Raw genomic sequence first — 576,716 nt, 5'->3', positions numbered from 1 at the left:
GCAAGTCCATAAACCACCACTTGTGCACGCACAAAGTTTTTGGGAATTGTCCTTAGAACCAGCAATGCTGTTATCCAGTCCCTTGCTGAATTAGTAACACACGTGCAAACACTAACAGTCCCTACTTCTCACATATTGTCCATATACTATGACCAACAGAATGTGTGCAGTGAAATGAATGCTTACAAGTTAATAATATGATGAACTGGTGTCAATTACAATTATATAACATAAGAATACAATTACAAAGATACAAAATACATCATTAAAAACATAACAATACAGATAATATTTGTAGTAATAGGGGCTTTACAAAAGAATAGAAATAAACATATACATCAGTGTTACAGGAATGATGACATGAGTACATACATAAAAGATCAGAATAACTTTTGAAACGTCAACTTCACACATGAGCACTAAAACAAAGCAGAATAAATAAAGTCTAAGCATCTTTACAAAGAAAATAACAGAGTATTAGAAAAATTCTACAACATAGCTCTCATCAGCTAAACACATAAAGACAGGAAAAACACAAATACACACGGGTACCCAAACACATAGTGGGATAACACCAAAAGGAAAGGACAACACACAATTACATATTGGGAAAAAACAGCAAAGAGGAAAGGACAGGGTTTGTTTTACTGCAGTATTTTGCTTGGAGATCTCCCTTCATTCCATAGATCGTTCGTCTTATTTCAACCTTTGCTTCCACCAAAAAAATCCTATCTAAGCATGCTTTCTGTATTTATATGTTCACATATTGCTTACCCCATCATTTATTTACAAGAAAATCCTACCTATACCTCGTTCCTGTATTCTATTCATATTTCTTTCAAAATAATTATTTCTGATTGTACAATACTCATTGGGGCCCAAATCTTTCTTCGCAATGCATTCTTTACCTATTCTCCATAGTCAGTTTCTTATATAGTCTACCCCCTCTTAAGCTAACTTAAATCTACTGAGCTCAGATATATATACCAAGGGACGAGGCAATGCAGCAAAAAAAAAATAATTAACACAAACATCAATGACAAAAAATAGAAATGGCAAAGCAAGCAGCATAAATTAGCAAAGCAAGTGCAATATTACAACTAATATAAGGCAATGCAGGAAACAAGAAAAACTAGCTTAGAAGAGTAACACAAAGTCAAATTCAGTAACACTACGCCTGGCAAACAGCAGCAACTTATACCTAAACATGACATAGCTCAAGCAGAAAAAATATTACAGTAAAAACAACAATGCAGACAAGGGAAAAGCATATTCACATCTTAATGTCTATGTAATTAAAGTGGTGCACCATAACAACTTATTGTAAAAAAAATATTACCATGTACTTGAAAAGAAAATTATGTGTTACTGTTATTAGTTCCTTCTTATTGTTCTTTCCTTTCCAAGTGCTCCTTTTTTAAAGAATGTGGATCATAAAATAATTATTTAATAGATCTGTTGACAGAAAGAGTTCACATTAGCAAATGCATTTCATTTTATAAAAGCAATGCTGCAACACAGCTGGAAACCAGATATCAAATGAAATAAGCAATTACGCAAACCAAAGCATAAAAATATCATTCAATAGTCATGTGGCATTTCGTTTCATAAGTTAATGGCTCTCAACTCTCGTAGAAAGACACTTGTCAAAATCAGGTGAGCAGATGTACGAATATTTCCCATCAATTCATAAGCATTTCAATAATTAGCACAAAGTGCGAGTAATCATATGTTTTTAAGTAACGAGGGTGTCGCATTAGCGATGAAAGGCACATCCTAATGGCTTATTCTCCAGGTGTTTGACACAGCTGTGTGCCCACAACGCATTACAAAAATCATATGTTTTTAAGTGACGAGGGTGTCGCATTAGCGATGCCCTCTACAAAGGAATGTCATTAACAGTTATATAGGCCTCTCTTTGTCCTTCTCTTCCACCTGTGCCTCTGGCACACCCTAATGGCTTTCTTTTCTACCTGAGCGTCTGAAAAGGCTTGTTCTCCAGGTGTCTGACACACCTGGGTGCCCACGTCACATTATGTGCAGGTGGTCACTTAACTTTCTTACGGAAATATTTACGACAGTAGTTTCCGCTACAGTGACAGTCTCATATAAAAACATTTCACAGGTCAAGAATTTTATTGACATAAACATACCTCAACAGCATAATACACATCGTCGTCGTAAAAATAACATCATAACACCTCAGTCAAATGTCAAAAACGTCGTAGCTTCCTCCAATGATTTCAAAACCTAAAGAAAATTCTATGCTCATTTCAGTAGTGTCATCTACCTCAAACGTACTTTAAAAATCATGATCTCATACCAAATACATCATTCAAAGCTCTCATAGTATCACAATGGTACCAAAAAAATATGAACAGTTCACAAAGTACAGACAAAGTACAATTTCTTAAGTGTGAAGTAATCCAACTCTGTAATTGCGTAAACATGTGTCACTGACGTAGTAAAAGGATGTTTGTTTCTCTGTTAAATGATCAGATAGCTGTGTAATTTATGTGTTAGAGAAATATGGTACCGATGTGTTAAATTGTATAAGCAAATACCATATTAGCTAGGGCTCCTTGTGCTTGCCAAACACATGGTACACAAAGTAGGCGTGTACCCCCCTGAGGTTTATTGTAATTATACCCTCAGGTGTTACAGATTACAGCAATGGAATGAAATGTATCACGAAAAACTTTCTTTGTAATTCAAAACTCTTTAAAAATAAATGTTTTAAGTACAAAATTAATCACTCAAATACGTGTCCTGTAGCGCTAAATATGCGTCTTGCTGTAAGATAATCTCTGGGAAGTGTCGTAGTTATTGTCCTCCGAAAGCTAAGTTCTGCAGAAGTCAATGTACTTACCTCATGATACACAAAAGTGAAATGCTTTGCGTATAGATTTCTTAGTTATTACGCTTATTGCCGTGATGAGGAAAGTACTGTGCTGTAACGTATTGTTGTCCTACGGAAAAGGCTGTCTCCTTGTAGCAATAGCACAAAAGTCACCACTAAAACATGTCTCACTTTATAGAAGAATTCAGAAAAAACTGTGCAGATATAAAACAGATACACCGCAAAAGCGACATTGTAAATTGTCACTCATTAGTAACATCGTGATATAATCGTGTAGCTGTCACATAAACTAACCACTGTGTCATCTGGCATTTCACATAAAGCACCTCAAATCCAGAATCCACTCGTAAGCAAACCAAAATGTTGCGTGTTAACAGTTTCTCAGTGTGACAAATTGTACAAGTAGCGTGAAGTGAAAATTGCAAAGACTAAGTTAAAAAGCAGATTATCTGTCAATAAATGGTTTTACATGAGAAATGTGGTGTAAACCTTTACTCTTCCTAGTACGCAGAGTTTCAACTTCAACGCAATTATCATGTGGCATACGTCGGATTCTGTAAGGTCCATTGTAAACTAGAAAGAATTTGTGACTCAAGTGTTTCTTCTTATGTGACAATGAATGAGCTTTAATGAGAACTTTCTGACCAATATATAATTTCTTTGCATTTGCTTTACCGTGTAGTTTTCTCCTTTACTCTGCTGCAGATTTTATATTTTTAAGAGCCAAATCAATTATGTCTTTGTGTCGCAGTTTACGTGTATTCGGGAAAGGTACAAGCTCTCTGATTCTGTTCGGAGGTTCTACATTCTTCAGTACAAGAGTAGGTGGTAAAGCAGTGGAATCATGAGGCATTTCATTCAGCACATTTTGAAATAAGTGTAAATATCTGTCCCAATGCTGATGCTTTCTGTGACAATAAAGTCTGCAAAGCTTATTGATTTCTTTCATAATCCGTTCAGACGGGTTACAATGTGGTGAATACAATGAAATAAAAACAGGTTTGATTTTATGATTCCGAAGCATGCGTGACCAAACAGCAGATCTGAATTGCGGTCCGTTATCTGAAATGACTTTACTAACGTGTCCAACTTCACGTAAGAAATTTTTAACAAAGGCGTTGGATACAGACCGTCCAGTGGCTTTACGTAACGGAGTGAAAGAAACAAATTTTGAAGTAAGTTCAACAGCGACTAGAACGTACGAAAATCCATTCGATGTTCTGACAAGGGGTCCCAAGAGATCAACAGCAGCAAATTCTTTTAATTTAGAAGGAATAATAGGAAATAACGGAGCACGATGTGAGATAGTAGATGGTTTCGCCTTTTGACAAAGTTTACAAATAGACAAGACTCTTCGAATTCTCTTTTCCATATTGTTAAAATAACAAGTCGTTCGAAGAATATGATAACATTTTCGTGGGCCAAAATGTGCGTAGCTGAAATGAATGTACCAAATGAGCTTATTAACAAAATCGTCTGGAATGCAAAGTACCCATAGCTTGTCATCAACAGCGCAGCGTTTGAAGAGTATGTTGTTTCTAACCAGGTAATAATGCCGAATCTGAGTGTGTGTCTTTTCATGCCATTTACTTTTGATATCTTTCCAAATCGGATCTTTATCTTGTTCATGAGCAATGTCCTTTAAAGATGTGGTGATGAAGTTTTCAAAGGCGACTTTCTGAATGTAAAGAATACTGAAATTTTTCTCGAGGTTGCCTTCTGTGTTACTTTTCTCGAGCCCAGCCGGTGCGCGTGACAGCGCGTCCGCAACAATGTTCTCCTTGCCGGGAATGTAGACTATTGTGAAGCGGAATTCTTGCAGAAACAATGCCCAACGTTTTAACCTATCATGATTTAATTTTGAAGACATAAGAAATTGTAATGCACGATGATCACTGTATACTTTTACGTGCTTACCAGAAAGAAAGAAACGGAATTTGTTAAATGCCCAAACGATAGCTAAAGCTTCTAATTCAGTAACGGAATAATTTTTTTCAGATTTTGTTAGCACTCGGCTAGCAAAAGCAATGGTTTTCTGAACAGTAATGTCATCTTCTATGGCTTCTTGAAATAAATGGGCACCAAGACCAACTTTGGAAGAATCAGTGCTAAGGCAGAAATCTTGTGACAGATCTGGATGAGCTAGTATTGGCGCGTGAAGTAACGCTTCTTTCAAAGAATTGAATTCCAACTGTGCTTGTTCGTCCCAGTTCCAAATAGTATTTTTTCCAGTGAGAGAACAAAGTTTTGGTGTAACTAGAATTTGCATATTCAGAAAACGACGGTAAAAATTTACGAGACCTAGAAAACTGCGGACTTGTTTTTTTGTGGATGGAACTGGAATGGCTCTGATTGCTTCTAACTTTTCTGGATCCGGCTGAATGCCTTCAGAAGAAATAATATGTCCCAAAAACTTCACCTTTGACCTACCGAATTCTGACTTTTCCAAGTTAACTGTAATTCCAGATTCTGCAAAAATACGTAACAAACTGTTGAGGATGCGGTTATGTTGTTCCCATGAAGCTTCTGCTATTAGAATATCGTCCACATATAAAGTGATGTGACGTTTTAAGAACTCAGGTAATATGGAATTTAACCCACGAATGAATGCTGCCGAAGAAATGTTCAAACCAAAAGGAAGTTTCCGAAACTGATAACAAACGCCGAAACAAAGGAAAGCTGTGTATTTTCTGCATTCTGGATGAAGTTCGATCTGATAAAAGCTGGATCTGAGATCAATGGAAGACAACACTTTTACACCATTAAAATTTTGAAGAAGTTCTTCCATCGTCTGCGGCCTGTCTGTTTCAGGAATAATGATAGTATTGATTTGTCTCGAATCTAAAACAAGCCTGATCGATCCATTTTTCTTCTCAACAACATGTAATGGATTGTTGTATGAGCTTACTGCAGGCTCAATAATGCCCTCGTCAAGCATAGATTGTATTTCTGTTCTAACACGGTCCCTATAATGTGCCGGAACTACGTATGGTCTAACACAAAATTTAGTATGCTCACGAACACGAAATTGGTATTGAAATCCCTTGATTGTTCCTGTTTTGTGAGTAAAAACTGTGGAATGTGCTTGTAAAATCTCAAAAAGGTCCTGCCTATCAGTGTCATTACAATTCTCAATTGTTTGAATTTTATTCTGAATTAACTCATTAATTTCAAATATGCCGTCGATATCATCCCTTTCAGTACTTGCAGAGTGATTGTTGGTGTCTAGTTCCGTAGAAAATTCCGAACTGTTGTCTAACAGAACGTAAAGCCGATTAATTTCCTCATCATGGTTTGAGAGCCAGTCTTCAAATTTCAAAGCTATTGACTTACCTTCTTTCTCTAAACTTATTTCAGCATAGTGAAAGCTTAAGATTGCTTTGTATTCATTCAAAAAGTCTACTCCCAGTATAATTTCCGTCGACAATAATGGAACAATAAGAAAGTTCATAGAGAAGCTGTGGCTTTGGCAAAAGAATTCTAAATTGGTTTGTTGGCGTACATCTACACTTTTTCCAAAGATTGCACCTTGTAATTTAATCTTACGTAACGGAAGTGTGGGGCAATCGTTCGATTTGTTGCATTTGCTAAAAGCTGTTTCACTAATTACTGAAATGGGACTGCCAGAGTCAAGTACTGCCGTAAATTTTACGTCATTTACAGTAATGTGAATCACAGGATATGCAATGGTGTTACGTGTTACGTCGTGTTCCTGGAGTAAGATGTCCCTAATGTCTTCCATTTTTACGTAATTACTAGCTACGGCAGCTGCGTCATCAGTTTCATAAGTACGTCTTGTGGCTGCCAGTGGTGTGAGTCATCGCCTATTGTCTCTTTGTTGGCGCGCGTCGTTATTGGGATTTGGAGACCTAATTTCTACAAATTCATCGTGACGAGAGTGCTCTGCTCTGTTTAAATCTCGCCAGTTCTGATGCAATTCAGGTCTGTCGTTACGATCATATCGTCTGTCGTCATGTCGGTAGTTTCCATAGTTTCTTTCTTGTCGGTCACATGGTGGAGAATTTCTCCTTGAATCGTAACTACGCGCTGGACCGTTGCGTCTAAAGTTATTCTGTCTCCCTTGATAATAGTTATTTTGGTTCCCATATTGTCTGTTTCTCTGATTGTCTCTGTGATAGTCATTACCGCGGAAAGGTGATCTTTCCCTGTAACTATTACTCTGCCAGTGGTTATCATATGGGTGGTGTCTGTTTTGGTCACGATTTACGTTGTAAGAATAGGTTTGTCGTGGCCATTTATTGTTTCTGTCGTCACGGAATTGAGACGGATGTGACCTGTAGTGATTGTTTTCCTGTTTTCGCATTCCGCGACTGTCTGTGTCAATTTCCAGTTCTTGTAACAGTCCCTGAAAAGCTTCAATGTCATCTTTGCAACGTCCTGCTAAAATAATATGTCTCAAATGTTCAGGCAGTTTGATTAAGCAAATGCGGATGAGTTCTGAGGGGCTGTATGGGTTTGACAGGTATTGATTCTTGTGCAACATGTCTTCAAAATATTTGACAAGACTGGAAAATTCAGATTGTTCAAAGTGTTTCATCATCATGATGCTATGTTTTACGCGGTCTTGTGTGGCTTGAGACCAATATGCTGAGAGGAAGGCATGATAAAAATCTCCTTCACTGTGACAATCGTGAATGACCGATCGCATTCTTACAGCTGGTTCATTCTCCAAATAGCCACACATAAATTCTAATCTGTGTTCTAATGACCAGTTGGGAGGAAAACAATGAGAGAATTGATGGAGCCATGCTTGTGGATGAATGTCGTTGCCAGAATTCTTAAATGTTTTGAATTTACGTGTAGTAATGAACAGCTTATAATCAAAATCATCGTGTCGGCGAGTAGCATATCGGTCATTGTTACGTCGTGTCGGCGGTTCCATCTCAAAATTCGGTGCACCTTGCCAGTTCCTTTCATAATTACCGAAATGCTCTGTGTTATTATTTTGTGGCTTTTCCGTATTTATATGTCCCTCTTCCCTTATTGGGGCGCGAGTGTCCTCTGAAATACGTAATTCTTGTATTACCTGTGTCAGCTGATCTTGTACTTCCCGCATTTCTCTTTTGTATTGCGTATTAATTTGATTCTGATTTTGTTTGAATTTTCTTATTTGTTCATACTCTTCTGTGTCCGTGAAGGCTACGGGTCTTGTGTCATTCAGATCATCATCTACCTTTGTAGATAAGTTAGTGACCTGATCCGAAAGTTCAGCTACTTTCTCCGATAGTGAACACATTTCCTCAGTGTGTTTTTCTGAACCAAGTTTCAGAGTGTCCATTTGTGTTGCAATCGAATCTACTGTGTTCTTTAAGTTGTCCTGAGTTTTTGCCAGTTGCGTAACCGAATCGGTAGATGCAACTGAGTCAATTTTAGCCCACAAGGTCTCATGATTTTCATGAACAATGGTTTGCAGCTCTTTTATGGCTGCTTCGTGATTCTGTAATGCATTTTCATGCCGCGAAAAAATAGGCTGAAAATGCTCACAAATTTGTGTTTTTACGTCATTACAGACTTTTTGACATTTCGATTCAATGTTATGTAATTCAGTAGTTAAATCTTCACGTGTTTGTTCAAGTGTGGTGTCTAACTTCCGAAGATTTTGTTCCATTGTGTCTAACTTTTGCTGTGTTTGTCTCTGGTGTTGTTCCATTGTGTCTAACTTTTGAAGATTTTGTTCCACTGTGTCTAACTTTTTAAGATTTTGTTCCATTGTGTCTAACTTTTGAAGATTTTGTCCCATCTGTCTCTGATTTTGTTCCATTTGTTGCATTAATTGCAATAATAATGTATTAGTGTCTGGAATCTGTTTCTCTATGCTTTTTGACAGTGCGTTTTCACCGGCCGCATTCACATTTTGACAAGCAGAAACTGTGTCTTGACTCATTTGAGAAAACGGTGAGGACGCAAAACCTGAATCTACAGTATTTGCAAAATTGTGTCCTATCATTTCGGATTCCTGAGGCGAGCTGTTGCCGACCGATCGATCGATAATGCTTCCCTGTTCACTACCTGTTTGACTGTCTACGCCATTGTTTGACGCCCGCTCCATTTCCCTATGCACAGTTACCAAATTACTACTTTGAACATTAGTTAACTCATTACACAGTGGCGCTAACACATTGCTTTCGTCTTCACTGTCGTTTCTCAGTTTACTTTGGAGCCGAGTGTTACGTTTTTCACACGCCATTATTGTGACAATATTTCACACGATAACACAGAAAAGCACAATTTGAATAGCAAAAATAAGAGAACACATTAACATAGCACTGAAAATAATATCTAGTTAATTACAAGCGCAGCTGCGAAATACTTGTTGCAAATCTACATGCATGCCACAACTGTTTTACATTACAACAATGAAAGACTGCAACTACAAAGGAGATTCTCTCTACAATTACGCGCTAGCAATAAACAAAAGCTACACTAAATACACAAACTACAAGAAAAAATCAGAAGATTCCAGTGAGGTATCCTAGGCTAAGGGTCGACATATGAAACGTCCCCTTAGAACAATTGTACATGTGAAACGTCCACTTAGAACAATTATACAAGACTGTGCTTAACCTGGCACACAATAATTTTTAGCGCAACGCAATCTGACTTTCAATAACCCCTACAAAACAATGGCCCTGACTAACTTTAACCTATACCTTTTACAAATCACTTACCTCACAAAAATCTTCGCTGCTCGAACTACTGCAATACAGCGAGTGCCACTACTGCCAGCTAAATAAAAGATTCAAACTACTGGAGGCACTAACTACTGATAGGGATAGTTAGCAAATGAAAGATATTATTAGAGAACAAACAATGTATTTACCTTAATATTCATAATTGACATCCAGTCTTACAGATTATCAAAACTCGGCCATCTCTCTCCCCACGTCCACCACTGCTGGCGGCTCACCTCCAACTGCCCAGCGCTACGCGCTGTTCGCATCCAGCTATAGCAGTTCATGACAACAATGGCAGACAACAATTCAAACTTTTCATATAGAGAGTGCTACGTAACGTTGCCAATAAAAAAACATAAACAGCAAACTTACATAAAGAAAACATAAACAGCCTACTTACATAAAAACATAAACAGCAAACTTACACTTATTACCAGTTACCCTATGCAGTATTAATTCTACTCCTGCTCTACCACTATCCAACCCAAAATCTGTGTCCTTCAAACATCCATCTCTAATGACCATCGCATCTCGAAGGCGATATACTTTCATCCTTTGTATTCTTACCTTTAGATTTTCTAGTACCCCACGCTGCCTTGGCGTTCTGTTATTACACGTATGCACCCTAATTTTCGCTTCTGTCTGACAGCTGTTGTGAAGTATTCCCTGCCGGAGATACAAAAGGGGGATTATTTACCTCCGCAAAAGCTAACACAGCAGAAAGCCATCATGACAGGTTACGTGAGAACTATGTGTACTAAAGGAAGATATTGTGGCGGTTTCCTGATGCCTTCCAGATCGCAGTAATCCAGCGGTTAAATTCGATCCATTTATGACGACAGGTAGCATCACAGTTTGAGTGCCAGTCTCCTTTATTTCCGCCAACTGTGATGACTGGAAGAAATGCAGCGTTCTCTGTATGCGAATCTCATTAGAGAACGCTGAAAAATCCGCCCTGTGAGCAGTATTGGTGACCGCCTGGACCCATGCGCCTCACATTGCATTGTACTCTTCAGCGTATCTCTGACGAGAGGACCTTGGACGCATTACCAGCCGGGTCAGTTGGAATAAATAAAAATAATAGGGAGGCCTTTCTTCTTCATCATACCCTCTTCACCATGGCTAGTAACAGAGCCAGCACAGGTCTCAGTTTGGATATGGTTAATGAGCTCAGACATATGTCTCGCCTTTATGATGTTGTTGTTGTTGTCTTCAGTCCTGAGAATGGTTTGATGCAGCTCTCCATGCTACTCTAGCCTGTGCAAGCTTCTTCATCCCCCAGTACCTACTGCAACCTACATCCTTCTGAATCTGCTTAGTGTATTCATCTCTTGGTCTCCCTCTACGATTTTTACCCTCCACGCTGCCCTCCAATGCTAAATTTGTGATCCCTTGATGCCTCAGAACATGTCCTACCAACCGGTCCCTGCTTCTTGTCAAGTTGTGCCACAAACTCCTCTTCTCCCCAATTCTAATTCTATTCAATACCTCCTCATTATTTATGTGATCTACCCATCTAATCTTCAGCACTCTTCTGTAGCACTACATATCAAAAGCTTCCATTCTCTTCTTTTCCAAACTATTTATCGTCCATGTTTCACTTCCATACATGGCTACACTCCATACAAATACTTTCAGAAACGACTTCCTGACACTTAAATCTATACTCGATGTTAACAAATTTCTCTTCTTCAGAAACGCTTTCCTTGCCATTGCCAGTCTACATTTTATATCCTCTCTACTTCGACCATCATCAGTTATTTTGCTCCCCAAATAGCAAAACTCCTTTACTACTTTAATTGTCTCATTTCCTAATCTAATTCCCTCAGCGTCACCCGTCTTAATTCGACTACATTCCATTATCCTCGCTTTGCTTTTGTTGATGTTCATCTTATATCCTACTTTCAAGACACTGTCCATTCCGTTCAACTGCTCTTCCAAGTCCTTTGCTGTCTCTGACAGAATTACAATGTCATCGGCGAACCTCAACGTTTTTACTTCTTCTCCATGGACTTTAATACCTACTCCGAATTTTTCTTTTGTTTCCTTTACTGCTTGCTCAATATACAGATTGAATAACATGGGGGAGAGGCTACAACCCTGTTTCACTCCCTTCCCAACCGCTGCTTCCCTTTCATGCCCCTCGACTCTTATAACTGCCACCTGGTTTCTGTACAAATTGTAAATAGCCTTTCGCTCCCTGTATTTTACCCCTGCCACCTTTAGAATTTGAAAGAGAGTATTCCAGTCAGCATTGTCAAAAGCTTTCTCTAAGTCTACAACTGCTAGAAACTTAGGTTTGCCTTTCCTTAATCTATTTTCTAATATAAGTCGTAGGGTCAGTATTGCCTCACGTGATCCAACATTTCTGTGGAATCCAAACTGATCTACACCGAGGTCGGCTTCTACTAGTTTTTCCATTCGTCTGTAAAGAATTCGCGTTAGTATTTTGCAGCTGCGACTTATTAAACTGATAGTTTGGTAATTTTCACATCTGTCAACACCTGCTTTCTTTGGGATTGGAATTATTATATTCTTCTTGAAGTCTGAGGGTATTTCGCCTGTATCATACATCTTGCTCACGAGCTGGTAGAGTTTTGTCAGGACTGGCACTCCCAAGGCCGTCAGTAGTTCCAATGGGATGTTGTCTACTCCCGGGGCCTTGTTTCGACTCAGGTCTTTCAGTGCTCTGTCAAACTCTTCACGCAGTATCGTATCTCCCATTTCATCTTCATCTACATCCTCTTCCATTTCCATAATATTGTCCTCAAGTACATCGCCCTTGTATAGACCCTCTATATACTCCTTCCACCTTTCTGCTTTCCCTTCTTTGCTTAGAACTTTGTTTCCATCTGAGCTCTTGATATTCATACAAGTGGCTCTCTTTTCTCCAAAGGTCTCTTTAATTTTCCTGCAGGCAGTATCTATCTTACCCCTAGTGAGATAAGCCTCTACATCCTTACATTTGTCCTCTAGCCATCCCTGCTTAGCCATTTTGCACTTCCTGTCGATCTCATTTTTGAGGCGTTTGTACTCCCTTTTGCCTGCGTCATTTCCTGCGTTTTTATATTTCCTCGTTTCATTAATTAAATTCAATATTTCTTCTGTTACCCAAGGATTTCTACTAGCCCTCGTCTTTTTACCTACTTGATCCTCTGCTGCCTTCACTACTTCATCCCTCAGAGCTACCCATTGTCCTTCTACTGTATTTCTTTCCCCCATTCCTGTCAATTGTTCCCTTATGCTCTCCCTGAAACTCTGTACAACCTCTTGTTTAGTCAGTTTAGCCAGGTCTCACCTCCTTAAATTCCCACCTTTTGCAGTTTCATCAGTTTTAATCTACAGTTCATAACCAATAGATTATGGTCAGAGTCCACATCTGCCCCTGGATATGTCTTACAATTTAAAACCTGGTTCCTAAATCTCTCTCTTACCATTATATAATCTATCTGATACTTTCTAGTATCTCCAGGATTCTTCCATGTATACAACCTTCTTATATGATTCTTGAACCAAGTGTTAGCTATGATGAAGTTATGCTCTGTGCAAAATTCTACCAGACGGCTTCCTCTTTCATTTCTCTCCCCCAATCCATATTCACCCGCTATGTTTCCTTCTGTCCCTTTTCCTACTCTCAAATTCCACTCACCTATGACTATTAAATTTTCGTGTCCCTTCACTACCTCAATAATTTCTTATATCTCATCATACATTTCATCAATTTCTTCATCATGTGCAGAGCTAGTTGGCATATAAACTTGTACTACTGTAGTAGGCATTGGCTTCATGTCTATCTTGGCCACAATAATGCGTTCACTATGCTGTTGGTAGTAGCTTACCCGCACTCCAATTTTTTTTATTCATTATTAAACCTACTCCTGCATTACCCCTATTTGATTTTGTATTTATAACCCTGTATTCACCTGACCAAAAGTCTTGTTCCTCCTGCCACCGAACTTCACTAATTCCCACTATATCTAACTTTAACTTATCCATTTCCCTTTTTAAATTTTCTAACCTACCTTCCCGATTAAGGGATCTGACATTCCACGCTCCGATCCGTAGAACGCCAGTTTTCTTTCTCCTGATAACGACGTCCTCTTGAGTAGTCCCCGCCCGGAGATCCGAATGGGGGACTATTTTACCTCCGGAATATTTTACCCAAGAGGACGCCATCATCATTTAATCATACAGTAGAGCTGCATGTCCTCGGGAAAAATTACGGCTGTAGTTTCCCCTTGCTTTCAGCCGTTCACACTACCAGCACAGCAAGGCCGTTTTGGTTAGTGTTGCAAGGCCAGATCAGTCAATCATCCAGACTGTTGCCCCTGCAACTACTGAAAAGGCTGCTGCCCCTCTTCAGGAACCACACGTTTGTCTGGCCTCTCAACAGATACGCCTCCGTTGCGGTTGCACCTACGGTACGGCCATCTGTATCGCTGAGGCACGCAAGCCTCCCCACCAACGGCAAGGTCCATGGTTCATAATGTGTAATTATTGTTTGTTAGTCATGGTTTTTATTACAAATCTATAAATCTTGGCATTTGTGTCTGGCTTCCAGCTTAATAAATTATAGCGCCTATTTTAACTAACAATCGTTTTACATTATTTTATTATGCTAAACAAATTCTTTATTAATTAAAGTAACAAGACTAGAATAAGGAATTATCATCAATTCGAGATTACCATAAGTTAAGGGTTCCAAGCCTTAGTGAAAAGATATCTAAATCCATATCTACAAAAGGTACGGCCCCTCGAGAGATGTTCACATGTTTGTGGGATGCAGCTGGATTTTGTTCCCATTCGTCAACCTGACAACTTGCAATCACGTCATTGTAGGATAGTGCTTAACGAAGAGAGGGGTTGGAAGGGAGTGAGACAACTACACACACACACACACACACACACATATATATATATTAATTTCCTTCAAGATATTTAAAGCAGCCCCTGTATACGGTTTTTAGTGGTTTCTCTAAGGCATTACGTGAGAGTATGCAGCCTCAACAAGACAACAGTGTCGGCCAAATGGGGTTGTGTCGGCCAAACGGGGTTGTACTCCAATGATTTCGCTGTAGATTCCTCTTCGTCAACTATTCTCTGGTACCGGTTTGTATATTACCATTTCTTACGCTAGTTAGCAGCAGTTTGACGCTACAGACGCACAGTATTTCGAATTACTCTGGAGTGAGTCTGTTAGTTCGTAGCACAGTGAGCAGTGCACGTGATAGAATGTGTTTGGTGTTTGATCTCAATGTTCATTGTTGACACACGTATCATCTCTGTGGCGCAATTTGCAGCATAACGAGAACAGTCCAGAGGGCGGGTCCTGGAATGTTACATAAGTCCTTAGAGTAAGTAAGCATGGTGATCTAGGAGTTCACTTGTCGTTTTCCTGTCTGTGGGAAGGTCCACTGAAAATTAGCACTTCACAATTTACGTTTCCTTTCAATTTTAATTTTGTAGCTAATTGCTTTTCATGTCGCCACTGAATTCCGCCACACACCGTTGGGTGGCTTGCGGAGTATAAATGTAGATGTAGATGTAGAAGTCGGTTAACATAAATGTGCGTCAAACGATGCCTTTCCCTGTCTGATTTTTCACATACACTTGACGATTTTCGCGGCGCAAAATAGTCATGAATTTCACGCCTACATATTTCGTCCAAAATGTACGACGACACGCTACAGAACGCATAGGTTTTTCCCGTTCTTTGTGGGAATCTCGTGTGACGTCAACAATGTTCAAATGGCTCTGAGCACTATGGGACTCAACATCGTAGGTCATAAGTCCCCTAGAACTTAGAACTACTTAAACCTAACTAACCTAAGGACATCACACACACCCATGCCCGAGGCAGGATTCGAACCTGCGACCGTAGCAGTCCCGCGATTCCGGACTGCAGCGCCAGAACCGCTAGACCACCGCGGCCGGCCGTCAACAATGTGGTGTGATCAGCCTGTTTACGAAGTGTATGTTTGGAACAGTGTGTTGTTGAGTATCCATGACCGCGATAGATGTCGACGTTTAAAAAATAAACGCTGGCGTTCATATTTTGTGTTTATTTGAATGTGACCAATTGTCTCAGGAACATCAGCATTTTTACAACTTCAGAACAATTCGCAGTGTCATTAAGGTAACGCATTCTGTTATCCTGTTATATTCGTGCTTCTGGAAATACTGTTTTGAAGTTATTTAACTACACGAGAAGCGAACAAACAGCAACAGAGATTTAGATTCACTAAGAAATTTCCCTCGTGCATTTTTCAGTTTGAGGAAGAATTATACAAACGCTTTACTTTCAGATATGAACTTAGTAATTTATATTTCAGTATAAATAATCGTTTTTCAAATAAAACGTTATTTCCAGGCTAATCTCTCTAGAAGTTTCATTACGAATAACCGCTGGAGACACATGCTATCAGATTTTATAAGCAGATATTTTTCAGTGACATGTGGTTGTTCGAGAAGTGAGACAACGTATGGACCCAATAGCACTTATGCGTTTCATTTCGTACATTAAGTTTTGAAGAATACACTTACGTGATCATTCTGCAGCACTACACTAGCGTACTTCATCTTTTGTTATGGCAGAGATGGAGAATCAGCTCGACAATTTTCTAGACAATCGTAGAAAATCGCGTAAATGAACTGGTCATTAGGTCGGTACACGGTAGAATTATACCTAATCTACCACCAGAAGAGAAGGACTTACGTTTTATTTTGAACGCCACATCGGTACTAACTACTGAGCAAGACGGCACTGTAATTAGCACACTAAAATCGTATTTTGAAAGAGCGCAGTTCTGATCCCAACACCACTACCTAGGTTAGTTTTCGAATTCCAAAATTTGCATCATTTAATTCAAGCACACAGGAGAATCTTTCACTGGATTAGCTGACTGCCGATTCAATGCGTTTTATTTATGTTTTCCTTTTTGAGTTACTACTCCTTCTAAAATGCCTCGATGTCAGTGGTATCGTAGTTTGAAATAAAGCAGAAGTCAAAACCATCCTTTATCTATTGTAGCTTGTGAGAAAACCAATTTTTATTGAATTCCGTGTCAAACAGGCAGATTATGTTGACAAGAACTATTTGCCAACAGTCATTTCATAGAAATTTTTGTCGGTGTTGGTAACTCTGGATATTGTCTGTTACATAACGCTGCAGTTGAGTAGCACCAAAAATATATGACCATATGTTCATCATTTGGATTTGCTTCTCAGGCATTTGCTGTGTTTGCAGTTAAAATTATTGGATATAAGTCAGTCTGCCATACAAAACACTGTTTTTTACATGCGACGCAAACTTGTTTCAGCATCTATGTGTCATCATCAGTGGGTTCATTTTATTCAAGTCTGTGTGATTTGAATATATTTGAAGACATAAATAATCTTCGAATGTTAAGCCTATAGACAGTTTCCGTTTGTTTTATCATTACCTTAATGTTACATTACACAGTCATGCAGGACCATTTGTGCATTACCAAGCTTGTCATCTACAACCAAAGGATGTTAATGTGAATTTGGTTGGCGAGTTAACACATCTCCCTCAGTTTAAACGTAATTTTGTTCTGTTGTGTACATAGTTCCGCGTAGTCAGCGCGTACACAACTTTCCCACTAGAGCGTGCCCCGCTAAGCACAACAGTGCAGGCGCAGCGCTCGTCCATCTCCGCACTATGAGATGGCGCTGCCTTAGAGACAGACCAAATTCTGCTTCCGCCGATCCGCGTATTAATATGTAACGCAGCCAATGAGATTGCTGCTAACGTAGAACCTTTTCTCCTCGCGGATCACACTCGCGCAGTGATACCCGAACGCTCGGGGTATTATAATGAGTGTACAGACCTCCGATTAGTCAGTCTGCATTTGTCTGCACCAGTCTGTACCAGGCTGCATTAGTCTGTACCAGTCTATTGTCAAGTTTCAGTCTGTGCCTAATAAGATTATCATATTCCTGTATATAGCCATGAAGATAAATGAATAGTCACTTTGTCAAGTATCAGAGATATGTGAGAATAAGATTAACGTACCAAGACCAAAGGAACTTCAGATTGTCAGTTGTAAATAGCATCCAGAATCAAATTAAGTAAGGTTTATGATTTTTATTATTTTAATAAATGTGTGCGAAAATTAATCAAGTTCTGTTTAAAGTTGGTCACTGTCAATCTGCTACTCTGAGCATGCAAGTGGCATTTCTATCGTCTGACCTAACAGCGGAAGATAAACACGCCACGATAAGACCACGAGACATATTGCTGACACTCGCCTACTTAACTAGAGCGACAAGTCAAATAATCTGATGGTGTGTGTACCGAAGGTCTTACAGTACGCACACCACATGTTCTGTCAAGATATTTCGTGCTGATGGGAAAAAAAATCACAAAACCAAGCAGGAGTTGTGTTAGGCGTGTTTCTACATCTGAAAGATGACGTCTATTCCAATTTCGCGGCAATCGTATAGGAATGGCGCTAGTAGGGCTACCAGGAGAATAAAAACCGGGTTTGCTTTAAATGCAGGCAGTAAGGGTCGTGAACGTTGGTTAACGTTGAGACTGGGCGTGATGTACAGACGTTAGTCAAGAATGCCTTTAAGGCGACAAAGACGCCATTGTCATAACATCAATGAATTTGAACAAGGTTGCTAATAGGGCTGTGAGAACGTGCAATTTCCTTGTGCGTTACAGCAGAAAGACTTGGTAAGAATGTACATGATTGCTGGCAGCAATGGGCAGGAGAATGTACGGTCGCAAGAACACCGGATTCGGGTGGCCACGTGGCACTACCGGGACCATCGTGTTCGGTGTATAGCCCTGGCGCATCGTACTGCATCTGCAGCAGCAGTCTGAGCAGCAGATGGCACCACAGCGATACAACGAACTGTTACAAATCGACTGCTTCAAGGACAGCTACGGTCCAAGCGCCACGTAGCATGCATCCCACTGACGCCAAAAGACTGCAGTCGTGTCAAGCGAGAGCTCAGCGGAGGGCACGTTGGAGGTCTATTGAGTTTTCTGATGAAAGCTGATTCTGCCTCGCTGCCAGTGATGGCCACGTATTGGTTCGAAGGAGGCGTGTTGAGGGCCTGCAACCATCCTGTCTGCATGCGAGGCATTCTGGTCTTACACCTTGTAACGGAACCTATTAAAGGCTTTACTTTACCGAAGTATGCGATACCCTCCAAATTCAACCAGTTTAAGGAGTATTTACGATTATAGAATAGTTATTGTGTATGTTAACAATGATTGCATAACATGTCTCCATAAACAGTCAACCCATTAAATTATACTGAATAACTGAACCACACAAAAGTTAATATCACTTGATCACTGATACAGCAAATGTCATCATGTAAAAACACTAAGTTCATCTTAAATAATAATATGAAGTACGAAAAATGGTAGCCAACTTACGTATTTTGGATTTCCTTAAATAAAAATCACCCAGTGAAACCTATTTGTTCACTAGGACCGTTTTCACTCAGTATTCACGTAAACACTCCTATTTTAGACGAAAACCAATGTAATTCTAAATAATTCATGTTATTTACTTATTTATGCAAATTAGAGAAGTCAATTGACCAACTTCTAAAAAACGGCCTTTTTGTAACGAAGAATTATTCTGTCAAGTCAACAAATCTGTCTGTCATTTTAATAACCTGTTAAATTATGTCACTCGATATAAAGTAATAACTTTTCTGCACAAATTACGATAACAGATGTACATGTGACTTATAAACTATATCTCTTTTTAGTGGTTCTTTGACAAGGTTATAAATACAAGCAGCAAGCAGGGTCGAGAGCAGAGTCTGAATGTCACTTTGGTAAAGTGTATGTGTGTTATTGTTCGAGGTGGATAAACATTGCAAAGAACATATAAAAGAAGTGCTACTTTGTGTAGTGTCATTGTCCTTGGTGGACAGTGTAATTAAGATGGCCACCAGAGTAATAAATATTTGAAGTTTAAATATTTGTTGGTTTCGCTCATTATTTATCATCAAAAGCACATCAAAAACACGGGACCTCATCTTTTTACCCCTAGACAACCAGATTTAGAGCCAGCATTAGCATCGAGACACAGCAGCGATCCAGCAAGCAGCAGCGATTACCACAATGTATTTTAATGGCGCCAACCTAACATCAAGTGCTAACAAGCTCCGTAAATGGGAGTGAAATAGTGCGATTATAGCAATATCTACGACTAGGCGACCATTATAACCTGGAGGAGTAGTCTGAGGTGCAATTTCGTATGACAGCACGAGCACTCTCGTAGTTATCCTACGCACCCTGACTGCAAATTTGTACGTCAGTCTGATGATTCGACCTGTTGTGCTGCCATTCATGAATAGCAATCCAGGGGGTGGTTTCCAATTGGATAATGCTCGTCCACATACCGCTGCTGTAATCCAACATGCACTATAGAGTGTCGACTTGTGCCCTGGCATGCTGCCCCATCAGACCTGACTCCAGACGAGTACATATGGGACATCCTCGAAAGACAACTCCAGCGTCATCCACAAATAGATTAACCGTCTCCGTATTGACTGACCACGTGTAACAGACATGGAACTTCATCCCAAAAACTGACATCCGGCACCTGTGCAACACAATGCATGCACGTTTGCATGCTTGCATTCATTATTCCGGTGGTTACATCTGTTACTCATGGCTTAACTCGTGTTTGCTATGTTAATCATTTAAACATATCACCTAGACAAATATATTCCCGACATTGCGTTACACTACATTATATATATTTTGGCGTGGCAATTTTTTTTCCGTCAGTGTGTGTAGACTGCAAAGTAATGTTCGTTAGTGATCGATTCTCGCATGACAAAGTGCCAACAACGCCTCTGCTGCATATCGCAGTAACTTTTGGAGAATAAAGTGGTTTCACTACACAAGTGGGAATTTTCGGAGCCCCAAAATCGGCAGTTTTACGTATTCAGGTAGAAGTGCGCTTCGTCTATGAACCAGGTGCGGCCGACATCAAATCCTTCCTTGAAACTTCTTGGCAGATTAAAACTGTGTGCCCGACCGATACTCGAACTCGGGACTTTTGCCTTTCGCGGGCAAGTGCTCTACCATCTGAGCTATCGAAGCACGACTCACGCCCGGACCTCACAGCTTTACTTCTGCCAGTATCTCGTCTCCTACCTTCCAAACTTTACACCGGCCGGCCGGTGTGACCGAGCGGTTCTAGGCGCTACAGTCTGGAACCGCGCGACCGCTACGGTCGCAGATTCGAATCCTGCCTCGGGCATGGATGTGTGTGATGTCCTTAGTTAGGTTGAAGTAGCTCTACGTTCTAAGGGACTGACCTCCAAACCTTACAGAAGCTCTCCTAGCTATATCAAGCTCCCTAAAGATATAGCTAATAAACGAGCATGCATTAATGTCCAAAATAGAAAAAATCAGGCTTGAAACTTCCTGGCAGATTAAAACTGTGTGCCGGACCGAGACTCGGTCCCGAGTTCGAGTCTCGGTCCGGCAAACAGTTTTAACCTGTCAGGAAGTTTCATATCAGCGCACACTCCGCTGCAGAGAGAAAATCTAATTCTGGAAACATCCCCCAGGCTGCGGCTAAGCCATGTCTCCGCAGCATCCTTTCTTTCAGGAGTGCTAGTTCTGTAAGGTTCGCAGGAGAGCTTCTGTAAAAGTTTGGAAGGTAGGAGACGAGATACTGGCAGAAGTAAAGCTGTGAGGACCGGGCCTGAGTCGTGCTTCGGAAGCTCAGATGGTAGAGCACTTGCCTGCGAAAGGCAAAGGTCCCGAGTTCGAGTATCGGTCGGGCACACAGTTTTAATCTGCCAGGAAGTTTCATAACAGCGCACACTCCGCTGCAGAGTGCAAATCTCATTTTGAAATCCTTCCTTATCAACTACTGTGAGAACCTGGTTCGCAAATTCAGAACTCTATCACACATTTCGAACAGGTATGGACTGGTGGCTTTGAGTTTTGAACGGAAACATGTCCCATTATGGAACAGGGGAAAATGTCACGGTGTTCTGCGCGTGCTGGAACGATTCAAACCAGTCTTCGGACGGATTTCCTTGGATTTTGCTGAATAATTGCAGAAAGCTTGGCGACATTTCCAGAAGTAAATAAACTTTGCTAACGGTCGACGTACGCCGCTAGATCGCCAGCCACGTTGCGTGTCCCTTGGAGTTTGGCGAAGAGCCCGCAAGTGGTTTTCGCATCGGGTCCTTTTGGAACATAAAATCGCGTCTGAAAACTGCGCCTTCTTGCCTTAGGACAGTGTTGTAACCTGTGGTGCTCTAGTGTCAGAAAAACACGTTGTTCAATGGAATACATGACTTCAACCTCTTCCTTCGGTACGTTAAATTACTTCCACATTTCAAAGGCGGAACTGTTCGCTCTCAGATGCGACGCATTATTCATACGCTCTGCGTTATGTGATTGCAGCGCGACCTGTTGGCAGCTTCTCTAACTATTTCGAAACTTCTGTATAAAACTTATACAGGTTTCACAGTAAACGTACCGTTTGCTGCACTCTTCTATACATCTTAGTTTTCTAGATATTTAATTTTGAAATTAGCGGCTGCTAAACTATGTGTCGTACAATGACATAACTTTGCAGGTACATGTAGAGACTGTCTGTAAAATGTGCTGCGAATACAGATGTTAGCAAAGAAGTAATAAAGCGTCAAGCCTGATTCTGAAGTTTGTCTGCGTCGACAGCAAAAATGTAGTACGCGATAACCGTTTTCCATCATTTTGTGGGGGGCGTCAGTGCGAAAAAGTTTCGTAACGATTTGAAATTATGTGTAAAGTTAGCTGGAAGTCATTAAGTGCGCTCACCCTCAATTATTGGATGAATTAAGTCCATGTATCTGCGCGCCGTCGGTTGTGCTGCCTCAAAACAATTTGTAACTGAAATATGTGCTTACTGTGTTAAACTTTTAACATAACATTGTATCTATTAATCAGTACCTTATGACAGCATTTTGTATTTTAATTTGGTTAGTAAAAATGGAGAATGTATAAAAAATATCAAGATTTTCTTTTACCCAGGATGCCGTTCGATAGGCACCCTTCTACTGCAACCTGGTTCTAGGGTAGCGGTTTACTAATACAGTATACTGTATAAGGTGGTCAGAAACAGCCTGAAAAGCTTGTGAGGGTATTGGAGGGTACGTTGTACAGACAAATAACTGTTACGAAAAAAATCTGATACGTTGCCCCATTTCCGAGTTAATTAACATTGAAGTTAGCCGATCAGATAGTTGCGCGCGCAAATTCAAACGGTCCGCCAGATGCTATTAGTGTCAGTTGTTCACATAGCGTAGGTGATGACGCACGAGACTGCTCAGCCTCTAGCTCGAGATCGTTCCTTATTATTTTTCCCACGTCCAATTTTTGTATCGGTGTCTTGTTCGGTCATAGGAAACCAAACAAAGGCTACCGTTCCATATCCAATTTTTGTATCGCTCTCTTGTTCAGTTTTAGAAAACAAACGAAGGGCAAGTTTGGCGACAACGTCTCTGCCGTGCCGCATGAATTTGCGCGCGCAACGGCGTGGTTCGCTAATTTCAACGCTAATTAACGGGCGCAACGTATCGATTTTTTTTAAGCATGGCGTGCCCTGCAACAGCCCTACAAGCTTTTCAGACTGTTTCTGACCACCCCATAGATATACAGATTGTAGGTCTCCCTACTTTACCTACTGCACATTTAAACACGTAGTACACTTTATGTCAGTTTAACATCTGTGGAAATTATAAATTTGTGGCAAGATCTTATGGGACCAAACTGCTTAGGTCATCGGTTCCTAAGCTTATACGCTACTTAATCTAACTTAAACTACCTTACACTATGGACAACACACACACCCATCCCTTAGGGAGGACTCGAACCACCGACGGCGGGAGCCGCGCAACATCTGTGTGTGCCCCCTTCATGACACTGACATTTAATGGGTCAGCTGTGTAGATACTGCTTCTGGCACAATGAGCGTTAACTTGCAGACACACAAAGTAGTCTCTCCCGAAGACCTCTCCGCTTTTGCTTCCGAAATGTGTAGGTCTCGTTCCACGCTACTCTAAAGCCATCACCGACCGAGGTGGCGCAGTGGCTAGACACTGGACTCGCATTCGGGAGGACGACGGTTCAATCCCGCGTCCGGCCATCCCGATTTAGGTTTTCCGTGATTTCCTTAAATCACTCCAGGCAAATGCCGGGATGGTTCCTCTGAAAGGGCACGGCCGACTTCCTTCCCTAATTCGATGAGACCGATGAGCACGCTGTCTGGTCTTCTTCCCCAAAAACAACCAAGCAATCTAAAGCCACCGGCACACGGATCGTGCATCCGAATGTTGAGCGTTGAGCGTGCCGAGTTTCTGACGTCATAGCGTAGAATAGCACGTTCGGGAGTCTTTCCGAACGTGCAGAGCAATATCTGGCATGTCAGATTTTCTGAGCGTGCGTCTGAGCGTTGACCAATGAGATGGCACAACGCCACCTACGTCACACGCACGCCGTCTCCCTTCAGTACAGAGTTGTGAGGCGCCATATTGGCATTCATTTCAAGCCTATATGTATATATGCCGTTTCTGAGAACTAGCAAATTGAGAATCACTGGAAAGCCCGTTGTTAACTGTGTGATTCGTTGCAATAAAATAATGAGAAACATCATATTCGTGGCTAAAGAATTATTGTAACTTGCGTATTATGAGAGTAGGCTATTTGAAGGCAGCGACACACCGAAGATCCACCCAAAACGCATTGTTCTTGGCACAACTTATTATAATTAAATTTCAATTAGTAACATATTTACGATTAAGTTTTTTACCAAGGTGTAGTGTGTTGTTGGTGTAGCGTAATGAGTAGCGCCACTGTCCTGCATAGAGTTTGTTGGGGTGGTGGTTTGCGTCTTGCCACTCCAAAATCTTTTTCCTAACATTCGCTTTTTTATTAGGTTCTGATACTTTATTATTAGTTTAAAGGCAGTATATACTATAATATTTGATGTTATGTAAATATAACTTCACCTTTTTTTGAGGGGTCACTTTGTTCGATTGGCTTAATCTATAGGACAGCTTGCGCTACTTGTATAAAGATATTTTGCTTCTTTTTCTTTTACGTTTCGTAATTCACATGTTGCAAAGATCCTGCTACTGGGTAGGAACAGTGATCAAGTAAGACTGACCTTGGGGTTTTAGTAAAATGTGGGAATGATGAAATAATGTTCATCTTATGAGGACAAGTATTCCAAAATTTTACCGCACTGTTTGCAATGGAACTTTTATAAGCCTCTGTCCTTATTGATTGGACATGGTACTTTCTTTTCGTGGACGATGGACGAAATGTGCGTTTTAAAAGACCTAAAGTGGGAAATTTACGCGCGCCCGTTGAGTAAACAGTGTGATTTACGAACTAGAAACACCCCTCAACTGCCGCTGGAGTGCGTTGCGATCGCGTATACCACGTTGGGGCACGCGTACCGTATGCACAAGTCGCATCGTTCCTGAGCGCTCATCAGCACGTTGAACTTGGCACGCTCAACGTTAACGTTCGACAACACGGTCCGTGTGCCGACGGCTTAACGTCGCGCCCAACATTTGGAACCTGACTGCCCACTAGAAGGAAACAGTCTATTACACTCTTTCTCGCAAAATTCATGTCAGAATATAAAGCAAACTTCCACAGGTATATTTTTGGACTTACCCTCCATTATGCCAGTAAGCGTAGATAAGGCTAAACCTCCAGTTTGGCGTACGCGTTTCATGACGCTCGGTTTCTGTTTGTACTTCGCAATATGGCGGGAACGTGAACAAAGCTCTCACACCACAAGAAATATCTGACACTCTATCGTGTACCGTGTTTTAGTAAAATATTTAAGACGTCCATATATGCCCAACTACACAATCTTAGATGCTGTGGGTAATCAAATATTTGTCTCTCTCGAGTATACTCGTGTGGTGAGTCGCTGTTGTGAGTTGAGCAGTCTCGAGGAGCGTTGCAGATGCTTACGCAGCGGACGGTCGGCCCAAAGGTCAGAGGCCGCTGCTGTTTGTCTGGGCGCAGGGCGCTGTGTGCTCACGCAGAGGCCAAAGTGCTGCGTAGCGGTTCCAGTGGCCGCGCTGTCGACCCGGTGAAATGGCTCTGCGGTGCCAGGCATGGACATCAGTCGCATAACGTGCAATTTAAAAGTTTCAGTTTGAGGGTGTTGCCACAGTGTGTATGCAACGTAGCGTGATCTCTATGCGGGTATACAGGGTGTTACAAAAAGGTACGGCCAAACTTTCAGGAAACATTCCTCACACACAAATAAAGAAAAGATGTTATGTTGACATGTGTCCGGAAACGATTAATTTCCATGTTAGAGCTCATTTTAGTTTCGCCAGTATGTACAGTACTTCCCCGATTCACCACCAGTTGGCCCAATTGAAGGAAGGTAATGTTGACTCTTGTGCTTGTGTTGACACGCGACTCATTGCTCTACAGTACTAGCATCAAGCACATCAGTACATAGCATCAACAGGTTAGTGTTCATCACGAACGTGGTTTTGCAGTCAGTGCAATGTTTACAAATGCGGAGTTGGCAGATGCCCATTTGATGTACGGATTAGCACGGGGCAATAGCCGTGGCGCGGTACGTTTGTATCGAGACAGATTTCCAGAACGAAGGTGTCCCGACAGAAAGACGTTCGAAGCAATTGATCGGCGTCTTAGGGAGCACGGAACATTCCAGCCTATGACTCGCGACTGGGGAAGACCTAGAACGACGAGGACACCTGCAATGGACGACGCAATTCTTCGTGCAGTTGACGATAACCCTAATGTAAGCGTGAGAGAAGTTGCTGCTGTACAAGGTAACGTTGACCACGTCGCTGTATGGAGAGTGCTACGGGAGAACCAGTTGTTTCCGTACCATGTACAGCGTGTGCAGGCACTATCAGCAGCTGATTGGCCTCCACGGGTACACTTCTGCGAATGGTTCATCCAACAATGTGTCAATCCTCATTTCAGTGCAAATGTTCTCTTTACGGATGAGGCTTCATTCCAACGTGATCAAATTGTAAATTTTCACAATCAACATGTGTGAGCTGACGAGAATCCGCACGGAATTGTGCAATCACGTCATCAACACAGATTTTCTGTGAACGTTTGGGCAGGCATCGTTGGTGATGTCTTGATTGGGCCCCATGTTCTTTCACCTACGCTCAATGAAGCACGTTATCATGATTTCATACGGGATACTCTACCTGTGCTGCTAGAACATGTGCCTTTACAAGTACGACACAACATGTGGTTCCTGCACGATGGAGCTCCTGCACATTTCAGTCGAAGTGTTCGTACGCTTCTCAACAATAGATTCGGTGACCGATGGATTGGTAGAGGCTGACCAATTCCATGGCCTCCACTCTCTCCTGACCTCAACCCTCTTGACTTTCACTTATGGGGGCATTTGAAAGCTCGTGACTACGCATCCCCGGTACTAAATGTAGAAACTCTTCGTGCTCGTATTGTGGACGGCTGTGATACAATACGCTATTCTCCAGGGCTGCATCAGCGCATCAGGGATTCCATGCGACGGAGGGTGGATGCATGTATTCTCGCTAACGGAGGACATTTTGAACATTTCCTGTAACAACGTGTTTGAAGTCACGCTGGTACGTCCTGTTGTTGTGTATTTCCATTCCATGATTAATGTGATTTGAAGAGAAGTAATAAAATGAGCTCTAACATGGAAAGTAAGCGTTTCCGGACACATGTCCACATAAAATATTATCTTTCTTTGTGTGTGAGGAAAGTTTCCTGAAAGTTTGGCCGTACCTTTTTGTAACACCCTGTATAAGCATCGACATGTAGGCAAGGGAACAGTGTGGCATTCGTGTCTTTTTCGACGCGCGTACGGTAAACGAGAAAACGTGAACTATCGCGACGTTAGTACCAAATGCGTTGAAACAGGTCTACCGTCTTCTTGTCTGCCGAAGGACAAATAACGGTACCCCTCGGACACTGAAGAATGTGTATGGGACAGCACGTCCGTCAAAATCAATGTTGGTCGGCAGGCGATGTTTGAAGTGACCGCTGTCTAAGTAGAAATCTACAGCTATCAGTTATTGAATGCTGGCCCCTATTGTGATCGGACCAGAGGTGGGAATCTTCCTACACGTCGATCAGCGTGCCTGAAGATAGTGTAATATATCGCCGAAACTGGTATATCGATAAAAACTACAATTTGAAAATTTAGATGGCTGAAAGGTGTTTGGTTTGAAATTCTCAATTCTGAGGAAAGGTGCGCCAAGTTCCGTGCTGGTCGCGACTCGATACAAGACGCCGGTCCATCTGGGAGGCTAGGCATCTCAGATGTGAGACATTCGAGCAACCGCCCTATAGTCCATCTCTCCCCATGCGATTGTCACACCTTCGGTCCCTTAAAAAAGGGTGGGAGACTCCCGTCGGACGAGGACGTGCACCGGGAAGTTATGGATTTCTTTATGCAGGAGGACTTGGTGTTTGACCACACGTTTATCTTCAACCTGAAGCACCAGTAGGATTGATTCAATGCTCACGGCGATTTTATCTACTTGGCAGACCGATTCCAGACTCTACGGTCTTCGAACAAAAACTTTTTGATTGCCCCTTAAACAAAGAAGCTGTCTCTCTTTCTCTATTAAACTAAGAGAATTTGTAGAAATTACGAAAGATTAAACTTTGTCGACCAAATACTGATCTACAGAATCTTCCCGTGTCCCGGACCAAGAATCGAACGTAGAGCGCCGGCCGGTGTGGCCGTGCGGTTCTAGGCGCTTCAGTCTGGAACGGCGTGACCGCTACGGTCGCAGGTTCGAATCCTGCCTCGGGCATGGATGTGTGTGATGTCCTTAGGTTAGTTAGGTTTAAGCAGTTCTAAGTTCTAGGGGACTGATGACCCCAGATGTTAAGTCCCATAGTGCTCAGAGCCATTTTTTTAACGTAGAGTCCCCGTCTTTCGCGGTTAAGTACTCTACCGACTGAATTATCCATGCACAACTCATGACACACCCTGTAAGCTTCATTTCCGTCAGCACCTCTTTCCTACCTTCACGTAGATTCTGTATACCTCCAGCGACTAGCACTTTCGAAGACAGGATATTACAGAGAACTGATCTAACGTCTTTCACCATTTGTCACAGCTTAAGTGTTTCGTCACAGTTCTGACACCGAAGACACGATAAGTTTTCCATACAAAATATTAGCCACCACCTTAACCTTCTGACTCCCAGCAATAAAAAAATTATTTAACTGTATCATTTTTCACGAAATTGGCCCTTATCATCATAGTAAGCAATAAATACAAGAATAAATTGGCAAAAAGTAGACACTCAATTATTTTAAGTAGGTAGTTTCACTTTGGAATATAATGTTGAAAATTTTTCACAAAATTAATCTTTGTTGTCATAGTAAGCAATCAGTAGAAGAAGAAACTGGCGAAAAGTCAACAATCACTTGTTTAACATTTGTGGTTTCACTTTGTAACAACTGGGACATACAGATTTCAAAGACCCATCATTTCTTGAGACATATTTCAAAGCAATTCATAGACACAATCCAACGTCTCGAAACTTCCATGAACTCATGCCTAAAACAAATTATAGTTCAAAATAACATCCAAAATGGGCCTAACGGGCTCTGAGCACTATGGGACTTAACATCTATGGTCATCAGTCCCCTAGAACTTAGAACTACTTAAACCTAAGGAAATCACACAACACCCAGTCATCACGTGGCAGCGAAAATTCCTGAGCCCGCCGGAAATCGAAACCGGGAACCCGGGCGTGGGAAGCGAGAACGCTACCGCACGACCACGAGTTGGGCCTAACGTTTAATAAATTTATGTCAAAAGTATATACTGCTTTCAGGTAGAAACCACTGGTACACAGAGGATTAAAAGAGTGTAACAGTAGCTTTGGAGGGGAGCAGATGTGGTACCAGGCAGACATGCACCTGTGACGTAATTCGTAAGGGTGTGTACGTGCCAGTCGGTTGCATTAATCAGTTCAGTATTATGGGTCGACGTGGAAACGTAGCAGAACTGCAGAAAGCTGTTATCGTGTTTGTACGTAGCCATGATCATTCCTGAATGAAACTGCCCAATTTCTATCGACGCAGATTACCCAGTGTGCCAGCAATAAATGTAGTACCACTCAAAGCCACGTAATACGGCGTAAGAATAGTGGTCGTAAAGATATTATAACCGGCAAGGGCCGGAGATAACTAACCCACCTAGCCGAGAGCGTTAAAACGCCGCTTTCCCTGCGGGAAGGCCAGACTGTTCCGAATCGAATCCGCGTCGCGGATTGACGACAAAGGTAGGTGAGCCGACCAGTCTGTATGTGGTTTTTAAGCGGCTTCGTAAGTCCAAGTAGGAGACGACTGATACCCACGTCATGCCTCAGAAACACGCTATGCAAACTCTTACAACAGCGTTCTCACACTGATGTGTGCCTCTGTTTAATGGGAATCCTGGGACTGCAGTCCATTTTCTTTGACATTCTGGTATTATGGCGGTCGACGATTTCAGCTGGTGGACTGTCACCTAGAAACAATGTGCTAATGGATGTTCTCCTCTAAATGTTATTCGATTTTATCGGCGCATTCTCCACCATTTCTTATTACCTTTACCGCATACGCCTTTTTGTGGATTATCTATTCCGTGAGAATCACTATGAACGCTGGGTCTTCCCGTAACATGGAAAGTAAGATCATGACTTGACTCCAATTTGCACCTGAAGATGAAGCTGTAACATCTGTGAAACCGATAGTGTCTAAAAATAAAAGAATTTCACAGCTGAAGCGGTTTTATTACTCAACATGATTGATCGTGGCTGTGGTTACCCAGACTACGAAATTTTTTCCATGTAACTTTGCCGACACGGTAGTAAAACGGGAATAGGCAAGAAAGGAAAAAGCCTTGTCAGTTACAGTTCCGAATCCGACGGAAAGTGTTGCTGTCAGTAAAGCAGGTCCATCGTTTCCGTGCTAATGTTGCGAAGGCAACTGGATGCAATGGGAATTTGGAGTCGACATCTTGCAAAGGGCCCTTGCTCAGAGCTACACGCAGAGCTGGATATCTTAAGTGGGCATACAACGCAGAAACTGGCCAGGACTATGAGCGTTTAGTGTGATCAGACGAATAAAGATTTTGCCTCTTTCCAAATGATACATACGTCGAGCATTTAATCCGTGCTTTGTGGAGCTTATAATTCCGCTCGGAAGTGGTTCTATGATGTTATTAGAAGTCTTTTGCGTACAGAGATTCGTACCCACTCATTCACGTAACCGCTAACATGAACCTGGATGTTTAGTTGAACATTCTTGGCAACCAAGCGTTGCCCTTTCTTTTCCTTCTTGATGGTGAGTATGCTGTGGACTCTCCTATCTTTCAGGGTGATAACATTATTCACAAATATGTACCCATACGTTCCTGATTTAACGGACACTCAAATACACTATCGCACAACAACTGCACGCTAAATCATATGATCCGGGAACATGGGAACAGTGCATGGGAATATGAGGGTCAACGTTCCAGTCAACCACTTCTCACTACCACAAGAGAGGATAGACCTATTGTGCACCAAGCGCATCATAAATTCTTCATAACTGCGCCTGCCACCCGAGGACAAGTGATGACCTCCCTGTAACATTCTGTGTCATCAGGTATCATTGATGGGAAGCTAGCAGCAGCCGTACTAGGATGTTCTGTCCCTTGCGGTCGCTTCCTTTTATTTATTTATTTTTATTTATTTATTTTTATTTGTTTATTGATTTATTTAATCTGGCAAGATTAGGGCCATCAGGCCCTCTCTTACATCTAACCAGACATTCTACTTATTTTACATTCATATGTTTTAGTAGGCATGTCAAACTACATATAGTACAAAAAGTGAAATAAACAATTACAAAGGCACACCTGGAAAAATACTTACATATAGAGTTTATATTCGTAGATCATAAGTACTGATATTATTAGACATTATTGAAGAGACAAATTTTAGATAGGAGTGCTAGCAGCAGGGAGTATGAGGGAGACTGATGGTGAAGGGAGAGAAGAATAGAGACATGATGAAACATAATTAAGGAAATATAAAGGAAAAGAAGATTGCGTGGCTAATAGAGATAGATGAAGAGAAAGGCATCTCAGGAGCAAGATAGGAGACGCTAGCTTTGCTATTTGACAGATGAGAGGACTGGCCTTTTACATTAATTTTGTGGATAACGTTGTGAGGATGATAATAGGAAATGCTTCAACTTCTTCTTAAAAGCAGCAGGGGATTGAATTTTGCGCAAGGTAAGGGGCAGTTTGTTCCAGAGGCGGACAGCGGCAACTGAGAAGGAGTTTGCAAAAGTTTTTGTTTTGTGAGGGGGCACAGTTAGAACACCAAATAAGAGTGACCTCGTGTTTCGATTATGATGGCATGACAGGTTTTTAATCTCTGAAGCAAGGTACTGGGGTGCTTGCGCGACGAGGAGTCGGTGAAGTAGACATAGAGTGTGGTAGTCACGCAATTTGTCCGGCCGCAGCCACCCTAGCTCGGAGTATGAAGCACTAACGTGATCATATCGGCGAATGTTGCAGGTGTAACGCACACAGGCATTCATGGTTAGTTCCAGCCGTCTTTTGTTTTCACTACTCATGCCTCGTTGAATTACATCACAATAGTGGAGGTTCGGTAGAACGAGTGCTTGCACGAGCTGGCGTTTCAAGTCCTGTGGAAATATGTTCCGAAACTTTTTGAGAGCATAGAGACAAGCAGACGTCTTCCGGCACACTGCGACTGTATTCTCCGCCCAGTAGAGATGCTCATCCAAAGTTACACCCAAGTTCTTAACTGTTTTCCGATATGGTATTGGAGTACCGTCGAGCAGAATAGGAGGTAGCCGTTCGCGGAAATCTGAACTTATTAATTTCTGATAGGCTATTAAGATTACTTGCGTCTTTTTTGCATTTATTTTAAGCTGCATGTTTTTCGCCCATGTTACTACTGAAGACAGATCATAATTCATCTGAGCGATTGCAGTATTTGCATATTCAGGTCTGACGCTTAGGTAGAGCTGGTGGTCGTCGGTGTAGAAATGATATTCACAGGAGGACAGAACCGATGAAATATCGTTGACATATGACATATAAAAAAACAAAAGTGTTCCTAAGACTGATCCTTGTGGCACTCCCGAGGAGACATGTTTGCAGGGAGATTTTTCATTTACGCAGACAACACATTGCTGTCTGTCTTTTAAGTAGCTTTCAAACCATCTCATTGCACTATCTGAGAAATTAAGCTGTTGCATTTTTCTGAGCAATATGTCAAAGTTAACAGTGTCAAAAGCTTTGCTGAAGTCCAGTAGCGTCAATATTGTTGCCTTTCGGTTGTCGATGGCATATTTCAGGTCATCAGTTACTTTATTAGAGCAGTGTTTGTGCTGTGATGTTTATGGAAACCGGATTGAAATTTGTCATATAGGCTGAATTCATGCAGGTGTTCAGTGATTTGATCATGAAAAATATATTCAAGTGCTTTGGAAACAGTAGGCAGTATGCTAATTGGTCGGTAATCACTAGGTAGTTGCCGGTTTTCGATCTTAGGGATGGGTCGAATTATGCTTCTTTTCCATGCAGTGGGGAAAAATTAAATATGTCAGTTAAGACAGGTACTAAGATATCGGCAACATTCTTAATCATGGTTATACCGATACTGTCATTGCCTATTGCATCAGAAGAGATTCTCATTATTGCTTTTCTTGTCGTATTTATTGTTACATGTTTTAGATGGAAGGTATCGTTGTTAGTTATCCTGTTTGGGGATTCTTGTGGACGGTAATTATCAGCCGTGTGGGTATTCAGAGGTGCAGAGAAGAATTCATTTAATTCGTTAGCTGACACGTGAAAAGTAGTTTCCGATTTTGCCTTTCCGACCCCCAAGCTACGGAGATCCTTCCATAGAGTCGTGGGCGTCAGATCGCTGCATATAAGGGAGCGAGCGTACCTGATTTTGGCATTGCGAATGCATTGTTTCACTCTGTTCCGTAGCTTTCTATAGCACCTTTAGCACCAGTTTGGAATGATGCTGTGTCAGGGAAGCATGGGCTGCTTATGGATTTCGCTGCGTTGTGTTCTGTGATCAGTCGCCACAGATGATGATCGTCGGCGAATATGATGGCCGCGCCACACGTCGATGGTCGCGTCCGGCTTGCATGAGGGCTGATCCCTGGCAATTGGGGACGCGGGTACGACACAGACTCCCTGGCGGCCGAGCGCGTGCTGTCGTTTTCTTGGAGTAGAGCCGGTGAGCGGGAAGGAAGTAGTGTGGCAAGCAAGCAGTTGGGTGTGTCCGCTCTATGATACGTGGGCCGTTCTGGTGAGTCCTGACTTGGTCTCTGCGCTGGAGCGTCGGATACGAGGGGCGTGTCTTAGCGGTAGTTGGAAAACAGCGAGGAGCAGAATAGCCGAAAGACGATAGCTGGCAACAGGCAGACCGTTGCAGGCAGAGGGCCGCATTTTGCTGTTGCCTTCCAGCTCCAGGGACGATATTGGCCAGGAACTTTTAGCTGGAAGCAACACTCCCCAGAGTCTTCGTTTAAACGACCAACTGAGCAGCTTCTGGAACGTTACGTTTTCATCTGACGTACTTCCTAGTGTGGTTTTCATGTCACACAATCCTCCGTGTGCGTTTCTGTCGCTGTGTTTGTCTAAGTGCGAGCTTGCTAGTGGATGGTGTTAGTCAACTGAGCTTTTCTGGCGGCAAGGTGTTGTCATTCCGGCTGTGACGTGTCGTCGCCTTCTGCTGAACAGTCTAACGTGGGGAAAATCCTCCTAATGTGTTTGTTGGTTATTCATTTACTGCTCCCCCCCCCCCCCCCCACTCATGATGCATATGTGTATTAACGTTTTGCTACGTTACAAATTTAATGTTTCTTATTGGCTGTCTTAGCACTTAGTAAATAATCTTCGTATATGAGAAGCGTTCTGTTGGTCATGGAACAGTAACTGCACTTTCTGTAGTACGTTTTGGGAATTCTCATGGTTGCTGAACTCTTGCTCAAGAGTTGGAGTATGAACATTCTACTTAGTATACATAGTGGCTTTTCTTCCAGAACTTAAAAAAAAAAAAGGCTCTGAGCAAAAAAATGGTTAAAATGGCTCTGAGCACTATGGGACTTAACATCTATGGTCATCAGTCCCCTAGAACTTAGAACTACTTAAACCTAACTAACCTAAGGACGTCACACAACACCCAGTCATCACGAGACAAAAAAAAATCCTTGACCCCGGCGGGAATCCAACCCGGGAACCCCGGCGCGGGAAGCGAGAACGCTACCGCACGACCACGAGCTGCGGACGGCTCTGAGCACTATGGGAGTTAACAACTGATGTCATCAGTCCCCTAGAACTTAGAACTACTTAAATCTAACTAAGCTAAGGACATCACACACATCCATGACCGAGGCAGGATTGGAACCTGCGATCACAGTGCTTCCAGAACTGTCGAGAGAAAAAGAAAATTCTTTGCTTAGCCCGTGAGTCACTGACGTCGGCATATTGGTATGATTATAGGTATCTGCTCTCTGCTTTAAAATTTCTGCTTAGTGTCTTTTAGAAGCAGCTGATTTTGGTGTCGGCCAGGCTATTATGAGGCGTGCCTGTTCCTGCTGACGTCACGTTTATGCTCTTCGGCTACGGAGTCGATCTGGTTTTGAGAAGTCTCTTATGCTTTGTTAATGTGTTTTGGTGTTTATTGTTTAATTCAGGGTATTTAAAGTACTTCCTGCTCTGTTGAAACTTGACTAAATGTATTGCTGTTTGAAAAACGATATAAGATTAGACACATTAATTGTGCTGCAGTTTTCCAACTTAATATTTCACATATGATTTAAAGCTATATCACTGTTCAGTTTAAAATTTAAAATTTAACTGATCAATCTTAAACAAGATTTTTTTTGTTCGTTAAGTAGTCACTACTCAATTTGAAGTCTAATTGGCTGTTCCTGTAATCTTAAAGAAAATTACAGCGTTGCTTTTTGCCAGCGTTTGTTTTACAGTTGGCTTTTAAACCAGTAAATGCTATTCAGTCGTGTAGTGCGTAACGAATGATATTCAGTCCCCCCACTCGTCTAGTCCTTCCACGTCCTATCCTATAAGCGCGCAGGCATCACGCAGTGCTACTACTGGCGTCTTGGTGTAGAAGTCATTGAGTATGACTTCAGATCGTGGCTGGTAGTGACTGAGGGAATTCTGATGGCACAACGATACGTCATAGACATCCTGCTTCCTCGCTTTTACCTCTGATGCGACTGTATAGAGGTGTTATTTTCAACATAACAATGCTCGTCCACAGATGCACGCACCTATATGAACTGTCTGTGTGAATTTGAGTGCGCCAGCAAGATCACCAGATCTGTCTGCGAGCGGGCACGTGTGGAACCAGGTTGGATGTCAGCTCTGTCCCGGTGCCAATATCCAGGATATGAAGGACAAGTTACAACAGCTGTGCGTCAGTTGCACTCAGTCGAGGATACAATGGTTTTATGACACACTTCCCAACCGAATCAGTGCATGCATGCAAGACAGAGGGGGTGCAACGTCTTACTGCGAGGGCGTGCTGGAAAATAATGCCTCTGATTTTTTTATGTGAAAACTCTCAGAGATATTTAAATAAACGTTATTAACATTCTACATCTTTATTCTTCGCGTCTACGTATTTCTTTCTCTACATAGTCGCTCTGCGACGAACACATTTCTCGCAACGAAGAGACCAGTTTCTTGATAAAGTCCTTTAGAACGTCTGACTTCGTTGACGGAGCCAGAACCTCACCTCTGATTGCACCGCTTCACAACTTTCAATGTGAAGTCCTCAAAGGTCTTCCTTAAGTTCTGGAAACAGATGAAAGTAGGGTGGTGCCAAATCCGGAATGTATGGAGGACGATCGATGACAGTGAACCCAGGGAGTCGGATGGTTGCAGATGTTGCAACGCTGCCGTGTGGTTTGACATTGTCATACTAAAGTAGAGGGTGCTCCTTGTGTGGAACAACTCTTCGAATTAGAAGTTCGATTACAGAACGCTGTTTATCGCACACCGACATAGTTACGTCACACATCCACCATGTTATACGCTACATACAACTCGGAGCCTTCTAGCGACAGAGAGCTGCAAATATGTAGAGTCGAAGGATAAAGATGTAGAATGTTAATAACGTTTGTTGTATTTAAAACGCTGTAAGAGTTTTCACACACAAAAAAATCGGAGGACGTATTAGGTGGGCTCATACTGTCGAGTTCTTCGAAAATCTGACTTTATTCTGTAATCACCGAAATGCCACCTCAATATCCCTCAAGCTGTAAAGATTCACTTCGTTACCTCTACCCCTTCTGGGTGCTTTTCGTTAGGCAATGTATTCGGATGAATGGACTGATAAAGCTCTGACTCAGTGAAACTGCAGCCGTAGGATACTACGTTTTCGTGCTTCGTCAGGTGCGCGATTTTACGTTTTTCAACGCTGAACGCGTGTTGCAATTATCTGTACCACTTTGAAATCTTATGAAGATCAGACATTTGTGCAGCATTTTTCAGATAGTATTGCACTGCAGATAACTACTTCATCTGCAAAAATTCTGTTAGTCTATCGGCTGCATCACCAGGTCATCACAGGAAGCGTTGTACCATACTGGAAGCCATGACAATCGAGCTTGTTGTATACGTTTCGGAAATAAAAACCTAATAAACCGAAATACAGACAGTAGACTGACATTTGTTCGCAAAATATATACCTTTTTTATATTTTAGCTTATTTTATAATCATCGTTAGCACTGTAATACGACAATCGTTCGTAATGTAAAGTCATTTCATTATATTGTTGTTGCTGTGGTCTTCAATCCGAAGACTGTTTCGATGCAGCTCCCCACGTTAGTCTGTCCTATGCAAGCTCACTCATCGCTCTATAATTACTGCAGCCTACATCCATTTGAACCTGCTTACTGTGCTCAACCCCGGGTCCCCTCTCTACAAATTCTGATCCGCACATTGCCCTCCATTACCAAATTAACAACTCCGTTATGTATCCTATCAATCGCCCCTTCTTTTGTGCCATAAATTTCTCGTTTTCGCAATTCTGTCAGTAGCACTCCATTAATTAATCGGTTTACCCATCTAATCTTCAGCATTCTTCAATAGCACCACATTTCAAAAGCTTCTACTCTATTCTTGTCGCCGGCCGTAGTGACCGCGCGGTTCTAGGCGCTACAGTCTTGAACCGCGCGACCGCTACGGTCGCAGGTTCGAATCCTGCCTCGGGCATGGATGTGTGTGATGTCCTTAGGTTAGTTAGGTTTAAGTAGTTCTAAGTTCTAGGGGACTGATGACCTCGGAAGTTAAGTCCCACAGTGCTCAGAGCCATTTGAACCTTTTTTTTTGTGATCCTTTCTTCGCGTTTCCACTTCACATTCACGTCACTAACAGTCGACTTGGGCAGCTTTAGAATAACTGAAATGTCCCGATGGATTTGGTACTCAGCTGAAATACTGTGACTAGTCCAGGTTCGAATCAGTGAGCTATCCTGTCCGACCCCTTCTACTGTTACGGCTTCTGTACCTACAACACAAAACTCACTGTCTCATTTTATTCTGGCAAGTTAGCCTCTCCTGACATCTGCTTGTCAGGTCCCAATTATTTATTTAACCTGAACCCATTACGGCTATCAGGCCCTCTCTTACATCGGAACAGGGTTTCACAAGTATATCAAGCTTTTTACATCACAATTACCATGGAAATAATAATTTTAGTATGACAAATAGTGTTAAAATGATTTGCGTGTCTGTTAAGACAATGTGAGTAAATAAAACTGTGAACCAACAAGTTAATACTGGCGGTTCTTCTACTACCGATGCTGCTGCCACTAGTAATAGAAACAGTAATAACAATAATAATAATACTGACAAGAACAACTGTGGTCATATTTAGTGCCTCGTTTGAAGAGCATTTAGAGCATATCCGTAAGGTACTATCCAGGCTCAGGAATGCGGCGCTGACTGTGAAACGCTCAAAGGTAACTTTGGCTAAGCGCCAGATGTCATTTTTGGGTCACTTGGTGTCCGGGGACGGAATCAGCATTTATCAGGAATGCACTAAGGCGCTGAGGAATTTTCCGCAGCCACAAAATAAAAAGGAGGTTGCCAGATTTGTAGGGATGGCTAATTATTTCCGCAGATTTGCCCAAACTTTGCGCAACTTGCAGCTCTGTTAAATTTGTCACGCACAAATAATGAGAAATTCGTTTAGGATGGAAATTTGCAGGCAGCCTTTGAAGGAATTAAGACTGCGATTGCCAACCCATCGGTTTTAGCTGTACCTAACTTTAAGAATAGATTTGTGGTCCAATACTTGTGCTTGCAATGTGTAGTGGCAGTTCTTTTACTGGAAGGTCAAGATATAAGGCGTCCGTTAGCAGTTGCTTCCCGACATCTGGAGGGGCCTGAGCTCAATTACTTGGTGTATGAGTGCGAAACGTTAGCTGTGTTATTTACCCTGGGGAACTTTCAGTTCTATCTAACATCGTGAATTTCACCTAGAGACGGATAATCAGGCACTTAGTCCTAGAGCGACAGGGCGTGTTGCAAGATGGACGGTCCGCGTTTCGGCTTTGGCACGTTAAGGGATCTGAAAATCAGGTTGCTGACGCCCTTAGCAGGATGTTCCAACAGCACGAGCTTGATGAGGAAACGCCGGACAGTCACCTAGCATGTACTATCCTCACCGAATAACCCCAATTGTTTAATAATTTCAAAAAAAGATCAAGACCGAGTTGGGGGGGGGGGGGGCAAATACTAGATGGACAGGAATCCAGTGACTATTTTCTGAAGAACTGCATTCTGTGTAACTGCAGGGTAGGTTTGGGGAAGCTAGAATTTGTCTCCCACAAACCTTAGTTATTCCGGTCTTCCGGTACTTTCATGATTCTTCAGTAGTAGGGCATTTAGATCTTTATAGAACTTTAGAGAAGGTCAGGGAGCAGCTGACGTGGACGACACTTTATAAAGACATTAGAGGTACAGTCAAAGAATGCCGAGATTCTAATAAGGGAAAACCAAGTAACTTCCTGGCGAGGGGATTGCTGCAGTCGGAATGGGAAGAGCATCCGTTGGACAAATTGTTTGTTGATGTGTGGGCCCGCTTCTCCGGACGAAAAAAGGCGACTCGCATATTCTCGTAGTGGTGGACGCATTCTCCAGGTTCGTTTGGTTGATGCCTAGCCAGGGTGTGACTGCTCTTATCAACATCTCTCATCTTACTAATATATTTAGGAGGTTCTGGCCACCGTGGGCGTTGGTTACGAATAACGCTCCTGGGTTTCTAGCTAGGTCGTTTAGACAGTTCTGTTTTGGCAATGGGATAAAACATGTTACCACCACAACTTATTATCCTCAGGGTTCCTTTGCCAAAAGGATTAACCGCAACTTGAAGTCAGCGTTGATTGTCTACCACCATAAGACGCCCAAGAACTGGGATACAACCTCGCCCTGGTTAAACTTAGCGATTAACTCCGCGTGGCATGAAGCGTCCCAGGCCACCCCAGCTAGCCTAATGCTCGCATATCCCATGACTTCCCCACTCTCCAATTTATGGGAGATTAATGATTTTTTACCTCCATCTATCACTCCGGAGGTTCTTAGGGAGAAATGTGGGCGAGCTTGGGCAAATATTAGAAAGGCTCACGAAGGTCAGGCCTGTCGCCATAATAGAAACAAGCGCCCCTTTCAAGGGAATATAGGGAATCTTGTCTACACCAGGGACGTTCCTGAGCGGGCTTCCCGGTATAAACGCTTAGGGAAACTTGCCCCTCATTTTCTAGGTCGATATTCCATTGTCAAAATTTTAACCCCGGTCAATCTTTTGATCATGAACCTGTGAAAGGAGAAGCTCTTACGGGTTCATCTCAGTCAGATCAAACATTAGAATGGAGTGAGGCGGTTCTTAGCCCTAGGGGAGGCTTGTTCAGGTTTGAGAGGAGAAGGTTGAGCCGTGGTGCCATTGAGTTAGTAGACTGTTTTGTCTGGTCTGGTGCCACTGGCTCAAGGGTAGTGTCGACTATCCCTCTTATGGCGCCATTGCCAATATCTGTGAGGAACAGTTGGTTCAAAAATGGTTCAAATGGCTCTGAGCACTATGGGATTTAACAGCTGTGGTCATCAGTCCCCTAGAACTTAGAACTACTTAAACCTAACTAACCTAAGGACATCACACACATCCATGCCCGAGGCAGGATTCGAACCTGCGACCGTAGTAGTCGCGCGGTTCCGGACTGCGCGCCTAGAACCGCGAGACCACCGCGGCCGGCAGGAACAGTTGGTGTCTGTGGATTATGTCCTTAGAAGGTCTATGCTTGCCGAGATCCCGTCGGTTGGTTGGCAACACTCGTGTCGGACTACTGCTCGTGGCCTGGCTGCCCTCTCCTACCTGGCTTTCATCGGCACCACTCAGTAACCGCTGTGACGCACCTTGGATCCGTGGAATTCCTTGCTGATAAAGGGGAGTAACATTCTGTAATGCTCGCGGGGATTTGTTTCATTGTCTACTTGACTTTCTGGTTTGTACCCGACACTTAGAATTTCACTCGGTCGGCTCTTTGGTCGTAAATATAGGCCGTAGTACTGTACTAAGACATAGTTGTTTGAAGATTTGTCCAGCTATTATATTGCCTTTCCTTTCTGATTTATACCCAATCATTAAATTCTAATGAATCAGCTCCTGGTCGTAAATACAGCCGGAACAATTGTACTAAGGCACAGGTTGCCGTTAAACAAAACAGGGCCTTGTGGCTAGATTTAGATGTTAACCGGTTCAATTCTTTGAGTGTAATCGCATTTCTCAGTCATTAGTTATAACCTGAACAAGCTGTTGTACTACGCTGTGCGTTGCTGTGTTTGAGAAACCGGGTCATTACTGGAGTATTTTAGCTGGATCTTGTGGTTCCGCCGATTGAGCTCTCTTGTAATAAGTGTTCACAAGTAATGTTTTAAGACGTTCCTTCAGAGCGGTCTTAATAACTGACAATCAGTTTAATTTTGAAAATATTAACAGCAAGCTGTCACCAGGGCTTTAGTCAAAATAAGATTTTCAAAAGAGACGGGTAGGGGTCCATTCGCACCTTGGTTGCAGATTGAAATTAAGAGCTTGGTTGCTTTGATGTAAGCCTTATCATTGTCATGTTGTTTCCTAATCTGTTTAACCTTTAACCACAGGTGCGCATCTTAACCCCGAACCTTTCGACATACAGCTTTCAAATTAAAAGTTACGTCATCTGTTCTGAGTAATTGAATCACTCTTGTCATCAATGGTGCTTATATAGTTTTCACGTACTGCATAAGGGCATTTAATAAGAGAGACTGTGTCTAACGCGATAGTAAACACCACTGATTCACCCGATAACGGGCGGGCTGCAGGTCTGACCGTCTTCTAATCATTATCATATTATTTGCTGTTTTGATCTCTTTTGCAAAAGCTTATTTATCTTACGGTTTAAGGTCAGAAAAATGTTTGCAGATTTCTTCATTTTTGTAAAAAAACAAATTTATGATTATTCGTTCTGGAAATCTTTCTCGATACAAACGTACCGCGCCACGTCTGTTGCCCCGTGCTAATCCATACATCAAATGGGCATCTGCCAACTCCGCATTTGTAAACATTGCACTGACTGCAAAATCACGTTCGTGATGAACACTAACCTGTTGATGCTACATACTGATGTGCTTGATGCTAGTACTAGAGAGCAACGAGTTGGATGTCAACACAAGCACCGAAGTCAACATTACCTTCCTTCAATTGGGCCAACTGACGGTGAATCGAGGAAGTACAGTACATACTGACGAAACTAAAATGAGCTCTAACATGGAAATTAAGCGTTTCCGGACACATGTCCACATAACATCTTTTCTTTATTTGTGTGTGAGGAATGTTTCCTGAAAGTTTGGCCGTACCTTTTTGTAACACCCTGTATATTGTTAAATAAACAGGTTGGTGAAAAGGCTATATTGGTGGGTCCTCCCTTCCACGTTTTCCAGTAAGCATCACGTATCAACAACAATAATGATAGTGGCACAGTGATAGGTGTACGAAATAGATGTTTCCTGATATAGTGGGTTCTGTAGAAGAGACTGCAACAGCTAAGAATCCTGGAAAATGAGGAAGATTTGGTTGGAAAGAAGAATGGACAAGGGTTATGAGTGCGTGCAGGGACAATGGTAATCATCATTGTTGCATTAGCAGGTAATTATGTCATTAACTGCCATGTAAAGCTGGAGAAGTCATTCAGTTCTCTAGTATAATGCGAGAGGCTACAAAAGTCGGGTTCCTCCTACTACTGAATACTTCGAGAAAATGGCTGAACGATGGAGTGGGACAGAAAGAATTTTTCCGTGATGGAAATGGCCGTTTTTGCTATGCTTTTCAGACAAAAGCCTTAAGAACGAGGGGAGGTGTGGGGGGGAACGTAGGTTGATAAGACTCTAGAGAAGACAGAGGGTGTGGAAATCTTTCCGTATAGTGAAATATGATCGAAGAATTGAATACCACAGATACAACGAACACCGGCATTCATAACGAGTTCCAGGCACCTGAGTTTTCCTGAGAAAGACTTTGCAGGGTACTAACGATGTAATCAATAACTATAAGTATACGTGTTTTTACTTCTTTTTAGATCAAGAGGGAAGAGCTGTTTATATTTTTGTAGGAAATGGAGAGATGCTGATGCCTTCTTGCACACTGCAGTTACGTGCTCAATCCAGTTTAGATTTTCATCTGTTATTATTTCCAGACTCTTTGTTGAGAGAGAGAAGTCGATATTTGTCCCGTTTATGATTAAAGATGGTAGAGATTCCCGATATTCGAGCTAATGAGGCCAGAAGGACCAATCGCTTGGGGATTGAGTGGGTTGAGCTGTAATCCTATATCCAATGCCCATTTTGGTAGAGCACAAAGGTAAATATTGAGATTCTGGATGTCTCTTTTCAGGTTTATTGGTTTTCTCACTTAGGGCGACTGGAGGTCATCAGCGTACATGCGGTATTTGCAGTAGGACAAAACTGATGTCACTTCATTGACAAGCAATGAAAAGAGAATAGAACCCGGCGGGACACCTGATATGACCTGCCTCCATTGTAACCTTATGGTGCCAGACATGACGCATTGCTGGCAAGATGTCAGATAAGAGAGAAATCATTGCACTGCACTTGGCGAGAAATTTAGGCTGCTAATTTTGGCAAGTAAAATGTCGAAGCCGACAGTGTCAAAGGCTTTGCTGAAGTGTAACAAGCACTTGATAATCGCCTCTTGTACATCAATGGCAAGTTTCAGATCATCTGTTGAAACGTCCCCTTTGAACAATTTTACATGTGAAACGTCCACTTAGAACAATTATACAAGCCTGTGCTTAACCTGACACACAATATTATTTAGCGCAACGCAATCTGACTTTCAATAACCCCTACAAAACAATGGCCCTGACTAACTTTAACCTATACCTTTTACAAATCACTTACCTCACAAAAATCTTCGCTACTCAAGCTACTGCAAAACAGCGAGCGCCACTACTGCCAGCTAAATAAAAGATTCAAACCACTGAAGGTACTAACTACTGATAGGGATAGTTAGCAAATGAAAGATATTAAAAGAGAACAAACAATGTATTTACCTTAATATTCATAATTGACATTCAGTCTTACAGATTATCAAAACTCCGCCATCTCTCTCCCCACGTCCACCACTGCTGGCGGCTCACCTCCAACTGCCCAGCGCTACGCGCTGTTCGCATCCAGCTATAGCAGTTCATGACAATAATGGCAGACAACAATGCAAACTAGCCTACACGACTGTGCTTAACCTGACACACAATAATTTTAGCGCAACGCAATCTGACTATCAAAAATCCCTGCAAAAGAATGGCCCTGAGTAACATTACACTATACCTTTCACAAATAACTTACCTCACAAAAATCTTCATTACTGGAACTACTGCAATACAGCGAGCGCCACTACTGCCAGCTAAATAAAAGATTCAAACTACAGAAGGCACTAACTACTGATAGGGATAGTTAGCAAATGAAAGATTTTAATAGAGAACAAACACTGTATTTACCTTAATATTCATAATTGACATCCAGTATTACAAAACTCCGCCATCTCTCTCCCCACGTCCACCACTGCTGGCGGCTCACCTCCAAGTGCCCAACGCTACGCGCTGTTCACATCCAGCTGTAGCAGTTCATGACAACAATGGCAGACAACAATGCAAACTAGCCACATACTGCACACAGCACAGCCAGTGATTTTCATATAGAGCGCTACGTGGCATTACCCATATAAAAATCTAAACAGCCTACTTACATAGCCCCCATGCTCCCCACAAAAAATTTTACAAAATATTTTTGGGCAGTGGCCAATAAAGATTTGATAAAATTTTTCATAATTACAATAACAAAGATATCAAATGCACACACTTATTGATACAATGTTGGTCAACAGCTAAAATTTTTTCACAGTCAATAAAGACAGTCCCGATCATTCATCATAAGAGTAAACCTGCAGTTTGTTTGCTCAAAGTCTGAGCAGTAGAATACAATGCACACGGAAGTAGTGGATTTCCATGCAGTCTTGAAGAAGTAGTATTGTCCTTCCAACAGTAAGACAGTGCTGACTCTTGACATGCTGACAGGTAATGGGCCACAACAGAGCAAACCCACAGCAGAGTCAGTCGACGTTTCGAAGAATATAGGTAGGTAGGTCATCACAGAGTAGACCCACTGTAGTCCTGGTAGAGATTGTGGTATTGGTGGACCACCAGAGGTGCAGACCCACTGTTGTCCTTGTAGAAATTGTGGACAGGCCCACTGTAGTCCTGGTAGAGAGTATGGTATTGGTGGGCCACCAGAGGTGCAGACCCACTGTAGTCCTTGTAGAGATGGCCAGCAGCCATCTGTTGCGACTGTGCAGGTGCACAATCACCATTGAAGAGTCTTGCGGATAATAGAGCAAGTCCATAACCACCACTTGTGCACTCACAAAGTTTTTGGAATTGTCCTTAGAACCAGCAATGCTGTTATCCAGTCCCTTGCTGAATTATTAACACACGTACAAACACTAACAGTCCCTACTTCTCACATATTGTCCATATACTATGACCAACAGAAATGTGTGCAGTGAGATGGAACTTACAAGTTACTTAATTTGATGAACTGCTGTCAATTACAATTTTATAACATAAGAATACAATGACAAAGGTACAAAATACATAATTAAAAACATAACAATACAGATAACATTTGTAGTACCGGCTTTACAAAAGAATAGAAATAAACATATACATCAGTGTTACAGGAATGATGACATGAGTACAAAAATAAAAGATCAGAATCACTTTTGAAACGTCAACTTCACACATGAGCATTAAAACAAAACAGAATAAATAATGTCTAAGCATCTTTACAAAGAAAATAACAGAGTATTAGAAAAATTCTACAACATAGCTCTCATCAGCACATAAACACATCAACACATAAAGACAGGAAAAACACAAATACACAAGGGTACACAAACATATAGAGGGATGACACAAAAGGAAAGGACAGGGTTTGTTTTACTGCAGTATTTTGCATGGAGATCTCCCTTCGTTCATCATTATTCCCAAAAGTCCTATCTAAGCCTGCTTTCTGTATTCTGTTCACCTCCTCTGTCAAAAATAGTTTTTCTCCACTGTACAGTATCCTTTTTTTTTTTTTTTTTTTTTTTTTTTTTTTTTGCCATTTTTTTTTTTTTTTTTTTTTGGCCAAACCATTTTCTTATAGCTTCTTCATGCATTATGCATTTCGTCCAATTCATCATAGTTAGTTTCTTATATAGTCTACCCCCTCTTAAGCTAACTTAAATCTACTGAGCTCAGATATATATACCAAAGGACGAGGCAATGCAGCATGACAACAAATCAACACAAACAGAAATGACAAAAAATGCAAATTGGCAAAGCTAGCAGCATAAATTAGCAAAGCAAGTGCAATATTACAACTAATATAAGGCAATGCAGGAAACAAGAAAAACTAGCTTAGAAGAGTAACACAAAGTCAAATTCAGTAACACTATGCCTGGCAAACAGCAGCAACTTATACCTAGACATGACATAGCTCAAGCAGAAAAAATATTACAGTAAAAACAACAATGCAGACAGGGGAAATGCATATTCACATCTTAATGTCTATGTAATTAAAGTGGTGCACCATAACAACTGATTGTAAAAAAATACTACCATGTACTTGAAAAGAAAATTTTGTTTTACTGTTGCTAGTTCCTTCTTATTGTTCTTTCCTTTCCAAGTGCTCCTTTTTAAAGAATGTGGATCATAAAATAATTAATTAATAAATCTGTTGACAGAAAGAGTTCACATTAGCAAATGCATCTAAGTTTATTTTATAAAACTAATGCTGCAACACAGCTGGAAACCAGATATTAAATGAAATAAGCAACTATGAAAAGCAAAGCATAAAAATATCATTCAATAGTCATGTGACATTTCATAAGTCAGTAGCTCTCAACTCTCGTACAAAGACACTTGTCATAATCAGGTCTGCAGATGTAAAAATATTTCTTGTCATTTTATTAGGCATTTCAGTAAATATCATAAATTACGAGCTCCACAGTATGCTTTCAACAAGGAGATGTCAGTAGCGCGGACAATGGCCTTCCCTTTCTTTTTTTTTCTACCGGTGCTTCTGACGAGGCACTCACACTAATGGCTTGTTCTCCAGGTGTTTGACACAGCTGTGTCCCGACGACGCACGTGCAGGTGGTCAATTAACTTTCTTACGGAAATATTTACGACAGCAGTTTCCGCTACAGTGACAGTCTCATATAAAAATATTTCACAGGTCAAGAATGTGCGTTGCAAATGTGTAGAAACAAAATCCTATGAATATAACCGTGTCCAAAAAATTTTCGCCGGCATTGTGATACATTCACGCATTTACACACCTTTCATAATTCTTAAAGTACGATTCTTGGTTTCCAACATCCTTTTTCACAAGTTCGCATCCCTAACCACTATTCATTACTCCTTACCTTATTCGTCGACACTTCTTCAATATTGCATCATAACAGATAAGTAGCATAATCAAATAACTCATATAGCATCAGCCTATTAATCATAAACATACCTCAGCAGCATAATACTCATCGTCATCGTAATAATAACATCATAACACCTCAGTCAAATCTCAAAATCGTCGTAGCTTCCTCCAATAATTTCAAAACCTAACAAAATTCTCTGCTCATGTCAGAAGTGTCATCTGCCTCAAACGTACTTTAAAATCATGCTCCCTTACCAAATACATCATTCAAAGCTCTCATAGTATCACAATGGTACCAAAAAAAAATATGAACAGTGCAAAAAGTACAGACAAAATAAAATTTCTTAAGTGTGAAGTAATCAAACTCTGTAATTGCGTAAACATGTGTCACTGACGTAGTAAAAAAGATGTTTGTTTCTCTGTTAAATGATCAGATAGCTGTGTAATTTATGTGTTAGAGAAATATGGTACCGATGTGTTAAATTGTATAAGCAAATACCATATTAGCTAGGGCTCCTTGTGCTTGCCAGACACATGATACACAAAGTAGGCGTGTACCCCCCTGAGGTTTATTGTAATTATACCCTCAGGTGTTACAGATTACAGCAATGGAATGAAATGTATCACGAAAAACTTTCTTTGTAATTCAAAAATCTTTAAAAATAAATGTTTTAAGTACAAAATTAATCACTCAAATACGTGTCCAGTAGCGCTAAATATGCGTCTTGCTGTAAGATAATCTCTGGGAAGTGTCGTAGTTATTGTCCTCCGAAAGCTAAGTTCTGCAGAAGTCAATGTACTTACCTCATGATACACAAAGGTGAAATGCTTTGCGTATAGATAACTTAGTTATTACGCTTATTGCCGTGATGATGAAAGTATTGTGCTGTAACGTATTGTTGTCCTACGGAAAAGGCTGTCTCCTTGTAGCAATAGCACAAAAGTCACCACTAAAACATGTCTCACTTTATAGAAGAATTCAGAAAAAACTGTGCAGATATAAAACAGATACACCACAAAAGCAACATTGTAAATTGTCACTCATTAGTAACATCGTGATATAATCGTGTAGCTGTCACATAAACTAAGCACTGTGTCATCTGGCATTTCACATAAAGCACCTCAAATCCAGAATCCACTCTCAAGCAAACCAAAATGTTGCATGAAAATTTCATTAGCAGTACCAGATATGTTCTAAGTATGTGAGCCTTATATTCGTTACGTAATCGTGCAACTAACAAGGAGGAATGTATAAATAACAACACTGTGTCGTCTGTTCGCAATAACAATGCATTCGCAATTACTTGTCTAAGTTACCTATGTTCTTGATTGGATGGTTAGTTAGCTTTAAAACATAGTTGCATGTTAACAGTTTCTCAGTGTGACAAATTGTACAAGTGGTGTGAAGTGAAAATTGTAAAGACTAAGTTAAAAAGCAGATTATCTGTCAATAAATGGTTTTACATGAGAAATGTGGTGTAAACCTTTTGCTCTTCTCAGTACGCATAGTTTCAAATTGAATGCAATTATCATGCGGTATTCGTCCGTAAAGAATACGGGAATTTTGCTCAAGGTTAGCGTCAATGTCATTTTTCTCGGAGCCAGCCGGCGCACGCAGCTGCCTGCGGTGTGAGTCATTGTCTGTTTCTTTGTTGGCGCGCGCCGTTACTGGGATTAGGAGGCCTAACTTCCACAAATTCGCCTTGCCGAGAGGGCCCGGCTCTGTTTAAAGCTCGCCAGTTCTGATGGAATTCAGGTCTGTCGTTATGTCGGTAGTTGACATAGTTTCTTGTTTGTCGGTCATGTGGTGGAGAATTTCTCCCGGAATCGTAATTGCGTGGTGGACCGTTGCGTCTGGAGTTATTCTGTCTCCCCTGATAATAATTTTGGATCCCATATTGTCTGTTTCTATGGTTGTCTCTGTCATATTCATTACTACGGAAATGCGATCTTTTTCTGTAACTATTACTCTGCCAGTGGTCGTCATATGGGTGGTGTCTGTTTTGATCACGATTTGCGTTGTAAGAATAGCCTTGTCGTGTCCAGTTATCGTTTCTGTCGTCACGGAATTGTGACGGATGTGACCTGTAGTGATTGTTTTCCTGTTTTCGCATCCTGCGACTGTCTGTGTCAATTTCTAATTCTTGTAACAGTCCCTGAAAAGCTTCAATGTCGTCTTTGCAACGTCCTGCTAAAATAATATGTCGTAAATGTTCAGGCAGTTTGATTAAGCAAATGCGGATGAGTTCTGAGGGGCTGTATGGGTTTGACAGGTACTGATTCTTGTGCAACATGTCTTCAAAATATTTGACAAGACTGGAAAATTCAGATTGTTCAAAGTGTTTCATCATCATGATGCTATGTTTTACGCGATCTTGTGTAGCTTGTGACCAATATGCTGAGAGGAACGCATGGTAAAATTCTCCTTCACTGTGACAATCGTGAATGACAGATCGCATTCTTACAGCTGGTTCATTCTCCAAGTAGCCACACATAAATTCTAATCTGTGTTCTAATGACCAGTTGGGAGGAAAACAATGAGAGAATTGATGGAGCCACGCTTGTGGATGAATGTCGTTGGCAGAATTCTTGAATGTTTTGAATTTACGTGTAGTAATGAACAGCTTATAGTCAAAGTCATCGTGTCGGCGAGTAGCATATCGGTCATTGTTACGTCGTGCCGGCGGTTCCATCTCAAAATTCGGTGTACCTTGCCAATTTCTTTCATAATTACCGAAATGCCCTGTGTTATTATTTTGTGGCTTTTCCGTATTTCTAAGTTCCTCTTCCCGTGTTGGAGCGCGAGTGTCCTCTGAAATATGTAATTCTTGTATCACCTGTGTCAACTGATCTTGTACTTCCCGGATTTCTCTTTTGTACTGTGTATTGATTTGATTTTGATTTTGTCTGAATTTTCTAATTTGTTCATACTCTTCTGTGTCAGTGAAGGCTACGGGTCTTGTGTCATTCAGATCATCATCTACCTTTGTAGATAAGTTAGTGACCTGATCCGAAAGTTCAGCTACTTTCTCCGATAGTGAACACATTTCCTCAGCGTGTTTTTCTGAACCAAGTTTCAGAGTGTCCATTTGTGTTGAAATCGAATCTACTGTGTTCTTTAAATTTTCCTGAGTTTTTGCCAGTTGCGTAACCGAATCGGTAGATGCAACTGAGTCAATTTTAGCCCACAAGGTCTCATGATTTTCATGAACAATGGTTTGCAGCTCTTTTATGGCTGCTTCGTGATTCTGTAATGCATTTTCATGCCCCGAAAAAATAGGCTGAAAATGCTCACAAATTTGTGTTTTTACGTCATTACAGACCTTTTGACATTTCGATTCAATGTTATGTAACTCAGCAGTTAAATCTTCACGTGTTTGTTCGAGAGTTTGTTCCAATGAGTCTAACTTTTGAAGATTTTGTTCCATCGTGTCTAACTTTTTAAGATTTTGTTCCACTGCGTCTAACTGTTGCTGTGTTTGTCTCTGGTGTTGTTCCATTGTGTCTAACTTCTGAAGCTTTTCTCCCATTTGTTGCATTAATTGTAATAACAATGCATTGGTGTCTGAAACATTTTCCTCAGTGCTTTTCGGCAGTGAATTTGCACCGGCAACATTCACATTTTGACAAGCGGAAAATGTGTCTTGACTTACTTGAGAAAACGGTGAGGACGCAAAACCTGAATCTACAGTATTTGCAAAATTGTGTCCTATCATTTCGGATTCCTGAGGCGAGCTGTTGCCGACCGATCGATCGATAATGCTTCCCTGTTCACTACCTGTTTCACTGCCTACGCCATTGTTTGACGCCCGCTCCATTTCCCTATGCACAGTTACCAAATTACTACTTTGAACATTAGTAAATTCATTACTCGGCGGCGCTGATAAGCTACGCTCGTCGTCACTATTATTTCTCAATTTAGCTTGGAGCCTAGTGTTACGTTTTTCACACGCCATTATTGTCACAATATTTCACACGATAACACAGAAAAGCACAATTTGAATAGCAAAAATAAGAGAACACATTAACATAGCACTGAAAATAATATCTAGTTAATTGCAAGCGTAGCTGCGAAATACTTGGTGCAAATCTATATGCATGCCACAACTGTTTTACTGTACAACAATGAAAGACTGCAACTACCAAGGAGATTCTCTCTACAATTACGCGCTAAAGCTACACTAAATACACAAACTACAAGAAAAAATCAGAAGATTCCAGTGAGGTATCCTAGGCTAAGGGTCGACATATGAAACGTCCCCTTAGAACAATTTATACATGACTGTGCTTAACCTGACACACAATAATTTTAGCGCAACGCAATCTGACTATCAAAAATCCCTGCAAAAGAATGGCCCTGAGTAACATTACACTATACCTTTCACAAATAACTTACCTCACAAAAATCTTCATTACTGGAACTACTGCAATACAGCGAGCGCCACTACTGCCAGCTAAATAAAAGATTCAAACTACAGAAGGCACTAACTACTGATAGGGATAGTTAGCAAATGAAAGATTTTAATAGAGAACAAACACTGTATTTACCTTAATATTCATAATTGACATCCAGTATTACAAAACTCCGCCATCTCTCTCCCCACGTCCACCACTGCTGGCGGCTCACCTCCAAGTGCCCAACGCTACGCGCTGTTCACATCCAGCTGTAGCAGTTCATGACAACAATGGCAGACAACAATGCAAACTAGCCACATACTGCACACAGCACAGCCAGTGATTTTCATATAGAGCGCTACGTGGCATTACCCATATAAAAATCTAAACAGCCTACTTACATATTCATAATTGACATTCAGTCTTACAGATTATCAAAACTCCGCCATCTCTCTCCCCACGTCCACCACTGCTGGCGGCTCACCTCCAACTGCCCAGCGCTACGCGCTGTTCGCATCCAGCTATAGCAGTTCATGACAATAATGGCAGACAACAATGCAAACTAGCCACATACTGCACACAGCACAGCCAGTGATTTTCATACAGAGTGCTATGTAACGTTGCCAATAAAAAACATAAACAGCAAACTTACATAAAGAAAACATAAACAGCCTACTTACACTGTTACCTTCATTAAGGGGGAACGTTCATAAAATTTACCAAAAATATAGATGTTCAATTTACTTTTTACTTATTAGTAAAACACAAAACATGAAATAGCATCCGAAGTAACTTAAAAACAATTAAATATGTGATGTGACCTTCTTGTCACGACCACTCTTTGAAGCAACACTTCGACACTAGCTAGGTGAACAACGATTCACGAAATTATTTTCAACCAAACTTGCACGGGATAAATCTAGAAGATTCTGGACGGATCCAGAAGAGAATGGGCTCTAGGCTGAGGAATCTTGTCAGTTCTACGAAGGAAAAACAGACTGGAAGACGGAAAGAGCTTGGTGGACACAACAGACCCACAAAGAAGATGATAGACACTCTTCAAGTGTACTATAGCAAGGCTATCAGACAGAACTATCAGACATAATCTATCCATTGTACATGACATGAAAATTGCAGCATGGGCTACATATTTCAGCATGGTGCCAGCAGTTGAGCATCCCATTTATCATCTGCGTCACATTAGCTGGTGTAAATATCTACAGTCTCAGGGGGATAATATCCCCTAAATTTACAAGGAGAGGTTCCAATTGCATCCTGGATGTTATCAAGCCTACTTACAGGTTTCTGACCGCTCATGAACTCTTTAAAAGTGTGTTCACAGCGAAACTCAGAATCCAAATAAGCCTCTAAATGCACTAATATGGAAACGATGTCCTAAAATCGCATTTCCGTCTACTACTATTTCAGAATTGTAACGTCTGATGCAGTTCTTGTAGTTAATAATGGGAACGTTGGGAGGTTGTAGGTATTACAGAGAGGGGGCTTGAAGATAAGAAATTTCATTCAAGACATATTGAGAAAAATAGATTTAGGCGCATCCCTGCAGCTGAAAAGTCAGTTAAAAACCTGGTAAAGGACAGAAGACAGAAAACAAGAAATCATAAGACAAGCCTCGAAGGGAAAGAGGACCCTGAGTAGAACTCAGGCCTTCTGAAGATGTGACGTAAGAAATTACGACAGGTTGAACTTCAAACTGCTTTCCTGAAAATTGTTTTTTAAAGTATAGGTGCCTTTTTCTGAGAAACTATCAAGGCTAGAACTAGGAAATTTTATACACTTATTTCTATAAACCAAATAAATGTTGTCTCAAGAAATATTGTCTCACGATCAAATTTTGAAATTCTGTGTGTAAGTGAGGTATGGGGCAAAGTGCTTGGAATTTAGCATGAATTTTGTATTATACTTACAGAATTATAATAAAAAACAATTAAAATTCTTCTATTGGATGTACTAAAAAACCGAGAGAGAAGCTTAAACATGCAAAGAGATTAAACAGAGAATATTCGTAGAAATCTCTGGGAAAACATAAATTTTTTAAAATAAAATTTTTAAATTCCATAAAGTTATACATATATTCCCAGGAACTTAACAGTAAATGTGTTAATAGTGTGTATTTTTGATTAATATCTCCCCTCCCCCCATATGGCAGATGTTGTGCTGTGATGTTTACGCAAACTTGATTGGTATTAGTCTAGTCGGTTGTTTGTTAGCTGCTGGTGGACTACATATTCAAATCAAGATTTTCAGCACTGCTGCGCTTCAGCAACTGCGCACGCAACAGCTTCCGTGGATTAGAAATAAGTCAACCAGTTGCAAAATACAGGTTTATTAAACCTTGATCATGATTTCGACGATTTTAAAACCGTCTTCTTCAGAAGTCGTATCTGTTAAGGGGCTCCGGAAAGGCTCAAAATCATGAAAAGTTCAATTTTTACTTTTTTGCGTTTTTTGAATCTGCAAACTATTACCTTTTAATAGATATATAATTTATTCAATTCCGAAGACTACAACTATTTTTAAATTTTTTTTGAAATGTGTTCTACATGGGCGTGACCCACTGTGGCGCTGTGCGATATGTTAATTACCTTGGTGACGGTGATTCTAAAAGTTTCAAACATGTTCAAGGACTGAAGCCCTATGGTGATGATGTTGTAGTGCAGAAATTTGAGTGTATTGGACACGTACAGAAGCGAATGGGAACAAGACTTCGGCGACTGAAAGCTTCGTACAAAAAACAAAAAGTCAGTGATGTTAAAGGGTTGGATGGGAAGGGAAGGTTAACTGACAGTGTAATTGACAAAATACAGAACTATTATGGAATGGCTATTAGGCAAAATACACAAAGTGTCGACGAAATGAAGAAGGCTGTTTGGGCTCTTTTTTTTCATACTTCTTCAACCGATGAAAATCCCCAACACAGCTTGTGTCCCAAAGAAGGAGACAGTTGGTGTAAATATAACAAAGGATTGCTAACTGGTGAAGTGTACACTCATAAGCATAGTCTGCCTCATGCAATAATGGAGGTGATAAAACCTATTTTCAGAGACTTAGCAGCACCTGAACTGTTGAAAAAGTGTATTCACGGAAAAACTCAAAACCCCAATGAAAGTGTAAATAGTGTTATATGGTCGAGAATCCCCAAGACTGTATTTGTTGGAATAGAAACACTTCACTTTGGTGTGTATGATGCTGTTGCGACTTTCAATGATGGCAACATTGTAAGGTGCAAGGTATTTAGAAATATGGGAATGAAGATAGGTTCTAACATGGTACGAGCGATGCTTGCTTTAGACAAGGAACGCCTTCGGGCTGCAGACAGGGCTGTAAAGAGTCTAGAAATACAAGCAAGAGTTAACAGGAGGAGGAACAAGAGGAAGCTGGAGGAGGAGTTTGCAGAGGATGAAGATAATCCATCCTATGGACCTGGAATGCACTAAAAAGTTAATCCAATCTTTGTCGCTCGATTCTCAAAACTTTTATTTTCTCATACTAATTACATGTTTTCTAAGGATCTTCCAAAACATATTTGTTTCAAACTTTCAGTAAATGTTACACAGTACCTTCTGTATAATTTAACACAGCCTTTTTCCAAAAAACTGTATATTTTTGAATATATAAATAAAAAATTGCAAAAAAATGTGAATTTTCATTACAATCGAAAAAAAATCATCTTTAATAACTGAACTAAAATTTTGTAAAATCCCTGTGTTAAGTTGTAGCCCATATTCCAATAAATAATCTGTAAAAAGTTCAACTTCCTACCTCAAATACTTTGTGAGGAAAGATGTAATTTATAAGCGTTATTTTAACATTGCAAGTATAGGGCGTTCCGAAGCCCCTTAACAAGATTACACCATTGTGTGTGGAACGAAGATAGTTCAAATGGTTCAAATGGCTCTGAGCACTATGGGACTCAACTGCTGTGGTCATAAGTCCCCTAGAACTTAGAACTACTTAAACCTAACTAACCTAAGGACATCACACACATCCATGCCCGAGGCAGGATTCGAACCTGCGACCATAGCGGTCGTGCGGTTCCAGACTGTAGCGCCAAAAAAACCGCTCGGCCACTCCGGCCGGCTGAACGAAGATAGTAACGTTACAGTAAGCAAAGATACAGGAAATGTTTACATAACAATTTTAGTGAAGATACTCATTTAAAATCACATTATGAATATTCACTGAGGGAGTCGTTGATTCTTTGCCTAGTACATGCCATCCACTATTTCTGTTAGAGTAGCCAATCTTATCGGTTGGTGCTGGCCTCCACGTAGTGTTAGTTTTCCTCAAATTTCTATGTTCAGTTAGAGTACGTCTCCTGTTATTTTACAATGTACTTTGTCATCCAGTTAGCTGCTGTTCAACATTTCAGTAATGAACCTTGTTACACCGAACGCCCCTCTTTTTCTACTTTTACTGTGTTTTTATTCTGCCTATAACATCGTGATTTCTAGGTGTATACGCTGTTTAGTGACTCATCGTTTGTTATTTTACTGATTATTTCGAAACAACCGCTCCCCCACCCCCTCATAGTGTATTTGTTCATATATCATGCTTTATCAGTACGACCACTCCCCTCAGTATGATGCTTTACAAATGATGGTCTAACCCTCTACTTTCATACTTCCATCCCCCCCCCCCCCCTCAATCGTTTTCTTTTCCCAGTTCGCAATTGCTTTTCAAGGTACAGTTTCTCTGTCACAATATGTCCTTTCACGGTAGTCCAGCATGACAGTGGTCAACTGAATACATCTAGTGCTGGGCCTCTTAAACAGTGATAGCGTTCCTTAAAGCGGTTTTGCTTTGATACTCATCTTCGTTACCTTTACGTGTCATGCAGAAGCGCTTCGCGTGCGGTTTGCATATTTTGTGGATCTACTTTTGTGTAATGCATCTTAAGTGGTGATTAAGTGGATGGCAAGCACTAGACAGTCGACTCTCACATTGGCTATAGATAATGTGATTCTACATGGGTATGATTCACTAAATTATTTGTAAATATTGCCTGTAATTTTGCTTAATGTGATGTTACTAGCCTTGTTCCACACTCTATGTCGTAATATTGTGAACAGGAAAATCTTCTCAAGAAGGTTTTAAAACCGTCGGAACCATGGTCAAGGTTAAATAAAACTGTATTTTGCAACTGGTTGGCTGTAATTTCTAATCCATTGAAGAACACAAGAAGATTGGTAATCCGAGGGTGCTGTAAGAACGTCATTTTTACTTTTTGGTCGGATACTGCACTTTTCTCACTCCTGTCCCTGCCCGGAATACCGGCACTAAGGTTGAGCTTGTATACATCCTGGATTTCAGCACGAGCAGAGGACACGTGCTCTGTAAAGACGACCCCAGACTGTACCGCGAGGCTAGCACGTTGGGCCTGTATCTGGCACGTCCCAGGGGGCGAGTTAGTCCGCTGCGGGAACAATGAGTGGGGGTGGGGGTGGAGGTTGGCAGCACCTCTAAGGGCCGCCGCTTCCGGCGGATGTGGGCCTCGGCGTGCCGCCGCCGCGGCTGCGGGCAGCCCTCTGCATCTGCGCGCGCCCCATCGCGCCCGCAGCTGACCTAACCTACACAACAACCCTTAAACGAGCCGCACAATAGCGGCCACATTCCACTGACGCACTTAAAGCGCATTTCTGATCCGTCCAGCAAGCGGCGACTCTTGCATACAGGAGAGTACAAATGTCGCATACATATTTGTTAAACTGCACTAATATTTAGAAAAAGTAAGAAGAAACCAAGATTGCGAGAAGTGATGACAGTGACATTTATTCCACCTGTTATGAACATGATACTACACAAAAGGCTACACAAAAAGGTGGGAAATTAAGGAGATGGGACCTGGATAAACTGAAAGAACCAGAGGTTGTACAGAGTTTCAAGGAGAGCGTAAGGGAACAATTGACAGGAATGGGGGAAAGAAATACGGTAGAAGAAGAATGGGTAGCTTTGAGGGATGAAGTAGTGAAGGCAGCAGAGGATAAAGTAGGTAAAAAGACGGGGGCTGCTAGAAATCCTTGGGTAACAGAAGAAATATTGAACTTAATTGATGAAAGGAGAAAATATAAAAATGCAGTAAATGAAGCAGGCAAAAAGGAATACAAACGTCTCAAAAATGAGATCGACAGGAAATGCAAAATGGCTAAGCAGGGATGGCTAGAGGACAAATGTAAGGATGTAGAGGCTTATCTCACTAGGGGTAAGATAGATACTGCCTACAGGAAAATTAAAGAGACCTTTGGAGAAAAGAGAGCCACTTGTACGAATATCAAGAGCTCAGATGGAAACCCAGTTATAAGCAAAGAAGGGAAAGCAGAAAGGTGGAAGGAGTATATAGAGGGTCTATACTAGGGCGATGTACTTGAGGACAATATTATGGAAATGGAAGAGGATGTAGATGAAGATGAAATGGGAGATACGATACTGCGTGAAGAGTTTGACAGAGCACTGAAAGACCTGAGTCGAAACAAGGCCCCGGGAGTAGACAACATCCCATTGGAACTACTGACGGTCTTGGGAGAGCCAGTCCTTACAAAACTCTACCAGCTGGTGAGCAAGATGTATGAGACAGGCGAAATACCCTCAGACTTAAGGAAGAATATAATAATTCCAATCCCAAAGAAAGCAGGGGTTGACAGATGTGAAAATTACCGAACTATCAGTTTAATAAGTCACGGCTGCAAAATACTAACGCGAATTCTTTACAGACGAATGGAAAAACTAGTAGAAGCCTACCTCGGGGAAGAGCAGTTTGGATTCCGTAGAAATATTGGAACATCTGAGGCAATACTGACCCTACGTCTTATCTTAGAAGCTAGATTAAGGAAAGGCAAACCTACGTTTCTAGCATTCGTAGACTTGTTCAATGTTCACTCCCTTTCAAATTCTAAGGGTGGCAGGGGTAAAATACGGGGAGCGAAAGGCTATTTACAATTTGTACAGAAACCTGTTGGCAGTTAGAAGAGTCGAGGGGAATGAAAGGGAAGCAGTGGCTGGGAAGGGAGTGAGACAGGGTTGTAGCCTCTCCCCAATGTTATTCAATCTGTATATTGAGCAAGCAGTAAAGGAACCAAAAGAAAAATTCGGAGTAGGTATTAAAATCCATGAAGAAGAAATAAAAACTTTGAGGTTTGCCGATGACATTGTAATTCTGTCAGAGACAGCAAAGGACTTGGAAGAGCAGTTGAACGGAATGGGTAGTGTCTTGAAAGGAGGATATAAGATGAACATCAACAAAAGCAAAACGAGGATAATGGAATGTAGTCGAATTAAGTCGATTGATGCTAACGGAATTAGATTAGGAAATGAGACACTGAAAGTAGTAATGGACTTTTGCTATTTGGGAGCAAAATAACTGATGATGGTTGAAGTAGAGAGGATATAAAATGTAGACTGGCAATGGCAAGGAAAGCGTTTGTGAAGAAGAGAAATTTGTTAACATCGAGTTTAGATTTAAGTGTCAGGAAGTCGTTTCTGAAAGTATTTGTATGGAGTGTAGCCGTGTATGGAAGTGAAACATGGACGATAAATAGTTTTATAAAAGAAGAGAATAGAAGCTTTTGATATGTGGTGCTACAGAAGAATGCTGAAGATTAGATGTGTAGATCACATAACTAATGAGGAGGTATTGAATAGGATTGGGGAGAAGAGAAATTTGTGGCACAACTTGACTAGAAGAAGGGATCGGTTGGTAGGACATGTTCTGAGGCATCAAGGGATCACCAATTTAGTATTGGAGGGCAGCGTGGAGGGTAAAAATCGTAGAGGGAGACCAAGAGATGAATACACTAAGCAGATTCAGAAGGACGTAGGTTGCAGTAGTTACTGGGAGATGAAGAAGCTTGCACAGGATAGAGTAGCATAGAGAGTTCCATAAAACCAGTCTCAGGACTGAAGACCACAACAACAACAACTACACAAACGCTTAGCGTTACAGAGCTGTACATGCACAGTGACTGGAAATTCAGTTCGGAGTAGGGCCACCAGATGCTGCAGTGAGAGCCATTAGATGTCGTAGTATGCAATCAAAGAGCACTTGAATATGGTGCTGGGGAATCCTCTGCCACGCCATTGTACCCTACTGGCAATTAAAATTGCTACACCAAGAAGAAATGTAGCTGATAAACGGGTATTCATTGGAAAAATGTATTATACTAGAACTGACATGTGATAACATTTTCACGCAATTTGGGTGCAGAGATCCGGAGAAATCAGTACCCAGAACGACCTCCTCTGGCCGTAATAACGGCCTTGATACGCCTGGGCATTGAGTCAAACAGAGCTTGGATGGCGTGTACAGGTACATCTGCCCATGCAGCTTCAACACGATACCATAGTTTATCAAGAATAGTGTCTGGAGTATTGTGACGAGCCAGTTACTCGGTCACGATTGACAAAACTTTTTCAGTTGGTGAGAGATCTGGAGAATGTGCTGGCCAGGGCAGCAGTCGAACATTTTCTGTATCCGGAAAGGTCTGTACAGGACCTGCAACATGCGATCGTGCATTATCCTGCTGAAATGTAGGGTTTCGCTGGGATCGAATGAAGGGTAGAGCCACAGGTCGTAACACATCTGAAATGTAACGTCCACTGTTCAAAGTGCCTTCAGTGCGAACAAGAGGTAACCGAGACGTGTAACCAATGGCACCCCATACCATCACGCCGTGTGATACGCCAGTATAGCGATGATGAATACACGTTTCCAATGTGCGTTCACCGCGATGTCGCCAAACACGGATGCGACCATCATGATGCTGTAAACTGAACCTGGATTCATCCGAAAAAATGACGTTTTGCCATTCGTGCACCCAGGTTCGTCGCTGAGTACACCGTCGCAGGTTCGCAGGCGCTCCTGTCTGTGATGCAGCGTATAGGGTAACCGCAGCCATGGTCTCCGAGCTGATAGTCTATGCTGCTGCAAACGTCGTCGAACTGTTCGTGAAAATGGTTGTTGTCTTGCAAACGTCCCCATCTGTTGACTCAGGGATCGAGACGTGCTGCACGATCTGTTACAGCCATGCGGATAAGATGCCTGTCATCTCGACTGCTAGTGATACGAGGCCGTTGTGATCCAGTACGGCGTTCCGTATTACCGTCCTGAACCCGCCGATTCCATATTCTGCTAACAGTCATTGGATCTCGACCAACGCGAGCAGCAATGTCGCGATACGATAAACCGCAGTCGCGATAGGCTACAATCCGACCTTTATCAAAGTCGGAAACGTGATGGTACGCATTTCTCCTCCTTACACGAGGCATCACAACAACGTTTCACCAGGCAACGCCGGTCAACGGTTGTTAGTGTATGAGAAATCGGTTGGAAACTTTCCTCATTTGCATATCAGAGCATCTTCTTCCTGTCGGTTAAATTTCACGTCTGTAGCACGTCATCTTCGTGGTGTAGCAATTTTAATGGCCAGTAGTGTAGTTGTTGTGGCGTATCAAGACAGCCACGCCACTCGGAAGTAGCCGAAAGGCACGCGTTAAGCTCACGCAGATGGGCGTGAGGTCTGAAACAGGATACGTAATGAATGCTATAAAGAAAAGTACGTAGCTCCAGGAATACTTAACTTTAATCCATCATTTGTATACAGCATTCTTGATGATACAAGTGAGACTCTCTCCAGAAATGGTTAATGGCGCCTTGCTAGGTCGTAGCCATGGACTTAGCTGAAGGCTATTCTAACTGTCTCTCGGCAAATGAGAGAAAGGCTTCGTCAGTGTAGTCGCTAGCAAAGTCGTACGTACAACTGGGGCGAGTCCTAGTACGTCTCTCTAGACCTGCCGTGTGGTGGCGCTCGGTCTGCAATTACTGACAGTGGCGACACGCGGGTCCGACATGTACTAATGGACCGCGGCCGATTTAAAGCTACCACCTAGCAAGTGTGGTGTCTGGCGGTGGCACCACAGTAGTTTAGTTGCGTCCACAAAGCATCGACTCCGACTGCACTAGGACTTCAACGAACAAGTCGCCGACAGGTCATATCCCAGACATGTTCGATGGCCGACATGTCAGGCGAACATGCAGACCAGGGAAGCTGTGGTACCCTTCGTTCTGCGTAGGAAGCTTATATATTCCACGCCACATGCGACTGGGAGTTACCTTGCTGGAATACGGCGTGCGGAACGGCCTGCAGGCGGGGAAATGCTTCGGGCTATCAAACGTCCCTGATGTAGCAATAGCTCTTTAGATTGCCTTCAAGACGTTGGAAACTAGTGGCCCCAAACCACTGAGTGCGTTCATCACGGCGCTGGACATCTATGCAGCCATCACTGTAGGACAAGTGTAGGTGGGACTCGTCCGAAAACACGACATTTTGCCACTCAGCACACCAGTGTCGGCGTTCACGCGCCCACTGGAGTCTGCAGTTTCGGTGGGTTCTGGTCAGTGGAAACCAGTGCAATGGCATGCATACCACCAATCCAGCCTGTAATAGACGGTGGCGGATCGTCAACGCAGGCACGTCCCCACTCGAAAAAGTGGCTCTGAGCACTATGGGACTTAACATCTGAGGTCATCAGTGGCCTAGAACTTAGAACTACTTAAAACTAACTAACCTAATGACATCACACACATACAAGCCCAAGGTAGGTTTCGAACCTGCGACCGTAGCAGTCGCGCGTTCCGGACTGCAGCGCCTAGAAGCGTTCGGTCGCAACGGCCGGCTGTCCGCACTCGTACCAGTGCTTTAACATCGCTCCAGCACTGTGGACGAAGTGGTTCTGTTCGTTATCACCAAGTGGACAAGATAGAGGTCATCTCGATCTGTGGTGACATTGTGTAGTCCAGTACCCTTTCGGCGCTGTGTACGGCCCTCTTCTCTCCACAAACCTCACAGCCCTGTAAATGTGGCAATGTCACGGTCGACAGACTCTCCCGGAGACCAATCATTCTGCTCTGTTCGAATACAATCGCATGTCGATAGTCCACCATGTACTGCTCGCGAGGCATAGTGAGAATTGGTCACACGTTTCCGTTTCGTATTAAGGCTCGGCACGGACTGAGCGTTGCGTAGCACTGGCCTGTTTGGTCACAGAAAAGAGGACGCTCTTGAGCTATTGTGCACACCACCTCTGTACCATGTAACTCGCCTATTATGCCATATCGGCAGCATATTGGCGAGGCATTCGTCTTCATGGACGACAATTCGCGCCCCCATCGTGCGCATCTTGTGAATGACTTCCTTCAGGAAAAGACATCGCTCGGTCCGGCCGCGGTGGCCGAGCTGTTCTAGGCGCTTCAGTCCGGAACCGCGCGACTGCTACGGTCGCAGGTTCGAATCCTGCCTTGGGCATGGATGTGTGTGATTGTCTTAGGTTAGTTAGTTTTTAGTAGTTCTAAGTTCTAGGGGACTGATGACCTCAGAAGTTAAGTCCCATAGTGCTCAGAGCCATTTGAACCATTTGAACATCGATCGACTAGTGGCTAGCATGTTCTCCAGACATGAACCCTATCTAACATGCCTGAGGTAGATTGAAAACGGCTGTTTATGCACGACGTGACCCACCAACCAATCTGTGGGATCTACGCCGAATCACCGTTGAGGAGTAGGACCATCTGAACCCACAGTGCCTTGATGAACTTGTGGATTGTTCGTCACTACGAATACAGGCATGCAGCAATGCAAGAGGCCGTGCTACTGGGTATTAGAGGTATCAGTGTGCACAGCAATCTGGACCACCATCTGTGAAAGTCTCGCTGTATGGTGGTACAACATGCAATATGTGGTTTTCATGAGCAATAAAAAGGGCGGAAATGATGTTTATGTTGATCTCTATTCCAATTTTCTGTACAGGTTCTGGAACCGAGGTGATGCAAAACTTTTTTGATGTGTGTGTAATTCTTGTACGGGGGAGGACGTCGATGCCTGGTAGCGGCTGATAAATCCATCGTCGAAGTGCCTGTGTTGTTAGGAAAAACGATGTAATGCTCCTTCGGACATGTACCCACTGCGGCGAGTTTGGGCCTGCCCGTGAGTGGTGCACGGGCAGCCAGAGCGCTGGAGAGGACCCCTCGCGTCAAGCGCTAAGGCGGGTTCGAGTCCCTGTCAGGCCCAGATTTTAATTTTCATTTCCTTATACAGCTGATGGGCCGAAGGTACACTGCATCGTCCTCTTTAACAACACTGGCACTGATACATCCCGAAAGAAAACTTAGTCCGTCCGCCGTTTTCCTCTTTTCTCGAACAGTGCTTGAATAATACAAAAAATCACCGGTATTCTCCTATTGATTACAATTTTATAAAAATCTGCTCAAAAATCGTGTTCTACACGGGGAGCATATCATTATTTGGACATTGTTAATCTCTCCGTTTTCAACGGCTACAAGCAGATAGCACATTATGTAAACACGGTCAGCAGATCAGCTACTTTTTATTTTTATTGTAAACTTTGAACGAACTATTCTTACGTTTTTTAATTTACTACTATACCTCAGCATCCTCGCTCTTTAATTACTTCATACAGCTGACAGAGCGCCGGCCGGAGTGGCCGAGCGGTTCTAGGCGCTTCAGTCTGGAACCGCGAGGCCGCTACGGTCGCAGGTTCGAATCCTGTCTCGCGCATGGATGTGTGTGATGTCCTTAGGTTAGTTAGGTTTAAGTAGTTCTAAGTTCTAGGGCTGATGACCTCAGATGTTAAGTCCCATAGCGCTCAGAGCCATTTGAACCAAATGACAGAGTGTATGAAGTATTGAACTTCATTGCTACTTCGCTTCGTAAAAACTTTTCCAGACTAGAATCGGTGCCATTCCGCCACACACCGGACGTCCGGCGGCGACAGCGAGGAACTACCGCATAGCCCAGGTGGCGGCAACTCTTGCACGCCGCACGTACACCCGTACCCTAAGTCACGACACACAACACGGACATTATTGTCTGAGAAACGCTGTATCAGTTATTATGCCATGTGTTTGTTCCTCCTTTCAGTCGGCATTGTTATTAAAATAATACTGGTCGCTTTTCCCATTTTCTACAAGAACGCAATATTTCAACCAAATGCAAGTTTCACGAACAAAAATTATTTTCCTAAAAAAAGTTGTATTTAAAAACGATAAATTTTAGCGCTGCTGCTACGGCTAACTGATATTCCGATTTTTTAATGGATTATTACTAGAAACAAAAAAAACCTACCGTAACCGTGGCCAAACAAATGCCGAAAAATACGGTCATTCAGAACAAAAATGACGGTACCGGTTTCAGCCGGTCGGTTTTTCCCATCCCTAATGTGCAGTACAGGCTGCGCGTCCTAATTGAATTTCCCAATACAGAGGAAGCAACTGTTGGAAACATTTCCGAACTTTTGTGTGCAGTTTATGGGGGACTTGAGGTTGACAGAAGTACGGCTAGTTGTCCTGATTACTGAAAAGTGTTCGCACGACGGGTTCAGCGCTGTCTTACGGCAGAATACAAATCTCTCGGAACCGTGTTGGCTCTAAGCATTATGGGACTTAACATCTGAGATCATCAGTCCTCTAGACTTAGAACTAGTTAAACCTAACTAGCCTAAAGACATTACACACATCCATGCCCGAGGCAGGATTCGACATACGACCGTAGCAGCAGTGGGGTTCCGGATTGAAGCGCCTGGAACCGCTCGGCCACAGCGGCCGGCCACAAATCTCTCAGAAAATAAATAAATGAGAATACAATTTTTAAAAAATAAAAAGTAATTGCTTCTGAGTCGCTGCAACGTTTTCAAATCGAGGGGGAAGCCTTCTTGTCCCGGATTGTGACAGATGTTGAAATATGGATTCTCCATTTTGAGGACGAAATAATAAGACAATCGACCGAATGACGTCACCATCACTCTCAACAGAAGCAAAAATTCAAAGCAGCTGCTTCCGTCGGTAAGGCAATAACCACCGTATTCTGGGACTATGATGGTGTCATACTCATTGACGTGATGCCAAGAGGCAGCACCACTAGTTTTGATGCACATGTGAACAGATTAACCAAATTCAAGAAGCGCTTCCACAGACTTCGGCGGTAGTTTGATTCAATATGATAATGCTCGGACTCACGCAAGACCTCAGGACACATCACTAAAAGCGGCTGAACAGTGTTACCGCATCCACCCTACAGCCCTCTATCTCCCTCAGACTCTCACTTGTTTGGACCATGAAAGGATGCCATTCGTGAGAGATATTTTGAGAATCACGTAGAGATATGTCTCCGGAGCAGAACAAGGTGTGGGGCTACCGGCCCTTGTGTCTCGCTGGAAGAAGACTACAGAACGTGAAGGCGATTACGCAGGAAAACAGGGAGTCTAGAAGAAATATGCTTCTTCCTTGTGTGTGTGTTTCTTTGCATTCAGTTAATAATACTTGAAAAAAAGTGGTTTAGTATTTTATCCATCCTGAGCAACTTTAGTCGTATATAACAAAATAATAAGCAACTAGTTGCACACAGGAAATTAAAATTTCTTTACCGGTTTCGGGCATATAGAGACCTTCCTCAGAAGGTTATACCTGCCGCATTATTTGCAAGTGTCAACATTAAGATGCATACATCAAAACACCATGGTTCAAAAATTATATACACAGGAGCAATAAGTAATTCAATTAGAGTATTGTATTACTTATTGCTCCTGTTCTAAGCAAAGAAGGGAAAGCAGAAAGGAGGAAGGACTATATAGAGGGTCTATACAAGGACGATGTACTTGAGGACAATATTATGGAAATGGAAGAGGATGTAGATGAAGATGAAATGGGAGATACGATACTGCGTGAATTTGACAGAGCACTGAAAGACCTGAGTCGAAACAAGGGCCCGGGAGTAGACAACATTCCATTAGAACTACTGACGGTCAGTCCTGACAAAACTCTACCTTCTGGTGAGCCAGATGTACGAGACAGGCGAAATTCCCTCAGACTTCAAGAAGAATATAATAATTCCAATCCCACAGATAGCACGTGTTGACAGATGTGAAATTTAAAGAACTATCAGTTTAATAAGTCACGGCTGCAAAATACTAACGCGAATTCTTTACAGACGAATGGAAAAACTGGTAGAAGCCCACCTCGGGGAAGATGAGTTTGGATTCCGTAGAAATGTTGGAACACTTGAGGCAATGCTGACCTTACGGCTTATCCTAGAAGAAAGATTAAGGAAAGGCAAACCTACGTTTCTAGCATTCGTAGACTTAGAGAAAGCTTTTGACAATGATGACTGGAATACTCTCTTTCAAATTCTGAACGTGGCAGGGGTAAAATACAGGGAGCGATTGGCTATTTACAATTTGTACAGAAACCAGATGGCAGTTATAAGAGTCGAGGGACACGAAAGGGAAGCAGTGGCTGGGAAGGGAGTGAGACAGGGTTGTAGCCTCTCCCCGATGTTATTCAACCTGTATATTGAGCAAGCAGTGAAGGAAACAATAGAAAAATTCTGAGTAGGTATTAAAATCCATGGAGAAGAAGTAAAAACGCTGAGGTTTGCCGATGACATCGTAATTCTGTCAGAGACAGCAAAGGACTTGAAAGAGCAGTTGAACGGTATGGATAGTGTCTTGAAAGGAGGATATAAGATGAACATCAACAAAAGCAAAACGAGGATAATGGAATGTAGTCGTATTAAGTCGGTTGATGCTAACGGAATTAGATTAGGAAATGAGACACTTAAAGTAGTAATGGACTTTTGCTATATGGGGAGCAAAATAACTGATGATGGTTGAAGTAGAGAGGATATAAAATGTAGACTGGCAATGGCAAGGAAAGCGTTTCTGAAGAAGAGAAATTTGTTAACATCGAGTATAGATTTAAGTGTCAGGAAGTCTTTCTGAAAGTATTTGTATGGAGTGTAGCCATGTATGGAAGTGGAACATGGACGATAAATAGTTTGGACAAGAAGAGAATAGAAGCTTTCGAAATGTGGTGCTGCAGAAGAATGCTGAAGATTAGATGAGTAGATCACATAACTTACATGGGTAGATCAGATAACTAATGAGGAGGTATTGAGTAGAATTGGGGAGAAGAGGAGTTTGTGGCACAACTTGACAAGACGAAGGACCGGTTGGTAGGACGTGTTCTGAGGCATCAAGGGATCACAAATTTAGCATTGGAGGGCAGCGTGGAGGGTAAAAATCGTAGAGGGAGACCAAGAGATGAATACGCTAAGCAGATTCAAAAGGATGTAGGCTGCAGTAGGTACTGGGAGATGAAGAAGCTTGCACAGGATAGAGTAGCATAGAGAGTTGCATCAAACCAGTCTCAGGACTGAAGACCACAACAACAACAACAACTACAACATTACTCCTGTATATTTTTAAGACCGTGGCATTTTGGAGTGGACATTGTAGACAATTTGCGGAAATGATGTCACCCAGATCGCCCAACGTGAATCTTATCCAACATTTACGGGACAAAATCTGGAGGTTAGTTCAAGCACAAGACCCTGTACCAGCAACACTTACGCAGTTATGGACGGCTTTAGAGCCTCAAAATTTCTGCAGGGGACTTCCAACAATTCGTTGAGTCCATGCTACGTCAAGCTGCTGCAGTACGCAGGGCAAAACGAGCTCCGAGTCGATATTAGGAGGTATCTCATGATTTTTGTCCCTGAGTGTACAGGAATGGATATCCAGAATATAATACAAAATGTAAAAAGGTAAGTGAACTATCATACAAAGAGAGCAAACAGCTTGATAATCCAGAAAGCTCGCTTTCAGAACGTAAGATGTGCATATTTGAAAGAAACATCGTCGTAATATGAATGCTACTGAACGGTCATTTGTCACAAATGTATCGTCATCTACTGTAGAATAGGCATCACAAAAGTACAGATTCGTTTCAACATACAGACGTGACAAAAGTCTAAGAAACCTATAACCTAAAATTATAACTAGGTTCATAACTAAACGTGACTGGTGACTGGCACCGCAGTGTCACGAAAAAGTATATAATGTACAGTGTAGACTGTTAAGAGCGTGGTCGGCATTACACGCAGACGGTAAAAGAAATCGCCTTACCTCTTTTTGCAGCCTAAACTTTGTCCTTCATGCAATGTCCATAAGGTATTACTTTACTTCGAATTCTTGACTGAGATACACTAGAAGAGACATGAGAGCAGCTTACACATTGCATTTTGAGACTGTGTTTCTCTGTAGCCACCCCAAAGGTCCGGAAATGTCCAGTGGCGTCTAGATGTATGGGGATATCAAAGTTATTTGTACAGAAGCGGGTAACACGCTATAAATTCCTGAATGAAATTTTCACTCTACAGCGGACAGTGGGCTGATATGAAACTACCTGCCAGATTAAAACTGCGTGCCTAACCGCGATTCGAACTCGAGACTTTTGCCATTCGCGGGCAAGCGCTCTAACGACTGAGCTACCCAAGCAAGACTCAGGACTCGTCCTCACTGCTCGTAGAGCACTTGCCCGCGAAAGGCAAAAGTTCTGAGTTCGAGTCTCGGCCCAGCTCACAGTTTTAATCTGCCAGGAAGTTTCACGTCAGCGGATACTCCGCTGCAGAGAGAAAATTTCATTCCGGAAACATTTCCTAGGCTGTGACTAAGCATATCTGCGCAATATATCCTTTGATTCCAAGACAGATAGTTCTGCAAGGTTCGCAGCAGAGCTTCTGTGAAGTCTGGAAAGCAGGAGACGAGATACGGGCAGAATTGAAGCTCTGAGGAGGACTCGTGAGTCGTGCTAGGGTAGCTCAGCCTTTGGCGGCACGGTAGTTCAGCGCCTTCGGTCAGAGGGTTACCACTGCTCTGTAACAAAAAATCTGAGTAAATGGAACAACGATGAACTTGAATGGGTGTGATGGGACGTTTGCCCCGAACGAAAGCAACGAATAAAATGAGAAGAAAAACACGTTTGAGCACTTAGAAAAATTTCCATACCAGTCACAGTAAAAGATTACTTAGCCTTCAAAAGACGAGTTTAGGGCTTGTGCCCATCCTCAGGTGTTTATACATTCATGTTAACGTTTATATTGCTGGAGATCACTGTATAAATACAAAGAAAATTATTTGCTGGCGACTAAACAGATACAAGTTCAACAATTGTAAGTGGCAAGTGAAACCGGTCGTGTGACGAATAAATAATCTTTCGTTTTTTATTCCAATCTTTGATCACAATATCAGTTCTTTAGGCGATGACCTGTTTCAGTCCGTAATGACCATCCTCAGATTTTTTTACACCATGTCATAAAGTGATAAGGCCATAATGGCATCGTCAAAACATTGAAACTCAAACTGAGTTGCAATAATGACTGTGTGGACGATGTGGCCTATTCTACACCTTATTTTAGATCTATGTGACGATGCTGTGCTGATTATATTTATACGTTTTGACGATGCCATTATGACCTTATCACTTTAGGACATGGTGTGAAAAAGATGTGAGGATGGCCATTACGGACTGAAACCGGTCATCGTCTAAAGAATTGATATTGTGATCAAAGACTGGAATAAACAAACATTTGACAGACTTGGATCACTGTTTGTATACGCGACCATGTCGCCGTTGGTGGAATAATCTTTCATTGCGACTGGTAGCGGAAATTTTTCTACACCCTATAAAGGAACAGTCATCCACTATGGATAAAATTCAGTTAGAGCACTTGCTTGCGAAAGATGAAGGTCCCGAGTTCGAGTCTCGGTCCGGTGCACAATTTTAATATGCCAGAGAGTTTCGTTATGCTATAAATTGGTTAAAAACGTGGATGTCTTTGAAGAACATGGCTCAATAGGTAAAGTTACTCCTAACGTAGAAAGAATGATTATTAATCTTTTTACGGGAAACTCATTGATAACAACCGCGTCAAATGCGAGCAAAATTCACTTTGAAGCTGCTGCCAACGCAAATGCGACGCACCTGGATGTCACTTCCACGTGAATACGCGACAAACTTGTTTTTAAGTATGCCTCGGAGATGCAAAGCAATTATCGGCGCTGCGGGTGATTAGTCGTATTATTAATTTTAACTGCATTTATCCTTTGTTCATATGTGATGTACTTACATGTTTTAGTTTGTTGTCAAATATATTTTCCTACTGATTAACCTGACCACGATCTTACGTAATAGACTGCAATGTTAGATGAGACAAATCTAGAGATTGGTCGACAATATACTCTGGCGTGCCGAGCACCTAGATGCATTTTCACGGTGCCTAATGGCAGGGGCTCAAAGAACTGCTGGCGTCCTCACTTTCCTACTGTAGTAGGAGCGAGCGGCTCAGTGTATTGAATTAGTGGTGGCAGCCAGTAAATCTCTCTCTTCCCTATCTCCCTATTTTTCTATCTTCCTGATAAATGAGTTATTAAGTACAGTATGTCAGTTTCGTAATTAATGTTCGATGTATATAAAACTCGAACTAAGAAACCTAACAGACTTCATTTTATGCTTATGTACAACTTATTATTGTCCGTCACTAGTGTGCTGGTCAGATGTAAATGGCAGCAAATAAAATAAAAATAAATATGTATTTAACTCGCTGGTCAAATAAAACTGGTTAGAAGGCGTCATGGATTCATTGAGACTATCTTACTCGAATGAAATGGTTTATTTGTCACTGATTTCGCGTTTTGACCATATGATTATTATCAAGTGCCATCACAGTTTTTGTGCACGTTTGGAAACTACTAAGGGCAATATACACAGAGTAAGCATAATATACTGCGTAATGCCTCCCTTAAAAGGGCTGCAAATTCGAATGTCAAGGTGTGGCGTGACGAGCTCCTGACAGCAGAGCGCGTAAAACGCTCGTGTCAAGAGTCTTTCCAGACGTGCTGAGCTTCATCAAGCACGTTACGCATTCTACATGCATATTTGAACGTGAACTACTGAAATGGAAGAACAGCACCTACCTCAACATCAACACTTCATTATATTCACAATTTTCAATTGTATACAGGCTGTGTCACTGTTTCCACCAAGAATAACTCTGGAAGTATGATAGGAGCTGAAAAGTTTTTCGGACAAAGGTTGTATGGTTCAACGGGGGCCATAATATGACGCTGGTTTTTTGTTGCTACGTGGGGTCGCGTTAGGTATGAAGGTCAACTTCGTTTGTTTTTTTTAATGGGATGCTATAGTTTGGTACTTATTTTCTGATAGCTGCTATCGAGACAAATTCAATGATGTGTAACAGTAAGGTCTTTGAAGGTCAACGAAGGTTACAAAGGTGGCATGAACCCCCATTTACAGAAAGTGTTCGAAATGATGACCACTGGTCTCCATGCAGTGAGAACTTACAACTACTTAAACCTAACAAACCTAAGGACATCACACACATCCATGCCCGAGGCAGGATTCGAACCTGCGACCGTTGCGTTCGCGCGGTTCCAGACTGTAGCGCCTAGAACCGCTCGGCCACTCCCGCAAGCCGCATACAATTCTTACCAGTTAATTCTTGGTGGAGACTGATATGGTAAGGATGATATTTATGGCGATGCAGAACACCAACAACACTACCACCGAGCGAGGTGGCGCAGTGGTTAGACATTGGACTCGCATTCGGAAGGACGACGGTTCAATCCCGCGTCCGGCCATCCTGATTCAGGTTTTCCGTGATTTCCCTAAATCACTCCAGGCAAATGCCGGGCTGGTTCCTCTGAAAGGGCACGGCCGACTTCCTTCCCCATCCTTCCCTAATCCGATGGGACCGATGACCACGCTGTCTGGTCTCCTTCCCCAAACCAACCAACCAACCAACAACACTACTCTGGCTCATGCCAGATTCCCTTGCGATTTGACGTGAGCTAACTCGAGGATCTCGAACCACAGTGGCAAGAGTACGAATTTCCGTTTCCTCGTTAGTAACTTTCCTTTGCCAGATATGTTTCCGATGTGTTACAGATCCAGTTGTTCTCAATTTATCATACACATATTTAAATGAACGACGTGTAGGGTGAGTACGTTGAGGATATCTTTCTGCATATAAGTCTCTTAGCTCTCACTGAATTTCGTTGGCACTCTTCGTAAATGAGAAGGATATCGACTTGTTCTTCGAAGGAATACATCATTCACATTTCCTTGATTCGCCGATGCCAGTCTTACCGTCCCCATTAGTGTTGTATTGCAAAATACTCGAATGGTATTTACATGTCAATGGCACGTTAGATGGAAACGCCGTATTCGGCGAATATTTAATATTTGCGAGATATACGGGAGATAATTGTCAGAGCATGTGCTTCGATAAGTGCCGAAATGATAAGGAATACCGCTGAATCCATGATAAGAGGATTGCAGCACCAATGATCATCACTTCGAACACCTTCCGTAAATGGACGGTCATGCCACCTTTGTGACTTTCATTGACCTTCAAAGACCTTACTGTTACACATCATTGGATTCGTCTCGATAGCCACAATCAGAAAATAAGTACCTAACTACAACATCCCATTAAAAAAAAAAAAAGGTTGACCTCCATAGCCGCGCGGCATTAGCCGAACGGTCTTGGGCGCTGCAGTCATGGACTGTGCGGCTGATCCCGGTGGAGGTTCGAGTCCTCGCTCGGGCATGGGTGTGTGTGTTTGTCCTTAGGATAATTTAGGTTAACTAGCGTGTAAGCTTAGGGACTCATGACCTTAGCAGTTAAGTCCCATAAGATTTCACACACATTTGAACTGTTTTTTTTTTGACCTCCATATCTTTGACGCGACCCCACCTAGCAACAAAACACCAACGTCATATTATGGCCCCCGATGTCCCATGCAACATTTATCCCACAGACATTTCACCTCCTATCATGCTTTCGGAGATATTCTTGGTGTCAATAGCTCGCGACTCATCCTGTGTAATAATATTTTACGTTTTTTCTGTGTACACTTCATTATTACTATTACTATTATTATTATTATTCACTTTTGGGCACTATTGTGCCATATTATGTGTTACATGCGGCATCTTCAGAGTTTTTTTACCTTTACTTTGTGCCCAAATTATTTTCATTCTTCAGACCAGGTTACTGCGATCTTTTTGAGTTTTTCTGCCAGCCCAATGGTCCAGTGAATTTTCTGCCTAAATATTTTTTCTGCCTGGTATAGCATGTCCGATTTGGACTGGTGATGGTAATAGTACTTTACTACAGTTAATAACAATAGTTTTGAGTAATCTAACAAACGTTTCGCACTCAGAATTTTGGATATTGATTATGGTATGTTTCGGAGACGAATAGACAATTTTGTCTAAGTGCCCAAAAAAATAATTAATATCATGACCACGGTCAAAATTTAGTATATTGATAGCACGGGTCTTATACAGTTGTGAAGCATTGGTATAATGTGCAGCTCGCTTCTCGTTTCAGTACGGAGAGGGTATTATGGCTGCCTAGATGTTGGAAGACTTTTGTTTATTGATAGATGCACGTCGCTACAATGTCTAATGTATAATAAACATCGTCACTTTGACAAAGTGATGATCTAGTTTGCGCTTGTGAATTTTGAGGACTCGTCTGTAGTTCACGAGTGTAATTTGACACCGCCAGTTGCCGATAGAGCACGCTGCAGTCACGTATTGTCACCCAGTTAAATGTGACATGCCCTGTTGAGAAAGATAACTTTGCTGTTGCGGCGCTGTATTTAATCACAATAGGATAACATTCCCAGTTGCACAAGTGGAGTTAACGGCTTCGCAACAACTTCCTCATTTCTGTAGATTTGTTTCTGCAGCTCTTTGCATGATGGATTCCTCCCGATGAGCACAAGGGGTCGTTATGGAATTTCTCCGTGTAGAATTGAGCACGCTTCACAAATTTGTCGCAAGATGGAAGAGGCATATCGGGAATAATGTCTCGCACGATGCACAATATTCCTGTGGTGTGAGCGTTACGAGCAGGAATGAGTAGCCAAGAAGACTATCGAGCTCCTTCAAAAATTTCGATGGACCTAGAACATCCACCTTACAGCCTCGATGTCTCCCCATGTTACTCTCATAACTTCGACCCCTTAAAACAATCACTGAAACGCTAGAGGTTCACTTTTGACAAGGAAGTGCTTGGCACAGTGGAAAAGTGGATCCACTGACAGCACAGGAGTTTCTTTACTGATGTCATCCCTCCCTTCCCAGGTACTGTGATCGCTGTATCAATGTCAGTGGAAATTATCTATAGTTATACTCTTCCACATGATATGTAACTCTTTTTAATCATCTGACTGGTTTGATGTGGCCCGCCGTGAGCCCCGAGATCAATTTAATTAATTAGTCAGTAAATTTAATATCAATGATTTGCCACTTTCTGGGTGGTTGGAAGCGAGGAAAAGAGAATCACAGATTTAGAAAAAATATCTGAAGGGTGTGAAAATTGGCAGTTGACTCTAAATAACGTAAAGTGTGAGGTCATCCACACGAGTGCTAAAAGGAATCCTTTAAACTTCGGTTACATGATAAATCAGTCAAATCTAAAGGCCCTAAATTCAACTAAATACCTAGGAATTACAATTACGAACGACTTAAACTAGAAGGAACACACAGGGAAGGCTAACCAAAGACTGCGTTTTATTGCCGGTACACATAGGAAATGCAACAGATCTACAAAGGGGAGTGCAAAAATGGTTCAAATGGCTCTGAGCACTATGGGACTCAACTGCTGTGGTCCTAAGTCCCCTAGAACGTAGAACTACTTAAACCTAACTAACCTAAGGACAGCACACAACACCCAGCCATCACGAGGCAGAGAAAATCCCTGACCCCGCCGAGAATCGAACCCGGGCGTGGGATGCGAGAACGCTACCGCACGACCACGAGATGCGGGCTACAAAGGGGAGTGCCTACATTACGCTTGTCTGTCCTGTTTTAGAATGCTGCTGCGCGGTGTGGGGTGCTCACCAGACATGATTAACGAAGTACATTGAAAAAGTTCAAAAGAGAGCAGCACGTTTTGTATTACCGCGAAATATAAGAGAGAGTGTTGAGAGGCACCCACATGCCTTGCTCATACTGTGGCATCAAGCAGTCAGGCCTGCAAGATGAGTGGTCTGCCAAGCGAGTGGATTCATTCTTATTTATCGAGTAACATGAACTCTAGTACTCACAATTAAGTTACAAGTTATTCTCCTGTTTGAATATTACGCAACGGAAACAGAAACGCACATCTGACTATTAGTAATTTACACAACTCTGACTGTTCACTACGCACTGGCAATACCACATTTTCTTTCTTATTTAACGGCTTTTATCAACACGTGGCCATCGCACTGAATATGAATGGCGCACACATTATAAATTCTGGGTATCATGACAACATACTGTTCGAAGGAAAAGGCCACCAATCTTTTCCTTTTCACTATCTTATTTATTCCGATAAATTCTATAACCTAAACACACAAATTCTATAACCTACAACAATAACACATGAGAAATTCCGCCCAGTGGGCATGGCTTTACATTGGTGATTCTCTATCTTATGGTCTCGTAATTATTTAATTTGTACTAATACCTGCTGCTGAGCTAGTCAGTCCATAAACTTTGATCAATACAGGCAGTAAATAGTTAGCAATAAGTGCTTGAATCCACCAGTAGCTCTCGTATCTTACTCTACTGCTCATTTCTCTGTTGTTACACATTTAGACGACAAGAACTTGCATTTCGACTAGCCTTCGTTACACTTTAATGTGCAATATCACCACTGTGATAATGTAAATAAGTGGCTTCTGTCAACACACCAACAAGATCATTACTGTCCACGACATCATAATGCATCAGTTAATTTCGATATTTGTTGTGCAATGCAAACTCTTGTCCCCTGTGACAACCTTACTGACCAATGCAACAAGAGCCGCTACATTAGTATTACGCCACTGGCTAATAATTAAAGCATCATTGTACCAAATAGTCTAATAAACATGGTACGTGAACTTGATAACCCAGAACAAACAAAAAAAAAACACAAACTATTCTAAACACAAATGTTAATGAAATACAATTACACTTGCTGTCCCTTCAGAAATGAAACATATAAAAAAATTTACACAATTACAAGAACAAATACAATTATTCCCTATCTTGCGAGTCACACGGAATCATTTCATTCTGTGATTTTCTTGGGGCAAAGGGTTGCTGATAGTTTTCCTAGAAACACTGTTTCGGTGTCAGAGCTCTCCCATGGTCACCCGGACAAAAGTCTTTAAGTCACTCAAATCAGCATTTTGAACACGCACTGAACAGTAAAGTGTATCTCACATTAAACACAAATGTCAACCTCAGAGTACCATCCACACGAATCTGGTCGTCCAGAAATGGCCCTGCAACTACTATTATCCACGGTCCTGACCTTTCAGTTCATGGTGTAATTACGTCTTAAGTTACAACAAACAGCACTTATTCCCACACCAATTAAAGAAATGTCTCCTACTACAAATGTAAATGTCAATGTCCCACTTTAGTTTCTTGTGTTCATACAATAATTAGTCACCAAACGACAACTGTCCTCTTTAAGTATAACAAGCGTCCCACACGCAATTTACAAAGCACACTTAACAAGTCACTGCCAAAAGTTTATGGATCCCACCGTTCAGTGGTCAAGACAAAACAAAAAAATCGTCCTGTCTGCTAAAGACAAAATCTTTTCCACCACTCACAACGTGGAAACACTAGTCCTTTACTTTCCACCTTACTGAGACATACGAGCAGTCATCTTGTTTCACGGCTCCACAGTCCAGTACTAGTTAATACACTCCTGGAAACTGAAATAAGAACACCGTGAATTCATTGTCCCAGGAAGGGGAAACTTTATTGACACATTCCTGGGGTCAGATACATCACATGATCACACTGACAGAACCACAGGCACATAGACACAGGCAACAGAGCATGCACAATGTCGGCACTAGTACAGTGTATATCCACCTTTCGCAGCAATGCAGGCTGCTATTCTCCCATGGAGACGATCGTAGAGATGCTGGATGTAGTCCTGTGGAACGGCTTGCCATGCCATTTCCACCTGGCGCCTCAGTTGGACCAGCGTTCGTGCTGGACGTGCAGACCGCGTGAGACGACGCTTCATCCAGTCCCAAACATGCTCAATGGGGGACAGATCCGGAGATCTTGCTGGCCAGGGTAGTTGACTTACACCTTCTAGAGCACGTTGGGTGGCACGGGATACATGCGGACGTGCATTGTCCTGTTGGAACAGCAAGTTCCCTTGCCGGTCTAGGAATGGTAGAACGATGGGTTCGATGACGGTTTGGATGTACCGTGCACTATTCAGTGTCCCCTCGACGATCACCAGTGGTGTATGGCCAGTGTAGGAGATCGCTCCCCACACCATGATGCCGGGTGTTGGCCCTGTGTGCCTCGGTCGTATGCAGTCCTGATTGTGGCGCTCACCTGCACGACGCCAAACACGCATACGACCATCATTGGCACCAAGGCAGAAGCGACTCTCATCGCTGAAGACGACACGTCTCCATTCGTCCCTCCATTCACGCCTGTCGCGACACCACTGGAGGCGGGCTGCACGATGTTGGGGCGTGAGCGGAAGACGGCCTAACGGTGTGCGGGACCGTAGCCCAGCTTCATGGAGATGGTTGCGAATGGTCCTCGCCGATACCCCAGGAGCAACAGTGTCCCTAATTTGCTGGGAAGTGGCGGTGCGGTCCCCTACGGCACTGCGTAGGATCCTACAGTCTTGGCGTGCATCCGTGCATCGCTGCAGTCTGGTCCCAGGTCGACGGGCACGTGCACCTTCCGCTGACCACTGGCGACAACATCGATGTACTGTGGAGACCTCATGCCCCACGTGTTGAGCAATTCGGCGGTACGTCCACCCGGCCTCCCGCATGCCCACTATACACCCTCGCTCCAAGTCCGTCAACTGCACATACGGTTCACGTCCACGCTGTCGCAGCATGCTACCAGTGTTAAAGACTGCGATGGAGCTCCGTATGCCACGGCAAACTGGCTGACACTGACGGCAGCAGTGCACAAATGCTGCGCAGCTAGCGCCATTCGACGGCCAACACCGCGGTTCCTGGTGTGTCCGCTGCGCCGTGCGTGTGATCATTGCTTGTACAGCCCTCTCGCATTGTCCGGAGCAAGTATGGTGGGTCTGACACACCGGTGTCAATGTGTTCTTTTTTCCATTTCCAGGAGTGTAGTTGCTGTTAAAAACTGCCCGCTGGACTCTGCCCCGCGTCGTTCATTCTGCCGTCGCTCCGCCGCCGCGCGAGCCGTTGAGTAGAAAAAAAGCACCCGCTGTTGCCTCCGCGGGATACTTTCCCCAGTCATAAGGGTGGTGCAACTTATGAATGGCAGCCAGTGGTACGTGTGTGTCGTCCCAGGCCGTTGACCTGCTGTAGTGGGTGTGTGGAGTGTACCCCGACCGACAGTGGAGTGGGGAGCACAGCGGCTCTGTCACCTCTCCCATGGCGACGTCAGCTTGGCTTCCCGCTAGCGGTATGGGCGAGTTCTGCGTAGCACCTCAGCACTATGACACCCAGTCAGTCAGACCTTTCCATGCATCTCGCAACATTACAGACAAAAGGATATTCTTACAGCATTTAAATACTCATTGATTACACGTATGATCTATTAGATACATTGGTAATAAAAGAATCTTTGTTCTAAAAAACATAAAATCATACACCCCAGTTTTCTACACATACAACATCAACATTTATCCCTTTTCTATATACAGCCCACACTTGTGCTATTGATTGTACCTGTCGTCCCTCATACAAAACATGAAAGTGTCAAAAAAAAAAAAAGGAATAAGAAACAATCTATACAGCTCATAATTACAATATCAAATAGTAGACTACTCTAACATCCTATCACAGCGAAAATATTAGAAAGTGTTGATTCTAAAACTACAATATACAATCAACCTTTGTGCTTGTGTCAGACTGAAATTAATACCCCTTGAAAGTGTTGTAACAAAAAAATAAGAAATAATCTACACAGCTCACAATTACCTACCACATGATGTTAAATAGTAAACTACTTTAACATCCTAACACAATAAACATTTTAGAAACTGATGACTCTAAATCTACAACATACAATGCAGCTTTGTGCTTGTGACAGATTGAAATTAGTATCTCTTTATATATTTTACCTTTTATTATATATAACAACATTTCTACGACATTTATGTATCATCCACATGATCTCAGATCCTGACCTGCCATCGAGGTTCATCCCAATCAAACAATAAAGCACAATAATGTTTTAGTTATGGATCGGTAGCATCCCCTTTACAGGAGTGTGCGCATTGATCACACTACTCTACGACTCTCACTCAATTGACACCACATTTTCCTTCTCATTCAGTCCATTAATACACCAACAAAATAGGTCTAGAAGTCAGCTAACCTTAACACCACCACACTCACGTCAACATACCATACCTTTGCTCCCTTATACTCAACCACATAACACATGGAGTTGTTTCGGAGATAGCATTCCAGTCTCCGATTACATCCTTTCACTCTGGCATCTCTCTCCATTGGCTTACCTCTGCATTCACTTTACCGATTATTCATCCTGCTAAATATCACTTTAGAATTGCGACATTTCATCTAAGAACAAAAAATACACAAATTATTCATACTGCAAAATAACTGTACACATTCTTGGTACCTTTTTGATTAGTTATACTGGTACCAGGCTTCAACAAGAACAAAAAATACTATTTTTGCCATATTGCAAATGTTATGATAAGAATTAGATTTACACTTATATTACATCTTACGTCAGTATTCCACAACGTTGACCATCTGGATCTCATACTCCCTTTATGTCCCTTCACATTGTGCAGTTGTCCTCATCTCTTCTTTCGTATTTCGGCTCTCCGTCCTTCCATTACTCCATCATTTCCTGGTCTTCCTTCGCCATTTGCATCAATCTCGATTGAAGCATACACAGGCCTCTCTGTAACATACATCTAAGACATCTCCACATTGTTAATTCTACTCACCTTCATTTACCACTAATTCATCACGTCGAATCTCTCTTTATTAATCACACTGCTTCAAGTCGCTTCTCTCCTTAAATATCACCTTTATCCACTACTATTTATCATGTCTCTTCTCTATCTACCATCTTTATCCACTCATTAATCATCACGTCGTTTCTGCTTGATCCTTATTCATATGACAAAAAAAAAAATACGTACATACACCACTCTGTTGACTCCTGTTCATGACTCATTCGACCAGTCTATTCCGTCATACTTCCTGACATCCCGCCTGAAAATTCTTATGTTCGATTTGACCCTGCACAACGTTACACACCACAAATAAATACACTGACTATCTACCATAACTTGCCTACTTTCGCTTTATCCTTAACTTTTCCATAATTTGATGTTAGAAATGTGATGAAGTCAACGCGATCGTTTCCCCTTGATCGACTTAATCAGTACAGCATTTTCATGGACAATCCGCCTCACTCTGAATGGTCCACTGTACACAGTAAAGAATTCGCTACTTAGGAATCTGTGCTTACATGAAAATTAAATGTGTGCAGAGAATATACATGCTGGGAGAAAGGTACAGCACAAGTGGCCTCTTTCCCTAACACCAGATTCCGAACATTCATACGCAGCACTTCATTATAACTGTCACCACGACAATGACATACTATAGATCAGATGGCAGCTAATCTAAAAACTTTTGTCACAATGTTGACTTTTTACATTGCGTGTTAAGTTCCTGCAATAGTCAAATCGCACTAATTGAACTGGACTCATTGGCATTATTACATAACATTTTTAGCAACTGGTTTTTTTGAGGAAACAGTCCTTTTACTTTAGTGTTACAAATCAAAATTTGCAAATTTTGCTCTGAGAGACCAGCCTAACAGATTCCATTACTCGTATTTTATTCTATGATCTGAAATATGGTATTTGTATTCCCACATATCAGTAGAGTATGTCTGCTACGTAGACAATTTTCAGTGCCACCGGCATGTGTTTTAAGGCAAGATGCTAAGGGCTGATATGTTGGATTAGTTTCTGCTATCCATTAATCTATTATGGCAAGAAAGAAATGCCAGGATTGCATGCTCTCCTGTCATTCTGATAGTTTCTGCCGTTCCTATCCTCGACACTATCTGACCTATGAGTCGTGTCTCCGTTCACAATATTGCTCTCATTACCCAATTCTTGTAACAAGTGCTGAAATGACGAAGAATCGACTAAGCCTCTGCCTGGTATCAGTATATCTCTGCGCAATTTCACTGGCAACTTCGTTATACAGATCCAAATGAGCTCCACAGGTTCGTATGGCACATCCAAATACCTATTTCGTCTGAGCGTTTCCTGATAGAACGCCACTGGATCTCTTACACCACCTTCGTTACAGTTTGGCATCATCAATATGCTTTGCTTAACCTAGTCCTGCTTACTTTTCGACCAGAATTCATTTAAAAACTTGTCACAAGTATCTTGTAGCTACTACAGTCTTTAATAACTTCCTGCATTTTCGCTCTTGCCTCGTCTCTCAAATGATTACACACAAACTTCATTTTGGGGAGCGGTCCCCACGATGAAGGTAACGAATCTTGAAATTGAGACAGCCTTGGTCTATTCCCAGTTGGGTTTGCCACCTGTTCTATCCGACACAACCGTTCTTCTGACTCTCTGAATTCGAATTCCTCTTTCTGCCTATTTACCTTTTTTGAATTTATCTCACTCTCCGTCTGCAATCTACCTGGTGGTGTGTCACCTTCGCTACTGCACGCTAATTACAACTGTGCTAGTTCTTCCATATGTGTCCTACTTATTTCTAATTGCACCTCTTTAAGCTGTAATAGTGATTGTATCTCCTCCTGGTCGGCATAAACCTCTCACTGCGTACTGTCAGAACCTGTCCCGCCTCTTAAACTGATCTTTTCTCCATCTGCACTAATCGTATTCATCCTGACCACCACCTCCGCAACTTCATCCTTGTGTTCATTTAGCCGGGTGACTTGAGCTTCCACGCTGTCTAATACTTCTTGTTTATCTGCGAGTAAGTCCTCCACTACTTCTTTGATTCGCTCATCCGGCAACACGTCCCTAGGTTCTGTAATATCACTGTCTATCGCAATTATTCGTACCTCCAAATTATTGACTTTTTCTTTCACGGCGTCACATACTTGCTTCAACGCACCCAGATTCTTCTCCCCCTCATCTAACCGATTATTAACTGTGGACAGACCCTCATCGATAACTGAGTGTAGCTTCCTCATTGCCTCTTTATTTCCCTTATCCATTGCCTCCAATCTTTCCTTACTATCTTTATCCATCACTTCCAATCTTTCCTTATTAACTTTATCCATCGCTTCCAATCTTTCCATATACACTTCCAATCTTTCCGTATACGTTTCCTACCTTTCCTTATTCTCCCTATCTCGCTCCTTATTATCTCTATCCATCGCTTCCAATCTTTCCTTATTATCTCTATTCATCGCTTCCAATCTTTCCTTATTGTCTCTATCCATCCTCTATAAAAACTGCAGTAGCACATTGTCATTTGCTACTTTCGGTGCGCTCACCTCGTTCGCCTGAGAAACCGTAGCTTCGCTAAGGGCAGCTACACTTTCACTGCATACCTGACCTAGTCCCGGCTCGTCCGCGTCGGGAAAAGCCCCAGATTGTGGACAAAGCCCGCCGCCTAAAGGATCACCTAGCCGCAGTCCGCTGACCAATTCAGCCCTTCCAAGTGTTTGCCGTTCTCGCTTATTAACCCAAGGTCGACACCTACTTCCTGTTCCACTGCTACGTTCACCCCAGAATCACTCTCCTCCATGGTGACTACACTTTTCTACCGCGACCTAGTTACTACGGACATTACGCAAAAAAATTTTATACAACGATCCTCCAGCCTTGGACGATATAACAATTAATTACATAAAAAATAAAAGATCCTCACCAATCCAGAAAGAAGTCACAAACAAAAAATTTTACTTCTTATCGCTATCACAATATATGTAAAAATCTTAACAAATCCCATAAAAAAAATCTTAGCACCAAACACTAACAGCACAATCCCGGCAGGGTCGAAACTATGAGAGGCACCCACATGTCTTGCTCATACTGTGGCATCAAGCAGTCAGGCCTGCAAGATGAGTGGTCTGCCAAGCGAGTGGATTCATTCTTATTTATCGAGTAACATGAACTCTAGTACTCACAATTAAGTTACAAGTTATTCTCCTGTCTGAATATTATGCAACGGAAACGGAAACGCACGTATGACTATTAGTAATTTACACAACTCTGACTGTTCACTACGCACTGGCAATACCACATTTTCTTTCTTATTTAACGGCTTTTATCAACACGTGGCCATCGCACTGAATATGAATGGCGCACACATTATAAATTCTGAGTATCATGACAACATACTATTCGAAGGAAAAGGCCACCAATCTTTTTCTTTTCACTATCTTATTTATTCCGATAAATTCTATAACCTAAACACACAAATTCTATAACCTACAACAATAACACATGAGAAATTCCGCCCAGTGGGCATGGCTTTACATTGGTGATTCTCTATCTTATGGTCTCGTAATTATTTAACGCTACAGTGCACTTTCTGGATAGGATGGTGGGTCTTTTGCTATGTCTTACACTTCGACTCTCACACCCATCATCACGAAAATTTCCTCCACACCAAGTAGCACAAAAAGGAACATGCATAACACACTGCCTCTGAAACTATCTTGTTACTCTCCAATGCCAACTACACATACTTAAATTTCATGAAATATATCACACTGGCAACATACAATACAAAGAATAGTCACAACGTTATAATCACATCACTTTCAGCTTTCCAATTAGTATTTATCCCAGTTTCACACGACACTGCCCCACTTTGTAACTTTTCTTTCCTACTATGAACTCTGGAGGATATATGCACGTCTTCCTGTGCAGTGCAAGCCAAGTGGCATTGCTGGATAGACGGCTGACTCACCTTGCTTCTCTCTCAGAGTATTATAGTTTGAATCAAGGGTCACACAGAAACATAACACGCAAAGTAATATTAAGAACATATTCACCACACACGCAAGTCCTCAGCTGATACCATGGACAAGTACTTATCTTTATCCTTTGTCTCATACACAGATTGAGACTCATACAGTACTCACCATGTGGAAGTACTCGTCTCTAATTTCAAGTCCTGCACACGACATTTCTTAAATATTTCCAACTTATAGTACACACGCTAGTAATTCAGCTTAACTTAAGCACTCGGAAGAATTTCAACTTATTGCTACACTTGGTTTCATTGTGACCGTTGGTCACTTCTGAAGATTACTATGATCCCCTTAATATTACCTGCCTGACATTTAATTCTCCCCACAAAAGTTCCTGAAATTGAGAAATTATTATTCCAAACTACTCTTAAGTATTTCACATGCATACCATGTCTCCAGTCTTTTGTCTTTACGGAGCACACCTAAGACAGGTCTTACCAACACTAGATCCAGCGGCAGAGAGCTGAAACATGGCCGTTCTTCAGGTCCTCTCGCACCTCTGCTGAAGTGGGGGAGCATCTTGCTACCGTATTGGTCAGCCACATTTCAGGCACTCAAAGCTCCCGTAAATTTCATCTCTTTGGTCCTACCAAAGGTGACCAAAACATCGTCTCAAAGATGATCATATATTCACATTCACTATCTGCGGTTAGCAGACGACCATACATTTATTCGTTTCACAGATCTTACCAAACTGGATGTAGGGATTTATTTTGTGGGAGTGCACATGCGATCAATTAAATAAATAAATTGTCATTCTTTCCCACACTGGTATCGGCTTCACTGTATTAATTGAAATTGAGTTATTATTAGAAAAAATATGTTGTACTGACGAGAATAACGAAGAATGTTGACCCTGTTTTCAATGTCGGGCAGTACTGTACCCTTTCAGTGTCACTGAAATGATACAGGGTTTGGGCTGGACATAATTAAAACAAGGCGTTTTTCGATGCAATCACCGAATGCGAAAATATTTTGTTGACACCGACCTACATAGGGTGCAACGATCACCACGATAAAATAAGGGAAATCAGAGCTCGTTCGGAAACATATAATTGTTCATTTTTTCTGCACGCTATAAGAGATTGGAATAATAGACAATTGTGAAGGTGGTTCGATGAACCCTCAGCCAGGCACTTAAATGTGATTTGCAGACTATCCGTGTAGATGTAGACAATATTTGCTATGTCGAGCGCTAATTGGGCGTTTTTTCGTTGCTGCGAGATCTTTTAAAGAAATCTCATTAGCCCACCTGACCATCGTTATAAAACCAACAAAAATGCTGTATTTATAAAGTGATATATAGTATTAACCTCATATTTACAACTCCCCCTGCTGATTCCTTGAGAGACTTCATAGGTGACGAGGCATCTGGCTACCTTCCTACGCTCCGACCTGACGGCTGTTACCTACAGCCGCAGGGGAAAATCCCCGCGGTGTCCCTCGTGGCGCCCTCTGGTTTGTTGAATAGTGAACAAGGTTGAGTGGTGATGGAAGTGGACGAGTGTGTTCCGTGAAAAGGTTCAATACGGCGAACGTTTGCGCTGAACGATTATTCGCCCTATGTCAATTGATCGGTTGACTGCTTGGCTGTCATGGTAACAGTCTCTCTGGCCTCTGAGTGTCTGGTATGGCTGGCGATGCACGCGTAAGTGCAGGCACGGCTGGCGCGGGTGCGGGTCTCTAATCCTTACCCAACAAGCATGGCTGCGACTCCCTAGCACTAGGCAGGCGGTGCGCGCTTCGCTATCGTGAGTATGTGTAATTTGAAGGTATTTTTCGGCAGATATATTTAGTATAAGTTGGAAACTTTGTGGTCGAGGAGGGTGCTTGTGTTCTCAAACATTGCTGCATACAAGATTTCGGATATATTTAGAGTCAAGATTTATTTGTGGAGGAAATTTAATTACTTGAGATGCAGAATATTTGCATGTGACTGTCAAACGTTGAAAATACCATTTATTGTGAAGAAGAACTATCATAATGTGGTTATGAATGTTTTAAGCAATCTATTTGACTTCTGTAAATTGTTAAACAATTAATTTGATAGGGTACTGCAAATAGACTATTTCCTGCTATTTCTCTCTTTGTCCCCAGCATTAGCCAATAGGAACACTGTATTCTGAGGAGGGAAGAAAGGCTCCGTCTGTGTGCTTGGACGTACTGGAATGCCGCCATCTCATGCTCTGTTCAGGACAGCAACATCAAAGGAGGCCCCCATCTGGTCTGTGGTAAGTGATATTTAGTATTGTCATCTGTAGTTAGAACATTCGACGGTTTTCGACCTCCGTGACAGGGCCCACTCAATAGATGCATGCGCATGTGACCCAAAATGGTGGCAACTCTACTGGACATAATTCCATTCCTCTGTGCTTACAATTATTACATCATGAGAAATGGGGGCAGGGGGTGCAGATGTGAATTCTACAGAAGTGGGGAGCCCTGACTTCTGCAAGCTAATTAACTAAAATGTATGCAAACTGAATAGAACAATACTCTGTATTATTGACATTCATCTGAATTTTGTGTTGTGAGATCCTTCCTCTAGAGCATAGACAGTGCTTTTTCCCACAAATTCCCATGTGGGGGCAGGTGGCGGTATGGGGGTGGGAGGAAGTGGGGGGTGGGGTGGCTGTAGAACAACAAGTTAGTACACAAATGAATACAGACAGTGCGTCACATCCTTACTCTCTAGCGGCTCAGCATAGGAATCTTTTTCCCACTGATTTTCAGATGGGTTATAGTGGAGGGGAGAGGCTGAGTGGGGGAGGTGGGGTCTGGAGTATTTCCCAGGGGGGGGGGGAGGGGGCAATGCAACTCAGAACTGAACTGGGAAGTGGGAGACAAAAAAAGAACTGTCCCATTTCACAAAGGGTGGGGGAGAAGGAAGGGATGGGGGTGGGATCTTTCTCAGAAAGACAGATTATCCCCAGATGCTCATAAATCAACCGCCAGAGGTCATAAATTAATTAGCATAACAATAGTTTAAGAGGAGAAAGAAGGGTGTAATTTGACCCTGAATGTATACAAACTGCACAAACAAAATGCAAAGCCACACATTCCATGAAGCCTCGATCTTTGGAGGTTCATGACTGGCTCATTGACACTATGTAACATTTGATCTGGTTCATACTGCCTTTTTTGATTGTGTTAAATGTGCCTTTTTGTTAAGTTTCTGGGTCCACTACAATTAGAAAGGTTTGTTTTGCACTGTGGTTCTCAATTTCCATATAAGCATCACAATGACTACATATGTATGGCACTTCTTGCTAATGTGGAACTGGAGTATTAGGACATTGAGTGTTCAATCTCCTGCCAACTGATGACGGATTACCTAAATCGTTTGATCCCCTATGGAGATATGAGGGCATGCGATGTGAATGCCGATCCATTAAACACTGATTACATTTTATAGTGGTTTCTGTTCAGTGGAAATGGTAGTCAAACCTAACATTCAAATGTAATATTCCTTTCCATTACTTACCACATTCACATAACGTATAGTGGCAAGTGGGAACATGTTTTCTCTGCAGTAAAAGTGGCCACCTTAGATGTAATAGGGCATGGCAGACATATTCATTAATATCCTCATTTGAACAACGTCGAAAGTTGACTTTCTTTTTTGAGTCATCAGTCTTCAGACTGGTTTGATACAGCCTGCCATGAATCCTCGCCTCTGCCAGCCTCTTCATCTCAGAGTAGAACTTTAAACCCACATCCTCAATAATTTGCTGGATGTATTCCAATCTCTGTCTTCCTCTATAGCTTTTATTGGAAGTCATTCTCTGATGTCTTAGCAGATGTCCTATCACCCTGTCTCTTTTCCTTGTCAGTATTTTCCATGTATTCCTTTCTTCTAAGTTTCCGTGCAGAACCCCTTCATTCCTTACCTTATCAGTATTCCTAATTTTCAACATTCGTCTGTAGCACCACATCTCAAATGTTTCGATTCTCTTCTGTTCCGGTTTTGCCACAGTCTGTGTTTCACTACCATACAGTACTGTGTCCAAACTCACATTCTCAAAAATTTCTTCCTCAAATTAAGGCCTATGTTTGATATTAGTAGACTCCTCTTAGCCAGGAATGCCCTTTTTGCCAGTGCTAGTCTGCTTTTGATGCCCTCCTTGCTCTGTTCGTCATTCGTTATTTTGCTGCCTAGGTAGCAGAATTCCTTAACTTCATCTTCTTCTTGACCATCAATCCTCATGCTGATGTCAAGTTCGTCACTGTTCTCATTTCTCCTACTTCTCATTATTGTCTTCTTTCTTCGATCTACTCTTAATCCATATTCTGTACTCATTAGATTGTTCATTACATTCAGCATATCATGTAATTCTTCTACACCTTCACTCAGGATAGTATGTCATCAGCGATTCGCATCACTGATGTCCTTTCACCTTGAATTTTAACACCACACTCCTGAACCTTTCTTTTATTTCCGTCATTGCTTTTTCGATGTACAGATTATATCCCTACTTTACACCCTTTCTAATCCGAGAACTTCTTTCTTGGTCAGTCATTCTTATTATTCGCTCTTGGTCCTTGTACATATCGCATATTACCCGTCTCTCCCTATAGCTTACCCCTATTTTTCTCACAATTTCGAACATCTTGCACCTTTTTACATTATCGAGCGCTTTTTCCAGGTCGACAAATCCTATGAACGTGTCTTTGTTTTTCTTTAGTCTTGCTTCCATTAGCAACCTCAGCTTCAGAATTGCCTCTCTGGAGTCTTTACCTTTCCTAAAGCCAAACTAATCGTCATCTAACACATTCTCAATATTCTTTTCCGTTCTTTTGTATGTTATTCTTGTCAGAAAGTTCTATGCATAACCTGTTAAGTTGATTGTGTGATAACTTTCACGCTTGTCAGCTCTTGAAGTCTTTGGAATTGTGTGGATGATATTTTTCTGAAAGTCAGATGGTATGTCGCCAGACTCATACATTTCACACACACCAACGTGAGTAGTCGTTTTGTTGCCACTTCCTCCAATGATTTAAGAACTTCTGATGGAATTTCATCTATCCCTTCTACCTTGTTTGATATTAAGTCCTCCAAAGCTCTCTTCAATTCTGATTCTAATACCGGATCCCCTACCTCTTCTACATCAAATGTGTTTCTTCTTCTATCACATCAGACAAATCTTCCCCCTCGTAGAGGCCTTCAGTGTATTCTTTCTACCTGCTTTTAATAGCGGTATTGCCTCTGCATTCTTAATGTTACCATCCTTGCTTTTAATTTCACCGAATGTTGTTTTGACTTAAATATATGCGATTCAGTCCTTCCTAAAATCATTTCTTTTTTGATTGCTTCACATTTTTCATGCAGCTACTTCGTCTTCCCTTCCCCGCACTTTCTATTTATTTTATTCCTCAGCGGCTTGTATTTCTAAATTCCTGAATTTCAGTGAACATTTTCGCACTTTCTTCTTTCATGGGTCAACTGAAGTATTTCTTCTGTTACCCACGGTTTTTTCGCAGTTACCTTCTTTGTGTGTTTCTTCTTCCCAACTTCTGTGATTGCCCTTTTTATATATGTCCATTTCTCTTCAACTGTACTGCCTAATGAGCTATTCCTTATTGATGTAGCTATAGCCATAGAGAAGGACAAGCGTATCTTGTCATTTCTTGGTAGTTCTATATGTCATTTCTTTGCTTATTGATTCTTCCTGACTAATCTCTTAAACTTCAGTCTGTTCTTCATCAGAACTAAATTGCGAGTCTATATCTGCTCCTGGGTACGCCTTAAAATCCAGTATCTGATTTCGGAATCTCTGTCTGACCACGATGTAAGCTAACTATAATCTTCCTGTATCACTCGACCTTTACCAACTGTACCACCTCCTCTTGTGTTTCTTGAACAGAGTATTCGCTATTACTAGCTATTTGTTACGGAACTCAGTTAGTCTTTCTCCTCTCTCATTCCTTGTCCCAAGCCCATATTCTGCAGTAACCTTTTCTATAGCTGCATTCCAGTTCCAGTCCCCCATGACAATTAGAATTTCATCTCCATTCACGTAGTGCATTACCCTTTCAGTTTTTCTTCATATACTTCTTCTGTCTCTTCATCTTCAGGTTGCCACATCGCCATGTGTTCGTGAATTATCATTGTCGGTGTTGGTTTGCTTTTGATTCTGGTAAGAACAATCCTAATCACTGAACTCTCCACAGCAACACACTCTCTGCCCTACCTTTCTATTCATAACGAATCCTACTCCCGTTATACCATTTTCCGCTGCTGTTGATATTAGCCTATACTCATCTGAGTAGAAATACTTGTCTGTTTTCCATTTCACTTCACTGACCCCTACTATATCTCACTGAGACTGTGCATTTCCATTTTCAGATTTTCCAGCTTTCCTACCACATTCAAGATTCTGACATTCGACGCCCTGACTCGTAGAACGGTATCCTTTCATTGGTTATTCAGTCTTTTTCTCATGGTTACCTCCCCCTTGGCAGTCCCCTCCCGGAGATCCGAATGTGGGACTATTCCGCAATCTTTTTGCCAATGGAGAGATCGTCATGACACTTTTTCAATTACAGGATACAGCCCTCTTTGATAAGGCCGTTGCCGAAATGAGAGTGGCTTCTTATGCCGGAAGTCTTCGGCCGCTAATGCTGATTATTAATCAATTATTAAGCTGCGAAGGGTTTCGAGCCCAGAACCGAGGACGTTTTGATTGCTAATTAAAGACGCTACCCTTAGACCATGGGTCTTGACTCATTTATTAGTTGATGCCACGTCTTCTTCCCTCCAATGGAACAACAGAGGAGCACGGAGATCGCTGCCGAATTTCCGCCATTATCCTCGTAGCACGATCCTGAAATTTACGAAGCCACTATTCTCCGCAGTGCAACAGATGTCGCACGCAGAATGGCAAGGAGCCAGATAGGTCTACTCCTCACCCAAGCCTCCCTGAAGCGAGTTCGTCTGTTGATGTATCTTGTGGTGCTGAGTCCTGAATTCCTGTTGAGTCTGAGAGGGGAAAACAGCAGCTGAGGTCTCAAATGTTTCTCCTGATTTTCCTCCCGTGGTTGATGTAACTCCTCCGAAATCACCCGAAGTCGGCGAAATCGTTGCCCTTCTGGTGTTTCAGTGGTTCAACAGCAACAAATTGAGGAGCCCCTAAATTTACCTCTTCTATTGACGTCACCTACTGTTGTTACTCCCATGGAGATGATTTGTCAGCAGATCGGATCTTGTTGTTGTTGTCAAAGTATGTAGGCTTATCCTTTCTTTGAATGTCAGCCGGGTGAAATAGGAACTGCGGCTCACTTCATCGCGTCAGTTTATTTGGTTCCTGTGCAGATGTTGTGTTCCTGCAAGAAGATAAATTTATACGTTTTTGTCTGCACTGTTTCTAATGCTGTTCCCGAATGTTCCGCAGGGACTATCTTGTTTTCTTGGGAGGGCTGTCCCATGTAAGAGATTGAAGTTGTTGTAATGCTAGAGCAAGAGAATGTACTTTTCTTCACCTGATCTTGATTCTCACTGACTGATGGTCCTATATCGGACTTGCCGATTTTGCTAAGGACTATTGGTTTATTTGTTATAGAAAAGTTCTCAGATGATTTTGTTGGATGGTGTTTTTAACTGTGTGTTGCGTCCTGTAGCTGAGTCTGTCAATTTTAATTTCCGCCCCGAATTGCAAGATTTCGTTCGCTCCTTGAAACTCCACGAACTGTAATCATACGACTCTTGATAGGTTTACCTATTTTAGTGCTACTTCTAACAACAATCTTGACCGGTTTAATTTTTCTGACTGCATTTCGACTATCGATGTCATCCCTGCCAACTTCCAGACCACTGTGCAGTAACTCTTACTTTGATCTGGGAAGTGTGAGACCCATAGTTTCCGTTCGACTGCGCGATACGCCTCCATTTTGGAATGGTGAACTCAGCTGCCAAAGCTGGGGCTCCGACAAACGTTGATAAGATTCTGTACTGGTAGAACGAGGGAATTTTGGAGGACACAAGAATTTTACTACTCTCCCTTACGTAACCTTTGTGAAAGTTCTTAGTAGGTTCCCCTACAGCTTGCAGATGTCATGTGTGTAAAGGTTCACGATTGAAGCTGCATTTGATGGAAGGGCTAAGATTGCGATCCAAACAACGTTTCTTGGTAGCGGATCAAGTGACTTCTCTATATGACCTGATACGACATCAGACTCGTCGTCGACATGTGTGTATCACTTCTCTCAAGACCGAGAACGGCAATGCTGTGACGACACAGAAGGACGTATTGCACGCTCTACCTCAGTTCCATGTTGGGCTGTATGAGATACCCATTCCTGTCGATATGTCATCCGATTTGTTTGTTCGGGCTGTGGATCGTAGACTTACACCTACTCATAATGCTGTATTTTTAGATGCTTTTCAGTGTGACAATGTCTAGACCTTTATTGCCGGATCGCCTTCTCGTAAGTCGCTGGGGTTGGGTGGTCTGCCAAAGGAGTTTTTTGTGCGTTTATGGCTTTTGTTGAGTACTAATTTTACATTGCTTTTGAACGAAATGTTTAGAGGGAGGGGGGGGGGGAGGGGGGACGCAGGGTAGCTGTGCGGTCTAAAGCCCGTATTACACGATGTGCCTAAACCGTACACCTATGCACCAACGCCCCTAACGTGCATACCTGTAACTACAGACTGGTTCACTTGCGACCTAATACACCAACCACGTGGGATATACCTAGCGCGCATGCGCAACAGCAGACTGTACGCGTGAAAAGAAATTAGATGTCTTATGTCCTGATGTCTTGTAAAGTCGTCCTTTCTACCGCGCAACTCAAGGGCGACTGTATGATATACTGAAGCGTCATACGTTCAAATTATTTGTGAACTCAAGGTTCCTATTTATAAAGAAATTGTTTTCTACCATTATGTATTAAGTAATAGTTTTTCTCTAATGTAGGTTAGTACTGTTCCGAATTACAGACGCAACAATTTTATATTACGACACTGTATTAGACAGGTATATGTATATCGAAATTTACATTTATACAGCATATTGCACATGGAGGATCCACTTGTTTTTGGAGCTATTGCCCTGGCAGTGACAGGATGCACATGGCCTGTTTCAAGAAGCTGCTGTCTGTGACAGAAGATGGAAACAGAAAGTGTGACACAGTCATGAGGGTGGCTATCTCACCTTCTAGAGAGTAAGAGATATATGGTTATGTTTTGTGATCATAGCAACCTAGATCACTAATAAAATACCGGTGAACGCCCTGTTACGTTGCTGGCTGGTTGGAACATTACGTTAACTGGCGAATGGGGAATCTTTTAAGAGTCTGGCTTTTAGCCACAGAATAGCACAGCCCACCATTTCAAAAGTTGTTGTGGATGTATGCACTGCAATTTGCAACACATTAAATGACCAATACTTAGGTGACCTTGTGTTATTTTTCGAAGTTTGGACTATACTCTGAATTTTGCAGTTCTCGTCTGTCGCACTGGGGCAAGCTGCAAGGACTTTTTCCCTTTCACTGCCAGTTTCTCTTTTCTGGCATGTTGAAATCAAGCAAGAGGTGCAATTAAATCAAACCTGAACTTTCGTAAACTAAGGCATTACGATACAAATCGAAAATCACCGTATAACGTTATATGCATATTCCTCAGAAAGAAACGATTTCCGACTACCTTAATATGATACAGTGGGTCATACATACACCTTTCCTCACTGTATGCCTGATTTCAGACGCTTAATTCCTCTCTGCTCCATTTCATTTCTAGAATACGAAGCTATCAATAGAAAAATCCTTTCACAAACAGCTAGTATATAAGAGTCTACTACAAAAAAAGTTTCTTTTCTGCATTTGTGAAACCTGTTTACTGAAAAAAATGCAGAAGATCCCCAACGCGAAAAATCCCTAACACGAACGTCTGAAATTAGGCACTGGACGCCTAACGATAACCAAACAACAAGCAGAAATCACCCTCGTACACCCTTCTGCGCATGCGCGAATTATCGCTGCCTACTGCGCATGCGCGGATTGACGGCAGTTTAGAACTGCTCTCTATTCCTGTGTGCAGATAATGTGTCTGCTAATTTGCGTAGTTTCACCCGTTCTACCGCTAGATGGCTGTCGCGATAGACCAGTACCGTTCGCGGCGGATCGTCGTGTAATACCGGCTTAAGGCGGCTTGTCACGGTACGCGCGGCTCCTTCCGTCGAAGGTTCGAGTCCTCCCTGGGACATGGGTGTGTGTGTTGTCCTTAGCGTAAGTTAGTTTAAGTTAGACTAAGTAGTGTGTAAGCTTAGGGACCGATGACCTCAGCAGTTTGGTCCCATAAGATCTTACCACAAATTTCCAATTTTTAGAGGGGAGTTTGTACCCAACTCGGTTAAAGCTGGCGAAATTGTGTTAATTTCTAAAAGTTCTGGCCAGGCAGCTACTGATAAATTTTGCCTGATTACCTTATTAAATTTGGATTGTAAGATTGTGGCGAAGGCGGTGAGTAGCCGGTTGTCTGCAGTACTGGAGAAAGTTGTTGCTGATCATCAAAACTTTATTCCAGGTCGTACTATTCTGAACTGAATAGTTGAATGTCGTGATGTCATATCAGTGGCTGCTGATACTTTTCCCAATGTTCTGCCTTTTTTGAATATTGATAAGACGTTCGACCGGATCAACCTTGGCTTCCTGTTGACAGGTTCTGGAAGCTGTTGAGTTCACAATACGCGTGAGTGGGACCTCGTCTGTTTTGTTTAAGGGTACCAAAGCTTCGGCGGCTGCCATTGGCCAGCTGACACCTTCGATTAACAACCGTAGGCGTTTTCCTCAGGGAAGTCCACTTTTATTGTCGTTGTTTGTTCTATCGTTTGAGCCAATTCTTCGAAGGTTAGTTGTCAAGTTACAGGGATGGACACTCTTGGCCGACATGATTTCGGTGCACACATATGCTGACGATGTGATGTGGCCAATCCGTTCTCACGCTGAGACTCCGTTGCTCGAGGCTACAGTGTATACCTTTTGCCCTGTATCTGGTGCCTACATCAACAAAGACAAATGTTGGCTGATGAAATTATGGGGTTTTGATAAAGCGACCATTTAGAGGGCAACGGAGGTCGATGGACAAAAGTCTTTGTGAGTTATAACTGATCATTCTCCACTCCAAATGGCTACACTTAATTGGAAGTCGGCTACGGAGAAGATAAAAGGTGCAATACTGGACCATTAACGGCGTTCTCTTCATCTGCTTCAGAAAGTTCATATTCTGAACACCTACCTCCATCCCGCAGTTATAGCTAAGAAACTAAAACAGCTGTCTAGTCGTTTATCTGGATTTTTCGATTACTATATGAGGTGGCTGCACGTGTGTGTTTCCTCTGGGGTTTGGAACTTTCCGATATTCAGGGGAAAGCACCTGTGTTAATTGTTTGGAGCACCGTGTTGACTATCTCTCACTCAATCCACACATTCACATCTTGGTTAGCCAGGCAGTCTTGATCTGCCTGTCGATGTTGGTTGATTGAATTTCCATTTAAAACATGTCCGTGTATTTAATACTGCTGTTAGTTATCTGGGGGCTGACATTCTTCAGAGGCAGTATCTTACTACCACGTTTCTGTTAATGTGTGGGGGAGGGACTGACCGTACACGGTCTGTTGAACGGGCACCACCGCAAACGTATTAGAAGACAGTCTGGTTTCATTTTAGCCTTTCTGTTCTACCAATGGCGGTAGCGTCCTCGTACTCTCAACCTGTTGTCCACCTATGAGCATTGCGTATTGGACATAGTGTTAAAGATCAGTGCAGTTACTGTCCGACTAAAGACACGCTATAACTTAGATTTACCTGTCAAGATCATGAATCGAAGTGGCATTGGCTTAAAAAAAACTATTTGTGTTTCTAACTCCATTCACAGAGATTGCCTTTCCTGTTGGTATGCGGTTGAGCCCAGATTCCTCCTACTTTCCGAGGGCAAAGTCAAATACAATTCAACAAAATTTTTCTGGGTTTCTCACCGCATTGTCAATAAATATAAAACTACCGACGTTTCGATCCCTGTTGCAAGCGACCTTCTACAGGATGCTTTTGTTTACAAAGCCTGAAGAAGGTCGCTTGCAACAGGGACCGAAACGTTAGTTTTATATATATTAACAATGCGGTCACAAACCCAGAAAAATTTTATTGAATGAGACAATGTCCACGGAAGCCTACATTTATAATCAAACACAACCGTATGGCTGTTGGGTCATTATGTTCATTAGTTTGTAAGGGGAGAGGGCGTCTACCAGTACGTGGGCAATGCATATTTGAGGTGTTTGTGCCTGCCACAGTATCGCGACTTATTCGCCAAAATGTTGAACCTTACATTTCTTCATCGAGATATCAGATAACTCAGCCGGTCTTTGTGGTATTCTAGTCATAGCCCCATTTCATTATCGTAGCCCTGTTGGTCTTGTTTCTTAAAAAAGGAAAGTAGTTGCAAGCAACAACTGGAAAGGCACTAATTATTAACTCTAATTTTTTTTGTTCTCTTAAGAGTACAAAAAAGGTAAAGCATGTGGCTGGAGAGGGAAATAAGTGATAAATGTCGCGAATTATTGACACAAAGTTGCAAGTTTGAGTCCTCACATTCCTTTATTTTTTAAGCGTCATTTCCGCTGTCTAAGAATAAAGTAGCTGTATGGTCAGCACGGATGACTGTTATGTGGCAGACCAAGGTTCGATGCCAGATAAAACTGGAAGAGGGCAAAGCAACGTATCGAGGGTTCCCGAATTCCAGAAATTTCTCCAGTTAATGTGCCTATGTTGCGCTATCATACTGTTGCAGCAACATGTTCTTAGGATAGTCAAAGACGACTGAAGCTGAACTGGAAGAGTGCCAGCTCAAAGGTGCCTGTAACCGCAGTCCAAGGCATAGGAGGCAGTTTGTGGACTAGTCCACGTCAGTAGTCACAAGGGGCCCCTCTGTCTCTCCTCAGAGTCTGGATCCTGAGTGTAGTGTCCTCTCGACAGTAAGTTAAATCTTCGTCTCTCTCCAGTATAGCAAGCCTAAGTGGCCTGTAAGGTGGCAGGCAAATCCAACACCTTCCATGAAAACCCGGACATGATAGCAAACCTGGCAATATGTCACATAGCTCCGAATAAATCCTGACATTAAATTAACCAAAAGTAATAGATCAATGAGTGAGCAAAATGGAATACCACAGACTAACACAAGAATGCCTGAATGCATGTCATACCTTCCCACCATGAAACAGACGCAGTTCCGAGGGGAGAAACGAGAACAGAAGCCGAGAGCAGAGCCATGTAGGCTAGAAGGCCCTACGATAAGAGCAGGACAGCGGGACACCCACATCGCCAGCCGACCGCCAAAAGGTCCATCCCCCAGCCCATGTTAAAAGATAGAGCCCTCCAGAAGAACAGTATAGATCTTGCGATAACACTAAAAGGGCCATACCAACTGCAAATTTTAGCGTGAGACTATAAGCGTCTCTGTTACTTAGCAAACATTAAAAACATTGCCCCACCATGAAAAGTATAACATTTCTCATTGGATAGACAGAATTGTTGTAGGCGGAGCTTAAGGTTAACATTGAGACGCTGATTGGTAAACCAACTTCGGTAAACAGTAGTAAGGATAAGTTCGAGAGAGTTGCTACCGAGACGGCGAGGTGTGTGGAGCTGCACCGCCCGCTGCCCCTGACGCTGCCTAACCACCGACAAGGTAATGAATGCACGCGATGCCACATAAGAGTGCATAAGGCTTCACTCAGAACTGCAGAAGTCTCATCTGTTACATCCCCTTTTTACGTAATACTAATGTCGATCATCAATTAAACTTAGTGGTATTCACATTTGCTACTTGAAGTAAAAATCTGAAACGCGATGATTTTTCTGTACATAATTATTGAGAAGCCACATCAGCCACAGCGATTTACGAAAAGTTAAATAAGTAATTAAAGATAATTGAGGGGTCACTATAGACCATTTTTGATAGCTCTCTCTTTTATGAAACTTAATTTAAACCTAGATTATAGATGTGATATGGCATAGTTCATCCTTCGATCCTTATAGAACTTGCAAACCCATTCAGGGAATATTCGTTCACATTTTTTTGTTGAACGCAGTTGGTTTTTATCATCCTGTATTAAAATATTTCCTTTTATCAATAGTGCAATTTATAAACAATGTTTTGTGAGTAGAATAAAATTTCCAATGGTAAACTTAACTGCTTTTTCGACGTTATTTACCAGCTAACTAAAAATAGAAAGCCTTGAACCCCTTCCACTAAATTTAGTTAGTATTAAGATTCTTTTACAGGGAGTGAAGTGGAGCTGACGTTGAAATCATTAAGTATTTGATTATATCATCGCTAGTCTCACTGAACTCTTCTGTACTCTACATGTCATGTGTGGTCTGGCGTCTCCTTACCAGAAAAAAAAAAAAAAAACGCTCAGAGCGTCATTGCGTGAAAGTGGTAGGGAGACACGACTTAGAACAAACAGACACCATGCAGAATGTTAGAAGCCCACAACCACAACTCCCCCTCATTCTGACAGCTACTTTCCTTGCGTCTAAAGTTTTTTTGAGTTTACCGCCAACGCTGGCCAATGGTATATTTTTGTAATGGTTACTGCCTTTCATCCAGAAGCTCCCTAAAATTCTGCTGACATAACAGCCCCCGCGTTCTGAAATGTGGGACTCAGAACCTAAGTCACGGGCTGTCCACCAATGAGTGAAAGTGTTATTCCCGCTGGAACGTTTTCTCTACCGTGGTAAAACAAAAAGGAAAAAGTCATCCCATTTTTGGCATAAGCTTGGTGGGTCAGCAGCCACGCAATAACAGTTCACGATAAGTGATGGTTTCATACAATTTCTGAAGATATTATATGTGGTTGGAGCCTAGGCTTTCGCAAGCACAGATGCGGACAGCAGTTAAATGAAGTCCCTCACGTCACAGGTAAACTTTTTTCGCATCACCCTGTTGGCGCATGCTACCGCCAGCTAATTAAACTGGGGGGACAGTGGGGGTTGGAGGATGGGGGGCCTGCTTTTTGATATGGTTGTGGAGACTCTGTACTGTACACCGCCCCGTGGCTCCGGCGCGTTGGTGTCAGTACGCCCGTACGCGACCCGATGCACAATAGCTACATCGTTCTCTCTCTACTTGAGCGCAAGTGCATTGTCCGGGCTGAAAGGAAGCCGCCTAACACCCCCCCCCCCCCCCGCCCCCAACCGTCCCTCCTGCGTCACAGTCTCGCGTGTTATGCACGGCGATCTCCCTCAAACGCCTGCTAGCTTCAATGGCTCCAGCGGCCTCTTTGTTCTTCTCCACACATAGTTACTACATGATGCAGGAAATCGAACCAGAATGTAGGAAGCACAGAGAGTTAAGAGTCCAGCTGCAATCACTGCCATCACCCTTAAATTCCAGGGGACATCATACAGTGTAATTGTCATTAACATGATAATTCGTCTCATTCTCTCAAACAAGAATGAGATGTGGATAGCTGGAATAACTAGCCACCTCTCGCTACCTACAGCGGGTATCATAATAGCGTAAACGCATGTAGTTGAAAGTACACGATACTAGAAGCAGAAAGTCTTAGTAAACATGGGTTCTAAGTGGCCTACCTTAAGAGCTATGAGCATTTCTTCATATTCGCTACTTTGAAACACATCTCTTTTAATGAACAGGTGCACATAGCTTTTAAGGCATGCCTATTAGCTGCAGTCATGGACTGTGCGGCTGTCCCGGCGGAGGTTCGAGTCCTCCCTCGGGCATGGGTGTGTGTTTGTCCTTAGGATAATTTAGGTTAAGTAGTGTGTAAGCTTAGAGACTGATGACCTTAGCAGTTAAGTCCCAAAAGATTTCACACACATTTGAACATTTTTTATGCCTATTAAATCCCATGTCTACTGAGACTTTCTAGCTTCTAGTGTCATGTACTTTCAACAGTATCCGTTTACGCCACACACACGCCACACAACACACTTTGCGGACAATATCTACATATATCACTGAATCTATCTGTAAACTCATGTCACTATATGACACATAGTACAGTAGATTTGACTTCATAAGCATTGAGATGCCTGAATAACTGCTGGCTTTTACTTCAAATGGAGAGTAAATTACCCAGGCTATATTCATCAAGTGCTTCATAATGACAGCACTTGGCGACTTCCAGCAAACTTTTAGCATAATTTTAAACCTTTTCTAAACTATTTTTCGCTTACCTCCTTAACTTCAAATCTTTAACACATTAACTCATGTATAACCAGAAGCTGTTTTATACACAGAAGTTCGATTTTTTTAAAGACTCGAGAATTTAATAGTATTACAGCAATTGGAGACGCGTAAAAACACAAAAGACATCTTTGGATACGTAAAATTATATGGAAAGTGATTGTGGCTGTGTTTCTTCATGTACTTTATACATCTGACGATTCCCACCTCTTAAGGTGAGGTGTTTAGTTCTGTCTGCTACGAAGTTCTGAATACAGTCGTAAAGCTGGGACGGAAATCCGCAACTCGCATTTTGTTGAAAGAAGCAACGAGGAGCCTTATGTAAGTGAAGGAATACGGAACCAAAGTGGACATACGAGGTTAGGGAGTAAGCGTCTTGCCGAAGAGTAATAATTGGTGGCTACCAATTACCAGAGATCAGAGTCCCTGAACACATTGCATGAGATCTCAGTACGATTGGAACAACCTGTTTCCGTTACCACACCCGTTCGCGAATTGCACAAACTAAACACCCACGTGAGTGCTGCAATTTTTAGACTTCTGAGCGCCATCACGAAGGAGCTATCACGACTTAAATGATAATAACATAGCATACTCTGGTGATTGTTTCGATGAGACGTCTTTCGTTTAGGTTTCAGTAGCAGTGGCTTGGGAGTGGTGAGAGGAGGGAATGGATGGGGGAGGGGGGGGGGGGGGTTGAAGGAAGGAAGGTGCAGAGCTATGTGTTGTGGATGCCGAAGGAATATTTAGTGTTGTGTTGTTAACATGCTACTGTTATAAAGCGAATAAGGCACTGCAGTCGTGTGGGCACGTATTTCGCACCGTTCCGTTGTACTTGCAGTTCTGCTCCTAAGACGATCTAGGGCAAGGGTGTCCAACCCTGGGGCCGCATGCAGCATTTATTACACGATCGAAAAAAAGGGTTATGAGAAGTCATGATAAACTGAACCATAGTCCTAAACACGAGGTTAAATGCGGAGACACACTTCTCGATTTGATGCAAGAATTTGAAAATCGATTTCATAATTTTTGAAACAATAATGAAAATTTTTGTATTTACGCGTCACCTTTTACAAATAGTATAGATACCTTGCCAGAAGATTTCCAGATGGAGTGCATAGAGCTGCAGTCTGACATCCAGCTAAAAGAAAAATTGATCATGCGATGATGTGTTTCTGTTGCACTATCACAGATCATACCTACCCAGAGATAAACATCCCTTGTTTCATAATAACGCTTTATAATTGTGATCTTTTTTTGGAAGCACGTAAGTTTTGAATAGTTATTTTCAAGGATAAAACACACGAATAATGAAAACAGAACCAAAATTTCAGATGAACGCACCTTGAGAACACCATGTGAATTCCAACGACTTCGATCGAACCTGGTACTGATATACTAGTTTCTCAAATTCAGTGAAATATCACATTAATTCCATGATTTGTGATTACTTGTACATAAAATTATTAATGAAATTTCACATGCAAAATGTCAATTCCATCTTGCTTTTTTCTCAGCGGTTATTTTTAGTGTTACGAACACTATGTGCGTTCCAAAGATACTCGTCTTCTGAAAACGCAGCCCAGGTAAGCTAACAGGGTGGGCACTCCTGATCCAGGGCTAGGATAACATTAGCCTGCATGAAGTATACCGTCCTATGTTTCAGGATACCAAATCACGTGGCCATCTCGATATCGGTGCGATTTGAAGAGCGCCTGGATGATCTTTGACACTTCCCCTGACACGACCAATCACCAGAATCGGATCTTACTGGGCGTTTGGATCAGTTTCATGTCAAGGCTTATGGTAATATTAACCTCCCATTATCGTTGACGGATCAGAGTGTGCACTGCGTTAAAGTGGTTCAAAGCTCTTGGCATAGCGGTTGTCAAGGTGCTTGCGTTATTTTGATACACTTCTGTAAGTTCTTCCTGCTCTAACGAAAGGCGTCGCTGCACTCGCAGCGGCGGCTGGTTTGGTGCAAAGCCAGGACCGTCTGCCGAAAATACAGGATGAGCGGATGGGGAGAATGATTCACAGCTGTGACGCGTCTCGCGTCTGCCACTTGCTAGGCGACAATTTAGCCCCCTGACAGCCACTCTGTCCCTGCGGCTACTTGGCACACGACGCGCAATCGAGAGGTACACAGGGACGCATACACACAGGTGAATTTACTGTAGCACTCCCACAAAGAAAGAACACACTGGGGAACAGAAGGATCGGTCCTTGATATGTAAGGAACATTGTACCTACCTCTTCAAGAAACTTTTCCCAAGGCTGAACACGTCTGACAAACTAGCAAGGAGTAGATGTGGATCAGTTGCTGATAAGGTTCATGCCCAAGACGAGATTTTTCTTTGCACATTCTGCTGCTGTACATTGTGCTCTTGTGTTTGAAAGATAGTATTCACATAGTTACTACTGAGAACATCAAACTAAACGAAATGGCGAAAACCATCGGTGGCCCGATCAGGCCAAGCCCATTACGTTACTATCAGATGTTGCTCCTCGAGATCTTAGAAGAAAACCAAATCTTAAAGCATTTAATCTTTAATGCTAATATGTCCTTGTGTGATCAACTTTCTCTTTCGCTCTTTCTCTCTCTAATTTAGTCGATTCCGATCCCATTAACTAAAAAAAAACGTCAGTTTCTTCTGTTCTACACCATCTCCCGAAGACTTTCCATGTTGAAATTCATTACTTCGGTGATATCATCAGTCCATCTCATCATTTGTCACCTTGTGCTCCGTGTGCCTTGGAACTTCCACAGCAATATGGTCTTCCAGCATTATGGTCTTACGCAATTGTCTACTCGTGATGTGCCCAAAGTAGGTCCGATTTTATTCCGGTATCAAATCTTCCAAGAAGCGATGATGTTTTATTTGTTGTAATAGCTACCTATTCTTTCTCTTTGCGGTCCATGGAACTGTAAGGTGTTTCCTCCAACACTACAGTTCAAAGGAGTCTAATCTACGACATTCCAACCTTTCTCATGTTTCAGGTCTGACATCGTGCGTCACAGCCTTTATTATCAGAATTTTGTTGTTGAAGTTACGTCTCTACTTCTTAAAACATTGTCAAGGTTGGGCGTTGCCTTTCTATAAAGTAACAAGCTTGTCTTGATTTCGCGACTGGAGCCGAGATAATTGAAAATAGAAACTACCTCCTTTGTTTCTCCTCGTACATGTCGTGAAGTGATAGGCATAATTGCCTCAATTCTCGTTTTCTTGATAGCGAATACTACTCTAACTTTTTGAACTGTCATCTGGATGATATCATTTGCATATCTAAGGGTTTATGTATGTTAATCCGAGTTATTTTAATTCTAGTTTCTTCCTCATCTAATCCGGTCACTTCCCACATACAGTCTGAATACACAGGATGACAATATACAGCCTGCCTACACTCTTTCTTTTAATCTCGACCCTTTTACTTTGCTTCATATTGGGTTCTCACCGTGGCTTCTTGGTCAGAGTATGAACTCTTTATGAGGTAAATCAGATGATCTGGTACTCTAAAGTTTTTCAGTATTCCCTATAATTTATTGTGATCGACACAGTCATATACTTTAGAATAACCAATAAATCAGTGATATTCATCTTTCCGGAATTCTCTTGTCTTCTTCATTATCTAGCAGATGCTGGCAATTTGATCTCTGATCCCTCTTCCTTTATGAAATCCAGAGACAGCTCTGTGTCTATATACCAGTGAAGTCTGGTTTATAAGATTGTAAGCACGATTTTATTAGTATGTGAGGTACGTCCGATTCTTCAGTGATTTGAACACTTCTTAGGAATTCCCTTCTTTGAAATCAGAATGAATACTGAGCTATTACTGGCTTTTGGCTACTGTTGAGATCTCCACATTTACTGACACATTCAGTGAAATACATTGACAGCATTCCCTCCAGCAACTTCGAACAAGTCTGCTGGTATTCCATTCTGTCCAGTAGCTTTGTTTTTAACAATATTTTCTAGGACCCATTTCACCTATTTTCTAAAATATTTGGTCCTAGATCTAAGACTATATTACCTTCATCATCACCAATATGCAGTTCTTTCTTATACATATCTACCAGATATTCTGACGCTCTTTCCTTAATGTCTTCTGCTCTGTTACATGATTACTTTTTTTATCTTTTACCATTCCACTTTTTGCCTATAATTTTCATTTAACCCTCAATTACCAAACCTTCGTAAAATTTACGATTGCAGTTGGTTCCATTTCGCGGTTCCCGTCAATCTGGTATTGTCAGTATAGGATGTAAGGAACACGACAATATGTAATTATTTTGTATGTGACATACCACAGAGCACCGTATAATTTTAATTAACTGGCGCATAATAAATTATAATTTCCTTTGAATAAAGTATGAAGTAATGAAATTTATGGTGGTTTAGTAACAATGTAACATTCAACCTCCCTCCCCCCCCCCTCCCCGTTAGTGTTCCAGGGTTAATGTCTCTACACCGATGAGCCAAAACATTACGATCACCTACTTGATAGCTTGCTTGTCCGTCTTTGGAACGAAATACTTCCCTTATTCTGCATATCACGGATCCGACAGTTGTTGGTAGATTTGTGGAGGTATGTGGCATTAGATGTCTACGCACAAGGGCCGCTGATTTGCATGTGATGGAGCCGGAAGCGACCCAGATAGGTTACATAGGATTTACATCAAGCGAATTTCATGGCCGAGACATCAACGTGAGTTCACTGTACTGCTTCTAAAATCACTGTAGCACAGTTCTGGCTCCAAGACACGGACGGTTATGCTGCTCAAAGATGACACCGCCGTCGGGAAAGACATCCAGCATGAAGGGATGCAGGTGAGTCGCAGCTGTCAGCATGTCTTCGATTACTGCCACAGGTCCCATGCAAGTGCAGGAGAATGCCTCCCATAGCATAATACTGCTCCCAGCAGCCTGCCGCTGTATGTTTCGATCCGCCGCTCACCTCGATGACGGCGTTTGTGGAGCGACCATCGACCTAGCGTAGCAGAAATGTGATTTTGCCGAAGAGCCGACAGGTTTCCATTGATCGACCGTAGAATCACAATGGTCCCGTGTCCACTGCAATCGTACCTGACGATGTCGTTGGATCAACATGTTAACACGTAGTGTTGGTCTGCTGCGAAACTCCATGTACGACTATGTTCGATGAACAGTGTGCTCCGAAACGCATGTGCGTGCACCAGCATTGTGTTGTTTCGGCAGAGATGTATCATATTTTACAGAACAGAGAAGCCTCCGACCCCACGCTTCTTGAAGAATCGCAGACTTCCTTCCATTTAGCCCCTTGTGGTAGTTTCACTGTCCTTCTACCTCTTTCCGTAGATGCTCACGACAGTAGCACGTGAAATTCGAACAGCTACGCCGTTTTCGAGATACTCGTTCACAGGCTCTGCGTAATAACAATCAGAGCGCTTATCTCGATGGATTTTCCCATTTTCAGCCCATGTCTGTACTAGCGTGATCCCCCGTGCGTGGATGCTCCGCTTAAACACTTTCGTTACCACGTCACGTGCCGGCAACAGAAGCTGTTTATGAAACCATTCAAATTGGAGCTAGTGCAGAAGCTCAATGATGACGTCAAAGACAAGCGTTTTGGGTTCTGTTCGCAGTTGTAACAATTGAATGAGGATGGGGATGGCATTGTTGATAGCTTAATTTTTAGCGAGGTAGCCACTTTTCACACTAATGGGAAAACGAACAGGCATAATTGTCGAATCTGGGGTGCAAAGCATCCACACGAATGCATTGAATTTGAGCGTGATTCCCCAAAGGTAGATGTTTTTTGTGCCTTGTCACGTCGATAACTGTACGAGCCATTCTTCTTCGCCAAGAGCACGGTCACTGAATATTCTTACTTGGACATGTTGCAGCAATGGCTGCGGCTTGCAAAATGGCTCTGAGCACTATGGGACTCAACAGCTTAGGTCATAAGTCCCCTAGAACTTAGAACTACTTAAACCTAACTAACCTAAGGACATCACACACACCCATGCCCGAGGCAGGATTCGAACCTGCGACCGTAGCAGCCCCGCGGTTCCGGACTGCAGCGCCAGAACCGCACGGCCACCGCGGCCGGCCTGCGACTTGCAACGTCGCGGTGGGCAGTGGCTTTTAATTGTATTTTTTTTTTGTAAATATCTCTTGTCTTCCCCATTCTGTTTTTTTCTGCAACTCATCTTCGCTGCCCACTTAGGAATATGTTCTTGTCCCCTCTAGGAAGTTTCCGAAACTCTGCCTTTAATCCAAACAAAGCTGATTTATTGTCTTTTATTTTTGCTTTCCTTCCGTTCTTACACAACACATGTGCCACAATTCTCCTGAAATCGCATAAACTACATTCAGGTGACCTAAATATCGCAAAGGAGCTTCAGAACCATTAACTAATAGCGTGTACTCCTTAACGTCCCCTGATACGGGATCCAAAGGAAAAGGCTAAGTATTTTTCTTTGTGATGCTATCGAAGAATATTTAAAACATCCAGTGATCAGATGGTAAGAAATCGATAATGTTACCTCTTACATACATTTTAACGAACCCAACAATGCTTCGCAATTGTTAATACGTATGGGAACTTCCCCTCTCCCTGTACGTAGCTCTCCTCCCCACGTTCTCTCTCCACACCCTCCTGCTACCCCTCCCCCCTCCCTCTCTCTCTCTCTCTCTTTCTCTCTCTGTCTATATTCTCCTTCCACTCTCTGTCAATTTCCTCCTCCAATCCCCCTCTCTCCTCTCTGTCCATTTCTTCTCCCCCCCTCTCTCTGACCTTGAGCCTTGTTTATCATAACTGCAAATGTAACCTTGATCAGCAATTGAAATGGCTAAAAATGAATGGGTAAATAAGATGATATCATTGATATATGAGAGTGACTTTGTGGGGCGGCGGGTGGAATTTAATTGTTAATATATTATGTAGAATGTAAAGTAGAAAAGATGCATTTCCCGGCCGATACACCATATGTGGGGCGGTGGGTGGAATTAATTGTTATATAAATGTTCCTATTATTTATGCTGTTGTTTTGCCGTTCTCAATACTGGCTCTTTAACTACAATATTGGCAACCAGAAAGTGATTAGCAAAACGTGAAGCCTGTAATTAGAATTCCTAGTGCCCACTTCATCTGAGAAATACACTTATAGCTACAGCTTATAGTTCTGAGGGATTAGGGGATTGTCTGGGATTCATAATCAAAAACGATTCTCTAAAAATGTTCACTTTATTCTGAAAGTCACAGACCGAAAAGAATCCACACAATCCAACTACCAGAGCAGTTCAGAGTCTAATGTGCTGATGCAACTATAACTGTTCAAACCAAATGTTTAAGTGAATGCTCCATAATTTGATGATAATGTTCATCAAACGCCACGCTAAATAATGGTAGAATGTCTGTCCCGCGGCGGCACGTGAAAATACGACATACGCAAACTGAAGATAGATCATTAAAGTCATCCCAGAATTAACACTTCACTCGAAAACGATTTCATGGTTACGCGTATCCCGAGTAACTTATTACGGCATCCGAGGCTGTTTATAGCTATGATACCGACGCGACGCGACTCCCGGCACAGGTGGTGTTCTATTCAGCGTCTGGAGAGAACTGGGGCCTTTTTCTCTCGCGCCGCGTTCTTATATATAAAGCCGCGGTGCGGACAGCTAAGGGAGCGCCTGATCAATTCCGCTCTCCCGACTAGCTGCTGGGCTAGTAATGCACCACTTTAAGCTATTGAATAAATCATTGCTTCCTTTGCTGATGGCCGATGAAGCTCTCAATTTAAATGTGCATTCAGCACACAGGTAAGTAATTATAATAAAAGTCTGACGTGGCTAAGTCAAATATTTTGGGCGAGAGAATTAATTTAATTACACTACACGCAGTAGACGAGCTCTGAACTTGCCCTTTGGAGATACGCTATCGCTATAGTTTTATAGTTATTCAATTGAAAATTCTCACATCTTTATGATAATAGCGGATCTCCCTTCTACTTAAATTTAAACATCCAAGCCTTATTTATTCGCCTACTTAATCTATCTTAGTAGTATCAATGTCAGCACTGAGCAAACTTTTCATCTGCGAACAGTTAGGATTACAAAGTTAGCCTTACATACAACTTACCTGATTTCTGTTAAAACCGACTGGGAGGAAGAAAACAAAACAGCACATTGCTATGTGCGCAATATTGTGTAAAACTGTATTTAATGAGAAACAATATATGTGGGATAAACGATTTGTCCAATGGTTTAAGTGCCCTGCTATCGTAGTTAAAACTGTCTGTCAGAAACGTGGCGAAACCGCAAATTTTTACAGCACAGCATACCATTTTCTATCTTGCTGTCAGTTTGTTGTTCGCAAAATAAAACCCATGTCCATCTGAATGTTTATTAGTGTATCGTGCAAAACAGAGGCGCTTCCCATATTCTCTCCAAGAGATCTGCTACATCGTGTGGTAGAGGCGATACATACATCAGATCTTTAGTGCGTCCCCACAGAAAAATTCACACAGAGTGAGATCTGGTGATAGGGGAGACCATTTCATGAAACAGTTGTCCCTTCTGTAGCTCGGTCGATCCATCGATGTGGCAGCTCCGTGTTCAGGTACCCACGAACTTCACAATGAAAATGGGGTGGAGCCCCATCCTGCTGAAAGATGAACAGAGGGTCCAATTGCATCCGAGGCATCAGCCATTGCTGCAACATGCCCAAGTGAGAATATCCAGTACAGTTTTCGAGGTGACAAGGCACAAAGAAATTTACCTTTGGGAATCACACTCAAATTCGGTGCATTCGTGTGGATGCTTTGTACCCCAGATTCGACAATTATGCCGGCTCACTTTCCCATTAGTGTGAAAAGTGGCTTCGTCGCTAAAAATTAAGCGCTCAGCAATGCCATTCCCATTCTCATTCAATTGTTACAACTGCGAACAAAACTCAAAACGCTTGTCTTTGTCGTCGTCATTGAGCTTCTCCACTAGCTCCAATTTGAACGGTTTCATAAACAGCTTCTGTCGCAGGACTTTCCACACTGTCATTGGAGCCATTTCGAGTTAACCGGATGCACGACGCACCGATTTCTGTAGACACCTTATGAAGGTCTCTCGTACGCGCTCCACATTCACTTCACTCACAATGGGACGTCCGCTTCTCTTCGCCGGGCACAAGCAACCCGTCATAACGAATTTGTTGTGCCAGTGGTAAATGGCCTTCCTTGTTGGTGGCTTCTTACCGTAATTGGTTCTAAACATCGTTGAACAGCTGTAATACATTTGTTTTTATCGAACTCCAACACACAGAAAGCTCGTTCAGTACCTGAACTCGTCAAGTTTGCGACTAGCGCTGACTGTCGGCAAATTACCAAACTACGCTTTTGTGGTATACATGAAAAAAAAAAAAAACTTTCAGGGTTTCTCTTCAAAAGGGCATATGTATGATATGTGTACAATGTTTGGTTTTTGTGCAATAAATAATTGAAAGCGTTCCCAGACTTTACGTACACCCAGTGTATATTTGAAAATACGTAGCTTATGTCCGTTTGAATGTTTATTAGAGCACAGCGTAAAATTTGAAGTTAACTGATCAAGAATGTTTCTTGTAACAACGTTAGACACGACTAGTCTATTCAGGATTGTTGGTGCGAGTTTAACACCTCTCTCCCCGTTTCTAACATAGAATTTACCATTGCATCTTGTCTGTCCTGCCTCCATACTAACACATCGACGCCTGACATGGAACAGGCACCTCACCATCGCAGCAAACAAAGGCTGCGCTCTCATCTGTAGGTTATATCCCCTGCTGAAACGTGACGGATTAACCATTCAGTGCAGATTTCTCCTCTGGCACCAGCTCATACTTCTGATCATCTTGTATGACTCGGAGGTATGGTCTGTGGCGTCAGACACAGCACTAATCCGACAGATACGTCTCCAGGTTTTCCGTGTCATCTCAGGCACTGACAGATACGTCCCCAACACAGACATAAGAGAGTTGTAGGCCAATCCATCATTTACACACTTACTCAGGACAAACCCACAAAATTTTACGAAACACATAAACTTTGCCCCACTTTCTCATTCCAAATTTAGGACGCGAACCAGCAGAAGCTTCTCACAGACGACCAAAATCAACCTTACACTTCGCTTTAGGGGCCGATAACATAAACACAAAACACCAACACACAAGTTTACACACTGAAAACAAGCTCACAAGCCCAATCCCTCATCTTCACGGAATCCCCTAGCGCGTTCTGAAGTTACATGGGCACAGACCAGTGCGACTTCATACTTAACAATAATAACCACAGCCTCGTCATCTCCATACTGTAGATCTCCATTTCGCATTATTTCATCTACATCCCGTGTCCATTTTCTTGCTGCTCTACCACTCGTTCTGCTTCCAGGGAGGGGATCCACTGCCACACTCGTTTTGGCTATCTTGTACCATCCATCCTTTCTAGATTACCATATCAAAGTAGCATTTTTGTGATTTGTATCTATAACAGTCTTTTCAGCTTTCATTTTCATCCATATTTCCTCATTTCTTATGTGATCCAAACTTGATATTCCGTTCCTCCTCGTCCAGCAGTCCATTTCCACTGCAAGAAACCTCTGCTTATTTCTGTTATTAATTTCCCAGTTTTTTGACCCATATATTGCAATACTTTCCACAACTTTATGATATATGCTAAAGAAATACGTAAGAAAATTATGCAAGACCATTACCAGAAGAAGGGAAACATTAGCAGATCATCTGCTACGGCATAACGTGATGCTGATGAAGCATTACAGAGCGAAAACAGTAATGCCACTCAAAGATTACAATTTTGTAGAATAGTGTATTTGTCCGCGTAAGACAGCTATCGGTTTCATGTTCAGAACAGATACTCCTAAATTCGAAACACTGTAATTACTCCGAAACTAGTGATCGAAGTTTAAAAAGTGGAAATCCGTTGAATTCGTCTCCTTCAGAACCATAATACTGGTAGCAAAGATTTCTATAGTTTATTTGAAAAAGCGAAGTTGATACCGATATACGAGTAATATAGCTACAAAAAGAGACCAAACGTCTTTTCGCGAGCACGTTCTGACAATTCATCTGGACGAAAACAGAATTACGATGTCTTTAAGGAGTTCCGAAAATATAAGAGGTGAGCAACTTCGCTGAATTACCCTCTATATCCTACTGTTCGCTGACATAGCGATGATTTTTAGCGCGTGAAAATGCTCTTTCCGCAGACGCTATTTCTTTCCCTGCTAGTTGTTTCCTTACAAAATTGGTCACTATCTTAATGCATTTGCTTGATAGGCCTAAGCACAAAACTTAAACATCAAAAAAGATTATTCGTTGAAGGGGAAAATATTTAAAAACTAAAACCAATCATAGTTCTGTACATAGCGGTTACACTGCTATATTGTTTACACCCCATTAAAATGTTGAACATATTTCACGGATGCGAGGAAGCATGTATAGTTTTCTCGTAAGGGCTTCGGTAATGGCTATGGAAGGATCTCTAACCTGCAACAGTATACCAACAGTAATTGAAAAATTTTACCACTTAATTTTGTCGAAGGTGTTACCTTCGTCTCATGTAAATCCTCATGGTCTGTCGCTAATATACTTTAGAGACCATTAAGATTAAATTAATTTTTGCAGTTAATCTATATTTTCGCTGTTCATCACAAAAATATCAGAGCTCTTGATTTCAGTCCCACTCAGTCAAAGAAGTTTTGTGTGTCACTTTTTAATTCCTTCAGCTCTTACAATGCTTGTTAACGTGAAGTCTGCCGAGTAGCACGATAGTTCGGAGCCTACATTAAATTGTAGGTCGCACTATACCTGACAGGGTAAGTCTTTTCCCAGCTGAGAGGAAGGCAACGGTGTAACACCTCATGCCTAGTAAAACACTGAGGTGTACAAACTTACATTCTGGATAATGGTACCTTTTTTCATTCAAAATCATAGCGTAAGATTCATACACTTTCCTCGGTAGGCTAAGTTCTCTGTAATTAAATCAAATGTCATGATTCCCTCTACTTCTTTTTCTTTAAGTAAAGGGGCTACATTTAGCCTCCGTCGTGCTTGTTGCAGCAACTATCAAATAAACGCAGAACAGAAAACTCAGTAACCAACGCCCATTTTTGGATCATTCAGTGTCAGTCATGTGGTTGGTTTGATATGGTCCGTCACGACTTCCTCTCCTACGGCAACCTCATCGTCTTAGAGTAGCAGTTGTCGGACTCTAAGTTCTCAATTATTCGATGGATACATCCCAATCTCTGTCTTCCCCTATACAGGGTGGTCCATTGATAGTCAAACATCTCACGAAATAAACATCAAACGAAAAAACTACAAAGAACGAAACTCGTCTAGCTTGAAGGGGGAAACCAGATTGTGCTGTCATAGGTCAAACGGATATCAACTGCGTTTTTTTAAAAATAGGAACCCCCATTTTTATTACATATTCGTGTAGTACGTAAGGAAATGTGAATGTTTTAGCTGGACCACTTTTTTCGCTTTGTGATAGATGGCGCTGTAATAATCACAAACGTATAAGTACGTGGTATCACGTAACATTCCGCCAGTGCGGACGGTATTTTCTTCGTGATACATTACCCGTGTTAAAATGGACCGTTTACCAATTGCGGAAAAGGTCGATATCGTGGTGATGTATGGCTATTGTGATCAAAATGCCCAACGGGCGTGTGCTGTTATTGCTGCTCGGTATCCTGGACGACATCATCCAAGTATCCGGACCGTTCGCCGGATAGTTGCATAATTAAAGAAACAGGAAGTGTTCAGCTACATGTGAATCGTCAACCACGACCTGCAACATATGATGATGCCCAAGCAGGTGATTTAGCTGCTGTCGCGGCTAACCCGCACATCAATAGCAGACAAATTACGCGAGAGTCGGGAATCTCAAAAACGTCAGTGTTGAGAATGCTACATCAACATCGATTGCAGCCATACCATATTTCTATGCACCAGGAATTGCATGGCGACGACTTTGAACGTCGTGTACAGTTCTGCCACTGGGCACAAGGGAAATAACGAGACGATGACAGATTTTTTGCACGCGTTCTATTTAGGGACGAAGCGTCATTCACCAACAGCGGTAACGTAAATCGGCATAATATGCACTGTTGGGCAACGGAAGATCCACGATGGCTGCGACAAGTGGAACATCAGCGACCTTAGCGGGTAAATGTATGGTGCGGCATTATGGGAGGGCCGGTCGGGGTGGCCGAGCGGTTCTAGGCGCTACAGTCTGGAACCGCGTGACCGCTACGGTCGCAGGTTCGAATCCTGCCTCTGGCTTGGATGTGTGTTATGTCCTTAGGTTAGTTAGGTTTAAGTAGTTCTAAGTTCTAGGGGACTGATGACGACAGATGTTAAGTCCCATAGTGGTCAGAACCATTTGAATCATTTTGAACCATTATGGGAGGAAGGATAATTGGCCCCCATTTTGGCAATCTAAATGGTGCAATGTATGCTGATTTCCTACGTAATGTTCTACCGATGTTACTACCAGATGTTTCACTGCATGACAGAATGGCGATCTACTTCCAACATGTTGGATGTCCGGCACATAGCTCGCGTGCGGTTGAAGAGGTATTGAATAGCATATTTCATGACAGGTGGACTGGTCGTCGAAGCACCATACCATAGACCGCACGTTCACCGGATCTGACGTCCCCAGATTTCTTTCTGTGGGGAAAGTTGAAGGATATTTGCTATCGTGATCTACCGACAACGCCTGACAACATGAGTCTGTGCATTGTCAATGCATGTGCGAACATTACGGAAGGCGAACTGCTCGCTGTTGAGAGGAATGTCGTTACACGTATTTCCAAATACATTGCGGTTGACGGACATCATTTTGAGCATTTATTGCATTAATGTGGTATTTACAGGGAATCACGCTGTAACAGCATGCCTTCTCAGAAATGATAAGTTCACAAAGGTGCATGTATCACATAAATAAAATGTTCAAACGTACCTACGTTCTGTATTTTAATTTAAAAAAACCTACCTGTTACCTACTGTTCGTCTAAAATCGTGGGCCATATGTTTACGACTATTTCAGCGCCATCTATCACAAAGAGAAAAAAATGGTCTAACTAAAACATTCATATTTCTTTACGTACTACACGAATATGTAATAAAAACGTGGGTTCCTATTTAAAAAACCGCAGTTGATATCCGTTTGACATACGCAGCGCCATCTAGCGGGCCAATCATAGCGACATCTGGTTTCCCGCTTCAAGCTAGACAAGTTTCGTTCTTTGTAGTTTTTTCGTTTTACGCTTATTTCGTGAGATATTTGGCCCGGTCACGATTAGTGGACCACCCTGTATATTCTACTCTCTCGAGTGCCATGGATGTCTTAACACGTTTCCTGTCATCTAGTCCGCTCATCTCGGCAATGTTTTCCTCATGTTCCTTTCGTCGCTGATTCTGTGGAGAACGACATTTATTATCGGACCACCAAATATTCAACTCTTTCTATAGCAGCACCTCCCTCTTAAACGCATCAGTTCTCTATATTTCCCATCAGCAAATGGTTCACTTCCATAGAGTACCATTGTAACAGTTCCGCTATGTTTTGACGTAATATATATTTTTTAAAGGTACCAAATATGACAAAATACTTTTGAAGGGCAGAAAAGAAAGACATAGAGGAACGGGTATTACAGAATCTACTGCCACTGACGTACATTTCACGTAACGAGCACGAAGACGAGACAAATTAGGGTTCGGATGGAGGCTGCGGGAACTCTCGTCATCTTCAGAAACGGTCCCTGTAACTTCAAATGCTTGAAGGACTTTTTATTAACTGGTCTTAACCGTCGCAGTGCCAACGTACTTTCAGTAATCTGTATTACCAATGGGGAAAGGGTAGGGGGCACTTAATGCCAACCATAAAAAATAAAAAATAAGAACAAAATATATTAATTATTATTGTTGACATTATTATATTTTTGAAGATGTAACAATGTGTAAGTAAGTTCCCGAGCTTGAAAATATATTTTACCGCTGTCTTGGAAATAGCAAGGAACTTTCAATAATACGTGCTACTACAGCCGGGGGGCTTTTTCAAAATCGAAAAATCCTATGAACGTCTTCAGTCTTGCTTTCATTATCAAGCGCAACGTTCGAACTGCCTCTCTTGTGATTTTACCTTTACCGAAGCCAAATTACTCTTTATATAACAAATACTCACTTTCCTTTTCCGTTTTTCTGTATAGCAGTCTCGTCAGCAAATTGATTGCATGAGCTGCTAATCTGACTCGGCGATTGTTCTCGCGCTTATCTGCCCTTTCTCTCATGCATTCGTCTCACCAACTTCAACAATCGTTTAAATGCCACTTCCTCGATGATTTTAGAAATTCTGAAGGGATGTTATCTATTCTTCCGTCTTATTTGATAACAAGTCCTAAAGCTATGTTAAACTCTAACACTAGACTCCCATGTCTTCCAAATCGACTGCCATTTCTTCTTCTACCACGTCTCCACACACGTCCTCTCACGTAGAAACCTTCGATGTACTCTTGAACACCTCAAAGGTGTTCGTTCCCATCTAATAATATTGATGCCTTTGCTTTGAGTTTCACCGAACCTTCTTTAGACTGCTTACATCATGAAGTAGTCCTTCCGAAGACCATTTCCTTCTCGACTTCTTCACATGTCGCCTTGACGTCCCTACACTTCATACTGATTTCATTCCTTAGTGACTTCTAGCTTCTGAATAACTATAGAACATTTTTGTACTTGGTTGTCTCATCGATCAACTGATTTCTTCCGTTACTCAAGGCTTTTTATCAGTTAACCTCTTTGAACCTATGTTGATCTCTCCAATTCTGAGATTACTCTTCCTGGAGATGACAGTCATCGTCGCCTGGACTGTGTATTGTACACTGACGGAAAAAAATCACAGCACCAAAAATTAATTAACGTAAATGAAATTTCGGGAATACATTTATCAAGGTAACATATTTAAGTGATTAACACTGCACGATCACAGGTCAATGTAAGCGCGAGATAAACCATTGCAAATGGCCGGTTTAACCGCCAGAATGTTGAACACAAGCATCCAAACGGGCATTTATTGTGTTCTACTGACGCCGGATGTCAGTTTGTGGGATGGAGTTCCATGCCTGTTGCACCTGCTCTGTCAATACAGGGACGATTAATACTGTCGGTGGACGATGCTGAAACTGTCGTCCGATGATGTCGCATATGTGCTCGATTGGAGACATCTGCTGATCGAGCAGGCCGAGGCAGTATGTCGATACTGTGTAGAGTATGTTGGGTTACGACAGTGGTATCCTATTGGAAAACGCCCCCTGGAATGCTGTTCATGAATGGCAGCCGGACAGGTCGAATCATCAGATTGAAGTACAAGCGCACAGTCAAGGTGCGTGGGATAACCGAGAGTGCCTCTGCTGTATACGAAATCGCACCCCAGACCATACCTCCAGGTGTAGGTCCAGTGTGTCTAGCACGCAGACAGGGCCTCAACTGGCCTACTTCTAATCAACACACGGCGACCAGTGGCTCCGAGGCAGAACCATTTACAGAAACCTGCGCAACACAGAAGCCCTAATACCTCGGCTGTATGGATTACCCAAGATCCATAAGAAAAACATTCCACTAAGACCGATTGTTAGCGCTCCTGGCTCATCGACGTATAAACTGGCAAAACACTTGGCCTCTCTGCTCCAGCCACACGTGGAGAAGACCGACACATACATAAAGGACTCAGGACATTTCATTGAGAAGCTGAAGAAACTGAAATTTGCAGCAAACGACATCCTGGTCAGCTCTGATGTTGTTTCTTTGTTTACGAAAGCGCCACTCAGTGACGCTCTGGAGCACATCGGTTCCATTTTCCCGCATCACACAGCTCTTCCATGCATATCTCACCACGAGCTATTTCACATGGAATGGCGATTTCTACGAGCAGCTGGTAGGCGTCGCCATGAGTAGTGCTCTTAGTCCAGGGGTGGCCAACTTCTTCATGGAACAATTCGAAGCACAGGCACTGGACTTGGCGACTTGCAAAGCTAAGGTGTGGTATAGATACGTCGATGATACTTTCGTTGTGTGGAGCCATGGTGAAGAACTGCTCGCTGACTTCCTAAGACACTTGAACAGCCTCCATACAAACATTACATTTACCATCGGAATAGAAAAGGACAAAAAACTGCCATTTCTATATGTGCTGGTCACAAGGGATGGCGAAAACCTGGGACACATCGTGTATAGAAAACCGACACACACGGACCGATACCTGCACAAACTATCAAACCATCCTCCGAGCCAGAAAAGAGGCATGATTAATACGCTCATAACGAGAGCAGGACGAATATGTGAGCCGCAACACCTCAGACGCGAAATGCAACTCCTGGAAAGTGTTCTGAGGAGCAATGGGTACTCCACAAATCATATTAGAAGTGTAACAGAGCCAAACACTCGGCGAAGTAAGGAATCAGAAAAAGGTATGTCTGGTACGGCCTTTCTGCCATACATTCCCAGAGTGACGGACAGAATCGGCCGTATATTGCGCAAACATGGCTTAAAGACAATTTTCAAACCGACAAGGAAGATCAAAGAGTGTCTTAGTGCACATGCGGAAAAGTTTATGTCGGAATGACTGGACGATCAATCAACACCAGGATCAAAGAACATAAGCGACATTGCAGGCTGGGGCAGGTGGAGAAATCGGCCGTGGCAGAGCACGCACTGAGTGAGACCGACCACATAATAAAATTCGCTGACACGGAAGTTCTGGCTGTAGAGAAGCACTATCACACGTGCTTGTTTAAAGAAACTGTAGAAATCTAAAAACACGCGAACAGCTTCAACAAGAAAGAGGAAAGCCTTAAGGTAAACGAATCCTGGCTTCCCGTACTGCAGCGAACGACCGTCGCAGGTAGCAAGAGGAGAACCGCACCAGAAATGACCGGGGAGAAGCCCTCCGACGTTGGCGCGCCAGTTACATATAGTCTGCGGCCGCGAGCTCGGCTCCAGTTCACCACTGGCAATGGAGGGTGAAGCTCTGACAATGCCAGCCACTCGTGCTGGCGAAACGTCAGTAAAATCATTAGATGAATGTCGGCCGAAGAAGCCGAGACAGAAGCCAATAGGCACTTTGTCAACAAGTGGCCACGAAAGCCTTAACAATTTTTCGTTAGGAAACAACAGACCTCCACCCTGCCCTCCATGGAGCTCTCACTTGACACCTCGGAAGCCGCAAATCGGTCAGTGGAAAGCACGCTACGGGGCATCTCGCTCGGAACTGTCGTTGAAGTAACCAATATGCAGCAGTTCGTTGTGTTTCTGTGGTACCAACAGCTGCTCACATGGCTGCTGCAGATGCAGTACAATGCGCCAGACCCATAAGCCGAACGCGATGGTCTGCCCTCTCGGTAGTGTCACGTGGCCGTCCGGAGCCCGCTCTTTTTGCGACCGTACATTCTCGTGACCATACCTGCCAGCAGTCATTTACGGTAGCTCCATTGCTGCCGAGTCTTTCTGAAACATCGCAGAATGAACATCCAGCTCGTCGTGGCCCTATTTCACGACCACGTTCAGACTCAGTGAGGTCGCCTTAAAGGTATTCTTCACTAACATCAACTCACCACGTCCAATTTCAAGAGTAACCAACGCTCTCGACCGTTACAGCGTGTACTTAAATAAAACCAGATCTGCTTCCTCATAGCGGCGCTACTAACGCTGCTCCTTTGCGACTGGCGCGAAGTATGAATAGACCTCGTTTTTCAGACTTTCGTTTATGTCGCGCAACTCCTTGTTGGTGCTGCGACTTCTTTCCGTCAGTGTACTTAGTATCACAGCGTCTGCAGCCTAAGAGAACTTGAAACACATTTCACCATTCCTCAGTACTTCAGTATTCCACTTCTTTACACACTGATTCTTCCGGACGATTCTCTTAAACTAGTCTACTCTTCGTCCTCTTTAAATCGTGATCCGAGTGCGCCAACAATTACATATTTGATTTCGGAATCCCCTTCTCACCATGACGTGTTGCACTGGAATCTTCCCGTACGTGCAAGCCTTCTCCAAGTATACTTCTGTTACCAACGTACAGTAAAATACGAACGGCGGCAGCCGTGGTGTTAAACGCAGTGTAGGACGGGTCTACGGCCTGTGCCGCGGGAGGGCGTCGCCAGCTCGCAGGCGCCCGTTGTACGGCTTCGGACTCACGGCTGCTTAGGCCCGGGGCTTTTTCCCTAATCTCAATCGACGTACCTCGCAGTGCGGCCAGTGGCGAGTCAACGCCCTTTCACGTTACACTTTCAATGTTATGACATCCAATTTCGGCAGCAGAACTGCTGAAATTCTTTGTTAGTTTGACTATGGATAGCTGGTGAAGTTTTGATATACTTGTCATGTCGATTGTTAGAAAGAACATAGTGTTACCTCCATCAGAATGCGTCCCCGTTAATGGCAGAGAGTAGCCAGCCCGTCAGTGGAACTCTGTCAAGCTTGTCCTGTGACCCTCGCAGAATTGCCAAACAAAGCTGACCCCCCCCCCCCCCCCAACAACCCCCACTCGAGCCGTTTTTGCCACGTAAACTACCTTTCTTACTTTCCAGTACTGGTGAGCACTGTAGCACGCAACAAATTACATGTAAATAAATTTAAATTGTACAAACTTGTTGAAAAATTGTAAGTAAAATAAAACCAACGCCTCTTTATTTATGGCAGCTAGTGTACATTAGTTTTGGTATGGAGAATAGTGAAAAACAGATTCTATTCGCTCCTCACGAGTTACTAACAATGGATAAATTATAAATTTTGTTTTAATAATATTCACTTTAAATGCGAACATCTTAGTTTAGGCTATACCGTGACTTTTACTGATACCGAATGAAGCAAGAAGCTTACGGTTACCAGTCGCTGTTTATTTATATCGACATCGGCAATGCATTTCAAGGTTTTAAACCTCTATCATAAGGTTGGTTTAAAGTGTTAATACGACATGTGTGTGTTGTGTTAGTGGCCGGTCGGTACCGTTGGGCCTCCGTGGTCTGTTCGGGAGGAATTTAGTTTTTAGTGTGTTGTGTTACGACATTGGGGTAACATGTAGCACTGTCTGGTGGAGACACAACACACTATTTCAGAACATGGCTCTGTGGTGATCTTAGAATAAAAGTTTAACGTAAATGTAAATGTGAAAATGAAACAGCTCAAATAGAATACCTCCAGTGGTCACAGGCTCCTTTCTCTGTCGTAATACGCCATATATAAATTGTCACATGTTGTACACAAAGTTGGTGTTCAGAAATTTGGTGCAAATGGCTCTATGTACTATGGGACTTAACATCTGAGGTCATCAATCCCGTAGACTTAGAAGTACTTAAAACTAACCAACCTAAGGACAACACACACATCCATGCCCGATGCAGGATTCGAACCTGCTACCGTAGCAGCAGCGCGTTTCCAGACTCAAGCGCCTAGAATCGCTCGGGCACAGCGACCGTCTATTCAGAAACTAGTAGGTGCAAAGAATATATAGCAAAAACAGAAACAAAGAAGAACCTATAGCAAAATAACATTACTATTTCAGAGTAAATCTTTAAGTATCGTGGAGACCTTTGATTTTATTAATACATGTGTTCGAGCAAGTATTTCAAGTGGAGTAGGAATTCTTTTCTGTCAAGTTTATATAGCTTAAATTTCATACTCGTTTATATTATCAGGTGGCATGTTCAAAGAATTAAGTGTAAAAATTATGTTGCCACAAACAGCAAAATTATATATAATTAACAACTTTGGTTAGGATTCAGAGACAGAGGAGGAACAGAGTGCGAGAAGGACTAACAACAGTTTTTAAATGAAGGAGAGCAAAGTTTTGGGTTCGTTAAACCTGAATCTGTTACATGTTGTAACTGGGTAAATGAAATAACATATTGATACCAAATAAAGATATGCAGATAGACATAATCTTAATAATAAACACGGAGATATGTAACATCAGATACACATGCAAATAACTAAATTAATTCATGGTAAATATGAAGAGGATGGGAGAGAGAGAGAGAGAGAGAGAGAGAGAGAGAGAGAGAGAGAGAGAGAGAGAGAGACTCTGTGTGTGTGTGTGTGTGTTTACAATAATTTTACTTCTTCATACCTTCCCTTTGAGTGAAGCAAAGTCACTGATTGTGTCACTGAAGGCGAGTTGAGTAACTGTGCCGTACTCAGGTGACAACATAGTTAAATCTGATGCCTTGCTTTCATCCATACTTTACTACAACCAGCTTGCCGTCTTTAATTTGCTGGAACTACGTTCACAAGATGCTGCAGTTACTGGTATTGTCGTAAATATCGTTAAAGCTATTTCGGTATTTAAATAAGCACTTTTTAACACATACTCTGAAGAAAACATTTAAAATACGAAAATCAGAAACCGTCTCAGTACTTGTCGTCAGAGTTTTCACGAGGAACTGGAAAGAAGCTGTTTCGATAAATACTCGCTGTATCAATATCTCTGCTCTGTTTGGCACCAAACTCAGCTGCACATTTGTCAGTATAAGATACAGAGGGATATAAAATGTAGACTGGCAATGGCAAGGAAAGCGTTTCTGAAGAAGAGAAATTTGTTAACATCGAGTATAGATTTAAGTGTCAGGAAGTGGTTTCTGAAAGTATTTGTATGGAGTGTAGCCATGTATGGAAGTGAAACATGGATGATGAATAGTTTAGACGAGAAGAGAATAGAAGCTTTCGAAATGTTGTACTACAGAAGAATGCTGAAGATTAGATGGGTAGATGACATAAATAATGAGGAGGTATTGAACAGAATTGGAGAGAAGATAAATTTGTGGCACAACTTGACTAGAAGGGCGTATTCTGAGGCATCAAGGGATCACCAGTTTAGAATTGGAGGGCAGCGTGGAGGGTAAAAATCGTAGAGGGAGACCAAGATTCAGAAGGATCTAGGTTGCAGTAGGTACTGGGAGATGAAGAACCTTGCACAGGATAGAGTAGCATGGAGAGCTGCATCAAGCGAGCCTCTGGACTGAAGACCACAACAACAACAACAACAACAACAACAAGATACAGAGCGTCATTCGTGTTAGATTAACAGCAACATACATGAGTAAGACCTATATCTAATCGTTTTACAGCACCAAATGCCAGAGCAATGTAGCCAAAGATCAATGACAGAGCATATTCTTGGTTACACGAAAGTGTAACTTAGATGAACACAAAGTATAGCTGTATGTAGGCACCGTTAAGAACGCCCATATCAATAATCAACAACAGAAGGCTTAATCTGGAACTGTTTACATGATAGGTCATACCAAACGAAATGACGCGGCAGGAAACCCCAGAAAATTTTATTCTTTGTTAGCTGCTCAAAGTTTCTTTTCTTTTGCTCCCTCTATGCCTGCGCCCATCGCGGGGAAATCTCGCTACTCCGTCTGTGTGGTGCCGCTGCAACGAGATCCGGAGCTTATCTGAGTCGGTATACGCACTACCGCAGAATTTTGCTCTGATAAGAGAAGTGATATCCACTTTTCCACAATTGTCTTATTTGCACTGGCAGTCTGCAAGTCTCTGGTTCACATCGGCAGATGTTAAGACTTACAAAGCACTTTAACCCGATTGGTATGCCGCAGCTCAGGCGACAGACCTGTACTTCGTCTGAAATTTCGCCTTCTGCCGTCTGCACTCGTCTCCGAAGGTGTGCTGCGGATAGGCAGTCTTATCAGATTTACACTAGAAACTTGTCTTTTACATGTTTGTAACGAGAAACAAACCGACGCTTTCCGTCGATACTGGCAATCGGCTGAAAGACGTGATGAGCAATATCCGTTTGGGCTCACGCCAAACACACAATGCAAAAATTAAATTGCAAATATCTGCCGAAACACCAGAGAAAATACGGCTGACGACTCTAACGAGAGACACCCTGTTAGAAGAGAACTATCCTTACAGAGGAAGGTTATTTGAAGGGCTGTCATCTGTATTGCACAACGGAATTCCCAAAGAAACGTGTCTTTCACATATAAGCGTGGCTGATGGCCGTAATTAATCCACAATCAAAGAGTGACAGAGATTACTACCAACTGAAATGATAGCAAAAGGAATCAATTACTGCACATCTATTTCACAAGAATTTACACACAATGGGGAAGAACTAAACATAGCAAATATCTTCGTTCTAAAGTAACAAAACGCACATGACGCGTTAAACTGTCTCACTATAGAATTTCTTCTTGATCACAAACTAAAATACGTAATAGAATTATTCTTTTGCACACGCCGTATCTAGAACATAACCTTAATTTAAAATCTCTGATTGAAATGGTTATTACGAAATTAAGAGCCAGAGCGGCTAGTTAGTGCTACATTATTTTGTTTTAGTAAGCCTATTTTTCATTTTCACTTGTCGCTTCCGCACTTAGTTACTTTTCTCTGTCTTGTCTTTGTGGATGTAACGTATAAGTTATATATACAGCATGCTTATAAAACAATAAGTTAACATTAATCGTCTAACTTTGTTTAATTTCGTGGTACCAGATGAAATTCTTTACTTCTATTACCTGAATAATATTTTTGGATTATATATATTATTTATGACTTTCAGCGGCTTTCAAAGGGCTGGAGCCGGATTGTTCAATGACCAAATGATATGAACGTCATTTTTTGCTCTTTCGGTAATCATTCTCTTAGCAGAGAAATAATCCACCTTCTTCAATATCGAAGTCCGATTAATTTTTACATTTCTTCAGCCTAAGAATTTTATTACACTTTTACTGTACCAAGCAGGCAGTGGAGCTAGGAATGGGTGTCAAAAGGCAGACTAAGAGATTCAAACATTTATTAAAACTAAACACTAATTACACTTTTCTAAAGAACTAAGAAAAAAATGAAATTGAAGTCTTTCACAAGGACCTGGCGGATTTAAAAACATAAAATTAAAAAATATCCACAAGAACAAATTTACATGACAATAATTTCCTGTAAAATTTCAAAAACCTTAAGACAATCTTCTAAAGATACCCTTTTCTTTTTGAATCATAGGCTACTCATTTAAACAAACTTCATTAGTAATCCATAAATATTAAACAATAAATTTTAAGAGACCATTTACAAATCTCGAAAGAAAGTGAACATGCCGTGCGGGATTAGCTGAGCGGTCAGGGGCGCTGCAGTCATGGACTGTGCGACTGGTCCCGGCGGAGGTTCGAGTCCTCCCTCGGGCATGGGTGTGTGTGTTTGTCCTTAGGATAATTTAGGTTAACTAGTGTGTAAGCTTAGGGACTGATGACCTTAGCAGTTAAGTCCCATAAGATTTCACACACATTTTTAGAAAGCGAATATTCAGAACTTATGATACAATCGAATGCAATTACTCCGAACTTTGGTCAGCTCAGTCAAGCAGCCCCAGTCTTCTATGAGCCTGGTATTGTTAATAGCCGTAGCTCCACAGTCAGTGCAGACTAATATCGGGTCATTTCAAACTCAAACATTTACTGGACCTCCAACACCCATCCAACACCTCATTAAGTTAGACATTTCTTTGCACAATCTGACAGGAGTAGCAGGACAAACTGCCTCCTGCCCCAATCTCCATCGTTGCCAAACTTTTGTCCCTCATCCATCCCTCCCCCACCCACTGGTGTAGATGTGGCAGCATCACACTGATGACAGCACAGGTTTTCCTCCCTAATGGCAGTGGCAGGAAATTCAAATTATGGCAGGATAATGGAAATACGGATGTCCCCCCCCCCACACTTTCCCCATCACACCCCCAATCGTTTCCCTCCTCACCTTCCCCTCCCCTTCCCCTGGAAATTGCCAGGAAATGCTCAGCCACTTGTCAGCCTTAGTGGAAGTGTGATGGTTCAGTTGATGAGATGCTGGTGTCGAAAAGGAAGAAATTTAACAACTGAGTTACCTGTAAGTATTTAGTTGACTGTACCCATAACTTTCTACTTGGGGAGTGGAAGCAAATGATAATGGAGGAGCATCAGAATTAACCCCACCCCCTCTGGGAAATCCCCCACCTTTCCCCTCTCCACTCCCCTCCCCAATATCTCCTTCCCTCCCCCATCTGCAGATCGATGGGAAAAACACTCAGTGTTGCAGAGGAAGAATCTCCCAACATGAAATTAAAATCACTGTCAACAATAACAATAATACATTGATGCATATTCTTTATTTGATCAGCTTGCAGGAGACACAGCTCCCACGTTTGGGCAGAGTTCATGTGCGCCCATACTTCCCACTAAAACAGTGAGCACTGAGGAATGGTGCAACAGCAGCGTGACCTAGCCTGCATTCGACTTGTATACAACCGCGTGTTCTGTGTGGTCTTAGAACAGTGTCTACTTGCTATTGTTAACAGTAAACCTCTCGGTCATCAGAGGACTTCCATCTGTTGTGTGATGAAACGTGACACTACATTCCCTATCGCATCTTGGGTATAAAATCAAGACTTCAGTTTCATAAGTAAGATGATTCTAAGTTAGCGATAGGAGTTTGTCAGGCACTGCAATCCACGTGTATACATTTGCCTGTCAGATGTTCTGGTTACAGATTAGTGGTGGCATGACGTGTACTTTCACAAGTGAAACGCCGCTGCTATGCGTTTATCTGTTTCCTTCTAAGAGGTATTATCCGTTAATAACGATCATTTTATATAGGACTGAAGCAATCATAGTATAACTTCTGAACCATGATCGGATGTGAACAGTGGATGCTATAACACTCTGTGCATGTATCACACAGAACCGATATTTTAAGGAAGTAGTTTCTTCATTTTACGGTTGGTTACCAAAGTTTATCGTAGAGCAACTGGCAAGAAGGTTGTATCTAATGCACGGGAAATATATTTCTTACATTGGAATTTGAACAGCGTTACATTCCATATGACTAATAGGTCAGAAACTGGAGCGCTCTAACATTATAACCTCTTTTAAGTGCGGAGTGCTTTTGTTTATGTTCTCTCTTACCAGTACATTCCAGGTACTGATCCCAGATTATAGAACAATATTTCTGAGTTGACAGCGTGGTTGATTTGCGTAAAAATGCTTCGAACTCCATCCGCCTGCAGCTCCAACATGCACAACAACTGAAACGTCCCCTTAGAAAAATTTAAAAATGACAGTGCTGGAAAACCTCTTACGTTATTTGATACGGAGACAGCTGAGTAAAACTGAACGTACTCAGACATTTCTCTCTTAACTTATTCTGATCATCGCTAAACTGACACACAATATTTTTAGCGCAACGCAATCTGACTTTCAATAATCCCTACAAAAGAATGGCCCTGACTAGCAATAACCTATACCTTTCATGAATCACATTCCTCACAAAAATCTTCGTTACTCGAACTATTGCAATACAGCGAGCGCCAGTACTGCCAGCTAAATGAAAGATTCTAACTACTGAAGGCACTAAGTACTGATAGGCATAGTTAGCAAATGAAAGACTTTGATAGAGATGGCTCTGAGCACTATGGAACTCAACTGCTGAGGTCATTAGTCCCCTAGAGCTTAGAACTAGTTAAACCTAACTAACCTAAGGACATCACACACATCCATGCCCGAGGCAGGATTCGAACCTGCGACCGTAGCGGTCTCGCGGTTCCAGACGGCAGCGCCAGAACCGCGCGACCACTTCGGCCGGCTTTGATAGAGATCAAACAATGTATTTACCTTAATATTGTTCAAAAGTAATCATATATATATCTATCAATTCATGACATCCATATTTACAAATTTCCTTTTTTCTGGCAGACACAAGTCCAGATCGTCCGTTTTCAAAACTCTGGCATCTCTCTCTCCACATCCACCACTGCTGGCGGCTCACTTCCAGCTGCGCAACGCTACGCGCTGTTCACATCCAACTGCCCAACACTACAACAGCGAATATTCCATCAATGCCAACCAGCCACAGACTTCACACAGCACAGTCAGTGATTTTCATACAGAGCGTTACGTGGCGTTAGCAACATAATAACCTAAACAGCCTACTTACACAACTTGTTCTTCTTAACCGTCTGCTGTTATATCACAACACTTTCAGATCTGTTACTATGCACCGATAAGGGGCGTTAACCTCCTCAATATGGGCGCATCTGGAGAAATCCTGTGTACTTGGATGGGCAAGGACTCATCTAGCTCCACTCATTCACGAGATGCAGAATGTAACAGTCTACTTCTGGTCAGCTGCAGATTAAATCGGTAATGGTGCTGCAGGCGAGCTGGTCAAAGACAGTGCGAGGTGGTCTTTCAGTCTCTAATTTTACCCTAAGACTGCAAGAATGCTCTGTGACTCCCATCGTGCATAGAGCTAAATCATAAATTATGCACTATGCTCGAGGTGTTAGAAATATATAGAGTCCAGAATGAGATTTTCACTCTGCAGCGGAGTGTGCGCTGATATGAAACTTCCTGGCAGATTAAAACTGTGTGCCCGACCGAGACTCGAACTCGGGACCTTTGCCTTTCGCGGGCAATATATAGAGTGCTGCCTGGTTTTACTTTGGTGATGTATGTGTTTGAGAATTAACAATGCATGGACGTACTGCACAGTCCTCTATCTACATTTGCAATGATACTCGCAAAGTATTGAAGGGGTGGTTCAGCTATGATACTGAAATTAGGAAACATGCTGTCGCATCATTGGTCTGTGTTGAAATTGTTGTAAATTCGCTAAAATTAATCGCACTGTCACGTGTGATGCTTATTATTGCAGTACATTGATGGTGTCTTTTCCATCCGATCAATCCACTGGTACGCTGTTGGTTACCACATAATGATTTACTGACATCGCTTGTTTGAGATGGAGAAAGAATTTTGGTGGAGGCGCAACACCTTCTGGGGATGGCTAGCACCAAAACAGTGAACACATACATGACTGCAATATGAGGAATCAGTCGAAACAGAACACAGAGCCATCAGCTATTTCGTCACTGTGAAAGATGAGTTTAAATGTAGAGGTCGTCCATCACTTTCAGATCGCTTTGGAAATTCTCCACAAACTCTTCCAAGTTCCTTATGTTGTAACTGTCTTTTATTTAAAATCATCCAGTGTGGTTGGTGTTTTATGGTAGCAGTAGTAACAACATGACATACTGTGTGACATCTACTTTTCCACGAGAGACAGTGGATTAGAACATGTCACTGTCAGTTTAGAACCTGACACAGACCTAGAAGTCGGAAAAGGAAATGTATGGCAGTGTAAAAAGAGTGTTATAGCAGAAAAAAACAATCTTTCAAACAAAGACATAGGGAGGGTCTCTTCGACTTACAGTATAGTTTGTATGATACGGTCATCCTCCTACAGTACAGGCGATGCAATTTTACACTGGTCCATGCAATGCATCAGTGGCTGTATATTTAATAGGATCGTCACATGTGCTCGATACTGGCATATTTGTTTTGGATATATGGGAGGAGAGATATGCGGTAAATATCTTATTGAGTTCTCTATTGGATGAAGTTGGTGGAGCTTTTATAGTTCGTAATTTTCCTCTGTTGGATGGTACAGAATAACGAAACTAGCATGTTGTGGTGATAGACATAAATGGGCCCTGAGGGATGTGGATCTGCTTTGGACAGCAGTACTTGTATGTAGTTTGGGGGCGCACCACGATTCAGTAGTAAAAGCCTTGTCCTCCCCCCAGTTTCCATACTCTGTATTATACTACCTCGTGTTGCAGGAGCACGCTTCATTTGGCGCTGACCTTACACATCAAACACTGTTGGCAGAGCTGTGACAGCATTTTTCCATATCCACCAAATGGTCAAAACACGGTCCTGTCGCACTATCTCACGTCACTCTGTTTCTACACGGGTTGCAGAAGGTGGTAGATACAGCTCCCTCCCACATCTGCTCAATTCCTACTTAAATTGGAATGATCACATGCGCAAATCTGCGAAAATGGCGGCAGTTGCAAGAGGCATAGGGACTATCTAAAATTGTACTGTCTCAGATAGGTTCGAAAAAGGTGACTCGTTTCAGGATATGAGAGTGCCAGAAATATGATTCACTAGTGGCTGTAATCATTAAAGGACTTCTCCATAGGATCCAACACATGTATGTTGTTGAATGGAAAGACTTCATTCCAAATTATAGACTTCATTTCTACCGAAAGCGTAGCACTAGAGATCTGGAAAGCTAGTGAACATTTCTTACAATCTCAGTCAGCACACAATCTACTGTTTCTGATCCTTCTCAATCAACCATCGCATATAACCCAGTCGATATATCACTGAACATCTGATATGGAATCGAGACTGTGAGTAACAAATACTGTGAAACGTCCCCTTAGAACAATTATACACGACTGTGCTTAACCTGACACACAATATTATTTAGCGCAACGCAATCTGACTATCAAAGATCCCTGCAAAAGAATGGCCCTGAGTAACATTAAACTATACCTTTCACAAATAACTTACCTCACAAAAATCTCCGTTACTCGAACTACTACAATACGGCGAGCGCCACTACTGCCAGCTAAATAACAGATTCAAACTACGGAAGGCACTAACTACTGATAGGGATAGTTAGCAAATGAAAGATTTTTATAGAGAACAAACACTGTATTTACCTTAATAATCATAATATATATAGCAGTTCAATTTCAAAACTTCCGCCATCTTTCTCCTCACATTCACCACTGCTGGCGGCTCACCTCCAACTGCGCAACGCTACGCGCTGTTAACATCCAGCTGCCCTTCTACAATGGCAGACAACAATGCAAACTAGCCACAGACTGCACACAGCACAGCCAGTGATTTCATTTTCATACAGAGCGCTACGTGGCATTACCAATATAAAAACCTAAACAGCCTACTTACATAAAGAAAACATAAACAGCCTACTTACATAGCCCCCATGCTCCCCACAAAAAATTTTTACAAATGGTGTTGGGCACTGGCCAATACAGATTTGACAAAAATTTTTCACAATTACAGTAACAAAGATATAAAATGCACACACTTATTGATACAATGTTGGTCAAAAGCTAAAATTTTCTCACAGTCCATAAAGATAGTCCTGATCATTCATCATAATAGTAATTACAGTTTCTCATTAGTAAAAAAAATTGCACACAGAAATAGTGGATTTCCATGCAGTCTTGAAGAAGTAGTGTTTGAAACGTCCCCTTAGAACAATTTATACACGACTGTGCTTAACCTGACACACAATATTATTTAGCGCAACGCAATCTGACTATCAAAGATCCCTGCAAAAGAATGGCCCTGAGTAACATTAAACTATACCTTTCACAAATAACTTACCTCACAAAAATCTCCGTTACTCGAACTACTACAATACGGCGAGCGCCACTACTGCCAGCTAAATAACAGATTCAAACTACGGAAGGCACTAACTACTGATAGGGATAGTTAGCAAATGAAAGATTTTTATAGAGAACAAACACTGTATTTACCTTAATAATCATAATATATATAGCAGTTCAATTTCAAAACTTCCGCCATCTCTCTCCTCACATCCACCACTGCTGGCGGCTCACCTCCAACTGCGCAACGCTACGCGCTGTTAACATCCAGCTGCCCCTCTACAATGGCAGACAACAATGCAAACTAGCCACAGACTGCACACAGCACAGCCAGTGATTTCATTTTCATACAGAGCGCTACGTGGCATTACCAATATAAAAACCTAAACAGCCTACTTACATAAAGAAAACATAAACAGCCTACTTACAACTGGAGAAACATCTAGCCGTGGCGTGAGGGAGTTGCAAATATTTGATTCATACTACATTCCTTATCCGAATCACTTTCTTCATTTGGTAATTTTATTAAGAGGTTGCACTGTCAGCGATGTGTAACCGCACTGTTAGTCTGATAATATATACACTGGGGATAACCGTCTATATTCAGTGTTGCGGTATTTGTCTGGAAAAACCACTTCACTTAGAGGTAATTCCATATCTCGATTTATAAAGCCAGTATAGCTTTTAAAATTGATACTTGTATGTACCTGTAGAAACAAGACCGTTTGTGACAGTAACATACAACAGTAATTGCGATAGTTTTTTTTTTTTTTTTTTTTTTTTTTTTTGACGGCTACTGGTTTGTAAGACGATTACGCTTCTCTTTCTAAGACACAGAGGTACCACTCGCAAGAAAGGCTCATGAGACATGTTCACACATCGCTGATTTTCGGTCAGTATTATTTCGTATCGTCAGCAATCAGTTATTGGCGAAGTATTATACTTAGCAGCAGGAAATGGGTGATAGGTTTGCCTTGACAATCAGGCTTATAAAGTATGTGTTTGTGTTGCGACATGTGCAAAGGAAAGGACTAAGTCCAGTCATAAAGAAGGTATGGATTTGACGTGGAATACTATGATAGTAAAGGCAAGAGTATGTCAAGTCATAAGAATGCTACAGATATTTCTATTTCCAGAGCCACCGCCGTCAGCAGGGTGTATTTCCGATACTTCGCTCATTGCCAAATGTCATTCAACTGAGACCGCAATCGTAGCATTTAATTGTAAGTATAGCAATCAAATATGTATGTAGCCGATTTCATAGGATGATACTGTCTATGCATGCTTGGCGTGGCGGTTGTCTGTGGCGGGAATGATTCACGCTTTCCGCTAACAGCAGGAGCCGTCTGAATGGAGGGGCCTGTTGCGATGCAAGAATGTAGTTGACTTAACCATATCGTTCTCTAGATGGCTGAATAGAGGAGTAATACCTTGTTTGTGTTGGGCGGCTTTCGTGATCATGTGGAAATTTAAGAATATTCAATATGGACATGTGTTTGCGCTGGACCATTATTCCCTCCCATGTAAATTGTCTGATTGACTGCTTCTTCACATTTCTTGCCTTTATTTGGTTGAAAAAATATAGATTGTGGCGTGTGTTGACTACATCTAGCAGACAGTTGCAGGGCACATTTGGTGGTTCTCTAGGCATGAGAAACTCCTTAGTTGACTTTGTAAATTAAAAGGATGATTTGGAATCTGTTATATCACCGACATCAGTATTAGTGAGTGGAAATAACAGTTTCCGCTATTTTTTTGGAGTTCTCACATAAAGGTCTTCGCAGATGGGATAAGTTTCTAGTAACTCAGTGGCTCACAATGATTTCTTAGTCAGGGGAAAATTGTGTGATATGGATGGTGGCAGTTATGCATGGAATGCACTGACACAAACCCCAACTTGGCGGTTTGAATACACAAATTGTTTAAACAATATTCCATACACTACAATCGAACTCCCTCCCAATGACCGATCAACTGAGTCTTTTTCCCGCCAAGGAAGGGTCTATTCTAATAACTCAGGTCTGAAGGTGTACCTGTAGTAGCGAAGGGGGAGGGGGGGATTTCCTGAGGGATGGTTGTGGGTGGGGTTGGGGGAGCAATAGGTTATGTGCCTGTCAATCAAAAGGAAGGATCCATTTAGCAGAACAATAGGTTAAGTACCTGTCAATCAAAGGATTCCCCTGAGTGCATAGCTACCCCTAATATAGGCAACCTGCACTACCAAAATGTGCTAGAACGAACTTTGTTACACTATTTGCTTTATAGGCCATATAGTTTCGTTTGTACTAGTGCGTCTAATTCATCACACGAGGGCTGGGCGTCAAGTCTGGTCTGTTTCAAGTGTAACTACTGGATCTGAAGGAGCCAGATTCGGATTGGAAGACCCTTCAAGTGTTGTGGCCATAAGCTCTGCCTTCTCCGTTGCAGAGTAAGCTGGGCTGTCTGGTCCTTGTAGAGGGGGAATGTAATGTTTCTCCTTGGTGAAGTGTCTGGTTAGCTTCCATACGCCAGGAGGTGTGGTATCTAGCGCTGCGAGTTTCTGTCCCCATTGTTCGTTTCGAAATGTTTGTACTCGTATTTTGTTCCTTATTATACACTGGAGTCTGTTGACGTGCAGTTTATAGAACGGGCGGCTGGTACGCTTCAGTATCTCCTGAGGCGGTTCCTGATTGAGATAAGGACCAGGATTTCCTGGGGCAGGGCCGTCGAGTGTTATTTTGCTGTTGTATGTGGAATGGCGTCAGTCATTGCGTCTTGGACGGCAGTAGTAAGAGCCTCCACTGCGTCATCAATTTGTTGCGTGTTGTTAATTTCGTGGGTGTCCGGAATACGACTATCAAGAGTTTCCTTGACCAGTGTCCATTTCACGCGCTTGTAGTCCAGTATCCTGCGTGGTTCTGTGTCCTGCAGTGTTTCTTCCGTGTGTAGTATTAGAGGCGTGGAGTCTGAGTCCAGATCGTTTTCAGCCATAAGGTTGAGTGTGCATGTGATAGCCTTGATGAGGGCTATGTCTAGCACGTCTGGCCTGTGTCGGGCCTGTGTAGGCACGTACGTGGGAACGTCTGGCCCAAATGTAATGTAGTTTCGGCCTAGTGCGAGTTCGTATAGTTTTTGCCGTTGGAGCTACGTATTCGTGAGTTCCAGTCAGGGTGTTTTGTGTTCAGATCTCCGGTGGTGATTACCTGCGGTGCTATGCTGAGAGCTGTGCTGATATCGCGTGATACTACGATTCTAAGAGGGTTGTACAGCGATACAAGTGTGGTGTTGGGTCCGTTGACCTTGACCCCGACAGCCGTGGCCTCCAATCTCTCAAGCGCTGGGAGCTCTATGTTCGTGTGTTCTATGTCTTTGTGTATGATGATAGCTGTGCCGCCTCCCCTCCTGCCATCCGCTCGGTCGCTACGGCAAACGCAATAGCCTGGGATGTTTAGTTGCTTATGAGGTGTAAGCAGTGTTTCGTTCACTAGGGCGATTCAGATACCCTTTCGCTCCATGAACGCAAGCATTTCGGCCCTTTTGTTTGTGATCCTGTTGGCATTCCAAAACAGGTGTGAGCTGGTTTCTCAGGATGGGGGGGGGGGGAGGGGGGGATAATTTTAGGATTGTGGATGGGGCTGTAATCAGTTACTGTCGGTTGCACAACAAATACGTAAACTTTATTTAAAGAATTTAAAATTTTAAAACAATCTCTAAGAAAAACACACAAGTGATGGTATGATGGCTGAAGGCCTTATCAAAAAAAATTCCACAATTTTAGTGCCGAATGCCACCAACAAATAACCTCAAACAACAAACGGCTGAAGGCCTGAAGTAGATGTCAGGAAAAAAATTCCGAATAGCACCTTTTAAAAAAGTCCCTTGCTTTTAAAACCATTTTGCTTAAAAAAAAAACTTACTGGAACACAGCTGAAGGCCTTATCACCAAAAGAAGTGAAATTATTGCTTAGCTGAATTATAAAATTACAAATATTCTTAATACAAACATCACAATCTAAGGAAGCAGGACAAGCGGTTCTCAGCAAGTGTTCCAAGGGTCGGCCTGGGACGGTAACTGAAACATATGGTAAGATGAGGCAGGCAGCCAACAGCTGCACTCAAATAACAGGATGGCAACTCAAACTAGGGGCAGCTTAAGCGCCGACCGACCGACTAACCAATCTGCCTAACGTCCGATCACCGGTACAACGATGGAAAATTTTAGGCAAGTGTGAAGAGACAGACAGCACTACGTGTTCAGAAAACACCCAAGGCCGGAGGAAACACTAGAACCAAGATAGACCGCAAAAAAAAAAAAAAAAAAAAAAAAAAAAAAAAAAAAAAAAAAAAAAAAAAAAAATTGCGCAGTATAATACAAGAGGCTGGCGAACTACGCCCCGTGTTGGATAGTATCAACACGACGAGGAAATGTACACTGCCAGGAAAATACACTAAGCATCCTGGAAGGTAACTGGGGCGCTAGCGGCCGCAAGGCACAAAATACCGCTGGCTGCAGTTCACTAATAAGAATAAAAATGGTTCAAATGGCTCTGAGCACTATGGGACTTAACTGCTGAGGTCATCAGTCCCCTAGAACTTAGAACTACTTAAACCTAACTAACCTAAGGACATCACACACATCCATGCCCGAGGCAGGATTCGAACCTGCGACCGTAGCGGTCACGCGGTTCCAGACTGTAGCGCCTAGAACCGCTCGGCCACTCTGGCCGGCAATAAGAATAATACTACATTCAATGACGAGTAACAAATGGAGAAAGACGGCTGCAATATTTCACCATTTCTAAGTAGGCTGTTTAGGTTCTTATGTTGGTAACGCCACCGCCACGTAGCGCTCTGTATGAAAATCAGCCAACTGCCCAACACTACAATAGCAAATTCCAACAATGCCACCCAACCACAGACTGCACACAGCACAGCCAGTGATTTTCATACAGAGCGATACGTGGCGGTGGCGTTGCCAATATAAGAACCTAAACAGCCTACTTACAACTTCACTCGTTGCCGCCAGGCTCAGAGGCCCTGGGAGCAACAACCCGCCGACCAAAGGCGAGATCTCAGAATAGTCGAGGCTGCATTAGCAGTTAACTCTTCACTCAACTTAAACATCCAGGATTCAGTGCGCGACGAACTCGTCGCTCTCGCAGCTACCCCTCCTTGAGCCGGCAGTGGCCCTTGCGCTGCATTGACCTGCTCGCTCCTTCACTCCCAACCGATCTGATGTCCGTTCGCAACTCCTCACTAAATTCACTACACAAACAGCATTAAAATAACTGCTCATTCAAAACCGCAAGGACACAGGGATGAAGGAAAACAATTCCACCAACAACTCAAAATACTAAAACCAGTCACTGTGAAACAACACAGACGAATTATAAGTCGGCACAAACACAGAGAAGCCAGAAGCGGCCGGAAGACCAAATGCACGTCGTCTGCTGCGACGACCGACCGAACGGCCAACCAACGGTCGGCCCCACTCAAGTCAGGCACGGGAAAGATCTCAGTATCAATCGTCGACTGACAACTTATTGCCATGAGGGCACTTTAACGGACGGGCACACAAACACACACACACACAGACGAAAGTTGCACTACTCGAATATCACGGTCCATTCAACTAAAATTCGCTGAATCCGGTCCTTGACGTGGTCGTGCACACTCGCGACCACATCCTTCCGGCGGACAGTGCATGTGTGTTGCCAACAGTGGGGCGAGTACTGGCTGTCCTGGCCTCACTGCTGCTCCGTCCGAACTCAACTCGCTCGACACACGGCGACCCGGAAATACTAGAGGCCGCTCCAAAGATGGTACCACACAGTACGCGCTATCGATAAGAGCTGAGAGTGCCACTCACGGACAGACAAAAATGGTTCAAATGACTCTAAGCACTATGGGGCTTAACATCTGAGGTCATCAGTCCCCTGGACTTAGAACTACTTAAACCTAACTAAACTAAGGACATCACACACATCCATGCTCGATGCAGGATTCGAACCTGCGACCGTAGCAGCAGCTCGGTTCCGGACTGAAGTGCCTAAAACCGCTCGGCCACAGTGGCCGGCTCGTGCAGAGACAAAGCGAGCAATTGTAGTGCGCCAGTGAACACACCAAGAAACGAGACGCCACTATCGCTATTACAAGATGCCAAGCTATGAACGGCATCAACGCGAGCCACACGCGGCTCAACAGGATCTGTGACTTAGTGTTGGCGTCTGCGTTTCGGGGCTGGTGTGGCGTGTTATTCATGAATTGGTGTAAATAGTGGCGTGATAATGGCTTGTATGCTAGCCCAGCTGAGCGAGCCTGACATGAACTGCGTGAGGAGCTGTGACACACATCCCATAATCTTTATGACTACTTCGGTGCTCGTGAGTCCGGGGAGTGTTGACGTAATGTTGGACGTGTCAGCCTGTGGGTTGTTGGTTGTGTTGGCGGCCGCTGTCACTTGTGTTGGCGTCTGGTGTGGGCTGGCTTGTGTGTCAGCTGTTTGATTGACAGATGTGAACGCCTGGGTGGTCTCTGTGGTGAATGGGTATGTTGTATGGGTCGTTGTGTTGGTGTCCGAATTGTGTTCATGCTTATTGGTGTCCTGTTGTCTGTGTGCTTGTTGTCCAAGTATAATTTAAAACTTATGTGATGTCTGAGCGCATAAGTTGGCAAAACGTTACACTCACTGGTCTTTAAACTTTGGTACAGCTAACTCAAACATTATTCAGGAATGAACTTTAAACAAATTTAAATAATTGGTGTTAGCTGTTGCTATCGTAATTTTTCATTTAATCTATTGATTTTGGTGTTATATTAACATGCTAACAACTATAGGATGTTAATAGAACTCCAGAATTAATAAATTAAAAGAAAAATTGCTATAGTAAATTCGAAATAACGACAAAAAATTTTAACTTAAGACTTAAAGTTAATACATTCTCGAAAGTCTTGGAATTCCCGGCAGCATTATCTTGCTAGTATTGATACCGGTAACAGGCAAAAATCGTCGAGGTTATCGATTCCAGGAATGGATGAACAACCTGCACAGATTATTAAGTTGGCACGAAACTCTCAGAGCTGGAAACGTATTCGCACTGGGATATTTTTTTATTATTTTTTATAATGAGCCTGCTAATTTATCTCAGTTGTGCCTTAAGAGGGCCTGGTTTAAACATCTTTTGGCGTCAATTTTCTAGGAAGATAGTCGTTAAACGTCCCTTCGATAAGGTCATTAGAGACGGAGAATTAGCTCGCATCGAGAAAGAATGGGGAAGGAAATCGGCTGTATACTTCCCTGCGTTCGCTTTGAGCGAATTAAGGTGATCACGAAGAACCAAAAGCTGGATGGTTGTACACTAGAAGCGGCGTCGTCCGGAATACGAAAACGAGTTCAGTTTCTTACCAAGGGGCCACTTCCTCGATTGTTACTAGGTGACTGCTTTGGAGATGTCGTACACGTTTAGAGGTCTTGCGTACGGGCAGAGTAGAAAAGCTTGTGAAAGAGGTAGGTCTAAAAGGCGCAGGATATTCACTGAATGGAGCGCTGTTCAGCGGCAGATAAAGTGCAAGGGAAGCTCTCTGAGAAAAAAAAACTGATAAATCTCGTTCTTACTGGCAGTACTAATGGCCGTTATATGTTCCTGCCAAGTTCTTATCGCTGCAGTACTTCAGGTACAATGCAATCTCTGCAACGGAAGTCACACACGTACGTCATTGCCAACCAAAGTAATGTATCGCGAACTAGTTGAATTCAATGATTTGCATATCACTGTGTTCATGAACACAGTCTCCTTGTGCTTTTTGTTCCCCATGTAATTATTACAACAGTCTTTGAAATTGTGAGCCGGGGTAATATATTGGGAGCTAGTACAGAAATCAGATTGCTGTTACAAGAGTCGTTGTAAATGAAAGGGAAACAGCAGATGAGGTGAAAGTTGGATGAGTTAGCTGTATATACGATAACAAACTTTTATCTCTCTAACTCTGATCACGCTACTACTACTACTATTACTAGCACTACGTCAGACTACAGCAGACCAAATACTGAAAGGTGTCTGTTGATTCACAAACCCTTCATTCTTGCTTGTCGATTACAGGATTCTTTGGCGTGTTTTCCGACAGCTCGTTGGTCAATTTCGATATCCGTCTTCCACGTGGGATGTGTTTAGGTTTCACTGGCGATGTTTGCAGTGAGTACCTCGGCTAATGAACACCTAGGGCTTGATGGTGCCTTGTGAGCGCGCTGTATTTGAAGGGAGGAAAGATGGCAGTTGGATGGTGGCAGTTCTAAAGAGTGAGTTGTGTGGGAGCTGTTGTATTGTGGCAGTCAGCCTGTTGTCAGGTTGGGCTTGCCATGTAGTGAAGTATACTTTTTTTTCAAGATAGTAACATCAATTACTTTAGATGCTGAAATATTTGTTTTAAAATTAACATTTCTTGTAATGTAAAACTGGTACTTCCCGTGTTGTAAAAATTCTATCAGTAAATAACAGTGGGTGGGGCAGTATCATAACGAAATAATAAGCGGCCATATGCCAAGAAAAGAAAAAAACATATGGATGAGGGCGACGCCTACCAAGATGTCCCGTTAACCACTAAATATTTTACTTTTAGTTTTGATTATGGGGTTCAAATGAAACAGAAGACAACAGGCTGTCGTATCAATGAGCGTATTTGTCGTTCACAGATTGACTTTCGTGTATGAAGCAGTTCGTGCCTTATGGAACCTTGTTGTGTAACTAATTAAGGATAATAACAAGTTACACCTATAGCCATATAAGCAGTTTTAATATTGACATGCATACTGTGTGTGTGACCTGTAGATTAAAACTGAAGAAACTGCAAAAAGGTGGGAATTTAAGGAGATGGGACCTGGATAAACTGAAAGAACCAGAGGTTGTACAGAGTTTCAGGGAGAGCATAAGGGAACAATTGACAGGAATGGGGGAAAGAAATACAGTAGAAGAAGATTGGGTAGCTTTGAGGGATGAAGTAGTGAAGGCAGCAGAGGATCAAGTAGGTAAAAAGACGAGGGCTAGTAGAAATCCTTGGGTAACAGAAGAAATATTGAATTTAATTGATGAAAGGAGAAAATATAAAAATGCAGTAAATGAAGCAGGCAAAAAGGAATACAAACGTCTCAAAAATGAGATCGACAGGAAGTGCAAAATGGCTAATTAGGGATGGCTAGAGGACAAATGTAGGGATGTAGAGGCTTCTCTCACTAGGGGTAAGATAGATACTGCCTACAGGAAAATTAAAGAGACCTTTGGAGATAAGAGAACCACCTGTATGAACATCAAGAGCTCAGACGGAAACCCAGTTCTAAGCAAAGAAGGGAAAGCAGAAAGGTGGAAGGAGTATATAGAGGGTCTATACAAGGGCGATACACTTGAGGACAATATTATGGAAATGGAAGAGGATGTAGATGAAGATGAAATGGGAGATACGATACTGCGTGAAGAGTTTGACAGAGCACTGAAAGACCTGAGTCGAAACAAGGCCCCCGGAGTAGACAACATTCCATTGGAACTACTGACGGCCTTGGGAGAGCCAGTCCTGACAAAACTCTACCATCTGGTGAGCAGGATGTATGAAACAGGCGAAATACCCTCAGACTTCAAGAAGAATATAATAATTCCAATCCCAAAGAAAGCAGGTGTTGACAGATGTGAAAATTATCGAACAATCAGTTTAATAAGCCACAGCTGCAAAATACTAACACGAATTCTTTACAGACGAATGGAAAAACTAGTAGAAACTGATCTCGGGGAAGATCAGTTTGGATTCCGTAGAAATACTGGAACACGTGAAGCAATACTGACCTTACGACTTATCTTAGAGGAAAGATTAAGGAAAGGCAAATCTACATTTCTAGCATTTGTAGACTTAGAGAAAGCTTTTGACAATGTTGACTGGAATACTCTCTTTCAAATTCTAAAGGTGGCAGGGGTAAAATACAGGGAGCGAAAGGCTATTTACAATTTGTACAGAAACCAGATGGCAGTTATAAGAGTCGAGGGACATGAAAGGGAAGCAGTGGTTGGGAAGGGAGTAAGACAGGGTTGTAGCCTCTCCCCGATGTTATTCAATCTGTATATTGAGCAAGCAGTAAGGGAAACAAAAGAAAAATTCGGAGTAGGTATTAAAATCCAGGGAGAAGAAATAAAAACGTTGAGGTTCGCCGATGACATCGTAATTCTGTCAGAGACAGCAAAGGACTTGGAAGAGCAGTTGAACGGAATGGATGGTGTCTTGAAGGGAGGATATAAGATGAACATCAACAAAAGCAAAACGAGGATAATGGAATGTACTCGAATTAAGTCGGGTGATGTTGAGGGTATTAGATTAGGAAATGAGACACATAAAGTAGTAAAGGAGTTTTGCTATTTGGGGAGCAAAATAACTGATGATGGTCGAAGTAGAGAGGATATAAAATGTAGACTAGCAATGGCAAGGAAAGCGTTTCTGAAGAAGAGAAATTTGTTAACATCGAGTATAGATTTAAGTGTCAGGAAGTCATTTCTGAAAGTATTTGTATGGAGTGTAGCCATGTATGGAAGTGAAACATGGACGGTAAATAATTTGGACAAGAAGAGAATAGAAGCTTTCGAAATGTTGTGCTACAGAAGAATGCTGAAGATTAGATGGGTAGACCACATAACTAATGAGGAAGTATTGAATAGGATTGGGGAGAAGAGAAGTTTGTGGCACAACTTGACGAGAAGAAGGGATCGGTTGGTAGGACATGTTCTGAGGCATCAAGGGATCACCAATTTAGTATTGGAGGGCAGCGTGGAGGGTAAAAATCGTAGGGGGAGACCAAGAGATGAATACACTAAGCAGATTCAGAAGGATGTAGGTTGCAGTAGGTACTGGGAGATGAAGAAGCTTGCACAGGATAGAGTAGCATGGAGAGCTGCATCAAACCAGTCTCAGGACTGAAGACCACAACAACAACAACACTGTGTGTAAATATTTTCTGTACGATATTTTTGCAGTTTTAGGGGTGTGGTTTGAGAATGGGCGAGCCAGCCCAAAATCGGTAACCACTGCAGCAATAAATTGCATTTTAATGAAACTGAGAGAAACAAAAAAAAATTATCAAATTTTCCTCAGTATTAGAAACTGTGGAGCTACTATTCTAAAGCAGCATGCCACGAATCAGCAAACGTGTACTGATGTCGGTCAAACAGTGCTTGGATTTAGCCAGATGCTCATCATAGATAGAGATATCTACATTTAACATACGCCGTGCAATACTTGTTGGGACTAACGACATAACTGAAGCACGAAAATGTTTTGGCTCGAGACACGCTTGCGTAATTTTATTTTCCTCGACGAAGTTGGTCAGGGAATGTGACGTCAACAGCTGCGTGAGACTGGTCACTTGCCTGCCGAGCGTGGAACAGAAGAGACTCATTATGGCGCATCACAGAGGCTGTACTGCGAGCTGTGTGGCTGTGAACAAAAACCTTCATTATTCAGGTACATGTTTCGAAGAGACTTCGGTAAACCAATTACTTAATGGGAATGAGAGAACGCCGAATTTTCTGACGACATGAGCTTCTAATTGCATCTAATATATGAACGGAAATAAGGTGGTATTTCACTTGGATGTTTTGTTTCGAAAATTTAATATAAATAGCAGCAACCCTTTGTAGCTATTGTAACACTATTTTTTAGCATTCGCGATAACATCATTTCAGATCAAAATAGTTGCACAATCATCGGCTGTACACCGCCCCACAAAAGACGTGGTAGATAAAGTGATATAACATAGTCTCGGTGAATATGAGTGAAAGAGCGGCAATATGTCGCAAGAGGTCCGCCAGCCGAACACAGAAAGCTGGAGGTCAAGTGGTATGAGACCAGCGTGACTATGGCGCCAAAAGGCTGGTCCCTCAACACGAGGCAGTCGAAGGAACGGGAAAAGACAGTGTGTGTCAATTTAGCAAGTAGTTACAGTACACAATGGTGGCGTTCATCATTACACAATGGCCCAGAAACGACATATGGAGGACTTCACACAGGGAAGAATCATTGGGGAACTGCACGAAGGACGCAGGGTGAAGAGTGTAGTCCAGGAATCTGGTATCGATGACGATGATGTTTGGTTTGTGGGGCGCTCAACTGCGCAGTTATCAGCTCCCGTAGAAAATACCAATCTTCAACACAGTCTAATATAACACTTTCACGAATGATGATGAATGGTAAGGACGGCACAAACACCCAGACCTCAGGCAGAGAAAATCCCCAACCCGGCCAGGAATCGAACCCGGGACCCAGTGCTCCAGTAGCAGCAACGCTAGCCAGAAGACCACGAGCTGGACAGTGTGGTGTCGCTCACAGCATTGTTTCGCATGCCTGTGGAGCGTTCCAAATTATAGACACTGCTGCCGAAGGAGAGGAGGTGGTCAACCAAGGTCAAATACAGCAGAAGATGACCACCACAGTGCGAGAAGGCTAGGAGGGACCTTCGTTAAACAGTGGGCGCAGTTGTAACCGCACTTAACAAAGCTGCAAAACATGCAATCTCTCAGTGGCCGTGAAATCTCTCAGTGGCACGGTGCCTGCAGGGAGGTGGGTTCTTTGCCCGTTGACCAGTACTTTGGGTTCTGCTGACGACAGCACATTGGCGGCGCTGTTCATTAGATTGGAAAAAGTATAGTAATGGTGGAGCAGGGTGTCTACGAGGATACCTTCACAACGTAACCTGATACTCTGACTACATCTCTAGGGAAGCCCAGGTAGCAGAAGTCCTTAACTTCATCTACTTCGTGACTAACGATCCTGATATTAAGTTTCTCGCAGTTCTCATTTCTACTACTTCTCATTATCTTCGTCTTTCTTCGATTTACTGTCAATCCATACTCAGTACTCATTAGGCTGTTCATTCCATTCAGAAGACCATGTAATTCTTCTTCACTTTCACTCAGGATAGCAATGTCATCAGCGAATCGTATCATTTATATCCTTTCACCTTGAACTTTAATTCCACTCCACAACCTTACTTTTATTTCCAATATCGCTTGCTCGGTGTACAGATTGAACTGTAGGGGCGAAAGACAACATTCTTATCTTACACCCTTTTCAATACAAGCTCTTCTTTCTTGGTCGTCCACTCTTATTATTTCTTCATGGCTGTTGTACATATTGTATATGACCAGTCTCTCTCTACAGCTGACCTCTATTTTTCTAAGAATTCGAACATCTTACACCATTTTACATTGTCGAACGCTTCTCCAGGTCAACAAATCCTATGAACGTGTCTTGATTTTTCTTTAGTCTTGCTTCCATTATTAACCGTAACTGCCAAATTGCCTCTTTCATGCTTTTACCTTTCCTAAAGCCAAACTGATTGTCATCTAGCGCATAGTCAATTTTCTTTTTTCATTCTTCTGTATATTATTCCCGTCAGCAACTTGGATGCATGCGCTGTTAAGCGATGATTCTCGCACTTGTCAGCTCTTGCCGTCTTCAGAATTGTGTGGGTGATGTTTTTCCGAAAGTCAGATGGTATATCGCCTTACTCGAACATTCTACACACCAACGTGAATAGTCGTTTTGTTGCCACTTCCCCCAATGATTTTAGAAATTCTGATGGAATGTTGTCTATCCCTTCTGCCTTATTTGATCTTAAATCCTCCAAAGCTCTTTTAAATTCGGATTCTAATACTGGATCCCCTATCTCTTCTAAATCGACTCCTGTTTCTTCTTCTATCACTACAGACAAATCTTCCACCTCCTAGAGGCTTTCAATGTATTCTTTCCACCTATCCGCTCTATCGTCTCCATTTAACAGTGGAATTCCTGTTGCGCTCTTAATGTTATCACCCTTGCTTTTACTTTCATCGAAGGTTGTTTTGACTTTCCTGTATGCTGGGTCAGTCCTGTCGACAATCATTTCTTTTTCGATTTCTTCACATTTTTCATGCATTTCGTCTTAGCTTCCCTGCACTTCCTGTTTATTTAATTCCATAGCGACTTGTATTTCTGTATTCCTGAGTCTCCCGGAACATTTTTGTACTTCCTCCTTTCATCGATCAGTTGAAGTATTTCTTCTGTTACTCATGGTTTGTTCGCAGCTATCTTCTTTGTACCTATGTTTTCCTTCCCAACTTCTGTTATCTCCCTTTTCAGGGACGTCCATTTCCCTTCAACTGTACTGCCTACTGAGCTATTCCTTATTGCTGTATCCATATCCTTAGCGAACTTCAGCCGTATCTCGTCATTCCTTAGTACTTCCGTATGCCACTTCTTTGTGTATTTATTCTTTCTGACTAATGTCTGAAACTTCAGCCTACTCTTCACCACTACTATGTTGTGATCTGAGTTATATCTTCTTATGGGTACGCCTTACAATCCAGTATCTGATTTCGGAATCTGTGTCTGACCATGATGTAATTTAACTCAAATCTTCCGGTATCACCCAGCCTTTTCGAAGTATACCTCCTCCTCTTGTGATCCCTGAACAGAGTATTCGCTATTACTAGCTGAAGTTTATTACAGAACTCAATTAATTTCTCTCTCATTTCTTGTCTCAAGCCCATATTCTCTTGTAACCTTTTATTCTACTCCTTCCCCTACAACTGCATTCCATCCCCCATGACTATTAGATCTTCATCTCCCTTTAAATACTGTATTACCCTTTCAATATCCTCTTACACTTTCTTTATCTCTTGATCTTCAGCTTGCGACGTCGGCGCGTATACCTGAACTATCGTTGTCGTTGTTGGTCTGCTGTTGATTGTGATAAGAATGAGCCTATCACTGAACTGTTCACAATAACACACTCTCTGCCCTACCTTGCTATTCATAACCAATCCCACTCCCGTTATACTATTTTCTGCAGCTGTTGATATCACCCTATACTCATCTGACCAGAAATCCTTGTCTTCTTCCCATCTCTCTTCACTGACCACTGCTATATCTAGATTTAGCCTTTGCATCTCCCTATAGAGATTTTCTAGTTTCCCTGCTACGTTCAAGCTTCTGACATTCCACGCCCCGACTCGTAGAATGTTATTATTTCTCTGATTTCTCAGCGTACAACGAGCATATTTTAAGAAACACTTTATTTGGCATTTAATACATTTAGACAGCTTTCCGTAGGTCAGATACACAGTCATATTTTCTAGTATGGTCTTTAGCCAAGGAAGATGTAACAGTCCTATCACTGTTTCCAGTAACATTACTGCTTCCTGGTAGTTCTCCTGTTGCACACAGAAGTTGAGGTTAGATGTTATGTTTCACCTTCATTTTGTTAGAATTCCCAGCAAAGCCTTGCGTCATATACATATCCATAAAGTGATAATCGTCCACATAAAACTGACGCAATGGTCTGAACACTTGAACAATTAGAAAATGCCTTTTTAACATCGGCCAACTCTACATACACCATACTTTTTTAATTTTCCCTCGAAATTGTTTCCAGTGCTTCCCTGCTAAATTTCTGTCTGATTTGCCTATTGCCTATTTGCAGTTCCATTTTGACATCATGTTTCTAGGATATCCCTTATTTCCACTATTAAAGCACACATATACGGTGTCACCCCTCTCCTATATCTAGTTTAGAATAACGTCCTGCCACTAATTCCAATTACTTCCTCTGTACAATGCTTTCTTTCTGTGTATGGTTTCACCTCTCTCCCACATCTAGTGATTACAGTGAAGTCTTATAGATTATACCACAAATTTCGATTACTCTTTCGGCACATAGCACTTTTTCTATAAATCAGTGTAAGCAAGAACTTACAGGAATTAAGGAATTACAATTGGTATGTTTTAGATGGTTCATGTAGTAGCAGAACGAGATATTCATCCATGCATTACACCTTGTTATTGCATCAAGTCACCACTACTGTAGGGGAGAGTGCAATACAAGCTGCCTCTGTCATCCTATTCTTACATCACAAAGCACTTGTTAAAAGGCAGTGTGAGGAATAAAAAGGTGTCTTTTTATACCTTCAGAGGATGTCCACACAGACAAACAGTTCTACGTTTCAGCACTAAATTCGTGCTTCTTTAATGATGAGCAGTATATTTTTCGTAGGAAGTGTTAATGTCACAATGCAATCGTATTAAAAATTGAACTCTATAGATATATGTCTCTATACAAAACGTCAATATGTGGTGCCTCGTTTTAACAAAAAAAAAAACACTTCTTTTGAGTGTGTATATAATTACATAATATTTTAGCTAATGTGAGCATAGACTCTTGAATGCAACGAGAAAGTATACAGAATACACAGAACTCCTACATATCTTCTGTGCCAGAAGTATCAAAATAATACGCATGGTAAACACCCTCGAAATCATCATATATACGTCAACATACGACCATCTTCCTTTAGTACTTACTGTAAATGCAGATATCTTCCCATTTCGTATTCGCATTTTTTCTATATTTTCCCACATTTTACATATTGTTCCATATTTTCCTATATTTATCATATTATAGGTATTTTTCCAACGTTCCGTATGTAGACATACCAGAATATTTGTTCTCTTATTGCTTATCCTACCAGTTTCTTTAGCACCCAACCCTGATTCGGATTCCCCACAATCTAGAGAACATACAAAGTGTTCACTAGATTACTTTTTCTCTCCTTCCAAATGTCGACCCAGAAAAACTTCTGTCAACAAACTATCTTAACTGCCATGCTAACTCTTATACTTCCATGACCGCCTAACAATGTTGACACCCATTTGTATTTGTAGTATGTTTATAACGCAGAATGTTCTGAGGTGACAAGTCATAGGATACCTCCTAATATCGTGTTGCACCGCTTTTTACCCAACTAGTGCAGCATCTCGACGTGGCATGGACTCACCAAGTACAAAGTCGTTGGAATAGCCCTGCAGAAGTACTGAGCCATGCTTCCTCTATAGCCGTTCGTAGCTGTGAAAGTGTTACCAGTGCGTGATGTTGTGCACGAACTCACCTCTCGATTATGTCCCTCAGATGTCAGATGGGATTCGTATCAGGCGATCTGGTTGGCCAAAGCATTCACTCGAACTGACCACAATGTTCTTCAAACCAACTGGGAAGAATTGTAGCCCGATGACATGGCGTATTTTCGTCTACAATAATGCCTTCCTCGTTTGGGGACATGAAGTCCATGATTGGCTGCAAATGGTCTCCAGGTAGCCGAACACAAACATTTCCAGTCAACGATCGGCTCAGTAGGACCAGAGGACCAAATCTATTCCACGTAAACACGTCTCACATCATAATGGAGCCACCATTAGTTTGCACAGTGCCTTGTTGACAACTTGGATCCATAGCTTCGTGGGATTCGAGTGACACTCAAACCCTACTATCAGCTGTTACCATCTAAAATCGAGACCATCTGACCAGACCATCGTTTTACAGTCGTTTAGTGTCCAACTCATATGGTCGCGATCCCAGGAAAGGTGCTGTAGGAGTTGTCATGCTGTTAGCGAAGGCTGTCATAGCTCATTAACGACAGATTTCGCCGCACTGTCCAAACGAATGCCGGACATTTGCCACGCCGGACATTTGCCACACTTGCTCCTTCGCCAGCTTGAGTAGCGATCCCTCAGGTAAGGGACGTCCTTCCTCGTACTTCTTCTGCCCGCTTTCAAACCGCCGTCTCCACATCTTACGCGATACAACCAGTATGTAAGGGATCTTCTTCTTTGACATCTTGGCGAAATACAGAGCTTCTTTTCCGACATCGAAATATTTATAACTTTTGGGAAACGAAAGGAATACCGACGATTAAGACAGTATGGAATTAGTTCTGCCATGTACAAATATAGATCCCTCTGTCTGTACGGTAGCTTTCTTTCACGCTTACTTATAGCGATAGGAACAGTCCATCGCCATGGGAGCAACAAGAAAGGAACGATGTAATGAGAATGCGAATGTACGCTAATCATTTCTTTTTCAGCACTGCTTTTGTGCCTACTTTAATTACTACAACTGCATGCCCAAAAGACAATAACGAAAGAAGAAATGGGTATGCGAATGTTTGAAAAGAGGAACGACATACTCCATATTAATATTAATTTACTCTCTAAAATCCAGTATCCCTTGCAGCGAAACATTAGTTAATAAAGTGTAGCGGAACAATGTTCAAAACATGACTGAAAATACGTTCACTAAATAGAGATAAGAACATGTATGATTGACTTGTCATCCAAAGGCGACGTACAATTTTAAAATATTAGAAATAAGGAAATGAAGTAATACAGAAATCTATGCTTGTAACGTACGTTGTTGTTCTACATTGTTTAGCTCTGGTATTTACAGGGTCACAGAGAAAGCATCCTAGGTTTTGGAGGGAAAAGCTGTAGTTGTAATGATCTGCACTACAACAGAAACAAGAAGCACAACTTAAGGAAAAATAATGTCATGTGTGTTCCAGCTCACAAGCGACACTGAAGCAGACAGTTCCTGTGACTTAGTATGGGCAGAGGTTATATTCGACAACCGGAATGAATTAATAACTGGCTCCTTTTACCGACCCCCGGATGAAACAGTTGCTGAACACTTCAAAGAAAACTTGAGTCTCATCACAAATAGTTGGCAGTGACTTCAATCTACCTTCCGTATGTTGACAAAAATACATTTTCAGACCCCATTGTAGACAGAAAACAACTTACGTAATTGTTCTAAATGCTTTTTTAAAAATTATTTTGAACAATTAGTTCACGCAGCCATTCAAATTGTAAATGATCACGATAACACACTTGACCTCTTAGCCAAAAATAATCCTGAGCATCACGGGGATACTGGGATTACAGTCGTAACGAGGCTCAATTCCGTAACAAAGAAATTCACCAAAACTAAATGCGAAATATATCTATTCATAAAAGCAGCTAAAATTCGGTTGACGTCTTTCTAAGAGACAGTCTCCAATCCTTCCAAACTATGTAAGTGAAGACCGTATGTGGCTTAAGTTCAAAGAAAGAGTATCAACAGCACTCGAGAGATTTATACCAAATAAATTAATAAGAGACGGAACTGATCCTCCATGGTACACAAAACACGACAGGAAGCTGCTGCAGGAGCACCGAAAAAGGCCCGTATAATTTAGACGATCGCAAAATCTCCAAGATTAGCGAAGTTTTACTGAGGCTCGAAATTTTGTGCGGATTTCAATACGAGATGCATTTAATACTTTCCACAACGAAACTATCTCTAGAAATGTGGCGGAAAATCCAAAGAGATTCTGGTCCTACGTTAAGTAAACCAGCGGAAAGGCTCAGTAAGTACCTTTACTGCGTGACAGCGACGGTAATGTTACTGATGACAGTGCCACTAAAGTAGAGTTACTAAATGTAGTTTTTCGAAATTCCTTCACCAAAGAAGACGAAGTAAATATTCCAGAATTCGAAATGAGAACAGCTGCAAACATAATATAGAAGTAGATATCCCTGGTGCTGCAAAGCAACTCAAATTACGCTATCAAATAATTGATGTTGCAGAGGTGCCTGAACTGTCAGTGGCAGAGGAAATGATCAAATATCTTTTCAAAAAGTCTCTAACGAATAAGAAAAGTAGGTCTAATACATTTGTTTCTGATGTTCTTTAGTAACAATTAATTTTAAGTAGTAAGCTCTTTGCCTAGTTTCAGTTGCTTTTACTGGCCTGTTTAAAGATAATCAACAATTTAGTAAGGAATTTTAATTTTTAAAGGACTATATCTAAATGTACTCAAGTAGATTTACATCTACAATAAATGTTTGCTGCTAAACTTAAATAAAAAAATATTTGAGGTTCCAAAATTGTCAACCTTAGGATCAGATCAATTTTGGGATGTCAATTTTAGGTGCAATTCAAAGGTTCATTTCACATTTTCTTTTACAAAAGCGTATACTATCAGTTTAACAAACCATGATATTTTAGGTGATAGTTGCGACTCTGAAGCTTCAGAAAATAATTTTAGAACTCACAATTATTTAATAGTATGGCCATAATATTAGGTGGTAGAAAAAAGTTATCTTAACGTGACAACAATAGGAGCTCTTACTTAAATAGGAAATTGCTATTGAAAAAAGTTTGATGTAACTGTAAATTCTGGTTACAGGAGGATCGTTTGAGTGATGTTTAATGTTGGCTTCGTTAAGCTTAATTTCACTACTTCTTGATTACACGCTAGTGAACCGAGTTGGGACCAGCTAGTTACATCGTTAAGCCATTTAGAGATACTTCTGTGAGGCTTGAAACATCCTTTAATTTTTACAGTAAAGGCTGTTTCCTATCACACTTTGCAAAGACTTTGGACTGTCAAAATGATAAATGACCATTTACCATTTTGGCATGTTTAAAATCAGCGTAAACAGACTGAACTAATATACACTCTATTTACAATTACAACTTAATATTAGCGCCGATAATGCTGATTCATTGTTTTAATAATTTTAACTCAGTAATCTGTGAGGACTCAGTGGTCTTCATAGTTTTTTAATACATTATTTTTAACGTATTTTAGTCCATTTTCTGAATATGGGCAATGGCTTTCAAGCAAGGCCTAATGTTGCGAGTCTCTTCATAATTCTTTACGATTCTCTCTATCCTGTCGTCCAGCTTCCTCTTCTTACCTTCAAGATTCATTCCCAATTTCATGTACATGCAGTTTGTGAACTCTGCTTCATTTTTCAAGCACCCCACCAAATAGGTGATTCTAGGGTGAGGGTTTCTAATAATACTGTTTATTTCGTTGTGCCACCCTTCAACAGGATTCGTCGTTCGGTGCCTTTTTCCGTAGCAGTTCCACATTTCTATTGGGAATATCCTCATTCTCTAGCCAATTGTCCACAAAGTAGTCAAAAAGTTGAGAGAGCCTTCCGTTATCAGGAGCTTCTGCATGAATCTCAATCCATCCATTGCTTACGTCCTCCGGCTTTACAAATGCCAGCGCTGCATACATGCTGACGTAAAGTCTTAAATCCTCGTTCTGGCGGTACTCCTCAGTTAGACCGAGAACTTGAATTCTTCTCCATAAACTCTTCTTCATATAGAAATAGCATCCATTTATTTCAAATGTGGGAAAAACTTGACCAATGGCAGATATCGCAGCTGCCTCAAAATCGACATTCACTTCTTTAGGACACCACTCAGGGACTGCCTGTTTTATCAGACGAAACAGACGAACATATATGTCTTTCTTCTTATTAGGGAGCAGTGCAAATGCAGTAGGAAGAATGTTTGTTTCTTTAAACGGACCTCCTAAGTCTACGTGTATGGTGTAGATTTGTGCAAACTGCTTGCTGCAGCTCTTAAATGTTCCATCCATAAAAACATGGGAACATGTTCCTAAACTTTCTTTTCCTTTGCTTCCACTGAAAACCATTATTCTCTCCTATAATCTATCGTCTTCTAGAAGAAAACTACTGCATCTCCCATTTTTAATAGATCTTCATGAAGATCAATTTCATAAGAGTTCTTAGGCTCTTATTGGTTTCCTCGCGCTTGACTGTAACAAATTCATAACCTTTATTATGTAGATTTCCCATTTCATCCGCGTACATCTCAGATAACTGCAGTTTCTTCTCGAGACCTTCTCTTAGCCCTTTCCACTTGCTTTCTCACTTTCAGAGCCACATCGTCAGGTGGCCCACAGAGATGTTCTAATACGTTCAACACTTCTCCGTTCTTCGAAAGCAGATTTCCCTTGCAATGAACCGCTTTTCGGCGTAAGCACATCCATGTAACAACACCTTCTTTAGATTCCCTCTGTTTAAGATACTCGTAACCTTTGCATGAGCAGGAGGACTGCCCTTGTTCGTTGTAATAACTTCCATACTGATGGTCACGTTAGGAGTTTCGAAAGCAAACTGGGCGGGCGTTTGAGGAGGAGGAGGGGGAGACAAGGGGCCCAGCCCTTCGGAGCAGGTAAAATCGTGGCAAATGTCCGGCGTGGCAAATGTCCGCACACCGTCCAAACGGATACGTTCATAGTACGTCCCACATTGATTTCTGCGGTTATTTCACACAGTGCTGCTTTTGTGTTAGCTTTGACAAGTCTACGCATATTTATTTATTTAGCTTATGGCATGTAACACATCATATAAAAAAAAAGACATAAAAATCATAAGACACAGAAATAAAGAGTAGTCACAGTGTGTAACATATAGTTGTAGGTATAAAAGTATTTAAAATAGTGTATATAACAAACAAAAGTTCACAAACAAACATCCAGATTTGTGACATAGTCTATTGCACTTTCAGTCGCGGTCAGAAACTCATTGGGGTCTCCTGCAAAACGTCTCAGAGGGCAATCTTCCACGATGTAACGAATCGTCTGCCGGTCCGCACCGCAGTCACATCTCGGGGTGGTGATTTTACCCCACCTGTGGAGGCTGTCTGCACATCTGCCGTTATTTGTCCGAATTCGATTCAAGGTCGTCCAAGTTTTCCTTGGCAAATTGAATCCTGGTGGTTGGACATTGATACATGGCATATTCTGCAGGTTTTGGGGCACAGATTCTCTCCACCGCGTTTTCCAGAGGTTGCCATAATCCGGGTTGAGAGGATGCGTATTTTTTGCCTTTTTTTAAAGAGGGGTGTCTGGAGCGCAATCTGTTCATCTCCAGGGCGGGAACATTCTTATGGATTGGCAGTTTCTCGTTGTTCAGCACTTTTCCATACTCGCGTAAGAGAGCGTTCTCTCTGCACAGATCCGGTGGGAGAATGTTGCTCAGTATAGGTAGACAGTGTAGCGTTGGCTTTATTGTTCCTGATATCATCCTCATTGTGTAGTTTAGTTGAGCATCGATCAAGCCTGTATGTTTACTGTTTAGCCATACCGGTGCGGCATATTCTGCTGTTGTGTAGACAAGTCCCAGAGCCGAAGATCTCAGTACAGCCGCGGAAGAGCCCCACGTAGTCCCACATAGTTTCTGTATGATATTATTTCGAGTTTTAAGTTTTGCGGCTGTATTACGTAGGTGTTCCTTGAATGTTAGGGTTCTATCAAAGGTGACGCCTAGATATCTGGGGTAATTATTATGGTTTAGCAGCCTGTTTTCGAAATGAACGTTGAGCTTTCTTTTTGCTTGGGCATTGTCGAGGTGAAAGCATGTCACCTCCGTTTTTGTCGCGTTTGGCCGTAATCTCCACCTTCGGAAGTAATCTCCCAGCTTTGTTAGATCCGCAGTTAATGTGTTTTCCGTTGCCTCCATTGATCTGCCGCTTGCAGCTATTGCCCAGTCGTCGGCATATCCGAATTTTTGAGAAGTGGTTTCAGGTAAGTCAGATATGTAGAGGTTAAACATCAATGGCGCCAGAACGGAGCCTTGTGGTAAACCATTGTTGAGCTTCATTTGGTCACTTTTTAAGTCGCCCATTATGACTCTGAAACTTCTATCTGTGAGCATGTTATCAATGAGGTTGGCCAGCTTGTTACATGGTATGACCCGCAGCAACTTAAATATGAGGCCTTGTCGCCAAACGGTATCATAAGCGGCTGATAGGTCAATAAAGGCTACTGATGTTTTGAGTTTTTTTCTGAAAGCTCGCCTCTATGTGAGTTGCTAGGGAGAGGATCTGGTCGGTGCAACTGCGGTTGGGTCGAAAACCTGCCTGTTCAATCGGTACCACTTCAAGAATTTTTCCGCTTATTCTGTTGTAGATGATACGTTCCAGCAGCTTATAGACACAGTTCAGCAGAGCGATAGGGCGGTAGTTTTGGGGCATGTCGTTAGGTTTGCCTGGCTTTAGTATCGCTATAATCTTTGCTCGTTTAAGCTGGTGTGGGATATTACCCGATTCTAAAATATCTGTTAAGAAGTTTGCGAGCCATGTTCTAGTATATTTTCCACAGTGAAGTAGGAATTCCGGGTGGATGCCATCGAAGCCGGGAGCCTTGCCACTTTTGATTTTTGACACGGCTGTTGCGACTTCTTCCGCTGTGATAGGCTGGGAAAATTCGGAGGTAGGCGATGCCCTTCGTTTTAAGGATCTTAATTCACGTTTGACGGTCGTGGTGTGTGTTCTGTCCCTTGGTGCTCTTGAGGTTCTAACTATGTGTGCGGCCACATTGTTAGGGGTTATCGGGTGGGTGTCTTTTATTTTACATTTACTGCCTCCCAGGTTACGAAGTAGGGTCCATGCTTGCCTACTGGATTTAGTGAAATCTAGATTCTCCACGGTGTCCATCCATTTTTCCCGTCGAGCTGCGTCTAAGCTGTGCAACAGTTCGTCCGCGATTTCTTGGTCGTTGGTTTCGGTAAATTCCTGGTACAGGTCTTCGCATCTCTCATTCCAGCCTGGGATGTACTCTTTCCGGTAGCCTCTGGGTACATTCCTCTTAGCCGTGACGATGACTGCTCCCACAAATCTGTCATAGTTGTCCCTAGTCGGGGGTATCCAACCTAGACACTTGTCAAGGCTTTCTGCAAAGGTGGCCCAGTCTGCCTTCTGGAAATTCCATCGTGGGCGAGGAAAAGATTTTATGATTGGGATGTTAATTCCGACTTCTAAGATAAAAGGGCGATGCTGGCTATGTGGGAAATCAGACAGGACTTCACGAGTTGCGGCTAGCGGTTGGTTGTTTTTGTTTTTAGTGACAAAACATAAACCAGGGTTATAATCTCGTCTCCATGCTGCTGATCGAAATGTTCCGCGGTCCTTAGCGTCGAAAATCAGGTGGGTGTTAGTCTCCTCACTCCAGCTCATCAGGGATTCGCCGTTCTGGTCGTTTCGTGCGTACTTCCAGTTCTCATGGTGACTATTAAAGTCTCCTACGTAGATAGCAGGGCGGGGATATTCTTGGAGTACTTCTGGAGGCCATGGACAGCCGGGAGGCTTATAGATGTTAATTTTGACAGCAACTTCATATATGTTGTTGTCTGTAGATATCTTACACAGGGAAGCATTTTCTATCTTATTTCGTACGTAGGTTGCCACACCGTAATTGCGGTGATAGGTGGCTCCCAGTATCTCGAATCCAGGGATTTTTCCTCTAGAAGCCAGCTGATATATGTTTTCCGCATGAGTCTCTTGTATCGCGACTACGTCGATTTTGTTCTGAGTGAGAACTCTCTGGAGAAATTCACATTTGCTCCTACTTATGCCTTCAATGTTTAGGTGGCAGACTCGGAGGCACGGTCCGAGTGCTCTAGTCAATTCTTCATCGTTCACTTGGTCGGTATCACTCATGATGTGTTTACCAGGAGATCCAGCTCAAGATTATCTGGATTATCTGGTTGCCTTTAGTGCTAGTTCATTTAGCGTTACCCAGGGTGCACGTGTAGTATTCTACTACGGACGCGAACTAGCCTTACACCCCGTCTACGCATATAGAATTCCGTAACGATTTCCGAAACAGAAAGTTCCATACGTCTATCTCCAACCACCATACCGTTTTCAAAGTCTGTCAATTGCCATGGTGTGGTAATAAACACGTCGGACACCTTTTCACATGAATCACCCTGGTACAAATGACAGCTCCGCCAATGCACTCCTCGTTTATACCTTGTGTACGCGATACTACCGCCATATAGTATACCAGTACATATCGCTATCCCTAAGGCCTTTGTCACCTCAGTGTACTATCCACAAGGTGTCAAGGCTCCTGGTGTTCAGCATTTCCATGGCGCTCGCCCATGAGTCATACAGACGTGTGACCTTTCGTGCTGTCCATGTATGTATTCAATATCCCCTGTTAGTCTTGTTTGGTATGTGACCCACACACTTGAGGAATACTTTAAGAAGAGATGCGTACGGTTTTAGTAGGCAGCAAATTTTGTACTGCTGCCAGAATTTTTCCAGTACGCAGCCGATGAATAGCAGTGTACCACCTTGTTAACGTATGATTAGTGTATGCGATCATTCCACTTCATATCCATACATACTGTTAGGTATTTGTAGCAGCTGACTGTTGTGACTGATTGATACTGTAGTCATACGATACTACGTTAATTCGCTTTTTTAAAGTGGATGGATCTGCATTTCTGCTTCTTTATAGTAACTTGCCAGCCTTTGCATTATTTTGAAATCTTGTCAAGATCTGTTTCTAGATACATACAGTTATGGCTTTAGTCTCTGCCTCTTGACAAACAATCTCAAGTGGTGGGGAAGTTACGGCAACTGTTTCCTCCTCTGCAACTGGGATCCTTCTAATTAATTAACTTGCAATGGGTAAAACAACGACTAGCATTTCATCAGGCATTGACGTGTCAAGGAGACGTGTCAAGGAGATTTATTTCTGTCTAAGTGACAGTGAGGCTTGCTATTGGCGAATAGCAGTTTTAACGATCCGCAAATTCCAGTCACTCTTACGTCCATGGCAATTGGGTTTCTCCTTAGCCCACAGTTCAAGCCATTTCCAATATTCATGTACAGTTTGAAATGAAAATTAAAACTCCTGAATCTCTCTCTTTTGCATTTAACTCATTTACGCAACCAGATTCCAAGTCCCATTCCACCATCTTCGGGCTCTATGTAAAAACAACAAAGACAACATAGACAAGCTAACAAACGTACTATTAAAAGTTCGGTATAAAAAGTGAGAGAAAAAAAGGTCCGAACCAGATATAAAAACATTTTGTATTTACTACGCGAGATGTATATTTAAATTTTCGTTTTTGTGACTTTGCCTATGTCAGATTTTTTTATGATAGTTCACACTGCCCTCTGACTTGAGCCTTGCAACGACTGTTTGTCATACAGATGCACATTTCTTTGCTGTTCTAGCTTTCTGATTCCGTTGAATATATCTTTTCATATATTACCATGCTCTGCACATATTCCTGTGTACTTTCGTAGGCTTACTTCACGAATTTGGAATCTACTGTGTCACCTAACTACTCGCCCATTTATCCTTAGAGTACCCACTTGTTGATCTTATTTGGTTGTACCTGTCTCTCAAATTACCTTTTGCACAGGGGTAATTCGTTACAATGTTTATTAGTTTTGCATTTTAGTTTTTTGTTACGTATTAGATATCTGAGGCTGACATAACATTAATGTAACGTCGTACATGGTTTGGCTGTTGGCAAATATTTACTGTAGACTACCTTGGATATTATTGATCTCTGAATTTTTATATGTCGTTTTACCCCGATTTCAAGCAGGGACTGGACTCCGAAACGGTTGCCCAAATAAGTTAAATGCAAAAGCGACGGCTGCAGATGTTTTACTTTCCATTTCATACTGAACAGCCAAAGTCCCTGTCACCAACTACTACAAGGATGGATATAAAAATATTTGTAAGGTGTGGTTGACGACACACGTGTGTCTTAGAAGTATGTAGTTCTAGTGTTGTCTTTTCTTCGAGAAATGAGGCCGCTTTGGCCTACAGAGGAGATCTGTGACCTTGTAAGAAATTATAGAAACAAATGTCTTGGTCACATATTAGTCACATTCTAGTTTAAGCACCCATTCTCAGATCCAAGCTGTACAGCAGCGAAACGTAGACGAGCAAACAATCCACGCTTGCTTGTAGCCGCTCTACTCGTTACATCTGATAATGACTGCAAACTAGAGACCTATCATGAGCTTTAACAAACTAATGTATGACCAAGACAATGATTTCTATAGTGTGGTTTCTATTCCTACCACCATCTGCCGCCGTACTGCTACTGCCTCAGTAGTTAGACTGGATTCGTTATCTGCGTGTTACGTACTAAACGCGTCTGGTAATACAGCGACGTAATAAGAACGGACGGGAGGCAAAAGCAGGTAATTGGCTCGGAACAAGTTGAGTGAAGCTAACTGGAAGAGCAGGTTCTGGGTGGCAGCGTTAGCTCTAGAGACGCTGCGACTCGCTCAGAGCCCGGCTGCTGGACTTGCCGGGGAGCGGAGAGATGCTGGCTGTTATTGACGTCGCACCTGTGTGTGCGTGGCACAGCGCCGCGCGCCTATCTGGCCGGCGCATCTGGCGACGCCCTCGTGGAACCCCCGCCCTGCGCCGCTGCCAGTCCTCTACCGGCAGCGGCCGATTCGCTGCACCGCGATCGCCGGCGCCTACGTAAAGCTTCTTGGCGTGAAGACTGCAGAGGAAATTAGCACGTTCCGCAGTGGAGATTTCTTCATTTTATCATACGAAAAACGCCCTGGTAATCTAGCGAAGTTACGAGAAATGCTCAGAGCTTTAACAGTTTCTCAAAAAGACAACAGGCTGAAACTGTTTAGCTTCGCGACGGTGTAACCCCTCTAAGTGCATCTGGACTGTTCAGGGAACGGTCCATCTCGAAAATTACCTCGCTTCCACTCTGGAAATGCTTCCTACAAAACAGTTTCTTATCAGAAAAAGAGGAACTTGCTGGGTGACTTGTCGCATAGTGCGGGAGGCAAGGAGTGGGAAAATTTCGTAGCTCAAAGTAGCAGCAGCATGTTTGACTGTGTCCTGTTGAGTTGTGGAGCAAAAATACCCCCTTGGACAGCTATTCACGACGCCTCGTCTTGACAGCCACTCATAAAATCGGCCGGAGTTTTCGACCGATTATAGCACAGTACATTAATACATCTACATGGTTGCTCTGAAAATCACACTTAAGTGCCTGGCAGAGGATTCATCGAACCACCTTCACACTAATTCTGTATTACTCTATTCTCGAACAGCAAGCGGAAAAAACAACACCTATAACTTTCCTTTCGAGATCTGATTTCCGTTAGTTTATTATAACAATCTTTTCTCCCCATGTATGTCGAAGTCAACAAAATATTTTCGTATTCGGAGGAGAAAGTTGGTGATTGAAATTTCGTGAGAAGATACCACCACAACGAGAAACGGTTATAGTTTAATGATGTCCACCCCAAATCCTGTATCATGTTAGTGACAGTTGTAAGATGGCAAGAACTATGCCCCTTACATGAATTCATTAAAGATCTTCTAACTCATGGTGAGCGAACAGTAGGGCGAACAAAAATGACTGACAAAGCACAATGCATCTTATAGAGGGTATAGTATGGACGTATTGGAATAATTAATGTCGGGTGATGTAAAGTATTTCACACGACATGAAAACATTGTGGAAACGAGTCGATTTACTGGAGGCTAGTTTATCCCAGGGAAGTATGCAGAGCTGAATGTGGCCGGCTGAGAAGCAGCAAAGGGAAGTGACAATAGGCAGCTTAGGGCGGCTCAAGCTCTGAGAAAACGGTAACGGGGCATGGCCTCCAGCTGCCTTAAGATGAGTGACAGTGAGTGGGTGGTTGACCCCATGCTGGTGTACCGGGAAGCAGATGGAGAACTTGTACACCTGTTGATAAATGTCCGTCATACCGTTTTCAATGAAACATGCGAGAAAGCCGCAAAAAGCTACGGTGGAGCGGTCAACAGAGGCCAAAATATGCGTGTTCGTGACTATAGAAACTTCACACTGAATTCACAGTCTGCAGAGTCTGAAGTAAATCAGATGGAGAGCGACAGAATGTAATACGCCGACCTCCGGTGGGAACGTAGGACCAAGGAATTTGAAGTACTCTCCTGGGAGTCAGAATTCCAGAAAAATTGATGTTTTGTGCAGACGCTAACCTTGATGGAAGGCCTGGGAGGAGCTAAATAGCAGAAGTTGAGAGGAAGGGAAATTTTGTGGGAATTTGTTCACTGCCCAGAGCAGGCATTGGTCGGCACTGGGAAGCAACGCATAATTAACGCGACTTGCGCTGCAATTGGCGTAAGTGAATGGGATGATGGGATGAGAAGTTCCGCCTTATGTAATACACCTTATTTCTTTTGTTTCACCGATACATGTTTCAGCACTTTTGTGCTATCATCAGTGGGTTCTATTTATTTTTAACTTACATTATATTATTGTCCTCTTGTTTTGGTAGCTGTTATGCTACACAATATACAACATGTCATAGTTTTGGAGTTGTGGTAGGTTTTCCTGTTTTGTTGGTGAAGTAAATGGGCTTACTTCTTTGCCTGTGTTCGTGTGGCAATGCAGTTTATCGATTATTCAAAACATTTATTATTTTTTATAATAAAAACCTGACCTTCTATGAACTTTCTCGATGGCGTAAGTGATTTTGCTGGAGGGGAAACTGAGGTGGAGAGCGGACTGGGAGAAGTCTCTGTAGGGGTCTTCCATTCCCAGCTTGCCTAGAGTACGGACGTGGCGTTCTTTACTCAGCTTGCCTGAGAGAGAGTGAGCCTTTCTGCAGTTTAGGACTTAGCAAACGGAACGATTGAGCTTGGAGATAGGAAGTTTTTGTTCAGCTGTGTACTGAGCAAGATAGCTAGAAGTGAATAGACGAGCGCAGCCTTGCAGCACCACGAGGTCGCCCGACGTCCGCACAACGACGCCGCCCCGCCACGCTGAATTCGGTGATAATGCGACCGCTCCGGCCACTGATTAATTTGTTGGATCACGTCGGCAAAATTTCCAGAGGGTGTCAGGTGCCGTGTATTGTAGAATTCTTCTCGCACTTCGCATTACGCCTGGGTAAGTCGATAGGAATTACTTTTGACTTATCGCGCTTTACTCCACGCAAGCGCAATTTATTACCACTGTCTGTTAGGAGAGTCATTTAATGTGATGACTGAAGGTCGTGAGTAAAATAAATTTGTGCTAATCGACTGCATCTGTTTTCAATCAAGTAGTTGAAATACCAAGTCACTTTCTTAATTAATTTTATGTTCAACATTTTCATCTGGTGTTCAATAGATGAATATAACATCAATGTGCACCCGTTTTTAATTAAAATGGATCAATTCTGAATCAATTAATGTCAACACTGCCACCGCAGTTCAATCAGGAGTCACAGGGCCTTATTACTTTCTTTTCGTTATCTGATGTTGCGGCAGTTTTGCACTCTCTATTGATCTGCTAGTCAGTTACCTGGGGTGAACACACGCCAAAACCAGGTAGGTGACGGGTGGCATGTTACACAGTCTCTACCTTATTTTTTTATAATAAAAAACTGCCCTTCTGTGTCCACCCCAAATCCTGTATCATGCTCGCGACACTCTCTCCCTTATTTTTTTATAATAAAAACCTGACCTTCTATGAACTTTCTCGATGTACTCCGTTAATATTATCTTGTAGGGTCCCAAACAGTGCTGCAGTACTCCAAAAGAGGACGGACAAGCGTAGGCTAGGCAGTCTTTTTAGTACATCTGATGGTTCTTCTAAGTGTTCTGCCAATAAATTGTACTCTTTGGTTTAACTTCCCAACAACATTTTCTATGCCTTCATTCCAATTTAAGTTACTCGTAATTGTAAATCATAGATTTTTTGAAGTTTAATAGTTTCCTTTTAGTAATTATGGGCATAACGGCACACTTTTCGTTACTTGGGGCCAATTGGCAATTTTCGTACCATAAAAATGCCTTTTCAAAATCCTTTGCAATTTCTTTTGATTTCTGGCGACTTTACCAGACGATAAACGACTGGATCATCTGCGAACAACCTTAGACGGCTGCTCATATTGTCTCCTAAATCGTTTATATAGATAAGGAACAGCACAGGGCCTTTAACACCACCTTGGGGATCCCCCGAAATCACTACTGTTTTACTCGATGACTTTAGAAATCACTACTGTTTCAGTCGATGACTTTCCGTCTTTTGCTAAGAACTGTGACCTTTCTGAAAAGAAATCAATAATCCAGTCGCATAAATGAGACGTGATTCGACAAGCAAGCCATTTGATCCCAAGCCATTTGTGACGTACGGCGTCCTTCTGGACATCTAGAAATAAGGAATCAATTTGAAATCCCTTGTCGATAGCATTCAACAGTTCGTGTGAGTAGAGAGCTAATTGTGTTTCAGAAGAACTATGTTGTCTAAATCCTTGTTGACTATGTGTGAACAGACCGTTCTCTTCGAGGTAATTCATAATGGTAGAACGGAATATATGTTCCAGAATCGTGTTGCATATCGATGTTAACAATTTGAGGATTTAATTTAGTGGATTATTCCTATTGTCGTTCTTGAATATGGTGTGACCTGTGGAACGTTCCAGTCTTTCATCGAGCGTGCTGTTATGTATCTTTTCCAGGTATGTAGCTATTGCATCGGTATAATCTGAAAGGAACCTAATTGGTATACACTCTGCACTGGAACACTTGCTGTTATTAAATGATTTAATTGAATTTTCTCATTATGAGAATACTGAAGGGCGATCAGTTTTAATTGTTAAAATCATTCAAAAGCCAAGCTCGCACAAAATATTTTTTATTCAAGACAACCAATTTCAACAGTCTTAGCTCTCATCTTCATGTCTTAAACATTTTTTGTAGTAAAACATGACATCTTGTGGATGATAATACGCACGGTAAAATTAACGTGGTTTACTACATTATTTATTCTGTACAGAACTTACACTACGTGAATGCAATTAAGAACAAGTGGCGAGACTATGATTCTGTTTCCCCTAACAAACCGGAGCAACAATACTATATCCCTTCTTCGATGTGTAGCACTGTCTCAGGTGACGGCCCTGGCGCTGGCGTCAGCAGAGTAGCGATGTGTGGCGGGTGCAGTTCGTTATCGCGCGCACGAAATACGCAAAGTCGTGGGCAGGCGATCTGTCAGACGGATCGCAATTGTCTTGGGTATTAATAAACCGGTTTAGCTGTACTTAGTCCTTTATTATTGGATCACAATAAGAAAGGACTAAATACAGCTGAAGCAGTTTATTATTATCCAAGATGACTAAGCCGCGCGGTATTAGCCGAGCGTTCTCAAGCGCTGGAGTCATGGACTGTGCGGCTGGTCCCGGCGGAGTTTCGAGTCCTCCTTCGGGCGTGGGTGTGTGCGTGTTTGTCCTTAGGCTAATTTAGGTTAAGTAGTGTGTAAGCTTAGGGACTGATGACCTTAGCAGTTAAGTCCAATAAGATTTCACACACATTTTTTTTTCCAAGATGACTACTCATAGCTGTGGTCGCCCTACCTACAAGGTTATCTGCTGGATCTCAGTTACTCTCTAACGGAGCCCTGGAATCTCGGCAGATTCCAGCGTGTGACACTGCCTTTGCCGGTCACGCCATGGACCAATTTGACTCATTTGTACGGCAGTGCGCACAAGGCACCCAAAGCGGCAGACCTGATATGAATAAGACTGTGTTCGGCACAGAGAGTTGCCCGTGAGAATTTAAGTCCAAACTGTCGGTACAGCTAAGACTTCACACGCTCCACAGTGAAGACCAGCGCCAGTGCAAAGTCGTGCAGAGGACGAGTTTCCCAAGTGAATCCCACAAATAACAAGAGTCATGACCAGAATCTTCTCTCCCAATGGCAGTCTGAATCCAAAGCCCATTTCTCCCCTCGTCGCCTTTCAATCAAAACTCGGTAAACTCAAAAAGTACACCAACGCCACAGCCCCCACACGGGTTTGGTGCCAATAACAAGATTCCACGAGCACCACATCTCCCCTCTAGCTCGTCTACTTTACCTCCCAGCCAATCCTAACGAAAGTTAATAATATTATAATTGGAAGGAGAAACAGACTTTGTCGTATATTTTTGTTTTATTATCCGCAAAATCGATTTTTGGTCACTTAGTGACCATCCTCAGTGCTAGAAGTTAAAAATTTCACATAACGATCAGAGAGCATAAAACAGAAAATCACAACTACACCTGCGTATGAACATAACAGTTGGTAGGAACGTACCTGTAAGATACAATTAAAATTGTTAGGTTAAGCTTAGAGCGATCACACAAACTGAGGCCGCTGTTTACATGAACCTGTTCAGCAGACCTCGGTGTGCCAGGGCTTGGAACGCCCTCTATGTGACATGTGTCACGTGAAAACTTAATATTACTGGTTTTGAGAGATATGTTTTTAATTTCTCACAAGTGTGTTTCCTCATATGCATCTCATCTGTGTTGGTTACTGTGATTAGTGGACGCAAAGAGAGGGAGGAGGGGGGGGGGGAAGGGGAGACAGAGAGAAGTGAAATGGAGGGTTTGCATCATTGTGCTGAAATATGACTTATTTTTCTCAAATAGCTCTAGCCAGAGCTAGTAGCCTCACCTACGGTGGCATATGGTTCGTAATGGAAGATACTATTACCAGCCAGGACTGCATTCAGTACTATTTATTTTACGATGACCGGTTTCCAACAGTTAAGACTATCTTCTGATCTTCAGAAAACTTCTTGTTATAATTCCTGTTCCATTATGACTGTATCACGCGTGCCACATGGACATTATAGAAAGCTGCTAGTTAGTAATTCCTTGCGTTATCTGTCATTGGACGTAGTCATCTTTAGAAGCATTTGCGTCTCCAACTTGGCACGGTATTATAAATATTTGACATTGACATGTTTCCCCATTGTCACTAGTTTATTGAACATTTCTCGTCGTCAAGAAATATACACCCTGAACCTTAAAGCTGTTGTGACTTCATGTTATCTTCACAATCGCGCGCAGATCGCAAATGAAATTTAACAGGCATTTATGGAAATTGCTAAAGATTCAGAAGATTAGGTAACAATAATAGCCTAATGTGCGTGCTTGCTTTTTTCCTTTTTCATGATTCATGCCGCATTTTAAAAATCAAAGTGACCATCGTAACAACGGCGCCTTCTCCTGACAACTGCTTTTCACAAGCCACTTGCAGCTGTAAGTGGGAGACTGTTCTGCTGAAGAGGATGAAGAGGATGTCGGTGGTTATTAGTAAATGAATGAATATCCAGAAGTCGAAGATCATTACCACTCTTTTGCAAAGCATGAAATTGTTTCACGATGATGACGTCCACTTCAATCCTTTTTTTTTTCCTTCAACACATCCACAATTAGTGCATTAACTTAGCGGCTTCTAATGTCACAGTAAACATTTTTCTGATCATATTACAAATTACAGCGTGTTGGAATACTTGAGACCTCAAATACAAACAAACGAAATTGGTGATAAAAGGCAATAATTATGAGCCCGTCGAATGTTCTTTTGAAAATTTATGTTAATTTAAATTACATTTCAGATAATTACAATTTTCATCTCGGCATTCCACATGTAAATAATGTATTTCCTGATAATGCATGTTCCACTGAAAAGGTTGCGTGAGTAGAAATAATTACGAATCAGTGCAAAATCTTTTATTTACAACACGAGTTTTGCAAATCAATTAGAGATAAACTATCTCAATTTTTGTTTCAAGGTTTTGATGCATCCTTTGAACAACTATATTCCGGTAAGACTTTACAGTTATCGATAACAACATCATTTTAAAGTGAAGTATAGTAATAGTCAATTTTGACTATAGAGCTAAGACCACATGAAACTAGTCATTAGTGTAAAATGAATATATGTTACTATCGGTATTAGAAAGCTCGGTGTAGACGAATGTTGCAAGTAACAATATGTTTTGAGATCTGTATGAAGTTGCTATTAAAAGCAACAGCACAGAGACGTATTATTCTGAATTCATTAATATTAAAATTCCCAATTCTCTCGGTGGACTGCCAGTTGAGATACTGGCATGTAAATTCCAGCCTTCGTCGCCGATGAACAGCAATCACCATGGGTGTGTAAACAAGCTTCTGCTGTGGAGACTGTAATGGTTCTTTATTTGGGAAACCATTACCACCCGCCAACCCTACTTTTCGATACCATAGATTAATGAATATTTTTCTACGTAATGTCTCATATTTTTCACTCTATTAAAATTTGGTTTCATTTTTATATGTATGTACGTCGATATTATGAGATGTTGAAATCGATATAATATCTAGTGTGAATATCTTTGTACATATTGTTATCTTTGATGCTGGTTTGTGACTTATGGCGCGGAAGCGTACACAGTAGTCAAGTTTTTGTGTTGAATATGAACATTCTTGACATTGTGTTGGAAATGAAAAGATGAGTCTCAGTTGTGGACAATGAAAAATGTTGTGAGTTTTGTTAAGAGCAGTAAAGGCTGCGAAATTGTATGTTGAAGCAATGTTCTGAACATGCGAAAGTATAAATAGTTTAATAAATGTGAATTTTTGTGAAAAGTGAGTGTCAAGAATTATTTTCAAGTGATCATTGTTTAAAAAAGTATGAAGCACATTGCAATGAAAAACATAAATCATCAAATTAATCCTGAAAGATTGTCTTCGTAAGTTCATCAAGTCGGCGTAATTATCATCCGAGTGCCTTTCGCACCAACAGCGATAGTCATGCTACCTAGACAACATTTTTATTCAAATGGTTCAAATGGCTCTGAGCACTATGGGACTTAACACCTGAGGTCATCAGTCCCCTAGACTTAAACCTAACTAACCTAAGGACATCACACACATCCATGCCTGAGGCAGGATTCGAACCTGCGACCGTAGCGGTCACGCGGTTTCAGACTGAAAGTCCTAGAACGGCACGGCCACACCGGCCGGCCAACATTTTTAATTACGAGCCAAAGCCAGAGCGAGATCGTCGTTGGATTGCAAATACAAGATAAGTGATATTATTGTTAATTTTCTTCAGTGACTGTAATCAATTGATGTAGCAATACCTGCCACAATAAAGACCTTTTAATTGCGCAATAAAAAGATAATCCTTTGAGTGCGCGACGTGATAATTTTTGAACTAATTAACTGTTAGTGGAGGTATTGTTATAAGGCCCATATGCAGCAACTTTCCCTTAATTGTCATTGAGGAGACACTGTTGTCAGCCTCTTGGTTCATCTGGGTGCTAAGTGCTCAACAGCTGCACGTCTATTCGCCCGCACAATGCTCCGCAGACGTTGTTCAACCCTGTCGTCTAATGCCCCTCGTGCACCAAAAGTTACCCCAGCGCAGGTTTTGGATGGCGCCATTTTCTCATGCACGGTATATTTCAAGCATTTTAAGAAACTTAGCCTTTTCGGAGGTGGTTCCACTCACGGCCCGAAAGCCAATGCTCGTGACTTTTGTACATGAGATAAATCGCTCAGTTTCCGCATTACGACAACGATTGCTCTACGTTCTCTCGACACGATTTATATAGGCTCCACTGCTAGTGCTGGCAGCTGCTCCCTGTGAGTGGTCATTGCACACTGACGTCGAACATAGACGGTGGTCACGTTAATGTGACTGGACCGTGTATGTCCTCCTTGGTTCTTGTACACACTATATATTTCACGTCTTTCGCTAGATCCTACACCCATTTTTCTAAAAATTTCTAACATCTTGCATGATGTCACGTTGTTGACTGCTTTAACTAGGCTGACAAAGCCTATGACAATGCACTATTGCTTTTTAAGTCTTCTTTCTACTATTAAGCGCAACGTCAGAATTGTCTGTATGCTTTCCGGACACCAAACTGACCATCTAATAGTTCCTCAATTTTCTTTTCCATTCTCCTGGATATTATTCCTGTAAGCAACTTCGTTGCGAGAGCTGTGAACTGATTCCTTCAGTTGAATGACAGAGGTATGGCAGTTTCGTTGTCACTTCTCGTAATGATTTCAGAAATTCTGAAGGAATATTATCTATGCCTCCGCTTTATTTGCTTCCAAGTCTTCCAAAGCTCTGTTGAAATATGACTCGTTATTGTATCTACAACCTCAGAGAACTTAAAAGCTACATCGTATCTCAGTACTTCAGTATCCCACTTCTTTCCACGTTGATTTTTCCGTAAGATTTTCTCAAATTTTAGTCTTCTTTTCATCATTACTAAATTATTATGTGACTACTTAGCTGTTCCTTGGTACATTAAAATCCAGTATCTGATTCCTGTGTCTCTGTCACACCGTGATGTAATCCAGCTGGAATTTTTCCGTGTCCCCAGGGATTTTCCAGGTTACTTACTCCTCTTATGGTTTATGAAAAAAGTATTTGATGTTAATGGATGAAATTAATTTCTGAAATCAGTGTTTCTCCTCTCTCATTCATGTTACTCAGCCCATATTCTCCCGTTAACACCATCTTCTATTACTTCTCGTACTACAGCATTCCATTCGCCCACGAGTGCTACCATTTTCAACTCCCTTTACATAGTGTATTATCATTCTGAAATCCTTATATACTTTTTCTCCTGCGCAGCGGGGTCAGCACAGCTGTTTCAAGCGGCACCATCGTCAGCCGAGTGATGCATTATCTCAAGGTGTTTCTCATAAACGATTGCGCAGTGGACACTGTTTTTTGTTAATTTTACGGAACTGACAGATCGCTGTTCCCCAATAATCTTATCTAAAACTATGAAATATTTTTGTGGGTAATGGTTTTCTGGTGATTCTGGAGAGAACAATCCTATCACTGTACCCTTCACAGTAACTCACTCTGCATTTCCCTTTTCAGGTTCTCTAGTTCCAACATTCACATGTTTGACGTCACACGCTTCTACTCGTAGACTGTAGATGGTCATTCAATCTGTTCCTTATGGTCACCTCCCACTTGGCAGGCCCGTCCCGGAGATACGAATGGGAGACTAACCTGAAATTTTTTTCCAGCAGGTAGATCATCACGAAACTTCCTCAGTTACAGGGCACATTTCTGTGGATACACAATATGCATCTTTAGTGTAGTGGCTTCCATTGCCTTCTGCATTGTCATACCTGAGCCGTGCGTGGCTCGTGTTCCCGCCATCATGTATTTTACACTCTGTTTTTAACGTACTTCCACCTCACTACGTTAATCTAAATTTCTACTGTCGCTGAGATTCTGCTTTCCCTGACGGTGACCGGCGCTAGCAGCGCATATCGACTCTCATAGTATCTTTGCTCGACTGCTATTACTTCCCGTCTGTCGTAAGAGAGTTCGGGTTGCGAGTTCGTGTCGGTAGTTCGGGTTGCCAGTGAGTTGGAGCGCGTCTGGACGCAGTCCGGACCTGCCAGTCAGGGAGTTGCAATGCGGCACTACTGCAGTCGGGTTGGAGCAGCAGTGAGGTCTGCGTCGACATGGCTCTCCCGACCATTGCCGCCAAGCATCACTTGAGCCGGGCCACGGTCTTGCTGGATCGTCGGTCGGTCGTCCTACCGGACGACGCGTTTTGGTTCGCTGATCGTTCATGAGTCGGTTGTGTGTGTGTGCATCGACTCCTGATTTGTCTTCGTGCGTGCTTGATTACTGTTGGGTATCGTTCAGGTCTTTGTGCAAGTGTTTGTCAGGTTGTGTGTGTAGTTGGCGTTATTTCCACTGACGACCACTTTAGATGTTGTTGGCATTCTGAGAGGAGCCGGTCGGTTGCTGCGGATCAGGGAAGTTATCTCCGCACGGTACAGTCGGCTGGGTCCTCTGGCGGTCCCTGCGCAGTGTCGGAGCGTGTGTGGAGCTGCCCAATCGCTACGAGGTTCGTGGTTCACCGACCCAGGACGTCAAAGTTGAGTAGTGTTTTCAACTACCCAAGCCACGTCCACTCACGTTGTGTGGTTCGTTTAGGTGGTTCGCAGTTGGGGGGGAGGGGGGGGTTTCCTGTGAGCAACACCGAGTGTTTCTATTGCTGAAATTTAGCCACCATGCGTTGCAATTAACTGTATTGGTTGACTACAATTCAAGTGCACCAGCGGAATTTTCTGCCTTGTGGCCGTTAGTGTTTCGGTTACTTGCCCTGGTCACTAACGTAATTTCAGGCAGCGTCCTTTCCTCACCTGTTGTCGCTGTCCAACATGGCGTGTAATTTTGACAGCTAATACATACTACATTGTGGATTATCACGTTTGTAACCTTTCCTGTTTGAGTTCTCATGTACTGATTGATGGGAAGCAAGTCGTTGTGTCGGTCGGTCCGTGGCTGTCCCTTAGTTGGGTTCCGACGGATCAAGTGTAGTTGGGCTCACCATCTGTCTCGCCTAAGTAAACGAGGGCAGACGGACCTCCCTGTTTAACGCTTGTGGTTATTATTTATTTTTTTCCTAAACGACAGCTTCGGCGGAGAAGGAGACCTTCAAAACGACGTAACTGGCGGAAGAGGTTACGCAGAAAGTGGGTAGGAAGAGAACCAGAGATAAGGTGTCCATCGGCAGCAGAGTAAGACACATAATGTGAGGACGAAGGAGTAAAATTATGGCCGACGGTGGCATATAAAGGCCGAGTCAGAAGGATTACTGCGTGGGTAGACCGACCTCATAAGGTGAAGACAACCTGTCTAAGGAAAAAAAAAACCTGAAGTAAAAATACCTGGTCCTCCATGTCGGTGATGTACGATGGGCTGGTACCTCAACTACTTGCCGAGCGAGGTAGCGCAGTGGTTAGCACACTGGACTCGCATTCGGGAGGACGACGTTTCAAACCCGCGTCCGGCCATCCTGATTTGGGTTTTCCGTGATGTCCCTAAATCACTTCATGCAAATGCTGCGATGGTTCCTTTGAAAGGGCACGACCGACTTCCTTCCGTAATCCGATGGGACCGATGCTAGCTATTTGGTCCCCTCCCCCGAATCAACCAACCAATCAACTACGTAAAATACAAACACTCGTAAGCTCACAAACACCCGTAAGTTTCATAGAAGAAAGGCGGATAAATTTAATAGACACAGTCAGGGCAAGGAAAAGGGTAAACTACCTTTTAGAACACATACTCTGAAGGCTGCAGCATATAACAGGAGAGATCAACATGAAGAAGCTTGAATTCTAAAGGCAGTTAAAAACAAAAAGCGTAATAATGGCAGTGAAATTTAGAAAAAATTAAAAGGCAGAAAAATGTGGACAGAGGGCACGCTGATGTATAGTGATGTAGAACAGCAAAACACGGCAAGTTCTGTGGATATTAATGTTGGACTATTTGCACCAGAGGAAGGAAGGAAGGGAAGGAAATACAGAGGAATTCTATAATACACCGTAGGTTGCAATAGACCAAAAGAATAAATCCGATTATTTAATTCTGGCAGGAGTTTGAAATGCAGAAATAGAACTCAGAGAATTTCGTACCTATAACAAAGTAAAGATCACAAATACATTAAAAAACCAGAGGACTGGGATCACTAATAGATTACATAAGACTAAGTGGAAAAGCCAAGGGAACAGTACAAGATACACGAGTCTACAGGGGAAGTGACATGTGTACAGATCATTTTCAACTTGTTAGTAAAATGATTCAGTGGATAATGCAGGAGAGAAACGCTACAAAGGAGGAAGATGCGAAAGACAAGGAGAAGTTTAAGATAGAAATACTGCAGGATTTTATTATAAGAGATCTTTATGAAAGACGACTGGCTAATACATGTTAGAAATACGAACAGCAGGAGACATAGATACAGAATGTAACAACATCAAACAATGTATTATAACAACAACTACAAAAATATTCGGGAAAAGTAGAGTAAATAATAATGATAACAAAGCTTAAAGAAATGTAATACGGAAATAAAACAGTCTTTGAGAGAAAAACAAAAAGCCTATTTGAATGAAATACAAATTCGCTCAGAAGAATCAAGAGAAAAATGCAGACTACAATGAAAAACAACAACAGCAATAATAAGTGATAATCATACAGAAAGCTGTAATAGGTTTGTCACCCAAATAGAAAATGATGTGCATGGACATATGAACTTCCCTCATAAATTGTTGAGAAACTTGAGTGAGGCGGAGAAAAATACAGTGACGATGGATGTAAAAGAATTTGAGGATTGGGTGGAACACTATAAATATATTTGATGCTCTGATAATGAGGTGGTAGAAGAAAAGGAAATGATGTAAACAAAGAATTTACATCAATATCCATATAAGAGATAAAAGAAGCATCAGAAGAAATTGCTATGGAATTATTGAAATTATTGAAACTGAATCATCGATTTCCGCATTTGATAAATACCTGCTGGCTTGAAAACAGGATACTGAAGTAGTGGAGGGTAGCAAATATAGAATCAGTCTTGAAAAAAGGAGATAGATTCGGCATAAAAAATTACGGAGGGATAAGTATTGTGAACAATGTTATTACAATGACTGAAACGATTTAATAAATTCACTGTAGCTACGTTAATTGACATATTGTCACAAAACTCAACATTCGTATAGAAAACAATCAAAAATTTTTGTGCTATTGCTGCCGCAATTCAGATTTCTACCACGAGAGAGCAGCAGTGAGCAGTTAGGCAATATGGCAACAGGCGCCGAGAAAGTATATATTGTACATCTGGACATTCTGGAAAATTGGTACATGCCACAAATTGAGACCGATACCGTGGACTTCATCTACCAACAGGATTGTGCACCACCGCACTTCCGTCATGATGTTCGTGAATTCTTAAACGGAAAACTGAGTAACCGTTGGTGGGGCTGACGTTCAGTAATTTATGTCACGGCCTCCACGCTGTCCCAACTTAACGCAATGTGATTCTTTTTAAGTGGGGTATACGAAAGATTCAGTGTTTACGCCTTATCAGCTAAAAAATCTACGAGGACTGCGAGCTCTCAGCAACAGTTCTTTTGAACAGGTTGAAAGGGACATTCTATGCCGAATGTGAGAAGAATTTATCGACTTGACATCTGCAGAATCAGTAAGGGGCCTATGTAGAGCACTTGTGATGTGTTAAGAAAGCTTTTTGAGTTTTTACATGTGTGTGTGTGTGTGTGTGTGTGTGTGTGTGTGTGTGTGTGTGTATGTGTGTGTGTGTGCGCGCGCACGCAAACGCCTGCGACAATATGTCAAATAATATAGCTACAGTAGATGTGTGAAATCGCTTCAATCATTTATAATAATCTTGTATCTGCTTGGACACTTAATGATGGTTTGCAGTCCATAGCAGAGCACGAGTTATCTGAAGTTCAAAATGGGTTTAGGAAAGGAAGAGTGTAAACAGATAATATACACACAGTAAACAGAATATATTCGTCGATTTTGAAAAGGCGTTCGACTAAGTAGATAGGAAGACACTGTGGGAAATTTTACAAAGACGCAAAACTTCTTAGGTGAGCAATGAAGTGTCTATATGTGGACACAGAGATAGTTCTGCAAAGAGATCAGCAGGTATTAAATATAAATCAAAGAGTAAGACAAGGATGTGCCCATTTTCCGATACTGTTTAATATATATTTAGACAACGCCACTCGTATGTGGCAAAGTACGCTCCCAACACGAGGTATTAATCTAGGACAAAGCGAATTTATTAATACGCTGGTATCTGCTGACGACATGCTACCTGTAGATAAAACAGAAAAAGGATTGTAGATAGCTTTACGGAAGTTGCGCCTGTTCTCAACTCAACATAATCTGAATATCTCCATAAAAAACTAAGGTGATGGCTTTCACAGGAGGAAACGCCCGAAGAATCAGAATAACGATTAATAACCAGCTAGCTGAACAAGTCTCTAATTTTAGCTATCTGTTGATGACAAAAGAGACATAAATATTAATTTAAGTAAGTTCCGAATGATCTGTGGCACCATAAAAAGAACATTAAAAAACAAAACTTGGAATGACACACAGCTCAAGTTGTATGGTGCAATGGCTCTCCCTAAGCTGCGTTATAGAAGTGAGTCATGGGTAATCAGAGAGAGAGATGGAAGCCACATACAAAAAGCCAAAGTTTCTAAGGACTTTTAAAGGATATTCTAAAATAGACCGATTCAGAAAGTAAGATTAGAGATGAGTTATAACCTATATGATAAAGTACAACTTACATAAAAAAGTGAAAACACCATCCAGAATGTATGAACGAAAGAAGATTAACAAAAGCAGCATGTGGATATAAGCCAGTCAGAAGAAGTGTAGGGAGACCAAACAAAAGATGGGAATAAAACCTCTTTTTTTTTTGGTCATCAGTCTACTGACTGGTTTGATGCTGCCCGCCACGAATTCCTTTCCTGTGCTAACCTCTTCATCTCAGAATATCACTTGCAACCTACGTCCTCAATTATTTGCTTGACGTATTCCAATCTCTGTCTTCCTCTACAGTTTTTGCTCTCTACAACTCCATCTAGTACCATGGAAGTCATTCCCTCATGTCTTAGCAGATGTCCTATCATCCTGTCCCTTCTCCTTATCAGTGTTTTCCACATATTCCTTTCCTCTCCGATTCTGCGTAGAACGTCCTCATTCCTTACCTTATCAGTCCACCTAATTTTCAACATTCCTCTATACCACCACATCTCAAATGCTTCGATTGTCTTCTGTTCCGGTTTTCCCACAGTCCATGTTTCACTACCATACAATGCTGTACTCCAGACGTACATCCTCAGAAATTTCTTCCTCAAATTAAGGCCGGTATTTGATATTAGTAGACTTCTCTTGGGCAGAAATGCCTTTTTTGCCATAGCGAGTCTGTTTTTGATGTCCTCCTTGCTCCGTCCGTCATTGGTTATTTTACTGCCTAGATGGCAGAATTCCTTAACTTCATTGACTTCGTGACCATCAATCCTGATGTTAAGTTACTCGCTTTTCTCATTTCTACTACTTCTCATTACCTTCGTCTTTCTCCGATTTACTCTCAAACCATACTGTGTACTCATTAGGCTGTTAATTCCGTTCAGCAGATCATTTAATTCTTCTTCACTTTCACTCAGGATAGCAATGTCATCAGCGAATCGTATCATTGATATCCTTTCACCTTGTATTTTAATTCCACTCCTGAACCTTTCTTTTATTTCCATCATTGCTTCCTCGATGTACAGATTGAAGAGTAGGGGCGAAAGGCTACAGCCTTGTCTTACACCCTTCTTAATACGAGCACTTCGTTCTTGATCGTCCACTCTTATTATTCTCTCTTGGTTGTTGTACATATTGTATATGACTCGTCTCTCCCTATAGCTTACCTCTACTTTTTTCAGAATCTCGAACAGCTTGCACCATTTTATATTGTCGAACGCTTTTTCCAGGTCGACAAATCCTATGAAAGTGTCTTGATTTTTCTTTAGCCTTGCTTCCATTATTAGCCGTAACGTCAGAATTGCCTCTCTCGTCCCTTTACTTTTCCTAAAGCCAAACTGATCGTCACCTAGCGCATTCTCAATTTTCTTTTCCATTCTTCTGCATATTATTCTTGTAAGCAGCTTCGATGCATGAGCTGTTAAGCTGATTGTGCGATAATTCTCGCACTTGTCAGCTCTTGCCGTCTTTGGAAATGTGTGGATGATGCTTTTCCGAAAGTCAGATGGTATATCGCCAGACTCATATATTCTACACACCAACGTGAATAGTCGTTTTGTTGCCACTTCCCCCAATGATTTTAGAAATTCTGATGGAATGTTATCTATCCCTTCTGCCTTATTTGACCGTAAGTCCTCCAAAGCTCTTTTAAATTCCGATTCTAATACTGGATCCCCTATCTCTTCTAAATCTTCTAATCTTCTATCACATCAGACAAATCTTCACCCTCATAGAGGATTTCAATGTATTCTTTCCACCTATCTGCTCTCTCCTCTGCATTTAACAGTGGAATTCCCGTTGCACTCTTAATGTTACCACCGTTGCTTTTAATGTCACCAAAGGTTGTTTTGACTTTCCTGTATGCTGAGTCTGTCCTTCCGACAATCATATTTTTTTCGTTGTCTTCACATTTTTCCTGCAGCCATTTCGTCTTAGCTTCCCTGCACTTCCCATTTATTTCATTCCTCAGCGACTTGTATTTCTGTATTCCTGATTTTCCCGGGACATGTTTGTACTTCCTCCTTTCATCAATCAAGTGAAGTATTTCTTCTGTTATTCATGGTTTCTTCGCAGCTACCTTCTTTGTACCTATGTTTTCCTTCCCAACTTCTGTGATGGCCCTTTTTAGGGATGTCCATTCCTCTTCAACTGTACTACCTACTGCGCTATTCCTTATTGCTATATCTATAGCGTTAGAGAACTTCAAACGTATCTCGTCATTCCTTAGTACTTCCGTATCCCACTTCTTTGCGTATTGATTCTTCCTGACTAATGTCTTGAACTTCAGCCTACTCTTCATCACTACTATATTGTGATCTGTGTCTATATCTACTCCTGGGTACACCTTACAATCCAGTATCTGATTTCGGAATCTCTGTCTGACCATGATGTAATCTAATTGAAATCTTCCCGTATCTCCCGGCCTATTACTAGCTGAAACTTGTTACAGAACTCAATTAGTCTTTCTCCTCTTTCATTCCTTGTCCCAAGCCCATATTCTCCTGTAACCGTTTCTTCTACTCCTTCCCCTACAACTGCATTCCAGTCGCCCATGACTATTAGATTTTCGTCCCCCTTTAGATACTGCATTACCCTTTCAATATCCTCATACACTTTCTCTGTCTGTTCATCTTCAGCTTGCGACGTCGGCATGTATACCTGAACTATCGTTGTCGGTGCTGGTCTGCTGTCGATTCTGATTAGAACAACCTGGTCACTGAACTGTTCACAGTAACACACCCTCTGCCCTGCCTTCCTATTCATAACGAATCCTACACCTGTTATACCATTTTCTGCTGCTGTTGATATTACCCGATACTCATGTGACCAGAAATCCTTGTCTTCCTTCCACTTCACTTCACTGACCCCTACTATATCTAGATTGAGCCTTTGCATTTCCATTTTCAGATTTCTAGTTTCCCTACCACGTTTAAGCTTCTGACATCCCACGCCCCGACTCGTAGAACGTTATCCTTTCGTTGATTATTCCATCTTTTTCTCATGGTATCCTCCCCCTTGGCAGTCCCCTCCCGGAGATCCGAATGGGGGACTATTCCGGAATCTTTTGCCAATGGAGAGATCAACATGACACTTCTTCAATTACAGGACACATGTCCTGTGGATACACGTTACGTGTCTTTAATGCAGTGGTTTCCATTGCCTTCTGCATCCTCATGTCGTTGATCATTGCTGATTCTTCCGCCTTTAGGGGCAATTTCCCACCCCTAGGACAAGAGAGTGCCCTGAACCTCTATCCGCTCCTCCGCCCTCTTTGACAAGGCCGTTGGCAGAATGAGGCTGACTTCTTATGCTGGAAGTCTTCGGCCGCCAATGCTGATTATTTATCAAAATTTAGGCAGTGGCGGGGATCGAACCCGGGACCGAAGACGTTTTGATTATGAATCAAATAAGCTACCCGTAGACCACAGGTAAACCTATGAAGGTGGAATAGGTCACGAAGGTCTGATAATTGTTGGGAGGAAGTTGTTCTCCTTTGAGAGGCGCCCGCTTACAATTCCAAATAAAGATTGGCTGCATGGGAGGCGCCAATGCAGAAGGTTCTCTGAATCCAAATCCCAAGTAAAAGGCCAACGGTTTTTGGTGTGGTTCAAGAGCTCACTAGTGGAAGAAGGGTGTCGTGCGACCGCCTTCTTGAAGGATGAACAACTGCTTCTGATGGCTGGTCCGTGCGCCATCCAAGCCACTGTCACCGCAATAAGCACGTCTATTTTTCGAGCGTGGCAACATCCTGGCGCCACTGTTCATCTGGTTTCTCCCACACCCAACAACAGACTTCTTCACGTTCTTCTCATTATACGTTGTGCGCTAAAAGCCATTGCGAATATTGGCAGTTTCTACCAGAATTCTTCTATTTGTAAGAAACTTGCTCATGCATCGAAATTGTTGACAAGAATAATATGTAGAAGAATGGAAAATAAAACTCAGGATTTGTTAGATGAGGATCAATTAAAAAAGCTGTACGGAATGCAGAAAGACGAATAACGTACAATATGTACAAAAAACAAGAGAAAACAACAAGTATGAAAGACCAGGAACAAAATTCTCAGATTAGAAAAGCCGTTAGACAGGGAGGCAGTCTGTTGCCTCTACTGTTCAATCTGAACAGTGATGGAAATAAAAGAAAGAGGTAGGAGAGGGTTTCATCGGAAAATACAGGATTTGGCACGTCTTTCTTTCTGAAACTAACCAACACATACCATGAATTTTGTTTCTTGAAGAATGGGAAACTCAAATACTTTACTTTTCATTCCTTTTCATATCTGTTCAGTATGCCTTCCTTAAGATGCATGGCGTGGTATTAAAGTTGTTCCCACATTGCAGCGAGCTTGTATTGAGTTACAGCTTCCACAGCTGCTGTTATGTGATGTGATTGTTGTTAGCAATGGAGATACATAAACAAAATCTTTTATAAGCCCCTCACAACAAATAATCACATACAGTCACGTCAAGTGACCTTGGATGCCAGTAATGTAAGGCTGAATGATTTAGTCCAGTGCGACCGATCCACCGTTCAGTAATCCTTTGATTTAAAAATTCTCGCACTTCCAGATGCCAGTGTGGCGGTGCCCCATCCGGTTGGTAAATGTAGTCGTTCCAATCAGTCTGCAGCTGTGGGAAAAGAACGTTCTCAAGCGTATCGATGTATATGCTTCTTTTAACAGTGTTCTCGGCAAAAAAAAAAAAAAAAAAAAAAAAAAAAAAAAAAAAAAAAAAAAAAAATGGACCACACACCTTTTCCCGAGAAACTGCACAAAACATATTAAATTTTGAAGATTCCCACTCATGTTGTACAACTTCATGTGGTTGTTCCGTACCCCATATTCTCACTTTATGATGGGTCACCTTCCAATTTACATGGAATGTTGCCTCTTCCCTAAACACTAAGCGTGGAAGAAAACTGTCATCCTCCATCTCGCCAAGAACGAAATTTCAGAACTCCACACGTTCTTGCTTGTCACCTTCACGAAGAGCCTGCAGTAGCTGCATGTTGCTCGGTTTCATGTGTAAACGTTGACGCAACACACGCCAGACGGTCATCGTGGGCATGTTGAGCTGTCGAGCTGCACAGCGAACGTATTTCTGCGGACTCCTTGTGAAACTTTGGCGGATAAGTTCGTCATCCGTGTCATACACTCGGGAAGAGCCCGGCGATTTGCCTTTACACAAACAACCCGATCCTCGGCATTGTTCGTGCCATCGTCTAATGCTCTGTGCTGCAGGAGAATCCACACCATACCTAGTACGAAAGTCACACTGAACAGTTATTACTGACCCACACTGCGCAAAAAGTAGAACACAGAACGCTTTCTGTCGCCCCGATACCATTTTTACTAGGACTGAAGTGGGAGCATACTGCTGCCACCTGGCGGGAACCACGTAAAACTCGAGAGTTTGCTCTTCCCCACAGTACATTGTTCGCGCACATATCTCAAATATCATAATAGTGTTGAGTTTTTAAAAATCGGAGGATGCTTTTTGGTACATCCTATATATCGGTGATCAGATTCGCAGCTGACATTCATACCTTCAGTGAAAATGAAGAATTACAGGAACCGTTGAAAGGAGTGAATAGTAATTAGGACAGAATATGCACTGAGAGAAAATCGAAGACAGATGGAGGTTATAGAGAGTAGCAGAAATGAAATTAGCGACAAATGTAACATCGAAAATTGGTCACCATGAATTAGATGAAGTGAACGAATTCTCCTACCTTCGAAGCAAACAATAAGTCAGGGATGAAGCAATGCAGACATAAAAAGCAGATCAACGCAGATATAAGAGGTATTCCCGGCCAAAAGAAGTACACTAGCATGAAAACTTAGGCCTTAATCTAAAGACTAAATTTTTGAGGAGGTGAGTTTGGAGCACAGCATTCAATGGAAATGCATTACGCACTATGAAAAAACTAGAAAAGAAGGGAAACGAAGCGTCTGATATCTAATGGTACCGAATGATGCTGAAAAATAATTGAATAAAAACAAGGAGGTTCTCCGCAGAATCAACGAGGAAGGCAACAAATGGAGAACACTAACGAAAACAAGGGGTAGGCTGATAGGACGTGTATGAGTACGTCCATGGTGCTAGGTGGAGATTTGAAGGGTGAAAACTGTAGGGGAATGCAGATGTTCGGTGCAAATGCTACTTTAGGTTGAATAGGTTGATATAACAGAGAAAGTCGTGGCCGGCCACATCAAAAAAGTAAAAAAAAGAATCATTTGCATGACCGAACTAGATCAATAATCGATTACATCTCTGGAATCGACCCAGGGGCGCCACATACCGTCCAATCGATGATCTCTGATACAGAACATTTCTATTTCGATTAACGTGAGTTCTTGCTGTTTCAAATTAACAGAGTGAATGTAGTTGATTCAGTTACTAGTTGAGTACCCGGCTTTGCTCGCATATGTAGTTATTCTAATCTTCTAATAGTCCACCTTCTCCTTCCCCATCTGTCCACCTCCTCCTTCCTCATTTATCTATCCAACCTCTGCTCTCTCCACGTTATCACCCCTATGCCAGTAGGAGTTTACTGGTTCTTATTCCTACAATATTTCTTTCCAGACGATAAACGGTATGTGTACCAAGTGTGGCTGAAATCGATTCAAGGGGGAGATTATTACCCTTGGCTTTGCTTGTGTACGGACATGTCACACATATTTCACTTATTTCACATATATTTGTACACATAGTTCACTTGTGATTGTAGAGAATTTCGCACTGCAGTTTCGTTTTCACACATCTCACCACCTATGACATCATCTCCCTAACGTTATATCGTACAATGATATAATTTTGCAGGTACAGTCATTGGCATAAGGGAATACTGTCTGCAAATTGTGTCGCTAATATAGTTAGTAGTAGAGAAGTAATAAATTAGAACGTCATGCCTGATGCGGCAGTTTTACTGCATGAACAGAGAAAAAGAATGGTTGAAATGGCTCTGAGCACTATGGGACTTATCATCTGAGGTCATCAGTCCCCTAGACTTAGAAACTACTTAAACCTAACTAACCTAAGGACATCACAAACATCAGTGCCAGAGGCAGGATTCGAACCTGCGACCGTAGCAGGCGCGCGGTTCCAGACTAACAGAGAAAATATAGTGAGTGATAAACTTTTTTCTTTTCATCATTTTTTGGAATTTTTTTCAGCGGTAAAAAGTTTCGTAAGGTCTGAAATTATGTGTATAGTTCGTTGCAAGTGCTCTCATTATCAAATAATGGGTGAATATAGTCTGGCTATTTGCGCGTCGTGAGCTGCGATATTTCTTCGCCCTCACTCCTACCATTTTGAGAAGGAAGTGTTTCTTAACCCCATATTGCTTCTTTGCAAACAGTAGGTGATATACACTCCTGGAAATTGAAATAAGAACACCGTGAATTCATTGTCCCAGGAAGGGGAAGCTTTATTGACACATTCCTGGCGTCAGATACATCACATGATCACAGTGACAGAACCACAGGCACATAGACACAGGCAACAGAGCATGCACAATGTCGGCACTAGTACAGTGTATATCCACCTTTCGCAGCAATGCAGGCTGCTATTCTTCCATGGAGACGATCATAGAGATGCTGGATGTAGTCCTGTGGAACGGCTTGCCATGCCATTTCCACCTGGTGCCTCAGTTGGACCAGCGTTCGTGCTGGACGTGCAGACCGCGTGAGACGACACTTCATCCAGTCCCAAACATGCTCAATGGGGGACAGATCCGGAGATCTTGCTGGCCAGGGTAGTTGACTTACACCTTCTAGAGCACGTTGGGTGGCACGGGATACATGCGGACGTGCATTGTCCTGTTGGAACAGCAAGTTCCCTTGCCGGTCTAGGAATGGTAGAACGATGGGTTCGATGACGGTTTGGATGTACCGTGCACTATTCAGTGTCCCCTCGACGATCACCAGTGGTGTACGGCCAGTGTAGGAGATCGCTCCCCACACCATGATGCCGGGTGTTGGCCCTGTGTGCCTCGGTCGTATGCAGTCCTGATTGTGGCGCTCACCTGCACGGCGCCAAACACGCATACGACCATCATTGGCACCAAGGCAGAAGCGACTCTCATCGCTGAAGACGACACGTCTCCATTCGTCCCTCCATTCACGCCTGTCGCGACACCACTGGAGGCGGGCTGCACGATGTTGGGGCGTGAGCGGAAGACGGCCTAACGGTGTGCGGGACCGTAGCCCAGCTTCATGGAGACGGTTGCGAATGGTCCTCGCCGATACCCCAGGAGCAACAGTGTCCCTAATTTGCTGGGAAGTGGCGGTGCGGTCCCCTACGGCACTGCGTAGGATCCTACGGTCTTGGCGTGCATCCGTGCGTCGCTGCGGTCCGGTCCCAGGTCGACGGGCACGTGCACCTTCCGCCGACCACTGGCGACAACATCGATGTACTGTGGAGACCTCACGCCCCACGTGTTGAGCAATTCGGCGGTACGTCCACCCGGCCTCCCGCATGCCCACTATACGCCCTCGCTCAAAGTCCGTCAACTGCACATACGGTTGACGTCCACGCTGTCGCGGCATGCTACCAGTGTTAAAGACTGCGATGGAGCTCCGTATGCCACGGCAAACTGGCTGACACCGACGGCGGCGGTGCACAAATGCTGCGCAGCTAGCGCCATTCGACGGCCAACACCGCGGTTCCTGGTGTGTCCGCTGTGCCGTGCGTGTGATCATTGCTTGTACAGCCCTCTCGCAGTGTCCGGAGCAAGTATGGTGGGTCTGACACACCGGTGTCAATGTGTTCTTTTTTCCATTTCCAGGAGTGTATATATCAAGTTTGGTTGAAATCGATCTAGTGGTTTAGGAGGAGATGTGGAACATACATAAATACATTTTCATAATGCAGTTTGTGTGGAAATCAGTAAGACCAAACCTTCTCATTCAATACGGAAGAGAATGACGAACCATGTTTCATTTAGTGAATAAACATCAATAAGCAAAAAATTTTTATAACCTGCATTAATAACATGTTGGTCCAGCGATATGGCAGCGAATCTGCGTAGCATGGTTTAACAAGTTCTTTGTACGTTTCCGGAGGTTTGTGGCACGAGGTGTCTATGCATATCTCACGAATTCTCTTAAATTAGGAGGCTGAGGTTTGTGAGTGCGAAACTGGTGTCCGATAAACGTCCCAGATGTTTTTCATCGGTTTCAGATCGGCTAATTTGCCGACCACAACAGCAAAGGATTTCACTGTCATGCTCCTCAAACAAATGAAGCACGACTCTGGCCCTCTGACACGGACACTTGTCCTTGTGGAAGATACCATGTCTGTCGGGGAACACATCAGCATGAAAGGATACAAATGGTGCACAATATTGTTGGCGTTGTCCACAGCTGCCATGGTGTCATGATGCCTTACTATTACAGTCCAATGGAAGCGCTGGTGAATATCCCCATCTGCGTAATACAGTCACCACCGCTCTGGATCCGTGACGTGGTGAACGTTCCGAGGACCAGTTCGCTTACATACAGCGCTTTCGGACATGATCGCCGACTCGGTGTACCAAAACAATTTATGAAAATTATTCATCCTGGCAGATGAACTTTTTCGCTGATTCACGGTCCAAATTCTTTGAGCCCGTACCCACTGCAATCCATAGTAATAATCAATACGGAGCGAGGTGGCACAGTGGTTACCTCACTGGACTCACATTCGGGAGGACGACGGTTCAAACCCGCGTCCCGCCATCCTGATTTAGGTTTTCCATGATTTCCCTAAATCGCTTCAGGCGAATGGCGGAATGGTTTCATTGAAAGGGCACAGCCGATTTCCTTTCACATCCTTCCCTAATCCGATGGGACCGATGACCTCGCTTTTTGGTCCCCTCCCCCAAACCAACCAACCAACTAATAATTGATCTGTAAAACCGTCGAGTCTGTATGTCTTTGAACAAGCTAATCTCCAAATCTACCACATGAATTTTCGTTGGGTTTTTGCAGGTAACTTGAGTATAGTTTGGGGCTCTAGTTCATGAAAGTCGAATCACAAAACAGAATTTTATGATTTAAAGTTTAACTAAAACTTTGTCTGCCTCTCAGTCTGAACACGCTAATCTCCAAAACTGCCTGACAGATTTGTATGGGGTTTTCACTGGTAGAATCAGAGTAAGTAGGAGCACCGTACAGGCTATATTTCAACAAAATCGGATCTCGAAAATGATATACATTGCTACATATTATAAAATGTATGTATGTGTGTATGTATGTACGTTCCACATATCCCACAAAACCACTGGATCGACTTCAGCCAAACTTCATGCGCATGTTACTTACTGGCTGGAAAGAATCACTGTGGAGATAAGAAGCACCTAACTATCAAATGAGTAAGAGAGGAGAGGAAAAGAAGCGTTGACTACGAGGCGCAAATACCTAGATTTTATTCGTCTAGTATTTGAGAATGAGAGCGCTTAGTGACTTTCAACGAACTTTACATATAATTTCATACCTTTATGGAAATTTTTCTTGTTTTCTTCCCCCGGGGAATGATGCAAGGAAAAAAGTTTATTGCTTACTACGTTTTCGTTGTTCATGCAGAAATGTGCCTTACGTTTTAATTTATTACTTCTCTACTACTAACTGTTTTCGCGGCACATTTTGCGGAAAGTGCTTGTGTATACCACTGAATGTTCTTGAAAACTTCTCATTGTACGGCATATCGCGCTTTGGGACAGCTTAGGAGGGGGAGAGTGCAGAGCACATCCGAGCTATGTTTACCCAAACAGGCACGTGAAGCCAGCTGATGTTATTGCATGTGCAGTAGCTCTCTTTATCACCATCTCCCATCGTAACAATACAGATATGCTAGAGCAGCCGTGAGTATTAGCTAGTCGTGAACAACAATGTCATTGGATCAACACGGTAGTACGAGGGAATGATCTGCTGTGGAAACGAGTGTTGAACAATTTGTGCTGTACGTTGTGCTTCGAAACTTTCCTGCAACATCACTGTACTGTATCGTCAGATTTGCCACAAATCGGTGTCTACCCCACTTTGCAGAACAGGCAACCCTTCAACTTCTATGTTCGCTAATGGGGCATGGACTTCAAACACGTCGTCACCTACTCATTGTTTCAACGTAACCCAATCATGTTACAAAGACGTTTACGACAGTAGTTCGCGAACAGCCGGCCACCCTCACCGGTTGCGAGATACCTCTTGCGTTTTCTCAAACTCGCTTATGTCTGTGGCCCCCATTTGCGACCGGTATCGTCGCTAGGAGGATTATACGTTCGTCTTTCCTCCGCTTATAGGCGGTCCAGTCACACTGATGCGGTCACCGCCTATCTTCGAACTCAACGCGCAATAACCACTCACAGATATCAGATTACACCTCTAGAGGTAGAGGATATACAAAGCGATCTTTAGGAATCAGGAAAATAGTACAGTCATTGTCGCAATGCGGAAACGGAGCGATTTATCTCACGTCCAGAAGGGCATGATCATTAGTTTTGGGACCAATGGTGGAGGAAACATTTTCGAAACGGCTGTGTACACTGTTCACTTGCCGCCGTGGTTAAAGTATACCGTACATGACAATAGAACGCTATCCAAAACCAGCGCCGAGGCAATTGTGTTGCATCAAGGGCCGAAGCGGTGAACGATGGCTTCGGAGATGTGTACAGGAGAATAGACATGCAACAGTTGAGCAACTGATCTCCCAGCTGAACCAAGGGTCTACTAGCAGCGCCTCGTTAATGTCTGTTCAGCGAACGTTACTGGTTCATGTGTCCTTGCTGACCACTGTTCATCAGCGACGAAGGCTGGAATTTGTACGCCAGTACCGCAACTGGAGGACGTTATGGTCTGAGGAATGTTTCCGTGGCACTCCCGGAGTGATCTCGTCATTCTCGAAGGCACAATGGATCAACACAAGTATGTCAATCCATAGACGCATGTTTCTTCGGCGCGATTGCATCGACCAGCAGGACAGTTCAACGTATCGCAGTGCACGTGTGTGGTTCAAAGAGCATCAGGATGAGTTTACCGTACTCCCCTGGCCACCAAACTCCTCGCATTAAAACCCTATCGAGAATCTGTAAGACCACATCGATCAAGATGTTCGCGGAAAGATTCCTCAACCGAAAAACTTGGCACAGCAGGCCACGGCCCTAGGGTCGGTATGGCTCTATATCCCTGTCAGTTCCTTCTAGAACCTCAATGACTCTCTTCCTGCACTGTCGCAGAGATCCGCGCAGCAAAAGGTGGTCATTCAGAATTTTGACAAGTGGTCACACTAATGTTACCGGACAGTGCGTAATTTACTTACCGCGACACGGGCCCGCAACGGCAAGAGGCAGCATTTAACCTTGCGTCGGGAACTGAGGATACTGTTTGTATTCATCAAGGTATGAAATGGAGAAGCAGAATGCACATGTCATTCCCGTTTTCAAGAAGGGACGTCGAACAGATGTGCGAACCATAAAAGTATATCTCTAACGTCGATCAGTTGTAGAATTTTGGAACACGTATTATATTCGAGTATAATGACTTTTCTGGAGACTAGAAATCTACTCTGTAGGAATCAGCATGGGTGTCGAAAAAGACGATCGGGTGAAACCCAACTCGTGCTATTCGTCCACGAGACTCAGAGGGCCATAGACACGGGTTCCCAGGTAGATGCCGTGCTTCTTGACTTCCGCAAGACGTTTGATACAGTCCCCCACAGTCCTTTAATGAACAAGGTAAGAGCATATGGATTAGCAGACCATTTGTATGGTTGGATTGAAGAGTTTCTAGATAACAGAACGCAGCATGTCATTCTCAATGGAGAGAAGTCTTCCGAAGTAAGAGTGATTTCAGATGTGCCACAGGGGGGTGTCGTAGGACCGCTGCTATTCACATTATATATAAATGACTTGTGGATAACATCGGAAGTTCACTGAAACTTTTTGAGGATGATGCTTTGGTATATCGAGAGGTTGTAACAATGGAAAATTGTACTGAAACGCAGGAGGATCGGTAACGAATTGACGCATGGTGCAGGGAATGGCAACTGAATCTCAATGTAGACAAGTGTAATGTGCTGCGAATACATAGAAAGAAAGATCGTTTATCATTTAGCTACAATATGGCAGGTCAGCAACTGGAAGCGGTTAACTCCATAAATTATCTGGGAGTAGGCATTAGAAGTGATTTAAAATGGAATGTCTGTGTAAAATTAATCGTCGGTAAATCAGATGCCAGACTGAGATTCATTGGAAGAATCCTAAGGAAATGCAGTCCGAAAACAAAGGAAGTAGGTTACAGTACACTTTTTCGCCCACTCCTTGAATACTGCTCACCGGTGTGGGATCCGTACCAGGTAGGGTTGATAGAAGAGAAAGAGAAGATCCAACGGAGAGCAGCGCCCTTCGTTACAGAATCATTTAGTAATCGCGAAAGCGTTACGGAGATGACAGACAGTGGAAGTCTCTGCAAGAGAGACGCTCAGTAGCTCGTTACGGGCTTTTGTTGAAGTTTCGAGAACATACCTTCACCGAGGAGTCAAGCAGTATATTGCTCCCTCCAACGTATATCTAGCGAGGAGATCATGAGGATAAAATCAGAGAGATTAGAGCCCACACAGAGACATACCGACAATCTTTGTTTCCACGAACAATACGAGACTGGAATAGAAGGGAGAACCGATACAGTCAAGCTACCCTTTGCCACACACCGTCAGGTGGCTTGCGGAGTATGGATGTAGATGTAGATGTAGAGATTCCGTTGTCGGTCCAAGATGGCATGAAGCGAATCCTGCACTCTCGAGTGGCATTAATTTCTTAAACAGCAGGTCCCAGCTCCTCATTTGTTCTGATTTCCTCCTGCTCAGTGGGTGGGAGCTGGGCCGCTGCGACAGTGGTGCAGCCCTGTGGCAGCGGCAGTAGCGGCCACGCTACATATCGACCCGAGCCGCCGCCACCGCCGCCGCCGCCGCCACGGCGCGCACGTCACCGCCGGTCGCTATTGTCCCTCCCTCGCCCACTGCAGACGTCACGTAGCTGTCGCCGTCGCTGCCGAGCCCTTAGTTGTACCTGTCACAAGTGTCACTACGTCTGAGTGGGCGGTCACGCGAGCCAAGCGAGGGAGCTCTGTGCATCAATACTTTCGAGTCAAACATGTCCTGGAGTGTTCTGTCGAAAACGCCAGACGAGTGGACACGTGTTTTGATATGGGCACAATGCCCCACTCCATAGGAACGCATTTTCAATAGCACGTTACGTCGCAACAGTCTCCTGAAATTACCCGTTACATTGCATCTTTCTGTACTTCACTTGCTATTCTTACAGCCACTATTTTCGCTTACTAGCCGTTGCGGGTTTAGTACAAAGTAGAAGTTCACTACCTAGTATCGATTACGGCAGGCTCACACACCTAACTGGAAAGACTTTTCTGTCCTTCGTACACACTGTCATCTCTCTCCTTCGCGACTTCGCGATATGTGAGAGTTGTAAACATACACTACTGGCCATTAAAATTGCTACACCACGAAGATAACGTGCTACAGACGCGAAATTTAACTGACAGGAAGGAGATGCTGTGAAGGTTGGCGCCGGTGGCGACACCTACAACGTGCTGACATGAGGAAAGTTTCCAACCGATTCCTCATACACAAACAGCAGGTGACCGGCGTTGCCTGGTAAAACGTTGTTGTGATGCCTCGTGTAAGGAGGAGAAATGCGTACTATCACGTTTCCGACTTTGATAAAGCTCGGATTGAAGCATATCGCGATTGCGGTATATCGTATCGCGACAGCGTTAGCCTTGAAGCTGCATCACAGACAGGAGCGCCTGCGATGGTGTACTCAACGACGAACCTGGGTGCACGAATGGCGAAACGTAATTTTTTCCGAAGAATCCAGGTTCTGTTTACAGCATCATGATGCTCGCATCCGTGTTTGGCGACGTCGCAGTGAACGCACATTGGAAGCGTGTATTCGTCATCGCCATACTGGCGTATCACCTGGCGTGATGTTATGGGGTACTATTGGTTACACGTTTCGGTCACCTCTTGTTCGCATTGACGGCACTTTGAGAACAGTGGACGTTACATTTCAGATGTGTTACGACCCGTGACTCTACCCTTCATTCGATCCCTGCGAAATCCTACATTTCAGCAGGATAATGCACGTCTGCATGTTGCAGGTACTGTACGAGTCTTTCTGGATACAGAAAATGTTGGACTGCTGCCCTGGCCAGCACATTCTCCAGGTCTCTCACCAATTGCAAACGTCTGGTCTATGGTGGCCGAGCAGCTGGCTCGTCACAATACGCCAGTCACTACTCTTGATGAACTGTGGTATCGTGTTGAAGTTGCGTGAGTAGCTGTACCTGTACACGCCATCCAAGCTCTGTTTGACTCAATGCCCAGGCGTATCAAGGCCGTTATTACGGCCAGAGGTGGTTGTTCTGGGTACTGATTTCTCAGGATCTATCCACTCAAATTGCGTGAAAATGTAATCACATGTCAGTTCTAGTATAATATATTTGTCCAATGACTACCCGTTTATCATCTGCATTTATTCTTGGTGTAGCAATTTTAATGGCCAGTAGTGTAGTTGAAGGTGGAAGTGTTTTCATATCAGAAATTTTGTGTATCTGTGGCACCTGGCCGATGGAAAGTGAGCTAAGTATCGCTGTCCACTACACATACATAGTGCATTGTGTTGTGGAGGGTCTATAGTATTCTAGTACCAACTCCTCGACCTCCTACCCTCCACTTCCTCCTCCTCCTCCTCCTCCGTATTCCATTCACGGATGGAACGAAAGAGAAGGCTGTCGGTAATCCTCTGAGTTAATGTTTTTTCTCTAATTTTAACGTCTTGGTCAGAATACAAGATTTATGTTGGTGGAAATAGTATATTTCTTGATTCCTTTTCGGAAGTGTGCTGGTGTAACAAATCCCTCCACTACACCTTTCTCCTAACGCCTTCCACTATAATTCGTTGGGAATTTCTTTGCCCCTCTCAAGTTGTTTATTACTTATTATTGCTTACAATGTCGGCACCCAGTACCTTTTCCACTAATCCAACTTGTTAATGGTCCAAGGCAGAGAAGCGATTTATAAGCTGCCTTTCGTACACCAATTACAGCTCCTTGGAATTCTTCGAATAAGTATGAATCTGGTATCTGCCGTCCTTGTGGCTACATTTGGGTTGTCGCTCTGCCTCCAGTTACTGCGAACAGGGGTTCCTAGATTGCCTGATTCCACTGACCAACCAGCAGGAACACGGTGAGATGATATCTAATCGCTGTCTCCTCCCTATACACACTAGCATCTGCAAACAACCTGGTAAGGCTTACAAGTATTATCTGCCAGTTCATATACTGGCTTATTAAATAGTACATATAGGATTTCAGAAGGTGACTGGGTGAAAAGTACAAGACATACAGAAAATGTATGTATACCAGAAGATACAGGATCTCTCCAAGTTTTTAATTCATATTACAGGTGCTCAATATGGACCTGCTGGTGACGCAACCAAGTCATTATAGGTGCTAATAGGAATTGCTCGGGAGGGTGCCACAGCAGCCCGCTTAGGAAGTCTGTTAATTGGAGAAAATTCTCTGGTGAGGGCTTCCACAGTTGTAGAGTGCATCGTGATAAAGAACACCACTTCAGGTGTATGATAAATATTTATTTATGAACCAACTACACTCCTGGAAACGGAAAAAAGAACACATTGACACCGGTGTGTCAGACCCACCATACTTGCTCCGGACACTGCGAGAGGGCTGTTCAAGCAATGATCACACGCACGGCACAGCGGACACGCCAGGAACCGCAGTGTTGGCCGTCGAATGGCGCTAGCTGCGCAGCATTTGTGCACCGCCGCTGTCAGTGTCAGCCAGTTTGCCGTGGCATACGGAGCTCCATCGCAGTCTTTAACACTGGTAGCATGCCGCGACAGCGTGGACGTGAACCGTATGTGCAGTTGACGGACTTTGAGCGAGGGCGTATAGTGGGCATGCGGGAGGCCGGGTGAACGTACCGCCGAATTGCTCAACACGTGGGGCGTGAGGTCTCCACAGTATATCGATGTTGTCGCCAGTGGTCGGCGGAAGGTGCACGTGCCCGTCGACCTGGGACCGGACCGCAGCGACGCACGGATGCACGCCAAGACCGTAAGATCCTACGCAGTGCCGTAGGGGACCGCACCGCCACTTCCCAGCAAATTAGGGACACTGTTGCTCCTGGGGTATCGGCGAGGACCATTCGCAACCGTCTCCATGAAGCTGGGCTACGGTCCCGCACACCGTTAGGCCGTCTTCCGCTCACGCCCCAACATCGTGCATCCCGCCTCCAGTGGTGTCGCGACAGGCGTGAATGGAGGGACGAATGGAGACGTGTCGTCTTCAGCGATGAGAGTCGCTTCTGCCTTGGTGCCAATGATGGTCGTATGCGTGTTTGGCGCCGTGCAGGTGAGCGCCACAATCAGGACTGCATACGACCGAGGCACACAGGGCCAACACCCGGCATCATGGTGTGGGGAGCGATCTCCTACACTGGCCGTACACCACTGGTGATCGTCGAGGGGACACTGAATAGTGCACGGTACATCCAAACCGTCATCGAACCCATCGTTCTACCATTCCTAGATCGGCAAGGGAACTTGCTGTTCCAACAGGACAATGCACGTCCGCATGTATCCCGTGCCACCCAACGTGCTCTAGAAGGTGTAAGTCAACTACCCTGGCCAGCAAGATCTCCGGATCTGTCCCCCATTGAGCATGTTTGGGACTGGATGAAGCGTCGTCTCACGCGGTCTGCACGTCCAGCACGAACGCTGGTCCAACTGAGGCGCCAGGTGGAAATGGCATGGCAAGCCGTTCCACAGGACTACATCCAGCATCTCTACGATCGTCTCCATGGGAGAATAGCAGCCTGCATTGCTGCGAAAGGTGGATATACACTGTACTAGTGCCGACATTGTGCATGCTCTGTTGCCTGTGTCTATGTGCCTGTGGTTCTGTCAGTGTGATCATGTGATGTATCTGACCCCAGGAATGTGTCAATACAGTTTACCCTTCCTGGGACAATGAATTCACGGTGTTATTATTTCAATTTCCAGGAGTGTACTTTCAGCATTAGAGCCACATCTTCGCGATACATTTGTGTATGAACAAAAGCGAAACAGATAAAGATCCTGCTTCGGTAAAGTGTAGTTAAACTGTACACGAAGCTATGTAGGAAAATAATGTACTTACATTTATTTCATAACTTAGTTCAAGCGATAAGCAGTAGACGACCCAACATTACCTGTAGACGACACGACATTGTCTGATTATAACAAACTATTCAATCGCCTATAGGTCGGTAGCCTATTTTAACTTGACATCCGACCTCTGGAAGGCGGAACACTTTTATTACAGATGGACAGAGAATGTTGGCTCGTCCACGTTGCTTGAACTAAGTTATGAAATAAATGTGCGTACATTATTTTCCTATAAAGTTTAGTGTACAGTTCAACTATATTTTAACTGAAGCACGATATTTATAAGTTTTATTTATACACTGATGTATCTATGAAGGAATGGCTCTGACAGCATGAAACCAGTTGGTTCACAAACATTTATCACATACCTCAAGCGGTGTTTTTCATCATGTTATGTTCCATAGGTTGTCTCATCATCCGAGCTTGGTTGTGGTGGAGTGTTTTGCTCTCCCGCATTTGTGATAATCGACTTACACGCTAAATAGCTACCGCAGTGTTTTGTCACAAAGTTATTACACCTCTCTTCGGGTCGATTTTCTGTTACGTCAGAGGTCTCCAACTGAACATTCTTTGCAAGAACAACCGAACAACATATTATATATTCCCGCTTTCGTTTCCAAAGTTTTCCTGAACGTTCTGCTGCAGAAAATTTAATCCGTTTGATAGATAGTTTTGTTGATTGCAGCACTTTATTTATTTCATTACTTGTTTTGTTATAGGTTCCCTGTTACCGCAAATGAACTTAGAGAAAATCTGATTCCTCACTGACTTACGGTCTTTTTATCAGCAGCGGTATGAACACCAATTCATAAATACGAGGGCGTACTGGAAATTATTGCCTGAGAAGTTTTTATGCAAAAACTCTATTTATCCCCTAACGTCACATTACCCGAGAGTTTCCTACATCAAATCGTGCTGAAAGACTCATTTTGGAGAGATCTTTTTTAATGCGGTAGCTTCATTGTATTCTTAATGTTTTTGATGTTTTCATTTCCAAACTTCAAATGTTTAGTGTTTTGTGAGCTCAAATCGCCGGGTTTTTGAGTTCGCGGGGGGGGGGGGGGGGGGGCGGTGGTAATGTTTTCATAACGTCACGAATCTAGTGCTTAGACTGGCTGACATGAGCGACACGAAGAACCGCCAAGGTAATTTACAAACCGCATTTGTCGTTTTTATTCTTGTGTATTACTAAAACACGCATTTTAAGGAGTAAAGCGCATACAACCACACAGCTGCATTGTACATTGCTCTGTCAAAATTGTGTGTATACCCTTACCTGGATTTGCAGTTTTTGTTCTTGGTTCATGTTTACATGGGGTCTGGGGGCATCAAGTTCCTTCACTGTCATCGTAACCTCATGTTCCGAAATTTCACCTGATGAATTGCACATATTGTGTTGTTTTCGAACTCGTGGTATGCTGCTGTTATTCGCAAGAACATGAAACTCATTGAACTCATGCGTAATACACTCACAAAAAGAAATTTGCTGATAATGCACGTTACCCGGAGTCAGAGAACAAGGAAACTAAAGTAACGAGACATATTTCGCGCACGGGGTGTATTTCGCGAACTTTTTCTTCTAACCTTTGTGAAACTTTCGCTAGGTTCGTAATTCTTGTGGTACCACACTGCGTAAGTAGGCTGTTTAGGTTTTTATATTGGTAACGCCACGTAGCGCTCTGTATGAAAATCACTGGATGTGCTGTGTGCAGTCTGTGGCTGGTTTGCATTGTTTGCTGTTGTAGTGTTGGGCAGCTGGATGTTAACAGCGCGTAGCGTTGCGCAGTTGGAGGTGAGCCTCCAGCAGTGGTGTATGTAGGGAGAGAGATGGAGTTTTGAGAGCGGATGATCTGGACGTGTGTCCATCAGAGACAGTAAATTTGTAAGGCTGGATGTCATGAACATATATATATATATATATATATATATATATATATATATATATATAATGAGTTTTGAACACTATTAAGGTAAATACATTGATTGTTCTTTATCAAAATCTTTCATTTGTTAACTGTGCCTATCAGTAGTTAGTGCCTTCAGTAGTTTGAATCTTTTATTTAGCTGGTAGTAGTGGCGCTCGCTGTATTGCAGTAGTTCGAGTAACGAAGATTTTTGTGAGGAAAGTGATTTGTGAAAGGTATAGGTTAATGTTAGTCAGGGCCATTCTTTTGTAGGGATTATTGAAAGTCAGATTGCGTTGCGCTAAAAATATTGTGTGTCAGTTTAAGCACAGTGATTTATAATTTTTCTAAGGGAAGTTTCATATGTCGACCCTTAGCCGCGGATACCTCACTGGAATCTTCTGATTTTTTCTTGTAGTTTCTGTAATTAGTGTAGCTATTGTTTATTGCTAGCGCGTAATTATAGAGAGAATTTCCTTTGTAGTTGTAGTTTTTCATTGTTGTACAGTAAAACAGTTGTGGCATGTTTGTAGATTTGCACCAAGTATTTCGCAGCTGCGCTTGCAATTAACTAGATATTATTTTCAGTGATATGTTAATGTGTTTTCTTATTTTTGCTCTTCAAATTGTGCTTTTCTTGTTATCGTGTGAAATACGTGATAATTATGGCATGTAACGTAACACTAGGCTCCAAAGTAAACTGAGAATTGACAGTGAAGACGAAAGCAATGTGTTAGCGTCACCGTGTAATAAATTAACTAATGTTCAAAGTAGTAATATGGTAACTGTGCATAGGGAAATGGAGCGTGCTGCAAATAATGGTGTAGGTAGTGAAACAATTAGTGAACAAGGAAGCATTATCGATCGATCGGTCAGCAACAGCTCGCCTCAGGAATACGAAATGACAGGACACAATCTTGCAAATACTGTATTTGCGTTCACACCGTTTTCTCAAATAAGTCGAGACACATTTTCTGCTTTTCAAAATGCGAATATTGCCGGTTCAAATGCACTGCCGAATAGCACTGAGGAACAAGTTTCAGACACCAGTGCAGTGTTATTACAGTTAATGCAACAAATGGGACAAAGGCTACAAAAGTTAGACACAACGCTTGAACAAAATCAGAAACAAATGGGACAAAATCTTCAAACGTTAGACACAATGCAACAAAATCTTCAAAAGTTAGACACAATGGAACAAAATCTTCAAAAGTTAGACACAATGGAACAACACCAGAGACAAACACAGCAACAGTTAGATGCAATGAAACAAAATCTTCGAAAGTTAGACACCACGCTTGAACAAATAAACACGTGAAGATTTAACTACTGAGTTACATAAAGTCGAATCGAAATGTCAAAAAGTGTGTAATGACGTAAAAACACAAATTTGCGAGCATTTACAACCTATTTTTCGCGTCATGAAAATACATTACAGAATCACGAAGCAGCCATAAAGGAACTGCAAACTATTGTTCATCAAAATCACGACACCTTGCAAGCTAAAATTGACTCAGTTGCATCTACCAATTCGGTTACACAACTTGCAAAAACTCAGGAAAACTTGAAGGACACAGTAGATACGATTTTAACGCAAATGGACACTCTGAACCTTGGTTCAGAAAAACACCCTGAGGAAATAAGTACACTATCGGAGAAAGTAGCCGAACTTTCGGATCAGTTCTCTAACTTATCTTCAAAGGTAGATGATGATCTGAATGACACAAGACCTGTAGCCATTACTGACACAGAAAAGTATGAACAAATTAAGAAATTCAAACAAAATCAGATTCAAATTAATACGCAACACAAAAGAGAAATCCGGGAAGTACAAGGTCAGTTGGCACAAGTAATACAAAAATTACATACACTCCTGGAAATGGAAAAAAGAACACATTGACACCGGTGTGTCAGACCCACCATACTTGCTCCGGACACTGCGAGAGGGCTGTTCAAGCAATGATCACACGCACGGCACAGCGGACACGCCAGGAACCGCAGTGTTGGCCGTCGAATGGCGCTAGCTGCGCAGCATTTGTGCACCGCCGCCGTCAGTGTCAGCCAGTTTGCCGTGGCATACGGAGCTCCATCGCAGTCTTTAACACTGGTAGCATGCCACGACAGCGTGGACGTGAACCGTATGTGCAGTTGACGGACTTTGAGCGAGGGCGTATAGTGGGCATGCGGGAGGCCGGGTGAACGTACCGCCGAATTGCTCAACACGTGGGGCGTGAGGTCTCCACAGTACATCGATGTTGTCGCCAGTGGTCGGCGGAAGGTGCACGTGCCCGTCGACCTGGGACCGGACCGCAGCGACGCACGGATGCACGCCAAGACCGTAAGATCCTACGCAGTGCCGTAGGGGACCGCACCGCCACTTCCCAGCAAATTAGGGACACTGTTGCTCCTGGGGTATCGGCGAGGACCATTCGCAACCGTCTCCATGAAGCTGGGCTACGGTCCCGCACACCGTTAGGCCGTCTTCCGCTCACGCCCCAACATCGTGCATCCCGCCTCCAGTGGTGTCGCGACAGGCGTGAATGGAGGGACGAATGGAGACGTGTCGTCTTCAGCGATGAGAGTCGCTTCTGCCTTGGTGCCAATGATGGTCGTATGCGTGTTTGGCGCCGTGCAGGTGAGCGCCACAATCAGGACTGCATACGACCGAGGCACACAGGGCCAACACCCGGAATCATGGTGTGGGGAGCGATCTCCTACACTGGCCGTACACCACTGGTGATCGTCGAGGGGACACTGAATAGTGCACGGTACATCCAAACCGTCATCGAACTCATCGTTCTACCATTCCTAGACCGGCAAGGGAACTTGCTGTTCCAACAGGACAATGCACGTCCGCATGTATCCCGTGCCACCCAACGTGCTCTAGAAGGTGTAAGTCAACTACCCTGGCCAGCAAGATCTCCGGATCTGTCCCCCATTGAGCATGTTTGGGACTGGATGAAGCGTCGTCTCACGCGGTCTGCACGTCCAGCACGTACGCTGTTCCAACTGAGGCGCCAGGTGGAAATGGCATGGCAAGCCGTTCCACAGGACTACATCCAGCATCTCTACGATCGTCTCCATGGGAGAATAGCAGCCTGCATTGCTGCGAAAGGTGGATATACACTGTACTAGTGCCGACATTGTGCATGCTCTGTTGCCTGTGTCTATGTGCCTGTGGTTCTGTCAGTGTGATCATGTGATGTATCTGACTCCAGGAATGTGTCAATAAAGTTTCCCCTTCCTGGGACAATGAATTCACGGTGTTCTTATTTCAATTTCCAGGAGTGTATTTCAACACGGGAAGAGGGACTTAGAAATATGGAAAAGCCGCAAAATAATAACACAGGGCATTTCGGAAATTATGAAAGAAATTGGCAAGGTGCACGGAATTTTGAGATGGAACCGCCGACACGACGTAACAATGACCGATATGCGACTCGCCGACACGATGATTTTGACTATAAGCTGCTCATTACTACACGTAAATTCAAAACGTTTAAGAATTCTGCCAACGACATTCATCCACAAGCGTGGCTCCATCAGTTCTCTCATTGTTTTCCTCCCATCTGGTCATTAGAGCACAGACTAGAATTTATGTGTGGCTACTTAGAGAATGAACCAACTGAAAGAATGCGGTCGGTCATTCACGATTGTCACAGTGAAGGAGAATTTTATCATGCCTTCCTCTCAGAATATTGGTCTCATGCTACACAAGACCGAGTAAAACATAGCATCATAATGATGAAACATTTCGAACAAACTCTATTTTCCAGTCTTGTGAAATATTTTGAAGACATGTTGCATAAGAATCAGTACCTGTCAAACCCTTACAGCCCCTCAGAACTGATCCGCATTTGCTTAATCAAATTGCCTGAACATTTACGACATATTATTTTGGCAGGATGTTGCAAAGGCGACATTGAAGCTTTTCAGGGACTGTTACAAGAATTGGAAATTGACACTGACAATCGCGGGTCACGTAAACAGGAACACAACAATTACAGGTCACATCTGTCACAATTCTGCAATGAAAGAAATAATAATTAGACATGACAAGGCTATTCTTACAACGCAAATCGTGACCAAAACAGACACCACCCGTATGACAACCGTTGGCAGAGTAGTAATAGTTACAGAGAAAGATCGCATTTCCGTAGTAATGAAGATGACAGAGATAATCACAGAAACAGACAATATAGCAACCAGAACTGTTATTATCACGGGAGACAGGATAACTTCAGACGCAACTGTCCACCATGCAGTGATAATTCAGGGAGAAATTTTCCTCCACTTAACCGACAAGAAAGAAAGTACAGGAGCTACCGACATGACGACAGACGATATAATCATAACAACAGACCTGAATTTCATTAGAACTGGCGGGATTCAAACTGGACTGGGCCCTCTCGGCAAGGTGAATTTGTGGAAGTTAGGTCTCCTAATCCCAATAACGACGCACACCAACAAAGAGATAGCAGACAACGATTTGCATCGCAGGCAGCCATATGCGCTGGCTGGCTCAGAGAAAAATAACATAGACGCTAACCTTGAGAAAAATTTCAGCATTCCTTACCGACGTATACAACATGATAATTACTTGGAAGTTGAAACTCTGCGCACTAGAAAGGGTAAATGATTGCACCACATTTCACATGTAAAACCGTTTCTTGAGAGATAATCTGCTTTTTAACTTAGTATCTGCCACAAAATTTTCACTTTACATTACTAGTATCCTTTGTCAGACTTAGAAACTGTTACTATGCAACAATGTTTGAAGTTAACTATCCAGTCTAGAACCTAGGGAACATATTTAGACAGTATTTACGAGTGCATTGTTATAGTGATCCAACGACACAGTGTTATTGTGTGTGAACATTCTTGCTTGTTAGTTGCACAATTACGTAACGACTATAAGGCTCACATAGTTAGAACATATACCAGTACTGCTAATGAGATTTTAATGTAACATTTTGGTTTACTTGAAAATACATTCTGGATTTAAAGTACTTTCTGAGAGATACCAGATGATACAGTGGTTAGTTTATGTGACAGCTACACGATTATATCACGACGCTACTAATGAGTGACAATTTACATTGTTGCTTTTGCGCTGTATCTGTTTTATATCTGCACAGTTTTTCTGAATTCTTCTAGAAAGAAAAACATATTTTAGTAGTAACTTTTGTGGTATAGCTACAATGAGATAGCCTTTTCCGTAGTACAACAATACGTTACAGTACAGTACTTTCTTCATCACAGCAATAAGCGTAATAACTACGATATCTATACGCAAAGCATTTCACTTCTGTTTATGATGAGGTGAATACATTGACTTCTGCAGAACTTTGCTTACAGAGGGCGATAACTATGACGCTTCCACAGAATTATCTTACAGCAAGACGTACAGTTTAGCGCTACAGGACACGCATTTGAGTGATTAATTTTGTGCTTAAAACATTTATTTTTAAAGATTTTTGAATTACAAAGAAAGTTTTTCGTGATACAATTCATTACATTGCTGTAATCTGTAACACCTGAGGGTATGATTACATTAATTCTCAGGGGGGTACACGCTTACTTTGCGTACCATGTGTTTGGCGAGCACAAGCAGCCCTAGCTAATATGGTATTTGCTTATACAACTTTACACATCGGTACCATATTTCTCTAACACATAATTACACAGCTATCTGATGATTTAACTGGGAGAGACAAACATTTTTTTTACTACATCAGTGACAGATGTTTACGCAATTACACAGTTGGATAACTTCACACTTATGACATTATATTTTGTCTGCACTGTGTGAACTGTTCATAATTTTTTCGGAACCATTGTGATACTGTGAGAGCTTAGAATGATGTATGGGATCACGATTTTTAAAGTACGATTGAGGTAGATGATGCTATTGAAATGAGCAGAGAAGTTTTTTAGGTTTTGAAATTATTGCAGAAAGCTATGACGTTTTTGAGATTTGGCTGAGTTTTTATGATATTATTATGATGACAATGTGTATTATGCTGTTGAGGTATGTTTACGACCAATAAGATGATGCTACTGTATATGAGAAACGTGATTACGTGTTTATATGTATATGAATAATGAGTAGTGGTTAGGGATTCTGGTTTTTGAAAATAGGATGTTGGAAACCAAGAATCTTACTTTTAAGAGTTATGAAATATGTGTATATGCGTGAATGTGTCACAATGCCAGCGAAAATTTTTTGGACACTGTTATATTTTCAGGATTTTGTTTCTACACATTTGTAATGCAAATTCTCGACTTGTGCAATTTTTATCAAACTGTCACTGTAGCAGAAACTGATCTCCTAAATATTTCGGTAAGGAAGGTATGTCACCTTGACGTAATGCACTGTAAGCACCCAGCTGCGCGACAGTCACCTGGAAAAAAGCCATTACTGTGTGCCTTTCAGAGGCACAGGTGGAGAAAAAAAAAGAGGCCATTATCCTCGCTATTGACATTTCTTTGTAGAAAGCATCGCAAATACAACATGCCCAAACTGGAAAACATATGAATACACTGTGGAGCTCTTAATTTATGATATTTACTAAATTGCCTAATGAAATGATGAGAAACATTTTTACATCTATTGTCTTTCTAGTTGAGAGACTTTTTACTGCCTTTGGAGACGCCATTTGCCTAGTGAATGACGTTTCACGCATTGCTTTGTATATATTTGCTCATTTGGGACTGGACCCTCTCGGCAAGGTGAATTTGTGGAAGTTAGGTCTCCTAATCCCAATAACGACGCACACCAACAAAGAGATAGCAGACAACGATTTGAATCGCAGGCAGCCATATGCGCCGGCTGGCTCAGAGAAAAATAACATAGACGCTAACCTTGAGAAAAATTTCAGCATTCCTTACCGACGTATACAACATAATAATTACTTGGAAGTTGAAACTCTGCGCACTAGAAAGGGTAAATGATTGCACCACATTTCACATGTAAAACCGTTTCTTGAGAGATAATCTGCTTTTTAACTTAGTATCTGCCACAAAATTTTCACTTTACATTACTAGTATCCTTTGTCAGACTTAGAAACTGTTACTATGCAACAATGTTTGAAGTTAACTATCCAGTCTAGAACCTAGGGAACGTATTTAGACAGTATTTACGAGTGCATTGTTATAGTGATCCAACGACACAGTGTTATTGTGTGTGTACATTCTTGCTTGTTAGTTGCACGATTACGTAACGACTATAAGGCTCACATAGTTAGAACATATACCAGTACTGCTAATGAGATTTTAATGTAACATTTTGGTTTACTTGAAAATACATTCTGGATTTAAAGTACTTTCTGAGAGATACCAGATGATACAGTGGTTAGTTTATGTGACAGCTACACGATTATATCACGACGCTACTAATGAGTGACAATTTACATTGTTGCTTTTGCGCTGTATCTGTTTTATATCTGCACAGTTTTTCTGAATTCTTCTAGAAAGAAAAACATATTTTAGTAGTAACTTTTGTGGTATAGCTACAATGAGATAGCCTTTTCTGTAGTACAACAATACGTTACAGTACAGTAATTTGTTCATCACGGCAATAAGCGTAATAACTACGATATCTATACGCAAAGCATTTCACTTCTGTTTATGATGAGGTGAATACATTGACTTCTGTAGAACTTTGCTTACAGAGGGCGATAACTATGACGCTTCCACAGAATTATCTTACAGCAAGACGCACAGTTTAGCGCTACAGGACACGCATTTGAGTGATTAATTTTGTACTTAAAACATTTATTTTTAAAGATTTTTGAATTACAAAGAAAGTTTTTCGTGATACAATTCATTACATTGCTGTAATCTGTAACACCTGAGGGTATGATTACATTAATTCTCAGGGGGGTACACGCTTACTTTGCGTACCATGTGTTTGGCGAGCACAAGCAGCCCTAGCTAATATGGTATTTGCTTATACAACTTTACACATCAGTACCATATTTCTCTAACACATAATTACACAGCTATCTGATGATTTAACTGGGAGAGACAAACATTTTTTTTACTACATCAGTGACAGATGTTTACGCAATTACACAGTTGGATAACTTCACACTTATGACATTATATTTTGTCTGCACTGTGTGAACTGTTCATAATTTTTTCGGAACCATTGTGATACTGTGAGAGCTTAGAATGATGTATGGGATCACGATTTTTAAAGTACGATTGAGGTAGATGATGCTATTGAAATGAGCAGAGAAGTTTTTTAGGTTTTGAAATTATTGCAGAAAGCTATGACGTTTTTGAGATTTGGCTGAGTTTTTATGATATTATTATGATGACAATGTGTATTATGCTGTTGAGGTATGTTTACGACCAATAAGATGATGCTACTGTATATGAGAAACGTGATTACGTGTTTATATGTATATGAATAATGAGTAGTGGTTAGGGATTCTGGTTTTTGAAAATAGGATGTTGGAAACCAAGAATCTTACTTTTAAGAGTTATGAAATATGTGTATATGCGTGAATGTGTCACAATGCCAGCGAAAATTTTTTGGACACTGTTATATTTTCAGGATTTTGTTTCTACACATTTGTAATGCAAATTCTCGACTTGTGAAATTTTTATCAAACTGTCACTGTAGCGGAAATTGATCTCCTAAATATTTCGGTAAGGAAGGTATGTCACCTTGACGTAATGCACTGTAAGCACCCAGCTGCGCGACAGTCACCTGGAAAAAAGCCATTACTGTGTGCCTTTCAGAGGCACAGGTGGAGAAAAAAAAGAGGCCATTATCCTCGCTATTGACATTTCTTTGTAGAAAGCATCGCAAATACAACATGCCCAAACTGGAAAACATATGAATACACTGTGGAGCTCTGAATTTATGATATTTACTAAATTGCCTAATGAAATGATGAGAAACATTTTTACATCTATTGTCTTTCTAGTTGAGAGACTTTTTACTGCCTTTGGAGACGCCATTTGCCTAGTGAATGACGTTTCACGCATTGCTTTGTATATATTTGCTCATTTCGCTTAATATCTAGTTTCTAGCTGCACTGCAGCATTGGTTAAAATAAAATTTAACAGATGTACTAATATAGTTATTTTATGCCTACAGATCCAGTAAATGATAATTTTATGATCTACTTCCAAAAAAACGAGGGAGCACAAAAAGACATTTCCACTTCACAGGAGTTGCATACATAATTTTTGTCAATGACTTGGTAACTTGTCTGCCAGAGTAAGTTATTGTGATGCATCACTCTCGTGTTAAGATGTGACAAAGTTATTAGACATTTCCTATTTTTACTGTAATATTTTTTCTGCTTGAGCTTTGTCATGTTTAGGTATAAGTTATTGCATTTGCTGCTGCTGCTTGTCAGGCATAGTACTATTAAATTTCACTTTGTATTACTCTGTTAAGCCAGTTTTACTACTGATTTATTTTTCTTGTTTACTGCACATTGCCTTACAATAGTTGTAATATTGCAATTGCTTTGCTAATTTATATATATTGCTGCTTGCTTTGCCAATTTGCATTTTTTGTCATTGCTGTTTGTGTTAATTGTTTTTTACTGCTGCATTGCCTCATCCCTTAGTATATATATCTGAGCTCTGTAGATTTAAGTTAGCTTAAGACAGGGTAGGCTATATAAGAGAATGAGTTGCGATGAATTGGAAGAAATGCATTGAGAAGTTATACGAAAAAAGTACAGAAAGCAGGTATAGATAGGACTTTTTGGGAATACTGATGAATGAAGGAAGATCTCCAAGAAGTAAAGAAAGTTTTGTTTGGAAAATACTGCAGTAAAACAAACCCTGTGCTTTCCTTTTGTATTATTCTGCTATGTGTTTGTATACCCTTGTGTATTTGTGTTCTTCCTGTCTTTATGTGTTTATCTGATGAGAATTTTGTTGCAGAATTTTTCTAATACTATGTTATTTACTTTGTAAAGATGTTTAGACATTATTTATTCTGTTTTGTATTAATGCTCATGTGTGAAGTTGATGTTTCGAAAGTTATTCTGATCTTTTATGTATGTAGTTATGTCATAATTCCTGTAACACTGATGATCTGTTTATTTCTATTCTTTTGTAAAGCCTGTATTACTACAAATGTTATCTGTATTCTTATGTTCTTTAATGATGTATTTTGTACCTTTGTAATTGTATTCTTATGTTGTAAATTTATAATTTCACACCAGTTCTTAAAATTAAGTTTCATTTCACTGCACACGTTTTTGTTGGTCACAGTACAGGCAGAATATGCGAGAAAAAAAAGGAGTGATAGCATTTGCACGTGTGTTGATAATTCAGCAAGGGACTGGTTAACAGCATTGCTAGTTCTAAGGACAATTCCAAAATCTTTGTGAGTGACAAGTGGTGGTTTATGGACTTGCTATATTGTCCGCAAGAGTCGTCGATGGTGATTGTGCACCTGCACAGTCGCAACAGATGGCTGCTGGCCGTCTGTACAAGGACTACAATGGGTCTACATCTTTGATGGCCCACCAATACCATTATTTCTACAAGGACTGCAGTGGATCTGCACCTCTGGTGGCCCACCAATACAGTAATCTCTAACAGGACTACAGTGGTCTGCTCTGTGATGACCTACCTACCAATATTCTTCAAAACTTCGAATGACTATGCTGAGGGGGAAGGACAACACTACTTCTTCAAGACAGTATGGAAATCCACTACTTCCGTGTGCATTTTCTTTTACTGGTCAGACTTTGTGCATAAAATTGTAATTAATACTGTGATGACTGATCAGGACTGTCTTCATGGCCTGTGAGAAAATTTTAGCTTTTGACCAACATTGTATCAATAAGTGGGTGCATTTGATTTCTTTTTATTGTAATTATGAAAAATTTTTTCAAATCTGTATTGGCCACTGCCCAAAACAATTTATAAAATTATTTGTGGGGAGCATGGGGGCTATGTAAGTAGGCTGTTTAGGTTTTTATATTGGTAACGCCACGTAGCGCTCAGTATGAAAATCACTGGCTCTGCTGTGTGCAGTTTGTGGCTGGTTTGCATTGTTGTTTGCTATTGTAGTGTTGGGCAGCTGGATGTTAACAGCGCGTAGCGTTGTGCAGTTGGAGGTGAGCCGCCAGTAGTGGTGGATGTGGGGAGAGAGATGGGGGTTGGAAAGCGGATGATCTGGATGTGTGTCCATCAGAGACAGTAAATTTGTAAGACGGGATGTCATGAAGTGATATATATATATATTAACATTATGACTTTTGAACTATTAAGATAAATACATTGTTTGTACTTTATCAAAATCTTTCATTTGATAACTATGCCTATCAGTAGTTAGTGCCTTCAGTAGTTTGAATCTTTTATTTAGCTGGCAGTAGTGGCGCTCGCTGTATTGCAGTAGTTCGAGTAACGAAGATTTTTGTGTGGTAAGTGATTTGTGAAGGGTATGGGTTAATGTTAGTCAGGGCCATTCTTTTGTAGGGATTATTGAAAGTCAGATTGTGTTGCGCTAAAAATATTGTGTGTCAGTTTAAGCACAGTCATTCATAATTTTTCTAAGGGGATGTTTCAACTGTAGTAAACTCTGGCGAGACTTACAGCAAACTTATGCCAACGATGGGTAGAATAGCCAATGGTAGAAACAAAAAAACTCTATCAAAATAATACTTAACATCGATTAGTGAAGCACTTAAGCATAATAGAGGTATACAGAGACAGGAATTCGATATTTTCAGCAGCTCTATTCATTCCCTTTTGGAGGCCGGCCGCAGTGCCCGAGCGGTTCTGTGCACTTCAGTCCGGAACCGCGGGACTGCTACGGTCGCAGGTTCGAATCCTGCCTCGGGCATGGATGTGTGTGATGTCCTTAGGTTAGTTAGGTTTAAGCAGTTCTAAGTTCTAGAGGACTGGTGACCTCAGATGTTAAGTCCCATAGTGCTCAGAACCATTTGAACCATTTGAACCATTCCCTTTTGGTGTAAACAGTGACACGTGAAAATTGTGTGCAGGTTGGTAGGACATACTTAAACTGAAACACTGGAGCCTTTGGGAAGCCCATAAGAGCTGTACTCTGTGGAAGCTTCGGCCCAAACCTCCACTATATAGCGGTAAGCGGCATTTCAAGGCACAGCCGTAAGACTAGCTACTAACTGTTCGAAAAACATGGCTTGATATCACTTATAAACAATTCCAAAAATGTAGGCCTTCATTAATTAAGCCATGAGGGAAATATGCGAAATGCATGCTGATAATTTAAAATCTATAATACGTCACTGAGATTTTCTAAAAATGTATTTTGAGGCGGCTCCACCTCAGAACCTTTAATTACGAGCGGCGACTGGCCGATACTGTCACTGTGGAATGTTATGGTTTTCAGAAAATCTAAACCTGCCGTTTGTTGTCACCTGCTGATTCTTTATCTGAAGTTGACAGACCACACAGACCAAGCCGGCCCGTCACGACGGCTGCTACTATGCTCTGCAAGCGACTTTATGGCGTGTGGTGGAGGGTACTTGTGGCATGAATATCTCACCCCTTCCCCCCCTCCCCCCTCCCCCCCTGCCTCTCCTATTCCATTCACGAAAGGCGCGTATCAAAAGTTAATATCCGTAAATCTCAGTACACCGTCATATTTCTCTAATTCTCTTGTCGTGATCATTTCGAGAGTCGTATGTGGGAGCAAGTAATGTGTTGGCAGGCTCCTCTTCGAACGTGAAACCTTGAAGTTTCAACAGTAAACCTCTCCGGGATGCGCAACATCTCCCTTGAAATGTCTGTCACTGGAGTTTCTCGAGCATCTCCGTAACGCTCTTGAATCGAGTAAGGGATCTTATCTGTTAATCCTACTTCGATTGAGTCCTATAGTGATGAACAGTACTCAACAATCGGCTGAACGAATGTTTTGCAGGACCCTTGCTTCGTGGATGAATAACATTTCCTTAAGATTCTCCCAACTAATATTTATTTGACATTTGTTTTTCCTACTACTTGTTCTGTGTGGGGTATTTTAACAGTTGCGTACCAATTTGGAGGGGAGGGGGTGTCATCGGTGACCTCGACGAATTTTTTGGGTACAACTCCCTTTGTGTTCAGTATTTTATTTAATACGTACATGACATTTATTGTAATGATTATTGCTACAACTGATAAGAGCTTTTGATTTACATTTTTTGTTGAGTTATAGCGATTGGCATTACCGAATGTGTTGCAGTGCAACAGTCACCCTCAGTCAGCCGGTGAACAGTATGGCGAGGGGAGGCTCATATTTCCGTGGTACATTGGCAGAATGTATGAAAAGATGAAACTGACAGATGAAGAAATAAGAAATTTACTAGAGAACACAGACAATGAATTAAATCAAGAACTATCCGAAAGTTCGAGCAGTGAAATTGAAGATGTAGTCGTGGAACTTACAGAAGAAGTAGTTTCTGACAGTAGCGAGTCTGATGAAAATGAATAGAGTAAGTATTGATATTTGTTATTGTTTGTGGATATTATTGAGTATATCAGTATGTCTGCCTCGGTTGATGAGTGGTTAACGTATAAGAAGGCGACACAGGCCGGAGACACAAATTGATCATCTTGACAGAGAAATAGTGGTCCAGTCAGGTATGATATGGGAGACAGAGCCTTACATAAATTAAAGGCAGAGCTCTGCTGCTAACGGAATGAGAGCTCCAAACGAAACTAAGCCCTGGATAAAACCTGACACACCAGGTAAAGCTTTTATCATGTAATTTTATGATAACATTTTGGATAATATTGTGATGTATATTAACCAAAAGCTAGGCATTCTTTGGGAATCGCCTGAAGATATTTTCGTGCAAAAATTCGAAAGCTTTTCAGAGGAAAGAAATTGTGTCTGCAGTTGGAATTCTTTTAATTGTGGAGTCCGTAGACAGAACAAGGACAGTTTACGTGATATATTTAGTAAAGAAAATTTTCTGACGTACGAAGCTTCATTTTCGGAACACAGACTGAAGCTGCGTTTTAATGATGCTCTAACTCGGGCAGCTCGAAGACAGACCGACAAATTTACTTCTATCAGGCATATATATAAGTTTCCTGAGTATGATAATGCTATTGAGTCAGCTACGGTGGATGAAGAACTTGTCACCGTCCATGGGCGACGCCCATTCAGGCCATATGTTCCAAGGAAACCAGGAAAATACTTTATAGAAGTGAACCCGTTATATGATTCAGATATACAGAAATACTACTTGGCAGGGAAAACCTATGCTGGAAAGCAGGTGAATGAGAAGAACCATAACAGCGGCTCTGAAGTAAAAGGTTAGTTGAAATGCCTAACTTGAAACAGTCACGAAGAAACATTACCATGGACAGAAAGTTCACTACGTTCCGCTAACATTTGATCTTTAGAAAAAGAAAATAGCTATACTTGGTAGTATTCAGAGTGAAAAACGTGTTGTACCTAAAGAACTCCGCCCTGTTTCTCTAAAAAGAAAAGCTATATCTGGATAGTTCGGTTTGCGTTAGTGATGACCCCATTTAGTCAGTTACGTGCCTAAGAAAGGAAAGATTTTTGCATTGTTGTCAACCCAACATCAGCCGACCGCAGTCGCCGAGCGGTTCTATGCGCTTCAGTCTGGAATGGCGCGACCGCTACGGTCGCAGGTTCGAATCCTGCCTCGGGCATGGATGTGTGTGATGTCCTTAGGTTAGGTTTAAGTAGTTCTAACTTCTAGGGGATTGATGACCTCAGATGTTAAGTCCCATAGAGCTCAGAGCCATTTGAACCCAACATCACCACTTGATTGTGACGGGACAGAAGCCAGACGTCAACATATTCTACCAGTGTACAAAGTATGGAGTGGATGCACTCCATAAGTGTCTAAGAATTTACAGCTCGCGTCGATCAAAGCGGCGATGGCCAGTGGCCGTGTTTTTCAAATTGACTGGAATTGTAGCTTACAATTCGTTTGTTGTATTTCAAGATACACACAAGGAATTGGCAAAGAATCATCCTACAAAAAGTTCCGGAGGAAAACTAATTATGGAAGCTCTCTTGCTCGAGAACTTTGCGACCTCAGTATGAAAAAAATGCGCTCAAAATGCTGTAGACCTACACTCAGAATGCAAAACAGCATTTTTAACTTTTGGGTTTGAGCGTAATCAACATCAAGTTGGTGTCAGCAGAGGAAACATCATTACAGAGTCGCGAGGGAAAGTAAGACGTGCAGCTGTGCAATAAGTGCACTAAAGCTCGCACTTTTTGCAAGAAGTATACCTGTCCTGCACACACAAAGAAAGAAGAATTAGTTCGTATTGTGAAATATTCTCAGTGTCAATCTGAGGCAACCTAGTAACTGTGATATTAATATAAATAAATGTATAAACATTATTTGTAATTTATTTAAACTTCATTGGAAGGATTTTTTAAATAAAAAGTCCCATAAATCCTTGCCTAGTATTAATTATCAACATTTTAAACTTGTAGTCTACCAATTCTACCAATACTATGGATATACTTAAGTTAAACGGTTTATCCTAGAGTAGAGAAAGACAGAGTAATGGTAATGGTATCAATCGCTGACACTCGGCACCCCCCCCCCCCCCCCCCCCCCGCAACTTGTGCTGGCCAGAGCAACAAAGAGCACTGGTATGCAACAGCTAAGGTAGTTTCTTTCAATAACTGATTCACCTCGGTGGACAATGAATCCACCTCCTACAGTGTGGATGCACAACTATGTTCGACCTCCAGCAATCTCAAAGTAGCGAGCACGGAGGCCACAGACGGGGACTACGAGTGCTAGGTGTGAGTGTGCATCGGAGGAGGGGCGTACCCAGATAGTCCGCGCAACTGGGATAAACACGCTGTTCTAGTGGCGCAGTGATTAACGCAGCTGCTCAACGAGCGCTGGCACGGTAACTCAGCGTGTTCGGTCAGGAGGTCAGCTAGCATCTGTAATAATGAAAAAAAAAAAACTGAGTGAGTGGATCAGAGATGAACTTGAACGGGTATCATGGAACGTCCGCTCCGAACAAAAGCAACGAACAAAATGAGATCAACAAAAAAAAAGGTGTGGGTGGGTTCGAACCCTGCTCTACTACAGAATTTCATTCTTCGCCACGGATTCCACATAAATTCATGATGCAACTAACGTCAATAATTCGCCCTTCCTCCTTAAATTTACATAGTAAATCATTTCTTTATCTAGTAATTTGTAGCCTATGGAGGAAGCGAATGGTAATGGATCTCTTCGCCTACGTATGCACAGTACATAACATTTATTTACGTTCGGGCTCAAATGAAAGTCTGTACACCGGTTGTCGATCCTCTGTAGGTCTTACTGCTCCTCTGCAGTCTATACTTTAACAGCCAGACAACAAGGAGTTGAGATTGAGGTGATAAGATTTCTAGTTATCAAGTTTGTTCACATTTCAACCAGGAGATACGCCACCTGTTGTAATTTTTTTATTTATGCTAGGGACTGAAAACCCTTGAAGGCAAGATCCTCTATGAAACCTACTTTATTTGGATGCAGTACTAGTTTCGGCCAACAAACTAGCCATCTTCAGATCATAAGATATAAAACAGATTTTTTGTCATGTTAGCGACGTACAACGCGCTTGCAGAACTGTACATAATATTGTAGCAAGATTCAAGGATATATGCACAAACTGATTACAGAGTACATACCATAAAACATGCATCATTAGTGTTGGTACCATTACGGCTTCATACATCATTAAAATATTTCTTAAAATGGCAACATTCATGCTCGACATACGAGGTGCGACAATAAAGTAATGAGACTGATTTTCTTTACAAGATGTGGCAACCCTGCACGCTTGCGTAGGCACAATATCTTTGACTTTGCTCTATAAGCTGCTTCTAGTCCAAGCGACACATCGATGCAACTGCTCAGTCGTGAGTTGTGCTGTAATAAGTTAACACATGTTTGTGTCTCTCGGCACGGAAATGGAACCGTATAATATTTCGCAACGATATGCCATTTCTTTTTGCGTTAAATTGGGTGAAAACGCGATGACAACTTACGGTAAGCTTCAGAAGGCTTTTAGAGAGGAGGTTATGTCAAGAGGTCAAGTTTTTCGTTGGCATAAAATGTTTAGTGACGCAGAACGAAAGCTGAAGATAAAGACCGCAGTCGATGACCATCAACCCCACGGACGGATGTCAACTTGGCCAGGGTGCGTGAACACATACGATCTGATCGAAGATTATCCCTGAAAATGATTGCAGAAGAACTGAGCATCAATCGAGAAACGGTTCGTCTAATAATAACTGAAGATCTTGTTATGAGAAAGATTTGTGCAAAAATAGTCCCCAAAAATCTCACACCACAACAGCGAGAAACACGGAAAAATGTGGCAGCCGATCTGTTAGAGCAAACGGAAATCAATCCAGAATTGTTGAGCCGTGTTATCACCGGTGATGAAAATTGGTTTTTTCAGTGCGATGCAGAGACAAAAAGCCAAAGTTCGCAATGGTGCTCAAAGGGGTCACCCAGACCAAAAAAATCTCTCATGTCAAAGTCAAAAGTGAAATGCACGCCTCTGTGCTTCTTTGATTCCAAGGGAACTGTTCATAAAGAGTGGGTGCCTCCTAGACAAACAGTTAACCAGTATTACTAAAAGAAATTTTAGAAAGACTTCGTATAAGAGTTCTTCGTGTTCGTGCAAATTGCTGATAATTGGATTCTGCATCACGATAATGCGCCACCCCATACTGCTCCGTCAGTACAGCAATTTTTAACCTCAAAACAAATTTCAGTACTACCACAGCCACCTTATTCACCAGATATCGCTCTGTGCGACTTTTTTTCTGTTTCCAAGAGTCAAGACGACGGTCAAGGGACACAATTTTCAAACAACACAAGATGTCCAGAAAGCTGTGACGAGGGTCTTGGAGGATATTACAGAGGATTAGTTCCAGAAAAGTTACCAGAAATGGCAGAATTGTTGGAAAAAGTGCGTGCAATCAGAAGGAAACTACTTTGAAGGATACGACGCTAAACTTGACTAAAACGGTGAGCAACAATTTTTTTCACATCAGTCTCATTACTTTATTGTCGCACCTCGTAGTTAAAAACAGCTTTTCATTGGTCTTGACCTGTGTAATTGAACGATGGTTACAAAACTGAAACCGGACGCTTTGGCCAAGCGGTTCTAGGCACTACAGTCCGGACCCACTCAACTGCTACGGTCGCAGGTTCGAATCCTGCCTCGGGCATGGATGTGTGTGATGTCCTTAGGTTGGTTAGGTTTAAGTAGTTCTAAGTTCTAGGGGGCTGATGACCTCAGATGTTAAGTCCCATAGTGCTGAGAGCCATTTGAACCAACAAAACTGAAAATATAAATTAGTACAGAGAAGAAACAATGAAAATAAACGAACATTATTTGCATAAGGAACTATTCACTAAAATGACATGATGTAAGAGGTACGTTTTACTAAAGGCGTTATGCTCTTAAAATTAATAACTGACCCTGTCTGTATTTACATCATCTCGCAACAGACATCATACGTATTTTACTGTAACGTGATATACGCGATGGTTACAAAACTGAAACCGGCCGCTTTGGCCAAGCGGTTCTAGGCGCTACAGTCTGGACCCGCTCAACTGCTACGGTCGCAGGTTCGAATCCTGCCTCGGGCATGGATGTGTGTGATGTCCTTAGGTTGGTTAGGTTTAAGTAGTTCTAAGTTCTAGGAGGCTGATGACCTCAGATGTTAAGTCCCATAGTGCTGAGAGCCATTTGAACCAACAAAACTGAAAATATAAATTAGTACAGAGAAGAAACAATGAAAATAAACGAACATTATTTGCATAAGGAACTATTCACTAAAATGACATGATGTAAGAGGTACGTTTTACTAAAGGCGTTATGCTCTTAATATTAATAACTGACTCTGTCTGTATTTACATCATCTCGCAACAGACATCATCATACGTATTTTACTGTAACGTGATATACGCGATGGTTACAAAACTGAAACCGGCCGCTTTGGCCAAGCGGTTCTAGGCGCTACAGTCTGGACCCGCTCAACTGCTACGGTCGCAGGTTCGAATCCTGCCTCGGGCATGGATGTGTGTGATGTCCTTAGGTTGGTTAGGTTTAAGTAGTTCTAAGTTCTAGGGGGTTGATGACCTCAGATGTTAAGTCCCATAGTGCTGAGAGCCATTTCAACCAACAAAACTGAAAATATAAATTAGTACAGAGAAGAAACAATGAAAATAAACGAACATTATTTGCATAAGGAACTATTCACTAAAATGACGTGATGTAAGAGGTACGTTTTACTAAAGGCGTTATGCTCTTAATATTAATAACTGACTCTATCTGTATTTACATCATCTCGCAACAGACATCATCATACGTATTTTACTGTAACGTGATATACGCGAGTAGTATGGAAGCTGGTGCTCATTTCAGCGTTCAAGGAACACAACATTCGGCATACACTGAGGTGATGAAAGCCATGAGACAGTGACATACACACATACAGAGGCGGTAGTATCGTGTACAGAAGCTACAAAACGACGGTGCATTGGCGGAGCTGTCATTCGCGCTCATGTGACTAATGTGAAAAGATTTCCGACGGGATTACGGCCGCACGACGGGAATTAACAACTTTGAAAGCTGAGTAGTGGTTGGAGCTACACGCAAAAGACAGTCCATTTCGGAAATCGTTAGGGAATTCAATTTTCCGAGATCCACAGCGTCAAGAGTGTGCCGAGAATACCAAATTTCTGGCACTACATCTCACCACGGACAACGCAGATACGGGCGACCTTGATTTAACGACCGAGAGCAGCGTCGTTTGGGTAGACTTGTCAGTACTAACAGACAAGCAACACTGTGTGAAATAACAGCAGAAATCCTAGTGGGACGTACGGCGAACGTATCCGTTCGAGCAGTGCGGCGAAATTTGGCTACGGCTATGGCAGCAGACGACTGAAGCGAGTGCCTTTCGCCAGCAGCGTCTCTGCTGGCCTCGTGAGCATATCGGCTGGACCCCAGACGACTGGAAAACCGTAACTTGATCAGTCGAGTCCCGATTTCACTTGGCAAGAGATGGAGGGCTCGAGTATGCTGCAGAGCCCGCGAAGCCACAGACCAAAGCTGTCAACAAGGCACTGTGCCGACTGGTGGGGGCTCCATAATGACGAGGCTTTGTTTACATGCAAGCTACTGCGTCCTGTGGTCTAAATCGGCCGATCATTGCCTGGAAGTAGTTATGTTCGGCTACTTGGAGACCATTTGCAGCCATTCATGGACTGCATGTTCCCAAACAACGGTGGAATTTTTGTGGATGATAATGCGCCACGTCACTGGGCCAAAATTTTTTGCGATTGCCTTGACGAACACTCTGGACCTTTATAGCGAATGATAAGGCCACCCAGATCGCGCGACATTAATCTCATCGAACATTTATGGGTCATAGTGGAGAGGTCATTTCGTACACAAAATCCTTCACCAGCAACACTTTCGTGATTATGAGAGGCAGCATGGCTCAATATTTCTACGGAGGACTTCCAACAACTTTTTGAGTGCAAATTAGTACGCCGGGAAAAAGAAGATTCGACACGACATTGCGAGGTATTCCACGACTTTCACCTCAGCGTATAGTGTCAGCAGATTCCCATCATACTAGTTATTATCGTTAAAGTCCTATAAGACGAGCTGTGTCGATGTCAAAGCTGGGATGAAGCATCATGAGTCGTGTATGGGTAGTTCAGTTGTTTCGGTCAGAGGGTTAGCTGCCCTTTCTAATAATAATAATAATAATAATAATAATAATAATAATAAAGAAAACTGAATGAATGGATCGACGGTGAACTTGAACGGGTGTCGTAGGATGTCCTCGCCGAACAAACTCAACGAGCAATAACGAACAATCGGCCGTTGTAGCCGAGCGGTTCTAGGCGCTTCAGTCCGGAACCGCGCTGCTGCTACGGTCGCAGGTTCGAATCCTGCCTCGGGCATGGATGTGTTTGTTGTCCTTAGGTTAATTAGGTTTAAGTAGTTCTAAGTTCTAGGGGACTGATGACCTCAGATGTTAAGCTCCATAGCGCTCAAAGCCATTTGATCCATTTTAACCAATAACGAACAAAGTGAGGTTAAAAAAAGAGATGGTAGAGCACTTGCCTGCAGAAAGCAAAGGTCCCGAGTTTCCAGCACACGGGTTTAATCTGCGCTGGAGTTTCATATCAGTGCACACTCCGCTGCCGAATAAAAATTCATTCTGTATGTAAACTATTTAACTTTTCATATTTTATATCTTTTTCCTGAAAATGTTATTAGTACCAGCAGATTTTATGTAAGTTACATAACCAGCTGCTAAACACGTCAAATCCTAGTGGCCATCAGTCCCCGTATCCAGCTACACTTATATATATATGCCGAATGTTGCTTTATTGAACGTTGTAATTGGCATCAGCTGCCATACTATCCAGGTGTACCACGTTACAGTAACATATATACGACGGTGTCTCTTGCGAGATGACATAAATACGGATTGTGACAGTTAAAAAAGTTTAGAGCTCATAAATCCCTTGTTAAGACGATACCTTTTACATAATGTCATTTTAGTGGATAGATCCTTATGCAAATATTGTTCTCTTATTTTCCCTGTCTCTTCTCTATATTAATCTACTTTTTCAGTTTTGTGACCATCGTTCAATTACACTGCTCACCACCAATGAACAGCTGGTTTTAACTATGTCGTGTATAAATGTTGCCACTTTAAGAACGATTGTAATGACGTGGGAAGCCGTAATGGCACCAACACTAAATCAAGAATGTTTAATGGTATGTATTCTGTAATTAATTCGTGCATATACTTTTAAACCCTGCTACAACATTATGTGCAGTTCTATAAGCCACCCAAATAAAGAAGATTTCATAGAGGAGCTTGACTTCAAGGGTTTTCAATCCCTAACATAAATGAAAAAAAAGTTCTAGTTATGTGCAACCAAAGGCAAATCTCTCAAACATCTCACTCCAAACAAGGAAATAAAAACCCATTTTAAGTTGGTTTGTAGAACCATGTTCCCCATTAGAAAATATTAATACATGTTGTGCTATCTTCTTAATTTTCTTTAACTTTCTAATCTGCATTTTTAATTTCTTTGAAGCTAAAAACTCTTTTTACAAGATGAACGTTACGTTTTTTTTTGTAGAGACATGAAGCCAATGCAAACTACCTAATAGATGATGTATACTAAGTGGCTGATATTCATACATTAGTCGGAGTTACCATGTCTTATAGAAGTAACAGGTGAAAATATTTCCTATTTATTGTATATTTCCTATTTATTGTATATTTTACTGCCAGAGAAATCTTTGTTAGGTTCGAGTACCGTCGCTGTGTATAAGCGGGCTGCCTCATTAGATATAATCCGGGCGCATTGCCGAGCACCCGTGATTCGAGGAGTATTAACGTAAGCGTGCATATGTCTCCGTAGGCACGCAGATTTAACTCGTGACGCAGCGGCACCAACACACGCGTCATGGAGCTGTTTTTAGCTTTGAACCAGCAAGCGACCAACGTGTTACTCGAGGATGTGAGACTCAACAACAAGACCATCTTCTGTCATCAAACGTCTCAGGTAACTGAAAGTTACAGTGGAGGGTACCTACATAAGCTGGATCTCACTTCAAACAGACGTTCTGCAAGCAAAAAAAATAAATTTGCATTGAGCCAATAAATTATTTAGTACCTACTGACACGATACTCAATACAAGTTTCACATTATACCATGACTCACATCCAAGCTGCTTGAAGATCGAAGTAGCTTCAAGACCAAAGTAGCTTCTTGTTTATTCATGCAGCTCCTCAGCTAACCATATTGAAAACCCATTGACTACAGAAGACAGCCATAGGGATTCGAATCGAAGACTCCCTCATCACTAAGGAATGAAGGTTGTGCCACATCGCTTAGTCGATCAATCATGTGGAACGTATCATTTGCATAAGAACCGCTATTATTTAATTACGATTTACTTATTGTCTTTTGTAAACATATGCTGAAGTAGGAACGACCTTCCGTGACAAGTCCAAATATGGAAGTCCCACCTGGAACAGTCCGACTATGACTCACTATACAGACTGAATACCTTTCACAGATGCAAATAATACGAACACCTCCAACTTCGAAGGTATAGATCTGCCAAAGATAAATATTTTTATGCACGTTGTCCCAAGATTACAAAGCTTGTCAGCGACGCATGGGTTAAATTACGGACAATGACTGGCGTGCTTTTTGATGACTAGATCACGGATTCAAGTTGAAAATACATCTCTCTGCAGTCCACCCAGTTGTCTTGTTAGGTGCGGAATACTGGCCCGCAAAGAAAGAAACAAAGCAATTACTTGCTGTAATGGAAAAAAAAATGCCATGGAAGTTCATGATCATGTGACCAATGATGAAAATCACAGCCGAGACGGAGTGACGCCTATCGTTGAAAAGGCGAGGGAAAACCGTGTACAGTAGTACGGACAAGTGCTTCGAGAAATCTACAATATATATATATATATATATATATATATATATATATATATATATATATATATATATATATATATATATATATATAAATAAAAATAAAAAAATAAAATAAAAAATAAAAATTAAAAATTAAAAAAATACCAAAACGTGAGTCTTCCGGGCGGTTGGTGGTAAACGATCTATTGGGGAACCGTGGCAGTGCTTGTTAGATATTCTCCATATAGCTCTCACGATAGCGGGTCCCCAACATGATCTAGTGCAAGATTGCGGTGAGTAAAGACAGAGAGGGAAAAGGGCGGACGTCGCTACATTTCTGGACAAACACGGGGAAGAAGAAGATTGCTATTTATAAATACATAACTAATTACTGTAACTGATTACAGAACTCGTTTGTGGTAGATACGCATTGAGTTTAATGTCTGATAGCCAAAGTTGCAATCAAAAGACATAGTGAAGACTGTTCTTCATGGATTATATAATCCCAGAACGCAGCCTACAATCGACTCGCCCAGACATGGTACGCTTCCTTACTCTCTGTCAAGAAACGGTATCTTGTTTCCACTACAACTATTTATATTCTTCAGCCAAGAAACAACACATTTACATATCAACCACACTGCAGTCCAATTACTAACAGATGTCTTCACAATCAATCTCCTGTTCTGATATGTATTTATGCCAAACATTTAAAACAAATTACAAGTAGGTTATCAGTTGGCACTCTACTTAGAGTGAACACTGTTGGGGGGTATCACGTTACATTTCTGATGTGAGGTTACACAATTTGGCTGCTTATACTCAAGATCACCCCCTCCACCCGCGCCCAGCTAAGCACTGAAAATTGATCAAAGCCGTCCAGGGGAGCTCTTACACCGTCCCCACAACCCACAAACCTGCCCCATCGCCTACCCTCTCCCTCCTCTCCCCCTCTCCCTCGGCATGAGTTTCGAGCACCCCAGCCCCATCTTCACCTTTTTTAACTGGGGTACTTGAGTGGGTGGGTTTACTCTGGATATGTACAACATAAGGAGAGAGTCAGGGAGTACCTATTTGTTAATAGTAAATTAAACTTACTTTTCATAACTACGTTGGCTTCCACGGCAGGTCTGATGATGATCAAAATTCTTCTGGATGTTGTACAGTCTCACTATATGACACACTTTAACCTCCATAAGGAGGGTATTCCACTGAGGCCTATAGGGAATGGAACTGACTCACCTACGTATCACGTAATGAAACATCCAGCATTTAATTGTGCTCTTTTGTAGGACAAACAGACTCTTAGGCAGAGGATTCGTCCCCCTTTGTACAATTGATTAGCGAAGGGCAGATACAGTCAACTGACATTATGGCTAGCTTTGACGTCAAATCACTCTCCACTAACATACCTATTGAGGCCATTCGCATCCTACAGGAGCAGATCCCACCTGATATTTGTGATCTGACGTGCTTATTCCTGCCATCAACGAACTTCATCTGGCGGGAAAAAAATTACTAACAGTTAGATATAGTGGCAATGGGCTACCCCATCTTCCCAGTTGCTGCGGACATCTTCATGAAAGCTTTCGAGCAAATGTCCTTGCTTGTTCACCGTTACGTCCACGTTGTTGGCTACGGAATGTAGACGACACATTCGGCATCTGACTATACGGGGAAGCAGAGCTGAGGATCTTCCTTCACCATTTAAACAGCCTGCAGAGGAATATGCACTTCACCAACGAAACGGAAAACAACGGTGCTTTACCATTTTTGGTCGTGGAGCTACACAGAACTGCCGAAAGTACACTGGGACACAAAGTGTACCGGAAGCCAAACCCAGGCAAACCGGTAACTGCATGGTTACGATAAGAACATTATAAGAAAGGTAAGCAAAGCCATCTAGAATAAAAATTGAGAAGAAGGCAAGAAAGACAAGCTTCCACTAGTGCACTTACGTACGTGAAGGGCGTCACCGAACGATTAGTCAACGTCCTCTGCCATGAGGTTCGAAACCGATTTTTCTCAGCGGTCACTGGGTCCATGACATGATAGGTTCCACTAAGGATGCAGTGAACAACCTTAATTCTGGAGGAGCTATGTTGTGAATGCAGAGCTGCCTACATAGGTGAGACAGGAAGGCCAGCATGCACACGAGTAACAGAACATGAACGCTACTTGCGGTTAGCACGGCTCAATAAATCGGTGATTACGGAACACCGTCGTGACTGGACTACCTTTCGTTCTTCAGGAAGCCCTCTGCTGGCGAAAGAGTCGTGAACGCGTCAACGTAAAATATGAGAGGCGAATGCAATTGTTAAACAGTCTGACAACATCATGATGGAGGACGGCTACAAATTCTGGCAGTCTGGTATTCCAGCCCAAAGGGCCGCGAGCGGTCGCAGAGCGGAAGCCTCAATGCACACGGACGCGACGGCCGAAACCGTTACAGAGGAACTGTCAGTGCATTTCCGCGCACACCAGAAGCCAAGCACTGATTTGCAGACTGGCGCCAGTCACTAACAAGCCGGGAAGTCCACAAACAGCTTCTTTCCCACCCTCTCCTCTTTCGTCATGACTCAGCTATTATATTCTAGGGCCAAGACACCAATCATATGCAATACATAAAGGCACCTTTTCTTCCCCCATATCAGTCTTGCCCTGAGGAAGGCCCGTTGTAATACTGTCGGGACGTCGGTTTCACAGTTCATAATTACGGTATTTTATACAATGACGTGGGGAAGAATTTTAATCATCAAGTGATCTTCGCCATTTGAGACAAAAGCAGAAACGACACCCAGGCAGGCATGTATTACTGTTATTTTCCCATACACCTATATTTCAAAAATAGAAGTGGTTTTTCTGACATTTTTTACAATTTTTCGTATTCTTCCACAACTTTGTCTGTTTTATGCAATTACATAAATTCCGTACCACTTCACTCGACGTCACGTCAACATCGCGTCCCACTATGTCGCACCTCGACAACGTCAAGGTCATCATGTCACGATATCGCGTCAGTGTCATGTCGCGTCGCGATGTCGCATCGCAATATGTCACGTCGACGTCAGGACGCACTTAGCCAATCACAATGCAGTATGTGTCCAAAAGTATTCAATTATTTTTCGTTGCTGAGTCACCACTACGTTACTAGTGTCTGTCTGTGTGTGTATGTGTGTGTGTGTGTGTGTGAGAGAGAGAGAGAGAGAGAGAGAGAGAGAGAGAGAGATTGTCAGAATGAGTGTATGTCAGAATGAACACGTCCCCCCCCCCCCCTTAATGGTTAAATTAATGGCATCGTGATATATTCCGCAAAATTAATGACGTCATAGCAAATTCTATAAGAAGTGTAGTTTTACCGATTTCCAACTAATGTTGCTGTATGTGCGAGAAATAACACACTATGATAGATGAACCCTTGCTAAGCCAGCTCTACATTACTAGATTGTGTGACATCATGGTTAACGCGATAAAACAAGAGAGTTGTTAGGACAGTGATGTGATGGTAAAATTGTGAAGAAATTGTTAAATTCCGAAGTTTATCGATTTCCAGCTAAAGATACCGTGTGTGTAAGAATAATCACAGTGCTCCAAAAGAAGCACCTAGAGAGGGCTAATCACTATCTCAAAAGCACTATGATTTAGTCATGGCAGATAGGCCTAAGCAAAGAAAGGACAAGGTGGCGCTTGTTGATGTAGACCACACCTCAAACGTTGATCCGTAGAGTATACCCACGAACACTGCACCAACGAAACAATCGCCGAGGAAGTTGCATTATTATGTGTGTAATCGTCTCCGACCTGGTTGTTAGCGCAGAAGACACTGTTGCTATATCAATTGTTGGAGAGGGACCTCCCGCTCCGGATAATAACGGCAAACAGACATCAGCACATTGGTGGAAGAATGTGGACTGCATTGCAGATAAGCGTCAGGCCCACGATCCGACCTTCTCTTTCTGGACCAGTTAGAATCCTGTTATCAAAACTAGCTCTTATGAGTGGGCGGAATCAGTCTCGGTCAGCCAGAGCTCCCAGATGGAATAAACTACTGCATTAACTACGAGGGGTTCAATAAATAATGCAACACATTTTTTCTCGGCAAATTTAGGTGAAACAAATAGGAGATTTACTGTTTGTAATGGTGAAATATTCCACTTCAGCCCCTGTAGCTTCATGACATTCCGATAGGTGCCGGCTTTGTATGTAGCCTTTAGGATTTTATAGCCAAAAGATTGGGGAATAATATGGTATATTGTATCCAGGACAAAACCAATATGAGTTAAGAAAAAAATTGTTGCATTACTTATTGAACGCCACTCGTACATAATATTCATGTTCACATTTCGCTACAGTACCGGACACTCATGAATATTTTGTGGATGACGATTGTTGCTCTTCTTGAACGTTGTAGTGAGCTTCACGTTACAGCAACATATATGTATGATGATCGCTGTTAGGAGATGATAATGATTGTGCCAGTTACTAAGTTTTAACGACACAGTGCCTTTATTTTATGACCGTTGTTTAATGAAACTGGCTACGAACGATGAAAGGCTGTTTTTTGCTATGTCATGTACGGATGTTGTTATTTCAAGAAAAATTTTAACGATGTTTGAAGTCGTAATGCCACCAACACTAATCAAGAATGTTTTACGAGTTCAAGATCGTTAGATTGTTAGCCGAAACTAGAAACCCACCCAAATAAAGAAGGTTTAATGTGCGACTTTTACTGCATGGGTATTCAGTTCCTAACACAAATAAAAAAGGCATATATATTTCTCCCAACGAGAGACCATCTTGATGATATCGTCACTGTAGAATGTTTGCTTTGTTGACGGGACCACGTGACGGTACGTCACACAAGTGGACATTTGGAGAAAGGAAAAAGAAGTGAAACATAAATTATCTAAGGACTAAGTACGTCTGCGCGATGTATAACAAAATGTAAAGAACGTAATTTATTATTGTCAAACCCCCCAATATCGATGTAATTAACAAAACACAGTATCTTGGTATAATCTCTGTGTAACATAGGCCATGAAAATCAGACAATGCTTTGACTGAACGAGCTCTCCTGTTTTGTTTCGTCTAGCGGTAAGCCGCCATTGTAGTGCTGTTGATAATTAACGTAAGTTTTATCTGTATTTTTGTTATTAGAAAGTGTGTATTATTGACTTAGTTGCCACCTCTCATGGTCGCGACCATTAATTATAATTAACAAAGTTTTTACAGAACTTCGTAGTGCAGAGAGCTCATCTCCCCTAGCAGGATTTAGTTGGCCATTATGCTAACTGTATTATTTAATTAAAAATTCATGTCATAATATTAAATGTAAATGTGAGAGGTTTCTCTACCTTGATCTTACAATAGTCTCACAGTTTACAGAGTAAAAATAGATCTCGTTTATTAATATTTAGAATACTGAATGAGTTCAGTATGTTTCGAGTTTGGCCGCCTAACGGCAGATGACATTCTCTCCAGTTTTGCCTTGCAAATAATGAACAAGAAATATTAAAAATATTTTCATTCAATGGGCTCCACAATATCTTAGTTAATCTTTATGTAGTTCGGTACGTATATAACCAATAGCCCCTGAGACCCATATTAATAATTACAGTTAGCGTAAGAATACGCATATTTTCTTTTCTAAACAGCAGCGCTCACGCAAACTATTTATTAGAAGGAGGTGAGTCGCGCTTTGTGTTTAAAAAATGTTATATCGTACGTACTTCGGGGCAGCCGATGTCTGTACGAGTGTTATCGCGGTATAAGTTAATTAAAAGTCTCATGCTAGCCCACAATATTTAAAGCCACCCCACCCAAAATCATAAAATATAATAATAAAAATAAAAATATACAATTGTCCCGTGATAAGTGGCCACATACACACATATACACTTATACCGTGATAACCACTACCTCACTTCTGCTTGCACCACTTCATCACTGTCAAAGTGAAGTCCTCGAGAGTGCTCTTATAATTTTGGAAACACGAATATAGGATGGAGACAAGTCGGGACATTATGTAGGGTGGTCGATAACAGTGAATCCAAGGCACCGAATTGTTGCAGATATTGCAGCGTTCGTGTGTGGTCTCGCGTTGTCGTGCTGGAGGAGAGGATGTTCCATGTATGGACGAACTCTTCGAATTCGAAATTCGATTACGAGACGCTGTTCCTCAAGCACTGACATAGCTCGTTACAACCTCTATGTTACGCGCTACAAATCAGCGTCCTCTAGCGACAGAAGGCTGCAAATACGTAGACGTGAAGATAAAAGATGTGCTATGTTAGTAACGTTTGTTTTATTTGAAAAGCTTTATGAATTTTCACGTAAAAGATTCGGAGGTATTATTTTTCAGCACACCCCCCTACTTGTTGTTGTTGTGGTCTTCAGTCCTGAGACTGGTTTGATGCAGCTCTCCATGCTACTCTATCCTGTGCAAGCTTCTTCATCTCCCAGTACCTACTGCAACCTACATCTTTCTGAATCTCTTTAGTGTATTCATCTCTTGGCCTCCCCCTACGATTTTTACCCTCCACGCTGCCCTCCAATACTAAATTGGTGATCCCTTGATGCCTCAGAACATGTCCTACCAACCGATCCCTTCTTCTGGTCAAGTTGTGCCACAAACTTCTCTTCTCCCCAATCCTATTCAATACTTCCTCATTAGTTATGTGATCTACCATCTAATCTTCAGCATTCTTCTGTAGCACCACATTTCGAAAGCTTCTATTCTCTTCTTGTCTAAACTATTTATCGTCCATGTTTCACTTCCATACATGGCTACACTCCATACAAATACTTTCAGAAACGACTTCCTGACACTTAAATCTATACTCGATGTTAACAAATTTCTCTTCTTCAGAAACGCTTTCCTTGCCATTGCCAGTCTACATTTTATATCCTCTCTACTTCGACCATCATCAGTTATTTTGCTCCCCAAATAGCAAAACTCCTTTACTACTTTAAGTGTCTCATTTCCTAATCTAATTCCCTCAGCATCACCCGACTTAATTCGACTACATTCCATTATCCTCGTTTTGCTTTTGTTGATGTTCATCTTATATCCTCCTTTCAAGACACTGACCATTCCGTTCAACTGCTCTTCCAGGTCCTTTGCTGTCTCTGACAGAATTACAATGTCACCGGCAAACCTCAAGGTTTTTATTTCTTCTCCATGGATTTTAATACCTACTCCGAATTTTTCTTTTGTTTCCTTTACTGCTTGCTCAATATACAGATTGAATAACATCGGGGATAGGATACAATCCTGTCTCACTCCCTTCCCAATGACTGCTTCCCTTTCATACCCCTTGACTCTTATAACTGCCATCTGCTTTCTGTACATATTGTAAATAACCTTTCGCTACCTGTATTTTGCCCCTGCCACATTCAGAATTTGAAAGAGTGTATTCCAATCAACATTGTCAAAAGCTTTCTCTAAGTCTAGAAATGCTAGAAACGTAGGTTTGTCTTTCCTTAATGTTTCTTCTAAGATAAGTCGTAGGGTCAGTATTCCCTCACGTGTTCAAACATTTCTACGGAATCCAAACTGATCTTCCCCGAGGCTGGCTTCTATCAGTTTTTCCATTCGTCTGTAAAGAATTCGCATTAGTATTTTGCAGCTGTGACTTATTAAACTGATAGTTCGGTAATTTTCACATCTGTCAACACCTGCTTTCTTTGGGATTGGAATTATTATATTCTTCTTGAAGTCTGAGGGTATTTCGCCTGTCTCATACATCTTGCTCACCAGATGGTAGAGTTTTGTCAGGACTGGCTCTCCCAAGGCCGTCAGTAGTTCTGATGGAATGTTGTCTACTCCAGGGGCCTTGTTTCGACTCAGGTCTTTCAGTGCTCTGTCAAACTCTTCATGCAGTATCATATCTCCCATTTCATCTTCATCTACATCCTCTTTCATTTCCATAATATTGTCCTCAAGTACATCACCCTTGTATAGACCCTCTATATACTCCTTCCACCTTTCTGCTTTCCCTTCTTTACTCAGAACTGGGTTCCATCAAAGCTCTTGATATTCATGCAAGTGGTTCTCCTTTCTCCAAAGGTCTCTTTAATTTTCCTGTAGGCAGTATCTATCTTACCCCTAGTGAGATAAGCCTCTACATCCTTACATTTGTCCTCTAGCCATCCCTGCTTAGCCATTTTGAACTTCCTGTCGATCTAATTTTTGAGACGTTTGTATTCCTTTTTGCCTGCTTCATTAACTGCATTTTTATATTTCGTCCTTTCATCAAGTAAATTCAATATTTCTTCTGTTACCCATTTCTATGAGCCCTGGTCTTTTTACCTACTTGATCCTCTGCTGCCTTCACTACTTCATCCCTCAAAGCTACCCATTCCTCTTCTACTGTATTTCTTTCCCCCGTTCCTGTCAATTGTTCACTTATGCTCTCCCTAAAACTCTGTACAACCTCTGGTTTTTTCAGTTTATCCAGGTCCCATCTCCTTAAATTACCACCTTTTTGTAGTTTCTTCAGTTTTAATCTACAGTTCATAACCAATAGATTGTGGTCAGAATCCACATCTGCCCCTGGAAATGTCTTACAATTTAAAACCTGGTTCCTAAATCTCTGTCTTACCATTATATAATCTATCTGATACCATTTAGTATCTCCAGGGTTCTTCCATGTATACAACCTTCTTTCATGATTCTTAAGTTATGCTCTGTGCAAAATTCTACCAGGCGGCTTCCTCTTTCATTTCTTAGCCCCAATCCATATTCACCTACTACGTTTCCTTCTCTCCTTTTTCCTACACTCGAATTCCAGTCACCCATGACTATTAAATTTTCGTCTCCCTTCACTATCTGAATAATTTCTTTTATATCATCATACATTTCTTCAATTTCTTCGTCATCTGCAGAGCTAGTTGGCATATAAACTTGTACTACTGTAGTAGGCGTGGGCTTCGTGTGTGTCTTGGCCCCCCCTACTTAATGGGCCTTTTTACCTTGTGTTTTCTTCAAGGACAAGCAACAGCAGTTTCTTTGAGAGGAATTGTACACAGCCGCATAGGCAAAGATTTGTATGCGTAGATCCGAATCAGAACTGCACATCCAAGCCAGCTCTTAATGGGGAAGAGTGTATTGTTCACACTATTTTGTCCAACCCCTGAATTTATGTTCATCGTGAGTTAGATTCTGAGGCCTGTTTTCAAAGCATTAATGATTTGTGACGCAACTGCCACACAGTCTTCGTCTGTATGTTGCGTTCCAGCCGCACCCCACGACTAAGACGAACCTTTGTGAAACGATGGTTTCCCCAGCCAAATTGGGAGCCCTCCTCCTGATAACCGAAAACGGGACTGAAGTACTGGACATCGTTAAGCATGGAGGAGCCCTAACGTAATACATGCGTTGCGTTACATTAAGCGTATGGCCGCGGCCGTCCGTCGTCGTTAGCTTGACACGTAAACGAGAGTATACGACTCGTGCAACGAATGCTGATAGCCGCAAGAGGGTCGCCTCTCCAGACTTCGAGCGCGCATGCACTGACTAATGTCGACCGCTGCCAAGCGCTTAACGACTTGTCTGCGGCTGTCCAGCGGTCAAGCCAAACTCTGACGTCAGCGACTCTGAGAGGCGCCAGCTAGATGGATGGCAGCAATTTCAGTAGTACAGCTTTTATTTATCACTTTTCAATGTCTCGCTTTGATGGGAGATACACAAAAAAAAAAAAAGACCGTGATCCTGATAGCTCTCACTGTCAGCTTTATTATTATTATTATTATTGTATCCCACACATGCAAATGTCATTTCCTGGCAGTACCAGTGTGCCAGCCCTGTGGTTGTTGTGTACGCCAGGCCATGTTTCTGGGTTCCAGCGCAAGGTTCTACATTTTCTGCACAGAATGGGCTGGTCTTTCCCTGCTTCTAAGTCACTTGAGAATGGAGCCTGTAACCTCCACCTCACTTGTCTACCTTAATGACAGTGAAAAATTAAACCGCGCGTACCTAATGGAAATTTGGGAAAAGCAATCGTCACCGAAGTTAATTTGTCGGTATAGAGGGAGGAAAGGGTTACATCTAAATGAAAGGGAAAATGCAAATGAAACTGGTGGAAATTAATTTTGAAAAGGGGTAAAGTTAATGAAGAAAGTAAATGTGCGGCCGTTACGTTAACAATTAACCAGCGGTAATAAGATATTTGAGATTTGGGGGAAATTAAGGTCGCCAGTCCTAAGGACAATTACTATAGTAACTGAAAAAGAAAGGTTATTACACATATAATTATCACTAGCAGCGTGGCCACTGAAGGTTGACAGGTGTAGTGTGAAAACTGAAAGTTTGTCAGAAGTAACAAATTTCGCTACACTCTGACTTAATTTAGCAAAAGAATTAATAAAACCGGAAAATCGAACGTTAATTTAGTGACTGTAGTTAATAGTGAGCTTTCTTTCTGAACCACATCGAAATTCAGTAAAATACGGTTAGTCTTGGACTACCTCAACAATCATTTCAAAAGCTACTTGAATCTACACAATTTAGAAATAACAGATTTAACTTTGAACTTGAATTAAATGATTCTGAACAATTAACAATAGTAAAATTTAGTACGTACCAAGCTGAGCTGCAGTCACAGGTAAGCTAAAATACGGTAACAAAACTCGCACTCTTAATTTGTGCTTGTGTAATCGACATATTGTAGCCAACTATGAATACCTTAACTGAACTTTGAAATTAAATTAGTGAATTCGAATGATGCTGGCATTTGAATCTTAACGATGCTCGGGTTCATTCCGGAAAAGGAAGGGACCCTGCTTGGTAATGCAATTGGGACAATGAGCAACAAAGGTTCATGCTACGTTGCTGTAATTTAGTTATAAAAATGGAACAGTTTGAAAAGGTGAGGTCTGCCATGCAGTTCTAAAACTTTACGTGCTTCCAGTCTTCCTTGTTGGTTGATTGAAGGTTTGAAGCCGTCGATCGAGGAGGTGGCGACAGTCACTCATTGTCGGCCGTCGCTGTTGCAGAAGCTGGATGTTGGCGCGCCTTCTTCTCGACACGGTCACCAGGCGAAACGGGTTCTTGATGTGCGCCAGCTAATGCTTCCCGTCTGCGACACCGTGTCAGAAACTATCATAGCAAGTCGAGCGCAATTACATGCTGCCCAACCCCGAAAGCGCGGCAACTAGCGGGAGCGTCACACAACACACCTGCTCCACTGCACCACCCCAGCCAGACTCCCTCTGCCCGCGCTCCATGCGACAGAGTTAACACTACCAAAGATCCTAAACACTTTGGTTCTCCACACGACCTATCGATGTATTCGTTCGATAGCATAGTTTTCCCTAGGCCAGACCCAGCATATGGATACAAATAATATTCACAAAACAAACCAACATAAATGCATAAATATATATATATGTACAAACAGTAAAACAATTACAATATACAAAGACACAGAAACGTCATATCTTCAGGTAACAAAATAAGGAAAAAAATTTATAGTACTATAGATGGAAATAGGAGGATATGCGTTTACGGCGTTACACGTGCCCCACATTGTCTGAGGATGGTCGTGTAACCTTAGCAGACTCAGAAAATGTCCCAAAAAAGAAACAGCGGAAATGCATATGCTCAAAACATCAACAAAATTTAGCAATAGGCTAATTAACCATAAACCAATTTTTAGACCATAGTAATTGGGTGGAGACACTCCTAACCTTATTCCACTCTGTCATCTTACACAAAAGAAAACAGGTTGACAACATATTAAAATACATAGAAAACGTAGAAAATGGTTTAGCGATTCTAAAATCATCAAAATTCCTAACAGTATCAAGAAATGGAATGCTATTTACAGAATTAATCAGAGCGCATGGCCATAAAAACAGGTAGATCAAAATATGCAAATTAATAATTAATTACATAGAATACACATTTTTATATAACCTTTTCATAATTAATATTCTCGCCATGAGGTTCACTTAACGCTAAACAAGAAAATAATATACAGCAGATCGACAAAAACGTAAATATTGGCAGCAGAATTCTTTCACATCAGCTGTCCAGGAAGAAAAACATCTCCGCCTTCCGTACCCGCAAGTACAAAGAATGCCGACAGCGGCTCAAGAGCCGACAGCGACTCCGCCTCGCCAGTATTGTTGCACCCGCCTGTGCGGCACGCTTGATCTCACTCGCCCTTGTAACGGCACTTCCAGAACGCCCGTTTCACTGAATTCTTTCGGAAAAACTCACTCCCGAGTAATCTCAAGGAGTCCATCAATACTATCACAGTGGATAACTCAACACTGTCCATCATCACACGCAAGAACTAGCCTGAAACTTAAAACAGCGTCTAAGTACATCGGCAATGACTAGTAAATCACATATTTATGAAATCTTACAGCTAGTTACAAAATCATATTTACATTCCTTAATCTACTGTGACTCAGCTGAAAACTAAAAATAGTAGCTTGGATTTTTCAATTGATTATTAATCAATTCCTCTTAAATCATTTAGTCAAAATTAATTACTTATTAATTACAACTTCTTTAATGTCCTCTTGGTCAGGCAAAAGCATGGCAATCTAGCAAACCGTTTAAATCTTACACTCTATATTTACATACTGTACAAATTACCCATTCTGTGGTATTAATCAACCCTAGGTTGGTACAATTTCAAGTCTACAATGTTCCGTATACCTAATAGTTTTCCAGAGCTTGGATACTCTGAGCAATAAGCATTTGTGTGAGGTATACCAACGACTTTATATGGTCCATTATAAACAAACTTAAATTTAGAGATTTCATTGTCTATCTCGCTCGATTTCTCATGAGCTTTTACAAGTGCTAAGTCTCCGATTGCAAACTTAGTAAAACGCGCTTTAGTGTCATGACGACGTATGCGACCATCGGTTTTTAGCTTCATTACTTCTCGCAAACGATCTTTTTTCACACCAATACTAGTGTCAATCCGTGGAGGGAATTTGATTATCTCTTCCACTAAATTTTTACTTCTGTCATCCAACAGAATTTCCTCTGGAGAAAATCCCGACGATTCATGTCTCAAGGTGTTCATAATTCTCTCAAATACTGCTACATATTTGCCCCATGCCCTATGGTTGTGATGGCAATAGGTACGGCAAAGTCGGCCTAGCTCGCGCATATACCTCTCAGCGGGATTCCTAGCCGGACAATAAGCCGAAATATGGATCACCTCGACCCCATTACTTTCCAATTCACTTTCTACACTATTGTCAATGCCGAGATTCCTCACATTACAGTAGTTCAAATTCATACCTACGTCAATACCATCCGGCCAGTTAACAATGTGTATAGGCTGGTATTGCCTATGCACACCGTCTCCTGCCTCGTCAAAACTAACTACTATTGTTTTATCTTGTGATGTACATGTCAAAGTTTTGCTTTCGGAATTAATCACTGCACGGTACTTTAATAGCCAATCTAACCCGATAATTACTTCTGCAGTTAAGTCTGGCACGACGACAAACTCTTGTTCAACTCGTGCAAAACACATATCTCGAAATTGACAAAAATCTGTGTTGTGACCGTTTTACTGACCTTCCCAGTAGCACCGATAATTTTCACTCCTGTTACTGGCATAACTACGATGCCGGGTCTGTCTTTCAGTAACTCAAATATTTTCCCAGATACAGCACTCAATTCTGCGCCGGTGTCAATCAACACGTTTAGTGGTAGGTCGTGCGTATTAACAGACACTACTATCTGTCTACACTTGTCCTCGACTGTTTCTTTATTTTCCCACAGTAAATCCTCGTCTATATCCAGGTCTTTCCAGGCTTTGATCCTGAATTCGGCTTATCTGGCGGCTTTTTCAGCCTCTGTTCACATACAGTTTTAATTTCAACACGTTTGTCCTGAGGCTTAGTCTGTAGCTTCGCCTCCAATACCGAAACCTTTTCCTGTAACTCGTCAACTAGTGAGTGTTGCTTTACTATCAATTCACTAATTGTCACCTTCTTAGATTCCTCTTTGGTCAGATTGATCTCATCTGCCAATCTACCTGGAGGAATGTGCCCAGTAGTATCTGCAATTACTTCCTCTTTAATTGTCTCCCCGTATTCATCATCAAGGGATTCAGATTTGATTTTCACTTCCGATTCCGAAACATTTCCTAAAGTTTGGAATTCCATTGCTGCTCTTTGTTGCGTTTCGGCGGTCGCGTCTTTCATGCTAGCCGCCTGCCCCTGAACAATGGGTACCACGGTGCGCGTTTCCCACTGTTCGACCAATTGTTCCGTATCCAAGTCTACCAAATTTTGGTAATTGTTGCCTTCACTCATTTTAATAATTTTCAATATAAATGCCAAATCTAAAATCTAATTAGGATTCCTCACACTAATATTCTCGCTGACGTATCGACCATTTCGTAACCAGTACTTTGTTACGAGATTTGCACAATGCAAAATTCGTGTCCAGAACCACCTCAAATCCGAAGATTGTCCTGTCACTAGGTCGCCACGTGTAAACTCCCCCTCGCCTATCGACCTTAATGACAGTGAAAAATTAAACCGCGTGTACCTAATGGAAATTTGGGAAACGCATTCGTCACCGAAGTTAATTTGTTGGTAAAGAGGGAGGAAAGGGTTACATCTAAATGAAAGGGAAAATGCAAATGAAACTGGTGGAAATTAATTTTGAAAAGGGGTAAAGTTAATGAAGAAAGTAAATGTGCGGCCGTTACGTTAACAATTAACCAGCGGTAATAAGATATTTGAGATTTGGGGGAAATTACGGTCGCCAGTCCTAAGGACAATTACTATAGTAACTGAGAAAGAAAGGTTATTACACATATAATTAGCACTAGAAGCGTGGCCACTGAAGGTTGACAGGTGTAGTGTGAAAACTGAAAGTTTGTCAGAAGTAACAAATTTCGCTACACTCTGACTTAATTTAGCAAAAGAATTAATAAAACCGGAAAATCGAACGTTAATTTAGTGACTGTAGTTAATAGTGAGCTTTCTTTCTGAACCACATCGAAATTCAGTAAAATACGGTTAGTCTTGGACTACCTCAACAATCATTTCAAAAGCTACTTGAATCTACGCAATTTAGAAATAAGAGATTTAACTTTGAACTTGAATTAAATGATTCTGAACAATTAACAATAGTAAAATTTAGTACGTACCAAGCTGAGCTGCAGTCACAGGTAAGCTAAAATACGGTAACAAAACTCGCACTCTTAATTTGTGCTTGTGTAATCGGCATATTGTAGCCAGCTATGAATACCTTAACTGAACTTTGAAATTAAAGCAGTGAATTCGAATGATGCTGGCGTTCATTCCGGAAAAGGAAGGGACCCTGCTTGGTAATGCAGTTGGGACAATGAGCAACAATGGTTCATGCTATGTTGCTGTAATTTAGTTATAAAAATGGAACAGTTTGAAAAGCTGAGGTCTGCCATACAGTTCTAAAACTTTACATGCTTCCAGTCTTCCTTGTTGGTTGATTGAAGGTTTGAAGCCGTCGATCGAGGAGGTGGCGACAGTCACTCATTGTCGGCCGTCGCTGTTGCAGAAGCTGGATGTTGGCGCGCCTTCTTCTCGACACGGTCACCAGGCGAAACGGGTTCTTGATGTGCGCCAGCTAATGCTTCCCGTCCGCGACACCGTGTCAGAAACTATCATAGCAAGTCGAGCGCAATTACATGCTGCCCAACCCCGAAAGCGCGGCAACTCACGGGAGCGTCATACAACACACCTGCTCCACTGCACCACCCCAGCCAGACTCCCTCTGCCCGCGCTCCATGCGACAGAGTTAACACTACCAAAGATCCTAAACACTTTGGTTCTCCACACGACCTATCGATGTATTGGTTCGATAGCATAGCTTTCCCTAGGCCAGAACCAGCGTAGAAATACAAATAATATTCACAAAACAAACCAACATAAATGCATAAATAGATATATACAAACAGTAAAACAATTACAATAAACAAAGACACAGAAACGTCATATCTTCAGGTAACAAAATAAGGAAAAAAATTTATAGTACAATAGATGGAAATAGGAGGATATGCATTTACGGCGTTACAAGCACGGTAGGCCCATGAAGGCCGGTGTTTTTCAATACCCACTGGAAAGAAAGTTCTGAAAGTCCTCACAGAAGCGCTACTAACGTGTGAGCTAAATTCTGTTTGGTTGAAATGTTAAATAATTTCGTGAAGCAAAATCTGGAGTCTGCCGGTGGCTCTCTTAGGGTGCAGGTTGCAGTTTCCAGTTCTGAGGCGGACGTAGTGTTACAGAGTGCATTTTGGAAGTCAGCAGTCAGTGAGTGCACACTAAGTATGTAGGGTGCACTTCACATCAAAGGATGGTATCAGATTATGTTAGTGTAAGAACAATGATTGATTATGTCAGTACATTTTACTGTTTACATAAAGTATTTTTCCAATGCCCCTCCAATGAGGATGACACGGCGGTCGGATGGTCCCGGTAGGCCACTCGTGGCCTGAAGACGGAGTACATAAAATATTTTACTATTGATTGCAGTGATACAGGATTGTTTTTGTTTTATTTGACACTGCAGTAAGCATGCTGTCGTGTGGCTGTTGTAAATAATTTATGATACTTGAAGGTGTTTAGATTACAGAAACCGGTAGTTAATAAATAATTATTTTATCAGCGATTTTTTAGTATACTAAGTGCTACGAGGTACCAGCTGCATAAATTGTAGAGTTCCACTCATTTCTAAAAATTTACAAGAATTTCTGCATAGTTCTATACGACTAAAATTGAACTTCAAAGTAATCAGGACTCATCAATCACTCTCACTCTGCTGCCCCGCTCCCCGATTCCTACGGTATATTTTCCAGATACTATGTCATATTTGCCGGAAGTATGGATGTCATTATTTCAGGCTTTTCCAGAGTTTTCACGTCACGACTAATGACGCTATTATTTGCCACAATGTCCCTCAGGTGGACATCCATCAACTCTGTCAATCAGTGCCAAGCTGAATAACTGCTTTCATAAGGGCCAGAGGTGGATCAACGCGTTATTGACTTGTTCAATTGGTGAAGCTCTTTGTCTTGAATGAATTATCCAGTTTTTCTGAAATTGTGATCATTTGTTTTCTGTACATGTACACCACATCTTCCGATTTCCGTCCCATTTGGATAATTTCTTCGTGATGCGCCACTCTTTCTTTTTTTCTGAGTGTGTGTTGTGACTCAATTGCATTGACATCGTACTTAAAAATTACATCATGGTGACTTTAGATCGATAAAAATAAAGTTGAAGAGAGTACAACGATTTTCAATTAAAACAGGTTTTGGACAAGGAGGTCGACGTCCTCCATTACTATATCTTAGAAAAAGTAACCCAATGGCGGAGCAAGTTGAGATCTGAGCTTGACACTGACCAACCAATCACATTGGAAAAACTAATGCTAGGACAGGCTGCTTAGCTTATTCGGACGATTGTGCATGAGGACATTAAAATAGCACGGAAGTAACAGAAATTCTTGGCGAAGCAGCAGAGAGACTAAGCTTTTAAATGTCATTAAAAAAGTACTTGTCACAACGATGTGGCACCCAACACTCTCAGAACTCAGTGTGAATAAATAGTTTTTCAGTTAGAACATTTGTACTAAACTATACAAGAGGCCGGCCTAGAAGAGATTGGTTATGAAATACGTGTCCACTAAATGGAACCACATATTTTACAAAAGATTTTTACAGCAAAAATGTGTTTCAGAATTTACAAATGAGAGACACTACATCATACCAGAGTACTTTTATGCGACGAAGTGACCCGTTTCAAAGTGAGACACTGAAAGAATTCAGTAGAGAGAAGGAAAAGCAATCATAAGAATTTGGGGTCCACAATACACTGAAGAAGGAATTTACACGCTAATAGCAAATTTTTTTTTTTTTTTGTCATCAGTCTACTGACTGGTTTGATGCGGCCCGCCACGAATTCCTTTCCTGTGCTAACCTCTTCATCTCAGTGTAGCACTTGCAACCTACGTCCTCAATTATTTGCTTTATGTCTTCCTCTACAGTTTTTGCCCTCTACAGCTCCCTCTAGTACCATGGAAGTCATTCCCTCATGTCTTAGCAGATGTCCTATCGTCCTGTCCCTTCTGCTGATCAGTGTTTTCCACATATTCCTTTCCTCTCCGATTCTGCGTAGAGCCTCCTCATTCCTTACCTTATCAGTCCACCTAAATTTCAACATTCCTCTATAGCACCACATCTCAAATGCTTCGATTGTCTTCTGTTCCGGTTTTCCCAGAGTCCATGTTTCACTACCATACAATGCTGTACTCCAGACGTACATCCTCAGAAATTTCTTCCTCAAATTAAGGCCGGTATTTGACATTAGTAGACTTCTCTTGGGGAGAAATGCCTTTTTTGCCGTAGCGAGTCTGCTTTTGATGTTCTCCATGCTCCGTCTGTCATTGGTTATTTTACTGCCTAGGTAGCAGAATTCCTTAACTTCATTGACTTCGTGACCATCAGTCCTGATGTTAAGTTTCTCGCTGTTCTCATTTCTACTACTTCTCATTACCTTCGTCTTTCTCCGATTTACTCTCAAACCATACTGTGTACTCATTAGACTGTTCATTCCGTTCAGCAGATCATTTAATTCTTCTTCACTTTCACTCAGGATAGCAATGTCATCAGCGAATCGTATCATTGATATCCTTTCACCTTGTATTTCAATTCCACTCCTGAACCTTTCTTTTATTTCCATCATTGCTTCCTCGATGTACAGATTGAAGAGTAGGGGCGAAAGGCTACATACAGCCTTGTCTTACACCCTTCTTAATACGAGCACTTCGTTCTTGATCGTCCACTCTTATTATTCCCTCTTGGTTGTTGTACATATTGTATATGACCCGTCTCTCCCTATAGCTTACCCCTCCTTTTTTCACAATCTCGAACAGCTTGCACCATTTTATATTGTCGAACGCTTTTTCCAGGTTGACAAATCCTTGATTTTTCTTTAGCCTTGCTTCCATTATTAGCCGTAACGTCAGAATTGCCTCTCTCGTCCCTTTACTTTTCCTAAAGCCAAACTGATCGTCACCTAGCGCATTCTCAATTTTCTTTTCCATTCTTCTGTATATTATTCTTGTAAGCAGCTTCGATGCATGAGCTGTTAAGCTGATTGTGCGATAATTCTCGCACTTGTCAGCTCTTGCCGTCTTCGGAATTGTGTGGATGATGCTTTTCCGAAAGTCAGATGGTATATCGCCAGACTCATATATTCTACACACCAACGTGAATAGTCGTTTTGTTGCCACTTCCCCCAATGATTTTAGAAATTCTGATGGAATGTTATCTATCCCTTCTGCCTTATTTGACCGTAAGTCCTCCAAAGCTCTTTCAAATTCCGATTCTAATACTGGATCCCCTATCTCTTCTAAATCGACTCCTGTTTCTTCTTCTATCACATCAGACAAATCTTCACCCTCATAGAGGCTTTCAATGTATTCTTTCCACCTATCTGCCCTCTCCTCTGCATTTAACAATGGAATTCCCGTTGCACTCTTAATGTTACCACCGTTGCTTTTAATGCAACCAAAGGTTGTTTTGACTTTCCTGTATGCTGAGTCTGTCCTTCCGACAATCATATCTTTTTGGATGACTTCACATTTTTCCTGCAGCCATTTCGTCTTAGCTTCCCTGCTCTTCCTATTTATTTCATTCCTCAGCGACTTGTATTTCTGTATTCCTGATTTTCCCGGAACATGTTTGAACTTCCTACTTTCATCAATCAACTGAAGTATTTTTTCTGTTACCCATGGTTTCTTCGCAGCTACCTTCTTTGTACCTATGTTTTCTTTCCCAACTTTTGTGATGGCCCTTTTTAGAGATGTCCATTCCTCTTCAACTGTACTGTATCTGATTTCGGAATCTCTGTCTGACCATGATGTAATCTAATTGAAATCTTCCCGTATCTCCCGGCCTATTACTAGCTGAAACTTGTTACAGAACTCAATTAGTCTTTCTCTTCTTTCATTCCTTGTCTCAAGCCCATATTCTCCTGTAACCTTTTCTTCTACTCCTTCCCCTACAACTGCATTCCAGTCGCCCATGACTATTAGATTTTCGTCCCCCTTTACATACTGCATTACCCTTTCAATATCCTCATACACTTTCTCTATCTGTTCATCTTCAGCTTGCGACGTCGGCATGTATACCTGAACTATCGTTGTCGGTGTTGGTCTGCTGTCGATTTTGATTAGAACAACCCAGTCACTGAACTGTTCACAGTAACACACCCTCTGCCCTACCTTTCTATTCATAACGAATCCTACACCTGTTATACCATTTTCTGCTGCTGTTGATATTACCGGATACTCATCTGACCAGAAATCCTTGTCTTCCTTCCACTTCTCTTCACTGACCCCTACTACATCTAGATTGAGCCTTTGCATTTCCCTTTTCAGATTTTCTAGTTTCCCTACCACGTTCAAGCTTCTGACATTCCACGCCCCGACTCGTAGAACGTTATCCTTTCGTTGATTATTCAATCTTTTTCTCATGGCAACCTTCCAATTGGCAGTCCCCTCCCGGAGATCCGAATGGGGGACTATTCCGGAATCTTTTGCCAATGGAGAGATCATCATGACACTTCCTCAATTACCGGCCACATGTCCTGTGGAGCCGGCCGGAGTGGCCGAGCGGTTAAAGGCGCTACAGTCTGGAACCGCACGACTGCTACGGTCGCAGGTTCGAATCCTGCCTCGGGCGTGCATGTGTGTGATGTCCTTAGGTTAGTTAGGTTTAAGTAGTTCTAAGTTCTAGGGGACTGATGACCTCAGCAGTTGAGTCCCATAGTGCTCAGAGCCAATTGAAGCATTTTTTTGTCCTGTGGATACACGTTACGTGTCTTTAATGCAGTGGTTTCCATTGCCTTCTGCATCCTCATGTCGTTGATCATTGCTGATTCTTCCGCTTTTAGGGGCAGTTTCCCACCCGTAGGACAAGAGAGTGCCCTGAACCCCTATCCGCTCCTCCGCCCTCTTTGACAAGGCCGTTGGCAGAATGAGGCTGACTTCTTATGCCGGAAGTCTTCGGCCACCAATGCTGATTATTTATCAAAATTTAGGCACTGGCGGGGATCGAACCCGGGACCGAAGACGTTCTGATTGTGAATCAAAGACGCTACCCCTAGACCACGGGTACAACAAATTAACAATAAACTAAAGTATACCAAGATGCCTCAGAGACAATGAGCATTGGCTGAAATTCTGTGGTCATATAAAAAAAAAATGAAATCAATCACATTAACTAGAAGGTTTCTAGGGTTCTACGACTCTCGTATAAAAACTAAAACTGAGACATGAATGACAGTAGAAAACGAACAGAATAGTTGTTTCGCCATGTTAACATATTGTATTACGTAATCTCTAAATCGCGTACTTTTCTACATTCTTCACTTATGAATCTGCTCGTTTATAACACTGATGTACGTACAAATGGTCATGATTTGACTCATGTTATGGTGTTAGTGACGTTTTCAGGGTTTCGTACTTCAATCGCTAAACACAGACACTGTATAGGATCACACTGTCGTTTCTCTGAAAGATCATAATCATTCCATTTCTAACAGAAACACAAATTGCAGCATTCTACATATTCAATGTAAGGGCCCTGTTTTAAAATTTTAGAAGAAAAAGAAATTTTTCGCATCATTAACCGTGATCTTTCGGGCATTTTGAACGAGCAAATTGCATTTAAGCACGCAGCCCTGCTGAATAACTTTCCTTTTTTGAAGCAGCGTCCAGCCCCATTCCCTTCTCCTTCTGGTTTCTAATTATTGTATGTCACACATGTATACTTCTGAACTGGATCAGTGTTTCCTCCATTGCTTCGATGGTCCTTTTAGTCTCAGCGACTACACGGCATATGCCTGTATCCTATAGTGAGAATAGCAAGGTCCACCTAGTTTGTTTTACATAGCTGTGAAATGTCCTCTCTAAATAGAAGTTTTATATTATTAGTTTTTTATCCTGTTACTGAGGCGTATTAATTTGCGTCATTATTAATTTAAAATTTGCCTGTGTTTCATGATGTGAAATTTGTCCCGAATCTTATCTTATGTAGGGCTCGTTCAGTCGTCGGCTTTTAGTTAGCACGTTTGAAACTGATCCTACTTTTAATGTGGCCCTTTAGTGCTCTTGCTGCTAGATATTAATTGCTGTAGTAGTTTTCGACTGTGTGGAATGTAGGTTTTGCTACCTTCCATTTTGCTCAGTAGCGAGGTGCTTTTCAATAGGACTGGCACTTGTTTATGTTCTTTTAACTCATGACTAGCGCTTTGTTGACTAGCGCGTTTTTCTTGTATCTACATCTACATCTATACTCCGCGAGCCACCTTACGGTGTGTGGCGGAGGGTACTTATTGTTCCACTATCTGATCCCCCTTCCCTGTTCCATTCACGAATTGTGCGTGGGAAGAACGACTGCTTGTAAGTCTCCGTATTTGCTCTAATTTCTCGGATCTTTTCGTTGTGATCATTACGCGAGATATATGTGGGCGGTAGTAATATGTTGCCCATCTCTTCCCGGAATGTGCTCTCTCGTAATTTCGATAATAAACCTCTCCGTATTGCGTAACGCCTGTCTTGAAGTGTCCGCCACTGGAGCTTGTTCAGCATCTCCGTAACGCTCTCGCGCTGACTAAATGTCCCCATGACGAATCGCGCTGCTTTTCGCTGGATCATGTCTATCTCTTCTATTAATCCAACCTGGTAAGGGTCCCATACTGATGAGCAATACTCAAGAATCGGACGAACAAGCGTTTTGTAAGCTACTTCTTTCGTCGATGAGTCACATTTTCTTAGAATTCTTCCTATGAATCTCAACCTGGCGCCTGCTTTTCCCACTATTTGTTTTATGTGATCATTCCACTTCAGATCGCTCCGGATAGTAACTCCTAAGTATTTTACGGTCGTTACCGCTTCCAATGATTTACCACCTATGGCATAATCGTACTGGAATGGATTTCTGCCCCTATGTATGCGCATTATATTACATTTATCTACGTTTAGGGAAAGCTGCCAGCTGTCGCACCATGCATTAATCCTCTGCAGGTCTTCCTGGAGTACGTACGAGTCTTCTGATGTTGCTACTTTCTTGTAGACAACCGTGTCATCTGCAAATAGCCTCACGGAGCTACCGATGTTGTCAAATAAGTCATTTATGTATATTGTAAACAATAAAGGTCCTATCACGCTTCCTTGCGGTACTCCCGAAATTACCTCTACATCTGCAGATTTTGAACCGTTAAGAATGACATGTTGTGTTCTTTCTTCTAGGAAATCCTGAATCCAATCACAAACCTGGTCCGATATTCCGTAAGCTCGTATTTTTTTCACTAAATTAAAAACTTAAATGCCGCTCGTGGATAGGGAAAAATTGTCATTGTGTTTTACGGTTTATACATAAATTTTACGTCGCCAGCTTCCAGCTAGTTTTACTACAGTTCTGTACTGAACCTGTTCAATATGTTCCTTTGCCACTCATTACGTACTTTTAACGATTTTCATGTAACCTTCTCTGTAATGGTTAGTTTTTTAGTGTTGAATGTAAATCACTAACTCAGATTGAGAACGGCCGGGCTAGATGGTCCCGCGTTGTTCTTCCCGTCAACGGATGGCAGCACTTTTGCCACCCTCGTGTACCAGTTTGCTTCCCCCTTCGTGAACGCTACTCCGTGCTCTGCGCTCGCTGGTGATACACCGCGTCGTGTACTCGTTCACCGCGGTGCTCGGGCTCACAGCACAAAGTGCAAGTGTCCTGGTGTTCATTGCATATTTCTTTACCCAGGCAGTTGTCCGTAGTATTGCCTGGTGTCGCTTTGCCATTGACTTAGGTTTTACCGCACCTAGCCCGCTCGCTGTTTTCTAAACTATGAAACTTCCTTTTTTGCCTTTTTATATGTACTACTTTGTGTAAAAACTATTATTATCTCCGGTCTCTCGTTTATTTTCAGTATAGAACCGATGATGGGCACGTAAGAGCCCCAAACCGATCGTCTTTTAAATAAAAAGAACTTTACAACTGAAGCGGTATTTTCAACCTATGCGAAAGCAGGTAGGTTATATTCAGGATTACAACGCCCCATATTATACCTGACTCTTTTAGATACAAAACCTTATGTTTAAATACAATCTTCGTTCAATGCGACGGCTTTACGCCACCTTACTGGGAAGGCCTGTATACCACCGTGCTACCACTCTACTGGTCGACGTCGCAGCATCGACATCCTCGCCATCATCCAAGTGCTGCTTCCCTCGGGCCAAACAGATGGAAGTCCGAAGGTGCGAGATCCGGGCTGTAGGGTGGATGAGGAAGGACTGACCAATGAAATTTTGTGAACTCCCGGGTGCACAGACTTATGTGCGGCCCTATATTGCATCCAGAAGGAGAAGTTTGCTTCCATTTTTGCAATGACGAACACGCTGGAGACGTTTCTTCAATTTCTTGAGGGTATCACAATACACTTCAGACTTGAGATGGTTGCGGCATGAGGGATGACATCAAACAGAATAGCCCCTACTCAGTCCCAGAAGACAGTCGCCATGATTTTACCAGCTTCGAACTTTTTCTTCGGAGTAGAGATGGTGTGGCACCACTCCATGGACTGCCGCTTTGTTTCAAGTTCGAAGTGATGAAGCCATATTTCATCCTCTGTGACGATGTTCGGCAAAAAAATTGTCACGATCAACCGCGTAACGCGCAAGAAATTACGCGCAGTTGGTCCTTCATTGCTCTTTATGGTCTTCTGTTAGCAGTGAGGAAACGAGCGGGCACGCATGTTTGAGTACCCACTGGTGAACGAGCGTGTCCGCACTGCCAACAGAAACGTCCATTTGTGCAGCGATGTAATTGACTGTGATCCAGCGAACACCTCGAATGAGAGTGGCCGCACGTTCCAACATTGCAGGAGTCACAGCTGTGTGCGGGCGGCCGGCATAATGGAGATCATACAGGTTTGTGCGATTTTGTTTCTGTGACGACGGACACCGTGCTCAACGACTCACCGTGCTATTGTTCGCTGCCAGGTCTCCGTAGGCATTCTGCAAGCACCTATGAATATCTGCGACGCTCTGATTTTCCGCCAAAAGACACTCAGTGGTAGCTGTCTGTTCGGAAAGCACCTTCTTCACAGATGCCATTTTGAAGGTTACGTATAGCGCCGCCCTCTATCAGAATTTTGTGAAGCTGTAGGGCTGGAACGAGAATGTACCGCATTGCCTCACAACAAATTCCACCTTTTTTTCAACCTAAATTGGCCGAGAAACTATAGTGTTTCATTAATTATGGAACGCTGCTCGTATCTTGCCAGTATCAATATCGATAAAAGGCAAGAATAGTAGAAATTCTCGATTACCGAGAGAGGTGGACTATCGATACCCACAATTAATATTGTACGGAACACTTATTGCGCGAGCCCTATTCGCGCACATCCGGATTTTTACACCTGAGGGTGATCTGTTGTATGACAACAACTGTTAGTTTTAACAAAGTGACATTGATGAGGTGAAACATGATTTTTCTAACATGTTTAGAAGCTGTAAATCACCGACAGCTAAAAAAAACCGAGTAAAATAAGATCTAAAAGAAGGATATGTTCGATAGAAAAGAAAAAAAATTACACAGAATGTTCACGACTGGCACATGCCTGGAAAAACACGAAAAAGATTTGCACAACTAGTTTTGGCAAAAGGAAAAGGTCCACTCTGGGATACTTACAGCAATATGGGAACGAAGTAATATAGCAGTTCACTCGAAACGCTACAGGATGCCAGAATGTTCCTGTAACCAAGAACGTACGCATCTAGCCCTGTGAATACGGCTGTTTTCATCTTCTCACACTCGTTATGTCCACAGAATATTATGAAGGTGTAGAATAAAAAAGAAATCGGGTCACCAAGAATTTTAAAATAAAATCCACGTTCATGTTCATGGTAACATGAATGAACAGACGCATGTCATGGGACGAAAAATATCCGTAAAACATTATAGAATCATATATATATGCAGTCTGATTTTTCATACGTGTCTGAAAGAACAGACACCATTTTGATCCCGCATCCACCATGATGCAAGACACAAAGCAATTAAAGACATTAGCTACGAATGGGCATGGATTTGTGTCAATGGGGCAAGAGAAAAATTTGGGCTGGACACAGATTCGTACCTGGGCCCTCCGCTTGCTACACTTCTGAACCCAGTGATCAGGACAACCCCATGGACTAACCTAGCACGCCTCTCATCGGACCCAAATACTCAACTTACACCACACGTTACTGATTTAGTGCCCCTGCCCTCCGGACATTGTGGGCTAAACATCTCTTAGGGCCATCTGTGCACTCGAGGCCTGGCACCATTTGAAAAGAGGTGAAATCGAGACTAGTCGGACCCAATACGCGCTTCCCAACTGCTAATGCCCGTTTCTGTGTTGTTTAGCCCAATGGCGATGCGCAGTTTCATGTGTCGCTGTGAGCAATGGCCGTTTACTAGAAACCTACTTCAAAATGTCTATCTCATCTAGTACCCCCCCGGAACGATGATTCGGAAATTGATTAAGCTGGACCCGCATTCACTGCCAAGTGCAACTGCTTTCGCGTTTGAAACCCATTGCCATTGACAAGGCTTGTAACTCGTCCGTGGTTGCTGCCGGTTAGGGACCTTTTACGACTACTTCTTCTGTGCCGTGTTAATTGTCTGCGGCTGTTACGCCATAACTTGTCGACCTATCGGAAAGTCTATGCTGATACTCCAACGAATCGGACAACTTAATTTATGATGTTGTCATGGATACGCCCAAACATGACAACTCCCTTCTGCCATTCGGTATCGTCTCCGCTTCGAGCCACCTTACTCCATCGATTCCATACTTCCGACTGGCAGCTTGCTGTAAGTGCGTAAAAATGTCAGTTCATGCAGATAATTAGGATAAAATTCCTGTAACGTGCAAATACAATAATGGCAGTGTGATGATTTGATATAGTCAGCTCTATTAAATATCTAGGCGTAACGTTGCATGGAGCTAGCACCTAAAGTCAGTTGTAGGAAAGGCGAATGGACATCGATTTATTGGGAGAATTCTAGAAAAGTGCAGATCATTGAAGGTTGCTTACAGAACAATTGCGTGATCCATTCTTGAGTGCTGCTCGGGTGTTTGGGATCTCCATCGAGTTGGATTAAAGGAAGACATCGTAGCAATTTAGAGATGTAAGACTATTTTGCCAGTATTGACACTGTGACGTTTTCGTGGTTGTACTGTTATAAAACAGCTAGCAACCACTACCTTAAAGACGTTTTTGCTTAACAGTTTTATAGTTCACTCCCATTACTGGTTTTCAACTTTATTCATCATCAGTTGGCTGCATTGCAGGATGAGGAGAACTGTTAATTAGGTGTTGTGTTTTGTATGCCCGATACACACACACACAGTGTTACAAAGATTTTTTACAGTCTAATAATCATGTTGGATATTGCTAGCTGATGGCTCACTACTGGGCAGTAGTCAAACAGACTATGTAGTGTTTAGGTAACTGTCAGGTAGCAACAATCTGTTTTATGATAACTTAGCAAAATAATAAATAATTATTTTTAGTGCTTGTGTGATAAATAAAAGGGTGACGATAACCAACAATTAAATTTTTATGGATGCAAACAATATCTTTATAGTTTATTTATATTAAAAGATAGCAAGTGGCGGTACCAGTCAGTTACAACAGGCACATATTTAGAAAGTGCTGTACGGGTGATACAAATTAAAATTCAAGGATTAAAATCACAGGATACAGGTGGACTACTCATGTAGAAATGAGGAGCATTTCAGGGGGCAGTTAGTCTCAACCACAAACAAAACATTATCACTCATTTAAGCACAACATAGGGATGTATTTACAGTGTTCATGAAACACATGGAAAGAACAGCGGCAAAATACAAAGAGGGTTCATTATTGCTGATAGGTGTTACAGATATATACAGAATATACGTAGAATACATAAAAAAGGTCAGTAACCGTCTGTTATAATCAGCATTAAAAGAAAAACACAATATGATACGTAATTGCTAACTACACGTTATAGATTTACATAAATACACCTACGCTATTTCAAATAGTCAGCGACTAGCTATTACCATCAGCAAAAAAACATTATGCTATTAAGCTTAGAGGTAAGAAATATTCATATCAACAATAGGTCCACGCACTCCGCAGATGGTTCAAACTGATTTCACCATTAAAATACAAGGATACTATATTGAAAAGATTTTTGCACGTCTTTTTCAGATCTCAAGACAGCAATTTAATTCGCCGAAAATAGTTGAATATGAACATATTTTGCAATCTCGGCAAATAAACTTCTCTAGCAAGAAGATAAAATTGTTAAAATTCAGACGTTTCTCTCCTGCTGCCAATTTTACGCAAACTGTAAAATGTAAACGTTCATGGCCGGGAATGTCACAAGTAATAAAGTGCTCCGGGCTTTTATGCCATAGTAGAATGGATTTCACGTTAAAATCCAACGTTTCATCTTCACCTTTGGAGGACGTTTTCAAGCAAGAATGTCCGACTCATACGCTGGCTGGCTAATGACTACAGCAAATTTCCGCATCGGCGTGCTTCCGCGCACATGCTTTGTGCTTTGAATGTGCGAGCGAAGTTGGCCATTGTCGACTGCCGTCGTCCGCTGTTGCAATCACTCCATGGTGGAAGACTGGTACACGTCTTCTCCAGCACCGGAACCCAGATGTCATTCACTTTCACATTCTCCTCCTTTCTATTGAAATTCTTGGAGTGTTTTACAATCCCTATGACCTCTCTGTATAAACTTTCAAGGTATATGCTTGTGGCTGCCAGTACTTGAGTCCTATCAAAATTAATGTGGTGTTCTAATGGGTGCAACGCATGTACTGCAATAGCTGATCTGCCCATCTCCACTCTACTCCAATTGTCCTTGTGCTCTTGTTGTCACTTTTTGACCGTTCTTTTTGTAGTACCCATATACACCTCCCCACAACTACACAGAATGTTATAAATTCCTGCTGTAAAAGCACGCGGAAGCGGAATTTTGCTGTAGTCAGTAGCGAGACAGGGTGCGAATCGGACAGTCAAAGAAGCTACGATCCCCTATGAAAATGTCCTCCGTAGATGGGGACGAAACGTTAAGGTGAAATCCATTCGACCACGACATAATAGCCCTGAACATTTTATTAATTGTAATGTCAGGCAACAATGATAAATATTCATAAAGGAAATGAAAATCAATCAAATTTAGAAATTCCTTGACAGCTTTTAAACATAAGTATTTACAGTGCTTTGAAGACTTGCATATTTATTGTCTTCCGTGTAAGACTCAGTAATAGCATGATAAAAGTACCCCAGTCTCGTAAATACAATAATAAAAAAAATAGAGTAAGAGGTGAGCCACCATTAGCACTTTTATAACAAAAAATCTTAGTTCTCTCACACACATTCACTGATAACTAACAAGGACGCTGCAAAGCAAAGATAAACATTGTTTATATTAGTTGTCAGATATGAACTGAAAGATATGACAGTAATATCGATATAGTGTCATAAATAATAGATAAATAATTTATGTGCAAGAGAAAATAAATAAATAAAGTTGTTCTTTAAAAATACGTAGGAAATTTTATATGTGTTACATACAGAACTTATTAGAAACTTGTGACGCATATATTTGAGTTAGAAATTGGCGGAATTTATTTTTGTGTCCTATAAGAAAGTACCGCTTGGGAGTATTTTATAAGTAAAATTGCTAGCTACTTCGGTCTATTCCTTGATGATGTTGTGCGGTGATTGCTTTTACTTGTAAATATATCTATTTCTGCAAGCGCCTCAACCAGATCGACATAAAACAATATGTTCCAGAACAATAGTGAATCCAGCTCATAAGAACCCACTTGATGAAACAGTGGAAACGAAATTAATGTTATTACAATAGTAGGAAGGAATCATGGTCACAATCCTTCTCTTCAGATATAGAAACAACTAAGCACAACACATTCATCACCTACTTGTTTCCAAAACAAGATACTAAAACCATCGCCACATGTAATGTGATCAGTTGTTCATTTTGGAAGTTGATGCCGTAAGCCTTGGAAAATTTCATCCCTCTTATTGCTCCTACAGTACAGTCACGCACAATCCTAAATTTTCTCCTTTTCGTGATAAATGCTTAGGTCTGGAGACGTCGTAGACTCTCGAACAGACGGAATTTTTTTATCGTTGCACTACATTTGTAATGATAAATTATTTTATGGCATGTAACCATGTTCAGTAGAAGAAGGGGAGTTATTCGGTCTTATAATGTAAGGACTGTAGGTGGTGAATGGGCCAAGTCACGCGACGACTGCTGTTGCCCCAAGGAGCGTAACATGCTTTTAGCTCTGCGGCTCCACGCCGCCTCCGACTGAAGATTTACGCAGACGACAGTGGCGAACTGCAGTCGCAGAGCTAAGCGTATGTTATGTGCATAAACCGTAAGTGATGTGAGAATCGATATAGCAAAGAAGATGTAAGTGTGTAACATGTATCTGCACTTGTAGCACTGATTATGTGTAGTCTGTAGAAACTGTGTTATCTGTCGTTACTGTATATATTGCCAATAAAAAACAGTCCACTTTTAAATTGTTCGAACGTTTAAAAGGTAGTAAAACAACTAAGAAAACAAAAGTGAAACAGCAGCTGTACTTACTCCAGAAACGAAGAATAAAAAGTTAAAAACTGACGTTCCGTTAACATCTAGATTATTAAAGACTCAATCTAAGTTCATGTTACAAATGGTTGTGATAACATGGTTATTTCGAGACATTTACCTTCAGGGATTTAGGGATGTGTACGTTGAAGTGAGTAACAAGTAATGACATCAGAATTATTTGTAATTATATTATAACCACGTCTTCATACGTATATGTATTACAAAGGGGTCACATACGACGAAGACGATAATGGTAAATCATATATGTAATCTATAGAAAGTTGACTAGTTCGCAAGGTAATAAGTCAGTGACTGAATACAAAATGACTTTATTGATCCAAAATGTAACTATCAGATCCACCGGTTACTTTCAGTGCCAGTCTGATGATGGCGTACGCCGAAACGCGTCATTGTGGATCAATAATGTCATTTTGTATTCAGTTAATGACTTATTACACTACTGGCCATTAAAATTGCTACACTACGAAGATGACGTGCTACAGACGCGAAATTTAACCGACAGGAAGAAGATGCTGTGATATGCAAATTATTAGCTTTTCAGAGCATTCACACAAGGTTGGCGCCGGAGGCGACACCTACAACGTGCTGACATGAGGAAAGTTTCCAACCGATTTCTCATACACAAACAGCAGTTGACCGGCGTTGCCTGATGGAACGTTGTTGTTCAAAAATGGTTCAAATGGCTCTGCGCACTATGGGACTCAGCTGCTGTGGTCATCAGTCCCCTAGAACTTTAACTACTTAAACCTAACTAACCTAAGGACATCACACACACCCATGCCCGAGGCAGGATTCGAACCTGCGACCGTAGCAGCAGCGCGGCTCCAGACTGGAGCGCCTAGAACCGCACGGCCACCGCGGCCAGCAACGTTGTTGTGATGCCTCGTGTAAGGAGAAGAAATGCGTACCATCACGTTTCTGACTTTGATAAAGGTCGGATTGTAGCTAATCGCGATTGCGGTTTATCGTATCGCGACATTGCTGCTCGCGTTGGTAAAGATCCAATGACTGTTAGCAGAATATGGAATCGGTGGGTTCAGGAGGGTAATACGGAACGCCGTGTTGGATCCCAACGGCCTCGTATCACTAGCAGTCGAGATGACAGGCATCTTATCCGCATGGCTGTAACGGCTCGTGCACCCACATCTCGATCCCTGAGTCAACAGCTGGGAACGTTTGCAAGACAACAACCATCTGCACGAACAGTTCGACGACGTTTGCAGCAGCATGGACTATCAGCTCGGAGACCACGACTGCAATTAGCCTTGAAGCTGCATCACAGACAGGAGCGCCTGCGATGGTGTACTCAACGACGAACCTGGGTGCACGAATGGCAAAACGTCATTTTTTCGGATGAATCCAGGTTCTGTTTACAGCATCATGATGGTCGCATCCGTGGTTGGCGACATCGCGGTGAATGCACATTGGAAGAGTGTATTCGTCATCGCCATACTGGCGTACCACACGGCGTGATGGTATGGGGTGCCATTGGTTACACGTCTCGGTCACATTTTGTTCGCATTGACGGCACTTTGAGCAGTGGACGTCACATTTCAGATGTGTTACGACCCGTGGCTCTACCCTTCATTCGATCCCTGCGAAACCCTACATTTCAGCAGGGTAATGCACGATCGCTTGTTGCAGGTCCTGTACGGGCCTTTCTGGATACAGAAAATGTTGGACTGCTGCCCTGGCCAGCACATTCTCCAGATCTCTCACCAATTGAAAACGTCTGGTCAATGGTGGCCGAGCAACTGGCTCGTCACAATACGCCAGTCACTACTCTTGATGAACTGTGGTATCGTGTTGAAGCTGCATGGGCAGCTGTACCTGTACACGCCATCCAAGCTCTGTTTCACTCAATGCCCAGGTGTATCAAAGCCGTTATTACGGCCAGAGTTGGTTGTTCTGGGTACTGATATCTCAGGATTTATGCACCCAAATTGCGTGAAAATGTAATCATATGTCAGTTCTAGTATAATGTATTTGTCCAATGAATACCCGTTTAACATCTGCATTTATTTTTCGTGTAGCAATTTTAATGGCCAGTAGTGTATCTTAAGACCTACTCAGCTATCTACAGACTACATACATATGTGTATTTACTTTTTCGCAGGTACTTAAAAAGTGAGAGAGATTGATTGGTTTTATTACCAAGGTAATAAGATTTTGGAAGAACAAATGGGTGGCGAAGTAGTAGACGCATATTTTTTTTTTTAGTATGAATGAATCATGTGTATTTAAATGTCTTGCAATATTTGCCATCGGTTTGGGTGCTACAAAGTACCGTCTTCAGGTCCCACTATGATAAACCTTCTAATAGCGCAGTTAAACTGGTAACCACAACACCACACCTCCATAAAGGAAGCTGACTGAGTCTAGTTGATGTGCTGGCGCTGTCAGTACCACAAGCAGAAAACGGTAATTACTTTACTCGAGTTCGTAAGAGCGATCTGTAGTGATTAATTAGGAGAGGAAGTACTTCTTAGCCGAGATCGCTATAAAAAACTTTATCGCAGGTAACCGGTTTAGGTAACACAACGTTACCATCTTCAGATCTGCAATAAAATTACAAGACGTGTTATAAAACTGTTGTGCCGATAATGCAACGTTAACCCATAGAAGAACCTAATGACAACACACCTTCATGAAAGTTCTTGCAAACACCTTGTGCTATCTACATACAGAATCTTTCCATTGAATTTCTAGGTGCATAAAGCAAGAAATGAGCGATTAGTTGGCACGTCAAAATTGAAATTTCCATGTACATCACAATTCACCGAAACATTGTTCAACAAAACACGTCACGCTTACCACGGCGCCAACGGACTTACCATCAGGAGCCAATGCATAACGATTTGGCCACAAGCACAACAGATGTCGCTGCAGTATATAGATTCTATAAGTAAAAGTCAAATATGTAATTTATAAACAGTCAATATTGCAAATATACATACATATATAACAAAATTTGTAAAATTTTTATAAAGTATTTTTGTATACTGATAAGAAAGTCTATATACCATATTTACACTTGTGTTATTTTTTTTAGAAAACTCCAAGTACGTTTTTTTGACAGTATCGTTAAGTAAGCGACAAAGTTAGTTACAAAAACGAAAGAAAAAATTTTTGAAACATATTATAAGAAGCAGAAGCTAGAATGTATGCTACAAATGTTTTTAGTACATTATGAAAATCAAAATACACTGGTGTTCAACCTAAAATCTATAGTAAACGCAACCAATCTGAAAATTATATCATGATAATGTAACGCATCGCCGGCCGCGGTGGTCTCGCGGTTCTAGGCGCGCAGTCCGGAACCGCGCGACTGCTACGGTCGCAGGTTCGAATCCTGCCTCGGATGGATGTGTGTGATGTACTTAGGTTAGTTAGGTTTAAGTAGTTCTACGTTCTAGGGGACTGATGACCACAGATGTTAAGTCCCATAGTGCTCAGAGCCATTTGAACCATTTTTTTTTGTAACGCATCATATTTAGTGCCTCAAAGAAATGGCCATGTGATAGTCTGTATTAGGGACATGAATACTAACTACGATGCCAACGGAAAATCGTCGAAAACAAATACATTCCGCATCACAGACGGAGCTCACGGGCATCTGCAGCCACAGAACAGAGAACACGGGAAACCAAAACGCAATCCCGATTCACAAACTTACGAAAACTCATTCATTTTATTACATTAATATAAGTTACGGACTAATATAAGTCTTCACACCTAGGAATATAGTACTGTAGTCAACCATCTGTCTTTAAACGTCAACTTACGAAGAGTCTATCCAATGTGGATGGAAACTTGAATAACACATAGGAGGTCGTGCGATAGCGTTCTCGCTTCCCGCGCCCGGGTTCCCGGGTTCCCGGGTTCGATTCCCGGCGGGGTCAGGGATTTTCTCTGTCTCGTGATGACTGGGTGTTGTGTGCTGTCCTCACGTTAGTTAGGTTTAAGTAGTTCTTAGTTCAAGGGGACTGATGACCGTAGATGTTAAGTTCCATAGTGCTCAGAGCCATTTGAGCCAACACATAGGATATGCCACACACCCGGCAAAAGCCAAAATAATTAATGAAAGAATCCCTAGAGGCTTCCTTTACTAAATCGTTTTATTACACTACTGTAGCTCGACATCTACATGCAGCACCATGCAATTGCAAGTACTGAGGAGCTAAGACTACTAGATACTTAGCACCTGTACGCAACAGCTTAATATCTCCTTCTGTCTAAAGAGTAGAAGGCTATAACTTTGTTAGAATCTATACGTGAAATATATTATTACTTATGCGACATATATACCGATACATAGCTCGCTGTCTACGTTCAAACCATTGTACAAGAATTGTGATGTACATGATAATTTTAGTCATGACGTGTCAACGTATCTATCATTTCATGCTTTGTGCACCTCGAAATTCAATGGATATATTTTGTGTGTAGGTTGCACAAGATGTTTGTAATAAACTTTATGAAGATATGATGACATTTGGTTCTTCTATAGGTTCATGTTCCATTATTTGCATAACAGTTTGTAGCATGTCTTGTGATTTTATTACAGATCTGAAGATGGTAACTTAGTTTTTATCGAAGCCGGTTATCTACAACAAAGTTATTTGCAGCGATCTCGGCTAAGAAGTTCTTCTTCTCCTTAGTAAGGAAAAGGTAAATTCATGAATGCAGACATACACCCAGCTGCTCCTGCTAGGGATGTGCATCATGAAGTTACCGAGTTGTCCACGTGATTACTCGGTTTATAACATAAGGCTCGAAGATGCTGCACTGCAGCATCCGATTCGACAGAAAATAGAGCAAGACCTTGAAATACAGCTGAAGTCTCTTTCCACAGCTAGCACGTACGCCTGAACTCAATACGTAGTATGTTAATCTGTGAAGATAGCTAATTTTTGTAAAAATACACTATTGAAACAAAAACACATAGCAATCAATTAGAAGAAATTCTTACTAACCAGCTTGTAAGACAAGGGTGTGGACTACCGTTTATTATTTTTAATATTTACACTGACTTGATTTTTCGTAAAATAAAAGGTAAAGTAAATAAATGAATTAAGGTACCGAATGAAGAGTACCTGAATTTGCTGCTGTATGCAGATGCTATCGTTCTTACTTAAAATAATGAAGATGACCTCCAATGAACGGTATACTAGCTGAACGAAATGTGCAACAAATATAATTCAGAAGGTTCGAGTTACAAAAATCAGTTTTAGAACAATTCCCTCGAATATTTTACTTAGGCTGTGATATACGTTTTGATCTAGACTCCGGTATTGATAACAGAATACACAAATTTCAAGGTGACATAATTTGGAGAACATTAGGCCATAAAATACGAGAATAGAACAGTACGAAATTCTACAAACGGATGGCAGCCCCTGTTCTATCCTATGAAAGCGAAAAATGAGTAAAAGAACTCGTTAAGTCCGAGTAGGCCTCACGCTCTTAAGATTTCGTAGAAGTTTAGTTGTGTACATAGATAGTTCACCTATATTTTTTTACGAGTCAGTTTGCAAGCGTCAAAATATGTGACGTAAATGGCCGTATCTTTTGACTGCTTTGATTTAGAAGCTTAAAAGTTTTATCCGCCAAGGGGCCGTAGACTTGACATAAATTTCAGCTTGATGCCTCCCGCCGTTCCTGAGAAAAAGGTGTCTTAACAGGCGGACGTACTAACGAACAACTAAGTGATCCTATAAGGATTGCGTTTTTACCGATTGAGGAGCGGTATCCTAAAAAAAAGATGAGTTTTCTGAGGACAACGTAGGACTGCACAAGAAGTGACATGATTAGAAATAAAGATGCTGAAACAGAAATATGTATTGCTGAAACAGAATTAAGTTATCTGAAGTTACTGAAGCTATAAAACCACAGTTAAATCTATCAAACAAAATGTCGCATTCATTTCTCTCGACCGAAAATTGGGATAGTTCAGGTAGTTCCTCAAAGGAAAAAAATGAACTGTTTTTGTAGAATTTCTATTTGAAATCAGTGTAACTTAAAAATTACAGCTAACGTACAAAATCTGATGTAATATTCGTTTTTCTCGATTCTTAATTAGAGTAGTTTAGCTATTTTGAGAAAGGAAAGAATTCTAAAGTGCACTTTTGTTCAACAGATTACAATCTTCTTCATCTGACTGCTTAAGTTTAATGTTCGTCCCCGCATGGAAATGTAAAAGTTACGGTTCTGTAAGAAGTTGTATACTTTCCCAGGAGATAGTAGTTATGCGGACGTTTTAGAGCACAGTGGCAAGGGGGACGTTAAACCCGCACTATGATAGCACTGTAACTCATAAGCAATAGTCATCAAGGACCGGTTCAAGCTGTGATTCTGTTATAATCAGATTCCTATTTCAAGGTCACTGATGAGGGGTATCACGTTACCGATGTGGGTGACTTGTAATCAAGGTCACCCCTTACTCCCCCTGCCTGGGGAATCACCGAAAACTGATCAAGGTCGTCCAGGAGATTACCCCCCCCCCCCCCCCCCCCCATCCATCCCACATTTTAGCCAAGTGGACAAGGTATGACGTAACTTGATAGTAGTCACGTGATATAAAATTGGCGCGAGACCCCTGGACCAATGGGAGCACATTAAAATGGCAGGAAATGCCTCTCCCTCGACCAATAAGATTCGGGCTTACGCTCCCCCATCCTCTACAACTAATTCAATTGTGTAGGCTTCTTCATTCAAGGTCTGTGCATCGCTGGGAGAGGCTCAGGTTTGTTATAAACAATAGTTTTATAGTGGCAGCGTTTGGAAATAAAACAATTCTATAATAAACTAACTAATGGTTTATTGTTAACCATTTTGCTATACGATTGTTCAGTAATTTATTGCTGTTTATTAACAATCGTTTCTTTTATTTACAAAGCCATTTGCTGTACACATAGTGGATTTTTTTTACGAAGTTACTTTTATACACAAGTGGTGTATTTAGACAGCCATGTCTTTCTTACTTACATACGCTGGTTTTACTTACAAAGTTATTATTTTTCTGATGATTTACTATCAGGAATGTTATCCTAAAGGTACAATAACTTTAATGCCACGTTTGCCATTTTGTATCTACATATAATACTTAAATCTCCCATCTATAAAGAGTGTTTATATTTTCTTTATTATCTTTTTTTTCTATATATACAATATGAATCGGCCAAAACTTACACCGCAAATATTGCTGGAATGAAAAACTCTGTTGATGTGCGGTTTTCAGAGAATGGATTGGTAGTCAGAGGCTCGTATTATTAGCCAATAAACAATTTGTAATAATACTTAGAAAGTGTATTTTTTGTGCAAACATACACTTTTTTAAATGGAACAACGGTTATTGACAGTAACAAACTTAAAGTAGGGTAAATTAGAATGTCAGAGGTATTTGTTGCAGGAGTCTAGCGCGAGTCGTTTACGAGGTATTGTATTGCACAACCCCGTAGTTTCTAGGTACGATGTTGTTGTGATTGCTTACAGTATGCTTCCGTGTTCCTTGAGAGCACTGCCACTTGCTAGTCAGTTAGTGTGTGACAGTCCAAGCAGTAAGTTGTGAGTGGACGTTAGGATTTACCAGTGCAGAAAGGGCCGACAAGTTCATGGTGTATGGAGAGCGTAGCAAGAATGCAGTTCGTTCTTGTACAGTATAAGCGACAAGATATCTCAAAAGCTGTCAACACACGATCCACGCAGAATCCGTAACTGTGATGCATTTTGTGTAAATTGAAGGTTGAGGTGGGGGTGGGGGTGGGGGGGAATAGAGATCACGGTTTCGAATTCTGTTCTGGCACACATTTTCAGTTGTCACCTCTGATTCTGCGCAATGTTCTGACGCAGCTGACATCAATAGTCCCCTCCCTTTCCCTTCCTTTCTCCCCCTTCCATCTTCAATTTACATATGAAGCCACGTTTACCAATTATGGCCAGGTAAACCGCCAAAATCTGCACTATTGGTCTGTTGACAATCCACCTTGGCTTCGCTAGGTGGAACGTCAGCATCTATGGGGTGTAAACTTCTGGTGTGCGGTAGTGAACTATCAACTGATGGTCCCATTTTCCACTGACGCAACGCTGAACGAGCACAAGTATCGCCTCCTAACAGACCGTCTCCCATGTATGCTAGACGATGTTCCTCTGCAGACTAAGAGGAACCTGTGGTACCAACATAACGGCTGTCCAGCATATAGTGCACGAAGTACTACAGCATGTCTTCAGAACTGTTTCCAAATCATTAGACTGGATGCGGAGGACCTATACCTTGTCCGGCCTGTTCTCCAGATTTGACACCTCTAGACTTTTTCTGTGTGGAAAGCTGAGAGACGCACTCTACAATGGCATACCAACTACACTCGTTGATATCCAAAGACTTATTGCTGCAGCCTGCTCGGACATCTCCGCTGAAATGCTAGCACATGTACAGCTGTCGCCTCATACGAGACTACTTATAGTTTCCCCAACTTGAGACATTAATCGAAGTTTCTGTAGTACAGAATATATCGCTGTTTATTCCCCAGTTTTGAGGTGGAACCACTTTGTGGGACTAGGCGCTCAGGCCGGCACAGTGGCAAGAAGACACTGTGCCCGTCATGCAAATGGTAGGGATGTTCCAGTTCTAGATGCAGAACATATTCTTCACAAGCACCTGCAGTCACATCATCAATCTTTTTCTTCGATCTGACGATTTCCCTACTGTGTAAGGGTGTGGGGGTTTTGTTTTTGCTTATTCTTGAATTGAGAACAACTGCGTGAGGTGAAATCACAAGGTTAATGTCGCAATGTTTCTCACCAAATTAAAGATTTTCAGACAGTTTTCAAATTGCTAACATACTCATAAAAACAGCGCAATGGATAACGCCAACATCAAAAAGTTAAAATAAGTTTATACACAACAATTTTAAATATTAACTCTCTGAAAGAACAATAATCCTAAGCAGAATATTATGAAAGTTTAATTGGAAGTTTCTTTACATTAATCCTAAGCACAATAACATGAAAGTTTAATTGGATGTTTCTTTACAAAGTTGCTCCTACACATACATTATGACGTTGGCTAGTACTACGAAAATCTCCCAATTCCAGTTCAAAGTTCGGTTCTATTTAGGATGACAATTAAGTCTACGGTGATGGTTAGTCAAGTGACAAATTTGAGCGTAAGGTTAACCATGGCCACTCGAGTTTACAGTGGACGAAAGCTGGTGAACCAACAAAGTTTACGCCTCTGCACATGGTATTTACCTTAAGCTGCAATGTGCTGCTGTCTGCGAGGCCCCTCTCTCCCACTGAAATTCCTACAAAACTAATCTGGCCTTTGCTGAACTTTCCAGCAGAAACTTTCCCTAAACATGGTTGGTGCAGTGTGCATATTATAGAGCCCTCTCAGTTCTCGCAAGAACAATTAACTAATTTGGCTGGTTCGTTTCTCCACAGTTGGAGCTAAACGTTGCTACAGCAAATTTTTTTTTTAGCTGGAGTGCAGCCACTGTGAACGCAGTGTCCACACAAATTTCTTCTTTGCGTCGTACAGAGCATTAAGCACTTCATTTTGCACTTGATGCCAGATCAGAGAAGAGTCTATGAAAATTTCTCTCTTGTCCTACTCCTGGCAGGACTGCCTCCCTCCACTTGGGTTCCCTTTTCACGCCACAGCTTTCTTGACCAATAGGAGCATTCCTCTTATTTTGTAAAGCTCTCTCTACCAATCGCAAGGTCCCTTCTATCAAACTGTGTCGAAACTTCAGTATTTTTCTCCTTCCTAGTGCGTTTCCGCCAATCGGACGTTTTGTGCCCATTCTAGACACCTAAACTACATTGACCTTTCCCTGTGTCACACTCGCTGGACAAAAATGCGTCACTCTTTTGTTTGTATCCCATTGGAATTCCGAAACGCAGTTTTCTAAAGCTTCTTCTCTGCCCTTGTGCAGACGCCCTGCTACAGGCTGCCCTCCATCTTGAATCACCTGGCCCGGGGTCGCTGTCCTCCTTCTTGCCACCCCTTTAAGTGGTTTCTGGCGTAACACCCACAGCACGGCTTCACTACACTGTTGTGGAGCTGGCTTTTCAAAAGCGACCCGACTTGCGTTCCCTGTTCTGCCTTCTGCTCAAAGACATGCATTGTACAGGAATGGTGTGTTAATTACTGTTGACTGACTGTCATCCCTTTTTGTATTACACATTGATAGGCAAATGTTCTCATAACTGCCGATTTATGTTAGATGTCATCTTCACCTTCTCATTGCAATTTGTAAAGGTCTCATGTAAGGTGTGAATCTGGCCATTTATTCTGCCACCTTACAACTGGACATCTTTCACAACCCTCCAGATGGTAGACTTTTTCGCATGGTGTAGAAGTAGGTTTTTGCGTCCAAGTAAAGGATTTAAATAGCCAGATAGCTTCATTAGTGGGTTACTCACCTTGGCGAACCTGCAGTAGCCCTGGAAAAGTCCCCCTTGGATTTTGCATTTCAGGAAGAGCAGCATGTCGACATCTGTCAACAATTCGTTGCTTCGAATCCAGGTATTCATACAGAAAGACACCCACCTCCGTCAAATGCTGAAACTTTGAATCATCTAGGTACACCACTCTGGTGATATGTATTTTGTCCTGACATGCTGTCTCAGCATGTGCATGAAGTGAAGCGAATCTTGGAAGTTGAACGATAATTTTGGAATGATGCTCTTGGAAAATAAATGTACTTCTTGATGTCTCATCAATGACATTGACCTGGTCACCTGTCAAGCCAAAAACACCCATGTGGTGAACGGGAAAGTGGGCATCATACCCACTCAAATTGTGAAAGAAGACGGGTGTGTGTCGCGACAGTTGATACTTCAAGTTGCATGCGTTGTGAACTGTGCCACGAAATTTCCCCATTGGTTGAGAATGGTCTCTATCTGGAGTTCCTGCTTCTTTCTCCAACGACAGCCCACAATTATGACAGTCAACTGCCTACTCGTATAAGGCATCATTCTCCTGCGAGTCAGTCATATTGTGATAAATCCTATCAGCTTTCCATGCTAGTTTTTCGAGCTCAATGAGCAGTCTTCTTGCAGTATTATCCCCGACATTTAATTCGAATCTGTTGCGATTGCAGTCATAAAAGCGTACAAGTTGAAACGCTGCTACATACCGTATGTGCCATTCTGTGAAGTTAGTAAAGGAGGTCATGGGGTAGCTTTCTCAAGATACCACAGCAGCTAGAAATCGGTGTATACAACAAAGGAACCTGGTACCTGGTGGTGGGCGTTCTTAAACATTACTTATTTACTTATTTAATCTGTTCTTATGAGATTCATCAGGCCTTTCTTACATCGCGCCAGGGTTTCACATGTACAGTACCCTTTTCACCTTCAAACAAATTATTCAAATGGCTCTGAGCACTATGGGACTTAACAGCTAAGGTCACCAGTCCCCTAGAACTTAGAACTACTTAAACCTAACTAACCTACGGACATCACACACATCCATACCCGAGGCAGGATTCGAAACTGCGACCGTAGCAGTCACGCGGTTCCAGACTGAAGCCCCTAGAACCACTCGGCCACCCCGGCCGGCCCCTTTTCAGCTCTTAGTTACCTAAGAAATAACAATTTTACTATGACAAATAGCAGTGCTTGATTTGTGAAACAAGGTATTCCAGTACTGCGAGGTTCCAGGGAGGGTGGGGGCTGAGGGTTTAAACTTAGACATCTTAAAACATTATTTTATCGATTGTATGCGCATTTTAAAAGTGCGAATTCAACATCTGTACTGGTAAAAGCTATGTTCCATCGTACTACATTTCCAGTAATGCGGTTCTGCTTTTCTTTTCTTTTTGTCAGGTCAGAGGTAGTGGTATGGGATACTAGTGCGGACAGACACAAATCAAGCACTGACAAATAGTAGCACAATGATTTGAGTGTCTACATACCCAATGTGAGTAAATAATACTGACTATGAGCTAATAAAGTTAATATTGGTAGTACTTCTACTATGGATGCAACTGCCACTAATAACGACAGTAATAATAATTAGTAAAAATAATAATAATAACAGTAACAACAATAGCAGTAATTATAGCAGCAGTTATAAAAAGAATTTATCGGTGTACAAAATAGATGTTTTTGATACAGTGGGTTCTGGGGAAAGGTAATTTAAAAACACTGGACTAGTTAAGAAAGATGTACAAGGGTAATGAGTATGTACAGGGTCAATGGTAGTCACTATTGTTGCTTCCATAGACATGTCATTAATTGTAATCTGAAGATGGAGATGTTGTTCAGTTCTCTAATACAATACGGGAGTCTATTCCAGAGCCGGGTTCCTGCTACTGAGAAGGACTTTGAGGCAGTGGCTGAACGATGGAGCAGTTGTCTGCACACAGCTAGGGTAGCTGTGCGTATGGTGATGAAGTATAATCAGAAAGTGGACCATTGCAGATCTGTTGAACACAACCATTCACAACCAGTTCCAGGTGCCATGAGCTTTTCTAAGACAAACTTTGCAGGATAACATCAATATTTAATCAATACCTCGAAATATAAGTATTTGTACAAGTTCCTTTTGCAGGTCAAGAGGAAAGAGCTTTTTATATTTTTGTGGGTCGTGATGAGACGCTGATACCTACGAGTACTAGCATATTGCAGTTACGTGTTCAGTCTAGTTTAGATTTTTGTCTATAATTACCTCTAGACCCTTTGCTGAGGGAAAGAAGCTGATATTTGTCTCATTAGGATTAAAGTTGTAGAGATTCCCGATATTTCGGGCTAATGACCTAGAATGACCAACCTGTACAGATTGGGTATGGACGGGTTGAACTTTAATCCTATATACTGTGCCCATTTTGACACTTTGCACAGGTCAATGCTGAGATTCTCGATAGATGTCTTCTGGTATACTGGTTTTGCGCTTAGATACAACTAGATATCATCAGTGTGTGCGTGCGTTTTGCAGTAGAACAACCTGACGACACATCATCAACATTCAGTGAAAAAGAGTTTTCTTCCAAAAATGTTCAAATGTCTGTGAATTCCTAAGGGACCAAACTGCTGAGATCATCGGTCCCTAGATTTACACGCTACTTAACCTATGCTAAGAACAACAAACACACCCATGCCCAAGGGAGAACTCGAACCTCCGGCGGGAGGGGCCACGCAATCTGTGACATGGCGCCTTAAACTGCATGGCCATCCTATGCGGCGAATTTTCTTTCAGTCGTCGATCTTATGACTGGTTTGATGTGGCCCTCCACGAATTCCTCTCTTGTGTCAGTCAACCTTTTCACCTTCGAGTAACATTTCCAACCCATTTGTGCAATTATTTCCTGGATGTATTCCAATCTCTGGCTTCCTCTACAGTTTTTACCCTCTACAGCTCCATGTAGTACCATGCAAGTTATTCCCTGACGTCTTAACAGATGTCCTGTCTACATCTACATGTACACAGATACTCCAAAAGTCACCATACGATGCATGGCGGAGGGTACACTATACCACTACTTGTCATTTCCCCTCCTGTTCCACTCACAAATAGAGCAAGGAAAAAATTACTGTCTGTACACCTCCGTATGATCCCTAATTTCTCATATGCTATCTTCGTGGTCCTTACGTTCGATGTAGGTTGGAAGCAGTAGAATCGTTCGGCAGTCAGCTTCAAATGCCGATTCTCTAAATTTTCTCAATAGTGTTTCTCGAAAAGAACGTCGCCTTTGCTCCAGGTGTTCCACTTGAATTCCCAAAGCATCTCGGCAACACTTAAATGTTGTTCAAAACAACAAATCTAGAAAGCCACCCCTGTACTCCTTCTACACTATGTGATCAAAAGTATCTCGACGCCCCCATAAACATACGTTTTTCTTATTAGCTGCATTTTGCTGCCACCTACAGCCAGGTACCTCATATCAGCGACCTCAGTAGTCATTAGACATCATGAGGGAGCAGAACTCGGTGCTCCGTGGAACTCATGGACTTCGAACGTGGTCAGGTGAATGGGTGTGACTTGTGTCATGTGTCTGTAGGCGAGGTTTCCACACTCCTAAACAACCCTAGGTCCACTGTTTCCGCTGTGATAGTGAAGTGGAAACGTCTTGGGACACTGTAAGGCATCCAGATTTTACATACCTTACATGAGCTCGGTCCATAACGACAGTGCGATACAGTATGAGATCCTCAGAAAACTATATTATCAACAAAAAGCAAATGCAGTAATCTCATGTAACTAAAACTAATAAAACAATATCTACCAGTATAAGGACAGGGGCATGCATAAACAAGTTAAAGTGAAACGCATTTTGAAGATGAACTGAGCAGGTGGTTAATGGCGTTGGAAAATTTGTGGTAAGTTTCTATGGGACCAAACTGCTGAGGTCATCGGTCCCTGGGTTTACACACTAATTAATCTAACTTAACCTAACTTACCCTAAGAACAACACACACACCCATGCCCGAGGGAGGACTTGAACCTCTGACGGGTGGGGGCCGCGCAAACTGTGACAAGCCGCCCTAGACCGTACAGCCACCCCGTACAGCGCTAATGGCATTGGAAATCCCCATTTGACAAGAGAACGCCGAGCTTCAGCGCAGAAAGGGATAAGGCCAGAACAATACATTATTCCTTTTAACGTAAATACGGCCAGGACAGAGGGTAAGTGGCTGCGCGGCTTTAACAGGGCTAGCGGCGACCCGGCAAGAAAAATAAAAATTCATCTCTAACAATACGGCAGTTGGCTGAAGCCATACTGGGTGACGCAAATGCGGCTTGGCGGGGAGATCTCCATTATATAAAAGCATTTTCAGAACTTAAAATTTCTAGATCTCTTTCCTCTCGCAGCGGACCACACAAATAGCAAAGAGGTAGTTAATTATTCGCGCAGGAATTTTTGCGGGCAATGGAATTGTGCACATCGCTCCAACCCTCAGCAAATGTGCAATAGCTGTTATTTCGACTAGGGAAACAATAACGTTCTACGGAACGCAGGAAAGTTGAGACAGTGAATTCAGTCAAGGTCAGCGTAGGGAATTAGCATTTCAGATAAAGCACAGAGACAACACCGTTCAATCCCGATTGGTAAAGTACCATCACGCATTAGGCTACAGTAAATGTTGAGTAGAGATTTTGCTCATTCCGACCTGTGTATGCTTTGACCATTGAATATCAAAAGCTAGGATACTAACCTACCCTCACATTAAATACATGAGAGTTTTTCATTGGTTTAAAAGGTAAATTTATTCTCCATCAACTTAGTGCATTGACCAGCTACGATATCGTAGAAGTAAATAGGTGAAGATTTTTGATCATTCTTGCCTGTGATAACATTTTCATTTGTGGAGATAACGATTTAATAATTGCCAATTCAATATGTCTAAGAGTTAAATATTTTGTTACTGAGTGTTGAAAGTAATTTAACATGATTGTTGTGTATCACTTGACCCCTAAAAGCACAGTTGATAAATTATATGTAGAATGAGAAAGGAAACAGCTGTTTCGACTTCCTAGAATAGATCCCAAACTTTCACTTTTATTAATTCATGCGTTCTAGTTACGTGAGAGCAATATTTCTAAGTAATTTGTTACGATCCGCACCTAATATTAGCTACCTTACAGGGCCAGGTTCATATTTATATAGAATGACTGTTTAACACCCCGGGTTTGAGAAGACAGTTCAGAAGTTTTATCCATTTGCACTCATATCTTACAACACAAAAGCGTATTAGCCGATCTCATCTGTTGACTGACAGAGACCTCCGACAGGTCGTAATGTCTAATAGGCAGATATCTATCCAGACTAACACGCAGGAATTCCAGACTGCATCAGGATCCGGTGCAAGTACTACGACAGTTAGGTGGGAAGTGAGAAAGCTTGGATTTCATGATCGAGCAGCTGCTCATAAGCCACAAATTACACCGGTAAATGCCAAACGACGCCTCCCGCCAGTCGCAGTGACCGAGCGGTTCTAGGCACTTCAGTCCGGAACCACGCGACTGCTGCGGTCACAGGTTCGAATCCTGCCTCGGGCATGGATGTGTGTGATGTCCTTAGGTTAGTCAGATTTAAGTAGGGGACTGATGACCGCAGTTGTTAAGTCCCTTAGTGCCCGGAGCCATTTGAACCAACTTTGATGCATGAGCTGTTAAGCTGACTGTACGAAATTCTCGCACTTATCGCCCTTGGCAATCTCGAGCATTGTGTGGATGATGTTTTTCCGAAAGTCTGATGATATATCGCCGACCCCATATGTGCGTAGAACTACGCACCAACATAAATAGTCACTTTGTTGCCACTTCCCCCAATGATTTTAAAGTAAGTGTATGGAAAGAGTATAGGACCTAATACCGACGTGTGATACTACGTGACTCCATTGTGACTTGATGATGTAGGATATGAATCATTGATGGCTTGGTTCACATGGCTCTGAGCACTATGGGACTCAACATCTTAGGTCATAAGTCCCCTAGAACTTAGAACTACTTAAACCTAACTAACCTAAGGACATCACACACACCCATGCCCGAGGCAGGATTCGAACCTGCGACCGTAGCAGTCCCGCGGTTCCGGACTGCAGCGCCAGAACCGCTAGACCACCGCGGCCGGCTGAATCATTGATAGCGAGGCGTCATACATAAGCGAAACCTTCGCCTGCACCTAGGAAAAAATTGAGGATGCGAAATTGGCAAGTAAAATGCCGAAGTCGATAATGTCAAATGCTTTGCCGAAGTTAAAGAAGCACGTGATAGTCGCCTATTGCGTAACAATGACAAGCTTCAGGTCATCTATTACCATTTTCTTCAATCTTGGTTCCGTCGTCAACCACAACGTCGGAATTGACTCTCTGGTGTCTTTACATGTCGTAAAGCCAAACTGGTGCTTTATTGCCAGCCTCATACATTCTACGCACCATTTCTCACTGGTCGACTGACTCTGCTGCGATTCTGCTTGTAATCAGTTTGGTTTTTCATATGTACAGCGTTTCCGAGGGTGGATGAACTATTTTAGATTTTCTGCTAGCCAAAGAGCTGGTTTTATTCTTCGGTTTCTGGTCTCTCGGAGAGCTTATTTGTCATAAAGCTAAGTAAGTTTGTTAGCAACTTCATAAAGATTTTCGTTTACGTCCGAGAAGGGAATAGAAGTCTTCCTCCAAATTATTTCTTACTCAAGTTCAGGTAAATTAACTTGCTTTCGGTCTCAGTACGTAGTCATTTGCTGTTTCTTTCTGGCAGATTGTATTGAGTATGTCTTGCAAATTATGTCATGGGCAGACGCGTCAGTTGCAGGTATTTCAGAGGTACGAATTACTCAGTTTGGGGATCTCGTTGCAAATAGACTGTCCGTGTGATGGGTAGGAGCAAGCTGAAATAGCGACAGTCCTAGAAGGACTGTTGTACAGAAAATTTATATTAGCGTCACCAGCTTTAATTATATGCTCATTCGCCGATTCGAGGCAGGAAAACCAGCCTACTTTAGGAGCTTTGGATAGAACACATATGGTGCACTTTCTGTTAAGTGATTAGATCTCTGTGAACATATATTTCACTTGTTTACCGTCATCACTGTTGGATGTGTGTAGCACAATATATGATAAATGGAAGGGTACTCGTATGTACGCATCTACTCCGCCTATCGTCTGGTTGATCTGCCGCATCTTACAGAGAGGTAGCCATCTACATGTACTGAACTTTCGAGACAACTCCGTTTGAGCCAGTTTCCGAACAGAAGTGTTACTGGGTGCCTATGTCTTAAAATATATGATGGAACTCGTCAAGATGGGCTCGCAGAGATTGGACACTTGCACGTTCAACGTGAAACTCGGTGTGTTCAGGTGCAGAACGTGCGAGGATGCCGTTGATGGATACGTCAACTCTGGGTCAGTGCTGGCGAGGGAACAAAGCATAAGGAAACGTGCTAAGGTAGGGGTGCACGGGTTCTAGGCAGTGAAAGTAGCAGGTATCTTCAGGGAGGAGAAAAGTTTTGTTGCCAAGGCCAGCGGGGTTTGCAGCAAAGTGTAATAGCCACGTGGTGACAGAATAAGAAGCTCACTAAACAGGGTTAGAATTATCTTGACTTAATCGTTACTGAAAGCAAGACAAACGGTATAAAAACGGAGTATACTATTGATGGTGCTGATGATGAGTATCAAAAATAATATGCTATTTTGTCTAAAACTGACATGGTGAGACCGTGGCTGTGTACAGTTAATGTAGGTTAATTCTTATAGAGAAGAAAACAGCAAACAGCCACTATTAATAGTGGCTGGTTGCTGTTTTCTTCTCTGTAAGAATTAACCTACATTGAAAATAATATGACAATAAATTGCTAAATAAAATGGTAGTAAGGCTTACATAGTACAGTAATTGACAAGGTAAATAAGAAACATTGAAAATAGCAATTACTAATGAAGTAAAACAGAAAATTGATATGTTTGTTAAGTTAACTAGAATCACAATAAGAGTATAAACAAACTAGCGGCAGCAAGAATTGATATTTTCTTAGCTCCTAAGGATTTTTTTGTTCCAGGTAGACATTTCTACATACACTGGCTCCTGGCTCAAGTGGTCAATGAGGTGCTCTGTAAAAGAGTTAGGGCATCTATAACAAAAATACCTTTCACATTTTCTTGTACCCAGTTAGGTGGAAAGTAGACGGGACATGCTTTTGATCTGCACATAGTGTTGCTTCTCAGCCACAGAGAATAACAACAAGTCTAATTTTGAAAAGTAAAGGGATCCGACCACTTTATGCTTAACTTCTTTGTTATATACACTATGTTCATGGTCATGTCTGGTCTGTTATCATCAACATCTAGGATATTTACCTGAATCAGGACTCTACTTCTCGAATTTTCGTAGGTCCTAGAGTTTTATGGGGAATAAGATACCTTGGAAATTGCAAAGCCTGTGGACATCAGATGTTTTGTATTTACTTGCACGGTGCTCATCTTTCAGGTAATTTCTGCCGCTAGGCAGAAGTAACAATGCAAAGCAATATACGTCCTTCTCATCTAGATTCTGGGCATTAATTCAATCATGCTTAGCGGGAATATCTTTCCGAAGAGGGATGTAGCTTGACCCCCCCCCTCCCCCCAATGAAGTGGATCGAAGACATACATGTTAGAAAATGGCTGTATATGACACTCTCAACAAATATTCTGATCCATTCTGCGATACAAGGTACCCCCTCGCCCACAAAAATACGTATGCGAACAATTACCTCCAAAATAAACCAAAGTAGGAACTACAAAAATCGCACTACTGGAATCGAATTCTTCCTTTGAGATACACAGCTCAGACGAAGATAGGGATACCTGACATCCACCCACAAATCAACCGCTTAATAGGAACATAAACACTCAAATTCCCAAATTACAAAAACAGCCAAATAACCGTAACAAATAATTTGATATTTGTATTTAATAATCATATCACTCACAACAATGTAACTTGTGGTCTCGGAAATTGTGCCACACACAGAAAGAAACAGCCAAAAATTTGTGAGAAAAAATAAAATTCTGAGAAAAATAAAAGTGAATAAATGGAACATAGATAATATAATAATAAACCAGCTGTACAAGAAACAAGAGGGAAAAATAAGAATGGAAGACCAAGAAAGAAGTGCTGTGGTTAAAAATAGTGTAAGGCAGCAGTGGAGTTTTTCATCCCAATATTCAATCTAACAGAAAACTCAGGCTGTGGGACTGCAGTTTAGCTTGTAAAGACATCAGTGATAATATTCGCTAACGTCAGTGTAAGTAAGTGAGAATTGCAGGCCATGTTGAATAGAATGAACGGTCTAAGGAGCACAAACTTGGAGAGTAAACAGAAGAAAAGTGAAGGTAACGTGGCATAGCAGAAATGATATTCAATTGGTGACCACAACATAGAGAAAGTTAGAGAATATTGTTACCATGGAAAAAAATAACACATGACAGACGAAGCAAGGTCACTACTATAGGCAAAGAAAGTATTCCTGTCCAAAAGAAGTGTAGTAGTATCAAACATAGGTCTTAATTTGAGGAAGACATTTCCGTGAATGTATGTTTGGAGCATAGCGTTGTATGGCAGTGAATCATGGACTCTGGGTAAACTGGAACAGAAAAGAATCGAAATGATTGAAATGTGGTGCTACAGAATGATGATGAAAATTATGTGGACTGAGAAGATGGGGAATGATGACCGCCCACAAGAAGAAGGGACAGAGTGATAAGACATGTGATGAGACTTCAGTGAATAACTTCCATAGTATATGAGGGGGCTGCAGAGTCTGAAAACAAAATGTGTTCAGTTGTGTTTCGTCACAAAAATTATTCTTAAAAGATCATTACTATTAGCACTATTTCGAGACTGTATGTAATACTGATTACATAAATAGCAATAATTAATTATTTTTAAAATACTAGCACCAACACATGACACAATGTGGCGGAGGCTACAGCTTGAGAAACGTGTGTACGAACATCATCTTCCTCACATAGTCCTCCTGCTGTACACATACATTGTACTTTGGGTTATGCATCTGTGATAGTGAAATTGAGACATATACACCACATATGCTTGAATATCTTATGAAAATTCTCGCAACTGACCAAAAACTGCTTTATTATTCACTTCACAACAAGAAATGAAATGACTGACTGTTCAACTCGCCAGTAACTACGTATTGGGTACTGCATTACTGTAGGGCATACACATCATCATTATTATTATTATTATTATTATTATTATTATCATTATCATTAGTAATGTTAGTGGCAGTCATAATATACAAAGCATTGGCACAATGAAGTCTTTCAGTTTCTACCAATTCAGAAATAAGGAGCCCAGCAATCAAGTAATTTACGAGGGTGTCCTGAAACGTAGTGCCTTCGAATTTTTTATTTTGTTCACAGTATCGATTGAGGTGTTACATGTCAGGCTAATTATTTAGTCGACTTTCCCGCCTCTCTATTTGCAACCCTCTGCAGCTAGAGAGCTTCGAACTGTAGCGTGTAACATGGCAGTGTGAAATGTAACTATGTTCGTGCGAAAGAAACACCATGCCGTCCTCACATGCAGCATCCTCTCCTTCAGCACGACAATGCCAGACCACACACAAGCGCTGCGACATCTGCAACATGCCGCCGCCTTAGTTCACTGTCATCCATCGTCCTCCAAACAGTCCCGACTTGGCCCCATTCAATTTCCATGTGTTTCCAAAATTCAAACAACGCTCTCGAGGACTCAGTTTGCACTTAGGTAGCGTTGTTGTTTTTTTCTGTAGCTTTTGGTCGGGACGGGACGGGAGGTCATTTGACACCTAAGTTCATCGTTGCTTACTTCGCTCAGGATTTTTTTTTTTTTTTGACCGAACACGTTGAGCTAACTTGCCGGCGAGACTGAGATAACCGATAGCCCAACACGATTGATGACCCGTCTTCACAATTTTACTTCCGCCACTGCGTCACTACCACGCCTCCTGCTTTCCAAACTTCACAGAACTCTGCTGCAAAACTTGCAAGACTAGCTCTCCCGGAAGAAAGGATATTTCGGAGGCATGTGCTAGCAACAGCCTGGAGGATGTTCCCAGAATGAAATTTTCACCTTACAGCCATGTGTGAGCTGAGCTCTAGAGCACTTTGTAGTGGGACGAAATTGAAGCGTCACCCATCCATCAGTGTCAGCCCAGTTTGCAGGTGAATATAAGTTTAATTTAGTTTTTGTTTATGTATTTTTGTAATATTTTGTAATGGTTGTGAATTGCCTAAAGTTTTTGTATTTTTTTTATGTTTCATGTACGGAGAGGGCGGCGCAACGAACGGAGACAGCATCTTCGCTGCCGCGACCAGAGAGAAAATTGCTGGCCACTATACGTCGCGGGTCGACAGCCAAAGAGCAACAGAAGATCCTGGAACCGAGTTGTTGCGTCGTGCTTCTAAAAATTGATAAATGAAAAATATGTAATTTTTTTGTACAACAATGATATCATGTTGTTGTTGTTGTTATGGTCTTCAGTCCTGAGACTTGTTTGATGCAGCTCTCCATGCTACTCTATCCTGTGCAAGCTTCTTCATCTCCCAGTACCTACTGCAACCTACATCCTTCTGATTCTGCTTAGTGTATTCATCTCTTGGTCTCCCCCTACGATTTTTACCCTCCACGCTGCCCTCCAATACTAAATTGGTGATCCCTTGATGCCTCAGAACATGTCCTACCAACCGATCCCTTCTTCTGGTCAAGTTGTGCCACAAACTTCTCTTCTCCCCAATCCTATTCAATACTTCCTCATTAGTTATGTGATCTACCATCTAATCTTCAGCATTCTTCTGTAGCACCACATTTCGAAAGCTTCTATTCTCTTCTTGTCCAAACTATTTACCGTCCATGTTTCACATCCATACATGGCTACACTCCATACAAATACTTTCAGAAATGACTTCCTGACACTTAAATCTATACTCGATGTTAACAAATTTCTCTTCTTCAGAAACGCTTTCCTTGCCATTGCCAGTCTACATTTTATATCCTCTCTACTTCGACCATCATCAGTTATTTTGCTCCCCAAATAGCAAAACTCCATTACTACTTTAAGTGTCTCATTTCCTAATCTAATACCCTCAACATCACCCGACTTAATTCGACTACATTCCATTATCCTCGTTTTGCTTTTGTTGATGTTCATCTTATATCCTCCCTTCAAGACAACATCCATTCCATTCAACTGCTCTTCCAAGTCCTTTGCTGTCTCTGAGAGAATTACAATGTCATCGGCGAACCTCAACGTTTTTATTTCTTCTCCATGGATTTTAATACCTACTCCGAATTTTTCTTTTGTTTCCTTTACTGCTTGCTCAATATACAGATTGAATAACATCGGGGAGAGGCTACAACCCTGTCTTACTCCCTTCCCAACCACTGCTTCCCTTTGAAGTCCCTCGACTCTTATAACTGCCATCTGGTTTCTGACCAAATTGTAAACAGCCTTTCGCTCCCTGTATTTTACCCCTGCCACCTTTAGAATTTGAAAGAGAGTATTCCAGTCAACATTGTCAAAAGCTTTCTCTAAGTCTACAAATGCTAGAACCGTAGGTTTGCCTTTCCTTAATCTTTCTTCTAAGATAAGTCGTAAGGTCAGTATTGCCTCACGTGTCCAACATTTCTACGGAATTCAAACTGATCTTCCCCGAGGTCGGCTTCTACCAGTTTTTCCATTCGTCTGTACAGAATTCGTGTTAGTATTTTGCAGCTGTGGCTTATTAAACTGATCGTTCGGTAATTTTCACATCTGTCAACACCTGCTTTCTTTGGGATTGGAATTATTATATTCTTCTTGAAGTCTGAGGGTATTTCGCCTGTTTCATACATCTTGCTCACCAGATGGTAGAGTTTTGTCAGGACTGGCTCTCCCAAGGCCGTCAGTAGTTCCAATGGAATGTTGTCTACTCCGGGGGCCTTGTTTCGACTCAGGTCTTTCAGTGCTCTGTCAAACTCTTCACGCTGTATCGTATCTCCCATTTCGTCTTCATCTACATCCTCTTCCATTTCCATAATATTGTCCTCAAGTTCATCGCCCTTGTATAGACCCTCTATATACTCCTTCCACCTTTCTGCTTTCCCTTCTTTGCTTAGAACTGGGTTTCCATCTGAGCTCTTGATGTTCATACAAGTGGTTCTCTTATCTCCAAAAGTCTCTTTAATTTTCCTGTAGGCAGTATCTATCTTACCCCTAGTGAGATAAGCCTCTACATCCTTACATTTGTCCTCTAGCCATCCCTGCTTAGCCATTTTGCACTTCCTGTCGATCTCATTTTTGAGACGTTTGTATTCCTTTTTGCCTGCTTCACTTACTGCATTTTTATATTTTCTCCTTTCATCAATTAAATTCAATATTTCTTCTGTTACCCAAGGATTTCTACTAGCCCTCGTCTTTTTACCTACTTGATCCTCTGCTGCCTTCACTACTTCATCCCTCAAAGCTACCCATTCTTCTTCTACTGTATTTCTTTCCCCCATTCCTGTCAATTGTTCCCCTATGCTCTCCCTGAAACTCTGTACAACCTCTGGTTCTTTCAGTTTATCCAGGTCCCATCTCCTTTTTGCAGGTCCCACCTTTTTGTAGTTTCTTTAGTTTTAATCTACAGTTCATAACCAATAGAGTGTGGTCAGAATCCACATCTACCCCTGGAAATGTCTTACAATTTAAAACCTGGTTCCTAAATCTCTGTCTTACCATTATATAATCTATCTGATACCTTTTAGTATCTCCAGGGTTCTTCCATGTATACAACCTTCTATCATGATTCTTACTACGTTTCCTTTTCTCCCTTTTCGTACACTCGAATTCCAGTCACCCATGACTATTAAATTTTCGTCTCCCTTCACTATCTGAATAATTTCTTCTATTTCATCATACATTTCTTCAATTTCTTCGTCATCTGCAGAGCTAGTTGGCATATAAACTTGTACTACTGTAATAGGTGTAGGCTTCGCATCTATCTTGGCCACAATAATGCGTTCACTATGCTGTTTGTAGTAGCTTACCCGCACTCCTATTTTCCTATTCATTATTAAACCTACTCCTGCATTACCCCTATTTGACTATGTGTTTATAACCCTGTAGTCACCTGAACAGAAGTCTTGTTCCTCCTGCCACCGAACTTCACTAATTCCCACTGTATCTAACTTTAACCTATCCATTTCCCTTTTTAAATTTTCTAACCTACCTGCCCGATTAAGGGATCTGACATTCCACGCTCCGATCCGTAGAACGCCAGTTTTCTTTCTCCTGATAACGACATCCTCTTGAGTAGTCCCCGCCCGGAGATCCGAATGGGGGACTATTTTACCTCCGGAATATTTTACCCAAGAGGACGCCATCATCATTTAATCATACAGTGAAGCTGCATGCCCTCGGGAAAAATTACGGCCGAATTTTCCCTTGCTTTCAGCCGTTCGTAGTACCAGCACAGCAAGGCCGTTTTGGTTATTGTTACAAGGCCAGATCAGTCAATCATCCAGACCATTGCCCTTGCAACTACTGAAAAGGCTGCTGCCCATCTTCAGGAACCACACGTTTGTCTGGCCTCTCAACAGATATCCTCCGTTGTGGTTGTACCTACGGTACGGCTATCTGTATCGCTGAGGCACGCAAGCCTCCCCACCAAAGGCAAGGTCCACGGTTCGTGGGGGGGGGGGGGGGGGGATATCATAGGGAGCTTAATCTTATTGAAAAAGTCAGTCCTATCTTGTCAAGGCTCAGGTTCACGTCTGTATGTAGGAAGGTAATAAAATAGTGGATGCTACTAAAGTTGAAACACGTGTTCTGTGGATTTATTTATGAAGAATTATGTGAATTGATTAATAATATATTTGACAAGATTATTGAATTTTGACAGCGTTCATCGCAACTTTGAATCTCAAAAGTTTATTCAATGTCTGATTCTAATATCGATTAAATCAAGATAACGTGTGTCAATATAATTTCTGAGGAGAAACAAACGAAATTTAAATTTGAAAAGTTTACGCAAACCAATTGGCCCGAGCGACGTAATTCGGTGCATACGACTCAAATGATGTTTTACAGTTTCGTTCAAGAACCATTCTGAGACAATTTAAAAAGAATATAAATAATTTTGAAGTGGGTTGTGACTGACGTAGGTGACGAAGTCTGCACATGGTCATATATCAAAAGAAAACCATTTATAAAACTTACGTCGTTACACTACAAGTTTCCCGCGAAATTCAAAGATCCCGAGTTCGAGTTTTTGTCTGGCACACAGTTTTAATCTGCCAGGAAGTTTCACGTAGAGTGTTAATAAAGTTTGTTTTACGTAAAAAGCTTTAGGCGTTTTCACATGAAAATGTCGAAAGGATTACGTTTCAGCACCCCGTCGTACAAACAGTAGGTAAAATGCGCGCATTGTAACTTGGCTGGTTTTTAATGGGGATGCAGGGTATGAGGGAAGCAAATCCCACTAAGTAGAGGAGTGTTGCAGAGCAAGTATGTCTCTAACAAATGTCTACCCTCAATGTGGATAGTTAGCATTCGTTTTTGAGAAGGTGTTGTGGCATCATCTGCGATGCACTGAGTATTGCTTCCTCATTCTACAGAAAAGGTTGTTACAAATAAGCAGTAGCAATTGTGTCATTGATTAATTAGTTTATGGCTTAATAAAACTCCTACAAAAGCGTTTATATTTCGTCATTTTGAAAATAAAAGTGTCCAAACAAAATTCTTAATTTAGTGGGAGGGAGGGGGGGGGGGGAGAGGTGTACTAGCTAACATATGATTGCACCCAGGGGCGATAGTTTCTGAAAGGTCTGCTGTGCTGGAGGGAGTTGCAGAGGGTAAATGCTGTAGGGGAAGACATTCAAGAAACATTTGAGGACGTAGAGTACAAGAGTTATTTTGAAATGAAGAGGTTGACACAAGGGAGGAATTCGTGGCGGTCCGCATTAAACACGGCATAAGACTGACGAAAAACCTTGCACGATAAACCCGCCGCAATCAACAATTGAGTGGGATGTGCTCTAAAGGTATTCACAAACTCACTCATATCATGCTTTTAGTTTGTTAGCCAGGTCACTTTGCCACCGTCTCAGGAAAACTAAGATCCATTAAGCTTCTCTCCTCAGTCCGGAACCGCGCTGCTGCTACGGTTGCAGGTTAGAATCCTGCCTCGGGCATGGATGTGTGTGATGTCCTTAGGTTAGTTAGGTTTAAGCAGTTCTAAGTCTAGGATACTGATGACCTCAGATCTTAAGTCCCATAGTGCTTAGAGCCATTTGCACCATTTCGAGCTTCTCTCGTCGCTATTGGACATCATGATGCACCTTCACTATACTTTCTAAATTAACATTAATCAGTGTACTTAGGAAGAAACGCACATACAATTTGTGATGGTAGAAGTGACTTAAAGCCTAATCCTTGAAGTGAAAGAGAAGAAATATATGCATCGAGGGAGTAATGAACGGATTTCTTATATCTCACACGCGGGGGGGGGGGGGGGGGGGGGGGGGGTCGGAAATGATTTACGTAAGTAGTTTTAAGTAGTTTTTGTATCCTGTTTGTTAATGAACATGAGTTAATGTACTTGTGATATCTGAATCTACTCCTCACCGTCGTCTATGCACCTCCGGCACCTTCCTGGTAACTTTATTACTGCGTCACGGAACCATGGTTTGGGGGTACTACGCGCCAGCTCATGTACAGCTGCCTGCGATTCTTGATTGTTGCCGAGAATTTACCCGGAATTGCATCCTTCATCTTATCGAAAAAAGCATAATCACATGGGGCGAGGTCTGGTGAATATGGTGAGTGTGGCACAACAATAAACGCCGGTGATAAATTCCACTGCTGATGGCAACGATCTGTCTCATAAGCATGGGATTCTTGACCATAAACTGCACTGAAACGTGTATGAAATCTGTTGTTTTGAGTCGTTCCACAAAAATCCTGCGGCCCATCTACCATGATAGTCGCCTTTCATCATGTCCATAGGTGTCCTCACTTAACTACAAACAAGCGCTGTCCTTTCACTATATACACTGTTCACAACTGACATGTAGCTTCTGCATGGTGTATAAAAATCAGTTCATGGTCCTACGGGACGCCGTACAGCAGTTTGAGCGGTGTTTGTATAAGAACGGAATTGTGAATCATTTCCGAACACCTCTCGTACGCTGAAACACACAACGCTGGTATACGAGGAGATTTAGAGCTGAAAGCGGCGAATTGTGTGCTGTACAAGAAGGTTCGACTATTCGAAAAATTGTAGTGATGTACTATTAGAGTTATTTACGGAACTCACTTCAAACCAAGTGCTCCCACGCCCGGGCCTGAGGGTGGCATGGGGGGAGGGGGTGCTGTTCCAAGACCTCCCTACCTCCCTTCCCCCCACTCTGGCTCTCAGGGAAAGGAAGCGATGTAGTGTAATAAGGTGTTTTCCTTTCAAGAAAAGATTTAAACGTCGGTGTTACGTAAATTTTTAGCAGTGTCAGGACTGGAACATTTTAATCTCTACTTAAAAGTCGCCTTTCATCTTCCTAAATATTAAAATACTCCATAAACCCATGTCTAGCACCCCTCATCCTCCCACATTCCAGCCCAAGAAACCGTCGTATGCTACGATATCTACAATGGACTTGCTTTCATCTCTCTCTCACACACGATTTACTGAATCAGATTCTTCTCTAAGACATAATTCAAGTAATGATCTGTTTTTGTTAATATAGTGCCACTGCTTCAGTTTGAGGGTTGTCAGCACCTCAGTACCAGCTGTTTGAAGGCTCTGTGCAATATCATTTCCTTTCTATTTTTATACGACTGGATCACAGAAAGACATCAGTAACTAATAAATTATCCGTCTCGTTCTATTTAAGTCGTTGTGGGACTTAGCAGTAACGGATGAAATATGAAACTATTTAAGCCGTGTTATAAATTTGTAAGGCCATGCGGTTAGTCGTACGTGAGTGAATAATCTCCTAAAATATCGTCCTCATGGTGTGTGTACGGCCGGAAAGAGCACAGACGGCGCCAGGACCCGACAGTTTTATCTCCAGTGCGACATAAAATACGGCCTGGCCACAGCGGCTAGGGAAGAACATTGCGAGGACATCACTGTCCCAAATACACTGTACGGCCGGTCGATGGGTGCGACTGGTTTGCCTTGCGAGAACATATCGTCCAGGTCAACCCCTTTCTTCAGACCCACTGCAAGAAACCTAATTGGAGTCAGATCATTACTGCAGGTCAAAGTGGCCTATGGACAGATTCATGCGTGGGATGCTTTCACGAAATAAGCGAAGTCATGCATGCAGATAGCCGCAACAGAATTTTGCCTCAGCTAGTCCTATTCGCACTACCGCCTTAGTCGCTCAAAGGCATTATGTTTTTCTTTCTTGACTGATTTGGTACGGCCAGGCATGGACTCCTCTCCTATGTGAATCCCTTGTTCTCAGCGCATTACTTAATCCAACGTCCTCACACTGAGCTGACTAAAGTCATGGGATAGCGATATGCACATAACATTGCGTACACAAAGTATAAGAGGACAGTGCGTCGGCAGAGCTATCATTTGTACTCAGATGAGTCATGTGAAAAGGTTTCCGACGTGATTAGTGCCGCATAGACTTTGGACACGGAATGGCAGTTGGAGCTCAACGCGTGGGATATTCCATTTCGGAAATAGTTAGGGAAATCAGTATCCCGAAATCCCCAAAGTTAACACTGTGCCGAGAATACCACTTTTCAGGCATTACCTCTTATCAAGGACAACGCAGTGGTCGACGGCCTTCACTTAACGACGGACAACAGCGGCGTTTGCGTAAAGATTTCAATGTTAACAGACAAGCCGCAGCAATAAATGATGCGCGTACGACGAACACTGCTGCGAAATTTGGCGTTAATGGGCTTTGCCATCAGGCGACCGACGCGAGTGGTTTTGCTAATAGAATGAACGACATCGCCTGCAGCATCTCTCCTGGGCCCGGTAGAATATCGATTGGACAGTAAACGTTTGGGAAATCGTTCCTTGGTCAGATAGTCCCTATTTCAGTTGTAAGAGCTGATGGTAGAGTTCGAGTGCGGCGCAGACACCACGAAGCCATGGACCCAAGTTGTCAACAAGGCACTGTACAAGACAGTAGTGGCTCCATAATGGTATGGAATGTGTGTACATGGAATGAACTGGATCCTCTGGTCCAGCCGAACCGATCATTGATTGGAAATGGTTATATTCGGCAACATGGAGACCATTTGTTCCCTAATATTACGGAATTATTATGGATGACAACGCGCCATGTCACTGGGTCACAATTGTTCGCTACTGGTTTGAAGAAGATTCTACAAATTTTGAACGAATGATCTAGCCAACCAGATCACCCGACAAGAATCTCGTCTAAAATTTATGGGACATAATCGAGAAGTCAGCTCGTGCACAACATCCTGCACAGGCAACACTTTAGCAGTTATGGACAAATATAGAGGCAGCATGCCTCAGTATTTCTGAAGGGGACTTCCAACGACTTGTTTAGTCCATGTCACGTCGAGTTCCTGCAGTACGCCGGACAAAAGGAGGCCCTAAACGAGCTTAGAACGTATCCCGTAACTTTTACCACCTCAATGTACTAGACCAACTGCCGTTTATGACGTACGTATTTTATCGTGGTCCGAGACTCTTCCGTGTCACACAAACTGACTCTTTACGACTTACGATACTGTCAAAGATTTTCTAGAACTCTGGCGGTCACTCGCATCAGAGACATACATCACACAAATGGGAAAAATCTAAGGAATTTAATGTTTGCCACTGTGGCGACACAACAGCCAGAAGAGCAGACTATGGGAAACGCGAATTTGAAGGAAAGGGGGCAAAAAGGGTTTAACGCTTCGTAGACGGTAGATCCATTGGAGACGTGCGCATGCTATGACTGGGGAACGATACAGACCACATTTTTGTTAAAGAAACCATCCTGTCATTTCCCTTTAGCCTTTTAGAAAAACAAAAGTACACTCAATAATGTGCCATCAATCGGAACATCATGAAACTTTAGGGACCGAAGCGTGAATATTCCAAATCGTCCCACAACAAATTACACATCTCTTCAGCCGAAGTTGGCCGAGAAATAAAAGTGCTGCATTACTTATTGCACGCCTTCATATTTTTTGTGTATGATCAAGGCATTAGTTTCGTCTGACAACGAATGTTGAGTTCCGTGTTCCGATCCGCCTATTTCTTGTGACTTAGTTACTTGTCACCTGAGGATGCTATTTTTCAGTGCCACGAAACTTGTTGTGATCTGATAATGAAAAGATTAAATCCTGCTGAAGCGGCGACTTAACTTCCGAGATGATTACTGTATTTAATTATACGTGAGCAGAAAAAATTTTAAAATTGTATTTCATTGGGAAACAGAGCAAGGTCCGATTCCGCCTGTCTGCTTTGACCCACGACGTCACATTTTGAGTGAAAGCGTTCGATTACATGAGTTACTGAGTCACCCACAGGTAAAAATTTAATAACAGGCTGATTAAATTCTACAAGATGGCGACCACAAAATAGACTATTATGGTCAAAATAAACGCAAAAAACACTCGAATTTTTTCAATCAGGCAGTAAAATGAAATTATCAGGACAACCGCGGAAATGAGGGAGTTGGGTGGGGACGAATTAAAAAAAGTTTAATGAAGCTAAAACCGTACCAAAGCAACAAAAAATCGAAAATGAGACATACGAATTCATCTAAAATGAACCGAACAAAAATATAAAGAATACGATATTGGAATCACGTATTTCTCTTGATTTGTAGCTCAGACGAAAACATCTAAACCAGACACATCCTTAGAAAATATCGACATAATCGAAAAACAACACACATGAATTCCTCCATAACAAACCTACAAAATACAGAAATACATTGGAATATCAGTGTACACTGGGGCTATAAAACTCAGAAGAAAACAGCGATGCCAGACCAACCCACAAAAGTATTACATAATTGAAAAGTAACAAACAAGAATTCCCCAGAATGAACAGAACTAAAAACTGCAAGAAACACACAATTAAAATAGATTATTTTGTTTAACCTGTACAGCCCAAACGAAGAAAGGGGTACCAGACACACCTCCGCAAACCAACGACGTAGTCGAATAATAACACATACAATTTTTTCAGAATAATACAAACAAAAATATATAAAAATACATACAAGTGGACGCCGAACGAATGTCGTCACCATGGACGTTTTACAGCCTCTCTACCACACATCGCATCCCTTCTTTTGACGGCCAGATCAGAACCGCGACGCTCAGTACTGAAATCACACGGTTACCTTGTGAATGCTCTATGAAAACATTTCAGATGCACCACCGCTCAGAATCGACATGAAATGCCCTTAGGGGGCAGCATCAAGCATCAATGAAACCACCCCTTTCTTAGGCGTGTTAACTCCCACACATTTCGCAGTCGAAAACGACAGTTCGCTGTATACTGGGTAACAGGACGACAACGACTGCTGACATCTCAAGAACGGTTCAAACTTTCTCAAAGGATTTGGTGGGGCAGCAACCCGATTGAGTATTATCTTCCAGCACGGCGGAACACCTCCACATTCTAGTCGTCAGAGGACATTGCACCTAAGACTAACACTCCCCGGGAGATACATCAACTGAACACATTTTTTGGCCAAGAAGGTCCTCGGACGTTACCCCTTTTGACTTAAGCCTCTGGGTATGGCTGAAAGGCAAAATATAAAATAAAAAGTAAATGTAAGAAGCAAATTAATCACTCGGGTTATAAACAGTACTGCATCCATTAAAAACGCCAAGACGGCTTCAGAAGAGCTAATCATGGTGTTGTCAAGAGAATTATAAAGTGCATTGAAGTCGGAAGTGTAAATTATGAAAAATCACCTTTGAACTTGATCCTTTGGACTAGCTTAACACCTTCTGTGATCATTCGTTTGGTTTACAGTCTGACAGCTGTTTCTCTATAACCAATAAATACTGGATACTTGTTACGAAGATATTTCGAAGATCTGGCTTTTTCCAAAATAGAATGTGCCGGAAATTTAATTTTTAAACAGGACGGAGCACTACCACATTTGTAACAGTCCGTAATGGCGTTTCTGGTAATGTGATGTGCTGCCTCAAGACAGATCAGCCGTAATGCACTTACAGATGTCGCATTGCTCCGTCCAGATCTCACAGTAGGTGATTATTTTTTTGTGGCATTTTTTTAAAGACTTCCTCTAGGTGCCTTGTCTTTCAACAACTTTAGGGAAACTACGGCGCCGCATACTAACACTGGAAAATGCAATAACAGTAGACATGCTGGCTAAATAAAGGGGCGAGTCTGACTGTCGCCTGGAAAGCAAACTGATTTGCTGTAAAACGTAGAAGAAAACTGTAACTATTAAAAGTACACAAATGGAGCGGGAAGACATATAATGTGTTGTACAATGGGAAGTTCCTCCTCGCATGCATTTCTCAGTGGTTTGAATCATATAGACGTAGATGTAGGCAACTTCTTTTCTGTTGCCCACGAAAAGCTTTACCGCCAACACCTTTGCCTGCCTGAATGCTGTCACACGTAAGAGAACAGCATAGGCTGCTGGTAAGGAAGAATCTGTACATCGCCTTGCGAAACTGTACGTACGTGTTTCTATCTTCTTTTATTTTACACGTTTTTATTAAGTCGCTTCATTAACTGTTTGTTTGGTACATATTTGGCAATTAATTTTAACTTTCCACTTTCTTGTCTTGTGTCTGGCAGAGGGTACATTGTTTATCACTGCCATTTCCTAATAAGGAAGACTCTTGAAACTTTCAACATACCTCATAAGTGGATGACAATTAAATATTAACCCACTTTCTTGCTTGGCGTGTGGCAGAGGGAACTTCATGTAACACTATCATTTCCCGACGAGCTACACATTTGGAACTTTCTACAAAGCTCAGAACTGGATGACAATGCAGTATTACCTCGCTCTTACGTTTAGTAAGTGGAGGAAGGTACTTTGTTTTTCTTCATTGCTTCTTTATTTTATTAATACATGTTTCCCGCGGGCCAGGGTGGCCGAGCGGTTCTAGGCGCTACAGTCTGGAACCGCGCGCCCCTTACGGTCGCAGGTTTGAATCCTGCCTCGGGCATGGATGTGTGTGATGTCCTTAGGTTAGTTAGGTTTAAGTAGTTCTAAGTTCTAAAGGACTGATGACATCAGAAGTTAAGTCCCATAGTGCTCAGAACCATTTGAACTACACTCCTGGAAATGGAAAAAAGAACACATTGACACCGGTGTGTCAGACCCACCATACTTGCTCCGGACACTGCGAGAGGGCTGTACAAGCAATGATCACACGCACGGCACAGCGGACACACCAGGAACCGCGGTGTTGGCCGTCGAATGGCGCTAGCTGCGCAGAATTTGTGCACCGCCGCCGTCAGTGTCAGCCAGTTTGCTGTGGCATACGGAGCTCCATCGCAGTCTTTAACACTGGTAGCATGCCGCGACAGCGTGGACGTGAACCGTATGTGCAGTTGACGAACTTTGAGCGAGGGCGTATAGTGGGCATGCGGGAGGCCGGGTGGACGTACCGCCGAATTGCTCAACACGTGGGGCGTGAGGTCTCCACAGTACATCGATGTTGTCGCCAGTGGTCGGCGGAAGGTGCACGTGCCCGTCGACCTGGGACCGGACCGCAGCGACGCACGGATGCACGCCAAGACCGTAGGATCCTACGCAGTGCCGTAGGGGACCGCACCGCCACTTCCCAGCAAATTAGGGACACTGTTGCTCCTGGGGTATCGGCGAGGACCATTCGCAACCGTCTCCATGAAGCTGGGCTACGGTCCCGCACACCGTTAGGCCGTCTTCCGCTCACGCCCCAACATCGTGCAGCCCGCCTCCAGTGGTGTCGCGACAGGCGTGAATGGAGGGACGAATGGAGACGTGTCGTCTTCAGCGATGAGAGTCGCTTCTGCCTTGGTGCCAATGATGGTCGTATGCGTGTTTGGCGCCGTGCAGGTGAGCGCCACAATCAGGACTGCATACGACCGAGGCACACAGGGCCAACACCCGGCATCATGGTGTGGGGAGCGGTCTCCTACACTGGCCGTACACCACTGGTGATCGTCGAGGGGACACTGAATAGTGCACGGTACATCCAAACCGTCATCGAACCCATCGTTCTACCATTCCTAGACCGGCAAGGGCACTTGCTGTTCCAACAGGACAATGCACGTCCGCATGTATCCCGTGCCACCCAACGTGCTCTAGAAGGTGTAAGTCAACTACCCTGGCCAGCAAGATCTCCGGATCTGTCCCCCATTGAGCATGTTTGGGACGGGATGAAGCGTCGTCTCACGCGGTCTGCACGTCCAGCACGAACGCTGGTCCAACTGAGGCGCCAGGTGGAAATGGCATGGCAAGCCATTCCACAGGACTACATCCAGCATCTCTACGATCGTCTCCATGGGAGAATAGCAGCCTGCATTGCTGCGAAAGGTGGATATACACTGTACTAGTGCCGACATTGTGCATGCTCTGTTGCCTGTGTCTATGTGCCTGTGGTTCTGTCAGTGTGATCATGTGATGTATCTGACCCCAGGAATGTGTCAATAAAGTTTCCCCTTCCTGGGACAATGAATTCACGGTGTTCTTATTTCAATTTCCAGGAGTGTATTTGAACATGTCTCCCATACAATTTCCTCAAAATGAAAAATTTCACACATACAAGGGTAAAAGACCAAAAAAGTAATTATTTAAAAGAAAGGTTTCTTTAATATAACACTTTTTTAAAACGAACTAAAAGTATAAAATAATTTCTCCTAGTCCCATACAAATTTCTAACCCCATACACAAGATTTATATCGAAAATCGTGGGGTGTATGTACTACATAATTGATGCGTGAAAATTTCACTTCCAAACTGAATTCAACCCACTTTTTTTGTTATGAGTGTTACAAGTGTTTCTATAGCTATTAATAATTCACAACGACTAATTTTCCGAACTACGTGTATAGGGTCAGGAATCTGCATGAGGGTAGGGGAAATTATTTTACACAAAAAAGCTTCCAAAATAGAAGTTTTATGGCCCAGAACGCAACTGATGTATGTCCTTATCAGCAGAGCTGTATTGCTGTCTTGAGATCATGGAATACGTGAATTGTAAAGCCGTTTGTATGGCACATTGCCGTTAAGCCACTGAAAACATGGAGGTCAACTCGCAGAAGAGACACTCTCATGCAACCCTGAGTGCACCAAATATAAGCCGCAAGTGTATCAGCAAGGCGATACGTCAGACAGAACACGTCTCCTGCTGCTCCATACGGAGCTGGTGATCAACATACAATATGTGATCAAAAGTATCCGGACCCCTGACTGGAAATGACTTACAAGTTCGTGGCGCCCTCCATCGGTAATGCTGGAATTCAATATGGTGTTGGCCCACCCTTAGCCTTGATGACAGCTTCCACTCTCGCAAGCATAATTTCAATCAGGTGCTGGAAGGTTTCTTGGGGAATGGCAGCCCATTCTTCACGGACTGCTGCACTTAGGAGAGTTATCGATGTCGGTCCATGAGGCCTGGAACGAAGTTGGCATTCCAAAACATCCCAAACAGGATTCAGGTCAGGACTCTGTACAGGCCAGACCATTACAGGGATGTTACTATCGTGTAACCATTCCGCCACAGGCCGTGCATTATGAAGAGGCTCGTGTTGAAAGACGCAATACCCTTCCCCGAATTGCTCTTCAATAGTGGGAAGCTAGAAGGTGTTTAAAACATCAATGCAGGCCTGTGCTGTGATACTGCCACGCAAAACAACAAGGGGTGAAAGCACCCTCCATGAAAAATACGACCACATCATAAGACCACCGCCTCCGAATTTTACTGTTGACACTAAACACGCTGGTAGATGACGTTCGCCGGGCATTCGGCGTACCCACACCCTGCCATCGGATCGCCACGTTGTGTACCGTTATACGTCACTCCACACAACGTTTCTCCACTGTTCAATCGTCCAATGTTTACGCTCCTTACCCTAAGCGAGGCGTCGTTTGGCATTTACCGGCGTGATATGTGTCTTACGAGCAGCCTTTCGACCATGGAATCCAAATTTTCGCACCTCCCGCCTAACTGTCATAGTACTCGCAATGGATCCTGCTGCAGTTTGGAATTCCTGTATCATGGTCTGGATAGATGTCTGCCTATTACACATTACGACCCTCTTCAACTGTCGGCGGCCTCTGTCAGACAACAGACGAGGTCGGCCTGTACGCTTTTGGGCTATACATGTCCCTTCACTTTCCCACTTCACTATCACATCGGAAACAGTGGACATAGGAATGCATAGGAGTGTGAAAAACTCACGTACAGACGTGTGACACAAGCGACACCCAATCACCTGACCACGTTCAAGTCCGTGAGTTCCGCACAGCGCCCCATTCTGCTCTCTCACGGTGTCTAATGACTATTGAGGTCGCTGATACGGAGTATGGGGCAGTAGGTGGCAGCACAATGCACCTAATATGAAAAACGTATGTTTTTGGGGATGTCCGGGTACTTCTGGCCACATAGTGTACACACATCTGACAGCAGGGGATGTGGTTTGTCTGATGTATTTGACACCTCTGTGTCTTGATGATACAATTATGGATTTTATTTTAATGTACCTAGTGTTGCTTGGGAGGCCCTTTCTGTAAGTTTACTTCCATATTTTCAGTGGCCGGATGGCAATTTACGAGACGTGTCCTATTGTAAGGTAACAGGGGATAATGTGGAGCTCTTTCAAGTAGTTCGTAATTTAAATTTAAAGCACAGCAGCAGAGATAATATGTTGGGCAAAATAGACCGGAAAATACTTGTTTTGTGTTTTGATGGGCGTTGTAGTTCCGTTGCTTAGTGTTTCGGTTTTCTTTTAATTGCAACGAATTATAAAATTGTGGCGATAGATGCGCAAAATTATGTAATGTATTTAGATTTAAGTATTTAAATCTTATAAAAAATTGTAAACGAATTGTGGCCATGTTTAGGGATTATTTTGACTAATGTAGTGTCACGTGACCCGCCTCAGGACTGTGGATATAAGCGGGAAAATCTGGCTTTTTGTCGTTGGTCCGTTGTGGTGGTAAGCGGGGAGCGGCAAAGTGCCGCGAGTTAAGCATGGACGCCAGTGTATGTGAAGGAACGACGTGAAAATGTGTAGGTGCGGGACAAACAGTGTACAAATTGCACCGATTATTATTTGTGCAGATAGGATTTATTTGTGAACTTAAAAATGCATGGCCACAAAGTTAAAGTGTTTCTTTTGAATAAATAAGTTTCAATCTGAATGTGTATAGGTCAATTCACTGCTGTTCAAAAGCTAGCCAATATATGACTCAATAGTAGGGGCACAAATGCAACCGTTTACTACCACGTGAAAAATAGGTAGTGAACGAGCCCGACCATGATTTGATTGGAAGATGGCAATACAACTTTGCTGAAACCAGTATTTAGGATACGTATGGACTGCGATATAGACAATAAAACTTATATTTTGGAAGTTTTTTCACACTGACATAGAGATCGCTCACATTCTCACACTGTCAAATAACTAAAGTTTTTTTATACTTTTAAGCCCGTTTTAAAAATGTCATAAAAGTTTTATGTTTAAGTAATTTTTGTTAGATCGTGACTCGCGACCTCGTCGAACGGTTGCTACTTCGACAGCTGCCGTGGGGCAGGGTGCAGCGCGCCGCCAGAGCCTCGCGTCGGATTTCCGCGGCGGCAGCTCGGCCGTAATCTCAGTGAGACAGCGATAATGGCCGCGGGCCGTGCCCCCCAGCGTTATAAATAGCGTGGGCTACCACCGCCCGCCCACCGACCCGGGCAAAAAAGAGGTGCTCCCGCTTCTTGCGCTGAAGTGCGTAGGCAAGACAGCTTACAATGAAGAGCCACTTCAGAAGCGTTGTTCTTACGGCTCGAAACAGCTAATGAGCTGTTTCGTGCCGCTGCGTGAACCTTCACTGATGTGCAACGTCAATGTTTGAGTATATCGACAGCAGGATTAGGCTACATCACAGGCCACAGAAAGTATACGGAAATGTATGATTCATCCAATAAACTCGACACTCGAAGATTTAGCCTGCTAGAATGCTTTAGTAGTACAGGAGGAGCAAATTGACGGAAGCGTGGAACTACACAAACATGAAGTGTCACCCAACATAGTATATTTCTGCTATACCTTTGCTATAAGCCAGTGGTTCCCAACCTTAACGAGACTGTTACCCCTAAGTGTAATCACATACTGGTGTGTAACGCCTCCCCCCATCTCCTCCCCCCCCCCCCCCCACCTGCCTCTTCTTCCGACCACTTTCACCAACATTATCGCCTTACTAACCTTTAGAATGGTAAACAATTTTCTTCGAACACTTTTATTTTTTGCATGACGAAATGTAAATAATATTTGTAGGTGTTTTGTTGAACCACGAACAAATGAGTCAGTGAGACAATTGGTAGTGCTTATTTCTAAAAACCTTTTCTTATAAACTGCCGAAGCATTTCTCGGTGTTTCTCGAGTGCTATTGACGTCGAGACTAGCCACTTGTTACGCAACATGGCTCCTCTGCACCATCTGTCCCCCTAGCGACACACTTGTTTCACGCACACCCTGCACTCCCATTTAATAGCAACCAAGTTAAAATATGCGCACTACACTTATCGTTTATACATTATTTGATTACTGGATTCCTTATTTCTGAACTCACACAAATTGGAAGACTTCAGGATGTCAGAGCCTTATTCTGAACACTGCCTTAAGCTGAACATTGATATAAGTAATTATTAATGCATAACCATTCGACCTCTTAATGCGAAACTGCGACTGATTCCCAACTTTAAGGACCGACCAATACTTACAGTTTCCGGCACGAACCTACTCTTACGCCTGGTCGTTACGAACGGAAACACCGCTGCAGTGTCTCGACATTGCTCCCGCTGCCGGAAAAGGTGTACAGGATAAGAATAAGACGGATTAACATTAATAGCAAAGAAATGACTCTGAGCACTATGGGACTTAACATCTGAGGTCATCAGTCCCTTAGAACATAGAACTACTTAAACCTAACTAACCTAAGGACGTCACACACATCCATACCCGAGGCAGGATTCGAACCTGCGACCTTACCGGTCGCGCAGTTCCAGACTGAAGCGCCTAGAATCGCTCGGCCACACCGTCCGGCGATATTAATAGCAATACTACTGTGTAGAGTCTACATCAGTGTAGTAGCCGTTACATAGTTACTGGTGTGTTTTGCTGTCATTTAGTTCGTTGACCTGATGTGAAGTGAATAATTAAGCAATTTATGGTCAATTATGGGAATTACTTACAATTCGGACAAGGCATTTCCATGAGACGTTTATACATAAGTAATGCTGTTGCTGTTGTGGTCATCAGTCCGAAGACTGGTTTGATGCAGCTGCGGGCCGTGGCTACTCTCTCCTGTGCAAGCCTCATCATCCCCGAATAACTACCGAAGCCTTCTAAATCTGCTTACTGTATTCACTTTTGGTCTACCTCTACGAATCTTGTCGTGTCAACCGATTACTTTTTCTAGTGAGGCTGTGGCACAAATTTTTTTCTCCTTTTCTCCCTAAGTCTATGCAGTCCTTCCTCGTTTGTTATGTGATCTACCTATCTAATCTTGAGCATTCTTCTGTAGCGTCACGTTTCAAAAGCTTCTATTCTCTTCTTGTCCAAGCCATTTATTATGCGTGTTTCGCTTCCATATATGGCTGCACTTCATATAAATATTTTCAGAAAAGGCTTCCAGACACTTAAATTTATAATTTCTCTTTATTAGAAACGCTTTCGTTGCCGTTGCCATTCCTCAATTTATATCCTCTCTACTTCGGCCATCATCAGTTAATTTTCTGCCTAAATAGCAAAACTCGTCTATTACTTTAAGTGGTTCGTTTCCCAATCTAATTCCTTCACCATCACCTGGTTTAATTCGACTATATTCCATTATCTTGGTCTTGCTTTTGGTAATGCTCATCTTATATCCTCCTTTCAAGACACTGTGTATTCCGTTCAACTTGTCCTTTGCTGTCTCTCATAGAATGTAATCGGCAAACCTCAAACTTTTTATTTCTTCTTCTGGACTTCAATTATTTCTCCAAATTTTTCATTCGTTTCCTTTACTGCTCGCTCAATGTACGGATTGAATAACATCGATAAGATCGGGGATAGGCTACAACTCTGTCTCACTCCCTTCTCAACCACTGCTTCCCTTTCACGACATTCGACAACTATAACTGTCGTCCGGTTTCTGTACAAGTTGTAACTAACCTTTCGCTCCCTGAATTTTATCCCTGCTGCCTTCAGAATTTCAAAGAGAGCATACCAGTCAACACTGTCAAAAGCTTTCTCGAAGTCTACAAACGTTTTAAACGTAGGCTCGTCTTTTCTTAACTTATTTTCCACGTTAACTCGTAGGGTCAGTATTGCCTCGCTTGTTCGTAGATTTCTCCAGAGTCAAAACTGATCTTCCCTCAGGTCGGCTTCTACCAGTTTTCCCAGTCTTCTGTAAAGAATTCGTGTTAGTGTTTTCCAACTTTGCAACCACAACTTATTGTGCTGATAGTTCGGCAATATTCACACCTGCTTTCTTTGGAATTGCAATTATTGTATTCTTCTTGAAGTCTGATAGTATTTAGATTGTCTCATACGTCTTGCACACCGGGTGAAAGAGTTCTGCCGTGGCTCATCCTCCCAAGGGTATCAGTAGTTCTGACAAAATATCGTCTACTTCTGGGACCTTGTTTCAACTTAGATCTTAACATTTGTGTTTCAATTTCACTAACATAGATGCATGGTACAAAGTAATAATTCTGTGTGTAGTGGGTGGACTATGTGCTAAAGATGTTGTTCATCCATTTGTATTACAAACTGTAACCTCCGCCACATGGTGTCATACATCAATGCTAGTATTTGGAAAAAGGATACTATTATTGGTAACTTGTGTAATCAGTATTACTGTCTTATGAAATACCATTTAGTTTCGTGACCGAAACAAAATGGAGCACTTTTGTTTTTACCCCTTTTATCCATCAGCGAGTAATTAACCTCAGGTTGGGAACCGCTACTCTACACTTTCATGTTAGACTTGTTATAATCGTCACGTCTTGATTGTTTTCAATGTAGTCTATGAAAGCTATATGCGAAGTGTAAAATCCAGGAACGTCCCACGTCAGTCGCACACGAGAGTATGTCAATCACTGTATGTCAATCACTGTATGTCAATCACTCTTCAGTGGTTACAACGTAGGGACCAGCATCAAGATGTAAGCCCAACTGAATAAATGCAAGTCTACCGCCTGGTAGTTCTGGAGAATAACGTACCAATAATAAATTGCCCAGGAGATGCGAAATTTACAGATCCCCTAAATTAATTTTGTATAGACTTCCAGTAATTCAGACTTCTACTCACTTTTAGGTGGACCACAGTTGTTGGTTTTGATGTAGTTCTTCATTCCTGGCGTTGTTGCTCATCGTCTCGTTACTGTCTTCTCTGATGCCTGTTATTTACAGCCACTCAGAGCTGTGATTTAAACATAGCTTTTAATAAATCTTTTTCTCGTTTCAGGGCTAATATTTACGGATACTAGCAATTTTTTTAGAGACAGCCTTTTTGCCAAGTGTAAATGACTTCACTGCATGTTCCTTGTCTGTCTGCTCTAATTCAGAGGCAGCAAAACTGCGTCCTCGTCTTCGACTGTCTACGGTACGCATAGACTTCAAAAAGTTAGTTACATACGAGTATGTTGTGTCACTGTAGGACCATTACATCGGAAGAGGGTATTACATGTGCGTGTTGCCTGCAGTCAGTTCTGGTATGTTGCGCATAACAGGTGCATCAGAACGTGTATATGAAATTGTGCGGCACCTGGAAACGCGTTTCAAAGGTGAAGTACGCAGGCAATACGGTTCCTGAGGGCTAAACCTATAAACTGCATACACACGGAGTCACCATGCATTTCTGGCGCTGAGTAGACCAACTGCAGTGTCTCGGCCAGCGGTAGTGAAATGGCGCCAACAGTGTAACCATGGTGACAGCGACGAGGGTGATTCTCGTCGGGAAGCAAGGAAGGCCGTCGCCATCAGGCAGTCGAGAAACTGATTCGCAGGAATCGCAGATTTTCCCACAGTGAGTGCGTTCACACAGTGGTTCTCGAATTTCTCCGTGACAAAGGTGCGGATTTCTATCGTCCAAGAACTGAGCGACTGTTATTTGCAGAGACCTGGGGACAATGATAAAAAATAGTGTCATGTGTAAGTCTCACTTGGAAGTGTAGCGCAGCACTGAATAAAAGTCACTTGGCCTGCCATAATAACGTGTACGGTTTTGATGCGTCTTCTGTCATTGTAAATATTTCACGTTTAGTGACCTGGACAAAGATGCATGAGCACGCTGCATGAATAGTGGATAAGAACCTTGACTCTGTTTTTAATGCAATCTGTGGTGCGCTTGCTCGCTAGTAAATTGTGCATTCTACTATATTCTTATGAAAGACGTGGTAGCGGGCAGTTGAATTTTACAGAAGGAGATCTGTTATTTGAGAAGCTTGGAGAAATTATCTGGTATACTTTATTATGGAGATGAAAACTTGTTTGTAAAGATATTTATCTTGGTTGTATGGCTGGACAAGATTTTTAACGGAACATTTCAAAATAAACAATGTACGCGTAAGAATGAAATGTTTGTTTGTCAGAACTATTAATTGAAGAAAATCTTTGTCTCTTAAATAACTAATAATATTTACTAATTACGTTAATTTCATCTCTTTGTTTTCATTAAGTCACAAATAATGGTTAAATGTATGTAATTTTTGTAGTGAGTGTATTTCGTAATTGTTAGAGTCTTCTTACGTCGCACAGTCTATTTTGATAGTAATTTTCGAAGAAGTCTTTTCTTCGAAGTAAAAGCCTCCTCTATCATTCTTACTGAAGTTTTAAATACACTCCTGGAAATTGAAATAAGAACACCGTGAATTCATTGTCCCAGGAAGGGGAAACTTTATTGACACATTCCTGGGGTCAGATACATCACATGATCACACTGACAGAACCACAGGCACATAGACACAGGCAACAGAGCATGCACAATGTCGGCACTAGTACAGTGTATATCCACCTTTCGCAGCAATGCAGGCTGCTATTCTCCCATGGAGACGATCGTAGAGATGCTGGATGTAGTCCTGTGGAACGGCTTGCCATGCCATTTCCACCTGGCGCCTCAGTTGGACCAGCGTTCGTGCTGGACGTGCAGACCGCGTGAGACGACGCTTCATCCAGTCCCAAACATGCTCAATGGGGGACAGATCCGGAGATCTTGCTGGCCAGGGTAGTTGACTTACACCTTCTAGAGCACGTTGGGTGGCACGGGATACATGCGGACGTGCATTGTCCTGTTGGAACAGCAAGTTCCCTTGCCGGTCTAGGAATGGTAGAACGATGGGTTCGATGACGGTTTGGATGTACCGTGCACTATTCAGTGTCCCCTCGACGATCACCAGTGGTGCACGGCCAGTGTAGGAGATCGCTCCCCACACCATGATGCCGGGTGTTGGCCCTGTGTGCCTCGGTCGTATGCAGTCCTGATTGTGGCGCTCACCTGCACGGCGCCAAACACGCATACGACCATCATTGGCACCAAGGCAGAAGCGACTCTCATCGCTGAAGACGACACGTCTCCATTCGTCCCTCCATTCACGCCTGTCGCGACACCACTGGAGGCGGGCAGCACGATGTTGGGGCGTGAGCGGAAGACGGCCTAACGGTGTGCGGGACCGTAGCCCAGCTTCATGGAGACGGTTGCGAATGGTCCTCGCCGATACCCCAGGTGCAACAGTGTCCCTAATTTGCTGGGAAGTGGCGGTGCGGTCCCCTACGGCACTGCGTAGGATCCTACGGTCTTGGCGTGCATCCGTGCGTCGCTGCGGTCCGGTCCCAGGTCAACGGGCACGTGCACCTTCCGCCGACCACTGGCGACAACATCGATGTACTGTGAAGACCTCACGCCCCACGTGTTGAGCAATTCGGCGGTACGTCCACCCGGCCTCCCGCATGCCCACTATACACCCTCGCTCAAAGTCCGTCAACTGCACATACGGTTCACGTTCACGCTGTCGCGGCATGCTACCAGTGTTAAAGACTGCGATGGAGCTCCGTATGCCACAGCAAACTGGCTGACACTGACGGCGGCGGTGCACAAATGCTGCGCAGCTAGCGCCATTCGACGGCCAACACCGCGGTTCCTGGTGTGTCCGCTGTGCCGTGCGTGTGATCATTGCTTGTACAGCCCTCTCGCAGTGTCCGGAGCAAGTATGGTGGGTCTGACACACCGGTGTCAATGTGTTCTTTTTTTCATTTCCAGGAGAGTATTTTGTCGTGTGAGCATTGTACCTTACGCCACAAGCAACTGCAGATTGTTCATGACAAACAAAGAAAAATTTAGTGGGGAGTAGACTATTTTTCTTTAGCTGCTGCGTTTGCTGATTTCAACTTACTTTCTTGCACGTCCGTACACCGGACACAAAACAGCATGCGCCCTCCCGCCGGGGGTTCGAGTCCTCCCTCGGGCATGGGTTTGTGTGCGTTTTTCGTAGCATAAGTTAGTTTAAGTAGTGTGTAAGTATAGGGACCGATGACCTCAGCAGTTTGGTCTCTTAGGAATTCACACACATTTAAACATTTGAAACAGCATGCTGAGCAAGAGGCAAGTTACTTTTCTTTCAAGGCAGATCTCACTTTGCAAACAGTACGTAGTCAGAATTTTCAGGTGTTGTGCTACGTAAGCATATTAACTTAAAGTGGACAGTGAATGTAATATTAAACAGTTTATAGACTCATTTCCACTATCTCACATTCACCGTTTCATTTTGATTTAAGTTTTGTTTCAGGGCACTGTTCACAAGCGCAATGCAAGGCCAACCAAAAGTCAGTATTACTCAGTAACTGAATGCGCTATCTTAAGGACACGTTACTCGAGGAGAAAGTTTTTCAAAAATGATATTCACTATGTAATCTGCAGACAAATTATATAGAAATTTTATACATGTCGACCCTACTCGCCTAGGACAGCCCTCTGGTTTTTTGTGACTACATGACTATATTACAACATCGGTTCCTGAAAACAAATCAGCGCTGCGCGTATATAATTGCAGCACTCGTTCTGGAAAGCAAATCAGGGCTACGAGTGTATGTACTAACATTTGTACTTTCTCTTTCAGCTATCGTAATTTTATTCTCTTTTATGTCTGATTTACTGTGATTTTTTTTTTTTTTTTACGGAATATTGCGAGAGAATATCTTTATTACGTAGGCAGACATTAGTACAACTATTGTGAAATATTTCGGTGTTACCTAGATTTTTCGCAGATATTTCAATTGCATAAAAGAATTTATTACTTGCGGTTATTTAAACAAAAATTCACTTCGAGTAGCTACAATAGAAATTTTGTTTGGTAATTCAGGTTTTACATTTCAACACAATGGCTGGCAACAACGTATTTTGTCGCACTATCCGCTCCCAAATTACATTACAAAGTAATGACTCACTAATTACTGAAACAGAACAAGCACATAAATGATTTGTTTGAGATTTCAGAGAAGGCAAGTAACCTTCTAACACAGGTGAATTCTTTGTCAGTGAAAGCAACAGGAAAGATATCCAACAGTGAACAAGAAATTTGAGAAGACCAATCGGGAGGCGACAAGTGCTCTCATCCATGCACAATGTCGTAACAACCACTTACTGAAACAGTCGATTCGGGTTTTACTTCGGTGTCTGTTAATCAAATAGTACACGAGCGAACATCAGTTACTGACAATACCCACTCAGTTGTTTCAAATCTAGTAAACATGAATGTGGAAGTCAGTAATCTGTTCGAGTTGCTGCTAAACATGAATGAAACCGTGCGAGATACAAGTAAAACACTTGAATAAAACACGTAATTGCAGGACGGAATCAGTGAACAATTTCAGAAAACGCTAGAACAAAATGCAGAACCACAAAAAGAAATAAGTAAAGATATCAAAAGCACGAAAGATGAACACACATCATACGTTCAGAGACTTGAGGGAAAACAGCAAAAAATTTCTGCAGAAATCCGACAAGAGACTAGAGATGACGTACACCCTACTATTACGAATCTACAGTTCAGGCTACACAGCCTTGAAACTGAACAAAATAATGTAAAAATTATACAACAGAACGACAGAGAAGAGCTCCTCTCAAAGGTAGACAGCACTGTACCGAGCGCAGTAGTCTCGCAACTCGCAGAACCACACGAACAGCTTAATATCACCACTGAAGAACTTAGTTAACAGGTAGAAGCATTAAAACTGAACAATGACGAACAAAAAGATAACTTTGTACGTTAACAAATAAATTCGGAGATTTGACGACAAAGATGGTAAATTTGTCCACAAACACAGACAATGATTCTTATATCACTCATTGTGTAACATTTTCAGACACAACAGAATGTGAGGCACTTAAAAACTTTAAGGAAAATCAGACCGAATTCGGTCAACAGCAGCAAAGAGACATAAACAATATGCGAGATTACCCGACATATATTGAACACAACACACTCACACCCACGATCAGAAACTTGTTATGAAAATATCAATTTCTGAGTTTCCCAGGGCACAATATTTTATACAAAGACATGATGGATAGCTGCCTACCAGGCGCAGTAGAGAACATTCCGACTCTTTCTGAAACGGCAATTTCGATTACAAGCAGTTTCCCACCGTCCGTAAATTTAAAATTTTTGGAACTTTAGTAGCAATATTCACCACAAACCTGGTTAGATCAATTCTTTTCGCTACCATTAAACTGGTTTTTAGGTCACAAACTGGAATTTCGGAGTGGATATCTCGAAAGCAAGCCAGTCGTGAGGATGCCATCCGTAAATTGTCAAAGCAAAGCTAATTTTTACCAGGCTTTCCTCTCTGGATAATGGTCGTTAGCTACTCAGGATCGCAAGGCATATTATAAAAATGACGAAAGATGTTGATCAGTTCGAGTTTTCTAGCCCAGTCAGATGTTTCGTAGAGATGTTATGTAGGAACCAATATCTCACAAATCCATACAGTCTGTCTAACATGATACGCATTTTCTTTACTACATTGCCTTCACATTTGCGACATGTAATACTGGCAGGAAGATACAAGGACGATCTGGAAGCTTTCCACGGTTTGCTACAAGAGCTGAAACTAGACACCAACAACCGTATCGCTAGGAAACACGTCAACAGAAATTGTGGCTCGCGGCGTTCACTTCCGCCATACGAACATAGTAATGACATATGCTCGGGCGAAACTCACCATAGCAGAGACAGTTATAGACGACAAAACAGGCATCAAATGGTTCAAATGGCTCTGAGCACTATGGGACTTAACACCTGAGGTCATCAGTCTCTTAGAACTTAGAACTACTTAAACCTAACTAACCTAAGGACATCACACACATCGATGCCCGAGGCAGGATTCGAACCTGCGACCGAAGCGGTCGCTCGGTTCCAGACTGAAGCGCCTAGAACCGCTCAGCCACACCGGCCGGCAAAACAGGGATCATCCGCATGATTCACACTGGCAAGACCGAAACAATTATTGCAACAGGAGCCTTTTCCGTACTGATGATAATGATCACAGTAAATGACAGAACAGACACTATGAAAACGGGCACAGGCACTATCACAGTAACCAGAGTAACTACAGGTGCAACTCATATTCGAACGGGTACAGATCTAACAGATCAAACCCAACAGAACACATGGCGAAACATAAGATTACCGAGACAGTTACTGAAATGGCAACATTATCAAATAATAAAAGAAAACAACACAGTCATAATTGGCAAAACTCAAGTAAGTAAAGCTCACCTCGACGCTTTAAGATAGTTGGCGATAAGACCGCCTAACCCTGCCAACAATCAACGGCGTGAAAATAACACACAGCGATGACTCGCAATGCCAATAGCCGATAACAATTAGGCAGGACTGAAAACGTTGTTGCGAACACAATAAATTTCGCATCTCTTGAAAATATAAGAGAAGTCTTATCACAAAAGCAGGTAACACACAAAATGCAATCGCAAATCGGGTGATAACTGTTCCATTAGGTAACACCACTTTTTCTGCAGTTCTATACTCAGGTAGCAGCATATCAGTGAATAGCGAAATTGCATTCAACATATATACAAAGACGACAGACTATCCTACATTACTTTTAAAAAAAATCGAACTAGAAGGTACTATTTCAGGCAGAAGTGCTGATGTGTTGTAAGAGGTCCGAGCAGATGTAATTTCGATGTATTGCTCATGCGCTGCCTGCGATATGCAAGGTATAAGAGAATCGCTGACCAGAGAGCAGTGTTGACTGAGTAGGTACTGTGTAGCTGTAGCAGTAAGTTGTTGCTAGTCTGCGCTTGTCTGCGCTAGTCTGGAGTCTGCTCTGGTCTGGTATGGTGTATCGTGTTGGCTGGTCGGTCGCGGTGCAGCGATGCCGGAGCCTGAGTATTATTGTATAAGGTAAAAAGCAGCCTCGTGCATATCTAGTAATGTTATCTGAACTCCCATGTAAATGTTTTAAAAATGTCCTAATAATAATCTTTGTCATATAAAGTAATTTCTAACATGCATTCATTTCAATTTATAGAATTTACTAATTTCTCCAATCCATGATCATTCCGATTGTTGCAAAAGAAAAATCAGTTGCTTCCTTTCATAAATGACCAATCTATCGGCCAGCATTGCACAGAGCTGTGCCGGAAAAATTTATTGTAAGAGCATATATGTTCGACAATTTTATGGAGGTAAGAATTTTTCCTTTTTTATTCAGAATGATCTTACAGGGCCATGACGCAGCACTGCTGTCGTCCAAAATTTACCAGGTTACTGAATTTATTTTTTATTACGAGGTTTAGGAATTTTTCTGTTTCGAGCTTACATTAGATGAGAAAAGAATTTTGTGGGTACATTAAATGGGAAACAAATTTTGTGTGGAGGTTAAATGTGAATGAATTTCTGTAGGGAGGTTATAAATGGGAACCAATTTTGTTCTGAGGTTGCACTAGAATTAGAATCATATTCATATTATTATTATTTATACAATTTTGTGGGGAGGTTACAGTGTACAACAAACTTGTTTGGCTTGCACATGTCAAGGCCATAAATTTCTTATGAGTTTCTTAACCGTACTGCTTTCGTCGACAGAAGTATTATTGTAAGCAGACTTTTAAAACAATTTTAAACTTTAATGATGTTGCGATAATCTTAGAAGCTAAAGGCAAGTCAGTTATTCTGCAATTTGAAAATGGATTTCAAGACCAGATGAGCACGTGAATCGCTTAAGCTCTTTGACAGACGACGCAACACATTTTCCGTTTGAATTCTTTCATTATGACAGACGTTGTTTACGTACTTCTTTAAGAAATTGCAAAACGCTAACGAAAATATCAAAGACCTATACATTAGTCAGAATGTAGTTGTGAAGTCCTATCCGTTGTCACACAAAAATAAGCATATAATTCATAAGTTTTTCTTGCTATACAATGAACCTTCCAGAATTCGTAGAATACCACATGACAACGCAGTAGAAGTGGAAATAGTACATACGAAAAAGAGTAAAGAACTCCATCACGTAACAAATGTCAAATCATTTGTCGAATAGTGATATTTTTATTTTGCTCAGATATGATCGTCTTGAAAACTACCTTGAATCGTTACTGGTATGGCATATATTGCTGACATTACATTCCTTATGATGTTTTGTGATAATTTTTTTTACTTTGCTATGTATGACGTACGAGAGAGTTATCCTGGAGTACGTACCCTTTTTTCTTACTGCCTACGCACTTTTCAGTCTTCGAATTTGGCGACTATGCCTATATTCCAGATTTATGGGACATCTTTGTACATAGGCTGCGCCACTGATTAAAAGTTCCTCACTACTGTGTGATGATATTAGGCAGAGATGGAAAACGTGAATCGGAGAACTGTTTACATGCATCAGTTTCTCTAGAGATGGAACATACGAGTATTTAAACTGCATTTTTGGTAACTTTTTTTGTTTTTCAGCTTTGAGTATTGAAATACAGATGTACTTTTGTGTTAAATGAAAATAATGAACAATATGCAACCAATCCGTAATGCTTTTTTCCACTATTTTTTTTACATTTCATTTTACATTCAATATTTCATATACAGATAGATTACATAGAAAGCTTACAGATTTACTTTATGAAGTCTCCATCTATGTGCAATGTATTTTGGAGGAATTATAAATATTTCAGGAGGATATAGTATACACTAATTCGATTAGAACATTCCATATAACACGTTTCCAATATGTGATTCCTGTAATCGATCAAATGTGCAGGTGAACAAGCAAGCAAAAGAGAAAGCCAGCTTCCGCACCACAGGAACCTAAACTGACAACCACATTAAATACCCACTAGAGGTGGTAAATGTTACGCAAGACGTACAGAAAGATGACAGGCAACAATGCGAAAAAATGTTAAAGGTTATCTAGTAAAAAACTCTATGCTGTCTTAAAACTTTTGGAACGATGTTCTATGACTGTAAGATGATATTTAAAGCGTTATCGCTTTTATTTCAAATCTGATTTTGGTTTTTATGTGTTACGTCGGATTTTTATACAAGTCACATCTGACGTTTTGGCAGAAACAATTTTTTTCTAGTGGGGAGTATTTTAATTGGATTAAAAATAACCTTGTATAGGATCAATATACACCTCATTAGAGTAGACAACGGACGTTCACTTAAAAATGCTAATCACTGTTACAAAAACACAACAAATGCATGTCAATTTAATTTTTCTTTGCTAATTTCATTAAATCGCGTTCTTTCTGATATGGAGCGAAACTTCTCTTTCTTGATTGTCTCTCATTTGCAGAAAACAGTAGCCAAGCTTCATGTTTGCATGCCACCTTCCCTGATACCTCTTCTCCATTTCCTTGATGTCCTCATGGAAGCATTATCTTTGTTCTTCATTGACATCGACAAAGTTCGCAAGTTCGCAGGTAAAGAGCAATAAGTGAATGTAGAAAATGGAGCTTCAATCTCGTGTTTCATCCTAATTTCATTAAACTTTACAACACTGTTTTGACTGTTTTAACGAGGATTTTTTATAATTCGGATGTTTGTTGTCGCCCAAAACATGAGCCTTCCTTTTACCAGAGAATTCATTGTACTTTCAAATAAACTACCTTACATTAAATTTCTGATCTTCGGCCTCACAAAGATCGCGTCTGTAACATTCTCAAAAGATATTTTTGGAAATACTGCTACCAAGTACAGAAAGCAGTCATCCTCTTTCGAAGTGCTTTAGGGAAATGTTTGATAAATCAAGCTTTATGTGAAGAGGAGGTAGTAGAATCTCGCTTCGTTGAAGAGTTGGTTCATTTATTATGTTCTGTGAACTGGGTTAGAGGATTTCTTTTTCGGCCAGTTAGTTACCTTCCACTGCTTGTCTTTGGCTCGGCTAGCCGACTCACATTTGAAAGAGGTCATTTTTGTGTAGCCAGACTGATGATCAAATAACATGCCAACTATTTCCAATTCCCCACATGTTGTCCGGGTACGTTTTTCATAGTTCACATATTTCAACACAGTATTTAGATTTTCGCACGTCTCCTTACGATGTACTGTGTGGGCAACAGGTAGTAAGCCAAACAGATTTCCATTATGTAAAAGTACATCTTTCCGGCTACGATTTGATGATCCTATAAAGATCCTCCAATGGTTTGCATCATCATCTTCAGTGTTCTCCCCAAAGGCAAGTTTTCAGATGGTAGCTCTCAATCTTCGATACGATCTTCTGCCATCCTGTTCACGTTCTCTAATTCCCGCTTCCCTTTATATCGCCTACCTTTTTTCATTGAATGTCCCATCAAGCTCCTCTTCCCTTCTCTTATAACCTGCCACTATCCTGTCTCCTTGCCGATACTCTTTCGTTACTCATTCTTTCCTTCCAGCTAATCCACTCCATTCTCCCCCACATCCACGTCTCAGAAGCTCTAGCTTTTTTTCTTCCTATCGTTTCAATTTCCATGTTTCAGCCCCACAGAGTGCCACACTGCAGACAAAAGGCTTGTCAAGTCTTTTCCTGAGGTCTTTATCTAGTTTGCGACATAAAAATCTCCTCTTTCTATTGAATTTAGAGGCACCCACATGCCTTGCTCATACTGTGGCATCAAGCAGTCAGGCCTGCAAGATGAGTGGTCTGCCAAGCGAGTGGACCCATTCTTATTTGTCGAATAACATGAACTCTAGTACTCACAATTAAGTTACAAGTTATTCTCCTGTTTGAATATTACGCAACGGAAGTGGAAACGCACATCTGACTATTAGTAATTCACGCAGCTCTGACTGTTGACTACGCACTGGCAATACCACATTTTCTTTCTTATTTAACGGCTTTGATTTTTTATTCCGATAAATTCTATAACCTAAACACACCATTACATTTTCTACAACAATTGCACATTGAGATTGCATGGCCTTACATTCGTGATTCTCTATCTTATGGTCTCGTAATTATCTAACACTACAGTGAACTTTCTGGATAGGATGGTGGATCTTTTGCTATATCTCACACTTCGACTCTCACACCCATCATCACGAAAATTTCCTCCAGACCGAGCGGTACAAAAGGAACATGCATAACCCACTACCTCTGAACCTATCTTGCTACTCTCCCATGCTAACCACACATACTTAAATTACATGAAATACATCACACTGGCAACATACAATACAACACCAAGAATAGTCACAACGTTATAAACACATCACTTTCAGCTTTCTCATTTCAATTAATATTCATCCCAGTTTCACACGACACTGCCCCACTTCGTAACTTTCCTTTCCTACTACGAACTCTGGAGGATATGTGCACGTCTTCCTGTGCAATGCAAGCCAAGTGGCGTTGCTGGATAGACTGCTGACTCACGTTGCTTCTCTCTCAGAGCATTATAGTTTGAATCAAGCGTCACACGGAAACATAACACTCAAAGTAATATTAAGAACATATTCATCACACACGCAAGTCCTCATCTGATACCATGGACGAGTACTTCTCTCTATCCTTTGTCTCATACACAGATTGAGACTCACACAGTACTCACCACGTGGAAGTACTCGTCTCTAATTTCAAGTCCTGCACACGGCATTTCTTAAATATTTCCAACTTATAGTACACACGCCAGTAATTCAGCTTAACTTAAGCACTCGGAAGTATTTCAACTTATTGCTACACGTGGTTTCATTGTGACCGTTGGTCACTTCTGAAGATTACTACGATTCCCTTAATATTACCTGCCTGACATTTAATTCTCCCCACAAAAGTTCCTGAAATTGAGAAATTATTATTCCAAACTACTCTTAAGTATTTTCACATGCATACCAAGTCTCCACTCTTTTGTCTTTACGGAGCACACCTAAGACAGGTCTTACCAACACAAGATCCAGCGGCAGTGTGCTGAAACAAGGCCGTTCTTCAGGTCATCTCGCACCTCCGTCGATGTGGGGGAAGACCATGGTACCCATTGGCAGCCACATTTCAGGCGCTCAAAGCTCAGGTAAATTTCATCTCTCTGGTTCCACCAAAGGTGACCAAAGGACCGTCTCAAAGATGATCATATATTCACATTCAGTATTTGCGGTTAGCAGACGACCATACATTCATTCATTTCACAGATCTCACCAAATTGGGTGTAGGGATTTTTTTTTGTGGGAGTGCACATGTGATCAATTAAATAAATAAATTGTCCTTCTTTGCTACACTGGTATCCGGCTTCAGTGTATTAAGTAAAACTGAGTTATTATTAAAAAAAATATGTTGTTCTGATAAGAATAACGAAGAATGTTGTACCTATTTTCAATGATGGGCGGTACTGTACCCTTTCAGAATGTCTCCTTTGCTTTACCGATACGAGTTTTTGCCTCTTGATGACATCTTCAGTCATCAGTGACCGTACATACAAGAAAAGTTTCAATGTCGTCTTTGCAACGTACTGCCAAAATAATATGACGTAAATGTTCAGGCAATTTGATTAAGCAAATGCGGATGAGTTCTGAGGGGCTATATGGGTTTGACAGGTACTGATTCTTGTGCAACATGTCTTCAAAATATTTGAAAAGACTGGAAAATTCAGATTGTTCGAAATGTTTCATCATTATGATGCTATGTTTTACTCGGTCTTGTGTTGCTTGAGACCAATATTCTGAGAGGAAGGCATGATAAAATTCTCCTTCACTGTGACAATCATGAATGGCCGATCGCATTCTTACAGCCGGTTCATTCTCTAAATAGCCACACATAAATTCTAATCTGTGCTCTAATGAGCAGTTGGGAGGAAAACAATGAGAGAATTGATGAAGCCATGCTTCTGGATGAATGTCGTTGCCAGAATTCTTAAATGTTTTGAATTTACGTGTAGTAATGAACTGCTTACAGTCAAAATCATGTCGGCGAGTCGCATATCGGTCATTGTTACTTCTTTTCGGCGGTTCCATCTCAAAATTCGGTGCACCTTGCCAATTTCTTTTATAATTTCCGAAGTGGCCTGTGTTATTATTTTGTGGCTGTTCCGTATTTCTATGTCCCTTTCCCCATATTGGAGCGCGAGTGTCCTCTGAAATATGTAATTCTTGTATTACCTGCGTCAACTGATCTTGTACTTCCCAGATTTCTCTTTTTGTACTGTGTATTGATTTGATTTTGATTTTGTTTTGATTTTGTTTGAATTTTCTAATTTGTTCATACTCTTCTGTGTCAGTGAAGGCTACGGGTCTTGTGTCATTCAGATCCTCATCTACCTTCGTAGATAAGTTAGTGAACTGATCCGAAAGTTCTGCTACTTTATCCGATAGTGAAATTATTTCCTCTGTATGTTTTTCTGAACGAAGTTTCAGAGTGTCCATTTGTGTTGAAATCTTATCTACTGTGTCCTTTAAGTTTTCCTGAGTTTTTGCAAGTTGCGTAACCGAATCGGTAGATGTAACTGAGTCAATTTTAGCTTGCAAGGTGTCGTGATTTTCATGAACAATAGTTTGCAGTTCTTTTATGGCTGCTTCGTGATTCTGTAATGCATTTTCATGACCCGGAAAATGCTCACAAATTTGTGATTTTACGTCATTACAGACTTTTTGATATTTCTATTCGATTTTAAGCAACTCATCAGTTAAACCTTCACGTGTTTGTTCAAGCGTTTGTTCCATTGAGTCTAACTTTTAAAGCTGTTGCTGTGTTTGTCTCTGATTTTGTTCCATCGTGACTATCGTTTGAAGATTTTTTTCCATTGTGTCTAACTTTGGCTGTGTTTGTCTCTGATTTTGTTTCATTGTGTCTAACTTTTGAAGATTTTGTTCCATTGTGTCTAACGTTTGAAGCTTTTGTCCCATTTGTTGCATTAATTGTAATAGCAATGCAATGGTGTCTGAAACATGTTCCTCAGTGATATTCGGCAGTGCATTTGAACCGGCAATATTCGCATTTTGAAAAGCAGAAAATGTGTCTTGACCTATTTGAGAAAACGATGAGGACGAAAAACCTGAATCTACAGTATTTGCAAGATTGTGTCCTGTCATTTCGGATTCCTGAGGCGAGCTGTTGCCGACCGATCGATCGATAATGCTTCCCTGTTCACTAATTGTTTCACTGTCTACACAATTACTTGCCGCCCACTCCATTTCCCTATGCACAATTACCAAATTACTACTTTGAATGTCTGTTAATTCATTACACGTTGATGCTGATAAGGTACGCTCATCGCCACTGTCATATCTCAATTTGCTTTGGAGCCTAGTGTTACGTTTTTCACATGCCATAATTATCACGTATTTCACACGATAACAAGAAAAGCAAAATCTGAAGAGCAAAAATAAGAAAACACATTAACATAGCACAATAATATCTAGTTAATTGCAGGGACAGCTGCGAAATACTTGGTGCAAATCTACATGCATGCCACAACTGTTTTACTGTACAACAATAATATACTACAACTACAAAGGAAATTCTCTCTATAATTACGCGCTAGCAATAAACAATAGCTACACTAATTACACAAACTACAAGAAAAAATCAGAAGATTCCAGTGAGGTATCTTCGGCTAAGGGTCGACGAAACGTCCCCTTAGAAAAATTTATGAATGACTGTGCTGATAAACCCCTTACGTTATTTGATTTTCAAACAGCTGAGTAAAACTGAACGTACTCAGACATTACTCTCTTTAGTTATTCTGATCAACACTAAACTGACACACAATATTTTTAGGCAATGCAGTCTGACTTTCAATAATCCCTACAAAAGAATGGCCCTGACTAACAATAACCTATACCTTTCATGAATCACTTACCTCACAAAAATCTTCATTACTCGAACTACTGCAATACAGTGAGCGCCAATGTGCAGCAACAAGAAAAATAAATAAGTAGTAAAACTGGCTTAACAGAGTAATACAACGTGTAATTTAGTAGCACTATGCCTGGCAAACAGCAGCAGCAAATGCTGTAACTTATATATAAACATGACAAAGCTCAAGCAGAAAAAATATTACAGTAAAGTTAGGAAATGTCTAATAACTATGTCATATCTTAATACTAGAGTGATGCATCACCTTGACTTACTCTATGAAACAAGTTACCCAGTCATTGACAAAAATTATGTATGCAGTTCCTGTGAAGGGAAATGTCTTTTTGTGCTCCCTCGTTCTTTTTGGAAGTAGATCATAAAATTATTATTTACTGGATCTGTAGGCATAAAATATCTGTATTAGTACATCTATTAAATTTTATTTTAACCAATGCTGCAGTGCAGCTAGAAACTAGATATTAAACGTAATGAGCAAATATATATATATAAAGCAAGGCATGAAACATCATTCACTAGGCAACTGGCGTCTCCAAAGGCAGTAAAAAATCTCTCAAGTAGAAAGGCAATAGATGTAAAATGTTTCTCATCATTTCATTAGGCATTTTAGTAAACATCTAAAATTAAGAGCTCCACAGTGTAATCATTTGTTTTCAAGTTTGAGCGTGTCCTATTTGCGATGCTTTCTACAAAGAAATGTCAATAGTGAGGATAATGGCCTCTTTTTTTCTCCACCTAATGGCTTTCTTTTTTCAGGCGACTATCGCTCAGCTGGGCGCCCACAACGTATTATGTCAAGGTCACTTACCTTCCTTACCGAAATTTACAACAGAAGTTTCCACTACAGTGACAGTTTGACATCAAAAAATTTCACAGGTCGAGAATTTGCGTTACAAATGTGTAGAAACAAAATCCTATAAATATAACTGAGTCCAAAAAATTTTCGGCAGCATTGTGATACATTCACGCATTTACACACATTTCATAACTATTAAAGTACGATTCTTGGTTTCCAACATCCTTTTTCACAAACCACAGTCCCTAACTTCTATTCATTATTCATATGCATATAAACACGTAATCACATTCCTCATATACGGTAGCATCACATTATTGATTATAAACATACCTCAACAGCATAATACACATAGTCACTGTAACAATAACATCATAAAACCTCAGCCACATCTCAAAAACGTTGTAGCTTTCTGCAATAATTTCAAAATTTTCAATAAAGTCATCTACCTCAATGGTACTTCAAAAATCATGATCCCATACCAAACACATCATTCAAAGCTCTCATAGTATCACAATGGTTCTGAAAAGAATATGAACAGTTCACAAAATACAGACAAAGTACAATTTCAAAAGTGTGAAGTTATCCAACTGTGTAATTACGTAAACATCTGTCAATGATGTAGTAAAAATAAATGTTTGTCTCTCTCAGTTAAATGATCAGATAGCTGTGTAATTTATGTGTTAGAGAAATATGGTACCGATGTGTAAAGTTGTATAAGCAAATATCATATCAGCTAGGGCTCCTTGTGGTTGCCAAACACGTGGTACACAAAGTAAGTGTGTACCCCCCTGAGGATTAATGTAATTATACCCTCAGCTGTTACAGATTACAGCAATGGAATGAAATATATCATGGAAAACCTTTGAATCTTTGTAATTCAAAAATCTTTAAAAATAAATGTTTTAAGTACACAATTAATCACTCAAATACGTGTACTGTAGCACTAAGCTGTACGTCTTGTAAGATAACCCTGTCCTTTCCTTTTGTGTTATTCTGCCATGTGTTTTTGTACTCGTGTATATTTGTGTTCTTCCTGTCTTTATGTGTTTATCTGATAAGACTTATGTTGTGGAATTTTTCTAATACTCAGCTACATTCATTGTGATGAGGAATACTATCATCCGCAAATATAATTTGCATTTATAATATGTTATTTACTTTGTAAAGATGTTTAGACATTATTTATTCTGTTCTGTTTTAATGCTCATGTGTGAAATTAATGTTTCGAAAACTATTCTCATTATTTTATTTATTTACTTATGTCATAATTCCTGTAACACTGATGTATACGTCTATTTCTATTCTTTTGTAAAGCCTGTATTACTACAAATGTTATCCGTATTATTGCGTTTTAATGATGTTTTCTGTATGCTTGTAATTGTATTCTCATGTTATAAAATTGTAATGGACACTAGTTCATCAAATTACGTAACTTGTAAGCATACATTTCACTGCACATGTTTCTGTTGGTCATAGTATATGCACAATATGTGAGAAGTTGGGACTGTTAGTGTTTGCACATGTGTTAATAATTCAGCAAGGGACTGGTTAACAGCATTGCTGGTCCTAAGGACAATTCAAAAAACTTTGTAAATGAGCAAGTGGTGGTTTATGGACTTGCTATATGGTCCGCAAGGGTCTTTGATGATGATTGTGCACCTGAACAGTCCCAACAGATGGCTGCTGACTGTCTCTACAAGGACTACAGTGGGTTTGCATCTTTGATGGCCCACCAATGCCATTATTTCTACCAGGACTACAGTGGGTCTGCTCTGTGATGACCTACCAATATTTTTCAAAACTTCGACTGACTCTGCGGTGGGTTTGCTCTATTGTGGCCCATTACCTGTCTGCATGTCAAGAGCCAGCACTGTCTTTCCGTTGGAAAGAGAACACTACTTCTTCAAGACTGCATGGAAATCCACTACTTCCGTGTGCATTTTCTTTTACTGCTCACACTTTGAGAAAAAAAAACCACTGCAATTTTACCGTGATGAATTATCAGGACTGTCTTTATGGTCTGTGAGAAAATTTTAGCTTTTGACCAACATTGTATCAATAAAAAAAAATAAATGTCGTGTGACTAGGGCCTCCTGTTGGGTAGAACTTTTAGCTTTTGACCAACATTGTATCATTGTATCAATAAGTGTGTGCATTTGATTTCTTTGTTATTGTAATTATGAAAAATTGTTTCAAATCTGTATTGGTCACTGCCCAAAGCAATTTGAATTTTTTTTTTTTTTTTTTGGAGTATGAGCGCTATGTAAGTAGGCTGTATAGGTTTTTATGTTGGTAACGCCATGTAGCGCTCTATATGAAAATCATTGGCTGTGATGTGTGCAGTCTGTGGCTGGTTTGCATTGTTGGAATTTGCTATTGTAGTGTTGGGCAGTTGGCTGTTAACAGCGCGTAGCGTTGCGCAGTTGGAGGTGAGCTGCCAGTGGTGGTGGATGTGGGGAGAGAGATGGCGGAGTTTTGAGAACAGATGATCTGGACGTGTGTCCATCAGAGACAGTAAATTTGTAACACTGGATGTCATAAACTGATATATATATATTATGACTTTTTAACACTATTAAAGTAAATACATTGTTTGTTCTCTTTTAAAATCTTTCATTTGCTAACTATGCCTATCAGTAGTTAGTGCCTTCAGTAGTCAGAATCTTTTATTCAGCTGGCAGTATTGGCGCACGCAATATTGCAGTAGTCTGAGTAACGAAGATTTTTGTGAGGTAAGTGATTCATGAAAGGTATAGGTTACTGTTAGTCAGGGCCATTCTTTTGTAGGGATTTTTGAAAGTCAGATTGCGTTGCGCTAAAAATATTGTGTGTCAGTTTAAGCAGAGTCATTTAAAATTTTTCTAAGGGGACGTTTCACTTGTGCTACCTTAACATTTGCTAGGCTCCTTCCTTTGGTGGTCACTATACTTTTTTTGTCGTATTAATTCTCATCCCATATTCCGTACAAGCATCATTCAGATCTTTTACCATTTTATCAACAGGTCGTTCACTTTCCGCCACTAATAGAATGTCATGAACAAATCTTATATACCCCACTCTCTCTTCACCAATACAAACTTCTCTTTTTCTAAGTCTTTCGCAATAATCTCTTCCAGGTGTAAGTCGAACGATAAAGGCGAGAAGCAACAACCTTTTCTAACGCTCCTTCCAATGCTGCTACCATCCGACATTTCGTTTCCCATCCTTATTCCTACTTTCTGTTGTAAATATAGCTTCTGTACCTGTCCTCTGCTTTCACTATATTCCTTTACACTTCAAAATATCTGTCAGCTTGGCCCATTGTTGAAACCTTTTTCCGAACTAATAAAAAACAGCATAAATTTCTTTATCTTTGTCAGTATTCCTTTCCCCGTATTCTTAACAGTCCAATATCATCTCTTGTTCCTTTTCCCCTTTTAAAAAATCCAATAAACCCTCAAACAACAAAAAACCGTTAGGTCTTTAAAGAATTTTGCTAATTCCTTTTGTCTGGTCCTGTAGCAAGTGAATAATACTCAGCGTAGTATAAGGTGTTTGATTTCAGTCTTGACCCAAGCAATTCGGCGGCATCTGTTCTCATATTCAAATCACAACTTAATCTTTTAGTTCGTTTTGACTAAACAATGCTGACGCAAAATCTTCTTCTGACTCGTGATCATCACCATCATCACATTCATTTTCTGAGCTGCTGTCCTGTTGCTAGTCTTCAGGAATAGTATCTGGAACTGGAATTGTGTAACTTTTTGTAAAGAAGAAGAAATGTTATGGTATCTTATATCCTTCTAATTGGAAGAGGGAGATATTTACCATGCTTAACTGGTTGTGAGGTGGAACAAATGTTAGAGTATCTTGTATCCTTACTTTCTGCACGACTTTCAACATTAACCATGCAAAAATGACAGTCATTTACGTGATTTTACGGCTTCCTCAAAACCACAGAAATTGTAAAAGGCATTGATTCCCTCTTCTCATGCTTCTGAGAGCATATTTTGTGCGGAGCCCAGCTTTCGTTTCGATCACAAAGCCTTCTACGAAACTATGCGTAGAATGCATCTTTCACGAAAAGTTCATGTTGCTTAGTATAATCTATGAAGTATGCGAACTCCAAAGCGGGAGAGAGTCAAGGTAAAATATAGGAAACTCACTGATTTTATGAACCTGTGAAATTAATCCTGGAACAACTGTGACTATTCGATTTACATATGTGGCATTCGAGAACGTCACACAGATACCGTAGCATGAGCGCAGAATGGGCCCAAAATGGAAAACCAGTATGGTTGTAACGTCTAGCAGGGTGACAAAAAGGCGCAATGTTTTTCTTGCGATGAGATCGAAAGAAGATGTCCCCGGCGTCGGGCATTTAGTGGAGGCCGCGCACATTGATCGAGCGGCAACATCTGGCCAGTATAAAATATTGAGGCTGTGCCAGGACATCTGCGGCCTCCCGTCTCGGTCAAGGCCTGTCTGCGCCACCTCGCGTGACGCGGCCGTATCCACGTACCGCCAGGACGCCGTCCCGCCACCGTTGCAGCCGGGGAAAGTCGAACCGCCGTTACAATTCCTGTTATCAGTACCCCACACACACTCATCTGTACCACATGGTATCTACCTGCTGCATTTAGTAGATGCGAGTTTCACTCAGACTGTTGCGCAGTCCACTTTCTAAGTAGCTAGTATTTAACAAACTCTGTTATACACGCTCTTGTCGCACACTAGTGTGACCACCTCTCAAAAGCCTGAATAGCCACCTTTTACAGTACCAAGTTGCTGTAAAAAAGTGAGGTTCTGCAAGGGAGCGACAGGTATGCTGAGCCATGACAACTTCAGTGCCGTGGCCAGCTGCGATAGGTTTCTCGGATGAGGTTCCATGGCGCGAACAGCCTGATCGAGGTGCCCCCACAGACTCTCGATTTGATTTAAATCTTGGGGGGCGGGGGGGGGGGGGTTGGTGGCCATGTAAATACGGTAAACTCGTCCTGGTGCTCTCTGAACCACGCACGTACACTACGAGATATGTGACGTGTTGCATCGTCCTACTGGTAGATACCATCGTGCAGAAGAAAATCAAACTCCATACAGGGATGGACAGGGTCACCATAGGTAGATGGATGCTTCTGTCGATCCACTGTGTCTTCCAGAATGACGAGATGACTCAGAGAAAGCCATGATTACGTTCCCTAGGCCATAATGCTCCCTTCTTAGCCCTTGGCAATTGTTGAAAGGCCGTACAAGCCAAAGACGATATGTCTGACAGAGCAGAAAATATGATTCCTTTGAAAAGGCCACCTGCTGCCATTCAAAATGGTTCAAATGGCTCTGAGAACTATGGGACTTAACTTCTGAGGTCATCAGTCCCCTAGAACTTAGAACTACTTAAACCTAACTAAGGACATCACACACATCCATGCCCGAGGCAGGATTCGAACCTGCGACCGCAGCTGTCGCGCGGTTCCAGACTGTAGCGTCTAGAGCCGCACGCCCATTCCGGCCGGCTTGCTGCCATTTAGTGGACGTACACTCGCAGTACTGACACCCAAATTCCAGCCTTCATCGCTGATGAACAGCAGCCAACACGGGTGCATGAATCAGACATTTGCAGTGGAGACTCTTCCGCAGCAACGTTCAGTGAACAATCGATGTGGAGACACTGTTGGTAGTCCCTTGTTTCATCTGGAAGGTCAGTTGCTCAAATGTTCCATGTCTATTCGCCAGTACACTTCTCCGTCACTGTCGTTCGCCCCTGTCATCTATGGCCCGTGGTGCATCACTCTTGTCTCTACGTCAGTTTTGGATCGCGCCATTTTGTCAAGCACTTTATACTTTAGCCACGGTGGCACGCGAACAGTTTACAAACTTAGCCGTTTCGGTAATGCTTCCACCCTTTCCAGAATGCCAATGATCACGCAGTTTTGGACGTAAGATAAATCGCTCCCTTTCCGCATTAAACGACAACGACTGCACTGATTTTGACCTTCCCAACCGACATGCCGTATGCACCGTCCACTGCTACTGGTTCCACCTACCATCTGTGAGTGGTTATTACACGTCGTCGTCGAACATAGGCGGTGATCATATTAAATTGCATCTTCTGTGCCTAATTTGTCGTATTTAATATGTGTCTCTTTTATCTTGAAATTTCGAGCTGCTCAGATGTGGAAGTCTTTTTCACACGTCAGTCTTCGAGTCATGTGCGAGTCTCCAGTGGTTACCGTCATTTCACTTCAGTTTACTGCATTTTAGCGAGAACGTTGTTCTTTACTGTTGCTGTTATTCATTTGATTAGAAAAATAAAACTTTGTATCCCAATTTCGACGTACATTTTGTGACCACTGCATTCCTACAGCTGCCTCATGATCAGGCGACCCTTCAATAATAAATATTACCGGGCTCATTTCTAGGGTGTTATATCCTTATCATGACTCTCCGTTGTGTGCAAATTCAACAAAATGAGAGATGCTGAGGAGATAATGAGTGTCTGACGCTCAAATGTCTTACATCAGGATTGATTTGGGTACGAGTTATTGAGGTCAGTGTCAACATTTTTCAGGTGTGTTGTGGCGATATTACTCGTACCAGCTGTTCATGCGATCCGTGAGGAAATATTTGCATACTATAAGCTTGATTTCCACACAGACATGGAAAACAGCAAATTTGTTTTTGTTCGCACAGCTTGCGTCACTTCGTGACAAGCGCTGTATGCTCATGGTGGGACATACAAACAGGCGGGAAACAGTTTATTTCCAATTTACAGATCACAGAGAAGTCAGAAGCAATCGAAAGGCAGTTCGTTGGTTGAACACTTCGAAGAATAAAGTAACAAGATCTCGGCGAGAAAAGATTTTTCCAGGAAATTAAAAAATACACGAAGTTAGTGCACAAAGCTACTACGCTCCGCATTCCGCGTTCTGGCCCAGACAAGACTTTCGGAATCGACTGACCGCCATGTCATTCTCAGACAACGGTGACACTTGGCTTCGGTATACAGCACACAGTTCTTCCGACAGTTGCCAGCCTCCGACACCTTGGAGCCGCTACATCTCACTCAAGTAGCTCCTCGGTTGGCATCATGAGACAGAGTGCATCCTACCAAGGAAAAATCGCTGGCAGTATTGAGATTCGAACCTGGGTCCTCTGCATAGATAACCACTGAGCTGCATAGGCGGACGGTTAAAGCTATTAAAACAGTCTTGTATATATATCACTCTTCCACATAGTACTAACGGTTATCCAAGCACTTTTTCTATGGGTAAAGAAATCTGTCGGAAGCGACATTAAAAAATCGTCTAAGAGACACTTAAAAACAGTGTCAAGAGTGTTCGCTTCTGTTCTGAAGTGTCGATTGGCTAGGTGGTTCTTTAACGGTCCCAAGAGATGAAAATCGCTTGGTGAGAAATGCGAGCTGTATGGAGAGTGTTATAGTACAGTCCTTAAGAAAAACAGGGCCACATCACGTGTTATTAAGGCCTTTCATGCTCGGGCGTTATCGTGCAACACCACGACACCTTGCGAAATCAGTCCGGTTGTTTCTTCGGAATCGTCTTCTGCAGCCGTTCGGTGTGGCACAGTAACTGGCAACAATCACGGATTCTTCGTTGGCCAAGAAATCAGCCTGAAGCGCACGGTAAGTGTCCCAAAAGACAGTGACCATAACTCTTTTCTTTTCGGATGACATAATTTGAAACGTCCTACGGGTGAGGGAGGTGGAGGGTACAGGAAGGGAAGGACAGAGAGAGAGAGAGAGAGAGAGAGAGAGAGAGCCAAGGTGTGTCTTCGTGACATGCTTTCTCCGTCACTGGTGTCACATTATGCAGCCACGTTTCGCCGTCTTTGACCATAGGGTGTAAGAATGGAACAACCCTCGCTGATACCGCATTAAACACTTGAGATAGAACACAAGGCTTTTTACTCATCCGACAAGAGGACCGTCAGACATGTTAGTCACGTATTTCAGTGTGATCTATGTGTGTTGTAGAGGTACCTGTCCTGCGTAACTGGCTTTCTGCGTTTCAAGTGACGGCCCCTAGTTTAAGAGAAAATCAATGATGAAGTCTCGTATGTACCTTCTGTACCTCTAACTTTCATCGTGTTTCGAATAGGCGAGCGTAGCGCACCCGCTATGGTTCGCAGCTACCACGCTGACAGTACCGGTTCAAATCTTCTCCGTGTACTACTTTTACATTATTGAATCATGGGGAGAGCATACTGATCAGACAGATCTCTGCAGACAAAAAAAAATTGTGCACCTACGCCGTAAAAATCATCCCTCGCACATGAACTCCACTTTACCATCCCTGTGATGTTTATTTTGCTGGCAGATGAAAATTATCACGAAAAAAAGCGCAATGCTCCCCACTTGCTAAGGACTAACAGAAAAATCGTTCCCTCGGAAGATTCCATAGAAATACTTTCTTTAACTTTGCATCAATTTAGTGGACCGCTTTCACAGAAATGATCAGTTACACATGACTTCCATTGAAGTTGATCGAAGAACAACGTTCCTGAACTCAAACGCACTGTGTTTTCCATGTTGCTTCTGAAAACTCCGTGCATCTGCAAAGCAACAGCATTCATTAAATGTGCATACTGTTCTATGAATTTGTGTTTCGGTTGTTTCTACGACAAATACCAAGCGGAATTGTGTTCTACCAGAGAAAACGATGCAAGCGATAGCCGGTAAGCCGATTCCGTAATCTATTTTGTAACAAACGGAATGCACATTTGAAGAAAGTTTGCTGTAATGATTTATTTATAAATGAAAGTACTATGGCGAAAAAGGCTACTGTAGAATAATTTTGTATGCCACGAACTATTTAATGATACTCTGTACGGTGAAGTTGAGAAAAAGTACAGGGGCAGAATTTGAACCACTACTGCTTGTGTGGTAAGTAGAGGGGTAAAGCGGGCATCGCCCCACTCTGCATTATTGCCAGAATTATTCACGGTGGCGAATCCAAGATGGCGGCCATAGATGTGCCAACTTCTATATATATTAGCCTTCCTCTTCACCAATGTACTTTCTTTCTTTATGCCACACGGATGAGACAGTACGCTAATATAGAGTGCATACAGAATTGTTTCGACACTTTGTTTCTGAATACTGTTTATTAATTTCAGAAATCGCAATACACCCCAAAATTGACGCTGGGGTTTAAACAAAATAGACAATTTTAAACAGTTATTTTCTTTCATTCTGATAATGAAAGATGCCAAGTGATTACACTGTGCACCCTGTCCACCAGAGTAGTGTAGAGGACTCACAGCTCCGGCATGCGTCAGTAGCAGGGCTGCACTAAGGACTTCCTGTCGTATGGGGAGTTATTTCAGCCTTCCTCCTCACCAGCATGCTTTCTTTCTTTATGCCACATAGATACCCTTTGGCACTCAGCACGTACTGCTTCAAGAGTTTTCAAATCTGGTGTTTAAGCAATGTGCAGAGTATTGTCACACACATATCTTGATGATGTCACAAAACTCTACAAATGCTGTTGCTTCAGAAGATGTGCCACAGGAAACATTAATTAAACAGTTCACTTCACATACTAATTGTTGTTGTTGTTGTTGTTGTGGTCTTCAGTCACGAGACTCGTTTCATGCAGCTCTCCATGCTACTCTATTCTGTGCAAGCCTCTTCATCTCCCAGTACCTACTGCAGTCTACATCCTTCTGAATCTGCATAGTGTATTCATCTCTTCCTCTACGATTTTTTCCCTCCACGCTGCCGTCCAGTACTAAATTGGTGATCCCTTGATGCCTCAGAACATGTCCTACCACCCGATCCCTTCTTCTAGTCAAGTTGTGCCACAAACTTCTCTGCTCCCCAATTCTATTCAATACTTCCTCATTAGTTATGTGATCTACCCATCAAATCTTCAGCAATCTTCTGTAGCACCACATATCGAAAGCTTCTATTCTCTTTTTGCCTAACTATTTATTATCCTTGTTAGACTTCCATACATGGCTACACTCCATACAAATACTTTCAGAAACGACTTCCTGGCAATTAAATCAATACTCGATGTTAACAAATTTCTCTTCTTCAGAAACGCTTTCCTTGCCATTGCCAGTCTACATTTCATATCCTCTCTACTTCGACCATCATCAGTTATTTTGCTCCCCAAATTCGACTACATTCCATTATCCTCGTTTTGCTTTTGTTGATGTTCATCTTATACCCTCATTTCAAGACACTGTCCATTCCGTTCAACTGCTCTTCAAAAGTCCTTTGCAGTGTCTTACAGAATTGCAATGTCATCGGTGAACCTCAAAGTTTTTATTTCTTCTCCATGGATTTTAATACCTACTCCGAATTTTTCTTTTGTTTCCTTTACTGCTTGCTCACTATACAGCTTGAATAGCTTCGGGGAGAGGCTACAACCCTGTCTCGCTCCCTTCCCAACCACTGCTTCTCTTTCATGTCCCTCGACTCTTATAACTGCCATCTGGTTTCTGTACAAATTGTAAATAGTCTTTCGCTCCCTGTATTTTACCCCTGCAACCTTTAGAATTTGAAAGAGAGTATTCCAGTTAACATTGTCAAAAGCTTTCTCTAAGTCTACAAATGCTAGAAACGTAGGTTTGCCTTTCCTTAATCTATTTTCTAAGGTAAGTCGTAGGGTCAGTGAAATGATAATTCGGTACTTTTCACATCTGTCAACCCCAGCTTTTTTGGGATTGGAATTATTATATTCTTCTAGAAGCCTGAGGGAATTTCGCCTGTCTCATACATCTTGCTCACCAGATGGTACAGTTTTGTCAGGACTGGCTCTCCCAAGGCTGTCAGTAGTTCTAATGGAATGTTGTGTACTCCCGGGGCCTTGTTTCGACTTAGCTCTTTCACTGCTTTGTCAAACTCTTCACGCAGTATCGTATCTCCCATTTCATCTTCATCTACCTCCTCTTCCATTTCCGTAATACTGTCCTCAAGTACATCGACCTTGTATAGACCCTCTATATACTCCTTCCACCTTTCTGCTTTACCTTCTTTGCTTAGAACTGGATTTCCATCTGAGCTCTTGATATTCATATAAGTGGTTCTCTTTTCTCCAAAGGTCTCTTTAATTTTCCTGTAGGCAGTATCTGTATTACCCCTCGTGAGATAAGCCTCTACATCCTTACATTTGTCTTCTAGCCATCCCTAATTAGCCATTTTGCACTTCCTGTCGATCTCATTTTTGAGACGTTTGTATTCCTTTCTGCCTGCTTCACTTACTGCATTTTTGTATTTTCTCCTTTCATCATTTACATTCAGTATCTCTTCTGTTACCCAAGGATTTCTACCAGCCCTCGTCTTTTTACCTACTTGATGCTCTGCTGCCTTCACTATTTCATTCCACAAAGCTAACCATTCATCTTCTACTGTATTTCTTTCCCCCATTCCTGTCAATTGTTCCCTTATGCTCTCTCTGAAACTCTGTAGAACCTCTGGTTCTTTCAGTTTATCCAGGTCCCATCTCCTTAAATTACCACTTTTCTCCAGTTTCTTCAGTTTTAATCCACAGTTCATAACCAATAGATTGTGGTCAGAGTCGACATCTACCCCTGGAAATGTTTTTCAATTTAAAATCTGATTCCTAAATCTCTGTCTTACCATTATATAAACTATCTGAAACCTTCTAGTATCTTTAGGGTTCTTCCATGTATACAACCTTCTTTCATGATTCTTGAACCAAGTGTTAGCTATGATTAAGTTATGCTCTGCGCAAAATTCTACGAGGCGGCCTCCTCTTTCATTTCTTATCCCCAATCCATATTCACCTACTACGTTTCCCTCTCTTCCTTTTCCTACTGTCGAATTCCAGTCACCTATGACTATTAAATTTTCGTCTCCCTTGATCATCTGAATAATTTCTTTTATCTCATCATACATTTCATCAATTTCTTCATCATCTGCAGAGCTAGTTGGCATATAAACTTGTATTACTGTAGTAGGTGTGGGCTTCGTGTCTAACTTGGCCACAATAATGCGTTCACTGTGCTGTTTGTAGTAACTTACCTGCACTGCTATTTTTTTTATTCATTATTAAACCTACTCCTGCGTTACCCCTATTTGATTTTGTACACTCCTGGAAATGGAAAAAAGAACACATTGACACCGGTGTGTCAGACCTACCATACTTGCTCCGGACACTGCGAGAGGGCTGTACAACCAATGATCACACGCACGGCACAGCGGACACACCAGGAACCGCGGTGTTGGCCGTCGAATGGCGCTAGCTGCGCAGCATTTGTGCACCGCCGCCGTCAGTGTCAGCCAGTTTGCCGTGGCATACGGAGCTCCATCGCAGTCTTTAACACTGGTAGCATGCCGCGACAGCGTGGACGTGAACCGTATGTGCAGTTGACGGACTTTGAGCGAGGGCGTATAGTGGGCATGCGGGAGGCCGGGTGGACGTACCGCCGAATTGCTCAACACGTGGGGCGTGAGGTCTCCACAGTAAATCGATGTTGTCGCCAGTGGTCGGCGGAAGGTGCACGTGCTGTCGACCTGGGACCGGACTGCAGCGACGCACGGATGCACGCCAAGACCGTAGGATCCTACGCAGTGCCGTAGGGGACCGCACCGCCACTTCCCAGCAAATTAGGGACACTGTTGCTCCTGGGGTATCGGCGAGGACCATTCGCAACCGTCTCCATGAAGCTGGGCTACGGTCCCGCACACCGTTAGGCCGTCTTCCGCTCACGCCCCAACATCGTGCAGCCCACCTCCAGTGGTGTCGCGACAGGCGTGAATGGAGGGACGAATGGAGACGTGTCGTCTTCAGCGATGAGAGTCGCTTCTGCCTTGGTGCCAATGATGGTCGTATGCGTGATTGGCGCCGTGCCGGTGAGCGCCACAATCAGGACTGCATACGACCGAGGCACACAAGGCCAACACCCGGCATCATGGTGTGGGGAGCGATCTCCTACACTGGCCGTACACCACTGGTGATCGTCGAGGGGACACTGAATAGTGTACGGTACATCCAAACCGTCATCGAACCCATCGTTCTACCATTCCTAGACCGGCAAGGGAACTTGCTGTTCCAACAGGACAATGCACGTCCGCATGTATCCCGTGCCACCCAACGTGCTCTAGAAGGTGTAAGTCAACTACCCTGGCCAGCAAGATCTCCGGATCTGTCCCCCATTGAGCATATTTGGGACTGGATGAAGCGTCGTCTCACGCGGTCTGCACATCCAGCACGAACGCTGGTCCAACTGAGGCGCCAGGTGGAAATGGCATGGCAAGCCGTTCCACAGGACTACATCCAGCATGTCTATGATCTTCTCCATGGGAGAATAGCAGCCTGCATTGCTGCAAAAGGTGGATATACACTGTACTAGTGCCGACATTGTGCATGCTCTGTTGCCTGTGTCTATGTGCCTGTGGTTCTGTCAGTGTGATCATGTGATGTATCTGACCCCAGGAATGTGTCAATAAAGTTTCCCCTTCCTGGGACAATGAATTCACGGTGTTCTTATTTCACTTTCCAGGAGTGTATTTATAACCCTGTATTTACCTGACCAAAAGTCTTGTTCCTCCTGCCACCGAACTTCACTAATTCCCACTATATCTATATTAACCTACCCATTTCCCTTTTTAAATTTTCTAACCTACCTGCCCGATTAATGGATCAGACATTCCATGCTCCGGACCGTAGAACGCCAGTTTTCTTTCTCCTGATAACGACGTCCTCTTGAGTAGTCCCCGCCCGGAGATCCGAATGGGGGACTATTTTACCTCCGGAAAATTTTACCCAAGAGGACGCCATCATCATTTAATCATACAGTAAAGCTGCATGCCCTCGGGAAAAATTACGGCCGTAGTTTCCCCTTGCTATCAGCAATTCGCAGTACTACAGCAGCAAGGCCGTTTTGGTTAGTGTTACAAGGCCAGATCAGTCAATCATCCAGACTGTTGCCCCTGCAACTACTGAAAAGGCTGATGCCCCTCTTCAGGAACCACACGTTTGTCTGGCTTCTCAACAGATACCACTCCGTTGTGGTTGCAACTGCGATACGGCTATCTGTATCGATGAGGCACGCAAGCCTCCCCACCAACGGCAAGGTCCATGGTTCATGGGGGGGTGGGCGAACTAATTATATATCACAAAACTACTTTAAATATACTTGCCCACAGTACACTGTCAGAGCTGTAGTTGGAGCTGCGACCATCTCCAGACTATGGAATTAGATGAATATATACTTTCTAAGCTATGTAAATGAGAAATGATTCGTCAGTAGTGAATTAAGTTACCGATCTCGAAACCGATATCAGCTGCTACATCCGATTTTACATGCCAAAAGGACGATGTTAGTATGTCTAAATAAATATCTCTGTAGCTCTAAATAGGATGCCCACCACTTCTTGACTTTTATCTGTTTCTCTAAAGATACTGTCAACTAGAGAAAAATTTCTTAGTCCTACAGCTTGAAACGTCCCCTTAGAACATTTTATACAAGACTGTGCTTAAACTGACATACAATATTTTTAGCGCAACGCAATCTGACTATCAAAGATCCCTGCAAAAGAATGGCCCTGAGTAACATTAAACTATACCTTTCAGAAATCACTTACCTCACAAAAATCTTCATTACTCGAACTACTGCAATACAGCGAGCGCCACTACTGCCAGCTAAATAAAAGATTCAAACTACGGAAGGCACTAACTACTGATAGGGATAGTTAGCAAATGAAAGATATTAATAGAGAACAAACAATGTATTTACCTTAATAGTCATAATATATATAGCAGTTCATGACAAATTACAAAACTCCGCCATCTCTCTCCCCACATCCACCACTGCTGGCGGCTCACCTCCAAATGCGCAACGCGACGCGCTGTTCACTTCCAGCTGCCGCTGCCCAACACTACAATGGCAGAGAACAATGCAAACTAGCCACAGACTGCACACAGCACAGCCAGTGATTTACATACAGAGCGCTACGTGGCATTACCAATATAAAAATCTAAACAGCCTACTTACATAGCCCCCATGCTCCCCACAAAAAATTTGACAAATTTTTTTAGGCAGTGGCCAATAATGATTTGATAAAATTTTTCATAATTACAATAACAAAGATATCAAATGCACACACTTATTTATACAATGTTGGTCAACAGCTAAAATTTTCTCACAGCCCATAAAGACAGTCCTGATCATTCATAACAGTGAAACTGCCGTTTCTTTTCTCAAAGTCTGAGCAGTAAAAGACAATGCACATGGAAGTAGTGGATTTCCATGCAGTCTTGAAGAAGTAGTGTTTCCTTCCAATGGAAAGACAGTGCTGACTCTTGACATGCTGACAGGTAATGGGCCACAACAGAGCAAACCCACAGTAGAGACAGTCGAAGTTATGAAGAATATTGGTAGGTAGGTTATCACAGAGTAGACCCACTGTAGTCCTGGTAGAGAGTATGGTATTGGTGGGTCATCAGAGATGCAGACCCACTGTTGTCCTTGTAGAGATGGCCAGCAGCCATCTGTTGCGATTGTGCAGGTGCACATTCACCATCGAAGAGTCTTGCGGAGAATTTTGCAAGTCCATAAACCATCACTTATGCACTCACAAAAATTTTGGAGTTGTCCTTAGAACCAGCAATGCTGTTATCCAGTCCCATGCTGAATTATCAACACACGTGCAAACACTAACAGTCCCTACTTCTCACATATTGCGCATTACTATGACCAACAGAAATGTGTGCAGTGAAATGAATGCTTACAAGTTACTTAATTTGATGAACTGGTGTCAATTACAATATTAGAACATGAGAATACAATTACAAAGGTACAAAATACATCATTAAAGAACATAACAATACAGATAACATTTGTAGTACAGGCTTTACAAAAGAATCGAAATAACATATACATCAGTGTTACAGGAATTATAAGTACATACATAAAAGATCAGAATAACTTTCGAAACATCAACTTTACACATGAGCAGTAAAACAAAACATAATAAATAATGTCTAAGCATATTTACAAGGTAAATAACATATTATTAATGCCAATTATATTTGAGGGTAACAGTATTCCTCATCATAGTGAATGTAGCTTAGTATTAGAAGAAGAAAAAATTCTATGAAACTACACAGAGACAGAAAGAAACCAAATACACAAGGGTACACAAACATATAGTGGGATAACACAAAAGGGAAAGGACAGGGTTTGTTTTACTGCAGTATTTTGCATGGAGATCTCCCTTCGTTCATCATTATTCCCAAAAGTCCTATCTAAGCCTGCTTTCTGTATTCTGTTCACATCCTCTGTCAAAAATAGTTTTTTTTCCACTGTACAGTATCCTTTTTTTTTTTTTTTTTTTTTGCCCAAACCATTTTCATATAGCTTCTCAATACATTTCTTCCAAGTCATCATAGTTAGTTTCTTATATAGTCTACCCCTCTTAAGCTAACTTAAATTTACTGAGCTCAGATATATATACCAAGGGACGAGGCAATGCAGCATCACATAAAACAATTAATATAAACAGCAATGAAAAAAAACGCAGATTTGCTAAGCAAGCAGCATTAAGAAATTAGCAAAGCAATTGCAATATTACAACTAATATAAGGCAATGTGCAGCAAACAATAAAAATAAATCATTAGTAACTTATACCTAAACATGACATAGCTCAAGCTGAAAAAAATATTACAGTAAAAACAACAATGCAGAAAAGGGAAATGTCTATTCACATCTTAATGTCTATGTAATTAAAGTGGTGCACCACAAAAACTAATTCTACAAAAAATTACCAAGTACTTGAAAAGAAAATTATATATGCAGTTATTGTTATTAGTCCCTTCTTATTGTTCTCTCCATTCCAAAAGCTCCTTTTTCGAAGAATGTGGATCAGAAAATAATTATTTAATAAATCTGTTGACAGAAAGTGTTCACATTAGCAGATGCATCTAAGTTTATTTTATAAAACTAATGCTGCAACACAGCTGGAAACCAGATATTAAACAAAATGAGCAATCTCTTAACTACAAAGACAATAGATGTAAAATGTTTCTAATCATTTCATTAGGCATTTTAGTAAATATCATAAATTATGAGCTCCATAGTATGCTTTCAACAAGGAAATGTCAATAGCAAGGATAATGGCCTCCCCTTTTTTTTCTACCTGTGCTTCTGAAATGCACACCCTAATGGCTTTTCCTCAAGTCAGCTGGCACACCTGGCCGCTCACAATGCATTACGTAATGGTCACTTACCTTTCTTACGGAAATATTTACGACAGCAGTTTCCGCTACAGTGACAGTCTCATATACAAAATTTCACGGGTCGAGAATTTGCGTTGCAAATGTGTAGAAACAAAACCCTATAAATATAACAGTGTCCAAAGAATTTTCGCCGCCATTGTGATACATTCACGCATTTACACACTTTTCATAACTCTTAAAGTACGAATCTTGGTTTCCAACAACCTTTTTCACAAACCAGAGTCCCTAAACACTACTCATTATTCCTTACCTTATTCGTCGACACTTCTTCAATATTTCATCATAACAGCTACGTGGCTTAATCAGATAACTCATATAGCATCAGCCTATTAATCATAAACATACCTCAGCAACATAATACACATCGTCGTCGTAATAATAACATCATAAAACCTCAGTCAAATCGCAAAATCGTCGTAGCTTCCTCCAATAATTTCAAAACCTAAAAAGAATTCTCTGCTCATTTAAATAGTGTCATCTACCTCAAACGTACTTTAAAAATCATGATCTCATACCAAATACATCATTCAAAGCTCTCATAGTATCACAATGGGTCCGAAAAAATATGAACAGTTCACACAGTACAGACAAAATACAATTTCATAAGTGTGAAGTAATCCAACTCTGTAATTGCATAAACATGTGTCACTGACGTAATAAAAAAGTTTGTCTCTCTCAGTTAAATGATCAGATAGCTGTGTAATTTATGTGTTAGAGAAATATGGTACTGATGTGTAAAGTTGTATAAGCAAATACCATATTAGCTAGGGCTCCTTGTGCTTGCCACACACATGGTACACAAAGTAAGCATGTACCCCCCTGAGGATTAATGTAATTATACCCTCAGGTGTTACAGATTACAAGAATGGAATGAAATGTATTACGGAAAACCTTTGTATCATTGTACCTCAAATATCTTTAAAAATAAATGATTTAAGTTCAAAATTAATCACTCAAATACGTGTCCTGTAGCGCTAAATGTGCGTCTTGCTGTAAGATAATCTCTGTGGAAGTGTCGTAGTTATCGTCCTCCGAAAGCTAAGTTCTGCAGAAGACAATGTACTTACCTCATGATAAACAAAAGTGAAATGATTTGCGTATAGATATCTTAGTTATTACGCTTATTGTTGTGGCGAAGAATGTACTGTGCTGTAACGTATTGTTGTGCTACGAAAGAGGCTGTCTCATTGTAACTATACCACAAAAGTTACTACTAAAACATGTTTTACTTCCCAGAATAATACAGAAAACTGTGCAGATATGAAACAGAAACACCGCAAACAGATTCTAAGTCTGACAAAGCAAACTAGTAATGTAAAGTGAAAAGTTACATGGCAAAGACAAAGTTAAAAGCCAGATTATATTTCAATAAACGGTTTTACATGTGAAATGTGGTGTAAACATTTACTCTTCCTAGTACGCAGAGTTTCAACTTCAACGCAATTATCATGTGGTATACGTCGGATTCTGTAAGGTCCATTGTAAACTAGAAAGAATTTGTGAGTCAAGTGTTTCTTCTTATGTGACAATGAATGAGCTTTAATGAGAACTTTCTGACCAATACATAATTTCTTTGCATTTGCTTTACCGTGTAGTTTTCTCCTTTTGTCTGCTGCAGATTTTATATTTTTAAGAGCCAAATCAATTATGTCTTTGTGTCGAAGTTTACATGTATTCGGGGAAGGTACAAGCTCTCTGATTCTGTTCGGTGGTTCTTCATTCTTTAGTACAAGAGTAGGTAGTAAAGCAGTGGAATCATGAGGCATTTCATTCAGCACGTTTTGAAATAAGTGTAAATATCTGTCCCAATGCTGATGCTTTCTGTGACAATAAAGTGTGCAAAGCTTATTGATTTCTTTCATAATCCGTTCAGACGGGTTAAAATGTGGTGAGTACAATGAAATAAAAACAGGTTTGATTTTATGATTCCGAAGCATGCATGACCAAAGAGCAGATCTGAATTGCGGTCCGTTATCTGAAATGACTTTATTAACGTGTCCAACTTCACGTAAGAAATTTTTAACAAAGGCGTTGGATACAGACCGTCCAGTGGCTTTACGTAACGGAGTGAAAGAAACAAATTTTGAAGTAAGTTCAACAGCGATTAGAACGTACGAAAATCCATTCGATGTTCTGACAAGGGGTCCCAAGAGATCAACAGCAGCAAATTCTTTTAATTTAGGAGGAATAATAGGAAACAACGGAGCACGATGTGAGATAGTAGATGGTTTCGCCTTTTGACAAAGTTTACAAAGAGTCAAGACTCTTCGAATTCTCTTTTCCATATTGTTAAAATAACAAGTCGTTCGAAGAATATGATAACATTTTCGTGGGCCAAAATGTGCATAGCTGAAATGAATGTACCAAATGAGCTTATTAACAAAATCGTCTGGAATGCAAAGTACCCATAGCTTGTCATCAACAGTGCAGCGTTTGAACAGTATAAGTGGGCACCAAGACCGACTTTAGAAGAATCCGTGCTAAGGCAGAAATCTTGTGACAGATCTGGATGAGCTAGTATTGGCGCGTGAAGTAACGCTTCTTTCAAAGAATTGAATTCCAACTGCGCTTGTTCGTCCCAGTTCCAAATAGTATTTTTTCCAGTGAGAGAACAAAGTTTTGGTGTAACTAGAATTTGCATATTCAGAAAACGACGGTAAAAATTTACGAGACCTAGAAAACTGCAGACTTGTTTTTTTGTGGATGGAACTGGAATGGCTCTGATTGCTTCTGACTTTTCAGGATCTGGCTGAATGCCTTCAGAACAAATAATATTTGGATGAAGTTCGATTTGATAAAAGCTGGATCTGAGATCAATAGAAGACAACACTTTTACACCATTAAAATTTTGAAGAAGTTCTTCCATCGTCTGCGGCCTGTCTGTTTCAGGAATAATGATAGTATTGATTTGTCTCGAATCTAAGACAAGCCTGATCGATCCATTTTTCTTCTCAACAACATGTAACGGATTGTTGTATGAGCTTACTGCAGGCTCAATAATGCCCTCGTCAAGCATAGATTGTATTTCTGTTCTAACACGGTCCCTATAATGTGCTGGAATTATGTATGGTCTAACACAAAATTTAGTATGCTCACGAACACGAAATTGGTATTGAAATCCCTTGATTGTTCCTGTTTTGTGAGTAAAAACTGTGGACTGTGCTTGTAAAATCTCAAAAAGGTCCTGCCTATCAGTGTCATTACAATTCTCAATTGTTTGAAAAGATTGCTTTGTATTCATTCAAAAAGTCTACTCCCAGTATAATTTCAGTCGACAATAATGGAACAATAAGAAAGTTCATAAAGAAGCTGTGGCTTTGACAAAAGAATTCTAAGTTGGTTTGTTGGCGTACATCTACACTTTTTCCAAAGATTGCACCTTGTAATTTAATCTTACGTAACGGAAGTGTGGGGCAATCGTTCGATTTGTTGCACTTGCTAAAAGCTGTTTCACTGATTACTGAAATGGGACTGCCAGAGTCAAGTACTGCCGTAAATTTTACGTCATTTACAGTAATGTGAATCACAGGATATGCAATGCTGTTACGTGTTACGTCGTGTTCCTGGAGTAAGATGTCCCTAATGTCTTCCATTTTTACGTAATTACTAGCTACGGCAGCTGGGTCGTCAGTTTCATAAGTACGTTTTGTGGCTGCCAGCAGTGTGAGTCATTGCCTATTGTCTCTTTGTTGGCGCGCGTCGTTATTGGGATTGGGAGACCTAACTTCTACAAATTCGCCTTGCCGATAGGGCTCTGCTCTGTTTAAATCCCGCCAGTTCTGATGCAGTTCAGGTCTGTCGTTACGATCATATCGTCTGTCATCATGTCGGTAGTTCCTGTAGCTTCTTTATTGTCGGTTAAGTGGTGGATAATTTCTCCCTGAATCGTAACTGCGCGCTGGACTGTTGCGTCTGAAGTTATTCTGTCTCCCGTGATAAAAATTGTTCTGGTTGCCAAATTGTCTGTTTCTATGATTGTCTCTGTCATATTCATTACTACGGAAATGCGATCTTTCTCTGTAACTATTACTCTGCCAGTGGTTGTCATACGGGTGGTGTCTGTTTTGGTCACGATTTACGTTGTAAGAATAGGCTTGTCGTGGCCATTTATTGTTTCTGTCGTCACGGAATTGTGACGGATGTGACCTGTAGTGATTGTTTTCCTGTTTTCACATCCCGCGACTGTCTGTGTCAATTTCTAACTCTTATAAGAGTCCCTGAAAAGCTTCAATGTCGTCTTTGCAACGTCCTGCCAAAATAATATGCCGTAAATGTTCAGGTAATTTGATTAAGCAAATGCGGATGAGTTCTGAGGGGCTGTATGGGTTTGACAGGTACTGATTCTTGTGCAACATGTCTTCAAAATATTTGACAAGACTGGAAAATTCAGATTGTTCAAAGTGTTTCATCATCATGATACTATGTTTTACTCGGTCTTGTGTAGCTTGTGACCAATATGCTGAGAGGAACGAATGGTAAAATTATCCTTCACTGTGACAATCGTGAATGACCGATCGCATTCTTACAGCTGGTTCATTCTCCAAGTAGCCACACATAAATTCTAACCTGTGCTCCAATGACCAGTTGGGAGGAAAACAATGAGAGAATTGATGGAGCCACGCTTGTGGATGAATGTCGTTGGCAGAATTCTTAAACGTTTTGAATTTACGTGTAGTAATGAACAGCTTATAGTCAAAATCATCATGTCGGTGAGTCGCATGTCGGTCATTGTTACGTCGCTTCGGCGGTTCCATCTCAAAATTCGGTGCACATTGCCAATTTCTTTCATAACTTCCGAAATGCCCTGTGTTATTATGTTGTGGCTGTTCCGTATTTCTATGTCCCTCTTCCCTTATTGGGGCGCGAGTGTCCTCTGAAATACGTAATTCTTGTATTACCTGTGTCAGCTGATCTTGTACTTACCGGATTTCTCTTTGGTGTTGCGTATCAATTTGATTCAGATTTTGTTTCAGTTTCCTAATTTGTTCGCTATCTTCTGTGTCATTACAGACTACCGGTTTTGTGTCATTCAGATTATCATCTACCTTCGTAGATAAATTATTTAGCTGATCCGAAAGTTCAACTACTTTCTCTGATAATGAACTAATTTCCTCCATGTGTCTTTCTACTGTGTCCTTTAAGTTTTCCTGAGTTTTTGCAAGTTGCGTAACCGAATCGGTAGACGCAACTGAGTCAATTTTAGCTTGCAAGGTCTCATGATTTTCATGAACAATAGTTTGCAGTTCTTTTATGGCTGCTTCGTGATTCTGTAATGCATTTTCATGACGCGAAAAAATAGGTTGGAAATGCTCACAAATTTGTGTTTTTACGTCATTACAGGCTTTTTGACATTTCGATTCTATTTTATGTAACTCAGTAGTTAAATCTTCACGTGTTTGTCCAAGCGTGGTGTGAAGATTTTGTTCCATTGCGTCTAACTGTTGCTGTGTTTGTCTCTGATGTTGTCCATTGTGTCTAACTTTAGAAGATTTTGTTCCATTGTGTCTAACTTTTGAAGCTTTTGCTGTGTTTGTCTCTGATTTTGTTCCATTTGTTGCATTAGTTGTAATAACAGTGCATTAGTGTCTGGAATCTGTTCCTCTAAGCTTTTCGGCAGTGCATTTGCACCGGCAACATTCACATTTTGACAAGCTGAAAATGTGTCTTGACTTATTTGAGAAAACGGTGAGGACGCAAAACCTGAATCTACAGTATTTGTGAAATTGTGTCCTGTCATTTCGAATTCCTGAGGCGAGCTGTTGCCGACCGATCGATCGATAATGCTTCCCTGTTCACAACCTGTTTCACTGTCTGCACCATTATTTGCCGCCCGCTCCATTTCCCTATGCACAATTACCAAATTACTACTTGGAATGTCTGTTAATTCACTACACAGTGGAGCTGATAAGCTACGCTCGTCGTCACTATTATTTCTCAGTTTACTTTGGAGCCTAGTGTTACATTTTTCACACGCCATTATTGTGACAATATTTCACACGATAACACAGAAAAACACACTTTGAAGAGCAAAAATAAGAGAACACATTAACATAGCACTGAAAATAATATCTAGTTAATTGCAGCTGCGAAATACTTGGTGCAAATCTACATGCATGCCACAACTATTTTACTGTGCAACAATGAAAAACCACAACTACCAAGGAAATTCTCTCTATAATTATGCGCTAGCAATAAACAAAAGCTACACTAATTACACAAACTACAAGAAAAAATGATTCCAGTGAGGTATCCTGGCAGGGTCGCCATATGAAACGTCCCCTTAGAACATTTTATACAAGACTGTGCTTAAACTGACATACAATATTTTTAGCGCAACGCAATCTGACTATCAAAGATCCCTGCAAAAGAATGGCCCTGAGTAACATTAAACTATACCTTTCAGAAATCACTTACCTCACAAAAATCTTCATTACTCGAACTACTGCAATACAGCGAGCGCCACTACTGCCAGCTAAATAAAAGATACAAACTACGGAAGGCACTAACTACTGATAGGGATAGTTAGCAAATGAAAGATATTAATAGAGAACAAACAATGTATTTACCTTAATAGTCATAATATATATAGCAGTTCATGACAAATTACAAAACTCCGCCATCTCTCTCCCCACATCCACCACTGCTGGCGGCTCACCTCCAACTGCGCAATGCTACGCGCTGTTCACATCCAGCTGCCGCTGCCCAACACTACAATGGCAGACAACAATGCAAACTAGCCACAGACTGCACACAGCACAGCCAGTGATTTTCATACAGAGCGCTACGTGGCATTACCAATATAAAAATCTAAACAGCCTACTTAGAAGCTGCTGTGGTGTTCACCCCTTTTCTGAAACGCTGAGTGAGCTTAATTTACATTTTCTGCTGAGATAAGCATGTTAAGACCCTTATTTTTTCTTTTCCTCGCTTTTCGAAGCACACTGATGTCGAAGCACAGGCGGGGAAATCAGAACAATTACATATCTAAAAGTTTGTAACATATTTCGAAACCCCAACAGATTGCGAAAAGAAAAACCACAAACAGAATTCGAAGCACAGTCCTACAGACGAGAAAAATGGCTGGAATTTTCGGAGAAAATTCTTTTTCCTTCGACTGCTGGTCGACAGATGCTCTAAAGCCACAATGGTTGGTGGGAGACAGCATCCCACCTGTCTGAACAAGAGGACGCTGGTCTGCTTCGACTTGTCTCTGAACATTTGAACAAAGAAGACATCATGTGAGTCTGAGACGTCACAGAACTTTCCATAGACACCTTGCGCCATCTTTTTCAAACCAGTCTAAAGAAGCTTCTACGCCCCACACAAAGGATGTCTTGTGACTCAGACTGAATTTACCCCCAAAAACTGCTGCTGCAGTCTTTGGGGGTTCACTGACCACCACTTTTTGCAGATGGATAAAGCAGTAAAATTTCAATGGCAAAATATTTTGCACAGATCGGAGAACATGCAGCAGCCATATTGCACTGACAGTTAAATCCTGCAGAAGCGGTCTGCAGGTCATGAAATACAGAAACCATAGAGAAAAACACTTCCTCACCTACACTGCTCTGCTACTGTCAAGAAAAGGTTGCATTTTGCACCCTGAAACAGAACAGTAATTAGGCTGTAACATCACAAACCACTGTACCATCATACCATATCAATGTAGTAAACACAATTCGTATCCTGAATGATTCAAAATCATCACTTCTGCATCCTGCACAGTGCTATCGACCACCAGACACTCGTACATATACTGCGAAGACCGACAGATAGAAAAAATATAACCAGATGCACTGTACATAGTCGCAGCAAGAGGTATAAAGATGGGAAAAGGGTAAAATGGCAGTACAAGGAGCAAGCGATCAATTTACAAGAGAGGGAATAATATTCCAGCGCAAACACTCGACGTATTGAATCTTTTTAAATTTCCACATAAAAATCGGAAGGCTGCGTGTCATATACTGGATACTGATTCGCTGTTCACCCTCCTAGAGGTTTGTACCCGCATCTCCACTTCAGGCAGCTCAGCGACACCTCATACCTTAAACCAGAATTATTAATTTGTTCTGGCGCCTCCTATCTTCACCATACGACCTCCACGCCAAACAGTGTCGTCCTAGGATACCAGACACATATTAATCACTGTAATTACAATTAAATATTATGAATGGAGGTCCAATCTGGTGACATTCAACAATGAGCAAAGTATTAGAAATATCTCCCCCTCACAGCTGTGGCTCTGGAAACATCAATATCTATATTCTCCTTATGATTGGACATAATTTTCCACGTAATACCTGTCACCCCCTTGCAGCTATTAATGCGCTGAAATCGGAATTCTCCACGTCAAACCCATGTCTCTCTTACCACTGAACATAGCCATTTTCTTTCCACGTGTCACAACACTGACCACAGTAAGTAAACACACACCAACATGCAGTTTATAAGCATGCTGATCACAGATAATCTATCACACATGCCTTACTAAATCTAATACTTGGCTAATAACTGATTGGGGGTGATATCAAACAATACTAAGCAAAAATCCACTATGGATGGAGATGCCACATTCGTTTTTCTTACTAGTTGTACCAGTGTATTTTAGGAAGAGAGACGTAATCATTTTATAAGCGACAAGCTATTAAAAACACTATCACAACGACTATGTTACTGTTACCCTGCGTAGGAAGCGGTCTTGGTTCTACAGTCGTAAACAAGTATTGCTGTTGTTGTTGTAGTGGTCTTCAGTCCTGAGACTGGTTTGATGCAGCTCTCCATGCTACTCTATCCTGTGCAAGCTTCTTCATCTCCCAGTACCTACTGCAACCTACATCCTTCTGTATCTGTTTAGTGAATTCATCTCTTGGTGATACCTTGATGCCTCAGAACATGTCCTGCCAACCGATCCCTTCTTCTAGTCAAGTTCTGCCACAAACTTCTCTGCTCCCCAGTCCTATTCAGTACCTCCTCATTAGTTATATGATCTACCCATCTAATCTTCAGCATTCTTCTGTAGCACAACATTTCGAAAGCTCCTATTCTCTTCTTGTCCAAACTAGTTATCGTCCACGTTTCACTTCCATACATGGCTACACTCCATACAAATACTTTCAGAAACGACTTCCTGACACTTAAGTCTATACTCGATGTTAACAAATTTCTCTTCTTCAGAAACGCTTTCCTTGCCATTGCCAGTCTACATTTTATATCCTCTCTACTTTGACCATCATCAGTTATTTTGCTCCCCAAATAGCAAAACACCTTTACTACTTTAAGTGTCTCATTTCCTAATCTAATACCCTCAACATCACCCAAATTAATTCGACTACATTCCATTATCCGCGTTTTGCTTTTGTTGATGTTCATCTTATATCCTCCTTTCCAGACACTATCCATTCCTTTCAACTGCTCTTCTAAGTCCTTTGCTGTCTCTGACAGAATTACGATGTCGTCGGGGAACCTCAAAATTTTTATTTCTTCCCCATGGATTTTAAAACCTAATCCGAATTTTTCTTTTGTTTCCTTCACTGCTTGCTCAATATACAGATTGAATAACATTGGGGAGAGGCTAAAACCCTGTCTCACTACCTTCCCAACCACTGCTTCCCTTTCATGTCTCTCGACTCTAATAACTGCCATCTGGTTTGTGTACAAATTGTAAATAGCCCTTCGCCCCCTGTATTTTACCCCTGCCACCTTCAGAATTTGAAAGAGAGTGTTCCAGTCAACATTGTCAAAAGCTTTGTCTAAGTCTACAAATGCTAGAAACGTAGGTTTGCCTTTCCTTAATCTAGCTTCTAAGATAAGTCGTAGGGTCAGTATTGCCTCACGTGTTCCGATATTTCTACGGAATCCAAACTGATCTTCCCCGAGGTCGGCTTCTACTAGTTTTTCCATCCGTCTGTAAAGAATTCGCGTTAGTATCTTGCAGTCGTGACTTATTAAACTGATAGTTTGGTAATTTTCACATCTGTCAACACCTGCTTTCTTTGGGATTGGAATTATTATATTCTTCTTGAAGTCTGAGGGTATTTCGCCTGTCTCATACATCTTGCTCACCAGATGGTACAGTTTTGTCAGGACTGGATCTATCAAGGCTGTCAGTGATTCTAATGGGATGTTGTCTACTCCCGGGGCCTTGTTTCGACTCAGGTCTTTCATTGCTCTGTCAAACTCTTCAGGCAGTATCATATCTCCCATTTCATCTTCATCTACCTCCTCTTCCATTTCCATAATATTGTCCTCAAGTACATCGCCCTTGTATAGACCCTCTATATACTCTTTCCACCTTTCTGCTTTCCCTTCTTTGCTTAGAACTGGGTTTTCATCTGAGCTCTTGATATTCATACAAGTGGTTATCTTTCCTCCAAAGGTCTCTTTAATTTTCCTTTAGGCAGTATCTGTATTACCCCTAGTGAGATAAGCCTCTACATCCTTACATTTGTCCTCTAGCCATTTTGCACTTCCTGTCGATCTGATTTTTGAGACGTTTGTATTCCTTTTTGCCTGCTTCATTTACTGCTTTTTTATATTTTCTCCTTTCATCAATTAAATTCAATATTTCTTCTGTTACCCAAGGATTTCTAATAGCCGTCTTGTTTTCACCTACTTGATCCTCTGAGGCCTTCACTACTTCATCCCTCAAAGCTACCCATTCTTCTTCTACAGTATTTCTTTCTCCCATTCTTGTCAATTGTTCCCTTATACTATCCCTGACACTCTGTACAACCTCTGGTTCTTTCAGTTTATCCAGGTCCCATCTCCTTAAGTTACCACTTTTCTCCAGTTTCTTCAGTTTTAATCTACAGTTCATAGAATCCACATCTGCCCCTAGAAATGTCTTACAATTTAAAACCTGGTTCCTAAATCTCTGTCTCACCATTATATAAACTATCTGAAACCTGTCAGTATCTCCAGGCTTCTTCCATGTAAACAACCTTCTTTTATGTTTCTTGAACCAAGTGATAGCTATGATTAAGTTGTGCTCTGTGCATAATTCTACCAGACGGCTTTCTCTTTCATTTCTTACCCCCAATCCATATTCACCTACTACGTTTCCTTCTCTCCCTTTTCCTACTGACGAATTCCAGTCACCCATGACTATTAAATTTTCGTCTCCCTTCACTATCTGAATAATTTCTTTTATTTCATCATACATTTCTTCAATTTCTTCGTCATCTGCAGAACTTGTTGGCAAGTAAACTTGTACTACTGTGGTACGTCTGGGCTTCGTATCTATCTTGGCCACAATAATGTGTTCACTATGCTGTTTGTAGTAGCTTACCCGCATTCCTATTTTCCTATTCATTAATAAACCTACTCCTGCATTACCCCTATTTGATTTTGTGTTTATAACCCTATATTCATCTGACTACTACTACTAGAGGTACTAAAAGGTATCAGATAGATTATATAATGGTAAGACAGAGATTTAGGAACCAGGTTTTAAATTGTAAGACATTTCCAGGCGCAGATGTGGAATCTGACCACAATCTATTGGTTATGACTTGTAGATTAAAACTGAAGAAACTGCAAAAAGGTGGGAATTTAAGGAGATGGGACCTGGATAAACTGAAAGAACCAGAGATTGTACAGAGATTCAGGGAGAGCATAAGGGAGCAATTGACAGGAATGGGGGAAATAAATACAGTAGAAGTAGAATGGGTAGCTTTGAGGGATGATGTAGTGAAGGCAGCAGAGGATCAAGTAGGTAAAAAGACGAGGGCTAGTAGATATCCTTGGGTAACAGAAGAAATATTGAATTTAATTGATGAAAGGAGAAAATATAAAAATGCAGTAAGTGTAACAGGCAAAAAGGAATACAAACGTCTCAAAAATGAGATCGACAGGAAGTGCAAAATGGCTAAGCATGGATGGCTAAAGGACAAATGTAAGGATGTAGAGGCCTATCTCACTAGGGGTAAGATAGATACCGCCTACAGGAAAATTAAAGAGACCTTTGGAGATAAGAGAACGACTTGTATGAATATCAAGAGCTCAGATGGAAACCCAGTTCTAAGCAAAGAAGGTAAAGCAGAAAGGTGGAAGGAGTATATAGAGGGTCTATACAAGGGCGATGTACTTGAGGACAATATTATGGAAATGGAAGAGGATGTAGATGAAGATGAAATGGGAGATATGATACTGCGTGAAGAGTTTGACAGAGCAATGAAAGACCTGAGTCGAAACAAGGCCCCCGGAGTAGACAATATTCCATTGGAACTACTGACGGCCGTGGGAGAGCCAGTCCTGACAAAACTCTACCATCTGGTGAGCAAGATGTATGAAACAGGCGAAATACCCTCAGACTTCAAGAAGAATATAATAATTCCAATCCCAAAGAAAGCAGGTGTTGACAGATGTGAAAATTACCGAAGTATCAGTTTAATAAGTCACAGCTGCAAAATACTAACACGAATTCTTTACAGACGAATGGAAAAACTAGTAGAAGCCAACCTCGGGGAAGATCAGTTTGGATTCCGTAGAAACACTGGAACACGTGACCTTACGACTTATCTTAGAAGAAAGATTAAGGAAAGGCAAACCTACGTTTCTAGCATTTGTAGACTTAGAGAAAGCTTTTGACAATGTTGACTGGAATACTCTCTTTCAAATTCTAAAGGTGGCAGGGGTAAAATACAGGGAGCGAAAGGCTATTTACAATTTGTACAGAAACCAGATGGCAGTTATAAGAGTCGAGGGACATGAAAGGGAAGCAGTGGTTGGGAAAGGAGTAAGACAGGGTTGTAGCCTCTCCCCGATGTTGTTCAATCTGTATATTGAGCAAGCAGTAAAGGAAACAAAAGAAAAATTCGGAGTAGGTATAAAGATTCAGGGAGAAGAAATAAAAACTTTGAGGTTCGCCGATGACATCGTAGTTCTGTCAGAGACAGCAAAGGACTTGGAAGAGCAGTTGAATGGAATGGATAGTGTCTTGAAAGGAGGATATAAGATGAACATCAACAAAAGCAAAACAAGGATAATGGAATGTAGTCTAATTAAGTCGGGTGATGCTGAGGGAATTAGATTAGGAAATGAGGCACTTAAAGTAGTAAAGGAGTTTTGCTATTTGGGGAGCAAAATAACTGATGATGGTCGAAGTAGAGAGGATATAAAATGTAGGCTGGCAATGGCAAGGAAAGCGTTTCTGAAGAAGAGAAATTTGTTAACATCCAGTATTGATTTAAGTGTCAGGAAGTCATTTCTGAAAGTATTCGTATGGAGTGTAGCCATGTATGGAAGTGAAACATGGACGATAAATAGTTTGGACAAGAAGAGAATTGAAGCTTTCGAAATGTTGTGCTACAGGAGAATGCTGAAGATTAGATGGGTAGATCACATAACTAATGAGGAAGTATTGAATAGGATTGGGAGAAGAGAAGTTTGTGGCACAACTTGACCAGAAGAAGGGATCGGTTGGTAGGACATGTTCTGAGGCATCAAGGGATCACCAATTTAGTATTGGAGGGCAGCGTGGAGGATAAAAATCGTAGAGGGAGACCAAGAGATGAATACACTAAGCAGATTCAGAAGGATGTAGGTTGCAGTAGGTACTGGGAGATGAAAAAGCTTGCACAGGATAGAGTAGCATGGAGAGCTGCATCAAACCAGTCTCAGGACTGAAGACCACAACAACAACATTCACCTGACCGAAAGTCTTGTTCCTCCTGCCACTGAACTTCACTAATTCCCACTATATCTAATTTTAACCTATCCATTTCCCTTTTTAAAGTTTTTAACCTACCTTCCCGATTAAGGGATCTGACATTCCACGCTCCGATACGTAGAACGCCAGTTTTTTTTCTCTTGATAACGACATCCTCTTGAGTAGTCCCCGCCCGGAGATCCGAATGGGGGACTATTTTACCTCCGGAATATTTTACCCAAGAGGACGCCATCATCATTTAACCATACAGTAAAGCTGCATGCCCTCGGGAAAAATTACGGCTGTAGTTTCCCCTTGCTTTCAGCCGTTCGCAGTACCAGCACAGCAAGGCCGTTTTGGTTAGTGTTACAAGGCCAGATCAGTCAATCATCCAGACTGTTGCCCCTGCAACTACTGAAAAGGCTGCTGCCCCTCTTCAGGAACCACACGTTTGTCTGGCCTCTCAACAGATACCCCTCCGTTGTCGTTGCACCTACGGTATGGCTATCTGTATCGCTGAGGCACGCAAGCCTCCCACCAACGGCAAGGTCCATGGTTCATTGCTAACAATATTAACGTTAAAAACTATACAAGCTTTAAAAATTGATGTATGGTATTCTTTCTGAATGAAGTGGTCTTCCAGCAATTTGGAATCAAATATCTCCATTCAACCACACACTTGCACTGAATCCTGTAATTTTTAATAATTACAGCCACTGGTGAATATTTGTGGCGTTCTTATATCTCGACATGAGTTACCTTTTTGGAGCCTATCTGCTAAGGACCTCATACAGTAAAACTCCAGCAGTCCTTCTGTATCTTTCTCAGTTTCTGCGCTGCAGCTTTGCCCATGTGATCGTCCCAAATTAAGTTAGAAGTGAGAGAACGCTATATCTACCACCTTCTGCTTCCCATGGCGAAGCAGTGTGAGCTAAGTTAATAGTGCAGGACCATTTTTGTCCAGTCGGTGAAACTAGGAACATCTCATCTTTGCTCTGCCAACCGTGTATAATAATGTTAAGGCCAGTGCCATGAAAGCTTTCTCCTGCAATATGAGGTAACAGAAACGACAGTAGGAGCAGTTATAGTGGTGTTTCTAATTGGGAAAATTGGGAAGACTCTACATCAGACACGAACTGAAAGAAAGATGAGTATTTTGCTACTGCATTGTGGTGCATTTCGAAACTACATACAGGTACTGTAGTTCGAAGGAGATCTGCGTCTCTCAGGCTGTATTCGTCTATGTCAACCAATCTTCTCTCTATCCTCGTTATTTTGTACTATCCAACAGAGAAAAGCTACAAACTATAAAAACTCCACTAATGTCACATTGTAGAGAAGTCGATAATATATTACTGCATCTCTCTCTTCCAATATACCATGAAACAAATACTGTCTGCGTCTTGGCTTAAACCATAAATGGTGATCCGATTAAATGTATATGTACTGGTGCAATGGATCAGGTGGTCAATGATCGAAGTCGCTTACATACACCTGTGTAGAATTTCATTGCCCATACTGTAGGAGGACTATATCCCATAGACTACCAATCGCAAGAGAGTTGACGGATGGGATGGAAAAGACACCGTCGATATGGGACAGTTTACTGTAATAAGTACCACAGCTGACAGTATGGTCAATTTTAACATTTTTACTAGTTTTCCAGTAAGTTCAGCACCGACCAATGACACAGTAGCATGCTTCCCAATTTCTGTATCATTTCTAAGCCACCCCTCTGCCCCTTTGCGAGTAACATATACTAGACAGCAAATGTAGATAGATGACTGTGCAGTATGTCCATTCATTGTTAATTCTCGAACATATACACCAAAGTAAACCAGGCAGCATCCTATACCGATGCAGCTAGGTTATTTACATGTTTCTAGCTCTTCAATCATAGTGTGTAATTTATGATTACGATTGACCATCTTTCCCTGAGTGGATAGGAGTCACAGAGCATTCTTACATTTTTAGGATAAAGTTGGAGGGTGAAAGATGTCGCCACACTGTCTTTGACCAACCCTCCCTGCAACACTGTCACCGATTTAATTTACAGCTGACAGGAAGTAGAGGGTACTATGCTGCTGCAACAAGATGCAGAGGGACTGTCTAACACCACGTTGGAGTTTTTCTGTATGGGGTTTTCAGCAGATAGGTTCGAAAAAGTTAGTCGTTTTGAGATATGAGAGTGCCATGAATGTGACTCACCAGTGGCTATAATCATTAAAAGATATCTCCTTATAATCCAACGCAAGTATGTGGTTGAATGGAGACACTTGATTCGAAATTGCAGGAAGACCACTTTACTCGAAGGCAATACCATTCCTCAATTTATTAAAATTTGTACAGTTTATAACACTGATATGGTTTTGACACCTGTACAGCCATGGCCGCTTGTTGTGCAGGGTAACAGTAACACAGTAGCTGCAATCGCGTTTTTAATAGCTGGTCGCTTATGAAACGATTACATGTCTCTTCCTAAGGCACTCGGGTACCACACGTAAGAAAAACAAATGAGGCATGTCCATCCATGAACGGTTTTCGCTCAATATTGTTTGATGTCACGAGCATTCAGTAATAGGTGAAACGTTACACTTAGTAGGGGATGTGTGATAGATTCACTGTGATTAGCAGGCTTATAAAGTATGTATTGGGTGTAAAGGTAGTGTGGTCAGTGTTCCAACGTGTGCAAAGAGAATGACTATGTCCAATCGTAAGGGAGGTATGGATTTGATGTGGAGAGTTGCAGTTTCAACGAACTGATAGCCACAAGGGGGATGACAGATGTTATATGGAAAATTATGACCAGTCATAAGGAGAATATAAATACTGATGTTCCCAGAGCCATTCAGATATACACTCCTGGAAATGGAAAAAAGAACACATTGACACCGGTGTGTCAGACCCACCATACTTGCTCCGGACACTGCGAGATGTCTGTACAAGCAATGATCACACGCACGGCACAGCGGACACACCAGGAACCGCGGTGTTGGCCGTCGAATGGCGCTAGCTGCGCAGCATTTGTGCACCGCCACCGTCAGTGTCAGCCAGTTTGCCGTGGCATACGGAGCTCCATCGCAGTCTTTAACACTGGTAGCATGCCGCGACAGCGTGGACGTGAACCGTATGTGCAGTTGACGGACTTTGAGCGAGGGCGTATAGTGGGCATGCGGGAGGCCGGGTGGACGTACCGCCGAATTGCTCAACACGTGGGGCGTGAGGTCTCCACAGTACATCGATGTTGTCGCCAGTGGTCGGCGGAAGGTGCACGTGCCCGTCGACCTGGGACCGGACCGCAGCGACGCACGGATGCACGCCAAGACCGTAGGATCCTACGCAGTGCCGTAGGGGACCGCACCGCCACTTCCCAGCAAATTAGGGACACTGTTGCTCCTGGGGTATCGGCGAGGACCATTCGCAACCGTCTCCATGAAGCTGGGCTACGGTCCCGCACACCGTTAGGCCGTCTTCCGCTCACGCCCCAACATCGTGCAGCCCGCCTCCAGTGGTGTCGCGACAGGCGTGAATGGAGGGACGAATGGAGACGTGTCGTCTTCAGCGATGAGAGTCGCTTCTGCCTTGGTGCCAATGATGGTCGTATGCGTGTTTGGCGCCGTGCAGGTGAGCGCCACAATCAGGACTGCATACGACCGAGGCACACAGGGCCAACACCCGGCATCATGGTGTGGGGAGCGATCTCCTACACTGGCCGTACACCACTGGTGATCGTCGAGGGGACACTGAATAGTGCACGGTACATCCAAACCGTCATCGAACCCATCGTTCTACCATTCCTAGACCGGCAAGGGAACTTGCTGTTCCAACAGGACAATGCACGTCCGCATGTATCCCGTGCCACCCAACGTGCTCTAGAAGGTGTAAGTCAACTACCCTGGCCAGCAAGATCTCCGGATCTGTCCCCTATTGAGCATGTTTGGGACTGGATGAAGCGTCGTCTCACGCGGTCTGCACGTCCAGCACGAACGCTGGTCCAACTGAGGCGCCAGGTGGAAATGGCATGGCAAGCCGTTCCACAGGACTACATCCAGCATCTCTACGATCGTCTCCATGGGAGAATAGCAGCCCGCATTGCTGCGAAAGGTGGATATACAATGTACTAGTGCCGACATTGTGCATGCTCTGTTGCCTGTGTCTATGTGCCTGTGGTTCTGTCAGTGTGATCATGTGATGTATGTGACCCCAGGAATGTGTCAATAAAGTTTCCCCTTCCTGGGACAATGAATTCACGGTGTTCTTATTTCAATTTCCAGGAGTGTATTTAATTGTAATTACAGAGATAATAGGTGCCTGGTATCCTAGGACGACACTGTTTGGTATGGGCGCATGGCGGAGGTAGGATGGGCCGGAACGAATTAACAATTCCGGCTTAAGGTATGAGCCATCATTGAGCTGCCTGTGCTGGAGATGCGGGTACAAACGTGCAGCTGACCTAACTGTGTCGCCCTCTAGGTTGGTGAATAGCAAATTAATACACAGTATGTGTTCAGCAGCATTCGTGATCGCCTGTGTTGCAGATATTCTCCAGTTTTTATGTGGAAATTTGAGGGAATTCCATATGGCGAGTGTTTGCAGAATTTGAAATTTTCCCGGCGAATCAACTGTTCAAAAAGATTTCGGGTTTGCAGCCGGTCGTCGTAAACTTCATTGCACGATATTTCGGCTGGACAGCTGCCAGCCATCTTCAGGTGAGCCGAACGAGGACTGACGAAGACGTTCTCCGCTCCAGCCTGTATAGTGCGCTGATAGTACTGCCGCACATGCGTTGCAATTGCGGAGACAGAAGGGCCACACCGCCCAACGGCAGCGCCCTCGCTGGTGGAACTGCAGTACTCAACTGCCGTCGGTATCGTCGCTGGCCGCAGCTATCGAAGTCTTCTGGCGTCTTCGTCTCGAGCAAATTACGGAGATGACGGGATTCCATGCGTTATTCAATTGGTAACCACTGTCACGGTTCAACAGATTCTTTGATAATGGAGTCCCAAAAAGTTGTTGAAGTGGCCAAAATCGGAGTTTTGTCGTACTCCATTGAGTGTCCGTTAGAAATACAATGTTCCGCAACTGCAGACTTACTGGGTTGCAGTAGGCGAGTGCAACGTTGATGTTCTTTACAACGCTCTTCCACTGTACGCGTTGTATGTCCTATATAGACCATACCACATAGACAGGGTATTTTGTAAATTCCCGCCTTCCGCAATAACAAATCATCCTTCACCGATCCCAGCAAATCCGAAATCTTGGAAGGTGGACAAAAACCACTTTCACATTACAATGAATTAAGAATCCTTGCTATCTTGAAGGAGACATTTCCGTCAAAGGGAAGAAAAGCAAGGGACTTGGCTTGCGCGTCCTCCTCTTTATCCACTTCCCGGATTCTGGCTGTAGTTGAGAAGGCCCTGTTAATTCTCCGGGTAGAGTACCCATTGTCTCTGAACACCGTCCTCAAATGTGCCAGTTCCTTAGGCAAATTCTCTGCATCCGACACTGTGTGTGCCCTGTGTACAAGGATTTTAAGTACACTCATGGTCTGGGATGGGTGGTTACCAATTGAATAACTCATGGAATCCCGTCATCTCCGAAATTTGCTCGAGACGAAGACGCCAGAAGACTTCGATAGCTGCGGCCAGCGATAATACCGACGGCAGCTGAGTACTGCAGTTCCACCAGCGAGGGCGCTGTCGTTGGGCGGTGTGGCCCTTCTGTCTCCGCAATTGCAACGCATGCGCGGCAGTACTATCAGCGCACTATATAGGCTGGAGCGGAGAACGTCTTCGTCCATCGACATCTTCAGTGTTTGTGCGTCGTGTCAACAGTTTGTAGTGTGGTTTATCGTCGAGTGTGAACGGCTCCGTGTTTGTATTTCTGTGTCTACCGTTTTATTACCCGCCGTTATGTAACTTATGTGTATTCTTTCTGTTTTTTCTCATTGTTTATTCTATGGATGAAGAGCAGCGTAGAATGCTGCTGACAGCCTGCCTGTTGTACAGGTTTAAAAATAACAATAAGGAAGAAAAAAAAGTCTTCGTCAGTCCTCGTTCGGCTCACCTGAAGATGGCTGGCAGTTGTCCAGCCGAAATATCGTGCAATGAAGTTTACGACAACCACCTGCAAACCCGAAATCTTTTTGAACATGGCGAGTGTTTGTTCCGGATAATTATGCCCTCCCATGTAAATTGACCAGATGACTGCTTTTGCAGCCATTCTGCACTTTTACTGTCTTTATTTAGTTAAGAGAACATCGATTGTCATGTCTGTTGTTTGCATCTAGGCAATAAAAAACAGGTGGAAGAGACATTTGCTGGTTTTCTAGAGATGAGGAACACGTATGATTATATGTATTAAAATCTTAGCTGCCATTGTCAGGTACGAGAATGATCTGGAACGTGTTGTGTCAGTGACATTGGTATTGGTTAAAAATTTGAGTGGAACTACCAGTGTCCTCTATTTTCGAGTTTTCACGTAAAGATATTTGCAGATGAGTTAAATTTCTAGTTACTCAGTGTTTTGCAGCATGCACCACATAATGACATCGCTAGTGTTTCGGGCTTCTAGAGATACAATGTTCCCTGTTTATCTTTGGAACTGTACTGTGTAAGGTGTGTGTGTGATATCTTATGGGACTTAACCGCTAATGTCATCAGTCCCCAAGCTTACACACCACTTAACCAAAATTATTCTAAGGACAAACACACACACCCATGCCCGAGGGAGGACTCGAACCTCCGCCAGGACCAGCCGCACAGTCCATGACTGCAGCGCCTTCAGACCGCTCGGCTAATCTCGCGCGACGCTGTGTAAGGGATCGGTAGTATATTGTTATGCGGTTGATATCAAGAACTGTTGCGTTAATTGTACGATATTCTGGCAAACCATATGAAAATACATGAAACGACCGAAATTTTCATATGCTACTCGATGGTTTCAGCATAAAAGTGTCATAAATATGCAGTTTTTTGATGTGTAAAATCAGATGCTGCAGCTAATATCAGTTTAGATGTTGGTAAGTTAATTTGCAATTAACAAAGCATTTCTTGTTGATAGGACTCAGAAAATGTTCTTATTATCACAGAGTTCTGGAGATAACTCGTTGCAGAAACCATGCAGCATGCAGGCCAAACCAGAACAGTACCGTTAGCAGACACCATTGTACTGGGGAGGGGGGAACCAGCCTAGCCTTTGCACGTGAGGTTGACCACTACCTGTGGAGGAAGCTGTGATCATAAATCAGGGCAGCGTATGCGGGAGCAGTTACCTCATGTCTGTTGGCAGTGATAGATGACCGACCGACCTCGCGGGAGATACCTAGTTCTGCGACAATATACGGTGCATCTGGTTGTGTTTTTGGGATCTGACTGTCTTCATGGTATACGTACGAGGGTATGGTGGTCGATAGCTATGTGCAGGATGCAAAAGTGACGATTCTGTATGATGCAGGATACGAATTGTGTTTACTACATCGATTTGGTATGATGGTACAGTGGTTTCTGATGATATAGCCTAATTGAAGATCTGTTTTACGCCGCAAAATTCAACCTTTTCTCGACAGTAGCAGAGCATTGTAAATGAGGTGGTGCTTTTGTCGATAGTTTCCGTATTTCATGACTTGTAGACCACTTTTATAGGGTTTAACTCTCAGTGCAATATTGCTGCTGCATGTTTTCCAATCTGTGCAAAATAATTTCCCATTGACATTCTAGTAACTTATCCATTTGCAGAAAGTGGTGGTCAGTGAACCACCACCGACAGTAGCAGCAGTTTTTGGGACAAATTCAGTAAGAGCCAACATATGAGTCACAAGACGTCCTTTGTGTGGGGCGTAGAAGCTTCTATAGACTGGTTCGAACAAGATGGAGCACGGTGTCTATGGAAAGTTCTGTGACGTCTCAGACTCACATGATGTCTTCTTTGTTCAAATGTTCAGAGACAAGTCGAAGCAGACCAGCGTCCTCTTGTTCGGACAGGTGGGATGCTGCCTCCCACCTACCATAGTGGCTTTAGAGCATCTGCCAACAATTCTCCGAAAATTCCAGCCATTTTTCTCTTCTGTAGGACAGTGCTTCGAATTCTGTTTGTGTGTGGTCTTTTCTTTTCTTTTTTTGAATCTGTGGGGATTTTGATATACGTTAGGAACTTTTAGATATGTAATTGTTCTGATTTTTCCGTCTGTGCTTAGACACCAGCGTGCTTCGAAAAGTGAGGCAAAGAAGAAATAAGAGCCTTAACATCCTTGACTCAGCAGCAAATATAAATTAAGCCCACTCAGCGTTTCAGAAACGGGGTGAACACCACAGCAGCTGTAGGACTCAGAAATTTTTCTCTAGTTGACAGTGTCTTCAGAGAAGCAGATAAAACTCAAGAGGTGGTGGGCATCCTAGTTAGACTTCCTAATATCGTCGTTTTGGAGTGTAAAATCGGTATAGCAGCTGATATCGGTTTCGAGGTGAGCAAAATAATTCACTACTGACGAATCATTTTTCATTGACATAGCTTAGAAAGTGTATATTCATCTAATTCCATAGTCTGAAGGTGGTCGCAGCTCCAACTACAGCTCTCACAGTGTATTGTGGGCAAGTGTACTTCGAGTAGTTTTGTGATATATATTCAGTATGTGAAGTGAACTGTTTAATTAATGCTTCCTGTGGCACATAAGCATTTGTAGAGTTTTGTGACATCTTCAACATATGTGTGTGACAATACTCTGGACATTGCTTAAACACCAGATTTAATAGCTCCTTAAGCAGTACATGTTCAGTGCCGAGGGGTATCCATGCAGCATAAAGAAAGAAAGCACGCTGGTGAGGAGCAAGGCTGAAATATCTACCCATGCAATGGGAAGTGCTTAGCGCAGACCTGTGGCTGCTGCGTACCAGAGCTGTGAGCCCAGCATGTTACTCTGGTGGACGAAGCACACGCAAGCAAGTTTTCCAGATACGTTTAGCTCAATCTGCGGCAGTGTAATTATATTGTTCTTTTCGTTATCAGAGTAGAGGAAAAAGACTACAGTTGTTTAACTTTGTCAAAATTTTTTAAACACCAGTGTCATTTTTGGGCTTTATTATTATTTCAGAAATAAAGAAATAATATTCTTCAACAAAATGTTTTAACAATTTCTTATGAGTGCTATATTAGCCTTCTGTTGGGTGGCCCTCCCATTCCAGCAGCTCGACACGGACTGAATGAATTCCCCGCCTTTTTCCCCGGGTCGCCATGTTGGATTCTGTCTTGTGAGATGTGGTGGAGAGGACGGGGAAGGGAAGTAACCTAACTGACCTATTTGCACACCAAAATCTGAATTTCTGCCATGAATTCAATGCGATGTTGCCACATCTATGGCGGCTTCCCTGGATCCGCCATCTTGATGCCTGCTTTACCCCACTACTGTGGTAGCCTTGAACCTCAGCTGCTGCTGGTCGGAACATGATTAACGTTAGAGGTATAGGAGGTAACCATTAAAATTCAACGCCGATTTTCTCGGTACCTCGGGACCGTCGCATTAAAAGGTGCTGTTCAAGTTCTCAGGACAGATCCTTCCACAACATACCGCAGACGTACTGAAATCCGTAATTAATTATGAGGCTACTCATAGGGAAAACGTTTTGCTGTAGTCAAATGTGTTGTGCACTGTAGAAGGTACACTACCACACTGAGGTCGCGTGAAATCAGTCCCGCGTGAGTTTGGATTGAATCACGCTTCGATAGTCGGCCGCGGTGATCGAGCGGTTCTAGGCGCTTCAGTCCGGAACCACACGACTGCTACGGTTGCAGGTTCGAATCCTGCCTCGGGCATGGATGTGTGTGATGTCCTTAGGTTAGATGGGTTTAAGTAGTTCTAAGTTCAAGGGGACTGATGACCTCAGTTGTTAAGTCCCATAGCGCTCAGAGCCATTTGAACCATTTGAACCACGTTTCGATACGGCGGACGTTGTCAGCTGAGGTGGACGCGGTTGACCATTCTGCTTGTTCGCAGATTTGTTCCCCCTTTGTTATAATTCTAGTGCCAAAGCAACACCTGTTTTTGTGACATTACACTCGACCCTTAAACTTCCCTTAGTGGGGATGAATTGCAGCTGGATTTTTTTAGTTTGAACACAAACAGCCTACATAATTCGCATTCTAATCGCCAACTAAATATACGTCAATGCCTCCAACTGTATATCGACGTGCATATCCAGTGACAACGTTTTAAAACTTACATTATCTGTAGTATGTACGAAGCACAGTTTTTTGTTGTTGTTGGCAACACTGAGTGGTAGACGTGAATCCTCTGACCACAGCGAGCGTTGCAGTAACATGGAAGTACGCGTAAACTCATGCTGTAGTGTTCAGCGGAAGGAATAACCCCTAATGAATATTTTCGCAAATCAAAACGGTTTACGGAGAAGGTTTTATAAACAGAACGAGTATGTTTCAGTGCGTGGAGTTCAGTGAAAGAAGAAATGTCCACAACGAACAGAGGATTAGTTGAAAAAATCGAGGAAACTGTTACTGAAGACCGCCGATTGGCTGAGAATGAAATTTACGCTATGTTTTCACAGCTCTCGAGAACTCTCTTATATGACACACTCACAGAAACGCTAGGATATCGGAAACTGTGTGCAAGATGTATCCCAAAACAGCTGTCAGAGCAGCAAAAGAAAAATCGGGTCAGCAGCGCCCGTGAGTCTCTTGAGGGACTTGAATTGAAAGGTGAGGATTTTCTAAGCGCTATTGTGACTGGAGTTGAAACATGGGTGGCTCATTACACGGTTGACATAAAAAGACAGTTGTCACAGTGGCTTCACACCATTCTCCCGTCAAAAAATTCAAAACTAAAATTTCGGGCAAAATAAAAAAAAAGTCGTGGCCTCAGTGTTTTGGGACCGAAAAGCTAAAACTTTGGTCGAATTTCTCCCTCAGGAAGAGACCATCAATACACAGCAATATTTGAGACCTTAAATACATCAAAAGTATCATTCAAAACAAAAGGAGGGTAATGTTGACGAGAAGAGTGCGCTTGTTGCACGACAGCGCCCTCCTCACTCGGCCTAACCTCCGAGACACTCTTTGACTCATTTAGTTGGGAAGTTTTGACACCCATGTTCCCCCAATTCTCTTGACATGGTGCCTCCAGATTATCATCTTTTGACCTCCCTGAACCCAGACATGAATGTAATTAAATTTTTAACCTACGAGCAGATTCAGAAAGAGGGGAAGGGAACAAGCGGGCTGGAGAGTTTTTCGAGGAAGGCGTAAAGAAGCTTGTGCCATGGCTCACCACGTGCAGTAAAGGAGATAGCGATTATGTAGGAAAATAGTCAACAAATGTAACAACGATAGCCTGTATTTTTTCAGCTATACTTTTTCTAAAAAAAAAAAAATAAAATCTAGTACATTTACTTTCTGAATATGCCTCGTACTACGATCTCTTTTAGAACTACGGTACTGGAAGCACAAATTAGTGTACAGGATGAAATAGAACACCACCAACATACTTTCAGAGGTGGAATACATTCTGACGGTTGTGGCACGAAGGAATCATGTTCTATGGCTGCTCGATACAGAATAATAATGTAATTACGGTTATTCTGTTTGTTACACCAGTTAATTTGTTTCTGAGAAAATACCTTCGCAATGATGAAAATGCCTGCGATATGTAATCAGCCGGCGCTTCAGTCTGGAACCACGCGACCGCTACGCTCGCAGGATCGAATCCTGCTTCGGGCATGAATGTGTGTGATGTCCTTGGGATAGTTAGGTTTAAGTAGTTCCAAGTTCTAGGGGACTGATGACCTCAGTTGTTAAGTCCCATAGTGCTCAGTGCCATTTGACATGTAATCTCTAAAACGTACAACACACAATGTACAACACACAATACAGCTTTGTTTCTCGTAGAGGTATGTATGTACACCTGATGTTGTTGGCATCGCTGCGGGGACAACTGTTCATCAGTAAATCTGTCCATGGTACTGTTTCGTATCATTGTTTTTCTTTTTTTTTTTTTTTTGGTCATCAATCTACTGAATGGTCATCAATCTACTGTGCTAACCTCTTCATCTCAGAGTAGCACTTGCAACCTACGTCCTCAATTATTTGCTTGACGTATTCCAATCTCTGTCTTCCTCTACAGTATTTTGCCCTCTACAGCTCCCTCTAGTACCATGGAAGTCATTCCCTCATGTCTTAGCAGATGTCCTATCATCCTGTCCCTTCTCCTTATCAGTGTTTTCCACATATTCCTTTCCTCTCCGATTCTGCGTAGAACCTCCTCATTCCTTACCTTATCAGTCCATCTAATTTTCAACATTCCTCTATAGCACCACATCTCAAATGCTTCGATTCTCTTCTGTTCCGGTTTTCCCACAGTCCATGTTTCACTACCATACAATGCTGTACTCCAGACGTACATCCTCAGAAATTTCTTCCTCAAATTAAGGCCAGTATTTGATATTAGTAGACTTCGCTTGGCCAGAAATGTCTTTTTTGCCTTAGCGAGTTTGCTTTTGATGTCCTCCTTGCTGCGTCCGTCATTGGTTATTTTACTGCCTAGGTAGTAGAATTCCTTAACTTCATTGACTTCGTGACCATCAATCCTGATGTTAAGTTTCTCGCTGTTCTCATTTCTACTACTTCTCATTACCTTCGTCTTTCTCCAATTTACTCTCAAACCATACTGTGTACTCATTAGACTGTTCATTCCGTTCAGCAGATCATTTAATTCTTCTTCACTTTCACTCAGGATAGCAATGTCATCAGCGAATCGTATCATTGATATCCTTTCACCTTGTATTTTAATTCCACTCCTGAACCTTTTATTTCCATCATTGCTTCCTCGATGTACAGATTGAAGAGTAGGGGCGAAAGGCTACAGCCTTGTCTTACACCCTTCTTAATACGAGCACGTCATTCTTGATCGTCCACTCTTATTATTCCCTCTTGGTTGTTGTACATATTGTATATGACCAGTCTCTCCCTGTAGCTTACCCCTACTTTTTTCAGAATCTCGAACAGCTTGCACCATTTTATATTGTCGAACGCTTTTTCCAGGTCGACAAATCCTATGAAAGTGTCTTGATTTTTCTTTAGCCTTGCTTCTATTATTAGCCGTAACGTCAGAATTGCCTCTCTCGTCCCTTTACTTTTCCTAAAGCCAAACTGATCGTCACCTAGCGCATTCTCAATTTTCTTTTCCATTCTTTTGTATATTATTCTTGTAAGCAGCTTCGATGCATGAGCTGTTAAGCTGATTGTGCGATAATTCTCGCACTTGTCAGCTCTTGCCGTCTTCGGAAATGTGTGGATGATGCTTTTCCGAAAGTCAGATGGTATATCGCCAGACTCATATATTCTACACACCAACGTGAATAGTCGTTTTGTTGCCACTTCCCCCAATGATTTTAGAAATTCTGATGGAATGTTATCTATCCCTTCTGCCTTATTTGACCGTAAGTCCTCCAAAGCTCTTTTAAATTCCGATTCTAATACTAGATCCACTATCTCTTCTAAATCGACTCCTGTTTCTTCTTCTATCACATCAGACAAATCTTCACCCTCATAGAGGCTTACAATGTATTCTTTCCATCTATCTGCTCTCTCCTCTGAATTTAACAGTGGAATTCCCGTTGCACTCTTAATGTTACCACCGTTGCTTTTAATGTCACCAAAGGTTGTTTTGACTTTCCTGTATGCTGAGTCTGTCCTACCGACAATCATATCTTTTTCGATGTCTTCACATTTTTCCTGCAGCCATTTCGTCTTAGCTTTTCTGCACTTCCTATTTATTTCATTCCTCAGCGACTTGTATTTCTGTGTTCCTGATTTTCCCGGAACATGTTTGTACTTCCTCCTTTCATCAATCAACTAAAGTATTTCTTCTGTTACCCATGGTTTCTTCGCAGCTTCCTTCTTTGTACCTATGTTTTCCTTCCCAACTTTTGTGATGGCCCTTTTTAGAGATGTCCATTCCTTTTCAACTGTACTGCCTACTGCGCTATTCCTTATTGCTGTATCTATAGCGTTAGAGAACTTCAAACGTATCTCGTCATTCCTTAGTACTTCCGTATCCCACTTCTTTGCCTATTGATTCTTCCCGACTTATGTCTTGAACTTCAGCCTACTCTTCATCACTACTATATTGTTATCTGAGTCTATATCTGCTCCTGGGTACGCCTTACAATCTAGTATCTGATTTCGGAATCTCTGTCTGACCATGATGTAATCTAATTGAAATCTTCCCGTATCTCCCGGTCTTTCCCAAGTATACCTCCTCCTCTTGTGATTCTTGAACATGGTATTCGCTATTACTAGCTGAAACTTGTTACAGACCTCAATTAGTCTTTCTCCTCTTTCATTCCTTGCCCCAAGTCCATATTCTCCTGTAACCTTTCGCTTCTACTCCTTCCCCTACAACTGCATTCCAGCCGCCCATGACTATTAGATTTTCGTCCCCCTTTACATACTGCATTACCCTTTCAATATCCTCATACACTTTCTTTATCTGTTCATCTTCAGCTTGCGACGTCGGCATGTATACCTGAACTATCGTTGTCTGTGTTGGTCTGCTGTCGATTCTGATTAGAACAACCCGGTCACTGAACTGTTCACAGTAACACACCCTCTGCCCTATTCATAACGAATCCTACACCTGTTATACCATTTTCTGCTGCTGTTGATATTACCCGATACTCATTTGACCAGAAATCCTTGTCTTCCTTACACTTCACTTCACTGACCCCTACTATATCTAGATTGAGCCTTTGCATTTCCCTTTTCAGATTTTCTAGTTTCCCTACCACGTTCAAGCTTCTGACATTCCACGCCCCGACTCGTAGAACGTTATCCTTTCGTTGATTATTCAATCTTTTTCTCATGGTAACCTCCCCCTTGGCAGTCCCCTCCCGGAGATCCGAATGGGGGACTATTCCGGAATCTTTTTCCAATGGAAAGATCATCATGACACTACTTCAAAAACAGGCCACATGTCCTGTGGGTACACGTTACGTGTCTTTAATGCAGTGTTTTCCATTGCCTTCTGCATCCTCATGTCGTTGATCATTGCTGATTCTTCCGCCTTTAGGGGCAATTTCCCACCCCTAGGACAAGAGAGTGCCCTGAACCTCTATCCGCTCCTCCGCCCTCTTTGACAAGGCCGTTGGCAGAATGAGGCTGACTTCTTATGCCAGAAGTCTTCGTCCGCCAATGCTGATTATTTCTCAAAATTTAGGCAGTGGCGGGTATCGAACCCGGGACCGAAGACGTTTTGATTATGAATCAAAGACGCTACCCCATTGTTAACGCACAATTAACATCGTCGGTAAAAAAAACCATAGATAGAACGAAACACTTTTTTTCTGGGCCACAGTCTTCTGACTGCATTGATGATTCCGCCATGAATTCCTCTCCTGTGCCAACCTCTTCATCTCAGCGTGGACGTCCTCAGATATTTGCTGGATGTATTCCAATCGCTGTCTTCCTCTACAGTTTCTGTCCTCTACAATTCCCCCTAGTGTGTGTGTGTGTGTTTGTTTGAAGTTTACGGGCGCTAAGCAGCGTGGTCATCAGCGCCCAAATTCCCCCTAGTACCATGGAAGTCATTCTCTCATGTCTTTAACAGGTGTCCTATCACGCTGTCCCTTCTCCTTATCAGTGTTTTCCACATATTCCTTCTGTGGTGTCACCGCCAGACACCACACTTGCTAGGTGGTAGCTTTAAATCGGCCGCGGTCCATTAGTACATGTCGGACCCGCGTGTCGCCACTGTCAGTAATTGCAGACCGAGCGCCACCACACGGCAGGTCTAGAGAGACGTACTAGGACTCGTCCCAGTTGTACGACGACTTTGCTAGCGACTACACTGACGAAGCCTTTCTCTCATTTGCCGAGAGATAGTTAGAATAGCCTTCAGCTAAGTCCATGGCTACGACCTAGCAAGGCGCCATTAACCATTTCTAGAGAGAGTCTCACTTGTATCATCAAGAATGCTGTATACAAATGATGGATTAAAGTTAAGTATTCCAGCAGCTACGTACTTTTCTTTATAGCATTCATTACGTATCCTGTTTCAGACCTAACGCCAGCCGGCGTGTGTAAACGCGTGCCTTTCGGTTACCCGTCTCTGTGGAGTGGCTGTCTTGTCAGTCCACAACACCTTCCCTCTCCGATTCTCCGCAGAACCTCCTCATTCCTTACCTTATCTGTCCACATAATTTTCAACATTCTTCTGTAGCATCACATCTCAAATGCTTCGATTCTCTTCTGTTCAGGCTTTCCCAGTCTATGTTTCACAACCATACAATGCAGTACTCCAGACGTACGTTCTCAGAAATTTTTTCCCCAAATAAAGGCCTATGTTTGATACCAGTAGACTTCTCTTGGTCAGGAATGCCCTTTTTGCTATAGCTAGTCTGCTTTTGATGTCCTCCTTCCTCCGTCCGTCATAGGTTATTTTACTACCTAGGTAACTGAATTCCTTAACTTCTTCAACTTCGTGACCATCAATTCTGATATTAAGTTTCACGCTGTTCTCATTTCTGCTACTTCTCATTACGTTCGTCTTTCTTCGATTTACTCTCAATCGATATTCTATACTCATTAGATTGTTCAATCCGTTCAGCAGATCATGTAATCCTTCTTCACTTTCACTCAGGATAACAACGTCATCAGCGACTTGTATCTTTGATAACTTTTCACCTTGAATTTTAGTTCCACTCCTGAACCTTTATTTTATTTCCATCATTGCTTCTTCGATGTACAGATTGAACATTACGGAGGAAAGACTACTTCCTTGCCTTACACCCTTTTTTAATCCGAGCACTTCGTTCTTGGTCGTCCACTCTTACTATTCCCTCTTGACTCTTGTACATATTGTATAATACTCGTCTCTCCTCTATGCCTGACCCCTATTTTTTCTCAGAATATCAAACATCTTGCACCATTTTACATTGTCGAAGGCTTTTTCCAGGTCAAGAAATCCTATGAATGTGTCTTGATTTTTCTTTTGTCTTGCTTTCATTATCAACCGCAACATGCCTTTACCTTTTCTAAAGCCAAACGGATCGTCATCTAGCACATCCTCAATTTTCTTTTCCATTCTTCTGTGTATTATTCTTGTCATTAACTTGGATGCATTAGCTGTTATACTGGCAGCCCTTGAAATATTCGGAATTGTGTGGATGATATTTTTCGGAAAGTCAGATGGTATATCCCCAGACACACATTCTAGAAACCATCGTGAATAGTCGTTTTGTTGCCATTCCCCCAATGATTTTAAAAATTCTGATGGAATGTTTTCTATCCCTTCTGCCTTATTTGATCTTAAGTCCTCCAAAGCTCTTTTAATTTCTGATTCTAATACTGGATCCCCTATCTGTTCTATATCGACTCCTGTTTCCTCTTCTATCACATCAGAAAAATTTTCCTCCTCACAGACGCTTTCTTGTATTCTTTTCACCTATTCGCGCTATCCTCTGCATTTAGCAGTGGAATTCCCGTAGCACTGTTAATGTTATCACCCTCGCTTTTAATGCCACGGAAGGTTGTTTTCACTTTCCTATATGCTGAGTCTGTCCTTCAGACAATCATTTCTTTTTCGACAGCTTCACGTTTATCGTGCAGCCATTTCGTCATAGCTTCCCTGCACTTCCTATTTATTTCATTGCACAGCGACTTGTACTTGTGTATTCCTGAGTTTCCCAGAACATTTTTGTACTTCCTCCTTTCGACGATCAGTTGAAGTATTTCTTCTGTTACTCATGTTTGTTCGCAGCTATCTTCTTTGTACCTATGTTTTCCTTCCCAATTTCAGTTATCTCCCTTTTTAGGGATGTCCATTTCTCTTCAACTGTACTGCCTACTGAGCTATTCCTTACTGCTGTGTCTATAGCCTTAGAGAACTTCAAGAGCATCTCGTCATTCCTTAGTACTTCAGTACCCTACTTCTTTACGTATTGATTCTTTCTGTCTAATGTCTTAAACTTCAGCGTACTCTCCATCACTACTATGTTGTGATCTGATTTACATCTGCTCCTGGGTACGCGTTACAATCCAGTATCTGATTTCGGAATCTCTGTCTGACCATGATGTAATCTAACTGCAATCTTCCCGTAACGCCTGGATATTCCAAATATACCATCTCCTCTTGTGATTCTTTAACAGAGTATTCGCTATTACTAACTGAAACTTGTTACAGAACTCAATTAGTCTTTCTCCTCCCTCATTCCTTGTCCCAAGCCCATATTCTCCTTAACTGTTTCTTCTACTCCTTCCCCTACAACTGCAATCCAGTCTCCCATTAGGTTTTCGACTCACTTTACGTGCCTTATTACCCTTTCAATATCCTCATATACTTTCTCTATCTCTTCATTTTCAGCTTGCCGCGTCTGCCGAGTCTGATAAGAACAACACTATCACTGAACTGTTCACAGTAACACACTCTCTGCCCTACCTTCCTATTCATAACGAATCCAAATCCCGTTATACCATTTTCTGCTGCTGTTGATATTACCTTATACTCATCTGACCAGAAATCCTTGTCTGATTTTCATATCACTTCACTGACCCTCACTATACCTAAATTGAGCCTTTGCATTTCCTTTTCAGATTTTCTAGCTTCCCTACCACGTTCAAGCTCCTGACATTCCAAGCCCTGATTCGTAGAACGTTATCCTTTCGTTCATTAATCAGTCTCTTTCTCATGGTCACCTCCCTCTTGGCAGTCCCCTCTCAGAGATCCGGATGGGGGACTATTCCGGAATCTTTTGCTACTTTTCAATTACTGGCCACGTGTCCTGTGGATACGCGTTACGTGTCTTTAATGCAGTGGTTTCCATTGCCTTCTGCATCCTCATACCTTGGTCCCTGCTGATTCTCCTACCTTTAGGAGCATTTTACCACCCCTAGGACAAGAGAGTGCCCTGATCCTCTGTCCGTTCCTCCGCCATCTTTGACAAGGCCATTGGCAGAACGAGGGTGATTTCTTATGCCGGAAGTCTTCTGCCGTCAATGCTGATTATTAATCAAAATTTAAGCAGAGGCAGGATTCGAATCTGGGATCGAGGAAGTTTAGATTACTAATCAAAGATTCTACCATCTTTTTTTTTTTGCATTTTGTTCGTTGTTGATCGTTGTGTTTGGTCGTTGCGGACGTCATATGACATCCATTCAAGTTCGTTTTGTTGATCCTTTCACTCAGTTTTTTTTATTACAGAGGCCAACCGGCTCTCTGACCGAACACGCTGAGCTACCGTGCCGGCATACCCTCAGACCACGCGTCCCTTATTGAGAGAAACAATAGTGAATGCAAACTGAGGGCAACAAGTTAAATGCGGGCATTACTGCTGGTGACGTGAGAGAAGTATACCGCCTCATGGATCGCCTCCTAAAAACCGTAGTAAAATGATACGATAACCACAAGTGAACTGTGCCAATAACTATGTTTACTCATGTAAGTTAATCTGGTATCAACGATAGAATGTTATTTTTGAACAAGAAAAGCTCTCCACATTTAGGTCTCCGTATGTCCATCTTTTTAGAGGTGGCTGCGGGACTCACCTGTTCGGTAGAGGATATGCATTCAAGTCTTTAGCACACAATTATGTGGAAATTTCATGACATTATGTACTCATAGTCTTTGTTATTGTTCGTATCTGTTACACAGAAATACATTTATTATTAATATTTTTATGTTCAAAACACGTAAAGGCGGACAATGCCAAATTAAATACCTTTCAGCCGTCAGGTTTCAACCTTATTTTGGATGCCAAACATTGATGGCTGAAAGGTATTTAATTTGGCGTTGTCCGCCTTTACGTGTTTTGAACATAAAAATATTAATAATAAATGTATTTCTGTGTAACAGATACTAACAATAACAAAGACTATGAGTACATAATGTCATGAAATTTCCACATAATTGTGTGCTAAAGACTTGAATGCATAAAATGATCACTTTGGTGTCAGCTCTCGTACGAGGTTGCTACTGAACGCACGATTCTGTTAATTGTACGCAAGGTTTTTCAGAACATATGTCTAAAAAGTATTTGACCTTGTAATTTCATTTCATACCTCTCCATCTATATGAATACAGTTAAGTGGAAATAATTAATTGTCGCTAGAATTGAAGTTCTATCATGGCCATCTGCCATTCTTTTGTCCTAATGGTGTATTGGCAGCCATTACGTGAAATATAATTCATCATCATCATCATCATCATCATCATTTAAGACTGATTATGCCTTTCAGCGTTCAGTCTGGAGCATAGCCCCCCTTATAAAATTCCTCCATGATCCCCTATTCAGTGCTAAGATTGGTGCCTCTTCTGGTGTTAAACCTATTACTTCAAAATCATTCTTAACCGAATCCAGGTACCTTCTCCTCGGTCTGCCCCGACTCCTCCTACCCTCTACTGCTGAATCCATGAGTCTCTTGGGTAACCTTGCTTCTCCCATGCGTGTAACATGACCCCACCATCTAAGCCTGTTCGCCCTGACTGCTACATCTATAGAGTTCATTCCCAGTTTTTATTTGATTTCCTCATTGTGGACACCCTCCTGCCATTGTTCTCATCTACTAGTACCTGCAATCATCCTAGCTACTTTCATATCCGTAACCTCAACCTTGTTGATAAGGTAACCTGAATCCACCCAGCATTCGCTCCCATACAACAAAGTTGGTCGAAAGATTGAACGGTGCACAGATAACTTAGTCTTGATACTGACTTCCTTCTTGCAGAAGAGAGTAGATCGTAGCTGAGCACTCACTGCATTAGCTTTGCTACACCTCGCTTCCAGTTCTTTCACTATGTTACCATCCTGTGAGAATATGCATCCTAAGTACTTGAAACCGTCCACCTGTTCTAACTTTGTTCCTCCTATTTGGCACTCAATCCGTTTATATTTCTTTCCCACTGACATTACTTTCGTTTTGGAGAAATATAATTAATTACATGATTTTCGGGCTTCATCCACAAGATAACAGGAAAAAATGCTTAAAAAACTTTGCAATCAGAAAAGGAAAATTTTTTGCAGGTAAGTTTTAATTAAGTATACACAACGAACGCAAAAATAATAAATAATAATACGAGGCTCAGGTTTGCTTATGAGTAACTTGCTGACGGTAGAAATCTGCCGTAAACATTATTCAAATAATAATTAACGGTATAAAATGTCAGTGTGTAACAAAGAATTTACGTAACACAGACAACAATAGTACAGCTACGGAGGTTATTATATCGTATCTCTCTTTACAACCATATTTATTTATCGGGCATTAACTCCTTCAGTTTTAAACAAAAACCACGCGGCCGGCCGGAGTGGACGAGCGGTTCTAGGCGCTACAGTCTGGAGCCACGGGACCGCTACGGTCGCAGGTTCGAATCCTGCCTCGGGCATGGATGTTCGTGCTGTCCTTAGGTTAGTTAGGTTTAAGTAGTTCTAAGTTCTAGGGGACTGATGACATCAGAAGTTGGGTCCCATAGTGCTCAGAGCCATTTGAACCATTTGAAAAACCACGCGTGTTTTTGAGCTAGCCGTGTTGTAGAGTGTATTAGAAACTTACTTAAATTGTTACAAACCAACCCAGTACCTTTACTCAGAATTATTTCTGTATGGAGAAACATTGATGATTCACAGCGCATATTTTAGCCGCTACTACGAATGTGCGAAATGTACACGAGCTATAGATATTTGCATCCACGATTCGAAACGTAAGAAAACGATATCTTTCAGAAAAAAAGAGAGAGAAAGATGATATAGAAGGGAAACGAAGCATACAGCGCATACCGCCGACATCTGCACTGTTGTACGCTATTGTCTGTGCAGTACAGACATAAAGCCGGAGATCGTGGGTCCCTGATACGAGAATACTCAGAAGGCATCGCTGAATAACCTCTGACAGTTTGTCGGTGTAATTCTGGTTCATCCGTCAGTTCTGTCTGAATAAGCAAAGTCGATAGCGGTACCTCTGTAATTAATACAAGTATTGAAAGAGACTTTATGTCGTTTAGTGAGGAGTTTCTCAGAATTCATCAGGGTAAAGCAGAATAACGACAGGCCATATTGTCGAAAGCAGACTTGAGAAGCGTGGCTACTGTAGAGTTATAAGATGTACAGTTTACAACGGTAGATAATTGTGACTGGCTGCTGTTTTAAATTGTAAACTTTACTAACAATGAAGATATCTTAAATGGTTCCAGAAATATTTGGGAACAGGTTAGCTGAATCACCCTTTATATTAGAATTACTAAAAGCAATCAGATGAGTAAAAAACTAACAATGAAATTCCTATCGTTCCGCACCACGTTCTTGTGCAAAGACAGAGTTTACAATTATCGAGCACAGCTGCTTCTGGATGACGTGCGGCTTCCACTACATCGTGAATATACCATCAGCGCTTCAGCCGCTTGGTTCGCTACGTCGAGCTGTTCGTTGACTGTTTACAAATGGGTCGAATAACGACTCTTGAGAAAGGCTGTGTGATAAACGCTGCCTGATAACATTACGTATGCCGGAAGGGAATCTTTCTCGGAAAGAGATAATCAGTGGAACTGTGGCGGATCGTCATCTTCGACCCTAAAGGCTGAGAGTAGAGTATGGACACATTCATGAAGAGCCTGCATTTCCTGCAAGATACTGTTACGAAATGTGAAAAATGTAGCTGGTCTGGGTGATTGAGGTGCGGAAGCAGGCGACTAAGTGTATCCGTATGCATCGCAGCCGACATTGACTGAGTAAAAGGACTCTTACTGAGATGTGATCTGAGTGCCTTTCCCAGCAGGTGCACCGATGCATTATACATATGTTATTTATTGACGCGACTACCGCTCGGAGGCTGCGAGATGCACGCATTTCAATAGATCCGCGCGTTCTCGGCGAGCCTGCAAAATCAGTCTCGCATACCGTAACATGCCGCTCCATTAAATAGCAACGATTTATGGACGTCTATGATAGCATCTGCTCCATTTTCCATTTCCCATGCCCAGCCAGCTGATTAAGTTGCGATTATCGTAAAAAACTATTTGTCTTCCATTTCGCTCACAAATTCACTGCCTGACAAAAAAAAAAAGTGAAACACCAAGATGGGGGGTGGGGGGAGGTAACGAAATGAAACTTAACGGTTTGAAAGGATATGTGATGTTATTTCAGCGATTACAAAATCGGGTCAAATTTGCAAATAATTTTGCAGTTTCAGTCAACGTATGAGTATGTTGTTGCCCTTCCTCTGGCCGGGATGCATGCTGTGATTCCATTGGGAAAGGTGTAATCGAGCCGTTGTAGCCCCTCTACATCTACATCTACATTTATATTCCGCAAGCCAGCCAACGGTGTGTGGCGGAGGGCACTTTACGTGCCACTGTCATTACCTCCCTTTCCTGTTCCAGTCGCGTATGGTTCGCGGGAAGAACGACTGCCGGAAAGCCTCCATGCACGCTCAAATCTCTCTAATTTTACATTCGTGATCTCCTCGGGAGGTATAAGTAGGGGTAAACAATATATTCGATACCTCATCCAGAAACGCACCCTCTCGAAACCTGGACAGCAAGCTACACTGCGATGCAGGGCGCCTCTCTTGCGGAGTCTGCCACTTGAGTTTCCTAAACATCTCCGTCACGCTATCACGATTACCAAATAACCCTGTGACGAAGCGCGCCGCTCTTCTTTGGATCTTCTCTATTCCCTCCGTCAACCCGATCTGGTACGGATCCCACACTGATGAGCAATACTCAAGTATAGGCCGAACGAGTGTTTTGTAAGCCACCTCCTTTGTTGATGGACTACATTTTCTAAGGACTCTCCCAATGAATCTCAACCTGGCACCCGCCTTACCAACAATTAATTTTATATGATCATTCCACTTCAAATCGTTCCGTACGCATACTCCCAGATATTTTACAGAAGTAACTGCTACCAATGTTTGTTCCGCTATCACATAATCATACAATAAAGGATCCTTCTTTATACGTATTGGCAATACATTACATTTGTCTATGTTAAGGGTCAGTTGCCACTCCCTGCACCAAGTGCCTATCCGCTGTAAGTCTTCCTGCATTTCGCTGCAATTTTCTAATGCTGCAACTTCTCTATATACTGCAGCATCATCCGCGAAAAACCGCATGGAACTTCCGACACTATCTACTAGGTCATTTATACATATTGTGAAAAGCAATGGTCCCATAAGACTCCCCGGTGGCACGCCAGAGGTTACTTTAACTTCTGTAAACATCTCTCCTGGTGCAAGTTGGCAAGCTCGTAAGAAAAAAAGTCAAGAACCGTAATTCTACACAACAATTTTAGTATTTAAGCAACCAGTGTTGACTCTTTATTAGCGTCATCTTCAGGCCGCTCTACCAAAAAACGAGTGATGACATCCAAAAATTGGTGCGTGTGGAACAGGTGCCAATTATATTGGAACCATCCCGGCATTTGCCTGAAGCGATTTAGGGAAATCACGGAAAACCTAAATCAGGATGGCTGGACACGGGATTGAAACGTCCCCCCCCCCCCCCCCCCCCCGAATGCGAGTCCAGTGTGCTAACCACTACGCCACTTCGTTCGGTAACCTCATTTCTGAAATATGGCTCCTGTACACATAGTATGTGTAGGTCCAACTCATGTGACACTTTCCCGAGTTCTTGCTTCACCATGCACTGTGCATCGCATTTATCTGGCCGATTCTAATCATTTGTCTCTGTTCCATTGCCGTTTGGCTGCGACTTGATTGTAAGTGAATGCTACGGGAACATACTGAACACATAGCGACTGGGCCAGTCTAACCTCTAAACATATATAATTCGGCCATGTGTCATCACTAATTGCCTGTAAAGATGCTCAATAACAATTGTCTGCTGTCTCCTCTTAAAGACGACGTCAAGTAGAGTCTGCAGTTCCTTTATATTTGTAGGCAAGTTATGACACTGAGCTGAATATGTTCAACTTCCTTCATGTTAGGAGAATTTATAGTACAGTCTTTTGGTTGAATGTGACTAACCAGGTGTCTTGCAGCTAGCTGGCCAGTGTGGCCGTGCAGTTCTAGGCGCTTCAGTCTGGAACCCCGTGACCGCTACGGTCGAGGGTTCAAATCCTGCCTTGGGCATGGATGTGTGTGACATCCTTAGGTTAGTTAGGTTTAAGTAGTTCTAAGTTCTATGGGACTAATGACCATAGATGTTAAGTCCCATAGTGCTCAGAGCCATTTGAACCATTTTTTTCTTGCAGCTATGGTCAACACATGCATATGCTGCAGTTTAGCTTGTCTCAGTGCAGTTTCAAACATTTTGTGTACAGACAGTGTGTCTGACCATAAACTTCTTCCATTCTTCATGTCATGTCAGTCACTGTTTGTATCTTTTGCGAAATTCCCTTTGGCCTCTGTAGATTCTATTGTAAGATGGCATGAACTATGCCCCTTACATGAAGCCATTAAAGGTCACCTAACTCACGTTGAGCGAACAGGTAGGGCTGAACAAAAATGACTGACAAGGCACAATGCATCTTGTAGAGGGTATAGTATGGATGTATTGGAATAATTAATGTCGGATGATGGTTTTAAAGTAATTTACACGACATGAAAACTTTGTGGAAACTCGTCGATTTATTGGAGGCTAGTTTACCCCAGGGAAGTACTCAGAATTGACCATGGCCGCCGGGGGAGCGGCTAAGGGAAGTGACAATAGGCAGCTTAGGGCTGCTCAAGCTCTGAGAAAGCGGTAACGGTGCGCTGCCTCCAGCTGCCTTAAGACGAGTGACAGTGAGTGGGTGGTTGACCCCGACTCCATGCTGGTGTACCGGGAAACAGACAGAGAATTTGTATGCCTGTTGATAAATGTCTGTCGTCCCGTTTTCTGTGAAACATGCGAGAAAGCCGCGCAAAGCTACGCTGGAGCGGTCAACAGAGGTCAAAATATGCATGTTCGTGACTATAGCAACTTCACACTGAATTCACGGTCCACAGAGTCTGAAGCAAATCAGGTGAAGAGCGACAGAATGGAATACACCGGCCTCCAATGGGAATGTAGGACCAAGGAATTTGAAGTACTCTCCTGGGAGTCAGAATCCCAGAAAACTTGGTGTTTGTGCAGACGCTAACCTTGATGGGTGGCCTGGGAGGAGCAAAATAGAAGTTGAAAGGAAGGGAAATTTTGTGGGAATTTGTTCACTTCCCAGAGCAGGCACTGGTCGGCGCTGGGAAGCGACGCATAATTAATGCGACTTGCGCAGCAATTGGTGTAAGTAATTTTGCTGGAGGGGAAACCAAGGCGAAGAGCTGACTGTGAGAAGTCTCCATAGAGGTCTTCTGTTCCCAGCTTGCCTAGAGTGCGGACGTGGCGTTCTTTACTTAGCTTGCCTGAGAAAGAGTGAGTATCTCTGCAGTTTAGGACTTAGCAAAGGGAACTATTGAGCTTGGAGATAGGAAGTTTTGGTTCAGCTACATACTGAGCAAGATAGCTGGGAGTGAATAGACGAGCGCAGCCTTGCAGCACCACGAGGTGGGCCGACGTCCGCACAACGACGCCGCTCCGCCACGCTGTATTCGGTGATATTGCGCCCGCTCCGGCCATTGATTAATTTGCTGGATCACGTCGGCAAAGTTTCCACGAGGGTTTCGTGGGCCGTGTACTGTAGAATTCTTCTCACACTTCACATTACGCCTGGGTCAGCCGATATGAATTACTTTTGAGTTATCGCGCTTTACTCCACGCAAACGCAATTTATTACCACTGCCTGATAGGAGAGTCTTGTAATGTGATGATTGAAGGTCGGGAGTTAAAATAAATTTGTGCTAATCGACTGTATCTGTTTTCAATCAAACAGTCGAAATCCCAAGTCACTTGCTTAATTAATTTTAGGTTCAACATTTGCATCTGGTGTTCAATAGATGAATATAACATCAATGTGCAACCCTTTTCAATTAAAAGTGATCAATTCTAAATAAATTAATGTCAACACTGCCGCCGCAGTTCAATCAGGAGTCACAGGGCCATATTACTTTTTTGCGTTATCCGACATTGTGGCAGTTTTGCACTGTCTGTTGATCTGTCAGTCAATTAGTTGGGGTGAACACACGCCAAAACCATGATCTTCCTCTATTAGCTGTTGCGTGCTATCACACGTCGCTACTGTAACATGTTGCTTGCTCCCCCACTTTACAGTTTTGCACTTTCAACGTTTTAGAGTTTTAGAGTTTTAGAGTATATTTTTCTTCAATTCTTCCATGTCTACCAATACAGTAACACAAAGAACTGTTAAAAATCGGTTATTTCAACGAAAGCTCCGAGCCAGACGTCCTGTAGCGTCCACTGACCCAAAACCACCGCCGTCAGCGACGTCAGTGGTGTCAAGCGAGAGCTCGTTGGAGGGCAGGGTGGAGGTCTGTTTTGTTTTGTGATGAAAGCTGGTTCGGCCTCGCTGCCAGTGATAGTCTTGTGTTGGCTAGAAGAAGGCCAGTTGAGGGCCTGCAACCCGTTCGTCTGTGCTAGAAACACTGGACCTACACCTACGGTGCGATTTCGTATGACAGCAGGAGCACTCTCGTCGTTATCCCACACATCCTGACTGAAAATTTATACATCAATCTGGGGATTCAACGTGTAGTGCTGCCATTCATGAACAGAGTTCTAGGGGTGTTTTCCAACGCTCGCCACATACCACTGCTGTAACCCAACGTGCTCTACAGAGTGTCTGGATGTTTTCTTGGTCTTATCGATTACCAGACCCGTCCCCAGTCGAGCACATGTGGGACATCATCGGATGACAATGTAACGTCCCCTTAGAAAAATTGTACATGACTGTGCTTAAACTGACACACAATATTTTTAGCGCAACGCAATCTGACTTTCAAAAATCTCTACTAAAGAATGGCCCTGACTAACATTAACCTATACCTTTCACAAATCACTTACCTCACAAAAATCTTCGTTACTCGAACTACTGCAATACAGCGAGCGCCACTACTGCCAGCTAAATAAAAGATTCAAACTACGGAAGGCACTAACTACTGATAGGCATAGTTAGCAAATGAAAGATTTTAATAGAGAACAAACAATGTATTTACCTTAATACTGTTGAAAAACCATAATATACATAGCAGTTCATAATATCCATTCTGTACTCAAAAATCCGCCATCTCATTTCCCACATCCACCACTGCTGGCGGCTCACCTCCAACTGCGCAACGCTACGCGCTGTTCACATCCAGCTGCCGCTGCCCAACACTACAATGGCAGACAACAATGCAAACTAGCCACAGACTGCACACAGCACAGCCAGTGATTTTCATACAGAGCGCTACGTATCGTTGCCAATAATAAAACATAAACAGCCTACTTACATAGCCTACTTACAACAACTCCAAAGTCATCCACAACCAGCATTAACGGTCCCTGCACTGACCAAACAAGTGCGTGGAAGTCCACCTCACAAACTAACATCCAGCACCTCTACAGCACAATGGAACCACGTTTGCATGCTTCCATGTAACCTTCTGGCTGCTATATCGGGTATTAAAGTATTAGCATTTCACGTTTGCAGTGGCTTATCTCGCGCTTACATTAGCACGTGGTCTTGCAATCTTAGTCACTTAGATATGTAACCTACAGAAATGTATTCCCGAAATATTAGTCCTCAACACTAACCAATTTCTGATGCTGTGATTTTTTCCATCAGTGTACATTGCCACGTTCTGTTATAAAATACTTAAAATAAACATTGATTCGGTTTCACAGGTTTGCTGTAACTGTGTTATTGATATTTGTCACAGGGTTTTGCACACACACATATTACAAGTGCTCTGTCTGTGACCCACTACCGATTCTGCAGGTATCGATGATCAAGTTCTTCCCACGATCGACGCAGCATGTTCCTATGAAGCTGTTCAAAAGCACTGTTGATGCGAGATCGCATTTCTGATATGTTTGTTGGCATAGGAGGCATAAACACTGAATATTTCACTTGATCCCACACAAAAAATCGTTTGCGGTCAGTCGAGAGAGTGTAGAGATCATGACATGAATAGCTGATGACCAACCCCACCATGACCGATCCTTCGGTGTCTCAAATTACTGTTTAAGAATTCATGAACATTATGAAGAAATTGGGATGGAGCACCAACCTCTTAGGAGACTAAGTCCACACTTGAGCCAATTTCCCTGCTTGCCCACACAGACGCGTCTGTAACAGTCTTTTCGCAAAAGAAAAAGGGACGGTAAAGTCTAAACTGCAAGTCTGCACAGAACACATTAACTTACGGTGATTCTCCAAATTGAGTTTTTCCACACTATAACTTAACAGACGCGACGCTTCATCTCGTTTTTGTTTATGATCGGATGAGTACGAATTACTTGTCTTTTTTTTTTCAGTCAGTCTACTGACTGGTTTGATGTGCCCCGTCACGAATTCCTTTCCTGTGCTAACCTCTTCATCTCAGAGTAGCACTTGCAACCTACGTCCTCAATTATTTGCTTGACGTATTCCAATCTCTGTCTTCGTCTACAGTTTTTGCCCTCTACAGCTCCCTCTAGTACCATGGAAGTCATTCCCTCATGTCTTAGCAGATGTCCTATCATCCGGTCCCTTCTCCTTATCAGTGTTTTCCACATATTCCTTTCCTCTCCGATTCTGCATAGAACCTCCTCATACCTTACCTTATCAGTCCATCTAATTTTCAACATTCCTCTATAGCACCACATCTCAAATGCTTCGATTCTCTTCTGTTCCGGTTTTCCCACAGTCCATGTTTCACTACCATACAATGCTGTACTCCAGACGTACATCCTCAGCAATTTCTTCCTCAAATTAAGGCCGCTATTTGATATTAGTAGACTTCTCTTGGCCAGAAATGCCTTTTTTGCCATAGCGAGTCTGCTTTTGATGTCCTTGCTCCGTCCGTCATTGGTTATTTTACTGCCTAGGTAGCAGAATTCCTTAACTTCATTGACTTCGTGACCATCAATCCTGATGTTAAGTTTCTCGCTGTTCTCATTTCTACTACTTCTCATTACCTTCGTCTTTCTCCGATTTACTCTCAAACCATACTGTGTACTCATTAGACTGTTCATTCCGTTCAGCAGATCATTTAATTATTCTTCACTTTCACTCAGGATAGCAATGTCATCAGCAAATCGTATCATTGATATCCTTTCACCTTGTATTTTAATTCCACTCCTGAACCTTTCTTTTATTTCCATCATTGCTTCCTCGATGTACAGATTGAAGAGTAGGGGCGAAAGGCTACAGCCATGTCTTACACCCTTCTTAATACGAGCACTTCGTTCTTGATCGTCCACTCTTATTATTCCCTCTTGGTTGTTGTACATATTGTATATGACCCGTCTCTCCCTATAGCTTACCTCTACTTTTTTTCAGAATCTCGAACAGCTTGCACAATTTTATATTGTCGAACGCTTTTTCCAGGTCGACAAATCCTATGAAAGTGTCTTGATTTTTCTTTAGCCTTGCTTCCATTATTAGCCGTAACGTGAGAATTGCCTCTCTCGTCCCTTTACTTTTCCTAAAGCCAAACTGATCGCCACCTAGCGCATTCTCAATTTTCTTTTCCATTCTTCTGTATATTATTCTTGTAAGCAGCTTCGATGCAGGAGCTGTTAAGCTGATTGTGCGATAATTCTCGCACTTGTCAGCTCTTGCCGTCTTCGGAATTGTGTGGATGATGCTTTTCCGAAAGTCAGATGGTATCTCGCCAGACTCATATATTCTACACACCAACGTGAATAGTCGTTTTGCTGCCACTTCCCCCAATGATTTTAGAAATTCTGATGGAATGTTATTTATCCCTCCTGCCTTATTTGACCGTAAGTCCTCCAAAGCTCTTTTAAATTCCGATTCTAATACTGGATCCCCTATCTCTTCTAAATCGACTCCTGTTTCTTCTTCTATCACATCAGACAAATCTTCACCCTCCTAGAGGCTTTCAATGTATTCTTTCCACCTATCTGCTCTCTCCTCGGCATTTAACAGATGAATTCCCGTTGCCCTCTTAATGTTACCACCGTTGATTTTAATGTCACCAAAGGTTGTTTTGACTTTCCTGTATGCTGAGTCTGTCCTTCCGACAATCATATCTTTTTCGATGTCTTCACATTTTTCCTGCAGCTATTTCGTCTTAGCTTCCCTGCACTTCCTATTTATTTCATTCCTCAGCGACTTGTATTTCTGTATTCCTGATTTTCCGGGAACATGTTTCTGCTTCCTCCTTTCATCAATCAACTGAAGTATTTCTTCTGTTACCCATGGTTTCTTCGCAGCTACCTTCTTTGTACCTATGTTTTCCTTCCCAACTACTGTGATGGCCCTTTTTAGAGATGTCCATTCCTCTTCAACTGTACTGCCTACTGCGCTATTCCTTATTGCTGTATCTATAGCGTTAGAGAACTTCAAACGTATCTCGTCATTATTTAGTACTTCCGTATCCCACTTCTTTGCGTATTGATTCTTCCCGACTAATGTCTTGAACTTCAGTCTACTCTTCATCACTACTATATTGTGATCTGAGTCTGTATCTGCTCCTGGGTACGCCTTACAATCCAGTATCTGATTTCGGAATCTCTGTCTGACCATGATGTAATCTAATTGAAATCTTCCCGTATCTTCCAGCCTTTTCCAAGTATACCTCCTCCTCTTGTGACTCTTGAACAGGGTATTCGCTATTACTAGCTGAAACTTGTTACAGAACTCAGTCTTTCTTCTCTTTCATTCCTTGTCCCAAGCCCATATTCTCCTGTAACCTTTTCTTCTACTCCTTCCCCTGCAACTGCATTCCAGTCGCCCATGACTATTAGATTTTCGTCCCCCTTTACATACTGCATTTCCCTTTCAATATCCTCAAACACTTTCTCTATCTGTTCATCTTCAGCTTGCGACGTCGGCATGTATACCTGAGCTATCGTTGTCGGCGTTGGTCTGCTGTCGATTCTGATTAGAACAACCCGGTCACTGAACTGTTCACAGTAACACACCCTCTGCCCTACCTTCCTATTCATAACGAATCCTACACCTGTTATACCATTTTCTGCTGCTGTTGATATTACCAGATACTCATCTGACCAGAAATTCTTGTCTTTCTTCCACTTCATTTCACTGACCCCTAGTATATCCAGATTGAGCCTTTGCATTTCCCTTTTCAGATTTTCTAGTTTCCCTACCACGTTCAAGCGAATACTAAAGTTTATGTTGGTATATGACATAGTTTTTACAATATGGAGTGTATGTAATGCCGTAACAATCGACGTTAACTAAAAAATTGTCTCACATTTGTCATTATTTAATTTTCTAACGAACCTGGGAAGTACGAAACGGTTCATTACAGGACAGTTTATTTACGGTTCTCTTGTTACGTAAAGACATTTACCGAATAATGTTTTTCTTTAATAACGAAAAATCGCTAGCAGACATCAGAACACTTGACCTTTTGCAGAAAGACGGTGTATACCTACTGAAAGAAGCAGAGTTTTCTTGATGATTAAGTTGTAGCTTATGTCATTGAATCAGCGTGATTTGGCTCTTTTCATAAAATTTCACGTCAGGCATGCTCATTAACTGAGCTGTCAAATTTTGTACGTCCCCCAGCTGCTGTATACTTCTGCTAGGGCACCCCGCGTCTTTTCTTCGTTCTCTGGATCAATAAACCACACTGGCAGGTTTTTGAAAATGACGATGTGATTTTCGAGGTGAAAGAATTATTGAACATTAAAACCGCAGATTTCTACAACTAAAGTGTCTGCCATCCGTCGCAGGGAAAAATGAGTTACATTCAAAAGTAAATAAATAGAGGAAGGCTAATACCTCAACATGCCTCTTTTGGACATAGCTTCATAATTAATTACCCTAAGTACCCTTAGTACATGCAGACAGAGCTGAAGGCCTAGTACATGTCCGGGCAGTTACAGTTGTTCTGTCGGAAATGAGGTGTCCATGACGATGTCCTGTAGTCTGCAAATCTTATCTGAAATCAAAAAACAAACTATTTTCTTAATCTATAGGCTATTGCACACAGAGCAATAGCACAGTTTTTGAAATTTGGAAAAATAAGAAACAAAGATGTGGTTTCGTCATGTGTTTTTGGTCACGTTTTTTACGATGACTAATGAATAAATTAAAATAAAAGATTACCCTACTATTCCTTGTATACTTGCCCGAGGAGTGTCTCAAGTTGAAGGAATGGATTTCGAACTCACTAATAAAGATATATTTCTGAAATTTGATTGAATTACTCCTTGGGCATGTCTGCAAGGAGTAATATGCTAATATTTGGAATTTAATTCATTCGTTATTTGTTGCAAAAAACGTGACCTAAAACACTCGATAAAACTACTACTTTGTTTCAAACGTCCTTCATTTAATTATTTTGTCAAATTTCAGAAAACTTGGAGTCAGTGCGCAATGTCCCATGGATTAAGGGACTTGTTTGTCTTTTGATTTCTGATAAATTTGTATACTGCAAGACTTCTGTCGTGAAGACACCTGATTTTGGTCAGAGCAACTTTAACTCGTCGTATGGAGGGCTTCACGATGACTGAATTTCTTAAAAAAATCGGAGTGTGTTGTCCAAGAATCAATAAATAATGTGCAAAACATTTGTATTGATTGCGTGACTAGTTTTTCCAAAAATAGTCGTAAAAGTTGCTTATTTATAGGCTGGCTGATAAGAACCATTTAGAAAAATTACGGGAAACTAAATCTGGGTGGCGCTGCGGGATTTTAACAGTTGTCCTCATGAGTATGTGGCTAGTGTCCAGTCACTGCACCGACTTGCTCAGGAAAGAGAATGATTAGCAATTGTGGGCTGTACGCTACGCAGCGCGCTACACTCTGGCTTGTGAATTTATATAGGGCGTTTCCGCAAGAGCGTGCAAAAATTTAACAGGACATAGAGAATGCTCCACTGAACAAATTGAGATAGGGAATCTGGGGTCGGAGAAGCCAGCTTAAGGAGGTAATAGGAATAAAATCACATTACTGTGTACTTTTTTATTTACATTATTACAGTTAATTGCAAATACCATAATTGATGCAATGAACGTACCATTTGCACTGTATCCTACAAAATGTGCTCAAACTGACGCCCATCAACTTCAATGCAAGCATGACACCCTGACAAATATCCCAGGTGTGTTTGGAATCACATCTTAGGAAGCTACAATTTTGGCAACTAGCTCCATGTCCCTATCCACTGGGGTCTCATAGACAAGTGACTTTAGATATCCCCATAGGAAATAATGACGGGAATTTAGCTCAGGTGACCTCACAGGCCACGGAATAGGACCTCCACTTCCAGTCCAGCGACCAGGAAATACAGCACTGAGATGGTTGTGGACATCCACACTGAAGTGAGGCGTAGCACCGTCATGTTGTATTCGCATCTTCTCCAGAACAGCCAAGGGTAAGTTCCGCAACTCAAGCAGAGCTCCTCGCACAAACCTCGAGTACAGGCGGCCATCCAGACTTACTAGTAACCAGGCTCGTCCTCCTTGTTTCTCTGCAGGAAATAAAGAATCTACAAGTAAATAAACAACACAGTACATGTAAACTTGTATGCATGTTACTTGCAAATAAGCTGGGAGACAGTAATGCTAGACAAAGTGGTAGACTAGTTGACTTCCATATCTCCTTAACCTGGCTTCTCCGACCTCAGGTTCCCTGCCTCAGATTGTTCAGCGGAGCATTCTCCATGTCCTGTTGCGCTTCTGGACGCCCTTACGGAAACACTCTCTACAGATGGTCCATATTAAGATTCTCCAGCTGAGCTCTAATAAACTTCAATTAACATTGGAAAAAGGCGGTTGGTGAGGTGACACAATGGCAGTGAGCAATGTACGATCTGACGATCCAGTCAGTAGCGTCATTCTGCTGCGTCTGCTTGTAGCGTGGACTTTTCACAGAGAACTTTTAGCTTCGTCATTCATGTTAGGTACGCTGAAGGCACCTAGCTAGTGTACTGTTCATTTTGGCAACAGAGGGGAAATTGAGCAAATAGTACGGTAAGAAGAGAGAGCGATACCTTTCCGCGAAGATAAATTATTGTAGCCATAGTCCAAAGCAGAACTGTTGCCCAGTGTGGCACGTTGTCCGTTATCAGAGCAGTCGACACATGGAGTGAGTTGCGTGGGTCAGAGACAGAGCATACATTGGCAGCTCACAAAGTGTTCTTCTCCATATGTGCACAACACTTCAAGCACACGTTTTCTTACGACGCACTAGTGAGCGACTGATCCACTGCTCGTCCCAAATGGGCCTCCTCTGATGCATGAGGTGCCATGGTCAAGAAATAGTGTAATGTTTTAGACTAGTTGGTGCTGTGCTGAGAACTACTAAATCTGAAATATGAATCTGGTTTAGTCGGTGACGTGCATTACAGCCAAATAAAGAGGTACATGGAAACTGTAATGTTGCGCAATACGGAATTGACTCAACTGGGCGACACATATTGCAGCGTGATCACTGAGAAATACGTGTCCCTCTGTCTGGCAGTACCACACCCTCATGAGGAAGTGTTGCCTTTTCTGGCCTCTTGTGGGCAAACATTTGAAAACAGACTCCAGAACAGCCTGACATGAAAGGGTGGCTGCAGCTGAAAGGTTGCTACTCCTTGGGCTCGTCTCTCTCTCAGTTGTGTACCGACGGCACATTGGGGTTGGGTTGGGTTGTTTGGGAAAGGAGACCAGACAGCGAGGTCATCGGTCTCATCGGACTAGGGATGGACGAGGGAGGAAGTCGGCCGTGCCCGTGACGGCAGATTAGAACACCCATGTCACATTAAGGATATGGAGTGATCAGATCACTGAACAGTATGGAGGATTGACAGTGATTAGTCTTGGTGTTGGTTATAACGAAGTTTTGGTGCTGTATTTTGAGGTGAAGGAATTGTGCTCGTGTTGGAAATGCGTTTACCCCATGCCCAGTTAAGGCTGCTGTTGGACATGGTGGCCGCAGCCGGTAGAGGTACAAAACAGCCACTTTACACCAGGCTATTTAGAAAATGTGAAGGGCTGAGCTCTGGTATGCTGGGTGACGGATGAAGGGTCACAGTCACACTTACTCCTGCAGATGACAGACAGGCCCTAGCAGCGGGGAGCAGACCGGTGTCCCGTGGGTCACGTACATAGCGGGACATGAGCCAATTTGCCGAAGATGCCGGCGATAAATTTTTTACGGCACTTTTGCAGAAGCGTGTCAGCACAGGGCACTAGTAACTGACCCTTGCAGACGATAGAACATGCCTTAGCTTTCATAGATAGTCCAGACGACGCTTTTTCCTGTGAGCCTTCCGGGGAACGCCGTTTCTGCCTGTGAAATAAAACATTTTCACTTTGATGAAATGGGTCGACGTAGCTCGATAACTGCCGCCCAGGCGTTCCAAAATTTTCTGCATTTTTTTCTTTGAGAGGTGCACCGGCTACCACACCGCTGTTCCCGCATGAATTCAGAAGCGATATTTTGCTTGGCGTGCTGACTGGGACTTCGAAGCGCGTACCAGAGAGTGTGTTTCTGATGTCAAGATAGAGAGAAGATTGAAAGAATGAAACAATAATTAATTGAAGACTCTCAGGTGCCGACGGGCGTTGCTATACTTCAACAGAGAAGTTGAAAATGTGTGCCCCGACCGGGACTCGAACCCTGGATCTCCTGCTTACAGGGAAGACGCTGTATCCATCTGAGCCAACGAGGGTACAGAGGATAGTGCGACTGTAGGGACTTATCCCTTGCACCGTCCCCCTGAGACCAACATTCCCGACTTAATGTCCACACACTGCATTCGTAGAGCCCCTGCACATTACACTCATTACTCGGGGCAGACAATCTGAGCGAGTCCCGTAAGAGTTCGGGCAAATGCGCGTACATCCGCACAGAAGAAGATCAATGGCCGGTTGGCCTTAACTGTATGAAGATAGTTTTAAGAGGATCTGCGTATGTGTTGGACGGATGCAGTACCGTGCATTAAAAAATACACAGCGAAAAAGACAATTCAAGGCTCCTTATTTCTGGAATGCAGATTTTGAAGCTGCTCCACGGGGAGCACTTGGATTTGAAAAACACTTAACAGAGTAGAATAGAAGGAGTCACACTGCGGAAATTGTAGGGTGAAGGCGGGGTTTGCGGTTTGGAGGCAGTGAGGAGAGGACATGAATTGCGATTTGTCTACGGGAGAGAAGTCGTAATTAGACTGTCAGAATTGTAAGTGTTGTGTGACAGCCGCAAGGTCCACCATACACTCAGGTCGATTTTCAGTTTCTTGCCAGGAGGCAAATCTGTACGAATTTTGTGGCTGAGAGTCTTGGCTCGTGAAGCATTAAAATTTCGTGCCCAGTTTGAAGGCGCAGCTTCGGGCCTGGCATCGAGCAACGGTGATTCAGGTACGACGGTCGAATCATCGCTGTGGCGCACTGTTCGCCGCGTTGCAGACTCCCGATGGTGAGCCGTAGGCACCGTGCTGCTCCGGCTCAGTAGGAATGTTGGAGCTGAATTCCTCACCGCGTGCAGCGGTCGTCCCTGCAAAGAGCAGCTGTCGTAGCTCAATGACCGTATGGCGCACTCCTGTATAGTTTGCCACCCACAATCTCCGTCAGTCCTGTGAATTTTAGACTGATTGCGTTATCCACATTCCAATCGAGAACCGTGGTATAGCACACCATACCTTCCTATTCTTCTCAAGTGCACTGCAGAAATTTTCATGTTCTTTTTAATTGTGTGTTATTACGTTTACTCATTGTATTTCACACTTGTCTTTACGATAATAAATCGGTGTAATCATACTCAACATCTTTAATTTCAGTAGAAATCAGAGTCTAAAGTTTTTATAAAGTAATTTATGTGCGAAACAGTTGAAGTTGTGAGAAATCTATTATGTTAAGTCCACTTCAGCCTCTCCATTGTTTTTGTTGTTGTGGTCTTCAGTCCAGAGACTGGTTTGATGCAGCTCTCCATGCTACTCTATCCTGTGCAAGCTTCTTCATCTTCCAGTACATACTGCAACCCACATCCTTCTGAATTTGTTTAGTGTATTCATCTCTTGGTCTCCCTCTACGAATTTAACGCTCCGTGCTGCCCTCCAATACAAAATTGGTGATCCCTTTATGCCTCAGAATATGTCCCACCAATCGATCCCTTCTTCTAGTCAAGTTGGGCCACAAATTTCTGTTCTCCCCAATTCTATTACCTCCTCATTAGTTATGTGATCTACCCATCTAATCTTCAGCATCCTTCTGTAGCACCACATTTCGAAAGCTTCTATTCTGTTTTTGTCCAAACTATTTATCGTCTACGTTTCACTTCCATACATATCTACACTCCATAAAAATACTTCCAGAAACGACTTCCTGACACTTAAATCTATACTGGATGTTAACAGATTTCTCTTCTTCAGAAACGCTTTCCTTGCCATTGCCAGTCTACATTTTATATCCTCTCTACTTCGACCATCATCAGTTATTTTGCTCCCTCAATAGCAAAATTCATTTACTACTTTAAGCGTCTCATTTCCTAATCTAATTCCGTTAGCATCACCCGTCTTAATTCGACTACATTCCATTATCCTCGTTTTGCTTTTGTTGTTGTTCATCTAATATCCTTCCTTCAAGGCACTGTCCATTCCGTTCAGCTGCTCTTCCAGATCCTTCGCTGTCTCTGACAGAATTACAATGTTATCAGCGAACCTCAAAGTTTTTATTTCTTCTCCATGGATTTGAATTGCTACTCCGAATTTTTCTTTTGTTTCCTTTACTGCTTGATCAATATACAGATTGAATAACATCGGAGATAGGCTACAACCCTGTCTCACTCCCTTCCCAACCACTGCTTCCCTTTCGTGCCCCTCGACTCTTATAACTGCTATCTGGTTTCTGTACAAATTGTAAATAGCCTTTCGCTCCCTGTATTTTACCCCTGCCACCTTCAGAATTTGAAAGAGAGTATTCCAGTCAACATTGTCAAAAGCTTTCTCTAAGTCTACAAATGCTGGAAACGTAGGTTTGCCTTTCCTTAATCTATTTTCTAAGGTAAGTCGTCGGGTCAGTAAACTGATAATTCGGTACTTTTCACTTCTGTCAACCCCTGCTTTTTTGGGATTGGAATTATTATATTCTTCTTGAAGTCTGAGGGTATTTCGCCTATCTCATACATCTTGCTCACCAGCTGGCAGAGTTTTGTCAGGACTGGCTCTCCCAAGGCCGTCAGTAGTTCCAATGGGATGTTGTCTACTCCCGGGGCCTTGTTTCGACTCAGGTCTTTCAGTGCTCTGTCAAACTCTTCACGCAGTATCGTATCTCCCATTTCATCTTCATCTACATCCTCTTCCATTTCCATAATATTCTTCTCAAGAACATCGCCCTTGTATAGACCCTCTACATACTCCTTCCACCTTTCTGCTTTCCCTTGTTTGGTTAGGACTGGGTTTCCATCTGAGCTCTTGATATCCATGCAAGTGATTCTCTTTCCTCCAAAGGTCTCTTTATTTTTCCTGTAGGCAGTATCTATCTTACCCCTAGTAATATACGCCTCTACATCCTTGCATTTGTCCTCTAGTCATCCCTGCTTAGCCGTTTTGCAGTTCCAGTCGATCTCATTTTTGAGACGCTTGTATTCCTTTTTGCCTGCTTCATTTACTGCATTTTTATATTTTCTCCTTTCATCAGTTAAATTCAGTAACTCTACTGTTACCCAAGGACTTCTATTAGCCATCGTCTTTTCACCTATTTGATCTTCTGCTGCCTTCACTATTTCATCTCTCAAAGCTATCCACTCTTCTTCTACTGTGTTTCTTTCATCCATTCTTGTCAGTTGTTCCCTAATACTCTCCCTGAAACTCTGTACAACCTCTGGTTCTTTCAGTTTATCTAGGTCCCAACTCCTTAAATTCCCACCTTTTTGCAGTTTCTTTAGTTTTAATCTACAGTTCATAACCAATAGATTGTGGTCGGAGTCCACATCTGCCCCTGGAAATATCTTACAATTTATAACCTGGTTCCTAAATCTCTGTCTTACCATTATATAATCTATCTGAAACCTGTCAGTATCTCCAGGCTTCTTCAATGTATACAACCTTCTTTTATGATTCTTGAACCAAGTGTTAGCTATGATTCAGTTATGCTCTGTGCAAAATTTTACTAGGTGGCTTCCTCTTTCATTCCTTATCCCCATTCTGTATTCATCTACTACGTTTCCTTCTCTTCCTTTTCCTACTATCGAGTTCCAGTCACCCATGACTATTAAATTTTCGTCTCCCTTCACTATCTGAATAATTTCTTTTATCTCATCATACATTTCATCAATCTCTTCGTCATCTGTGGAGCTAGTCGGCGTGCCCTGGCTGGCTGCAAACCCCGCGTCAGCCTCAGAGGGTCGAACCCCATCTGTTGCTGTATGCAGACCGGCAGAATGACACGCCCCGCCATCCAGAAGAGCTGCCAAACTTGAATGAATGTCGTCAGAAAACAACACCTATTTATACTCGGCTGCGCGCCTCTGTTTCGCTATCGCATCGCTCCGAGTCACGTACACCCTCACCCCGGTTGTGCCAGTGGGCCCCTTCTTCCTGTAACTTGCGACATGCAAACCGCTGCGTTTACGCTTTTCAGCGGTTTGGCGGCCCTGGGGCCTCCATTCCACTTCACAACCACTGGTCAACTTTACTTACTGCAATCCGGCCCGCAACTGGCTGTAACTTGTCCTCAGAATGTCGCACAAAACTAACTTTCCCTATCTTAAACGATAGCCCAAACTGTATCTGAGTGTAGAAAAATTTAATTATTGTAGTATCCGATACCAATCTACCCATATGCGTTCCACTGGAGACAGATCCGGTGATTGAGTAGGCCAAGGCAACATATCGACACTATGTAGAGCATGTTGGGTTACAACAGCGGTATGTGGGCGAGCGGTATCCTGTTAGAAAATGTCCCCTGGAATGCTGCTCATGAATGGCAGCACCCCGCCGGAGGTTAGAGCCCTCCCTAGGGCGTGTGTGTGCTGTTCTTAGCTCAAGTCGAGTTAGAACGGAAATTTTTTTCACATGGTTCAAATGGTTCAAATGGCTCTGAGCACTATGGGACTCAACTGCTGTGGTCATAAGTCCCCTAGAACGTAGAACGACTTAAGCCTAACTAACCTAAGGACAGCACACAACACCCAGCCATCACGAGGCAGAGAAAATCCCTGACCCCGCCGGGAATCGAACCCGGGAACCCGGGCGTGGGAAGCGAGAACGCTACCGCACGACCACGAGATGCGGGCTTTTTTCACATTTTCGGATATTTATCTCATTATAAAATTTGCGATTTCCCAAATAAAATGATATATATATGCATATATATCACTTATAAACTCACATGGGAAGTATTTTATTTTATTTTTTAAATATAGTCTACACTGGCTGAAAATGTTAAAATTTTTACCTGCGTTACTTCAAGATGTAATAAAATCGGTAATTTTTTATGGAGAGTGTTGTCGATTGCTGTGTTATAAAGGTTAAATTACGTGTTTGTATTGGTAACACTGTCAAAAACAGTATCTTATTGTTTCGTAGTATAAACACGCGTTTTATGTCGAAGTGCTAACGTTTTTCCGAGGAAAAGTGTCGAATAGATTGGTAAATCTCTCGGGAAGTAAAGTATGAAGCCAAAACGAAGTGTTTTTAAGAAACGGGGGTTTCATGGTAATAGATTTTCGAATGAAGGGAAACATTGTGTTCAAGATGTGGCGTGTGAAGTTACAAACAATGAAATACAGGCAAACTCGTCATTATCTAGAGAAACACCCATTAGTGCTTCGAAGATTAAAATAAAATGTCGTTATACACAGTTTTCTCAAATCTAAAGTGATGTAAAAGGTGGGTTAGGTTATATTCTGACAGATTTACACATCCTAACAAGGCTGTTAGGTGAATGTGTGTGTTGTAAAATATGTGGAGGGCCAGTTAGTTTACATGAAGACAGATATCAAATGGACTAGCCAGGAAACTTATCATTAATTGTAAATATTCTCAATCATTTTGGAATTCTGATCAGTATGTGTAAAGACAATTATTTTGAAGTAAATATTAGGTGGTTTTATGGATTGAGAGCTATTGTCAAAGGAGACAATGCAGCAGAAACAATGTGTGCCATAATGAAAATGCCACGCCCACCTTGTAAAATGGACAAGTATGCAGGATTTATTGGAGCTGCTGTGGAATCTGTTGCATGTGATCCACGAAGGGCGCTGCGAACGAAGCTGTTGAAATAAATAATGGTATGACTGACATAACAGTAGCTTTTGATGGCACTTGGCAGAATCGCGTCTACAGTTCTAAGAATTCGGTTGCTACGGTGACCAGTGTGGATTCTGGAAAGGTAATAGATTTCCAGATTTTAACGAAACAAAGTTAGAAGTGGAAATCAGGGAATGAGTAAGGGCATATCTGCGACAGAAATTATGAAGGAACAAATGGTGGTATGGAGGCCACTGCAGCTACTGAAATTTTTAGTCGATCTGTGAACGAAAGGGGAGTGTTTTACACTAAGTTCTTAGGTGATGGAGACTCAGAAGCTTATAGCAGTGTAGTAGCCGCTCAGCCTTATAGTGAGAAGATTAACAGAAAACTGCAATGTATTGGTCATGTCCAGAAGAGGGTGGTCACCAGGTTGAGAAAGTTGAAACAAAGTTTGAGAGACAATAAACTCTCTGATGGTAAAACCGTAAGAGGCAGGCTGACAGACAAAATGACTAATGAACTACAGCAGTATTGCGGAATGGCCATCAGAAATAATACTCAGTATTTGTTTAAAATGAAGCATGCAGTATGGGCTACCTTTTTCCACAGACTGTCAACCGATTAAAAACCAGTACACCACCTTTGCCCTCCCGGACCTGATTCATGGTGCAATTACTGCAATGCCTCGTACTCAAACAGTTCATACAACCATAAACATGCCATCCTGGCAGCAGTCATGGATATCATAAAAGCTGTTTACAGAGATCTGGAAATCCGGAATTACTGAAGAAGTGTCTGCGCGGTCAGACTCAAAATCCCAATGATTCATTCAATAATCTTAAAAGGACTCGCTTACCAAAAAATGTTTTTGTTGGAATGAAGACCCTGAAGTGGGTGGTCAGTGAAGCTGTAATTGCTTTTAATGATGGCAACAATGACAGGATGAAAGCGCTGCAGCCTATGGGAATTAATCCTGGAGCAACCTCCATAGAGAACTTGAAAGGATGGACAAGGTTCGCATTAATAAAGCAGAGTGTGCAGCACAGTTGGTCACTAAGGAGTCCAGAAAGGAGAAAAGGAGACAACACTTTGAAAAAATCAAGAGGGTGATATACAGCATGGTGCAGGGTGCTTCCGAGTGACTCAAAAAAATGAAGCATATATTGAGTTAGAGTCATTTGAAATTTTAGAAGCCGCTCGTGAAAATTTACATTTTCTGATGCATTTTTCCCTAAATCTCAGAAACCACTTCGAGTAGAGTATTCAAATTTTCAGAGAGTAATGAGTGATTGTAGGCGCTTCAGTCCGGAACCGAGCTGCTGCTACGGTCGTAGGTTCGAATCATGCCTCGGGCATGGATGTCTGTGATGTCCTTAGGTTATTTAGGTTTAAGTAGATCTAAGTCTCGGGGACTGATGACTTCCGATGTTAAGTCCTATAGTGCTTGGAGCCATTTGAACCATTTGAACCATTTGAGAGTAATAACATACACATCCTGAGTCTACTGAACTAAAAGAAGAACACAATGTTATGTATAATTAAAATTATTTAGGATAACGTACAAAAAGTACACAAAATTTTAACTGTGTAATTAAAAATCGTATTTCCGAAAGCAGTGGCTGAAATGCAATTATTACAATTCAGCAGACTCAGATCATACAGTTTAATGTCCTGTAAAACTTTCATGGCAATGGCTACAGTGGTTCCTGAAGTACAGGGAAGCCAAGTCACTAAATTTAACATTGTTGGGATAGGGCGTTCCAACTTTCCTTAAGTTAGTTTAAGTACTGTGTAAGTCTCTGGATGGATGGTCTCAGAAGTTCATCCCTTAGTAATTCACACACATTTTTTGAATGGCAGCACGACAGATCCAGTCACCAGGCTGACGTACAAATTGGTTGTGGTGTTACGTATGATGACCACGAGAGTCTCCTGCTGTCGTACGAAATCGCACCTCAGACCATAACTGCAGGTGTAGGTCCAGTGTGTATAGCATGCAGACAGGTTTGTTGCAAGTCCTTAACTGGCCTCCTAACCAACAAACGGCGATCACTGGTACCGAGATAGAAGCAGCTTTCATCAGAAAACACAATAGACCTCCATCCTGCCTTCCAATGAACTCTCGCGACATTACTGAAGCCACATATGGCAGTGGTTTGAGGTCAATGGAATGCACGCTACAGGCCGTCTGGCTCGGAGTTATTCTTGGGGTAATCGATTTCTAACAGTTTGTTATGTCACTGAGGTGCCAACTGCTGCTCAAGTCTTCCATCATGGTATTACCACGTGGCCGTCCTGAGACCGGTCTTCTTGCGACCATACATTCTCGTGACCATCGCTACCAGCAGTCATGTACACTGGCTGCATTCCTTCCAAGTCTTCCTGAAATATCGCAGAAGGATCATCCAGCGTCTCGTAGCCCTATCACACGACCGTGTTGAATCTCGGTGAGGTTTCGGCGCCTTTTAAAGGCATTCTTGACTAGCTTCAACTCACGCTATACATTGTCAAACGTAACTAACGTTCATGACCGCTACAGCGTGTATTTAAAGCAAACCTGATTTGTATCCTCATAGTGGCGCTACTAGTGCCACTATTATGCGGCTGGCGCGAAATTTGAACAGACATCATCTTTCGCGTGTAGAAACACGGCTACCAACTTTCGTTTACGTCGCACAACTCCTTCTTGGTGTTGCGATTTTTTTCCATCATTGTATTATTCAGTTAAATAAATTTCAGTTAAATAATTTTCAGAATTTAAACGTATTAGCTCTGTCCCTAAATCCTTAAATGTATAATTGTAAACTGTATGTGTATCTTAATATTTGTTGTCGTCGCGATACGACAAATAAAAATAAAAATAACTGATTACACCGGTCTGCAAATAAATATTTTTTGAAAGTAGTTTGAAATTTGGTAACTGACTTTTATATACTTTTCAGCGCGGATTTCAAAAATACAGTCCATTCTTTTCTATCACGTCAGGTTTTCTCACAAAAAAAGGGAGCAATTTTAGGTATAATAACAAAATTTAAGAAACTTATCACATTTTTTCCAACGTTAGAAAATTTTATTTTATTTATAAATCATGTTCTACATTTCCAGTGCACTTCCATTTCTCTTTAAGCTCTTAAGCCCTTATAATAACTCTTTCGCTTTCTGTCGAAGTTTCTTTTATTGCTTCAGGCTGTGGACTCGTTGAGGATCATCTCTTTTTATCATCCAGCAGTAGCCCGCTAACATGTTGACGTTCCATTTTCCTTGATATCTTTTTTCCATTTCTTTGATGTCCTGATGGAATCTTTCGCCCTGCTCTTCACTTACATCACCAAAGTTTGCAAGGAAGTAGTCAAGATGTGAATGGAGAAAATGAACTTTAATGCTCATGTTACAGCCCAGCTTCTTAAAGTTGTTGAGCAAGTCTGCGACGATTTTCTTGTAGTTTGGATCTCTTTTGTTTCCTAGGAAACCGGTAACAACTAATTTAAAAGATGTCCATGCTGCCTTTTCTTTTGTTTACATTTTGTCCACAAAGTTGGGATCTGTCATTAGTTTTCTAATGTCTGGTCCGACAAAGAATCCTTCCTTTAGCTTTGCCTCGGATAAACCAGGAAACTGTCTACAATGATGCCTGAAACACTCCCCTTCTTTTGGCAATTCATTAACAAATTGTTTCATCAGCGCCAACTTAATGTGAAGTGATGGAAGTAACACCTTTTTTGGATCCACAAGGCTTTTGGCTCTGAGCACTATGGCTCTGAGCACTATGGGACTTAACTTCTGAGGTCATCAGTCCCCTAGTAATTAGAACTACTTAAACCTAACTAACCTAAGGACAGAACACACATCCATGCCCGAGGCAGGATTCGAACCTGCGACCGTAGCGGTCGCGCGGTTCCAGGCTGTAGCGCCTAGAACCGCTCGGCCACTACGGCCGGCCACAAGGCTTTTCCTCTCAACATTTTTAACCCCTACCTCTAAGACTTATCTCAAGGCCCAAGCTTTTTTTATGTAGTGTTTCTTTCTGTCTTTACTGTCCCATTCACAGTGAAAGCAAGGGAACTTTGTATATCCACTATGTTGACCACGCAGCATCGAAATCAGTTTTAAATCACCACATAGTGTCCATTTGTGATCTCAACAGCAGAGTTTGCTTAAAACCAGTTCAAGGTTTTCGTAACAATCTTTTAAGTGAACCGAGTGTCCAACTGGTATAGAAGCACACTTATTGCCATTGTGTAGAAGTACTGCTTTAAGACTTCTTTTTAAAGAATCAATAAAAGTCTCCACTCATCAGGATCATATTCTACTTTGAAACGTGCCATAAGTCCAGGAATATCACTGCGAAACACCAGGTCACCTTCTTGAGAGAAGAAAGATACAAACTCCTTTACCCTCGATCGATACCAAGAAATGGATGTACCCGGAGCCAACATATGTTTATCTTTCAGTCTAGATCCTGCCGATTCTTTAGAAAGGCCTAAATCTCTTACTCTCAGATTGTGAGAATGGAATGGGATCGGTTGTGCCAGGATAGTAGCAATCTCTGTCTTCTTCACTATCACCTTGCTGAGCCAATGGCTCGTGATCATCTATATCATCCAAAGAATCTGGAGGAGAGGGTATTGGTACTTAAGGTCCATGAGGAACAGGGCGAATTGCTGATTGAATGTTAGGGTAAGAAATATCAGTTTTGTTTTTCAAACTGAAACAAAAATGTTCAAATGCGTGTGAAATCTTACTATGGTCATCAGTCGCTAAGCTTACACACTACTTAACCTAAATTATCCTAAGGGCAAACACACACACCCATGCCCGAGGGAGGCCTCGAACCTCCGCCGGGATCAGCCGCACAGTCCACGACTGCAGTGCCCTAGACCGCTCGGCTAATCCCGCGCGGCCAAACTGAAACCTCGTACGTTGCAAGAACAAAAATTGCAGTCATCACTATCATTTTTGGGCTCCAAACCACTGGTATTCCAAAACGTAAGGGCTGTATTTAACGTTGAAACCATTGCCTCAGGTCTTCAACACACACTGAACAATTTTTGTGTGGGGCCCAAGCATTATCTTGATCGCCTAACTTTATACCAGAATAGGTGAAATATACTTTTTCAACAAAATCGGAAATGTTTCTTTGTTGCTTTTTAACGGTATAGTTAACACAAATATAGGAGAAGCAATCTGGCGAGTTTATACATCTTCTGTACGTGATGGAATTTTTTCACTATTTTTCCCGAAATCAGCGTTGAAAACACTATAAAAATCACTTAATAAATGTGAAACAATAGCCAACCAACGTATTAATTATTTTCCTCGATTTTCATCACGGACAAGGTGATATCGTCACCGGGCCAACGGATGAACTACCGCGCGATATCTTCCTCACGAGGGGCGCAGCTATAGAAGACGCGAATGGAATGGAAAGAACGTTAGAATCAGCTCACATCATCAGGTATTCGGAAGTGACGTCTAGTAGTCGAGACGTTGCAATAGGATACGGATGCGAACATCGCACAGTGTACCCGGCTCTCACAACTGACGCGCTCAGACGGTGCCCTCTGTCTCGGACTCGTTCCCAGGGAGCGCCGGCAGGAAACCAGATCATCTGCCTGGGGAGCGCTGGAGCTGGAGTGGATGGGCGTCCCGGGAGGCAGGTGGCGTAAACACGACTACTTTACGGCCGGCCGTCGCTGATTGTTTACGTAATGCCTCCGGGAGGGCGGGCAGTAGGAGGAAGTCTGGAGGGCGGGGGGGGGGGGGGGGGGCGAGGAAGGCCTGCAGGTGAGGAATGAATAACAGCGCCGGGACCCGCTCTGTCCCGGTCGCGATACGTGCCGGATACGCCTCTTGTATACGAAGTGTCTCGTAAGCCACAACAGTCGCATATTTTGCGATGGTAACGCACTGCGACACGATTCCTCCGGTTACAAGTACATTCATTTTGACTGTATCACCAGCGTCCAATTTTGGTTGCTGTGAAACGCTTCCTTGCCATCGTATCAGGTTTTCACGATCGAAGTCTATTGGCACTTGACCGAACGGAACCGAAACGTTCCACAGTGGTTGGTGTTATTTCACCCATTAGAAAGTGTTCGTCAAAGCCTGCGACTATAAACACAACTGTTTTTTTAATGTGAAATAAAAAAAACTGATTATTATGCAAACTGGTTGTCACCACGAGTGGTATCCGTGTACCGGCCGGCACGGTAGCTCAGCATGTTCGGTCACAGAGCTGCTTACTACCTGTAATAAAGAAACTGAGTAAAGGAATCAACGATTAAATTCAAGGGATGTCTTGTGATGTCCACCCAGACCAAACGCAAAAAAAGGTCGCTAGCGTTGCTGCCTCTGGATCAGGGGTTCGATTTCCGGTCGGGTTGGGGATTTTCTCTGCCCGGGGACTGGGTGTTTGTGTTGTTCTCATCTTTTAATCATCATCATCATTCGTGACAGTGGCTAGATTGGACTATATACAAAGATTTGGACTTTGTACGGGTGCTGAAGACCCCGCAGTTGAGCGCCCCACAAACCAAACATCATCGTCAGCTGCTTACTTCAGTTACGATTTACCATAGAAATTAAAAAAAGCTTCCGTCTTTTGCAACTCAAATTTATTCTTGAATAGCACGTATTTTTCATCTATTCATATTATGCATCACCAGTGTTCTATAATACATACAAAATTATTTAATACTTGGCAGTTTATTTAAATGTAGCTACTTCTATTAACAATTAGATAGTTGTGTGTCCTGTTGTGCAGCCATTTGTTGTTTTATGTATGTTAAATGCACATAGTATAGGTTTTTTCCAGTAAATATTTATTTCTACATAACCCAACCTATAATAAACTGCACATGCTTACACTGCTCTTGACTTTATTTTGTGTTCGATAGATTTCGGGAAATAATTCACATTAGCAACTATGTTTCTCGCGTATTATTCTAGGAGCCTTAATGATAATATAAACACCTGCACTTCTGTAATTACTGGTGTATCTTTCACTGTTGTTGTGGTCTTCAGTCCAGAGACTGGTTTGATGCAACTCTCCATGCATCTTTCACTACAGATAATGAAAAATTCGTAAATAGCTTTTACTAGCATATTTCTAGTTATCTTCTTATTCACAAAACTACACACATTACACATTAATTATACAGCTGACAGTCCGTAGAACGCGTTACAAATATGCTCTGCACTTAAAGATCGTTGACCATCTGTAGTATCATATCTTTGTAGACAGTACCTAACATATGTTTCTGACTACATGTTACTGTTTATTTCCGTTTTTAACGTGTGTAGTGTACTGTCAGCTGTGTTAGTGATATATACATCAACTTACAAGCCCAATTCCTGTCATTTGCAGGAAGTTTTAATTTTCAGCTTTAAAATGAAGAAATCTGCGGCTGAGGCTCACAAAATGCTGGACAAGATCTACTGTGAGGCACCTATTAATGAAAGAACGTGAAGACAGTGGTTTCACTGCTTCAAGAACGGTCACTTTGGCGTAGAAGATTGGCATGACGATGAAGAGAGATTATTTTCTAAGTTACTGAAATCGACGGAAACAATCACAGGAAATTGTTATCAAAAACAACTGATGCATCTGAGAAGAACACTGAAAGACAAACGGGCACACTACAGTAATTGAAATTAAAAGGTTATTTTCAGCATGATGGTGCTCGACCGCATGCCGCAAAACCCATCACAACATACTTGGAAACACTGAAATGAGAAGTTCTAACCCGACCACCGTATTCTCCAGACATAGCTCCCTCTTGTTACCACCCTTTTCGATCAATGGCATTCGGCCTGGCTGACTAGCACTTCCGGCCATATGAACGAGTGCAAAATTGGTTCGATTCATGGACCTTCTCGAAAGACGCCCACTTCTTCCACGGAGGGACTCGTATGTTGCCCGAAAGATGGGAGAACGTAGTTCCAGCGATGGCCAGTACTTTGAATCGTAAGGGTGTTGTACTTGTTTCACTATAAAGCCTCGAACTTCGAGGAAGAAACTGCATAAACAATACTGTAGACCAAATAAATAAACGTTATTACCAAGTTAACCATTATCTGTTGAGAACTGTACACCAGTAATACAAAATTGTGCGTGTTTATATTGCAGCAAAGGTTTGTGAAGGTTTTATTGATTTAAAGAAAACACTTAACAATGTGGATTGGTATGATATGATACAAATTTGGATGTGCATTAAGTGTGATCACTGACGAAGGAAACCAATCAAAATGGTTCAAATGGTTCTGAGCACTATGGGACTTAACTGCTGAGGTCATCAGTACCCTAGAACTTAGAACTACTTAAACCTAACTAACCTAAGGACGTCACACACATCCATGCCCGAGACAGGATTCGAACCTGCGACCGTAGCGGTCGCGCCGTTCCAGACTGTAGCGCCTAGAACCGCTCGGCCACCCCGGCCGGCAAGGAAACCAATCCAGCAGTTTCACTGACATCAGATAGCGTTTTTGTCAAAATAAGACACTGATGCAATATTTGAAAGCGTAAACAAAAGTGTTCGGTGGGGATGCAACGTTTCCCCATTCCGCTTCAATACACATACTGAGGATGCAATAAACGAATTTAGAAATACGTATATTGAAAAAATAAACATATATCGAGGAAAGGTAAAAATGCTCAGATTTGTAAATAGTATAGAAATGTCAGCTGAATCTGAAAATAGTTTGAAAAAGGCTGTAGTAGCCATGAACAAAGCACAAAATGGAAATAAATAAGAAGAAAACCAAAATCCATTCATCTGGCAACCGTCTAATATTGCAGATAAAAACCTACGTCAGGACGGAGAGAATCTGAAGCAAGTCAGCTGCTTTAAGCCCGTGGATAGTACTATAACAGACGAAGGTAGATCACATAAGAAAATTAAATACAGAGTTTCACAAGCTGAAACAGCATTCAGCTGAAAAAAGAAGCTAACGACACCGAAAAATTTTAATTTAAATATCATAAAGCAGTTTGTAAATACTTTTTGTTTGGAGCGATGCACTCTATGAGTCTAGGGACAATAGAGGAGACAGAACGCAAAAAAAAAAAACCACCGACTTGTAAAACCTAGTTTTGGAGAAGTCCTGAAGATTTCATGGCTAGAAAGAATCACCAATGAAGATGTATTCAACAACATGCAATTTTTAACGATTATCAAGGAACGGATTCTGCGGTTGGAGTGTTTTTCCTCTAGTTACATATAATTCCTGCGGAGTCTGGTTCCCCGACAGTTAATCCAGAACTGTGGATTTCTGTCATTCCGCGCTGCAACAAGCTATCTCTCGTTCAAACAAGTTTTTTTTTAATGAGCCATATACATTTAATCCATTGATTTATTGCTTGTCTTTTGAATGTTTGTGGCGTTCCCAGTGTCCCTTATTATATAACTTCTTCTGGCAGAAACAAATGCTGTAGGGGTGATCTCCGATTTGTCACTGTGAAGGACAGTGATCTGCAAGTAAGGTATCTTAGTCTGCTGATAGGACTGTTGAAACAGATAGGGCATATAATTGTATGTAACTCTCCTCCTCTTCGACCTCATCAATTTCGTGCATGCTACAAGAAGTATCGGTGGAACGAGAGTTTTACAAGCAATCCCTTCCGGGAATAAATTACGTTTCCTTTTCCTTCTCTGACAACCACCTTTATATAGTTCTTCCATTTCACGTCGATGTGTTATCAGTGGTTCAAATGGCTCTGAGCACTATGGGACTTAACATCTATGGTCATCAGTCCCCTAGAACTTAGAACTACTTAAACCTAACTAACCTAAAGACAGCACACAACACCCAGCCATCACGAGGCAGAGCAAATCCCTGACCCCGCCGGGAATCGAACCCGGGAACCCGGGATGTTATCAGTGACTGATAACTAATCGTTTGATGGAATAATGATGGGCAACAACTAATGGCAAGGTAAACTAATGGCTTAGAATTACTAATTACCACTTGACTACAGTACGTTGCGTACCAACACCTTAATTTGCCATATTTTCCCGTTTAGCGAGAAAAATACTAATCGCTTCCATTGCAGCTCCTAAACTTCAACATTATTCTCAACATACAGAGCTACATGTTCTTTTTAAATGGTTGCGATGATCATACTTACTACAGATGTCATTTGTGTTGTAATAAATTGACACAGTAATTTTGAACGTTTTTACGTGTTCTAAGTTAATTAATGCCTGTCTGTAAGTTCCATCAAGGAGGATTCATCACTTTTCGAGATGTTTTTGTAATTTTCTGCTATTTACGGAAGGCAATGGACTTTGAGCGTTGCTTTAGAACACTTCACAACCCAAATCAACTCCGTGTTCCATGCCTCGTTCTTGTAGTATCATATGTTTTAAATTGTTACTTCCACGTTTATGATATCTTATTGTGTTGCTTTGTATGGCAGAAATGAGATTTGAGCTATCAGTGGGAGAGTTGGTAGTTGATTAGGGGAAGAGGAAGAGAGGAAGAGGAGGGTAAATGGTCCATTTGGTGTGGCTGTTTGGTTGTCATGGATTACCACATGTCATTATGCTCCAGAATGAAAAACTTGTAGTTGCTTCAAGTAACAGTTAGTTCTAGGGACCGTAATGTGACCCGACGGAGGTCAGTGCCAACAATAACCTTAAGATACAGGGCGTTTCAACTACGATGAAATTGCATGCTGTAACGCCGCAAAGACAGAAAACCCCGATTAACAAACTTTATGGAAATTAAAGTAGGGAAGTGAGTCATCCTGACAGTGACGATAAAATCTACACTGGTAATATTTTTATTAACAGCTATATCATTCAAATACTGAGAACAGCATACAAAAAGAGGAGATGAAAGGAAAGGATTATCATAGATTCTTTATCAAACATCAATAGAATAAATTCAAAATCATATGAGCGAAGGTTAAATCCAAGAAAGTAATTCAAAGATAATATTTACTATGGAAGAGAGTTGTAGCCGCATCTAAAAGGAAATTAAATGCGACTACAATGCAACTCGGATATGGAAATGTTCAGTTAGTTAGTTGCTCTTGAGTGGCTCTAGAGTACTTTTGCGATAGTTGTCTGGACGCAAACCCTATTAGATTGTTTCAGTTTTGGAAGTTTGACAATTAGTGAGGTAGAAACTGAAGTATTGCTCAGACATTCGACTGATGAACGTTAATCTTTACCGTACTCAACGCGTCGGTATAGTAAGACGAGTGTTAGAATTCGATTGAGTGATATTGGTTTATAGGACTTAGCCTTCGTACTGATGAACAGTTACAAACCTTGACAACAATGGATCAACGACAGAAAAACAATTCGTAGTCTTGAGTATGACACGATAAAACGAAGACTCGAAGAAAGACAAGTACGCCGATTAGTCAAAAGTTGTCGTCGGCGTCACGTTTACTGAACTGAAGTTAATCTTGAATGACATATCGGTGTGCGTGTGTTGTGGGGACAAACGATTAATTGCAGAAAGAATAATAAAATCTGAGTCAAAAGGTAAATCTTACGTGTCGCCTAACTCTTTAAACATTTTAAGTGACTAAGTGAATACATGAATAATGGACGGAGAAGAGTGATTGGTTTAAACCAGTATTACGGCGTATAAAAAAAAAAGAAAATTACTCCAACATAAGTTATCTCTGGAGTTACTTAGGACAGTTGTTAATAACTGGACGTAGCAACGGCATAGCAGAGGAATAGTAGACAGGAAATTTTCATCCTCGCTATGTATGATTTGAAAAACGACCGTAATGATGAAATCAAGAATCAAGATTTTATTTCATCACGGAACTAACCGGGCATAAAAATAAACGATTGCAGTTTACCAGTTCGCTCAAATTCAGAAGACTGTTGCGGATAACAGAATGTTTCTAAACCGCGTGATGAGTTGTGTTCTGATGAGAGTTCCATGTCACACCGATGGGGATGAACATCGGTACGAGTCGCGTCTCTTCCCGGCGAGTGAAGGAGGGAAGGGACGTCACAAAGCCCATAGTTCGCATGGGATGCGCACCTGTAAATGCCCTCCGAAACTATCGCATTAAATGCTCCCACATACCCATTTCTAGGACACATGTTCGTTGTTGTTGTTGTTGTTGTTGTTGTGGTCTTCAGTCCTGGGACTGGTTTGATGCAGCTCTCCATGCTACTCTATCCTGTGCAAGCTTCTTCATCTCCCAGTACCTACTGCAACCTACATCCTTCTGAATCTGCTTCGTGTATTCATCTCTTGGTCTCCCCCTACGATTTTTACCCTCCACGCTGCCCTCCAATACTAAATTGGTGATCCCTTGATGCCTCAGAACATATCTTACCAACCGATCCCCTCTTCTGGTCAAGTTGTGCCACAAACTTCTCTTCTCCCCAATCCTATTCAATACTTCCTCATTAGTTATGTGATCTACCCATATAATCTTCAGCATTCTTCTGTAGCACCACATTTCGAAAGCTTCTATTCTCTTCTTGTCCAAACTATACCGTCAATGTTTCACTTCCATACATGGCTACACTCCATACAAATACTTTCAGAAATGACTTCCTGACACTTAAATCTATACTCGATGTTAACAAATTTCTCTTCTTCAGAAACGCTTTCCTTGCCATTGCCAGTCTACATTTTATATCCTCTCTACTTCGACCGTCATCGGTTATTTTGCTCCCCAAATAGCAAAACTCCTTTACTACATTAAGTGCCTCATTTCCTAATCTAATTCCCTCACCACCACCCGACTTAATTCGACTACATTCCATTATCTTCGTTTTGCTTTTGTTGATGTTCATTTTATATCCTCCCTTCAAGACACCATCCATTCCGTTCAACTGCTCTTCCAAATCCTTTGCTGTCTCTGACAGAATTACAATGTCATCGGCGAACCTCAAAGTTTTTATTTCTTCTCCATGGATTTTAATACCTACTCCGAATTTTTCTTTTGTTTCCTTTACTGCTTGCTCAATATACAGATTGAATAACATCGGGGAGAGGCTACAACCCTGTCTCACTCCCTTCCTAACCGCTGCTTCCCTTTCATGCCCTTCGACTCTTATAACTGCCATCTGGTTTCTGTACAAATTGTAAATAGCCTTTCGCTCCCTGTATTTTACCCCTGCCACCTTTAGAATTTGAAAGAGAGTATTCCAGTCAACATTGTCAAAAGCTTTCTCTAAGTTTACAAATGCTAGAAACGTAGGTTTGCCTTTCCTTAATCTTTCTTCTAAGATAAGTCGTAAGGTCAGTATTGCCTCACGTGTTCCAGTATTTCTACGGAATCCAAACTGATCTTCCCCGAGGTCGGCTTCTACTAGTTTTTCCATTCGTCTGTAAAGAAATCGTGTTAGTATTTTGCAGCTGTGGCTTACTAAACTGATAGGTCGGTAATTTTCATATCTGTCAACACCTGCTTTCTTTGGGATTGGAATTATTATATTCTTCTTGAAGTCTGAGGGTATTTCGCCTGTTTCATACATCTTGCTCACCAGATGGTAGAGTTTTGTCAGGACTGGCTCTCCCAAGGCCGTCAGTAGTTCCAATGGAATGTTGTCCACTCCGGGGGCCTTGTTTCGACTCAGGTCTTTCAGTGCTCTGTCAAACTCTTCACGCAGTATCGTATCTCCCATTTCATCTTCATCTACATCCTCTTCCATAATTGTCCTCAAGTACATAACCCTTGTATAGACCCTCTATATACTCCTTCCACCTTTCTGCTTTCCCTTCTTTGCCTAGAACTGGGTTTCCATCTGAGCTCTTCATGTTCATACAAGTGTTTCTGTTATCTCCAAAGGTCTCTTTAATTTTCCTGTAGGTAGTATCTATCTTACCCCTAGTGAGATAAGCCTCTACATCCTTGCATTTGTCCTCTAGCCATCCCTAATTAGCCATTTTGCACTTCCTGTCGATCTCATTTTTCAGACGTTTGTATTTTTTTTTTTTTTGCCTGCTTCATTTACTGCATTTTTATATTTTCTCCTTTCATCAATTAAATTCAATATTTGTTCTGTTACCCAAGGATTTCTACTAGCCCTCGTCTTTTTACCTACTTGATCCTCTGCTGCCTTCACTACATCATCACTCAAAGCTACCCATTCTTCTGTTACCGTATTTCTTTCCCCCATTCCTGTCAATTGTTCCATTATGCTCTCCCTGAAACTCTGTATAACCTCTGGTTCTTTCAGTTTATCCAGGTCCCATCTCCTTAAATTCCCATCTTTTTGCAGTTTCTTCAGTTTAATCTACAGGTCATAACCAATAGATTGTGGTCAGAGTCCACATCTACCCCTGGAAATGTCTTACAATTTAAAACCTGGTTCCTAAATCTCTGTCTTACCATTATATAATCTATCTGATACCTTTCAGTATCTCCAGGGTTCTTCCATGTATACAACCTTCTATCATGATTCTTAAACCAAGTGTTAGCTATGATTAAGTTGTGCTCTGTGCAAAATTCTACCAGGTGGCTTCCTCTTTCATTTCTTACCCCCAATCCATATTCACTTACTACGTTTCCTTCTCTCCCTTTTCCTACACTCGAATTCCAGTCACCCATGACTATTAAATTTTCGTCTCCCTTCACTATCTGAATAATTTCTTTTATTTCATCATACATTTCTTCACTTTCTTCGTCATCTGCAGAGGTAGTTGGCATATAAACTTGTACTACTGTAGTAGGTGTGGGCTTCGTATCTATTGTGGCCACAATAATGCGTTCACTATGCTGTTTGTAGTAGCTTACCCGCATTCCTATTTTCCTATTTATCATTAAACCTACTCCTGCATTACCCCTATTTGACTTTGTGTTTATAACCCTGTAGTCACCTGACCAGAAGTCTTGTTCCTCCTGCCACCGAACTTCACTAATTCCCACTATATCTAACTTTAACCTATCCATTTCCCTTTTTAAATTTTCTAACCTACCTGCCCGATTAAGGGATCTGACATTCCACGCTCCGATCCGTAGAACGCCAGTTTTCTTTCTCCTGATAACGACATCCTCTTGAGTAGTCCCCGCCCGGAGATCCGAATGGGGGACTATTTTACCTCCGGAATATTTTACCCAAGAGGACGCCATCATCATTTAATCACACAGTAAAGCTGCATGCCCTCGGGAAAAATTACGGCTGTAGTTTCTCCTTGCTTTCAGCCGTTCGCAGTACCAGCACAGCAAGGCCGTTTTGGTTAGTGTTACAAGGCCAGATCAGTCAATCATCCAGACTGTTGCCCCTGCAACTACTGAAAAGGCTGCTGCCCCTCTTCAGGAACCACACGTTTGCCTCTCAACAGATACCCCTCCGTTGTGGCTATCTGTATCGCTGAGGCACGCAAGCCTCCCCACCAACGGCAAGGTTCATGGTTCATAGGGGGTAATGTTCTAAAATAATTGCAATGCACGAGAAAATTTCTCCTCTTCGACCTCATCAGTTTCGTTCATGTTACAACAAGAATTTGTCGAACGAGAGTTTCATGAGCAGTCTCCTCCAAGCGTGAATTACATTTGCTTTTCCTTCTCTAACAACTACCTTTCCTTAATTCGGTACACAAGTGATACCACGCAGCAGATTCATTACGTAAGAGACATGCAGATTCCAGACACAGTCCCTCTCCTCTCATTTGATCTACAGAATATTATTCTAATATACCAATAACAGAAACGATGAACATGGATGAAAATCATAAGACACAGTACCTTTCAAGCTGTTAGAGTTTATAATAAAGCAGAACAACTTCCAGTTTAGTAATGAATTCTATTTACAAAGTGAAGGATTATCATGGGATCCCCTGTGTCAGGAACCATAACACACATAAGTCTGAACCGTTTTTAACATGTCATACTTATCAAAATAGTGCCAGACAGGTGAAACGTCCTGTACTGGGCTAAATATATGGGTAATATCCTGTGCCTGGTAGGTGAACCAAGCGTAAAAATTGACCAGATTCTGTTCGTGATACAATAAATTTTACAATGAAAACAGAGCAAAGTGGGTAGTTTAATTTCTTTGAAATTACCATAAAGATTCGAACAGCCAACACATCTTCTTTGTCCGCAGCTCGTGGTCGTGCGGTAGCGTTCTCGCTTCCCACGCCCGGGTTCCCGGGTTCGATCCCCGGCGGGATCAGGGATTTTCTCTGCCTCGTGATGACTGGGTGTTGTGTGCTGTCCTTAGGTTAGTTAGGTTTAAGTAGTTCTAAGTTCTAGGGGACTGATGACCATAGATGTTACGTCCCATAGTGCTCAGAGCCATTTTTGAACACATCTTCTTTGTTAAAAAACATCGATCTTGTTGTATACCATGAGTTGCACACAGCATATGTGACTGCCAGACCGGTACTGGACAAGCTGCCCATCATCAGTGGCATATATCATCTATGTCTCAATCAACTGATATGTGTGTTGAGGACGAAATCATTATGATGTTAAAATTGATATGGATTTCTGTGAGACAGTGTTACATGCGAATGTTATAGCAGTCAAACGCTGTATGTCCATACTTCTTGGTCATGGTGTCATATTCCAACGATCACACTTCTTGGTCGCATTGTCCAATATGATCAAGAAGTGTGGCCATTTTACAGCTATAACTTGTAAACATGACAGCCTCTAAACCACAGACATCCACATAAATTTCAACATTATGACACATTTCAGTTGATATAGACTTCGATGTAATGCAGCTGATCAGTGATTTCCCTAAATCACCTCAGGCTACTGTCGGGGTGGTTCCTGTGATAGGGCAAGGCCAATTTCCTTCCCCATCCATCCCCAAACAGAGTTTGTGCTCCCTCTCTAATGATCTCGTTATCAAGGAGACGTTAAACACTAACCTCCTCCTCCAACTAATGAATGGCTATTCACCCGAATACCGGTCTGGCAATTAAATATTTTACCTCAGATAATGGTGTACTGTAATATGTTTTTTTAAGCAATACAAGCTTCAGAGCAACAAATATGCAAGCTTTTCGCAACACATATTTGACCCGTGCCGAAAACCCACGAAAGCGGGCGCAGTAATACACCAGCTTTAAAGTTCCCCAAACCTATACAAATAAGCAGCATTTAGAGGCACACTCCACAGAGTAAAAACAGTGGCACTAAACACAGATAATTAGCAAAATAAAAATAACCATGGCACAAATAACCACAAACGAGGATATAAAGAAAACTTAGTAACATAATTGAACAATAAACTCAAAAAACGCAAGAAATTCAACATCTAGCAATCACCAATGGAAGGACAGAACCCCACGTAACGAAACAGACAGAGCTCAAGAGCAGGAACAGCATCACAGAATATCTAATACTTTCAGAAAACAAGGCATAAAAATTTCTTACCTAACCAACAGCTCAATTTAAAAATATTTTCTAAGCGCAATATAAAACACAGATTAATACCGACAAAAAGAAATTAGTATACCTGAAAGACGACGTCGATTTTGATCTGATGATGGCATATGCCACCTGGGGAGTAGTAGATACGCTGATAATGGTTTCAATGCCGTCCGCCAACAGATAGCGTAGTGGTGTAGCTTCCAGAGCGGCATCTGTGTCTACCCTTAAAGAGGGAACGCTCACAGCCAGGAGACTAAGTGTGGTCCAAAAGGCAGCATGATACTTTCGGAGATTTGCCACTAAAGCTGGATACACTGTATCAGTTGTTCACCGATGCTGGTATCTGTGGTCACGTTAACATTCTCACACCCGCAGAAGAGTGGACATCCATGAAACACAGACACCCGCCAGAATCACGATATTGTAAGGGCAGCAGTGGCAGATGGTACAAAAACAAATAAGAGGTCTTGTGAGCCCAGACGTCATAGCACGAATTGTTGCTAACTGGTTATTATGAGCAGTAGCTGTGAGATTATGGGCACGCACACCTCTCGCACGTCTTTCACTCACGCCACGGAATCGGCGAGCGCGGCGCAACCGGTGCTGTCGTCAATGGACCACCCGAAAGATGGAAGGGCGCGCCGTCGTCTTCAGCGGTGAAAGCAGACTCTGCTTGTACGCAAATGATGGTCGTTAGCGCGTGAGACGTAAACCTGGTGAGCACTGTCTGGTAGATGGTTCAGATGGCTCTAAGCACTACGGGACTTTAACATCTGAGGTCATCAGTCCCCTAGACTTAGAACTACTTAAACCTAACTGACATAAGGACATCACACACATCCATGTCCGAGGCAGGATTCGAACCTGCGACCGTAGCAGCAGCATGGTTCCGGAATGAAGCGCCTAGAACCGCTCGGTCAAAGCGGCCGGCTTGTCTGGTAGAGTGCACTCGACCAAGACTCACTGGCCCCACCCAGGCTTTATGGTCTGGATGCTAACCAGCGCTGCCTTCTTTCGCCATTCTTGAAACAGGGAGGTGATGTGTTGTTCCAACAGGATAATGCTCGCCTGTAGACTGCTCGTGAAACTCAACGTGCTCTGCAAGACGTGCAGCAGCATCCCTGTCCAATAAGATTTCCTGACTTGTCTGAAATTGAGCATGTGTGGGATGTGATGTGACGAGAAGTGAGTCATGTGTCTTACAGAACTACGTGAACAGGTCGAGTAGGCATGGTACAGAGTATCCCAGGACAATATTCGCCATCTATACGTTCGACTGGATTCCAGAGTCAACCTCTGCATTGCCACCTGTGAAGGCTACACCTTCCTTATTACCAATATGGGCGTTTCAGCATGGGTCGATAGCTGAGACGTCAGAACCGCTTATGCTATTGATCTGTAAACGTTCATGTACTCACTGTTGCAACAATAAATTGTGAGTGAATTGGAAACCTCCAAAAGGGTGTACTAATTTTTTTCCCCTGCGGTTTCTATCAGAATTCAGGAATCTAGCAACTAAAACGTAGTACACTACTGACATCGTCAGCGTGGGGCCGATCCGTAGCGTTATGAACACTGAATAAATTCTCAACTGCCAAGACCGCTAAAATCAATTATTCATATAGATGACCGGTTTCGGCGATTCTCTGTATCCATATTCGGATCTATGTTTACATCACAGGGGATTAATGGTTCAAATGGCTCTGAGCACTACGGGACTTAACTGCTGAGGTCATCAGTCCCCTAGTACTTAGAACTACTTAGACCTAACTAACCTAAGGACATCACACACATCCATGCCCGAGGCAGGATTCGAACCTGCGACCGTAGCGGTTACGCGGTTCCAGAATGTAGCGCCTAGAACCGCTCGGCCACTCTGGCCGGCACAGGGGATTATGTAATGATGTAAACATAGATCCGAATATGGCAACAGAGAATTGCCGAGACCGGACTTCTTTATGAATAAATCATTTTAGCAATCTTGGCAGCTGAGAATTTATTAAGTGCTTACAAAACGTAAAACATGAGATGGGTAAAATACAGGCAAACCAGAAAAAATTTGGCACTTGATACAAAGAGGATGAAGAGCATAGTAATACAGGACAAACCATTTCACTTTTGCCGAACATTGACACTAGCACCAAAGCAAAATTACTGCCGGAGACACAGACTTGAAAATCTTAAAGATAAATAACAAAAAACACTTTCTTACTCTACGAGAAACTACCACATTCATAAAACCACAACAGAAAGGAAACAACTCGCAGACGGACAGACCAACGTGGGAAAGACACTTTTAGATTTAATAGACCACTTAGTACTGAAAGGTGCCTGGTTTTTGTTCTTCTCTTTCATCTTTTTTAATAGCCCTAATATTTATTTTATAACTGTCTCGGAGATATTGACTTAATCAGCTTCATTGCACTCCGATTCTGGTACGTTTTTAAGCGTATACCATATACTTTTGGTTCGAAAAGAAAGTCAGCCGTCATTATAGCGGCATTTCTTGTTGTTCATAGTCGGATTCCTTTATCTTGCAATGACGAAGTACTTTGTATTTGAAGGAACAGAGTGGTGCGATGAAAGTAATTTTCCATATGGAGAGCTATGATGTTCGATTCCTGTATGATACATCAGCTTACCAGTAAGACAGTTCCAAGTTAATTTATTTTGGGTGGCCGGCCGCGGTGGCCGAGCGGTTCTAGGCGCTTCAGTCCGGAACAGCGCTTCTACTACGGTCGCAGGTTCGAATCCTGCCTCGGGCATGGATGTGTGTGATGTCCTTAGGTTAGTTAGGTTTGAGTAGTTCTAAGCACTAGGGGACTGATGACCTCAGATGTTAAGTCACATGGCGCTCAGAGCCATTTGATCCTTTTTTTTTTCTTTTGGCGAATTCTGTGCCACATTGTGAGGTAAAAAATAGTCTGAGATTTGATATCTTTCCGCTTGGCAGTTCTCACATTAGCCTGTTCCACATGCAGTGGTCTAAACTGCAACACAGTGCGAATAATCAAATATCGAGGAGCTGGTGGCTGCATCATTTTCCAAGTTTATTTAATTCTGTTTGTGTGTTCTATTTTTCCACCGTACGTTATATGAGAAAGACAAGGTTGGCTTATACATGAAATGGGTTAATATGGTTGTCCGCCAGATATGAAACGTTGTTTTACAAGGTTAAATATAATCACGATTCTCACTGCGGAACTATAATATTATCAAAATGAATTTTTCAATCTGCAGCGGAGCGTGTGCTGATATGTAGCTTCCTTACAGATTAAAAATGTGTGCCGGATCGAGAATCGAAATTTGAACCTTTGCTTTCTGCGGACAAGTGCTGTACCGACTCAGTCACCCAAGCACGACTCCCGATGCCTCCTAACAGCTTTACTTCGGCTAGCACCTCATCTCCTACCTTCCTAACTTCACAGAACTTCTCCTTCGAAGGAAAACTTTTTTGAAGTTTGAAGGAGATGAGGTACTGAGGAAACTAGAACTATGGGGAGGCGTCGTGAATCGTGCTTGGGTAGCGCAGTCTGTACAGCAGAAAGCAAAGGTCCAAATTTCGAGTCTCGCTCCGGCGCACAGTTTTAATCTTTCGGGAAGTTTCGTTTCTGTAATATTATGTTTTGTTTCGTTGAAAATCAATATATTCATTTCAGTTATATGTGTTGAACAGTCATTTCTAGTTAGATCAGAAGTAAATTACTTGTGATGATTAGAATAACATGTCATTAAACAAGGGTAGAAACGTACATTACAATATGGAACAATTTATCCTCTTGTGAGTTGGTCATTTTCAGCCATCTGTTAAGCCAAGGCTATAAGGGCTGCTGTTGGTGGACACAGGACTGCTACATGTGGTAGCACTAAATCACAGTATCATATTCGTTTTACGTACTTGAAATGTGTAAGTGGAATTGATTCGTTCTTATGTAAATGCTTAATTATTGCATTGATTGTAAGTAGATGAATACCTATTGGGGAGACAGCCCCAGTGTAGTACGTATCGCTAAAACACGAACGTGTTGTTTTCATACATCTATTTATGCACATATTATGTTCTGTACCGTGAATTGTTGGCACTTAACTAACCCTTGCGACCAGTTTTATGAAAGTACTCGTATGTGCTGTGTGACTACTCTTAAAGTTTTATTTCGAATCAGATAGTGTTAATAATATTTTCATGGGCGTAATCATTTTCTTTACGAACTTTACTATAAGATCAGTGCTTGATCGTCGTTACCTCTGAGAATGATAGATACTTTCAAAAACACAAACGCATCTTTCCGTAAAGTATGAAATATGGCCACATCTCAATGTATGTCACCTTCTCACTACCGTTCTGACCCTCACATCCCCACTCGTTTCTGATTCCCACCACTATCTCCTTAGTCAGAGATCTGTTGAACATCTGGCCCACCTTCTCTAATTTACCTTCACTCAAACAAAACTGTATGCACAAAGTTGGCTATACTCACATTCTACAGAAAAAAAACACACGAATCATCATAAACGCTGTGCTGAGCGCGGAACACGTGAAAACTACAGTGCTGGTTCTCTTCAGAAGGTTAAGAAGGGCAAAAAAGCAGCATAAGAAAAACCGAGTTAATAAAAGCCGAAAAATTACAAAATGTCAATGTGCAACCACTTTTTCTTTATTTGAACCTGTGGTATCAACGTTCGATACCACACTTGTTACGGGTTGCAGATATCGACCGCGGTCCGTAATAGATGTCGCTGGACCCGCGAGTCGCGGCTGCCGCCTCTCCGCGGCTTCTGACAAGCATCTGGCGAGCTCTCGACCACTCTTGCTCGAGAAGTCAACTAGGGATGTAGCATAGCCTTCAGCTGATAGGAAGCAACCTCTAACAAGCCACTTAGTTAAGTATGGCATAAGTAATGCCTCTCTAGAAATCTGTTTGTAATTACATTATGCAGCATATAAAGAAGCCTGTAACACAAGTTAAGTACAGTATATATTATTTTTTACCAACGACTACTAATTATTTTAGACGTTGCAGATACAGACTATGGAGCCAGCTCCTTATGGACTTCACTGCCAAACCTGCAGTATATGTTTCTATTTAGCATTGGCCACCTGTCATCATAATAACTGACGACGAGAATCATAACATAACCTACGCTGACAATGAAGGAGAAAGAGCAAGGCATTATAACATTTAACAAGAGTCAAAAACACCGTAATTACAAGTAAGTTTTATAAACAAGTACTGTTTTTAATACAATATAAAAATACCAAAGAGAGAGACATATTATGTGTAGACCGAGCGAGGTGGCGCAGTGGTTAGACACTGGACTCGCATTCGGGAGGACGACGGTTCAATCCCGCGTCCGGCCATCCTGATTTAGGTTTTCCGTGATTTCCCTAAATCACTCCAGGTAAATGCCGGGATGCTTCCTCTGAAAGGGCACGGCCGACTTCCTTCCCCATCGTTCCCTAATCCGATGAGACCGATGACCTCGCTGTCTGGTCTCCTTCCCCACAACAACCCAACCCCATATTATGTGTACGGTACTGTATTTCCAGAATGAGCACAGAAGCGACACCCCTGTGGTTAAAAATATTGTTTAATTGCAGTAAGCTTAAGACGGAGAAACCAATAATAATTTATTTTGATAGCTGCTATAGAAGAGAGTCATGCAGACACGCATATCATACAGAGAAGTAGTTCTAAGTTCTAGGGGACTGATGACCTCAGAAGTTAAGTTCGATAGTGCTCATAGGGGGAAAGACGTAAAAAACGAAGCAAAGAGGAGACTCATACCTGATACTGACAAGTTCGTGTATTTTTCGATATATATATATATGTCTGTTCTCTCTCTCTGACTATGCCTCTGTCTGTTCAACTGTGTGTGAATCCCTAAGCGACCAAACTGCCGAGGTCATCAGTCCCTAGACTTAAACACTGCTTAAAACTAACTTATGCTAAAAACACCACACACACACACACACACACACACACACACACACACACACACACACACACATCCCTGAGGGAGGACTCGAACCTCTGACGGGAGGAGCCACGCAATCCGTGACATGACGTCTCAAACCGCGCGGCCACTCCGCGCGGCCGGCTGGAGTGGCCGAGCGGTTCTAGGCGCTACAGCCTGGAACCGCGCGACCATTACGGTCGCAGGTTCGAATCCTGCCTCGGGCATTGATGTGTGTGATGTCCTTAGGTTAGTTAGGTGTAAGTAGTTCTAAGTTCTAGGGGACTGATGGCCTCAGAAGTTAAGTCCCATAGTGCTCAGAGCCATTTGAACCACTCCGCGCAGCATTCTCTCTCTCTCTCTCTCTCTCTCTCTCTCTCTCTCTCTCTCTCTCTGTCTCCATCTATCTCTCCCTCCCTCTCTTTTTACTTAAATTCTGGTTTTCCCTAAGCTGCATAATGTTCGTTAGTGCTTAGCTGTACTGAGCTCACTAAGAATCCGAGGACCATGACATCTGTCGACCAGGAGGGTGCCTTTCATCACCTCAAGGTGAGGTTATGTCAGTTTTCTTAGTGATAGGTCTCTACTATTAAGAACAACCGCAGTCTTAAAAGGAAAACTGGAATTTGGCGTTTAGTGCACATGGCTTGTGTGAACGAGATAACATGCCAATGTAGGTCAAAACTGTTACAGTACACACAATTTCTATAATGTAAGATCATCTGCAGAAACTGAACGGTTATTTGACTGTCAGTGGATACTTAGAATTAAAAAAAATTAAAATAAAATACTGTTTGATGACACATTCCTGAGGATGAATATATGAACTGAACTTGGTGGATATTACTCTGAAGTCTTAAATCAAACACCCCTTAGATTGCAGAAATACTCTGCTGCTTTTTGCCTCTCTGCTTGAATAATTTTATAACAAATTATTGCCTCTCATTTTTAACGACATCTTGACACCGAACTTACAAAATTTTGTTTCGTAAGCTACTGGCGCTGTTTTATCCGATACCACAAACAGGAATCAGGTTCAGCAAAGCGGACATGGATGTAGTATACCTTCTATGAAGTGTATCATAATGATTATCTGCTATCATAGAGAGGCCTGATGATGGTGTAACAGAAAACAAACTGATTACAATAAAAATCAGACTTATAAATATAGCGGAAGGTGTCATACCTACTACATGAAAATGAGTCTGAATCTGTAGGCAGAACGGTTTGCCACCATGGACGTTTCCAGGGCTGTCAGCGAATATGCTACACTAGGAACAGTTTTAATGATTTCTTTCGTGAGTGATAATGCGGATATGTATGCTGAAACGGGAAGCCGTCCAGGGGTGTTACTATCGGCTGTTTCGGAATGACAAAATTTGGCCAGCGTAGAGAGCTCGATGGACTACTAAAGATGATCGAAGTGAGTAGAAGACATCATAATCATCGTCATCACCTCCGTCATCATGACTTCCTGTAGACTTTTCCATGCATTTTCAGGTAAACGCATTCATGTAGCTCCTACTGTTTTTCAGACACCATTTACCCAGCTTCCATTTTGTCGATGTCTCCTTTTCTCACTTCGTGGAAACCACTGGAGAACTGTCCTTGTCCACCTACCGCCCATTCGCCTGACTACAAGCACCACCCACTTCCCTTTCATCATATTACCGTCATAATTACGCCTCGGACTCCAGTTCGTTTCTTGATACGCTTATTCGTTTTTCTGACTGTTTTAGCATTTGCCAATATGGGTCCCTTCATTGTCCGCTCATCTATCCTCAGTTCTTGTCTGGTTCTCCTACAAACCACCCGTGTCACACTGTCGTTAAACTGAAACTGTTGTACAAATCGACTGTAAGCTTCTATTTTCAGACGCATCAGATGCTTAGTTTTGGAAACCCTACTAGCTTGACAAAAGCACACTTCATTTTAACTTCTGCGTTTTTTTGTACTCGTTGTACATTATTTCAGTCTTATCATAATCTATATTCTGCCCAACGTTCAAACAGTCTATCTCTCTTTTATGTTACCCAGTGTTGTTGGTCAGCACTTGAGGCAAACGTGACTACGCCCTCAGCAAAATGGCAGGTGTGTCCCACTGAAACATGTTCGTTATTTGGCTTCCCAATTAAAGAATTTGTGATTTTTCCCTTGCGACATCAGAGAATAGTTTTGGTGATATAAAGTTTTCTTGTTCGCCTCCTCTTCTGTTGTTCATTTCATGCAACAGGTTTTGTAATTCTTTCTCACTTTCATTGAGGATAGACACGTCATCGGCGAATCTATTCACTGAGATTTCTGTTTTAATCTCAGTTATCAACATTTCTTTTATTCTCGTCATTCTTAATCACTCATGCAGGTTGGGCAGCTAAGGAGAAACCCGGCATCCCTGCCTAACACATTTTCTAATCTGATCACTTTTCTTTCGGTCTTTCAATCTTATTTTTCCGTCTCGATTGTTGCACATATTGTAAACAACTAACCTTTTCCATTGCTTATACCTATTTTTCTCACATTTCAATTTGGAGAGTATAGCGAATGCATTGTCCATCGTCATAACTAAAATACATAAAAGTCAATAGCCATTACAGTAGTACACGCTTGTATGACTACCAGCACCACAAATGACGAAGAGATTGAAAGAATGTGTAATGGGATAAAAGAAATTAAAGGAAAGGAATGGAAGATGAAACAGTAGCACAACATGGAATGGGGGAAAGAAATGAAAGGGCGGCCGCCTGGTAGAATATTATAAAGTGCTCAGTTTAATCATTTGTAACACTTGGGTTAAGAATAATAAGACGGTTTTAAACGTGAATGGGACGTGGAGACACCTAAAGGTTTCAGACGAGTTACATATTAGCAAGATACAGAGTTCTAAACCAGATTTATAAAGTGTAATATTTTCAGGAGTATATGTGAGCTCTGGCCACAATTTATTCGTTCTGAACTGCAGATTTAAACCTGACAAACTATATAGATATCTTTGTAGACGTCTATAAAAGAAGGTACGGTTTAGAATTCACGACTTCTAGGAACATACGGCCCAGCACGCCAGTATCGTTTATTTTTGAGAGATGCATATGGGGCTTGTATATGGCATAATGGAATGCCGAAACTGGTAGTAAAAATAAAATAACATCTCAACTGCACGTTTGTTGGCGAATTTTATTGTTAAAAAATGACAAAATGTTATTGATTAGAGGAGAAACACAAAGCTGTTGCTGTGATATACGAACCGTCTGCAGGAAACACAAACAAATCTTTGGAGAAAAAGGAAGCAGATGAATGAATTTCAGGAGCTCAGAAGGAAAGCTAAAACTAAGGTGTGAAGAAAGGCTGGAAAATGAAATAAATGTATAGAAGGACTAGACAAACTAAACTAAATTGAGAACAATACTATGGAAAAGGAAGAGGAAGTAGATGACGGTGAGGATGCGGTGTACCTCGAAAGCGAAAGCTTGCATTGATTTTTAATGCCAGAAAAACCGGGTGTTATCAGATTAATCCTATGAGTTAAAGTTGATACTTCCCTTTCGCATTAGCAGGAAACCATGCTGTTGACGCCTTGTGAGTTAATAACCTAAAACCAACATTATACGTGGATAACATAGACAAAGCTGGAAACTGCAGCTGTGCGGTCTAATAATGACACCTATCCGTTTGTTGCTTTGAATGCAACTGTTCTTTTTTTTTTTTTTTGCCTATATTGCAAAGGGACGCATAAATACAAGTCAGCTACTACCTTTCACTTCGATGCCACAGACTGTTTAGAAATTAAGATGAATATTTAACAGTTGAGGACATCAATACTGAATAGTGCTTAAGCTTGTAAGAATAAGTAAGTACTCTGAACAACTGAATCATGTGTCGGAAAGCGCATCAAGTAGCTACAAGGGTAAGGGAATTATCTTCGCCTAAACCTTGTGCAGAGACAACTACGAGGGAAGAGGAACTGGTAACCGCCCGTCATATTACCTCCTGAAGATCCGGATGTCGTGGCCAAAACTTTGCTTGCACTCCCTCGAGCAGCGCCCAGTGGAGTAAACGACGATGAATTAGAATTCATTCCGATTGAATGCCTTCGAATAGATCTGGATATTCCTAACTCTGCGGAACACCAAGAGCTGGATGCTGTACTCCGTGCTAGCACGACATCACATCTGCAGAATTCTTGTGATTGGCCAGTGAGAGAGACTTGAGGTAAGTCTAAGCTAACTAAACGAAACGAACTAAATAAGAATGTATCACGTCTGATTTGTTCTTTTATTAGATCAGTTTGGGAGGAGTGACGTAAGCAGTCATCCCTTTCACATAGTCCTGATGTCAGCACAACGGACGAATGGTAACAGGTGAGATCTTTTTGCTGGGGTAGGGGGCTGAGTCTACTTTCTAATGTTGGTAGGAACCAAAAACGTGCACCATGAGGCCGTGGAAGCATGTTTGTTAAGGGGACTCAGTCCACTTCTTTCTAACGGAATTCTGCCACAAACCTTCGCACGACCGTCATTGCAGCTTGTTCAAGGACGACAAGGTTTTTAAATGAGCTTTTCCGCGTCTCAGTAAATCTCTTAAATAGTAGCGTATGATAATTGCTCAGATAGCTCTACCTCTCCTAACCTATTAACAAGTAAGGGGCAGTCAAATGAAGACGAGGCATATAGAAGAAAGTAAATTAGCTACTTATTATTTCTGAAGTAATTGCCATAACTTTTACTACATTTATCCCACTGCGGGACGAACCAAGGTTGTACCCAGGCGTGCACATCTTCGAAGAAAACGACGGCCATGATTGTGTTTCTTGAGTGCTCCAAAAGTATGGAAATCGCATAGGGAGAGATCGGATCTGTATGGAGGATATGTAAGGGTTTCCCAGTGAAACTTCTGCAGCGTAGACGTGTGGACCGGTATTATCCTGAAACTGAATGGTGCCATCAACATTCCTGGACGTCTGGACTATGCTGCAGAAGTTTCGCTGGAAAGCCTTTACACATCCTCCGTACAGTCCCCTTGTCTCCCCAAGCGATTTCCATAGTTTTGGAGCCCTGAAGAAAGGCACTTGTGCCCGTCGATGTGCTTCGGGCGAAGAGCTATACTCTTAGGTACAGTCATGGTTCAGTAGGCAACAGCAAACATTTTTCCATGAAGGAACTTACGATCTTGTCTCATCGTAGTATACTTTTGAAATAATAAACAATTTATTTACCTTTTTTCCATGTCTCGTTTTCATTTCACGGCCCTTATACAGGGTGAGTCACGTAAGACGTAACATCCCTTTTATTTCGTGAAGGAGTACACATATCGAAACGCGGTTTCCAGAAAATGTTAGAGCGTCAGGGCCACGTGTCTTTTTTTTTTTTGTTAATGCTTTTAGCGCTCGTATCAACGAAAATACTGAAGCAAGTACTTTTTTTTTTTTAATGAAACAGTATCCTTTTTATTACTGCATTCGATAAGTCTTCAGAAAACAATTATAGTCATTAGTGTTTGTTCATGTTGACGTTGAAACCTTTCGTAAAAAAATTCGAGAAATGTCCTAGAATTTGAGAGCCCGGTGGCGGAAATCAGCATTAGCGGTGCAAAAACCACCAAGCAGAGAGCTCGTGCTACGATGTGTCACAATATCAACACATTTGCCTGTTTACTTGTCTGCACTTCGGGCCGCTTATTTCTGCTTCAGTATTCGTTGCATGCAGGCATTTACACCAAAGAGGAGTGGTTGGATATACTACTTTTATGTGGCGAACATAAAAGAAGTGCCACAAAATCAGTACAGCGGTACAGGACTATCTATCCGGATCGCCAACGTCCGATGGGCCAGGCAATTCACGAATTGTTAAGACGCTAGTGCGGACAGGCTGCTTGAAGACAGAAAGAATCAAAAAAGAAAACTGCAACCGCAGAGAAGACGAAGAAGTTATTCTGGCTGAGACGCTAATGAATCCACACAGTGGTACGAGGCATATTGCTAAGGAATGTGGAATCAGCCTACGAGTGTCATTCGCATCCTGCATCGACAGAATATTCGTCTGTCAATACATCAGACACTCGGCAGCCACGATTTCGAACGTCGTACAGAATTTTGTAGGCTTGCCCTTCAGCAGCTGAGAAACGACCCTTGTTTTTGCAACGTCTGCTCTTTCCCGATGAAGCACTGTTACTAATCACGCTAAAGTGAATTTCCATAATTTGCACTACTGGGCGGCCGAAAATCCACACTGGTTTCGACAGGTGCAACATTCACGGCCTTGGAGCGTAAACATATAGTGCGGCACCATAGCAAATTACATTGTGGGGACCTTATTTCACCTCAGGCATTCTAAATTGACATTTGTACGCATACTTTCTGGCGAACATTCTGCCGGTTCTTCTAGAAGAGGTACCACTGGTTATTCGATAGTGTATGTGACTCCAATACGACGGTTGTCCAGCTCACTCGTCCCGTGTAACGCAGATGCTGAATTCGAACTTTCCTTGACCTTGGATAGGATAAAATTCTGTTGCCAAATGGCCTGCAAGGTCCCCCGATTTGACTCCTCTTGATTTCTTTCTTTGGTGAGCACTCAAAGGGGCAGTCTATGACGAAGCACCATGTATACCAGACGATAAGTGTCGTCTAATCGCCATTGCATTACCTTAACTTATCGTCCATTGTAATTACATCTGTTCATCGTCCATTAGAACGGCGATTGCAAATGTGCCTTTCAGTCTATGGTCAATAGTTCGAACACATGCTTAAATAAAGGATGAAGCTATTTTCCCAGCAGATTAAAACTGTACCGTACCGAGAGTCGAACTCGGGGCCTTTGCCGTTCGCGGGCAAGTGCTCTACCACTGAGCTACCCAAGCACAACTCACGACTTTTCCTCACAGCTTCACTTCCGACAGAACCTCGTCTCCTACCTTCCAAACATCACAGAAGCTCTCCTGCGAAACTTGCAAGACTAGCGCTTCCGGAGGAAAGGATATTGCGGAGACATGGCTTAGCCACAGCCCGGTGGACGTCACCAGAACGAAATTTTCACTCTGCAGCGGAGTGTGCGTTGTTATGAATCTTTATGGCAGATTAAAACTGGAGGGGAGCTCTCGCAGGAGAACTTCTGTGGAGTCTGGAAGGTAGGGGGCGATATACTCGCGGAAGTAAAACTGTTAGGAGTGGGCGTGAATCATGCTTGGGTAGCTCAGTGGAAGAGCACTTGACTGAGAAAGACTAAGTTCCCGAGCTCGAGTCTCGGTCCGCACACAGTTTTAATCTGCCAGGAAATTGCATATCAGCGCACACTCTGCTACAGAGTGAAAATTTCATTCTGGAAAAATTTATGTTTTATGATTTGGGTGGATACCAAATCACTATTAGCAAATTGTTTATTTCATTTACGTGACTACTGCAACGTCATACAAGTCGACAACGTGTACTGCACGTAGCTGGCAGCACCGTCTTTACGCGCTTACGTTCAGCATGAAACGACGTTTCATCAACAATAATATTTATTTTGAGGGGTACAGGTGGTCACGAAAGTATTTATAATAAAATGTGTAGCTCAACGAATGTATCCCAAATGATATAATTTAGAGCAGCGAAGATAGAGACAGCTGCCCGACGGTATGCACCTTACCACTAAGAAGCACACAGCCACGTGCAGGAGAAGATAGGTCAAATCTTCCTTCTAAGATTTAATTTAATACAGTAGTTGCTTTTTGCAGCGTATAAGACCTATTTATTTTTGAAGAAGGAACATCATCAGATTTCTCTGTTTTGGCTCACGTAAATATGGCAGGATAAAAAGACCTTTGAAGAAAAGAGATCCACTTGTATGAACATCAAGAGCTCAGATGGAAAACCACTTCTAAGCAAAGAAGGGAAAGCAGAAAGGTGGAAGGAGTATACCGAGGGTCTATACAAGGGCGATGTTCTTGAGGACAATATTTTTGAAATGGAAGAGAATGTAGATGACATGGGAGATATGATACTGTGTGAAGAGTTTGACAGAGCACTGAAAGACTTAATTCGAAACAAGACCCCGGGAGTAGACAACATTCCATTAGAACTACTCACAGCCTTGGGAGAGCCAGGCCTAACAAAACTCTACCATGTAGTGAGCAAGATGTATGAGACAGGCGAAATATCCTCAGACTTCAAGAAGACTATAATAATTCCAATCCCAAAGAAAGCAGGTGTTGACAGATGTGACAATTAGCGAACTATCAGTTTAATAAGTCACGGCTGCAAAATAGCAACACGAATTCTTTACAGACGAATGGAAAAACTGGTAGAAGCCGACCTTGGGGAGGATCAGTTTGGATTCTGTGGAAATTTTGGAACACGTGAGGCAATACTGACCTACGGCTTATCTTAGAAAATAGATTAAGGAAAGGCAAACCTACGTTTCTAGCATTTGTAGACTTAGAGAAAGTTTTTGACGATGTTGACTGGAATACTCTCTTTCAAATTCTGAAGGTGGCAGGGGTAAAATACAGGGAGCGAAAGGCTATTTACAATTTGTACAGAAACCAGATGGCAGTTATAGGAGTCGAGGGGCATGAAAGGGAAGCAGTGGTTGGGAAGGGAGTGAGACAGGGTTGTAGCCTATTCCCGATGTTATCTAATCTGTATATTGAGCAAGCAGTAAAGGAAACAAAAGAAAAATTCGGAGTTTGAATTAAAATCCACGGAGAAGAAATAAAAACTTAGAGGTTCGCCGATGGCATATGGCCTGGAAGAGCAGCTGAACGGAATGGTCCGTGTTTTGAAAGGAGGATATACGATGAACATCAACAAAAGCTAAACGAGAGTAATGGAATATAGTCGAATAAAATCGGGTGATGCTGCGGGAATTAGATTAGGAAATGAGACGCTTAAAGTAGTAAATGAATTTTGCTATTTTGGGAGCAAAATAACTGATGATGGTCGAAGTAGAGAGGATATAAATTGTAGACTGGCAATGACAAGGAAAGCGTTTCTGAAGAAGAAAAATTTGTTAACATCGAGTATAGATTTAAGTGCCAGGAAGTCGTTTCTGAAAGTATATGTATGGAGTGTAGCCATGGATGGAAATAAAACATGGACGATAAATAGTTTAGACAAGAATAGATAGAAGCTTTCGAAATGTGGTGCTACAGAAGAATGCTGAAGATTAGATGGGTAGATCACATAACTAATGAGGTGGTATTGAATAGAATTGGAGAGAAGGGAAATTTGTGGCACAACTTGACTAGAAGAAAGGGTCAGTCGGTAGGGCATATTCTGAGGCATCAAGGGATCACAAATTTAGTATTGGAGGGCAGCGTGGAGGGTAAAAATCGTAGAGGGAGATCAAGAGATGAATACACTGAACAGATTCAGAATGATGTAGGTTGCAGTGGGTACTGGGAGATGAAGAACCTTGCACAGGATAGAATAGCATGGAAAGCTGCATCAAACCAGTCTCTGGACTGAAGACCACCACAACAACAACAACACGAATGTGAAATAGTTTTCCTATGTCCTTTGTCATACGCTAGATTGTAACCTATGTCTTATTTCCATATGCAACATTCGCAGGTAATCCCGCATCTAGGTCGTAAAATGGTTCAAGGGGAAGTGAAACTTTACTCTCGTAACTCAGGCCTACCTTAAGGTATACAACTACGCAGCCTGGTCCGAGACGTCTGCTTGGCAGTGTTTGCACCGCAAGTGCCATTTCCGGCCACCGAGTTCTCACATTCTAGGACATTTCCCGAATTTTTTGCGACTGGTCTCAAGGTCAACATTAACTAACCCTATATCATTGTAACTGTCATCTCAAGAGCTATCGAAAGAGCAGTTGTACAAAATATACGGTTCCATAAAAAAAGTACTTTCTTTAATATCCCCGTTGACACCAGCGTTAAAAACACTAACCAAAGAAAAACATACGTGCCCCTCGACAATGATCTAACGTTTGTCGTATACTGCGTTTCGATATGTGTAACTGTTCACGAAATAAAAGGGATGTTACGTTTTACATGACTCAACGTGTATATGAATTACTAATTAAGAACACAATCAAAACTTTTGAAAAAATGCTCTCTTCCGCTTGAAAGACAATTTCATTTTCCATCTTATATGCTATGGAATCAACGTCATTTATCTCAGACGATCAACTGATTCCGGCGCTGTGGCATTTTCCAAGTGGTGCTCCTCCATAGAGCGCAAATATATTTTATTTTAAAAAGGGTGACGGGTTTCGGTCAATGTTTAGTCATCTTCTGGCTGTTACTATGTAAATGGTGAAAATTGTTAGAGAAGACATGAATACGAACACAACACTAAAGGATGATATAACCACAGAATAAGTAGAAGAAGAGGTAGCCTTGTGTCTGCTGTAGCAGGTGGTACGGAGCACGAACTGCTCGCTGCTGGTGTGAAAAGTAACTGCTGCATGAGGCGCAGTTGCCGTCGCACGAATAGAGAGAGCTCCACTCACCATCTCCAGCATTACGTCAACGATGGTCAATGGCCGTGAAATACAAATAAAATCAGTAAAAATATAATTGTGGAATGAAATATTTAGATCACGATCACATTCATGTAAAAATAAAAATAGATTTGCACGAAATATAACAAAAGAAGATGTAAAAGAAGCATAATAGAGAAATAAACCATTAACATTCGAACTAAATCTAAGGTGATCTCTGTGAAGACTCATGTGTAGCCTATGTACAGCAAAGATGTCTCACAAGGATGCTACCAGTAACCGTAATAACGGTATGGAGATCGATACGTTACTATTTCAAGACAAAGATACAGAAAGATGGCTTACAATTTTTTACTCGGAACGTAATCAGAGTTGTATACAGAAGAGGTAATAAGTTGGTTTAACACAACAGAAACACTGCCAATGATACTAAAAAATATACAAGAATTACCAAAGAAAATAAACCATTGACATTAAAATTAGGTGGTGTAGACTGTGTTTGTTATATTTTTAAAAGAATAGAGGCTTTTGAAATTCGATGTTACGAAATAATGCAGAAATTTAAATGGGTAGCTCGAATAACTACCGAAGAGGTAGACTTCAGTTAAGTAAGTGATTGCTTGATGAGAGACATCCTAAGGGATCAGTCAATTGGTAGCTTGGTAATGGAGTATAGTGGGTGTGAGGAGGGAGTACAAATTTTCGAGGGTGAGCAGGGCAATAAACAGGTTCAAATCTCTGTAGGTTGCATCCGTTGCGCAGAGATAAAGATACTTTGCACATGGTAGACCAGCGTCGACAACTGCATCAAATCAGCCTTGGGAGTGAAAGCCATAACAAAACAACACAGTTTTGAACAGTTTAAGGTCATAATAATATACACTCCTGGAAATGGAAAAAAGAACACATTGACACCAGTGTGTCAGACCCACCATACTTGCTCCGGACACTGCGAGAGGGCTGTACAAGCAATGATCACACGCACGGCACAGCGGACACACCAGGAACCGCGGTGTTGGCCGTCGAATGGCGCTAGCTGCGCAGCATTTGTGCACCGCCGCCGTCAGTGTCAGCCAGTTTGCCGTGGCATACGGAGCTCCATCGCAGTCTTTAACACTGGTAGCATGCCGCGACAGCGTGGACGTGAACCGTATGTGCAGTTGACGGACTTTGAGCGAGGGCGTATAGTGGGCATGCGGGAGGCCGGGTGGACGTACCGCCGAATTGCTCAACACGTGGGGCGTGAGGTGTCCACAGTACATCGATGTTGTCGCCAGTGGTCGGCGGAAGGTGCACGTGCCCGTCGACCTGGGACCGGACCGCAGCGACGCACGGATGCACGCCAAGACCGTAGGATCCTACGCAGTGCCGTAGGGGACCGCACCGCCACTTCCCAGCAAATTAGGGACACTGTTGCTCCTGGGGTATCGGCGAGGACCATTCGCAACCGTGTCCATGAAGCTGGGCTACGGTCCCGCACACCGTTAGGCCGTCTTCCGCTCACGCCCCAACATCGTGCAGCCCGCCTCCAGTGGTGTCGCGACAGGCGTGAATGGAGGGACGAATGGAGACGTGTCGTCTTCAGCGATGAGAGTCGCTTCTGCCTTGGTGCCAATGATGGTCGTATGCGTGTTTGGCGCCGTGCAGGTGAGCGCCACAATCAGGACTGCATACGACCGAGGCACACAGGGCCAACACCCGGCATCATGGTGTGGCGAGCGATCTCCTACACTGGCCGTACACCACTGGTGATCGTCGAGGGGACACTGAATAGTGCACGGTACATCCAAACCGTCATCGAACCCATCGTTCTACCATTCCTAGACCGGCAAGGGAACTTGCTGTTCCAACAGGACAATGCACGTCCGCATGTATCCCGTGCCACCCAACGTGCTCTAGAAGGTGTAAGTCAACTACCCTGGCCAGCAAGATTTCCAGATCTGTCCCCCATTGAGCATGTTTGGGACTGGATGAAGCGTCGTCTCACGCGGTCTGCACGTCCAGCACGAACGCTGGTCCAACTGAGGCGCCAGGTGGAAATGGCATGGCAAGCCGTTCCACAGTACTACATCCAGCATCTCTACGATCGTCTCCATGGGAGAATAGCAGCCTTCATTGCTGCGAAAGGTGGATATACACTGTACTAGTGCCGACATTGTGCATGCTCTGTTGCCTGTGTCTATGTGCCTGTGGTTCTGTCAGTGTGATCATGTGATGTATCTGACCCCAGGAATGTGTCAATAAAGTTTCCCCTTCCTGGAACAATGAATTCACGGTGTTCTTATTTCAATTTCCAGGAGTGTAGTTCAAAACATAGACTCGACACTCGTCTGCGCAGCGTGGAGGATGCCCGTGGCTCCCCGGCCTCCGCAGCGCCAGCAGCAAGAAGCGGCTACCGCTCGCCCAGCTTCTCCTCCTCCCAGCCATTACTCCAGATCACACGCGCTCCTGCGCTCCAGGCGCGAGCCGGTCTCTGATCTAATCGCGCGGTAGGTTCTCCACGAATTTATGAGGTATCGCGGTGACGCGCCGTACTAACAGGTGTTTTTCGTCGTCAGCGTTCCTGTGTTGACAGGAAAATTGATTATAAAAGGAAGTGTGTCAATCAATAGCAGCAGGTTAGCGGATCCTAGTTTGATTTCTGTGGTGGGAAGTGGGGAGTGGAGGAAAAGGGGATCGGAGTCACTGATTCTTTCTTCCCCTCTGCCCCCCACCCCTTTCCGACAATTAAACCTTGCCTTGAACCGCACTTTCAATGTAACATAGTTGTCTAAGATTTAATAATAATTACGACAAAAAAGGAGAATTATCCAAATAGGACCATTACTTCCGATTTTCGGATTATATGGCGGGCGACAGACGGGCTCTACATCCAGGAATGACGGTCAGGGGTGCGATATCATATCGTAGCAGGAACTCTTTGATTATTATGGGAAGCACCCTTGCAGCACAGCGGTTCGTCGACAATGTTCTACGGTACGTTTTGTTGCCGTACAAGGCACGCCATACATTTCAGCAAGACAATGCCCGCCCGCACACGGAGAGAGTTTCTGCTGCTTGTCTTCGTTCTTGCCAAACCCTACCATGGCCAGCAAGTTCGCCGGATCTCTCCCCACTTGGGAATGTCTCGAGCACTAACGGCAAGGATCTCCAACCAGTTCAAGATTTTAACGATCTAACGCTCCAATTGGACAGAATTTAGCACGATATTCCTCAGGAGGACATCCAACAACTAAATTAACGCCAAGTCGAATAACTACTTGCATAAGGACCAGAGATGGACCAAAGCATTATTGAGTAGCTCAATTCGTGGAGCTCTTTCTCCTGAATAAGTCATCTAATTTTTCTGAAATTGTAATTATTTGTTTGGACACGTACGCCACGTTTACCGATTTTCGTCTCATTCAGATAATTCACTCCTGGTGCATCGCCTTTTTTTTTGTCTTACAATGTATAGTATTAATTGGTTTACGTTATTGCCTAGTAAATCACTTTAGCGTGTGTCGTGCTGTTGATTTATAAATTAAAATTCACAACTTTGACAACACCGTAACTTACACGATGCAAAATTCAAGTGATCACTCACTGTTATCAATTTTGTTGTCTCGAACACAGGTCTGCGTGTTGTGGCTGCGTTGAGCAAATACTGTTTCCGACTTTAATATCCACACCCGTTTCGGTGAAGTTTCACCATCCCTTTGAATCCATTTCATTTTATTAATATCACATGCTGATGTTTGTATAGCTGTCTGTCAGATGCAGTACTAGTGAGCACAATAACAGTTCTACTGCAAACAGCGGACCGCTACAAGAGCAATGGAATGTTGTCAGATTAAATAAAGTGATTTTAAGGGAATTAGATCAGTAAATCTGACACTGCAAATAGTAGAAGAATTTTGCTATTCGGACAGCCAAATAACTGATGATAGCCGAAGTAGAGAAGATATAAAATGCAGACCTGGCAATAGCAAGAAAAACATTTCTGAAAAAGAAAAATTTGTGAGCATATAATACTATTTCAAGAGTGAGGAAGTCTTTTTGTGAAGGTATCGGTCTGAAGTTCAGCCTTGTATGGATGTGAATCGTGGACAAGAAAGAAGACCATAGAAGCTTTTGAAATGTGATGCTACATAAGGATACTGAAAATTAGACAGGTTGGCGAAGTAACTAACGGCGATATACGGAACTGAAATGGTGAAAAAAGAAATTTATGGTAAAAGTTGACTAAAAGAAAGGATCGTATGATAAAATTCATCCTGAGGCTTCAAGAAATCGTCAGTTTGATAATGGAGGAACTGGGGGGAGGGGGGGGGGGGAAGAAGAAGGGGTAAGATCGCAGAGGGTGACCAAGAGAAAACTGCAATAAGCAGGTTCAAATGGATGTAGGTTGTATTGGCTATTCAGAGATGAAGAGGGTTGAACAGGAAAGGCTAGCATGGAGAAGTCCACCATATCGGTCTTCGGACTGAACACCACCACTACCACCACCACCATCACCACCATCACCATAACGACAGCACGTGAATCAAAATCCAGAAAATTTTACGTATTCTGTGGCGTTGAAATCACAACACATGCAGCAGAAATCAGAAAAAATTCACTGATTCTGTGACGTTGACATCGTAACGGTCTTTCGAGCAAACAGAAGCTCTGAAGATGAATCACTGCTACGGAATATACGTTCAAGAATAAAACTCGCTGTTGACACAAGACAGTTTTCAAAAATAGCCGTCTGTTTAAGAGACTGCATTCTCTCCAGCAAATCGCACTGGCGGCCCGTTACGTATTTCACTCTAGTACCACGGCCACTTTTTCCTAGAACCATCCCCATTTCACTTTCTCTCGTCTAGATATCCTTGTTTAATGCCAATCCTATCTCAGCGTACACAGTATTCCTAACTCCGCCACCCCCTCCACTCGCTCCCCGTCATAATTACAGTTTATCGCTTCCAATTATCCCAACTCCCAACGGTCAAACTACATATGCTTGGGGAATTCTCACTTCCCACTCCCCACTCTGTCTAGTCCCCAAGCATATCTGGCATCTTTTTGCGTCCCATAATTCCATTCAGTCAGAGGTTTTTTAGTCATATCTGGTAATCAAGCTTAGATCAGCAGCATTACAACACCAGCTCCATCACCGTAGCAGACGCACATCTCCACATAACCATTATCTGATTTAATCGATTAAATTCGGAAACTTTTATCATCATTTTACATTTTCGTATTCACCTTTATTGTAATCAATTCTTGCACGGTTTGTGAGTACACTACTGGCCATTAAAATAGCTACACCAAGAAGAAATGTAGATGATAAACGGGTATTCATTGGACAAATATATTATACTAGAACTGACATGTGATTACATTTTCACGCAGTTTGGGTGCATAGATCCTGAGAAAACAGTACCCAGAACAACCACCTCTGGCCGTAATAATGGCCATGATACGCCTGGGCATTGAGTCAAACAGAGCTTGGATGGCGTGTATGCCGTGTACAGGTACACCTGCCCATGCAGCTTCAACACGGTACCACAGTTAATCAAGAGTAGTGACTGGTGTATTGTGACGAGCAAGTTGCTCGGCCACCATTCACCAGACGTTTTCAACTGGTGAGAGATCTGGAGAATGTGCTGGCCAGGGCAGCAGTCGAACATTTTCTGTATCCAGAAAGGCCCATACAGGATTTGCAACATGCGGTCGTACATTATCCTGCTCAAATGTAGGGTTTCGTACGGATCGTATGAAGGGTAGAGCCATGGGTTGTAACACATCTGAAATGTGACGTCCACTGTTCAAAGTGCCGCCAGTGCGAACAAGTGGTGACCGAGACGTCTAACCAATGGCACCCCATACCATCACGCCGCGTGATACGCCAACATGGCGATGACGAATACACGCTTCCAATGTGCGTTCACCGCGATGTCGCCAAACACGGATGCGACGATCATGATGCTGTAAACATAACCTGGATTCATCCGAAAAAATGACGTTTTGCCATTCGTGAACCCAGGTTCGTCGTTGAGTACACCATCGCAGGCGCTCCTGTCTGTGATGCAGCGTCAAGGGTAGCCGCAGCCATGGTCCCCGAGCTGATAGTCCATGCTGCTGCAAACGTCGTCGAACTGTTCATGTAGATGGTTGTTGTTTTGCAAACGTCCCCATCTGTTGACTCAGGGATCGAGACGTGGCTGCACGATCCGTTACTGCCATGCAGATTAGATGCCTGTCATCTCGACTGCTAGTGATACGAGGCCGTTGGGATCCAGCACGGCGTTCCGTATTACCCTCCTGAACCCACCGATTCCGTATTCTGCTAACAGTCATTGGATCTCGACCAACGCGATCAGCAATGTCGCGATACGATAAACCGCTATCGCTATAGGCTAGAATCCGACCTTTATCAAAGTCGGAAACGTGATGGTACGCATTTCTCCTCTTTACACGAGGCATCACAGCAACGTTTCACCAGGCAACGCTGGTCAAATGCCGTTTGTGTATGAGAAATCGGTTGGAAGCTTTCCTCATGTCACCAATTGTAGATGTCGCCACCGGCGTCAACCTTGTGTGAATGCTCTGAAAAGCTAATCATTTGCATATCACAGCATATTCTTACTGTCGGTTAAATTTCGCGTACCATCTTCGTGGTGTAGCAATTTTAATTGCCAGTAGTGCAGATACTTATCTCCCGCCAGCCCGTTCCTCTTTGTGGGAATGGAACAAAAAATAAACTAAAAGCAACAGCAGCAGCGACAGGTGGTAGCAGAAAAATAGCTTATACACGTTGAGAATTGTACAGAACGGTCTGTATCAACGACAATGCCGGCACCAGACTACGAATCTACGAAGCAAAGGTGCCATATCATCGTTGATCTCCGACGACGCTCCCTGTGACCGTTTAGCAAATGCGGATATCACACGATGCGAGCACCAACAACAGTATGTAAAACTGTAAGCATTGACGCTTTAAACTGTTATGAAAATTATCAAGATTGACATTAATTCAGTTCACCTGATAATGAAACTAATTGTTCCAAAACTTGTTGCTCATTCAAGAAAATAAAAATGGGATGAGGTTGAGTAAATCGCGGCCGTTTGAACAAAATTCAAATTCTCGGCTTTTTTTTTTCGGAAACACCAATCGCACAAACCTAGCGAGGCTGTGCACCTATCAAGGCAGAAGTTCTAATCCCTTTCTGACCATTCTACTGTGGGTTTCCCATGGTTTCCTTAAATCGCTAAAGGCAAATACCCGAATGGTTGGTTTGAAAAGGATACGGTTAATTTCTTTCACCACCCCTCTCCAATACGAATTTTTGCTCCACCTTTTACTCCCTAAACCTTGACGTCTTCTTTTGCGTTTTTCATGAGCTCATGAAACTCTACAAGACACAGGGAACAACTGAAGACAACAGAAAAGGTGACCAGTCTCAAAATAGAATGGTACATACACAACAAAAAAGTCCACAAATTAGACTACTTATGAAAATCAGAACCCTTGAGACAGCTTGTATTTAGTTCGCCAACTAATATGCAACTCCGGTCTGTTTCCGCATAGGCAGAAAGTTCAAAACGAAGCATTCTGAATGACTCAGATCCCTAGAAATAAACATGAGACACTACTTTGTTGTTGGAAATATAATAAACCCAAAATTGGGAAGGTGCGAATAGGACTCGCGCACTGAGGATTCCGTAAAAACGTACTTACGGATCAGGGTACATAGACTATAAGAGTAGGCCATTTCGGAGAGTATCTCAGACTGGTCAGTGACGTGTTACGTCACTTAGCAACCAGCATTGACGCGGTAGCGCAATCGTTCATTGGTAAGGCAAACTGCAAAATAATTTTTCGCGTCTCTTTTCATTCTATTTTTAGCATCTGACTTATGGGGTTCAACGATGATTCGAAAGAATTAGTTTTTGAAATATTCGGAAGGAAATGTTGAGCGATAAAAGCACTGATGACGCACTTGTTAACACCCAAAGCTAGTTTTAGATGCTCGTCACTAAACCTTACCCTTAAAGAAAACGCTGAATATTTTACAGTCTTGCGTGCAACTTTAGTTCAGACATATTTACAGAATATTATGAGAGTGATGCCGAAAGTTACCTAATGATGATGACGTGGAAAATGTAATTCGAAGTTGCTGAAGATGACGCGGCTCAGAGAACACTTCTTATCGCCGAATAGGCCGGTTCATTGCATGCCATTTGGCTGTTTTATTCAAAAAACTAATGCTAATAAAAGTTTTCGATCTTACATAAAAATCAATAATATTTTTCCGATGGCGAGAAATCCTGATTGTACTAGTGCTGTTACTGATACCATCAAGCGTTTGCAAGGTGAAATATTTGTTCCCTGAAAAAACGCAAAAATAATTTTGAAATCTGACCTGTGGAGACGTAAGCCCACCTTTCGAATGTACACCTATCCAGTCTTGTTCAGCTGTTACTTTTGCGTCGACATGGCGTTTTGCTGTTGTAATTCCTAATGAGCTCTTGATGTTTTAGCACCCGAATACGATGTATCCTGTCAAGTATTTTAAGGCATCGTGAGTAACATCTTCATTGGAGATCACTGAATCACTGAGATCGCAATTTCGAAGCAAATCTTTCTCATCTGATGTATCGTGACGTGACATGTCAGGTACTTTGAGGCCAAACTCAGTAGAAGAAAAAAATTATTCGCCCACTGTATCTTCTGCAGAAGTTTACTCTTTCGTCCTCTGCAATGGAATCACCAAGGGACAAAGGGATATTTGTCACAGTGCCAGTCGGTATTAGTAGGCGAATTCTATTTTTAACCTCCGATGGCTTCGGATTGTTATAAAATGCAGCAAGACCAAGAAGTCTAGAAAAACAATTTTCGAGACTATTTTGATTTAGGCTGAAAGTCAACTTGTAGGTGTCCCCTGCATTTTTCACATCTGTGAAAAACCCAAAAAGAGCATTTATTGATGTAACTAATACTTTTTGAAACGGTAGGAGGCTCTTTTCCCTACTCGCATATTAGAGCAAACTTCCAAAAACCTCTTCAGGCAATTTTCTTAAATTCTGAGGTTGTAACCAAGCGTCCTTCGAGATCTTAGCGGAGAACGTATCTCACAGCTTGGGCAGTGTGACATGAAAACAACTGTGCAGGCGTCTAATGCTGTGACGTGCACGTCTACCCACTTTCACGTGAGCTTCCGACAAGTGGTAGGTGATCGAAAGATCACTTGTCTGATGCTGCTGAGACCTTCTGTTACAGTCATTGTACATAAGGTGTAAGTAGGCTGTTTAGGTTTTTTTATTGGTAACGCCTCGTAGCGCTCTGTATGAAAATCACTGACTGTGCTGTGTGCAGTCTGTGGCTGGTTTGCATTGTTGTTTGCTATTGTAGTATTGGGCAGTTGGATGTGAACAGCGCGTAGCGTTCGCAGTTGGAGGTGAGCCGACAGCAGTGGTGGATGTGGGGAGAGAGATGGCGGAATTTTGAGAGCGGACGATCTGGACGTGTGTCCATTAGAGACAGTAAATTTGTAAGACTGGATGTCATGAACTTATATATATACACTCCTGGAAATGGAAAAAAGAACACATTGACACCGGTGTGTCAGACCCACCATACTTGCTCCGGACACTGCGAGAGGGCTGTACAAGCAATGATCACACGCTCGGCACAGCGGACACACCAGGAACCGCGGTGTTGGCCGTCGAATGGCGCTAGCTGCGCAGCATTTGTGCACCGCCGCCGTCAGTGTCAGCCAGTTTGCCGTGGCATACGGAGCTCCATCGCAGTCTTTAACACTGGTAGCATGCCGCGACAGCGTGGACGTGAACCGTATGTGCAGTTGACGGACTTTGAGCGAGGGCGTATAGTGGGCATGCGGGAGGCCGGGTGGACGTACCGCCGAATTGCTCAACACGTGGGGCGTGAGGTCTCCACAGTACATCGATGTTGTCGCCAGTGGTCGGCGGAAGGTGCACGTGCCCGTCGACCTGGGACCGGACCGCAGCGACGCACGGATGCACGCCAAGACCGTAGGATCCTACGCAGTGCCGTAGGGGACCGCACCGCCACTTCCCAGCAAATTAGGGACACTGTTGCTCCTGGGGTATCGGCGAGGACCATTCGCAACCGTCTCCATGAAGCTGGGCTACGGTCCCGCACACCGTTAGGCCGTCTTCCGCTCACGCCCCAACATCGTGCAGCCCGCCTCCAGTGGTGTCGCGACAGGCGTGAATGGAGGGACGAATGGAAACGTGTCGTCTTCAGCGATGAGAGTCGCTTCTGCCTTGGTGCCAATGATGGTCGTACGCGTGTTTGGCGCCGTGCAGGTGAGCGCCACAATCAGGACTGCATACGACCGAGGCACACAGGGCCAACACCCGGCATCATGGTGTGGGGAGCGATCTCCTACACTGGCTGTACACCACTGGTGATCGTCGAGGGGACACTGAATAGTGCACGGTACATCCAAACCGTCATCGAACCTATCGTTCTACCATTCCTAGACCGGCAAGGGAACTTGCTGTTCCAACAGGACAATGCACGTCCGCATGTATCCCGTGCCACCCAACGTGCTCTAGAAGGTGTAAGTCAACTACCCTGGCCAGCAAGATCTCCGGATCTGTCCCCCATTGAGCATGTTTGGGACTGGATGAAGCGTCGTCTCACGCGGTCTGCACGTCCAGCACGAACGCTGGTCCAACTGACGCGCCAGGTGGAAATGGCATGGCAGGCCGTTCCACAGGACTACATCCAGCATCTCTACGATCGTCTCCATGGGAGAATAGCAGCCTGCATTGCTGCGAAAGGTGGATATACACTGTACAAGTGCCGACATTGTGCATGCTCTGTTGCCTGTGTCTATGTGCCTGTGGTTCTGTCAGTGTGATCATGTGATGTATCTGACCCCAGGAATGTGTCAATAAAGTTTCCCCTTCCTGGGACAATGAATTCACGGTGTTCTTATTTCAATTTCCAGGAGTGTATATTGTAGGTATTATTAAAAGTCAGGTTGCGTTGCGCTAAAAATATTGTGTGTCAATTTAGTGATGATGAGAATAAGTAAAGTGAGAAATGTCTGAGTACGTTCAGTTTTGCTCAGCTGTTTAAAAAGCAAATAACGTAAGAAGTTTATCAGCACAGTCATTCATATATTTTTCTAAGGGGACGTTCCAAAGGGACCGTTGGACCAGCTGATTCCGTCGTCAACAAGGTGATCTCTTAATAATTTTAGGAAATGCGATAAGTCGTAAAAACAACCCTTATGTTATCCGCAGGGTTAAAAAAATAGGTCTTAGGTGTAGATACACAAAGTTGTTTCCAAAAGTTTGAATTTTTCGCTCCCATATCAAATTTTCATATAACCACTACAACACGAACCCCCACTACTTCAATGACTGTCTGCAACAAATTGCTTGTTATTGTCGCATAAAAATTGTAATATATTGACTGCTTGCACTTTGAAAATAAACTTGTTATCATGATTACTTGAACTTTCTTGTATGCTCCAAGTATAACATCATTAGATGATTCTTAGCAGCACTTCTGTTAAATTCATTTCATCAAAGCTTAGGATAGCTATGATGTTAAATGGCGTAAATATTGCTGACCTATCTTTCATTAAATATAATACTTATTTTAAGGGGCGTAGTTGACACTTAAAATGCTCTGTCTGTTTTTGGAGCGTTGGTCGGTAGGGCAACGGATAGTTCTTTCTTCTTAGATAAGCATACCCTTTTGAAGACGAAGGTGGCAAAGTAAGAGAGTTTGTGGCGTCCTCCGAACTCCACTTCACATCCTTTTTTTCCCTTCATTACGCACCGAATTTGTTGATGGGTGAACCACTGAGACAGTATATTTTTAACCTCTTACTCTTCCTATATTCTTACTAGCAGGAACAGAAGTTTCTAGAGGTACATCCTATTCCTTAGCTTCCTTTATAGTTGCAATTTTTTGCTCCAGTAAAGCGTTTCAGATAGTAAAGCGTTTCAGATCTTCAAAACATCCAACTCTTTCTTCAAGTCCTTAAATTCTTACTCTTTGATTATAACGATAGGAGCAAAAGCAGTTTCTGTGTTAAATGACTTCACCAATTTTGTTTTCATGGAAGACAAAACTTCCAGTGTTCTGAGAGCCCTCTTCGGCACTGCTTAAAGCTACTATGATGTTCTCTACCTGTTACGTCGTCTTCTGTGTTGTCAGAACCTGCAGCAATAAGTTTATTTCTATACTAGTTACTTATTTTATGGGATGGAATTACAATTGACTTCAGCGTCTTTCTTGTAGGTAAATCCAATGACTCATTTGGATGTCCCGCTTGTAATCCTGAGGACGAAAGTGTTCACAACATATCCTTGAATTTTTAATATAGACCTTGTTCTCTTATTTACAGCGAGACAGTCATTCACATTGGGGTTCTAAGTCTTTACGAAACCAATGATAAAAATGCCCTGGGTTCTACGCCCAGAGTTACTGCCCTTAGTAACAGCACAGTACGACTTGCTTTTGCTCATTCCACTCGGAAAATATTGTGAGCAACTCGCATGATTACAAATATAACGTAGGGCAATAGCTACCTCTTGACGTCACACGCCGCCCAAGCCGGGTGACGGGAACACGGAATACACCTCCCCTGGTTATGTATATAGTCAGTTCATCCATTCCGAGAACAGAGAATCTCGACAATTTTTTCCTCTTGTCAACATTGATACTGCAAGCTGCCAGTCCCAGGGTTTCCAACACTTTCAAGAAAGTTTTAATTTCAATTTTTACGATGATAGCAAATGACGAAAGAAAGAACTTTTTCGTGTGATACATACAAATCAATAATTTTTGGATTTTTCCCTTTGGTTGTACTGTAAAACATTGCTTCTATCCAAATTTCATTATTTTAGTACCCTATAGGTTTTGTTGAGTGAGTTTTCGAGCATAGAAATTTGTAGCATAAATAGCCGCGCCTTTTGATTGCATTGACTTAGAAGCTTACATTTCTTATACCGCCGACATGACATAAATTTCAACTAGATACGTCCACACGTTCCTGAAAAAAAGCTGTTTCAATAGGCGGACTGACAGACAGTCGGATAGCAAACTAAAAAAAAAAAAAAAAAAAAAAAAAAAAAAAAAAAAAAAAAAAAAAAAAAACACGTGATATAATTACAAATTAACCATTTTCTAATTTTTCCCTTTGGTTGCACTGTGGAATCTTGCATCTTGCCAAATTTTATGATCGTAGATCAATGATGACTTCTGTATAGGTTTTGATGAGTGAGTTTTCGAATATCAAAACATGTGACATAAATGGCCGTATCTTTTGATTGCACTGACTTAGAAGTTTCCATTTCTTACACCGCCAAGATACTGTAGGCCTTAGTATGTAGAATAAATTTCGATTTGAAAAATCTACCCATTCCTGAGACAAGGGGTTTTTAACAGTCGAATGGACAGACAGACAGAGACAAACGCCCAACAAAGTGATCCTACAAGGGTTCCGTTTTTACCGAACGAAGTACGGAAACCTGAAAACATTACCAAACAAAAATGAAAATAGTAATTGCCGCATTGTCGTCAAGAGTTCAATGTGATCCTGAGAATATTCTGAATATTTTATTCCCAGTCTTCAATCATATATTTTTAAGAGGCCACGTAATTAATTTCGTTCAGCTATTAAGATATTCAGAGCTGTTTAGAATCACAAACAAGCAGACAATTGCACCGGATATGTATATCACAGCATTAGCACAATACAAGTTGGACTTTCTGACAAATTAACATTTTTCCTAAATGTGTGTGAATTCCTAAGGGACCAAACTGGTGAGGTCATCGGTCCCTAGACTTACACACTACGTAAAATAACTTAACCTAACTTACGCTAAGGACAACACACACACACATGCCCGAGGGAGGACTCGAAACTCCGGCGGAAGGGGCCGTCCGATTCGTGACATGATGTCTCCTAAAAAAAGGTTATTCATATCCCTCTAGTGACCACTCAGAGACGTTCTAAGAGACTCTTAGATAAGTTGTTCAAATTTTAACTGTTGATTAAAGAAGTAGCAACTACTACACTCCAAAACTAGGCTTAGTTGTAATTTACGAACAAATATAAGCTTCTTCGAAAGTGTGGATTGTCTCGACAATCAGGAGGGTGTTCCTGGAGCCACTCTGCAGCAGTTCTAGAAGTGTGGGGTGTCTCACTATCCTGCTGGTAATTGCCAAAGTCCGCAAAGTCCGTAGGAATGCACAGTGGACATGAATGGATACAGGTGATCGGAGAGGATGCTTACGTATGTGTTACCTGTCGGAGTCGTATCTAGACGTATCAGGGGTCCCATATCACTCCAACTGCACACGCCCCACACCATTACAGAGCATCCACCAGATTGAACTGTGCCCTACTGACATGCAGGATCCTTGAATTCATGAGGTTGTCTCCATATCCATACACGTTCATCCACTCGATGCAATTTGGAACCAGACACGTCCGACCAGGCAACAAGTTTCCAGTCAACAGTCCAGTGTCGGTGTTGACGGGCCCAGGCGAGGCGTAAAGCTTTGTATCGTGCATTCACCAAGGGTACACGAGTGGGCCTTGGGCTCCTAAAGCCGATAGCGATGATGTTTCGTTGAATGGTTCGCATGCTGACACTTGTTGACGGCCCATCATTGAAATCTGAAGCAATTTGCGGAAGGGTTGCGCTTCTGTCACGTTGAACGATTCTCTTCAGTCGTCGTTGGTCCCGTTATTGCAAGATCTTTTTCCGGCCTCAGGGATGTCGGAGATTGGATGTTTTACCGGATTCCTGATAGTCACGGTACACTCGTGAAATGGTCGTACGGGAAGATCCCGATTTCGTCACTGCCTCGGAGATACTGTGTCCCATTGCTCATGCGCTGACTATAACACCACATTCAAACTAAGTTAAAAATCTTGATAACCTGCCACTGTAGCAGCAGTAACCGATCTAACAACTGCGCCAGACACTTGTGGTCTTACGTAGGCGTTGCCGACCGCAGCGCCGTATTCTGCCTGTTTATATATAATCGCCCTCTTGCGATAGGAGCTGCTTTTCCAGAACGCTCAACCATCCCAACCTTACCTACAGTTTTAGCTTCTATCACTTTTCGTCGCTTCCAAAGATCTTCTCCTTCTCTAAGAAAATTTTACTGCGGGGTGCGTAGCTAACAAAGTACATATTTTGGAAATAGGCGGTCCACAATAAAATGTTTTTTATTTTTGGCCAAATGTCTAAGCGGGGCGAAGATAATACTCTTAGAAATCACACGGTGGATTTTTGTAGAAATTTTCATAACCGCAAATAGAGTCCGAAATGGACAAAAGGAGTATCCGATTAACCGACGTGAGGTCTAGTTTTGCAAGAAAAAGAAAAAAACGAAAAACGTAATTCCTCGTAATTAGTGTAATTAAAAAAAATTAAGTATTTCGCGAAGAGTTTCCTCTTCAAGTCCTGGCTGTTTTGATAATAAAAAGTTACATTGGTGTAGAAATTGTAGAATTATATTTTCATATTGAAAAATAAATATTAAATTGCAGCGTGAATAGAAACTAATCTGCTTTCTCCTTATCTACATACTCTTAATAACAGTAGAATGTAAATAGATATTAAAATAAGTTATATTTCAACCTCTCTGAACAAAATCTGAAAATAAAAAGAAAGTTGGAAACAGAAACAGGCAAGTGTTTTATGAAATAATTTATCGAAAAATAAGAAATAAAATAAATTAGAGAGACATTTGAAATTGTAAGACTGACGGAGTACATCAAAAAAGTTCAAAGAAGGGCAGCATGTTTAGTATTATCTCGAAATACGGAAGAGAGTGTCACTGAAATGATACAGGATTTGGGCTGGACATCATTAAAAGAAACGCGCTTTTAGTAGCGACGGAATCTTCTCATGAAATTCCAATCACCAGCTTTCTCCTCCGAATGCGAAAATATTTTGACACCGACCTACATAGGGAGAAACGATCACCACGATAAAATAAGGGAAATCAGAGCTCCTACGGAAATCGATAGGTGTTCGTTCTTTCCGCGCGCTATACGAGGTTGGAATAATAGAGAATTGTGAAGGTGGTTCGATGAACCCTCTGCCAGGCACTTAAATGTGACTCGCAGAGAATCCATGTAGATGTCTCATTTTCTGTATGTGCTCTCGAACATGTATACTCTCGCTACTAATGTGCGGGTCATAGCCAATTTGCAAACAATCATTCCAATCATTCTTGCCATCAGCGCAGCCGTGTGGCTCGGATCCGACATCTCACTGGTCGTAGCCAAATGGTGTAGCTGTTGAACTTCAACTTCCAGGTTTTTATTATAGCCTCCCTCATCGCCTCCCCCAAATCATGGAACGACGTGCATTCCGCTTCGCTTTCCGGATCCTGTTCCACCTGGTACAGTTCCTGCAGTTCCTCAAACACCTGCGACTCCATCGTCTCACTTACGTATCCGGTAAATTTGAGACTACAAAGTGTTGGACTCTGTAGTCTACCCATCCGCTATCAGCATGTCCCACGTTTCCTTCACTACGAGCGTAATTTCGATCGCTTTACCATTCCATTCCATGAGCTCATCGCTGAAATCTTCCCGTCCTTCCAACCATAGCGTACCCTACCCGTTCCAGATTTAAGACTTCAATACACCTTCCCTTGCCCTGCCTGGCATTCTACTCATCTCCTAACGCCTGTATCTCAACTCCCTTTCCACATAAATATCGCACAACCCTTTTTTGTGCAAGGCACTTTCCAATACTTCCGATATCCCAAACCCTATTCGCAGTTCCGAGGAGCTGCGATTATAAAATCCTCACACTGAAGAGAATGTACGATCACTTATTTTACCTTATTAACTTTTTCAAATATTCAAATAGTGAATTAAATACACTCCTGGAAATGGAAAAAAGAACACATTGACACCAGTGTGTCAGACCCACCATACTTGCTCCGGACACTGCGAGAGGGCTGTACAAGCAATGATCACACGCACGGCACAGCGGACACACCAGGAACCGCGGTGTTGGCCGTTGAATGGCGCTAGCTGCGCAGCATTTGTGCACCGCCGCCGTCAGTGTCAGCCAGTTTGCCGTGGCATACGGAGCTCCATCGCAGTCTTTAACACTGGTAGCATGCCGCGACAGCGTGGACGTGAACCGTATGTGCAGTTGACGGACTTTGAGCGAGGGCGTATAGTGGGCATGCGGGAGGCCGGGTGGACGTACCGCCGAATTGCTCAACACGTGGGGCGTGAGGTCTCCACAGTACATAGATGTTGTCGCCAGTGGTCGGCGGAAGGTGCACATGCCCGTCGACCTGGGACCAGACCGCAGCGACGCACGGATGCACGCCAAGACCATAGGATCCTACGCAGTGCCGTAGGGGACCGCACCGCCACTTCCCAGCAAATTAGGGACACTGTTGCTCCTGGGGTATCGGCGAGGACCATTCGCAACCGTCTCCATGAAGCTGGGCTACGGTCCCGCACACTGTTAGGCCGTCTTCCGCTCACGCCCCAACATCGTGCAGCCTGCCTCCAGTGGTGTCGCGACAGGCGTGAATGGAGGGACGAATGGAGACGTGTCGTCTTCAGCGATGAGAGTCGCTTCTGCCTTGGTGCCAATGATGGTCGTATGCGTGTTTGGCGCCGTGCAGGTGAGCGCCACAATCAGGACTGCATACGACCGAGGCACACAGGGCCAACACCCGGCATCATGGTGTGGGGAGCCATCTCCTACACTGGCCGTACACCACTGGTGATCGTCGAGGGGACACTGAATAGTGCACGGTACATCCAAACCGTCATCGAACCCATCGTTCTACCATTCCTAGACCGGCAAGGGAACTTGCTGTTCCAACAGGACAATGCACGTCCGCATGTATCCCGTGCCACCCAACGTGCTCTAGAAGGTGTAAGTCAACTACCCTGGCCAGCAAGATCTCCGGATCTGTCCCCCATTGAGCATGTTTGGGACTGGATGAAGCGTCGTCTCACGCGGTCTGCACGTCCAGCACGAACGCTGGTCCAACTGACGCGCCAGGTGGAAATGGCATGGCAAGCCGTTCCACAGGACTACATCCAGCATCTCTACGATCGTCTCCATGGGAGAATAGCAGCCTGCATTGCTGCGAAAGGTGGATATACACTGTACTAGTGCCGACATTGTGCATGCTCTGTTGCCTGTGTCTATGTGCCTGTGGTTCTGTCAGTGTGATCATGTGATGTATCTGACCCCAGGAATGTGTCTATAAAGTTTCCCCTTCCTGGGACAATGAATTCACGGTGTTCTTATTTCAATTTCCATGAGTGTAATTCAGTGACCTAATAGCAGCAATTTTACCGGTGCCCCTCCAACCCCCAGTACGTGGAATAATCATAATATTATTAAACAAAAAGAGTTTAAAAGAAGACAATAGCCGGCCGCGGTGGTCTAGCGGTTCTAGGCGCTCAGTCCGGAGCCGCGCGACTGCTACGGTCGCAGGTTCGAATCCTGCCTCGGGCATGGATGTGTGTGATGTCCTTAGGTTAGTTAGGTTTAAGTAGTTCTAAGTTCTAGGGGACTGATGACCATAGATGTTAAGTCCCATAGTGCTCAGAGCCATTTGAAGAAGACAATACAGAGAAGTACGCGAATCAATCGCAGTTGATTGCGTTTCCTGCGACTGGCAGCGACATAGGTAAACTGACACGTCGAGTTTACTCTGTACATCCTTCTCAGTTCAACTTTCATTCTTTTCCCAGGACACGAAATAAACTAAAGTCGGTGTGCCTCATTGTGCGATACATTTTACTACAAGTGCTTTCGGTGCATCTGCACAAAGAAAGCTCTCTGTTGCAGTGTCAGCATGACTTCGAGAAACAAAGGTTTCTAGTAATTTTCGACTAGAATACGTCTACAATATGCTGTTATATGCTAATACATCTTACACTATAGAGTAAGAGATTGTTCATTTAGTCACAAGAATGCAACAATATATATTTTCTGTGTAGCACTTGGCCTACATTCGGCAACGACCTGTACACCGTCTAATCAAAAGTATTTGGACACCCCTATGTAATGCGGAAGTGACGACTAGAGGTAAAGAGAGGCGGATCCGCCAGCGTAGAAGGAGGCGGTCAGTTTAGTGCTGTCAATAGAGAAGCAGTGACAACTGACTTCGAACATTGACTAATCACTGCATGTCATTTGAGTAACACGCCCATCACGGACATTTCAACCCGTCTGAAGCTACCCAAGTCGGCTGTTGGTGACGTGACTGTGAAGCGGAAACGTGAAGGAACTGTCACAGCTATAGCAAGACAAGATACGCCTCATGTGCTGACGGACAAGGATAGTAGAGCATTGCTGTGGTTGCTCGTAAAAGACTGCACGCAATCAGCGACAAGAGGCTATCGTCAGTTCCAGAGAACTACCAGCAGTCCAACTATATAATGAGTTGAAAAGAGCGGGATAGAATGGCCGATCAGTTCATCTTAAGCCACGAATTTCTGTTCTCAGTGCTAGACGACGCTTGAGGTGGTGTAAAGATTGATGCACTGGGCAGTGGATGATTGGAAACGAGTGATATGGAACGATGAATTGACTCATACCCTGTGACAGGAACGGTTTGTGTTTCGCGAATGCCCTGGAGAACGTTACGTCATGTGTAGTGCCTACTTTACTCTGAGGTATTTTGGGGTGTCACAATGGGTCAGCTGGTGACTTCTCCAGGTAATTCTCAGTTTCCTCCGAGCCTCTCTGCTCCGTAAGTGGAATGCACACACTTATGTTTTTGACGTGTTTGGTTTCAGGTAGTTACTATCATAATAGTTAGAGTGCCTTAAGACCTGTTGTGAGTTTTTCTTCCACCTCCTCAAAAGTTCTGCCTTGCGCAGCAAGTGCTGTTTCATCTGCGTAAATGAACGATGTTGTCACAGGATTAACTGGCTGGTCATTAATGTAAATATTGTACAACAGAGGGGCTAGCACACTTCCTTGGGCGATACCATTTCTCTGTCCCCTCCATCGCCTTCTCTTGTTTTGCAGAGTAACAAAGAAACGTCTGAAACTTCCTGGCAGATTAAAACTGTGTGCCCGACCGAGACTCGAACTCGGGACCTTTGCCTTTCGCGGGCAAGTGCTCTACCAACTGAGCTACCGAAGCACGACTCACGCCCGGTACTCACAGCTTTACTTCTGCCAGTACCTCGTCTCCTACCTTCCAAACTTTACAGAAGCTCTCCTGCGAACCTTGCAGAACTAGCACTCCTGAAAGAAAGGATATTGCGGAAGGTAGGAGACGAGGTACTGGCAGAAGTAAAGCTGTGAGTACCGGGCGTGAGTCGTGCTTCGGTAGCTCAGTTGGTAGAGCACTTGCCCGCGAAAGGCAAAGGTCCCGAGTTCGAGTCTCGGTCGGGCACACAGTTTTAATCTGCCAGGAAGTTTCATATCAGCGCACACTCCGCTGCAGAGTGAAAATCTCATTCTGGAAAGAAACGTCTGTTTTGTAGCAGACATCTCGTAAACTGTGTTAGATGGAAGTCTTTCGTGGTGGCATAGATCTTTGTTAACAGTTTCCTGTGACTGATGGTGTCTTATGTGGCATTAAGATCAACAAAAGTGACACCGGTGATCTGCCCACGTTCATGTCCGTCTACTATGTGTTGTGTCAGGTGCAAGATCTGTCCCCAACACGACCTCCCGGGGCGGAAACCCAACTGTTCTCTAATCATTGTTTGGTCAACTTGGTCCGAGATTCGATTGAGGATCATTCTCTCTAAAACTTTACATAGATGGCACAGGACTGATATCGGTCGTAATTTTTATGCAACTGTATGCTGTTTCCCAGGTTTCAGTTGGGTCACAACTTTGGTTTTCCTACAGATCTTTGGTATTTGCAATCTTGAGAGTAAAATTGGACCGTTTCCTCACCTTCAAAGACCATTGTACACGTACAAAAATAAAAGTTGTGCCAGGAATAACATTATTAGAAATATGACCAGCAACAACTGGGGAGCACATCCGCATGTCCTCCGCACATCTGCCCTTTTTTTGAGCTTCTCCTCTGCTGAAATGCTACACCTATATGACAGAACTCCATCCATACCCAACAGGTAAATATTGCCATAAGTGAAACAGGACAAATTGTAAGCGGCTGCTTGCGAGCAACCCCTTTTAACAAAATCTACTACCAAATGGGCGTAGCACCTCCAGACATCCGAAGGAGAACGGCAGCTGAAGTAGAAAGAAAGAAGCAGGAGACGGACCAAACACACCCCCTATTTGGAAGAGAACATCAGCCACCAAGATTCAAATTGAGAATCAGTTTCCTCCAGACAACGCAACCAATCCAGACAACACCTGCAAACCATACGAAACATCTCTGGCATAGTTCGTCATCAAAGAAATATTGGGATAGCCCCAAAGAAACTGATGCAGGTCAACACCTCCCTAGCACAGACATGGAAGATTCTCAATAGACTGAGAACTGGAGTATCTCGGTTTAAGACGAACATGAAGAAACGGAGATACATCTCAGGGGACGAACTGTGTGTGTGTGTGTGTGTGTGTGGGGTGTGTGTGTGTGTGTGTGTGTGTGTGTGTGTGTGTGCGTGTGTGTGTGTGTGGTGAACCTCAAGACCCCCAGCACCTACTCAATTGCAGGAAACTTATCAGAACCTGTTTCCATGGACGATCTGGTTGTCGCCAATGACAAGGCAATCAGTGCAGCGGAATTCTGGGCAGCACATGGAATATAAATATGCACACTTACTACGTAAGCCTATGTTCTGTTCTGGACACGTGTTTTTTTTTTTTGAGTCATCAGTCTACTGACTGGTTTGATGCCGCCCGCCACGAATTCCTTTCCTGTGCTAACCTCTTCATCTCAGAGTAGCACTTGCAACCTACGTCCTCAATTATTTGCTTGACGTATTCCAGTCTCTGTCTTCCTGTACAGTTTTTGCCCTCTACAGCTCCCTCTAGTACCATGGAAGTCATTCCCTCATGTCTTAGCAGATGTCCTATCATCCTGTCCCTTCTCCTTATCAGTGTTTTCCACATACACATATTCCCTTCCTCTCCGATTCTGCGTAGAACCTCCTCATTCCTTACCTTATCAGTCCACCTAATTTTCAACATTCCTCTATAGCACCACATCTCAAATGCTTCGATTCTCTTCTGTTCCGGTTTTCCCACAGTCCATGTTTCACTACCATACAATGCTGTACACCAGACGTACGTCCTCAGAAATTTCTTCCTCAAATTAAGGCCGGTATTTGATATTAGTAGACTTCTCTTGGGCAGAAATGCCTTTTTTGCCATAGCGAGTCTGCTTTTGATGTCCTCCTTGCTCCGTCCGTCATTGGTTATTTTACTGCCTAGGTAGCAGAATTCCTTAACTTCATTGACTTCGTGACCATCAATCCTGATGTTAAGTTTCTCGCTTTTCTCATTTCTACTACTTCTCATTACCTTCGTCTTTCTCCGATTTACTCTCAAACCATACTGTGTACTCGTTAGACTGTTCATTCCGTTCAGCAGATCATTTAATTCTTCTTCACTTTCACTCAGGATAGCAATGTCATCAGCGAATCGTATCATTGATATCCTTTCACCTTGTATTTTAATTCCACTCCTGAACCTTTCTTTTATTTCTATCATTGCTTCCTCGATGTACAGATTGAAGAGTAGGGGCGAAAGGCTACAGCCTTGTCTTACACCCTTCTTAGTACGAGCACTTCGTTCTTGATCGTCCACTCTTATTATTCCCTCTTGGTTGTTGTACATATTGTATATGACCCGTCTCTCCCTATAGCTTACCCCTACTTTTTTCAGAATCTCGAACAGCTTGCACCATTTTATATTGTCGAACGCTTTTTCCAGGTCGACAAATTCTATGAAAGTGTCTTGATTTTTCTTTAGCCTTGCTTCTATTACTAGCCGTAACGTCAGAATTGCCTCTCTCGCCCCTTTACTTTTCCTAAAGCCAAACTGATCGTCACTTAGCGTATTCCCGATTTTCTTTTCCATTCTTCTGTATATTATTCTTGTAACCAGCTTCGATGCATGAGCTGTTAAGCTGATTGTGCGATAATTATCGCACTTGTCAGCTCTTGCCGTCTTCGGAAATGTGTGGATGATGCTTTTCCGAAAGTCAGATGGTATATCGCCAGACTCATATATTCTACACACCAACGTGAATAGTCGTTTTGTTGCCACTTCCCCCAATGATTTTAGAAATTCTGATGGAATGTTATCTATCTCTTCTGCCTTATTTGACCGTAAGTTCTCCAAAGCTCTTTTAAATTCCGATTCTAATACTGGATCCCCTATCTCTTCTAAATTGACTCCTGTTTCTTCTTCTATCACATCAGGGAAATCTTCACCCTCATAGAGGCTTTCAATGTATTCTTTCCACCTATCTGCTCTCTCCTCTGCATTTAACAGTGGAATTCCCGTTACACTCTTAATGTTATCCCCGTTGCATTTAATGTCAGCAAAGGTTGTTTTGACTTTCCTGTATGCTGAGTCTGTCCTTCCTACAATCATATCTTTTTCGATGTCTTCACATTTTTCCTGCAGCCATTTGGTCTTAGCTTCCCTGCACTTCCTATTTATTTCATTCCTCAGCGACTTGTATTTCTGTGTTCCTGATTTTCCCGGAACATGTTTGTACTTCCTCCTTTCATCAATCAACTGAAGTATTTCTTCTGTTACCCATGGTTTCTTCGCAGCTACCTTCTTTGTACCTATGTTCTCCTTCCCAACTTCTGTGATGGCCCTTTTTAGAGATGTCCATTCCTCTTCAACTGTACTGCCTACTACGCTATTCCTTATTGCTGTATCTATAGCGTTAGAGAACTTCAAACGTATCTCGTCATTCCTTAGTACTTCCGTATCCCACTTCTTTGCGTATTGATTCTTCCTGACTAATGTCTTGAACTTCAGCCTACTCTTCATCACTACTATATTGTGATCTGAGTCTATATTTGCTCCTGGGTACGCCTTACAATCCAGTATCTGATTTCGGAATCTCTGTCTGACCATGATGCAATCTAATTGAAATCTTCTCGTATCTCCCGGCTTTTTCCAAGTATACCACCTCCTCTTGTGATTCTTGAACAGGGTATTCGCTATTACTAGCTGAAACTTGTTACAGAACTCAATTAGTCTTTCTCCTCTTTCATTCCTAGTCCCAAGCCCATATTTTCCTGGAACCTTTTCTTCTACTCCTTCCCCTACAACTGCATTCCAGTCGCCCATGACTATTAGATTTTCGTCCCCCTTTACATACTGCATTTCCCTTTCAATATCCTCATACACTTTCTCTATCTGTTTATCTTCAGCTTGCGACGTCGGTATGTATACCTGAACTATCGTTGTCGGTGTTGGTCTGCTGTCGATTCTGATTAGAACAACCCGGTCACTGAACTGTTCACAGTAACACACCCTCTGCCCTACCTTCCTATTCATAACGAATCCTACACCTGTTATACCATTTTCTGCTGCTGTTGATATTACCCGATACTCATCTGACCATAAATCCTTGTCTTCCATCCACTTCACTTCACTGACCTCTGCTATATCTAGATTGAGCCTTTGCATTTCCCTTTTCAGATTTTCTAGTTTACCTACCACGTTCAAGCTTCTGACATTCCACGCCCCGACTGGACACGTATAAATAAATAATTGTGCAGTGCCAACAGAAAGTACAGAGGACGAGGTGTTACGGTACGGCGATGTTTTTCGTGGTGAGTCTGTGGTGCCTTTATTGCACTTACGAAAAATGCAGAAGCTTACGAACACTTTTAATGTCATATAAACTTTTTACGTCATTAAGTACTGGGTGCAGAGGCGGAACAGTTCGGAGATTATGATTTTTGTATCAGTTCGATATTGCACTGGTCATAAAGCAGCATCTGTGAGCAAATGGTTTGTCGACGGTAGTATTCCTGAAATGGACTGGCCTGCCAAGAGGCCAAACCCGAACCAAACAGAAGACCTTTGGGATGAGTTAGAACGTCGACAGCGTTCCAGAACTCAGCTTCCATCATCATTAACTTCTAGGATCAGTGAGCTGCTGAATTATTATTTTAAAAAAGAAAGTTTTTTCTATTTTGTGTGGCGCTCTTTAGTGGTAATTGAAAAATAAATTTTGATAAGAGGAAATTAACTGGAGTGCCGTTAGTTAAAAGAAGCAGCCAAGTAAAAAAAAAAAAAAAATTAAATTACCACGCGGCACAGATAAATTTACCACTAAGCGAGAGAAAATTAATAATTCAAGATATTGTATAATCTGATTTGATACCGTGGAGTGGACTGACCGCACACATCGTTTGTTGGCCGTGCACACATCGTTTGTTGGCCGTATGCCGATCATTAATATTACGCGTAACGCACAGAAATCCCACCCGGAAACTGCATTAACAGATCGGCTCAACAGATCTCAGGGACGCACGAGTGGCTTCTACAAATCCCAACGTCAATGATGTTAGGCAGTCTTACAGTTCTCCTAACTAAAAAAAGTTGGCAGGCAAGGTTAATGTTGATGGAATGAAAGACTAGTAAACAATAAGAGTTAGTCATATATTGACGTTACTTTTACATAGATAAATACTTTACTCACACAGAAAATATCTTTCAAGTGTAAATGGCTGTTACAAAATCATTCGAAAGAGCGATTTATTTACGCATAAAAAGGAACGCTTCACTGCCTTTACTCCACAGAGATTCGGACACGCCACTGAAAGTGACCGCAGCACAGTTCAGACCGTCATAAAGGCGTAGGATGGACATATCCCTCATCAATGTCCAGTAATAGGTGTTGGAAATGAGAGAGATCTACATGATCACTGTCATATCCTTTGCCTTTTATAAACTGTTCGTTGCCTTTTGCCATTTGCTAATTGTTTGAAAATATAATCAGTTTGCAAATATCATCAACTCTCATAGAGATGTACGTGTCATTGTTTTCTTTAGCTTTTACAGTATTTAATAAATTACAATCTAGGTCCGCACTCCTCATTTCCTCCCTAATCCAACGAATACGTAGATCTAGCTTGACACCAAACGACAAAAAAGGTAAATTAATCAAAAGAGCATGGGAAGATACTGGCGTGCATCTAACTGAATGCAACGTCACTGGGATCTGCTATGGTTCAAATGGCTCTGAGCACTATGGGACTTAACTTCTGAGGTCATCAGTCCCCTAGAACTTAGAACTGCTTAAACCTAACTAACCTAAGGACATCACACACATCCATGCCCGAGGCAGGATTCGAACCTGTGACCGGAGCGGTCGCGTGGTTCCAGACTGTAGCGCCTAGTTCCGCCCGGCCACTCCGGCCGGCGGATCTGCTGTGATTAAAAGTCATTTGAGATTGGTTTGCAGTGACTAAAAGTCAGTTATAATTGGTTTCCACGAGCGAATACAACGTGAACAGAGCAGAAACAATTTCAGCCACCCCCCTAATTAGCTCCTTTTAATAAAATCTAGTTAGGCAATTTGATAACACTCACAGCAGGTCGAGAATAAGCAAGTCAGATCTAACTGAAATAATAGTTTTTCGTCTGTATGAACTAATGTTCGTGCGGCAAACTTTCACATCTATGTCACGTATCCTTCCTCCAAGGCGCCATCGTGGGTCCCTAATGGATAACAGATCTTCAAGTAAAGCAGTCAACGCCGCGCGGAGTGGCCGCACGGTCTGGGGCGTCCTGCCAAGGGCTGCACGGCCCCTCCCGCCGGAGGTTCGAGTCCTCCCTGGGGCATGGGTGTGTGTATTGATCTTAGCTTTAGTTAGTTTAAGAAGCGTGTAAGTCTAGGGACCGGTGACCTATGTTGTTTGGTCCCTTAGGAATTCACACACATTTGAACATTCAACAGTACCGTTGCTTGGAGAGTCATTTTTGAAGTTCATCAGGTGTTTTTGACGACGTATTTCAGGCGATATGCATCGCAAACAACATTTTACTGAATGACGGTGGATGCGCACCCTGTGCAAACTTGCTGGCTCCAGCCCTGAAAGACATATCCCAAACTATTGCCCGTTCACAGCCCCATGCATTTACTGACTCTAAGGGTGTTTACAAAAACTGTGGGAAGAGTTTAGACGCTTTTCCAAAAATATGCAGGAGAAATGACAATTTTCTCATGTCACATAGGCTAAGGCCATGCCCAAAAATCTCACTGATACGTGATGTAATTCGACCTGACGCTCATAAGACCAGAGGCGTGACTCTTGTGGAAAATATTCTCTTCTCACGAGCCGTGGTAGGCTCGCATGAGTTTTGGAGGTAGTTATTTTTGTTGAGAACAGGAATTAGGAAAGTGAACGGGAAAGAGGTTTCAGAGAGTGGTTGAGTATGGCCGATGTTACTCCGGAGAAAGAGACTGTTTGAGAGTTGTTCGAGTTCCGAGAAGGCAGCTAAGAGTGGTGAGTGTCCTCGCTGACGCACTACGAATTTAATCAAGTTTAATGTTTAGTGATGTGGCTACGAAGTCTTTCGCGACGTATTTCCTGAGTAAAAATTTCTCGGTGTACATGCCGCGTCAAATCAGGATAAATCTCCGAGCTTTCGACCACTACCTCCATGGTCGTCGTCAGGGCTAAAACTGACTGTCGTGAACTAGCGAGGTTCCCACTTTTATATGCAAATGACGGCTTCTTATTAATGTTTAGTGAAATTTAGAAACGCTGTGATCCAGTGAGAGCTGGATCACAATGAAGACATTATTTTTATTAATTCTGGATTTAACATTTTTGTTACAGAAAATTTTTAGTGATCATTGACTTTTTCAGTGCATGTATTAATTCTGGTGGATCCAACCTACTTTAATGCGGATAGTAGGACAAAGTTTCTCCTGCCCGAGACTGCACTGTTGTCAAACTTCTGCCCATCCCCTTACCCTCCCCCACCCACTGGAGTAGATATGGCAACTCACGTGACATTTTGGGTTTTCCGTCTCCCTCACCCCCTGGGAATTTCTCACACATCCCCTTCTCCCACTTCAAACTGTCCTCATCACCCACCTGGAATTTGATGGGAAATGCTCAGCCAGCCTCAGTTTAAATGAGATGTGTTCAACTGATGAGATCCTGATGCTGAAAAGGGAGGACTTCAAAACTGTTTTACCTGTAAGCATTCAGTTGAGGATTGTATCCATAGCTTTCTACATGGAGAGTGGAAGGATATGATAAATGAAGTGCATAAGAATTAATCCCCTCCTTCTGGGATCCCCTCAGTCCTCCCCTCCCACGCTTCCCCTCCCCTTCCCATATGGAAAGAGACTGTTGGACAGGAAGGCGTCACACACAACACAAAATACTAATAAATGTCAGTAGTAATAATAATAATAATAATAATAATAAATAGATGAATATTCTTTATTTAATCAGTTTGTGGGAGACAGGGCTCCCCCACTTTGAGACAGCTGATGTCTGCCCCAAATTCCCATGACATTACAGCTGTAAGCAAGGAAGAATAGGATGAAGAGCGGTATATTAGCCTAGTGTCATAATTAAAGATTACAAAACTAGACACCACTGACTATGGACGAAATGTTGGCCTCCTGTGATTTTGTGGTCCAGGAAAGAGCATCAGGTCATGGAATTCAGTTGATCAGGAAATTCCAGACTCACTTCCGGTCTCTGTCTCTCTCAAATGGCTACTTCTTGTTTGTGTCTCAACCAACAGCTCCAAACACACAGATGGAGGTTTTCATTCCTCCTCAGGATACTTGTACTGGCTAATGCTGCGGGAAAGGGGAGTGCTGGCAGAAATGGATTAACAGAAAGGGCAGGAAATAGTTCATTTGCACTATCCCATAAAATTAGTTCTTTCACAATTTACAGGAGTCAGACATATCTCTTAAAACACTCACCAACGCCTTACGATGATTCTTATTCACAATAAAACATATTTCCAAATTTTGAGAAGCACACACAGACATTTTGCAAACTAAGTAATTAAATTTTCGGCACAAAGAGATTGTAGCGCTAAATATATCTGAGTTCTTGTATGCACCAACGTTTGACAACACAAGCACCCTCCTCCACCACCACAATCCATATCTGGCGAAAAAACCATTCCAAGAGCGACTTCATACTGATTGCAGGGCGGATGTGTTTGGAACCACAGCCGTGATGTCCGTCTCGCATATTCCCAGACATGCATGTCGGGAGAGGCTCGCACACAGGAAATTTGTAAATTTGTGGTAAGTTCTTATGAGAGCAAACAGTTGAGGTCATTGGTCCCTAGGCTTACACGCTACTTAATGTGACTTAAGCTAACTTACGCTAGGGACAACACACACCCCCATTCCCGAGGGAAGTCTATAACCTCCGATGTGGAGAGCCACGCGAACTGTGGCAAGGCGCCTCAGACCGCTTGACTACCCCGCACGGCTCCACACACAGGGCCACTCATGTGGCGTGCAGTCCGACAGTCATGCTAATGCCTCAACAAAGCATTAGGTGTCGGCAAGCCTTTACGCGGTTGCACTCACAGGTAAGAGATGGCAGGAAGCACTGGCTTTCTGCTGACAAAACATTACATGTGATGTCATGCTCTGGTTACAGAGCTACAGAGTGGTGGTGAGAATAAAATATCACAAAAATAGATCGCTACTAAGGACCCATCCATCCTATACTCCTAGACTCTATAAAATACGCATCACTAACAGCTCTGAGCAGATGCATGGTGCTAGAAAAATAACTACCTTACTGCACTTCTCAGGGACAGTCATGACAACACATCTGCTTACCATGGTGTCCAGTAGCCATGAGACAACTAGTCAGTGGTCGCAGTGCCCCAAGTGACATCCGTGGAACTATAGACTGGTAATTGCATCACAAAGACTGATGTGGTCCATCCTCATGTGTATAGACAGACAAAAGCAAATCAAGTAATTAAATTTCAATAATACTCGCCGAATATGGGGTGGTCTTGCATGCAGAAATGTTTGAGAACACAAGTATACTCATCTACACTTTACCCGTAACCCATGCGATCACAAAGTCAACCAAATGCATGCAGAGCAGCAGGAAATTCGAGACTAATATGAAGATGTTTACTGAGAGACAAGTAGCAGCAGAAGTTCCATCTTTTGCTTATTCTAAAAATAAGAAACAAAATTTCTCTGTAAGCTTTGTTTGCATATAAATGGATGGAGCGTCGTCTTAATAGGTAGACTACATTTACGTTTACATCTACAATGTGGGAAAAATAAAAGCGGCCCAGTCGAGTGGACATGATTGGATGTGAATGTATGCATATAACCACACCCTATGACATGCACACCATGTGTACCCTTGCCACGTGATCCACACTAGTTCAGGGCATAGCGTGGGAACATTTACATAATCTTCACACCCGACAGAGTTGTTAGCAGATATCAGTCTGGTCGTGGCCCTAGGTGGCCACTCAGGTTACTTGATCTGTCAGTGTGTGATTACTTTGTATGGGGAGCTCTCAACTCTAAGGTGTATCGCAAGAACCCTCATAATACTCTATGACTACAGCAGAACAATTTTGAAGAGCCTGCAGCAGTTCCAGCTGGCCAGCTTCGATACGTCCAAGCTGCACCTGCTTGTGTTGCACAGTCTGTGGTCTGCAGCTGACTGGAAGCAGTGGCTCGGTAGCCACTTGAGAGAGAGGGCAGGTGGCTTCCCAGAAATAAATATCAAAGGACGCTGACTTTTTCTCTGCAGTCATTAGACTGTCCAAGTGGCAACGCTCGAGATGTGCTCTGGGATGGTGAATATTGAACTGCTGCTCAGTACACATTTGTTTGACTTTCTGATCCCATGAGTTATGGGTACTGTGTGGATGAGGATTTCTGTGTTCTCAAACGTCTCTGCATACAAGACCGACAATATATGACCAGTGTTATTGAAATTCAATTACTTGATTTGCTTTTGTCTGTGGATGGGGATGGATCACATCAGTCTCTGTGATGTCGTTACCGGTTGTACTTCCACCGATGTTGCTTGGGGTGCTGGGACCATTCACTGGTTGTCTACAGTTCTGGCTCATGGCTACTGGACACCAGAGAAGTGCAGTAAGGCAGTTATTTTTCTAGCATCACGCATCTGCTCAGAGCTGTTAGTGACGCATATTTTATAGTCTGCGGTATACGCGTTAGGTGGGGTTTTCATGACCTTTTTGGTATGGTTAGCTCCTTATTAGCGATTTTTTTTTGTTATATGATATTCCCATCGCCGGCCTGTACCACTGTAATCAGAGCAGGGCATCATGTCTGATGTTTGTGTCAGCAGAAAGCTAGCACCTCCTACCACTGATGTGATAGAACCGCACAAAGGCTTGCCATCACCTGATGCTTTGTAGAGGCATTAGCATGACTTTTGGACTGCACGCCAAATGAGCCAGCCCTATGTGCAAAACTTTCTCCTGGCCTGCATGAGTGGGAATATGCGAGGCGGACATCATGGCTGCGGTTCCCAGCTCATCTGCCCTGCAGTCAGAGCAAATTAATGATCGGAAGATTGTTTTTTTTTTTTTTTTTTCGTCGGATATGGATTGTGGTGGTGGAGGATGGTGCTTGTGTTGTCAAACGTTGGCGCATACAGGAACTCAGATATAATTAGTGCTACAATATATTTGTGGCAAAAATTTAATTACTTGGTTTGCAAAATATCTGTGTGTGGTTCTCAAACGTTGAAAATACGTTTTATTATGAAGAAGAATCATCCTAAGGTGGTGGTGAGTGTAAATTGTGACTCCTGTAAATTGTGAAACAAATTTATGTGACAGTGCAAATGAACTATTTCCTGCCATTTTTGATAACACAACTCCACCAGCACTCCCTTTGTCCCTAGCATAAACCAGTAGGAACACAGTATCCTGAGGAGGGATGAAAACCACCATCGGTGTGTTTGGGGATGTTGGTTCACACACAAATAGGACATAGCTACTTGACAGAGATAGAGAATTTCCTGATCAACAGAATGCCACCCAATGCTTTGTTCTGGTGTGAGAGACCAAAGTAGGCCGACATCTGGTCCTTGGTCGATGGTATTTAAAGTATCGTGTACTGTAATTATGACACTGGGCGGTCTTTGACCTAAAGCCATGTGGAGTGGCTGCGCAGTTAGTGGCGCCATGTCGTAGATTGCGTAGCCCCTCCCACAGGAGGTTAAAGTCCTCCCTCAGACATGGGTGTGTGTATCGTTCTTAGCGTAAGTTAGTTTAAGTAGTGTGTACGTTTAGGGACCGATGACCTCAGCAGTTTGGTTCATTGGGAATTCACACACATTCGAAAATGTTTATTACCTAAATGGCGGACCCGGATAACAGACATATGTGAGGGCAGCCCTAAACAACGGCTAACATAACAAGGGTTCATCACATTCCTTGATGCTTACAGTTATTACATCGTAGTAAGTGGGAAATTGAGGATGTGTTGGATGAGGAACAGGGCGGCCTTTGAAAATTTAAAGTCACCGGAGAGGCATTTCTGATGTTGCAGCTGATAATGGAAGCAAGGCTAAACGGAAATCTGTACACATTCATAGGATATGTCGGCCTGGAGAAACTGTTTGACAATGTCAAATTGTGCAAGATGTTCGAAATTCTGAGAAAAATTGGAGTAAGCTAGGGGGAAAGGTGGTAATATTCATTACATACAAGAACCAAGAGGCAAAATAAGAGTGGAAGTCCAATAATGATGCAGTTGGATTAAGATACATCGAAGAAGCAATGCCAGAAACAAAAGAAAGGTTCAAGAGTGGAGTTAAAATTCAAGTTGAAAGGATACTAATGATAAGATTCACTGTCGATGTAGCTAACGTCAGTGAAAGTGAAGAAGAATTAAAGGATTTGCTGAATGGAATGAACAGTCTAATGAGTGAAGAATATGGATTGAGAGTAAATCGAATTAAGTCGAAGGTAACGAGAAGTAACAGAAATAGAACTGCGAGAAACTTAACATCAGGGTAGATGGTGACGAAGTAGATGAAGTTAAGGAATTCTGCTACCTACGCAGCAAAATAATCCATATTAGACAGTGAAGGAGGAAATCAAAAGCAGACTAGCACAGGGAAAGTAGTTCTTAATTTGGGGAAGAAATTTCTGAGTATGAATGTTTGGAGCAGAGCATTGTATGGTAGTGAGACATGGACTGTGGTAGCAGAAGAGAATCGAAGCATTTGAGATGTGGTGCTACAGAAGAATGTTGAAAATTAGGTGGACTGACAAAGTAAGGAATGAGGAGTTTCTCTGCAGAATTGTAGAGGAAAGGAATATACGAAAACACTGGCAAGAAGAAGGGACACAAAGATAGGATATGTGTTAATACATCAGGGAATAACTTCCGTGGTACTAGAGGGAACCAAGGAGTGTAAAATCTGTTGGTTAAAACAGAGATTGGAATACACGCAACAAATAATTGAAGATGTAGGTTGCAAGAGTTACTCTGAGATGAAAAGCTTGTTATATGTGAGAAATTCATGGCAGCCCACACCAAACGAGTCAGAAAACTGACGACCATAAAAAAAGAGTGAGATCTACTGAAGTGAGGGAGCCCTGTGTCCTGCAGAATGATTAAATAAAAAATATGCACCAGAATATTTTTATTATGATATTGATTTGAATTTCGTGTTGTGAGGTCCTTCCTCTTGAGCACAGGCTGCATTTTTTACCCACAAACTTCCAGATGCAGGAGTGGAGGGGAAGTGGGATAGAGGAGGGTAGGTTGAGGAATTTCTCAGCAGGGGAGGGGTTAATTCTTACACTCCTCCACTACCATTTCCTTCCACGACCTATGTAGAAAGCTATGGATACTGTCCTTAACTGAATCAGTGGGGGACATCTGTATTTCCATTATCCCACTGAAACTTGAAATTCCCACCACCACTAATTGGGCAGAGGGAGTGAAAGGATAGGAAGAAGGAGAGGAGAGGTGTGGGGAATTCCCAGGGAATGGGTTTAAGGAAAACCTATGACGTCATCAGTGCGACATCACAACATCTACACCATGGGTTGAGGAGGAGGCTGGGGTGGAAGTTTGGCAACAGAGCAGACTGGGGCAGGAGGCAGCTTGCCTTACTACTAATGTGGTGTGTGGTGTAATTTTTTTTGCCGAATAAGGTACATTACATTCAGTCATTCAGTTGCGATCTTTGGAAGTAATGCCTCTTTTCCGCAGTGTTTCCTATTACCTTGCAGAGCCAACATTATAGGCATTAACTGTAACTGAAACTGTTTTTAATAAAGACTATCGCCTTGTTCAGTTCATCCGTATTCGTGTATTAATCGAATTATGTTGAATATCATTTCAGTTACTAGTTGATCCCACATCATTTCAATACACATTGACTAAGACCATCAGCCATACATAAGAGTGAAGTCTTTCCTATGACGACTAAGTGGTGCTTATTTCCTTATAAAATTACAGATATCTTTTGATCAGCCTGCAGGCCATGTGAAATATTACTTCATTTTTGTTTTGATCATTGATGCTCGGCATGTGGCGATCCTTGAACTGAATAGTCAGAAAAAGCACTAGCAACAGCTCTCATGGTTCCACTCCCCCCCCCCCCCTCTCGCCCTGACATGTGGCAATGTTCAGGTTTCTTTTAGCTCAACCTGCTTAGTTTTCCTTTACATACATGCTATTAGTACAGACATTTAATTCGTCCCCATTCGGGTTGTCCACATAGCCCCCCCCCCCCCCATAGCCCCCCACATAGTAGTAGACTCCTGTCAGATACAGTAAATGATGGATACTTTTGATCAGATCCTATATTTGAACATTCCAGTGGCACTGTTCAGATAACTTATAGGTGTTTAATTTGTATCTTTCTGAGTACTTCGTATATTTCTGTTATTTTCTAAGATAAATAGTATTTAGTTTGAACATGCCTTACTTTCGCGAATCACATCAGCGTCTTGAATTTAGTATTTATTCTTAATTTGTCGCACAACAATGCTTTGACCAGTAATATAAAGTTTTCATCCCTAAAATGGATGCCCAGAACTGAGAAGCAACACACAAACATTAGACTTTGAAGGCACTAAGACTTCAGTTTTTTTTATCTAGGGCTCTTTGGTCCAGGCTTCAATAAAAAAAATAGGTTCTACTCGCCAGTTTTGACCACAGCTTTCAGGAATCATCTCTTATGCATTCCCAACTGTGACTTTCTCTGTTCTACTACAACCTTGCACCGGAATTGTCTGAAAAGACCCTCACTCTACAATGCTTCACAAATCGGACAAGCTGCTCTACCTGTGTGGGTAAAGAATAAAAAATATGAGAAAAATTTAGAAAGAAACAGTATCTGGAACTCGAGGAGATTAGGGACTGTACACAAAGGTACACAGTGAATTTAGAACAATTCAGCGAAAGAAATGGGTTAAGGCAGTAAACTCACTTTAAACAATACGTAAAGAATGGTAGCTGTAACGATGCGTGACCTCAATGCTTTCCAATACATACACTGAGGTGACGAAAGCCATGCGATACTTCCCAATGTCGTCCGGACCCCCTTTTGCCCGGTGTAGTGCAGCAAGTGGACATGACATGGACTCAACAGGTCGTCTGAAGTCCCCAGCAGAATTACTGAGCCATGCTGTCTGTATAGCCGTCCACAGCTGCGAAAGTATTGCTGGTGCAGGATTTCGTGCACGAAGTGACTTCTCGATTATGGCTCACAAATGGTCGACGCGATTCATGTAGGACGTTCTTGCTGGCAAAATAATTCACTCGGACTGTCCACTACGTTCTTCGAACTGTTCGCCTGATGACATGGCGTATTCTCATCTATAAAAATTCCATAGTTCTTTGGGAACATGAAGTCCTTGAATGGCTGCAAATGGTCTCCAAATTGACCAACTAAAAGCAGGACCACGGTTTCCCCTTCATCTACGGTCCAACCGATGTCAGAATGCCAGGAGATGCGCTTCAAGTGTTGTCGTGCTGTTAGTAAAGGCAATCGGGTCGGTCGTGTGCTGCCATAGCCCATTAATGGCACATTTCGCAGCACTGGTCTTACAGATATGTTTGTCCTACATCCGCTTCAGTCCGGAACCGCGCTGCTGCTACGGTCGCAGGTTCGAATCCTGCCTCGGGCATGGATGTGTGTGATGTCGTTAGGTTAGTTAGGTTTAAGTTCTAAGTCTAGGGGACTGATGACCTCAGATGTAAGTCCCATAGTGCTCAGAGCCATTTGTCCTACATCCCACAATGATATCTGCTGTTATTTCACTCAGTGTTGCTTGTCTGTTAGCACTGACAACTTAAGGCGAACGCTACTGCTCTTGGTCATTAAGTGACGGTCCTCGGCCACTGCGTTGTCCATGGTGAGAGGTAATGCCTGAAATTGCGTATTCTCCGCACACTCTTGGCATTGTGAATATGGAAATACTTAATTCCGTAACGATATCTGAAATGGAATGTCCCATGCGTCTAGCACCAACTACAGTTCTCGTTGAAAGAGTGTTAATTCCCACTGTGTTGCCACAATCATGTCGGAAACCTTTTCACATGAATCACTTGAGTACAAATGACAGCTCTAATACTGCACTACCTTTTTATACTTTGTGTACGAAATGCTGTATATGTGCATATCGCTATCCCATTATTTTTGTCAATTCAGTGAATTACTTTAAAAGGGAATTAAGGTTTTTGTTCGTAACATTTGCACTTCACCAATTCTTCTGTAGTGTATTAAATTGTGGTAGCTTTATTCCAAGCACTACTCTTCCGTAAGCTTCATCAGTAAGTAGAGTTTCTTTCAAGAACATCTTTCTTTAACGATAGCTATCGTCGATGTAACGGTGAGTTACGGAAGCAGCGGGAGCATTTCGTAACTGCAGATCAGACTGTTTACACACGTCCATCATAAATCTCAGCCGTAATGTACCGAGATTGTGATAGCCGTGGCAATTTACTCGGCTGCCTCGGCAGCCGGCAGAAGCTCCTCGAGCGATAACTGCAGGAAGTGGAGAGGCCTTCTTAGCCTCCTGCTACAAGTGTCACGCGCCCCATCTCGATACTCCCAGCGGGAATTGCGTGCTAATGCCCCTCTGTAAATGGTGCGTTAGCACGCAGCAAAACTGGCATAAAGCACGCACTGTACGGCTGCGGCCGGAAATAAACTCGTCTAATCTTGATGGCTGTCTCTGTCCGCCATCGCTTTCCACAGTAATTAAATGGTAGCCTTATTGTCCCTACTGGATGTAGCTTATCGGATTTTGGCAGTACCCCAGTACCTCTACTTGACAGGACGGTGTAATGACGGGCGCAGTAACAGGGACTGCATTGTTAACAAACTTTCAAGTGCTTCCTGTGCCGTTACCCTTATGACAAATGCTGTAGCGTGAGCATACCATTCATCACGCCATTCTCCAGACACGTAAGTAGTAAGAGTGGTACTTGGTCTGATGTTAGCTGCTGTCGCTCGCTATCTATTTCAAACACTGAATAAAAATATGAGGAAAATGTTGCTTTTCAGGATTGTGGCGTGACATAATTGTACACTGAAGTGGGATTCCTTCTACAACCGTGTCGGACCTCCTTTTTCTCGGCACAGTGCAGCAACTCGACTTTGCATGGACTCGACAAGTCGTTAGAAGTCCCCTGCAGAAATATTGAGCCATTCTGCATCTATGGCTGTCCATAATTGCGAAAAGTAGCCAATACAGGATTTTGCACATACATAGATCTTTCGGTTATGTCCTATAAATGTTCGATGACATTAATGTTGGGCGATCTGGGTGGCCAAACCATTCACTCGAGTTGTCCAGAATGTTCTTTAAACCAGTCTCGAATGTTTACTAACATTTCAGATTATCACTAACAGGCAGCTCTGTAGGACAGTGAGGTGACCTTGATGTGCCTATTTTCCTGATGGCCGCTATAGCAATTTTAGATGGCTCCATGGATCTGTTATTCGTTTCCACAGCTACACCTCTCGCAGCTACACCACCTGCGAGCACTTATTTCAGCTTTACACTTCTCGTGTAGTTGCTGTATCTGCTCTAGACTATACAGGGCTGTTACAAATGAATGAAGCGATTTCATAAATTCACTGTAGCTCCATTCATTGACATATGGTCACGACACACTACAGATACGTTGAACAACTCATAAAGTTTTGTTCGGCTGAAGCCGCACTTCAGGTTTCTGCCGCCAGAGCGCTCGAGAGCGCAGTGAGACAAAATGGCGACAGGTGCCGAGAAAGCGTATGTCGTGCTTGAAATGCACTCACATCAGTCAGTCATAACAGCGCAACGACACTTCAGGACGAAGTTCAACAAAGATCCACCAACTGCTAACTCCATTCGGCGATGGTATGCGCAGTTTAAAGCTTCTGGATGCCTCTGTAAGAGGAAATCAACGGGTCGGCCTGCAGTAAGCGAAGAAACGGTTGAACGCGTGCGGGCAAGTTTCACGCGTAGTCCGCGGAAGTCGACGAATAAAGCAAGCAGGGAGCTAAACGTACCATTGCCGACGGTTTGGAAAATCTTACGGAAAAGGCTAAAGCAGAAGCCTTACCGTTTACAATTGCTACAAGCCCTGACACCCGATGACAAAGTCAAACGCTTTGAATTTTCGGCGCGGTTGCAACAGCTCATGGAAGAGGATGCGTTCAGTGCGAAACTTGTTTTCAGTTATGAAGCAACATTTTTTCTTAATGGTGAAGTGAACAGACAATGTGTGAATCTGGGCGGTAGAGAATCCTCACGCATTCGTGCAGCAAATTCGCAATTCACCAAAAGTTAACGTGTTTTGTGCAATCTCACGGTTTAACGTTTACGGCCCCTTTTTCTTCTGCGAAAAAAACGTTACAGGACACGTGTATCTGGACATGCTGGAAAATTGGCTCATGCCACAACTGGAGACCGACAGCGCCGACTTCATCTTTCAACAGGATGGTGCTCCACCGTACTTCCATCATGATGTTCGGCATTTCTTAAACAGGAGATTGGAAAACCGATGGATCGGTCGTGGTGATCATGATCAGCAATTCATGTAATGGCCTCCACGCTCTCCCGACTTAACCCTATGCGATTTCTTTCTGTGGGGTTATGTGAAAGATTCACTGTTTAAACCTCCTTTACCAAGAAACGTGCCAGAACTGCGAGCTCGCATCAACGATGCTTTCGAACTCATTGATGGGGACATGCTGCGCTGAGTGTGGCAGGAACTTGATTATCGGCTTGATGTCTGCCGAATCACTAAAGGGGCACATATCGAACATTTGTGAATGCCTAAAAAAACTTTTTGAGTTTTTGTATGTGTGTGCAAAGCATTGTGAAAATATCTCAAATAATAAAGTTATTGTAGAGCTGTGAAATCGCTTCAATCATTTGTAATAACCCTGCATTTGCTGTGTTCGTTGCGCTAAACTTTGGTGTGTAGTGTAGCCTCGCTGCTTGTGCAATAGACTAAGTTCCGGCGTCGAAGCGCCATCTGTGGTGCATCAGCATGTTTCTGTTTCTTTGTGGTCTCTGTTAATTCGTATGCTAAGTCGTAGACATTGTTTCAGCTAGTAGAAGTATTAGGATTTTCAGTGGAGGGTGAAGTAGCTCAAATGTTTCAGACGCTGAAACGCAGCGGTTCAGAAACGAAGCGCCGCACGCAGGCGACCTCGGCGCGTGAAAGCTGCGCAAATATTTACTGGCTGTTATGCAGCGCGTGGACCGCTGGGAGCTATCGATGAGCCAGCAAGGCCGAGAGTCGCAGCGCTGCAGCACGGCCGGCTTGCGAAAGCGGAACTGCGTAGCGGCATCGTAGCGCGCGCGTCTGACAATCCAACGGCGCTGTGTGGGCGGAATTATGTCGGTGAAACCAGGAAATAGCGACAGAAATGACGTGGGTCCCCTAGACTCTTCTTTGTCAGCTTTCCGGACGTACCTATATAGCCATCTCAATAGTGAAATGTCAGGTGAGACAATGCGAACGTGACAATAACACAAAACCCAGTCCACAAGTGGAGAAAATCTCCGAACCGGCCGGGAATCGAACCCGGTCCCCTTCGATTAGCAATCCACCGCACTGACCGCGCAGCTGCTGAGGGAGCCCCGAAAATTGTTGAGTGAGACATACCGGATAAAATTTTTGGTAAGGACTATGGGACCAAACTGCTGAGGTCATCGGCCCCTAGGTTTACGCACTACTTAATCTAACCTACCCTAAGGACAACACACACACCCATGTCCGAGGGAGGACTCGAACCTCCGACGGGGAGAGCCGCGCGAACCGTGACAAGACGCTTTAGACTGCACGGCTACCCAGCGTGACATACCGGATAACGTGTGAGTTGCCCTAAGCCCAGGTCGCTAATATAGGCTAGTATGATCGAGTCCAATCCGATTCCTCGTGCTGTAAGAGATTTTCACTAGCAGTATTTGTCTAGTGAAGGAATGAGCGCTAGATGTGTGCACCTACAGATGAAATACCGAGGCAGACAGAAGTATTCAAATATCAACTGAATGCTACTAAAAGAGAATATTTAACCACCAAAATATAGTTAAATTAATAACTGTTTCCTATTCCTTCATTTCATTTTTTATTTCACTTGCATTTACTTAAACATTAGATGAAAAAAAGCTCCTATCATAACAAAAACAATGCCAATATGCTCTGCGTAGAGTAACGGATGTGAAACTTATCTGGCAGATTCAAAAGCATTTAAATCAAAACATCTTGACATATTCGCGCTTTTTTACTTATTAGTATTCGTATCAATGTCATGTAATTATATGCATCGTGTCAAGTAACAAGATACATGACGTCATATCGTATAACATGACACATGCCATCACGTCATCCAACATGGCATTTGTCTATTGTGCAATATGACACAACATGTCATTAAAGTTTACGATGCACACATCCCCATCCTGGGATACTTCCTATTATAGGTGCATACCCACTCCCGGATATCTCTTATTGTGTCTACTTGTTCTTACACCCCTCACCACATATTTGAAAGAGTGTTGGTCCCAGATAGCGCACTGTGGTGGGGAAGTAGGGTTAATTTGTAAAAACACGCGAATATGTGAAGATCTTTTGATCTACAAGTAACTGCCTTTGAAGCCGCCAGGTAAGTCGAAAAGCTAGTTCCGTTCTTTTACATCCATGACTAACCATGACATACTCGCCTTTTGTTTGCCACATTAAGAATGGTTTTCAATATGGTTCCTAACTTTTACTGCATCGTGATTTTGACATTGGACCGCCGTAACTTGTCGCACGATGTAGATTTTTGTAGACTCGGACGACGACTCATCTGGTACAGGTTTTTTTTTTATTGTATTTCGAACCATGTTGCTTATATCCTGACAAAGGACAAAGCTTCCACAGAACAACAGGACGCTCATTAAATACATGTATTTGTCTACCTTGCTACAAAATCGTCATCAAATGGCACAAGTATGAAACATAGACGTTATGCGCAAAAGAAAACTCACAAAAAATATATTTTTTGCGAGTGAACTCCGAATGAAGCTAGATTTATGAAAACGAGTTTTCAATCTTATTGTAAGAATACATTTTTTATTTATTTGTTTCGCTTTAAACCGCTTCCGCGCCTTGAATTCACGTAAGGACGAATTTTACATGCTACATTTGGCCCGAATTTAAATCATTGTATCTCGACAAATGATAAATATTACTGGATAAAAAAATTATTTTGACTATCTTCTTATCTGCCCTTGTTAAACCCTTGAACCGACTCGTTCAAGTTAAATGTATAGAAGTGGTGCACTTCAGAAACCTTCCAGAAAAACTTTCTTTGCACGCGAAATCCAAACGAAGCCAGATTTTTCAAACAATATAACTTAAGTTAGACTAAGGTCCGAAACATCAATGAACCAAATTTGAACCATCAGTCTCGCTCCAGTTCGGAGTTATTTAAGGGTAACTGTTTTTCCACACAAAATACGAACGAAGATTGTTTCTGTACGCAAACTCCCAACGGTGCACATACAAATAATGCCACAAAAGGGATCTATGGACCCTCCAGAAAATGTCTAAAGCCCCTTCGATCTAAAGACGGAACACAAGTTTTTAAAAACTCGGCATCTATCGGCTCTTAGTGGAAAGAGCATTTTGAATAACTTGTGAACAGAGATTCAGAGGTGCGCGAGGACGTTTTTACAAAAATACCGCAAAAACCAATTCAAGACCTCCCCTTCAAGAGATTGAAGAAGCTCTCCACCAACTAACGAATGACCAATCCCGTGGACAGGATGGAATCCCGGCTGAACAATTTAAAAATGGCAGTACGGAATGTTCGAAAAACTTTCACATCCTTATTACCAAGATATGGAACACTGAGACAATATCTGCAGATCTGCGTGACACTGCAGATACGACCTATTGTGGAAACTACCGAGGAATATCACTACTCTCAACAGCTGGGAAGATCATTGCTAGAAGTTTCTCCAACTGACTACTTCCTCTGGCTGAAAAAACCCTGAAGAACGGAACCAGTCATTGTACATTGTATTCATAGACCTTGTTAAAGCCTTTGAATCTGTTAATCGAGAAGCACTCCGGAAAATTCTGGCATCAAATGGAAGTTCTGGAAAATACATAAAAATACTTAGGCTTCTACATGACAACATGAATGGCACTGTTCTTGCCAGCAATGGACCCGGAGAAACGTTTGAGTTTACCACGGGAGTCAAGGAGGGATGTGTTATTGCACCTGGCCTATTCTCGATATTTGTGGGAACCATACTTCACCTTGTTAAGGCAAACCTACCGTTGAGTGCCGAAATAGCTTATAGGACTATTCAACCTTTGTAGACTCCGAACTAAAAGCAAAATAACTACAACAGCTGTCATCGAGCTTCAGTACACTGATGATAAGTTAACTTGGCAGACACAGAGGATTTACAAACTACCCTAAATGCATTCAGTCTGGCATACAAATCTATTGCTCTAGAGATTAACACAGACAAAACGAAAGTCCTCTATCAGCTAGCCGTAAATTCCACTGCAGCAGCTCTAGTTATCACAGTTGATGGAACTCATCTAGAGATTGCAGAGTATTTTCCATACCTTGGAAGCCATCTTCCGGCAAATTCAAACTTGGATGCACAAATTCAACACCGACTAAAGTGTGCAAGTACTGCATATGGTCGTCTTTTGAAAAGAGTGTTGGATAACCATGGTTCGAGTGTTAAAACTAAGCCTTCAGTCTACAATGCCCACACTCCTTTATGGATGTGAAACCTTGATCACCTGCAGGCGTCAGTTCAAGTCCTTAGAAAAATAGCACAAACGATGCCTAAGGAGAATATTGAAAGTAAAATGGCAGGATCGGTGAACAAAGAACAGCATTTTGGAAGAAATCAACGCCACCAGCATGAAGCAAAAATTGTCATACACCAACTTCGCTGGGCTGGTCATATCATCCACACGCCTAAGCAAATCATGTTCTCCCAATTGAAGAACTGCCAACGCAATTAGGGAGGGTAAACAAAATGATATAAAGATGTCTTCAAGTCAAATATGACAAAATGTCAAATAAACGCAAATGATTGGGGAACTGCAGCCCTATATAGATCAAAATGGCGACAAATTTTTCACAAGGGACACTTAATTTTGAAAAGCAGAGAAAACTGCAGGAGAAAAGGCAGAAAAATCGCAGAAGAGAACAAGAGCTCTTGAGAGGGACAAACCTGTTACACCATTCAGTGAACACCAACTGGGTATGCCATTACTGCTAGGGAATCTGTGGCTCCAGAATAGGACTATTTAGCCACCAAAGAATCCACAGGTAACACTACCAAAAGACATTTATACTCCTCAATGAGTGAATGCCTATGACGATGATATGAGCGGTGTCTCTTTTGTCGGACATCTGTGACAAAACACACACACCATACATTGTAACAATGTATATGTGCCTTGATAACTTCAGTGCATGTGCACATTATGTCCGAAATCTTGTGTCAATCCGGTAAAGCTGCGACAAATGAGGATAATGGACAGTGGATGCTATATATATATAGTTTGCGACAAGTTGAGAATTTCGTTTAGCAGAGAAACATCTCCGCATAGCCGGAGCACGTAAGGCGACTGCTCGCGTTAAACGGGTAATCCATGTTAGCGTCCCGGTTGAGGAACAAATCTTTACTCGTCACCATTGAATTTAATTCAATGCGCAATTGCGGCTGAGTTCTGTATTTCTCTTAAAACGCTTGGAATGCTATATTTCACCCTATTCTGATGACATTTCATTGTAGGACACTTTCCTCAAACATAAATGTAAGTGAATCAAGACAAAATACGCACAGATGAGCCAAAACCTCACCACCGCTGCCCACTGCGAGATTGGTGGCGATGCGGGCGCGTCATGCGATAAGGGAAGTGTATAGGCGGAGCAGAGGCAAATGGGGATACATCCTAGCTATAATACAGATAGCAAGAGGAGAAATTCACTGACGTAACTGACTCTGAATAAGTCTGCACTTTTATGGCCTGAAGCTTGGGTAAAATATCTCGGCGAAGCTTGTAGGCTATTCACGCGCTACTGTCACAAATGTCTAAAAAAAGTGGTTCAACCACAGTGAAGCAACAGCCTCTGAAAGACTACACTGGTGCAAATCTGCAACACACCAGATAACTTTAAACTAAGAGTTTTAACAATTTACACAAGCACACAAACCATGCACCCCCCGTAGGAGGGATGGAAATGGTACAAAACACTAACAATTAAAATATTAACCTTGCACCGAAGGTGCAACTTGATTTTAACTTCTAAGAAAAGTGTTATGGTGAAAGGGTGGCAACTTTATATACTAAAATGATCATTTAAATAAAAGCCCATGAAATTCTATCTTATATAAAATTCTACAAGTTTGGCGAAACAACAGTTAAGATGCTCTACAGTACACACATATCGCCTTTCAAGATCATAGGCAATAATATCAAGTTTCCAAAGATCAAAACATATTTCAGGTATTAGGCCGTTACACTCCAAGTAATAAATTCGTTAACACACCAAATCCGACAAACATGACAGAGGCAGATTGATAGGGAGATCACCGAACAACCCGAACCGCACGTTGCTCAACCCGCCCCTATTCCACAAGGGAAAAACGGACCACCCAATTTATAAACAACCACCTTCCCGCGGGTGGGCAAACGGAGAAGAATGGTGGGACGACCCCAAAGCAAAACGGGTGGTGACCTCACCAAAAAAAAAAAAAAAAAAAAAAAAACAAGTAGAATTTAACAAGAATAAATCAAACCACATTTCACCAATCACATGACTTCTAATAAACTGCGATTTCTCGAGGAGACCTGGCGCAGCACTCCAAAATCGCTCTCCCGAACCGTCCGCTGCCAGCCGCTTCAACGGACGCAGGAAGGCGCGCCGATCTCCCGTCTCACGGCGTCGCAGCTCGCACCGGCCAGACTGATGTCGTGGGTTGCCTCCTGTTGCTCTCGTGTCGACCGCGAAGTCACTGCCCCTTGCTATACGCCGCGGCCCACTGGACTCACGTGGCGACTTCACATGCGCCGACGCTCAAGACGGACAAGTCATCTTGTGTCTCAGTGTGCGACCGACCAACCGATCGATCCAACCGGCAGTGACCATTACCTGAGCAAACTCGAGCAGACTGGTGGCCTAACGCGCAGACTCAGATGCAGGAACTAAGCCCCGACCGGGCGACCACTTGCTGAGTTCTCTTACTGGCGGAGTGGAAAGACTCTCATTTTGCCGCCTTTAAAGGTTGATCCGAACGACAGACATACTAGCACTCCGAACGACAGACAGACATTAACTGCCTAACAAATGCGGACGAGAGACTGACTAGCAAGCTGGAGACAAGAGACTGACCCAGACTCACCGACTGGCGAGCTCATAGCGCCCCTCAAATGCACGTGAACAGGCAACCTTTCCCCTTTCCCACCAGAGACACCAAAGCTGCGATTGCCATAGCGGCGCCACCACCAGGAACGGAGGGCGACTTCTTCACACTACGTGCTGCGGTGCGCTCTTCAAAACAGCAATTTTTACCACGGCTCAGACAGAATCTCACTATAGTGGTTTTAAGTGCATCATAGAGAACTCATCTTATCTTGGCCACCAAATTCCTCTGATATGAACCGGTCGAACACGATACCACAAACCACCGGCCCATAATTTACAATATTTGCGTGATCTGCGCTTAGATGACTGATGACATATACATCCAGATCCCTACCAAGGACTTGTTAAATCTATACCACGTAGGGTCACTGTTGCATTGCTTTCCAAAGGTGAACAAGCAATTAAGCAAGTGATCATATTGTTTGGCATATCAGTGTGTGTGTGTGTGTGTTTGTGTGTGTGTGTGTGTGTGTGTGTGTGTGTGTATGTGTGTGTCTGTGCTCATTTGCATATACAGAAAACCAAAGCTACTTACAGAACATGGCAAACGTCGCTATCGAGAGACGGAACCAAAGAAAGTCTTGCATGTCATCAATAAAATGAACTGCTGAGGTGTGATAGAAAGGTACACCTTACTTGGTCATCATGTCAACATTTAAGTACAATCTAGAGAATATCAGCGCACAGCTCAGATGAAGAAAGTATCCACTTGAGACCAGAGTAACACGGGGGGGACAGAAGTGATTTGCCTACAACAGAGAAAGCCAAACATTTTGAGATAAGAGTGCCAGCTGCTGAATCTAATAAACGTTTACTCTGGCGTTTGTCCAGCACTGCAGCAGAGCAGAAATAGAATGCTCCAGTCCCAGTGTGGTTCCTAGGGCGACACAGGGGTGTACGAAAAGGACGGCAATGCTCCACACGTGACAGGCTACAGACGATAATGTGGTCAATAAAATCTGCTTCTTTGTCAAAGGATTGATAGTTTCGGAAGTTTAATCGTCCGTCTTCAGGTATCTGACATGGAAAATATATTTCCAGAAAAACAAATTGCGAAATGAAAAAAAGTACAAGCTGAGTATTTCCCATTCAACAGAAATTCTTTAATATTTTTAGAAAGCTAGTTCGAAACGAAGAGACCTGTACGCATTTTCCACACTAACTAAAACTGACCTTTAATTAATTTTCGTAAGTCCGGAAATTGTGTACAAGTTTCCTTACGTTTCGTCTTTAAAAAGGAATTTTCAGGAATTTCTGAAGAATGGGGATCAGTTTCTATTTTTCGTTACATAGTTTGTCGTTTTTCTAGGAGTAACGGTTCCATGGCTCAAATAATTTAATGGAAACTCGTAATACATCTTATTGAATTATCCACCGTCAGATTTGTCACCCACCATAAAATGCAGTATAGCGGCGTTGAATTTTATTTATTTCGACGAAAGGGCGGGTGACGAATGAATTATCTATAGCCAACGATATAGTGGAACATATCATATGCAGTGTTACTCAGTTCTGAAAAACTAAGAACGATGCCGGTTTTTCGGTATTTCGGAATGCATCTTTTTGTGCATCGAATCCAGACTATGCTGGGTAAAAATATTCAGGAGCAGTAGGAACCTGACAGTGAGTGTAATTGGTCATGCTGACTGATGTAATGTAGATTAACATCTACTTAAACTAATATGATGTCTTGTTTGTTCAGGTTCTAGTACAAATTATCTGTTTGCAACTCGCTTCTGTTACAATACAAGAAAACTATATTCTACACTATTATTGACCTAACAGAGTCTTCACTGAAATTTCCTGACGTATTATGTAGGTGCTTTCGCTCTGTTGTGAGCATCTCGAGCAACGTTCTCATGGACAGAGTTAGCCACATCTTCAGTTTTCCCTTACAATCCAAAAAGTATTGGAGGTCTTCTGTACGACAAATAAAACTAAGTGATTCAGTAGCGCACTGTTCATTGGACACTGACATGTACCGCAGCTGGCTGAATGTATTAGCTCTCGCTTTGTGACAACGACGAAGTTGTTAGAGATTTGTGAGTAAATGACTGTCGTGTAGCTGGTTGGTGAAGTCTTTAATAATTACGTCAAAGGATCTGTGTTTTCTGTTATAGCACAAGTATCGGGTATGGTAATTTTTAAAACACATTGTGAAAACTACACTAAATACACTCCTGGAAATGGAAAAAAGAACACATTGACACCGGTGTGTCAGACCCACCATACTTGCTCCGGACACTGCGAGAGGGCTGTACAAGCAATGATCACACGCACGGCACAGCGGACACACCAGGAACCGCGGTGTTGGCCGTCGAATGGCGCTAGCTGCGCAGCATTTGTGCACCGCCGCCGTCAGTGTCAGCCAGTTTACCGTGGCATACGGAGCTCCATCGCAGTCTTTAACACTGGTAGCATGCCGCGACAGCGTGGACGTGAACCGTATGTGCAGCTGACGGACTTTGAGCGAGGGCGTATAGTGGGCATGCGGGAGGCCGGGTGGACGTACCGCCGAATTGCTCAACACGTGGAGCGTGAGGTCTCCACAGTACATCGATGTTGTCGCCAGTGGTCGGCGGAAGGTGCACGTGCCCGTCGACCTGGGACCGGACCGCAGCGACGCACGGATGCACGCCAAGACCGTAGGATCCTACGCAGTGCCGTAGGGGACCGCACCGCCACTTCCCAGCAAATTAGGGACACTGTTGCTCCTGGGGTATCGGCGAGGACCATTCGCAACCGTCTCCATGAAGCTGGGCTACGGTCCCGCACACCGTTAGGCCGTCTTCCGCTCACGCCCCAACATCGTGCAGCCCGCCTCCAGTGGTGTCGCGACAGGCGTGAATGGAGGGACGAATGGAGACGTGTCGTCTTCAGCGATGAGAGTCGCTTCTGCCTTGGTGCCAATGATGGTCGTATGCGTGTTTGGCGCCGTGCAGGTGAGCGCCACAATCAGGACTGCATACGACCGAGGCACACAGGGCCAACACCCGGCTTCATGGTGTGGGGAGCGATCTCCTACACTGGCCGTACACCACTGGTGATCGTCGAGGGAACACTGAATAGTGCACATTACATCCAAACCGTCATCGAACCCATCGTTCTACCATTCCTAGACCGGCAAGGGAACTTGCTGTTCCAACAGGACAATGCACGTCCGCATGTATCCCGTGCCACCCAACGTGCTCTAGAAGGTGTAAGTCAACTACCCTGGCCAGCAAGATCTCCGGATCTGTCCCCCATTGAGCATGTTTGGGACTGGATGAAGCGTCGTCTCACGCGGTCTACACGTCCAGCACGAACGCTGGTCCAACTGAGGCGCCAGGTGGAAATGGCATGGCAAGCCGTTCCACAGGACTACATCCAGCATCTCTACGATCGTCTCCATGGGAGAATAGCGGCCTGCATTGCTGCGAAAGGTGGATATACACTGTACTAGTGCCGACATTGTGCATGCTCTGTTGCCTGTGTCTATGTGCCTGTGGTTCTGTCAGTGCGATCATGTGATGTATCTGACCCTAGGAATGTGTCAATAAAGTTTCCCCTTCCTGGGACAATGAATTCACGGTGTTCTTATTTCAATTTCCAGGAGTGTAATTTTTAACTTCTGTTATTCGGGTTCCGCGCTTGTTTAAAAACTATTTTTCTCATTGGAACTTCCTTTCCTTTCCTCTTAAAGCCTACCCTCAACTGCTCATAGACTTAAGGACGAAAGTAACTTTCGCGTGATGTGTTACTACCATGTAACGTAGCTAGATGAAACTTGCATTTTACGATTGCTCGACGGCAAGGTTACCAGCGCCATAAAACTTGGAACACACATAGAAAGAACTGCTACAGCCTAGTACAGATGGTAACTTAAAAAATGCACAATGACATGTATATAAATGACATCTTTATTCAAATATAATAATCATACTGAAATCATCGCCATTTATGATGGTCCCCTGAATATTACAAATGGCTGTACATGGTTCTTAAGGGGACCACACCGTGATTCAGGTCGAAAAAAATCAATTTTCTGTTTTCATCATATATCGATAGATTAAGGTTTTATTTAAGTACTCTTAAAAGGATTTTGCAGAAAAAATTTTTTTTCGAGCATTTAAAGAGCATTTTCCTACCACGTGTGTTTATGTGCCACGCCCCAACGTTTCTATCACCCACTTTTCTGCATATATTTTAGATCTTTATATCCCCTACATTGCACGTTAGGGATTTTTTTACTCCCTAGTGTGTTGGATATCCTTGGAATGCAACGGTCGGTATTCTTTTGTTTCTACTGTTTGTAAACAACACGCTTTCAAACACGCGGTTAATTTTGTTCAAGTGTGATTGCGAGTAGTTGTTATACTTACGTTTGCAGTACTTGTTTACAAATGTACTCACCTGTTTCACAGCTATTTATATAGAAGCTCCTGCAAGTTAAGCCTACACCTAACATCCTGTACTGATGATAAGCCATGTCATGGATTGTGCCCGTCAGGAGAAAATTCGTGGTGCAAATACAATATGGTTCAGGCAACTGGAGAACCTTATTCTCACCAGCAATTAAACCTATTTTCAGAGACTTGGCTCATCTTGACCTTCTAAGGAAATGTCTGCATGGGCAGACACAGAACCCAAATGAATGTCTCAACAGCATAATTTGGAACCGCCTTCCTAAAACTGTATTTGTAGGCATGCATACGATGAAAATAGGAGTTCATGATGCTGTTATTACATTCAGTTGTGGTAATATTGGTTACTGAAAAAGCTGGAAATTAATCCTGGTGAAAATATGATCACTGGGCTGCAACATTGCGATAAAATGAGGATAGCCGATGCAGACAGATCTGCATCTAATATGGCCAAGAAAGCAAGACAAACTTCCAGTAAGGTGGAAAAGAAGCTGGAAGACCACCTAGAGGCCAAAGAAGGGCCATCATATGCAGCAGGACAGTTTTAATTACCTGTAAGTAACAAATTTCAAAAGTTTTTTCTTTAAAGTCAATTTCCCATAAAGTAAAATTTTCGTTACATATGCCCCATTATATCATAAACTATCGTAGATAACTAAATGAAATTTTCAGAGACTCTGCAAAACATAAAAAACCACCTCTGGTACTACATTCATTAGTAGTCCCCCATTAGGAAGTTCACAAAAACATATTTTCTGCAGAAAAAACTTATTATTTTTTGTTAATAAATTTAAAAAAGTATTTCTTAAAAACTGTAAAATGGATAAAGTAGATTTTAGTACAGTTGACTCTATTAGCTTCATGTAACATACAGTAAGAATATTAAGGTCCTGCATCAAGTAGTTTTTTCAGAAATGGTCAAATACTTGTCTAAATTAACGTGGGTTATATAGGCAGAGTGTGGTCCCCATAAGAGATAGTGAGGTCACCACACACGGCAATGCTTGCTCTGCGACGCGCTCCCGCAGGGGTGGCCAAAAGTTCTTCTGTAGGACTTTCCATTTCATTTCAAAAGAAGAAAATGCTTGGTGGTCATTGTTGTCCGTGGACGTGCTGCAATGCGCCTCCCGCAACGCACCGCATGCATGTTCGATAGGATTTAAGTTGGGGGAGCGGAAAGGCCAGTCCGTTCACCGAATATCCTTTGTTAACTCAGGGCCGAATGCACCCCTGAAAAGACGTCCACGGGGAATGAGTACAGTGTCACAGTAACGTTGACTGGTGAGCGTACTGTGTTCAGAGATTTGGAGGTCAGTACCTCTGTGCAACATCATGACTTCCCACATCATAGCAACCGGACTACCAACACAACAACGTTCTTGGGTTCCTGATGATGATGATGTTTGGTTTGTGGGGCGCTCAACTGCGTGGTTATCAGCGCCCGATTCTTGGGTTCCTGTTCCTACCTCTCGTCATATGAGGCTATGTCCAGAATCCGTGACCAGCCAGACATAGCGATCTTGTGTTTGTGAGGTGTGCTTGCTTGTGCTTGCGTGCGCATGTTTCTGATGAAGCCTTGACCGAAAGCTTAACGTTGAACAAAATTTTCATTGTGCCTCTCTGTAACTCAACGTGTCATCTTTACGGTGAGCAGCAGTCTATTCTTTCCACAATTGTTGATGTTCCAACCTAGGCTTTCCATTGTTCAAATAAGAGAACAGATCGTTCCGTTTAAAATGCGAATGAAGTACCGTACAATTCACGTACACTGTCGACAAACCATTGTGTTTAATCGCCACCACATCTTGCGCGTATGTTGGTACAAGCTTCACACTACGCACGATTACATTCCACAAATTAAAATTAAGTCACACACACACACACACACACACACACACACACACACACAACGATCTGCGACACGGGAGACAAATTACGCGACGCTTGCACTGCTCCGTTTCCCGGAGCAGTCTCCGACATTATGTTGGTGGACTTTGGAAAGGTCATTCCACTGTGAACAGAAGCGCAAGAAAACTGCAGCTTGACAATCTAGGAAATGACTTAGGAATTATCTTATAGTTGTGCATGAATAACGAATGGACACAGAGCTTGTAATACTATATTTATGTTATTAGATAGTTGAGCTATAAAATAAAAAATAATATTTGCCTCCCAATTTTCTGCATGTACTCGAGACGAGAATGAGACGGAAATTACTTAGCATTATTCCCGTTGTACAGGAGTAATACTGAACCAGAATAATATGAACGCTACTCCTTCGAACTGTAATTATTAGTGGTCACCAAGACGGTGGTGACCGTTACACAAGCTCCATGATTTGAAGAAAGAGCGAGGAGCCTAGCGATACATTCCTGGAGGTAACTTAACTGACGGTGAGGACTACGAAGGAATGGCATCTAAGGATCTAAAGTGTTCCGTCAGAACTCGCTAGTAAGACAAATACAGCATTTAGCATTTTGTAGAAACGACCGTTCAGAGTGCCAATAGAAAATAGTAACCACCCTGACACTCTGCACGTTTTTTTTTTTAAATATTCATGATACGTGAAGATCAGAACCCAACTATTAATCATCCAAATCATTTTGACGCCACTCAAAAATTCTGGAAAGAAAACGACTTTGCAGTTTTCACAGTGTCTCTAATGACTTCAAGCAAGTTTGCTATTTCTATGTTTCTTATCTAAAGTCTTCATTAACAATTAATTTTTAAAAGATTGGTAATTAAAAATTTATGTTCGCAATGAAAACTGGATTTTTGTGTGCAGTATGTAATTAGAATAAGAGGGAGTGCATTTTTCATAAAAATGGTAATCAGATATGTGTTAATTAGCATATAGTATTTGATTAATTTCATTTTTAAATGGCATAGTTATCCAAACTGTTCGAACAACAAACGAAAAAAAAACGATCAAAACGATATTGGTTCAAAATGGCTCTGAGCACTATGGGACTTAACTTCTGAGGTCATCAGTCCCCTAGAACTTAGAACTACTTAAACCTAACTAACTTAAGGACATAACACACATCCATGCCCGAGGCAGGATTCGAACCTGCGGCCGTAGCGGTCGCGCGGTTCAACACTGTAGTGCCTAGAACTGCTCGGCCACTCCGGCCGGCAAAACGATATTCTATCCAGAGATTATCCTATGAGCCAGGAATCGAACCCAGGTCCTCTGCCTGCCGAATAAATCAACCTTATTTTAGGGTATTAAAGCTGCCAGAAAAATTTCAAAGCCGATTTCTGAGTCTTGCAACGCACATTTTTGGGTGACTGATATTTGAGTTATATATAAAAAAAACCGATTGCCGTCTGGCCTCCTTGTCACCTTCACATTTGTTGGTGTTCAGGAGCACTCAACACGCAGCATCCGTGTTCCTCAAAGGGGACCTCGTGCATAGCCACTAGCCAGCGTCAGCTGAAGACGAGATGCTGCGGCCCCAAAAGTGGTTCCCAGCCTGGGGGCAACTACCCTCAAAGGGGTAAAACAGGTAACGAAAGTAAAGTAAATTATTTTTAAAACGTCGTTACTGCCGTCAGAGTTTCGTAAGACTGTAATACTGATTATGTAAGTCACTAATAATAAAATTTTTTTTCAAATGCAGTAGATACTTCAGTTCTCAGAATTACGAGGGTCCCATAAATCCGAGCGTCGCAAAAAAAAAAAAAAAAAAAAAAAAAAAAAGGAAAGGCACGACTGTACAGAATATCGAACCTCTATCCGTTTCGTCCAGCCGCTGATGGCATAACATCTGTTCAACGACGCCACACACATGCTTCTCCCGGTTTTAGTTGTTTACAAGGGCACAGGCACACCTTTTGTTGAATGTGGTGTTTTAGGTTTGTGATTATCAGTAGAATACAGTGTTGTGTTACAGTTTCTTTCTTGGCTGGTTTGCTTGTATACCTAAAAATGACTGCTGCAACAAAGAAAAGCGAATTAATATGCTGTCGACGAAGTTACTGTTCGTGACTGGCCAAAGAACCGACTTAAATTAGAAAAAAAACTATAAAGACGTCGGAGTTTAGAAAAAAAATCAAGTGAGGAGTTGTACATGAGGTTTATTCTTATAATGGGGAGGGGTTACTAGGTAATATCTGATTGCATGCGGGGTAACTGTTTCTGAAACGTTGTGAACCACTGGCCTAAAGGCTAGGTTACTCGTCGTCGTGCTCCATTGTTGTCTCTCATTGCTATCATTTCTCTCTCTCGCTCGTCAACCTTAAATGGATTCTATTGATTACGTTTTTGTACACTTTATTTCAACTGATACTTGGTAAAACACTTTATTTTAACTGATACTTGGTAAAACACGAAGCCAGAGACGTTGCCCCAATGATAACACCAGTTCCCGTAAGGGGCTGTTGGGCTCGGCTGGCACTTGTGATTGTGACCGTCCGGGTTTGCCGAGCGCTGTTGGCAATTGGGTGTACTCAGCCCTTGTGAGGCCGGTTGAGGAGCTACTTGACTGAGAAGTAGCGGCCCCGGTCACGAAAACTGAGAACGGATTCTTGTCGGACGATCTTGCTGGTCAGATCATTCAGTCGAATTGTGCATAACGTTCTTCAAAGCAATAGCGAACAATTGTTACCTGGTGATACGGCACATTGTCATCCTTAAAAATTCCATCGTTGTTTGGGAACATGGAGACCATGAAAGGCTGCAAACAGTCACCAAGTAGCCGAACATAAAGAGGACCCAGGACATCCATGTCAACACAGCCAGCACAATTATGGAGCCACCATCAAGTTACACAATGCCTTGTTGACAACTTATGTCCACGATTCCACGGGGTCTGGGCCACACGAGAATCCTATCATCAGCTCTTACCAACTGAAATCGGAAATCATCTGAGCAGGCCACAGTTCTCCAGTCGTCTAGGATACAACAGATATCGTCATGAGACCAGGAGAGACGCTGCAGTTTTTTGCTACCATAGCCAATTAGGGCCAGTTTTCGCAGCACTGTCCTGTCGGATATGTTCGTCATAGGTGCCACACTGATTTATGCGGGTATTTCACGCAACGTTGCTTGTCTGTTAGCACTGACAACTTCACGCAAACGCCGCTGCTCCTGGACGTTAAATGAATGCCGTCGGCCACTGCGTTGTCCGTGTTGAGAGGCAGCACCTGAAATTTGGTATTCTCGACGCACTCCCGCACTCTTGGTGATGATTTCCGAAATGGAATATCCCATGCTTCTAACTCCAACTAACACTTCGCGTTCAAAGTCGTGCGCCCACAGTCATGTCCGAAATCTTTTCACATGAGTGAGTGGGGTACAAATGACAGCTCCGCCAATGGACTGCCCTATTACACCTTCTGTACGCGACACTACCGCCATCTGTATATGTGCATACTGCTATCCCATGACTTTCTGTCGCTTCAGTGTAGAATAGCAGAGCACTCTTCACCGCTATCCCTCCACTTCGTTGCTTAATTTCGTTTTCTGATGCCTTGCAGATATTGAACGCAGAATATATTACAATTAAGGAGTCGATTTTGGTTTCTTTCCGTTGTCACGATTTGGGTTCTGCCCTTCCTGTTCACCTACATCCCCATAATTACCTTCGATTTTCGGTGTTACACAAGACTCTTGAAGCCACTATAAAACCTTTCGGACTGCCGTCGAAACCATCGGGCAATTTCTCTTCCTAGAACCACACTGTGTGAAAACGCATGCTGAAGAAACAAAACGAGGAAAGAAAAATGAAATTTCCTTGTAGCGAAGGAGACGTTGCGCGAAATATGTTTCATGACAACTCTCTTGAAATTTCGCAATATCTCGTTTGTGTTTTCACGGTATCGTGAAGCGCTTTCTCACGTAAGAACAAAGTGATATTCATGAGGATTCCTCATCAGGTTGTAGGTATTGAAAAGTATGACTTACTTTGTCTAGACTAGCAGATTAATAATTCATTCAGCCACCGCCATTTTGTAACCGCTATTCCGCAGAATATCAGCCAAGAAAGTGCATCACTTATCTCCATCACAAACACAGGACAGATACACTTGAAAAGAACAGTTACTCTAGGAGAGTTCATACACTCACGAGATAAAATATTATGACCATCTGCTTAGTAGCTTGTCTGTCCATCTTTGGAATGAAGTACATCACTGATCCTGCGTATCTGGGTTCAAATGGCTCAAATGGCTCTGAGCACTATGAGACTTAACTTCTGTGGTCATCAGTCCCCTAGAACTTAGAACTACTGAAACCTAACTAACCTAAGGACATCACACACATCCATGCCCGAGGCAGGATTCGAACCTGCGACCGTAGCAGTCCCGCGGTTCCGGACTGCGCGCCTAGAACCACTAGACCACCGCGGCCGGCCCTGCGTAACTGGGATGCGACAGTTTGTTGGTCGATTTATGGAGGTACATGGCGTTACATGGCTATGTGCAGATCATGTAATTTCTGTGAATAACGGGTCGCTGATTTGCGTACTCGATGATGGCGCCCGACAACAACCCGGATGGGTTCCATATGATTTTTATGAGGCGAATTTGGTCGCCGAGACATCAACGTGAGTTCACTATGACGGTCCTCAAACCACTGTAGCATGCTTCTGGCACCGAGACAGGGACAGTTATACTCCTGAAAGAATACTGCTGTAAGATGACACTGGTGTCGGTGAAGACATCAAGCTTGAAGGGACGGAGGTGGTTCGCAGCTGTCAGCGTATCTTCGATCACTACCAAGGTCCCATGCGAGCGCAAGAGAATATCTCCCATAGCATAATACTGCTCCCACCAGCCGGTCTCGAGTCGCCATTAACCTCGATGACGGCGTCTGTGGAGACGACCATCGACCTAGTGTACCACTTCAGATACGCATCACACAGATCATGATAAAAACCCTTATTAGCGATTCTTCTGCATCGAAATTCCCCGCTTCATTACCATCCCGCACTTTCACAAACATGCCTTCACTACAAACATGTTTTGAACTTCATTCAGTCACAACAACACATACAAAAGCTGGCAATAAAAAGCACCGCAGCAGTTGGCAATATTACAGACAGTAATCAAACGTTTTAAAAACAGTATGCTATACGCAAGAGACAACATTCAAACTGAAAATACATGCACGTAAATTTCCAGGATGGCTAAACACTTTTCTCTTGCCTCAAGTATTGAAAAGTCCCCTTAGAAAAATTAATGTGCTGGAAAACCCCTTACGTTATTTGATTTTCAAACAGCTGAGCAAAACTGAACGTATTCAGGCATTTCTCTCTTTACTTATTCTGATCATCACTAAACTGACACACAATATTTTTAGCGCAACGCAGTTTGACTTTCAATAGTCCCTACAAAATAATATCCTCGACTAACAATAACCTATACCTTTCATGAATCACTTACCTCACAAAAATCTTCGTTACTCGAACGCAATACAGCGAGCGCCAATAGTGTCAGCTAAATAAAGGATTCTAACTACTGAAGGCAATAACTACTGATAAGCATAGTTAGCAAATGAAAGATTTAGATAGAGAACAAACAATGTATTTACCTTAATTACCTTCGGGAGGACGACGGTTCAATCCCGTCTCCGGCCATCCTGATTTAGGTTTTCCGTGATTTCCCTAAATCGCTTCAGGCAAATGCCGGGATGGTTCCTTTGAAAGGGCACGGCCGATTTCCTTCCGCATCCTTCCCTCCCCTGAGCTTGCGCTCCGTCTCTAATGACCTCGTTGTCGACGGGACGTTAAAACACTAATATCCTCCTCCTTAATTACCTTCAACAGTCATAATATGTATATCAGTTCATGATATCCAGTACTACAAATTTACTCTTTCTGGCGGACACACGTCCAGATCGTCCGCTCTTAAAATTCTGCCATCTCTCTCCCCACATCCACCACTGCTGGCGGCTCACCTCCAACTGCGCAACGCTACGCGCTGTTCACATCCAACTGCCCAACACTACAATAGCGAATATTCCAACAATGCCAACCAGCCACCGACTGCACACAGCACAGCCAGTGATTTTCACACAGAGCGCTACGTGGCATTACCAATATAAAAACCGAAACAACCTACTTACAGTATGTTAAAATTTTGAGTAGGTCGTGCGCCAAAATGTTGCTCCTAACCTAATACTAGGAGGCTAATTAGGAAAAAAGAAAAACAAGTTCGCAACTGTTTTATCACCTATCGAGCAAATGCATATGTGTTACAGACGACTAAGTGTGCTTCAAAACTAAAAGAAGGAATACGCTTACGGCAGCCTAACAAACCGCTTTATTTAATCACAGAGACGGATCTTATATACTAAGAACACAGGATACATAATATTTCCTGTTACAAGTTCGTTCCCAACAGCTGCTTACCGGGAACTGAGAGAAGTGCCACAGTTATTACATGTGCCAAGATCTGTACTCAAATATTGAAACCTACTACTGTCTCTTCCCTTGAGTGCTCAGAGGATCGTTCTTTTCGACACATTTTTCCAACGAGACCTAAAGTAGTAACTGAAAAATATGTCTCAGCTGAATAAAGTCAACTGTATGGTGTGATGACAACAAATTAGAATGATTGCCTTCCTTAGAGAAACATGATGACGTTTAAGACACGTGGAAGCACATTTAATCTCCTTCAGCTGTCAATAAACTTAAATTGTTTCGCAATAGTGCTTGTCGTAGATAGAAACTACAAGACTTTTTCTGTCATTTCAATGTTCGTTACGGAAGGCACGCCATATATTTAGCACAATAAGACGGCGATTCTTTTCCTTTACTCCTTGGCTTTTCTTCAGCGTATTCTCTCGTCTTATAAATTTTTCATAATAACTGGCCCAATTGCACAAGTTACGTGATTATATTCCAGTGTAAGTTTGCTGTTATTCTCTTTCATTTTATACTGTAGAAATAATGGGACCACAGGAATAAAATTACATGACTTGTGAAACATCCCCATTGAAAAATTAATGAATTACTGCGCTCATAAAACTCTACGTTATTTGAGTTTCAAACAGTTGAGCAAAACTGAACGTACTCAGACATTACTGTCTTTACTTATTCTGATCAACACTAAACTGACACACAATACTTTTAGTGAAACGCAGTCTGACTTTCAATAATCCCTACAAAAGAATGGCCCTGACTGACAATAACCTATACCTTTCATGAATCACTTACCGCACAAAAATCTTCGTTACTCGAACTACTGCAATACAGCGAGCGCCAATACTGCCAGCTAAATAAAAGATTCTAACTATTGAAGTCACTAACTACTGATAGGCATAGTTAGCAAATGAAATGAAAGATTTTGATAGTGAACAAACAATGTATTTACCTTAATAATGTTCAAAAGTCATTATATATATATATATATATATATATATATATATATATATATATATATATATATATGGTGCGTCACCTAACGTTACCGCTGGATATATTACGTAAACCACATCAAATACTGACGAATCGATTCCACAGACCGAACGTGAGGAGAGGGGCTAGTGTAACTGGTTAATACAAACCATAAAAAAATGCACGGAAGTATGTTTTTTTACACAAACCTACGTTTTTTTAAATGGAACCTCATTAGTTTTGTTAGCACATCTGAACATATAAACAAACACATAGTCAGTGCCGTTTGTTGCATTGTAAAATGTTAATTACATCCGGAGATATTGTGACCTAAAGTTGACGCTTGAGTACCACTCCTCCGCTGTTCTATCGTGTGTATCGGAGAGCACCGAATTACGTAGGGATCCAAAGCGGAACGGTGATGGACCTTAGGTACAGAAGAGACTGGAACAGCACATTACGTCCACATGCTAACACCTTTTTATTGGTCTTTTTCACTGACGCACATGTACATTACCATGAGGGGTGAGGTACATGTACACACGTGGTTTCCGTTTTCAATTACGGAGTGGAATAGAGTGTGTCCCGACATGTCAAGCCAAAAGATGTTCAATGTGGTGGCCATCATTTGCTGCACACAATTGCAATCTCTGGCGTAATGAATGTCGTACACGCCGCAGTATATCTGGTGTAATGTCGCCGAAGGCTGCCACAATACGTTGTTTCATATCCTCTGGGGTTGTAGGCACATCACGGTACACATTCTCCTTCAACGTACCCCACAGAAAGAAGTCCAGAGGTGTAAGATCAGGAGAATGGGCTGGCCAATTTATCCGTCCTCCACGTCCTATGAAACGCCCGTCGAACGTGTACCTCACCCCTCGTGGTAATGTACATGTGCGTCAGTGAAAAAGACCAATAAAAAGGTGTTAGCATGTGGACGTAATGTGCTGTTGCAGTCTCTTCTGTACCTAAGGTCCATTACCGTTCCCTTTGGATCCCTACGTAATTCGGTGCTCTCCGATACACACGATCGAACAGCGGAGGAGTGGTACTCAAGCGTCAACTTTAGGTTTCAATATCTCCGGATGTAATTAACATTTTACAATGCAACAAACGGCACTGATTACCTATTTGTTTACATGTTCAGATGTGCTAACAAAACTAACGGGGTTCCATTTAAAAAAACGTAGGTTTGTGTTAAAAAACATACTTCCGTGCATTTTTTTATTATTTGTATTAACCAGTTACACTAGCCCCTCTCCTCACGTTCGGTCTGTGGAATCGATTCGTCAGTATTTGATGTGGTTTACGAAATATATCCAGCGGTAATGTTAGGTGACTCACCCTGTATATATATATATATATATATATATATATATATATATATGTTGTTACAAAAAGGTACGGCCAAACTTTGAGGAAACATTCCTCACACACAAAGAAAGAAAATATGTTATGTGGACATGTGTCCGGAAACGCTTACTTTCCATGTTAGAGCTCATTTTATTACTTCTCTTCAAATCGCATTAATCATGGAATGGAAACACAAAGCAACAGAACGTACCAGCGTGACTTCAAACACTTTGTAACAGGAAATGCTCAAAATGTCCTACGTTAGCGAGGATACATGCATCCACCCTCCGTCGCATGGAATCCCTGATGCGCTGATGAAGCCCTGGAGAATGGCGTATTGTATCACAGCCGTCCACAATACGAGCACGAAGAGTCTCTACTTTTGGTACCGGGGTTGCGTAGACAAGAGCTTTCAAATGCCCCTATGAATGAAAGTCAAGAGGGTTGAGGTCAGGAGAGCGTATAGGCCATGGAATTGGTCCGCCTCTACCAATCCATCGGTCACCGAATCTGTTGTTGAGAAGCGTACGAACACTTCGACTGAAATGTGCAGGAGCTCTATCGTGCATGAACCACATGTTGTGTCGTACTTGTATTGGCTCATGTTCTAGCAGCACAGGTAGAGTATTCCGTATGAAATCATGATAACGTGCCCCATTGAGCGTAGGTGGAAGAACATACTGACGAAACTAAATGAGCTGTAACATGGAAATTAAGCGTTTCCGGACACATGTCCACATAACATCTTTTCTTTATTTGTGTGTGAGGAATGTTTCCTGAAAGTTTGGCCGTACCTTTTTGTAACACCCTGTATATATACAGGGTTATTACAAATGATTGAAGCGATTTCACAGCTCTACAATAACTTTATTATTTGAGATATTTTCACAATGCTTTGCACACACATACAAAAACTATAAAGCTTTTTAGGCATTCACAAATGTTCGATATGTGCCCCTTTAGTGATTCGGCAGACATCAAGCCGATAATCAAGTACCTCCCACACGCGGCGCAGCACGTCCCCATCAATGAGTTCGAAAGCATTGTTGATGCGAGCTCGCAGTTCTGGCACGTTTCTTGGTAGAGGAGGTTTAAACACTGAATCTTTCACATAACCCCACAGTAAGAAATTGCATGGGGTTCAGTCGGGAGAGCGTGGAGGCCATTACATGAATTGCTGATCATGATCTCCACCACGACTGATCCATCGGTTTTCCAATCTCCTGTTTAAGAAATGCCGAACAACATGATGGAAGTGCGGTGGAGCACCATCCTGTTGAAAGATGAAGTCGGCGCTGTCGGTCTCCAGTTGTGGCATGAGCCAATTTTCCAGCATGTCCAGATACACGTGTCCTGTAACGTTTTTTTCGCAGAAGAAAAAGGGCCGTAAACTTTAAACCGTGAGATTGCACAAAACACGTTAACTTTTGGTGAATTGCGAATTTGCTGCACGAATGCGTGAGGATTCTCTACCGCCCAGATTCACACATTGTGTCTGTTCACTTCACCATTAAGAAAAAATGTTGCTTCATCACTGAAAACAAGTTTCGCACTGAACGCATCCTCTTCCATGAGCTGTTACAACCGTGCCGAAAATTCTAAGCGTTTGACTTTGTCATCGGGTGTCAGGGCTTGTAGCAATTGTAAACGGTGAGGCTTCTGCTTTAGCCTTTTCCGTAAGATTTTCCAAACCGTCGGCTGTGGTACGTTTAGCTCCCTGCTGGCTTTATTCGTCGACTTCCGCGGGCTACGCATGAAACTTGCCCGCACGCGTTCAACCGTTTCTTCGCTCACTGCAGGCCGACCCGTTGATTTCCCCTTACAGAGGCATCCAGAAGCTTTAAACTGCGCATACCATCGCCGAATGGAGTTAGCAGTTGGTGGATCTTTGTTGAACTTCGTCCTGAAGTGTTGTTACACTGTTATGACTGATTGATGTGAGTGCATTTCAAGCACGACATACGCTTTCTCGGCACCTGTCGCCATTTTGTCTCACTGCGCTCTCGAGCGCTCTGGCGGCAGAAACCTGAAGTGCGGCTTCAGCCGAACAAAACTTTATGAGTTTTTCTACGTATCTGTAGTGTGTCGTGACCATATGTCAATGAATGGAGCTACAGTGAATTTATGAAATCGCTCAAATCATTTGTAATAGCCCTGTATATATCAGTTCATGACATCCAGTCTTACAAATTTACTCTCTCTGATGGACACACGTCCAGATCATCCGCTCTGAAAACTCCGCCATCTCACTCCCCACATTCACCACTGCTGGTGGCTCACTTCCAACTACGCAATGCTACGGACTGTTCACATCCAACTGCCCAACACTACAATAGTGAATATTCCATCAATGCAAACCAGCCAGACTTCACAGAGCACAGTCAGTGATTTTCATATAGAGCGCTACGTGGCTTTACCAACATAAAAACCTAAACAGCCTACTTACACTTGGACAAAATGATAAACGTATTTCGCATTATTTTCACCACAGAAATAAAAGAAATGCTCAATCAGAATTTGTTGTCAAAAATCTTCATAGTAAAATCGCATCATATGCTTGCATCTGTTTTGCTCTGCAAGCACGTAAACTGTTTGATGCTTAATTTTTGTTACTGCTCACTTATCACTTCCAGCCAATTTAAGTTTGGCTTTCTTCTTTTTCTTCCTTTTTCCAGATATCTATTTAAGTGTTCGACATATCGCTAAAAGTGCTTTAAGATGTGTCAGATACATCGATAAGACAAAACACTATGACCACGGCTCACTGTGACAATGGATGCCATTTGGTGGCGATGTGGGCACGTGACGCGGTACCAAAAGTGTGTAAGCGAAGCAGACGCGGACGGGGGATCACCCTAGCGAAGATTAGGGCTGCAAATGGGGAAATCCTCTAAGATAAGTGACTTTGACAAAGGGTAAATTATTATTATGCAGAGCTTGTGAACGAGTATCTCAAAAACGGAGAAGAAGGTTGAAAGGTCTCTGTTGGATTCCTTTCATGTTAATTTCTTAAATCTGTTGTCATTTACGGCATACATTCCACTTCTAAATTTACTGTGGTGTTTCTGACTCTATCTGGGAGGAGACTGAGCAGTACTTTTACACAGTTTATATGTAATTCATGTCACACAGTCTCATACGGAACCTACATCCGCTTTCTTTTATATACCGTACATGATAAGATACTGTCATCCCCCTTCACTTCAGCGTGAAAGAATGAATGAGCAAATGTATTTCTAGTTGCATGCTTGATGGTAGCAGAGAAGCCTGTCTGCTAGAGAACAGTAGGACCAACGTCGGAACAAGTAGCTACGTTTTCTAAAAACAAAGAGGTTTCTATTCTTAGTATGGCCCCGTCCGTCCCTTGTCATGTTGGTATAGGAAGCTGCCTCTCTGGTCACTTCCGTTTTGTATCTGGAAGCACCCTTGGTAGGGGCCTAGGACAGTCAGTCGGCGGCGAGCATCTGAAGTGGTAAGATCTCCGGCTAAGCGCGTCTCTGCTAAGTCCGTAGGACAATGGATTTCTTAAGTTCAGCCTAACTGAAAATTTAATCACCTTTATTTCAGGTTTAGATCTAAAATATCTAATGTTATCTTAAATTGCAACGCAGTGTAATTCGAGTGTGAAGTTCAGAATATCTTCCAGTAATTGCTTTGACACTACTTTGTGAGTAAAGTGGAACCATGTGTGGATGATCCGTAACTCTAACTAAGATCATCTATCTTAAATGCGAATGTGTGTGAGATTATAACGTCTCGTCTTGACAATATTTTTCAATATAGTTAACTTTTCTTTATGTTCAACCCACGTGGGGTGTACTTCGTGAGACCAGTACCACGTGCTTATACAATTGTTTGACCCATCAGGTTAATAGTAAGACGATAGTAACCAGTTCGAGGTTTTTCTTTTGTAATTTGTGTTTCAATATAATTTATTTTAATTATCAAAATTATTGTGGAGTTACACTCTTTGTGTAAACCAAGTTGACCACGTGAAGCATGTAGTGTAATCATCAAAGTAGCCCTCAGCTATTCTTTTCAGGAAGATTTCACAGAGAGTTAGTATGAATTTAGTATACCAGTGTGTGGTAATTTCATGACAGACAGGACTGCGCTACGAACGTATCTTCTTTGGGTGAAAATTGAATCGGTTGATTGTGGTTAATTTCCTTTTGCATATGTTTCAATGTTCTTCGTGTGTTATTTTACGAATGCAGTGCTGTATGCAGTCTCCCAATCTTGGCTCCATATTTGACGTGTTCCGTAAGATTACAAACTCACATTTTCACAATCCTAAATAAGGCACCAGTTTAGTTACGAATCATGTTTAATATGCTGAAATTTAACGGAACAATGATCAATGTTAAAATAAATGTCCAAATATAAACTGATTTATTTCTTTTTATTTAAATTGTCCTTATATATATATATATATATATATCAATCACTGGTTATCGTAAGATGAGTACTAAAAGATTATAATTAATGTTAGTCTGGTTGGGAATTCGGTAAGCTAGACTGCATACCTGGTGAAACAGTTACTCAGTAATGCAAGGTTAACTTTCCCAAATAGCTCACATCTTTTAACCCGCTTTTGTTGTCTTGAATATCAGCACCGCTTTCAGAACAAACTAATGCAACAACATTACAAGGTTGATTGTTCACGTGCTACTGTTGTAACCATCTATGGAAAGATGCAGAAGACCAGTGAAACTACCACTCGGCCCAAAAATGGTTGGAGGTCCACGACTCTTCAGAGACTGTGGAATTCCATATAGTAGGGTATATGGCGATCTGTGGCATCTTTGCTGAAATAGCACAATGCTGGTGGCCACACATGCGTTTCGGACCACAATGGTCATCGTACATTGTTCAACATGGAGCTCCGCAGCAGGCCACACTTGCGTATTGACATGTTGACCCAACGACATAGTCAGTGTCGATTGCAGTGGGCACGGGACCATCGGAATTCGAACGTTGATCGATGGAAACGTATCGGTTCTTCGGGTGAATCATATTTTTGTTACACTAGGTCGACGGTCGTCTCCACAGAGGCCGCCATCGTGGTAAACGGTGGCTCGAAATGTGCAGTGCGCCACGGACGCCAGCTGTTGATCTCTTCCCCGACAGCAATGTCATCTTTCAGCAGTATATTTGCCCGTGTCTTGGTGGAATAACCATGCTACAGCGGTTTCAGGAGCGTTACTGTGATCTCACGTTGATGTCTCGGAGACCAAATTCGCCTGATGTAAATCCCATGGAACCTATTCGGGTCGCTATCGAGCGCCATCGTCGCGTACTCATATCAGCGGCCTGTTATTTACGAGAATTACATTACCTATGTGTAGACATCTAATGCTACATACCTCCACAAACCGACCAACAAACTGTCGGATCCGTGATGCGTAGAATCTATTACGTATTTTGTTCTGAAGACGGACAGACAAGCTATTAAGCAGATGGTCATAATGTTTTGGCTCATCAATGTAACAGACCTTTTCAGTAAGTGGGAGTATGAAGATGTTAATAGTTCAGTAATTGAGTAAGGAATGGCATGTAAAATTATAGGATATATTTTTGATATCCTTAGTTTTTTCATTCCGTTTTACTGCATGCAAATCATGGTCAGCAAATCTGATGTTTTTGAAGTTGGTTGCACTTCGTGAAACCACACCATCACCTTAATGGGAAGCAGGAACGTTTGTTACTCAAACGTTCCTTCACAAAGCCTTTTGCGATGATATATTTGGTGTACCGATCTGCAAGAGCTAGTCCTACTGGCATTGAAAAGTGATTGAATTGCTAAACCTCGTCAATGGCCACATGGCATAACAGGGTCCCTACTGTACTATACAAAGAAATTTTGAATAAATTATCTCCACTAGTGACCACACTTTACATCGATATCTTAAGGAAGATAACAATGGTATTTAAATGCGAGAACTGCCGTACAATCAGCTTGACAGTTTCATCCAAGCTGCTGAAGGCTGCAGGGTATTGTACACACGGGATAATGGGGAAGAGAGACAACATCTGTTCGGTGGGTACAAGCCTGACTTCACGAAGGGCACATAAAGGGGCAGATTTGAAGCTACGCTTGAGCGTTAAGAGACGACTTATGAAATATCAAAACCAGGGGCGGTTCGTATGTAGAAAGCGGGGTTTCTGCTCCATAAGATTTTCACCCTTTGTTTTAAAATTGTGTAAAAGGAAACAAACGCGTATAAAACGAAGAATTATACAGAAACCTAATAAAATCCAACAAGTAGAGAGCAAAATATTTTTCACTTACTTGAACGTAAATTGTTTCACTTCAAGCTTGATCTGTTCATTTAGAAAACGAATTCCATTCTTGTTTTAATTTGCGCAAAACAATAATTTTCCCCTTGGGTCTAGATGACATCTAGGTAAATATTTCTCCATTGAAAGCACTGCAAGCGCATTTAGTCCTTCCAAATTTATAAGGCTTTTTAGAAAAGTTTTCATTCTTTTCAATGTTGCAGAGCCTCTCATGCAGTTATGCGAGTTGACAAGAAGATTTTTATGTTTCCTAATTTCACTAAGAACATTATCCAGATTTTTTCCTAGATAATATATATATATATATATATATATATATATATATATATATATATATATATATGGTTAACGAGAATATATATATATATATATATATATAGTTAACGAGAATTTCTAACATTTAAACAATAGCCTTATTGAGATTCAGTGAACATCAAATGCAGATCAAACCATTACAGATGCAACAAGAATTTTAAAATATCCGGCTGATGTTAATTTCATGTTCTGCAGTCTCGAGAAATTAGTCTGTTAAAGTTAATGTGTATATAAGGATACAGCGTTGTGGAATTCTCCAAACACACTTATGGCAGCAATTAAGGAAGCGTGTGACTGTATATATATACTGTATCCTTATATACACATTAACTTTAACAGACTAATTTCTCGAGACTGCAGAACATGAAATTAACATCAGCCGGATATTTTAAAATTCTTATTGCATCTGTAATGGTTTGATCTGCATTTGATGTTCGCTGAATCTCAATAAGGCTATTGTTTAAATTTTAGAAATTCTCGTTAACTCTCTTTGCCGTACGTATGTTGAAGTTCCACCTTGCAGAATATGGACGTGGAATGCTGGCGTCCATACACTTCTTGAGAATGGACACTCGTTGTCCATGAACTTGCGAAGAACATTGCGACAGCCAGCCTGTTCTTTCGTGTAATATTTGCTGTATCTCTCATTATTAAATTGAGCTGATATGCATTACAGTGAATGAAATCTGCATTACTATAGGCTGCTTTGATTTTTGCTTGAACTTCTGCGTTTTTGTCTTTCATGACATTTTCACCTACAAATGCCTGAAATGAGTGTTCGCCATTTTCTTGAAGGATTATGTCGTACGATTTTGGAACATGTTTTGATACGCAATCTGTAGTTTAGTTTCCTGGAATAATAAATCGTCGAAAACGCTAAAATATTTCTCCCATCAACACGGCATGTACCGTAGAACAAAAACCATTTAAGTGTGTTCCGAAACGTGTGTTGTGTCATGAGAGCTGCAAAGGAAGCTTTTCTGATTTCCGTTTTTATCTCCTGTGTACCAGGGAATCAAGTACCTCATTCTGAATTGTCTTAGAAACACCTCTGGAGACTACGCTGGTTTCTAAGTGGTTCTTCAAATTTGAATCTAATTTAGATGCAAAAGTTACCAAACTTCGAAATGCCGTGGGATGTGCTAAACCTCTTTTACATAGTGTCCATGTAAGGGAGTTTCAGAGTTTCCGCAACAGAAAATACTGTCAATTATTTTGGACAATATTTCACGGCTCTTTTTAACCTTTATATTATGCTAATTGACTGGAAGTCTGTATGCCACACTAACTTTCTCTTCAGTACTAAGGGTCCGGCACACAGTTTTAATCTTCCAGGAAGTTTCATATCAGCGCACACTCGGCTGCAGAGTGAAAATCTCATTCTGGAAACATCCCTCAGGCTGTGGTTAAGCCATGTCTCCGCAATATCTTTTCTTCCAGGAGTGCTAGTTCTGCAAGGTTCGCAGGAGTGCTTCTGTGAAGTTTGGAAGGTAGGAGGCGAGATACTGGCAGAGGTAAAGCTGTGAGGACGGGGCATGAGTCGTGCTTGGATAGCTCAGATGTAGAGCAATTGCCCGCGAAAGGCAAAGGTCCCGAGTTAGAGTCTCGCTCCAGCACACAGTTTTAATTTTCCAGGAAGTTTCGAAAAATACCCTTTGCTCAGAACTAAAATACCAGCGTCAAGCGAAAGAAACATAAAGAAGGTTCAGATCTGGGGTGCACTGGGGTAGAAGGAAATATGGTAAGATTCGTTGATGATACTGTTATCCTTGTGTGAAAGTGAGGCGGTAATGGAACTGTTGGAGTTGTGTCAGGGCAATCTGCGTATGACGTTTTTCGCAGCCTATATTGGTGTGGCAAAGCTACAGCTTTTCTGCTGCTGCCAAAAACTAAGTAGTGCTGATAACCACATAGTTAAAAGGGGTGTAAGAAGGGGATGTAGTATTTCATCTCTAGTGTTCAATCTATACATTGAATAAGCAACGTGGGAAATAAAAGAAATGTTCAAGAGTAGGATTTAAATTCTATGTGAAAGATGGTTCAAACGGCTCCGAGCACTATGGGACTTAACATCTGAGGTGGCTGGCTCTGAGCACTATGGGACTCAACATCTTAGGTCATAAGTCCCCTAGAACTTAGAACTACTTAAACCTAACTAACCTAAGGACATCACACACACCCATGCCCGAAGCAGGATTCGAACCTGCGACCGTAGCAGTCCCGCGGTTCCGGACTGCAGCGCCAGAACCGCTAGACCACCGCGGCCGGCTAACATCTGAGGTCATCAATCCCCTAGAACGTAGAACTACTTAAACCTAACTAACCTAAGGACATCACACTCATCCATGTCCGAGGCAGGATTTAAACTTGCTACCGCAGCGGTCGCGCGGTTCCAGACTGAAGCGCCTAGAACCACTCGGCCACAGCGGCTGGCCCTAAGTGAAAAGATTTCAGTGATAGGATTCGCTGATGACATCGTCATCCTCAGTGAAAGAAGAATTACAGAAGAAGTTGAATAAAATGAATAGCCCAATGAGTGCAGAATATGGATTGAGAGTAAACCGAAGAAAGACGAAAAAAAAATCCATGATGCACTAAGCAACGAGGCATTCGGCCAAAAGAAGTCTGCAAGTGTCAAAGATAGGTCTTAATTTGAGGAAGAAATTTCTCAGCACAGCATTGTATGATAGTCAACATGAACTGTGGGAAAACAGGAACAGAAATAAATCGAAGAATTTGTGATGTAGTGCACCAGACGAATATTGAAATTTAAATGGAATGATAAGGTAAGGAACGAGGAGGTTCTTTGCAGAATGTTGAAGAAAAGAATATGTGGAAAACACTGAGAAGAAGGGACAGAACGACAGGGTACCTGTTAAGACATCAAGGATTAACTTCCGTAGTATTAGAGGGATCTAAAGAGGGTATAAAGAGCAGAGGAACACACAGTTGGAATACATCCAACAAATAATTGAGGAGGTAAGTTGCAATTGCTACTCTGAGATGAAAAGGTTGGCACACGAGATAAATTCATGGTGGGCCGCGTCAAACCAGTTAGAAGACTGATGATACAAATAAAAGACGCCTGGTACTCCACATTTTCAGTTTGCTTTGTCATTTTGTTTTACCTCGTCTGACGGCGTGATGATGATGATGATGTTTGGTTTGTGGGGCGCTCAACTGCGTGGTCATCAGCGCCCGTACAATTATCCAATCTTTGCTCAGTCCAATTTCGCCAATTTCCTGGATGATGATGAAATGATGAGGACAACACAAACACCCAGTCATCTCGAGGCAGGTGAAAATCCCTGACCCCGCCGGGAATCGAACCCGGGACCCCGTGCTCGGGAAGCGAGAACGCTACCGCGAGACCACGAGCGGCGGACGTCTGACGGCGTGCTGCCGTATTGTGGGGTGCGAATTTCAGTGTGTACTGGAACTTCAGACGCGTCCCTGAAAATAAAGGAAAATTTATTTATAAAAAAAGCCGGCATGAGTGGCCGAGAGGTTAAAGGCGCTACAGTCTGGAACCGCACGACCGCTACGGTCGCAGGTTCGAATCCTGCCTCGGGCATGGATGTGTGTGATGTCCTTAGGTTAGTTAGGTTTAAGTAGTTCTAAGTTCTAGGGGACTTATGACCACAGCAGTTGAGTCCCATAGTGCTCAGAGCCATTTGAACCATTTTTTATTTAAAAAATTTTGTTTTCAAAGTGACAGTTAAAATTTTATGAAGCCCTTATAGTGCATGTTATACTAGAGACGAGGTAAGACTTAAATCGATGAAAAAAAAAAATATTCTCGGGCGTTGCATCTGAAAATGGATTTCTCACAGATGTAAAATATGGGGGCAACAAACATAGTTGTAAAAGACTATTCGTTGCCGGCGTGCGTGAATGACATTATCAGTGAACTGTAAAATTCTTTCAGTTCCGTTTCGACCAAGACTGCTACGTTCGCTCTCTAATGTCTACTTCTGAGAAAACGCACACCGCAGCACGATTCGGCAGGACATGATGTTTTTGGAATGTTAGCGCCCTGGGAAATGTTTTCGGAACGGTCTAGTCACCCGTCATCGTAAACAAGCGTCTCCGCTCTCTATAGGCTCAACTGAAATGAGGAACAAAAAAAAGCTAGTTGTGAGGAAAAAGCAACAGACGGACAGGCAAAAGCAGGGACACGAAAATGTTACGTTTCCCCTTGGATGCGGAGAAGCCTCATACGTCGCCATCTTCCTGTTGCGAGCGGAGCAGACTGCGGTCGTTGGTGCAGCGTACGACCAGTGGCGGCGCTGACTGCGCACGGCGTAACTGCGCAGCTGATGCGGCAGCCGCGTCCCGTCTTTATTATGCTGCGATTGCGTCTCTCGCCGTGTCGAGCGCCTGCGAGCGGCTGCATAGACGTATAGCTAATCACGGACAGCGATTACTGCGACAGCCGTAGCAGTGGGTAACGACAGCTACCGTCTCTCTTCTACCTGTGGCAATGGGCGTAGCATCTGCTCTCAGCCATGACGGAAGAAGATAAACGCCTTCACTTGACGCCGCCACTTTGCTCTTCAAGATCGCTGCCTGTTGTCTTTCACGATTTGCAGTGCGTTCCATGTGTAAATTCACTTTTACTCTACTTCTCTCAGTCGAGTGCTCCTGAAAATTAAGTCAATTGCAGCTCCCCTATTAGTCCTATACTAATACTTCCTTGTCACATATCGCACCCACGGCAAGAAGATAGAGACAACTAAAACAGTACTTCAGAAAAATGAAGTTAAAGAATTCCATAAATAGTTTAAGTGTCCTTTAAATTTCAAGTAATTAATTTTAGCAGTAAATTCCCATGTAGCCTACACAACAAATTAATCGTCGGTAAAGCAGATGCCAGACTGAGATTCACTGGAAGAATCCGAAGGAAATGCAGTCCGAAAACAAAGGAAGTAGGTTACAGTACATCTATTCGCCCATTGCTTGAATACTGCTCACCAGTGTGGATCCGTACCAAGTGGGTTGATAGAAGAGATAGAGAAGATTCAACGGAGAGCAGCGCGCTTCGTTACAGGTTCATTTAGTAATCGGGACAGCGTTACGGAGATGATAGATGAACTCCAGTGGAAGACTCTGCAAGAGAGACGCTCAGTAGCTCGGTACGGGCTTTTGTTGAAGTTTCGAGAACATACCTTCACCGGGGTGTCAAGCAGTATATTGCTCTCTCCTACGTATATCTCGCGAAGAGACCATTAGGATAAAATCAGAGAGATTAGAGCCTACACAGAGGCATACCGACAATCTTTGTTTCCACGAACAATACGAGACTGGAATAGAAGGGAGAACCGATAGAGGTACTCGAAGTACCCTCCGCCACACAGGGTGGGAGGGAGGGATGCGAGGGAAGCATAGTTTTTGTTGTAGAAAACAAAACTAAAAACTGCAGAGACTACGTTTTTTAATAGAAGGACATAAGCTGCTGGTAAGAAGAGTGCAAGTGACAGGATGTACTAACGAGACGGACGTACATTGGGTTTACTCCAGATTAGAAAAGTACGCCCCTTTCTAAACACGTTTTCATGAATACCGTTCTGTCAACATTGTAACTGTGATTGAGTTGACAAGGTAAACATTTTACCTCGTCTCATTTCTTTAGTGCGCTAATACTTCCTGAATAATGCCGGTCAGACCCAGCGTTAGTGTCCACAAGGTATCAGTGCTGTATAAATGGATGACTAATAGCTGATGTACAAATAGATGACTAACACCCGACACCCGTACTGTGTATGCAACTACTGAAATCGTTTTCTCTTCGTCACAATACACGTTCAGATTAGGCAGTTAAAAAAATCAACAAGGTCAGGTTTTTCTTACCCTTTTTTTACTGAACTGCCAGTGTACGTAACCAAGAATGTACAGTTTATATGAGAGTTGTACATATCAATTTGCTGTCAGACGACTGCGTGTTACATACAGAGTGTTCGAAAATTGCCGTTACAAACTTCTAGGACTTCTGTAGAGGGGAGTGAGTAAGAACCCATGTCCGGAAACGTCAGCCAAAGCGCTACAGAGCACCAAAGCTATAGGCGTCGGCACCTATAATTGTATGTATGCACAGGGCGATTCCGTGATAATGTAACAAACATTGTAGGATGATGGAGAAGGATAAACGTATTAATTTGTCGTAAGGGTCCCTAAAGGAAACGAACGAGTCGAAAGTTAGAAGCAAAAACCGTTCTTATACCTCTGACAGTGGAATACATGTATCGATACTGTTGCTGTTAAGGTTGTAGGGCAGGAAACTATCAGAGATGGCTGTATGGACCAAACCAAGAAAATATGTCTGATAAACACACAGTTCATGTTTCTCTGCTATACAATGCTGTGCTCCAAACGGACATTCTGAGAATTTTTTCCCTCAAATTAAGGTCTAGGTCTGATACTGGTAGACTTCTCTTGGACGGGAATGTGCTCTTTGCCACTGCTGGTGTTCTATTTACGTCCTCCTTGGTCCGTGAGTATTGGGTTATTTTACTGCCTAGGTAACAGAATTTCCTTAACTTCATATAATTCATGATCACCAGTCCTGATTTCTAGTTTCTCACTGTTCGTTTCTGCTAAGTCTCATTACTTTCGTCTTTCTTCGATTTACTCACAAGCCATATTTTGTTCTCATTAGACTGTTCATTCTATTCAGCACATCCTGTATTTCATGTACACTTTCAGTGAGGATAGCAATGTCATCAGCAAATTTTGCCATTGATATCCTTTCATCTTGAATTTTAATTCCATTGTTGAACCTTTCTCTTATGTGCGTCTTTGCTTCTTCGATGTATAGATTGAACAGTCGGGGCGAAAGACTACATCCCTGTCTTACCTCCTTTTGAATCCCAGCACTTTGTACTTGGTCTTCCATTTTTACTATTCTCTCTTGATTCTTGTGCATTTTGTATATTCCCCGTCTTTTCCTACGGCTAACCTTTATTTTGCTCAGAATTTCGAACATCTTGCATCATTTTACATCGTCGAACGCTTTTTCCAGGTCGACAAATCTTAAGGACATTTCTTGATTTCTTTTTTTAGTCTTACTTCCATCATCAACCGCAGCGTGAGAATTTCCTCTCTGATGCCTCAACCTTTCCTAAAGGATTTAATGATCGTCATGTAACACATTCTCAATTTTTTCCAGTCTTCTGTATATTATTATTGTCAGCAACTTCGATACATGAACTGTTAAGCTCATCGTGCGACAGTTCTCGCACTTGTCGGCTCTTGCAATCTTTGAACTGTGTGGATGATGTTTTTCCGAAGGTCGTATGATGTATCGCCAGACTCATACATACTACACACAAACGTGAATAGTCGTTTTATTGCCAGTTTCCCCAATGATTTTAGAAATCCTAATGGAGTGTTATCTATCCCTTCTGCCTTATTTCATTTTGAATCTTCCAGAGCTCTCTTAAATTCTGATTCTAATACTGAATCCCCGTCGCTTCTGTATCGACTCCTGTTTCTGTTGTTCATCAGACAAATTATCTCCCTCGCACAGGCATTCAATGTATTCTTTCCAACTATCCGCTCTCTCCTCTGCATTTAACAGTGCTTTCCCATTGCACTCTTAATGTTACAATGTTACCAACCTAGCTTTAGTTTCAGCGAAGGTTGTTTTGACTTTCCTGTATGCTGAGTCAGTTCTTCCGACATCCATTTCGTTTTCCATTACTTCACATTTCACCAGCAGCCAATTCGTTGTAGCTTCCCTGCACTACGTATTTATTTCGTTGACGGCCGGAGTGGCCGAGCGGTTCTAGGCGCTACAGTCTGGAACCGCGCGACCGCTACGGTCGCAGGTTCGAATCCTGCCTCGGGCATGGATGTGTGTGGTGTCCTTAGGTTAGTTAGTTTTAAGTAGTTCTAAGATCTAGGGGACTGATGACCTCAGAAGTTAAGTCTCATAGGGCTCAGAGCCATTTGTACCATTTATTTCGTTCCTAAGTGACTTGTATTTCTGCTTTCCTGTATTTCCCTGAATATTTTTGTATTTCCTTCTTTCATCGATCAATTGAAGTATTTGTTCAGTTACCCATGGTATTATCACAGTTAACTTCTTTTTATCTGCTCCTGGTTACTCGTTGCAGTTCAGTATCTGATTTCGAAATCTGTACCTGACCATGATGTCATCTAACTGTAATCTTCCGTACCTCCCGGCTTTTTCCAAATATACCTCCTCCTCTTGTTATTCTTGAACAGAATATTCGCTATTACTAACTGAAATTTACTAGATAACTCCATTAGTCTTTCTCCTCTCTCCTACGTAGAACCAAGCCCGTCTCCTCCCGTAACCCTTTCTTCTGATGCTTCCCCTGCAACCGCATTCCAATCCCGCATCACTATTAGGTTTTCATCTCGATTTACGTAATGAATTACTCGTTCAGTATGATCGTATACCTTTTCTATCTCTTAATCTTCGGCTTGCGACGTCGGCTTGTATGAGTGAACTATCGTTGTCAGCGTTGGTTTACTCTATTCTTATGTGAGCAACGCTATCACCGAACTGTTCATAGTAACTCACTCTCTCCCCTTCCTTCCTATTTATAACTAATCCTCTCATTATACCATTTTCCGACCAGAAATTCTTGTCTTATTTCCATTTCACTTCACTGATCCCCACTATATCTACATTGAGCCTTAGCATTTCTCTTTTCAGATTTTTTAGCTTCTCTACCACGTTCAAACTTCTGACGTTCCACGCCACGACTCGTAGAAGTTATCCTTTTAGAACGTTATACTTTCGTTGGTTATTCAGTCTTTTTCTCATGGTCAGCTCCCCCTTAGCGGACCCCTGCGGGAGATCCGAATGGTGGACTAATCCGGTATCTTTTTCAATTATAGGCCACATGTCCTGTGGATATACATTATGTGTCTTCGATGCAGTTGCCTTTTGCATCAGGTGCTGATGACTTTTGTTCAAAATTTAAGCCGTGACGGAGCTCGAATTCAGGACGCTTTAATTGCTAATCAAAGACGCTACCCCTACTCCGCTTTAGAAAACTTCCGATCAAATAAGTAAGAAGGGTTAGGTAAAATACTTTCGGAATTTGTTAAATAGTTAGGGGAAGTGGAAACCAAACGGCTCCTTTAGTTGGTGGGCAAAATGAATGGTGTAAAGAAAGGTTGTACGACAGGGATCCCGTCTTTATCCACTACTGTTCAAGTTTGACATCGAAGAAGCAATGACGGAACAAAGAGGAATGTTCAGGACCGGCATTGAAACATCTGTGATGCGTTTCGCTGATGACATTTCTGTCCTCAGTGAAAATGAAGAAGAATTGCAGTACCTGTTGGAAGGAAAGTTTAGTGTAATGTGTGCAGAATATAGACTGAGAGTAAAGAAATTAATAAACAAGGAAATAAATTTAAATAGGGGACATGAGATTAGCGATAAGATAAACATAAAAAATGATGACCACGAAGTAGACCAAATTACTGTTACCATGGAAGAAAAATGACAAATGTCTGACGGGTGACGCGATAAGGGTGTAAAAAATAGACTGGGAGAGGCAGAGGGAGCTTCCCTCACCAAAAAAGTCTACTAGTATGAATCATAGGTCTTAGTTTTAGGAAGAAACTTCTAAATTTTTGAGCAGAGCATTGCGTGGTAGTGAACAATGGACTATGGGAACAGGGCACAGAAGAGAATGGAGCGTTTGAGGTGTGGCGCTGTAGAAGAATCTTGAAAATTAGGTAGCCTGATAAGATATGGGATGATGAGGTTCGTCGCAGAATCGGCGAAGAAGGGACTGTGTCGGAAACCCTGACAAGGAAAAGGACTGGACGATAGGACCTGTATTAAGACACTAGGGGATAACTTCCGTGGTACAAGAGGGAGCTGCAGGGGGTGAAAACTGTGTGGAAAGTCAGAGATTGGAATACACCCAACAAATGGTAGAGGATGTATGGTACAATTGCTACTTTCAGATAAATAGGTTGGCATAAGAAAGGAGGGCCTTATCATAGTTCAGCAGTGTGAATGCTGGATTATGACGAGTTAAACGATTCCATTGAAACATCCCCTTTTGAAAATTATAAATTACTGTACTGATAAACCTCTTACGTTATTTGATTTTCAAACAGCTGAGCAAAACTGGACGTACTTACACATTTCTCTCTTTACTTATTCTGATCAACAGTAAACTGACACACAATATATTTTTTAGCGCAACGCAATCTGACTTTCAATAATCCCTGCAAAATAATGGCCCTGACTGACAATAATCTATACCTTTCATGAATCACTTACCTCACAAAAATCTTCGTTGCTCGAACTACTGCAATACAGCGAGCGCCAATACTGCCAGCTAAATAAAAGATTCTAACTACTGAAGGCACTAACTACTGATAGGCATAGTTAGCAAATGAAAGATTTTGATAGAGAAAAAACAATGTACGAGTATTTACCTTAATAATGTTCAAAAGTCATCATATGTATATACAGGGTGAGTCACCTAACATTACCGCTGGATATATTTCGTAAACCACAGCAAATACTGACGAATCGATTGCACAGACCGAACGTGCGGAGAGGGGCTAGTGTAACTGTTAATACAAACCATAAAAAAAATGCACGGAAGTATGTTTTTTAACACAAACCTACGTTTTTTTAAATGGAACCCCGTTAGTTTTGAAAGCACATCTGAACGTATAAACAAATACGTAATCAGTGCCGTTTGTTGCATTGTAAAATGTTAATTACATCCGGAGATATTGAAACCTAAAGTTGACGCTTGAGTACCACTCCTCCGCTGTTCGATCGTGTGTATCGGAGTACACCGAATTACGTAGGGATCCAAAGGGAACGGTGATGGACCTTAGGTACAGAAGAGACTGGAACAGCACATTACGTCCGCATGCTAACACCTTTTTATTGGTCTTTCTCACTGACGCACATGTACATTACCATGAGTGTTGAGGTACACGTACACACGTGGTTTCCGTTTTCAATTACGGAGTGGAACAGAGTGTGTCCCGACAGGTCAGGCCAATAGATGTTCAATGTGGTGGCCATCATTTGCTGCACACAATTGCAATCTCTGGCGTAATGAATGTCGTACACGCCGCAGTACATCTGTGTAATGTCGCCGCAGGCTGCCACGATACGTTGTTTCATATCATCTGGGGTTGTAGGCACATCACGGTACACATTCTCCTTTAACGTACCCCACAGAAAGAAGTCCAGACGTGTAAGATCAGGAGAACGGGCTGGCCAATTTATGCGTCCTCCGCGTCCTATGAAACGCCCGTCGAACATCCTGTCAAGGGTCAGCCTAGTGTTAATTGCGGAATGTGCAGGTGCACCATCATGCTGATACCACATACGTCGACGCGTTTCCAGTGGGACATTTTCGAGCAACGTTGGCAGATCATTCTGTAGAAACGCGATGTATGTTGCAGCTGTTTGTTACAACACGCAACAAAACGTCGGAGGTTCAAGCGTCAACTTTGGGTTACAATATCTCCGGATGTAATTAACATTTTACAAAGCAACAAACGGCACTGATTACGTATTTGTTTATATGTTCAGATGTGCTAACAAAACTAAAGTGGTTCCATTTAAAAAAAACGTAGGTTTGTGTTAAAAAACATAATTCCGTGCATTTTTTTTATGGTTTGTATTAACCAGTTACACTAGCCCCTCTCCGCACATTCGGTCTGTGGAATCGATTCGTCAGTATTTGATGTGGTTTACGAAATATATCCAGCGGTAACGTTAGGTGACTAACCCTCACCCTATATATATATATATATATATATATATATATATATATATATATTCACTGCAATAGCAAATATTCCAACATTGCCAACCAGCCATAGACTGCACACAGCACAGCGAGTGATTTTCATACAGAGCGCTACGTGGCATTACGAACATAAAAACCTAAACAGCCTACAGCGATTTCACAGCTCTACAATAACTTTATTATTTGAGATATTTTCAAAATGCTTTGCACACACGTACAAAAACTCAAAGAGTTTTTTTTAGGCATTCACAAATGTTCGATATGTGCCCCTTTAGTGATTCGGCAGACATGAAGCCGATAATCAAGTTCCTCCCACAATCGGCGCAGCATGTCCCCATCAATGAGTTCGAAAGCATCGTTGATGCGAGCTCGCAGTTCTGGCACGTTTCTTGGTAGAGGAGGTTTAAACACTGAATCTTTCACATAACCCCACAGAAAGAAATCGCATGGGGTTAAGTCGGGAGAGCGTGGAGGCCATGACATGAATTGCTGATCATGATCACCACGACCGATCCATCGGTATTCCAATCTCCTGTTTAAGAAATGCCGAACATCATGATGGAAGTGCGGTGGAGCACCATCCTGTTGAAAGATGAAGTCGGCGCTGTCGGTCTCCAGTTGTGGCATGAGCCAATTTTCCGCGGCTACGCGTGAAACTTGCCCGCACGCGTTCAACCGTTTCTCCGCTCACTGCAGGCCGACCCGTTGATTTCCCCTTACAGAGGCATCCAGAAGCTTTAAACTGCGCATACCATCGCCGAATGGAGTTAGCAGATGGTGAATCTTTGTTGAACTTCGTTCTGAAGTGTCGTTGCACTGTTATGACTAACTGATGTGAGTGCATTTCAAGAACGACATACGCTTTCCCGGCTCCTGTCGTCATTTTGTCTCACTGCGCTCTCGAGCGCTCTGACGGCAGAAACCTGAAGTGCGGCTTCAGCCGAACAAAACTTTATGAGTTTTTCTACGTATCTGTAGTGTGTCGTGACCATATGTCAATGAATGGAGCTACAGTGAATTTATGAAATCGCTTCAATCATTTGTATTAGCCCTGTATTTAAGGTGAACTTCCTAACTAAATCATCCAGTATGTTGTACACAGTAGCGACCTATAACACACCGCTAACGTGATTCTGAAACTTCGTTAAAATCAGTCGACTTTTTTCCCCGTTAAGAACGACTTGTTGAGTACAGTCTTCTAGGAGGTCCTGAATCCAGTCAGTAATCTGGTACAATACTCGGTTAAAGTCGTATCTTTTTTTTATTACGTCACAGCACGGAACGGTATCGAATGTATTTGTGAAGCCAAGGAATTCGTCTGCATTCTGGGCGCCTTCGTGTACGATCAGATGGCGGTTTCACAGGATCTCTGTTCGTGGAACCAAAGTTGATTCTGAGAAAGGAGATTTTCGTTTTCCAACCACCTCTTATGCGTGGGCGTAAAACGTCTGTGGAGTCGCAAACCTTGCACAATTCCCCAGAAAGATGAATTAAGTGCGAGCGATGGCTTGCGTCAGCTGGTCTTTGTTCGACCACTGAATCGTTGTCTCGAGGTGTCGCAAGCCGGGCATTGCTCACACGCACTCGGCTGCGACCACACGCACGCGCCCGTTTGGGAAGCCGCTAGGCCGCCAGCCGCCGTGCTGTTGGGAAACTCGCCCATACAGGGAGAGCAGAGCGACGCAGGACGGCTGCCGGCGTGAGGCAACTCCGGTGCCGGAAGCGAGAGCCGCAGCTGCACGCAGCCACCGGGCCAGCTGCATAGCTGAGCAAGCCGCGCGGGGAACGCATAGCGACGTGGCGCAGACGACACGAGCGTACCAGCTACGTGGCGCTGCGTCGTGCTGCGGGAGTTAGACCTCGCATGAGCGAACGAGGCCGCAGCTTGCGTACAAGAAACAGGGAGTAACCCATTGTTGCTCCCATTCCCATAAAGCCAAACGTCTACAGGACCAACACTTGGATGTAGTATACGTTGTCTGGGTATACTACCTAGGTGTAAAACTAATTATGTGTATGTACACTACCTGGACAGGACTGTCGTAGCAAGCCTAGATTTACTAGTTAGGCTGTGGTGTGCAGGGGTGTGGTACACTCCACACAACGAATTTCTTTTGCTAATCGCTAGATGACACGTTGCACTGCTTTGTACACTACTGGCCATTAAAATTGCTACACCACGAGGATGACGTGCTACAGACGCGAGCCGGCAGCAGTGGCCGTGCGGTTAAAGGCGCTGCAGTCTGGAACCGCAAGACCGCTACGGTCGCAGGTTCGAATCCTGCCTCGGGCATGGATGTTTGTGATGTCCTTAGGTTAGTTAGGTTTAACTAGTTCTAAGTTCTAGGGGACTAATGACCTCAGCAGTTGAGTCCCATAGTGCTCAGAGCCATTTGAACCATTTACAGACGCGAAATCTAACCGACAGGAAGAAGATGCTGTGATATGCAAATGATTAGCATTCACACAAGGTTGACGCCGATGGCGACACCTACAACGTACTGACATGAGGAAAGTTTCCAACCGATTTCTCATACACAAACAGCAGTTGACCGACGTTACCTGGTGAAACGTTGTTGTGATGCCTCGTGTAAGGAAGAGAAATGCGTACCGTCACGTTTCCGACCTTGATAAAGGTCGCATTCTAGCCTATCGCGATTGCGGTTTATCGTATCGCGACATTGCTGATCGCGTTGGTCGAGATCCAATGACTGTTAGCAGAATATGGAATCGGTGGGATCAGGAGGGTAATATGGAACGCCGTGCTGGACCCCAACGGCCTCGCATCACTAGCAGTCGAGATGACAGGCATCTTATCCGCATGGCTGTAACGGATCGTGCACCCACGCCTCGATGCCTGAGTCAACAGATGGGGGCGTTTGCAAGACAACAACCATCTGCACGAACAGTTCGACGACGTTTGCAGCAGCATGGACTATCAGCGCGGAGACCATGGCTGCGGTTACCCTTGACGCTGTATCACAGACAGGAGCGCCTGCGATGGTGTACTCAACGACGAACCTGGGTTCACGAATGGCAAAACGTCATTTTTTCGGATGAATCCAGGTTTTGTTTACAGCATCATGATGGTCGCATCCGTGTTTGGCGACATCGCGGTGAACGCACATTGGATGCGTGTATTCGTCATCGCCATAGTGGCGTATCACCCGGCGTGATGGTATGGGGTGCCATTGGTTACACGTCTCGGTCACCTCTTGTTCGCATTGACGGCACTTTGAACAGTGTACGTTACATTTCAGATGTGTTACGACCCGTGGCTCTACCCTTCATTCGATCATTGCGAAACCCTACATTTCAGCAGGATAATGCACGACCGCATGTTGCAGGTTCCGTACGAGCCTTTCTGGATACAGAAAATGTTCGACTGCTGCCCTGGCCAGCGCATTCTCACAGATCTCTCACCAACTGAAAACGTCTGGTCAATGGTGGCCGAGCAACTGGCTCGTCACAATACGCCAGCATGTACTGTGGTATCGTGTTGAAGTTGGGTGGGCAGCTGTACCTGTGCATGCCGTCCAAGCTCTGTTTGACTCAACGCCCAAGCGTATCAAGGGCGTTATTACGGCCAGAGTTGGTTGTTCTGGGTACTGATTTCTCATGATCTATACACCCAAATTGCGTGAAAATGTAATGACATATCAGTTCTAGCATAGTATATTTGTCCAATAAATACCCGTTTATCATCTGCATTTCTTCTTGGTGTAGCAATTTTAATGGCCAATAGTGTAGTTTCAGACAACTGTCACGAGATGACCGTAGAGGGGTAGAAGTGAGTTTCCATAGCCTTACTTGTGAACAGTTCTTCGTGAAGTGGGGTGGTGTTGAAACAAGTTGGAGCACGCTGAGGTTCGTGAAATCCCCAACACACTCTTGTGTGTCAAGGTAATAACAATTTCATGAGGACAAAAGTTTAGTTTTATATGTTCCCCTCCCAAAAAATTAAAGTGGTATTATTGATGTCGACAATGCTCCATCATACGCCGTTCATGATTTCACAGGTCATACGGCTAAACCGAAGATCAATACTTTCTACAACACTACAAAATGTGGTGCTGATGTTGTAGGTGAACTTTCTGCCTCATATGACGTATCAAGAAACATTAGACGGTGGCCACTGTCCTTGTTCTTTACTTTAAGGAATGTGGCAGGAATTAATGCTAAAATAATTCATGATCATAATACATAAACGAAATAAATACGTCGGAAGTCCTCGGAGAATTTGTCTCTTCAGCTTATTAGGAGCCAAGTAAATCAGAGACAAAATTTGAATCACCTTAGAGAACTTGCTGCAAGTGTCCAACGACATTCAGTAGAACCTTTACCTCAACGACCTCCCAACAAAGTTCAGAAAAATCCAACTCGTTGTGTAAAAAGTCCAAGGAATAACGACTGCAGAACAAAATATACTTGCAAGAGATCTGACAGATATTTATGTATGGACCATTTCATAGTAACATGTGTTGATTTTCAGTAAGGAGAAATTATATGAGTTATGAAAATATTTTTTGCATAGTGGGGGTGTTATGGTACTGTCTACATGTAAAACAGGTATTGTTGATTGTAATATACAACAAATACATGTGTATCATACAGAGTTTTTACGTTATCATACATTATATTGATCTTTTTTTGATAATCTCAGGTATTAAGATATTTCAGTATAATAGCTTTGCACATAAAAAATTGTTGTACTGTGTGACTCATATCCACAACTCATACGTGACTAGTAATTAATAAATAAATTCAGTTTTATTAATGTAACTGTATAATAAGAATATACAATAATATTAGTAGATAGTTATAAGTGACAATTGATTAAACAACTGATTTCAATGTTAAAATATTCAAAATACATAAAAAATTTCTTGGGGTGTACTACAGCCCATACACCAATAGCATAAGATTTCCACGACATACCACTGCCAGGTTAGCGAGTAGGTTGAGTGGGTATTACACATAAACTATTATTTCATTTTACTATAACAGTTTAATATAGAATTCTTAAGTGCATTCCATATCGACTTGAATGACAATATACACACTCTGGGACAAAAAACAATAAACTTCACACCACGAAGGAAATATACGATAGGCACAGGAACCCTTAGACGTAAAATATAGTACATGTGCAGACAACCAAATGACTACAAAAGCAGAGGAATAGGATGATTTATTCAAAAGAAAGAGCTTCACGAACTGCGCAAGTCAATAACGCATTGCGGCATCTCTGGCGCTTATGCAAGCAGTTATTCGGCTTTGCATTAATTGACAGAGTTGTTGGAGGTCCTCCTGAGAGATATCGTGCCAAATTCTGTTCAATTGGAGCGCTAGGTAGTCAAAATCCCGAAATGGTTGGACGGCCCTCCCCAGAATGCTCCAAACGTTCTCAAACGTTGGGGAGAGATCCGGAGACCTTCCTGACCGAGTCAGGTTTGCAAGCACAAATACAAACAGTAGAAACTCTCCCAGTGATCATGTGGGTTAATATCTTAGTGAAATGTAGGCCCGTGATGGCTTGCCATGAAAGGCAGGAAAATGGAGCACAGAATAACGTCGACGTACCAGTCTGCCGTAAGGGTACCGGGGATGGCGGGACCGTAAGGCTGGCGACACTCAAGCTGGTATCCCACTGCTGCCCAGGGCGCCTCCACGCGTGGCTTCGACCTGGAATCTCATTAACTCAAGTAGAATTGTCTTTAGTGATGAGTCCCGCTTCATACTGAGCGTCAATGGCCACTGAAGACGTTGGGCAAGAATACATCGGCTTGTTGGTGAAACCGGAGTGTTATTACAAAAGCTCTGGAACGTCTGGAGCACTTTCGATCAAATTTTGTATGTAATTACTTGCGTTGTTTGTGTAATTATTGATATGGAAATTCTGGACATAGTACTACGCTTATGGGTGGTGATGGTGATGGGAAGGAGTGACGTAAAAGCACCACCGAGGAACGCCTGTAGCAGTTTCAACCAAACGTGGTGTTTACATGACCTGTTATTTGTGTAAAAATACTACGTGAGTAGGATGCCATCACTATCCCAGGCTGGAGGTGAGGTTGAAACACTTACCCTATAATAAACGTAAAAAGTGTTTATTCCATTTCCACACCTTAAAAGTTGTCCATCCATTTTTTGCAGACTCCTTAGCCTGACTTGCTGTTACAACGACATGTTATACTTTTAAGACCTAAAGCTAGTCGGGATTCATCCACTTCGAACTGTTAAACGGAATGAACTTGTCAGCGACGTTTCTATATCTGAATCGAACACAGGTATTGTTTGTGATGCATTGTTGAGAAGAAGTGCAGCTCATCAAATGTCTCCAAAACCCCTACTAACTTGTGCTCAACTGTTTAAGAGTTTTTTTTTTTAATTTCTGACAGAGTTGTAGACAAAACAACATTAAGCTTATGCTCTATTGTACACTTACTACATTCTCCATAGGAAATTCTCTGCTTTTAGGATTATGCTCATTTTTTACACAATAATATAACCTGATCGGGTGTATTAAAAGCCTGCTTCACTTCTTCTGGTTTATTTTATTCTGTGCCTAGCAGCACTAGAGATAAATTAACGCAATTGTATAGTCTTAGGTTCTCAGCACCAAAGTTATCTTTTCCAGGAGCAGCATCATTAAGCCACTGACGAGTGGGACAGGATGTGTCGACCTACTACAATAGATGGAAACATCTGCGGGTGCTGCTGCGAACTGAACCGTAATTTTACTTTCCACAAATTCAGCAGTTGAAATATAAATGTAGTGGGCTAGCAAACCCAATTATAATTCTATTTCCAAATTAGCTACGTCAATTATAACGTTTCATACCACAAAATCTCAATATTTTGTTGTGTATCAAACAGTGTCAGATAAAACATGGAACGAGAATGATTATAAGTGCATTTTTAGTGTATTAAGCAACTAGTTTTGCATTTTTTGTTTATCTGTGGGAAATAAAATCTACAAATATCTTTTAAGGTATTTATCTTTATTTCAAGGTTGGTATCTCCGTTTGCAGTCGAACTATAGCTTTCTTGTCCATTTGTGGCAAGTTTTACCTAATTTCCATCAAAATTTCTCTGTCATTGAAAAGTTATTATTTATTTTTCTGCTTATTGTTCTTACAAACCTGACCGAAAGAATAAAATTTTACAAAACTCATTTCAATAAAACAGAGTGTCAAAAACATCTCAATGCATTGCCACATGACATCTGAACCAAAGAGAAGGAAAGCCTTGCTAAAGGTAAATAAGATAGCTGAAGGTAACAAAAGTACTGAAATAGTACTGAATTCAGCCTATGAAATATAAAAATCTCGTATGGGAAAATCAACTGTAGTACTAATTCAAAAAATTGGCTTCATTTCATTCTCCAAAATCATCAGTTACTGTTATGTGGCCAAATGGTGTTCAATAAAAAAAATTCAACTTGTAAATAATGTCTAACTACATTTTTTGCGTTATTAACAGCCTATTTTGACTTGTACATTTCCTTCTGGAAAGTAATAATTAAAAATAATAAATAAGTGAACTTTCTTTTCACATTGTGTCTTAATCTGCAGATTATAACAGGCATATTTGTCTAATGAGGAAGGATTACATTCATTAAGACTGAAAAACCATATGTCCTTTTCAAGTTTTTCTATTGAAAAACATGTCTGAAGAATTGGTCTCAAAATTACATACCACAAATACCAATCTTTTACGAAACTCGTTTTACCAAAATCATGATCCAAAGCAACTGAATACATCATCCCATGATCTCTGAATGGACTGAGAACAAAAACCTTTTGAGTCTGCAGTTCATACTCTATGTGTCTACTCATTTTGTTAGTGTTTGGCACCATAAAGTTGTAGAACAATATGTTTTTCTAATCATACTTTGTAATTAAGATGCGAAATTCCACAAAACTATACATTTTGGGAATCTTATCCTTCAATGCTTTTCAATGTTTTTTGTTTATTTAATTTAATTGGAAATTTGTGTTTGCAGTTTATAGATTTTTCAGTTTTGTTTCATAATGTCGTTTTTGGAAAAGCTGTTTTGTGATTAATATACATTACTTCCATAATTAACATGTAAACATGTTTTAAATTAACTAAGTACTAATTGATTTAATTAACATTTGGCTGTTTAGAAAAGTTATGCAATTTTTAACCACTGATTACATTGCAATTCCTTGTTAATATTCCTTAAATCACTTGCTTACACTAAAACTAAGTATGTTCCATTGTACACGTTAACAGGCATCTACATTTTGAAGTATGAATCTAAATCTAATTTGTTTCAAATACTTTTTTCTAATTTCATATATTTGTCTATGCTTAATCAAAAATACAGTAAATTTTGCATTACAAATGTGTTGCATCAGACAGATAGCTGTCACCAAGTTCATGTCTCTAATTGGTTTCTCAGATCAAAATGGTCAATGTAACGCTTAGCCTTTATTGGAAAATATTATACTTATGTATTGTGTATAACTATACCCCAAAAGACGGGTTTCTGTTCGTTTCGATCCATAATAACAGAAATTATTATTTCTCTGCTGAGTAGCATCAGTAACACGTCTACAGACTCATACTGGACAGTCAATATTACACCTGCTACAGACTACTTCAATAATAGAATTTTACCTGTCCATAGATACATGCACAAAATATGCATCAACTTTTGGTAACCTACAGAAATGCTTGTTTCCAAGGTTAGTCAAGCTATGTTTATAATATCTTACATAGTATGAAACATACATATAATCAAATGTGCAGTTTAATATTATTTTTTTCTATTATAATAAAATGAAAGTGCGAATAGATTTTTTTGTCTTTGTTTAGAATATTTTAGATATTCAGGAAAAAAATCTTATACAGTACTACATATGCAGTCTCTTCCACTTTCTGTCTTCAGTATGGGATTCTCTTGTTACTGAACTGTCAGTACTGTGTTTTCAAAACTCTGTGCATATCATTCTTGACTCCTCCATTTCAACTCAATTCCTCTGAAAAATTTCACACTTTTACTAGGATTGAGAACTGGCTTAACACTTCAGTATGTCTACAGCACATCTCCCTATCAGCAGAGGCAAGTTTTTTCCAGAGCAGATACCACGTAACACAAAAATAATTATTATCATTGCTGTGGATACAATTACATTCTTAACAGCAAAAAGAATAATAATTTACACAAAATATTTGTATACCCAATTACAAGAATTAAAATTATTTCAGTGTCACTGGCACTATTTCTACTATATTGTTTCATCTTGACAACGGTGTTCCATCTGCAAAATTTTAGATGTGCTTCATAAGAAAAAACATAATTACTACATTACTAACACTTGAAGAAGCATGGAAAAAAATGACAAAAATACTGATTTAGTAATCACTCAGCAAATTTGTAAAGAACATATCAGAAAATACTTTTTACATTATCAGTCACACAAAAACCAACGGCCTTGCCACAGTGGTAACGCTAGTTCCCATCAGATCACCAAAGTTAAGTGCTCTCGGGCTGGGCTAGCACATGGATGGGCGACCATCCGATCTGCTGACCCCTGTTGGCAAGCGTGGTGCACTCAACCCTTGTGAGGAAAACTGAGGATCTACTTGACTGAGAAGCAGCGGCTCTGCTATCGTAAGTTGACATAAGGGTGGGAGAGCAGTGTGCTGATCACATGCCTCTCCACATCCGCATCCAGTGACGCCTGTAGGCTGAGGATAATAAGGCGGCCTGTCGGTACCGTTGAGCCTTCATGCCGTGTTTGGGCGGAGTTTAGTGCTGTTTTTTAATGACAGAAAAGTTCAAGAAAATGTCGCATTAATCGAAATTTCTGGCACATAATGTGTTACTCAAAAATAATGTTTTATAAACAACGTGAACTTTTCATTCATATCAAAAGTCACCAAAATATGTTTATTAATAATTTTACGTTCAAAACATGTTGGCTTATTGAGTTTTTCCCTGTTGTGTCTGCGACTGTATTATGAATATTATAAAATAGCACTGTTTCAGCTTCAGTTATAATTATTTTCTATTACTTATTAGCGTCCCTCATTTCGGCAGCATCCTGCAATCATCAGGTCTCTGTTACTTATGCATCATTTATTAATTTCAAATTCATGTTAAATGTGAAAAGATACTTTGTTGATATTTCCAGTGTTTTTGTATTCTGAAATATTGTTACCTGTGTCCACAAAGGTTAAATTACATTAGTGTGCACCACCGGTATGTGATTATTGGAAGGGGTATGTACAATGTAGTGTGGATAACGCTCGTGGAGTGTAGTGTTGTCTACATCTTGGTAAGGAGAATGCAAAACATTGCCTTGGTAAGTCATCAACAGTTGCTGAAGTAGCTTCAGGTGTTCCCTTCAGGGAAGTCTGTTGGCAATCCAGCTGTCGTTGTTGTACACTGTATAATTTAGTTGGAAGAGAACATCAAAACTAACTCCAGGCAGTCTACAAATGATTATCTTTTAAAGTACTAGATCGAGAAAGGTGCAGTAATATTGCCCGAGCTTGATAAAATTTCAAAGTGGTGCAAGGACAGGCACTTTGTTTTAAGTTTTCAGATGCCCAAATTCATGCATTTCTCAAAATGAAAAAATTAGTGCAGTGTTCTACGACTAGAATATCAATGAGTCGCAACTGGATTCAGTCAACTCATAAAAATACCTGAGTGTAAAACTTGTGAGCATTTGAAATGGAGTGGTAGCACAGGTTCAGTAACTGGTAAAGCAGGAGGCAGACTTCAGATCGTGGTAGGACACTGGAAAAGTCGAATCTCCAAAGGAGACTGCTTACCAAACAGTTGTGCGGCCCATTGTAGAATATTGTCCAAATGTGTGGGTCCCATGCCAGATATAACCAACAGGGAATATTGAATATATACAAAGATGGGTACCACGAATGCTCACAGGGTTGTATCACTTAAAGTCGAAAAAACTTAAAACTGGCAGATGCTTGTAGAATAGCGCCAACTGTCGTGCGATAGACAAGTATGATTACTAACTGAAGAGCGTAGGGGCTATAGTCGTTTATAGAGGGTCGCATAGCAAGTTGCAGTTGTAGGACTGTGGTTTAGTTCTGAGACTCAGATCAAGCCTGAGTTTAGTAAGACACTTATTTACTCTAAGATCTCGACACATTCCGCACTAAAATGACAGAGAGTAAGTTTCAAACGAAAGGTGCATGAAGTCTCGTAATGTTGACTGAAATCACGAGCACAAAGTCACTGAAACACAAAACTCCCTAGAAGCTCGTTTAATCCTGAATGCCACACTAATATTCTGGGAAGGTGCCACGTCTATATGGATGACTGCTTGAGAAAAGCTATAAGCTTTCTTAATCTGCGCAGCTTACAAATGCAAAGTAAACAAGTCCAGACCCCATAAAAATACTATTAATCATGCAACACGAGTTGCTTAGCAATTCCCAATAATTGTGAGTTGCTCATAAAGTGGACAGCGCTAATACCACGTGTTACACTTACTCAAAAGTCGACAAACGTGTGCCCTTATCAGCGCCAGGACCAGCAACACAGGTTTCTCTCCCTCCACAGTAGGCCCGCCACTCTCACTAAACGTCCTCGTCTAAGCCTAATTCCCCATCTTTTGAGAAACTCAGAGTGGCGAGGAAGAGGGGAGGGGGCGGGGGGCGGCACCAACCCGTAGCCACAGTGACGATGGAGAATTTCGCAATATGTACGTGAATAGGGAAACCTTGCAGAAATATCTCGGTCTTGGCTTACGAAACACATCTTAACATGCAGATGGTTGGTATCTATGCTAGACATGTTCCACTCATTGGTCGAGCCCTTGGCACATGAGCACGGTTGTGGGCAAGATTATCTGATTTGATAACAAGATCTGGAGGGAAAGGTAACTAAATATCTCATAGTGGCCGAGCAGTGCAGAGGCGTCCCATTCTTAGATCTACATACAGGGAGATGAATTCGTCATGCGCATTTATAGAGGCTTGCAGTGGCTAAAGGCGCACATTTACAAATCGGCCAGCCGCCCAAACGCCCCTGGCGAGCTGGTCTGCCCCGACACGTTCGCCTTTGAGGTGTACGATTTTATAGCGCTCTGGTCCAGGGCCCGGGTGCGTCGGCTCACCCAGCGCGCCGCTACCTGCTAGCCCTCATCTCTACATGTCACCCAACACTCTGGACTTTGTCCTTCTGTTTTGACACGGTAAAAACTGCCATGCGACTGGGGCGCAGGTAGGGTCCACCTCGCTGTTAACAGTATGCCCATTCACACTCAGACGGATCGGCGACCTGCTCTGTAGGTATTGACCTACTAGTCGGCCTGTGAATGCGTAACTTCAGTCGCAAACTGGCCGCCAAACGGAAAACCGCATTTGCCACCAAACTGTGGGGCAGGGGCAGCCATTTCCACAAACTGCAGAGTCCTGGGGACCCAATTCTCTTCTCTAGAGTCTCTCTGACTGACATCCTGTGGTCAGACCAGACAACAGGGCGAGAACCTGTCTCAATTGTCTCTTAACAAGATAATCTGAAGTCTTATTCATGAATTAGCAAGCCGTGTGTTCTCCTCAGGAGTAGCCAAGAAATGAACGCAAAAATTGTCAAATATCACTGAGCGATATGTCACTGTCACTTCATAAATACCGGCCGGAGTGGCCGTGAGGTTCTAGGCGCTACAGTCTGGAACCGAGCGACCGTTACGGTCGCAGGTTCGAATCCTGCCTCGTGCATGGATGTGTGTGATGTCCTTAGGTTAGTTAGATTTGATTAGTTCTAAGTTCTGGGCGACTGATGACCTCAGAAGTTAAGTCGCATAGTGCTTAGAGCCAACTTCATAAATTATAAACTTCTAAGAACGAGTACTAAGTTATGAAAAGTTGAAGCCGCGTTCCCAGATGAGTAGCTTGGAAACCACTGCACTGACTGTGTCTACGGCATCAAATTCATCTCCTGCTGGAGGTTGTGATCTGACCCTGTCTTCACAATCACAGGAAGTTGATCAGGCGTGATGAGAGATTAAAAACGGCAGCGGGTAGCACAAGAATCGACCTCAGACTCAATTACATATGTATATTTCGATAAAAGACCCACAAATACATCAATAACGAAACTTACGTGAGTGGGAAAGGTAGAGAAGCAGTGAGACAGGTGAAAAAAGTGCTTGGATACGTGAACCGAGAGACAACACTCGCTCAATTAAGGGAAACCGACGCAGAAGTAATCAAAAGATACATAAAACATGGAAGAACAGAATATGTAATTCAGGACGAGTGATAGAGATACTGTTTAATGATGGCACTTGGCAAAGCGCCTTAGCTTCTGCAAGGAAGCATCGGCGGTCTGGAAGCGTTTGTAATTACACCTTGCTATCGTAATTCTGGATAATCTGACAGTCGCAACCACTGACAACAAGACCAACTGTTCCTCCCGCTAACCAGCAATCTTACTGGCTTTCTGGCGCCTGTAGAACTCAGTTAATCTGTCTCAACACCGTGTCTAAACGATAAGGCCTTGTAGTCTGGAGACTGTCTGCACCAGCCACAGAAAGCCGTCTTCACTGCAGAAGGTTACTCATGAGGCACAGCTCGTGCTATGGGGTTTAATTAAAACAGCAAGAGCAGTGTCAGTCGGTTTGTCATGAAAAACAGACCTCGCACTCCATGGACGGTTCGTAGATGTGTTTGGCAGATATGAGCACGAAACGATGCGTTTTGTTTGTTACCAGGAAGAAAGATATCGTTCGACTGAACTTGTTGAGTCGCGTTACGGTGAGTTTTGTTTGAGATAAGGAAAACACATATCGTTTGATTGATCTTGTTGAAACGCTTTCCGAGCTGTGGAATAGGCCCCTGAAAAATAAAGCGACAATGAAAGAAAAGCTACAGTGTTCCAAGCAACTACAAAATTTTTAGAGACAAGTAGTGGAGAAGTAAATAGAAATTTGCACAATCTGCATTGCAAAATTAACTAGAAGGTCAGATAAACGGAGCAGAAGACCAACAAAGATAAGTATGAAGAAGCTGAAACGACAATATCGGAGTTTTTCGATGCTCGGAAATTTGTGACGAGGTTTCCATAATGTGTTAATAGCACCAACATTCTTTGGTGAGTTCCCTGCTATTTTTGGGTCCATTAATTCCGACAAACATTGCAAATTCTGGTGAAGCGTTCTCACAAAATTCATGTACAGGTAAGAGTCCACGTCTTCTTTTTTTATTTAGTTTATCATGTTCTACCTCTTCTTCATCTTTCAACTTTTTTAGTTGTATCTACCTCCAGTTTTAATCAAATTTAACACAACCGCAGTAGCAACATCATCCCGTTTTAATTGGTGCGACGTGGTGACTTTACAGAGAGTAAGTTCTACTTCAACCTACGCTGGTGTCACTGGCCTCTCTCAGAAGGGTCGCCACTCGACAACTCTAGACAGAGGGAATTTCCCTATAGTGTACACTCATAATTATTACCTGATTACGATAGTGTTGCGTTTGGCCTCTCGTGGCCGTTATCGGAAACATGTGGCGACGTGACAGTAAGCAAGGAAAAGACATCGCATTGTGAATGATTTCAAGACAGTTGTGCATATACTATCAAGTGTTTCGGCGTGTCCTTGTGATACGTCACGATAAGAAACTATGATGAGTCGACCGAACCGCCCTCACTCACAGTTGCAACTATGTTGTGGCCGACTAATAGAGGGCTTGAGCTAGATTTCTTCTACACACTGTACAGGTGCCTCGTTCTAGAAAAGACGTCGAACCCTTTTTTTTGAAAAAAAAAGTCATCAGTCTTCTTACTGGTGTAATGTGGGCCAAGCATTTCATCTCAGAGTAGCTATTGCACCCTACGTGCTCAATTATTTGCTGGATCCGTCCCTTCTTCTCGTTGGTGTTTACCAAATGTTCCTTTTCTCGCAGATTTTCCGAAGAACCTCCTGACTCCTTACCCATCAGTTATCAGGGCACCTAATTTTCAACATTCTTCTGTACCACCACGTCTCAAAACCTTCGATTCTCATCTGTTCAGGTTTTCCCACAATCCATGTCTCACTACCTCTCAATGCTGTGCTCTAAACATGTCTTCGCTAGGAATGCCCTTTTCGCCAGTGCTAGTCTGCTTTTTATGTCCTCCTTGCTCTGTCCAGCATAGGTTATTTTGTAGCCTAGGAGGCAGAATTCCTTGACTCCGTCTAGTTCGTGATCCCCAACTGCAATATTAAGTTTCTCAATGTTATCATTTCTGCTGCTTCTCATTACATTCGTCTTTCTTAGATTTACTCTCAATCCGTGTCCTGTACTCATTATATGGTCCATTCCATTCAACACATCCAGCAACTCTTCTTCACTTACACTGAGGATAGCAATGTCATCAGCGAATTTTATCACTAACATTCTTTTACCCTGAATTTTAACCCCACTCTTGAACCTTTCTTATGTTTCCCTCATTGCTTCTTCGACGTACAGATTTAACTGTAGAGGCGAAAGACACCCATTTCAATTCTAGCACCTTGGTCTTCCAGTCTTATTGTTCCCTCTTGGTTCTTGTACATTACCCGCCTTTCTCTAGAGCTTACCCCTATTTTTCTCAGAATTACGAACATTTTGCACCATTTTACTTTGTCGAACACTTTTTAAAGATCGGCAAATCCTATGACCGTGTCTCGATTTTTCTTGTCTTGCTTCCATTATCAACCACATGTCATAACTGTCTCTCTGGTGCCTTTACCTGTCCTAAAGACAAACTGTTCGCCATCTGACACATCCTCAACTTGGTTTTCCATTCTTCTGTTTATTGTTTTTGTCAGCAGTTTGGATGCATGAGCTTTTGAGCTGATTGTGGATAACTGTCGAACTTATCGACTCTCGCAACCTTCGAAGTTGTGTGGATGACGTTTTTCCGAAAGTCTGATGATATATCGCTAGACCCACACTTTCTACCCACCAACGTCAATAGTCGTTTTGTTCCCACTTCCCCCTATGATTTTAGAAGTTCCGATAGCATGTGATCTATCCCCTCTTCCTTATTTGATCTCAAGCCTTCCAAAGCTCTTTTAAATCTTGATTTTAATACTGGATATCCTACCATTCCCTTTCGACTCCTATTTCTTCTTGTATCATCTCATCATCAGACATGTCTTCCCTCTTGTAGAGGCCTTCAGTGTACTCTTTCCAAACATCCGCTCTCTTCTCTGCATTTAACAATGGAATTCCCATCCCATTTCATTTTTGTACTCCCGTCTTTCATCCAAAAAAAAAAAAAAAAAAAAAAAAGGCTCTGAGCCATATGGGACTTAACATCTGAGGGTATCAGTTCCCTAGAACTTAGAACTGCTTAAACCTAACTAACCTAAGGACATCACACACATCCATGCCCGAGGCAGGATTCGAACCTGCGACAGTAGCGGTCGCGCGGTTCCAGACTGAAGCGCCTAGAACAGCTCGGCCACATCGGCCGGCCTCTTTCATCGATAAGCTAAAATATTTCATCTGTTACCCGCGGTTTCTTCGCAGTTGCCTTCCTTGTACTCAAGGTTTTCTTTGCAATTTCAGTGTTGTCTTCTTTAGATATACCCGTTCCTCTTCAGTTGTACTACTACTGAGTTATTCATTATCGCAGTGTCCACAGTTTCAGAGAACTTCAAGTGTATTCATTGTTTAGGACTACCGTATCCCGCTTCTTTGCGTACTCATTTTTCCTCACTAGTCTCTTAAACTTCAGTCTACTCTTCCACTGACTGAAGAGGCGCAGTGGTTAGCACAGCCGGTTCAAACCCGTGGTTGACCATCCTTATTCAAATTTTCCGTAATTTCACTAAATCGCTTCAGGCAAATGCAGAGATGGTTTTGAAAGAGCGCTGCCGACTTCCTTCCCCATCCTTCCCTAAAGCGATGGGACTGATAACCTCGCTGTTTGGTACTCTCCTCCCACCCCAATTAATCAACCAACCAAACTGTTCTCCATCATTACTAAATTCTGATCAGAGTCTATATTTGCTCCTGTGTTCGCGTTTCAATTCAGTATATGATGTCAGAATCTGTGCCTGACCATGATGTGACATTGAAACGTCCCCTTAGAAAAATTATACATGACTATGCTTAAACTGACACACAATATTTTTTTAGCGCAACGCAATCTGACTTTCTATAATCTCTACAAGAGAATGACCCTGACTAACATTAACCTATACGTTTCACAAATCACTTACCTCACAGAAATCTTCGTTACTCGAACTACTGCAATACAGCGAGCGCCAGTACTGCCAGCTAAATAAAAGATTCTAACTACTGAAGGCACTAACTACTGATAGGCATAGTTAGCAAATGAAAGATTTTGATAGAGAACAAACAATGTATTTACCTTAATAGTGTTCAAAAGGCATTATATATATATCCCCACATCCATCACTGCTGGTGGCTCACCTCCAACTGTGCAACGCTATGCGCTGTTAACAGCCAACTGCTCAACACTACAATAGCGAATATTACAACAATGCTAACCAGCCACACACTGCACACAACACAGCCAGTGATTTTCATACAGAGCGCTACGTGGCGTTACCAATATAAAAACCTAAACAGCCTACTTACATAGCCCCCATGCTCTCCAGAAAAAATTTTACAAATTGTTTTGGGCTGTGACCAATACAGATTTGAAAAAATTTTTCATAATTACAATAACAAAGATATCAATGCACAGACTTATTGATACAATGTTGATCATAAGCTAAAATTTTCTCACAGTCCATAAAGACAGTCCTGATCATTCATCACAGTAAAATTGCAGTGTTTTTTTTTCTCTCAAAGTTTGAGCAGTAAAAGAGAATGCACACGGAAATAGTGGATTTCCATGCAGTCTTGAAGAAGTAGTGTTGTCCTCCAACGGAAAGACAGTGCTGACTCTGGACATGCAGACAGGTAATGGGCCACAACAGAGCAAACCCACAGCAGAGTCAGTCGAAGTTGAAGAATATTGGTAGGTTGGTCATCACAGAGCAGACCAATGTAGTCCTGCTAGAGATTACGGTATTGGAGGGCCACCAGAGGTGCAGACCGACTGCAGTCCTTGTAGAAATAATGGTATTGGTGAGTCATCAAAGGTGTAGACCCACTGTAGTCCTTGTAGAGATGGCTAGGAGCCATTCGTTGCGACTGTGCAGGTGCACAATCACCATCGAAGAGTCTTGTGGAAAATATAGCAAGTCCATAAACCATTACTTGTCCACTCACAATTTTTTTTTAAATGTCCTTAGAACCAGCAATGCTGTTATCCAGTCCCTTGCTGAATTATTAACACACGTGCAAACACTAACAGTCCTCTTTTTTTTACATATTGTGCATATACTATGACCAACAGAAATGTGTGCAGTGAAATGAATGCTTACAAGTTACTTAATTTGATAAACTGGTGTCAATTACAATTTTATAACATGAGAATACAATAACAAAGGTACAAAATACATCATTAAAGAACATAACAATACAGATAACATTTGTAGTAATACGGGCTTTACAAAAGAATCGAAATAACATATACATCAGTGTTACAGGAATTATGATATAAGTAAATACATAAAAGATCAGAATAGCATTCGAAACATCAACTTCACACATGAGCAACAAAACAGAGTAAATAATGCCTAAACATCTTTACAAAGTAAATAACATATTATTAGAAAAATTCTACAACATAGCTCGTATCAGCTAAACACATAAAGACAGGAAGAACACAAATACACAAGGGTACACAAACACATAGCGGAATAACACAAGGAAAGGACAGGGTTTGTTTTACTGCAGTATTTTGGAAACAAAACTTTCTTTACTTCTTGGAGATCTCTCTTGTTCTTCATTATTTCCAAAAAGTCCTATCTATATCTGCTTTCTCTTATATAGTCTACCCCCTCTTAAGCTAACTTAAATCTACTGAGCTCAGATGCTAAACTAAGGGACGAGGCAATGCAGAAAACAAACAGCAATGACAAAAAATGCAAATTGGCAAAGCAAGCAGCAGTATATCTAAATTGGCAGAGCAAATGCAACATTACTACTAATATAAGGCAATGTGCAGCAAACAAGAAAATTAAATCCGTAGTAAAACTGGCTTAACAGAGTAATACAAAGTCAAATTCAGTAACACTATGCCTAGCAAACAGCTGCAGCAAATGCAATAACTTATACCTAAACATGCCAAAGGTCAAGCAGAAAAAATATTACACTAAAGACAATCTAATGTCTATTCACATCTTAATGTCTATGTAATTAAAGTGGTGCACCACAACTAATTCTACAAAAGATATTACCAAGTGTTTGAAAAGAAAATCATGTATTCAATTCCTGTGAAGGGAACTGTCTTTTCGTGATCCTTCGTTTTTTTTAAGTAGATCGTAAATTTATTATTTACTGGATCTGTAGGCATAAAATATCTATATTAGTACATCTATTAAATTTTATTTTAACCAATGCTTCAGTGTAGCCAGAAACTAGATATTAAACAAAATGGGCAATCTCTCAACTACAAAGACAATAGATGTAAAATGTTTCTCATCATTTCATTAGGCATTTCAGTAAATATCATAAATTAAGAGCTCCACAGTATAATCATATGTTTTCAAGTTCGAGCGTGTCGTATTTGTGATGCTTTCTACAAACAAATGTCAATAGCGAGGATAATGGCATATTCCTTTTTTTTTGTTGTGCCTCTGAAAAGCACGGCCCTTTTTTTTCAGGCAGCTGTCACATAGCTTGGCGCCTACAGCACATTACATCAAGTTCATCTACCTTCTTTACTGAAATATTAATGACACCAGTTTGCTACAGGGACAGTTTGATACAAATAAAATTTCACAAGTCGAGAAATTACAGTAGAAATATGTAGAAACAAAATCATCTAAATATAACAGTGTCCAAACATTTTCGCTGATATTGTGATACATTCACCCATTTACACACATTTCGTAACTCTTAAAGTATGATTCTTGGTTTCCAACATCCTTTTTCACAAATCAGAGTCCCTAACCACCATTCATTATTCCTTACCTTATTATACATATACATATTCGTTGACACTTCTTCAATATGTCATTATAATAAATTTCTCAAATAGCATCAGCTTGTTGACCATAAACATACCTCAACAGTATAATACACATTGTCATCGTAATAATAACATGATAAAAACTCAGCCAAATCTCAAAAACGTTGTAGCTTTCTGAAATAATTTTAAAACCTAAAAAAAAATTCTCTGCTCATTTAAATAGTGTCATCTACCTCAAATGTACTTTAAAAATCATGATCCCACACCAAATACATCATTCAAAGCTCTCATAGTATCACAATGGTTCCGATAAAAATATGAACAGTTCACAAAGTACAGACAAAATACAATTTCATAAGTGTGAAGTTATCCAATTGTGTAATTATGTAAACATCGGTCACTGATGTAGTAAAATAACTGTTTGTCTCTCTCAGTTAAATGATCAAATAGCTGTGTAATTTATGTGTTAGAGAAATATGGTACCGATGTGTAACGTTGTATAAGCAAATACCATATTAGCTGGAGCTCCTTGTGCTAGCCAGACACATGGTACACAAAGTAGGCATGTACCCCCTGAGGATTAATGTAATTATACCCTCAGGTGTTACAGATTACAGCAATGGAATGAAATGTATCACGGAAAACTGTCTTTGTAATTCAAAAATCTTTAAAAATAAATGTTTTAAGTACAAAATTAATCACTCAAATGTGTGTCCTGTAGCGCTAAATGTGCGACTTGCAGTAAGATAATTCTGTGGAAGTGTCGTAGTTAACGTCCTCTGTAAGCAAAGTTCTGCTGAAGACCATGTACTAACCTCATCATAAACAAAAGTGAAATGCTTTGCGTATAGATAGCGTAGTTATTACGCTTATTGCCGTGATGAAGAAAATACTGTACTGTAACGTATTGTTGTGCTACGGAAAAGGCTGTCTCATTGTAGCTATGCCACAAAATTACTACTAAAACATGTTTTCCTTTCCAGAAGAATTCAGAAAAACTGTGCACATATAAAACAGATACAGTGCAAAAGCAATAATATAAATTGTGTCACTCATTAGTAGCGTCGTGATATAATCGTGTAGCTGTCACATAAACTAACCACTGTGTCATCTGGTATCTCTCAGAAAGTACTTTAAATCCAGAATGTATTCTCAAGTAAACCAAAATGTTGCATTAAAATCTCATTAGCAGTACCGGTACATGTTCTAAGTATGTCAGCCTTATGGTTGTTACGTAATCGTGCAACTAACAAGCAAGAATGTACACACACAATAACACTTTGTCGTCTGCTCACTATAACAATGCATTCGTAATTTCTGTTTAAATAAGTTCTCTTGATTCTTGGCTGGATATTTAACTTCAAACACTGTTGCATGTTAACAGTTTCTGACAAAGCATACTAGTAATGTGAAGTGATAAGTTGTATGGCAAAGACAAAGTTACAAAGCAGATTATCTCTCAATAAACGGTTTTACTTGTGAAATGTGGTGTAATCCTTTACTCTTCCTAGTACGCAGAGTTTCAACTTCAACGCAATTATCATGTAGTATACGTTGGACTCCGTAAGGTACATTGTAAATCAGAAAAAAATTGTGACTCAGGTGTTTCTTCTTATGTGACAATGAATGAGCTTTAATGAGAACTTTCTGACCAATATATAATTTCTTTGCATTTGCTTTACCGTGTAGTTTTCTCCTTTTGTCTGCTGCAGATTTTGTATTTTTAATAGCCAAATCAATTATGTGTTTGTATCGAAGTTTACGTGTTTTCGGGAAAGGTACAAGCTCTCTGATTCTGTTCAGTGGTTCTTCATTCTTCAGTACAAGAAAAGTTGGTAAAGCAGTGGAGTCATAAGGCATTTCATTCAGCACGTTTTGAAATAAGTGTAAATATCTGTCCCAATGCTGATGCTTTCTGTGACAATAAAGTCTGCAAAGCTTATTGATTTCTTTCATAATCCATTCAGACGGGTTACAATGTTGTGAGTACAATGAAATAAAAACAGGTTTGATTTTATGGTTCCGAAGCATGCGTGACCAAACAGCAGACATGAATTGCGGTCCGTAATCTGAAATGACTTTACCAACGTGTCCAACTTCACGTAAGAAATTTTTAACAAAGGCGCTGGATACAGACCGTCCAGTGGCTTTACGTAACGGAGTGAAAGAAACAAATTTTGAAGTAAGTTCAACAGCGACTAGAACGTACGAAAATCCATTCGATGTTCTGACAAGGGGTCCCAAGAGATCAACAGCAGTAAATGCTTTTATTTTAGAAGGAATGATAGGAAACAATGGAGCACGATGTGAGGTGGTAGATGGTTTAGCTTTTTGACAAAGTTTACAAATAGACAAGACTCTTCGGATTCTCTTTTCCATATTGTTAAAATAACAAGTCATCCGAAGAATATGATAACATTTTCGTGGACCAAAATTTGTGTAGCTGAAATGAATGTACCAAATGAGCTTATTAACAAAATCGTCTGGATTGCAAAGTACCCATAGCTTGTCATCAACAGTGCAGCGTTTGAAGAGTATGTTGTTTCTAACCAGATAATAATGCCGAATCTGTGTGTGCGTCTTTTCATGCCATTTACTTTTGATGTCTTTCCAAATCGGATCTTTATCTTGTTCATGAGCAATGTCCTTCAAAGATGATGGTGATGAAGTTTCCAAAGGCGACTTTCTGAATGTAAAGAATACTGAAATTTTTCTCGAGGTTGCCTTCGGTGTTAATTTTATCAAGCCCAGCCGGTGCGCGTGACAGTGCATCCGCAACAATGTTCTCCTTGCCGGGAATGTAGACTATTGTGAAATGGAATTCTCGCCCAACGTTTTAACCTGTCATGATTTAATTTTGAAGACATAAGAAATTGTAATGCACAATGATCACTGTATACTTTTACGTGCTTACCAGAAAGAAAGAAACGGAATTTGTTAAACGGCCAAACGATAGCTAAAGCTTCTAATTCAGTAACGGAATAATTTTTTTCAGATTTGGTTAGCAATCGGATAGCAAAAGCAATCGTTTTCTGAACAGTAGTGTCGTTTTCTGTGGCTTCTTGAAATAAATGGGCACCAAGACCGACTTTAGAAGAATCCGTGCTAAGGCAGAATTCTTGTGACAGATCTGGATGAGCTAGTATTGGCGCGTTAAGTAGCGCTTCTTTCAAAGAATAGAATTCCAGCTGTGCCTGTTCGTCCCAGTTCCAAATAATATTTTTTCCAGTGAGAGAACAAAGTTTTGGTGTAACTAGAACTTGCAAATTCAGAAAACGATGGTAAAAATTCACGAGACCTAGAAAACTACGGACTTGTTTTTTTGTGGATGGAACTGGAATGGCTCTGATTGCTTCTAACTTTTCAGGATCCGGCTGAATGCCTTCAGAAGTAATAATATGTCCCAAAAATCTCACCTTTGACCTACCGAATTCAGACTTTTCCAAGTTAACTGTAATTCCAGATTCTTCAAATATACGTAACAAACTGTTGAGGATGCGATTATGTTGTTCCCATGAGGCTTCTGCTATTAGAATATCATCTACATATAAGGTGATGTGACATTTTAAGAAATCAGGTAATATAGAATTTAGCCCGCGAATGAATGCTGCTGAAGAAATGATCAAACCAAAAGGAAGTTTCCGAAACTGATAACAAACGCCGAAGCAAAGAAAAGCTGTGTATTTTCTACATTCTGGATGAAGTTCGATCTGATAAAAGCTGGATCTGAGATCAATAGAAGACAACACTTTTACACCATTAAAATTTTGAAGAAGTTCTTCCAACGTTTGTAGCCTGTCTGTTTCAGGAATGATGATAGTATTGATTTGTCTCGAATCTAAGACAAGCCTGATCGATCCATTTTTCTTCTCAACAACATGTAATGGATTGTTGTATGAGATAACTGCAGGCTCAATAATGCCCTCGTCAAGCATAGATTGTGTTTCTGTTCTAACACTGTCCCTATAATGTGCCGGAATTACGTATGGTCTAACACAAAATTTAGTATGCTCACGAACACGAAATTGGTATTGAAATCCCTTGATTGTTCCTGTTTTGTGAGTAAAAACGGTGGAATGTGCTTGTAAAATCTCAAAAAGGTCATGCCTATCAGTGTCATTACAGTTCTCAATTATTTGAATTTTATTCTGAATTAACTCATTAGTATCAAGTATGCCGTCGATATCATCCCTGTCAGTACTTGCAGAGTGATTGTTAGTGTCCAGTTCCGTCGAAAATTCCGAACTGTTATCTAACAGAAGGTAAAGCCGATTAATTTCCTCGTCATGGTTTGAGAGCCAATCTTCAAATTCCAAATCTATTGACTTACCTTCTTTCTCTAAACTTATTTCAGCATCGTGAAAGTTTAAGATTGCTTTGTATTCATTCAAAAAGTCTACTCCAAATATAATTTCCGTCGACAATAATGGAACAATAAGAAAGTTCATAGAGAAGCTGTGGCTTTGACAAAAGAATTCTAAGTTGGTTTGTTGGCGTACATCTACACTTTTTCCAACGATTGCACCTTGCAATTTAATCTTACGTAACGGAAGTGTGGGGCAATCGTTGGATTTGTTGCATTTGCTAAAGGCTGTTTCACTAATTACTGAAACGGGACTGCCAGAGTCAAGTACTGCCGTAAATTTTACGTCATTTACTGTAATGTGAACCACTGGATATGCAATATTGTTATTATATTTTACGTTGTGTTCCTCGAGTAAGATGTCCCTAATGTCTTCCATTTTTACGTAATTACTAGCCACGGCAGCTACGTCGTCAGCTTCATAAGTGCGTTTTGTGGCTGCCAGCGGTATGAGTCATTGCCTACTGTCTCTTTGTTGATGCGCGTCGTTATTGGGATTTAGAGACCTAACTTCCACAAATTCACTTTGTCGAGAGGGCCCTACCCTGTTTGAATCCCGCCATTTCTGATGCAATTCAGGTCTGTCGCTACGATCATATCGTCTGTCGTCATGTCAGTAGATTCCATAGTTTCTTTCTTGTCGGTCACGTGGTGGAGAATTGTAACTGCGCACTGGACTGTTGCGTCTGAAGTTATTTTGTCTCCCTTGATAATAATTATTTTGGTTCCCATATTGATTGTTTCTCTGATTGTCTCTGTGATAGTCATTACTGCGGAGAGGTGATCTTCCCCTGTAATTATTACTGCTCTGTCAACGGTTGTCATACGGGTGGTGTCTGTTTTGGCCACGATTTACGTTTAGGAATAGCCTAGTCGTGTCCAGTTATTATGCCTTACATCGCGGAATTGTGACGGATGTGACCTGTAATTGTGGTGTTCCTGTTTTCGCGTCCCGCGATTGTCAGTGTCGATTTCCAATTCTTGTAAGAGTGCCTGAAAAACTTCAATGTCGTCTTTGCAACGTCCTGCCAAAATAATATGACGTAAATGTTCAGGCAGTTTGATTAAGCAAATGTGGATGAGTTCTGAGGGGCTGTGTGGGTTTGACAGGTACTGATTCTTGTGCAACATGTCTTCAAAATATTTCACAAGACTGGAAAATTCAGATTGTTCGAAATGTTTCATCGTTATGATGCTATGTTTTACTCGGTCTTGTGTTGCTTGTGACTAATGTGCTGAGAGAAAGGCATGATAAAATTCTCCTTCACTGTGACAATCGTGAATGATCGATCGCATTCTTACAGCTGGTTCATTCTCTAAATAGCCACACATAAATTCTAATCTGTGCTCTAATGACTAGTTGGGAGGAAAACAATGAGAGAATTGATGAAGCCACACTTATGGATGAATGTTGTTGCCGGAATTCTTAAATGTTTTCAATTTACTTGTAGTAATAAACAGCTTATAGTCAAAATCATCATGTCGGCGAGTCGCATGTCAGTCATTGTTACGTCGTTTCGGCGGCTCCAACTCAAAATTCGGTGTACTTTGCCAATTTCTTTCATACTTTCGGAAGTGCCCTGTGTTATTATTTTGTGGCTGTTCCGTATTTCTACGTCCCTCTCCCCGTATTGGAGCGCGAGTGTCCTCTGAAATATGTAATTCTTGTATTACCTGCGTCAACTGATCTTGTACTTCCCGGATTTCTCTTTTATTTTCTGTATTGATTTGATTTCGATTTTGTTTGAATTTTCTAATTTGTTCATACTCTTCTGTGTCAGTGAAGGCTACGGGTCTTGTGTCATTCAGATCATCATCTACCTTTGTGGATAAGTTAGTGAGCTGATCCGAAAGTTCGGCTACTTTCTCCGATAGTGAACAGATTTCCTCATTGTGTTTTTTGAACCAAGTTTCAGAGTGTCCATTTGTGTTGAAATCGTATCTACTGTGTCCTTTAAGTTTTCCCGAGTTTTTGCGAGTTGAGTAACCGAATCGGTAGATGCAACTGAGTCAATTTTAGCTTGCAAGGTTTTATGAACAATAGTTTGCAGTTCTTTTATGGCTGCTTCGTGATTCTGTAATGCATTTTCATGACGCAAAAAATAGGTTGAAAATGCTCACAAATTTGTGTTTTTACGTCATTACAGACTTTTTGACATTTCGATTCGATTTTATGTAACTCAGTAGTTAAATCTTCACGTGTTTGTTCAAGCGTTTGTTCCATTGAGTCTAACTTTTGAAGCTGTTGCTGTGTTTGTCTCTGATTTTGTTCCATCATGTCTAACTTTTGCTGTGTTTGTCTCTGATTTTGTTCGATTGTGTCTAGCTTTTGAAGATTTTGTCCCATTGTGTCTAACTTTTGAAGATTTTGTCCCATTTGTTTCTGATTTTGTTCAAGCGTTGTGTCTAACTTTTGTAGCCTTTGCCCCATTTGTTGCATTAACTGTAATAACAATGCACTGGTGTCTGAAACATGTTCCTCAGTGCTATTCGGCAGTGCATTTGAACCGGCAATATTCGCATTTTGAAAAGCAGAAAATGTGTCTTGACTTATTTGAGAAAACGGCGAGGACGCAAAACCTGAATCTACGGTATTTGCAAGATTGTGTCCTGTCATTTCGGATTCCTGAGGCGAGCTGTTGCCGACCGATCGATCGATAATGCTTCCCTGTTCACTAATTGTTTCACTGTCTACACCATTATCTGCAGCCAGCTCCATTTCCCTATGCACAATTACCAAATTACTACTTTGAACATTAGTTAATTCATTACTCGGCGGCGCTAACAAACTGCTTTCGCCTTCACTGTCATTTCTCAGTTTACTTTGGAGCCTAGTATTGCGTTTTTCACACGCCATTATTGTCACAATATTTCACACGATAACACAGAAAAGCACAATTTGAAGAGAAAAATAAAAAAACACATTAACATAGCACTGAAAATAATATCTAGTTAATTGCAAGCGCAGCTGCGAAATACTTGGTGCAAATCTACATGCATGCCACAACTGTTTTACTGTACAACAATGAAAAACTACAACTACAAAGAAGATTCCCTCTACAATTACTCGCTAGCAATAAACAATAGTTACACTAATTACACAAACTACAAGAAAAAATCAGAAGATTCCAGTGAGGTATCCTCGGCTAAGGGTCGACATATGAAACGTCCCCTAAGAAAAATTATACATGACTGTGCTTAAACTGACACACAATATTTTTTTAGCGCAACGCAATCTGACTTTCAATAATCTCTACAAGAGAATGGCCCTGACTAACATTAACCTATATGATTCACAAATCACTTACCTCACAAAAATATTCGTTACTCGAACTACTGCAATACAGTGAGCGCCAGTACTGCCAGCTAAATAAAAGATTCTAACTACTGAAGGCACTAACTACTGATAGACATAGATAGCAAATGAAAGATTTTGATAGAGAACAAACAATGTATTTGTGGTGTCACCGCCAGACACCACACTTGCTAGGTGATAGCTTTTAAATCGGCCGCGGTCCGCTAGTATAAGTCGGACCCGCGTGTCGCCACTGTCAGAGATTGCAGACCAAGCGCTGCCACATGGCAGGACTAGAGAGACTTCCTAGCACTCGCCCCAGTTGTACAGACGACTTTGCTAGCGAAGCTACACTGACAAATGCGCTCTCATTTGCCGAGACGATATTTAGCATAGCCTTCAGCTACGTCATTTGCTACGACCTAGCAAGGCGCCATGACCAGTTTATATTGAGATTATATAATATATCAACAAGAGCGATGTTCTCCAATTATGGATTAAAGTTAAGTATTACATCAACTCCGTACTTTATTTATTAGACTCAACTCCTTTAATCTGTTCCAGACCTCACGCCAGTCTGCGTGAGCTTAAACGCGTGCTATTCGGCTACAAGTCATAGTGGATTGGCTGTCGGGTCAGTCCACTACAGTATTTACCTTAATAGTGTTCAAAAGTCATAATATATATATCAGTCCATGATATCCAATATTACAAATTTATTCTTTCTGATGGACACACGTCCAGATCGTCCGCTCTCAAAATTCCGCCATCTCTCTCCCCACATCTACCACTGCTGGCGGCTCACCTCCAACTGCGCAACGCTACGCGCTGTTCACATCCAACTGCCCAATACTACAATAGCAAACAACAATGCAAACCAGCCACAGACTGCACACAGCACAGCCAGTGATTTTCATACAGAGCGCTACGTGGCGTTACCAATAAAAAAAACCTAAACAGCCTACTTACAACATAACTAGTTTTTCGGTGTCTACCCGCCGTTTCTAAATATACCTCCTCCTCTTGTGCATCTTGAAAATAATATTCGTTATTGCTAACTGGTATTTATTGCAGAACTCAATTGGCCTTTCTCCTCTGTCATTCCTAGTGCCTAGCCCATATCCTCCCATAAGTTTATCCTGTACTCCTGCCCCTACAACTGCATTCCAATCTCTCATGACTGTTAGATTTTCACCTCCCTTCACGTGCTGAATTACCCATTCAAGATCCTCAAATACTTCCACTATCTGTTCATATTCTTCTTGCGACGTCGGCGTGTACATTTGAACTATTGTTGTCAGTGTTGGTTTGCTGTCGATTCTGATGAGAGCAATCCTGTCACTGAACTGTTCACATTTACTCAATCTCTGCCCTACCTCCCAATTCATAAAGAATACTACTCCTGTTTTATGATTTTCTGCTGCTGCTGACATTACCCTATACTCGACTGACCAGAAATCCTTGTCTTGCTTTAATTTCATTTCGCTGACCTCCACTATATCTAGGTCGAGCCTTAGCATTTCCCTTTCCAGATTCTCCAGCTGTCGTACCACGTTCAAACTTCTCACTTCCACGTCCCAACACGTAGGACGTTATCCTTTCATTGGCTACCCAATCTTTTTCTCATGGTTACGTCCCCTCCTGGAGATCCGCAAGGGGGATTATGTTCCGGAATCTCTTGCAAAAGGAGACACAATCGTGACAATTTTTCAATTAAAGACCACATTTCCAGTGGATACACATATGTTTGTTAAATTCAATGTTTTCCACTGCCTTCTGCATTCTGATGCAGTCGTTCATTGCTGATTCTTCCGCCTGTCGGGGCAGTTTCCCACCCCAAGGGCAAAGGAGTGCCTTAAACCACTATTCGATTCTCTGCCCTCTTTGACAAGGCCGTTAGCTGAACGAGAATGACTTCTTATGCCGGAAGTTTTTACTGATGATTTTTTTTCAAGATTTAGGCGGTGGTGGGGTTTGAACCCAGGATCGAGGACATTTTGATTTCTAATGAAAGACTCTGTCCCTAGATCACGGGTGCCACTGAGATTTTAAATACTTTGGTCACGGTGGACAGCAGTAAAATATGGATATACGTTTTAACTATGGTGTTCGAATACGGAATGATATGTTAAAGGAAAATAGTTCACCATTGTCAGTAAGGGCTGGTTGGCGGTTCACTCGACACTCATCCTCACGTAATGTATCGGAAAACACTCGCGACGTAAAGATGAAAAACAAATACGCGATGTTGACAAGCGTAATGCCTCTGGAACTGTCAACACAAGCAGGCTGTCAGCCTCACCGATGGGAGTTGGCAAACATTTCACTCCGTAGCGATGTGGAACGCCGCCTCGTCGCTACGATTCCTTTTAGGTGACACAAAGATACCTGGAAGGAAACCACGTATTTCTATATTTTTGTGCGTTTTAAATATCAGACGGAAACTGTACTACTTATCAAAAGAAGAGAACTGTACGTTGATGAGTATGGACTATGTCTTTCTATTCTTATGATGCTGTTCTAGTATTCAGAAGTGATAAGTGGAAATGAACGGTATATAACGAAGCATGCAGGCCTGATACAGATGTGGCAGCAACAGTGACATGTTAAACAGCAAGAGCATGACGTGTGTTGTTCATCCCTCCGTCAGTCTCATAACTATACCAATGAAATGTCTGTAACAGATCTGTTATAAAAGGAATATTGAAGGTCAATGAAAGAACACAGCACAGTATTTATTAAGTGCAAAAATGTATTTAAATGAATGTAGGTACAATAAAGGCAAATAGACTGACTGCAAGAACACATTAGCTATTTCAACAATTTCCCAGCTCGAATCTTATGAAAAGTTCTGAATTTAGCCCAAAAATGGACATCGTTATCTGCTGACAGTGTCATAGGAGACGGTTTCCAATCGTATGTAATAAAGTAGCTCCGAAGAAGTAATGAAGCAGTACACAAGAAGAATATGGCCACAAACAGATATTAACACAAAAAAAGACTCTGTTGAATGCACGAAATGTTAGTTTAGAATATATTCTTTCACGATTATTGGAGTAATAGTGAAATGGGCTCTGCAGTCGCTCTCCTCGTCAGTGTAATAGTATTCAAAACACTCTTGGAAGTGTGAGTATAATAACTGTTGTTGTTGTTGTGGACTTCAGTCCTGAGACTGGTTTGATGCAGCTCTCCATGCTACTCTATCCTGTGCAAGCTTCTTCATCTCCCAGTACCTACTGCAACCTACATCCTTCTGAATCTGTTTAGTGTATTCATCTCTTGGACTCCCTCTACGATTTTTACCCTCCACGCTGCCCTCCAATACTAAATTGGTGACCCCTCGATGTCTCAGAACATGTCCTACCAAGCGATCCCTTCTTGTAGTCAAGTTGTGCCACAAACTCCTGTTCTCCCCAATTCTATTCAATACCTCCTCATTAGTTACGTGATCTACCCATTTAATCTTCAGCATTCTTCTGTAGCAGCACATTTCGAAAGCTTCTATTCTCTTCTTGTCCAAACTATTTATCATCCATGTTTCACTTCCATACATGGCTACGCTCCATACAAATACGTTCAGAAACGACTTCGGACACCTAAATCTATATTCGATGTTAACAAATTTTTCTTATTCACAAACGCTTTCCTTGCCATTGCCAGTCTACATTTTATATCCTCTCTACTTCGACCATAATTTATTTTGCTCCCCAAATAGCAAAACTCCTTTACTACTTAAAGTGTCTCATTTCCTTATCTAATTCCCTCAGCATCACCCGGCTTAATTCGACTACATCCCATTATCCTCGTTTTGCTTTTGTTGATATAATAACAGTATAAACTACTAATATATTGTCTTTGTATTAGCAATACACGCCGCAGTCTTATTTCTGCCTTGCTTGGCTGTTGGTGCCAGTGTTGGTGATGTCTTCTGCCGTGGCAGAACGTGCCTGCTACAACAACACTGCCGTCCGCAGCGCCCCAGAGATTGTGGTGCAACGTGCGGTCGCAGCGAGGAGGGGGTCTGGTATATGGAAGTGGAAGCCAGCGCTGGAGGCTGTGGACAACAGCGTCGGGCGACGCTTGAGTTTACTGCCAGGACATACAGGGCATGCCCCCGGTCTTTCTGCGTCTCAGAGTAGATGGTTCAGGATGTCTTCTCGTTAGCAGCGGCGCTTTGAAGTACAGGGCGGTCAGTATCAAACTGAGGACCGGAAGCTACAGAAGACAGGAGTGATGCGACAACAATTTGGCGCCAGTGTCACGGTCCATGGACAGCGGTGGGCAAGTTCTAGCATCTGACCTAGACCATGTATGGCGCTCCGGTCGACCTGCTCCAGAGTGTTGACCTTGATAGTGGCCCCGTGTGTATGGAGGACAGCGTGGTCACTGTCGTCATAAGAGTTGAACCTCAGCAGAGTGGAGGCAATATCAAGAGGCCAGCTTCAAGGCATCAGAACTAGCAGTTTTCGAAGACAATGGAAATTGGGATTTGGTGAAGCAATAGTTGTGGATAAATGCAGCGAGACAACCTCGTGGATTTGCAGTGAGGGGGAATGCAGCACTGCCAGGAATCTGATGTTGGTACCTGTGGTGTGTTTCTGACTACGATGGTGAAAGGAAACTGTGCTGGTTGAGATCGCCGCAGTGTCGTAGTGCAGACGAGTGTGTCTGGGTTGGCCAAATTAAGTTACCCACAGATCACAATTTTCAAAATAGCGAGATCATGTAATGTAATAGCGTATTAAATTTGGAAACGTTCAATGAAATATTAATACCTCCTTGTTGTTGGCATTAACTGCCTTGTTGTTCTCAACTATTACACCCACCAGAGGGTAACATGGGCTGGTGCATTCTATTGCTGATTTTCGTCCTCTTCTTAACTGAAGTTTAGTGTTAGCTAAGGTGTCGACTTTGGTTGGATATATTTTAAGATTTCGTATTCTTGATGAAGGTGGATTATTGTGTGTATTCTCCTTTTAGTGTTGTGTTGTTATTTCTGGCATAATATATCTTGCCCCCATTGTTGCGAAGTTGGTGAAATCCATATGGGCAGATTATTTTCTCATGTGTTCTGTTGTGTTAGAAATTAAATGTTGCGTTTTGTTAAGTCGAGCATTGAATACCATAGTTATGTTCAGTTTCAACATTTTGTTTATAGGGACCCAACAACTTTATTTAATTTCTCAAAGCGCTTATTAACGATTCTGTCAACAGTTGTAGTATTTATTTTAGGCGACTAGTTACAAACCTTTCAGGTTCATTTTCAAGCCAGTCCTATTGAGGCTGCATTGACAGCCCCTGATCTTGGTAATAAACATCAACGTGGCAACACATGCTTTATAAATGCCTGCAGAATGAATGCCACAGTCCACACGGACCACGTGGGTAAGACGCATGTGTGGATTGTGGCAATTCATTCTACAGACGTTTATAAAGTACGTGTTCCCACTCTGATTTCTTTACTGAGATCAGGCACTGTCAGTGAAACCATAATAGACCTGGCTTGAAAATGAACCTGTAAGGTCTAAAACTATTCTCCTAATCTAATAATGCAACTGTTGACAGAATCGTTAATAAACGTTTAAGAAATATATCTAAATACTCGTACCGTTACGGATGCACACCCACACAGTCTCTAGCAACTGTTCGCAGTTTTCTGTGCCACAATGTTTTTATTACTGCACGTGATTCATACAGTTTTTTTCTGAAAGAGCAGTGAATAATACTGTAACGAAATGATTTATACGAGCCCAGATAACGCACGTGGCGAGGACACAGCTGCTGTCCAGACCAGTCCCTACCACAAAGGAAGAGACGTAGAAATTAATTCGTATGTTCCATCGCATATTCGTACTCCTGATCAAATTTCGAGCAACTCAGGCAAGTGAGTTTATTAAGTAACAAATCAACAAACTTAATTACGCATTTTATACTATAAAAAGCACTCCGTCTTCAGGCCTCAAGTGGCCCATCGGGACCATCCGACCGCCGTGTCATCCTCAGTTGAGGATGCGGATAGGAGGGGCATGTGGTCAGCACACCGCTCTCCCGGTCGTTACTATGGTTTTCTTTGATCGGAGCCGCTACTATTCGGTCGAGTAGCTCCTCATTTGGCATCACGAGGCTGAGTGCACCCCGAAAAATGGCAACAGCGCATGGCGGCCCGTATGGTCACCCATCCAAGTGCCGGCCACACCCGACAGCGCTTAACTTCGGTGATCTCACGGGAACCGGTGTATCCACTGCGGCAAGGCCGTTGCCTATTTTATACTATAAAATTAACTTTTATTTTTAAAATTCATGGTGAAACCATCAGCTGTCATTTATTTTGCACAATTTGCAACTAGTTTCGGTCAGTGACCATTATGAAGCTTAGCTGGCATAAACGGCAGGAAAGTTAAACCATAATTTGAACAACATTTCTGCCGATTATGTCAGCCAAGCATGATAATGGTCACTGACAGAAACTAGTGGCGAATTGTGCAAAATAAATGACATATGAAGGTTTCACCATGAGTTTTAATCATTATTTGGCGGCTAATATCCTCACCTGCCAACATACATAAACTTAAATTAATTTTCCCAGGCCAGTGGACAGCAAGCTTGGCTGCAACTCCGCTATTGCCGGACACTGTATTTCCACCGGATATTCAATGGAGTATGATAGAACTGTGATCCTAACCACAGCTACATCTGTTTTGGACTCCAACATTAAAGAATACGTAGAAATACGCCTGGCAGGAAGGCTGATGAACCATGACAGCGGCTACCACCTGGACGGTGCGTGGAATCCTATCATCTCGACGATTTGTTGTAATCGAAGAGGACAGAGTGCGCCAACGGCCGCGGCGAACGGTAACACAGAGGAGAGCTGACATCCGCGGTTCCACCAGCGAGGGCGCTGTGAAGTATGGTCCGTCTGTGGAATTTTGACGCACGCGCGGAATACTCGCAGCGCCCTATAAAGAGCGGAACAGCGCAAGTCTTCGTCAGTCTTCGATGGCTAACCTGAAGATGAGCGGCAGGTTCCTAGTCGAAATATCGTGCAATGAATTAAACGACAACCGGCTGCAAGCCCGAAATTTGTTTGAACGTAACTGTTTGCAGCGTTTCCAACAGCAAGTCAGTTGCTCACGAATGGGCTACTATTTTTGAGCAACACTTCAAGAAAGACATTATTACTGGGTTACCTCGTGTGAGTGAATTAATTTATGGAATGCATGCTTTCATTATCAGAATCTACTGACTTTCATTGGTCTGTAGACTCCCTGCTGTCTCTCTTTCGTTCATTACTTGGCAAGTTTTAAAAACGGCTGTTTCTTAGAAACTGTATATTAGTTTCAGTATAAGAATCACAAAGCCAAACGGTTGCAGATAACTGTTTGCAACGTTGAACTAGATTTCGACACCTCTAAGGATGTCTCCATCACAAAGAAATTTTGCGAAACCGTAAAATTACGTTGCGAGAAAGCAGTGGTGAGAATTAAGAGCAGACATATTTAGGTAAAAAAATGACATAAAACACGTTCAAAATTTCATTCTGATGAAGAAATCCTTAGAGGTGTCGAAACCTAGGCAAATGTACCAAACATCTGCAACCGTCTGGCTGTGTGATTCCTATATGTCACTACTTGGGATTACTCTGCGACGAAACACCTCTAGCAGAGGAGGATTGCCGACGCCGGGACAGTCCAGGAACAGAAGATCAACAGATTAGTGATCTGTTAGGGAACAATTACAATTAGTATTTCTCCAAAAGCTATTCTTATTACGAAACTAATTCGCATTTTGCAAATATGAATCTACGTAAGCTGTTGGTGACAAATTACGGGGCGAGCGTCATCAAATGTGCGGGAGTAAGGGTTGTGGACACCATGATATATTCGATATTGGGTCTGTCCTGGAGGCGTGCTCGTTTAGCCAAAGTTGTCAAGGTGTCAGGTAGCAGTAAACAGGTAAAAGAGGTTCGAGTCCTGGTCCGGCACGAATTTTCATTTGTCACAATGAGACGACGGCAATCCAGATTCGCAGAATGCGAATCCGTTTCGTAATAATTATTATAGCAGTAATCCCAACAATGGTGTGAAAATACAGATACTGTATGAACATAGACATTCGAACCGTAATTAATTATTCTATCTTTCCACAGCAATAGATGGCTACAACACGGAAGATACATTTCTATACGGAAGTTATTAGGTCACAGTATATTGAACTGTATAAGCAGGAAGGAGGCGCGCTTGTTAACTGGGGGCCACAAATTTTGAAAGAAAGACGTTCAGTTTATTTATTTACTTATTTTTTAAGCTGATGCATGATGTCAAGGACTTCTGACACCGTTACACGATTTCACGAATCCATCATTTCAGTCCAGAGGCAGTACAGCATACTGTAAAACCGTGAATCAAAAACAGTAAAGGAATCTTGGGGTTTAACATCCAGTCGACGACGAAATCATCAAAGGCCAAGCAGAATGGCGGAAGAGATAAGCACTGGGAAGGAAGTCGGTCGTGTTATTTCGAAGGAACGTGGGATATTCCTGACTGGATATCAGTATTTTAGTTGGCTAGAAGCTCGCCTCGATACAGCTTGATACACATGAAGTAGCAAATGGTACAAACGTGGAGTGAGGTACAAGCAACAGATGGTACATTATGTACCATTCCCGTAGGAGAGTCCGCCAATTGTACTGAACTTGCTTCTGATTGGTCGACACATTCGGTGCTAGGCGCCAAAACGCCTAACTTCTCTTATTAATTGGTTATATACTGTTCATTGTATTTAATCCAGTTTTCAGTATTACAATCTCTCACGGTTACCCTAAAAGGCTACCGTTTTTCTTTATTAAATTTCACTAGCTTTGAGAAACATAAGAATAATGATATTACAACCGAAGTGCTTCGGACATATTTAGGTCGCTTTGGTGGGCCTGGGAGACGAAGTACTGCGCCTGCACTACTTAGACTGTTTCGGGCGTTCTTCAGAGCCGGACGTGTATCTCTGTTTCGGACAGACATATCGTACTCTGTATGGAAGGTTGACATAAGAGTTACCGTACTGTTAAGAAAGCTATGTTGAGCGTTGTAGACAACAGTGTAAAAAGTGGAGAGATGTCGCCTACCATCATGTTCAGTACTACAGATCTTGCCCTCTGTAGATACAGAGACTAACCTGAGCAAGTGGCATTCCACAAAAAAAGCACAAACACAGGTTCAAGTTCGAGATGACAGCATAGCAGCCTCCGCCGAAGAAGATCCCACGACCGATGAGCCGTCTTCTGCGCTGGGGACACAACTTTAGAAGACGACAGGTTGGTGGAAAGAACGGCATTGAATCTCTACAGCTTCCAGATCTCACTTCCAACACGACTACGTATAATTTTATAAAATGTCCCCGAATTTGGCTTAAGAGATGTACGGGAACGCGGGAAAATGTAAATCTAGAAGGCTGTATTGGGATCTGAACAGCCATCCTCTGGAATAGGACAGTGTCTGACCACAGAGCAGATTCGTTTCGTAAAATTTCGTTGACGGTGAGATACACAAGATCGGACGGGACGAGGACAGAGTAAATTGGATATGACCATTTCAAATTAAGCATCACGATTAAGAGAACCACAGCATACCAGGTGAATGAACGACCAGACAGGCATTTTGAACCTTGCTCCTCCTGAACGCGACTCCCGCCGTCAGGAGGCTCGTAGCACACTCTCCATAACCAACCTTAGGCATACAATGCTGTTATAATGTAGAACAGTAATTTAAAGCAAGGTATGTAGAAAATGATACAGTGCCAACACCACATTTTTGTGTTTTAAGAAAAGTCATGGCACAACAAGAATGGCATCAGGAACATTTTGAAAGTTATATAAATATAGAAGAAATACTGGCATATGGGCTGAAATGCGCATGCCTATTTCTTCATTTGAACAGGTCGTTTCTCTCAATAATCTGTGCCAATATCTACTGTAATTGCGCAAGTTTCTTTAAGGAGGTGGAAGCCGCTCTTTGGTAACGCGATGTGACTAACACGAGGTGAAGCAACGTTCTTGCCTGTCTCCCGGAGCTAGCATAATCTGAATGTCGATGAGTCACGGTGGTGGCCTAAGTTAGCAAGTGTCCGCCAATAACCTAATGTAGCCAGTCTAATTATCTGTTTATGATTTCATCCAAATTTCTTAACTTATCTCAGTCACGTATGTATGCAGTTAAACTTATAACAAATGACAGCCAATTATCTGTTTATGATTTCATCCAAATTTCTTAACTTATCTCAGTCACGTATGTACGCCGTTAAACTTATAACAAATGACAACTTCTGAGGTCATCAGTCCCCTAGAACTTAGAACTACTTAAAACTAACTAACCTAAGGACATCACATACATCCATGCCCGAAGCCGGATTCGAACCTGCGACCGTTGCGGTCGCGCGGCTCCAGACTATAGCGCCTAGAACCGTTCGGGCACCCTGGCCGGCCTAAACTTATAACAGTTTTTTCGTATATGAATTACTCAGAATTATACATGGGGAGAGAAAGCTGATGTCCACAAATCATCACGAATTTAGAAAGCATCGTTCGTGTAGAACTCTGCTTGCCCTTTTCTCGCACGATATCCTGCGAACCATGGCAGGACAGCAAGTATATTCTACATTCCTAGGTTTCCGGGTACCATTTGACATAGTACCAGACTTCAGTCTGTTAACGAAAATCCGAGCATACGAAATAGTTTCTCAGATCTACATCTACATCTACAATTATACTCCGCAAGCCACCCAACGGTGTGTGGCGGAGGGCACTTTACGTGCCACTGTCATTACCTCCCTTTTCTGTTCCACTCGCGTATGGTTCGCGGGAAGAACGACTGCCGGAAAGCCTCCGTGTTGGTTGTTCGAAGACTTTTTAAGCACTATAAACAATTACATTGTTCTGGAGAGCTAGTGTCCGTCAACGACAGAGCTATTGCCAAGAGTATCAACAGAACTGTTATGGGACAGTTGTTGTTCTCTGTCTACATAAGCGATCTGACTGACACGGTGAGCACAAATCTGCCACCGTTTTCGGGAAAGTGTCGTGTTTGAGTGATTGTAGGAAGATGACTTGAACAGAATTTCTATTTCGTGTGACAAATGACTGCTTACTCCAAATGCAAGTGAGTAGCAGGAAGAATCCTGTGATGTTCGAATGCAATATAGCTGCTGTGCTGCTCGTCCACAGTCACGTAGATTAAATATCTGAGCGTGACGTTACAAAACGATACTTCGAGGAGCGACCCATTCACTAGTGTTTGGGATCCCCACCTGGTCGGATTAACGAATCACGTCGAACGAATTCAGAGGTGAGCTGCTAGATTTGTTACTGGTAGGTTTACGATCAATATACGTATATTACAGAATGCATCGTGAGCTCTAATGGGAGTCCACAGCTCGTGGTGGTGGCTAGCGTTGCTGCCTCTGTATCACAGGGTCTCGCGTTTCATTCCCGGCCTGGTCGGGGATTTTTTCCGCCCGGGAACTGGTAGTTTGTGTTGTCCTTGTAGAAAGGCGAGACTGGACAGAGCAGAGATTGGAAATTTGTACGGGTGCTGACAACCACGCCGTTGAGCGCCCCACAAATCAAAATCGTTGTCATCATCTAACGGGAATCGCTGGAGAGAAGAAGACGTAATTTTCCCGAAACCCTATTAAGAAAATGAAGAGAGCCAGCATTTGCGGCTGCCTGCAGAATGATTCTACTGCAACCAACGTAACACTAGCGTGAGGGTCACGAGCACAATATTGGACAAATCACGCATCGTACGGAAGCATAAAAATAATCGTTTTTCCCTCTCTCCGCTTGCAATTGAAACGGGAAAGAAAATAACCAGCATTGAGGAAAGGTACGCTCCGCCATGCACCGTATATTGGATTGAAGGGTATGCGTGTAGATGTGTGGGCGTTTTGTGGTATAAACGATTTTCCTTTCGTTTTATCTCTTGATTAACAAGGGTGTGACTGTGTTCCCTACTAGGAGACCTAATGAGATGAATGAACTTGCTGAAGACTGACGCATCTATGGCTAAGGGCTATGAGAATGACGTAAATGTCGACACTGGTCTGGCGAAAAATATATACGCTGCGTGTCAAAAAGAAGTGGAACACCCAGACGTTTCGGTTGGTTGTCAATGAAACGTCACACACCTTTGGCAATTATATAAATGATCAGAGTCGTAATTCTCTGTGACAGTTTGGTAGGCCCACTGAAGTGCGTTAGTGTTGTTCGTGTTTAGTGTTGTTACCAGACCTGGTACGGTATACGAGCACAAGGGGCGTGAATAGTGTCAGATGGTGAGTGATCTATATGAAGGAGACGGAAATGCCGTGTATTTGCGTGACACAATTGAAGCAGCACCTGACGAAGTTTGAAAGGTACCTCACTGTAGGTCTCCAATTGGCCGGCTGATCAGATCGTGCTTTATCCTGATTTGTGGGACAATTGGATGTGACAATGACCAGTTGTTGACCTGCATGTCAACGTGAGGCCAGACATAGTCCTCATCAAAGTTCCGGTCGAACACATCTGATCAACACAAAGGAAGATCGCACCAAGCTCATCGCAACCCCGTAACATCCGCGCATGCTATCTGAGGAGAAGCAATGGGCTCGCTACAACATTCTGTGTCAACCAACACCACTGGTCGGAGACTAGGAGCAGCCGAAGTAGGGAATTACTGTCCTATGCTTGGGCTACCGTTAACACCACAAAACAAACGGCCGCGTTTGAAGTGCTGCCGTGACCAGGAGATATGGACTCATGTTGAAAATGACTGCACCGTAGTCAGGTATGAATCGTGGTTCTGCACTACTCCTCATGACCATCGTTGGCGAGCATGGCGACGAACAAGGGAGAGGTCCCATCCTTCCAATGTTTTGCAGAGGCACAGAGTTGTTACGCCTGGCGTCACAGCACGGGGAGCCATCGACTTTGACTTCATATTACGGCTGGTAGTGACTGAGGAAACACTGAGGGGACAACGTCACGTCACGGACATCCTACATCCTCACATGCTACCGTTCACGCGGCGGTATTATGGAGCCATTTTTCAGCAGGACAGTGCTTATCGGCACATGTCACGTTGTTAAGTATACTGAAGGTTCAATGCATCCTATAAAATTAAGCGCTGTTGAAAGGTATTTTCCCTCACACAAGGGATGCCAAGTGTAAAGTGTAATGAGGCCTACATAAGAACAGGTCCAAAATATAGTCTGTCACTTGAGTCACATATGCACACACAGGGATGACAAGTGTAAAGTATTCATGAAGGTACGTTAAGTATAATTCCCAAAAAGGTGCAAATCTTACCCTGAAATACTACGTAATGAGTTCCTCAATCTATCACTTCCCATGAAAAATATGTTGAAAGGTATTTTCCCTCACACAATGGATGCCAAGTGTAAAGTATAATGAGGGCTACATAAGGACAGGTCCAAAATATAGTCTGTCACTTGAGTCACACATTCACACACAGTGATGACAAGTGTAAAGTATTCATGAAGGTACGTTAAGTATAATTCCCAAAAAGGTGCAAATTTTACCCTCAAATACTACGCAATAGGTTCCTCAATCTATCACTTCCCATGAAAAATATGTGACAGGATTAACAAAGACGGTGGATTTCAGTAAATAATGTCTGCAATCACTATCCCTAGCATAACTGGAGGCAACTTGCTTACCTCTCGTCTTGTAAAGATGTAGCTGTCGCCCAACTGGGTTCTTTTCCACTGGTCGCAGGCCCTGACATGCGTGCAGTAAACAGCATATAACGAAGTGGCAAATAGGAAAGAGTTCAGTGTTATTGAAACTGAAATTACGGAGTACTGGGAGGCCACTGGATTTTATTTCTATTTATAGAATAAAAAAAAACTAGAAAAAAATTATGAGAGCAAGTGTAACGTTAATATTCTTAAAAAGATTCCCGGTCATTATCCTTAGTTCCCGACTACCGCGAAAGATGCAGCAGTACTTCATATGGTCTTAGAATCAACGTGATACCCCACAGATATCTTTTCTGAAGCAAATTTTACAATTAATTCGTCTTTACGCGGAGTTGCACTTCACACACTAGTTCGCGTGTTGCCACCTCGAAAATCAATGGTACACTGAATTGGATTAATACAACATCGCACAATTACGCCCTTCGAAGAAATTTGTCAACAAATCGTTCCTTCTTTACATGAGATCAGATTCATGTATACTGAACCGCCAAAGAAACTGGCACGCGTATTCAAAAACAGATATGTAACCGGGCCCTGCGGTCGGCAACGCCTATGTAAGACAACAGGTCTCTGGCGCAGTTTTCAGATAGGTTACTGCTGCTTCAATGGCAGGTTATCAGGATTTAAGTGAGTTTAAACGTTATGCCGAAGACTTCCGGCATAAGAAGACAGCCTCATTCTGCCAACGGCCTTGTCAAAGAGGGCGGAGGAGCGGATAGAGGTTCAGGGCACTCTCTTGTCCTAGGGGTGGGAAATTACCCCTGAAGGCGGAAGAATTAGCAATGATCAACGACATGAGGATACAGAAGGCAATGGAAACCACTGCATTAAAGACACGTAACGTGTATCCACAGGACATGTGGCCCGTAATTGAAGAAGTGTCATGATGATCTCTCCATTGGCAAAAGATTCCGGAATAGTCCCCCATTCGGATCTCCGGGAGGGGACTGCCAAGGGGGAGGTTACCATGAGAAAAAGATTGAATAATCAACGAAAGGATAACGTTCTACGAGTCGGGGCGTGGAATGTCAGAAGCATGAACGTGGTAGGGAAACTAGAAAATCTGAAAAGGGAAGTGCAAAGGCTCAATCTAGATATAGTAGGGGTCAGTGAAGTGAAGTGGAAGGAAGACAAGGATTTGTGGTCAGATGAGTATCGGGTAATATCAACAGCAGCAGAAAATGGTATAACAGGTGTAGGATTCGTTATGAATAGGAAGGTAGGGCAGAGGGTGTGTTACTGTGAACAGTTCAGTGACCGGGTTGTTCAAACCAGAATCGACAGCAGACCAACACCGACAACGATAGTTCAGGTATACATGCCGACGTCGCAAGCTGAAGATGAACAGATATAGAAAGTGTATAAGGATATTGAAAGGGTAATGCAGTATGTAAAGGGGGACGAAAATCCAATAGTCATGGGGGACTGGAATGCAGTTGTAGGGGAAGGAGTAGAAGAAAAGGTTACAGGAGAATATGGGCTTGGGACAAGGAATGAAAGAGGAGAAAGACTAAATGAGTTCTGTAACAAGTTTCAGCTAATAATAGCGAATACCCTGTTCAAGAATCACAAGAGGAGGAGGTATACTTGGAAAAGGCCGGGAGATACGGGAAGATTTCAATCAGATTACATCATGGTCAGACAGAGATTCCGAAAGCAGTTACTGGATTGTAAGGCGTACCCAGGAGCAGATATAGACTCAGATCACAATATAGTAGTGATGAAGAGTAGGCTGAAGTTCAAGACATTAGTCAGGAAGAATCAATACGCAAAGAAGTGGGATACAGAAGTACTACGGAATGACGAGATACGTTTGAAGTTCTCTAACGCTATAGATACAGCAACAAGGAATAGCGCAGTAGGCGGTACAGTTGAAGAGGAATGGACATCTCTAAAAAGGGCCATCACAAAAGTTGGGAAGGAAAACATAGGTACAAAGAAGGTAGCTGCGAAGAAACCGTGGGTAACAGAAGAAATACTTCAGTTGATTGATGAAAGGAAGAAGTACAAACATGTTCCGGGAAAATCAGGAATACAGAAATACAAGTCGCTGAGGAATGAAATAAATAGGAAGTGCAGGGAAGCTAAGACGAAATGGCTGCAGGAAAAATGTGAAGACATCGAAAAAGATATGATTGTCGGAAGGACAGACTCAGAATACAGGAAAGTCAAAACAACCTTTGGTGACATTAAAAGCAACGGTGGTAACATTAAGAGTGCAACGGGAATTCCACTGTTAAATGCAGAGGAGAGAGCAGATAGGTGGAAAGTATACATTGAAAGCCTCTATGAGGATGAAGATTTGTCGCATGTGATAGAAGAAGAAACAGGAGTCGATTTAGAAGAGACAGGGGATCCAGTATTAGAATCGGAATTTAAATGAGCTTTGGAGGACTTACGGTCAAATAAGGCAGAAGGGATATATAACATTCCATCAGAATTTCTAAAATCATTGGGGTAAGTGGCAACAAAACGACTATTCACGTTGGTGTGTAGAATATATGAGTCTGGCGATATACCATCTGACTTTCGGAAAAGCATCATCCACACAATTCCGAAGACGGCAAGAGCTGACAAGTGCGAGAATTATCGCACAATCAGCTTAACAGCTCATGCATCGAAGCTGCTTACAAGAATAATACACAGAAGAATGGAAAAGAAAATTAAGAATGCGCTAGGTGACGATCAGTTTGGCTTTAGGAAAAGTAAAGGGACGAGAGAGGCAATTCTGACGTTACGGCTTATAATGGAAGGAAGGCTAAAGAAAAATCAAGACACTTTCATAGGATTTGTCGACCTGGAAAAAGTGTTCGACAATATAAAATGGTGCAAGCTGTTCGAGATTCTGAAAAAAGTAGGAGTAAGCTATAGGGAGAGATGGGTCATATACAACATGTACAACAACCAAGAGGGAACAATAAGAGTGGACGATCAAGAACGAAGTGCTCGTATTAAGAAGGGTGCAAGACAAGGCTGTAGCCTTTCGCCCCTACTCTTCAATCTGTACATCGAGGAATCAATGATGGAAATAAAAGAGAGGTTCAGGAGTGGAATTAAAATACAAGGTGAAAGGATATCAATGATACGATTCGCTGATGACATTGCTATCCTGAGTGAAAGTGAAGAAGAATTAAATGATCTGCTGAACGGAATGAACAGTCTAATGAGTACACAGTATGGTTTGAGAGTAAATCGGAGAAAGACGAAGGTAATGAGAAGTAGTAGAAATGAGAACAGCGAGAAACTTAGCATCAGGATTGATGGTCACGAAGTCAATGAAGTTAAGGAATTCTGCTACCTAGGCAGTAAAATAACCAATGACGGACGGAGCAAGGAGAACATCAAAAGCAGACTCGCTATGGCAAAAAAGGCATTTCTGGCCAAATACCGGCCTTAATTTGAGGAAGAAATTTCTGAGGATGTACGTCTGGAGTACAGCATTGTGTGGTAGTGAAACATGGACTGTGGGAAAACCGAAACAGAAGAGAATCGAAGCATTTGAGATGTGGTGCTATAGACGAATGTTGAAAATTAGGTGGACTGATAAGGTAAGGAATGAGGAGGTTCTATGCAGAATCGGAGAGGAAAGGAATATGTGGAAAACACTGATAAGGAGAAGGGACAGGATGATAGGACATCTGCTAATACATGAAGGAATGACTTCCATGGTACTAGAGGGAGCTGTAGAGGGCAAAAACTGTAGAGGAAGACAGAGATTGGAATACGTCAAGCAAATAATTGAGGACGTAGGTTGCAAGTGCTACTCTGAGATGAAGAGGTTAGCACAGGAAAGGAATTCGTGACGGGCATCAAACCAGTCAGTAGACTGATGACCAAAAAAAAAAAAAAAAGTAACGTGGTGGTACAGTCAGCGCACGAGCGATGGGACACATCAGCTCCGAGGTAGCGATGGGATTTTCCCGTGCGATCGACCATTTCACGAGTGCACCGTGAATATCAGAAATCCGGTAAAACACCGGATCTCCGACATCACTGCGGCCAGCAAGGGTTCCTGCAAGAATGGGATCAACGACGACTGAAGAGAATCGTTCAACGTGACAGAGGTGCAACCCTCCCGCAAATTGCTGCAGATTTCAATGTTGGGTCATCAACAAGTGTCAGTGTGCGAGCCTTTCAACGAAATATTATCGATATGGGCTTTCGGAGCCGAAGGCCCACTCATGTACCCTTGCTGACTGCACGACACAAAGTTTTACGCCTCGCCTGGGCCCGTCAACACCGACATTGGACTGTTGATGACTGGAAACATCTTCCTTGTCGGTCGAGTCTCGTTTCAGATTTTGTCCAGCGGATGAATGTTTACGCGTAAGGAGACAACCTCATGAATTCATGAACCCTGCATGTCAACACGGGAGTGTTCAAGCTGGTGGTGTCTCTATAATGGTGAGGGGCGTATGCAGTTGAAGTGATACGGAACTCCTGATACGTCTAGATACGACTCTGGCAGGTGACACATACATAAGCATCCTGTATGATCACCTGCATTCATTCATGTCCACTGTCCGAAAAAACTTTGGCAATTCCAACAGGACAAAGCGAGACCCCATAGGTCCAGGATTGCTAAAGAGGAGCTCCAGGAACACTCTTCTGAGTTTAAGCACTTCCGCTGGCCACTAAACTCCCCAGACATGAACATTATTGATCATGCCGAGCAATGTGCCGAGCAATCTGCTATTCAGAAGAGATCTCCACCCCCTCGTACTCTTACGGATTTATGGACAGCCTTGCAGGATTTATGGTGCCATTTCCCTCCAGCACTACTTCAGACATTTGTCAAGTCGATGCCAGGTCGTGTTGCGCTACTTCTGCGTGCTCGCGGGCGCCCTAGGCAGGTGTACCAGTTTCTTAGGCTCGTTAGTGTATTACCTCCTCGGAAGCGATCGTAGACTACTACCGAGCTAGCTTAGCAGTTTGACACCTGCTCTCTCAGGGTGCACTTGTGATTGTTCCATCCTTTCCATCAATAAGCACTGACAGCAGCTAAAATGTGTAGTTATGGATTTTGTGACATTGAAATTATTATTAACAAGTTTTGAGGGCAAGTAACGGCATTAGCGCGGTTCAAGCTGTACATTAACATATAGACAGTAAATGTAAATAATAAAAGATTGGCTTCTTGGCGCCCATCATGGTGAGTGAATCCACACTGTCTCTCTCTGCTCCAGCACGATACGACATTTGCTCGCCCGGCCGTTCTCACGCCATCTGGCACTTCGTTCGATTAAGGCTGCCTCGTTATTCTACCTACTCGCTAGCCTCCCGTAACAAAATCTTTCTATACTGATCGTTAAAACATTGGAACAAAATGTAATACATGTATGGAAGGGACGTGACATAAGCGCCACAATATGTCTCCACGGACTGTCTGCTTAATGTTGAGGAACTCACATAGTCAGCAAGATCCCCAGTCTGTCACTGACAGAGCGAGTGTAGGACCAGCTCGAACGTCAACTACGTCCCAGTTCCAGTATCGAAGGTATCAAGGACGAGTTATGGGCCAGCATGCCTCAGGAGAGAATACAACGACTATGTAACACTCTCCCACACGAATCTGTGCGTGCATCCAAGCCAGAGGAGGTACTTATATTAATAAGTGGTCTGACACTAACAAGTTCTTAGTAAACTTACTAGATCTTGTATTTACATCACATATTCTCTCAACAAGTGAAGTTTCATTTCGTTTCCTCATCCCCTTCTGGATGCTTCACTTTTTTTGTCAATACGTGAGCAATGACTGTGAACCTCTCTAGTCTATAAGGGTAAGTGTTTGAAACTACACGATCCAGTCACAGCAATACAACTGTCACACGAGTAGTGGAAGGAGGAGTGGGGGAGGCACGGAAAACCGTGCAGTCGTTGTCGCAATTTGGAAACGAAGCGATTTATCTAAAGTCCAAAAGGGCAGCATCGTTTTCTTTTGGGACAAGGGTGGTAGGATTTCAGAAACAGCTAAGTTTCGAAATTACTCGCGTGCCGCCGCGATTACAGTATACCGCACATGGCAAAATGGGGCTCTGCGGAGCAGTGCGCCAACTGAAGTGCAACTTTTCAGCTACAGAGGGCCCGCATGAAAAAAGGGGCTACCAACAGTGGCTCCTCAACGACCGTACTGCGAGCGTTGCTGCATATAGGCCTCCGCAGCAGGCGTCTGGTTCATGCACGCATGCTGACTGCTGTGCATCGGTGACAAATGCTGGAAATTGCACGCCAGTGCCGTAACTGGAAGTCTACTGGGTGGATACAGGTCGTCTTTTCAGGGGACTCAACTTTTATGCTCCATCGGTCAGATGGTCGTTGTGATGTACAGAGTGAAACGTCTGAAAGCAAACACCCCGCAACAATCGTCGTAAGGGGAGTTTTCTCGTGTTATTCCCTGGGTGGTTTCGCCATTCTGTAAGGCACAATGGATCAACACAAGTATGCGTCTATTCATGGGGACAACATCCACCCCTACATACGGATTGTTTTTCCCCGGCATGGTGGCATCTACCAGGAGAACAAGGTAACGTGCCACACAGCTCGCTGTGTACGAGCGTGGCCCGAAAAGCACCAGGACGACTTTACCATACTCCTCCAGCCATCAAACTCCTTGTTTGCCTTCGTCCCAGTAGAGAATTTGTGGGACCATCTAGATTGGGCTGTTCGCGCCATTGATTCTCAGCCGAGAAAACTAGCGCAGATGGGCACGGCACTGAAGTCGGAATGACTCCATATCCCTGTCGATAACCTCACTGACTCTCTTGCTCTACGTCTCGCAGCTGTCCGCATTGCAAAATATGGTTATTCAGGCCTTTGACATGTGGTCACATTGATGTGACTGTACAGTGTTGAAGAAGAGATCAAAAAGTTTCCTTTGAAAAGACTTACAGACCAAAATTATTACGCCAATAGGGCAAAATCGGTGTGAGAAATGAGACACCCATGTGGTAAAACATTATGTCCTGCTGCATGGAGAAGTCTGTAAATGCCTGCTGTACACCCTCGTCCAATAGGAATCGTCAATCCTTCAAGGCCTTCTTTAAGGACCGAAGGCGTGGTAATCGCATGGGAGCGACCAGGAGTATAGGGCGAACATTCGAGTATCTCCCACTTTAGATGGCGGAACTTCTGCGAAACGACTGCCGCGATATGGGGACGTGCGTCATATGAGACAGCAGCGAACTAATCCTATTCAACAACGGTGATTTTCAGAAGACATGCTACTCCAATACATATTTTTCATTCTTCGATGGATGTCTACCGGTGTTTGTCCTTCGGCAGGCAGTAAAAGAAGAACAGCGCGATAGTCCTGTTTGAACGCATTTGGTAGTAACATCGCCACATCTCTTGCCTACATGTCGGTGCGTATGCGCCCGAGTCGGAGTCGCGCTACAGTGAATATACGCTGCAGCAATGTGCTCCAAATTAAACGTTATTAATCGCCCCTTGTATCTTGGTGAGAGATAAGTCTGCATAAGATCGGAGTGACGTGACCACACACGCGTCATAACAAGAAAAGAGAACCGTGCGCACTTCCTCGGCGACTTTTCCTCGTGGATAGCCAGCGAGGAAGTATCAGATAGGCAGCTCGAAAGCGGGCGACGGCGTAGGCTGCGCTAACTGCAGGAATGCTCTGAATTCCTGGCCTCGTGGGCGGCGAGTGGGCCACCGCGCAGGAAGCTGCCGCCCCCGGCCATTCTGCCACCAAAAGACGTGGATCTGCAGGAAGTGCCCTCTGCACCACACATTCTGCAGCAGTTCGCGCTATCATTACGCTTAGCTGGGGCCTAACACAGCCCAGTGGCACAGTCGTATGAGGAATAGTCGTATAAAGTTTTAAAAGAGTGGACGCCGGTAAAATATAGTAAAATGTATTCCGGGTTCCAGCCGCGTTGAATCTTTAAAATGCCACGAGCTTTCGAGCTTTCAGCATTGGCCATTGTCAAGTGGTATGACTGAAGTTGGGCTGCTGGTACGCCATTATATACACAAGGTCTGACGTCACTTGTGCTTACGGCGTCGCATATGTTGTCTCGGCTTTCCATGCGCACGCTTCAATGTTGCGATTCCATGATACCTTGCGATTGTGCCCAGTCTCTCTCTTTCTCTCTCTCTCTTCTCTCTCTCTCTCTCTCTCTCTCTCTCTCTTTTTTTTTTTTTTTTTTTTTTTTTTTTTTTTTTTTTTTTTTTTTTTTTTTTTTTTTTGTGTTGAGGCACCAGTCTTCTGTGTGATGCGGCCCGCCACGAATTCCTCTCCTGTGCCAACCTCTTCATCTCGGAGTAGCACTTGCGACCTACGTTCTGAATCATTTGCTGGATGTATTCCATTCTCTGTCTTCCTCTACAGTTTTTGCCCTCTACAGCTCTGGAAGTTTTTCCCTGGTGCCGTAACAGATGTCTTATCATCCTTCCCTTCCTCTTGTCAGTGTTTTCCATATGTTTCTTTTTTTGCCGACTCTGCGAAGAACCTTCTCATTCCTTACCTTTTCAGACCACCTAATTTTTAACATTCTTCTGTAGCATCACATCTCAAAGGCTTCGATTCTCTTCTTTTCGGGTCTTCTCACAGTCCGTGTTTCACTACCATGCTGTGCTCGAAAAGTACATTCTCAGAAATTTCTTCTTCAAATTAAGGTCTATGTTTGACATTAGTAAACTTCTCTTGCCAAGAATTCCCTTTTTGCCAGTGTTAGTCTGCCATTTACATCCTCCTTCTTCGTCCGTCGTGGGTCATTTCGCTGCCCTGGTAGCAGAATTCCTTAACTTCATCTACTTCGTGATCACTAATCCTGATGTAAAGTTTCTTGTTGTTCTCATTTCTACTACTTCTCAGTACTTTCGTCTTTCTTCGACTTATTCTCAATCCATATTCTGTACTCTTTAGACTGTTCATTCCATTCAGCAGATCCTCTAATTCTTCTTCACGTACACTGAGGTTAGCAATGTCACCAGCAAATCGTATCACTGACAACATTTCACCTTGATTTTTAATTCCGCTCTTGAAACTATCTTTTGTTCCCATCACTGATTCATCGATGTATAGATTGTACAGTTAATCCAGTCATCTGTCGGTAAAGCATTGCATACTGTAGAACAAAGCAAGAAGGAGCATGATAGTTTCATCACCTATGCTAACCCGAAAAATCCATTTTTAGCTGAGCGTGTTCTAGAGAACAGTCTCCGGATCAAAACTGACGAAATCTCTGTCACGGCTCGCACAAACGGCTTCTGTGATTGTGTCATTAAAGAAGCCATCGAAATAAAAAACACCAGTAACATCCTTAATAATTGAGAGCAGCCTGCAGGTGAGCGCAGCATGGCATCCAGCGATTGCAAGCTTGAAGCGGAAGCATCGTACGTAGAGTCGACTTACGTCCATATATGGCTATGCGGTGAGCATCAGTGACGTCACAGCCAGCCGCTGGTGTACGGAAGGGGCGTATCAGCAGTCCACTAGCAGTCATACAATGGCCAGGCAGTTCACGACTGAAAGCTCTTGGTATTTAATCACTTGACGTGGATTAAAGCACGAGAACTTTTATTCATGCACTCTTTTCATTATCTTCTCGTAAAACTCGTGCTGGGACCGGCATGGTTTCATTGGTTCTCTAAACAGGACATTTCACAATTCCTACTACAGGCTTCTAATGGTTGTAGAGTGGGTCTGGCACAAAAACTATAGATAGCGAAACCATGTCCGAAAATGTACCGTTTGAGTGAAGTTCGAAGGTCTGTTCACCTTCAAATCTCCCGCTTCGCGGTACGCACACAGCGAGGCAATAAGCTGTCACATGTGGTCTCCACAGAAGCTAATGGCATGGTCGGTGTTATGAGTACTCGTCGTCTGATTTTTGAAAGTGGAGACTGCATTGTAACCATGGAACATCACAGACCTCCCTCCTAATAGCGAACGTTCCAGTATTGCGCACGCGCTGCTGTTAGTGGACGAAAAATGTATGAGTTGTCATAATCACAACAGGGATTGACAATACCGCTCTCTTCTCAGTTTGCGTGCGTACCATGAAGATGGAGATATGAAAGTGAACCGACCTTCAAACTTATTTTACATCCGAACTGTTCCTCATCAAAGTGTTATAAGTCCTTTCTACAATCCCTTCAAGTCTGCAATGGGAATTGTGAAATACCCTCTATAGTCACTCTTCAGTCCAACGCATTTTTCCCAATGAAAAATGACTTGTTAAGGAAGGAAGATGTCAACCATTTGCACAAATTTATAATTAAATTTTTGATAAATCCCTGTAGAACAGAACGTAGGTATCGTGTGAGAAGTGCACAATAGTGGCTCTGATTATAGGGGAACTTTCCTGTTACCAGCTGCACACAAAATATTCTCAAAAATCTTTTTTCTAGGCTTTCGCCTTGTGTTGAATATGCTGTTGGTGAGTATCATTTAGAATTTAGTGAAGCAAAATATAATGTTGACCAGATCTTCACGATACGACAAATACTAGAAAAAATTAAATAATCCGGTGTTGATATGCATCACCTCTTCAGATAAGCCAGTGACAGTGTTGACAGAAGGGGGTTGTGCATAGCGATGGAAGACTGGAGGTTCCCAGTAAATTGATAGCTGCGGTGAAAGCTACAATGAAAAATGGCTGGAATCAAATTAAGATAGAGAGAGAATAGCTTATCAGGCGCTGCCACCACAAAAAGTGAAATAAGACACTAAGACTCATTATCCTGCCTTTGGTTTAATACAGCCTTTGAAAAGGTTACAACAGATGCTTCAAGGCAAGGTGGACTACCCAGAGCAAATAAGTTAAATGCAAAATGATTGACATAATTCCAGAAAAGCCAAAACTGAAAGAAGTCCTTACAGCTCTTGAAAGAGTTGCTAGAAACATGAACGTACGGATATTTGATGGGAAAACTAAGTATATAACTCGAGATTATGTACGATAAATGTTCTTTAAACAATTCCGAACAACTGTGGCCCAGTGACATGGCGCATATTTGTTTGGGAACGTGAAGTCCATGAATTGCTGCAAATGGTCTCCAGCAATCGAACGCAACCATTTCCAGTCAATGATCGATTCGGTTGGGCCAGGGGAACCGGTCCATCCATGTAAACACAGCCCACACCATTACGGAGCTACCCCCAGCTTGCACAGCGCCTTGTTGACATCTTGGATCCATGGCTTCGTGGAGTCTGCGCCACTCTCGAACGCTTAACATCTTAAATCGGGATTCATCTGACCATGCCACTGTTTTCCAGTCGTTTAGGGTCCAACCGACATTGTTACGAGCTCATGAGAGGCCCTGCAGCCGATGACGTGCTGTTAGCAAAGGCACTTTCGGTCGGTCACCTATTTTCATAAACCACTAACATCAAATTTCGCTACAATGTGCTGTAGGATACGTTCGTCGTATGTTCCACATTGCTTTCTGCGGTTATTTCACGCAACGTTCCCTATCTATTAGCGCAACGTTCCCTATCTATTAGCACTGACAACTATACGCAAACACCGCTGCTGTCACTTGTAAAGTGAAGGCAATAGGCCATTGCGTTCTTCGTGGTGAGAGGTAATGCCTCAGATCTGGTATTCTCCGCACACTCTTGACACTGTAAATCTCGAAATATTGAAGTTCCTAACGATTTCCGAAATTGAATGTCCCACGCCTCTTGCTCCAGCAACCATTCCACTTTCAAAGTGTTTTAACTCTGCTCTGTGGCCGTAACACGTCGGAAACCTTTTCACATGAATGACAGCTCTGCCAATCCATTGCCCTTTTAGAACTTGTGTATGCGATACTATCGGCATTTGTATATGTGAATACCGCTAACCCATGATTGTTGTCACTTCAGTGTAACTCGCCTTGCATCAGAAATGAACTGAGAGAAAAATGTCAGCTCTGAAAGCTGAAAACGAATATTTTCTGCAACAAGTGCTACCGCGGCCTCAGAAATCATCTCAAGTCTAAGCTGCTTTTCAGGAAAACTAAAGCTATAATTTATAGTTTTAGTGAGGCCGATGCTAACATACGGTGCTGAAAGACGGACATGAATGAAATTAGACGTAAAGCAACTTGTCATATATGAAAGAAATATTTTGAGACAAATTCTTGGAGTATTTGAAGAAAATGGTGTTTAGAGGACGAGATTCAACTACGAATTGTATAATCTATGCATCGTCATTTGCATTACGATTAAAAGGCTGGATTGGCCAAGAAATGTGCTGACAGCTAACGAAAGGTTCATTACAAACATACTCAACGCACTGCCTAAGACCACGACAGTTCTAAGACCAAACTGAAGTGGGAGCCTGTGTTAGAGACAGCACAAAAAACTGGAAGTTAGAATTGGAAGGTTTCAGAACTAAAGATGAAAAAATGGAATAGAAGGCGAAGGCCCACAAAAGCCTGTTGTGCCACTGATGTTCATGATGATGATGATAATGCATGATTTGGCAGAGACCTTGGCTGTGCAGTCTGAAATGTTCCACCTCGAAAATCACCTCATTATGTAAATGTCTGACACGCAGTGGTTTCTTGAACCGGGAACAGAGGAGGAAATCAATGGGTACCATGTCAGGAGAATATGAGATGATGATGTAGTTTAGCCCACAGGCAAGGTATTACGGGAAGAGTAAACAGAACACTATGAGTAGTTCAGTTGAGATATTTGTAAGACCATCTATCCCGCGCCCATTCCGTGGTTTCATCGTAGTCAATCTCCTCACAACCTCGCCGCAATTCACTTCAGCGCAGTAAGTTCATTAATGACAAAAGAGCAGTCTGATGTGGCCGAGCAGTTCTAGGCGCATCAGTGTGGGACCGTGCGACCGCTGCGGTCGCAGGTTCGAATCGGGCCTCGGGCATGGATGTGTGTGATGTTCTTAGGTTAGTTAGGTTTAAGTAGTTCTAGGGGACTAATGACCTCATATGTTAAGTCCCGTAGTGCTCAGAGCCATTTGAACCATTTTTTAATGACAAAAGACATACCATTTCGGGTTCCAGTAAATGCAATGCTGCTTGTTTATAGTGAACAACCGTAGAACCTTCTCATTTAAAATGAATGACAACATCAAGACAGCCAAGTTATGCAATTTTCCATGCAAAACTAAACAATAATCATTTCAGATGGGTTTCAGTTAACAACTGTGTGTTTTACGCGTTTGAAGCAACTGTAATCATGCGTATCAATACTGGCAACGTTCAATAGCTTTTCCTAGTTTATTAAAAAAAATTGACTAGGCATTTCAGTTTACCTTCTTGGTATTATCTGGAAAGCTAGCCACAGATGAAGAAGTATAAGCATGCTCCACAGAATGTGTTGTGACACTTGCTGACCATTTTGTTTATTGAATGCTGGCAGACAATACTAATAGCAGTAATACGTGGAGCGTTCAATCAGTAATGCAACACATTTTTTACGAAAGCAGGTTGATTTTATTCAGCATTCCAGTACACCAAATTATTTACCACTCTTTCGGCTTCAAAACCCTATTTTTCAACATAATCTCTGTTCAATGTGAGCTGGTCGGTGTGGCCGAGCGGTTCTAGGCGCTTCAGTCTGGAACCGCGCGACCGCTACAGTCGCAGGTTCGAATCCTGCCTCGGGCATGGATGTGTGTGATGTCCTTAGGTTTAGTTAGGTTTAAGTAGTTCTAGGGGACTGATGACCTCATATGTTAAGTCCCATAGTGCTCAGAGCCATTTGAACCATTTTTTTCAATGTGACTTTTTACGCCACATTACTGGGACGGCCTGTATGTCTGCATGGCACCACTCAACTGGCCGACGTCGTGGTCAACGTCTTGGTGCATAAATAATCTCCACCTCATCCACGTACTGCTTCCCAAGGAGTGCATCCTTCATTCGTCCAAACAGATGGAAGTCGGAAGATGCGTGATCCGGGCTGTAAAGTATATTAGGAAGAACAGTCCCATCAAGTTTTGCGGATTCCGCTCTGGTGCTGAGGACTGTGTGAGACCTTGCATTGTCATGGAGAAGGAGAAATTCGAATGAGAGTGTCCGCACGTTCTAACACTGCCGGACTCACAGCTGTGTGCGGCTGGCTGGCAGGCGGGAGATTCGACAGGTTTGCGCGACCTTGTTGTGGTGATGACAGACGCCTCCCCCAACGACTCACCGTGCTTTGGCTTACTGCCAGGTCTGTGTAGATATTCTGCAAGCGCCTATGAATATCTGCGATCCTCTAGCTTTCCGCCTCAATGACAGCTCACTGTTCGCAACGCGCCTGCGTTAGAGTCGGCTATGTATAGCGCCGCTGCTTCTCGGAACTTCATGAAACCATAGGGGCTAAAGCGAGAATAGTCCACGATGTACCATCGAAACTGGCCAAGAAAAGAAAATGTGTCGCTTTGCTTATTGAACGCCCCTCGTGTTACCAGTAACCACTCCAGACGATGGAGATGTCTGAAAAAATCTGCACAAGTATTCAGTCAGATCTTAATTACATTGCAAAACCATGCTAGAATTATAAACTCAGTTTAAATGTTCAGAAGTGTAAAATTGTGCATTTCACACCCAATCGATGCAAATACATGGGTATAACAATTTTTAGTGAAATGGACTGGTCACGTAGATACAGTCGTTGGTAAAGGATGTGGCTGAATTCGAGTCATTGTTAGGATACTAGGAAAGTGCTACAGTTATATCACAAAATTCTTGGGATACCTCCTAATATCGTGACGGATCTTCTCTTTTGCCCATGGTAGTGCAACTCGACGTGGCATGGGCCCGACAAGTCGTTAGCAATCCCCTGCAGAAATATTGAGCCATGCTGCCTCTATAGTTGTCCATAATTGCGAAAATGTTTCAGATGCAGGATTTTGTGCACGAACAGACATCTCGACTGTGTACCATAAATGTACAATGGGATTCATGGCCGGCCGCGGTGGTCTAGCGGTTCTAGGCGCTCAGTCCGGAACCGCGGGACTGCTACGGTCGCAGGTTCGAATCCTGCCTCGGGCATGGATGTGTGTGATGTCCTTAGGTTAGTTAGGTTTAATTAGTTCTAAGTTCTAGGCGACTGATGACCTCAGAAGTTAAGTCGCATAGTGCTCAGAGCCATTTGGACCATTTTTGGGATTCATGTCGGGCGATATGGGTGGCCAAATCATTCAAGCGAACTGTCCAGGATATTCTTCATAGCAGTGGCGAACGAGTGTGGCATCGGTGAGATGGCGTATTGTCATCCATAAAAATTCCATCAATCAATAGCCGAAAATGGTCTCCAGCCAGCCGAAGATAACCATTTACAGTCAAAGAGCGGCTCAATTGGACCAGAGAACCAAGTCAATATAAACACAGCCCACACCATAGCGGAATCACCACCAGCTTTCACAGAGCCTTGTTGACAGCTTTGGCCCATGGCTTCATGGGGTCTGCGTCACTTTCGAACCCTACTATCAGCTCTTCCCAACTGAAATCGGGACTCTTCTGACCAGGCTACGGTTTTCCAGTCGTGTAGGGTCCAATCAGTATGGTCACGAGCCCAGGACAGGAGCTGCAAACGACGTCGTGTTGCTAGCCAAGGCACTCGTGTCGCTCATCTACTGCCAGAGCCCATTAACGCCAAATTTCGCCACGCTGTCCTAACGGATAAGTTCGTCGCATGTCCCGCGTTGATTTCTGCGGTTATTTTACACAATTTCGCTTGTCTGCTAGCACTGACAACTCTAATCAAATGCCGCTACTCACAGTCGTTAAGTGTAGGCCATCGGCCACAGAGTTGTCCGTGATGAGAGGTAATCCCTGAAATTTGGTATTCTCCGCACACTCTTGACATTGTGGATCGTAGAATATTGAATTTTCTAATGATCTTCCGAAGTAGAATGTCTCATGCGTCTAGCCCCAAATACCATTCGGCTTTTGCCGGCCGCGGTGGTCTAGCGGGTCTAGGCGCTCAGTCCGGAACCGCGCGACTGCTACGGTCGCAGGTTCGAATCCTGCCTCGGGCATGGATGTGTGTGATGTCCTTAGGTTAGTTAGGTTTAAGTAGTTCTAAGTTCTAGGGGACTGATGACCACAGATGTTTAGTCCCATAGTGCTCAGAGCTATTTGAACCATCTGAACCATCCGGCTTTAAAAGTCTGTTAATTCTCGCCGTGCGGCCATAATCACGTCACAAACCTTTTCACATCAATCCCTTGAGTACAAACGACAGCTCCGCCAATGCACTGCTCTTTTATACCTTGTGTACGTGATACTACCGTCATCTGTATAAGTGCATACCGCTATCCCATGACTTTTCTCACCCGTGTGTACAAAGGAGATTGCTTACAAATCACTTGTGCCGTCCGTCCTAAAATGGTTCAAATGGCTCTGAGCACTATGGGTCTCAACATCTGAGGTCATCTGCCCCCTAGAACTTAGAACTACTTAAACCTAACTAACCTAAAGACATGACACACATCCATGCCCGGGACAGGATTCGAACCCGCGACCGTAGCGGTCGCGTGGTTCCAGACCGAAGCGCCTAGAACCGATCGAGTCCGTCCTAGAATATTGCCCAGGTGTGTGGAAGTCTTGGCAAATACTGACCGGGGATATGAAAAATATGCAAAGAACGACGGCGCGAATGATGAGAGATTTCTTTGCCCCACAGGAGATCGTCACGGAGATGCTGAATCCCTGAACTAGCAGACTAAAACACACGCAGACTGTCGCGCGAGAACCTGCTTAAAAGTTTCAAGAGCCGTCATAAATTGAGCAGTCCTGGAACATATTACAACCTGCTACACATCGCTCCCATAGGGACCGCCAAGATTAGGTCGCACAGAGGCTTTTAAGAACTATTCTTCTCGCGCTCCAAACTCGAATGAAACGGGAAGATGCCTAATAATTATGAGGTATATCACTTTGCTTATGCCGGTTTTTGTGTAACTTCGAGACTTCATCACGAAAAATTTACAAGAAATTTAAGATACAAGTATTGGCCCTTCGCTGGCCACTACTTTCCCCCACATTTCGGGCAGCATGCGAATCTCGAGATGGAAGAACTGGTCGTCTTCTGAAGAGATCCACGAATCGATTCAGTTTTGTACTTGTTCACGCTACCGGAAGTACTGAGCAGCAAAAAGATGGTGGTAAATGGAGATGAGCGTTTGTTGTCATTCGCCGGGAGATTGTTCGTGGCGGACGTCCGATGACGCCTGTTCAGGTTGATCGTTGATTCGTTCACTCAGTTTTTTTCTTACAGAGGATAGCTAAACCCTCTGACCGAACACGCTGAGCTACCGTGCCGGCTACCACTCAGCTATCGGGGTGGTCAAAAGGTGATGGTCACACGGAGCAATGTCTGGACAATACGGTGGATGGGGTAGGACTCCCTATTTCGACGTTTCCAACTATTTTATGACAGACTTTGCGACATGAGGTCGAACACTGTCATGCTGCAAAATCACCGATTCATGTCCATCGCTGTATTGTGCCCGTTTGTGTTTCACTGTTCGGCTCAAACGCATCGACTGCTTTCGATAATGCTCTCCTGTGATTGTTTCCATCGGTTTCAGTAGCTGCGAAAAGCTTGTCTCTTCGCCTTCATGCCTGCCATCGTCGTCAAAATCATCGTTCTTGAAGCGTAGAAAACATTCTCTGCACGTTCTTTTACTTATAGGTGCCTCAAAATAGTCTTACCCAGCGTTTTATGAGCCTTAGCCGCACATTTCTTCATCTTAAAGGAGAAAATTAAAAATTACCGCAAATGACGAGAACTGGGCTCGTAAGCTGACGTACTCAATCGAGAATAACTTTCTGATGCCGTTATCAATCGACTAACGTTTTGATGGCGTCATGTTTACAAATGCCTAAGCTTATTGTATTAAAATTACTACCTGCACCACCCACTTGCCGCTACTGCCATCTATTGTAAAACGGGGGAAGCAGATTTGTTGACCTAATAGTACAATGAGAAGTAACATTTGCCATGAATTTCACAATGGTCCGCAGAGTACCAATGTAGATGTAGATGCAGAGGTAGTTTACCTATTGTGAAACTAGTCTGTGGGCTGGAAGTTATCAAATAAATACGTTTTAATATTTTTAAATTTATTTTTCTTCACTAATAAACCGGAAAACAAGTTTTATTACGAACGCTAATATTTTCCTTATCACAGTGAACACTTAGTCATGCAGCAGGGCTGAATGTTATGCTGGAAAACTTTAGCAGTGAAGCCTTCGCAGCTGGAACTGTAAAGTATTAATTTAATTGACAAACACGAACAGTCGAGATCTGTTGCAATGAAGCTAGTGTGAACGCACTACTGGCGGCCAAACGACACGCAACTCTTCTCAGTCTCAACATGTCTAAGAATAACTGCGAACAAAAATACCTTTCTGTTTGCCGGTCCGGGAGTCGAACCAGCAGTTCTTGTTGGCTGAGAGCCACAGCAAGTTAAGAGCTGGCAAGGTAAATGTTTTGGATCTGTTTGTTGCGATTTTTGCACGCTTGTTTACGTGGTGTTCCGATACCGTATTCTATAGCAGGCTCGGTGACCAGCAACAATTTTGCGTCATTATCGAAACATGAACTTTCAGAGCAGTGTAGAACTCAAACGGGGACCATCTTATCACTATGCAAGGTGATATGTTAAAATGAAATGAGATTCTTGCATGTAGGCTCAGTATATCACTTCAAGCTGGACAGGGTTTATTGCTCTGGTCACTACGCAGGTCGTCCTTTGAAAGATTGCCATTCCTTTTGAAACTAAACCGGTGTGTTCCTACGCAGTTTTGTGCCTGCTGTCTGCCCTGTACTATATCCACAGACACTGAACATGACCCATTAATAACACAATCTGACTGCTAATATGAATGGCAAAACTTTCGTAGAGTACGACGAGAAGAAAGATTTCTCGGAAGTAACACACCTGAGATTTGAATTAGAACATCGACTGAACACCGTATTAAACTGACTCATAGTGTAATAAACTATGCCTCATCTGCTCAGTTTGTCCAGGGTAAATGTGTTACTTGTGCCCTATATTCTCTAAAAACCTGAAAACTAGGAGCCCGCGCGGAGGGAGAACTAAGTTTCGATGACGCCATCTCTGCAGCCATGCGTATCGCAGTTCAGAAATTACGTTGCCTTATCTAAAGTGCTGTAAAGTTCTAACGGAAGATAATGGCAGGTGCTGCTTATTTATTCAGGGTGTCAGTTAGTATGTGGGGAATGGATACAGAACTTAAAAATAAGAAAAATATTCATACATACGTCATATGGTCAATCTTTTGGTATTTTCTCAGTTACAGACGCTTTTTTGAGCAGGACCAAATAGTGTTAGAGCAACTCATTTAGGAGACTGAGTACTTAATCGTACTGAGGACAATAATAGTAGCAGTACCAGAGAAATAGAAGACATTGAGAATGTGAGTCATGTGGTACTGTGGAAAGTGTTACGAAGGCAACTTCTTTATCCACACCATATTCAGAGAGTGCAGGGTCTTATTGAAACAGACATTCACACCAGGAAAGCTTTTTGTACTTTGTGTGCACTGTACCAACACTTTCTGTCTACCATACTACTCACTGATGAAGCAAAGTTTACCAGGAATTGTATACAAAATTTTTACAACACTCATATATGGGTGGATGAGAATACTTCTGCAGTATTGAAAATAAGATATCAACAAAGCTTTAGCATTAATGTGTGGGTGGCATAATTGGAGACAGATTAGTTGGACCTTTCATTTTCCGTGGAACGCTGACTTAAACATCTAACAGTGAATTTTTAATGGAATATTTAAATGTTTTGCTGGAACACGTTCAACTAAGTTGCGTCAGAAGAGGTGGTTGATGCACGATGACGCACCACCTCACTTTGTTCTCGAAGCAAGAACAATTTCAAATCACCGTTTCCCAAACAAATGGATAGGTCATTAGGCGGCTAAATCTTGGCCTGCTCGATCTCCTGATCTCAATCCATTGGATTTTTATTTTTTTGTAGCATTTGAAGGACATAGTGTACTCAAGACCTAATGCGATTGTTGACATCCTTCGCCAGCGCGTTCGAGAAGGATTTCGGATTGAAAGGAAACAAATATCTGTAAAACGAAGCTGGAAATTTGAAGAAGCAAACATGTAACAACAAAAAAGTTTCTGTGAGTAAGAAACTTTGAAAAAGTGGACTACATGTACACATGAACGTTATTACTTCTTTACAAGTCCTCCACCCATCTCCCGGAGGTTTCTCATATGTTAGTTAGCACCTTGTACATCGTAGCCCCTAATCAACCGCTGAAAGGTGTCGACCGAACGCGTCCGTCTCGAAAGTACAAGACGAATTTGTAAATCACGTACGCTCGTTATGCTGTCTGGAACCAGAGTGCTTTCTGCCCAGACTGCACGAACTGTGCAACCTGAAAATTAAGTGGCCAGCACCGTGATTTTCAGGCACCGGACAAAGCTTCCGCGTGTCCTTAAAAGTTACCTGCCGATTCCTATTGTAAAAATGCACCGATCCACCAGACGGGGTCGGTCAGCGTCCGATCGTCTTTGAATTGACAAGTGACTTACGTGTGGCGAGCGACTGCGCGATTATGAAAGGCGCTTCTTGTCCAGGTGCAGCATAAAATAAAGTTCCAAGCAAATGCCGTTAAGCTGGCAGTAAGACATTAATAAGCTTGATTACCTTTCTTGTAATTTTGTTCATTACGAACACTTGAATAGCAATACACCACTTTTAAAAAGCACACTTTTTTTTTATTAAGTAATCCATTTTTTCTCCTCAATACCTGATCAAAAACGTATAACAGTCTACCACACGCGTGAACATGACATTACTAAAAACGTAACGCAAAACTAAAATTGACTTTGACACTCCAACACAAGCACACAGTACAGGTATCAAGGGCTACGTAGCTGGCCCATTCCCTGGAGTTGACAGTAAACAAATGGAAACACAAGAAAAACGCACACCTGCTATTTTGTCCACCATCCTGAGTTGAATGATTCTGTAAGTACAGTGTTCACCAACGAAGAGAAGATAGACATGCTACTCATCTATGGAAAGCGTAAGAATAGTGCTCTCTGTAGAAGTTCATGGTGAACAGAAAGGTTGAAAAATGGTTTGGGTATCCATCCTGACATCACAAGCAGAAGAAGATAGAGAGAAGAAACACAAAGAGTATATAAGGGCAGATTGATAATCTCACGAACGGGAGATTGGAACATTGTGGTAAGGCAACGAGTTTTTGTCATGTTCGATAGACACCTTTCAGCACTACGGTGAGGTTGCAGCAAGGGCCGAGAATTGCATTAACGTGGCTGGGTTAACCAGTGATTTGGAGTTGTGTAGAATTATTTCTTTTCACATAGTATTTACCATTCCATCTTGGTATGGAAAACGTTTTGCCTCTGTTCTCGTTTTTGATGACTTCAGAACACATGGTCATCGGTATCCGTTTTTGAATGAACCATCCATTTCTAGTGTTCCCCAATATGGGCTCTCTGCTTATCTATCTAAACGATTTTAGGAGAATCTGGGCAACCGTCTTAGGTTGTTTGTAGATGATGCTGTCGTTTATCGTCTAGTAAAATCATCAGAAGATCAGAACAAATTGCAAAGCGGCTTAGAAAAGGTATCTGAATGGTGCGACAATTGATAATTGGCCCTAAATAATGAAAAATGTGAGGTGTGAATGCTAAAAGTAATCCGTTAAACTTGGAGTACACGATAAATCAATCAGATCTAATGGCCGTAAGTTCCACCAAATACTCAGGAATTACAATTACCATCCACTTAAATTGGAAAGAACACGCAGAAAATACTGTGGGAAATGCGTTTTATTGGCACAACATTAGAAGATGTAACAGATCTACTAAAGAGACTGCCTACAACGTGCTTGTCCGTCCTCTTTTGGAGTACTGCTGCGCGGAGTGAGATGCTTACCAGATAGGATTGACGGAGTACATCGACAAAGTTCAAAGAAGGGCAGCTCGTTTTGTATTATCGAGAAATAGGGGAGAGAGCGTAACGGACATGATACAGGATCTGTGTTGGACATCATTAAAACAAAGGCGTTTCTCGTTGCGGCAGGATCTTCTCACGAAATTTTAATCATCAACTTTCTCCTCTGAATGCGCAAATATTTTGTTGACGCCACCCTACATAGGGAGAAACGATCACCATAATAAAATAAGAGAAGTCAGAGCTCTCCCGGAAATATGTAGGTGTTAGTTTCTTCCTCGCGCTGTTCGAGAGTGGAATAAAGGAGAATTATTATGAAAGTGATTCGACGAATCCTCTGCCAGGGACTTAAGTATGATTTGCAGAGTACCCATGTAAATGTAGTCGTAGATTCATGACGAAAAGTTTTACGTATATTGCCTTTTCAAACACTATACTGATTTTATCATACATTTGGTGTTCGCTATTTTACTGTTTTGCACCTCTACCTTTGTTGACGAATTCCAGGTGTTCCATACCTCCCACACTTGAGTACTTAAGATCATTTCACTTAAATAACATGTGGGAAACCTCCGGAGAATGGGTGAAAAAAGCAAAAACTTTCATATACATATTTACTCATTTTTTTAAAAATTGCTTAGTTACAGAAGTGTTTTTGTTGTCACATGTTTGCTTCCTTAGAGTTCCAGATTGGTTCTGGGGATATTTCTTTCTTTTCAAATGTTGTCTGCTGATGGCTAGATGAAATACTAAAACGTCCGCCTTTAGCTCTAACACTAGGGGATTGTATCTTAGAGTTTTTTGGGCTTTTATGGTTGCGTTTCTTATCCTTTTTTCTTCCTTATTATTTTGTATATTCTGTATACTTGTGGTAGTAAGGAAACAATATTTTAAAAAAGTGCTCGTTCAGGATTCAGTATCTACTACTGCAGATAGCTCAGCTGCAAGCAGAATCAGGATAATTATTGAAGAAAATGAGGGAACGATCACATTCTACTGTATCTACCCTCGATGCTATCATCTCATCATTGGTCTTCCCATTTTCTGTGAAGCCATGGGAAGATGTCTTTGTATTTTTTCATGATTTGTATACAGGTTCCCGGTTAGAAGATTGGAATAATGACAGTTATTGAATGAAGGTAGTTAGTGGGAGACACTAGGACACATACGATTTGGCATTATAAATTAGGGGATACACGACTTGAGGGAGGGTCTGACGAGATATCGTAGGAGGAAAAATACCCCGAGGTTCTACTATGAGTCGCTTAATGGGGTACTTCAGGAACATAAAGAAGCAGTAGAGAGTTTTGTGGACCGCATTTACAAAGTTAATATCAGTACCTATGAGCTTACTGAGGACGGTAATGTTAATAACGGCACTATATAGGAAGCTCAGCAAGAACACATGACTGGTTTCTATAGGGGTCACTATAGGGTTGTCCTGTAGGGTTTGAGTTCCCAAAGACTTTGTATGAAGCAGTAGACACCGCATTATCTGAAACTGATGTGGTCATCAACCTACAGAAAAAAGAGATATTTCACACAGTTATCAAGTGTTTTAAATGTGGTCATATAGGTAACATTTAACTTAGCTCTACGGAGCAGCACGCAGTGGAAACCACTGCATTAAATACATGTAACGTGTATCCACATGACATGTGGCCTGTAATTGAAGAAGTGTCATAATGATCTCTGCATTGGCAAAAGATTCCGGAATAGTTCCCCATTCGGACTCCGGGAGGGGACTGCCAAGTAGGGGAGGGGGGGGGGGAGGGGTTACCATGAGAAAAAGATTGAATAATCAACGGAAGGATAACGTTCTACGAGTCGGGGCGTGGATGTTAGAAACTTGAACATGGTACAGAAACTAGAAAATTTGAATAGGGAACTGCAGAGGCTCAATCTAGACATAGCACGGGTCAGTGAAGTGAAGTGGAAAGAAGACAAGGATTTCTGGTCAGGCGAGTATAGGGTAATATCAACAGCAGCAGAAAATGGTGTAACACGAGTAGGATTCGTTATGAATAGGAAGGTAGGAGAGAGTGTGTTACCGTGAACAGTTCAGTGACAGGGTCGTTCGTATCAGAATTGACAGAAAACCAACACCGACAACGATAGTTCAGGTATACATGCCGAAGTCGCAAGCTGAAGATGAAGAGATAGAGAAAGTGTATGAGAATACTGAAAGAGTAATACAGTATGTAAAGGGGGATGAAAATCTAATAGTCATGGGGGGACTGGAATTCAGTTGTAGGGGAAGGAGTAGAAGGAAAGGTTACAGGAAAATATGGGCTTGGGACAAGGAATGAGAGAGGAGAAAGATTAATTGAGTTCTGTAATAAACTTCAGCTAGTAATAGCGAATACCCTGTTCAAGAATCACAAGAGGAGGACGTATACTTGGAAGAGGCCGGGTGATTCGGAAAGATTTCAGTTAGATTACATCATGGTCAGACAGAGATTCCGAAATCAGTTACTGGATTGTAAGGCGTACCCATGAGCAGATATTGACTCAGGTCGCAATATAGTAGTGATGAAGAGTAGGCTGAAATTTAAGACATTAGTCAGGAAGAATCAATACGCAAAGAAGATACGGAAGTACTAAGGAATGACGAGATGCGCTTGAAGTTCTCTAAGGCTATAGATACAGCACTAAGGAATAGCTTAGTAGGCAGTGCAGTTGAAGAGGAATGGACATCTCTAAAAAGCGTCATCACAGAAATTGGGAAGGAAAACAAAGGTACAAAAATCTTACCTGCGACGAAATCATGGGTAACAGAAGAAACACTTCAGTTGATTGATGAAAGGAGGAAGTACAAAAATGTTCCGCGAAACTCAGGAATACGGAAATACAAGTAGCCGAGGAATGAAATAAGTAGGAAGTGCAAGGAAGCTGACGAAATGGCTGCAGGAAGAATGTGAAGACATGGAAAAAGAAAAGACTGTCGGAAGGACTGACTCAGCATACAGGAACGTCAAAACAACATTCGGCGACATTAAAAGCAAGGGTGGTAGCGTTAAGAGTCCAACGGGGATTCCACTGTTAAATGCAGAGGAGAGAGCGGGTAGGTGGAAAGAATACAGTGAAAGTCTCTATGAGGGGGAAGATTTGTCTGATGTGATAGATGAAGAAACTGGAGTAGATTTAGGAGATATAGGAGATCCAGTATTAGAATAAGACTTTAAAAGAGCTTTGCTTGACTTAAGGTCAAATAAGACAGAAGGGCCCCCCCATGAACCATGGACCTTGCCGTTGGTGGGGAGGCTTGCGTGCCTCAGCGATACAGATAGCCGTACCGTAGGTACAACCACAACGGAGGGGTATCTGTTGAGAGGCCAGACAAACGTGTGGTTCCTGAAGAGGGGCAGCAGCCTTTTCAGTAGTTGCAGGGGCAACGGTCTGGATGATTGACTGATCTGGCCTTGTAACAATTACCAAAACGGCCTTGCTGTGCTGGTACTGCGAACGGCTGAAAGCAAGGGGAAACTACGGCCGTAATTTTTCCCGAGGGCATGCAGCTTTACTGTATGATTAAATGATGATGGCGTCTTCTTGGGTAAAATATTCCGGAGGTAAAATAGTCCCCCATTCGGATCTCCGGGCGGGGACTACTCAAGAGGATGTCATTATCAGGAGAAAGAAAACTGGCGTTCTACGGATCGGAGCGTGGAATGTCAGATCCCTTAATCGGGCAGGTAGGTTAGAAAATTTAAAAAGGGAAATGGATAGGTTAAAGTTAGATATAGTGGGAATTAGTGAAGTTCGGTGGCAGGAGGAACAAGACTTCTGGTCAGGTGACTACAGGGTTATAAACACAAAGTCAAATAGGGGTAATGCAGGAGTAGGTTTAATAATGAATAGGAAAATAGGAATGCGGGTAAGCTACTACAAACAGCACAGTGAACGCATTATTGTGGCCAAGATAGATACGAAGCCCACACCTACTACAGTAGTACAAGTTTATATGCCAACTAGCTCTGCAGATGACGAAGAAATTGAAGAAATGTATGATGAAATAAAAGAAATTATTCAGATAGTGAAGGGAGACGAAAATTTAATAGTCATGGGTGACTGGAGTTCGTCAGTAGGAAAAGGGAGAGAAGGAAACGTAGTAGGTGAATATGGATTGGGGCTAAGAAATGAAAGAGGAAGCCTCCTGGTAGAATTTTGCACAGAGCACAACTTAATCATAGCTAACACTTGGTTCAAGAATCATGAAAGAAGGTTGTATACATGGAAGAACCCTGGAGATACTACAAGGTATCAGATATATTATATAATGGTAAGACAGAGATTTAGGAACCAGGTTTTAAATTGTAAGACATTTCCAGGGGCAGATGTGGACTCTGACCACAATCTATTGGTTATGACCTGTAGATTAAAACTGAAGAAACTGCAAAAAGGTGGGAATTTAAGGAGATGGGACCTGGATAAACTGAAAGAACCAGCGGTTGTACAGGGTTTCAGGGAGAGCATAAGGGAACAATTGACAGGAATGGGGGAAAGAAATACAGTAGAAGAAGAATGGGTAGCTTTGAGGGATGAAGTAGTGAAGGCAGCAGAGGACCAAGTAGGTAAAAAGACGAGGGCTAGTAGAAATCCTTGGGTAACAGAAGAAATATTGAATTTAATTGATGAAAGGAGAAAATATAAAAATGCAGTAAATGAAGCAGGCAAAAAGGAATACAAACGTCTCAAAAATGAGATCGACAGGAAGTGCAGAATGGCTAAGCAGGGATGGCTAGAGGACAAATGTAAGGATGTAGAGGCTTATCTCACTAGGGGTAAGATAGATACTGCCTACAGGAAAATTAAAGAGACCTTTGGAGATAAGAGAACCACTTGTATGAACATCAAGGGCTCAGATGGAAACCCAGTTCTAAGCAAAGAAGGGAAAGCAGAAAGGTGGAAGGAGTATATAGAGGGTCTATACAAGGGCGATGTACTTGAGGACAATATTTTGGAAATGGAAGAGGATGTAGATGAAGATGAAATGGGAGATACGATACTGCGTGAAGAGTTTGACAGAGCACTGAAAGACCTGAGTCGAAACAAGGCCCCCGGAGCAGATAACATTCCAGTAGAACTACTGACGGCCTTGGGAGAGCCAGTCCTGACAAAACTCTACCGTCTGGTGAGCAAGATGTATGAAACAGGCGAAATACCCTCAGACTTCAAGAAGAATATAATCATTCCAATCCCAAAGGAAGCAGGTGTTGACAGATGTGAAAATTACCGAACAATCAGTTTAATAAGCCACAGCTGCAAAATACTAACACGAATTCTTTACAGACGAATGGAAAAACTAGTAGAAGCCGACCTTGGGGAAGATCAATTTGGATTCCGTTGAAATACTGGAACACGTGAGGCAATACTGACCTTACGACTTATCTTAGAAGAAAGATTAAGGAAAGGCAAACCTACGTTTCTAGCATTTGTAGACTTAGAGAAAGCTTTTGACAATGTTGACTGGAATACTCTCTTTCAAATTCTAAAGGTGGCAGGGGTAAAATACAGGGAGCGAAAGGCTATTTACAATTTGTACATAAACCAGATGCTGTTATAAGAGTCGAGGGGCATGAGAGGGAAGTAGCGGTTGGGAAGGGAGTGAGACAGGGTTGTAGCCTCTCCCCAATGTTATTCAATCTGTATATTGAGCAAGCAGTAAAGGAAACAAAAGAAAAATTTGGAGTAGGTATTAAAATCCATGGAGAAGAAATAAAAACTTTGAAGTTCGCCGATGACATTGTAATTCTGTCAGAGACAGCAAAGGACTTGAAAGAGCAGTTGAACGGAATGGATGGTGTCTTGAAGGGAGGATATAAGATGAACATCAACAAAAGCAAAACGAGGATAATGGAATGTAGTCGAATCAAGTCGGGTGATGCTGAGGGTATTAGATTAGGAAATGAGACACTTAAAGTAGTAAAGGAGTTTTGCTATTTGGGGAGCAAAATAACTGATGATGGTCGAAGTAGAGAGGATATAAAATGTAGACTGGCAATGGCAAGGAAAGCGTTTCTGAAGAAGAGAAATTTGTTAACATCGAGTATAGATTTAAGTGTCAGGAAGTCATTTCTGAAAGTATTTGTATGGAGTGTAGCCATGTATGGAAGTGAAACATGGACTGTAAATAGTTTGGACAAGAAGAGAATAGAAGCTTTTGAAATGTGGTGCTACAGAAGAATGCTGAAGATTAGATGGGTAGATCACATAACTAATGAGGAAGTAATGAATAGGATTGGGGAGAAGAGAAGTTTGTGGCACAACTTGACCAGAAGAAGGGATCGGTTGGTAGGACATGTTCTGAGGCATCAAGGGATCACCAATTTAGTATTGGAAGGCAGCGTGGAGGGTAAAAATCGTAGGGGGAGACCAAGAGATGAATACACTAAGCAGATTCAGAAGGATGTAGGTTGCAGTAGGTACTGGGAGATGAAGAAGCTTGCACAGGATAGAGTAGCATGGAGAGCTGCATCAAACCAGTCTCAGGACTGAAGACAACAACAACAACAAGACAGAAGGAATAGATAACATTCCATCATAATTTCTGTAATCACAGGTGGATGTGGCAACAAAACGACAATTCACGTTGGTGTGTAGCATGTATGAGTCTGGAGACATACCATCTGACTTTCGGAAAAGCATCATCCACACGATTCCGAAGACGGCAAGAGCTGACAAGTGCGAGAATTATCGCACAATCAGCTTAACAGCTCATGCATCCAAGTTAATGACAAGAATAATATACAGAAGAATGGAAAAGAAAAGTGAGGATGCGCTAGATGACGATCAGTTTGGCTTTAGGAAAAGTAAAGACACGAGAGAGCCAATTCTGACGTTGCGGTTACTAATGGAATCAAGACTAAAGAAAAATCAAGACAGGTTCATAGGATTTGTGGATCTGGAAAAGGCGTTCGACAATGTAAAATGGTGCAAGATGTTCGGATTTCTGAAAAAATTAGGGGTAAGCTCTAGGGAGAGACAGGTCATATACAATATAAACAACAGCCAAGAGAGAATAATAAGAGTGGACGACCAAGAACGAAGTGCTCGTAGTAAAAAGGGTGTAAGACAAGGATGTAGCGTTTCGCCCCTGCTGTTCAATCTGTACAACGAAGAAGCAATGATGGAAATAAAAGAAATATTCAGGAGTGGAATTAAATTTCAAGGTGAAGAATACCAATGATACGATTCGCTGATGACATTGCTATCCTGAATGAAAGTAAAGAAGAATTACATTATATGCTGAACGGAATGAACAGTCTAATGAGTACACAGTATGGACTGCGAGTAAATGGAAGAAAGACGAAGGTAATAAGAAACTTAACATCAGGATTGATGGTCAAAAAGTAGATGATGTTGAGGAATTCTGCTGCCTAGGCAATAAAATAACCAATGACGGACGGAGTAAGGACATCAAAAGCAGATTAGCTATGGCAAAAAAGGCATTTCTGGCCAAGAGAAGTCTACTAATATTAAATATCGGCCTTAATTTGAGGAAGAAATTTCTGTGAATGTACGTCTGGAGTACAGCATTGTACGATAGTGCAACATGGACTTTGGGAAAACCGGAACAGAAGAAAATCTAAGCATTTGAGATGTGATGCTACAAACGAATGTTGAAAATTAGGTGGACTGAAAGGTAAGGAATGAGGAGGTTATCTGCAGAATCGGAGAGGAAAGAATATGTGGAAAACACTGATAAGGAGAAGGGACAGGATGATAGGACATCTGAGATGCGGGAATGACTTCCATGGTACTAGAGGGAGCTGCAGAGGGCAAAAACTGTAGAGGAAGACAGAAATTGGAATACATCCAGCAAATAACTGAGGACGTAGGTTGCAAGTGCTACTTTGAGATGAAGAGGTTAGCACGGGAGAGGAATTCGTGGCGGGACGTGTCAAAGCATCAAAGCATTCAGAAAACTGATGACCAAAAAACAAAAAACAAAAAAAAACAAAAAAAAGGAGCAGCAACGCCAAGCATGTAAATGTTTTGTACACAGTGAACGGAACTGTACATGTAAAATTTCGCAGAGGCAGGTAAGGTGGTCACACGATGGACTCTATACTCCACCGTTAAATGGAGAAAGTGGTGATAAGGCCACTTCCAGTGAATGTGAGCATGGGTTACTTCGGTGTGGAATCAGTGGTAGATTTGTTTCTGTTTGCCTATTTGAAAGAAATGGTTCAAATGGCTCTGAGCACTATGGGACTTAACATCTGAGGTCATCAGTCCCCTAGAACTTAGAACTACTTAAACCTAACTAACCTAAGGACATCACACACATCCATGCCCGAGGCAGGATTCGAGCCTGCGACCGGAGCGGTCGCGCGGTTCCAGACTGATGCGCCTAGAACCGCTCGGCCACCAAGCCCGGCTGAAAGAAATGTTGTATGAATTAGTATTAGATACTGGATCTCAAGTATCAGCGTCAAGCAAGAATATACTTAGTGAAGCAGAATTAATTCCGTCACACAGCAGTTGAAGTGACCTAGTTGGGAGCCATGTTGATTCATCTGGTTTGGCAGTGCTAGGATTCCAAGAGGGAGAAAGTAAATTCTGGGTGACTGTAGATGTTAGCCTTATAGTTGTCAGTGAGTATGAAGTCATTTGGTTTAGATTTCCTGATTTTGTGTCAGGGGAAATTTGATATAGAATGGTGTATAGAACAACTGGATGGTACACCATTTCATTTTGATTTTACGACTTGCCGCCTAAAAGGTCCCTCATAGTCAACAGCAGATATGTTACACAGAAATGTGATGGAAAGTTAATGTGAGTATACATAGGAGCTGATATGCTGGATAATTATTTGTATTTGGTTTGCTTGAGAACGAAGAGTTTGCCAAAGAAAAATATTTTACACTTTGTAGTTTGTCCTATATATGGGAAAATGATGGAAGCAAAGTCATGCCTGTCAAAATTAATAATTTTAGTTCTGAATAAATGAAACTATCATATGGTACCCCAATGGCCAGAACAGAACTACTGGATGAAGATGTCTTAGATACTGATTTCACGTCAGTCTATCCAGCAGTGGGGAGTCTGCCAGTTTAACAGCACTGACGAGGAAAAAGCATGACATCTGTAGGACAGGATAAGGAGGGATGAAGATACTGTTGGAAGAATATGCTGAGTTATTTGATCTTCCTGGACTATTTCCTGCTATGTCATTAACTCAATATCATATTCCGTCTGGAAACGAGTTCTCTGTCTTAAGAAGCCAACAGATCCTGCAATATTCGCAATTTGTCATGGAAGAGATTATAAATGAACATTTTGAAGATGAGATCCTAGAAGAGAATGGTCCAAGAAGAGAGTAATGGCCCCTGGTCCACATCTCTTGTCATTATCCCGAAAACATCATCAGATAAGTAGTAAAGCGGAGTAGTTCTGTCGTAGCTACCTTTATTGAAACCAGAAAACAATTACAGCCCCCTACTTCATATCTAATATAAGAGAGACTTCAGGCAATCTAGGTCAGTGTCACAATTTTACAACGGTGAACATAAAAGAGGCTCCCGCAATGCCTGAATCATCCAAAAGCCGCTTTCTCGATTTCACGTGGCTATTATCAATACTGCCACATGCGATTTGGACTGATAAACGTGCCGGTAGCCTTCCAGCGCATGTTAGATGGTATATAATGAGGATTAAATCCAAATCAATGTAATGTCTATCTAGATGAAACCATTGTGTTCTCCGAGGACAGCCAGGAGCATATTATGCATTATGTAAAGTCATTGTGTACTTACTTGAAGCAGGATTAACTTACAGCCAAGGAAAATACCATTTCGTATTACAAGAACTCTATTACTTGGATCGTCTTATTGGCCAGGTTGCTATATTCGCTAACCTGTAACTTGTTGGCGACATGAGAAATTTCTTGACGCTGTACTGAAAAGGAACTGCAGTCTGTGGTGTGCGTACTGTAAGACCTTCGGTACTCACACCATCAGATTATTTGACTTGTCGCTCTAACGAAGTAGGCGAGTGTCAGCAATATGTCTCGTGGTCTTATCGTGGCGTGTTTATCTTCTGCCGTTAGGTCAGACGATAGAAATGCCACTTGCACGCTTAGAGTAGCAGATTGACGGTGACCAACTTTAAACAGAACTTGATTAATTTTCACACACATTTATTAAAATAATAAAAATCATAGATATTACGTAACTTGATTCTGGATGCTGTTTACAATTGACAATCTGAAGTTCCTTTGGTCTTGGTACGTTAATCTTATTCTCACATATCTCTGATACTTGACAAAGTGTCTATACAATTGTCTTCATGGCTATGTACAGGAATATGGTAATCTTATTAGGCGCAGACTGAAACTTGACTATAGACTAATTCAGACTAATGCAGACTGGTACAGACTGGCGCAGACAAATGCAGACTGAGTAATCGGAGGTCTGTACACTCGTTATAATACCTCGCGCGTTCACGTATCACTGCACGAGTGTGATCCGCTAGGAGAAAAGGTTCTGCTTTAGCAGCAATCTCACTGGCTGCGTTACATATTAATACGCGGATCGGCGGAGGCAGAATTTGGTCCGTCTTTATGGCAGCGCCATCTCGTAGAGCGGAGACGGACGAGCGCTGCGCCTGCGCTGTTGTGCTTAGCGGGGCGCGCTCTAGTGGGAAAGTTGTGTACGCGCTGACTACGAGGAACTATGTACACAACACAGTCATATTTAGACATGGCTAATTTATGAGGAATTTTTATTTCACAATCGATGAAATTGCAAAGGCCTCTCATGAAATTATTAAAGAAAGGAATAAAATTTTAATGGTCCTCAGACCACATAGCAGCATTTGTAAAACTGAAATATTTATTGACCAATAGTCCAGTCCTCACTTTTCCGGACTACCATAATTAATTTGTACTGTTGTGTGTTACCAGTAATTTTGTCTTAATTCGCATTTTAATCCAGAGAGCAGATGGACAAAAGCGTCCAACAGTATACACATCATGACAACTTTGTAATGCAGAGAAAAATTATCTGACGTTTAAGGGAAAAAAAACAGTGCTAATATAGCGAGTAACTTATTTCCATTGTTATTTGTACAGAAGATGCTCATAGGTAATAACTGATATAACTGATCACGTGGCATTGAAATGATTAATAGGACTTAAACACTCAACAAGTCTTCTAACTAGATGGGCATTACAATTGACCGAATTCGATTTTAGAGCAGTACATCGACCAAGTAAATCAGACAGAAACACAGACAGTCTTGGTCACGAAATACGTGGTATGTAATGCATTGGCATATACACAGAAGATGGTGAGAAGCACGAAGTCCTGACCCACGTTGCTAGCAGTTCGCAGAGCCGCCACAATTCAGTATGGAAGACAAGGTGCTGTACTGGAGGATAGGATGTTGCTTACACATAGTCGTACCAACAAAATTATGAAAAAAGTTGTTGAGATAGGTGCATAATTCAATTTTAACTGAATACAGCAGCTGCAGAGCCACAGAATTCAGAGTTGTACAAAATTATTTGTGGGTAACATGCAAGCAAGATGCTGATTGAAGTTAAAATCTTCTGTGTTATTAGGCAACATCGTAATTCTACTAAAATAATCGACGTTTCGACCGCTCTGCTGGGATCTTCCTCAGGATCTTATTGTGTCCACTAGTGCTAGAACACAGTGTTCTAGCAGTAGTGGACACCATAAGATCCTGAGGAAGATCCCAGCAGAGGGGTCGAAACGTCGATCATTTTAGTAGAAATATAACGCGGCCTAATAATCCAGAAGATTTTAACTTCAGTAACAACGGTCACGAAAGCCTGCGGAATTACATAAGATGTTGATTGTTACATTAAAAATTCTGTCACATGTAACCAAAGAGCAGAATTCAGTCACCAAAAAACTACATTAAAAAGGCTGCCAGTGGCTAATGAACCTTTTCAGATGATTGGCATGGAATACTCACACTGTTGCTCAAACGTCAGCAGGAAACCATTATCTGCTAACTATAACTGATAATTTTCACATTTCATGTCTATGATGGTCACACCTAACCAGCAGGCAGAAACAGTGGCGCAAACATTAGTAAACCAATGGATACTGAACTTTGGAACACCTGAGATAGTGATAACAGACCAAAGAACGAGTTTTATGTCGAATTTAAAAAAGTAGTTGTGCCAATCATTATGTAATAAGAAATAGAGGAACAGTGTATTACACCCCTACGAAAACGGACGAACTGAAAGATTCAACTGTACAACAGGAAAAAGAGTTGGATTACTGTACTAACATTCATCACAATGACGTCAATGCCCTACTCCCTTACACAGTAGTGGTGTATAACTAAAAATCGGTGTGAGTACTGGCTTATTCCCATACGAGGTTGTTTTGTGTCAGAAGATGTGATCTTCTTTTGAGTTGTGTGAGCTCCCTCTAGGAACAGATCAAAATTTTTCTGAGATTTTGTGCCAAGTCAAAAAGATAGACACTAAAGTCTTGGAGAGACGGGAAAGTACCCATAATAAAAAAGAAAAAAACAACATATCACACAGCAGGTGATCCTATCCAATCCCTATGTGTCAGAGAGAATGACTAAAAAATTTGCTACACTTTATCAAGGACACAGTGTAGTAGTATAAACGACATCTATTGTTAACGCTAAATTGCAGCTGCCAACCCACACATCGGTACTGCACATAAGTCGTGTTCACTCTTGTAAAGGAAGCCAGGAGACCGCCTCCATTTTCGGCAGCGCCTTCAGAAGCGAGAAGGAAAACGCCTGGAAGAAAAACGAAAATAAATGTAAAATTTTTGTGGGAAACGTAACACTCCTACCATTATTTTGACACATCACCATGCACTTAGACCAAGAGCACGAATAATAAACTAACAAGAGGATTTGGTATATTGTTCACACAACAACCGTATGCAGTAATGCCATATCATCAGTCGACCCTGAGGTTGGATTGTAATGTTCAGGCAATGGAAGTTAGATTGTAATGTTCAGGCAATGGAACACGAAATTGAGCAATTAGATGATACTTCTACAAACTACAACGCAAGGTAAAAAATCAGACAAGGTTCAAAAAATACACAGGGAGAATACCAGTTAATAACGTCGGATTTTGCACGACTACATAGGCAGCTATGCCAAAATATGGAGTTAGACCTGCGAGTCTGACAAAAATGGGTTGCCTGGAGGCTGGTTCTCGAATCCTGAAAAATGTTTTTGCTACTGCCAATGGAGAGGACCTAGAAAAGATTAATAAGACATTAAAGCAAGTACAAGTGGGCGTTGAAGTCAACCACGAAACAGTATACCTACACGACGGGTATACACCACCTCCAGGTCGCGTGCATTCACCCTGTTCTGCTCCCAGAAATTTGCGAGGGAATGTCTTAAAGAAATAATCACAGTTAAAACGGAATTATTCCAAGGAGTAGGATTTCACTGGTTACACTCCATGGAAAACAGAGTGGTTATCATTTTTACCAATTACAAGCGAAGACGATACAGAGGTGCTCAGCACATAGAACAAAAGGAACAATTGTTATTGACAAATAGCATCTGATCCAATATTTCCGGACCGACCTTACAATTACCCACCAACATCACTAGGACCACCATCCTAAATAACGTACTATCTGAGCTATCTTCTGAGATCCTACCTGCTGACACTTTAGTCCCGTCTACGCTTGCGTCCCTAGATCAAATGTTAGCTGTGCATATTGGCTGCATATCAGTGTAGCATCTACGTGAAAAATTATCGTAAGGAACATCATCACCAACTTCTGACTATATGAACCACATCCTCAGCCAATAGTGACTTTTGCTGTAATACTCGTAGATACTGATTTCTTACTACCAGTTCAACTGAAAAATTGGCCAAATTCCACCCTTACCAACCTCCAACCTGCAGGTTCATAGCAGCAATAATAGCACCAAGGAGTAGCAGTCTGACAAAGGACAAAACAAATAATGAACCATAGAGTCAGTGCTTGTGTGATTTGAAAAGTAGTGTAAAGACCCACGTGTTATTGTGAGCGAAGTAGGTGGATGCACAGTGTAAGTACTTTTAAGTGAAGTGGTGCCTGTGTAGCAGTTTTCAACAGGAGTCTGTAGGGCCGGATTTTTCTCAGTGGGAAGGTATTGCAAAGGAACAAAACACAGCCCATGCCCTATGCCTTATGCAGAGCCCTGGGTTTCGAGCACTGGCCGCCATCAGACAACGCCTTGTCTGTTCAGTAACTTCAGCAACAGCGAGCCGCAATCGTACCACTACTACCGCTGTGTGTGAGTGGCCCACTAACCTGACGAACCTTCAGGAAGCTTTTGCAGTTCGGCCCACTAACGCAAGGCAGCTGCCAGACCTCACTCACTGGTCTCTGTTCCAAACATTTCCGTGTGCCACAGAAATGTGATCCCTTCTGCAGAGTCAGCTGCGGGCAACTGCATTTAAACCCATAGGGACTAGTCGAACTGCTGGGTGGTGTACGAGGTCCAGTCGGTACCGAACAGTGCGGGTGGGACCATTGTTAGAAAAAAAAACAGTACTAATACATTATACGGTCACTAAATTGTACAGGCTTATTGGCCTGAAAAATTCAGAAACTATATTTATGTGGATCGGGTAATGACACACAGTACACTACGTGTTTGGTCTCAGTAAAACACACAATACGTGTTGAGGATCGATCGAGGACGCTGTAGATTAATGATGGCAACCGTTGATATTATTTGTGACAGATACGTTGTAGCCCTAATTTAATAGACCTTACCGCAGATATTGAAAAGTTAGTTACATAGTTAGTTATTTACAGGGTGTTTCAAAAATGACCGGTATATTTGAAACGGCAATAAAAACTAAACGAGCAGCGATAGAAATACACCGTTTGTTGCAATATGCTTGGGACAACAGTACATTTTCAGGCAGACAAACTTTCGAAATTACAGTAGTTACAATTTTCAACAACAGATGGCGCTGCGGTCTGGGAAACTCTATAGTACGATATTTTCCACATATCCACCATGCGTAGCAATAATATGGCGTAGTCTCTGAATGAAATTACCCGAAACCTTTGACAACGTGTCTGGCGGAATGGCTTCACATGCAGATGAGATGTACTGCTTCAGCTGTTCAATTGTTTCTGGATTCTGGCGGTACACCTGGTCTTTCAAGTGTCCCCACAGAAAGAAGTCACAGGGGTTCATGTCTGGCGAATAGGGAGGCCAATCCACGCCGCCTCCTGTATGTTTCGGATAGCCCAAAGCAATCACACGATCATCGAAATATTCATTCAGGAAATTAAAGACGTCGGCCGTGCGATGTGGCCGGGCACCATCTTGTATAAACCACGAGGTGTTCGCAGTGTCGTCTAAGGCAGTTTGTACCGCCACAAATTCACGAAGAATGTCCACATAGCGTGATGCAGTAATCGTTTCGGATCTGAAAAATGGGCCAATGATTCCTTTGGAAGAAATGCCGGCCCAGACCAGTACTTTTTGAGGATGCAGGGACGATGGGACTGCAACATGGGGCTTTTCGGTTCCCCATGTGCGCCAGTTCTGTTTATTGACGAAGCCGTCCAGGTAAAAATAAGCTTCGTCAGTAAACCAAATGCTGCCCACATGCATATCGCCGTCATCAATCCTGTGCACTATATCGTTAGCGAATGTCTCTCGTGCAGCAATGGTAGCGGCGCTGAGGGGTTGCCGCACTTGAATTTTGTATGGATAGAGGTGTAAACCCTGGCGCATGAGACGATAGGTGGACGTTGGCGTCATTTGGACCGCAGCTGCAACACGGCGAACGGAAACCCGAGGCCGCTGTTGGATCACCTGCTGCACTAGCTGCGCGTTGCCCTCTGTGGTTGCCGTACGCGGTCGCCCTACCTTTCCAGCACGTTCATCCGTCACGTTCCCAGTCCGTTGAAATTTTTCAAACAGATCCTTTATTGTATCGCTTTTCGGTCCTTTGGTTACATTAAACCTCCGTTGAAAACTTCGTCTTGTTGCAACAACACGGTGTTCTAGGCGGTGGAATTTCAACACCAGAAAAATCCTCTGTTCTAAGGAATAAACCATGTTGTCTACAGCACACTTGCACGTTGTGAACAGCACACGCTTACAGCAGAAAGACGACGTACAGAATGGCGCACCCACAGACTGCGTTGTCTTCTATATCTTTCACATCACTTGCAGCGCCATCTGTTGTTGAAAATTGTAACTACTGTAATTTCGAAAGTTTGTCCGCCTGAAAATACACTGTTGTCCCAAGCATATTGCAACAAACGGTGTATTTCTATCGCTGCTCGTTTAGTTTTTATTGCCGTTTCAAATATACCGGTCATTTTTGAAACACCCTGTACATGGTCCATAGATCATTTGAACGATTCTGATCTAGAAATTGTGTGGAACGAGTCATTTTACATGTTATGTACTGTATACATGATTAGTGTTGACATTGCTGAACACATAACTATTTTTAGTTTTCCTCATACAACTAAACTTCATTTTTTCTGTTTTCTGTTAATGGATTAGTGGCAGTTGTGCAGGAGAAGTAAATTAAATCCAAAACTTGTTCCAGTATCTGTCAGACATTTTATGTTATTGGGCAAATGATCAAAAAGTTTTGTTGCTACACATTGAACTACATTCTGAGCCACTAATAGCTTTAACAATGCGTTACGAAGGCCATTTTTCCCTCTAGTGTTTTAGGTACGGACATCATTGTTTTTCTCAAATTGTGAGTGATTAATTATGAGGAGTTTCATTAGCGATTATATGTACTGTGACGGCGCAGTTACAAGACCTGGCTTAAAGAGGCATCTACATTGCGTCCGTGGGTGAACACCACATATTATTTTTACTGCTCGCTTTTACGCAAACAGTAATTTCTCTCTAAGTGATGAGTTACCCCAAAAATTATGTCATAAGACATCAATCAATGGGAACAGGTAAAACATATCAGGATTTTGATACGTTTGTTTCCAACATTAGCAATTATATGAAGAGCAAAAGTAGCTTTTTATAGTTGTTTGGGAAGCTCCATAATATGCTTCTTCCATTTCAAGTATTTATCAGTGTTTAAACCCGTCCGCAGCTCGTGTTCTAGTGGCTAGCGTTGCTACCTCTGGATCAAGGGGTCCCGGGTTAGATTCCCGGCCGGGTGCTGATGACCGCGTAGTTGAGCGCCCCACAAACCAAACAGTATTTAAACCCAAAGATTTGGAGCATTCTACCCTATTTACTGACTCCTGCTTATGTGCTACATCAGTTGTTGGTACTGTGACATTTATCTTTGTCATGTGATTGTAATTACGTAATTGACAGTAATGTACAACATAGCTCTTAGAATCGGAATGACATGCGAACGTGTATTTTATCTGTAATTACGTAATTGACAGTAATGTACAACACAACTCTTAGAATCGGAATGGCATGCGAACGTGTATTTTATCTCGTCGGTTATGCGCTTGCGCCCTGTACTGACCTTTTCTGACTGCAAGAATGTAAATTGTCAATAACTTCAAACCAAACCAAAACTCCATGAATTAACGTAAAACAAAAACTGAATCTCATGCAACACTATTGATATGAAATTGGCCGTGGTAATAAAACAAAGCTTGAACAATTTGAAAATAATGGTCCCTGTGCTTAATGAATGCTATCCCAGAAATACTAAAATTTCTTACCTTTATCTGCGCAATGGTAACTGTCTTCACACTGCTCTCTCTTAGTACTTAAAATTGGATAGTTAGCATACTGCTGAAAAGTGTTCAAATGTGTGTGGAATCTTATGGGACTTAACTGCTAAGGTTATCACTCCCTAAGCTTACACACTACTTAACCTAAACTATCCTAAGGACAAACACACACACCCATGCCCGAGGGAGGATTCGAACCTCCGCCGGGACCAGCCGCACAGTCCATGACTGCAGCGCCAGAGACCGCTCGGCTAATCCCGCGCAGCAGCATATTGCTGATGTGCAAGGCAGATAAGCAGGTATAAAAGTGCTCACGTGCACTATGAAACTTCAAAATGTTGCCTAACATCTAATAAAACTACAATGGTATGGGCAACTCACTCTTTACGAAGTACATGGGAATTAAAAGAACCTGAGTTATACAATACAGAATTATAGGAAAAAAATTTATCTAAAGTTACTTACTACATCTTTCTAACTGTACTTACTCTAACACATTACCCACACCTTGAACCAGCGATCGCTGTTCAGCAGTGATGCTACTACATAATCTATACTACATCTGACCATCTCTCGTTCAACATAAAATTTTCTTACAGAATTTTACCCTGGTTACATACCGTTTGGTTTAATGACCTTCATGTTTTTTTCTAAAAATGGGCGCTTATGGCCAGTTTCCCTTCTAACAAAAAAAAGATAGTTTGGCACTGACTGCCGGGAGGCCCCATGCGGGGAAGTTCGGCCGCTCACTGGGCGACTCGCGTGCCGGTGATGAGGATGAAATGATGGGGAGGACAACACAGCACTCGGTCCACGCGCGGAGAAAATCTCCAACCCGGCCGGGAATCGATCCCGGGCCCGCATGGTAGGCAAGCACGTAACCACTCAGCGAAGCAGACGGACCACTCTGTCCAACAACCAAGCAAATGTTCCCAGCTTCTCCCATTTACAGTTCTTTCTCCTTCAATTTCAGTCAGTCATGTGACCTTCTTTTTCCCTATTCTATCCTCTCTTCCGCCATCTCCTTCTACCTCTTTTCTCGCGGCTGTTGCTGCTAACCCTCATAACTTACGCTGAAGAGCCAAAGAAACTGGTACAACTGCCTAATATCGTGCAGGGCTCCCGCAACAAGACGTTTCATGGATGCGACTAATGTCTGATGTAGTGTTGGAGGGGACTGACACCATGAATCCTACAGGGCTGTCCATAAACCACTAGGGGGTGGAGATATCTTCTGAACAGTCCGATGCAAGGCATTCCAGATATACTCAATAATGTTCATGTCTGGGGATTTCGGTGGCCAACGGAAGTGTTTAAACTTATAAGAGCGTTCCTGAAGTCACTCTGTAGCAATTCTGGACTTCTTGAGTGTTGCATTGTCCTGCTGGAACTGCTCAAGTCCGCCGGAATGCACAATGGACATGAGTGGATGCAGGTGATCAGACAGGATGCTTAAGTACGTGTCACCTGACAGAGTCGTATCTAGACACATCAGGGGTCCCGTAACACTCGAAATGCACACGCCCCACACCATTACAGAGCCTCCACCAGCTTGAACAGTCTCCTGTTGGCGTGCAGGGTCCATGGATTCATGAGGTTGTCTCCATAGGCGTCCACGTCCATCCGCTCGATACAATTTGAAATGATACTCGTCCGACCAGACAACATGTTTCTAGTCATCAACAGTCCAAAGTCGTTGTTGACGGGCCCAGGCGGGACGTTAAAGTTTTGTGTCGTGCAGTCAGCAACGGTACACGAGTGGACCTTCGGCTCCGAAAGCCCATATCGATGATGTTTCGTTGAATAGTTCGCACGCTAACACTTGTTGATGGCTTAGCAATGAAATCTGCAGCAATCTGCGGAAGGATTGCATTTATGTTATGTTGTAACTGGACATCCTCCTTTTGCATTACTTTTCCCCAAAAGTAGTTGTCGATAATTATTTTTCGAATTTTGGACAGCTCAATATTATCTCAGTTGCTTTTCTGAAAACTTCCATATAATTATACACAGAGAATAAAATATTTTAGTTTCGATGTTATAACCGATTAGTATCAGCTCCGAATGTGCAGTTAAAATTATTTTTTTAGAAACATTTGAAATTACGAATTATTTGCACACTTAAAATTTCTATTATTAGTTACACAATCCTGTACTGTTTACTATGTTTATTTCTGGACTCATTTATGAAATAATAATCGAAATTGATAATGTAACCGCTGGCCGCTGTGGCCGAACGGTTCTAGGAGCTTCAGTCCAGAGCCACGATGCTACTACGGTCGCAGGCTCGAATCCTGCCTCGGGCATGGATGTGTGTGACGTCCTTAGGTTAGTTAGGTTTAAGTAGTTCTAAGTCTAGGGGACTGAAGACCTCAGATGTTAAGTCCCATGGTGCTTAGAGCCATTTGAACCATTTTTGATAATGTAACCAAAACTAGTAAAACTAGTTAAACCCTTTGGAATATTGTTATTTCCTTTGATTCTAAGAGTCGTAAGCCTGCCTTTGATGTGATCGGACGTATTTTTGAATAACAGGTGCGACCAATGGAATTTCGGCTTTGTTAAAGTGAATAATCAGAATACTGTATGATGTACTAAATGTGACGAAATCAGTGAAAAATATATTTACGTAAAAAATTCTGCAACAACAGTCTTCCAATTTATTTAGTTCAAACCAACCGTGGGGACCTGATGTTAGATGTTCAGCTTCAAGATTCAGACCTTTA

General features: G+C 42.2%; 1 pseudogene; it reads right to left on the bottom strand.

Moving 5' to 3' along the window:
* Window positions 1–526,792: 526,792 nt before the first annotated feature.
* LOC126177454 (5S ribosomal RNA) lies at window positions 526,793–526,910 on the bottom strand (annotated as a pseudogene).
* Between the last annotated feature and the right edge of the window lie 49,806 nt (window positions 526,911–576,716).

The sequence above is a fragment of the Schistocerca cancellata genome, chromosome 3, assembly GCF_023864275.1.
Source record: "Schistocerca cancellata isolate TAMUIC-IGC-003103 chromosome 3, iqSchCanc2.1, whole genome shotgun sequence".
Lineage (NCBI taxonomy): Eukaryota > Metazoa > Arthropoda > Insecta > Orthoptera > Acrididae > Schistocerca > Schistocerca cancellata.
The sequence above is the reverse complement of the archived record's forward strand: the minus strand, read 5'-3'. Positions and strand labels throughout refer to the sequence as shown.